This window comes from Drosophila serrata, unplaced genomic scaffold (assembly GCF_035046125.1).
Source record: "Drosophila serrata isolate PLE 108 unplaced genomic scaffold, ASM3504612v1 contig_229, whole genome shotgun sequence".
In the NCBI taxonomy this organism is placed as follows: Eukaryota; Metazoa; Arthropoda; class Insecta; order Diptera; family Drosophilidae; genus Drosophila; species Drosophila serrata.
The window spans coordinates 701-577416 of record NW_028257127.1 but is presented as its reverse complement, the minus strand read 5'-3'; the positions used below and the strand labels follow the sequence as shown (position 1 = coordinate 577416).

General features: G+C 39.4%; 18 protein-coding genes, 4 long non-coding RNA genes and 8 pseudogenes across 73 annotated transcripts; 18 read left to right on the top strand and 12 right to left on the bottom strand.

Annotated features, from left to right (window-relative positions):
• Window positions 1-51849: 51849 nt before the first annotated feature.
• On the bottom strand, window positions 51850-54825 carry LOC147644115 (uncharacterized; annotated as a pseudogene). Its single transcript, XR_015271050.1, has 4 exons — window positions 54304-54825; window positions 53577-54198; window positions 52207-53349; window positions 51850-52142 (listed from the first exon to the last, which is right to left on the bottom strand). The product of XR_015271050.1 is annotated as an uncharacterized LOC147644115 (transcript).
• Window positions 54826-59502: 4677 nt separating this feature from the next.
• On the bottom strand, window positions 59503-60911 carry LOC147644114 (uncharacterized). The gene is made up of 2 exons (XM_086830177.1): window positions 59788-60911; window positions 59503-59723 (listed from the first exon to the last, which is right to left on the bottom strand). Exon 1 carries the CDS (start codon window positions 60909-60911, stop codon window positions 59943-59945), a length of 969 nt encoding a protein of 322 aa, XP_086686303.1. The 3' UTR covers window positions 59503-59723; window positions 59788-59942.
• Window positions 60912-63908: 2997 nt separating this feature from the next.
• LOC147644113 (uncharacterized) lies at window positions 63909-71184 on the top strand. The gene is made up of 2 exons (XM_086830212.1): window positions 63909-68616; window positions 68719-71184. The coding sequence occupies exon 1, from the start codon at window positions 64850-64852 to the stop codon at window positions 65897-65899; it is 1050 nt and encodes a 349-aa protein (XP_086686338.1). The 5' UTR covers window positions 63909-64849; the 3' UTR covers window positions 65900-68616; window positions 68719-71184.
• Window positions 67235-70686, bottom strand: LOC110188913 (uncharacterized; annotated as a pseudogene). The gene is made up of 3 exons (XR_015271070.1): window positions 68991-70686; window positions 68212-68729; window positions 67235-68058 (listed from the first exon to the last, which is right to left on the bottom strand). The product of XR_015271070.1 is annotated as an uncharacterized LOC110188913 (transcript).
• conu (Rho GTPase-activating protein conundrum) lies at window positions 70831-138149 on the bottom strand. 17 transcript variants are annotated; one of them, XR_015271060.1, is made up of 10 exons: window positions 137979-138119; window positions 128443-128662; window positions 128326-128393; window positions 100473-100643; window positions 85556-85644; window positions 85218-85490; window positions 84601-85162; window positions 71857-72138; window positions 71248-71766; window positions 70831-71194 (listed from the first exon to the last, which is right to left on the bottom strand). XR_015271060.1 is itself a non-coding variant. In XM_086830190.1 (9 exons), the coding sequence occupies exons 2-9, from the start codon at window positions 128555-128557 to the stop codon at window positions 71060-71062; spliced, it is 1932 nt and encodes a 643-aa protein (XP_086686316.1). In that variant the 5' UTR covers window positions 128558-128662; window positions 138077-138149; the 3' UTR covers window positions 70831-71059. The 17 variants fall into 17 exon arrangements, 12 of the variants coding, with proteins under 12 accessions (XP_086686316.1, XP_086686310.1, XP_086686313.1 ...); XR_015271058.1 differs by having other exon boundaries at window positions 137764-138077; XR_015271059.1 differs by having other exon boundaries at window positions 137672-138061.
• On the top strand, window positions 106675-119979 carry LOC147644112 (uncharacterized). Its single transcript, XM_086830214.1, has 2 exons — window positions 106675-106746; window positions 111862-119979. Exon 2 carries the CDS (start codon window positions 112043-112045, stop codon window positions 112745-112747), a length of 705 nt encoding a protein of 234 aa, XP_086686340.1. The 5' UTR covers window positions 106675-106746; window positions 111862-112042; the 3' UTR covers window positions 112748-119979.
• Window positions 138150-141443: 3294 nt separating the features above from the next.
• LOC147644111 (uncharacterized) lies at window positions 141444-142962 on the top strand. The gene is made up of 2 exons (XR_015271052.1): window positions 141444-142357; window positions 142415-142962. It is a non-coding gene; the product is annotated as an uncharacterized LOC147644111 (long non-coding RNA).
• LOC147644110 (uncharacterized) lies at window positions 142639-145219 on the top strand. Its single transcript, XM_086830166.1, has 3 exons — window positions 142639-142707; window positions 142837-143129; window positions 143196-145219. Exons 1-3 carry the CDS (start codon window positions 142639-142641, stop codon window positions 143374-143376), a joined length of 543 nt encoding a protein of 180 aa, XP_086686292.1. The 3' UTR covers window positions 143377-145219.
• A 3562-nt stretch (window positions 145220-148781) lies between these two features.
• LOC147644109 (uncharacterized) lies at window positions 148782-152456 on the top strand. Its single transcript, XM_086830165.1, has 2 exons — window positions 148782-148829; window positions 150119-152456. The coding sequence occupies exons 1-2, from the start codon at window positions 148782-148784 to the stop codon at window positions 150803-150805; spliced, it is 735 nt and encodes a 244-aa protein (XP_086686291.1). The 3' UTR covers window positions 150806-152456.
• Window positions 152457-171767: 19311 nt separating this feature from the next.
• On the top strand, window positions 171768-176710 carry LOC147644108 (uncharacterized; annotated as a pseudogene).
• Window positions 176711-204775: 28065 nt separating this feature from the next.
• Window positions 204776-251881, top strand: LOC147644103 (uncharacterized). Its single transcript, XM_086830215.1, has 2 exons — window positions 204776-204896; window positions 250883-251881. The coding sequence occupies exon 2, from the start codon at window positions 251023-251025 to the stop codon at window positions 251578-251580; it is 558 nt and encodes a 185-aa protein (XP_086686341.1). The 5' UTR covers window positions 204776-204896; window positions 250883-251022; the 3' UTR covers window positions 251581-251881.
• LOC147644107 (uncharacterized) lies at window positions 213539-215824 on the top strand. The gene is made up of 2 exons (XM_086830213.1): window positions 213539-214905; window positions 215225-215824. Exon 1 carries the CDS (start codon window positions 213539-213541, stop codon window positions 214403-214405), a length of 867 nt encoding a protein of 288 aa, XP_086686339.1. The 3' UTR covers window positions 214406-214905; window positions 215225-215824.
• On the bottom strand, window positions 221650-229173 carry LOC147644106 (uncharacterized). 2 transcript variants are annotated; one of them, XR_015271057.1, is made up of 2 exons: window positions 223135-229173; window positions 221650-223079 (listed from the first exon to the last, which is right to left on the bottom strand). XR_015271057.1 is itself a non-coding variant. In XM_086830182.1 (1 exon), exon 1 carries the CDS (start codon window positions 229078-229080, stop codon window positions 223501-223503), a length of 5580 nt encoding a protein of 1859 aa, XP_086686308.1. In that variant the 5' UTR covers window positions 229081-229173; the 3' UTR covers window positions 221650-223500. The 2 variants fall into 2 exon arrangements, 1 of the variants encoding a protein (XP_086686308.1); XM_086830182.1 differs by having other exon boundaries at window positions 221650-229173.
• LOC147644105 (uncharacterized) lies at window positions 230946-236033 on the bottom strand (annotated as a pseudogene). Its single transcript, XR_015271049.1, has 2 exons — window positions 236023-236033; window positions 230946-234272 (listed from the first exon to the last, which is right to left on the bottom strand). The product of XR_015271049.1 is annotated as an uncharacterized LOC147644105 (transcript).
• Window positions 237014-237880, top strand: LOC147644104 (uncharacterized; annotated as a pseudogene).
• Window positions 251882-266924: 15043 nt separating the features above from the next.
• On the top strand, window positions 266925-269228 carry LOC147644102 (uncharacterized). The gene is made up of 4 exons (XM_086830174.1): window positions 266925-267294; window positions 267366-268111; window positions 268173-268553; window positions 268837-269228. Exons 1-2 carry the CDS (start codon window positions 266970-266972, stop codon window positions 267710-267712), a joined length of 672 nt encoding a protein of 223 aa, XP_086686300.1. The 5' UTR covers window positions 266925-266969; the 3' UTR covers window positions 267713-268111; window positions 268173-268553; window positions 268837-269228.
• A 250-nt stretch (window positions 269229-269478) lies between these two features.
• On the top strand, window positions 269479-274003 carry LOC110182852 (ran-binding proteins 9/10 homolog; annotated as a pseudogene). Its single transcript, XR_015271051.1, has one exon. The product of XR_015271051.1 is annotated as a ran-binding proteins 9/10 homolog (transcript).
• A 1232-nt stretch (window positions 274004-275235) lies between these two features.
• On the top strand, window positions 275236-473978 carry rl (Mitogen-activated protein kinase rl). 26 transcript variants are annotated; one of them, XR_015271064.1, is made up of 9 exons: window positions 275523-275649; window positions 275916-276111; window positions 309177-309303; window positions 309364-309474; window positions 322971-323105; window positions 329346-329630; window positions 329686-329874; window positions 425862-426124; window positions 472259-473978. XR_015271064.1 is itself a non-coding variant. In XM_086830204.1 (8 exons), exons 2-8 carry the CDS (start codon window positions 275954-275956, stop codon window positions 352586-352588), a joined length of 1131 nt encoding a protein of 376 aa, XP_086686330.1. In that variant the 5' UTR covers window positions 275236-275368; window positions 275916-275953; the 3' UTR covers window positions 352589-353221. The 26 variants fall into 26 exon arrangements, 21 of the variants coding, with proteins under 21 accessions (XP_086686330.1, XP_086686326.1, XP_020806647.1 ...); XR_015271065.1 differs by having other exon boundaries at window positions 275524-275644; XR_015271066.1 differs by having other exon boundaries at window positions 275611-275794.
• LOC147644101 (uncharacterized) lies at window positions 329907-343256 on the top strand. Its single transcript, XR_015271071.1, has 2 exons — window positions 329907-341187; window positions 341242-343256. It is a non-coding gene; the product is annotated as an uncharacterized LOC147644101 (long non-coding RNA).
• LOC147644100 (uncharacterized) lies at window positions 424481-424865 on the bottom strand. Its single transcript, XM_086830163.1, has one exon. It carries the CDS (start codon window positions 424863-424865, stop codon window positions 424518-424520), a length of 348 nt encoding a protein of 115 aa, XP_086686289.1. The 3' UTR covers window positions 424481-424517.
• On the bottom strand, window positions 428239-432231 carry LOC147644099 (uncharacterized). Its single transcript, XM_086830216.1, has one exon. The coding sequence runs from the start codon at window positions 431227-431229 to the stop codon at window positions 430882-430884; it is 348 nt and encodes a 115-aa protein (XP_086686342.1). The 5' UTR covers window positions 431230-432231; the 3' UTR covers window positions 428239-430881.
• On the bottom strand, window positions 434603-438638 carry LOC147644098 (uncharacterized). Its single transcript, XM_086830217.1, has one exon. It carries the CDS (start codon window positions 437591-437593, stop codon window positions 437246-437248), a length of 348 nt encoding a protein of 115 aa, XP_086686343.1. The 5' UTR covers window positions 437594-438638; the 3' UTR covers window positions 434603-437245.
• On the top strand, window positions 442320-449620 carry LOC110182855 (uncharacterized; annotated as a pseudogene). The gene has a single exon (XR_015271068.1). The product of XR_015271068.1 is annotated as an uncharacterized LOC110182855 (transcript).
• On the bottom strand, window positions 457676-459495 carry LOC147644097 (uncharacterized). Its single transcript, XM_086830176.1, has one exon. It carries the CDS (start codon window positions 459493-459495, stop codon window positions 458674-458676), a length of 822 nt encoding a protein of 273 aa, XP_086686302.1. The 3' UTR covers window positions 457676-458673.
• A 4547-nt stretch (window positions 473979-478525) lies between the features above and the next one.
• On the top strand, window positions 478526-479097 carry LOC147644096 (uncharacterized). The gene has a single exon (XM_086830175.1). It carries the CDS (start codon window positions 478526-478528, stop codon window positions 478871-478873), a length of 348 nt encoding a protein of 115 aa, XP_086686301.1. The 3' UTR covers window positions 478874-479097.
• A 19706-nt stretch (window positions 479098-498803) lies between these two features.
• Window positions 498804-547371, top strand: LOC110182854 (protein gustavus). Of its 3 annotated transcripts, XM_086830181.1 has the most exons (4): window positions 498928-499041; window positions 500274-500788; window positions 539891-540777; window positions 546457-547371. In XM_086830181.1, the coding sequence occupies exons 3-4, from the start codon at window positions 540072-540074 to the stop codon at window positions 546594-546596; spliced, it is 846 nt and encodes a 281-aa protein (XP_086686307.1). In that variant the 5' UTR covers window positions 498928-499041; window positions 500274-500788; window positions 539891-540071; the 3' UTR covers window positions 546597-547371. The 3 variants fall into 3 exon arrangements, with proteins under 3 accessions (XP_086686306.1, XP_086686307.1, XP_020806650.2); XM_086830180.1 differs by lacking the exon at window positions 500274-500788 and having other exon boundaries at window positions 498804-499041; XM_020950991.2 differs by lacking the exons at window positions 498928-499041; window positions 500274-500788 and adding an exon at window positions 536427-538581.
• LOC147644095 (uncharacterized) lies at window positions 500796-508419 on the top strand. 2 transcript variants are annotated; one of them, XR_015271055.1, is made up of 3 exons: window positions 500818-502319; window positions 502396-502477; window positions 502539-508419. It is a non-coding gene; the product is annotated as an uncharacterized LOC147644095 (long non-coding RNA). The 2 variants fall into 2 exon arrangements; XR_015271056.1 differs by lacking the exon at window positions 502539-508419 and having other exon boundaries at window positions 500796-502319; window positions 502396-502522.
• Window positions 502511-509542, bottom strand: LOC147644094 (uncharacterized). The gene is made up of 2 exons (XM_086830179.1): window positions 509108-509542; window positions 502511-509029 (listed from the first exon to the last, which is right to left on the bottom strand). Exons 1-2 carry the CDS (start codon window positions 509540-509542, stop codon window positions 508265-508267), a joined length of 1200 nt encoding a protein of 399 aa, XP_086686305.1. The 3' UTR covers window positions 502511-508264.
• Window positions 547372-549515: 2144 nt separating the features above from the next.
• On the bottom strand, window positions 549516-550503 carry LOC147644093 (uncharacterized). Its single transcript, XR_015271054.1, has 2 exons — window positions 549897-550503; window positions 549516-549821 (listed from the first exon to the last, which is right to left on the bottom strand). It is a non-coding gene; the product is annotated as an uncharacterized LOC147644093 (long non-coding RNA).
• Window positions 549827-567782, top strand: LOC110182856 (protein gustavus-like; annotated as a pseudogene). The gene is made up of 2 exons (XR_015271053.1): window positions 549827-550541; window positions 567690-567782. The product of XR_015271053.1 is annotated as a protein gustavus-like (transcript).
• The last annotated feature ends 8934 nt before the right edge of the window (window positions 567783-576716 follow it).

The window sequence follows — 576716 nt, the reverse complement described above, 5'->3', positions numbered from 1 at the left end:
TGAATTAGCCATTTCCGACCCTATAAATTATATATATTCTTGATCAGCATTAACAGGCGAATCTTTCTGGCCATCTGAGGTTGCAAAACAGACTCTTCCAATTTTTTCAAAAAATTTTAAGGTGTTACATTGTTAAGATTGTGAAAAAAAAATTGGATTTCTTAAAATGTTTAATTTAGTATGCAGATTTGTTAAGTTAAAAATTAATGCATTTTTGACAAAGTTATGCGATTTTTAAACTTTGACGGTCCCAAAAAATATGATGTAAAAAAATCGTAAAAAAAAAATTATCAAATAAAAAGTATTTACCTTCAAAAAACTAACAAAGGAACAAATTAAACGTAGTATGCAGATTTGCTTAGCGTCAAACAACTAACACAATAGAGGTTTCCGAATTGAAATTAATGCATTTTTGACAAAGTTATGAAATTTTTAAAAAATATAATTTGTATCAGTGAATTAGCCATTTCCGACCCTATAAATTATATATATTCTTGATCAGCATTAACAGGCGAATCTTTCTGGCCATCTCAGGTTGCAAAACAACTTATCCAATTTTTTCAAAAAATTTTAAGGTGTTACATTGTTAAGATTGTGAAAAAAAAAAATTGGATTTCTTAAAAAGTTTAATTTAGTATGCAGATTTGTTAACTTAAAAATTAATGCATTTTTGACAAAGTTATGCGATTTTTAAACTTTGACGGTCCCAAAAAATATGATGTAAAAAAATTATCAAATAAAAAGTATTTACCTTCAAAAAACTAACAAAGGAACAAATTAAACGTAGTATGCAGATTTGCTTAGCGTCAAACAACTAACACAGTAGAGGTTTCCGAATTGAAATTAATGCATTTTTGATAAAGTTATGAAATTTTTATAAAATATAATTTTTATCAGTGAATTAGCCATTTCCGACCCTATAAATTATATATATTCTTGATCAGCATTAACAGGCGAATCTTTCTGGCCATCTGAGGTTGCAAAACAGACTCTTCCAATTTTTTCAAAAAATTTTAAGGTGTTACATTGTTAAGATTGTGAAAAAAAAATTGGATTTCTTAAAATGTTTAATTTAGTATGCAGATTTGTTAAGTTAAAAATTAATGTATTTTTGACAAAGTTATGCGATTTTTAAACTTTGACGGTCCCAAAAAATATGATGTAAAAAAATCGTAAAAAAAAAAATTATCAAATAAAAAGTATTTACCTTCAAAAAACTAACAAAGGAACAAATTAAACGTAGTATGCAGATTTGCTTAGCGTCAAACAACTAACACAGTAGAGGTTTCCGAATTGAAATTAATGCATTTTTGATAAAGTTATGAAATTTTTATAAAATATAATTTTTATCAGTGAATTAGCCATTTCCGACCCTATAAATTATATATATTCTTGATCAGCATTAACAGGCGAATCTTTCTGGCCATCTGAGGTTGCAAAACAGACTCTTCCAATTTTTTCAAAAAATTTTAAGGTGTTACATTGTTAAGATTGTGAAAAAAAAATTGGATTTCTTAAAATGTTTAATTTAGTATGCAGATTTGTTAAGTTAAAAATTAATGCATTTTTGACAAAGTTATGCGATTTTTAAACTTTGACGGTCCCAAAAAATATGATGTAAAAAAATCGTAAAAAAAAAATTATCAAATAAAAAGTATTTACCTTCAAGAAACTAACAAAGGAACAAATTAAACGTAGTATGCAGATTTGCTTAGCGTCAAACAACTAACACAGTAGAGGTTTCCGAATTGAAATTAATGCATTTTTGATAAAGTTATGAAATTTTTATAAAATATAATTTTTATCAGTGAATTAGCCATTTCCGACCCTATAAATTATATATATTCTTGATCAGCATTAACAGGCGAATCTTTCTGGCCATCTCAGGTTTCAAAACACTTATCCAATTTTTTCAACAAATTTTAAGGTGTTACATTGTTAAGATTGTGAAAAAAAATTGGATATATTAAAAAGTTTAATTTAGTATGCAGATTTGTTAAGTTAAAAATTAATGCATTTATGACAAAGTTATGCGATTTTTAAACTTTGACGGTCCCAAAAAATATGATGTAAAAAAATTATCAAATAAAAAGTATTTACCTTCAAAAAACTAACAAAGGAACAAATTAAACGTAGTATGCAGATTTGCTTAGCGTCAAACAACTAACACAATAGAGGTTTCCGAATTGAAATTAATGCATTTTTGATAAAGTTATGAAATTTTTAAAAAATATAATTTCTATCAGTGAATTAGCCATTTCCGACCCTATAAATTATATATATTCTTGATCAGCATTAACAGGCGAATCTTTCTGGCCATCTCAGGTTGCAAAACAGACTCTTCCAATTTTTTCAAAAAAATTTAAGGTGTTACATTGTTAAGATTGTGAAAAAATAATTGGATTTCTTAAAAAGTTTAATTTAGTATGCAGATTTGTTAAGTTAAAAATTAATGCATTTATGACAAAGTTATGCGATTTTTAAACTTTGACGGTCCCAAAAAATATGATGTAAAAAAATCGTTTAAAAATAGATTATCAAATAAAAAGTATTTACCTTCAAAAAACTAACAATGGAACAAATTAAACGTAGTATGCAGATTTGCTTAGCGTCAAACAACTAACACAGTAGAGGTTTCCGAATTGAAATTAATGCATTTTTGACAAAGTTATGAAATTTTTAAAAAATATAATTTTTATCAGTGAATTAGCCATTTCCGACCCTATAAATTATATATATTCTTGATCAGCATTAACAGGCGAATCTTTCTGGCCATCTCAGGTTGCAAAACAACTTATCCAATTTTTTCAAAAAATTTTAAGGTGTTACATTGTTAAGATTGTGAAAAAAAAATTGGATTTCTTAAAAAGTTTAATTTAGTATGCAGATTTGTCAAGTTAAAAATTAATGCATTTATGACAACGTTATGCGATTTTTAAACTTTGACGGTCCCAAAAAATATGATGTAAAAAAATTATCAAATAAAAAGTATTTACCTTCAAAAAACTAACAAAGGAACAAATTAAACGTAGTATGCAGATTTGCTTAGCGTCAAACAACTAACACAGTAGAGGTTTCCGAATTGAAATTAATGCATTTTTGATAAAGTTATGAAATTTTTATAAAATATAATTTTTATCAGTGAATTAGCCATTTCCGACCCTATAAATTATATATATTCTTGATCAGCATTAACAGGCGAATCTTTCTGGCCATCTGAGGTTGCAAAACAGACTCTTCCAATTTTTTCAAAAAATTTTAAGGTGTTACATTGTTAAGATTGTGAAAAAAAAATTGGATTTCTTAAAATGTTTAATTTAGTATGCAGATTTGTTAAGTTAAAAATTAATGCATTTTTGACAAAGTTATGCGATTTTTAAACTTTGACGGTCCCAAAAAATATGATGTAAAAAAATCGTAAAAAAAAAATTATCAAATAAAAAGTATTTACCTTCAAAAAACTAACAAAGGAACAAATTAAACGTAGTATGCAGATTTGCTTAGCGTCAAACAACTAACACAGTAGAGGTTTCCGAATTGAAATTAATGCATTTTTGATAAAGTTATGAAATTTTTATAAATTATAATTTTTATCAGTGAATTAGCCATTTCCGACCCTATAAATTATATATATTCTTGATCAGCATTAACAGGCGAATCTTTCTGGCCATCTGAGGTTGCAAAACAGACTCTTCCAATTTTTTCAAAAAATTTTAAGGTGTTACATTGTTAAGATTGTGAAAAAAAATTGGATTTCTTAAAATGTTTAATTTAGTATGCAGATTTGTTAAGTTAAAAATTAATGCATTTTTGACAAAGTTATGCGATTTTTAAACTTTGACGGTCCCAAAAAATATGATGTAAAAAAATCGTAAAAAAAAAATTATCAAATAAAAAGTATTTACCTTCAAAAAACTAACAAAGGAACAAATTAAACGTAGTATGCAGATTTGCTTAGCGTCAAACAACTAACACAGTAGAGGTTTCCGAATTGAAATTAATGCATTTTTGATAAAGTTATGAAATTTTTATAAAATATAATTTTTATCAGTGAATTAGCCATTTCCGACCCTATAAATTATATATATTCTTGATCAGCATTAACAGGCGAATCTTTCTGGCCATCTGAGGTTGCAAAACAGACTCTTCCAATTTTTTCAAAAAATTTTAAGGTGTTACATTGTTAAGATTGTGAAAAAAAATTGGATATATTAAAAAGTTCAATTTAGTATGCAGATTTGTTAAGTTAAAAATTAATGCATTTATGACAAAGTTATGCGATTTTTAAACTTTGACGGTCCCAAAAAATATGATGTAAAAAAATTATCAAATAAAAAGTATTTACCTTCAAAAAACTAACAAAGGAACAAATTAAACGTAGTATGCAGATTTGCTTAGCGTCAAACAACTAACACAGTAGAGGTTTCCGAATTGAAATTAATGCATTTTTGATAAAGTTATGAAATTTTTATAAAATATAATTTTTATCAGTGAATTAGCCATTTCCGACCCTATAAATTATATATATTCTTGATCAGCATTAACAGGCGAATCTTTCTGGCCATCTGAGGTTGCAAAACAGACTCTTCCAATTTTTTCAAAAAATTTTAAGGTGTTACATTGTTAAGATTGTGAAAAAAAAATTGGATTTCTTAAAATGTTTAATTTAGTATGCAGATTTGTTAAGTTAAAAATTAATGCATTTTTGACAAAGTTATGCGATTTTTGAACTTTGACGGTCCCAAAAAATATGATGTAAAAAAATCGTAAAAAAAAAATTATCAAATAAAAAGTATTTACCTTCAAGAAACTAACAAAGGAACAAATTAAACGTAGTATGCAGATTTGCTTAGCGTCAAACAACTAACACAGTAGAGGTTTCCGAATTGAAATTAATGCATTTTTGATAAAGTTATGAAATTTTTATAAAATATAATTTTTATCAGTGAATTAGCCATTTCCGACCCTATAAATTATATATATTCTTGATCAGCATTAACAGGCGAATCTTTCTGGCCATCTCAGGTTTCAAAAACTTATCCAATTTTTTCAACAAATTTTAAGGTGTTACATTGTTAAGATTGTGAAAAAAAATTGGATTTATTAAAAAGTTCAATTTAGTATGCAGATTTGTTAAGTTAAAAATTAATGCATTTATGACAAAGTTATGCGATTTTTAAACTTTGACGGTCCCAAAAAATATGATGTAAAAAAATTATCAAATAAAAAGTATTTACCTTCAAAAAACTAACAAAGGAACAAATTAAACGTAGTATGCAGATTTGCTTAGCGTCAAACAACTAACACAATAGAGGTTTCCGAATTGAAATTAATGCATTTTTGATAAAGTTATGAAATTTTTAAAAAATATAATTTCTATCAGTGAATTAGCCATTTCCGACCCTATAAATTATATATATTCTTGATCAGCATTAACAGGCGAATCTTTCTGGCCATCTCAGGTTGCAAAACAGACTCTTCCAATTTTTTCAAAAAAATTTAAGGTGTTACATTGTTAAGATTGTGAAAAAATAATTGGATTTCTTAAAAAGTTTAATTTAGTATGCAGATTTGTTAAGTTAAAAATTAATGCATTTATGACAAAGTTATGCGATTTTTAAACTTTGACGGTCCCAAAAAATATGATGTAAAAAAATCGTTTAAAAATAGATTATCAAATAAAAAGTATTTACCTTCAAAAAACTAACAATGGAACAAATTAAACGTAGTATGCAGATTTGCTTAGCGTCAAACAACTAACACAGTAGAGGTTTCCGAATTGAAATTAATGCATTTTTGACAAAGTTATGAAATTTTTAAAAAATATAATTTTTATCAGTGAATTAGCCATTTCCGACCCTATAAATTATATATATTCTTGATCAGCAGTAACAGGCGAATCTTTCTGGCCATCTCAGGTTTCAAAAACTTATCCAATTTTTTCAACAAATTTTAAGGTGTTACATTGTTAAGATTGTGAAAAAAAATTGGATTTATTAAAAAGTTTAATTTAGTATGCAGATTTGTTAAGTTAAAAATTAATGCATTTATGACAAAGTTATGCGATTTTTAAACTTTGACGGTCCCAAAAAATATGATGTAAAAAAATTATCAAATAAAAAGTATTTACCTTCAAAAAACTAACAAAGGAACAAATTAAACGTAGTATGCAGATTTGCTTAGCGTCAAACAACTAACACAGTAGAGGTTTCCGAATTGAAATTAATGCAATTTTGACAAAGTTATGAAATTTTTAAAAAATATAATTTTTATCAGTGAATTAGCCATTTCCGACCCTATAAATTATATATATTCTTGATCAGCATTAACAGGCGAATCTTTCTGACCATCTCAGGTTGCAAAACAGACTCTTCCAATTTTTTCAAAAAATTTTAAGGTGTTACATTGTTAAGATTGTGAAAAAAAAATTGGATTTCTTAAAATGTTTAATTTAGTATGCAGATTTGTTAAGTTAAAAATTAATGCATTTTTGACAAAGTTATGCGATTTTTAAACTTTGACGGTCCCAAAAAATATGATGTAAAAAAATCGTAAAAAAAAAATTATCAAATAAAAAGTATTTACCTTCAAAAAACTAACAAAGAAACAAATTAAACGTAGTATGCAGATTTGCTTAGCGTCAAACAACTAACACAGTAGAGGTTTCCGAATTGAAATTAATGCATTTTTGATAAAGTTATGAAATTTTTATAAAATATAATTTTTATCAGTGAATTAGCCATTTCCGACCCTATAAATTATATATATTCTTGATCAGCATTAACAGGCGAATCTTTCTGGCCATCTCAGGTTTCAAAAACTTATCCAATTTTTTCAACAAATTTTAAGGTGTTACATTGTTAAGATTGTGAAAAAAAATTGGATATATTAAAAAGTTTAATTTAGTATGCAGATTTGTTAAGTTAAAAATTAATGCATTTATGACAAAGTTATGCGATTTTTAAACTTTGACGGTCCCAAAAAATATGATGTAAAAAAATTATCAAATAAAAAGTATTTACCTTCAAAAAACTAACAAAGGAACAAATTAAACGTAGTATGCAGATTTGCTTAGCGTCAAACAACTAACACAGTAGAGGTTTCCGAATTGAAATTAATGCATTTTTGATAAAGTTATGAAATTTTTAAAAAATATAATTTCTATCAGTGAATTAGCCATTTCCGACCCTATAAATTATATATATTCTTGATCAGCATTAACAGGCGAATCTTTCTGGCCATCTCAGGTTGCAAAACAGACTCTTCCAATTTTTTCAAAAAAATTTAAGGTGTTACATTGTTAAGATTGTGAAAAAAATAATTGGATTTCTTAAAATGTTTAATTTAGTATGCAGATTTGTTAGGTTAAAAATTAATGCATTTATGACAAAGTTATGCGATTTTTAAACTTTGACGGTCCCAAAAAATATGATGTAAAAAATCGTTTAAAAATAGATTATCAAATAAAAAGTATTTACCTTCAAAAAACTAACAAAGGAACAAATTAAACGTAGTATGCAGATTTGCTTAGCGTCAAACAACTAACACAGTAGAGGTTTCCGAATTGAAATTAATGCATTTTTGACAAAGTTATGAAATTTTTAAAAAATATAATTTTTATCAGTGAATTAGCCATTTCCGACCCTATAAATTATATATATTCTTGATCAGCATTAACAGGCGAATCTTTCTGGCCATCTCAGGTTGCAAAACAACTTATCCAATTTTTTCAAAAAATTTTAAGGTGTTACATTGTTAAGATTGTGAAAAAAAATTGGATTTCTTAAAAAGTTTAATTTAGTATGCAGATTTGTCAAGTTAAAAATTAATGCATTTATGACAAAGTTATGCGATTTTTAAACTTTGAGGGTCCCAAAAAATATGATGTAAAAAAATTATCAAATAAAAAGTATTTACCTTCAAAAAACTAACAAAGGAACAAATTAAACGTAGTATGCAGATTTGCTTAGCGTCAAACAACTAACACAGTAGAGGTTTCCGAATTGAAATTAATGCATTTTTGATAAAGTTATGAAATTTTTATAAAATATAATTTTTATCAGTGAATTAGCCATTTCCGACCCTATAAATTATATATATTCTTGATCAGCATTAACAGGCGAATCTTTCTGGCCATCTGAGGTTGCAAAACAGACTCTTCCAATTTTTTCAAAAAATTTTAAGGTGTTACATTGTTAAGATTGTGAAAAAAAAATTGGATTTCTTAAAAAGTTTAATTTAGTATGCAGATTTGTCAAGTTAAAAATTAATGCATTTTTGACAAAGTTATGCGATTTTTAAACTTTGACGGTCCCAAAAAATATGATGTAAAAAAATCGTAAAAAAAAAATTATCAAATAAAAAGTATTTACCTTCAAAAAACTAACAAAGGAACAAATTAAACGTAGTATGCAGATTTGCTTAGCGTCAAACAACTAACACAGTAGAGGTTTCCGAATTGAAATTAATGCATTTTTGATAAAGTTATGAAATTTTTATAAAATATAATTTTTATCAGTGAATTAGCCATTTCCGACCCTATAAATTATATATATTCTTGATCAGCATTAACAGGCGAATCTTTCTGACCATCTGAGGTTGCAAAACAGACTCTTCCAATTTTTTCAAAAAATTTTAAGGTGTTACATTGTTAAGATTGTGAAAAAAAATTGGATATATTAAAAAGTTTAATTTAGTATGCAGATTTGTTAAGTTAAAAATTAATGCATTTATGACAAAGTTATGCGATTTTTAAACTTTGACGGTCCCAAAAAATATGATGTAAAAAAATTATCAAATAAAAAGTATTTACCTTCAAAAAACTAACAAAGGAACAAATTAAACGTAGTATGCAGATTTGCTTAGCGTCAAACAACTAACACAGTAGAGGTTTCCGAATTGAAATTAATGCATTTTTGATAAAGTTATGAAATTTTTAAAAAATATAATTTCTATCAGTGAATTAGCCATTTCCGACCCTATAAATTATATATATTCTTGATCAGCATTAACAGGCGAATCTTTCTGGCCATCTCAGGTTGCAAAACAGACTCTTCCAATTTTTTCAAAAAAATTTAAGGTGTTACATTGTTAAGATTGTGAAAAAAATAATTGGATTTCTTAAAAAGTTTAATTTAGTATGCAGATTTGTTAGGTTAAAAATTAATGCATTTATGACAAAGCTATGCGATTTTTAAACTTTGACGGTCCCAAAAAATATGATGTAAAAAATCGTTTAAAAATAGATTATCAAATAAAAAGTATTTACCTTCAAAAAACTAACAAAGGAACAAATTAAACGTAGTATGCAGATTTGCTTAGCGTCAAACAACTAACACAGTAGAGGTTTCCGAATTGAAATTAATGCATTTTTGACAAAGTTATGAAATTTTTAAAAAATATAATTTTTATCAGTGAATTAGCCATTTCCGACCCTATAAATTATATATATTCTTGATCAGCATTAACAGGCGAATCTTTCTGGCCATCTCAGGTTGCAAAACAACTTATCCAATTTTTTCAAAAAATTTTAAGGTGTTACATTGTTAAGATTGTGAAAAAAAATTGGATTTCTTAAAAAGTTTAATTTAGTATGCAGATTTGTCAAGTTAAAAATTAATGCATTTATGACAAAGTTATGCGATTTTTAAACTTTGAGGGTCCCAAAAAATATGATGTAAAAAAATTATCAAATAAAAAGTATTTACCTTCAAAAAACTAACAAAGGAACAAATTAAACGTAGTATGCAGATTTGCTTAGCGTCAAACAACTAACACAGTAGAGGTTTCCGAATTGAAATTAATGCATTTTTGATAAAGTTATGAAATTTTTATAAAATATAATTTTTATCAGTGAATTAGCCATTTCCGACCCTATAAATTATATATATTCTTGATCAGCATTAACAGGCGAATCTTTCTGGCCATCTGAGGTTGCAAAACAGACTCTTCCAATTTTTTCAAAAAATTTTAAGGTGTTACATTGTTAAGATTGTGAAAAAAAAAATGGATTTCTTAAAAAGTTTAATTTAGTATGCAGATTTGTCAAGTTAAAAATTAATGCATTTATGACAAAGTTATGCGATTTTTAAACTTTGACGGTCCCAAAAAATATGATGTAAAAAAATCGTAAAAAAAAAATTATCAAATAAAAAGTATTTACCTTCAAAAAACTAACAAAGGAACAAATTAAACGTAGTATGCAGATTTGCTTAGCGTCAAACAACTAACACAGTAGAGGTTTCCGAATTGAAATTAATGCATTTTTGATAAAGTTATGAAATTTTTATAAAATATAATTTTTATCAGTGAATTAGCCATTTCCGACCCTATAAATTATATATATTCTTGATCAGCATTAACAGGCGAATCTTTCTGACCATCTGAGGTTGCAAAACAGACTCTTCCAATTTTTTCAAAAAATTTTAAGGTGTTACATTGTTAAGATTGTGAAAAAAAAAATTGGATTTCTTAAAATGTTTAATTTAGTATGCAGATTTGTTAAGTTAAAAATTAATGCATTTTTGACAAAGTTATGCGATTTTTAACTTTGACGGTCCCAGAAAATATGATGTAAAAAAATCGTAAAAAAAAATTATCAAATAAAAAGTATTTACCTTCAAAAAACTAACAAAGGAACAAATTAAACGTAGTATGCAGATTTGCTTAGCGTCAAACAACTAACACAGTAGAGGTTTCCGAATTGAAATTAATGCATTTTTGATAAAGTTATGAAATTTTTAAAAAATATAATTTCTATCAGTGAATTAGCCATTTCCGACCCTATAAATTATATATATTCTTGATCAGCATTAACAGGCGAATCTTTCTGGCCATCTGTGGTTGCAAAACAGACTCTTTCAATTTTTTCAAAAAATTTTAAGGTGTTACATTGTTAAGATTGTGAAAAAAAAATTGGATTTCTTAAAAAGTTTAATTTAGTATGCAGATTTGTTAAGTTAAAAATTAATGCATTTATGACAAAGTTATGCGATTTTTAAACTTTGACGGTCCCAAAAAATATGATGTAAAAAAATTATCAAATAAAAAGTATTTACCTTCAAAAAACTAACAAAGGAACAAATTAAACGTAGTATGCAGATTTGCTTAGCGTCAAACAACTAACACAGTAGAGGTTTCCGAATTGAAATTAATGCATTTTTGATAAAGTTATGAAATTTTTATAAAATATAATTTTTATCAGTGAATTAGCCATTTCCGACCCTATAAATTATATATATTCTTGATCAGCATTAACAGGCGAATCTTTCTGACCATCTGAGGTTGCAAAACAGACTCTTCCAATTTTTTCAAAAAATTTTAAGGTGTTACATTGTTAAGATTGTGAAAAAAAAAATTGGATTTCTTAAAATGTTTAATTTAGTATGCAGATTTGTTAAGTTAAAAATTAATGCATTTTTGACAAAGTTATGCGATTTTTAAACTTTGACGGTCCCAAAAAATATGATGTAAAAAAATCGTAAAAAAAAATTATCAAATAAAAAGTATTTACCTTCAAAAAACTAACAAAGGAACAAATTAAACGTAGTATGCAGATTTGCTTAGCGTCAAACAACTAACACAGTAGAGGTTTCCGAATTGAAATTAATGCATTTTTGATAAAGTTATGAAATTTTTATAAAATATAATTTTTATCAGTGAATTAGCCATTTCCGACCCTATAAATTATATATATTCTTGATCAGCATTAACAGGCGAATCTTTCTGGCCATCTGAGGTTGCAAAACAGACTCTTCCAATTTTTTCAAAAAATTTTAAGGTGTTACATTGTTAAGATTGTGAAAAAAAATTGGATTTCTTAAAAAGTTTAATTTAGTATGCAGATTTGTTAAGTTAAAAATTAATGCATTTATGACAAAGTTATGCGATTTTTAAACTTTGACGGTCCCAAAAAATATGATGTAAAAAAATTATCAAATAAAAAGTATTTACCTTCAAAAAACTAACAAAGGAACAAATTAAACGTAGTATGCAGATTTGCTTAGCGTCAAACAACTAACACAGTAGAGGTTTCCGAATTGAAATTAATGCATTTTTGATAAAGTTATGAAATTTTTATAAAATATAATTTTTATCAGTGAATTAGCCATTTCCGACCCTATAAATTATATATATTCTTGATCAGCAGTAACAGGCGAATCTTTCTGGCCATCTCAGGTTTCAAAAACTTATCCAATTTTTTCAACAAATTTTAAGGTGTTACATTGTTAAGATTGTGAAAAAAAATTGGATATATTAAAAAGTTTAATTTAGTATGCAGATTTGTTAAGTTAAAAATTAATGCATTTATGACAAAGTTATGCGATTTTTAAACTTTGACGGTCCCAAAAAATATGATGTAAAAAAATTATCAAATAAAAAGTATTTACCTTCAAAAAACTAACAAAGGAACAAATTAAACGTAGTATGCAGATTTGCTTAGCGTCAAACAACTAACACAGTAGAGGTTTCCGAATTGAAATTAATGCATTTTTGATAAAGTTATGAAATTTTTATAAAATATAATTTTTATCAGTGAATTAGCCATTTCCGACCCTATAAATTATATATATTCTTGATCAGCATTAACAGGCGAATCTTTCTGGCCATCTCAGGTTTCAAAAACTTATCCAATTTTTTCAACAAATTTTAAGGTGTTACATTGTTAAGATTGTGAAAAAAAATTGGATATATTAAAAAGTTTAATTTAGTATGCAGATTTGTTAAGTTAAAAATTAATGCATTTATGACAAAGTTATGCGATTTTTAAACTTTGACGGTCCCAAAAAATATGATGTAAAAAAATTATCAAATAAAAAGTATTTACCTTCAAAAAACTAACAAAGGAACAAATTAAACGTAGTATGCAGATTTGCTTAGCGTCAAACAACTAACACAATAGAGGTTTCCGAATTGAAATTAATGCATTTTTGATAAAGTTATGAAATTTTTAAAAAATATAATTTCTATCAGTGAATTAGCCATTTCCGACCCTATAAATTATATATATTCTTGATCAGCATTAACAGGCGAATCTTTCTGGCCATCTCAGGTTGCAAAACAGACTCTTCCAATTTTTTCAAAAAAATTTAAGGTGTTACATTGTTAAGATTGTGAAAAAAATAATTGGATTTCTTAAAAAGTTTAATTTAGTATGCAGATTTGTTAAGTTAAAAATTAATGCATTTATGACAAAGCTATGCGATTTTTAAACTTTGACGGTCCCAAAAAATATGATGTAAAAAATCGTTTAAAAATAGATTATCAAATAAAAAGTATTTACCTTCAAAAAACTAACAAAGGAACAAATTAAACGTAGTATGCAGATTTGCTTAGCGTCAAACAACTAACACAGTAGAGGTTTCCGAATTGAAATTAATGCATTTTTGACAAAGTTATGAAATTTTTAAAAAATATAATTTTTATCAGTGAATTAGCCATTTCCGACCCTATAAATTATATATATTCTTGATCAGCATTAACAGGCGAATCTTTCTGGCCATCTCAGGTTGCAAAACAACTTATCCAATTTTTTCAAAAAATTTTAAGGTGTTACATTGTTAAGATTGTGAAAAAAAAATTGGATTTCTTAAAAAGTTTAATTTAGTATGCAGATTTGTCAAGTTAAAAATTAATGCATTTATGACAAAGTTATGCGATTTTTAAACTTTGACGGTCCCAAAAAATATGATGTAAAAAAATTATCAAATAAAAAGTATTTACCTTCAAAAAACTAACAAAGGAACAAATTAAACGTAGTATGCAGATTTGCTTAGCGTCAAACAACTAACACAGTAGAGGTTTCCGAATTGAAATTAATGCATTTTTGATAAAGTTATGAAATTTTTATAAAATATAATTTTTATCAGTGAATTAGCCATTTCCGACCCTATAAATTATATATATTCTTGATCAGCATTAACAGGCGAATCTTTCTGGCCATCTGAGGTTGCAAAACAGACTCTTCCAATTTTTTCAAAAAATTTTAAGGTGTTACATTGTTAAGATTGTGAAAAAAAAATTGGATTTCTTAAAAAGTTTAATTTAGTATGCAGATTTGTTAAGTTAAAAATTAATGCATTTTTGACAAAGTTATGCGGTTTTTAAACTTTGACGGTCCCAAAAAATATGATGTAAAAAAATCGTAAAAAAAAAAATATCAAATAAAAAGTATTTACCTTCCAAAAACTAACAAAGGAACAAATTAAACGTAGTATGCAGATTTGCTTAGCGTCAAACAACTAACACAGTAGAGGTTTCCGAATTGAAATTAATGCATTTTTGATAAAGTTATGAAATTTTTATAAAATATAATTTTTATCAGTGAATTAGCCATTTCCGACCCTATAAATTATATATATTCTTGATCAGCATTAACAGGCGAATCTTTCTGACCATCTGAGGTTGCAAAACAACTCTATCCAATTTTTTCAAAAAATTTTAAGGTGTTACATTGTTAAGATTGTGAAAAAAAATTGGATTTCTTAAAATGTTTAATTTAGTATGCAGATTTGTTAAGTTAAAAATTAATGCATTTTTGACAAAGTTATGCGATTTTTAAACTTTGACGGTCCCAAAAAATATGATGTAAAAAAATCGTAAAAAAAAATTATCAAATAAAAAGTATTTACCTTCAAAAAACTAACAAAGGAACAAATTAAACGTAGTATGCAGATTTGCTTAGCGTCAAACAACTAACACAGTAGAGGTTTCCGAATTGAAATTAATGCATTTTTGATAAAGTTATGAAATTTTTAAAAAATATAATTTCTATCAGTGAATTAGCCATTTCCGACCCTATAAATTATATATATTCTTGATCAGCATTAACAGGCGAATCTTTCTGGCCATCTCAGGTTGCAAAACAGACTCTTCCAATTTTTTCAAAAAAATTTAAGGTGTTACATTGTTAAGATTGTGAAAAAATAATTGGATTTCTTAAAAAGTTTAATTTAGTATGCAGATTTGTTAAGTTAAAAATTAATGCATTTATGACAAAGTTATGCGATTTTTAAACTTTGACGGTCCCAAAAAATATGATGTAAAAAAATTTAAAATAGATATCAAATAAAAAGTATTTACCTTCAAAAAACTAACAAAGGAACAAATTAAACGTAGTATGCAGATTTGCTTAGCGTCAAACAACTAACACAGTAGAGGTTTCCGAATTGAAATTAATGCATTTTTGATAAAGTTATGAAATTTTTATAAAATATAATTTTTATCAGTGAATTAGCCATTTCCGACCCTATAAATTATATATATTCTTGATCAGCATTAACAGGCGAATCTTTCTGGCCATCTGAGGTTGCAAAACAGACTCTTCCAATTTTTTCAAAAAATATTAAGGTGTTACATTGTTAAGATTGTGAAAAAAAAATTGGATTTCTTAAAATGTTTAATTTAGTATGCAGATTTGTTAAGTTAAAAATTAATGCATTTCTGACAAAGTTATGCGATTTTTAAACTTTGACGGTCCCAAAAAATATGATGTAAAAAAATCGTTTAAAAATAGATTATCAAATAAAAAGTATTTACCTTCAAAAAACTAACAAAGGAACAAATTAAACGTAGTATGCAGATTTGCTTAGCGTCAAACAACTAACACAGTAGAGGTTTCCGAATTGAAATTAATGCATTTTTGACAAAGTTATGAAATTTTAAAAAAATATAATTTATATCAGTGAATTAGCCATTTCCGACCCTATAAATTATATATATTCTTGATCAGCATTAACAGGCGAATCTTTCTGGCCATCTCAGGTTGCAAAACAACTTATCCAATTTTTTCAAAAAATTTTAAGGGGTTACATCGTTAAGATTGTGAAAAAAAATTGGATTTCTTAAAAAGTTTAATTTAGTATGCAGATTTGTTAAGTTAAAAATTAATGCATTTTTGACAAAGTTATGCGGTTTTTAAACTTTGACGGTCCCAAAAAATATGATGTAAAAAAATCGTTAAAAAAAAATTATCAAATAAAAAGTACTTACCTTCAAAAAACTAACAAAGGAACAAATTAAACGTAGTATGCAGATTTGCTTAGCGTCAAACAACTAACACAGTAGAGGTTTCCGAATTAAAATTAATGCATTTTTGACAAAGTTATGAAATTTTTAAAAAATATAATTTTTATCAGTGAATTAGCCATTTCCGACCCTATAAATTATATATATTCTTGATCAGCATTAACAGGCGAATCTTTCTGGCCATCTCAGGTTGCAAAACAACTTATCCAATTTTTTCAAAAAATTTTAAGGGGTTACATCGTTAAGATTGTGAAAAAAAATTGGATTTCTTAAAAAGTTTAATTTAGTATGCAGATTTGTTAAGTTAAAAATTAATGAATTTTTGGCAAAGTTATGCGGTTTTTCAACTTTGACGGTCCCAAAAAATATGATGTAAAAAAATCGTAAAAACAAATATCAAATAAAAAGTACTTACCTTCAAAAATCTAACAAAGGAACAAATTAAACGTAGTATGCAGATTTGCTTAGCGTCGAACAACTAATACAGTAGAGGTTTCCGAATTGAAATTAATGCATTTTTGACAAAGTTATAAAATTTTTAAAAAATATAATTTGTATCAGTGAATTAGCCATTTCCGACCCTATAAATTATATATATTCTTGATCAGCATTAACAGGCGAATCTTTCTGGCCATCTCAGGTTGCAAAACAACTTATCCAATTTTTTCAAAAAATTTTAAGGGGTTACATCGTTAAGATTGTGAAAAAAAATTGGATTTCTTAAAAAGTTTAATTTAATATGCAGATTTGTTAAGTTAAAAATTAATGAATTTTTGGCAAAGTTATGCGGTTTTTCAACTTTGACGGTCCCAAAAAATATGATGTAAAAAAATCGTAAAAAAAAATATCAAATAAAAAGTATTTACCTTCAAAAATCTAACAAAGGAACAAATTAAACGTAGTATGCAGATTTGCTTAGCGTCGAACAACTAACACAGTAGAGGTTTCCGAATTGAAATTAATGCATTTTTGACAAAGTTATAAAATTTTTAAAAAATATAATTTGTATCAGTGAATTAGCCATTTCCGACCCTATAAATTATATATATTCTTGATCAGCATTAACAGGCGAATCTTTCTGGCCATCTCAGGTTGCAAAACAACTTATCCAATTTTTTCAAAAAATTTTAAGGGGTTACATCGTTAAGATTGTGAAAAAAAATTGGATTTCTTAAAAAGTTTAATTTAGTATGCAGATTTGTTAAGTTAAAAATTAATTAATTTTTGGCAAAGTTATGCGGTTTTTTAACTTTGACGGTCCCAAAAAATATGATGTAAAAAAATCGGAAAAAAAAAAATATCAAATAAAAAGTATTTACCTTCAAAAATCTAACAAAGGAACAAATTAAACGTAGTATGCAGATTTGCTTAGCGTCAAACAACTAACACAGTAGAGGTTTCCGAATTAAAATTAATGCATTTTTGACAAAGTTATGAAATTTTTCAAAAATATAATTTTTATCAGTGAATTAGCCATTTCCGACCCTATAAATTATATATATTCTTGATCAGCATTAACAGGCGAATCTTTCTGGCCATCTCAGGTTGCAAAACAACTTATCCAATTTTTTCAAAAAATTTTAAGGGGTTACATCGTTAAGATTGTGAAAAAAAATTGGATTTCTTAAAAAGTTTAATTTAGTATGCAGATTTGTTAAGTTAAAAATTAATGAATTTTTGGCAAAGTTATGCGGTTTTTCAACTTTGACGGTCCCAAAAAATATGATTTAAAAAAATCGTAAAAAAAAATATCAAATAAAAAGTACTTACCTTCAAAAATCTAACAAAGGAACAAATTAAACGTAGTATGCAGATTTGCTTAGCGTCGAACAACTAATACAGTAGAGGTTTCCGAATTGAAATTAATGCATTTTTGACAAAGTTATAAAATTTTTAAAAAATATAATTTGTATCAGTGAATTAGCCATTTCCGACCCTATAAATTATATATATTCTTGATCAGCATTAACAGGCGAATCTTTCTGGCCATCTCAGGTTGCAAAACAACTTATCCAATTTTTTCAAAAAATTTTAAGGGGTTACATCGTTAAGATTGTGAAAAAAAATTGGATTTCTTAAAAAGTTTAATTTAATATGCAGATTTGTTAAGTTAAAAATTAATGAATTTTTGGCAAAGTTATGCGGTTTTTCAACTTTGACGGTCCCAAAAAATATGATGTAAAAAAATCGTAAAAAAAAATATCAAATAAAAAGTATTTACCTTCAAAAATCTAACAAAGGAACAAATTAAACGTAGTATGCAGATTTGCTTAGCGTCGAACAACTAACACAGTAGAGGTTTCCGAATTGAAATTAATGCATTTTTGACAAAGTTATAAAATTTTTAAAAAATATAATTTGTATCAGTGAATTAGCCATTTCCGACCCTATAAATTATATATATTCTTGATCAGCATTAACAGGCGAATCTTTCTGGCCATCTCAGGTTGCAAAACAACTTATCCAATTTTTTCAAAAAATTTTAAGGGGTTACATCGTTAAGATTGTGAAAAAAAATTGGATTTCTTAAAAAGTTTAATTTAGTATGCAGATTTGTTAAGTTAAAAATTAATTAATTTTTGGCAAAGTTATGCGGTTTTTTAACTTTGACGGTCCCAAAAAATATGATGTAAAAAAATCGGAAAAAAAAAATATCAAATAAAAAGTATTTACCTTCAAAAATCTAACAAAGGAACAAATTAAACGTAGTATGCAGATTTGCTTAGCGTCAAACAACTAACACAGTAGAGGTTTCCGAATTAAAATTAATGCATTTTTGACAAAGTTATGAAATTTTTCAAAAATATAATTTTTATCAGTGAATTAGCCATTTCCAACCCTATAAATTATATATATTCTTGATCAGCATTAACAGGCGAATCTTTCTGGCCATCTCAGGTTGCAAAACAACTTATCCAATTTTTTCAAAAAATTTTAAGGGGTTACATCGTTAAGATTGTGAAAAAAAATTGGATTTCTTAAAAAGTTTAATTTAGTATGCAGATTTGTTAAGTTAAAAATTAATGAATTTTTGGCAAAGTTATGCGGTTTTTCAACTTTGACGGTCCCAAAAAATATGATTTAAAAAAATCGTAAAAAAAAATATCAAATAAAAAGTACTTACCTTCAAAAATCTAACAAAGGAACAAATTAAACGTAGTATGCAGATTTGCTTAGCGTCGAACAACTAATACAGTAGAGGTTTCCGAATTGAAATTAATGCATTTTTGACAAAGTTATAAAATTTTAAAAAAATATAATTTGTATCAGTGAATTAGCCATTTCCGACCCTATAAATTATATATATTCTTGATCAGCATTAACAGGCGAATCTTTCTGGCCATCTCAGGTTGCAAAACAACTTATCCAATTTTTTCAAAAAATTTTAAGGGGTTACATCGTTAAGATTGTGAAAAAATAATTGGATTTCTTAAAAAGTTTAATTTAGTATGCAGATTTGTTAAGTTAAAAATTAATGAATTTTTGGCAAAGTTATGCGGTTTTTCAACTTTGACGGTCCCAAAAAATATGATGTAAAAAAATCGGAAAAAAAAAATATCAAATAAAAAGTATTTACCTTCAAAAATCTAACAAAGGAACAAATTAAACGTAGTATGCAGATTTGCTTAGCGTCGAACAACTAACACAGTAGAGGTTTCCGAATTGAAATTAATGCATTTTTGACAAAGTTATAAAATTTTTAAAAAATATAATTTGTATCAGTGAATTAGCCATTTCCGACCCTATAAATTATATATATTCTTGATCAGCATTAACAGGCGAATCTTTCTGGCCATCTCAGGTTGCAAAACAACTTATCCAATTTTTTCAAAAAATTTTAAGGGGTTACATCGTTAAGATTGTGAAAAAAAATTGGATTTCTTAAAAAGTTTAATTTAGTATGCAGATTTGTTAAGTTAAAAATTAATTAATTTTTGGCAAAGTTATGCGGTTTTTTAACTTTGACGGTCCCAAAAAATATGATGTAAAAAAATCGGAAAAAAAAAAATATCAAATAAAAAGTATTTACCTTCAAAAATCTAACAAAGGAACAAATTAAACGTAGTATGCAGATTTGCTTAGCGTCAAACAACTAACACAGTAGAGGTTTCCGAATTAAAATTAATGCATTTTTGACAAAGTTATGAAATTTTTCAAAAATATAATTTTTATCAGTGAATTAGCCATTTCCAACCCTATAAATTATATATATTCTTGATCAGCATTAACAGGCGAATCTTTCTGGCCATCTCAGGTTGCAAAACAACTTATCCAATTTTTTCAAAAAATTTTAAGGGGTTACATCGTTAAGATTGTGAAAAAAAATTGGATTTCTTAAAAAGTTTAATTTAGTATGCAGATTTGTTAAGTTAAAAATTAATGAATTTTTGGCAAAGTTATGCGGTTTTTCAACTTTGACGGTCCCAAAAAATATGATTTAAAAAAATCGTAAAAAAAAATATCAAATAAAAAGTACTTACCTTCAAAAATCTAACAAAGGAACAAATTAAACGTAGTATGCAGATTTGCTTAGCGTCGAACAACTAATACAGTAGAGGTTTCCGAATTGAAATTAATGCATTTTTGACAAAGTTATAAAATTTTTAAAAAATATAATTTGTATCAGTGAATTAGCCATTTCCGACCCTATAAATTATATATATTCTTGATCAGCATTAACAGGCGAATCTTTCTGGCCATCTCAGGTTGCAAAACAACTTATCCAATTTTTTCAAAAAATTTTAAGGGGTTACATCGTTAAGATTGTGAAAAAATAATTGGATTTCTTAAAAAGTTTAATTTAGTATGCAGATTTGTTAAGTTAAAAATTAATGAATTTTTGGCAAAGTTATGCGGTTTTTCAACTTTGACGGTCCCAAAAAATATGATGTAAAAAAATCGTAAAAAAAAAATATCAAATAAAAAGTATTTACCTTCAAAAATCTAACAAAGGAACAAATTAAACGTAGTATGCAGATTTGCTTAGCGTCGAACAACTAACACAGTAGAGGTTTCCGAATTGAAATTAATGCATTTTTGACAAAGTTATAAAATTTTTAAAAAATATAATTTGTATCAGTGAATTAGCCATTTCCGACCCTATAAATTATATATATTCTTGATCAGCATTAACAGGCGAATCTTTCTGGCCATCTCAGGTTGCAAAACAACTTATCCAATTTTTTCAAAAAATTTTAAGGGGTTACATCGTTAAGATTGTGAAAAAAAAATTGGATTTCTTAAAAAGTTTAATTTAGTATGCAGATTTGTTAAGTTAAAAATTAATTAATTTTTGGCAAAGTTATGCGGTTTTTTAACTTTGACGGTCCCAAAAAATATGATGTAAAAAAATCGGAAAAAAAAAATCAAATAAAAAGTATTTACCTTCAAAAATCTAACAAAGGAACAAATTAAACGTAGTATGCAGATTTGCTTAGCGTCGAACAACTAATACAGTAGAGGTTTCCGAATTGAAATTAATGCATTTTTGACAAAGTTATAAAATTTTAAAAAAATATAATTTGTATCAGTGAATTAGCCATTTCCGACCCTTTAAATTATATATATTCTTGATCAGCATTAACAGGCGAATCTTTCTGGCCATCTCAGGTTGCAAAACAACTTATCCAATTTTTTCAAAAAATTTTAAGGGGTTACATCGTTAAGACTGTGAAAAAAAATTGGATTTCTTAAAAAGTTTAATTTAGTATGCAGATTTGTTAAGTTAAAAATTAATGCATTTTTGACAAAGTTATGCGGTTTTTCAACTTTGACGGTCCCAAAAAATATGATGTAAAAAAATCGTAAAAAAAAATATCAAATAAAAAGTACTTACCTTCAAAAATCTAACAAAGGAACAAATTAAACGTAGTATGCAGATTTGCTTAGCGTCGAACAACTAATACAGTAGAGGTTTCCGAATTGAAATTAATGCATTTTTGACAAAGTTATAAAATTTTTAAAAAATATAATTTGTATCAGTGAATTAGCCATTTCCGACCCTATAAATTATATATATTCTTGATCAGCATTAACAGGCGAATCTTTCTGGCCATCTGAGGTTGCAAAACAGACTCTTCCAATTTTTTCAAAAAATTTTAAGGGGTTACATCGTTAAGATTGTGAAAAAAAATTGGATTTCTTAAAAAGTTTAATTTAGTATGCAGATTTGTTAAGTTAAAAATTAATGAATTTTTGGCAAAGTTATGCGGTTTTTCAACTTTGACGGTCCCAAAAAATATGATGTAAAAAAATTATCAAATAAAAAGTATTTACCTTCAAAAAACTAACAAAGGAACAAATTAAACGTAGTATGCAGATTTGCTTAGCGTCAAACAACTAACAAAGTAGAGGTTTCCGAATTGAAATTAATGCATTTTTGATAAAGTTATGAAATTTTTATAAAATATAATTTTTATCAGTGAATTAGCCATTTCCGACCCTATAAATTATATATATTCTTGATCAGCATTAACAGGCGAATCTTTCTGGCCATCTCAGGTTTCAAAAACTTATCCAATTTTTTCAAAAAAATTTAAGGTGTTACATTGTTAAGATTGTGAAAAAAAATTGGATATATTAAAAAGTTTAATTTAGTATGCAGATTTGTTAAGTTAAAAATTAATGCATTTATGACAAAGTTATGCGATTTTTAAACTTTGACGGTCCCAAAAAATATGATGTAAAAAAATTATCAAATAAAAAGTATTTACCTTCAAAAAACTAACAAAGGAACAAATTAAACGTAGTATGCAGATTTGCTTAGCGTCAAACAACTAACACAATAGAGGTTTCCGAATTGAAATTAATGCATTTTTGATAAAGTTATGAAATTTTTAAAAAATATAATTTGTATCAGTGAATTAGCCATTTCCGATCCTATAAATTATATATATTCTTGATCAGCATTAACAGGCGAATCTTTCTGGCCATCTCAGGTTGCAAAACAGACTCTTCCAATTTTTTCAAAAAAATTTAAGGTGTTACATTGTTAAGATTGTGAAAAAAAATTGGATTTCTTAAAAAGTTTAATTTAGTATGCAGATTTGTTAAGTTAAAAATTAATGAATTTTTGGCAAAGTTATGCGGTTTTTCAACTTTGACGGTCCCAAAAAATATGATGTAAAAAAATCGTAAAAAAAAATATCAAATAAAAAGTACTTTACCTTCAAAAATCTAACAAAGGAACAAATTAAACGTAGTATGCAGATTTGCTTAGCGTCGAACAACTAACACAGTAGAGGTTTCCGAATTGAAATTAATGCATTTTTGACAAAGTTATAAAATTTTTAAAAAATATAATTTGTATCAGTGAATTAGCCATTTCCGACCCTATAAATTATATATATTCTTGATCAGCATTAACAGGCGAATCTTTCTGGCCATCTCAGGTTGCAAAACAACTTATCCAATTTTTTCAAAAAATTTTAAGGGGTTACATCGTTAAGATTGTGAAAAAAAATTGGATTTCTTAAAAAGTTTAATTTAGTATGCAGATTTGTTAAGTTAAAAATTAATTAATTTTTGGCAAAGTTATGCGGTTTTTCAACTTTGACGGTCCCAAAAAATATGATGTAAAAAAATCGGAAAAAAAAATATCAAATAAAAAGTATTTACCTTCAAAAATCTAACAAAGGAACAAATTAAACGTAGTATGCAGATTTGCTTAGCGTCGAACAACTAATACAGTAGAGGTTTCCGAATTGAAATTAATGCATTTTTGACAAAGTTATAAAATTTTAAAAAAATATAATTTGTATCAGTGAATTAGCCATTTCCGACCCTATAAATTATATATATTCTTGATCAGCATTAACAGGCGAATCTTTCTGGCCATCTCAGGTTGCAAAACAACTTATCCAATTTTTTCAAAAAATTTTAAGGGGTTACATCGTTAAGATTGTGAAAAAAAATTGGATTTCTTAAAAAGTTTAATTTAGTATGCAGATTTGTTAAGTTAAAAATTAATGCATTTTTGGCAAAGTTATGCGGTTTTTCAACTTTGACGGTCCCAAAAAATATGATGTAAAAAAATCGTAAAAAAAAATATCAAATAAAAAGTATTTACCTTCCAAAATCTAACAAGGGAACAAATTTAACGTAGTATGCAGATTTGCTTAGCGTCGAACAACTAATACAGTAGAGGTTTCCGAATTGAAATTAATGCATTTTTGATAAAGTTATAAAATTTTTAAAAAATATAATTTGTATCAGTGAATTAGCCATTTCCGACCCTATAAATTATATATATTCTTGATCAGCATTAACAGGCGAATCTTTCTGGCCATCTCAGGTTGCAAAACAACTTATCCAATTTTTTCAAAAAATTTTAAGGGGTTACATCGTTAAGATTGTGAAAAAAATTGGATTTCTTAAAAAGTTTAATTTAGTATGCAGATTTGTTAAGTTAAAAATTAATGCATTTTTGACAAAGTTATGCGGTTTTTAAACTTTGACGGTCCCAAAAAATATGATGTAAAAAAATCGTTAAAACAAATTATCAAATAAAAAGTACTTACCTTCAAAAAACTAACAAAGGAACAAATTAAACGTAGTATGCAGATTTGCTTAGCGTCGAACAACTAATACAGTAGAGGTTTCCGAATTGAAATTAATGCATTTTTGACAAAGTTATGAAATTTTTAAAAAATATAATTTTTATCAGTGAATTAGCCATTTCCGACCCTATAAATTATATATATTCTTGATCAGCATTAACAGGCGAATCTTTCTGGCCATCTCAGGTTGCAAAACAACTTATCCAATTTTTTCAAAAAATTTTAAGGGGTTACATCGTTAAGATTGTGAAAAAAAAATTGGATTTCTTAAAAAGTTTAATTTAGTATGCAGATTTGTTAAGTTAAAAATTAATGAATTTTTGGCAAAGTTATGCGGTTTTTCAACTTTGACGGTCCCAAAAAATATGATGTAAAAAAATCGTAAAAAAAATATCAAATAAAAAGTATTTACCTTCAAAAATCTAACAAAGGAACAAATTAAACGTAGTATGCAGATTTGCTTAGCGTCAAACAACTAACACAATAGAGGTTTCCGAATTGAAATTAATGCATTTTTGATAAAGTTATGAAATTTTTAAAAAATATAATTTTTATCAGTGAATTAGCCATTTCCGACCCTATAAATTATATATATTCTTGATCAGCATTAACAGGCGAATCTTTCTGGCCATCTCAGGTTGCAAAACAACTTATCCAATTTTTTCAAACAATTTTAAGGGGTTACATTGTTAAGATTGTGAAAAAATAATTGGATTTCTTAAAAAGTTTAATTTAGTATGCAGATTTGTTAAGTTAAAAATTAATGCATTTTTGACAAAGTTATGCGATTTTTAAACTTTGACGGTCCCAAAAAATATGATGTAAAAAAATCGTTTAAAAATAGATTATCAAATAAAAAGTATTTACCTTCAAAAAACTAACAAAGGAACAAATTAAACGTAGTATGCAGATTTGCTTAGCGTCAAACAACTAACACAGTAGAGGTTTCCGAATTGAAATTAATGCATTTTTGACAAAGTTATGAAATTAAAAAAAAATATAATTTTTATCAGTGAATTAGCCATTTCCGACCCTATAAATTATATATATTCTTGATCAGCATTAACAGGCGAATCTTTCTGGCCATCTCAGGTTGCAAAACAACTTATCCAATTTTTTCAAAAAATTTTAAGGGGTTACATCGTTAAGATTGTGAAAAAAATTGGATTTCTTAAAAAGTTTAATTTAGTATGCAGATTTGTTAAGTTAAAAATTAATGCATTTTTGGCAAAGTTATGCGGTTTTTCAACTTTGACGGTCCCAAAAAATATGATGTAAAAAAATCGTTAAAAAAAATTATCAAATAAAAAGTACTTACCTTCAAAAAACTAACAAAGGAACAAATTAAACGTAGTATGCAGATTTGCTTAGCGTCAAACAACTAACACAGTAGAGGTTTCCGAATTGAAATTAATGCATTTTTGACAAAGTTATAAAATTTTAAAAAAATATAATTTGTATCAGTGAATTAGCCATTTCCGACCCTATAAATTATATATATTCTTGATCAGCATTAACAGGCGAATCTTTCTGGCCATCTCAGGTTGCAAAACAACTTATCCAATTTTTTTAAAAAATTTTAAGGGGTTACATCGTTAAGATTGTGAAAACAAATTGGATTTCTTAAAAAGTTTAATTTAGTATGCAGATTTGTTAAGTTAAAAATTAATGCATTTTTGACAAAGTTATGCGGTTTTTAAACTTTGACGGTCCCAAAAAATATGATGTAAAAAAATCGTTAAAAAAAATTATCAAATAAAAAGTACTTACCTTCAAAAAACTAACAAAGGAACAAATTAAACGTAGTATGCAGATTTGCTTAGCGTCAAACAACTAACACAGTAGAGGTTTCCGAATTGAAATTAATGCATTTTTGACAAAGTTATGAAATTTTTAAAAAATATAATTTTTATCAGTGAATTAGCCATTTCCGACCCTATAAATTATATATATTCTTGATCAGCATTAACAGGCGAATCTTTCTGGCCATCTCAGGTTGCAAAACAACTTATCCAATTTTTTCAAAAAATTTTAAGGGGTTACATCGTTAAGATTGTGAAAAAATAATTGGATTTCTTAAAAAGTTTAATTTAGTATGCAGATTTGTTAAGTTAAAAATTAATGAATTTTTGGCAAAGTTATGCGGTTTTTCAACTTTGACGGTCCCAAAAAATATGATGTAAAAAAATCGTAAAAAAAAAAATATCAAATAAAAAGTATTTACCTTCAAAAATCTAACAAAGGAACAAATTAAACGTAGTATGCAGATTTGCTTAGCGTCGAACAACTAACACAGTAGAGGTTTCCGAATTGAAATTAATGCATTTTTGACAAAGTTATGAAATTTTTAAAAAATATAATTTTTCTCAGTGAATTAGCTATTTCCGACCCTATAAATTATATATATTCTTGATCAGCATTAACAGGCGAATCTTTCTGGCCATCTCAGGTTGCAAAACAACTTATCCAATTTTTTCAAACAATTTTAAGGGGTTACATCGTTAAGATTGTGAAAAAAAAATTGTATATCTTAAAAAGTTTAAATTAGTATGCAGATTTGTTAAGTTAAAAATAAATGCATTTTTGACAAAGTTATGCGATTTTTAAACTTTGACGGTCCCAAAAAATATGATGTAAAGAAATCGTTTAAAAATAGATTATCAAATAAAAAGTATTTACCTTCAAAAAACTAACAAAGGAACAAATTAAACGTAGTATGCAGATTTGCTTAGCGTCAAACAACTAACACAATAGAGGTTTCCGAATTGAAATTAATGCATTTTTGATAAAGTTTTGAAATTTTTAAAAAATATAATTTTTATCAGTGAATTAGCCATTTCCGACCCTATAAATTATATATATTCTTGATCAGCATTAACAGGCGAATCTTTCTGGCCATCTCAGGTTGCAAAACAACTTATCCAATTTTTTCAAACAATTTTAAGGGGTTACATTGTTAAGATTGTGAAAAAATAATTGGATTTCTTAAAAAGTTTAATTTAGTATGCAGATTTGTTAAGTTACAAATTAATGCATTTATGACAAAGTTATGCGATTTTTAAACTTTGACGGTCCCAAAAAATATGATGTAAAAAAATCGTTTAAAAATAGATTATCAAATAAAAAGTATTTACCTTCAAAAAACTAACAAAGGAACAAATTAAACGTAGTATGCAGATTTGCTTAGCGTCGAACAACTAATACAGTAGAGGTTTCCGAATTGAAATTAATGCATTTTTGATAAAGTTATAAAATTTAAAAAAAATATAATTTGTATCAGTGAATTAGCCATTTCCGACCCTATAAATTATATATATTCTTGATCAGCATTAACAGGCGAATCTTTCTGGCCATCTCAGGTTGCAAAACAACTTATCCAATTTTTTCAAAAAATTTTAAGGGGTTACATCGTTAAGATTGTGAAAAAAAATTGGATTTCTTAAAAAGTTTAATTTAGTATGCAGATTTGTTAAGTTAAAAATTAATGCATTTTTGACAAAGTTATGCGGTTTTTAAACTTTGACGGTCCCAAAAAATATGATGTAAAAAAATCGTTAAAAAAAATTATCAAATAAAAAGTACTTACCTTCAAAAAACTAACAAAGGAACAAATTAAACGTAGTATGCAGATTTGCTTAGCGTCAAACAACTAACACAGTAGAGGTTTCCGAATTGAAATTAATGCATTTTTGACAAAGTTATGAAATTTTTAAAAAATATAATTTTTATCAGTGAATTAGCCATTTCCGACCCTATAAATTATATATATTCTTGATCAGCATTAACAGGCGAATCTTTCTGGCCATCTCAGGTTGCAAAACAACTTATCCAATTTTTTCAAAAAATTTTAAGGGGTTACATCGTTAAGATTGTGAAAAAATAATTGGATTTCTTAAAAAGTTTAATTTAGTATGCAGATTTGTTAAGTTAAAAATTAATGAATTTTTGGCAAAGTTATGCGGTTTTTCAACTTTGACGGTCCCAAAAAATATGATGTAAAAAAATCGTAAAAAAAAAAATATCAAATAAAAAGTATTTACCTTCAAAAATCTAACAAAGGAACAAATTAAACGTAGTATGCAGATTTGCTTAGCGTCGAACAACTAATACAGTAGAGGTTTCCGAATTGAAATTAATGCATTTTTGACAAAGTTATAAAATTTTAAAAAAATATAATTTTTCTCAGTGAATTAGCTATTTCCGACCCTATAAATTATATATATTCTTGATCAGCATTAACAGGCGAATCTTTCTGGCCATCTCAGGTTGCAAAACAACTTATCCAATTTTTTCAAACAATTTTAAGGGGTTACATCGTTAAGATTGTGAAAAAAAATTGTATATCTTAAAAAGTTTAATTTAGTATGCAGATTTGTTAAGTTAAAAATTAATGCATTTTTGACAAAGTTATGCGATTTTTAAACTTTGACGGTCCCAAAAAATATGATGTAAAGAAATCGTTTAAAAATAGATTATCAAATAAAAAGTATTTACCTTCAAAAAACTAACAAAGGAACAAATTAAACGTAGTATGCAGATTTGCTTAGCGTCAAACAACTAACACAATAGAGGTTTCCGAATTGAAATTAATGCATTTTTGATAAAGTTATGAAATTTTTAAAAAATATAATTTTTATCAGTGAATTAGCCATTTCCGACCCTATAAATTATATATATTCTTGATCAGCATTAACAGGCGAATCTTTCTGGCCATCTCAGGTTGCAAAACAACTTATCCAATTTTTTCAAACAATTTTAAGGGGTTACATTGTTAAGATTGTGAAAAAATAATTGGATTTCTTAAAAAGTTTAATTTAGTATGCAGATTTGTTAAGTTAAAAATTAATGCATTTATGACAAAGTTATGCGATTTTTAAACTTTGACGGTCCCAAAAAATATGATGTAAAAAAATCGTTTAAAAATAGATTATCAAATAAAAAGTATTTACCTTCAAAAAACTAACAAAGGAACAAATTAAACGTAGTATGCAGATTTGCTTAGCGTCGAACAACTAATACAGTAGAGGTTTCCGAATTGAAATTAATGCATTTTTGATAAAGTTATAAAATTTTTAAAAAATATAATTTGTATCAGTGAATTAGCCATTTCCGACCCTATAAATTATATATATTCTTGATCAGCATTAACAGGCGAATCTTTCTGGCCATCTCAGGTTGCAAAACAACTTATCCAATTTTTTCAAAAAATTTTAAGGGGTTACATCGTTAAGATTGTGAAAAAAAATTGGATTTCTTAAAAAGTTTAATTTAGTATGCAGATTTGTTAAGTTAAAAATTAATGCATTTTTGACAAAGTTATGCGGTTTTTAAACTTTGACGGTCCCAAAAAATATGATGTAAAAAAATCGTTAAAAAAAATTATCAAATAAAAAGTACTTACCTTCAAAAAACTAACAAAGGAACAAATTAAACGTAGTATGCAGATTTGCTTAGCGTCAAACAACTAACACAGTAGAGGTTTCCGAATTGAAATTAATGCATTTTTGACAAAGTTATGAAATTTTTAAAAAATATAATTTTTATCAGTGAATTAGCCATTTCCGACCCTATAAATTATATATATTCTTGATCAGCATTAACAGGCGAATCTTTCTGGATATCTCAGGTTGCAAAACAACTTATCCAATTTTTTCAAAAAATTTTAAGGGGTTACATCGTTAAGATTGTGAAAAAAAATTGGATTTCTTAAAAAGTTTAATTTAGTATGCAGATTTGTTAAGTTAAAAATTAATGAATTTTTGGCAAAGTTATGCGGTTTTTCAACTTTGACGGTCCCAAAAAATATGATGTAAAAAAATCGTAAAAAAAATATCAAATAAAAAGTATTTACCTTCAAAAATCTAACAAAGGAACAAATTAAACGTAGTATGCAGATTTGCTTAGCGTCGAACAACTAATACAGTAGAGGTTTCCGAATTGAAATTAATGCATTTTTGACAAAGTTATAAAATTTTAAAAAAATATAATTTGTATCAGTGAATTAGCCATTTCCGACTCTATAAATTATATATATTCTTGATCAGCATTAACAGGCGAATCTTTCTGGCCATCTCAGGTTGCAAAACAACTTATCCAATTTTTTCAAAAAATTTTAAGGGGTTACATCGTTAAGATTGTGAAAAAATAATTGGATTTCTTAAAAAGTTTAATTTAGTATGCAGATTTGTTAAGTTAAAAATTAATGCATTTTTGACAAAGTTATGCGATTTTTAAACTTTGACGGTCCCAAAAAATATGATGTAAAAAAATTATCAAATAAAAAGTATTTACCTTCAAAAAACTAACAAAGGAACAAATTAAACGTAGTATGCAGATTTGCTTAGCGTCAAACAACTAACACAGTAGAGGTTTCCGAATTGAAATTGATGCATTTTTGATAAAGTTATTAAATTTTTAAAAAATATAATTTCTATCAGTGAATTAGCCATTTCCGACCCTATAAATTATATATATTCTTGATCAGCATTAACAGGCGAATCTTTCTGGCCATCTCAGGTTGCAAAACAACTTATCCAATTTTTTCAAACAATTTTAAGGGGTTACATTGTTAAGATTGTGAAAAAATAATTGGATTTCTTAAAAAGTTTAATTTAGTATGCAGATTTGTTAAGTTAAAAATTAATGCATTTATGACAAAGTTATGCGATTTTTAAACTTTGACGGTCCCAAAAAATATGATGTAAAAAAATCGTTTAAAAATAGATTATCAAATAAAAAGTATTTACCTTCAAAAAACTAACAAAGGAACAAATTAAACGTAGTATGCAGATTTGCTTAGCGTCAAACAACTAACACAGTAGAGGTTTCCGAATTGAAATTAATGCATTTTTGACAAAGTTATGAAATTTTTAAAAAATATAATTTTTATCAGTGAATTAGCCATTTCCGACCCTATAAATTATATATATTCTTGATCAGCATTAACAGGCGAATCTTTCTGGCCATCTCAGGTTGCAAAACAACTTATCCAATTTTTTCAAAAAATTTTAAGGGGTTACATCGTTAAGATTGTGAAAAAAAATTGGATTTCTTAAAAAGTTTAATTTAGTATGCAGATTTGTTAAGTTAAAAATTAATGCATTTTTGGCAAAGTTATGCGGTTTTTCAACTTTGACGGTCCCAAAAAATATGATGTAAAAAAATCGTAAAAAAAATATCAAATAAAAAGTATTTACCTTCAAAAATCTAACAAAGGAACAAATTTAACGTAGTATGCAGATTTGCTTAGCGTCAAACAACTAACACAGTAGAGGTTTCCGAATTGAAATTAATGCATTTTTGACAAAGTTATGAAATTTTAAAAAAATATAATTTTTATCAGTGAATTAGCCATTTCCGACCCTATAAATTATATATATTCTTGATCAGCATTAACAGGCGAATCTTTCTGGCCATCTCAGGTTGCAAAACAACTTATCCAATTTTTTCAAAAAATTTTAAGGGGTTACATCGTTAAGATTGTGAAAAAAAATTGGATTTCTTAAAAAGTTTAATTTAGTATGCAGATTTGTTAAGTTAAAAATTAATGCATTTTTGACAAAGTTATGCGGTTTTTAAACTTTGACGGTCCCAAAAAATATGATGTAAAAAAATCGTTAAAAAAAATTATCAAATAAAAAGTACTTACCTTCAAAAAACTAACAAAGGAACAAATTAAACGTAGTATGCAGATTTGCTTAGCGTCAAACAACTAACACAGTAGAGGTTTCCGAATTGAAATTAATGCATTTTTGACAAAGTTATGAAATTTTTAAAAAATATAATTTTTATCAGTGAATTAGCCATTTCCGACCCTATAAATTATATATATTCTTGATCAGCATTAACAGGCGAATCTTTCTGGATATCTCAGGTTGCAAAACAACTTATCCAATTTTTTCAAAAAATTTTAAGGGGTTACATCGTTAAGATTGTGAAAAAAAATTGGATTTCTTAAAAAGTTTAATTTAGTATGCAGATTTGTTAAGTTAAAAATTAATGAATTTTTGGCAAAGTTATGCGGTTTTTCAACTTTGACGGTCCCAAAAAATATGATGTAAAAAAATCGTAAAAAAAATATCAAATAAAAAGTATTTACCTTCAAAAATCTAACAAAGGAACAAATTAAACGTAGTATGCAGATTTGCTTAGCGTCGAACAACTAATACAGTAGAGGTTTCCGAATTGAAATTAATGCATTTTTGACAAAGTTATAAAATTTTTAAAAAATATAATTTGTATCAGTGAATTAGCCATTTCCGACCCTATAAATTATATATATTCTTGATCAGCATTAACAGGCGAATCTTTCTGGCCATCTCAGGTTGCAAAACAACTTATCCAATTTTTTCAAACAATTTTAAGGGGTTACATCGTTAAGATTGTGAAAAAATAATTGGATTTCTTAAAAAGTTTAATTTAGTATGCAGATTTGTTAAGTTAAAAATTAATGCATTTTTGACAAAGTTATGCGATTTTTAAACTTTGACGGTCCCAAAAAATATGATGTAAAAAAATTATCAAATAAAAAGTATTTACCTTCAAAAAACTAACAAAGGAACAAATTAAACGTAGTATGCAGATTTGCTTAGCGTCAAACAACTAACACAATAGAGGTTTCCGAATTGAAATTAATGCATTTTTGATAAAGTTATGAAATTTTTAAAAAATATAATTTTTATCAGTGAATTAGCCATTTCCGACCCTATAAATTATATATATTCTTGATCAGCATTAACAGGCGAATCTTTCTGGCCATCTCAGGTTGCAAAACAACTTATCCAATTTTTTCAAACAATTTTAAGGGGTTACATTGTTAAGATTGTGAAAAAATAATTGGATTTCTTAAAAAGTTTAATTTAGTATGCAGATTTGTTAAGTTAAAAATTAATGCATTTATGACAAAGTTATGCGATTTTTAAACTTTGACGGTCCCAAAAAATATGATGTAAAAAAATCGTTTAAAAATAGATTATCAAATAAAAAGTATTTACCTTCAAAAAACTAACAAAGGAACAAATTAAACGTAGTATGCAGATTTGCTTAGCGTCAAACAACTAACACAGTAGAGGTTTCCGAATTGAAATTAATGCATTTTTGACAAAGTTATGAAATTTTTAAAAAATATAATTTTTATCAGTGAATTAGCCATTTCCGACCCTATAAATTATATATATTCTTGATCAGCATTAACAGGCGAATCTTTCTGGCCATCTCAGGTTGCAAAACAACTTATCCAATTTTTTCAAAAAATTTTAAGGGGTTACATCGTTAAGATTGTGAAAAAAATTGGATTTCTTAAAAAGTTTAATTTAGTATGCAGATTTGTTAAGTTAAAAATTAATGCATTTTTGACAAAGTTATGCGATTTTTAAACTTTGACGGTCCCAAAAAATATGATGTAAAAAAATTATCAAATAAAAAGTATTTACCTTCAAAAAACTAACAAAGGAACAAATTAAACGTAGTATGCAGATTTGCTTAGCGTCAAACAACTAACACAATAGAGGTTTCCGAATTGAAATTAATGCATTTTTGATAAAGTTATGAAATTTTTAAAAAATATAATTTTTATCAGTGAATTAGCCATTTCCGACCCTATAAATTATATATATTCTTGATCAGCATTAACAGGCGAATCTTTCTGGCCATCTCAGGTTGCAAAACAACTTATCCAATTTTTTCAAACAATTTTAAGGGGTTACATTGTTAAGATTGTGAAAAAATAATTGGATTTCTTAAAAAGTTTAATTTAGTATGCAGATTTGTTAAGTTAAAAATTAATGCATTTATGACAAAGTTATGCGATTTTTAAACTTTGACGGTCCCAAAAAATATGATGTAAAAAAATCGTTAAAAAAAATTATCAAATAAAAAGTACTTACCTTCAAAAAACTAACAAAGGAACAAATTAAACGTAGTATGCAGATTTGCTTAGCGTCAAACAACTAACACAGTAGAGGTTTCCGAATTGAAATTAATGCATTTTTGACAAAGTTATGAAATTTTTAAAAAATATAATTTTTATCAGTGAATTAGCCATTTCCGACCCTATAAATTATATATATTCTTGATCAGCATTAACAGGCGAATCTTTCTGGCCATCTCAGGTTGCAAAACAACTTATCCAATTTTTTCAAAAAATTTTAAGGGGTTACATCGTTAAGATTGTGAAAAAAATTGGATTTCTTAAAAAGTTTAATTTAGTATGCAGATTTGTTAAGTTAAAAATTAATGCATTTTTGACAAAGTTATGCGGTTTTTAAACTTTGACGGTCCCAAAAAATATGATGTAAAAAAATCGTTAAAAAAAATTATCAAATAAAAAGTACTTACCTTCAAAAAACTAACAAAGGAACAAATTAAACGTAGTATGCAGATTTGCTTAGCGTCAAACAACTAACACAGTAGAGGTTTCCGAATTGAAATTAATGCATTTTTGACAAAGTTATGAAATTTTTAAAAAATATAATTTTTATCAGTGAATTAGCCATTTCCGACCCTATAAATTATATATATTCTTGATCAGCATTAACAGGCGAATCTTTCTGGCCATCTCAGGTTGCAAAACAACTTATCCAATTTTTTAAAAAAATTTTAAGGGGTTACATCGTTAAAATTGTGAAAACAAATTGGATTTCTTAAAAAGTTTAATTTAGTATGCAGATTTGTTAAGTTAAAAATTAATGAATTTTTGGCAAAGTTATGCGGTTTTTCAACTTTGACGGTCCCAAAAAATATGATGTAAAAAAATCGTAAAAAAAAAATATCAAATAAAAAGTATTTACCTTCAAAAATCTAACAAAGGAACAAATTAAACGTAGTATGCAGATTTGCTTAGCGTCGAACAACTAATACAGTAGAGGTTTCCGAATTGAAATTAATGCATTTTTGACAAAGTTATAAAATTTTTAAAAAAATATAATTTGTATCAGTGAATTAGCCATTTCCGACCCTATAAATTATATATATTCTTGATCAGCATTAACAGGCGAATCTTTCTGGCCATCTCAGGTTGCAAAACAACTTATCCAATTTTTTCAAACAATTTTAAGGGGTTACATCGTTAAGATTGTGAAAAAAAATTGGATTTCTTAAAAAGTTTAATTTAGTATGCAGATTTGTTAAGTTAAAAATTAATGCATTTTTGACAAAGTTATGCGGTTTTTAAACTTTGACGGTCCCAAAAAATATGATGTAAAAAAATCGTTAAAAAAAATTATCAAATAAAAAGTACTTACCTTCAAAAAACTAACAAAGGAACAAATTAAACGTAGTATGCAGATTTGCTTAGCGTCAAACAACTAACACAGTAGAGGTTTCCGAATTGAAATTAATGCATTTTTGACAAAGTTATGAAATTTTAAAAAAATATAATTTTTATCAGTGAATTAGCCATTTCCGACCCTATAAATTATATATATTCTTGATCAGCATTAACAGGCGAATCTTTCTGGCCATCTCAGGTTGCAAAACAACTTATCCAATTTTTTAAAAAAATTTTAAGGGGTTACATCGTTAAGATTGTGAAAAAAAAATTGGATTTCTTAAAAAGTTTAATTTAGTATGCAGATTTGTTAAGTTAAAAATTAATGCATTTTTGACAAAGTTATGCGGTTTTTAAACTTTGACGGTCCCAAAAAATATGATGTAAAAAAATCGTTAAAAAAAATTATCAAATAAAAAGTACTTACCTTCAAAAAACTAACAAAGGAACAAATTAAACGTAGTATGCAGATTTGCTTAGCGTCAAACAACTAACACAGTAGAGGTTTCCGAATTGAAATTAATGCATTTTTGACAAAGTTATGAAATTTTTAAAAAATATAATTTTTATCAGTGAATTAGCCATTTCCGACCCTATAAATTATATATATTCTTGATCAGCATTAACAGGCGAATCTTTCTGGCCATCTCAGGTTGCAAAACAACTTATCCAATTTTTTCAAAAAATTTTAAGGGGTTACATCGTTAAGATTGTGAAAACAAATTGGATTTCTTAAAAAGTTTAATTTAGTATGCAGATTTGTTAAGTTAAAAATTAATGAATTTTTGGCAAAGTTATGCGGTTTTTAAACTTTGACGGTCCCAAAAAATATGATGTAAAAAAATCGTTAAAAAAAATTATCAAATAAAAAGTACTTACCTTCAAAAAACTAACAAAGGAACAAATTAAACGTAGTATGCAGATTTGCTTAGCGTCAAACAACTAACACAGTAGAGGTTTCCGAATTGAAATTAATGCATTTTTGACAAAGTTATGAAATTTTTAAAAAATATAATTTTTATCAGTGAATTAGCCATTTCCGACCCTATAAATTATATATATTCTTGATCAGCATTAACAGGCGAATCTTTCTGGCCATCTCAGGTTGCAAAACAACTTATCCAATTTTTTCAAAAAATTTTAAGGGGTTACATCGTTAAGATTGTGAAAAAAATTGGATTTCTTAAAAAGTTTAATTTAGTATGCAGATTTGTTAAGTTAAAAATTAATGCATTTTTGACAAAGTTATGCGGTTTTTAAACTTTGACGGTCCCAAAAAATATGATGTAAAAAAATCGTTAAAAAAAATTATCAAATAAAAAGTACTTACCTTCAAAAAACTAACAAAGGAACAAATTAAACGTAGTATGCAGATTTGCTTAGCGTCAAACAACTAACACAGTAGAGGTTTCCGAATTGAAATTAATGCATTTTTGACAAAGTTATGAAATTTTAAAAAAATATAATTTTTATCAGTGAATTAGCCATTTCCGACCCTATAAATTATATATATTCTTGATCAGCATTAACAGGCGAATCTTTCTGGCCATCTCAGGTTGCAAAACAACTTATCCAATTTTTTCAAAAAATTTTAAGGGGTTACATCGTTAAGATTGTGAAAAAAAAATTGTATATCTTAAAAAGTTTAAATTAGTATGCAGATTTGTTAAGTTAAAAATAAATGCATTTTTGACAAAGTTATGCGATTTTTAAACTTTGACGGTCCCAAAAAATATGATGTAAAAAAATCGTTTAAAAATAGATTATCAAATAAAAAGTATTTACCTTCAAAAAACTAACAAAGGAACAAATTAAACGTAGTATGCAGATTTGCTTAGCGTCAAACAACTAACACAATAGAGGTTTCCGAATTGAAATTAATGCATTTTTGACAAAGTTATGAAATTTTTAAAAAATATAATTTTTATCAGTGAATTAGCCATTTCCGACCCTATAAATTATATATATTCTTGATCAGCATTAACAGGCGAATCTTTCTGGCCATCTCAGGTTGCAAAACAACTTATCCAATTTTTTAAAAAAATTTTAAGGGGTTACATCGTTAAGATTGTGAAAACAAATTGGATTTCTTAAAAAGTTTAATTTAGTATGCAGATTTGTTAAGTTAAAAATTAATGAATTTTTGGCAAAGTTATGCGGTTTTTCAACTTTGACGGTCCCAAAAAATATGATGTAAAAAAATCGTAAAAAAAAAAATATCAAATAAAAAGTATTTACCTTCAAAAATCTAACAAAGGAACAAATTAAACGTAGTATGCAGATTTGCTTAGCGTCGAACAACTAACACAGTAGAGGTTTCCGAATTGAAATTAATGCATTTTTGACAAAGTTATAAAATTTTTAAAAAATATAATTTGTATCAGTGAATTAGCCATTTCCGACCCTATAAATTATATATATTCTTGATCAGCATTAACAGGCGAATCTTTCTGGCCATCTCAGGTTGCAAAACAACTTATCCAATTTTTTCAAACAATTTTAAGGGGTTACATTGTTAAGATTGTGAAAAAAAAATTGGATTTCTTAAAAAGTTTAATTTAGTATGCAGATTTGTTAAGTTAAAAATTAATGCATTTTTGACAAAGTTATTCGATTTTTAAACTTTGACGGTCCCAAAAAATATGATGTAAAAAAATCGTTTAAAAATAGATTATCAAATAAAAAGTATTTACCTTCAAAAAACTAACAAAGGAACAAATTAAACGTAGTATGCAGATTTGCTTAGCGTCAAACAACTAACACAGTAGAGGTTTCCGAATTGAAATTAATGCATTTTTGACAAAGTTATGAAATTTTTAAAAAATATAATTTTTATCAGTGAATTAGCCATTTCCGACCCTATAAATTATATATATTCTTGATCAGCATTAACAGGCGAATCTTTCTGGCCATCTCAGGTTGCAAAACAACTTATCCAATTTTTTCAAAAAATTTTAAGGGGTTACATCGTTAAGATTGTGAAAAAAAATTGGATTTCTTAAAAAGTTTAATTTAGTATGCAGATTTGTTAAGTTAAAAATTAATGAATTTTTGACAAAGTTATGCGGTTTTTAAACTTTGACGGTCCCAAAAAATATGATGTAAAAAAATCGTTAAAAAAAATTATCAAATAAAAAGTACTTACCTTCAAAAAACTAACAAAGGAACAAATTAAACGTAGTATGCAGATTTGCTTAGCGTCAAACAACTAACACAGTAGAGGTTTCCGAATTGAAATTAATGCATTTTTGACAAAGTTATGAAATTTTTAAAAAATATAATTTTTATCAGTGAATTAGCCATTTCCGACCCTATAAATTATATATATTCTTGATCAGCATTAACAGGCGAATCTTTCTGGCCATCTCAGGTTGCAAAACAACTTATCCAATTTTTTCAAAAAATTTTAAGGGGTTACATCGTTAAGATTGTGAAAACAAATTGGATTTCTTAAAAAGTTTAATTTAGTATGCAGATTTGTTAAGTTAAAAATTAATGAATTTTTGGCAAAGTTATGCGGTTTTTAAACTTTGACGGTCCCAAAAAATATGATGTAAAAAAATCGTTAAAAAAAATTATCAAATAAAAAGTACTTACCTTCAAAAAACTAACAAAGGAACAAATTAAACGTAGTATGCAGATTTGCTTAGCGTCAAACAACTAACACAGTAGAGGTTTCCGAATTGAAATTAATGCATTTTTGACAAAGTTATGAAATTTTTAAAAAATATAATTTTTATCAGTGAATTAGCCATTTCCGACCCTATAAATTATATATATTCTTGATCAGCATTAACAGGCGAATCTTTCTGGCCATCTCAGGTTGCAAAACAACTTATCCAATTTTTTCAAAAAATTTTAAGGGGTTACATCGTTAAGATTGTGAAAAAAATTGGATTTCTTAAAAAGTTTAATTTAGTATGCAGATTTGTTAAGTTAAAAATTAATGCATTTTTGACAAAGTTATGCGGTTTTTAAACTTTGACGGTCCCAAAAAATATGATGTAAAAAAATCGTTAAAAAAAATTATCAAATAAAAAGTACTTACCTTCAAAAAACTAACAAAGGAACAAATTAAACGTAGTATGCAGATTTGCTTAGCGTCAAACAACTAACACAGTAGAGGTTTCCGAATTGAAATTAATGCATTTTTGACAAAGTTATGAAATTTTAAAAAAATATAATTTTTATCAGTGAATTAGCCATTTCCGACCCTATAAATTATATATATTCTTGATCAGCATTAACAGGCGAATCTTTCTGGCCATCTCAGGTTGCAAAACAACTTATCCAATTTTTTCAAAAAATTTTAAGGGGTTACATCGTTAAGATTGTGAAAAAAAAATTGGATATCTTAAAAAGTTTAAATTAGTATGCAGATTTGTTAAGTTAAAAATAAATGCATTTTTGACAAAGTTATGCGATTTTTAAACTTTGACGGTCCCAAAAAATATGATGTAAAAAAATCGTTTAAAAATAGATTATCAAATAAAAAGTATTTACCTTCAAAAAACTAACAAAGGAACAAATTAAACGTAGTATGCAGATTTGCTTAGCGTCAAACAACTAACACAGTAGAGGTTTCCGAATTGAAATTAATGCATTTTTGACAAAGTTATGAAATTTTTAAAAAATATAATTTTTATCAGTGAATTAGCCATTTCCGACCCTATAAATTATATATATTCTTGATCAGCATTAACAGGCGAATCTTTCTGGCCATCTCAGGTTGCAAAACAACTTATCCAATTTTTTAAAAAAATTTTAAGGGGTTACATCGTTAAGATTGTGAAAACAAATTGGATTTCTTAAAAAGTTTAATTTAGTATGCAGATTTGTTAAGTTAAAAATTAATGAATTTTTGGCAAAGTTATGCGGTTTTTCAACTTTGACGGTCCCAAAAAATATGATGTAAAAAAATCGTAAAAAAAAAAATATCAAATAAAAAGTATTTACCTTCAAAAATCTAACAAAGGAACAAATTAAACGTAGTATGCAGATTTGCTTAGCGTCGAACAACTAACACAGTAGAGGTTTCCGAATTGAAATTAATGCATTTTTGACAAAGTTATGAAATTTTTAAAAAATATAATTTTTCTCAGTGAATTAGCTATTTCCGACCCTATAAATTATATATATTCTTGATCAGCATTAACAGGCGAATCTTTCTGGCCATCTCAGGTTGCAAAACAACTTATCCAATTTTTTCAAACAATTTTAAGGGGTTACATCGTTAAGATTGTGAAAAAAAAATTGTATATCTTAAAAAGTTTAATTTAGTATGCAGATTTGTTAAGTTAAAAATTAATGCATTTTTGACAAAGTTATGCGATTTTTAAACTTTGACGGTCCCAAAAAATATGATGTAAAAAAATCGTTTAAAAATAGATTATCAAATAAAAAGTATTTACCTTCAAAAAACTAACAAAGGAACAAATTAAACGTAGTATGCAGATTTGCTTAGCGTCAAACAACTAACACAGTAGAGGTTTCCGAATTGAAATTAATGCATTTTTGATAAAGTTATGAAATTTTAAAAAAATATAATTTTTATCAGTGAATTAGCCATTTCCGACCCTATAAATTATATATATTCTTGATCAGCATTAACAGGCGAATCTTTCTGGCCATCTCAGGTTGCAAAACAACTTATCCAATTTTTTCAAACAATTTTAAGGGGTTACATTGTTAAGATTGTGAAAAAATAATTGGATTTCTTAAAAAGTTTAATTTAGTATGCAGATTTGTTAAGTTACAAATTAATGCATTTATGACAAAGTTATGCGATTTTTAAACTTTGACGGTCCCAAAAAATATGATGTAAAAAAATCGTTTAAAAATAGATTATCAAATAAAAAGTATTTACCTTTAAAAAACTAACAAAGGAACAAATTAAACGTAGTATGCAGATTTGCTTAGCGTCAAACAACTAACACAGTAGAGGTTTCCGAATTGAAATTAATGCATTTTTGACAAAGTTATGAAATTTTTAAAAAATATAATTTTTATCAGTGAATTAGCCATTTCCGACCCTATAAATTATATATATTCTTGATCAGCATTAACAGGCGAATCTTTCTGGCCATCTCAGGTTGCAAAACAACTTATCCAATTTTTTAAAAAAATTTTAAGGGGTTACATCGTTAAGATTGTGAAAACAAATTGGATTTCTTAAAAAGTTTAATTTAGTATGCAGATTTGTTAAGTTAAAAATTAATGAATTTTTGGCAAAGTTATGCGGTTTTTCAACTTTGACGGTCCCAAAAAATATGATGTAAAAAAATCGTAAAAAAAAAATATCAAATAAAAAGTATTTACCTTCAAAAAACTAACAAAGGAACAAATTAAACGTAGTATGCAGATTTGCTTAGCGTCGAACAACTAACACAGTAGAGGTTTCCGAATTGAAATTAATGCATTTTTGACAAAGTTATGAAATTTTTAAAAAATATAATTTTTCTCAGTGAATTAGCTATTTCCGACCCTATAAATTATATATATTCTTGATCAGCATTAACAGGCGAATCTTTCTGGCCATCTCAGGTTGCAAAACAACTTATCCAATTTTTTCAAACAATTTTAAGGGGTTACATCGTTAAGATTGTGAAAAAAAATTGTATATCTTAAAAAGTTTAAATTAGTATGCAGATTTGTTAAGTTAAAAATTAATGCATTTTTGACAAAGTTATGCGATTTTTAAACTTTGACGGTCCCAAAAAATATGATGTAAAAAAATCGTTTAAAAATAGATTATCAAATAAAAAGTATTTACCTTTAAAAAACTAACAAAGGAACAAATTAAACGTAGTATGCAGATTTGCTTAGCGTCAAACAACTAACACAGTAGAGGTTTCCGAATTGAAATTAATGCATTTTTGACAAAGTTATGAAATTTTTAAAAAATATAATTTTTCTCAGTGAATTAGCCATTTCCGACCCTATAAATTATATATATTCTTGATCAGCATTAACAGGCGAATCTTTCTGGCCATCTCAGGTTGCAAAACAACTTATCCAATTTTTTCAAAAAATTTTAAGGGGTTACATCGTTAAGATTGTGAAAAAAAAATTGTATATCTTAAAAAGTTTAATTTAGTATGCAGATTTGTTAAGTTAAAAATTAATGCATTTTTGACAAAGTTATGCGATTTTTAAACTTTGACGGTCCCAAAAAATATGATGTAAAAAAATCGTTTAAAAATAGATTATCAAATAAAAAGTATTTACCTTCAAAAAACTAACAAAGGAACAAATTAAACGTAGTATGCAGATTTGCTTAGCGTCAAACAACTAACACAATAGAGGTTTCCGAATTGAAATTAATGCATTTTTGACAAAGTTATGAAATTTTTAAAAAATATAATTTTTATCAGTGAATTAGCCATTTCCGACCCTATAAATTATATATATTCTTGATCAGCATTAACAGGCGAATCTTTCTGGCCATCTCAGGTTGCAAAACAACTTATCCAATTTTTTCAAACAATTTTAAGGGGTTACATCGTTAAGATTGTGAAAACAAATTGGATTTCTTAAAAAGTTTAATTTAGTATGCAGATTTGTTAAGTTAAAAATTAATGCATTTTTGACAAAGTTATGCGATTTTTAAACTTTGACGGTCCCAAAAAATATGATGTAAAAAAATCGTTAAAAAAAAAAAATCAAAAAAAAGTATTTACCTTCAAAAAACTAACAAAGGAACAAATTAAACGTAGTATGCAGATTTGCTTAGCGTCAAACAACTAACACAATAGAGGTTTCCGAATTGAAATTAATGCATTTTTGATAAAGTTATGAAATTTTTAAAAAATATAATTTTTATCAGTGAATTAGCCATTTCCGACCCTATAAATTATATATATTCTTGATCAGCATTAACAGGCGAATCTTTCTGGCCATCTCAGGTTGCAAAACAACTTATCCAATTTTTTCAAACAATTTTAAGGGGTTACATTGTTAAGATTGTGAAAAAATAATTGGATTTCTTAAAAAGTTTAATTTAGTATGCAGATTTGTTAAGTTAAAAATTAATGCATTTATGACAAAGTTATGCGATTTTTAAACTTTGACGGTCCCAAAAAATATGATGTAAAAAAATCGTTTAAAAATAGATTATCAAATAAAAAGTATTTACCTTCAAAAAACTAACAAAGGAACAAATTAAACGTAGTATGCAGATTTGCTTAGCGTCAAACAACTAACACAGTAGAGGTTTCCGAATTGAAATTAATGCATTTTTGACAAAGTTATAAAATTAAAAAAAAATATAATTTTTATCAGTGAATTAGCCATTTCCGACCCTATAAATTATATATATTCTTGATCAGCATTAACAGGCGAATCTTTCTGGCCATCTCAGGTTGCAAAACAACTTATCCAATTTTTTCAAAAAATTTTAAGGGGTTACATCGTTAAGATTGTGAAAACAAATTGGATTTCTTAAAAAGTTTAATTTAGTATGCAGATTTGTTAAGTTAAAAATTAATGCATTTTTGACAAAGTTATGCGGTTTTTAAACTTTGACGGTCCCAAAAAATATGATGTAAAAAAATCGTTAAAAAAAATTATCAAATAAAAAGTACTTACCTTCAAAAAACTAACAAAGGAACAAATTAAACGTAGTATGCAGATTTGCTTAGCGTCAAACAACTAACACAGTAGAGGTTTCCGAATTGAAATTAATGCATTTTTGACAAAGTTATGAAATTTTAAAAAAATATAATTTTTATCAGTGAATTAGCCATTTCCGACCCTATAAATTATATATATTCTTGATCAGCATTAACAGGCGAATCTTTCTGGCCATCTCAGGTTGCAAAACAACTTATCCAATTTTTTAAAAAAATTTTAAGGGGTTACATCGTTAAGATTGTGAAAACAAATTGGATTTCTTAAAAAGTTTAATTTAGTATGCAGATTTGTTAAGTTAAAAATTAATGAATTTTTGGCAAAGTTATGCGGTTTTTCAACTTTGACGGTCCCAAAAAATATGATGTAAAAAAATCGTAAAAAAAAAAATATCAAATAAAAAGTATTTACCTTCAAAAATCTAACAAAGGAACAAATTAAACGTAGTATGCAGATTTGCTTAGCGTCGAACAACTAATACAGTAGAGGTTTCCGAATTGAAATTAATGCATTTTTGACAAAGTTATAAAATTTTAAAAAAATATAATTTGTATCAGTGAATTAGCCATTTCCGACCCTATAAATTATTTATATATTCTTGATCAGCATTAACAGGCGAATCTTTCTGGCCATCTCAGGTTGCAAAACAACTTATCCAATTTTTTAAAAAAATTTTAAGGGGTTACATCGTTAAGATTGTGAAAACAAATTGGATTTCTTAAAAAGTTTAATTTAGTATGCAGATTTGTTAAGTTAAAAATTAATGAATTTTTGGCAAAGTTATGCGGTTTTTAAACTTTGACGGTCCCAAAAAAATATGATGTAAAAAAATCGTTAAAAAAAATTATCAAATAAAAAGTACTTACCTTCAAAAAACTAACAAAGGAACAAATTAAACGTAGTATGCAGATTTGCTTAGCGTCAAACAACTAACACAGTAGAGGTTTCCGAATTGAAATTAATGCATTTTTGACAAAGTTATGAAATTTTTAAAAAATATAATTTTTATCAGTGAATTAGCCATTTCCGACCCTATAAATTATATATATTCTTGATCAGCATTAACAGGCGAATCTTTCTGGCCATCTCAGGTTGCAAAACAACTTATCCAATTTTTTTAAAAAATTTTAAGGGGTTACATCGTTAAGATTGTGAAAACAAATTGGATTTCTTAAAAAGTTTAAATTAGTATGCAGATTTGTTAAGTTAAAAATAAATGCATTTTTGACAAAGTTATGCGATTTTTAAACTTTGACGGTCCCAAAAAATATGATGTAAAAAAATCGTTTAAAAATAGATTATCAAATAAAAAGTATTTACCTTCAAAAAACTAACAAAGGAACAAATTAAACGTAGTATGCAGATTTGCTTAGCGTTAAACAACTAACACAATAGAGGTTTCCGAATTGAAATTAATGCATTTTTGATAAAGTTATGAAATTTTTAAAAAATATAATTTTTATCAGTGAATTAGCCATTTCCGACCCTATAAATTATATATATTCTTGATCAGCATTAACAGGCGAATCTTTCTGGCCATCTCAGGTTGCAAAACAACTTATCCAATTTTTTCAAACAATTTTAAGGGGTTACATTGTTAAGATTGTGAAAAAATAATTGGATTTCTTAAAAAGTTTAATTTAGTATGCAGATTTGTTAAGTTACAAATTAATGCATTTATGACAAAGTTATGCGATTTTTAAACTTTGACGGTCCCAAAAAATATGATGTAAAAAAATCGTTTAAAAATAGATTATCAAATAAAAAGTATTTACCTTCAAAAAACTAACAAAGGAACAAATTAAACGTAGTATGCAGATTTGCTTAGCGTCAAACAACTAACACAGTAGAGGTTTCCGAATTGAAATTAATGCATTTTTGACAAAGTTATGAAATTTTTAAAAAATATAATTTTTCTCAGTGAATTAGCTATTTCCGACCCTATAAATTATATATATTCTTGATCAGCATTAACAGGCGAATCTTTCTGGCCATCTCAGGTTGCAAAACAACTTATCCAATTTTTTCAAACAATTTTAAGGGGTTACATTGTTAAGATTGTGAAAAAAAAATTGTATATCTTAAAAAGTTTAATTTAGTATGCAGATTTGTTAAGTTAAAAATTAATGCATTTTTGACAAAGTTATGCGATTTTTAAACTTTGACGGTCCCAAAAAATATGATGTAAAAAAATCGTTAAAAAAAAAAATCAAATAAAAAGTATTTACCTTCAAAAAACTAACAAAGGAACAAATTAAACGTAGTATGCAGATTTGCTTAGCGTCAAACAACTAACACAATAGAGGTTTCCGAATTGAAATTAATGCATTTTTGATAAAGTTATGAAATTTTTAAAAAATATAATTTTTATCAGTGAATTAGCCATTTCCGACCCTATAAATTATATATATTCTTGATCAGCATTAACAGGCGAATCTTTCTGGCCATCTCAGGTTGCAAAACAACTTATCCAATTTTTTCAAAAAATTTTATGGGGTTACATTGTTAAGATTGTGAAAAAAAATTGTATTTCTTAAAAAGTTTAATTTAGTATGCAGATTTGTTAAGTTAAAAATTAATGCATTTTTGACAAAGTTATGCGATTTTTAAACTTTGACGGTCCCAAAACATATGATGTAAAAAAATCGTTAAAAAAAAAAATCAAATAAAAAGTATTTACCTTCAAAAAACTAACAAAGGAACAAATTAAACGTAGTATGCAGATTTGCTTAGCGTCAAACAACTAACACAGTAGAGGTTTCCGAATTGAAATTAATGCATTTTTGACAAAGTTATGAAATTTTTAAAAAATATAATTTGTATCAGTGAATTAGCCATTTCCGACCCTATAAATTATATATATTCTTGATCAGCATTAACAGGCGAATCTTTCTGGCCATCTCAGGTTGCAAAACAACTTATCCAATTTTTTCAAACAATTTTAAGGGGTTACATTGTTAAGATTGTGAAAAAATAATTGGATTTCTTAAAAAGTTTAATTTAGTATGCAGATTTGTTAAGTTAAAAATTAATGCATTTATGACAAAGTTATGCGATTTTTAAACTTTGACGGTCCCAAAAAATATGATGTAAAAAAATCGTTTAAAAATAGATTATCAAATAAAAAGTATTTACCTTCAAAAAACTAACAAAGGAACAAATTAAACGTAGTATGCAGATTTGCTTAGCGTCAAACAACTAACACAGTAGAGGTTTCCGAATTGAAATTAATGCATTTTTGACAAAGTTATGAAATTAAAAAAAAATATAATTTTTATCAGTGAATTAGCCATTTCCGACCCTATAAATTATATATATTCTTGATCAGCATTAACAGGCGAATCTTTCTGGCCATCTCAGGTTGCAAAACAACTTATCCAATTTTTTCAAAAAATTTTAAGGGGTTACATCGTTAAGATTGTGAAAAAAATTGGATTTCTTAAAAAGTTTAATTTAGTATGCAGATTTGTTAAGTTAAAAATTAATGCATTTTTGACAAAGTTATGCGGTTTTTAAACTTTGACGGTCCCAAAAAATATGATGTAAAAAAATCGTTAAAAAAAATTATCAAATAAAAAGTACTTACCTTCAAAAAACTAACAAAGGAACAAATTAAACGTAGTATGCAGATTTGCTTAGCGTCAAACAACTAACACAGTAGAGGTTTCCGAATTGAAATTAATGCATTTTTGACAAAGTTATGAAATTAAAAAAAAATATAATTTTTATCAGTGAATTAGCCATTTCCGACCCTATAAATTATATATATTCTTGATCAGCATTAACAGGCGAATCTTTCTGGCCATCTCAGGTTGCAAAACAACTTATCCAATTTTTTAAAAAAATTTTAAGGGGTTACATCGTTAAGATTGTGAAAACAAATTGGATTTCTTAAAAAGTTTAATTTAGTATGCAGATTTGTTAAGTTAAAAATTAATGAATTTTTGGCAAAGTTATGCGGTTTTTCAACTTTGACGGTCCCAAAAAATATGATGTAAAAAAATCGTAAAAAAAAAAATATCAAATAAAAAGTATTTACCTTCAAAAATCTAACAAAGGAACAAATTAAACGTAGTATGCAGATTTGCTTAGCGTCGAACAACTAATACAGTAGAGGTTTCCGAATTGAAATTAATGCATTTTTGACAAAGTTATAAAATTTTAAAAAAATATAATTTGTATCAGTGAATTAGCCATTTCCGACCCTATAAATTATTTATATATTCTTGATCAGCATTAACAGGCGAATCTTTCTGGCCATCTCAGGTTGCAAAACAACTTATCCAATTTTTTCAAACAATTTTAAGGGGTTACATCGTTAAGATTGTGAAAAAAAAATTGGATATATTAAAAAGTTTAATTTAGTATGCAGATTTGTTAAGTTAAAAATTAATGCATTTTTGACAAAGTTATTCGATTTTTAAACTTTGACGGTCCCAAAAAATATGATGTAAAAAAATCGTTTAAAAATAGATTATCAAATAAAAAGTATTTACCTTCAAAAAACTAACAAAGGAACAAATTAAACGTAGTATGCAGATTTGCTTAGCGTCAAACAACTAACACAGTAGAGGTTTCCGAATTGAAATTAATGCATTTTTGACAAAGTTATGAAATTTTAAAAAAATATAATTTTTATCAGTGAATTAGCCATTTCCGACCCTATAAATTATATATATTCTTGATCAGCATTAACAGGCGAATCTTTCTGGCCATCTCAGGTTGCAAAACAACTTATCCAATTTTTTCAAAAAATTTTAAGGGGTTACATTGTTAAGATTGTGAAAAAAATTGGATTTCTTAAAAAGTTTAATTTAGTATGCAGATTTGTTAAGTTAAAAATTAATGCATTTTTGACAAAGTTATGCGATTTTTAAACTTTGACGGTCCCAAAAAATATGATGTAAAAAAATCGTTAAAAAAAAAAAAATCAAATAAAAAGTATTTACCTTCAAAAATCTAACAAAGGAACAAATTAAACGTAGTATGCAGATTTGCTTAGCGTCAAACAACTAACACAGTAGAGGTTTCCGAATTGAAATTAATGCATTTTTGACAAAGTTATGAAATTTTTAAAAAATATAATTTTTATCAGTGAATTAGCCATTTCCGACCCTATAAATTATATATATTCTTGATCAGCATTAACAGGCGAATCTTTCTGGCCATCTCAGGTTGCAAAACAACTTATCCAATTTTTTCAAACAATTTTAAGGGGTTACATTGTTAAGATTGTGAAAAAATAATTGGATTTCTTAAAAAGTTTAATTTAGTATGCAGATTTGTTAAGTTAAAAATTAATGCATTTTTGGCAAAGTTATGCGATTTTTAAACTTTGACGGTCCCAAAAAATATGATGTAAAAAAATCGTTTAAAAAAGATTATCAAATAAAAAGTATTTACCTTCAAAAAACTAACAAAGGAACAAATTAAACGTAGTATGCAGATTTGCTTAGCGTCAAACAACTAACACAGTAGAGGTTTCCGAATTGAAATTAATGCATTTTTGACAAAGTTATGAAATTATTAAAAAATATAATTTTTATCAGTGAATTAGCCATTTCCGACCCTATAAATTATATATATTCTTGATCAGCATTAACAGGCGAATCTTTCTGGCCATCTCAGGTTGCAAAACAACTTATCCAATTTTTTAAAAAAATTTTAAGGGGTTACATCGTTAAGATTGTGAAAACAAATTGGATTTCTTAAAAAGTTTAATTTAGTATGCAGATTTGTTAAGTTAAAAATTAATGCATTTTTGGCAAAGTTATGCGGTTTTTCAACTTTGACGGTCCCAAAAAATATGATGTAAAAAAATCGTAAAAAAAAAAATATCAAATAAAAAGTATTTACCTTCAAAAATCTAACAAAGGAACAAATTAAACGTAGTATGCAGATTTGCTTAGCGTCGAACAACTAATACAGTAGAGGTTTCCGAATTGAAATTAATGCATTTTTGACAAAGTTATAAAATTTTTAAAAAATATAATTTGTATCAGTGAATTAGCCATTTCCGACCCTATAAATTATATATATTCTTGATCAGCATTAACAGGCGAATCTTTCTGGCCATCTCAGGTTGCAAAACAACTTATCCAATTTTTTCAAACAATTTTAAGGGGTTACATCGTTAAGATTGTGAAAAAAAAATTGGATATATTAAAAAGTTTAATTTAGTATGCAGATTTGTTAAGTTAAAAATTAATGCATTTTTGACAAAGTTATTCGATTTTTAAACTTTGACGGTCCCAAAAAATATGATGTAAAAAAATCGTTTAAAAATAGATTATCAAATAAAAAGTATTTACCTTCAAAAAACTAACAAAGGAACAAATTAAACGTAGTATGCAGATTTGCTTAGCGTCAAACAACTAACACAGTAGAGGTTTCCGAATTGAAATTAATGCATTTTTGACAAAGTTATGAAATTTTAAAAAAATATAATTTTTATCAGTGAATTAGCCATTTCCGACCCTATAAATTATATATATTCTTGATCAGCATTAACAGGCGAATCTTTCTGGCCATCTCAGGTTGCAAAACAACTTATCCAATTTTTTCAAACAATTTTAAGGGGTTACATTGTTAAGATTGTGAAAAAATAATTGGATTTCTTAAAAAGTTTAATTTAGTATGCAGATTTGTTAAGTTAAAAATTAATGCATTTATGACAAAGTTATGCGATTTTTAAACTTTGACGGTCCCAAAAAATATGATGTAAAAAAAATCGTTAAAAAAAAAAATATTAAATAAAAAGTATTTACCTTCAAAAAACTAACAAAGGAACAAATTAAACGTAGTATGCAGATTTGCTTAGCGTCAAACAACTAACACAGTAGAGGTTTCCGAATTGAAATTAATGCATTTTTGACAAAGTTATGAAATTTTTAAAAAATATAATTTTTATCAGTGAATTAGCTATTTCCGACCCTATAAATTATATATATTCTTGATCAGCATTAACAGGCAAATCTTTCTGGCCATCTCAGGTTGCAAAACAAATTATTACTTGAGGTCCCAAAAAATTTGATGTAAAAAAATCGTTTACAAGTCTCCTTGAAGGCGTTTTTCAGAATATTTGTTAGGTCCTCAACCTCCTTGTCGAGTGCCTTTGCAGTGGATATTGTCTTGATCCTCCTGCCGTTTACTTTAGATCGAAAAATTTTGCTGAAATTGTTCCAATCCGTCTTACGGGGGTTTCTTCTTGCACCTGTTTTTTAACTGGTGTCGTTATTTCAAAGAAAATGTATCTATGGTCTGAGAAGGAGTGTTCTGTTGATACCCTCCAGTTATCGACCCTGTAATTATTTTGTTCTATATGTAATGTGAGGTCTAACACCTCTTCCCAACCTTGAAAATTTTCCGTGCTCGGAAAGATAAAGGTCGGGGTGTTACCCTTATTGCATATCGTTACGTTCCTACATATAATATTGCCAAAGAGTGACTCACCTCCTTCGTTAGTCTCCGAACTACCCCAGAGCGTGTGCCTCGCGTTCGCATCACACCCGAGCACCAAGGTCGTCTTCGTCGCTTCCGCCCATTGCAGCAGCTTGACTACCGGCTCAGGCGGGGCCGGCTCGTCATGGGCCATGTACGCAGATGATATGGTGACTCCGCTCCCATCCGCCGCCACGAATTTGGCCACTGCTAGGTCAGGTGTGCTGAGATTGGGACAGAGAAAAGCGTTAAAATGATTCTTGATTACAAAGCAAGCTCTCGACCTACCATTCGAGTTTGTGCACAGTAGTGTGTATCCTTGTATTCTCAGTCCAGCGACTTGCCCGTCCCTGGTCCAAGGCTCCTGTATCAAACCGATGTCGATATCCCTCTCCCTTAGAAGGATCGTGAGATTAGCTGAAGCTTGCGAGCTGCGCTTCAGATTAATCTGCACGATTCTCGACATCGATGTTGGTGGGGGTGGCGTCAGGAGATTTGTCGTCGATGACCATGTCGTCCAACAATTTGTTGGTGTCATCGACCTCCTCCAGAATCTCGTCCGGCTCGGCCAAGAAGACCTTGATCTTGGCCTTCCTGATGCCGTACCGGACCTTGTGGTCGTTTGCCTCCAGCTGGGGCAGACATTGCTGGTTAATCAGCAGGAGGAAAGGCTGGCTCGCCTTCATTACCTGCTCTGCCCTGAGGATGGTCCAGTCCTCTGTATGTATATCTGGGTTCTGGGCCTTCAGACAGGCAATCACCCTTGCATGGTCAGTTTGGCCCTTAGGTAACCAGATGCGAGCTCAGGGTCTCCTTGGGATCTCCCTGGCGTGGACTAGCCTAATCTTAAGGCCAGCCCATGTGTCGCTAATCTTAGCCACACACTCCGCCAGGAAGCTTCGGGAGAACCCGTCGTCGCACCTGATGACCCGGTGCCCTCTGACCACGTCTGAGGAGTCGAAGGAGGGGATGGGGCCGGTCGGCATGCTGACCAACCTGTCGGTCACCATGTCGGCCAACTTGGCTTCGATCTCCTCCCACTTCACCGACAATAGGCGACCGTCGTCATGTAGCTCGTCCACCAGTGCTATAGCCAGACTGTCTCTGGCCACCTCGCTAAATTTCTTTGCCTTGCTGACAAAGTTAGTCGCTCGCGGCTTACCCAGTGGGTCCTTCGCTCTCTTAGGTGCGCTTTCGCTCACTTCCTGTGAGCGAATTCGCTTTGCATTCGAGGGCTGGAACGCCGCCGGGTTTGCCGCTTTGTACTGCTCATATTCCGCGATCTCCGCAAGGAATTTGGCCTTGTCCTCGGCATCCCGATGGTCAGTTTTGCCCTCAGCCTCATTCTTGGCTATCTTGCCGAGAACGAAGCGGGCTCTGTTGACCCTCGCTCGTCTCTGGTCGCAGTATGGGTCGACCTCGTGCTTGAACCTATACAGGTATGCCTTTAAGCATCCATGTCCTGTGATGATCTGAGTGGTGTGTTAATAGCTGTCCGTGTCCTCTCCATGTCGGGAATGAGCTTGTAGGTCCATCGCCCTGTGCTCGTGTTGTCCCATCCGCCTTGCCACAGACCAATAGAACTGCTTTGCTGGATCCTGCTGCCCGAGTTTCCTGATCTGCACTCGTCTGCAAGCAGGGCTATTGGAATTGCTAACGATACCACCAGTGGAGCCTCATCCGACACAGTGCAGAAACAGCTGGAGATGAGCAACGCGCAGCGTCTGTACACCGATTTGCACTGCCGGCTGTAGCTAGCAGTTTTCATGGCATCGGCCCATATCGGCGCAGTATACAGGATGGTCGAGGTCCCCACTGATGCTATCAGTTGCCTGCTATGCTGCTTGGGGACGCGCGTGTTGGCCATCATCCTCGAGATGGCAGCGGTGGCCTTGGATGCCTTGGCCGTCGCATACTCCAAGTGTATCTTGAAGTTGAGCCTATGGTCAATCATGTCTAGGTACTTTATGGCCGGACTGGACTCGATGGTTATCGAGCCGACCCTAAAGTTCACCTTTTCGACCGCCTTTCTGCTACTTATCAGTATTGCTTCCGTTTTGTTTTCGGCAAGCGAGAGTGCGCCAGGACATTATCATGTCAATTGCAAGACTGCATATTGACGAGACGTCGGCCACGTCTTCTCCACAGTGACCAGCGCTATGCCGATCGCGAATCCCACAACGGCGCAGTCATCAGGCAGCGGAAGCCGCAAAATCCCGTTGTACATTAAGTCCAAGTCAGGATTGGCTTGAGAACAGAGCCCTGGGGTACACCTCCTGCACGTGGTGCACCTGATTGCCGGCGTCGGATGTGTACGTCAGGACTCGGTCCTTGAATTATTATTAGGCTATTAGGTGGGTGAGGTTACCAGATATGCCGCGATGCTGGAGTGCCTGTAGGATTAGGCTCCACTTCGCCGAATTGAAGGCGTTTTTGACATCTAGGGTGCAGACCAGGCAATATTGCTTGATGCCTCCCTGCCATCTTTCGCCTTCGATCGCGTTTGCCGCCAACTGCGTTACCTCTCGAATAGCGTCAATCGTAATCCGATTCTTCCTGAAGCCATGCTGCCGGTTAGATAGGGCTCCTCGCTCTTCGATCTCCCTCTCTAGTTTGGTGCAGATGATGCGCTCGAATATCTTTCCCGTTGTGTAGAGCATATAAAGGGGCGATATGAGGAAGTGTCGTCATTCAACTTGCCTGGTTTCGTTATGAGGACTAGCCTTTGTTCCTTTCAGGCTTTCGTGAAGGTATGCTCCAAAATGCACCGGTTGTATATCCGTGAAAACAAACTCGGATAGGCCTTCATTATGGCATGCAGTGCAGCTTTCGGAATGCTATCTGGTCCCGGGGCCTTCGCTGCTTTAACAGTGCCAAGCGCATACAGTCTTTCCTTTTCAGTGACGAGTGTCCCTTCGCCCGGATGTATGCTAAGAGGCATTATGGGCAGCAGCGCAGGGAACAGTGTGGAGACAATTGCTCTAAGTTGTTCCTGGGATGTTGGGGTCGGTGGCCTGCCCATGACCAACTTGTAGGCCGAGCCGAATGGTTCCCGGTCTGCTGCATCACACAGCTCCTGGAAACATTAGTTCACCATGGCGGCATCGCAAGCCTTCTTTACCGCTATAGTTAGTCTTTCTGCAGCGGTGTTTGCGTCGGCATTGATAGCATTGCCGTCCATGCTGGCTATGAGCACGTACATATTTAGGGTGTTTACCTTGTAAACAGGATGTCTGGTGGGTGGGCCCTGCTGCCTTTGCATCGTCTGCGTTATTATAGCTTATATTGGTTAGGTCGATGACGGACTCTCCGCCTGGCTTGCTGTAGGTGCATCTTCCTCCAACATTGAACAGGTAGACGTCCAACGTGGTCAGGGCATCCAGGAGGACGGCTCCCTGCTGGGTCGTCCTTAAGCTCCCCAGGTGGTGGGCCATGCGTTGAAGTCCCCAGCAATTAATACCGAGGATCCCGGGTGATGTTCTGCACTACTATATGCAAGTTCAAGGTAGCAGCTGTATGTTGTGGTTGCCAGGACCTTGGCCCAGGCGTAGCTAGTTCTCGACATTCTCTGGGATAGGTGTCCGGGGGGCTGCCCGCAGCTCTAGTTGGCTACACCACCGTCCTCGCTCTGTTGGCAGACTCCCTCTGCCTTCGCATTATATGGTTCGCTCAGTACAGCCCTGACTTGTTGCCAAGTCGCACCCAAGTCAGCGACACCAGCCGCGTCGGAAGACTTTCCTGCCAGCATGGGGGTGGACTTTCCTGCCGGCATTGGGGTTGTCAGCTGGCTTACGATCGCAGTAGAGCTCTTGGTATGGCCCTCGGCCAGCGCGGCGCTAATGTCGACCGGTAGCTTCTTTAGAGCCAGCATAGTGTCAATCGGCCCCTGCTTGAGTCGACCCTTAGCTTATTGTGGGCTCCTGGCTGGTCCCTGTCAGAGCAAACCATGTCCCAACTTCATTTCGGGGTGGCAGTACCATAATCGGAGTCTCCGAAGACGAAGATAGGGCCGATCACTTTCGGGGATGCTGACACTGGTTGCGTCTCGGTCATGGTCGTCGGAGGCGAGCGTTGCACCCCCTGCTTAATGCTCTGGAAGTTTGCGCAACAACTCCTCCTCTGCTCTGGCTACGGCCAGTGCCTGAGTCTCGTCGATCCGGTCTGCAGGTACTTTCTACCGGCTTATTGCACCTGTTCCTTTATGGGGTCCCTCGGTGCACGGGATTTCCCCCAGTGGATGCCTGATGGGAGTTATACCGCTCCTACTCAGTCCCCAGAGCCACTTGAAATGGCGCCGCCTCAGCGGAGGGGTTGGAAGATGCCCAGGTCCTCGGCCTTTTGCTCTTGGCCCCAAAAAGGCGAATCTAGTTTTCCTTTCATTTCCAATAATCGAGCTAGGAGTTGGCCTTGGCCTTGAGAACCTGGCTAGCAGTGTTGCCCAACACTTAACGGCTTCAGAAGCCCCCTGCTCGTGCGTTGCACCACACTGCAATCAGCTGATTTAAGTGTGTTGCTGCCCGGAGGAGAAAACGCGCGAAAAATAGTCGCTTTTGGATGCTAAGATTGTGGGAAGTGTTTTAGAGAGACGGGGGCTCTCACAGGGAGCGAGAGAGGATCCCCTCTTACCATCAACTTACACTACCGATATTCTGAGCGTCCAGATTGCCTGCAGGAGCCGACCCTGGTATCTATCCCAAAGGGTCTTGAACTACAGATGTTTGCACTTTTAGGGTATTTTCCACCCACTTGCACTGTCTCGCGGAGCGCGGAAAAACGCGTCTTGCCACAGTGAGTTTCAAGTGTGCCGTGTGTGTGGCCCTGCGGTGTTTTTGGCTCCGCCGTGGTTTTGGCCCTGCCGTGCGTTTGGCTCCGTAGTGTGTGTTGCCCTGCCGAGTGTGTGGCTCCGCCGTGTGTGTGACCCTGCCGTTCGGTGGGGTGTTGCTCCTACTCTTGTCCCTATTGCTCTTCTTACTACCATTCCTAACGCTATTCCTACTGCTAATCTTACTAATATTTTTTTTACTATTTCTAACGCTATCCCTACTGCTATAGGTGTGTTCAAAAAGTAAGGTGAGTTTTCAAATTTTGCGGGCAACATATTTTCGATTATCGATTTTTTGTTTTGTTATGTTAGTACATTCTTCCCTAACATATGTACCAAGTTTCAAGTGAATCGCCTTTTTTGTTTGGATGTGAGAGGAGTAAAGGTTACTAGTTGTTTTTCGTGCTCGGCGATTTTTTGCTATCGAAAAATATAAAACAAAGGATTTGCATAAAATTTTGTGAAAAAAAATATAATTAAGTTTTCCGAAACACTCGAAATGTTGACAGTGGCATACGGTGAAACTGTTCTAAGTAAAAAAATTTTTAGAAGTGGTACAAACTCTTCCAAGTTGGCCGGGAAGATGCCAATGCCGAGCCTCGCTCTGGACGCCCAAGAACGTAACAAAAACTGATGAAAACGTTTAAGCAGTGAAGAAAATTGTTTTGGAAAATCGTCGAATCACTATCAGAGGAGTTGAAGATGTCGGTGCCATGAAATTTTTCTTAAACGTTTTGGGCATGAGACGGGTCTCGGCGAAGTTTTCTCCGAAATTGCTGAATTTGTTCATCATCGCTCAAGAGCTGTTGAAAGACGTCAACGACGACCCAGATTTACTCAAAAGGGTCATAACTGGTGACGAATCAAGGGTATATGGTTATGATATCGAAACCAAAGCCCAATCGTCCCAATGGATCCATATTTTTCGATAGAAAAAAATCGCCGAACACGCAAAATAATTTTTTATAGATAAAATAGTTATAAAATCTATTTTATTTAATCTACATTATTGATTTTTATACTGCCTAGACTATTATATTATTAGCATTAAGTAAACAAAAGTTATGGTTGTTGGCTGAGATGATAATTTGAAGTCTAGTGTAGTTAGTTTAGGGCGAAGGCGAGAGCGCAATAAAGCTCTCTCACGCTCTTCGCGAATTCGCCTCGCCTTCGCCAACCTTAGCATAAGCTAGGCTAAGCTAAGAAGTATAGATTACTCGCATTTTTTGAATTCAAAGCATCGCATTATTTTTCGTCCGTGCCAAATTCTTGCCACCACATATCGGTCTAGTTAATTTAATTTTTAATAAACTAATTAAAAAATTCATGGCGCCCCCGGGTGGACAAGAATAAAATTGGCAACATATTAAAAAACAAAATAATAGTGACAGTGACACAGATATATATATATATATATATATATATATATATATATATAAAGTTATACATAAGTGCAGTACAACAAGCAAGTGTTATTATTGCTTGTAAAAATTGTTGCCCGCGACGCGCTGTATATAATAAATTAAATTTAAATATTTTAAATAAATTAACCGTGTCGGTCGCGAAAAAACTCTGCTGCGCCAACTACTGCCATCAACGAGGGATCATCAAGTACAGGAAAGTGGCAGCTGGAATACATTTATATATGTATATATATCACCAATCAGAGGTATTTGTGCAAAAAATTGAAAGCTGGAGTAAAATAAATTAATTGTTTATTGTCTTGTGCTGAAATATTGCACCTCGCTTTCAATTCTTGGCACATACGTATTTATAGTAGAGCAACATTGCATGTTTTATTTATTCAATTATATATTGTCTAAAATTAACATATATACATACATAATATTGAATCGCACTTGGACTCAACATTTATTTATGTTATTTATTGTATAATATTGCAATCACTGTCGCAACCTTCCCCTCCTCTCTCGTTAAAAATCGCTTTAATAGTTGGGAAGTTAATCCAAGCTTGCGCACCAATACATAAAGCCTTATATACTAGCAGCTGCAGCGGTGAACTTTTTCGTTTCCGCTTTCGCTTGTGTGCCGGTGCAGTCGTTGTTGTTGTTGGGCTCTCTTAGTTTGGCGCGCTTAGATTAGCGGACCGCCAAGTGACGCGCTACCCTGTTTTTGTCGGGTATACTCTTTTTCGGTCATTTGATTGGCGGACCGCCAAGTGACGCGCTACCCTGTATTTGTCGGGTATACATTTTTCGGCGTCACTTGCACCCACTATTAATATTGATACTGCGTGACTCGTTACAATTAAATACATTATTTGTCATCAGAAAAAATATTTAATAGACTTTTCGAATATAATAAAAATATTAATTTGTAATATTAATTAATTTATTATTAATATTAAATAATTATTAGGTAGGTAGGTTACAGTGGTGAGGCCCTTTGCTGGGGCCTCCAATTAGAGCTAAGCTCCTTTTTGTTCCACTCCCTCTGTTTTTTGTTGTTATTCACTATCAGTACCATCCAGAGTCAGCAAGGAAACCTAGGATTGCTGAAACTTTTAGCTTTCCTATGTTTCTCAGTGACTCCATCTGGTAGGCACCGAAGTGGCGAAATCTGATGTGGTTTAGCGCTGGGCAGAAGCAGAGCAGATGTTCCGGTGTATGTAATATACATATGTAATGTGAGGTCTAACACCTCTTCCCAACCTTGAAAATTTTCCGTGCTCGGAAAGATAAAGGTCGGGGTGTTACCCTTATTGCATATCGTTACGTTCCTACATATAATATTGCCAAAGAGTGACTCACCTCCTTCGTTAGTCTCCGAACTACCCCAGAGCGTGTGCCTCGCGTTCGCATCACACCCGAGCACCAAGGTCGTCTTCGTCGCTTCCGCCCATTGCAGCAGCTTGACTACCGGCTCAGGCGGGGCCGGCTCGTCATGGGCCATGTACGCAGATGATATGGTGACTCCGCTCCCATCCGCCGCCACGAATTTGGCCACTGCTAGGTCAGGTGTGCTGAGATTGGGACAGAGAAAAGCGTTAAAATGATTCTTGATTACAAAGCAAGCTCTCGACCTACCATTCGAGTTTGTGCACAGTAGTGTGTATCCTTGTATTCTCAGTCCAGCGACTTGCCCGTCCCTGGTCCAAGGCTCCTGTATCAAACCGATGTCGATATCCCTCTCCCTTAGAAGGATCGTGAGATTAGCTGAAGCTTGCGAGCTGCGCTTCAGATTAATCTGCACGATTCTCGACATCGATGTTGGTGGGGGTGGCGTCAGGAGATTTGTCGTCGATGACCATGTCGTCCAACAATTTGTTGGTGTCATCGACCTCCTCCAGAATCTCGTCCGGCTCGGCCAAGAAGACCTTGATCTTGGCCTTCCTGATGCCGTACCGGACCTTGTGGTCGTTTGCCTCCAGCTGGGGCAGACATTGCTGGTTAATCAGCAGGAGGAAAGGCTGGCTCGCCTTCATTACCTGCTCTGCCCTGAGGATGGTCCAGTCCTCTGTATGTATATCTGGGTTCTGGGCCTTCAGACAGGCAATCACCCTTGCATGGTCAGTTTGGCCCTTAGGTAACCAGATGCGAGCTCTGGGTCTCCTTGGGATCTCCCTGGCGTGGACTAGCCTAATCTTAAGGCCAGCCCATGTGTCGCTAATCTTAGCCACACACTCCGCCAGGAAGCTTCGGGAGAACCCGTCGTCGCACCTGATGACCCGGTGCCCTCTGACCACGTCTGAGGAGTCGAAGGAGGGGATGGGGCCGGTCGGCATGCTGACCAACCTGTCGGTCACCATGTCGGCCAACTTGGCTTCGATCTCCTCCCACTTCACCGACAATAGGCGACCGTCGTCATGTAGCTCGTCCACCAGTGCTATAGCCAGACTGTCTCTGGCCACCTCGCTAAATTTCTTTGCCTTGCTGACAAAGTTAGTCGCTCGCGGCTTACCCAGTGGGTCCTTCGCTCTCTTAGGTGCGCTTTCGCTCACTTCCTGTGAGCGAATTCGCTTTGCATTCGAGGGCTGGAACGCCGCCGGGTTTGCCGCTTTGTACTGCTCATATTCCGCGATCTCCGCAAGGAATTTGGCCTTGTCCTCGGCATCCCGATGGTCAGTTTTGCCCTCAGCCTCATTCTTGGCTATCTTGCCGAGAACGAAGCGGGCTCTGTTGACCCTCGCTCGTCTCTGATGGTGAGACATTTTCGCTATCTCTGAGGTGGTGCTCAGCTGAGCCCTACCTGTATGTTTTGATTGGGGAGTGCTACTCGCCCTCCCCTCGGATTGCGACTCTTCTCCGTCGGTCTCCGATACAATGTGAGATGCAGCGACCAGTCTCGGCCTCTGCATCTCCTTCTCGTCCTTCGTTGACATTGTTTGGGGTTTATCCTCTTCCGGGAGTTCCGAAGCTCGGTTTTTAGAATTCATTTTAATACATAAACGCACGCTTTGCTCAACCTGGCAAGCGCAGCGGGCCAGAGGGGGTTTGGGGCTTTGAAGAAGGTCGACCGCAGCTTCGCCCCAAAACTGCGGCAAGGCCACTTACGACCCAGGGTTGCCTGGCCCTGGGAAGGCTCCGTGTAGACACAGCTGTCTTTACCCCTCAGCTGCGAACCTGGAAGTCAGTGTGCACGGTTTGCATCACACACCTGACTTGAGGAAAGGCTGATTAAAGACTGCCTAAGTCCGCCCGACTACAATTGGTCAGCATTCCCGGTCGAGCCTCGACTGGGGACCTGCTTTCAGTCGCCCTCGCTTGGAGAGTATAGTCGCACTACCGATGGTTTACACAGCTACGGCAGATGAAGCAGTCATCCGTTTATCCCCCTGTGCACCCTATCGGCTGAAGGCCAAAAAAAAATAAATAAATAATTATTTTATTATAAAAAATATATGTATATATATATATTTTTTTTTATTCTTTTAATTGAGTGTTTATTTGATATTATTTATATTTAATTCGAAAGCTATAATTAATACTTTCGTCGTCTTTCTGATTTAAACAATAATTTTAGGCCATTATTATCATTCTTGGGAAAATTATTTAATTAATTCGTAAAAATGAGCCAGGATACAAAAAATAAATCTCTTCTGGAGGAGTTAAAAAGCAAGCTCCAAAGTAGGGTCAGAACTATTCGCCGATTAAACGAGCGGCTGGAACACGGTTCGATTCCGATTTTAAAAGAAGAAGAATTGAAATGTCGACTCGAAAACTTAAATGCTTCAATTAACAGGCAAATCAAATACAAGAACAGATAGAAGAAATAGATAGTGGCGATGAATATGGCGACGAGTTGGAAGAACTTAGCATCGTGACCAAGGCAAAATTGATGTCATTATTATCTGCCATTAAGACAGCAGCCAGCAGCGAAACTCCGGGATCAGCTGCGGCAGCACCAACTCGTACGCGACTTCCGAATTTGGCATTGCCAAAATTTAGTGGAAAATTTTCGGAATTTAAAAATTTTATTAGCCTCTTCGAAACTTTGGTCCATAAAGATGCCAGCATTCCAGTTATCGAAAAATTTAACCATTTAATTTCATGTCTTTCTGGTGAAGCTTTAGGAACAATTAAAGCTTACCAAGTCACCGAAAGTAATTACGAAAAGGCGATGGCCAGTTTGAAAAAGGTTTACGATAACGAATGCCTCATCTTTATGAATAATATTTCAACATTGTTGAGTCTTCTAAAAATATCGCATCAATCCGCATCCTCCTTGAGAAATCTTATCGACACTGTTTCGTCGATTTACGGTTCTCTGCTATCGATAGGAGATGATACAAAAATTTCGAACGCAATGTTGATATATTTGGTATTAAATAGAGTCGACCCAGTGACCAAACAAAAATGGGAGGAACAGCTCGATTATGAGACATTGCCACTTTGGTCCGATTGTGAAAAAATGTTAAATCGCCGATACCAGCATTTATCGGCTGAAGAATCAACAAAACCAAAGCTGGAAAAATTACCGTCAAGCAAACCACATAATCGAAGCTCATTTTCGTGTTCCTCCTCCAACAGCAAGCCTCAGCAAACTTGTAGCTATTGCAATGCAGAAGATCATTCACTACAGAATTGCAGCCCGTTTGGGCGTCTCTCTGTAATGCAAAGGTTCGAGTTTGTTAAGTCAGCCTCCTTATGCATCAATTGTCTGCGAAAAGGGCATACTGTGTCAAAATGCAAAGGAAAAAAGTGTAGAGCTTGTGACCGCTCACATCACTTTCTGCTCCACAGATACACAGTGCCTGATAAAAGTTTAGCGTTGCCACCCCTTTAAGAGAATATTTCTCATACCTTTAACCAAGAGCAGCCTTCCACGTCACATGTTATGCATGCTACGTCATTGGACAGGGTAATCTTGGCTACGTCAATCGTAAGCGTGCACACGAAAAGCGGTGAATACGTTTTAGCCCGAGCACTTCTGGACTCTGGGTCTCAAACGAATTTTAAAACAGAAAAATTAGTGAAGCGTTTACAGATTCGTAGAGAGGAGTCGTGTATCAACTTACTTGGTATTGGTGAGTCCAATTCTCTAGTCAAGAAAAAGATACACACCGTGGTGAACTCACGAATCAATGGGAGTGAGTTCTCGTTCGATTTCTGGATCTTAAAATCGATCACCGGTTATCATCCCGATCAATCGGTGAACGTCAACGATTGGAAGATCCCAAAGAACCTCCCATTAGCAGACCCCTACTTTTACAAGTCCCAAAAAATTTATATGCTAATCGGAGCCGAATCATTTTTCAAATTGCTAGCTGTTGGTCAAATTAAACAAGGTCCTGACTATCCAACTCTTCAAAAGACCCTTCTTGGTTGGGTTGTCTCGGGGAGATATAAATCTGCAGCCCCGAAGCAAGTTGTGAATAGTTTCAGTTGTAGTGAAGAATCGTTGGTGTCGATTGGCACCACGCTACAGAAATTTTGGTCACTGGAGGAAATGCCAAATCCAAAGAAAATTCTGTCGCCTGAGCACAAATTATGTGAAGAGTACTACAGGAAGACTACTCAGGTATTGCCATCAGGTCGGTTTGAAGTAAGGCTGCCGTTTAAATCTGACCCTAAGGGGTTAGGCAATTCTTTTGATGTGAAAAACGGCGGTTTTTGTCGCTTGAGAGAAGGTTGTCTCGAGATCCTGACTTAAAGACCATGTATTTGGAATTTATGGAATAATATCTCGCATTAGGTCATATGTCGCCTACAGACAACAAAATTCCTTCCACTCCACATTATGTCATTCCCCATCAATGTGTGTTGAGGCCCCAGAGTAAGTCAACAAAGTTGCGCGTTGTTTTCGATGCATCGTGCAAAACATCGACTCAGGGGGCCTTAAATGACATCTTGATGGTGGGACCGACAATCCAAGAAGAGTTGTACTCCACTCTACTCCGCTTCCGGCTGCACAGGTATGCCCTGACTGCCGATGTAAAAAAGATGTATCGCCAAGTGATGGTTAACGAAGCGGATAGGCAGTTTCAACTCATAGTGTGGAGAAGAGACCCCTCTGAATCCTTGAGATTATACAAGCTCAACACCGTTACATATGGTACTGGACCAGCCCCTTTTCTTGCTATTCGGTGTTTAAAAAGGTTGAGTGAATCTGCGAAACTTTCATTCCCTAGAGCTGCCGACGTAATTGGATCCGATTTTTACGTCGATGACATGCTAACTGGTGCTGCATGCGTAGAGGAGCTACGGACAATCAAGTCTGAAGTGTCTCAGGTTCTTCAAACAGCAGGTTTTGAATTGACAAAGTGGTTTTCAAACTCACCTGAGGTCACTGCATCTGAGAGCACAGTTAAGTCGATACCTATCTCGGACTCAGAGTCAACTAAGGCGTTAGGAATATCTAGGTTGCCTAGCGAAGATGCCTTCAAATTTAAAATTGACGATTCTGTCATGGGTCTCCGAGCGACAAAACGGAACATTTTATCGGTGACATCCAAGCTGTTTGACCCCCTCGGCTTATTAAGTCCCATTGTATTAAAGGGAAAGATCCTATTGCAGGAACTGTGGCTTAAGAAGTTAGACTGGAATGAGTCAATTCCGCTGAATTTAGAAACTGCATGGAATATGCTAAAAAAACACCTTGTCGCAATTGGATAAGATAGCTATTCCTCGGTTTGTGCATACTGATCCGATGTCACCGGTGCAATTACATGCCTTTGCCGACGCATCCATGAGAGCCTATGGAGCTTGCGTCTACGTTCGTAGCAAATCTGCTGAAGGTTACAAAATATCGTTGTTGACTTCAAAGTCGAAAGTAGCGCCGCTCAAGACAAAAACGCTCCCAAGGCTTGAGTTATGTGCCGCTCACCTTCTCGCAGATCTCTGCCAGAGAATCAAACCGCTAATAAATGTCCCTATCGAGCGAATCGTTTACTGGTCGGATTCGGAAGTCACTCTCCATTGGATCCGATCTCATCCATCGTCGTTGTCGACATTCGTTTCGAACAGGGTTGCGGAGATTCAAGAATGGTCAGGACAGGCTACATGGCGGCATGTTCCAACGAAGCAGAACCCAGCAGATATTGTGTCTAGAGGTTGTGACGTCGACGAAATTGGACAGTCCATCTGGTTCACGGGGCCTCAATTTCTGAAGGACGAGAAGGAGAACTGGCCCAAAAATGTTCATTTCGAACCGGATGAGGAATTCTTGCGGCAGGAATCAAGAAAGACTGTGGTCGGACTGACCGCTGCGGTGCAAACTTCCGATTTGCTGGACGTCATCGAGGGATTCTCGTCACACCTGAAACTGCTGAGAGTGTTCGCTTATATGTTCCGCTTTATAAGAAAATGTAAAGACAAGAGTATAGTTTTCGAAAAAACTCTGTCACCGACTGAATATACTGAAGCATTTAATAAGATCGTCGAAATAATTCAGAATCACGAGTATCAAGTAGAAATAGTAAAAATTCGTAAAGGTTCCAAGGTCGGCCCAAGTCTTCAGCGATTGAACCCATTCATCCATGAAGACACCGGCACTTGGTGCAATTTTTCGTTGTTGCGAGTTGGGGGGCGACTAGCAAACGCTCCTATATCCTACGATGCCAAGTTTCCCTTGCTGTTGACGAAACGCTCCCAATTTGTGCAGAGCTACGTCCAGCATCTGCACCACAGAAATTTTCATGTCGGTCCTCGAGCACTTGTGAGCATCCTACGACAGCGTATTTGGACCATAAACGCTTAGGAACTCTGCAGTCAGACAGTTCGATCGTGTGTGTGCTGTTTTAAATACAAGCCCCGACTGATGACTCAAATTATGGGAAATCTTCCCGCAGAAAGACTCCGTGCTCTCCGCCCATTTGCAATATGTGGCGTTGATTTTTGTGGCCCTGTTTATACGACATTGAAAATACGAGGAAAGCCCCCATATAAGTCCTACGTTGCCTTATTTGTTTGTTTTGCGTCCAAGGCGGTTCATTTAGAAATTGTTTCAGACCTAAGTACTGACTCTTTTTTATTGGCTTTTCAAAGGTTTATTGGTCGCCGAGGATGTCCCCAGACCGTGCATTGCGACAACGCGACGAACTTCGTCGGAGCGAGTCGCCACTTCCAGGCTCTTCGCGAGAGGCTCGAGGAGCAGGCGGACGCGATTCGCGAATTTGCATCAAAAAGCGGATGCGAATTTGCGTTCACACCCCCTCGGGCTCCGCACATGGGCGGACTATGGGAGGCAGGTGTGAAAACTGCCAAGCACCTACTCCTACGAGCGGTGGGCAGCGCACTCCTCAACGCAGAAGAGCTGGAGACAGTCCTCGTCGGAATCGAGGCCATAATGAACTCGCGGCCCCTCGGAGCTCTCAGCCAGGACCCAAGCGAGGGAGAGGCACTCACTCCAGGACACCTGCTGACAGGCGGGCCCCTCGTCGCAGCACCAGCACTGCGGACCCCGGACCAGGCGGGTCTCAGCTGTTTGCGGCGATGGCGGCGATGGTCCCGGGAGTATGTGCTGGGCCTCCAAATCTGAGGAAAGTGGCACCACGAGCAGGAAAACATCAAGGAGGGACAGCTCGTTATCGTGGCAGAGGACAACCTGCCGCCTCAACAGTGGCTACTAGGACGGATCGTCGCGACGCACGCAGGAGAGGACGGCATGGTCAGGGTCGTCGATCTTAGACGGAGCGATGGAGCCATCTTCCGAAGTGCGATCCACAAGCTGGCGCCGCTTCCAGGATGTTGAAGCCGTGGAGGCGTTCAACGGGGCCGGTGTTGGCTGAGATGATAATTTGAAGTCTAGTGTAGTTAGTTTAGGGCGAAGGCGAGAGCGCAATAAAGCTCTCTCACGCTCTTCGCGAATTCGCCTCGCCTTCGCCAACCTTAGCATAAGCAAGGCTAAGCTAAGAAATATAGATTACTCGCATTTTTTGAATTCGAAGCATCGCATCATTTTTCGTCCGTGCCAAATTCTTGTTACCACATCTCGGTCTAGTTAATTTAATTTTTAGTAAACTAATTAAAAAATTCAATGGTAATTATACAATGTTATAGTTACTACTTAACAGTAAGACAAAACTGCTGGGAGTAACAATTTAACAGCGGTCAATACGTTTGTTTGTTTTATAGTTCTGGCCGGTAAACGCATTTACAAGTATGTATTTTCATCACTGTTTGTACGCCATTTAAAGCCTAATAAATAATTGTAGCTGTACGTTTTTTTATACGGTCAGTGTTTTCTGCCTGATCTTTGTTTAGTAGCTATCGACAGCCTCTTCATCGGTTTGCGGCGTATCGAGTTTTCTTTCTTTTTTAGCCTTTCGTCGATTTATCCATGGCATAAAGCTCCAAAGGCTGGCCCCAGCCAGCAGTGTCAGTCCAAATGCATGGAACAGCGGATTATAATCATTGACCGCCTCAAACCAGAAGTTCCAAAGCGGCGGCCCAACTGAAACAAGGCGTTAACAAAAAGGCTGATGCCATATGATGTCGTTAACCGTTCGGTACCTAACATATCTGCTAGATTCCAGAAGCTAGACCGAAGAGGGCTCACCAGAAACAAACTGAGCTGTATGACTATGCAAATGGCAGCAATGCAAGAGAAAGACCTGATATAGACAAGCCTCCAACAAAGTACCACGTCTTAGGTATGTACCCCATGTCAGAAAGTGCTGAGCCTCTAATACGACCGATAAGATCCGTGGCAGAAACAACGGATAGTAGGTACACTGATAAAGATTTGTTAAAGCCTCTGGTTTCTCCAAAACTTGGAAGCAAAATTATAAAATTCGTATACCTGATGGCATTTGTCGAACTAGAAATTAGTATGACTAAGTACATCGGGCAAGCTAAGATCGAAAAACTTTGACCGTTGCGGTACTTGTGCCTTACCCCGAGCTACATCGGTTGTGGGGAACAGTAAGTAAGTAAATAATAGTAAGCTTTATTGAAAGCTTTCTATTCCTGTCAATGTGATTGTTAAAAAAATTGCTTATTGTCTTTAATATAGACAGATTGTAAATAAAATCGTTTCAAAAAAAAAAAAAAAAGCTACATCGGTAGTCCCAGACATTTCTGGACACGATGAGTCACTTACCACGTCCGCTCCGTTGTTACTGCCATTGAACGAATGGCTGGAATGACAAAGTACTACCTTGATATGGTGTGCTAACATATAGAAAGCTACTAGTTGACGGCGAACGCTTAGAGAGTCCCGACTTTGAGGAATTTCTAAGAGAGAGTTTGTTTGAATTAAAGCGAGTCTCCGGTACAGCATACAAGAAGATTGTGAGTTCAGTTGGCCGGGCGTAAACGTTTGATTCCTTTGCGGCAACCTCACTGGAGTACTTATCTTTCGAGTTCGAGATTGGAATTCATCACCAGGCTTGGATTAACTTTGAACAACAGCTGCGGAAGCACTACGAAAGAACAGCTGTTTCTCATCCTCTGGTAAAAATTGGGGGGTTGGTGGTGAGTTATGGGGTAGTAGGTACTTATCAGCTTGCTCCTGGCCTACTACGTTATCGTTAACGTTCTCGAATTTCATCTCTATTCCAATGTCCTCTTCTTCAGGTATGTCTCAGCTCAGCGGCCTGCTTATGTAAACTTTATGTATGCTCAGCGTAACAGTGTGAGCGCGAGGAAGAGTGTTTACGTTAGCTGTCGGCTGTATGAAATATACCGACGCTGCACTTCTCTTATACTCAAGCATATTGGTGCGGTCATATTACTCCGCACTTGACAATATGCTTGGTTGTCATACTTACTTAAACTTTGCAACAAAGTGCTACAATGTGTTTCTACTTATGTTAGTACCGTATGTACTCTATATGTGTGCACGCTACACCAAAGTCTGGCGGGCACGTAGAACACGTACCATGTGTTGCTTCACAGGCTCATAAAAAAGAGCAGCTACAAAATCATTGAGGGTAATGCCCCCCATTATGATGCACGATGCTGCCGAGTGCACTGCCTGACATGCACAGACCGTTCGCCAATCCCCGTAATTTCGCAAAGTATGAAGTCACAATATACACTGTGGAAGACCGGCAACAATGCCTACAAGCACGCCATAACTGATATACAGGTACCCAATCGATGATGCCTAGAATAAAGGCTCCGCTCAGGAGAATTACGGTTCGATATGAATATTTGACGGAAAGGATACTTGAAACAGGACCCAATGAACTATAGTGAAAGTAGCACAACGCTGGTATCCAGGAAGCCTTTGTAGGCGAGAAGTTGAAGGCTTCAGCGAACACCGAAACTTTTTATCGTGCCAGGAATGAGGATATTAGTCAAACACGAGCCCAAATGCACTAGTCGTATTCACTGTCATCATTTTTTTTGTTGAATAAGTTAACTGATTTATTGATAGTTTCATTTGCAGTTTCATTCGATTTATGGTCTTTGTGATATCTTTTTTTTTTATTTTTGTGTACATACATTTTCTTCATGCATGGTCTCTTAGGTTCTACTATTTAGGCAATCTAAATTCGTCCTGAAGCAAAATCGTATGTCCAGGCATTCAACAGTAAAGTAATTGGTGCACTTGTAACCTTTACGCCTCTCACAACCAAACAAAAAAGGGGATTCACTTGAAACTTGGTACAGATGTTAGGGAAGAGTGTACCAACATAACAAAAGAAAAAATCGACACAAAACACTCCTCGTATATATATATTACGAAAGATCAAATCGCGAGAATGTCAAGGTCATTAATCCTGTTTCCGATAAATCCATCATTATATCTAGAGGCTCCCGAATATTGTTTTTTTTAGTGTTTAGTGAGATTCAGGAGAAAAGCACTACTGATCACTTCGACCGCCAAATGTAAACTGTTTCATTAAAATAAGAAATGGCTCAAAATGTATTTTAGAAGACGTATGAAACTTTTGAACTTTTTCAATATGAGGGAGCAGCGCTAGGAATGAAGGCTTTATTTAATAATTCGTCAGTGTTCAAGTTAGGACGCCCTTCCCGGCGGCCGCTGCCCCGCCTTTGTCCACCGAACTTCATATGTATGCTGCGAAATAAAGCTAAACCACAGAAGCGAAACCCACGAAGCCCCCACCTTTACTTTTTTCGCCATATACTGTCGTGTGCAACGTGGGATTTTCATCGGACTATTCACCCCCAGGACCTTTAACGGCAGGATCGCCCCTCTACGAACAGTCAGGAATCCTAAGAGCCTCATTTGTGAACAAATACTGGAGAATGCATTTTTTCTAACGGCCAATAGGTCGGAACGAAAAAAAAGTGTTCGGTACGACCGTGGTGACATTAGACATTAATGGGAAGGTACTGTCGGCAGGAGACGAAAAAAAGATAGCTTTGTAGTTGATGTTGCTCTTGCTGGCTTTCGTTTTTGTGGTGATATTGTTGAAGGTGATTTTTTTTTATAATGCCTAATCCTGATTAATTGTCGGTCGGTTTATTCAGTGTTTTCTTGGTAATTCGCACTTCATAGTCTACAATAAATGAATAATATATTTATACTTTATGTGGTTGGAGATGCCTTATTTTGCCGTTTACATATTTTCTTGGTTGGCATGGGAGCTATAATATCTTCCGCTTGCAATTATAAACTGGAAAAACGACTTTACAAACCTTAATGATGTTTTATAATGCCTTATGCTACTTACGGTTGGATACTTATACAATAAATTTGCAAAATCAATAATATATATTTAATTGTTTTTTTACTTGTTCCGTAAAAATATTAACAATACTGCATGAAAATTATTGACTTTAGATTTAACTTTTTTTTTAAAAACTTCTTTTTATGAATATACAACGATGAAATGAAGTTAATCTTGCAATCAAAATTATTAAAAAGTATTAAAATAAATTAAAATTCAATCAAAACTAGGCACCAAATGCAACCGTATTAATATCAGGTATTTTATGTATCTTAAATAACTAAGCGATGTACATGATTCGGCTCAGTTGAGTATGCATTAATATCGGCTGTGGATGGACCAATTACTGCCGAATTTTGTTCCTGTGATGAAACCAATGTTAAACCCCGAGTTGGTCCTTTTTTAGCCTGTAAATGAAAAATATTTTGATTTTAATTTTTACACGATACAAAAAACTTACCGTCTTTGTAGTCTTACACCTTGATTCCATAATTAAATTCTTCGGTACTTGGAAAAGCCGCTCGCCAAGTAAAATTATTACGTTAGTTAAACGACAACAGTCTGCGGCCACCTTAACTTGCTCTTCTATACTTTTTTTGTCAATTGGGTGTATAAACCGTGGTGGAAAAAATGATGGCGCAATTATAGTAGAAACGTTATGTATATTCATTTTGTTAATATCCTTTAAATCAATTATGAAGTTTAAAAATTTGAGTAGCGAACGTAATGTGTTGCGATTTTCGTGTGGTAGCAGTTGGCATAGGATAGATAACGCACATCTTTGATCCATTGTAGGAAGTTTGTTACATTGATAAAAAAGTTTTATAAGTTCGTTGGTAAGCAATGGTTGGGGAAGTTCACGCAACCAACGTTTAAGCAATGCGCTCAGCTCATGGATTGTAGCGGTTCTAAATAGATTAGATATCTTTTCAGGCTTTTGATAAAATATTGATTCGAATTCGTTGTACAGCATTTCAGTCTGGAAATAAAATAAAGATGTAGTACATGAAACAAAAAACAAAAAAAGAAATTAACTTTAATTACAGTTACTTAAAAATATTATATTTACCATTTTTCAGTTACAGTTTTACATTCACAGTTTTGCGAGTTTTTCTATATCTAACGAACGTTTGTATGACAGCAATATCCCTTCAGCATAAAAATTCCATCCCTGTCCGATTCCTGATGTTATGTTCGAAAATCAAAACCAAATCTCATGGGTTTCGGTAAGAGAACTCCGAAACAAAGTATGCAATGAAAATTCTACCTATGTTCGGCAACTTCCGATGTACTGACTTAATTTTCGTTGTTATTTTCGAAAAGATTCGGAGATTCGAAGAGCATTCGGTTCCTAAATTAAAGTGAGACAAAGAAAAATATTTCTTACCGAAAAACAAAAGAATCGATAGTCTCGTTGTTGAAATCGATTTTTTACCAGCTCTACTGACTACTGAATGCTAAGGCATTCACAAGTGTTTTGCATTGAAATTTATTAAATATTGATAAATGGTAAGTTACTTATTTGTATTCAGTTAAGGGGGGTTAGGTATTTTATGTTTTTTATACCCTTGTAGGGTATTATAATTTCAATCAGAAGTTTGCAACGCAGTGAAGGAGGCACCTCCGACCATATAAAGTATATATATTCTTGATCAGGATCAACAGCCGAGTCGATCTAGTAATGTCCGTCTGTCCGTTTCTACGCAAACTAGTCTCTCAGCTTTGAAGCTATCTGAATGAAACTTTGTAGTTAGTCTTCTATATACTCTCACTCGTATATATGTCGGAACGGGCAGGATCGGACGACTATATCATATACATATATAGCTACCATAGGACTGATTGGAAAATTTTTACAAAAAAAATTAGAACATTTTCAGTTTTCAACAGAATTTAATCAAATTTGAGATATAGCCATTTCATATTATTCTACAATTTTGTGTAAAATTTTATGAAAATCGGACGACTATATCATATAGCTCCCATAGGAACGATCGAGAAATTAATTCAATTAATAAGTATAACATTTTCAGTTTTCAACAGATTTTCATCAAATTTGAGGTATAGCCATTTTAAATTACTTAACAATTTTGAGTAAAATTTCATGAAAATCGGACGACTATATCATATAGGTGCCATACAAACGATCGTTAGATGTGGTGCAAAAATGCAAATCTGTGAATGTAAAACTAAAAATAGGTGAATGAAATGAAAGCAGGTATTACTTCATTGTTTTTTAACACAAATATATATAATTTAAATTATAGTAGAAGTTCTATCTGCAAGGGTATATAAACTTCGGCGTGCCGAAGTTAGCTTCCTTTCTTGTTTTATATATTTTTTTATATCGAATGCATTATATCTGAAGAATATTGTATCAAAATTTCAAGTCAATTAAAACAAAATTGACGAAGGTATGAATATTTTTACATTTGCCGGATTTTTGTTTTACACTGTTTTTTTTGTGTGCTTAAAACTTTAAAGATCTTTTCCCACAACTCACGTTTTCAAAGTCGGTGCCAATCAGAACTTCTAAACAACTGCACCGATGCTTTTGAAATTTTAAACACTATTTCTGTATATATTTTGCGAGGTAACGCTGTTTTTTCATAATTTTGATTTTACAATGACAAATAAGACGATCTTTTCTCAAAAAAATCGGGGTTTCACTTCAAAGTCTTCGAAAAAATTCAAAAATTGGAATTAAAAAAAAGACAGCGGTACCTGGGGTATTCTATAATCTAACGAATGAATTCGGATTTCCAATGATCTGGAATCGAGTACCATCCGTTATAGAAATATATTTTAACTGTGTCGTCGGGAAAAAAATCACAAAAATTTTTCGAATTCCTGATTTTGTTCAAAATCCGGTTCGAAGTCCCCTTCTGATTCAGGAGGAATTCGTGTCGAAGTTTTATAAATAAGTTAATAAATAAAAAATAATTTATAAATTGCGCCAGATATTTACTAGTGGGCGGGGGTTCCAGGGATCTTCCACACGTTTTCTACTCTACTCTAAATTCCCCTACGATTACTGCCTGATTCCGAATCGAATTCCTGGCTGATTCCGTTCAGAATCCGGTTCTAAATTCCCTTTTTATTCTGGGGGAATACGAGTTGAAATTCACGAAAAATTCCTAGCGGGATTTCTTACTGATTACCGGATAATTCTTCGGGTAATCCGAATTCAGGTTTTCTTACGTCTACTGTATGAAAATTCCTGGATGACTTGTATGAAAATTCCTTTATGATTCAGGATGGAGGCCTCTCCAATCCAACCTGATTCAGACCTAATTCCAAAAGGAATGGTACTGACGGGATGATATAGACGTTCGATTTTCGTGAAATAAAAACCGAAATTCTAGAATTATACAAAATGGCTAAATCTTAAATTAAATGCAAATCGGTTGCAAATTTAAAAAGTCAAAATTTTCCGATCGTTCCTATGATAACTATATTATGTGATCGTCCGGTACGGCCCGTTCCAACATATGTAAGACTGAGAGGATATAAAAGACTAACTACGAAGATTCATTCAGTTAGCTTCAAAACTGAGAGTTTTAGTTTAGTAAGAATAAGTAAAGTTTACACTTTTGACCAAAAATTGAAGTATTGTTTATGATGTAATTTTTTTGTACTCCATGTCTTCGCCATGTTAGACGTATATCTAGGTGGACGCCGAGAAACGTTAATTCGTTGTCTTGGGAGATCTGCGCACGGTTCAAAGCGCGGAATCCATGTTTGTCTGTTTAGAGTAAACGTGCTTTTTTTTTTTTTTATTTTAATACTCCAGCCAGATAGGCACTTCTTGTTGCACGGACTGGGCATCTGGATCCGCTGAGGATCGTCGCCAAAAGAGGATATTAAACAGAGTTGTTGGGCTTCCTTGTAAAATTAAGCATACACTTAATCTAGATTAACGATCCATACCGGTCTGTATGGCTGGAACCGCTTCTTGCTTATCGAAGACTATGGTTCTTGTTGTCATTGTAGTTGCGCTACAGCCGTTGGAACCGAAATCACAATAGTGTCAAGTGGTATTAGGTGTTTGCTGTAACTTTGCTGCGATTGCAGATTGCAAATGATTGTTGTTGGTGCATCTTCCATCGAAGCTAGTGGTTGTGGGGTTTAGCATTGAAAACTCCATGATGTAGGAGTTGGAATGGGTATACCGGTTAAACAAGAGCGCGCTCTGTTGCTATCAACGGTCAGTAGAGTCGGGTTGCTCTCTGCAAACGTTTTTTCTACATCGCCAGAGCATCTTAAGAAATACGAGCAACTACAATTACGTCCTTTTTTGGATGCCGTTCACTTATTAATTTAAAATAATTTATTGCTGATATTATTCATATCACTTGTTATGAGTTTAATATTTTACTGTTTAGTCTTTTCACACTTATTAAACTACTCCCATATTACTTTAGTATTGTCTCTAATTCATCCCCTTTCTTTAACTTTTCCAGAGCTCGCGCCAATCTTGTCCGCTCTGTCCGGAGTCACAAAGTCAGTCATTTGCAGAAATGATGACTGGGTTCTGGGTGCTCTGGGTTCACTAGAAATGTATTTAGAACCCGCCTAAGAGTGCGGCATAACAGCAGTTTGATAAAAAAAGAGAGGAGGCTTATAGGCCTTTAACCTATCAGGTCCTACCGGAGCTTGCCCGGCGTGAGAACATGGTATCTTAACAATACGAGCACTTTGGCAGGCTTCCCAAAGTAGCCCAGTCTCAAAGGAGCATTAAATATAAGGATTATCAAAAAAAAACTGGCTTAACACGATGAAGCCTTAAAAAAAGATTAGTTTCGTTTAAGCTAAAACTGAATATTATATACGTTTTGGGCATAACAAAAGAATAAGTCTGATTAGAATCCGTAGAGATTGCATAAGTTCTTTGAAGAAAATGAGCAAATAGATCGGTAATTGCCTGATCAATATTTACGATAGTATTTCAAATGAAAGCGAGGAAGGGTTTTGTTTTAGGCTTAAGTTCAGTGCTAATAAAATTATAAAGCTTTTTTGGGTCCTGTGAAAGCTGGACCCTGCAACGGCTTAAATATATATACTGCGCGTTCAGGACGGCAATATTTGACCGAGTTGATATATGAATAGGGCAGTTTGAGAACCCGTGAGATTAAATGAAGCATAAAACCTGAATTTTTTACTTTTAAAGTCGTTTCCTTTACTTCCTGGGCTGGGTCACAGGTGGACCTTTCTAGATATTTGACAGCTCGCACAAAATTTTTAGCCCACAATTGTGAATGCTACAGAAACCACCTAAATCGGTGTAGAAAGGAGTTCCAGGCTAATCCTAAACAATTTTTCTCGTTTGTTAATTCAAAACGAAGATCCCAACTTTTTCCTTCTTGTTTTCATCTCAAAACTGAGTCCGCGTCTAACAAGCCTGATATAGCGAGCAAACCTATTCGCAATATTTTCCAGTCTAGGTACTCATCCTTTGGCTACAATACATCCTTATTCTCTTCCACATTCTAATTCCATTTTCATGCCTGCTATATGCGAAGACGATGTTTTTCAGAATCTCAAGACACTAAAACCTTCCCTTTCTTCTGGTCCTGATCTCGTTCCTAGCTGTGTTTTTAGACATTGTGCTGGTGCTTTATGCCGACCTCTGTCAATTCTTTTTTAGATGTCTCTTCGGCTTTCCTTTTTTTCAGAAAGTTGGAAGTAATCTTTCATCATTCCTCTCCATAAAAAGGTAAGCAAATCTGATATCAAGAAATTACAGAGGAATTGCAAAGCTTAGTGCTATTTTCAAGTTATTCGAACTTCTGATTACTGCGCAGCTGCAGCACCAATACCGGTCAATTATGTCCCCCTCTCAGCACGGCTTTATAAAAAACAGATCAATGTCTACAAACCTTGAATTTTGTGCTGTCATTAGAACCGTTCTTAAATTGAATTCCTAAACGGACCGTTGTATTATAGTTGGATTGCAACATATATATCCAACCGTACTCAACGTGTTGCCTTTAAGCGTTCTCTCTCAAACCGGAATTTTGTTACTTTTGGCGTTCCTCAAGGGAGCCACCTTGGGCCATTTCTGTCCGGCCTCTTTATCAACGACTTGCCTGAAGTAGTTCTACACTCAAATGTGATGATGAACGCAGACGCACACAAAAAGATTTAATATAGGAACAATATGAATAACTTTCGAGTCCAACAATAGCTTCTCTCTGAAACGAATTCAGAGTCCAACAACAACAAATTCTCTCGTGGATGACATCCGAGTCCGATTATAACTGCTCGTGACAATAAAGCACGGCTCTTTCCACCCACTTTTTGTAACGAATAATATAATATAATATCAATAAAACTAATTAAGATACTCTTTCATTGGCTTTGCCTCTACTGTCAAGAGCAGACGTCTACTTCTCCAAACTCTAAACAGAATAAAATAAAAATAATAAATACAAGTAAAAACCTACAAAAACTACCAACAACCGCAAGTGCAAGTACAAGTACAAGTACAAGAGAACTAAAAAAAAACTACCAACGGTACAAGTCAGAGTCGTAGGGATGGGGGACCCCCCCGACCCCGACCCAGCAAATGCTGTACCAACTGGACAGCTCCTGAAATCCCCAGGACCTAAATATCTAATTGTCTCCAGATCTGACCCCGGCCTTGACCTCAACAACGTCAACCCTTTCCTCATTAAAAAACAAATTGATTTCGCCTGTGGTGGAGAAATTGAAGAATGCAAGAAACTCCGCAACGGATCACTGCTCATTAAAACAAAAACATGTACAAGCGTTGAAACTCATGCAGGTCAAAACTTTCGCTCCTACCATAAACGTCACAGTTACACAACACAGCTCTCTTAACTGCACCAAAGGTGTAATATACTCCAACGACTTAAGAGGAATTGAAGAGAACATCATAATACAAGAACTAGCGGCACAACAAGTAACTGACGTACGGAAGATATTAAAACGAGACAACGGCTCTCTTAAAGAGACTGGACTCATTACTATCACCTTTAACACACACAACCTTCCCGACTACAGCATGATTGGCTACCAGAGAACAGCGGTCAGGACCTATATCCCTCTGCCGCTAAGATGTAACAATTGCTATAAATTCGGCCACCTTAACAAATTCTGCAATAACAACAAAATTTGTTACAACTGCGGATCACTGCAACACCTAGACCCATCTACAAACGAAAAATGCACAAGACCCCAGAAATGCACCAATTGTAACAAAGAGCAACAACAAACAAGCCCACACAACTCCTCTAGCAGAAAATGCCCAGTATTCCTCACGCAACAAGAGCTTCAAGCCATAAAAACGACACACAAATGCGACAACAAAACAGCCCACGCAATCCTTAAGGCCCGCACCTCAGATAACACACCGCACTCCTACTCATCTATCATCAAGAACCAAAATTCCCAGCAAAGCGGAACGCAGATGGACCTCAACAACTCAAAGGACCCGGACCCAACAACTACGAAATAACCAGATCACCACCTATATCATACGCCGACATCTACCCCAGCTCCAGTAACAACTTAACCAATAAGATTACACCCTCCACAATCACTAAATCCCCAAACAAATCCATAAAAATCCTACCCCTAAACACACCTAAAAGATTACTTTCTTCCATGAAAAAAGATGCTTAAAAACCTAAGCCATACACCAAAAATAACTCTGACGCATCTAGCGACTCAGGGGAAATGGACACAAATCAAACAACTAACCAAAACATGTTAAATATTATACAATGGAATATCAAAGGCTACAGAAAATACTACCCAGAATTACAAATCCTCATTAAGCATCACCACCCCCAAATCATAGCACTCCAAGAAACCCACCTCACCAATACATCTTCCCTACCAATCCCCATAAACTTCTCTCTATACTGCAGTGACAGCACCAACGCTTTCGGAGGAGCAGCACTATTGGTGCATAAATCCATCTCGCACTCCAATAAAACCCTCAGCCCAGACTTTGAAGCCACTTGCGTCACAATTAATTCAAAAAGAAAAATATATCTCATATGCACATACATTTCCCCCACCAAACAATTCAACATTAAAAACTTAGAAAATGTACTAACCCCTACATCCCCCTCTATCTATCGTACTAGGGGATTTTAACAGCTGGCATCCTTATTGGGGCTCCCCTAGATCCAACTCCAGAGGCAACACAATAGCTAAATTCCTTGACAGATCCGACTACACATTACTAAATGACAAATCTCCAACCCACTATTAGACACACAACACATTTACGCACATCGACCTTTCTCTCGCCACAGCCAATATCGCCCCAGAGATCTATTGGAAGGTCCTCAATGATCTACACGGAAGTGACCACTTCCTTATTCTAATCTCAATGTTCCCTACACATTCATCCCCGAACCTCACATCCAAACCCTCCTTCAATCTTAAAAATGCCAATTGGGACCTCTTTAGAACTCATATTTCCAATCAGTCCACTCATAATCAACCCAGTAGTAACACAAACAAGGAAGCAGCTACTCTTAAAAAAATCCTAATCCAATCTGCCCACCTATCCATACCCCAGAACACCACCTACTCCCTCCCCCACACTGTTCCCTGGTGGAACAAAACTCTAGCTCTACAGAAAAAAAATATAAACCTCAAATGGCGAACTTTAAAAAACAACATCAGCACTGAAAACATAATCGAATACAAAAAAGCTAATGCCATCTTCAGAAAATCCATTAGGGAAGCCAAAAAATCCTCCATCTTAAAATTCACATCTGCAATCCACTCAAACTCCGACCCAACAAAAATGTGGGCGAACATTAAACGGCTCTGTGGAATGTACCCTTCCAAACACATACATAGCATTCACAACCCCTCCACTCAAACAACTTCTGTAGATCCAACCGAAATAGGCAACACACTAGAAGACCTATGGTCAGAAGAGGCAAAGGACTCCAACTTCCCTCCCGAATTCCGCACTAACAAAACTCTCCTTACACCACCCTGTCCCTACCCCTTATCCCCAACAGCCCTTGAAATTGAAAAAAACATTACACTTATTGAACTTAACACAGGCATAAACTCTCTAAAAGGACACACACCTGGCCTAGACCGCATCTCTTATCCTATGATTAAAAATGCACCCATCTCCTATAAGCTTCGAATCCTCCACCACTTCAACAACATCCTAGACTCCCACATCCCCCAATCCTATAAAGCCCAATAAACCCCAAACCAAGCCCAACTCTTATGTTCAACCGGAAAATAATAATAAAAAACGGCACATCCCTCTCCCATAGCTTCCCCCTCGATAATGGTATCCCACAAGGTTCCCCTATCTCAGTCATCCTCTTCCTAATAGCCTACAACTCCCTAACCGACATTATCTCCCTTTCAAAACAAGTCAAGTTCACTGCCTGCGCCGACGACTTCCATCTTATTATCCAACACAGCCGGAACAAATCCGAGAATGGTGCTCATCCTCTGGATCCTCCCTCTCTCTAGAGAAATGTCAAGTCCTACATATATGCCGAAAAAGAAACTGCACAGCAAAAATAGTCACTGGCTCAATTAACATCCCTACCACCGACTCCATAAAAATCCTTGGCCTGACAATCAACAACCGGTACAACTGGCATTCTCACATAAACAACCTTAAAACATCCCTCTCCCGTCCCCTTAACATCATTAAACACCTCTCCTCAAAAAAATACAATTGCAACACCGCCACCCTCATCCAAATCACAAACCCCCTCCTCATCTCCAAAATAGACTACTGCCTACCCATCTACGGGAAAGCTCCAACCTCCATCCTTAACCGACTCAAATCCTCACAAAACTCAGCTATAAGAGCAGCCCTTGGTGCCTTCAGAACAACACCAACAAATAATCTGCTGACTGAATCAAAAATAAGCCCTATTCTAATCAGACAAAAATACCACACTAGCAAACTAGCAACTAAACTGATCCACTCGCATGACTCCCCAATTGGTAAATTCCTCAAACAAATAAAAAAAAAATACAGGTACCCCAGCACAATTGATACAATAATTGACTCCTGCAAATTCCTATCCCTCCATCTCTCCCCTGCTAAAAACTACCCATCCAAAAAATACAACCCAGAAATAATCATAAAAGCCACAAAAATAGGGATGTCTATACCACTACAACAAAAACACAACACCCCCTATAACCATCCACCAACTTTTCCACTCTATAAAAAACTCCCTCCCCAACCATCAATTCCTCTACATCGATGGCTCAAAGACTAACGACATTGTTAGCTGTCCCTTTCTTCCTTAAGAGCCATAACCAACTCCAAAAACCACTCCTACTACCCCAGCGCAATCAGAAACATAATAATCAAACTCTTCCCCAAAATTATACTTATCTGGATCCCAAGCCACATAGGCATAAAAGGGAATGATAGAGCGGACAGAACAGCCAAGGAAGCTTAAAAGTATCCACTCATTCTTACCAAAAACTTCAACTCCAAAGATATCACACAACACCTCAAAAATTACTACAGCCAGATAGAAAAAGATCTGCAAAACCAATGCAACCATTGGTACAAACATATTGCACTCAACACCCCTTCAAACTACTCCCTCAAAACTACAAACCTTAGCAGACAACAACAAATAATAATCAATAGACTACGTCTAGGCCACACACAAATCACAAACACCCACTATATTAATAGAACAATACAAAACACTTGCCCTTTATGCAATAATGCCACAATAGCTATAAAACACATATTAATCGACTGCACTGCACTTTCCCAACACAGAACCTCATCCTTCTCCCACGAAAACCCAACCCAACTCCTCGCAAACCCAAAAACAGAAAACTCTCCACAAAGCCAACCTCACCCACAAAGTCCTTTGTATAATATTAAAATCTGTATATATTTAATCAAGCGGTAGGCCACAGCAGCCAATGCTCAATATCCTATGTTAGCCTTTAGTTTACAACTAACCGCTAGCTTTATATAAATAAATAAATAAATACTCTTTACGGCATAAATCCAAGGTGTTCTCCCTGGGAAATCGGTTTGGGGACTCTTACAGCTATCACGCCTGAACCAAATAAATTTCTGAGATGGATCATGGCCATCCCTGAGCTATCATGGCATTGTAAAAAATTTCCACGGCAACTGTTTTGTTAGCACACATGTATAAATCGGACCAATTATATTCAGATTAAAAATTATTATTATTCCGTCTTGCGAAAACAAAGGACTTTTAGGCTGGACGGTCAGATATATTAGATATTAGATATCAGATATAATAGAGATCTTTGTGTTGCGTCAGCGGCACCACCCTAGGTAAACTGACTAACGTCGAATCCAAAACAAAACAAAGATCAAGCAAGCGCGCTAAGATTTTCGGACTTGGTTGACTTCAGACATCGAAATGTCGAAAAAGCTAGCAATAAAATCATGTTGTGTAGAAGTTGGGAGAGTATTAGTGAAAATATTTGAGGGTCAAATCACAAAACTAGTTCTTATTCTGAACAAGTCCTGCATAGTTCTAGTAAGAGTAAGCCCGATAAATGTTGTTTGTAGTTCTTGTATGCCACTTTAGTCCGTACGGGAGCCAGTTAAAAGACTAGGAAACTCCGCGTTGTAACAGGCTGGGGAAGTGAAAATGTTAAGGTAACCTTCCAGATGCCCAGACTTCCAAAGAAGATAATCAATATCGGACAGCCATAGTCGGATAAATTCAGATCGAGTAATTTTGTGGCCAGGAACAGCCAGGTACACCTAACCGCCAGCTATTTATTTTACGCACGTTTACCGGACGGAAGCGATCATATGCTGCTTGGTTTCCAGAGCAATTCGCACAACCGACCGTCTACGCCAAGCACTGAAGCCAATAAAATGGCATATAGAGCAAAGACCAGACCGCTGTAGATAATAATTCTTTGTATTTCAAAAGTATAAGTATCTTTAGTATCAATTCGCACAACTGACCGTCTACGCCAAGTACTGAAGACAATAAAATGGTTTACAGAGCAAAGACCAGACCGCTGTAGATAATAATTCTTTGTATTTCAAAAGTATAAGTATCTCTAGTAATGTCTTATGATACTGTATTTTTGTAGAAATACCATAGTGAGCCTCTGGCGTCATACTTTGGCTAACATGAATACTTTTTTTTGTCAAGTTGAGAATCTACTGGTTTACTGAATTTCCCTTAGTGTTTTCCCTGGGTAGTAGTCGTGCATGCAAAAACAGCTAAATTTACCAAAAAAAAACATATTTTTTTCCTGCAAGAAAGAGGATTTTCAAAGGACCAGGGTATGGAGAAGGCTGCGCCTTAGCATTCCTTTTTAAAATCGAAGCCAATTTGGGTCGCCAATTCTTGGTTCTCAGGGTCGAAAAACTAGATCTATTATGGGCAAGCTCGCGTACAACAAGAGGCATTCCGTGTAACTGCATGAGTAGGGGTCGAGAAGTGCTAAGTTAAAGAAAATTTTATATTTTGTGGAGCACACTAAACCAACATGTCTTTATTAAAGTAAAGTTTAGTATCAACTATTGTTCTTTTTTATTTAACAGTTAATACACAGTCAAAGGCATTCGGATGAAGCTATCATATTCTTTTGTATGTTCATTTTTATATGAATAAAAATAACAGGAAAGGAAGCTAACTTCGGCCCGTCGAAGTTTATATACCCTTGCAGATTGAAATTCGATCACTAGGAATTAATACAACATAATTTCTATTTTTTTTTTTTTTTTTAGACGTCTGATTTTTATAAAATTAAAAAGAAAAATTCTTAAATAAAGCAATCGATCGTTTATATGGGAGCTATATGATATAGTAGTCCGATTTTCATAAAATGTTACACAAAATTGTAGAATAATATGAAATGGCAATATCTCAAATTCTGTTGAAAACTGAAAAAGTTATAATATTTAATGGTATTCATTTCTCGATCTTTTCTATTGCTGCTATATGATATAGTAGTTCGATTTTCATATAACTTTACACTAAATTGTAGAATAATTTAAAATGGCTGTATCTTAAATTTGTTGAAAACTGAAAAAGTTCTAATTCTTTTTTTTAATAATCCCATTTTTTCCATGCAGCTATATGGCATAGTCGTCCGATCCGTCCCGTTCCGAGTGTGAGTATATAGAAGAATAACTACAAAGCTTCATTCAGATAGCTTCAAAACTGAGACTAGTTTGCGTAGAAACGGGCAGACGGACATGGCTAGATCGACAAGAATATATATGTATACTTTATATGGTCGGAGGTGCCTCCTTCACTGCGTTGAAAACTTCTGACTGAAATTACAATACCCTGCCAGGGTATAAATATATTCATTGCAACTGCAATGTCAGTGCACATGTATAGATCAAACCAATTGAATCCAAGTCAAGTCGGAGATGACTACTTAACTGCGTTGCGAACTTCTGACTGAAATTATAAAGGTATAACAACGAAAATCTGTGTTACAACTAAATTTTAACTTAAAAACATTCCGTCAGTCTTTCCGTGCATATGAAATAACAGGTCTCAGAGACCATAAGGATAGTAGTAGGTGGCATTAATATTTGTTACACCAAAATCGAGATTACTTTTAAATGTAGATTTTTGAACCACAAACTGAAGTAATCAATATAAATAAAATATAAATTCCCTTTTAATTATAATAGAAAACATGGCATAAGTGGCAGACAAGTTGTCTAAAAACTCCTATTAAAAATAACATAATTACTGGGTTAATAGGTAGCATATACCGAAAACAAGTATACTTTATTGAGTAAAAGCTTAATAATATGGCATATATTGTAAGAATGAAGTTAAATAATTACCTTTTGCTTATGCCCAGCAATTCGGAGAATTCCTTCCTCTCGAGTACCACGTCTCATAAGTTCAGTAAGCAAGTTTTCCAAAAAAAGGGGAACTAGGGTAGAATCAGTACCAGTAACTTGCTGATCACGGCGTATGAGGGCGTTTAGAGATATCCCAAAAAGGTTACCCTCCTCTTTTCTACGTCGTCTAAACGGTTTTCGTTTGTCTAATGACACTTGGTTACGATCAAATATGGTAGCAAGTTCCAACCAAAGGGTTTTTTGTAAACGTTTAAGATCGAGTTCGCTTAATAAAACTATGTCTGAGACTAAATTCAAAGAGTTTTCAAATTTGTCAATTTTTTCGACGCCATCTGGACTTAAGGTATCACGGCAATAACTTTCAAAGCTGGGGCCATCCCGCTGTTGCGTAAAATGGCGTTTACTGCACAGATTTTCTGACTGGGCCAGTCCTTTATTCAGATCAATTGTTTTAGATTTAGTCATATACTCGTCGCTAGAATCACCCCAAGATGTATTGTGTTCACTATGAGATTCCCGTAGAAGTGTACCACGTTCACGTCTAAATAAAATTACGATTAGGTTATGGATTTTTAAATATATTTCTTAATATTTACCCGACAGAGCAAGATGGGTCCGAACCAGAACGGTTTCGCTGTAAGTGTATAGTCCCGATTCGTGAATATCCCAGCAACTCAACACCATGCGCAGAATATAATGGAATATCACATCGCACATGGGATCCACGAAATATATCCGCAGAGGTAGAACTTTTAAGCGGCGCACTGGGCGATCGCCTCAACTTCTGTTTTAAATGAGTTCCTTTCAATTGCTCAGTTGTTTTAATAGCGGAATTGCTATTGTTCTCAAAAACTCCAGTAAAATTTGACCTAGTGAAATTTCATACTAGATTAAGTACAGATATAACTTACATGATATACTTAGATATACTTACATGACAGCATTTTGCCACACTTCGACGACTTGTATGGAATCTAGAGAATCTGGAGTTGCACTGCGTGATCGTGTTCCTGTACTCGATTCCTAAATACATAGAGTAATATGAGTAACTTGGTTGACATTAATTTCCTTGTAAGTTTAAGAGCCTAAAAATCTTAAAATAGAAAGCGAGGAAAACGTATGCAATTTTTCAGAGTAAATGTGCACGCTGGCATTCGGCTTATGCATACAACTTAAGAGTGTTGTGTCGAAGTCTTAAATAGATTATAGCCTAATTAAGGAAGATATACATATGTATATTCTTGGACGTTGATGCACTAAGGTCAGTACATTCAAATGGCCCGTATGACACCAGGCACGTGCCTGTTTGGGTTAGGTGTTAGTAGGCGCGATGGAAAATATAGGACAGAATACGAGGAAATTGACTACCGGCGTCCTGCCAGATTGTTAGCTTGCATGCTTACTAAGTGTGTTAGTATTAAAGATTTTAATTTGGGAAGGGTATCTACGTTAGAGATTAGTGTGTACAAACCATTATAATTTGCACATAGCACTCTAAAAGGTTCATGCAGTTCAAAGGAGGTTCTACAGTGGCGCAACACTAGGATCTAGTAGTTCTACATGGTACATGGAAATTAAGCTGACTCAACAAGTCAGCACTTTCCACATCACCATGTATAAGGTTAAAAATAAAGTTTATCCCTAGCATCGTTCTACGATTGGCTAAGGACGGCAAGTTTATTAATAGGAGTCTACTAGAGTAGGAAGGTAATCTTTGGTTTGCATCCCAATTTAAACCGCGTAGAGCGAAAAGTAAAAAGTTCTTTTGAACCGACTCGATGCGTTTACTATGGACGCCGTACTGAGGGCTTCAAACGCAGCATCCATATTCTAGGATAGGACGAACTAAGGAAATATATAAGGATTTAGTAACATAGAGGTCATTGAATTCCTTCGACCACCGTTTAATAAATCCAAGCACACCCCTGGCTCTATTCACCATAGACGAAATATGATCAATAAAGTCAAGTTTTGGGTCCAAACGGACGCCCAAATCGTCAACAGAATTAATTCTTTCCAAAGAGCAGCAGTTCAGCGTGTAAGTAGCAAGCTCAGGAACGACACGAGAGAATGTCATTAGCTCGTCATTTCGAGCCATTTAAGTTTAATAAGTTTACACGGCACCAAGTTAAAATATGTTTGTGAATCCGACAGGCAGGCAACGTCATTGTATTGCACGCAAAGCCGCGTACATAAGCACTCTGGAGTTAGTCAAGACTTTGGGCAGGTCATTTATAAACAATGTAAACAATAAGGGCCCCAAATTGCTTCCTTGCGGGACGCAAGATGTAACCCTTAGAACATTGGATAAATTGTTCTTAAAGAGGACCTTTTGCGTCCTGCCATTCAAATAACTTGAGATCCAATTAAAAATCACTTGGAAAACTCATTGAATCGAGTTTTCTAACGAGGAGAGAATGGTTAACAGAGTCAAATGCTTTACTGAAATCAGTATAGATTACATCTGTCTGACAATTATTATGGAAGCCCCTTATAATATCGGAAGAGAGCTCCAAAAGATTTGTTGTTGTTGATCTTCGCTTAATAAAACCATGTTGACATGGAGAAATAACCGATCTACAAAGGTGCTGTAAGTAAGAGGGGTGATAATGTTTTTGAATAGTTTAGGGATGGCCGACAACTTCGAGGTTCCTCTATAATTGCTGGCATCCAGTTTGCTACCGTTTTTGTGGAGAGGACTAATAAACGATTCCTTCCAAATAATGGGAAAGTGGGAGGTTTCTAAGGATAATGTAAACAATTTCAGAAGGGGATAGCACAGGGCGTCGGCACAATACTTGAGCACACAACCAGGAATTCCGTCGGGACCTGGCGAATAAACTGGCTTGACACGATGAAGATCTAAAAGGAGAGATCTTTCGTTTAGGCTAGGACAGAAAATTAAGTTTAAGTTTGTTAGTTTTTATAATACTGCGCGTTCAGCACGGTAAAGTTTGACCGAACTGATAAATAAGATGAAAGGGCAGATTGAGAACCGGTGAATTTAAATTTAGCATACAGCCTAGATTTTTTATTTTCAAGTCGGCTTAAATCTTTAGTAAACCACGGATGTTTATTCGAGATTGGCAGATATTATAACGGAACACATTCAGTAAAAAATGAATTCATGGCACTGTAAAAAATATCCACGGCAACTGCCATCTCAGTGCACATGTATACATCGGACCAATTGAACTCGTGTATAAAACTATTCAGCCGTTCAAAGTCCGTCTTGCGAAAAGATATTCTATACACCCAATATCAAGAGTCACATCAAAGGTTGGATAATACGGATCTTCGGGCTACGTCAGAGGCACCATCCTTGCTAAACTGACTCTCGCATGATCAGAGACGAAACAAAGATCGAGCAAGCGCTGTAAGGAACTTCGCACATGGTTAACTTTAGACAGCGAAATGTCAAACAAGCCAGCGATAAAGTCATGTTGTGTAGGTGTATGGAGAGTATTGGTGGAATTATTTGAGCACCAAATAGCACCAGGGATATTAAAATCTCCTAGAACTACCAACTGGTCTCTATCCAAAAGTCTACTGGAAACCATCTGAATAGCGGAAAGGTGATTCCAATAAATAGTAAGTTCCGACAGTGGAGGCATGTAGGAACAGGTAATAAAAATGGAGCTACCTTTGATAGATAGCTTCACACAGAGGAATTCAACATCGTTGCATTCCTCGAAGATTAATAATTCTGACGTGAGTGAGGAGTCCACCGCTATAAGAACTCCAATCCCGCGTCTGATAGGGCGATCTAGCCGATATACTGTGAACACAGCTGGAAAAACTTCGGAGCTCAGAATCTCCGGCTTTAACCAGGTTTCTGTGAGCACAATAACCTGAGATGCAAACGAAAGGCTATCAGAATACAATTTAGAAAGCTTACTACGTAAGCCTCTTGCATTCTGATAGGAAATACCTAGGGAGTAGGTTAGTTTTTTGGATCGGGATTGGAAGACGTAGAAGGCGCAGTGGTATCATCAGGCCTGGGAAGAGTTATTCCTACAGGCCGCGTTTTCTTTTTCTTCGCCCCGAACTCCTTAACAACGATGTACTCTGGCCAGAAGTTGGGAGAGCAAATAGTTTTAAAGAGCTCGTTCCGGACATTTATTTTGAATGATGAAATGTCCCTTGCGTAAGAAAATTTGAACTTTTCCACCTTTATCTTAATTTTTTCGGCTCTGGTTTTGCCTTGTATAAAGGCGAGAACATCTTCCGATGTTTGGTCCGGGGAGAGCCGCGAGACAAAAATATGTCTCGTCGATGGAACCGCTATAAGGGCTTTGGGCAAGGCAGATTGGTTATCTGCCGTGCCATTGTCGGCCGGTATTCCGAGCCTAACACCCTGGGCAGATATATCGTTAAACACGGGACTTTGAGGGGTCAATATTTGCGACCCCCCAGGGGACAAAACAGAAACAGGCGGTACGGCCACTCCCGCTGCACATTCGGGTACCGAATCTTTTCTAGCGCTCGATCTTAGCACTCTTGGAATTAATGCTGAAGTCGATGGCTGTGCCGAGGGAGGCTGCTGCTGAAAGCCTGTTGCAGGCAGTTGGGGTCCGTCTACATGCTGCCCACCAATAGCATTTTTTTTGCGCCTAGGAGACTCATTTAATAGCGTAAGGCTATTAAATTGGGTGTCCAGCGCCAAGAACATATCAAGAGTTTTAGGAAAACTCGTTAAAATGCCCTTAAAACCGCGTTTGGTTTGCCGCATGAAAGACATCATCTCCCTTTCTACATCGCGACAGGCCTCACAACAGAAACGCAGGCCGATGTTTTTTTTTTACATCGGCCACCGTCCGAGCTGCAACTCCAATACACTTGGCGTGCATGACGTTGTCGCACAGCCAGCAGCCGATTGTAAGGTCACCTGCAGCAATTGCCTTTTTGCAGGTTTTGACGAAACAGACAATATTTCCGGACATTATAAGGACTTACCACTGTACTTGTATTTGAAAAAAATAACAACAGAGCTATGAAGAAAGAAGTGGGCGCGAGAGCGAATGAGATCAAATAAGATAAGAAGTGCAGCGGCACAGCTAAAGTGAGAGAGTGGGAGATACGTAGATAAAACGTTTAGCTGTTGCGACGGCGCAAGCAAAAGCTAGACGAAGAAGGCACAAAAAGGAATGCAAAATATGCAAAAGCTAGCACTAGCAGCACAACTAAATTGGAAAATAAAACCAATTATATACACAAATTAGAATAGCTGCATGCACACGCGAAGTGAACGGGAAGTTATAAACACAAATTAGAAAATTTAAGTTAACCCCGGTGGTTAGATTCAAACTTTAATACAAAACGAGAGCGCAAAGAAAAAAACACGTCCGTTCACTTGGAAAGATGAAAGATCAGTTGATGATACCTCGTCATAGAGAGTGTTGGATAGGCGTGGCTACCGGCCTTGGAGTCATACACAGCGTCGGCAATTCCGCATGAGGGAATGCTTTTAGTTGCATCGGGTTCCGGATCCTGGTCGTGGTCGTGATGTGGTCACTCTGCAGTTGCGCTCGTGGAGCGGGCCTCCGGCTGTGGCTTGGTTGCCAAGTTGTGGTCCTGTGGTGACTGAACCAGGATGGCTGCTGTTGAGTGCGCCAGGGCGTCGGCTTGTGGATGCAACAGGGTGGTGCCTTATGGGTGCGCCTGTGAGGCGGCTTGTTCATGCGCCTGGGTGGCGGCTTGTGAATTCGCCAGCGTGGCGGCTGTTGAGTGCGTAGGCGTGACAGTTTTTTTTTTTATATTCAACTTTATGTTAGTTAGATTGAAAAAAAACCTAAATTTACATAAATGCTTATAATTGCAAACGGGGCAAGGACCCATATTGTGCGGTACGGCCGTATCCACCCTGATCTCTGCTCCTGCTACCTCCTCCAAGGCGGCCGTCTTCTCGTCGTATCGTGGTGCACATCCTCATCAACTCCAGATCCGCACTCCGGGCAACCATCCTCATCGTCATGGCCGAACCTCTTGAGGTAGCTACGGAAGCAGCCATGTCCGCTCAATACTTGGGTCAGGTAGAAATCCACCTGCCCATGCTTCCGCTCCATCCATGCCTTTATGTTGGGGATCAGCCTGTGCGTCCATCGCCCTTTGGACGAGGCGTCCCATTTCGCCTGCCAGCTCTCATAGCTCCTTCTTCTGTCCGCGCTTTTCGCCTCGGCCTTAGCTCCGCCTCCTGGTCCTTCGTGTCCTTGCAGCGCACACCGGATCTCTACCTTCTCGCGGACCAGCTCCCTCAGGGGGACCATGCCGGCTATCACCAGAACGGCGTCGTCCGAGACCGTCCTGAATGCGCTTGCCACCCTAACAGCGCACAGTCTGTAAGTAGCCTCTACGCATCTCATGTAGGACTTCGTCTCGGCTGCTTCTGCCCACACCAGCGCCACATACAGGATCTGGGAAATTACGACACTCTTCAGCAGCTTCCTGGTGATCTGCTTGGGCCCTCTTGTGTTGAACAGTATGCGGGTGAGACTTCCTGCCGTCCCACTGGCCTTCTTCTGGGCATACTCCAGGTGCTCCCTGAATGACAGACGTGTGTCGATTAGGACGCCGAGGTATTTAATCGCCCTCTGCGATCTAATCACGGCTCCACCGACCCGGATCTCGGCCGTTTCCACCGCTTTCCTGCTCGAGATCAGGACTGCTTCAGTCTTGTGCGCCGCTACCTCCAGGCCAGCGCTCGTAAGCCATGCCTCGATCGATCCGATCACTTTGTTCGCCAAGTCCTCCGCTGCGGTGCGCTCCTTAGCGGTTACGGCCACTGCCACGTCGTCGGCGAACCCGACCACAGTAGTGCCACTGGGCATTGGGATTCGCAGAACCCGTCGTACATGATGTTTCTACAGCAGGGGCCCCAAAACTGAGCACTGGAGGACTCCGGCTGAGACTTCGTATGCTCTGGAACCCATAGCTGACGCCACTGAGAGTACTCTCTTACTAAAGTAGCTCCTTACTACTTTTAGTAAGTACCCAGGGATATTCAGGGCGACGAGGCACTCCAATGTTCGGTTCCAGTCCGCGGTGTTGAAGGCCTTCCTTATGTCCAGCGCTACCACAAGACAGTAACTTTTGGAGCCGCCTTTCCACCTCTTGACCGCGATGGCCGAACGGGCTATGTCCTTGACCATCTCAATGGCATCGAGCGTGGACCTCCCTCTCCGGAAACCGAACTGGCTCGGGGAAAGACCTCCGGACTTCCCGATGACAGCAGCCAGTCTGTCTGCCACGATCTTCTCGTACACCTTGCCAATGGTGTCGGTCAGGCAGATCTGCCTATAGGAGGAGGCTTGCCCGGCTTGGAGAGCAGCAGTAGCTTCTGCCTTTTCCACCTCTCCGGAAAGATTCCCTCCTCCAGGCACTTGGAGTCCATGGTGCCGAACTTTGCTTGGGGAGCTCGTTGGACATTCCGAATACCCCTCGCCGATGCTGCAGGGGCTTTAGCCTGAGTTTGTGGGGCTCGCGTCCGCCCGGGGACTTTGCTACTCGCACCCGGGACTGTCGGCTGGCTGACCCTTCGCCACGGCTCCGTCTGGACTGCCTGGTCCTTCCTCCCTGCGGCAGCCGTTTGTTGGGCCTTGCTTACGCCAGGCTTGCCACCAGGCGCAGTCTGAGCGCACTTAGCGCAGACTCTATTCCGAGCGTACGGCTCCCTGGGCTCCTCGCGCCCTTCGGCCGCCAGCTCAATACAGGATTTCAGCGTCCGCATCTCGTCAATCATCGACTTTATGGCGATATTGTGGCGCACTTGCTTCTCATGAAAAAGGCTGTGGAGCTCGTCCAGCAGCTTTCCGAGCCTGCAGACGCTCTCTGTACGCGTAAGAGCCCGTTCCTTGTCCTCCTCAGTGTCGGATGAAGGCTCATCAAGGGCAACCTTGCTCCTTTTAGGAAGCGTGCCCCTGGGACCACACACCGGGCTGGCCGGGTACCTGCCCCTCTTGGCCAAGTCCGCGGGATCGCCGGTTTTACTCCTCTGCGACGCCGCGAAGGGTAGGGATCGGGCCATCAAGCTGCTCTTCCAGAATGCAGCAGGATCTTCCTTGCCCATTATCATCTCCTGGCTTGGTGCAGTACCTACCGAGGCGGCCAAATCATCCACCGCCACGACGGGGTGTGTTGCAGTGTTGTGTAGGGCCTCCAGAATCCTTGCCCTGACCGTGGGTTTCCCCACAGGTGGATTTCCACTTTTGTGGCTGCCACCTTGAGTAGTTGTGTTATTTTCCGATATTCTAGTTAAAGAGTGCATTGTCGCCCAAACCAAGCCATCCATTTTATACCTTCTGCCAGGTTCTTTGACTGCCGGCCACTATGGCACAGGCGCAGACCAGGTAGCCGCCCTTTGTGGGTCAGACGCTTAAGAAAATAAAAATGTCTAACACGGAAAACTCGATTCAGCATCAAAATGAACCGCCAAGTGAAGTAGACTTCTACCGAACCAAAGCCCAATCCCTTTTGCTGTAATTGAGCTCGATGAATTCTTATATAAGCCCGGAGACTGTAGATCAGTTTGATGAAGCTGATTTACTGGCGCGGCTGGAGTGGATTAATTCCTTAAACCTGGCCTTTGATTCCGCACAGACTTCGCTGGAAAAATTGGACTTTTCGGAGATAGCAAGCGACGATCGGATTGAATTCTCCACGGCGTTCATGGATGTGAAGGCGAAGATAAATCGAGGTTTAGCGGCGCTTCACAAATCTAAATTGCCGGCTGCAACCCCTGCAAATTTAACATCCATAGACATTATTAATCATCCGGATCTTTCTTTCCGATCTAGGAAGCCTCGGTTGCCAATTTTGGAGATATCTCGGTTCCATGGATCCTTTTCTGATTGGCCGGATTTTATTGCGACGTTCACCGCGGTCATCGGAAATGATGAAGAGCTTAGTGATATTGAAAAATTACAATATCTAAAGTCAAGTTTAGGCGGCGTGGCTCTAGAGAACATACGTTCGCTTGAGCCCTCGAATGCCAATTATAGAAAGGCTTTGGATTTACTTACAAATCGATTCGATAATAAAGTTCTGCAAGTCAACGCACTGCAGATACTGTCATATGAAGCACCACTCATTATTGCATTTTAATCAGGACCCATCTGTACCATCCACCGCTTCATTTCTATCATCCGATCCATTTCCCAACTCTCAGCCATCAACATCATTTTCATCAGCATTAGCATCATCACATTCATTATCGCATTCATCATCCCAACCTAATCACCGTTCATCAAACCCTCCACCAAAACCCAAAAATATTCTGCCCATTGATTACGTGTTGCTTCCAACCGCTACTATATATGTGAGAAATAAGGCTGGAGAATTTGTGCCTTGCCGAGCAATTTTAGACTCGGCGTCTCAGCTAAACTTCATTACTTCTCGCCTAGCGAATCAACTCAATTCAAATCATTGAAAGTCCCATACACTAGTCTCTGGGATTGGTAAATCTTCTCTGAATTGTGATAGGACAGTCGACATTCAAGCGCAATCCCGGTATGCAAGCTATCGTGCCTCATTCTCCGCGGTTGTGACTGATAGAATCACTGAGTATCAGCCCCATTTCAACATAAATGCCACATCATGGAAAATTCCGCAAAATATATCGCTCGCTGATCCTCACTTCAATCGATCAGATCGAATAGATCTTATAATTGGTGCTGGCCTCTTTTTCCAAATAATGGCTACGGGACAAATTCATTTGGTTAGCGCGTTGCCAACTCTTCAGAACACCAAACTTGGTTGGATCGTCTCTGAAGGGCTGCCGAGTGCGTCAACTCCTCAGTCTGTCTTAGCTGCCGTCGTCAAGGATCCTACCAATCATTCTGATGATGACACACTTGCTGCCATAGTAAAGCCAGCTGCCTTTTTGGCTACAAGAGCAATGCAACAGCTCTCTTACGATAAGAGAAAATATTCACATGCAGGATCACAAGCGTTGCTGACCACAGTGCGGAAAGGTTATTGGCCAATTGGAGGCCTTAAATCCGTACCAAGCCGTTATGCCCTACGATGCCGACGAAGTTGGAACAGTACCTCTTCCAACGGGGGGAATATGTTCGAAGCAGACCGCTAGCGCCTAATCATGCGCGCATGGGTGTATGGCTGCACCTGCTGCGCTCTTAGCTTTTCTCTTTCAACATAAAATTTCTAAGCTAACTTCGTCACGCCGAAGCAGATAGAACTTCTATGACTAGGAATCCATACAATATAAATTATATATATTTGTGTTAAAGAACAATGAAGTAATACCTGCTTTCATTTCATTCACCTTTACTTATTATATTTGCAGTTTTACATTCACAGATTTGCATTTTTGCTCCACATCTAACGATCGTTTGTATGGCACCTATATGATATAGTCGACCGATTTTCATAAAATTTGACACAAAATTAAAGACTAATATAAAATGGCTATATCTCAAATTTGATGAAAATCAGCTGAAAACTGAAAACGTTATAATTTTTAATTGTATTAATTTCTCGATCGTTCCTATGGGAGCTATATGATATCTTCAAAACTGAGAAACTAGTTTGCGTAGAAACGGACAGACGGACATGGCTTGATCGACTCGGCTGTTAATCCTGATGAAGAATATATATACTTTATATAGTCGGAGGTGCCTCCTTCACTGCGTTGCAAACTTCTGACTGAAATTATAATACCCTGCAAGGGTATAATAACAGGTACTTGGCGCGAGATACTACCGTGTCTCTGGATGCACCGCACGCTTTTAACTCTGAATTTAGTGATCTTGTATTTAATTATATACTATTGCTCTGAATCTAATAATTTTGTTTGTAATTATAAATTATTTTCTTCTTTTTAGTTCGGTTTTTTATAAGAGTTTTTTTTTTGTAGTTTTTTTTAAACTATTATTTATTTTATTTGTGTTTTTACAAACTTATATAGACTTTTTAGCACTGTAACAGATTCTAAACTTCACAACGAATCTTTGGTGCCGTCAGGCACTTCTAAACCAATCATTTTTAGTAGCTTTTATAAACCACTATTGCGACGCTTCGTGGTATATGTTGCTAATTGGGTTCACAAATTATGTTCTATATTGTCCGATTTTATATCCAATTCTTTTTCATCCTTATTTTTTCTACAGTTTTCGAGTTGTGTATATATTCTGTTGAACTCTTTTATTTTTTTTGTTTTCACTGCTTTACTCGTCATCTATTGGCTTTCACGAACGTTTCTTGAAGGAGTCATCTCCGACCATATAAGGTATATACACTGGTTGGCAAATATATTTTGTCATTGTATTTGACCATTAGACTATCTAACTAAGTACCGGTGAGTTGTTAGAACCGACAACGAAGATAAAGCAAAAGTTCAAATTGACAACTGGTTAATATGCAAAACATTTCGACAATTGTCCTTTGTTTTTTCGTCCTGCTGATAAGAATGCCAGCAAGCAACGATTTTTGAAATGGAAAATATATTTTGTCCTTGCGTGATTTTGTTGTTTCTGGGCAAGCTGAAACTGTGGTTCAAAAATATTATTACAAGTTTTCATTAATATTGGATAAATTCGATTTTTTAATAATTAAAATGGTTAAAAAATCTGAGTTTAGCACAAAAATAAGATCAGAAATAGTGATCAAATATAACTTGGGTTTTTCCATAATAAACATAGCTAAGGAAAATAATTTGTCTCGCCAGACAATTTATTATCAAATTAGTAAATATAAAAAATTGAATGATGTGATCAATGTTCGCCGTAAGGGCAGAAATCGAAAGACAGGACCTAGTGCAGACCGTCAAATCGTCCGTGCTTTTAAAAAGGACCCTCTAAAAACACCAAAGGCCGTGTCCTTGGATTGGAATGAGACTGCATTAACTTCTATAAGTGAGAGGACAATATGCAGGCGTTTGATAGAAGCAGATATAAAAACGTATATTGCAAAGCCAATACCTTTTATAACCCCTAAAAATAAACTAAAGCAGTTGGAGTTCGCGTAAAGGTACATCACCAAGCCCGCTTCATTTTGGCGTAATGCGCTGTGGACGGATGAGAGAAGTTTTAAATTCTACGCATCTTAAAGGAAAATTTTTGTACGAATTTACAAGAATTATCGTAAAAAAATTTCTCCTGTGTGTCAAAGAGTAAGATATGGGGGTGGAAGCGTAATGTTCTGGGGTTCTGTTTTATATAGTGGTGTGGGAGACTTGGTTCCCATAAGAGGATTCATGAACCAAAACAGATTTTTATAAACCTTAAACGAATGTGTTTCCCTCCCACAAAAAATTAATAGGAAATGAATTTATTTGTCAACAGGACAACATTCCAGCTAGAATGATTACTAGGTTTTTAAGAGATGTTCAGGTTGAAACCCTCGAATGGTCACCACAAAGTCCTGATTTAAACATTATTGAAAATATGTGGTCGCTTATAAAAAGAAATAGAAGCACTTATTTCACCAGGACAAAAGCAGAAACCATCACTGAGGTCACAATGAATTGGAAAGAGATTTCTTTAAAATACCTTCAAACCTTGGTCGATTCCGTTACTAATCGCCTTCAAAAGGTCATAGACACCAAAGGAGAATATATTTTTTTATTAATTTCCAGTTTAAAATAAATGTATAAAAAATATTACTTATGTAAAATTTAAACAAGTTTGTCAAAATACTTAAGCCACTGTAAAATTAATTGGTTTTAAGTTTTTATTTAATAAGAAATCAAAATCATTGTTAAGAAGAACAATTTGTTATATTTATAATATATTATAACTAAAGGAGTTATATACAATCCATAAATATTTTTCTCTTTAAAATAAAAAGAAATGAAAAAGAAACTGAGGCATCGCTATGAAAAAATACATTTGCCGACTAGTGTTCTTGATCAGCATCAACAGTCGAGTCGATCTAGCCATGTCCGTCCGTCTGTCCGTTTCTACGCAAACTAGTCTCTCAGTTTTGAAGCTGAATGAAACTTTGCAGTTAGTCTTCTATATACGAGCCGGATCCGATGATTATATCGAAAAGCTGAATAAGAAAGGTCGGAAAACTTTTAGAAAAAATGTCGGCTGTCGATGCTGATCAAGAATATATACACTTTATATGGTCGGAGATGAATCCATTACTGCGTTGCAAACTTTTAACTAAAATTATAATATTGTAACGAATTTTTACCGCGATCGGGCCACGGGCAGAGTTCACTCGTCCAGATCTTTAACTGGCCCCATGTGTCAAGGTGGTTATTTCTTAGCTTTTCTCTATTAGTGATCAGAGACGATTGCTTTTCTGGACACGTTCGTAAGAGAAGGAAACGAGAGCGCTTAGAGAGACCAGGCATCCTGGCTGTCAAAAGCCCTCATAATTGCCTATAAGTAAATTCGCCGATTTATGCGTTGCCAACGGCCACATATATCGCGGACTCTTCGAATCTGGCGGTTTTCGTTACATTACCCCCCCCTCTCAGACTCGAGCCTCCTGGCCGAGTAATTACTCGGAATTCGGGTCCCGATATGGTGACAGGCGGTTGACATGAACGGTACTAATTGTACGTTTCCTTGGTAGCCGGATATTGTACACAAGGTCAGAGTGACGTCGGATGACGGTGGCGGGTCCAATCCAAACCGACTGCAACTTAGGGTATCGTCTAACCCTTCTAGTAGTAGCATATAGCCATACTTCGTCTCCAACGACGAACTCCACTGGGTGCGACCGAAGGTCAACTTAAATGTTGTCGTCCTACCTGCTGCGTTTGTCGGAGGCAGTTCTGCATTTGGTCCACGAATGCTGGGTAACTTTCCGGATTCGGGGACGGTCGCCCATACAAAAATTCGCTTGGTAGCCGGAGCTCGCCTCCCAGGCAACGAATTTAGCAGATAGTCCAGGAGAGTTCGGTTAAACCTCTCAACCATTCCGTCCGATTAAGGGTGCAACGGCGTAGTACGAGTCTTTGACATGCCGTTTATGACATGCCGGGTTAAATCAGTATGCCCCGAGTCATCGTCGTTTCGGGCAAACACCCGTCCATTTTGGGTGAAGGTGGGCCGGCAAGTCCTCCTTTGAGGGGGGCCTGTTGTGACAGCGGTTATTTTGGGGGTGTTCGACGACTCTCTTGGTCGGCGTAGCGTGGCGGTATTCTGGATTGCGGCAGACTATACACCCCGAGATTGAGCGACACTCTTTTTGGGCGGCGGCGGCGAGAGTAAAAGGGCCAGGCCGGCTTCTACTCCCTTACGAACAAGACTATGGCGGGCGCCAGGTTGTTCATTGGGGGGCGGCGGCGCGATGAGGTGCTCCAAAAAGGTCGCGGAGGTAAGAATCCGGGCCAGTATTCTGTGAATGAAGAGGGGCAGGAGACGTGGGGAGCGGATACTCGCTGGGGCTTTCGGGATTGTCCGTCAACCTCCGCCCCGAAATGTTGACGGCAGTTAGTTTCTCGAGGACGACACGGGGTTATACGTCGCGGGCGTGAACTCGCCCAGGACGCATCTGCCCAAGCGTTACAGCTCCATTGAGAAGTCCTTGAAGGACTCTCGGGGTCCTTGCATCCGATTATGAAATGCATGATAGCCGGCATGCTTGCCGATCGTGAAATATTCGCGCCTACTATACATGTGTACAGTATAATGTATACAGCTTCCTGCACCTCTTCCTCTCTGACCAGTGGTATTCCTCGGTCATGTCGTCTTAAAGGCGCTGAAATTCCGACCAGGGACGGGTGCTGTCGAAAGTGGGTGGAAGCTCTGCGCCAGACACCTCCAAAATTCCCCAATGTGAGGTTAGGTCGCACGCTGTAGGCGGCACAAAAATTGGTACTGCACCTGGCCCGGAATCTATCCCTCTGTTAAACAGCTGCCGCGCCTGTCCGGAGTCCACGTTTAATGCCTCACCTACGCGCGGGTTGCTTGTGGAATGGCGATCGCTATCACGGCATGGCATGCTATCACGACGACGTGCCGGCCGGCCGCCGTTGCTTCCAGAACGGTCGTCAAGCATAGTCCTCTCGAAAGTCGCTTACATTTGCTTGAACTTCTGATCCAGCTTAAGGTGGAGCGACTGACCCAAAGCGTCCACTTTTTGCTCCATTCGCCAGAACGAGTGGTCGAAAGCTCGGTCCACGGCGTCCAACGATGCGACTCCATCTCGCAGCTTTTCCTGGCAACGACCTTCGGACGAGGACTGACATTTTCATAGGTCAGGGTTTTCGAAAACACTAGTGACCCCACACCTGGCACTAATGTATCGAATTTCTGCCTACGGAAAGTCGAGTGGAATTTTTTAATAGGTGTGGTTGCCCAGAACCCGGTCGGACCCACTTATTCGTCTAGATCTCTAAGTGGCCCCATGTGTCAAGGTAGTTATTTCTTTTTCCTTATTATTGATCAGAGACGAGTGCTTTTCTGGACACGTTCGTAAGAAGAAGAGAAGGAAACGAGAGCGCTTAGAGAGACCATGCATCCTAGCTGTCAATAGCCCTTATAATTGCGCCGAAAAGGGAATTCGCGGCTTCTCGCGTTGCCAACGGCCATAAATATCGCGGACTCCTCGAATATGGCGGTTCTCGTTACAATATTTTGCAAGGGTATAATAAGGCAAGCAACTAAATGAGACAGTACAGAAAGATACGAAAGGTTTTGTTTCTTAACTTGTATTTTTTAAGTCTATCAAAACGATAGTTCGTGTAATATCTGGGAAACTGAAAGGCCTTTTAACTTAATGCTTACAAAGGTATGCTCCAGGAACTCTAGAATCAATATATTCTGACTTAAGTTTTCTAAGTTGTTTTTAAATAAAATCGAAGTACATGCAATCAACACTTTTGTAACTACAAACAAGACATTGAGCTAAATTTTGTTTTGAGTTTCATATATACTTACATCAAAGTCCCGAAATACGTCTCGGATATCAGGCTTTCGTTTTGATCGGCACTTTGTGCGTCCTCGAACTGTTTTATTCAAAGCTTTAACACGTTGCTTGATAGCTGCCGCATAAGGTTGGGGCAATGTAGAAAGTACAGGTTCCAATTCAGTTGCACTTAACTCGAAGCCCTAAAAAATTAATAAATGCAAATAATTTAAAACCTATAATCGGCAAGAAGAATAATAAATTAATATATGGGTAATTCTCTATGCGACATTCGTACGCATTCAATCTAAAAAAAATATGTGCCATAACTTTATTTAAATTTGACTACATTTGAAACTTATGGCTCTTGGTTAGCACTATAATTGGTGCTAAGATCGACTTTGGGCCCTTGCTCGTTTTTAAGATTTTCACTGAATGTACTGCATTCGCACGCGACAAAAAAAGAAGTTACATTTGCAAGAAACCACTTTAAGCTCTGATTTCAGCAAAGCATGATACAAAATTGTAATGCAATAAATTTTAATTAATCATGCAATCAATTATATAAATAATATATTTTTTTTGATTTTAAAATATTAAGTAGTTTTTTTTTAGTTTTGAGAAAAACGCAAAAGAAGATAAAGAAAGTACTCTAAGGAATACCAGCAGCGCTCACTTCTAATGGCTGTATTCACAAGTAATGAGATATTTTTGCGCCCAATGTTTGAAGCCTCTAATGACAAATGAGGAGAGTTTCAAAAGATTGGTTGATCTTCGCCTCATAAAACCATGCTAACATGGAGAAATAACGGATCTATATAAGTGTTGCAAGCGGGGAGTGTTTACATTCTCGAAATTTTAGGATTGCCGAGAGGGAGAATATGTTGTTTTAAAAAACTCCGCAAAAATATCGGCAATGGCTAGGTTAGAGTTTTCGGTACTATTATTAAATGTAAGCGAGGAAGGGTATAAATAGGGTTTACGCTTGGTGTTACCAAAGGTTTATAACTGTTTTGAGTTCTGCACAAACTGTACCCTACAACGAGTCAACAGTAAAGAAGTAAAGTTAGACCGAGCGCTTAGAAACCTACAGAGAATAGTGTGGAACCGGTGAGTTTATATATTTATTATAAAGTTTTGACTGCATTTTTTAGGCGTGTTAGCTCTTTGATGAACCAGGGCGGTTTAAAAGAGACCAACGGATAGGTTAGCGGAACACTTAAAGAGAAATGTACGGTTGCCATGTCATAGCATATGTAAAGATCGGATCAATTATATTCGTATATTAAAGTACTTAGCTTTAAGATTCTAAGCCTTATGGGCTATTTTGTACTCTTTTTATACCGTGTACCAAATTAAATACGACAGTGGTACCCAAATTCCCAGTGATTCTGGTGCACTCTTTCTCTTGGCGCGAAATTATCTTTTGCGGTGTGGTGGGTTTCGTAATTGACACAGTACTTCTTATTAATGAATGTCTTGAGCCGTGTCTCGTGCGCCAAGCCGTAGAAAACTAATTCGTCATGTTCACAATAAAGAACCTCGGAAAGTCTGGTTTTGATGTCGTCATACGGGACCCAGTAATAAGGGTAATCGAGAGAAGTGGTAAGTCCATCTTTGGAAATGCTCAAATGGAACCTACATTTCAGCCCTAGTTTAAACGAAAGTCATCATCTCTTAGGTAATCATTTTGATCCAACGACCAATATCTGTGAGTGTGCATAGGTATTGCTAGAACATTCAGTTAGCATTTGAAACACTGATGTGCGCTGACAACCCACAGAAGCGTCACTAAAACAAACACCGTTGCAAAAATAAAAAAGCCATTATCGCAAAGCAGTATTAAACCAAACCTATTCTAAATAAAATCTCGATATAATTCCAAATCTGTAAGTTTCTGTACTCGTGCAAATTTCAGTTGGATCATTAATCATTCATTCTTTCATTCCGTGCATATAAAAGTTCGCCGTGAACAGAGAAAGTGTGTTGTGGGGAAAGGGGGCATAATTAATATTGGCCAGCCAGTTTGCACTTGTTTCGGGAGTTTACCCTGTTCGCCCAACAGTTCGACGCTGTCGCGATATTATTTTGTATTTATTGTGTCGTATCCATACACAATTTATTCTGTTTACGCCACTTAAATGCAGTCCACTCTTCCACGCTCCACTCAAATATGCACCGTCAGTATAACCCAGCGAGCTTTTTCTCCGCGAACAAAAATTTTTTAATTTCTCCTTACGTTTTCAAATAATTAAACATATATACCCATACAAACAAATTAAAATAAATAAATACCTAAATATATAAAAATAAATTTGGATTAAAATATTTGGATCTTGCGGCAACTTGTGTATTTTTTGGATTGGTTTATCGTCGGCTGGCAGCCGCACGAATAGTGCTGTTTTCAAAAGCGCCGCCACCCAACTTGGACAATTGTTCCAGCGGGCCGGTGCCGCAGCACTCTGGCAAATGTTGTTTTTTTTTTGCCACTCGTGCCGCAATTGATCTGGGCCGGACGGGCGAAACAGAGTTCCGCTGTGGCACTCGCCTAGTGCGACCGACATCCGACATAGTTTTTTTTTCTTAGTTTTTTTATACCCATGCAGGGTATTATAATTTGAATCAGAAATTTGAAACGCAGTGAAGGAGTCATCTCCGACTATATAAAGTTTATATATTCTTGATCAGTATCCATAGCCGAGTCTATTTAGCCATGTACGTTTGTCCGTTTCTACGCAAACTAGTCTCTCAGATTTGAAACTATAAGAACGAAACTTTGCATATATGTAGGAACGAGCCGGATAAGACTCCTATATCATATATAGCTTCCTTATCAACGATAGAAAAATTAATACAAATAAACACTATAACTACTTCAGTTTTCAACAGATTTTCATTAAGTTTGAGGTACAGCTTTTTTATTATATTCCAGAATTTTGGTTTTAATGGTATGAAAATCAGACCACTAATCACATAGCTCCAATAGGAACGATCGAGAAATTAATACTTATATACTAAATACTTTATTAAAACTTTTTCAGTTTTCAACAGATTCAAATTTGAGACATAGCCATTTTGGAATAGACCACCCTGAACGCATGAAAATTGGAGGGTTTTTAAAAAATGCCTTTTGACAATATTGTTAAGAATACAACTTTTTATTTATTAGTATATCAAAGTACATATGTTAAACTAAAAAATACTTATTAAAAGAAAAAAATATATTTACGAACGGCGGAGATATAGCCAGTCAAAAAATGATTTTTTTTTTAGGGAATGGTCGGATGGTGTGCATGCTGCACACCACATTTGTTATTCGAAATTCAAAAACAATAATGTTTTATAAACTATATAAGTATGGCTATAGCATGACGTAGCCGTTTTTGGAAACAATTTTTTTTTAGCAAATGGGGGCACTTTTAGACGAAATTATTGATTTAAAAATTTATAACTTTAAAACAAAAAATCATATAAAAAAAAACCCTACGTCTTTATAGAGGACTTTATAGAGAAGCTGTGTAAAAAATTTGAAGAGAATCGGTCCAGCAGTTTTTGAGAAATCATGTACACCGTTTTAAAAAACGTAGTTTTGAGAAAAACGCAAAAGAAGATAAAGAAAGTACTATAATTTATACCGGCAGCGCTCACTTCTAATGGCTGTAGAATCCACATGTAATGAGATATTTTTAAGCCCTATGTCTTAAAATGGCCGTAAGAATATCGGCATCAAGATTAAGTAAAAAAGAAATCAGATTTTTAAAAAATGTCAGGGTGGTCTACCTCCTTAATACACAAGTTTCTGTTAAATTACAAGGCACCCTTTGCTCAGGTCAGTCGAAAAGCGCTGAACAGCAGAATTAGATTCCGGGAATTTTAAGTAAATATCCACATTCCAGGCACCCCGAAAACTGAAAATTGTGCCCATCAGGACCATATCCGGGCCCTGTGGAAAAAGATGGAGAAAAGATATAAGAGTACGGTCAACTGCGCATAAATCCGAGTACAGATTTTGCTACTCCGTAAATTTAAGATGTGTTGCCCAGCTCCAAGAAATAAATAAAAGGACGCTTCCCAGCCAAACACCCCTTTCTACGGGCTGACTCGCCCCTTTCATTGTCCGTGCGAAGATAAGTATACAGGACATTTAACTCCAGGATCTAGGGTAGGATGACGCCCTTGCTTAAGATTTCTTTGGAGAATTCATCCGCGCTCAATCGGGTCCCCATTCCAACCACATTTGAAAATCGAGTACCAGGGATTCTGCCACCATTTAAGTTCTCGTGAAGGTTGGGTACACGGTAGGGGTGAACTTGCTAACTGCAAACACCCAAGTGACCCCAGTCAAAGAGGTGTCGCTTCCTCGGTTGGAGTTGTGCGAAGCCTTATTATTGTTCGAAACGGCCAGCGCCGTTCTTTCTAACATGCCAGGTCTACGGACGCCCTAAACTGTTGGACTGGCTCAACGATTGTGCTCGCCTGGTTGCACACAGCGGTATGTCACTGGACAAATTTCGTGACCTAATAGGTGAACACTCAGCTCACCGAGATGGATAAATGTACACATGTCGGCTCCGGTAAGACCTTTGTGGGGGCGGCAGCCCTACTCTCCAGTGATTTTCTCAAAAGCCAAAAAGGGGCTGTGACGGATGGCTATAGCCATTAATAGCTGCTCTGGCATTTCGGTCCTCAACAATCGGTAGGGCAAGAGCTGTCTGACTCACTAACATTCTGAAGGAGCGTGTCAGCGAGGGGACTTTTGCAAAACGTGCAGCCAGGATTATCACAGGAACTTACGAATATCCTAAACAACGCCTTCCAAGAGACAAGTAACGTATCGTTTTCGAAAAAGCAGTACTCAACGTGGTGGACAAAAAAACAAAGCGATCTCAAAAAGAGAGCGCAAAAGTCCTTCACCACAAGCTATGTAACCCGGGAATGGGAATAATACAAAGCGCAAAAAGCATACGAAAAAGCAGTATATAACGCTAAGAAGGACTCCTGGCAAAGCTACTGCGAATCAATGTAAGACATAAAGGACACAGCGAGGTTATCATCATCGTTGTCACGGAGCGAATCCAGTGGGCAATAGATTCTTTTGAAAAGTACAGAAGCCCGGGCACAGACGGCGTAATACCGTCAATGCTACAATCAGACAAAAAAAAGCAAAAAAAAGTCATTTTCGTACCGAAACCAGGCACATCCTAGCAAAGGATTATTAACCGATAAGTCTCACCTCCTTTGCCCTGAAGACACTAGAGAGACACCTGGACGTCCACATCCGGGAGTCGCTAGAGGAACATCGACTTTCGAATTCGCAGCACGCGTACCGAAAAGGCAAGTCAACGGAACAGCACTACAAAAAGTTGCACATCATATCGAGAAGACATTGCAACACAAGCAATACACGATGGCCGCCTTCCTAGACATCGAAGGCGCGTTCAATAACGTGAACCCTGACTCCAAACTGTGCTCCCTAAAGTTGCTAGGTATTGAGAGAGGCATCAGAGAGTGGATCAGGGTTATGCTAAAGAGCAGGACAATCACAGCCGAAGTGAGTGGCACTCACCTTATGCTGACTGTGAGGAGAGGCACACCTTAGGGCGGGGCTCTATCGCCCCTACTCTGTCTTATAAACGCCATATTGGCACACAAAAAGCTGTTATGGAAGAAAAACATTGCGGAAAAAGTAAGTGTTGGCTGAATTCACAATTTTTGAAGTCTAGTGTAGTTAGTTTAGGGCGAAGGCGAGAGCGCAATAAAGCTCTCTCGCGCTCTTCGCGAATTCGCCTCGCCTTCGCCAACCTTAGATAAGCTAGGCTAAGCATATGAAATAGATGATTCGCATTTTGAACTCGAAGCGACGCACCACTTTTTTTCGTTCGCCAAAAGTCTGCCACCACAACTCGGTTTTTCGTAATTTAATTTTTTAATTTTTCTAATAAACTAATTAGAAAATTCATGGCGCCCCCGGGTGGACAAGACAAAAAAAAGGCAACATAATTAAATAATTAATAATAGTGACAGTGACACAGTATATATATATATACATATAAATACATACATATATATAAAAAATATAAAAATACATAAGTGCAGTTGAACAAGCCAGTGATTAGTGCTTGTAGAAATTGTTGCCCGCGACGCGCTGTGTGAAATAAATTTAATTTAAATAATTTAAATAAATTAACCGTGTCGGTCGGAAAAGAAAAAACTCTGCTGCGCCAACTACTGCCATCAACGAGGGAGCAAGAAGCACAGGAAAGTGGCAGCTGGAATATATTTATATATATATATCACCAAGCAGAGGTATTTGTGCAAGAAATTGAAAGCTGGAGTAAAATAAATTTATTGTTTATTGTCTTGTGCTGAAATATTGCACCTCGCTTTCAATTCTTGGCACATACGTATTTATAGAAGAGCAACATTGCATGTATTTATTCAATTATATATATTGTCTAAAATTAACATATACATACATACATAAAATTGAACCGCACTTGGACGCAACATTTATTTATGTTATTTATTGTATTATATTGCAATCACTGTCGCCCCCTTCCCATCCTCTCTCGTTAGAACTCGCTTTAATAGTTGGGAAGTTAATCCAAGCTTGCGCACCAATACATAAAGCCTTATATACTAGCAGCTGCAGCGGTGAACTTTTTCGTTTTCGCTTTCGCTTGTGTGCCGGTGTAGTCGTTGTTGTTGTTGGGCTCTCTTAGTTTGGCGCGCTTAGATTAGACTTTTCGAATATAATAAAAATATTAATTTGTAATATTAATTAATTAATTATTAATATTAAATATTTATTAAATTAAAAAGAATATTTATATATATATATATTTTTATTATTTTTAATTGAGTGTTTATTTGATATTATTTTGATATTATTTATATTAGATTCGAAAGCGATAATTAATACTTTCGTCGTCTTTCTGCTTTAAACAATAATTTTCGGCCATTATTATCATTCTTGGGAAAATTAATTTAATTAATTCGTAAAAATGAGCCAGGACACAAAGAATAAATCTCTTCTGGAGGAGTTAAAAAGCAAGCTCCAAAATAGGGTCAGAACCATTCGCCGATTAAACGAGCGGCTGGAACAGGGTTCGATTCCGATTTTAGAAGAAGAATTGAAATGTCGACTCGAAAACTTAAATGCTTCAATTAGCAAGGCAAATCAAATCCAAGAACAGATAGAGGAAATAGATAGTGGCGATGAATATGGCGACGAGTTGGAAGAACTTAGCATCGTGACCAAGGCAAAATTGATGTCATTATTATCTGCCATTAAGACAGCAGCCAGCAGCGAAACTCCGGGATCAGCTGCGGCAGCACCAACTCGTGCGCGACTTCCGAATTTGGCATTGCCAAAATTTAGTGGAAATTATTCGGAATTTAAAAATTTTATTAGCCTCTTCGAAACTTTGGTTCATAAAGATGCCAGCATTCCAGTTATCGAAAAATTTAACCACTTAATTTCATGTCTCTCTGGTGAAGCTTTAGGAACAATTAAAGCTTACCAAGTCACCGAGAGTAATTACGAAAAGGCGATGGCCAGTTTGAAAAAGGTTTACGATAACGAATGCCTCATCTTTATGAATAATATTTCAACATTGTTTAGTCTGCCAAAAATATCGCATCAATCCGCATCCTCCTTGAGAAATCTTATCGACACTGTTTCGTCGATTTACGGTTCTCTGCTATCGATAGGAGATGATACAAAAATTTCGAACGCAATGTTGATATATTTGGTATTAAATAGAGTCGACCCAGTGACCAAACAAAAATGGGAGGAACAGCTCGATTATGAGACATTGCCACTTTGGTCCGATTGTGAAAAAATGTTAAATCGCCGATACCAGCATTTATCGGCTGAAGAATCAACAAAACCAAAGCTGGAAAAATTACCGTCAAGCAAACCACATAATCGAAGCTCATTTTCGTGTTCCTCCTCCAACAGCAAGCCTCAGCAAACTTGTAGCTATTGCAATGCAGAAGATCATTCACTACAGAATTGCAGCCCGTTTGGGCGTCTCTCTGTAATGCAAAGGTTCGAGTTTGTTAAGTCAGCCTCCTTATGCATCAATTGTCTGCGAAAAGGCCATACTGTGTCAAAATGCAAGGGAAAAAAGTGTAGAGCTTGTGACCGCTCACATCACATTCTGCTCCACAGATACACAGTGCCTGATAAAAGTTTAGCGTTGCCACCCCTTCAAGAAAATATTTCTCCTCCTTTTAACCAAGAGCAGCCTTCCACGTCACATGTTATGCATGCTACGTCATTGGACAGGGTAATCTTGGCTACGTCAATCGTAAGCGTGCGCACCAAAAGCGGCGAATACGTTTTAGCCCGAGCACTTCTGGACTCTGGGTCTCAAACGAATTTCATAACAGAAAAATTAGCGAACCGCTTACAGATTCGTAGAGAGGAGTCGTGTATCAACTTACTTGGTATTGGCGAATCCAATTCTCAAGTCAAGAAAAAGATACACACCGTGGTGAAGTCACGAATCAATGGGAGTGAGTTCTCGTTCGATTTCTGGATTTTAAAATCGATCACCGGTTATCATCCCGATCAATCGGTGAACGTCGGCGATTGGAAGATCCCAAAGAACCTTCCATTAGCAGACCCCTACTTTTACAAGTCTCAAAAAATTGATATGCTAATCGGAGCCGAATCATTTTTCGAGTTGCTGGCTGTTGGTCAAATTAAACAAGGTCCTGACTATCCAACTCTTCAAAAGACCCTTCTTGGTTGGGTTGTCTCGGGGAGATATAAATCTGCAGCCCCGAAGCAAGTTGTGAATAGTTTCAGTTGTAGTGAAGAATCGTTGGTGTCGATTGGCACCACGCTACAGAAATTTTGGTCACTGGAGGAAATGCCAAATCCAAAGAAAATTCTGTCGCCTGAGCACAAATTATGTGAAGAGTACTACAGGAAGACTACTCAGGTATTGCCATCAGGTCGGTTTGAAGTAAGGCTGCCGTTTAAATCTGACCCTAAGGGGTTAGGCAATTCTTTTGATGTTGCAAAACGGCGGTTTTTGTCGCTTGAGAGAAGGTTGTCTCGAGATCCTGACTTAAAGACCATGTATTTGGAATTTATGGAAGAATATCTCGCATTAGGTCATATGTCGCCTACAGACAACAAAATTCCTTCCACTCCACATTATGTCATTCCCCATCAATGTGTGTTGAGACCCCAGAGTAAGTCAACAAAGTTGCGCGTTGTTTTCGATGCATCGTGCAAAACATCGACTCAGGTGGCCTTAAATGACATCTTGATGGTGGGACCGACAATCCAAGAAGAGTTGTACTCCACTCTACTCCGCTTCCGGCTGCACAGGTATGCCCTGACTGCCGATGTAAAAAAGATGTATCGCCAAGTGATGGTTAACGAAGCGGATAGGCAGTTTCAACTCATAGTGTGGAGAAGAGACCCCTCTGAATCCTTGAGATTATACAAGCTCAACACCGTTACATATGGTACTGGACCAGCCCCTTTTCTTGCTATTCGGTGTTTAAAAAGGTTGAGTGAATCTGCGAATCTTTCATTCCCTAGAGCTGCCGACGTAATTGGATCCGATTTTTACGTCGATGACATGCTAACTGGTGCTGCATGCGTAGAGGAGCTACGGACAATCAAGTCTGAAGTGTCTCAGGTTCTTCAAACAGCAGGTTTTGAATTGACAAAGTGGTTTTCAAACTCACCTGAGGTCACTGCATCTGAGAGCACAGTTAAGTCGATACCTATCTCGGACTCAGAGTCAACTAAGGCGTTAGGAATATCTTGGCTGCCTAGCGAAGATGCCTTCAAATTTAAAATTGACGATTCTGTCATGGGTCTCCGAGCGACAAAACGGAACATTTTATCGGTGACATCCAAGCTGTTTGACCCCCTCGGCTTATTAAGTCCCATTGTATTAAAGGGAAAGATCCTATTGCAGGAACTGTGGCTTAAGAAGTTAGACTGGAATGAGTCAATTCCGCTGAATTTAGAAACTGCATGGAATATGCTAAAAAAAACACCTTGTCGCAATTGGATAAGATAGCTATTCATCGGTTTGTGCATACTGATCCGATGTCACCGGTGCAATTACATGCCTTTGCCGACGCATCCATGAGAGCCTATGGAGCTTGCGTCTACGTTCGTAGCAAATCTGCTGAAGGTTACAAAATATCGTTGTTGACTTCAAAGTCGAAAGTAGCGCCGCTCAAGACAAAAACGCTCCCAAGGCTTGAGTTATGTGCCGCTCACCTTCTCGCAGATCTCTGCCAGAGAATCAAACCGCTAATAAATGTCCCTATCGAGCGAATCGTTTACTGGTCGGATTCGGAAGTCACTCTCCATTGGATCCGATCTCATCCATCGTCGTTGTCGACATTCGTTTCGAACAGGGTTGCGGAGATTCAAGAATGGTCAGGACAGGCTACATGGCGGCATGTTCCAACGAAGCAGAACCCAGCAGATATAGTGTCTAGAGGTTGTGACGTCGACGAAATTGGACAGTCCATCTGGTTCACGGGGCCTCAATTTCTGAAGGACGAGAAGGAGAACTGGCCCAAAAATGTTCATTTCGAACCGGATGAGGAATTCTTGCGGCAGGAATCAAGAAAGACTGTGGTCGGACTGACCGCTGCGGTGCAAACTTCCGATTTGCTGGACGTCATCGAGGGATTCTCGTCACACCTGAAACTGCTGAGAGTGTTCACTTATATGTTCCGCTTTATAAGAAAATGTAAAGACAAGAGTATAGTTTTCGAAAAAACTCTGTCACCGACTGAATATACTGAAGCATTTAATAAGATCGTCGAAATAATTCAGAATCACGAGTATCAAGTAGAAATAGTAAAAATTCGTAAAGGTTCCAAGGTCGGCCCAAGTCTTCAGCGATTGAACCCATTCATCCATGAAGACACCGGCACTTGGTGCAATTTTTCGTTGTTGCGAGTTGGGGGGCGACTAGCAAACGCTCCTATATCCTACGATGCCAAGTTTCCCTTGCTGTTGACGAAACGCTCCCAATTTGTGCAGAGCTACGTCCGGCATCTGCACCACACAAATTTTCATGTCGGTCCTCGAGCACTTGTGAGCATCCTACGACAGCGTATTTGGACCATAAACGCTCAGGAACTCTGCAGTCAGACAGTTCGATCATGTGTGCGCTGTTTTAAATACAAGCCCCGACTGATGACTCAAATTATGGGAAATCTTCCCGCAGAAAGACTCCGTGCTCTCCGCCCATTTGCAATATGTGGCGTTGATTTTTGTGGCCCTGTTTATACGACATTGAAAATACGAGGAAGGCCCCCATATAAGTCCTACATTGCCTTATTTGTTTGTTTTGCGTCCAAGGCGGTTCATTTAGAAATTGTTTCAGACCTAAGTACTGACTCTTTTTTATTGGCTTTTCAAAGGTTTATTGGTCGCCGAGGATGTCCCCAGACCGTGCATTGCGACAACGCGACGAACTTCGTCGGAGCGAGTCGCCACTTCCAGGCTCTTCGCGAGAGGCTCGAGGAGCAGGCGGACGCGATTCGCGAATTCGCATCAAAAAGCGGATGCGAATTTGCGTTCACACCCCCTCGGGCTCCGCACATGGGCGGACTATGGGAGGCAGGTGTGAAAACTGCCAAGCACCTACTCCTACGAGCGGTGGGCGGCGCACCTCTCAACGCAGAAGAGCTGGGGACAGTCCTCGTCGGAATCGAGGCCATAATGAACTCGCGGCCCCTCGGAGCTCTCAGCCAGGACCCAAGCGACGGAGAGGCACTCACTCCAGGACACCTGCTGACAGGCGGGCCCCTCGTCGCAGCACCAGCACTGCGGACCCCGGACCAGGCGGGTCTCAGCTGCTTGCGGCGATGGCGGCTTGTCTCGTCAGCCAAGCAAATGTTTTGGCGGCGATGGTCCCGGGAGTATGTGCTGGGCCTTCAAATACGAGGCAAGTGGCACCACGACCAGGAGAACGTCAAGGAGGGACAGCTCGTCATAGTGGCAGAGGACAACCTGCCGCCTCAACAGTGGCTCCTCGGACGGATCGTCGCGACGCACGCAGGGGAGGACGGCATGGTCAGGGTCGTCGACCTTAGACGGAGCGATGGAGCCATCTTCCGAAGGGCGATCCACAAGCTGGCGCCGCTTCCAGGAGGTGGAAGCCGTGGAGGCGTTCAACGGGGCCGGTGTTGGCTGAATTCACAATTTTTGAAGTCTAGTGTAGTTAGTTTAGGGCGAAGGCGAGAGCGCAATAAGGCTCTCTCGCGCTCTTCGCGAATTCGCCTCGCCTTCGCCAACCTTAGATAAGCTAGGCTAAGCATATGAAATAGATGATTCGCATTTTGAACTCGAAGCGACGCACCACTTTTTTTCGTTCGCCAAAAGTCTGCCACCACAACTCGGTTTTTCGTAATTTAATTTTTTAATTTTTCTAATAAACTAATTAGAAAATTCAGTAAGAAAGGCAAGCATTGCTTTGTAATCCTGCAGGAAATAGTTACTAATACTAATACGACAAATACTTACGGGTCCCTAGTATCGTGGCCAGCACTAACTAGGGCATAAGAGATCGAAGCTGACTCGGATACAACAAGAAGAGAGTGGGGGGGCGTGGGTGCAATGCGCTCATGCCCCGCGGCTGCCCTCAATGCTATTCTGAACACAATACCGATAGAAATGTTCGTAAAGGATATTACAGCACAGAGCGCAGTAACGCTAAAAGGCAACCAATTGCTGGAAGGAATACGGCGCCGGGCACGGCAAGATACATGAAAGCATCAGAATAAAGGCAAACGAACAAACGGACTACATGACCGGGGATTTGAACTTTGGGAACGCTTTCTTGATCTCATACCCAACAAGGGAAGCCTGGAGCAGAGACAAAGTGCCAGTAGAGAACGAGGTTCCCTCTACACCGAAGGCTCCAAGATGAGCTGTGGCGTACGGGCTGGAATTTACACTGAGAATTGGGGGATTGAATTCAATCTCTCGGCTGAGTTGCTAGCAATAAGGGAAGCAGCCGAACTCTCCTTACGGCGGGAGCTCAAAGACACCAAAGTACGGATCTACTCAGATAGCCCGGCGGCTATCAAATCCCTTGCTGCCTTTGTGAAAACAAAAAATGGCAGAATGCAACATTTCCAGAGCATCTGGCATGGGAAAAGTATTGCAAAGATGTAAACTCATTGTTTGGGATGAATGCACGATGGCACACTAAAAATCGCTGAAGGCTCTCGATCGATCATTGCGGGATTTGCGTGGAGCTGTCCAACCATTTGGGAATGCGTTAATATTGCTCGCAGGGGATTTCAGGAAAAGGTTGCCTGTGATTTCCCGATCGACACCAGCTGACGAGATAAATGCTTGCTTGAAATATTCTATATTGTGGCCAAATGTACGTATATTACAGTTGAAGACGAATATGCGTGTCCAGTTACAGAACGATGACTCAGCCGACGTATTCTCACGACAGCTACTAGACATAGGGAACGGAAAGCTGCCAGTCAATGAGACGTCGAGAAAAATAGTATTGCCCGAGAATTTCTGTAATTTAGTTACATCGAAGGAAGGACTTATCCAAAAAGTGTTCCCCGACATCCGAATAAATTATAGGAATCACGATTGGCTCAGTGGACGTGCGATTCTCGCTGCCAAGAACAAAGATGTTTACCAGCTCAATCATGTAATCCAATCCAGCATAGAAACTGACGAAATTACATATAAGTCGATAGACCCCGTTATGAAGGCAGAGAAAGCAGTTAATTACCCTACGGAATTTCTAAACTCACTTGATCTGCCTGGAATGCCACCACACATATTGAAATTTAAAATAGGTGTGCCGATTATCATGCTCCGGAATATGAATCAGCCGAAACCCTGCAACGGTACGCGACTCGCAGTCAAGAATTTGATGAACAACGTAGTAGAAGCAACGAACATAACTGGTCCTTTCAAAGGTGAAGATGTCCTCATTCCTAGGATTCCTCTGATCCCGACTGATACACCGTTCCTGTTCAAGAGATTGCAGTTTCCCATTCGTTTGGCGTTCGCAATGACCATTAATAAAGCTCAAGGTCAATCTCTGGAGTTGTGTGTTCTAGATTTGGATACAGATTGTTTTTCACACGGACAATTATATGTTGCGTGATCCCGTGTCGGAAAACCAGATAGTCTTTATAGAAACGAAGAAGATAAGAAATAAGTCAAACAAATAAGAATAATTTTCAAATTCATTTAAAATCCCCGAGCGAAGGGAGCAGAATTCTACATTGAACGGAGTACCGTTTGATTCAAGTACCTGATTCTCGCACTTGCCACCTTGCTTAACTGGGGACCATGCAAAAGGCATTTCCTGCTCGATATAGTTTTCTATCCTGAATCGCTCACCGCTAAAGCAAAGTCCGACTGAGAAGAAATTCCCCCGGATTTGCTCCCCATGGCCATACCGCAAACCTATACGATGCTTTATTTTAAATGTAATTTCCATTCGGAATAGGCTCACGTTTTTATAGCTTTCCAGGGTATTATAATTTCAGTCAGAAGTTTGCAATGCATTGAAGGAGGCACCTCCGACCAGATAAAATATATATATTCTTGATCAGAATCAACAGCCGAGTCGATCAAGCCATGTCCGTCTGTCCGTTTCTACGCAAACTAGTCTCTCAGTTTTTAAGCTATCTGCTATCAGCAGCCAGCTGAATCGAAGCATTTCCTGTCAAACATCCCAAAAATATTGAAAGAAGAAATAGATTAGAGATTACAATTTTATGATTTTGTTCAGTTTCAGTAAGAAACGAAGTCTTGCCACCCAAGAAGTCGAGTTTGGGTCGTCGTACTCGCAATACAGAAGCAAAAAGACGTAAGATTACGATTATGACTGACGAAGGAAAACATTCCTCATTACATTGATTCTGGCTACGGTTCGAGCTAACAAGGACATAGCTTTAGCTCTTGCTTCATCTGGAATCGCTGCGACATTGTTACCTGGTGGGAGGACTGCTCATTCAGCGCTGAAGTTGCCGTTGAACATGCAAATCATCGAGACTCCTACGTGCAACATTTCCAGAGCATCTGGCATGGGAAAAGTATTGCAAAGATGTAAACTCATTGTTTGGGATGAATGCACGATGGCACACTAAAAATCGCTGAAGGCTCTCAATCGATCATTGCGGGATTTGCGTGGAGCTGTCCAACCATTTGGGAATGCGTTAATATTGCTCGCAGGGGATTTCAGGAAAAGGTTGCCCGTGATTTCCCGATCGACACCAGCTGACGAGATAAATGCTTGCTTGAAATATTCTATATTGTGGCCAAATGTACGTATATTACAGTTGAAGACGAATATGCGTGTCCAGTTACAGAACGATGACTCAGCCGACGTATTCTCACGACAGCTACTAGACATAGGGAACGGAAAGCTGCCAGTCAATGAGACGTCGAGAAAAATAGTATTGCCCGAGAATTTCTGTAATTTAGTTACATCGAAGGAAGGACTTATCCAAAAAGTGTTCCCCGACATCCGAATAAATTATAGGAATCACGATTGGCTCAGTGGACGTGCGATTCTCGCTGCCAAGAACAAAGATGTTTACCAGCTCAATCATGTAATCCAATCCAGCATAGAAACTGACGAAATTACATATAAGTCGATAGACCCCGTTGTGGAGGCAGAGGAAGCAGTTAATTACCCTACGGAATTTCTAAACTCACTTGATCTGCCTGGAATGCCACCACACATATTGAAATTTAAAATAGGTGTGCCGATTATCATGCTCCGGAATATGAATCAGCCGAAACCCTGCAACGGTACGCGACTCGCAGTCAAGAATTTGATGAACAACGTAGTAGAAGCAACGAACATAACTGGTCCTTTCAAAGGTGAAGATGTCCTCATTCCTAGGATTCCTCTGATCCCGACTGATACACCGTTCCTGTTCAAGAGATTGCAGTTTCCCATTCGTTTGGCGTTCGCAATGACCATTAATAAAGTTCAAGGCCAATCTCTGGAGTTGTGTGGTCTAGATTTGGATGCAGATTGTTTTTCACACGGACAATTATATGTTGCGTGTTCCCGTGTCGGAAAACCAGTCTTTATATTTACGCGGAGAATGGAGAAACGAAGAATATTGTATACCCACAAGTATTACAGAATTAAATGAATTTGAAAATTATTCTTTTTTGTTTGACTTATTTCTTATGCGTGCAACCACAATATGCCACAGAGAAACGTGGCAGGGTACAGCTAATACAAATATAAAAGAAAGTCGTATCTGTTACACCACTTATAAGTCAAGAACGGCAGAAGAAATTTGGGTGAAAATTGGTAGGGAGGTGGCTTAGAGCAAGAAGACGGAGATAGGATACTTTTTATCCCGTTCGACAGAAAAGCGGGATATCCATCTCTGATATATAGCATTTACTACAACCAATATATCAAGAGTTCGTATCCTAACATTTCAATTGGAAACAAAATAAATAAAGTGTAGGTATTTGTCTTCAAGGTGGTAAGTTGAGGTAAGGTCATCATCAAAGTGTATTCACAGAACTTAAGCGAAGAAAGACAAAACATAATAAGAGAAAATTCCTTATCGAGACAACGGGTGAGGACACGAATTGGCATTCCAATATGATCCCACTGAGGAATACAGTGATGATGAAAATTTAGATATTGGGCCAATGACGACTATATGCCGATATTGCAATGCGTTAAAGGTTAAAAGTGAACCATGAAAAAATTACTTCATCCTCAGAGCCAATAACTTTTTAATTTATATTCCGATAGAATTCAGTTCCCGGTAATAATACAATATTACCAGCCAGGTCCGCAGTTGTCAAAAAATTAAAAACACTCGACAGAAAAAAAATCCCAACCAAGAAATACATCTGGAATATATTTTGCTAACACAGTTGCAAGATCCAACGATACATTTTTCCGTTTACTGAATAAGACCAGTACAGATCAAATAGTTACCATAAAAAATTTTAAAATATGAACCACTTTTGAATTACGAAGTAATTCAAACAAACCTAAATTCACAAACAAATGAAGTGTTAGCTAAATTATAGGAAAACTTTCCAGTACAATTAAACTATTAAATTATGTTTTCGGGCTTGAAACGAAACCCCTAACTGAAAGCAATTTTTACAAGCAAAATTAGTGACTTAAAGACAGAAGAGTAATAAAAATTATAGATGCCTACAGAGACATCTTGAGGAAATCAGTAATCTAGTCAATAATATAATACATACATATACAATAGCCTACTGTTGTTGGTGCCCAAAAAATCACTTCCCTCGAATTGACATTTTAGGTCAAGTAGGCGAGCAAAATACTTCTCATGTCTTGACTAAATGTCAGGTTTCCATAAAATGGAACTTGAAAAAATTTCTGGAAATGTAACATCATTTTAAACGGGCAATGGCTCATACCGCTTCACGCGATTACCATTCGGTTTAAGGACAGCGCCTTATTCGTTTCTGAGGATGATAACTATATCATTCTCCGGATTAGAAGCTTCGCAAGCATTCCTTTGTATGGACGATTTAATAGTCATATGTCCCAAAAATATATGCTTAAGAAATTGAAAAAATTTTGCATAATAACCGATGCTAGTAAGCAAGCGTGTGGAGCTGTATTTACTCAAAACAGAGAGGACTCCAATTGCCTATGCATCAACAGTATTTACTAAGGGTAAATGTAACAAAAGTACAACAACAACAACAACAAGAATTAGCAGCAATTCAATGGGCAATAACTCACTTCAGACTATATGTTAAAGGTAGACATTCCACAGTCAGAACCGACCAAAGACCACTGACTTACTTGATTTTGATGGTAAACCCCAGTTCTAAGCTAAAAAGAATGAGACGACCTAGAAGAATATAATTTTACAGTTTAGTATAAAAAGGGTAAAGACAATTTCGTGTGCAGACGCACTGTCCAGAATCACAATAAGTGAAGTAAAAGATTTACAAGCAAAAGTCTTGAAAGTCAACCAGACAACAAAGTAAACAGAAAAAGTCCTGTGCAGGAGAAGAAAATTATTTTCCTATGCATTCTATTGTCGACGCTTCGACGAAATGTTATAGCAAGAATTAATGTTGACGACCTTTACTCCAGTGGAACCCTTGACTTAGATCAGCACTTCCAGATTTGCTCCGCCCCCACGAAGCTCGGGGTTCTACAGCCGACCGTCTGCTATGTCCCGCTCTCGCTTTAGCGAAGTTAAGCGGGCGGGAGCTCGGTTTTGTGTTTAAGTATAGTTATATAAAGCTGATAGGTATTGAAGCAACTCCAGGACGCCCCTGCCTTTAATTTTTTTACCAACGACTTTTGTTTGCGACGTGGGATTTCCTTCTAATTTTCTATGCATTTTTAGCGGCAGGATCGCCCCCCTACACAGTCATAAAAGGGCTGAAAGTGGACAGAACAGCCCCTTCGGACCCTGTAGTCCTGGACACCATAGTGGGGGCGATGTTTCCGAGAGGAACACCACGTACCTTAGCGTAGAGCGCCATCCCCTGTGCGTTCTCGGAAGACGGGGTGATACTTTCGGAAATGAGCAGGAAAGGCAATCACGGAAAAAAGGTGGAAAGCCGGTTCTAAAAACAACTGTTTAGTGGTAACGCAAGACACGCCTTCAACACTGCAGATTGAATCCGAAAGTTCCTGGAGATTTTAAATTTATACTTCTGTGAGAGGGTGCTCATCGGGGACACGGACATGGGTTCCAGAGCATACGAAGTCCGTGTTGGTTGCGCCGACGACATAGCTGTGGTCATAGTGGCGAAGAACGCACGGCTTCAAAGGAAAAAGCAAGGTTTAGAGCCGGAGGCCGTGATTAAGTCACGGAAAGCTATAAGTGCTTTGGTGTTTTCCTCGATCGTTAAAAGAGTACCTCCAGTACAGTAAAAAAGGCCAGTGGGACTTCAGGAGCACTCTCCCGTTTGTTGCCTAACACCAGAGGGCCCAAGAAGATCACCAGGAGGCTGCTTATGAGCTTGTCAACTCCCAACTGTTGTATGTGGCGCCGCCTTGGGCTGAAGCGGCTGTAACAAAGTCATACATGCGGGGAGTCGAGTTCACGTATAGACTGTATGTCAGCCGAGTAAAGAGCGCTTTCCAATCGATCTCGGACGAGGCAGTGCTGGTGTTAGTGTCACTGCGGGAGCACCCGGTGGTATCAAGGCTGAGGTGAAAAGCGCGAGAAGAGGAAGGAGCTACAGGAGCTTGCAGTCCAGATGGGTTTCGACAGAGTAGATTTACCAAACGCGCTTTCTACCATTCGTAACGATTCCGCACACAAAATTTGGTTAATAATCACACATTTTCCCATTGTTATTAGCTTAAACAAATTTCAAGCAAAAACAAAGTGGCTGGTCCATGGCAGATTTTTACTTGTGCACTGACAGCTGATGCCGTGGATATTGTTTAAAAACGCTATAAATTCATTTTTACTGAATTTGTTCCTTTATATGGTCACCGGTTCTCTAACTGCCCTTTCCACTGATTTAATATTTAATTTGACTTTTGCTTTGTTTTGGAGAAGTTTATTTATAATATACACTCCTGTTCATAATTATACGACACCTATGAAATTTTTGTTTCAGCAGTCGTAGGAGAATGGAAACACACAGTAGATCAAAATAAAGTATGCCGAATAATAGCCCAAGGAGTTGTGCACAAAATGCGCTATTCATATCCTTGCTTGCATCACTCGTTTTCAAGTAACGGTAAAAAAAGCACACACGCCCTGATTTAGGCTACCCAGAAATTGTTTCAAAATGATACGACACATTTCAATTATTGCGGCTAAAGAAGAAGGTTTAGTGTTTATTGGTTTTTTTATAATTTTGTTAAATATTTTATTCATTTTTTAATAAAATGCCGCATGGTAGCTTTTTAAGCGAAGGAGAGAAGGGAAAAATTAAGGCGTATAACGAGTCTGACTTTAATGTTAGCCAAATATCCCGACTGATGGGTCGAACACGCTGTGTTATTACCAACTTTTTGAAAAATATGGATGGGTACGGTGTCAGGCGTAGCTCTGGAAGAAAGCCGGAGCTATCTGATCGCGACAAACGTCGAGAACTTAACAATGCAAGCAATTCTTTTTCATCGTGTGCCTCACTTGCTGCGTGTTGCAGTCGTCCTGTGTCCTGTAGGACTATCTGACGAACATTACTAAGCTCCGAAAATATTGTAAGAGTAGTTTTTAAAAAAATTCCGATATTAAAACCGCAGCTCAAAAGAGCACGACTTCAGTTTGGCGAAAACAATTCTGGACCTCGATATGGAATTTTAACTCAATTTTGGTTATAAAGGTTTTTGTCAATATTTCACATTTCAGATCATTTTTTCTGATGAGAAAAAATGTAATCTTGATGGCCCAGATGGGTTTCGTCCTAATTGGCTTGATTTGTGTAAGGATCCCCTTATGTTCCTAACATGCAATTTTGGAGGCGGATCAGGTATGGCTTGGGGAACCTTTCATGCGGTTGGTACGCTTGAACTGTGCTTTATAAGCTCAGAAATTAAAAGTGCAGACTACAAAAATGTGTTACAAGATCGTCCTCTGTCATTTTCGGATCAAAATAAGGACCAAAATTATGTTTTTATGCAGGATAATGCAAATGCAAAGAGACGCAACGGTTCCTTAATGACAATAAAATAAATGTTTTGGATTGGCCGACTTGCTCTCCTAACCTTAAACCGATTGAAAACATCTGGGGTATCTTAGCCAGGCGAGTTTACGCCAACAACAACAAATTTCAGACTGTTAAAAGTCTCAAAAATGAAATTTTAAGACAATGGTCTCTCTTGGACCAAAATATCTTAAAAAACCTTAAAAATTCAATGCCTAAAAGAATTTTTGAAGTAGGAAAAGCACAAGGCGCCGTTATAAACTATTAATATTTAGTTATAAACAATTAAACCAATAAAATATTGGCTGTAAACAAAAATAAAGAAATGTGTCGTATCATTTTGAAACAATTTCTGGGTAGCCTAAATCAGGGCGTGTGTGCTTTTTTTACCGTTACTTGAAAACGAGTGATGCAAGCAAGGATATGAATAGCGCATTTTGTGCACAACTCCTTGGGCTATTATTCGGCATACTTTATTTTGATCTACTGTGTGTTTCCATTCTCCTACGACTGCTGAAACAAAAATTTCATAGGTGTCGTATAATTATGAACAGGAGTGTATATTTTGATCCACTACTGTCAGTACACTTGTTCTAGTGAAACCAAGCACGTTCTTGTTTGGGTTAGGTCACCTAACCTAACTTAGGTGTTAGTAGGGACGAGAAGAAAGGAGAGAATAAGACGGAATTAACTACCGGCGTGCTGCCATATTGTTTGCTTGCATGTGTACTAAGGAGTTGGAAATTGAGCTGACTCAACAATTCAGACTTGTTCACGTCACCACCGAAAAGTTTATAAATAAAGAAGGAAAGGCTAAGAAAGGTAAGTTAATAAGGAGGAGTCTATTAAATTTGGACGGTAATCTTAAGTTTGCATCCCAATTTAAACCCATAAAGCGAAAAGTAAAATGTTCTTTTAAACCGATTTGATGCGTTTACTATGGACGCCGTACTGAGGGCTGTAAACGCACGAATATTAAACTCTCCAAATGGTCCCTATCTAAAAGTCTGTTGGAAACCATCTAAATAGAGGAAGAGAAGATTAGACAATGGAGTATGTAGAAACAGTTAATTAAAATTGAACTACCATTAATAGATAGCTATCAGAAGATAGATAGATAGATAGGAATCAGTTAAGAAGCTTACTACGTAAGCCTCTTACATTCTGATACCTATCGGAGATTGGGAGACGTAGAAGGGACAGTGGTCTGATCAGGCTTAGGACGAGTTATTCATACAGCCTTTTTTCTAGCTTTGAACTCCTTACCAAAAACATACTCTGGTCAGAAAATGTGTCCAAGTTCTCGTTGGGACATTTATTTTGAAAGATAAAATATCCCTAGTATAAGAAAATTTTAATTTTCCATCATTATTTTTATTTTATCGCCTCTGGTTTTGATAAAGGCGATTACAACTTCGAATGTTTGAGCAAGGGAGAGCTTGCTGTTGACAAGGAAGACTGATTATCTGCAGAGCCGATGTTGGCCGGTAGTCCGGGGCTGACGCCCTGGCCTGGAGGATTAACGGGGGGACAACACGAATATCACCGGAATTCCGGGCACTCCCGCGGCGCATTCGGGCACCGAATCTTTCTTAGCGCTCGATCTCAGCATTCTCCGAATTAAATCTGAGGGTAAGGACTGTGTCGAAATAGGCTGCTGCTGAGTGCTCGTTGCGGGTTGTTGGGATCCTCCTGAATGCTGCTCACAAAAGGTGAGTTTTTTCCGCCTTGGAGCCTCATTTAATAGAAAAAGGCTATTAAATTGATTATTACGAGCCAAAAACATGTAAGTTTTACAACAACTAGATTATATTTCCCTAAAACCACCCTTGATTTGCGCATAAAATACATCATTTCCTTTTCTACCTCACGGCACGCCTCGCAGCAGTAGCGCAAGCTTATGGTTTTACTTAGCGTGCAAAATGTTTTCGCAAGGCCAGCAGCCAGTTGTAAGTTCCCCTGCAGAACTAACCTTTTTGCGTATTTTGGCGAAACAGATGATATAAGAGGCACAGTAATAGCGAAAAAGCATTGGAGTAAGAAAGCCTTTTGGAACGTTTAGCGCGACGGCACAAACAACGGCTAAACGGGGAAGGCACAAAGTGGAATGCAAAATATGATAAAGCAATTAAAAGCAAATTTATACCAAGGTGGCTTATTCAAAATTTAAACACAAAAGGAGCGCAGGAAAAAACACACGTCCGTTCACTGGGAAAGGCACAAAGAGGAATGCAAAAGCAATTAAAAGCAAATTTAAACTATGGTGGTTTATTAAAAATGTAAACACAAAAGGAGAGCGCAAGAAAAAACACACGTCCGTTCACTGGGAAAGGTGAAAGGAGGATAATAAAAGTAACTGAAAAAGAAAAAATATGGCTTATTTACAATAATCTATAAAGTGCATGGAGATGCATTACGGAGCAGATGTTTTACCTGGAAATAAACGAATTTCGGCCGAAAAAAAATCAAGACCAAGACAATCCACAGATTACTGAATTCCCTGCAGAATGATTATATGCAGGATATAAGAAATCACATGACTCAACATTTATTGAAGAAAATTTGTGTTCGACAATTTAACAGAGAAAATGGAATTGGTCAGTAAATGGTGGTGCGATTAATCATCTGGACAGAGTACAGAATATTAAATATCATATGACAATTTTTTCTTAGCATCTATTGTGCTTTGCGGCTAAATACAATACAATTTTGGTATGCTTCAATTCGTAAGAAAATCACCGGTACTCATTAAGACAACTCAAAATGGCCCGAAACCCGGATATGGAAACTCAAACGATGGAAATGCTTCTCGCAAAAGCTTATTGAAACATTCAGGAAATCATTCAAAAATTAGTTACGATCTTCAATGTACTCAATTCCCAAGAGAACATTGATTCTGTAAAATTGGAAGATGTGCTTCTATCACATTGACTCCAACAGTCCACAAAATTTTTGAAAATTTTCGGTGCAGGAACAAGCAAGGGCACGACTCTTTTCTGAGGGAATATCGGTTATTTTATTTCGTTCTTCGTCTTTCATTTCATATAGAACGGCCGTGTTTTTGTTTTCCGCTCCGAATTTTTGTGTTTTAATTGTGTCAAACCAACGGGATTTCTTCTAATTCATCATTAAATATTATTCATTTCATACACCGTTTTGTTACCGCGCGTGCACGTAGTTTTCTGTGTAGTTTATATGTATTTCTTAATACTTTTAGTTTTGTGCAGAGACGGTTTTCTTACTATTCTTTTGTTCTCATGTGAGAATGTCTTCAGGTATTGTCTGTGCAATTAAAAGTTGCCGTAAAGGTGTTTGGCTGATCAGTCAAGCCGCCATTGCTGGCTTTGTGACGCTGTAATGCATGCAAAATGCATTGAGGTTACAGGCCGCATAGCAGATGAAATTTCCACCAAATTGATTGCAATATTGCTGTAAGGCCTGTCGATCAGTTGAGAGGGAAATAATGTCCTTCATGCGCCAGACCAGGAGCGGAGCACTCAGTTTAACAGTATTAAGCTGTTAAACGAGTCGCAAAAACGCAAAAAATCCGTTACTGGTCGGCAGCAACTGTGTGAGTCACAGCAACCAATTACCTGCCACACCCCCGCGCCACATCTCCTGAATCCAGTACCAAGTCTTATGGTTCTGATATCTGGAGCGAAAAAGGGTTCGGAAACCGAATCGAGCGTGGGGATAACGGTGATAGCTTCGCCAGTAATTTTCTTTTTATCTGCGGTGTCAGAATCTTTGACTCCGCGTAATTCCATCGAAATAATAACCCAGGGTCCAATAACGCCCGGAATACCCGTCGATGTTAGTAACAATACGTTACGTAAGACCCCAACAGCAGTTCCACCATCGAAAACTATATTTGTTTCGAGGCTTGCCCCCGACCTCGCATTGAAAGATGCCTATATACAAGGCAAAACCCCAACTTTAAACTTTTTGACACTATTTTCTCGGGTGATTTCTTGTCCGAGCACGTAGTAGTTAAGGAGTACGTGGCTAAAAAAAACACGGCCTGTGGGAGTACAACTACTTAAGCCGGGACAAGCTAATGAATCCACCGTTGTTCCGTCAGTCTCAAAAAAACTTACCTCTTCCCTCCATCTTTCCTATCGGTACACTAGGGGCTACGCAGCAAGCTCTCGAAGCCGTATTCTGATAGCTTCACTTTTGCATCCTAGGTAATTTGTATACCCTTGCAGGGTATTATAATTTCAATCAGAAGTTTGCAACGCAGTGAAGGAGGCACCTCCGACCATATAAAGTATATATATTCTTGATCAGGATCAATAGCCGAGTCGATCTAGCCATATCCGTATGTCCGTCTGTCCGTTTCTACGCAAACTAGTCTCTCAGTTTTGAAGCTATCTGAATGAAACTTTGTAGTTAGCCTTCTATATACTCTCACTCGTATATATGTCGGAACGGGCCGGATCGGACGACTATATCATATAGCTGCCATAGAAATGATCGGAAAATTTTTACAAAAAAAATTATAACATTTTCAGTTTTTAAAAGAATTTAATGAAATTTGAGATCATTTCATATTATTCTACAATTTTGTGTAAAATTTTATGAAAATCGGACTACTATACCATATAGCTCCCATAGGAACGATCGAGAAATTAATACAATTAAAAATTATAACATTATCAGTTTTGAACAGATTTTCATCAAATTTGAGGTATAGCCATTTTATATCAGTCTTAAATTTTTTGTCAAATTTTATGAAAATCGGTCGGCTATATCATATAGATGCCATACAATCGATCGTTAGATGTGGAGCAAAAATGAAAATCTGTGACTATAAAACTGCAAATATAATATGTCAAGGTGAATAAAATGAAAGCAGGTATTACTTCATTGTTTTTTTTAACAAAAATATATATAATTTATATTGTATGGATTCCTAGTCATAGAAGTTCTATCTGCAGGGTATTTAAACTTCGGCGAGGCGAAGTTAGCTTCCTTTCTTGTTTTTTTAACTGAAACTTGGTTGAAGCCGGAGATATTCTGCTCTGAAATTTTTCCGGGTAAGTACAAAATTTAAAGATTAGATCGGCTTTTCCAGCGATGAGGTAGAGTTTTAATTGCCGTTGACTTCTGCCTTATCTCGGAACTGGTATTGCATTTTTTTGTGTGAAACTATCATTTCCAAGTAGTTGTATTTATATCTCTTTTTCGTTTATCCCTCTATCGTCTGAAAAGCCAACTTATTGGAAACACCTTTCGGCAATTTGGGCCGTTTCCAATAAGATTTCAGATTGCGACCAACTACTGTCTCTGGGTGACTTTAATATACCTGGAGCTCGTTGGTCTTCTGATGGTGTGTCAAATGCCCTTCATACTGTGATACAGCATGACCTCATAGATGGCTTGCTTGATTTGTCTTTATCGCAAGTTAATCTGATCTGTGCTTTGTCTCTGATCGTGTAGGCGTAAACCTAAGTAGATTTCCTCCAATGATGCAACCTGTAGATCCTTACCATCCAGCATTCGAAGTGACGGGTAATATCATGGTAACCTAACCGAAAAGCTGACCAAGTCCGATATTTTCGAAAAGCTGACTACCAAAAGCTAAGTACTTTAATATCCGAATTTAATTGGCCCGATCTGTACATGTGCACTAACATGGCAACCGCCGTGGACATTTTTTACAATGCCATGAACTCGTACATTTCTCTTTAAGTGTTCCGCTCACCTATCCGTTGGTCTCTTTTAAACCGCCTTGGTTCATCAAAGAGCTAACGCGCCTAAAAAATGCAGTCTAAACTTTATAATAAATATATGAACTCACCGGTTCCACACTGTTCTCTGTAGGTTTCTAAGCGCTCGGTCTAACTTTACTTCTTTACTTTTGACTCGTTGTAATGAACAGTTTGTGCAGAACTCAAAACAGTTATAAACCTTTGTTAACACTAAGCGTAAACCCAATTTATACTCTTCCTCACTTACATTTAGTAATACTACCGAAAACTCTGACCAAGCCATCGCCGATCTTTTTTCCGGAGTTTTTTAAAACGACATATTCTCCCTCTATCAGTCAGATATATTCTTTTGCTACGCCCAGTTCGAACTTAATCTTCAGTCCCATCTTGAACGAAAGCCCTTTAATTTTAGATTATTTAGATTAATCGGTTAATCTCTCTCTTCTTTTAAGAAAACTCGATTCTATAGGGTTTCCTGGTGATTTTCTTAAGTGGATTTCGAGTTATCTTAGTTACAGGACTCAAAAGGTTATGTTCAAAAATGCTCTATCCGTTAGCCATTGTTATTCACACTGTTTATCAATGACCTGCCGCAGGTTCTAACAAAATCTTGAGTACTTATGTATGCTGATGGCGTTGTATAGGGATAGTTCAAGACAGTCAGAGTTACAATTGGATCTTAACAACTTTCACTCTAACTCTTTACATCTAAACAGCTCTAAATTAACACTGATGACATTTTAACGAGTCACTCCCCTGTTTGCAACTTATATGATTAACGACTTCGCTTTGGAAATAATCTCTCTTGTTGACGATCTACGTGTCCGAGTAGATCCTAAACTTTCGTTCTTAACGTGGCGTAACGTGGAATGCTGACCTTTAATCTTACACAAGTACACTTCTCTTAATAAATTTGCCCTCCCTACCTAACCGTAGAACGATGCTTGGCGTGGACGCGGAGAGCCCTTATCTGCTTGGTCAGCTCAATTTCCATGTTCCCCGACTAACATCTATAACGTATATTCCCTTAGTAGTACATCACTGCAAGGGAGAGTTCGAAGGGTTTTGCGTACTAATTACAATCGCCTCTTTAAATATATTGATGGCATTTAAAGCCTCTCTAAATTTAAAACCTTATTACTTGTAGAATTAGCTCGTAATGTATCCTAATTTTCCTCCATCTATTATCTACTTTCCTTCTCAGGCGTATATCTAGTAAGTACGTCACACGACAGAGCACCTCGGTCGGTTAGGCGGGAGGTGGGCGTGTGGAAAAAAAAAACGATTTTAGCATCGTAAAATGACAAAATGGTGTAGTGAGCGTCCGCAGAAAAATGTCATTCCGCAAAAAAAATTTGATTGCTTTTTTGCTAAATTAAATCAGACATTGTAATGACAATGCATTGTAAAAACTAAAAATGCACCCGTGGGCGTTTGGTAAATATATAAAAGATAATGGTATTGACATTAAATTTCGCCGAGATGTCAATAACAGTCGGTTTAAATGTAAAAAAATTCAATATTTACTTGTTCAAAAGGCTTGGTCAGCTCAGGATAACCGGCAGATATCAACCATTCGGCTTCCATTTCCCCATCTGTAAATGTCATATTTGAATATAACTTATTATGGTATCGTATTCATACCTTCGTAATTAGCATCAGGCTCATTGCAATGTGAACTTGTTTGCAAAAAATATTCGCTAAGAAAATCAGAGTATTCCTGCTCATCTAAATTATCCATCGCTGTAGTGGTATTCATTATGGTTTCTGAATAACGTTTTAGAAAACATATGGCACTTCAAAATGGCAGATTACCAAATAGAAATTGTATTGTTGGTTTTGGAATTCCGACACGATCAAATCACTGCAAATAAAAAAATTTATAAACAATCGTATGTTATTATCACGATATCTCGCATACAAGAATATATAAAAGTTAAAAGTTTGGATACGAATTTAACTCATCTACTCTACCTCTTCTTCTTATTTAGAATAAAACTGATTTACTTATGTTAAAAAAATAGTCATTATATCTATGCTATTATTGGTCGCTGTCGCTCGCTTCGAACTTTACACTTTAATTAAAAATATAGTAATATGGATTTTATATTCTCTTACACACAAACAAGAACGGCTTAATTGCTATTCCAAAGTATTTGATGAATGGAGTATAAGCTTTCTCATTGAATTGACAGGCAAGTTTGAACAATCCAACATATAATCTATACAGGGGTGGTCAAAAGTATTTACACAAATTCAAACTACTACCAAACTACTTTTAGTTATTTTTATTGTGGTTGTTGACCGATATTCTTTTTTTATCGCATAGATTGATCTATTCAAAAACAAGCAGAAAACGAAAACAAAAGATAACGGTTCATAAGACAATGCTTAAAGAAGGAGAAAATATGTCTTTATTTTGGATATAGTTTAATAAACTCAATTCCAGCCAATTGAAAAGCCTTCATTGATACCAAAGTCAATTTTTTTAACTAATAATAAAGTAACTTATGAGATAGTCGCTAAAAAATTTTATGTTTTAATAGCATTCAACTTAAGACGAAAACAAATTACTGTATATGCACCTATTCTTTTACTTATAGCATTTTTCTATGAACCGTTAACTTTTGAATTCCTTTTTGGCTCGCTTTTGCATACATAGATCAATTTACGCGATAAGGATTTCAGGAAAATCGGTTACCAACAACAAGAATAACAACTAAGAGAAATTTGGCTGTGAAAATGGTTGTCGTGTAAATACTTTTGACTATCTTTGTATATGGACATTGATGCACTACGGTCAGTACACTCAAGTGGCCCGTATGACACCAAGCACGTGCCTGTTGGGTTAGATATTGGTAAGCGCGATAGAAAATATTGAAAAGAATGCAAAGCAATTAACAACTGGCGTGCTGCCAGATTGTTTGCTTGCATTTGTACTAAGTGTGTTATTAATAAAATTTTTAATTTAGGAAGACCCTCTAAGTTAGAGATTAGTGTGTACAAATCATTTTAATTTGCACATAATACTTTAAAAGCTTCATTCAGTTCAAAGGAGGTTCTACAGTGGTGTAAAACTAGTGGTACATAAGATCTAGTACTTCTACATCATACGTGGAAATTGAGCTGACTCAGCACTTTCCGCATCACCATGGATAAGGTTATAAGGTTATAAACAAGAAAGGAAGATAACTTCGGTCCGCCGAATTTATTCACCTATATATGTTTACAGTTTTATATTCACAGATTTGCATTTTCCCTCTGTATTTAACGATCGTTTGCATGGCACCTATATGATTTTCCGATTTTCATGAAATGTGGCTTTATCTCAAATTTGATTAAAATCTGTTGAAAACTAAAAGAGTTATAAAATTTAATAATATTAATTTCTCGATCGTTTCTATAGGAGTTATATGATAAAGTAGTCCGATTTTTATAAATATTATTATTATTATTATATTATTATTATTATTATTATTATTATATCTCAAATCCAATTCTGTTAAAAACTGATAATGTTATAATTTTTTTTGTAAAGATTTTCTTTTCTATGGCTGCTATATGATATAGTCGTCTGATCCGGACCGTTCCATGGCTAGATCGACTCGGATGTTGATGCTGATCAAGAATATAAATACTTTATATGGTCGGAGGTGTCTCCTTCACAGCGTTGCAAACTTCTGACTGAAATTATAATATCCTGCAAGGGTATAATAAAAGTTATTCCTGCATCGTTCTACGATTGGCTAAGGACGGTAAGTTTATTAAGAGGAGTCTACTAGAATAGGAAGGTAAATTAAGCCGCTAGAGCGAAAAGTAAAAAGATCTTTTGAAACGATTCAATGTGTTTACTATGGACGCCGAACTGAGCGCTCCTTATAAAATATATAAGCATTTAGTAACATAGGGGTCATTGAATTCCTTCGACCACCGTTTAATAAATCCAAAGAGCCGCAGATAAGCGTGTAAGTAGCAAGCTTAGGAACGACACGAGAGAATGTCATTAGCTTGCATTTCGAGCCGTTTAAGTTTGAAAATGATTGAGATCTTTATGTATATCCGACTGGCAGGCGACTCATTGTATTGCACGCAAAGCGTACATAAGCACTCTGGAGTTAGTCAAGACTTTGGGCAGGTCGTTAATAAATAATAGGGAGCCCAAATGACTAGCTTCGGGGACGCCAGAAGTAACCCTGAGAACATTGAATAAGTTATTCTTAAAGAGAACCTATTGTGTCCTGCCATTCAGATTACTTGAGATTCAACTAAGAAGATCATCTGGGAATCCCAGGTTAATTGTTGTTGATCTTCGCTTAATAAATCCATGTTGACATGGAGAAATAAATTATCTGCAAAGGTGGTGTAAATGAGGAGATATTATATTTTCGAAAAGTTTTGAGATGGCCGACAACTTAAAGATTCCTCTATAATTGTTGGCATCCGATTTCCTACCTTTTTTTTGTGGAGAGGAATAATAAATGAATCTTTCCAAATAAGGGGAAAGTGGGAGGTTTCTAAAGATAAGGTGAACAATTTTAGAAGGGGATTGCACGGGGCGTCAGCACAATACGTAAGCACACAGCCAGGAATTCCGTCGGGACCAGGCGAAAAAACTGGCTGAGCACGATGTAGATCTACAAGAGGAGAGCGCTTTGGTTCAAACTAGGACTGAAAATTAGGTCCGATTTGGGCATGCTGTAGGAGTAAGACTGATTTGAGCCCAGAGAGTTTAAATTAGTGGTTTATAAAAAAATGAGAAAATAGATCGGCTATTGCCTGATCATTATTACGGTAGTGTTTTCAAATGAAAGCGCGGAAGGATTTGTTAGGCTTACGTTTAGTGTTAACAAAATTATAAAACCGTTTTGGGTTCTATCTGAATGAAACTTTGTAGTTATTCTTATATACACTTATATACACTCGTATAAATATCGTAACGGGCCGGATCAAACGACTATATTATATAGCTGCCATAGGAATGATCGGAAAATGTTTACAAAAAAAATTAGAATTATATGTAAGCCACCCCCAATATCGAGAGTCACATCGAAAGTAGGATGAAAGGGATCTTCGGGTTGCGTTAGAGGTGCCACCCTGGCTAAACTTACTCTCGCCGGATATGAGACAAAGCAAAGATCAAGCAAGCGCTATAAAAAAATTTTATACATGGTTGAGTTGAGACTCCGAAATGTCGAAGAAGCCACAACTAAAATCATGTTGGGTAGAGGTTAGTTGGGTATTTGTGGAATTATTTATGTACCAAAAAGCCCCAGGGATATTAAAAGCACGTAGGACTACCAAATGGTATCTATCCAAAAGTCTGTTGGAAACCATCTGAATAGCGGTTAGGTTGTTCCAATAAATAGGAAGTTCCGACAATGGAGGTATGTAGAAACAGGTAATTGACAAAAAGAAGTTGGCAGAGCAAATTGTGTCAAAGAGCTCGTCAGGGATATTTATTTCGAAAGATGAAATATCCCTAGCGTAAGAAAATATGAATTTTTCCACCTTAATCTTTATTTTATCGGCTGTGGTTTTGCCTTGGATAAATATAAATATATAATACAAAAATATGTCTCGAAGAAATTTTACTAGAAGATAACCTGTAAATTTAGACTAGAATCGCGCTGATTCTGGCAACTATTCAGTCAACACCACAAATAGCGTTGGCTGTTGCATCATTTGACACTGCTGCCACATTGTTGGAAGGCGCTCGAACTGTACATTCCGCATTGCATCTGACGAAACAGCAAAATTGATGCAAAAATATAAAATTTGTATTTTGTATTTGTACTGCTTTGGAAGCAGTAGAACGACCGATAAACGATTTAAAGGGAAATCAAGATTATTGGGTGGGGCTTTGATATTGCTATTTTCGTAATGCTTGTTTGAAATAGTCCTTTTTGTGGTGTCAAGTCAAGGAATTGAATTTCTCCAATTGAACTCGCTCGATGTGCCAGGGTCTCCGCCGCATAATTTACAACTTAAGGTTGGCTGGGAATCTGAATCATCTGAAATTGTGCAATGGTACGCGGTTGTCCGTCAAAAAACGAACAAAAAAACAATGTAATTTAAGCAACGATCATCAAAGGCCAATTCAAAGGAAGTATGTCACAGGAAATCAAATAATTTCAAATGGTCTTCCATTTCACTTTAAGCGGATATAGTTCCCAGTTCGGCTAGATTTTGCAATGAAAGACCAATCGCATGAAGTAGCATGCCCACGTGTTCCTTGGTTATTTTTGAGTCGGAAAATAAACAAAAACAAGAAAGGAAGCTAAGTTCGGCACGCTAAAGTTCATATACCCTTGCAGATAGAACTTTAATAACAAAAAATATAAATAATACTGAAACACTTATAATTTTTGTTGTAAAGATTTTCTGATCGTTCCTATCGGAGCTATATGATATAAGCATCCAATCCGACCCATTCCGACATATATACGAGTGAGAGTATATAGAAGGCTAACTACAAAGATTCATTCAGATAGCTTCAAAACTGAGAGACTAGTTTGCGTAGAAACGGACAGACGGACATACGGATATGGCTAGATCGACTCGGCTATTGATCCTGATCAAGAATATATATACTTTATATGGTCGGAGGTGCCTCCTTCACTGCGTTGCAAACTTCTGATTGAAATTATAATACCCTGCAAGGGTATACAAATTACCTAGGATGCAAAAGTGAAGCTATCAGAATACGGCTTCGAGAGCTTGCTGCGTAGCCCCTAGTGTACCGATAGGAAAGATGGAGGGAAGAGGTAAGTTTTTTTGAGACTGACGGAACAACGGTGGATTCATTAGCTTGTCCCGGCTTAAGTAGTTGTACTCCCACAGGCCGTGTTTTTTTTAGCCACGTACTCCTTAACTACTACGTGCTCGGACAAGAAATCACCCGAGAAAATAGTGTCAAAAAGTTTAAAGTTGGGGTTTTGCCTTGTATATAGGCATCTTTCAATGCGAGGTCGGGGGCAAGCCTCGAAACAAATATAGTTTTCGATGGTGGAACTGCTGTTGGGGTCTTACGTAACGTATTGTTACTAACATCGACGGGTATTCCGGGCGTTATTATTTCGATGGAATTACGCGGAGTCAAAGATTCTGACACCGCAGATAAAAAGAAAATTACTGGCGAAGCTATCACCGTTATCCCCACGCTCGATTCGGTTTCCGAACCCTTTTTCGCTCCAGATATCAGAACCATAAGACTTGGTACTGGATTCAGGAGATGTGGCGCGGGGGTGTGGCAGGTAATTGGTTGCTGTGACTCACACAGTTGCTGCCGACCAGTAACGGATTTTTTGCGTTTTTGCGACTCGTTTAACAGCTTAATACTGTTAAACTGAGTGCTCCGCTCCTGGTCTGGCGCATGAAGGACATTATTTCCCTCTCAACTGATCTACAGGCCTTACAGCAATAATGCAATCAATTTGGTGCGCATGAAGGACATTATTTCCCTCTCAACTGATCTACAGGCCTTACAGCAATAATGCAATCAATTTGGTGGAAATTGCATCTGCTATGCGGCCTGTAACCTCAATGCATTTTGCATGCATTACCGCGTCACAAAGCCAGCAATGGCGTCTTGACTGATCAGCCAAAACACCTTTACGGCAACTTTTAATTGCACAGACAATACCTGAAGACATTCTCACATGAGAACAAAAGAAAAATAAGAAAACCGTCTCTGCACAAAACTAAAAGTATTAAGAAATACATATAAACTACACAGAAAACTACGTGCACGCGCGGTAACAAAACGGTGTATGAAATGAATAATATTTAATATAGAATAGAAGAAATCCCGGTGGTTTGACACAATTAAAACACAAAAATTCGGAGCGGAAAACAAAAACACGGCCGTTCTATATGAAATGAAAGACGAAGAACGAAATAAAATAACCGATATTCCCTCAGAAAAAGAGAAATGGACAAACAGAACGATATGGATAGAACGACTTGACTGTAGATGCTGAGCAAGAATATTTATCGGAGATGACTCCTTCACTACTTTGCCAACTTCTCACTGACATCATAATAACCTGCAATGGTTTAAATATATGACTGAAAAACCTTTACAAAAAATTGAGATAATGTGTGCACACAATCAATAGGCGGCTGTCGCTACATGCGTAAACAAGAGCGGCTGGCTTTAGAGCGCTCTATCACTGGCTTTTTATGAAAATGTAAGAGAGCCTGAAGCCAGTTCAAAAGTCAGCACGAAAAAAGTGTGAAAAAAAAGTATGGCGCTACTCATCTTAATGATTCTATTGTCTTCGGTAGAGATGAGATGTCGCAAGCAGAGATCTGCTAAGGTGTCATTTTTTGCCACCTTTTTTGTGACTTCCTTCTTCTTTCTAGGCCACAGGATCGCTTGAAATTGGCTGATATTACAACAATAAACTTTTGGAGAAAAATCCAATTTTTTTAAATTAAAAATGTGTTTCATTAATTGTGCGTCTTTGACGGAGACAAAAAAAATTAAGTTTTCACATTCAATATATCAGTTTCTTACAAAAACTTAGAGAATGAGGGGTTTTTTTTTTAAATCGTGCTAGCAATTTTGCTTAGAAGACCACAAATATATACATATGTACATAGGTACATATGTACCTACAAACATACATGTAAAAATATACGCACATTTAATGTTTATGCCTAAATAAAGTGAAATCTTAAACAATAAATAAATAACGTACATATGCACATATTTAAGGCTGGTAATTTTAAATAGACAACCGATATACAGTCAGCACACAATTTATTCGGACACCCGATACATTCAAGTTTGTTCATTAATAAATCAACAACTACGTAACGGAATTCAATATTTTATATTTCATATGAAAGATTAACATTCTAAGAATATGTTTTAACAAAAAAAGTAGGGAATTATTAACTAAACATAAGATAAATTCTCAAACTAAACAAAAAAGTCGTTTTTTCTCGCACAAAAATTATTCGGACACTTAAGTTTGACGTTTAAAAATAGGACATTTTTATGTTTTTAAGTGATTTTATATTTAGTGGGTCCTTCCTTAGCATCAATGACATCTTGTAAACGTCGACCCATGATTTTAATTAAGTTGCTCGTCTCAGTACTTGTAATATTTTCCCAATTATTCTGCAACGCCGTTTTCAAGGATTCCTGGGAAGAAATGGTATCCTTTCCGTATCCTTTTTTCTAAAACATCCCATACATGCTCTATACGATTGAGATCTGGTGATTGTGGAGGTGTTTTGAGCTGCTGGCATTTCCATATTAGCCACTCTTGAACCAAATACGAGGAGTTTTTCGGATTATTATCTTGTTGAAACAAGAAAGTCTCCGGATTTAGCCCTAGGTTTTCAAAACTAGGAAGCAAATTTTCCTCTAAAATATTCTTATATGTGGTCTTATTCATATTCTTGTTAATTAAGACCATTTTGCCACCTCCACTCGCAGATACACACCCCCAAACCATAACATTTCCGCCACCTTGCTTAACAGTTGGGATCAAATTCTTCTCCTTCATGGCTTCATTGGGTTTTTTCATACTTTTGGAGGGCCCCCATGCCCAAATATGTTTAATTTAGATTCGTCATTGAAAACCACGGTCTCCCAAAACGAATCCGGCTTATTTACGTGCAGTTTGGCGAACTCCAAACGTTTTTTTTGTTGATGGCAGAAATATATGGCTTTCGGCGAGCCACTCTGCCATGTAAATGTTATGGTTTGGGGGTGTGTATCTGCGAGTGGAGGTGGCAAAATGGTCTTAATTAACAAGAATATGAATAAGACCACATATAAGAATATTTTAGAGGAAAATTTGCTTCCTAGTTTTGAAAACCTAGGGCTAAATCCGGAGACTTTCTTGTTTCAACAAGATAATAATCCGAAAAACTCCTCGTATTTGGTTCAAGAGTGGCTAATATGGAAATGCCAGCAGCTCAAAACACCTCCACAATCACCAGATCTCAATCGTATAGAGCATGTATGGGATGTTTTAGAAAAAAGGATACGGAAAGGATACCATTTCTTCCCAGGAATCCTTGAAAACGGCGTTGCAGAATAATTGGGAAAATATTACAAGTACTGAGACGAGCAACTTAATTAAAATCATGGGTCGACGTTTACAAGATGTCATTGATGCTAAGGAAGGACCCACTAAATATAAAATCACTTAAAAACATAAAAATGTCCTATTTTTAAACGTCAAACTTAAGTGTCCGAATAATTTTTGTGCGAGAAAAAACGACTTTTTTGTTTAGTTTGAGAATTTATCTTATGTTTAGTTAATAATTCCCTACTTTTTTTGTTAAAACATATTCTTAGAATGTTAATCTTTCATATGAAATATAAAATATTGAATTCCGTTACGTAGTTGTTGATTTATTAATGAACAAACTGGAATGTATCGGGTGTCCGAATAAATTGTGTGCTGACTGTATGTACATATGAACCTATGTATGTATATACATATGTACATACATTTGTATGCATATCGTTTCGGAAGAACAATTTCAAACAATTAATAAATTGTTTAGATAACTAACGATTAAGTACGTTAGAATACTATGTATCTATAGAAAAACAAGTACATTTTATATATGTATGTAAATATAATAAAGTTATCTACATATATTTATGTATATATGTACATGTATTTGGAAGTATGTACTATGTACATACACACATATGTATATGGAAAAAAATCAAATTTATTATATTTACATATGTATATAAAATTAATATGTAAAATATACATATATTTACACAATTACAAATGTATCTTTTCAATTAAAGACCAACTAAACAAATCACTTTTATATGCATGTACTTCAGAACTCAATAAAAATTTAAAGTCAACTGAGCAATGTTAACTCTTACTTCTCTGTCGTTGGCTATGCGTAAGCGAATTTACGCACCGTATATGTATATGTATTAGTAAATATATGGATGTCATTCAAATACATACGTACAAATATTTCAGCAAATAAACATAAAATTAAAATGTTTATATTTTTAATCTGAATACTTAAATTTATATTAATAGTTTATTTGTTCGGGAACTTTATTTTATTTTATGGAAACTGCATCACTTTTAATTACTAATTCACAAAATATAAATTTTTATTTTTGCAAAAATACGAAAAGCCTGATATTTAAAACAATAACTTATTTTTCCTTGAATTACATATGTTTAGTATTCCGATGAACCTTATTTTGTTTTTTTTAAACAGCCCATTCTTTTGAAACAGTTGGGATTTTACGCAGATGTGAAACTCCGATTACCAAATAGTTAAGTCCATCTTCCACCATCCGATGCTAGATAATCGTACCGAAAATAAGACTATCAAAGATCGATGAATTGGCTTAGTAGGAACTAATATGAGTATTGTACAAACTTTTTTTGCTGTTTAAACACGGAAAAGAGCAGATTCAGCAGGTATTGTCGCCACTAATCTGCGGAGTTTTCGTAGAAACTTATTTTAGCTGCTAACTTATTCATGTAGTTTATGTTTTGGATGAAGCACAAGTGCTATCGGATGGTGGGAGTTGATGTTCACATTAGCGAAAAATATCAAACGTTTCATATGGATGGATTATGTTGAAAGGCGGGGCATTGGAGAATCCTGAATGAATTTTCCTTATCAAGTAATAACTGTCTAAAAGGGTGTTAGTATAGTGATGCGAGCTTAAAGGCAAAAATGGATATCAATATCCTTCGATGTTTGAATCTGCTTAACTCTGCACCTAAATGAAGCCAACAACACTTGAAATTTGGCAAACATGAAAATTAAGAAATTTATGCGAGTGAACATGCAAACTTTCCAATTAATTTTCGACCTTATAAAAATGATGCTAAAATCTTTTTAGTTGAAATCGCTCTGCCCAACAATTGTCTTTTAAATATTTAATTTATATGTTAATTTAAAAAAAAAGAAAATCGTCGGGGAAAAATTTGATGTACCAAACTTCGTAAAAAAAAGTAATCAGTTATAAGTTCAACTGAATCGGAGTTGCCAAACGGCGATTTTTTTCATTTATCTCTAATCCCTTATTATCAACTTAGCAGTTCATAAAAAACAAAAAAAAAAAAAAAACAAAAAATAGAAAGGAAGCTAACTTCGCCACGCCAAAATTTGTATACCCTTGCAGATTGCAATATAAATTATATATATTTGCGTTAAAAAACAACGAAGCAATTCCCTTTTTCATTTCAGTCACCTCTAATTATTACATTTACAGTTTTACAGTTACAGTTCCTTTTTTATTGTCATTCTTTGGCATTTTCCTCTACATATTTTATATAATTCTAGAATTATATTAAACGACTATTTAAAAGTTTGATGAAAATATGGATAATACTGAAGAAGTAAAATTTTTAATTGTATTCATTTCTCGATCGTTCCGATATGATCCCTACAGTACCAAATTTACCTGCCTGTACGATTCCTGGTGTGGTGTTCGAAAACAAAAACAAATTTCATGGGTTTTGGTAAGAGAACTACGAAACAAAGTATGTAATGAAAATTCTATCTGTGTCCGACTACTACCGATGTTCTGACTTCATATTCGTTGTTGTTTTCAAAGGGATTCGGAGCAGCGGTTCCGAAATCGAAGTGAGATGATGAAAAATATTTTTTACCGAAAAAAAAGATTCGATAGACTCGTTGTTGAAATCGTATATATATATGTATATACATACATATGTATTTTAATTATAGATTGACGAGGCAACAGCCGGAAGGAGGCAAATGCAAGAAGTTATGCTATGAAAAATTGTGGTAATCATTGAACAAACTATAAAGTTTGTTCCATTTCGGGTGGGAACGGGCTGAAGGACTATCGATGTATCGATAGGGAAAGGTAGAATTGGTTGGTCCACGAGGGGGCGAGGAAAATGAGCTAACCGGAAAGTTCGAGTGCGGCTCAAAAGAAAGGGTTCTGGCTCTTTCTCTCGGCAAAGGCAATGAGGGAATAGGAAAAGTAACGACTGGACCTCTGGAACAGAGGGAAGGAACCGGGGCTATACATGGAGGTGCTAATGTGTAACGGATCTGCCTTTCCTTGGGCAACGCCGGGCTAGCTCAGGGTGCCCAGGGCTGGGTTCGATCCAATGCCGCAGTCCGCACAATCAAAAATACCGAATTAGTCGGACGTCTCGGACTTAAATACAAGTGTCATCACTAAACATTACAAAAGGTAAACAAACAACCAAAAATACACTGCTGGCTCGGATTTGTGGCTTGGTTGGTTCCGCCACGACGCGCCCACCCATCCAGTGATGCCTCCTCCACATTTCGGGGCATCACCCATCTCCGGCGGGCCGGAGTTTACTCCAGGCGGTCTGACGACCGGTCCATCTCTCCCTGCTGGAGCTCCAAGAGAAATAGACTAGGGTCGGGGTTAAAAAACGAGAGCTTACTAATGGGCTTCTTCCCCGTTCCCCTATTGGTCGCAGCGCATGGGTTGCACCAATCCCGGACCCAGGATACGATCAAACGGAGGGCGAGACAAACACACTAATATTTTACACTTAACAATAACAAACTAATTTTTCTCTATTCCAGCTCGCTCTGGTTTGGCGCCGGTTAGTAAGGGCTGCCAGCAGGTCGGCGGCAGCTGCCTGGCAGGAACTAATATGCAATCCGCCCTTTAAATCGTCCCATCCGGAACGGACTCACCGGATGGTAGCAGCTGACGGAAATCTCCTGCCGGTGGTCGTTCTGGCCGCGGCAGATTCAGCGACGCGATGGACAGCAGCTTTGGCGGATTCGGCGACGCGGTGGCCAGCAGTTTTGGCGACGGCTCCAGGCAACGGCACTGGGTGGCTCTGAGGTGACGGCTCAGGCAACGGCACTGGGTGGCTCTGAGGCGACGGCTCCGGCAAGGGCACTGGGCGGCGATCGGTCACGTCTTCCACCCCGATTCCGTGATCACGTTTTTCTCTTTCCGATTTTAACCGCACAGAAATCCCTCGCACACGTTATGCATCCAGATTTTTCTCCTTGTTTTTTTCCACTCCCACATCCCTTTATAGCCCGGTTCCTTTCGTACGTTCCAGGCTCCATTTACATTGCCCTTGCCGAGAGAAAGGGAAACCCTATCTCTTAGGCCGCATTCGAACTTCCCGGTTCGCTCATTTTCCTCACCCCCTCCTGGTCCTACCAATTCTACCTGTCCTCATCGTTATATCGATAGTCCTTCAGCCCGTTCCCACCAGAAATGCAACACCACCCAAGGATATGACGAGCTGCTCCCGGCTTCCAGCGGCTCGACGATCATTGGGAGCATTTAGATCGGTATCTCCAGCGCAGTTTCGTACGGTGCCCAACGCGGGGCCCACGTCTTACGGGAAGTACCCTTTCTCCAGTGTCTGGTCTATGTGTACTTTATGATCCCTCTTCCAGGTCACATGCGGATATCTTTAGCGTGGTATACACCCAAACTCCGGCCCTGCATGTCCTCGAGCTCGTACGCGTTGCTGCCTATTGTCGTCACCACCCTGGCCTTGAGGAAACTTGGCAAACTTGGCGTTAATTTGCCTTCCGGAGTTGCTGAGAACGAAATTCCGGCGATACACCTCCTGGCCTGGCTTTGCAGCGAACTCTCTGGCCCTCTGGTTATAGCGTGGGCGACAGCGATCGTACGAGGCCTCCAGACACTTGCGCACTTTCTCCTGCACGACTCGAAGCTTGTCAGCCGTTGGCATACCGACCATCTCGTGGTTGCACAGAGACTGCAGCTTCCTGGCCAATCGGTAGCTGGAACCATGCAGGAAAATGTGATGTCCGAACAGCGTGAAAAACGGTGCTTCGCCCGTAGCCGAGTGCACTGCGTTCCGGAGGGCCACTTCGATCTCGGGAAGGTAGGCATCTCATTCCCTGTGATCGTTCTCCAGGAACCCTCGGATTACCGCCAGAACGCTCCGATTCACTCGTTTCGTTGCGTTGCTCTGTGGAGAGTATATCGGAGTTTTTAAGTGCCGAATCCCAAAGCTCTCCATGGCCTCCTCGAAGATCTTCGACACAAACTGTCGTCTATTTTCCGAATGCACGATCTCTGGGACCCCGAACTTGTAGAAGACCTCGTTTATGAGGAAATCCACTACATTTGAGGCTGTCGCTTCCTTCATGGCCTTCAGGAACGTATATTTGGAAAAGTGGTCCACCACAATGAAGATCCAGGCATGCCCTTTCTTCGACCTCGGGTACTTGCCAAGGAAGTCGATGAACAGCTTCTGGAATGGCCGCTCACTCTATACTCGCTCACCGATTCCGACCATCATACGGTGATTCGGCGCCTTCGACTCCTTGCAGACCTGGCATCTTTGAACAAATTCGCGAACCTGCAGCACCATCCCGAGCCAGTAGAACTGCCGCCGAAGGATCTCCAGCGTCTTCCCCATTCCGCCGTGAGCTGCCTTTGGGTTCGTATGGGCTCGCTCTACCAGGCTGTGGGTAAGACTCGGCGGTATCCAGAGCTTCCACGCTGATCCGTACACCTCGTCGTCCAAAGTTGCCGGGGAGGTTCGCTTGAAGATGAGCCCGTCCTCAATCCTAAGATCCGGTAAGTTATCCTCGTTGCCCAGGATCTCTTGGACTAACTCCTAGTACTCATTTCCAGCAAATTCGGTGGTCTCAAAACCCAGCAACTCTGTCAGGTCCACCGAGATCTTCTCCACGCATCGCGAAAGCGTGTCTGCCACCACGTTCTCGCTGCCTTTCCGGTGTTCTATGGTAAAGTTGAACCCCTGGAGCTGCAGAGACCACCTGGCCAGGCGTCCCGACAGATCTTTCATGGACATCAACCACTTCAAGCTGGCGTGATCCGTGATGCACGTAAACGCCATGCCTTCTACGTATGGTCGGAACTTCCGGATCGCCAGGAGGGCTGCCAGGCACTCTTTCTCGGTGACGGTGTAATTCACCTGGTGCTTGTTCATCTTCGCCGAGAAGAATGCTATCGGCTGCTCCTGGTTGTCCTCGTTCTTTTCGGAAAAGAACGGCTCCAACCCTGACGTGTGATGCGTCACACTGAATATAAAGTGCCGTTTGAAATCGGCGTGCACCAGGACTGGTGCCGTGGTTAACGCCATCTTCAAGGCTTCAACTGCCAGCTGCGCTTCCGGACTCAATGAAAACTTGTTCTCAGTTTTCTTGAGGGAATCAGTCAGCGGCGCTGCTAGCGTTGCGAAGTTTCGAACGAATCTCCGATACCAGCCTGCTGTTCCCAGAAACGCGCGCACCTCCTTCATCGACCTCGGCTCCGGCATCCTCCTGATTGTTGCCACTCTACCGGGATCCATGCTCAGACGACCTCCACCCACGACGAAACCCAAGTAAGTCAAAGACTTAAAGCAGAATTTACATTTATTCATGCCGATGGTTAATCCTGCTTCTCTTAGGCTTTCGGCGACTCGTCGTAGGTATCCGAAGTGCGTCTCGATGTCCGGGGCCAGAATGAGCAGATCGTCCAAGTATACAAATACGTTGGATCGGATCTCGGCTGGGATTACTCGATCCATGAGTCTCACCAGCCTCTGTGCCGCATTGCAGAGCCCGAAAGGCATCACCCTGAATTGGTAGAGAGGCCGACCAGGAACGCCGTCAACTCCTTGATCTTCTGGTCCAGTTCTATCTGCCAGAACGCAAATTTCAAATCTACGCTGGAGATGAAATGCGTTTGATCGATTCTGGACAGGATACCATCGATACTAGGCGAGGGGTAAGCGTCCTTGACGGTCACGTCATTTAGTTTCCTGGCTACTAAACAGAATCCGCTTTGCTTGCTAGGACGAGTAAAGCGGGTGTTTATGTAGGAAAATTGAACATAAAAGCTGAGCTTCGGAACTCCCGGGAGAGGATAAACCCCAAAAACAGTCAACGATGGACGAGAAGGAGATGCCGAGGCCGAGATTGGTCGCGGCATCTCATATAGTATCGGAGACCGATCACCAGAGGAGTGCGAGAGTCAACAGAGCTCGCTTTCTTCTCGGCAAGATAGCCATGAACGAGGCTGAGGGCAAGACCGACCCTCTGGACGCCTAGGGCAAGGCCCAATTCCTTGGAGATCCCGGAAAACGAGGCTTAGAAAACAGCAAACCTATCGGCGTTCCAGCCCTCAAAGCCGAATCGCATTAGTTCACAGGAAGTGAGCGAGAGCACACCTAAGAGGGCGAAGGACCCACAGGGCAAGCCGAGAGTTACCATCTATGTCAGCAAGGCAAGGAAATTTACCGAGGTGGCCAGAGACAATCTGCCAATGGCTCTGGTGGATGAGCACCAAGACGACGGTCGCCTGCTGTCAGAAAATTGGGAGAAGATTGAGGCCAAGTTGGCCGATATGGTAACCGACAGGTTACCATACAGTCCTGGCGGAATGTGTGGCTAAGTGTAGCGATCCCAAAAAGACCAAGCGCTCGCATCTGGTTACCGAAGGGGAAAACCGACCACGCCACGGTGATTCCCTGTCTGAAGGCCCACAACCCGGACGTCCATACAGAGGACTGGACCATCCTTAGAGCAGAACAGGATTCTCAAGGATGGAAAAAGATGTTAGATATCACCTTGCAAATAGAACACTGTAGAGTTGAGAATTGGAGGGTATAGACACAATACTTCTCAGACCGTAAATACATTTTCATTAATCTAACGGCACCATTAAGTAAACACATACGAGGAAGAAATCCCCGCAAAACAGATTTGAAAAAATTCAGCAAAATTGTTCAATGTAAAGTAAGCGGCATGATGATTGAGACACAATCTTTACCAAAGGACAAGGAGGTGGCGGTTATCGCCACAACACCTTCCAAGAGACATGTAAGATATCATTCTCGACAATGCAGTATCCATCGTGCTGGACAAAAGAACTGAGCGATCTCAGAAAGAAAGCGCGATAGTTCTTCACCACAAGCTATGTAACCCGGGAATGGTAACCATACAAAGAAGCGCCAAAAGCATAAAAAAGCAATATATAAGGCCAAGAAAGACAACGAGTCACTGGAAGACATAAAGGACACAGCGAGATTAAACAAGGTTCTGGGCAAAGGGCACACAAGCCCTACCCACGATACAATTACGAAGGTATTCCCTTCGGCGGTCAAAGCGGTCGGGATTTGCTTCAGTGCGTCTTCGTTTTTCGTAGCGAAAGGTTGTGAGCAGTTTTTTTTCTAACATTAGAAGAACAAAAACAAAAACAACGACTCATTTAAAACACGAAATTGTTTTTCCGTTTTTTTTGAGCTGAATTTATTATTGTACGTTACTGTAGTGTAGCAACTTATACAATAGTGAGCGGAGGAGTTCAATGGAAAATTACAAAAGTGTAAGAATTAGTGAAGATGAAGATGGGTGTAACAAGTGGCAGGGAGTTTAGTTAATGTTTAATAAATTTTCCTTCTTGGAAGGTCCGAGGGATGAATCCTTTTAAGTCTGCGCCTTGCCCGCCGAGACGCAAGTCTCCTGGCTAGAATGTTTGGGTGAGACATGAGCTTATTTGTGTAATTTTCGGCTTGTTCATTGATAATATCCTCTAACAAGGGAACTTTAAGGTCCCTCGCTAAGTCAATGTTACGAATAAACCACTCAGTACCAGTAATTCTCCGCAGGAACTTGCTTTGGAAGACCCGGATGCAACTCAGATTAGTTTTGGCCGCTATGCCATAAACTTGAATCCCATATCTCCAAGTGGGGACAAGTATGGACTTGTATATCTGGACCTTATTCGCCAGACTCAGGTGATTATTTGCCTTTAGGAGCCAGTACAGCCTTCTGGCCTTATCCTCCAATGAACGCCTAACTAGCCTTGTATGCTTGGCGAAGGTTAATCTAGTGTCCAGGGTGACCCCCAGGTATTTATAATCTCTGACCTGCACAAGAAGCTCTCCATGCAGGAACAGTCCAGGGCACGACTCCTTTCTGAGGGAGTGCGTCACAACAGCACACTTTGCCGGATTAATTGATATATTCCAGCGACAGGCCCAATTCTCAAATCTTTTGAGGTACAACTGAAGCATATCAGTGGCGTCATAGATACAGTTGGATCTGGAGAGGACAGCAGAACCGTCAGCAAATGTGGCCAGCATAGAATTTTGATCATGTCCCGTGGACTTCGGCATGTCATGAGTGAATAAGCTGTACTGCGTCGGTCCCAGCACGCTTCCTTGGGGAACTCCAGCCTTTATCGGCCTTTGAGAGGATCCTGGACCACTTTGAATGTCCTTTCAGAGAGGAAGCTCCTAACCATTTCGAACAGTTGTGGGTTTAGTAATGGCTTGAGTTTATATAGTAGCCCTGGATGCCACACCCTATCAAAAGCCTGCTGTATGTCCAGGTAGGCAGCCACCACGTATTGTTTAGAGTGAAACCCCTCCAGTATATACTCAACAACACGGTGCAGCTGTTCAGGGGTGCCATGCCTAAGTCTGAACCCAAACTGAAATTTGGGAAGAGCGTTCATTGCCAACTGAGACTGACGTAATCTTCTAAGGATGCATCTTTCCAGCAGCTTACCAAATGTGGAAAGGAGGCTAATAGGCCGATAACTGTTTAGGTCCTCGGGTGGTTTCCCAGATTTAAGGATCATTACAATCCGAGCACTCTTCCAAGCCTTTGGGAAGTAGCTCAACCTCAGGGAAGCATTGAAGATGAGTATAAGGTATAGCAGTGCTCTAAGAGGTAGCGTTCGTGCAATACGATTATCAATTTGGTCATCTCCAGGGACTTTCTTGACATTTAACTTTTTTATGTCCTCCTTAACCTGCTGCACAGTTATAGGTGGCACCGGAAGCTCCATTTGGTGTGTAATCGCAAGCTTATCAGCCACAATCTGTTGTCTCCGGACAGAGGCTGTTCCGAAGGGAGTAAATCTATCTTCTAGACTTTGAGCAAAAGCTTCAACTCTGTCTTGTGTTGATCTTGCCCATGTACCATCCTCTGTTTTGATTGGAAACTTGGGAATAGCTTGCCTTTTATAGGATCCAGTCAGCTTCCAAAGGGCATAGTTGGAGCTCGCATCAGCTGTCACGTTATCCAGCATGCGATCCGTAGCTTCAGCCTTGAGTAACGACAGTTTTTTACGTACTCTGTTGGAAATCCTCCTGAACAACCTGTTGATTCTCATGTCAGATGTGCGGATGTACTCTCGCCTAAGCCTCTTCTTCAGCAACAGCAATCCCTCAACTTCAGAAGAGAGCACACAATGACGCCTTGCCGTAAGAGAGCCTGGAGACACCAGAGGGGCCGCAACTGCAGCAGCCTCCCCAATCCTTGTAAGAAGGATGTTAATGGCTGAATCCACGTTCTCCTTCGTGTTTAGGGAGGTGGAAAGCTCAAGGGAGTTATCCAGTGAATCTTGGAAGGCGGAGAGACAAAATCCAGGTTTCAGCAGGCTGGATCTAGAGACAATAGTTGTAGGAGCAAACGCAAATGTTGCTACCAGCGGCAAGTGATCAGAGCTAAGATCACGCTCGTTCCTGATGGAAAGTAGGTTACTTGCAATCGATTTGAAGATAAAAAAGTCAATGAAGGACGGGGTGGCCCTAGAATTGGATGGAAAGCACTTAGGGCTTCCAGTTGCTAGAATTTGTGCTGAAGAATTCGTTATAGCATCATGTAGAGCGCTCCCTCTACCGTCGGCTCTGTAGCTACCCCAAAGTCGATGTTTTGCGTTGAAGTCCCCGCCTAGGATGAACTTATGACCCAGTTCTGAAAGGAGGTGATCAAACTCAGCACTAGTCCAACCTAATGAAGGAGGAAGATACGCTGCACCAATCAATAGCTCTCCACTGCTAGATGAGATCATGGCGGTAGTTAGTTGAACTTTCCAATCCCTGACAACATGAAGTTGGTAATAGGAAATTCCTTCCTTGATCAGAATGGCTGAGCCATCTCGGCGAGTATTGCCGGGGTGGTCAGCTCTCAGGCATTCGAATCCTGCAAGAGTAAAGTTAATTCCAGGGTGTAAATAAGTCTCCGCAATTAACATGATGTCAATTTTATGCTTTAGAGTAAATATAAGCAGCTCATTCGCATTTGATGCCAGGCTGCGGGCGTTCCAGAATCCAATGCGGAGGTCATTAGTCATAATGGGCACTATATATGGGAATTGTCAGAGAGGATCTTCCCTGAATCTGGTTCACATTCTGGGCTATTGCTGCCACTGAGAGGGATAGCTGAGCGACCACCCTTTGGAGCTCTTGCATCATTTGGAACAAACTCAACAAGTCAGGAGTAGAGGCAGAAGGAGCAACAGGCGCAGAGGAAGGAGCACGGACTCTAGATCTGGATCTCGCTCTCTTGCCATTACGAGGAAGGTTAGGAAACTCCGTATTATAGTTGTTTTTATTCCGGTTAAGAGGAGACGAGTCCATTTGAGGAATAGGCTTACTACGTTGCTTGATAACATCCGCAAAGGACAGTTCATTGCGGACAGCCAAGGACGGGATAGATTGGTTTTGACATCTAGAACTTGGTTGTCGTGGAGCGGCAAGGTTAATCCCAGATCGATAATTGTTCAGTTTGAGGGAATATACAGGACAAGCTCGATCATAGGCCGCGTGATAACCCAGGCAGTTTACACAAATGAGGTCGTTGGTAGTCTTCGCCAAGCACAGAATAGAGCCAGTAGGGTGTTCAAGTGAACATCGTCCACACACAGGCCTCTTTAGACAGTAATTTTTAGTGTGGTCGAAGTCGAAACACCTGAAGCATTGCCTCAGAGTATTATTCTTTCTGGGTACTTCAATTGTTACTCGCATTCGGCCAACTCTAGAAATCTTGAAAACGTCTCTGTTGTTGGGAGCTGGGGACAGGTTTAGGAACCATATACTTCCATCAGAGTTGACTCGATGAGGAAGCCTCGACTTCGGATTGTACGCATTGACAACCGAGTGGCCTTGCTTTTTATACTCTTGGACAATCGTGTCTACAGGAGTTGAGGCAGGTAGATTACGTACCACTATACGGAACGTTTTATTCTCGTCTAGGCAGAAATGGGTATACTCAACATTATGAGCATTAAGCAACTTGAGTATGTGGCGGTGGGTGTTAGAATCCTTTGCGTAAATTCGGACATCCCCAGCAGGAGACAATCGAAATTTAAAATCATCAGATGGTATAATGGGGGATAGGAAGGCCTCCAAGGCATTAATATCAACGCCATCTGGAATTCTAATGGGCCTTGGTTTCTTGGTTTTTAATGGGGAATCTGGTTTAGTACTGACCGCATCCTTCACTTCATTAACTTCCACGATGTCATCATCATCAACGCTCATCAGCGAGGCAAACTGAGTGGAGTATTTTGCTGCTGAGAACGTGATACAGTGGGCCGTTGCGAAGCTATAACATTTTTGAACTGCGGTGCCTGATTTTGCAATCGTCGCCTCTTGGGATGCGTCCGGCCTTCAGCCGATAGGGTGCACAGGGGGATAAACGGATGACTGCGTCATCTGCCGTAACTGTGTACACCATCGGTAGTGCGACTATACTCTCCAAGCGAGGGCGGCTGGAAGCAGGTCCCCAGTCGATGGTCGACCGGGGATGCTGACCAATTGTAGTCGGGCGGACCTAGGCAGTCTTTAATCAGCCTCCCCTCAAGTCAGGTGTGTGATGCGACCCGTGCACACTGACTTTCAGGTTCGCAGCTGAGGGGTAAAGCAAGCTGTGTCTACACGGAGCCTTCCCAGGGCCAGGCAACCCTGGGTCGTAAGTGGCCTTGCCGCAGTTTTGGGGCGAAGCTGCGGTCGACCTTCTTCAAAGCCCCAAACCCCCTCTGGCCCGCTGCGCTTGTCAGGTTGAGCAAAGCGTGCGTTTATGTATTAAAATGAATTCTAAAAACCGAGCTTCGGAACTCCCGGGAGAGGATAAACCCCAAACAATGTCAACGAAGGACGAGAAGGAGATGCAGAGGCCAAGACTGGTCGCTGCATCTCACATTGTATCGGAGACCGACGGAGAAGAGTCGCAATCCGAGGGGAGGGCGAGTAGCACTCCCCAATCAAAACATACAGGTAGGGCTCAGCTGAGCACCACCTCAGAGATAGCGAAAATGTCTCACCATCAGAGACGAGCGAGGGTCAACAGAGCCCGCTTCGTTCTCGGCAAGATAGCCAAGAATGAGGCTGAGGGCAAAACTGACCATCGGGATGCCGAGGACAAGGCCAAATTCCTTGCGGAGATCGCGGAATATGAGCAGTACAAAGCGGCAAACCCGGCGGCGTTCCAGCTCTCGAATGCAAAGCGAATTCGCTCACAGGAAGTGAGCGAAAGCGCACCTAAGAGAGCGAAGGATCCACTGGGTAAGCCGCGTGCGACAAACTTTGTCAGCCAGGCAAAGAAGTTTAGCGAGGTGGTCAGAGATAGTCTGGCTATGGCACTGGTGGACGAGCTCCATGACGACGGTCGCCTGCTGTCGGAGAAGTGGGAGGAGATCGAGGCCAAGTTGGCCGACATGGTGACCGACAGGTTGGTCAGCATGCCGACCGGCCTCATCCCCTCCTTCGACTCCTCAGACGTGGTCAGAGGGCACCGGGTCATCAGGTGCGACGACGGGTTCTCCCGAAGCTTCCTGGCGGAGTGTGTGGCTAAGATTAGCGACACATGGGCTGGCCTTAAGATTAGGCTAGTCCACGCCAGGGAGATCCCAAGGAGACCCAGAGCTCGCATCTGGTTACCTAAGGGCCAAACTGACCATGCAAGGGTGATTGCCTGTCTGAAGGCCCAGAACCCAGATATACATACAGAGGACTGGACCATCCTCAGGGCAGAGCAGGTAATGAAGGCGAGCCAGCCTTTCCTCCTGCTGATTAACCAGCAATGTCTGCCCCAGCTGGAGGCAAACGACCACAAGGTCCGGTACGGCATCAGGAAGGCCAAGATCAAGGTCTTCTTGGCCGAGCCGGACGAGATTCTGGAGGAGGTCGATGACACCAACAAATTGTTGGACGACATAGTCATCGACGACAAATCTCCTGACGCCACCCCCACCAACATCGATGTCGAAAATCGTGCAGATTAACCTGAAGCGCAGCTCGCACGCTTCAGCTAATCTCACGATCCTTCTAAGGGAGAGGGATATCGACATCGGTCTGATACAGGAGCCTTGGACCAGGGACGGGCAAGTCGCTGGACTGAGAATCCAAGGATACACACTACTGTGCACAAACTCGAATGGTAGGTCGAGAGCTTGCATTGTAATCTAGAATCATTTTAACGCTTTTCTCTGTCCCAATCTCAGCACACCTGACCTAGCAGTGGCCAGATTCGTGGCGGCGGATGGGAGCGGAGTCACCCTATCATCTGCGTACATGGCCCATGACGAGCCGGCCCCGCCTGAGCCGGTAGTCAAGCTGCTGCAATGAGCGGAAGCAACGAAGACGACCCTGGTGCTCGGGTGTGATGCGAACGCGAGGCACACGCTCTGGGGTAGTTCGGAGACTAATGAAAGAGGTGAGTCACTCTTTGACAATATTATATGTAGAAATGTAACGATATGCAATAAGGGGAATACCCCGACCTTTATCTTTCCGAGCACGGAAAATTTTCAAGGTTGGGAAGAGGTGTTAGACCTCACATTACTTATAGAACAAAATAATTACAGGGTCGAGAACTGGAGGGTATCAACAGAACACTCCTTCTCAGACCATAGATACATTTTCTTTGTTATAACGACACCAGTTAAGAAACAGGTGCTAAGGAGAAACTCCCGTAAGTCGGATTGGAACAATTTCAGCAAAATTTTTCGATCTAAAGTAAACGGCAGGAGGATCAAGACAATATCCACTGCAAAGGCACTCGACAAGGAGGTTGAGGACCTAACGAATATTCTGAACAACGCCTTCAAAGAGACTTGTAAGCTAACATTCTCGAAGAAGCAATACCCACCGTGGTGGACAAAGGAATTAAGCGAGCTCAGGAAGAGCGCGAGAAAGTCCTTTAACCACAGCTATGCAACCCGGGATACAAAGAGGCACAAACAATTTACAAGAAGGCAGTATACAAGGCCAAGAAAGAGTCGTGGCAAAACTACTGCGAGTCACTGGAAAGCATAAAGGACACGGCGAGAGTAAGCAAAATCCTCGACAAAGGTCACATAAGCCCTACCCTGATCAACAGGACCGACGGCTCTGCTACAACAACAATTGAGGAGTCACTAGAGCTACTAGTTGACACCCACTTCCCAGGAAGCCTAAGAGTGAGCTCGGAACCCGAGGAGGGAACGAGCTCTCAAATGGATACACCTACGAAAGACATCATTACCACTGAGCGAATCCAGTGGGCAATAGATTCTTTCGATAAGTATAAAAGCCCGGGCCCAGACGGCTTAATACCGGCAATGCTACAATCAGCTAAGGACAGTGTTTGCAAATGGCTAAAAGCCATTTACGAAGCTTGTTTAAGACTGACGCACGTCCCACTGCTGTGGAGAGAGGCTAAAGTCATTTTTATACCGAAACCGGGCAGAAGGGGGCACATCCTAGCAAAGGATTATAGACCGATAAGTCTCACCTCCTTCACCCTGAAGACACTAGAGAGACTCCTGGACGTCCACATCCGAGAGTCTCTAGAAGGGCATCAACTCTCGGATGCGCAGAATGCGTATCGCAGAGGAAAATCTACGGAAACAGCGCTACACGTAGTTGTACATCATGTCGAGAAGACATTACAACACAAACAATACACGATGGCAGCCTTCCTAGACATCGAAGGCGCGTTCAATAACGTGAACCCCGACCCTATCCTGGGCTCCCTCAACTTGTTAGGTATTGAGAGAGGCATCAGAGAGTGGATCGGAGTCATGCTAAAGAGCAGGACGATCACAGCCGAACTGAGTGACAGATCTCAATACGGGTGGAGTCAACGCAGTTGCATACGCGGACGACGTAGTACTGCTAGTATCAGGACCATACCCTGAGGTTTAAACAAATGGGCAGAAACCTGCGGACTAGGTATCAACCCCACAAAAACGGAACTTATGCTCTTCACACGAAGAACTAAGATACCTCCCTTCAACATGCCCAGTATTAGCGGCATGGAGCTAAAACTATCGGAGCGAGCGAAGTATCTAGGAGTTATTCTGGATAAAAAGCTCTCATGGAAAGATAACATTGCAGAAAGAGTAAGGAAAGCAAGCATTGCATTCTATTGGGAACAAATGGGGACTGCACCCAAAGATAATTCTATGGCTCTACACTGCAGTGGTACGGCCAATTCTAACATACGGAGCCCTAGTATGGTGGCCGGCACTAACTAGGGCTTACAACAGAACGAAGCTGACACGGATGCAACGGGCAGCGAGTGCGGGGGCAGTGGGTGCAATGCGCTCATGCCCCGCGGCTGCTCTCAACGCTATCCTAGATATCATGCCGATAGAGCTGTTCGTGAAGGACACTGCGGCACAGAGCGCAGTAAGACTGAAGGCGAGCAATTGCTGGAGGGACTACGGCGCCGGGCACGGCAAGATCCTTGCAAACAGCGGCATTAACACAGACGTTAAGACCGACTACATGATCGCGGAAATGAAATTCGGGAACGCATTCTCGACATCATACCCATCAAGGGATGACTGGAGTAGGGGCAGAGTAGTAGTGGAGAACGAGGTGTCCTTCTACACCGATGGCTCAAAAATGAGTTGCGGCGTAGGGGCTGGGATCTTCGCTGAAAATTGGGGAATTGAAAAGGCTTTCAATCTCTCCAACTCAGCGACGGTCTTACAGGCTGAGTTACTAGCCATAAGGGAAGCAGTCGAACTTTCCTTAAGGCAGGACCTCAGGGGCAAAAGAGTTCGAATCTACTCGGATAGCCAAGCGGCTATAAAATCCCTATCTGCCGTTAAAACAAACTCACAACTAGTGGCAGAATTCAAGAAGGCCCTTAATAGACTTGCCGACAAAAATAAGGTACAAGTAACATGGGTACCGGGACACAACGAGATCCCAGGTAATTAGAAGGCAGACGAACTAGCCCGTGCAGGCTCGGCAGGGCTAAGTTCTGACTTCGAATTACCAATCTCCCTAAACGCGATCCAGACAAGGATCCATGACCACTTTAGACAGATAGCTAGTAAAGAATGGCAAAGGAAGAGCGATCACAGAAGGTCAAGGGAATGTTGGCCGAGGTACGACAAGAAACGAACCAGGGAACTGCTATCCAACAGCAAGCGGGATATCAGCAGGTTCACGGCACTCACCACGGGACATTGGGCGATGGGTTCGCACGCAATGAAGTTGGGACTGCCATACAACGCAATCTGTAGAAGCTGTAAGCAACCTACAGAGCAAGAGACACCGGAACATCTGCTCTGCTTCTGCCCAGCGCTAAACCACATCAGATTTCGCCACTTAGGTGCCTACCAGATGGAGTCACTGAGAAGCATAGGAAAACTGAAAGTTTCAGCAATCCTAGGTTTCCTGGCTGACTCTGGATGGTACTGATAGTGTATAACAACAAAAAAACAGAGGGAGTGGAACAAAAAGGAGCTTAGCTCTAATTGGAGGCCCCAGCAATGGGCCTCACCACTGTAACCTACCTACCTGGGCTGCGTCCGCTGCCAATCAATAGTGCTCGACTTAAAAACATGGTTGATTCCTTTGGTTTTCCATTCGGGAAGGTCAGAGGCAGTATTCTGGGAGGAGCCAAGGGATTTCTTTGGCTGGGCACGTTTGGGAGCAGCGCTGCGGAGCTCAGCCGCAACGTCAATTGAGCGAGTAGGGGTAGCCGATCGAGAGTTGGAGGAAGAGTCCCCAATATTTCCTGGATGTGCCTGACTGTGTCTTCGTGGGTTAACCGTCGAGATAAAGTAGCCTCCTCTTTATTCGAGGGGCCAGCTGTGGGTGGCTTCTGCATAGCAGATAGAAAAAATTAGTTGTAGATTCCTTATTTCCGTTTTTTTTTTTTTCTCGAGCTTAATAAAAACGAGACGTCCCAAGTGGTTGACAGTAAAGTCGAGATGTGAACACGAAATTGTTAAAAATTAAATTATATAAAAAAAATGTTTTATTCGTTTTATTACAAAAGGAAACTTTAAGCTCCATATCTCATCTAATGGTTATTCAACACATTCTATTGTTGTCCCGCTCGTACTTACTAAGTTGAGCCCCTCTCACTCGCACTTATTGCTATGATTGAAGAAGTACCAGATTTTTCCGACGGAACTACCTTTTATAATTGTATCATGGACCTACCCTTATAAACATAGCAGACGGTACTACAACAACGACAGTGGAGGAGTCCCTAGAGCTACTAGAGCTCGGCAGGGCTAAGATGCAATGAAGATGGGTCTGCCATATAATACAATCTGTAGAAACTGGAAGGAAACTACAGAGCAAGAGACACCGGAACATCTGTTCTGCTTCTGGCCAACGCTAAATCACATCAGACTTCGCCACTTTGCTGCCTACCAGATGGAGTCACTGGAAAGCATAGGAAAACTGAAGGTAATCCTAGGTTTCCTTACTGACTCTGTTTGGTACTGATAGTGATCAGGACCACCAATAACAAACAGAGGAAGTGGAGCAAAAAGGAGCTTAGCTCTAATTGGAGGCTCTAGAATTGGGCCTCACCACAAAAAGCTATCGACCTAATTGAATTTTGGATGTAAAAACATTGAACATCTTAAGATTTAAAATTTCTAAAATTTCTTATAAGCCTGTGGACAACAAATGAAAATTTTTGCCGTACTTGCAGTTCATATATATGGATTGCTATGGTCACACGCTAAAGTCGAGAGTTATTTTTCCAGATAAATATTATAATATAATTTTTTAAGCCATTAATGTATGAGGATAAAGAAAAGATGAACATTATTTATGTTTGTATTAGCATTTTATATCTATTTCCATTAATATATGCAAAACTTAAAAAAAGTAAATGTTAATGGTAAATGTAACGTAAATGTAAATGTAAATGTTAATGGACCCCTCAGAGTCCCGTCAATCCTTCAGACCAGGGCGCCAGGCACGGACTATCGGCCACAAACGGCTTGGCAGATAATCTGTTTGTCATGCCAAAAGCCCTTTTAGCAGTTCCACCCACGAGACATATATTTGTTTCGCGGATCTTCCCTGCTTAAGCATCGGAAGATGCATCGGAAGATGCGGAAGATATCACCTTTATCTAACGCCAACCAAAGCCAACAAATTAAAATTAAAGGTGGAAAAATTGAAATTCATATGCTAGGAATATTTTATCATTCAAGATAAAAGTCCCCTAAGAACTCTTTGAAACAATTTGCTTCACTAAATTCTGGTCACAGCATATTGTTGTCTTGAAGTTTGAAGCTAAGAAGAAGTAAAATCGGGCTGTAGGAATAACTCTTCATAGGCCCGATTAGATCAACCAATCCGGATGCCAATAACTAACCCACTCCATATGTATTTTCTAATTATTTGTAATAGTCTTTCTATTCGGTTTGTTCGGCCTATCAGGCGTGGGGATGGAATTCTAACTTTTGAGGAATGCAATGATGTGTTATTCCTTTGTGTAAAGCTATCTATTAATGATGGCTCCAATTTTATTACCTGTTGCTACATACCTCCATTGTCGGAACTTCCTATTTATTGGAACCACCTTTCGTTATTCAGATGTTTCATTTCTTACTACTAGGAGATTTTAACATCCCTGAAGCTATCTGGTCCTCTAATGGTTCTCTAATTCCACAAATACACAAATCCTAATCTCCAAACAACATGATTTTATTGCTGGCTTATTTGACATATCGTCTCAAGTCAACCATGTACGAAATTCCTTACAGCGCTTGCTTGTTCGTTGTTTTGTCTCTAGCTAGGCGCAACCCGAAGATCCTTATCATCCTACTTTCGATGTGACTCTTGATATTGTGTCTGGCTTACAGAATATATATCTCCAGCCTCTGCCGCAGCCCGAAGATCCGTATCATCAAACCTGTGATGTGACTCTTGATATTGGGTGTGACGTACAGAATATCTTTTTGCAAGACGGACTTTGCACGGTTGAATAATTTTATTTCAGAATTTAATTGGTCCGATCTATACATGTGTACTGACATGCCTTATGCCGTAGATATTTTTTATAATGCATTGAATTAATTTTTGTTTGAATGCGTTCCGTTAAACTATCTACCAATCTCGAATAAGCCTCCGTGGTTTTCTAAAAAGTTGTGCCGACCTAAAAATAAAATAAAGGCTGTATGCAAAATTTTAAATCTATCTGCTCGGTCAAGCTTTAACGTGCTGAACAAGCAGTGTTATTAAAACTATTTGAATCGTTGCAGGGTCCAGTTCTCTCAGGACCCAAAACAATTTTATAATTTAGTTACCACTATACGTAAAACTAAAGCAAATCCTTCCTCGATTTAATTTGAAAAAACTACCGTAAATAATGATCAGGCAATAGACGAATCAGACTCAGCAATCAGACTTACTCTTACAGCATGCCCAAATCGAACCTAGTCATGATTTAAACGAAAGCTCTCTTCTTTTAGATCTTCATTGTGTTAAGCGAGTTAAAAGATTACCTTCCTATTCTAATAGATTCCTCTTAATAAACTTACCGTCCTTAGCCAATCGTAGAACGATGCTAGGAATAACCTTTATTATACCCCTGCAGGGTATTATAATTTCAGTTAGAAGTTTGCAACGCAGTGAAGGAGACACCTCCGACCATATAAAGTATATATATATATTCTTGATCAGCATCAACATCCGAGTCGATCTAGCCATGGAACGGTCCACATTACACAATACATTTATTTTGTTAGAGCTTCTCTGTAAACAATATTTGATGTTTTATTTTGTGGCAGCAAAATAAATAAATAAATTTTCATTGGCTCCGACTCGCGATAGACCAACATACAGTTGACCATGAGTAAAACATTTCTTTCGCAGATCGATCCATACTAATTCGAAGGTTTTGCCTTGTGACTTGTTAATTGTTAATGCGAAAGATGTTTTTACCGGAAATTGAAGCCGTTTAAATTTCATATCGTTCATATTGTCATATCATTTTGGATCATCGGTATCCTCGGTATATGAGCTAGTTGACCACCTGCTGGGTATATTATGGTTAAGAGGGCACTTCTGAATACATCAAGGTTCTGGCAAAATCATCTTCCTGGCATAAGGTGAAGAAGGCAGTCAGAGTTGTCGCTGGCGGATTCAGGACTCTTTCTTGCACATTTCTTTCTGTGAAATAGACACGTTGACCATTCTCCAAATGGACTGCCAAGTGAACTAAAGCTGGATAGCGTTCATGAAGGGGGAACGAACAAATTCGCCATGCAGCCTCGTTGCTGCTTATGTATCTTCCAGCCTGGTATTGAGATATTTCATCGACAACTCGTACTGCATTGTTGTCACCATTTTCTGCCTGAACACCAAAAACTGCCATATCGCTGCCTTTATTCACGTACTTGCAGATATATTTAATCGATTTCACGGAATTGCAATATTCTACGTTGATGTGCGCTTTGTATGATTTTGACAATAGTGTTGAGTATGGAACCACCCAACGATTGTCTACCTCAATATCACCAATTCTAAATTTTAAATTTGCCGAAGTCCCTCCATCTTCAGTTGACCGTCTCCTATACAGAGGATATCCATCGTCCCCTGTTACGGTGTTGGCTGTAAATGCTCGAGGATATCGCTTGAAACACTTCCCGTCTACCATGCATGGTGAACATGGGTTGAGGGTACCACATGGGCCATGGATCATGTTCTTGATGACAACTTCATGCAAATCCGTATCAACCTCTGCCCATGGAATCTCAGCGCATATAACATCGTCGATTTCATCTGGAGTAATTTTATCATACAGCCAAATCAGTATGTGCGCATGCGGCAATCCTCTCTTCTGCCATTCTACTGAATACATCCAGCACCGCACAGATCCAAAAACTCCATGTTTCACAATAAAATCCATCAGTGACTTGAGCTTTTGTCTGAAAACACGGGCTGTGATGTCATGCCTATCCCTATACGATTGTCCAGGAAATAACAGCTGTACCATCTCGTCCCAAGCTTGATTGCATTTGAAGGTGATAAATAAGTCTGGACGGCCGTAGCAACGAACATATGCCATGGCATTTTGACCATATTCATGCATGTGGCGTGGACTACCTATGTATGAGGATGGCAAAATCGTGAGCTTTCCAACGTTGGTTGTATTACGGTCATTTATCACAGCATCCCGCAATGGATATATTCCTCGGACCGAAGTTTCGTCTGATTCAATCGAAGAGGCCTGACAGTATATGCAGACCGGATGCATCCGGCCAATAACGACATTCGATTCGAGCTGTAATCAATAGTTGGATTATATCTGAATGCAAGACGATTGTATTGCAGGTTTTGATCTTCTGCAAGCTGTAAACGCGCTTCAGCTACCCTTGCCCTGTCGCGTTCATTATTTTGAGAGTGACCCTAACCCAAACAGGCACTGACCGTCGTGCTTCAAAGTCCTTACATATTAACCCTCTTTGCCATTTTTACAATATTTGATTCTTTTTTTAAATTATGAAATTATGTACTAGTGCCCGGATGGGATTCCGATTCATCTCCACCCAAACCTCCGAGAGTCAAACAGATATGGGCATCGGCGACAACCCATATCCAAGAGGGCGGCAGCAAACAAGCGGCGGATAAATTCCTGGTAGCATACGAAGCTCAAAAAGTTCCCGGGTTTCCGAGATCTTGAAAGGAGAAAGAAAACGGAGAGAGAAATGTGAGAAATCTCTGATTTTGATATTGACGTGGGGTACCCGTTAATTAAATGCGTTGGGAGTAGTAACGCGTGGAGAACGTGGATCAAAGAGTCAATGGCCTTTTGAAAATCAACTTTCAGATTTTTAGGGATGTAAGACGAGCGATCGTCAATCATCATCTGAAGGAAGCGTGGCCATTTACGCACTGGATGGTTCTCTTTTGCTCACAAATCTCGTGTTTTGGATATATAACGATCTTCGTACTAAAGGATTTTAGTACTCGCGGTGGCACGTCGGAGGCTATCAGCTTGAATGTCCGATGGCTGAACGTAGCTGGTTGAATATAATCTGCTCCAGACTTTAGAGTTTAATGGCGCTCCGTTAGGAAAGAACTGAGTTGTAGCCACATAGGAATTTCGACTACGTTTCAAGTTCACCTGGTGTCCTATTGCTGGACAATTCTAGTGATGCCAGTCTAGGGGCACCTAGGTACCTTCTTTTTGCTTGCATTAGTGCCGGACACCAGCAGATGAGATGTTTCAAGGTTCAGTTGCCTCGGATTCATTGAACTGCCTACCGTTGCCATTGTCGGTTATACCTAGCTTGACTGCATGTGCCGCAGCTAGGCAGTCTCCCGTGAGAATTTCAACTAGCGTTCTGCAGTCACTCCGTGGTAGACGCATAACGTAGGGGCGCACTTTTTGAACATGTTTTTAGATATTTTGCAGGTTGTTGAGTTTCTTCTCCATCTGCTTCTTGCTCGTATATCAGCCCGTCTTTCCAGCTCACTTTTGAGCGTTCTTAGGGAAACGGGACATTTTTCGTTCTGTCGCTCCTCAATCCGTCGCCTTCCTTTGCAAGTACCTGTGGTCTCGTTGCCATCGATGCCCTGGTGGCTGCAATAGATCCGCACTGACGTTTGCGCCTGGAATATCCTGCTTTGGCTTGGTAGCAGTAATAATAATCTAATAATAATAAAATAATAATCTAATAATTATTTGACAAAGTTCGGCTAATTAATAATTTGTTTTTTTTTTTTTTTGTTATTTGCCAAGTTTGCTGAGTGTATGTATGTTAAGCTGTGAAGTTTGCCACTTGGCGCAGAATAGCGCAAAGTTTGCAAAATGTATGTTTGTGGGGATGGGAATATGTGGAAAGCGTCGAATTGTTTATATGCGTATGCTTGGATTTGAGCAATGGCGAGTCAGTAGTATAGAGTAGAGTAGAGTAGAGTATATGAGTAAGTATAAGTTGAGTCGGCTGTTATGTGTCGGATTTTTTTTTGTTTAGTTATTAAGAAGGATATCTATTTGGAGAGGGTGCAGATGTACCTGGAGGTACGAAACAGGTCTTCGCGAAGTTCCAAATTCAAGGCCAGCGATTTCCCGGCTTGTTTGCCAACGTCATCGGAAAAGAAAGCTAAGGGTCTCTCTGAAGGAGCTCGGCGTTAAAATGGACAAGTATGTGTTTATTTATTTATTTATAAAAAAAATATCAATATGTCTGCATTCTTAAATTATACCCTTACCTCTTCACAACAAATGGCAGTGATTTTTAACGATGGGCTCCGAATCACATTAGGTGTTGAGAGGCAAGGATAGGTGTTTTAATAAATTTTGTACGTTAATCTCGATCGACAATTTAACATGTAACAGAAAATAATAATTATTATATGTACATGGTTCGTCTAACACACGATAAGGGCTATTGGACGAAAATGACGAGAAGGCCTTACAGGGACAGCGAGTCGTAATTTGTTTATTTGGTATGTGGAGCAAATTTGACCGTTGATAAGTTTAAAAATAAATATATATAAATACGCCGTGGCATGTTCGACGATCCTTTAGGGTGGGGAGGCTTAAAAGTCATAGCCTGTGGGCATACGAAGGAAGACGACGATGTGGGTCCCAGTTTAATCCTCATAGAGCAAAACAATTATTTCTAAACAGATTCAATAAGGTCTTGATACTTCGCATATTGAGGTGACCATACATGAACAATATTCTAGAATAGGACGAACGAGTGAGATATAAAGAAGTTTTAATGTATAAGGATCATCAAACTCCTTTGACCATCGCTTAGCAAAGGCAAAAAACTCTCGAGCCTTACTAATTATTAAACCAATGTGGTCATTAAAATTAAGAGTATGGTTAAACAGGACTCCGAGATCTGTTACCGTATAGATGCGTTCAAGATCGCTCGCACCTACAGAGTAATTGGTGAGGAGGCAATTCTTCTGGTAAAATGATATAAATTTGCATTTGGAGTTGTTGAGAAAAAGGAGATTATTAGTGCACCAGGATTGTATGTTATGGAGGTCCGTTTGCAAAAGGTTGTGTGAATGAGAGTTCGTCAATGGCAAACATCAACACATTTGAGTGTAGAACCACTTCAGGCAAGTCGTTGATAAAGAGGATGAATAGAAATAGCCCAAGGTGGCACCCTTGAGGAACGCCAAAAGTAACAAAAACCCGGTTTGAGAGAAAACGCTTAAGGGAAACACTTTGAGTACGGTTGGATAAATATGTTGCAATCCAGTTAGGCACTAAAGCAGGGAAACCCAAAAGCGTATGTTTTTTAAGTAATAGTAGGTGATTTACCGGGTAAAAAGTTTTGCTGAAATCGGTGAAGATAACGTCCGTTTGGAAATTCAATTTGAAAGAGTTTCTAATGACAGCACAAAATTCAAGAAGGGTTGTAGACGTTGATCTGTTTTTCATAAAGCCGTGATGAGAGGGGGACATAATTGACCGACATTGGTGCTGCAGCTGCACAGTAATCAGAAGTTCGAATAACTTGGGAACAGCACTAAGCTTTGAAATTCCTCTGTAGTTTTCGATATCAGATTTACTGCCCTTTTTATGGAGAGGAATGATGAAAGATTCCTTCCAACTCCTGGAAAAAATAAAAGCCGAAGAGACATCTGAAAAAGAATTGACAGAGGTGGACATAAATCACCACCACAGTGCCTCGAAACACAGCTAGGAACGAGATCAGAACCAGAAGAAAAGGAAGGCTTTAGTGTCTTAAGATTCAGAAAAAAAATGTCTTCGCACATAGCAGGCATGAAAATGGAAATAGAATGTGGAAGAGAATAAGGATGTATTGTAGCCAATGTATGAGTACCTAGACTGGAAAAATATTGCAAATTGGTTTGCTAGCTATATCAGGCTCGTTAGACGCGGACTCAGTTTTAAGATGAAAACAAGAAGGAAAAAGTTGGGATCTTCGTTTTGAATTAACAAACGAAAAAAATTGTTTAGGATTAGCCTGGAACTCATTTCTACACCGATTTAGGTGGTTTCTGTAGCATTCAGAATTGTGGGCTAAGAATTTTGTGCGAGCTGTCAAATATCTAGAAAGGTCCACCTGTGACCCAGTCCTGGTGAATCTTTTGTAGAGTCTAGACTTCAAGTTTTTAAGGTAAGAAAGTCGACGAGACAACCATTAGAGCTTGTGAAAGGAAAGGATGGGACATAAATGTCAAAGGCAGACTATAAAATATCATAAAAGCGCATAACCATGTTATTGGGGTCGTCTAGAGAATCCTAAGAAGTCCTATCAGCTAGGGATAAATAGGAGTTAATGCCATTGAAATTAGCTTTGCGGAAGCAGCGAAAAGTAGTCGGTTCCACTTCTGGACTAGGAAGTAAAGGAAACGACGCTTCAAGAATTATCTCCAGTGTGGGATGATAAGCATCTTCAGGACAGGAGATAGGGTCAATTCTTGAGACAAGGGCGTTGGCGAAATCAGATGCAAAGATAAGGTCCAAGATTTTATCAACACAGTTCTTGACGTAGCCCAATCAATCAATCAATTGGCTCAAAGAAAGGTCAATAAGACCTTGGACTAAGTCATGAGTTGCAGTGGGAACCAGAAAATTGGTGTCAGGTGATATCAAATGGTCATTAACACCCAGAATTGAGTGAATTACCTGGATTGAGGACAGGTGCTGAAGATAAACAGTAGCGTCAAACCAGGGTGGGATCTAAGAGCATGATCCATAGAGAGAATAGTCGTGAACTTAAACACGAACCGCAACAAACTCCAAAGTATTATCTGAGTAGGTTATGGGAACCAATTCAGAAATAAGGTCAGATTTCACACCAATAAAAACTTCGGCGCAATTGACGGACACGCCTGTAGACAATATAGTTGCCAGCGAATAATTCGCAATCAGAAAGGACTTAAGCCACGTTTCAGTGAAAGAAATAACGTTGGCATCGAAGGACGCATTATTAGAGTGCAGTTTGCTAAGTTTCCCAAACAAACTACGAGCGTTCTGATAGTGCAAAGAAAACGAGTTGATCAGTTTTTTGGAGGCCTGGTTTAGGGAGTCAGAGGTAATCCAGCCCGAGGGTTGCTCTTGTAAAGAAATTCATGAACAATATCATGTTCGGGCCATAGGGAAGCATCAAGAACCTAAGTATATAACGCGTCTGATAATGTTGAAGACTTTTAGGGGAAACACGTCCGACTCGTAGGCAAAGCTTAAGTAACGTGAAAACCGCACCGTGAGAAGATAGATCGATTATAGGGCTAGTGCATGTTTCAGTGGATTATAAGGCAGTGAAAGACCTTATACGTATGCCCGTATTTGGAGCAAATGCGGCCGAAAATGTGGGACCCCTAAAACTCAATGAATGGGAAATCCGCACAGGAATCCGTCGTCGAGCCGTGCAACCTATCAGAAAATGAGAAGAAACGATTAGAGGAAGTAAAAGGGGTTCTTAGCGTTTGAGGAGGTTGGACTTGGAAAGACATCGGTAGAAACCCACTGGAACCGGCTCGTGGCCGGCGTGGAACCCTTCAAGGACCCGGATTACCCTCATTCACCAGCAATGCCTAAGATCTCGTGAACCGAAGCTTGACATAATTTGTTGTTCGAAGCGCGGAAGTTCAACTATTTTACCATTAAGGACGCGTACCCTGTACCATGCATCGATGGAATCCTATCGAGGATCGAGCCAAGCTTGCATTCTGGCAGGTTGAACTGGATAGCTGAGGTTTATTAACGGTGTCTTGGTCCATGCAAAATTTTAAGTGTCGGTTTTGAATCCAGTGCGACGCAACCAATCATGGGGTCCAGCAGTCCATTTTTCAATATGACGCGGAGAGAAAGAGCGAAACATAACCCCTTCTCAGCAAAATTGGACTGACAAAAAAATTCTGTTACAAAAAGGAATGCTTAGATAGTGCTGAATGTAGGGGTAAAGAAGACATTGCAAAAATTTCATCGGCAGCCGGGGATGGCCAGGGGTGACGACGCAAGACCGAAACTTCGTGAAACGATGCGTACAATGTAAGGAGTCAAAGGTCGCAAATTACCGCACACCATTCGGAACAGAGCATGAAGTGATAACCACAGTGACTTTTTAGACAAGAATCCACAATCTAAGGGCCAAAACTCCTGGATATTTGTGGTCGCGGATTACTTCTCTAAATTCACATTTTTAAAGTCAATGAGGGAAAGGGCATCCACCCCGACATATGATATAGTCGTCCGATTTTCATAAAATTTGACACAAAATTTAAGACTAATATATAAAATGGCTATATCTCAAATTTGATGAAAATCTGTTGAAAGCTGAAAAAGTTATATTTAATATATCCATATATATAAAAATGCTCTGTTCGTGTCTACTTCTTTTACAGACTTGAAAAGATCTGAATCGTTTAAGCCCAAATTTGGATGTTGATAGCTTATCTGCGTTTGCGAATATATCAGTTTTTTTTCGCGTTTCCCCGTGCTCCTACTGCTGTGCCCTCTACAGGCAGCCAGCTGAATCGAAGCATTTCCTGTCAAACATCCCAAAAATATTGAAAGAAGAAATAGATTAGAGATTACAATTTTATTATTTTGTTCAGTTTCAGTAAGAAACGAAGAAGTCGAGTTTGGGTCGTCGTACTCGCAATACAGAAGCAAAAAGACGTAAGATTACGAATATGACTGACGAAGGAAAACATCCCTCATTACATTGATTCTGGCTACGGTTCGAGCTAACAAGGACATAGCTTTAGCTCTTGCTTCATCTGGAATCGCTGCGACATTGTTACCTGGTGGGAGGACTGCTCATTCAGCGCTGAAGTTGCCGTTGAACATGCAAATCATCGAGACTCCTACGTGCAACATTTCCAGAGCATCTGGCATGGGAAAAGTATTGCAAAGATGTAAACTTATTGTTTGGGATGAATGCACTATGGCACACAAAAAATCGCTGAAGGCTCTCAATCGATCATTGCGGGATTTGCGTGGAGCTGTCCAACCATTTGGGAATGCGTTAATATTGCGCGCAGGGGATTTCAGGAAAAGGTTGCCTGTGATTTCCCGATCGACACCAGCTGACGAGATAAATGCTTGCTTGAAATATTCTATATTGTGGCCAAATGTACGTATATTACAGTTGAAGACGAATATGCGTGTCCAGTTACAGAACGATGACTCAGCCGACGTATTCTCACGACAGCTACTAGACATAGGGAACGGAAAGCTGCCAGTCAATGAGACGTCGAGAAAAATAGTATTGCCCGAGAATTTCTGTAATTTAGTTACATCGAAGGAAGGACTTATCCAAAATGTTCCCCGACATCCGAATAAATTATAGGAATCACGATTGGCTCAGTGGACGTGCGATTCTCGCTGCCAAGAACAAAGATGTTTACCAGCTCAATCATGTAATCCAATCCAGCATAGAAACTGACGAAATTACATAGCTGTACCCTACCACGTTTTTTTTTTTATTCTTGGACGTTGATGCACTAAGGTCAGTACATTCAAGTGGCCCGTATGACACCAGGCACGTGCCTGTTAGGGTTAGGTGTTAGTAGGCGCGATGGAAAATATAGGACAGAATACGAGGAAAATTGACTACCGGCGTGCTGCCAGATTGTTAGCTTGCATGCTTACTAAGTGTGTTAGTATTAAAGATTTTAATTTGGGAAGGGAATCTACGTTAGAGATTAGTGTGTACAAATCACTATAATTTGCACATAACACTCTAAAAGGATCATGCAGTTCAAAGGAGGTCCTACAGTGGCGCAACACTAATGGGATATAGGATCTAGTGGTTATACATGGTACATGGAAATTAAGCTGACTCAACAAGTCAGCACTTTCCACATCACCATGGATAAGGTTAAAAATAAAGGTTATCCCTAGCATCGTTCTACGATTGGCTAAGGACGGCAAGTTTATTAATAGGAGTCTACTAGAGTAGGAAGGTAATCTTTGGTTTGCATCCCAATTTAAACCGCGTAGAGCGAAAAGTAAAAAGTTCTTTTGAACCGACTCAATGCGTTTACTATGGACGCCGTACTGAGGGCTCCAAACGCAGCATCCATATTCTAGGATAGGACGAACTAAGGAAGTATATAAGGATTTAGTAACATAGGGGTCATTGAATTCTTTCGACCACCGTTTAATAAATCCAAGCACACCCCTGGCTCTATTCACCATAGACGAAATATGATCAATAAAGTCAAGTTTTGGGTCCAAGCGAACGCCCAAATCGTCAACAGAATTAATTCTTTCCAAAGAGCAGCAGTTCAGCGTGTAAGTAGCAAGCTTAGGAACGACACGTGAGAATGTCATTAGCTTGCATTTCGAGTCATTTAAGTTTAATAAGTTTACACGGCACCAAGTTTGAAAATTATTAAGATCTGTTTGTAAATCCGACTGGCAGGCAACGTCATTGTATTGCACGCAAAGCTTGACGTCATCCGCGTACATAAGTACTCTGGAGTTAGTCAAGACTTTGGGCAGGTCATTTATAAATAATGTAAACAATAAGGGTCCCAAATGGCTTCCTTGCGGGACGCCAGATGTAACCCTTAGAACATTGGATAAATTATTCTTAAAGAGGACCTTTTGCGTCCTGCCATTCAAATAACTTGAGATCCAATTAAGAAGATCACTTGGAAAACCCATTGAATCGAGTTTTCTAACGAGGACAGAATGGTTAACAGAGTCAAAAGCTTTACTGAAATCAGATTACATCTGTCTGACAATTATTATGGAAGCCCTTTATAATATAGGAAGAGAGCTCCAAAAGATTTGTTGTTGTTGATCTTCGCTTCATAAAACCATGTTGACATGGAGAAATAACCGATCTACAAAGGTGCTGTAAGTGAGGGGTGATAATGTTTTCTAATAATTTAGGGATGGCCGACAACTTAGAGATTCCTCTATAATTGCTGGCATCCAATTTGCTACCTTTTTTGTGGAGAGGAATAATAAACGATTCCTTCCAAATAATGGGAAAGTGGGAGTTTTCCAAGGACAAGGTAAACAATTTCAGAAGGGGATAGCACAGGGCGTCGGCACAATACCTGAGCACACAGCCAGGAATTCCGTCGGGGCCTGGCGAAAAAACTGTCTTGACACGATGAAGATCTAAAAGGAGAGAGCTTTCGTTTAGGCTGGGACAGAAAATTAAGTTTGATTTGGGTATGTCGTAGGAATAGGTCTGGTGTAGATACGAAGAGCTAGAATAGGTTGTTTGAAAAAACTGCGAAAATAGATCGGCTATTGCCTGATCATTATTTGCATTAGAATTTTCAAATGAAAGCGAGGAAGGATTTGTTTTAGGCTTACGTTTAGTGTTAACGAAATTATAAAACTGTTTTGGGTCCTGTGAGAACTGGGCCCTGCAACGAGTTAAATAGTTTTTATAACACTGCGCGTTCAGCACGGTAAAATTTGACCGAGCTGATATGTGGTTGCACACATATAAAATAAGTCAAAAAAAAATAGAATAATTTTCAAATTCATTTAATTCTGTAATACTTATTGGTATACAATATTCTTCGTTTCTCTATTCTCCTCGTAAATATAAAACTATCTGGTTTTCCGACACGGGAACACGCAACATATAATTGTCCGTGTGAAAAACAATCTGCATCCAAATCTGCTGTTCATCAATTTCTTGACTGCGAGTCGCGTACCGTTGCAGAGTTTCGACTGATTTATATTCCGGAGTCTAATTAAATAATGATGTAATCTTATTTGGACACAGCTAAATATAAGTTATTGATTGGATAGAAGGAAATTCAGTTAACTAAAAAATGAAAGAATAAAGTAAGAAGAAGTTTGCTTTCAGCGTTTTGTTTGTAAAGCTGGTGCCTTAACCTTGGAGCCACGCGTCACGTTCGCCTCGCGATGGCAAAGTCAAATATCTATCGAGCAAAAAAAGGTCATAAAAGGGTTGCATGTTTTTTCCGACGCAATGTGTAAGCGGCCGGAGTGTTTAACACCAGTACGCTGGTTCAATCCCCGGTTATTCGTATAATTTTCTAAGAGAGTTTGTAAATTACTTCGCCCACGCATGAATAGAAGCGAATAAGAACTTTACATAAACGGTTAGTCCTACGGAGTCCGCATGAAAATCATGCGGAATCTGGCTAAAAAGTAAGATTGGGTTTTCCAACCCGGGAAAATTCTTTTTCCGTCATGTGATAGCTCTGTCCAACATGGACACCCAACTCCGTAAACTGCCAGAGATCAAGCGAAAGAAACCACAGCCTTGACCTAGATTTTTCTTCCCTATTTATTTAATACTTATACATATTCATTTAAGCGATCTAATTTATTCATTTTTATTTAATTTTTATTATTCTTTTTATATTTATTTAATTGTCTAAGTGTTATCTCTATATTTTAAAAATGGTCTAAGTTTTCGAAATTCTCACACCTGTTGAAACCGGCTGAATTGATTTGGCTAACCTTTTTTTTTAATTTTTTTAATTTTCCAGGCAAATATTTTGGTTGTAATAAATATTGAAAAATTGTTAGGGCCTCAATAGATGTTGTAGAGAACAAAATTACCGAAGTAAACTTTCTGAGAGTTGTTTTTTTGAATATTAGGCGATCGAATATTGAATGGCGTAGACAAACGTTATTAAACACAAGATGATCATGCCAAACAAAATGCATTAAGACTGACAACCTGTAATTTTAGACTTGATTCGCGTACATTCAATTACGATCGCCTGTAAAGATCTTAGCTGCGTTGTTATTGGTTCATTATCTGTCGTAGGTCCGCTTTGCAATGCGGATTTTGTAGCGAATCTGGCAAAGTAAAACTGGACAATTATATGCATCCTCTAAAGCCATTGTATTCGATTCCCTATGGAAATATTATATAACCCAATTAAACCATTTTCTTAAGTATGCACAAAGATCATAAATTCCTGCAGATATATTTCTAATCACATCAAATACTTGAATCTTAGTGGTGGTAAATTGAAACTGGCTACGAATATGAGAGTCTTTACAGAATGTCGCTCGGATTATTGAATTCTCATAACAAGTGTTTACGCTTGGACATGGCAAATATTCGACTATATTGATATCGTTTCGAATTCACGTCATCAAAGGAGGAACTCATTAAAAAAGTTTTCCCGGCATTGCCCAAAATTATAAAATTTTACATTAGATTAGTGAACGAGCAATACTAGCACCGAAAAATAAGGACGCCGATGAACAGTGGTTGCCCATAGGCCATAAATCGAAAAATCGACTTAAAAATAATTAGTCAAAATGTAAAGAATTTGTCTCAAAAATGTCCACATTTTGTCATTGCAAATTAGTTTTTCCGGAAATCTAACGGGTCATTCTAAAAATAGAATGCAAAGTGTGAACACGTCTTCAATTTTTCTGCTGCAGCTGCGTTTAGTGAGCTTTCGTCAAAACAAAAATGAAGTTCAAAGAGCTCGGACGTCCGCAAAACATAACCAAATTTAATTATTTAAAATGGATATTAAAGTTGAAGGTATTTACTTTAATAAGTTTTTTTATTGAAATTAATTTGAATTATTAATTATTTGTTATTGTTTAATTTTAATGAATACTAATTTTCAGTGAATTGTGATCGTCATTTTCTCTGTTTAAGTAGATTTTTAGATATGTTGCTCCCGATCCCCCCTTTATAAGTGTTATCAGTGTATTTATCAATGTTTTAAGGTAATAAAAATATTAAGTGTAGCTGCTGATATTTGCTGATTTGTATACAATGATTAATAATCTCAAGCTCTCTTACTGTTTTCAAGGTCAAATTTTCGACGCAGTCTGCTGTTCTTCGTTTGTTTTTATGATGTTTCTTAAGCCCCACGTCGTCCATGAAATGTTTTATATGCGGTGCAAAACCCACCGAAATGAATGATTCAGAAATATGTCTTACAAAAAAATTGAGAAAAAGTTATTCGAATTCGGTCTATCTCCACTTCATTCCTTCATACGTTTTATCTATTATTTTTAGCACATTTCATACAAGTTGGAAACAAAAATGTGGCAAGCAAGATCCGCTGAACAAAAGTTTAACGTACTACAAAGAAAACAACGAATCCAAGCGGAATTTCGCGAAGAAATGGGAATAATTGTTGATAAGCCAAGAGACGGAGGAAAAGGAACTTCCAACGATGGAAATACTGCCAAAAAATTTCGAAAGCTATGCCTTGGATACTGCTAGGCAGTTAATAAAAAAATATCCATGGTACTATCTTCCAGCGACTGTCCGCAAAATTTTAATTCACGGTGCGTAGGTAATAGAAAATGCGTTGCTGTCAATTGGAGAACTCTCAGAGGAAGCTGCGGAGTCCAACAATAAAGAAAATAAGAAATGCCGGTGTCGGGAGCAGAAGCAGCAGATTTAATATCAACATGTTTAAAATCATTATATGTAAACAAGCGATCAGCTGCGGCAGAAGCTTTCCAACTCATAAGCCGGCTTGAAAGCTCCTCCGCCGCAGCTCTTCTGTTTTGCTTATCTATTCTCTCGCTTACATTCGCTACACTTACTTTGTAACCAAAACCACACACAAGCACGCACAAATTAAAACATAATTAATTTTACGCCAACACAAAACAAACCCCTCGATAAATCAACTCGCTTAATAGGTGGCATAAATTAATGCCCTCCTCAAAACATTGGTGACCCCGACGTGATCGCGTAAAAAATCTTTTTCGTTAAAATAAAAGGTGAAAAGTGCTTATATATAGTTCGTATGCTCACACAATACAATTGCATATCGTTGCATCGCTATTGAACTCTATCGGTACATTCGAGTACATAGCATATCTTTATATATTTGTGCACTAGCATATAGTTGCAGCCCTTTTATATACTTTTCGTGCAAATTGTGTTTGTGCTGTTGGTTTAGGTGGACCGATAGAACCGTTAGCTCGCGGTCAGTGAACGCCAAGCTTGGCTCCGCTATTCTTTCGTTCTCTATTCTCTGCGTTTGGTACAGCTGCATCGGCCGCAAACCCAAAGTGGCATTTGAATACTCTTTTTTAAAAATAAAATGGCAGAGAATGATTCGGTTACTGCGTGCCCATCCGGGGCCAATAGTGACTTGGACTTTAATAAAGCCAAAGCGGACTCGGTTTTTCGACAGCTAGTGGCTTTAAATGACTTTTTCGGTTCAGAAGAGGTGGCTCATTTTGATGAGGCCGACCTTCAAGTCAGGCTTGAGCTTATTGAACAAATGCAAGATAATTTTGATAAATCTCAAACAGCTGTCAAAAGGCTCAATCTACTAGAGCTGGCTAGTGATGTGCGTGCAAATTTTCTAAACATTTATTGTGCGGGGAAATCCAAAATATCTCGCGAACTAGCAAAACTCCGCCGAGTGTCAGTGATAAATTCGACTGCACTCGCAAATTTCAACATCGAGCAGGCTTCAACCTCCAGGGCTGGTGTCCGGGCCACTAGGCTGCCCGAGTTTAAGCTGCCACGGTTTGGAGGCGCTTATATGGACTGGCCCGATTTCTATGCTATGTACAGTACAGTCATCGGCAACAACGAGGACCTGACCAATTTGGAAAAATTCCAGCATCTACGTTCCTGTTTGGATGGCCCCGCGCTAGACACAATTCGCTCGCTGGAGCCAACAGAGGCCAATTATGAGAAGGCAGTCGACCTATTGACTGCTAGGTTTGATAACAAACTTTTGCATTTTCAGGGGCACATACGATCTATTTTCAGGCTTTCTAGTGTGGTGAAAGGGTCGGCAAGGAGTTTGCGGCAATTGAGCGACGGCATCAACTCTCATCTGCGAGCCCTTAACACAATGGCAACCACCCAGGAGATTGCGGATGGAATGCTCATATCCCTGGTGTCCTCCAAACTGGATCAGCATACCCAGGAGAAGTGGGCTGCTGCTGCTAAAATGGACGGATATGGCTGCTTTTTTGGAGAAGAGATGTCGGATGATGGAAAACATTGAAAATGCTATGGTAACCCACACACCTAGCAACCAGGTGGGAAAAACTATCAATAAAAATGTCCAATGTCCACGCTTGCACCGCATCCTCCTACACCTCATTATGAATTTTGTGTTATTCTAAGGATCACTTTATTTTGAAATGTCCACAATTTATTGCCTTGAGTCCCACATTACGCTACAAAGAAGCAAAAAGGCTACATCTTTGCCTAAATTGCCTGCGTAAAGGCCACAGCCTGCAGCAGTGCAAAGCTGGGAACTGCAGGCATTGTCGCTCTAAGCATTATACAATGCTACATTTGGAGTCAAATCCTGCTTCATCACCCTCGCAGCCTACATCCACTTCTGCTCCTCAAAATAGTGCCTCGCTCATTTCTGCTTCGCCAAATTCACCCCCACCTAAAGCCTCGGTAGATCATCAATCTGATTATGTGCTTCTTGCCACTGCCATCATATATGTCCGAAATCGTTCCGGCATAATGGTACCCTGCAGAGCCTTGCTTTCATTACTTCTCGACTCGCTCATCAATTGCAACTGTCAACTCGTCGCTCAAATACATGCATCTCAGGTATAGGAGAGTCTTCACTCATGGCTGATAAGACGGTAGATATTATTGTACAATCTCGCAACAAAGGTTACCGAACATCATTCGCTGCAATAATGACTAGCACCATCACAAATTATCAGCCGCATTTCGACCTAAACTCTTCAGAATGGAACATCCCCAGCAATTTATTCCTCGTCGATCCGCTCTTTCATAAAAGTCAAAGGATTGACATTTTTATAGGAGCTGGAATCTTCTTTGACCTGCTTTGCGTTGGGCAGATACGGCTGGCCGACCACCTTCCCTCTTTGCAAAAAACTAGATTGGGTTGGGTAGTATCTGGTGGCATATCTTCGCCGGCCAGTTGTCAGTTGAGCACGATGTACAATTGGAACCTGAATCGTTGCCGGACCTTGTCAAACGGTTTTGGGAAATTGACAGCTATTGTGGATCGTCATCTGCTCCAACTGATGAGGATGCCTTGTGCGAGAATTTATTTGCTCAATCTTATTCTCGGCTTGAGTCAGGCCAATATTCAGTTCGATTGCCCGCAAAGACTAGTCTCGATATGCTAGGAGATTCATACCATCGTGCTTCGCAGCAATTCAAATCATTGGAATCCAAATTGGCTAGAAATCCTAATCTCAAGGCTCAATATATTGCCTTTATAAAGGAGTATATCGATTTAGGCCATATGTCGCTCTCTTGCAAGCAGTCAGCTTTGCCGCAATATTATTTGCCCCACCACTGCGTTCACAAATTGGACAGCTCGACTACCAAACTCAGGGTAGTCTTCGATGGTTCTGCCAAGTCTTCGTCTGGATACTCTTTAAACGAGTTGCTCTTTGCTGGTCCCCCCATTTAGCCTAAAATCTTCAACACTTTGGTTCGGTTCAGATCCTTTAAAGTGGCACTATGCGGCGACATCTGCAAAATGTATCGCTGTGTGCGTGTCACCGAACCTGATAATCTGCTCCAATGTATCCTCTGGCGTGATAGTCTAAGCGAAGAAATTAAAATATACACCCTAGACACCGTCACTTATGGTACTAAGCCTGCTGCATTCCTAGCAATTCGTGCCATGCAGCAGCTCTCCTATGATGAGGAGAAGGATTTTCCTGTGGCAGCCAAGATCGTGCGTAGGGACTTTTATGTTGACGACCTTATTTCTGGAGGCGACTCGATCGAAGAGGTCGCTTATATCCGGCAGCAGGTTAAATCGTTACTTGCAAAACGCCTATTTCAAATTCGTAAATGGTGCTCCAATGAGCCGGCAGCGCTTGAAGGAGAACTTGAGGCTGATCGCGAGAAAATGCTCAAATTCGATAATGGGACTGACGTCGCCAAAACACTTGGGCTATACTGTGATACAAGTTCCGATAATTTGCTTTTTGGATTCTCTGGAAATGTAGCAGACAAGCCAGCTACCAAGCGCTCTATTTTATCAGCCGTAGCCAAATTCTACGATCCGCTAGGTATTATAGCGCCCATTATAACCAGGTTCAAAATATTCTTGCAAATCCTGTGGAAAGATAAGCTCGACTGGGATGAGACTTTGCCACAATCTTTGCATTCCTTATGGTTGGAACACTCCGCGCAAATCTCGGTAGTCAGCCATTTAAAACAGGGGGCACCTACTCATCACATTTGCTTTGCTCCAAGTCTAGAGTCTCGCCGCTTAAAACACTAATCATACCCAAGCTTGAATTATGCGCAGCTCTATTGCTATCCGAACTCATCAACAACATCGCTAATGCCATTTCTCAGCCTTGCACATATCATTGTTGGTCTGACTCAACAATTGTGCTCTCTTGGATTCGCCAGGCCCCATCAGACTTTAACATTTTCGTTTCCAACAGAATCGCGCAGATTCAAGAAAGGACGGAGGATAAGGCTTGGCATCATATATCGACCCACTACAACCCGGCTGACATATTATCCAGAGGATGTACTCCGCTCGAACTTTTGGATTCGACGCTGTGGCGTGAGGGCCCACCATTCCTGCGGACAGACGAAGCTTGCTGGCCGCCTCATACGCCTACTCTAGTAGATGTGCCTGAACGCCGCCGCCTCGCGCTGGTGCTGACGCAAAGCCAGGATATTTCGTATGGCTGCAAGTTTCAAAATTGTTTTGGAAAGCTGCAGCGAGTCTTTGGCTACATACATCGGTTCCTAATGCTAAAAGCCAAGGATGAGCCACGACGGCGAGGACCTCTTACAGTAGACGACATCAAGGGAGGCACGCATCTGCTCATCAAGGGAATCCAGCTCATCAACTTTGCTGAGGAGTATAAGGCCCTGCAATCCGAAAGGCAGATTTCCTCAAAAAGCAAGCTGAGTTGGCGGTCGGCTGCAGAATTCATTATTGGATTATGATGCAAAACACCCAATTTTGCTTCCCAAGGATCAGTCACGTCAGCAATCATAGCTCACTTTCATTTGAAATTTCTTCACTCAGGCCCGCAGAGCTTATTGGCGGCTTTACGGCAAAGGTTTTGGCCAATTGGTGGTCGAAAAATAGTCGCCGCCACTATCAAAAAATGCATTCGCTGTTTTCGATTAAAGCCCAAATTAGCTGAGCACATCATGGCGCCGTTGGCATCCAACCGCGTGCAGCCAAGTCGACCATTTGTCACAGTGGGAATCGATTTCTGTGGTCCTTTCTACTCCAAGTCTGAAGTCAGAAACCGGCCACCCGTCAAATGCTATATCGCAATATTTGTTTGCTTCGAAACTAAAGCCTGCCATTTGGAGCTGGTGGAGGATTTGTCTGCGGCTTCACTTATCGCTGCCCTCAAGCGCTTCATAAGCCTAAGGGGCAAGCCTGGCACAATATGGTCCGATAACGCTACAAACTTCGTTGGAGCCAAAAACGAGCTGCTGGAACTGAGGCAACTTTTTCTCGCCGACCCTCAAAACAGCGATCTTCAGCAGGCCTTCGTTTCAATCGGGATCAAATGGCAATTTATTCCCCCTCGTTCGCCTCATTTCGGCAGCCTATGGGAGGTTGCCGTCAAATCTGCAAAATATCACTTTCATCGGGTCGTTGGCAACACTATTCTCGCATTCAATGAGCTTCGCACTTTAGTCTATGAAATTTCAGCGATGCTTAACTCTCGACCGCTCTGTCCAATTTCAGAAAACCCTAACGATTTGGATGTCCTTACACCTGGTAATTTTTTGATTGGGACCTCTTTCGCCACAATCGAGGAGCCCGACATCACGCACCTCAGCATCGATCGGCTGAGCCGCTGGCAATGCCAAATTCAGCAAATCATCTGGCGGAAGTGGAGTACCAGCTACCTCTCGCTTTTACAAGAGCGTGGGAAATGGCGTGCATCAACGCCCAACATCCTACCGAATAGCGGTAGGACAACATCCCTCCGCTTCAATGGCGCCTTGGCAGAGTGGAGAGCATCATCCATGGAGCTGACGGTGTGGCCCGTGTCGCTGTCATTCGGACAGCCACCGGCCTAATAAAAAGGGTTGTTGGCAAAATAGCTGTTCTACCCCTGGAAACCACCTCATCTGGCTGCATGCCCCATCCAGCGGGGGAAGCATGTCGGGAGCAGAAGCAGCAGATTTAATATCAACATGTTTAAAATCATTATATGTAAACAAGCGATCAGCTGCGGCAGAAGCTTTCCAACTCATAAGCCGGCTTGAAGGATATGGCTTGGGTATAAGGGAGGAGTTAACCTTTCACACACATCTAATATGCCAAAAATGAAATATAAGCAATTCAACTCTACTGAAAGTATTTTTGCGCACAATCGCCAACGGTGCTATGTGAGCTATAGAAAATAATCGTCCGATGTAGCCAATTTTTTTTACCATATGTTTCAAATATTTTCTTAGATTTTTGGGAAAAATTTCAAAACGATATCTCAACGGGAAATATTTATGGCCGCGGCTCCATACAAGCCCAACCACAGTGCGATGGTTTGAATTCCATTATTTAAAGTCAAATCGCTGGAGAACTGCATTCATTCAGGATGAAGCTGCGAAATCTAAATCATTCAAAAGTGTGCAATGGTACGCGGTGTCCGTCAAGAAATTAATGAACAATGTAATTCAAGCAACGATTATCAAACGCAAATTCAAAGGAAATGAAGTTGTAATCCCACGAATTCCAATAATTCCTAATGGCCTTCGATTTCAATTTAAGCGGATTTAGTTCCCAGTTCGGTTGGCTTTTGCGAGGTTAATCAATAAATTGCAAGGCCAATTGTTGAGAGTTTTTTGATTAACCTTGAATATTTCTGTTTTTTTGCATGGTCAATCTTCGTTGTATATACATATTTGCATCGAAAATTAATCAAGAAATATAGTTTAACTTATCGCTCTGAACTGATGATATTCAAAAAATGACATAGAAAGTTTATTTGTCTGCGATTATATTATCTGGGGTTAGATAAAACATCAATTAGGTTCTCCGGGCCAGCTTGTTTACTATATACATATCATATGTGTGGCAGTGTTTATTTATTTAAAACAGAGGTCGGTGTAAGTTTTTTTATTGTAGTTTGATTTTTTTTATTTTTATTTATTTATTTCGTGTTTTCTTTGATTATTGACATCAGCTGGAATTTCCGGCACGGCCCGTGGGCCTTTTGGGAAAATTCCCGCGCGAGAAGACTGCTTAGCCGGAGTTGTCGTATGCTCAGAAGCAGGCTCAAAAACAGTTTTTCAGTCTGCTGTACTTGTTGAGGCACTGATGGTCGGCGTAGGCTAAAAAATAGTTCGACGAATTTGTGTATTCACTTTAGTTTAAGCGCAAGTATTTAACTACAATGTGCAGCTTTGAAAAACTTCGTCTTGTTTCCAGCCCAGTGCTGCCAGGCCAATGTTTCCTCAAGTCCAAATTAGTGTTACACTAAGTGCAATATCATTTTTGGGGCGCCTTGTATTGCGGCCGTTTGATGTACTTCGGGTCTGGAAGTGGCAATTTTATACCGTTGGTAATCCTTTCAAACTGTTTTATACAGCATTCATAGACGAGGTAGATGTCGCTTTGAATAAGATTTGTCGTTGACTTGTGCATCATATCAGGTGCTATCGGGTTTAAGACTCTAAAGGGTTCATGTATTCAAAGTATCTCCTACAGTGAAGTACCACTAAGGGAATATACGTTCTAGATGTTAGTCGGGAAATTAAGCTGACGAAGCAGATAGGGGCTCTCCACGACCCCGTGAATAAGCTTGAGTAAAAAGACGACGCCGAGCATCGTTCTACGGTTAGCTAGGGCTGCAAATTAATTAGAGGAAGTCTACTAGAGTAAGGGCAAAGAGCAAGAAGTTCTCTTAGACAGATTCAATGCGATTACTATGGACTCCCAAATGAGGCCTAATGAAGTGAAAAGCGATTTATTTACATAGGGAGAATCGAATTTCTTCGGCCACCTTTTAATAAATCCCAGCACGCCTATTGCTTTGTTAACCATTCAAGAAATAGGCTCGAAAAACGAAAGCTTAGGATCTACTTGGACCTAGATCCTGAACAAGAGGGATTTTTTCCAAAGTGCAGTCGTTAAGCATATAAGTAGCAAACTGGGGAGTGACTCGTAAAAATGGTCATCAGTTTGCATTTAGAGCTGTTGAGATGTAAAAAGTTAACATGACACCATGCATGAAAATTGTTAAGATCAGATTGTAAGTTTGACTGGCACCAACTATCCCTATACTGCAAGCAACGTTTAACGTCATCAGCTTACATAAGTACTCTGGATTTCGTTAGAACCTGCGGCAGGTCATTGATAAACAATATGAATAACAATGGACCAAGGTGGCTACCTTGTGAGACGCCAGATGTGACAGTGAGGCTATTGGATATAGCATTTTTGAACAGAACCTGTTGAGTTCCTTTTTGTTGAGAGAAATAACAAAAAAAATCCTTCCAAATAAGGGGAAATTCTGAGGATTCTATAGATAAGGTATATATATATACTAGCGGCCCGTCCCGGCTTCGCACGGGCATTAAACATTACATTTAGATTTGTCAATTTTAACACATTCATAATAATAATGATAATATGACACATATTCATCCATTACATATTTATTTTTTTTTTTTCAATTATTGAGGTCATAACCATAAAAGAAAATACATTTATTTTGTTAGAGCTTCTCTGTAAAAAATATTTGATGTTTTATTTTGTGGCAGCAAAATAAATTGATTTTCATTGGCTCCGACTCGCGATAGACCAACATACAGTTGACCATGAGTAAAACATTTCTTTCGCAGATCGATCCATACTAATTCGAAGGTTTTGCCTTGTGACTTGTTAATTGTTAATGCGAAAGATGTTTTTACCGGAAATTGAAGCCGTTTAAATTTCATATCGTTCATATTGTCATATCATTTTGGATCATCGGTATCCTCGGTATATGAGCTAGTTGACCACCTGCTGGGCATATTAGGGTTAAAAGGGCACTTCTGAATACATCAAGGTTCTGGCAAAATCATCTTCCTGGCATAAGGTGAAGAAGGCAGTCAGAGTTGTCGCTGGCGGATTCAGGACTCTTTCTTGCACATTTCTTTCTGTGAAATAGACACGTTGACCATTCTCCAAATGGACTGCCAAGTGAACTAAAGCTGGATAGCGTTCATGAAGGGGGAACGAACAAATTCGCCATGCAGCCTCGTTGCTGCTTATGTATCTTCCAGCCTGGTATTGAGATATTTCATCGACAACTCGTACTGCATTGTTGTCACCATTTTCTGCCTGAACACCAAAAACTGCCATATCGCTGCCTTTATTCACGTACTTGCAGATATATTTAATCGATTTCACGGAATTGCAATATTCTACGTTGATGTGCGCTTTGTATGATTTTGACAATAGTGTTGAGTATGGAACCACCCAACGATTGTCTACCTCAATATCACCAATTCTAAATTTTAAATTTGCCGAAGTCCCTCCATCTTCAGTTGACCGTCTCCTATACAGAGGATATCCATCGTCCCCTGTTACGGTGTTGGCTGTAAATGCTCGAGGATATCGCTTGAAACACTTCCCGTCTACCATGCATGGTGAACATGGGTTGAGGGTACCACATGGGCCATGGATCATGTTCTTGATGACAACTTCATGCAAATCCGTATCAACCTCTGCCCATGGAATCTCAGCGCATATAACATCGTCGATTTCATCTGGAGTAATTTTATCATACAGCCAAATCAGTATGTGCGCATGCGGCAATCCTCTCTTCTGCCATTCTACTGAATACATCCAGCACCGCACAGATCCAAAAACTCCATGTTTCACAATAAAATCCATCAGTGACTTGAGCTTTTGTCTGAAAACACGGGCTGTGATGTCATGCCTATCCCTATACGATTGTCCAGGAAATAACAGCTGTACCATCTCGTCCCAAGCTTGATTGCATTTGAAGGTGATAAATAAGTCTGGACGGCCGTAGCAACGAACATATGCCATGGCATCTTGAGCATATTCATTCATGTGGCGTGGACTACCTATGTATGAGGATGGCAAAATCGTGAGCTTTCCAACGTTGGTTGTATTACGGTCATTTATCACAGCATCCCGCAATGGATATATTCCTCGGACCGAAGTTTCGTCTGATTCAATCGAAGAGGCCTGACAGTATATGCAGACCGGATGCATCCGGCCAATAACGACATTCGATTCGAGCTGTAATCAATAGTTGGATTATATCTGAATGCAAGACGATTGTATTGCAGGTTTTGATCTTCTACAAGCTGTAAACGCGCTTCAGCTACCCTTGCCCTGTCGCGTTCATTATTTTGAGAGTGAATCAAATCGATTGCTGCAGAACGCGACTGCCTAACTCTCAATCGTTTTCTCTCAAGCCTATCTGCTCGTCTTTCTGCTGATTCTTCGTTGTGCATCTGCATTGCTCTCAGCCGCTCAGTCTCTCGGATGGAGGCCCGTTCTTCGTCAGTCATATTCGTAATCTTACGTCTTTTTGCTTCTGTATTGCGATTACGACGACCCAAACTCGACTTCTTGGGTGGCATGACTTCGTTTCTTACTGAACCTGAACAAAAAGCTGGCTGCCTGTAGAGGGCGGTAGATGTAAGGTAGTTTTTTGATATTTTTTTAACACCTTGGATTACGTTATCGAAATTTTAGTAAGGATGCATATTTTTTTTTTTTAATGAAATATAGCCTATGTTACTCAGGAATGATGTAGCTTTCCAACAGTGAAAGAATTTTTCAAATCTGCCAAGTACTTTCGGAGCCTATTCAATTCATACAAACAAACAAACAAAAAATCAAACCTTTCCTCTTTATATAATAGTATAGATATATATATATATATATATTTTTTTTTTTTTGAGCTGAATTTATTATTGTACGTTACTGTAGTGTAGCAACTTATACAATAGTGAGCGAGATAAGGTATACAACTTAAGGAGGGGGAGCCTCAGCACAATACCTGGTATTTTGGTATTCCATCGGCACCTGGTGAATATATTGGCTTAACACGTTGAAGATCTAAAATAAAAAAGCTTTCGTTTAAGATGAGACTGAAGATTAAGTTCGAACTGGGCGTAGCCAAAGAATATATTTGACTTGAAGTTGTAGAGGGAGAATATGTTGTTTTAATGTTGTATATTAAATGTTAGCGAGGAAGGGTATAAATTGTATTTACGCTTAGTGACCATTCGTTCTTTGGCTTAACTAGAAGTTGAGGGCCTTTTAACTAGCTAGCTTGATAAATTTAGTGGCTAAGTCCGAAGGATAAGCATGGGTCCATATCCAGATACTGTAGAACGTTTTTAAAGTCTGTCCAGTATGTTCTTCTGTTTCCTCCTTAATAGGAGTATATGTATTATCTGAGTAGGCGTACTTGCTCGCGTTTACAAATCTGTGTACATCAATCTGATAAACATTTGGTAGCAGGCTGGAGTAGAAGAGATGAAATTCCAATTTGAAATTTCATTGCCGCCATGACGTAAGTAGGGCGTCGGGTAATTTATCGTGCTATTTTTGCCAATCTGCAGTAACAATTTAAGATCGATGGTGTAGCGTGAAACAAGTACAAGGGATCGAAAATGGAGATCAATATAATGCAATTTCTTCTTTTAGGACGTCACTTTTAAGTTCCGCAAATTTGAAAGTATAATCCTTAATTCTTTCATCTTTCCAAATATACGGACGTGTTTTTTCTTGCGATCTAGTTTTGTGTTTAAACTTTGAATAAACCATCGGGATTTCACTTTAATCTTATTTTTTGTGTTCAATAACTTCTCGTTCACTTCGCATGTGCATACTTCATTCTTATCTGTGTATTTGAATAAAGTTTATCTTTTAATTATAATTGTGCTGCCAGTGCTTGCTTTTGCAAGTTTTTGCATTCCTCTTTGTGGCTTTCCCGATTAGCTGTTGTTTCGCCGTCGCGACAGCTAAACGTTCCAAAAAGCTTTCTTGCTCACTCTCTCTCGTTCTTACTGTTCTTATCTTTTTATCGCACTCTCTCTTTATATAAACACAACAATAATTGCGTTGCAGCTAGGGCAGTGGACGATGTAAGTAAAACCACCGACTTGAGATACTGGTGTGAGGCTGTCGCAAGGTAGAAAAGGAAATCATCAAAATTATCTTTTTAAGTGAGCGGACGTGTTTTTTCTTGCGCTCTCGATTTGTGTTTAAATTTTGCATAACCCACCGGCGTTTTAATTTAAATGTTTGTAATCTTCCTGTTCACTTCGCGTGTGCATGTAGCTTTTCTTACTTGTGTTAATTGTGTTTATTTCTTAATGTTTATTGGCTTTCCTTCATGCGACAAACCAAGGGCGGTTTTAAGGACATATTCTCGACTTTTCGCAGAACTCATGATAAGTTCTTGGCGCTGGATAATCAAATTAATAGCCTTACGCTTTTAAATGAGTCTCTCAGGCGCGAAAACAACGCAATTGGAGGGCAGCATGTAGGCGGATCCGTACAATCCGCGACGGGCACTCAGCAGCACCCTCCTTCGGCACAGCCTTCAACCTAAGCATTAGTTCCAAGAGTGCTTAGATCGAACGCTTGAAAAGATTCGGTGCCAGAATGTGCCGTGGGAGTGCCCGTATATCCCAAATATTGACCCCTCAAAACGCCGAAAATACAAATGTATCTCCTCAGGACCGGAATACCGGCCAACAATGGCACGGCAGATAGCCAATTTGCCTTGCCAAAAGCCGTTCCACCTACGAGACCTATATTTGTCTCGAGGCTATCCCCTGATCAAACATCGGAAGATGTTCTCGCCTTTATACAAGGCATCACCAGAAACGATAAAATTAAGATAAATGTGGAAAAGTTTACATTTTCTTACGCTAGGGATATTTCATTTTTTTAAATAAATGTCGCTAACGAACTCTTTGAAACAATTTGCTCTACCAAATTCTGGCCAGAGTACGTCGTTGTTAAGGAGTTCGAAGCGAAGAGGAAGAAAAATCGGCCTGTAGGAAAAACTCTTCCCAGGCCTGATCATACCACTGCGCCTTCTACGACTTCCAATCCCGACCCAAAAAACTAACCTACTCCCTAGTTATTTCCTATCAGAATGCAAGAGACCTTCGTAGTAAGCTTCCTAACTTGTACTATGATAGCTTTTCGTTTGCATCTCAGGTTATTGTGCTTGCAGAAACCTGGTTAAAGCCGGATATTCTGAGCTCCGAAGTTTTTCCAGCTGTATTCACTGTATATCGGCTAGATAGAGTATGAATTTTTTAATTAGTTTATTATAAATAAATTATTAACTAGACCGACTTAGTGGCAAGAATTTGGCACGGACGAAAATGATGCGATGCTTCGAATTCAAATTATGCGAGTAATCTATATTTCTTAGCCTAGCCTAGCATATACGAAGGTTGGCGAAGGCGAGGCGAATTCGCGAAGAGCGCGAGAGAGCTTTATTGCGCTCTCGCCTTCGCCCTAAACTAACTACACTAGACTTCAAAATAATTATCATATCAGCCAACACCGGCCCCGTTGAACGCCTCCACGGCTTCAACATCCTAGAAGCGGCGCCAGCTTGTGAATCGCCCTCCGGAAGATGGCTCCATCGCTCCGTCTAAGATCGACGACCCTGACCATGCCGTCCTCCCCTGCGTGCGTCGCGACGATCCGCCCCAGTAGCCACTGTTGAGGCGGCAGATTGTCCTCTGCCACGATGACGAGCTGTCCCTCTTTTACATTGTCCTGCTCGTGGTGCCACTTGCCTCGGAATTGGAGGCCCAGCACATACTCCCGGGACCATCGCCGCCAAAACGTTTGCTTGGCTGACGAGACAAGCCGCCATCGCCGCAAGCAGCTGAGACTCGCCTGGTCCGGGGTCCGCAGTGTTGGTGCTGCGACGAGGGGCCCGCCTGTCAACAGGTGTCCGGGAGTGAGTGCCTCTCCGTCGCTTGGGTCCTGGCTGAGAGCTCCGAGGGGCCGCGAGTTCATTATGGCCTCGATTCCGACGAGGACTGTCCCCAGCTCTTCTGCGTTGAGGAGTGCGCCGCCCACCGCTCGTAGGAGTAGGTGCTTGGCAGTTTTCACACCTGCCTCCCATAGTCCGCCCATGTGCGGAGCCCGAGGGGGTGTGAACGCAAATTCGCATCCGCTTTTTGATGCGAATTCGCGAATCGCGTCCGCCTGCTCCTCGAGCCTCTCGCGAAGAGCCTGGAAGTGGCGATTCGCTCCGACGAAGTTCGTCGCGTTGTCGCAATGCACGGTCTGGGGACATCCTCGGCGACCAATAAACCTTTGAAAAGCCAATAAAAAAGAGTCAGTACTTAGGTCTGAAACAATTTCTAAATGAACCGCCTTGGACGCAAAACAAACAAATAAGGCAATGTAGGACTTATATGGGGGCCTTCCTCGTATTTTCAATGTCGTATAAACAGGGCCACAAAAATCAACGCCACATATTGCAAATGGGCGGAGAGCACGGAGTCTTTCTGCGGGAAGATTTCCCATAATTTGAGTCATCAGTCGGGGCTTGTATTTAAAACAGCGCACACATGATCGAACTGTCTGACTGCAGAGTTCCTGAGCGTTTATGGTCCAAATACGCTGTCGTAGGATGCTCACAAGTGCTCGAGGACCGACATGAAAATTTGTGTGGTACAGATGCCGGACGTAGCTCTGCACAAATTGGGAGCGTTTCGTCAACAGCAAGGGAAACTTGGCATCGTAGGATATAGGAGCGTTTGCTAGTCGCCCCCCAACTCGCAACAACGAAAAATTGCACCAAGTGCCGGTGTCTTCATGGATGAATGGGTTCAATCGCTGAAGACTTGGGCCGACCTTGGAACCTTTACGAATTTTTACTATTTCTACTTGATACTCGTGATTCTGAATTATTTCGACGATCTTATTAAATGCTTCAGTATATTCAGTCGGTGACAGAGTTCTTTCGAAAACTATACTCTTGTCTTTACATTTTCTTATAAAGCGGAACATATAAGCGAACACTCTCAGCAGTTTCAGGTGTGACGAGAATCCCTCGATGACGTCTAGCAAATCGGGTGTTTGCACCGCAGCGGTCAGTCCGACCACAGTCTTTTTTGATTCCTGACGCAAGACTTCCTCATCCGGTTCGAAATGAACATTTTTGGGCCAGTTCTCCTCCTCGTCCTTCAGAAATTGAGGTCCCGTGAGCCAGATCGACTGTCCAATTTCGTCGACGTCACAACCTCTAGACTATATCTGCTGGGTTCTGCTTTGTTGGAACATGCCGCCATGTAGCCTGTCCTAACCATTCCGCAACTCTGTTCGAAACGAATGTCGACAACGACGATGGATGAGATCGGATCCAATGGAAAGTGACTTCCGAATCCGACCAGTAAATGATTCGTTCGGTAGGGACATTTATTAGCGGTTTGATTCTCTGGCAGAGATCTGCGAGAAGGTGAGCGGCACATAACTCAAGCCTTGGGAGCGTTTTTGTCTTGAACTTTCGACTTTGAAGTCAACAACGATAATTTGTAACCTTCAGCAAGTTTGCTACGAATGTAGACGCAAGCTCCATAGGCTCTCATGGATGCGTCGGCAAAGGCATGTAATTGCACCGGTGACATCGGATCAGTATGCACAAACCGAGGAATAGCTATCTTATCCAATTGAGACAAGGTGTTTTTTAGCATATTCCATGCAGTTTCTAAATTCAGCGGAATTGACTCATCCCAGTCTAACTTCTTAAGCCACAGTTCCTGCAAAAGGGTCTTTCCTTTTATTACAATGGGACTTAATAAGCCGAGGGGGTCAAACAGCTTGGATGTCACCGATAAAATGTTCCGTTTTGTCGCTCGGAGACCCATGACAGAATCGTCAATTTTAAATTTGAAGGCATCTTCGCTAGGCAACCAAGATATTCCTAACGCCTTAGTTGACTCTGAGTCCGAGATAGGTATCGACTTAACTGTGCTCTCAGATGCAGTGACCTCAGGTGAGTTTGAAAACCACTTTGTCAATTCAAAACCTGCTGTTTGAAGAACCTGAGACACTTCAGACTTGATTGTCCGTAGCTCCTCTACGCATGCAACACCAGTTAGCATGTCATCGACGTAAAAATCGGATCCAATTACGTCGGCAGCTCTAGGGAATGAAAGTTTCGCAGATTCACTCAACCTTTTTAAACACCGAATAGCAAGAAAAGGGGCTGGTCCAGTAACATATGTAACGGTGTTGAGCTTGAATAATCTAAAGGATTCAGAGCGGTCTCTTCTCCACACTATGAGTTGAAACTGCCTATCCGCTTCGTTAACCATCACTTGGCGATACATCTTTTTTACATCGGCAGTCACGGCATACCTGTGCAGCCGGAAGCGGAGTAGAGTGGAGTACAACTCTTCTTGGATTGTCGGTCCCACCATCAAGATGTCATTTAAGGCCACCTGAGTCGATGTTTTGCACGATGCATCGAAAACAACGCGCAACTTTTTTGACGTACTCTGGGGCCTCAACACACATTGATGGGGAATGGCATAATGTGGAGTGGAAGGAATTTTGTTGTCTATAGGCGACATATGACCTAAGGCGAGATATTCTTCCATAAATTCCAAATACATGGTTTTTAAGTCAGGATCTCGAGACAACCTTCTCTCAAGCGACAAAAACCGCCGTTTTGCAACATCAAAAGAATTGCCTAACCCCTCAGGGTCAGATTTAAACGGCAGCCTTACTTCAAACCGACCTGATGGCAATACCTGAGTAGTCTTCCTGTAGTACTCTTCACATAATTTGTGCTCAGGCGACAGAATTTTCTTTGGATTTGGCATTTCCTCCAGTGACCAAAATTTCTGTAGCGTGGTGTCAATCGACACCAACGATTCTTCACTACAACTGAAACTATTCACAACTTGATTCGGGGCTGCAGATTTATATCTCCCCGAGACAACACAACCAAGAAGGGTCTTTTGAAGAGTTGGATAGTCAGGACCTTGTTTAATTTGACCAACAGCTAGCAATTCGAAAAATGATTCGGCTCCGATTAGCATATAAATTTTTTGAGACTTGTAAAAGTAGGGGTCTGCTAATGGGAGGTTCTTTGGGATCTTCCAATCGCTGACGTTCACCGATTGATCGGGATGATAACCGGTGATCGATTTTAAGATCCAGAAATCGAACGAGAACTCATTCCCATTGATTCGTGACTTCACCACTGTGTGTATCTTTTTCTTGACTTGAGAATTGGATTCGCCAATACCAAGTAAGTTGATACACGACTCCTCTCTACGAATCTGTAAGCGGTTCGCTAATTTTTCTGTTATGAAATTCGTTTGAGACCCAGAGTCCAGAAGTGCTCGGGCTAAAACGTATTCGCCGCTTTTGGTGCGCACGCTTACGATTGACGTAGCCAAGATCACCCTGTCCAATGACGTAGCATGCATAACATGTGACGTGGAAGGCTGCTCTTGGTTAAAGGGATGAGAAATATTCTCTTGAAGGGGTGGCAACGCTAAACTTTTATCAGGCACTGTGTATCTGTGGAGCAGAATGTGATGTGAGCGGTCACAAGCTCCACACTTTTTTCCTTTGCATTTTGACACAGTATGGCCTTTTCGCAGACAATTGATGCATAAGGAGGCTGACTTAACAAACTCGAACCTTTGCATTACAGAGAGACGCCCAAACGGGCTGCAATTCTGTAGTGAATGATCTTCTGCATTGCAATAGCTACAAGTTTGCTGAGGCTTGCTGTTTGAGGAGGAACACGAAAATGAGCTTCGATTATGTGATTTGCTTGACGGTAATTTTTCCAGCTTTGGTTTTGTCGATTCTTCAGCCGATAAATGCTGGTATCAGGGATTTAACATCTTCTCACAATCGGACCAAAGTGGCAATGTCTCATAATCGAGCTGTTCCTCCCATTTTTGTTTGGTCACTGGGTCGACTCTATTTAATACCAAATATATCAACATTGCGTTCGAAATTTTTGTATCATCTCCTATCGATAGCAGAGAACCGTAAATCGACGAAACAGTGTCGATAAGATTTCTCAAGGAGGATGCGGATTGATGCGATATTTTTGGCAGACTAAACAATGTTGAAATATTATTCATAAAGATGAGGCATTCGTTATCGTAAACCTTTTTCAAACTGGCCATCGCCTTTTCGTAATTACTCTCGGTGACTTGGTAAGCTTTAATTGTTCCTAAAGCTTCACCAGAGAGACATGAAATTAAATGGTTAAATTTTTCGATAACTGGAATGCTGGCATCTTTATGAACCAAAGTTTCGAAGAGGCCAATAAAATTTTTAAATTCCGAATAATTTCCACTAAATTTTGGCAATGCCAAATTCGGAAGTCGCGTACGAGTTGGTGCTGCCGCAGCTGATCCCGGAGTTTCGCTGCTGGCTGCTGTCTTAATGGCAGATAATAATGACATCAATTTTGCCTTGGTCACGATGCTAAGTTCTTCCAACTCGTCGCCATATTCATCGCCACTATCTATTTCCTCTATCTGTTCTTGGATTTGATTTGCCTTGCTAATTGAAGCATTTAAGTTTTCGAGTCGACATTTCAATTCTTCTTCTAAAATCGGAATCGAACCCTGTTCCAGCCGCTCGTTTAATCGGCGAATGGTTCTGACCCTATTTTGGAGCTTGCTTTTTAACTCCTCCAGAAGAGATTTATTCTTTGTGTCCTGGCTCATTTTTACGAATTAATTAAATTAATTTTCCCAAGAATGATAATAATGGCCGAAAATTATTGTTTAAAGCAGAAAGACGACGAAAGTATTAATTATCGCTTTCGAATCTAATATAAATAATATCAAAATAATATCAAATAAACACTCAATTAAAAATAATAAAAATATATATATATATAAATATTCTTTTTAATTTAATAAATATTTAATATTAATAATTAATTAATTAATATTACAAATTAATATTTTTATTATATTCGAAAAACTATTAAATATTTTTTTCTGATGACAAATAATGTATTTAATTGTAACGAGTCACGCAGTATCAATATTAATAGTGGGTGCAAGTGACGTCGAAAAGTGTATACCCGACAAATACAGGGTAGCGCGTCACTTGGCGGTCCGCCAATCAAATGACCGAAAAAGAGTATACCCGACAAAAACAGGGTAGCGCGTCACTTGGCGGTCCGCTAATCTAAGCGCGCCAAACTAAGAGAGCCCAACAACAACAACGACTGCACCGGCACACAAGCGAAAGCGGAAACGAAAAAGTTAACCGCTGCAGCTGCTAGTATATAAGGCTTTATGTATTGGTGCGTAAGCTTGGATTAACTTCCCAACTATTAAAGCGATTTTTAACGAGAGAGGAGGGGAAGGGGGCGACAGTGATTGCAATATTATACAAGAGATAACATAAATAAATGTTGTGTCCAAGTGCGATTCAATTTTATGTACATATGTATATATGTTAATTTTAGACAATATAATTGAATAAATAAAACATGCAATGTTGCTCTACTATAAAGAATTGAAAGCGAGGTGCAATATTTCAGCACAAGACAATTAACAATTCATTTATTTCACTCCAGCTTTCAATTTTTTGCACAAATACCTCTGACTGGCGATATATATGTAAATATTCCAGCTGCCACTTTCCTTTAAGTTGTTGATCCCTCGTTGATGGCAGTAGTTGGCGCAGGTCAGAGTATTTTTCGCGACCGACACGGATAATTTATTTATTATTTACACAGCGCGTCGCGGGCAACAATTTTTTACAAGCAATAATCACTTGCTTGTTGAACTGCACTTATGTATATATTTTTTATATAACACATCGGCTGAAAAGTACCGGGCCTAACATATAAATCGCGATTTTTTTATTGCAGTTAATTTTTTTTTTAGTTAATACAATCTTTCATAGGACAGCAGTTAAAAATTCAAGATATTCTATTCATTAGTTTGTGAGTTATTGAGTTTTGAGTTATACTCAATACTATTGTATTTTCAAAAAAATGGATCAAAAACAATTTTGTGTTTTGATTTAACACTGATTCTTGATGGGAAAACATACCGGTCAAGGAAAGCCTTGGCTTGAAAAGTGGGACTCCGCTCTATCAGAAAAAACAATAAAACGTTGGTTAGCTGACTTTAAACATGGTCTTAGAGACACTGAAGATGCAGAACCCAGTGGACGTCCAAATAAGGAGGTAACACCGAAAAACATCAAAAAAATCAACAAAATCGTTTTGATTGATCAAAAAGTGATGTTGCGTCAGTTAGCTGACATTGTAAAGATATCAAAAGAATTTTGTAGATTTATATTTTTTGATAATTTGACTATGATAAAGCTCTTCTCAAAATGGGTGCCGCGTTTGCTCAAATCAAGACAACGCACCGTGTCACAAGTCAATCAAAAGAATGGCAAAGACTACATGAATACAACTTCGAATTGCTCCCAAATCCACTATTTTCTCAAGATTTGGATCCCAGGGACTACTGGCTGTTCGCAGACCTGAAAAAAATGCTCGCCGGTATGAAATTTTCCACCAATGAAGAGGTTATCACGAAAATGGAGGCCTATTTTGAGGCAAAAGATAAATCGTTCTACAAAAGTGGTTGAAATGTTAGAGCGGCACTGGAATGATTGCTTTGCTCTAGATAAAGATTAATTTAATAAATAAAGCAAATTTTAAACCAAAAACACCGCGTTTTCTATGTAAGGCCCGGGACTTTTCAGCCCATGTGTTATGTGTCACTGTCACTATTATTTTGTTTTTGTTTTTTATATGTTACCAATTTTATTTTTGTCCACCCGGGGGCGCCATGAATTTTTTAATTAGTTTATTAAAAATAAATTATTAACTAGACCGACTTGGTGGCAAGAATTTGGCACGGACGAAAATGATGCGATGCTTCGAATTCAAATTATGCGAGTAATCTATATTTCTTAGCCTAGCCTAGCATATACGAAGGTTGGCGAAGGCGAGCCGAATTCGCGAAGAGCGCGAGAGAGCTTTATTCCGCTCTCGCCTTCGCCCTAAACTAACTACTACTAAATTATCATATCAGCTTACAGAGTATATCGGGAGAGAAGTTCTTATAGCGGTGGACTCCTCACTAATGTCAGAATTATTAACCTTCAAGGAATGCAACGATGTTGAATTCCTTTGTGTGAAGCTATCTATCAATAGTACCTCCATTTATATTACCTGTTCCTATATACCATCATTGTCGGAACCTCCTATTTATTGAAATCACCTTTCCGCTATTCAGATGGCTTCCAGTAGACTTTTAGATAGAGACCAGTTGGTAGTCCTAGGTGATTTTAATATCCCTGGTGCTATTATGTGCTCAAATAATTTCACCAATACTCTCCTAACTTCTTTCTACACAACATGACTTTATCGCTGGCTTGTTCGACATTTTGCTGTCTAAAGTTAACCATGTGCGAAGTTCCTTACTGCGCTTACTCGATCTTTGCTTCGTCTCTGATCATGCGAGAGTCAGTTTAGCAAGGATGGCACCTCTGACGCAGCCCGAAGATCCGTATCATCAAACCTGTGATGTGACTCTTGATATTGGGTGTGACGTACAGAATATCTTTTTGCAAGACGGACTTTGAACGGCTGAATAGTTTTATACACGAATTCAATTGGTCCGATGTATACATGTGCACTGAGATGGCAGTTGCCGTGGATATTTTTTACAGTGCCATGAATTCATTTTTTACTGAATGTGTTCCGTTATACTATCTGCCAATCTCGAATAAACATCCGTGGTTTACTAAAGATTTGAGCCGACTTGAAAATAAAAAATCTAGGCTGTATGCTAAATTTAAATTCACCGGTTCTCAATCTGCCCTTTCATCTTATTTATCAGTTCGGTCAAACTTTACCGTGCTGAACGCGCAGTATTATAAAAACTAACAAACTTAAACTTAATTTTCTGTCCTAGCCTAAACGAACAATCTCTCCTTTTAGATCTTCATCGTGTCAAGCTAGTTTATTCGCCAGGTCCCGACGGAATTCCTGGTTGTGTGCTCAGGTATTGTGCCGCCCCCTGTGCTATCCCCTTCTGAAATTGTTTACCTTGTCCTTGGAAACCTCCCACTTTCCCATTATTTGGAAGGAATCGTTTATTAGTCCTCTCCACAAAAACGGTAGCAAACTGGATGCCAGCAATTATAGAGGAACCTCGAAGTTGTCGGCCATCCCTAAACTATTCAAAAACATTATTACTATTATTATTTGTCAATGTCAACATGGTTTTATTAGGCAAAGACCAACAACAACAAATTTTTTGGAGCCATCTTCCTATATTACAAAGGGCTTCCCTAAAAATTTTCACACAGATGTAATCGATACTGATTTCAGTAAAGCATTTGACACTGTTAATCATTCTCTTCTCGTTAGAAAACTCGATTCAATGGGTTTTCCAAGTGATTTTAATAATAACTCAAGTTATCTAAATGTCAGGACACTAAAGGTCCTCTTTAAGAATAATTTATCTAAAGTTCTACGGGCTACACCTGGCGTCTCGCAAAGAAGCCATTTGGGACCCTTATTGTTTACATTTTTTATATATGACCTACCCAAAGTCTTAACTAACTCCAGAGTGCTTATGTACGCGGAAGACATCAAGCTCTGCGTGCAATACAAAGACGTCGTTTGCCAGTCGGATTTTTCAAACTTGGTGCCGTATAAACTTATTAAACCTAAATGGCTCGAAATGCAAGCTAATGACATTCTCTCGTGTCGTTACTAAGCTTGCTACTTACACGCTGAACTGCTGCTCTTTGGAAAGAATTAATTCTGTTGACGATTTGGGCGTCCGCTTGGACCCAAAACTTGACTTTATTGATCATATTTCGTCTATGGTAATAGAGCCAGGGGTGTGCTTGGATTTATTAAACGGTGGTCGAAGAAATTCAATGACCCCTATGTCACTTAATCCGTATATATTTACATCTTTAGTTCGTCCTATCTTAGAATATGGATTCTGCGTTTGGTGTCCTCAGTACGGCGTCCATAGTAAACGCATCGAGTCGGTTCAAAAGAACTTTTTACCTTTCGCTCTACGCGGTTTAAATTGGGATGCAAGCCAAAGATTACCTTCCTATTCAAATAGACTCCTCTTAGAAACTTACCGTTACCGCTAGGAATAACCTTTAGTTATAACCTTATCCATGGTGATGTGGAAAGTGCTGACTTGTTGAGTCAGCTCAATTTCCACGTACCATGTAGGAATAATAGATCCTATATACCATTAGTGTTTCGCCTCTGTAAAACCTCCTTCGAACTGTATGAACCTTTTAGAATCTTATGTGCAAATTATAATGATTTGTACACACTAATCTCTAACGTAGAAAGTCTTCCCAAATTAAAATCTTAAATACTAACACACTTAGTAAACATGCAATCAAACAACCTGCCACTCCTTTGCTTGATGATCACTGCTAAAGAAGTTCAAACACAACTAGTCTGTACACAATTAAGTCGTTCGGAAATTGTTCACTTTTGTTCACGTTTGTTAAATGGAAAATTGTTTTTCGCTCTGGCAGAAGTACATGCTTTCCTGTTTTCCATGTTTTCTTTTTCCGGTTCCCAATACCCGAAACCATTGGGCCAGAAAGTTGAGAAATGTGTCGAGACTTTATTGCTGTCTAGAAAAATCTTATTACTGTTCGCATAAGGCTTTGTTGAAAAAATCTAATCCCAGCTAAATAAATGGATGCATAATACAAAACTTCTATGATTTCGGATCATCGTTCTTTGTATGTTGTTGCAGAAGACTATTGAGAATAATGTCTGCTACAAGTCGCGACTGTAGTAAGCGTCAACCAATGCGCTCAACCATGCGCTCATGTATTAGGGTTATTTTGGTTTAAATCTATAAATCTTATTAGTCTCCTTCCTATCCAGTCATGGATCATTTGGATAAATTCCCATCGAATTTTGGGATGCTTGCTATGGTTTACATCTTCGGTGCTTAAAGTATTTTATTTTGCCCCTTAAAAATGTTCGAATTTTCCTCTTTCTTCTTTTGACTGGTTCTTTATATTCTTCATGAATCCAAAACTGAATTTCTTGTGATTGGATTAAACTTGGCGTATTCAGAGGATCCTGGTGTTAGTTTTTGTTTGGTTTAAGTAGCTGATTGCAGTTGTTGGTCGAAGAAGTTAAAACACAGATTTTACTTGACTGGGAAGAAATTGTGTGCAAAGAGTAATAATTCCACTTCATCATGTCAGCAGAACATGCATATGCGCGTGCCCTGGTAATTGATACTTTTTTGTTACGCCAAATAATAATTTAGTAACTACTTTACTAACTACGAATAACGAGTTATTATATAAAATATTTCCCCGACTATGCACATGGCATTGTAAAAAATATCATCATCAGCCATTTCAGTGCACATGTATAGATCGGACCAATTAAATTAATATATCGATCAGATATATTCTGTAAGTCAGTTCCAATATCGAAAGTCACATCGAAAGAATAGGGTTATCCAGGTTTGGCCACCCTAGCTAAAGTAACTCTCGCCGGCTCAGAGACAAAAAAAAAAAGATCAAGCAAGGAATCAAGGAATTTCGTATATGGATTCATTGAAATAACGAAATGTCGAACAAGCCAATAATAAAATCATAATGTCTTGACGTTAGAATTCCATTTGTGGAATTACGTAAGGACCAAATAGCCTCTGGGATGGTAAAGTCACATAAAACTACTAATTGGTCATTTGTCCGAAATTCTATTGAAAACCAACTTAAATGGCGTAAAGGTGGTTCCAACATATAAGAAGTTTCGACAATGGAAAAATTTGGGAATATGCACTTAACGGGGTAGACCACCCTGAATGCCCGAAAATTTTAGGATTTTTCAAAAATTAATTTTGACAAAGGTTTTAAGAATACACCTTTTTATTTATTAGTACATCAAAGTACATATGTTTAACTAAAAAATACTTATTGAAAAAAAAAATCATATTTTTTTTTTTTAAGGCATGGTCGGATGGTGTACATGCTGCACACCATATTTGTTATCTGAAATTTAAAAACAACATTTATTTTATAAATTATATAAATATGGCTATAGCATTTTTCTTTTTCGACGAAATTTTTGATTTAAAAATTTATAACTTTAAAACGAAAAATCTCATATAGAGAAGCTGTGTAAAAAGACAATCAGTGCAGAAGTTTTTGAGAAATCATATACACAGTTTTAAAAAACGTAGTTTTGAGAAAAGCGCAAAAAAAGATAAGGAAAGTATTCTAAGGTATACCGGCATCGCTTCTAATGGCTGTAGAATCCAAAAGTAATGAGATATTTTTAAGCCCGATGTCTTAAAATGACCGTAAGAATATCAAAATTAAGTAAAAAAAAATCAGATTTAACATTGATTTTATAAATCATATAAATATGGCTATAGCATGACGAAGCCGTTAATGGAAAATTTTTTTTTTGAGCAAATGGAAGCACTTAGAAAAAAAAATTTCTTTTTCGACGAAATTTTTGATTTAAAAATTTATAACTTTAAAACGAAAAATCTCATATAGAGAAGCTGTGTAAAAAGACAATCGGTGCAGAAGTTTTTGAGAAATCATATACACAGTTTTAAAAAACGTAGTTTTGAGAAAAGCGCAAAAAAAGATAAGGAAAGTATTCTAAGGTATACCGGCATCGCTTCTAATGGCTGTAGAATCCAAAAGTAATGAGATATTTTTAAGCCCGATGTCTTAAAATGACCGTAAGAATATCAAAATTAAGTAAAAAAAAATCAGATTTAACATTGATTTTATAAATCATATAAATATGGCTATAGCATGACGAAGCCGTTAATGGAAAATTTTTTTTTGAGCAAATGGAAGCACTTAGAAAAAAAAATTTCTTTTTCGACGAAATTTTTGATTTAAAAATTTATAACTTTAAAACGAAAAATCTCATATAGAGAAGCTGTGTAAAAAGACAATCGGTGCAGAAGTTTTTGAGAAATCATATACACAGTTTTAAAAAACGTAGTTTTGAGAAAAGCGCAAAAAAAGATAAGGAAAGTATTCTAAGGTATACCGGCATCGCTTCTAATGGCTGTAGAATCCACAAGTAATGAGATATTTTTAAGCCCGATGTCTTAAAATGACCGTAAGAATATCAAAATTAAGTAAAAAAAATCAGATTTAAAAAAAATGTCAGTATGGTCTACCCCCTTAAGGTGGAGCTACCATTGACTGATAGCTTCACACAAAGGAAATCAACATCGTTGCTTGTAAAGTAATCAAAAGACTATCAGAATTCTGACTAATCGGCATTTCCTACAGTAGTCCGGGCCTGATACCCTGAGCAAATAAACCAATTTTATTTGTCCCGCAGACGAAGAAACTAATAACACCGGGCAAAGGCATTACCTCAGCAAATTCGTATAACAAATCTTTTCTACCGCTCAACCTCAGGAATCTTGGATTCTATTCCGAGTTCGAGGGCTGCGATTTATTATTTTACACCCTTCCAGAAGTATAACATTAGGCAGGAGTTTGCAAACAAGTATAAGAGGCATTTCTGACCATATAAATATATAAATAAAAATTGTGTAAAATTTTGGTATTTTTACATCAGTTGAGAACGGATGAACCAATTTAGATGACATTTTTTTTCAATTGTTTAAAATTACCAGGCGACATCAACAGATGTTGAGAACTTATGGTTAACATATGCAGAAGAATTAGAAAATAAAATTATCAAAGTAAGCTTTGTGACAGTTGTTTTTTAAATAATGCCTTCTATTAGACCACCTAATATTGCGCGTTTATAGGTACCCACACTAAAAAATAGAAAATAAATAAATAAAAAAACTAAAAAAAAACACGCTTTTATAAATAACTGAACTAAAAAGAAGAAAATAATTTATAATTACAACCAAAATTATTAAATTCAGAGCAATAGTATTATAAACAAGATCACTTAATTCAGAGTTAAAAGCGTGGGGTGCATCTATAATCACTGTTACAATTATTCTAGGGGCAACTATAGGCAACTGTAGGGGGAGAATTATGAAAATATAGAAAAATCCTACAATTAACAGTTTCACTGTATAATGCCTCCCCAAGTACATGTTTAACTATTGCTACAAACAATGATAAATGTATTTCTGTGAACATAAAATATAAAAGAAAATCTCTTATATTTACAAAAAATTATTAGATTAGCAAAAACAGTGCAGCTGTAGAATATCTCGTCACGTATGTATTTAAAAGTTGAGCTTAGTGACAGCATTATGTATATCAGTCAAATGACTAATTCACAGCAATAGTCGAACTGAATACATGTTAAAACAATGATTGATATTGTTCGGAGCAGACCGCTAGCTCGTAATCATGCGCGCATGGGTGTATGGCTGCACCTGCTGCGCTCTTAGCTTTTCTATTTTCTTATCTATTTCTCGCTCTCTTCTTCTGTCGCCTAATCTATGCTAAGCTACATTTTAAGATTATATATGTTGAAGACAAGATTCGATCGGTAGTTGCAGCTCCGACCAGAGAAGTGCAAACGAAAATATACACAGCATATAATAACCTATTCGTGCGTTATAATTATTGCTTAAGGGTGGCAAATTCGTTGGCTTCCCCATAAACATTTTGGTTACCCCGACGTGATCTTTTGGTTCGGAGCCTGCAAGCCGGTGTTCGTTGTTTAATATCGCTTCGCTGTCGCTTACTGGCATTCAGTCATAAGCACACAAGCAAACTGACACACATACCTTGTACATAACAAGCTGAGTGCATATAGCCGGCCGCTGATTTTCGGTTACATCGCACTGTTAAACAAAAGCTGTGTTGTGCCAAACATTGTATACAAAGGTGGTTCGCGCTTAAGCGTAAGAAACGGAACAAAGCTATCATTGGCTAGATTCCTAACAGCCTTAAGATTAGTCGACCGTACCAACAAGACTTGGCTGTAGAGGTCATAAAGTCAAAAATAGTTGTCCCAATTTTGTACAAAGTACAAAATTAAACCTCTATTATTGGTATAATTAATAAATTAAATACCAAACTTAAAAAGCCGAGTCAGCTGATGTCATAAAAGCCAAATTACTAAACGTAAAACAACAAGGCAAGTCAGCCTCACAATATACGACTGAAATTGACAGTCTGCGCAAGCAACTGGAAGCAGCCTATATTGATGATGGACTAGACAATGACAATGCAGAGAACTTCTTCACCAAAGAGACAATATCTGCTATGACAAGGAACTGCGAATATGAAGAACTTCGCATTATATTGGATCCTGGGAATTTTTGATGATGCAGTGGGTAAATATAGCCACTGCAGCACTAAAATGACTGGAAGCCGTAGTAAAATATTGCACTATAGAGGCAGAAATGAACGTGTAAATGGCAATCGTGGTAATGGTAATTTCCATGGCTATCAGGGAAATAATAACAATAGGGGTAATTTCAGAGAAAATTACCGAGGTGGATAAAAAACAAAGCCGAGGTTGCTACCAAAACAAAAACAATAATAATAGAGGTAATGTCCGAGTTACTCAGAATAACTCGGAAAACCACCAAAACCCTTCATATGTTCAGAGCCAATAAACGGCTCAATCAAAACCATCAAGTTAAAATTGAAAGAACAGGTAAATCATTCACGCTGTTAGTAGACACTGGTGTAGATATATCTATACTAAAAGGAAATATAGATATATTTGACAATATAAATGAATCAATTACTACCCAGATTTCGGGTATAGGCGAAAGCACAATTTCTTCAAAAGGCCTAGCCTCAATGGAACTCACTTCAGGCAAATATATTATTCCACACGACTTCTATTTAGTTGAACAAATACTTAGTGATGGCATACTAGGAATAGATTTTATAAAAGAATATAATTGCCAATTATATTTCATTCAAGGTGGCAACTCACTAATTTTTCGCCCAAACAACTTAAAGTATCCGATCAAGTTAGAAATACTTCATTCTTGTGACAATAATGCCACAGTACTCTCAGCTCGTTCCGAAGTTGTCCGTGAAATATAAATTCAAATAGTAAAAATCAAATTCTGATATTAAATCAATAAATTGATATCAAGACATAAAAATACTTATGGCCGTATAATAAATATAACAAATGCCAATAAAGTTATTAATTTAAATAAAATTAAATATGAAGCCTTAAATAATTATGATATAATAAAGAACAAAAGAAAAAAGTAGTAATTCCATTATGAAAAATTAAGCAAAAACTTCCCGTATTTGTTTAAAAGGGAGTTAAAAGAAGTATGCACCAGGTAAACAGACATAATCGGACTAGAAACCGAATCAATAACTACAAATATCTTTTACAAACATAAGCTTATATTAAAGGATGATGAACCCGTTTACATTACAAATTATAAAACTCCTCACAGCAAAACACAAGAACAAAAACAAAAACAAAAAATATCCAGCCCCAGAAGAAGCGGACAGCGCCAGACGATTCGTTGCATTTTACAATTACTATAGGCCCTTTATTAAAATGTTTGCTGATTATGCGGGTCACATAACAAGATTATGCAAAAAAGATGTAAAGTTCGAATGGACTACTGAATGCCAAAATGCCTTCGATCATCTTAGAACAGTACTTATAGATCCAGTCTTGTTTCAATATCCAGGCTTCTCTAAAGAGTTCTGCATAATAACTGATGCAAATAAGCATGTGTGCGGAGCGGTTTTAACTCAAAACCATAATAGACTGCAACTTCCAATTGCATACGCATCAAAAGTCTTTATTAAAAGAGAAAGTAACAAGAGTACTACTGAGCAAGAGTTAGCTGCTATTTATTGGGCAATAACACATTTTCGACCATATATTTATGGTAACCGTTTCACGGTTAAAACAGACCAAAGGCTGCTAAATTATCTATTTTCAATGATAAATCCAAGTTCAAAATTAATACATATGAGGCTTGAATTAGAGGAATACAGTTTTACGGTAGAATATTTGAAGGGAAAAAACAACAATAATCATCAAACAACTACAAGGGACAGTCAATAAAGTCACTACAAGATTTCAAAGTAGACAAAATTCCTGCGCAGGAAAAGGTCAATAATAGATCAGATAGAATTGCCAAAGCAATCTATAGAAAAACGCTTCTCAGCCCAACGTATACGAAGTCATAAACAATGACGTGATATGTAAAGTAGTGACCTTGCTTATAAAATATATGCTTTGTTTCTTTAAACATGGCAAGAAAATAATAGCAAGAATTGATATTGGTGATTTGTATACAAATGGAAATATTGATTTGGGTCTTTGAAAATGATTATTTTTTTTTTGACTTATTTCTTATGCGTTCAACCACAATATGCCACAGAGAAACGTGGCAGTCCAACGGTCAACGTGTCTATTTCACAGAAAAAAATGTGCAAGAAAGAGTCCTGAATCGGCCAGCGACAACTCTGACTGCCTTCTTCACCTTATGCCAGGAAGATGATTTTGCCAGAACCTTGATGTATTCAGAAGTGCCCTCTTAACCATAATATGCCACAGAGAAACGTGGCAGGGTACAGCTAGTTACACATAAGTATAAATGTATATGTTTAGTCTAAGCACTTATGTACATAGGCTAAGTTAAAAAAAATTAAACTAAATAAATTTATTCTGAAAACTCCACTCCTACGGCACAGACGTGCTCGACTTATGATTTGAGAATAAATACAAAACTTCATACTCCCGACATTACAAGAGATCTTAAAGTTCCTTTGGTTTGAAGCATAACTAATGAGCAAGCTAAACACTATAGGAACAAGCTTATGTCACACCCAAATACCCTTGCCAGGAGACTTGCATCTCGGCGGACATCGCGAAGACTTAAAAGAATTTGTCCCTATGATCTTCCAAGAAGATTTTTTTAAACACTTTAAGCTCCCTGTCACTTCCTACACCCAATTACTCCACTTTAACCCTTACACCTTTGTAAATTTTCATTGAACTTCTCCCCACACTATTGTTTAAGTTGCTACACTATAGTAACAAATTACCACTATTACCACTATAGTAACGAAAAATTACCAAAGTATGTGAATAGAAGGGGGGCGATCCTGCCGCTAAAGATCCTGTACTGGAAAATAGCTCCCGCGACGCAGTCAGAAAATATATAATCCCTAGTGGTTAAATCATAAGTCGGGGGCGTCGTGGAGCTCGAATAATTGCTTGCGCTTTATTACGCATCATACATAGAATAAATTAGCTTAAACGTAAGGGCTGCGCTCCCGACCGATAAGCTAAGCTTTACAGTGCGAGAGCGGGCCCGAGAAGTGAAGCGCGAACTAGCCGTCCCTCAGCTCGCCTAGCAGCGAGCGAAGCTCGGGAACTCGGGAGCGGGCGTTCGCGAGCATCGAAGAGTGGGCGCAGGAGCGCTTAGACTAGCCCGATGAGCCGTGCGCGAAGAGCCGACTTGCGGGAGTGCAAGAGCGGCCAAGCTTTGGAAACAACAAACAAACAGTATGTTTTGTGAGAGTTATTGTTAATTATTTATTAGAAGGAGGGGAAGTCCAAATTCCACAAAAATTTTAATAATTTCAAATTATCTTTCATTTAAATTTAAGTCGGTTCAATTCACAGTTCGGTTGGATTTCGCGACAATCAATAAATCGCAAGACCAATCGTTGGAAGTAACATGTTCCCGTATTGGAAAGCCGTCTTCATTGTTTATTTTTGCCCTGGGAAATACTTATAGTTTACAATATTGATTAGATTTAAATAAATTACATAGAAATTTTAGTTATCTGCGTTTTATTATCACTCTGGGGTTATGTAAAACATCAACTAGGGGCGAGACAAAGTTCGTCGGGCCAGCTTGTGTTAAATGTAATTAAAAAGATTCTCTAATATTCGACATTGTTACAAAGTGACAGCACTGACCACTTGACGAGTTTTACGATTTTTACGATAGTTTTTCTGAACGCTTTTGATCATTGATCATGGTGCAATGTTTTCCCGATATGATTTACATTTAAAGAGGAGTCAACAACTATTGATTGTATAATTTAAAGAATATTTTAGATTGTCCCGAGCTGTTTTCAGACTTACGTACTATTGTCCATTTCACTTATCTTATAAACAACAAGAAAGGAAGCTAACTTCAACACGCCGAAGTTTATATACCCTTGCAGATAGAACTTCTATCACTAGGAATCCACACAATATAAATTATATATATTTGTGTTAAAAAACAATGAAGTAATACCTGCTTTCATTGTATTCACCTATACATATTATATTTTCAGTTTTACATTCAAAGATATGCATTTTTTCTCTACATCAAACGATCGTTTGTATGGCACCTATATGATATAATAGTCCGATTTTCATGAAATTTGACACAAAATTTAAGACTAATATAAAATGCCTATACCTAAAATTTGATGAAAATCAGTTGAAAACTGAAAAGGTTATAAATTTAATTGTATTAATTTCTCGATCGTTCCTATGGGAGCTATATGATATAGTAGTCCGATTTTCATAAAATTGTATGCAAAATTGTAGAGTATAGTAAAATGGCTATATCTCAAATTTGTTCCAATTCTATTGAAAACTAAAAAAGTTAAAAATTTTTTTGTAAAAATTGTCCGATCATTCCTATGGCAGCTATATGATATAGTCGTCCGATCCGGCCCGTTCCGACCTATATACGAGTGAGAGTATATAGAAGACTAACTGCAAAGTTTCATTCAGATAGCATCAAAACTGAGAGACTAGTTTGCGTAGAAACGGACAGACGGACAGACGCACAGACGGACAGACGGACATGGCTAGATCGACTCGGCTGTTGATCCTGATCAAGAATATATATACTTTATATAGTCGGAGGTGCCTCCTTCACTGCGTTGCAAACTTCTGACTGAAATTATAATACCCTGCAAGGGTATAAAAAAAAAGCTGGACGATGAAAATAGGTTCCAGTCGATTGTTTTTACAGCGGCGAAATATAACGGATTACTGATATAACACAAATCGCTAATCATTGCTAAACACAACCAATAAAACAAAAGTAACTTTGAGCCGCTAAAGATATGTAGCCATAGAGTTTAAATCGCTAAAAATCTATCCATTTCATCAGTAAAATTGAAAAACTATAAAAAATATATCAAACAATTGTATCTAAATTTAAGGGCTTTTTTGCTGACTTTTCTGGCGTCTGAATAAATTCGATTTTAATTTAACATTATTTATAAACCGTAATAAGATATTACTACTAAAAAAAAACTATATCTAAGGTCAAATAAATAAATAAAAAAGTTTTTATACTATTTCCCAATATTTTTTAATTGTTAAAATGGTAGCCATATGATAGTGTCCAATTTTCACAAAATAAATTCCAAATATAAGAATGATATAACCGGACGGGGGCTTACGCCTAAGCGTAGTTCCAAATAGGTATATACAGTCGAATCCCGATAATTCGTACCCCGCTAAATCGAAAATCGCGATAATTCGTAAAAAATTCTGTCCCCTTGAAAAAAACTCGTTAATTCGTAAAAATTCCATACATTTTGGTCCCCTCGTTAATTCGTAGTATTTGGCGCAACGCAAAGAATATTGAACCTCTTATAAATCGTAATTTTGTTTCGAAACGTCTTATAAATCGTAATGCGATGCGAAATATTTTGTAGTTAAAGCGACGTTAGATTTTGCAGACATCAGAAAGGAGAAGAAATTTTATAGAATTTACAAACCAGAGCATTAATTCCTCAACTTAAACATTATTTTTCGACTCATGATGTGCCAAATAGTGTGTTTGACAACCTAAACGCAATGGAAAAAATAAAAGAAAAAAACACGAAGCAATCAAAAATTACCAATTATTTTAAAGCTTGAATTTTCGTTTTTAATAATTTAATGTTTCTGCTTGATTTTGTTTATTAATTTTTTGTTTAATTTTCCTTTAATTTGAAAAATGTACAAATGAATGTACATATTTATTATGTTTGTTTAATTTTAATAAAGCTAAATACATATGTAAACATGATGTGAAATGTAAAAACCCCGTTTATTCGACTCTTTCATTTTCGAGCCCCTTTAAATAGAAATCTCGATAAATCGAAATCCCGTCTAATTCGAAAAAAAGGTGATCCCCTTGCCATTTCGAATTATCGGGACTCGACTGTATATATCTTACTTCCTTCTCTCAACAAAATATGTTAGGCTGGGTCAACGATTAGCAGCCATACATTTTTTTCTATTAAGTGCGAACTTAAGTTAAAATTTTCAACAAATTCAATTACCAGGTGTGTTTGTGTTTTATTTTTTATATTATGAAAAATTATCTTTTACGTTATACAAAATAAAATTAACGTACAAACAAAAAATTAAAGATAAAAATTGGTTGTTCAGTATAAAAAACGGAAACGGAACGGACATTTTTTTTTCTTGCGGTCTCGATTTTTGTTAAAGTTTGCTAATAATCACCGGGGTAAAATTAAATCTTCTATTTTTTGTACAACATCTCCCCGTTCACTTCGCGTGTGCATGCAACTATTCTGATTTGTGTATATAATTGGTTTAATTTCCCAATCTAGTCTTAGCTTTTGCATTCCTTTTTGTGCCTTCTTCGTTTTTTTGCTTTTTTTTTTTTTGCTTTCGTTTGCGCCGTCGCGACAACTAAAGGTTTCAGTTTCCTATCTCCTAAGCTCTCATGCTCTCTCGCTGAGCCGCTGCACTTCTTATCTCCCACGCTCTCTCGCCCTCGCTGTGCCTAAAAAGCTCAAATTTTTGGCAAGTGATCAGTGTTTCGGCGATCTTTATTTACCCAAAAACATCTGGATCATCTCATATAAAGACAGTGACTTTAATTTCTATAAACAAAGTCGGCGAAAAATAGTCTTTCGCTCTTGTTTTTTGTGCAGTGCGTTTACCGCTTACTGCTGCATTGGTTTCAGTGTATTTCATATTTTCTTGATCTGAGATAAAAGCTTGTATTTTCTCTCTCCCTCTGTTTCTGTTGTGATTGGTTCCTTTGCCACACAATTTACCTGCACTTTCTTTTACTTGCGAGCAGTGTTGCCAGTTTAGCCTATTTCAGGCTAGATCTAGCCTATTTTTAAATGATCTAGCCTAAAAATTTGTAAATAGTCTATAGCCATAAATCTAGCCTATTTTTAAAAATAATTTAGCATATTTTTTTAATGTATTTGTCACCAACGAAAAATATAAAAATATTTTAAAGAAGGTCAATATATTTGCAGTGGATAATTACTGACCCCACCAAAATATATTTGATTTCATAAATATTTTTGAATATTTTAAAATAACTGATATCGATGATAGAGTAGACCGAGTGTTCAGCCAAATGAACATAGTGAGGTCAAAATTGCGCAATAAAATGGCATTAAAAAGCTTGAATGCAATATTAAGCATAAGGTTTATTTTTAAATTGTGTCAAACTTATTTATATTTTAATAATAATATATTTCAATGTTATAGATATGGGTTACGAAGACACAATGAATGCTGTCATACCTATTCGTTGCCACAAAAGTATCTTGCCCAAATTAAAAAAAAAGACAAATATTTGAATGACGGGGAGAACGACGATATTGAAAGTTTTTTAACGTGTTTAATATAATAAAAACATGAAAATTACTTTAGTTTGGTAGATATTATTGGATTTTAATATATAGCTTATTTTTCAGCATATTTTTCTGAATTTTAGCCTATTCTAGCATATTTTTACCCAAAATCTAGCCTATTTGCGAGCTCAATACCTGGTAACACTGCTTGCGAGTGCTTACTGCGATTTATCAATAATTCAACATAATGTCAACTTGTTGTGTCACGGATTGTCCACATGGCATCAAAATTACTTCAAGGAAAGACACTGTTTATTGTTGGCTGTGCACTAACGCCGCACACCCTGGTTGTTGGCCCGCGCATCGCTGCCCGCATGCGGGATCACCCTGGCTTGGACACGTGCCCGAGCTGCCTACATATTAAATCTGAAATGCGTATTTTTATGAGACAAACCCATTTGGAGTTTCAATCTTTGGCGGCTAGGTTCTAGGACTTAGTAAGCCGTTTAAGGAAAACGGAACCATAAAACTGATAAGCGTCACTCCAAATAGCAATACGGGATTTCTAATAATCTCTTGCAAGTTGCCCCCTTTTGCTGTTCAGCCCACGCAACCCACCCAATGGTCATACCACGGGTGTTGCAGATGACTCATCTGCCGATGTCGCTGCGTCTGCTCAAGTATTGAATGCTGCCCTTTTCCTTGGACTAGCCGATATCGTCGCATCTTCGACCTTGCAGCCAGTCAACGTGGATCAAGCATCTACGTCGCATGATGCCGCAGCAAGCAAAGCCCTGCTGGCCTCAAACCAACTGAAGGATGCTCACTCTGCGATCGGCCGGCCGGTCACCATTGCATCTCCTCCGATTTCTAGCCCGAGACCACACCATTCAACTATCTATGGAGGAGATATGAGTCCGGCGCCCTAAGGAGTCCAGCGCCTCTTGATGGCGTTGCTCCGAAAAGCCTAGTTCTTGTCTCTCGCCTTAACTCTGATGCATCCGAAAAAGACGTCGCTATTCAGTTGATCAACAAATTGAATGTTTCTTTGTTGAATTCTCCGTCTCAAAATTCAATTTTAAGCAGAAACGAGATATTTCTTCATTTAAAATAGCACGTTATATACTAAGGTTCGTGATTCTTTACTAATCAATTCGTTTTCTCTGCACTATCAGAATGCTCGTAGTCTGTTGGGGAAACTTAGCAAGTTGAACATTTTATACTCTGCCTTTGACATTTATGTCTCATCCTTTCCTTCACCTGATGCGTCTCCCAAGCCCCCAAGGGTTTCTCGTCCACTTTCTTAACTTAAAAACAGGTCACAGGAGGACCTTTCTAGATATTTGACAGCTCGCACAAAATTCTTAGCCCACAATTCTGAATGCTACAGAAACCACGAAATCGGTGTAGAAATGAGTTCCAGGCTAATCCAAAGCAATTTTTCGCGTTTGTTAATTCAAAACGAAGATCCCAACTTTTTCCTTCTTGTCTTCATTTCAATACTGAGTCCGCGTCTAACGAGCCTGATATAGCGAACCTATTCGCAAAATTTGTGCAGTCTTCCACATTCTAATTCCATTTTCATTCTCGCTATATGCGAAGAAAAGGTTTTTTAGACTCTAAAAGACACTAAAGCCTCCCTTTTCTTCTGGTCCTGATCTCGTTCCTAGCTGCGTTTTGAGACAATGTTCTGTTACTTTATGCCGACCTCTGTCAATTCTTTTTCAGATGTCTCTTCGGCTTTCATTTTTTCCAAAAAGTTGGAAGGAATCTTTCATCATTCCTCTTCATAAAAAGGGCAGTAAATCTGATATCGAAAACTACAGAGGAATTGTAAAGCTTAGTGCTTTTCCCAAATTATTTGAACTTCTGATTATTGCGCAGCTGCAGCACCAACGCCGATCAATTATGTCCTCCTCTCAACACGGCTTTATGAAAAACAGATCAACATCTACAAACCTTCTTGAATTTTGTGCTCTGTTTCCCTGTTTTATTGACTAACTGGATTGCAACATATTTATCCAACCGTATTCAATCGCCTTTAAGCGCTCTCTCTCTCAAAACTCTCTCTCTCTTTTGTTACTTCTTGCGTTCCTCACGGGGGGTCCTCCCTTCTTCTGTTCGGGCTCTTTATCAACGACTTGCCTTAAGTGGATCTACACTCAAATGTGATGATGTTAGCAGATGACGTCAAACTATGTTTGCCATTGTTGTTAGCCCTTAATGTGTGTAAGACGAACCTTTCCGTGTTCTATTACATGTTACATGTTGAACTGTCCATCGAGATTAACGTACAAAATTTGTTAAAACACCTATCCTTGCCTCTCCCCATTTGATGTGAGTCGGAGCACATCGTTAAAAAACACACCCTTTTGTTGTGAAGAGGTAGGAGTATAATTTAATAATGGCAAACATATTACTATTATATTTTATAAATAAATAAAAAAGCATCATGCACGCCAAGTGTATTGGTGTTGTAGCTCGGACGGTGGACGATGTGAACAAAAACATCTGCGTTATTCCTGCGAGGCCAGTCGCAATGTGAAAAGGGAGATTATGTCTTTCTTGCGGCAAACCAAGGACGGTTTCAAGGACAATTTTATCGAGTTTTCGTAAAACTCATGAAATGGTCTTGGGGCTGGACACCCAATTTATTAGCCTTACGCTATTAAATGAGTCTCCGAGCGCAAAAAAACCGCTACTGGTGGGCAGTATGTAAGGGGATTCCAAATACCCGCAAGATGCTCTCAGCTTTCCTTGGCACGGCTCTCAACCTCAGCATTAAATCAAAGGATGCTGAGATCGAGCGTTAAAAAAGATACGGTGCCCGAATGTGCCGCGTGAGTGCCCGTGCTCCCTGTGATTTCCGTTTTGTCCCCCGTTTTCTCAGAGTCCTGCCAATCCCCCAGACCAGGGCGCCAGGCCCGGATACATATATTTGTTTCGCGGCTCTCCCCTGCTCAAACATCGGAAAATGTTATCGCATTTATCCAAAGCAAACCCCGAGCCGACAAATTAAAATAAAGATGGAAAAATTCAAATTTTCTTATGCTAGGGACATTTCGTCTTTCAAAATAAATGTCCCATACGAACTCTTTGAAACAATTTGGTCTACCTAATTTTGGCCAGAGTATATTGTTGTCAAGAACTTCGAAGCTAAGAAGAAGAAAAATCGGACTGTAGGAATAACTCTTCCTAGGCCCGTTCAGACCACTGCGCCTTCTACGTCTACCTATCCGGACGCAAAAAACTTACCCACTTTTCTATCAAAATACAAAAGGCTTACGTAGTAAGTTTCCTTACTTGTATTCTGATAGTCTTTCGTTTGCTTCTCAGGTTATTGTGTTTACAGAAACCTGGTTAAAACCGGAGATTTTGGGCTCCAAAGTTTTTCCATCTGTGGGGGGTGGTGTCCTCATAGCGGTTGACTCCTCACTCACGTCAGAATTATTAACTTTCGAAGTATGCATTGATGTTGAATTTGTCTGTGTGAAGCTATCTGCCAATGGTAGCTCCATTTTTATTACCTGTTCCTACATAGCACCTTTGTCGGAACTCCCTAATTATTGGAACCACCTTTACGCTATTCAGATGGTTTCCAATAGACTTTTGGATGGGGACCATTTGGTAGTCCTAGGATTCTTTAACATCCCTAAGGCTATTTGGTCCTCAAATAATTTTACTGTTACCCACTTAATTTCTACACAACATGATTTTATTGCTGGCTTTTTCAACATTCCGCTGTCTCAAATCAACCATGTACGAAATTCCTTCGAGCGCTGGCTTGATATTTGCTTTGTCTAAGATGCGGCGAGAGTTAGTTTAGCCAGAGTGGCACCTCTAACGCAACCCAATCCAATCCAATCATCTTCTTTCGATGTGACTCTCGACATTGAGTCTGGCTTACAGAATATGTCTGACCGTACAGTCAAAAAAGTCCGTTGTATCCGAAAATAATTTTATTTTAGAATTTAATTGGTCCGACCTTTACATGTGTACTGACATGGATGATGGCGTGGATATTTTTTATAATGCAATGAATTCATTTTTCATTGGATGTGTTTTGTTAATCTATCCGCCAATCTCGAATAAGCCTCCGTGGTTACTAAAGAGTTGAGCCGTTGAATTTAATATCACCGGTTCTCAATCTGCCCTTTTATCTTATTTATCAGCTTGGTCAAACTTTACCGTGCTGAACGCGCAGTGTTTGACTCATCGCAGGGTCCAGTTCTCTCAAGACCCAAACTAGTTTTATAATTTTGTTAATACTAAACGTAAGTATAACACAAATCCTTTTTCGCTTTCATTTGAAAATACTACCGTAAATAATCACCAGGAAATAGCTAATCTATTTTCGCAGTTTTTTTCAAACAACTTCAAACTCTTCGAATTTACATCAGACTCATTCCTACGACTTACCCAAATCAAACTTAATTTTCTGTCCTAGCTCAAACGAAAGCTATCTTATTTTAGATCTTCATCGTGTCAAGCCAGTTTATTCGCCAGGTCCCGACGAAATTCCTGGCTGTGTACTCAGCTATTGTGCCGACGCCCTGCGCTATCCCCTTCTGAAATTGTTTACCTTAACATCCCACTTTCCCCTTATTTCGAAAGAATCGTTTATAGTTCCTCTGCACAAAAAAGGTAGCAATTGGATGCCAGCAATAATAGGAATCTCTAAGGTGTCGGCTAACCCAAAACTTTTCGGAAACATAATTACTCCTCACTTGCAGCTCCTTTGACGATCCGTTATTTCTTCATGTCAACATGGTTTTAGCCTTACGCTATTTGTTCACGTCAGAAGGCCCTTCGCGGCGGCCGCGGCGACGCCTCTGTCCACCGAGCCTCCAAAGCTTTGGCCGCTCTTGCACTCCCGCAAGTCGGCTCTTCGCGCACTGCTCATCGGGCTAGTCTAAGCGCTCCCGCGCCCACTCTTCGATGTTCGCGAACGCCCGCTCCCGAGTTCCCGAGCTTCGCTCGCTGCTAAGCGAGCTGAGGGACGGCTAGTTCGCGCTCCACTTCTCGGGCCCGCTCTCGCACTGTTAAGCGTAGCTTATCGGTCGGGAGCGCAGTCCTTACATTTAAGCTATTTAGTACCATGTATGCAGCGCAATAAAGCTGACCAGTTGAATTGCCCACGACGCCCCCGCCTTTACTTTTCAACTTCGCTTCGACGTGGGAATTTTCACTGGGCTACATTTTCCAATACAGGATCTTCAGCGGCAGGATCGCCCCCCTACAAACATTGGTCCTTCGAGCCGGATACGGATATCCTTCCGTTCTTTCACCAGCAGTTCCCGGTGATTTTTCCGCTGAGATAAGTATATGCTTAATTCCGTCTTGTTCTCGCTGCCGGTCTTAGACAGTGGGCCGAACATTTAATTTCGGTCGCACCGCTGCAAAATTTATTGTTTTGTTCGTGTCAACCCCCGTCCGAGTTTTCCTGACACCACGGCAGTGAGAAATTCCACTTTCTATTCGCCTCCGAACTTCGAAATTTTCCATCCGTGTCCGTTTTGTGTGCGCCGCCATCCTCCTCGCCGTCTCTTCGATTCCCCGTTGTTCATCCACTTGCCAACGGTCGACGCCTATGTGCAGCCACATACACACACACGAATTCTAAACTTTTGCTAATATTTCCGTACAAAAAAAGTTCTCCGTGAACAGTGAAATTGTGTTACAAAAAGAAAGGCATAATTAATATTGGCCAGCCGGTGTGTGCTTGTTGCGGGAATTCCCCCTGCTCGCCGAACAGTCCGCCGCTTCCACGATTTTTCGCTAATTTTTGTGCTGTATCCATACACAATTTTTCTGTTCGCACAATTCAATACAGTCCACTTCTCGACGCTCCACTGTGCCAATACAAAACCTAAAGTTTTTCAAGAAACAAATTTCGTCAGCCAAGGATTTAAAATAATCCGAATTTTATAAATCCTATTTTTTATTTATATCAATTTACGATACATATATTGGGCAAGCTTCGCGCTATTCTGCGCTGAGCATCGATCTCCACAATTATCTACATACATATATATTGGGCAAGATTCGCGCTATTCTGCGCTGAGCATCCAAGTTATTACATACATATATACATACGCCAGCATAAAGGCATACCAAGTAATTATTTGTCATTTTTTTTGTCTCCTCTTTGTGCCTAGAGCGTGTACAAGCACCTGCACTCATACATTCCACAGCCGCACACTGCCTACGAGACAAAATCCGCCATCTACAACTTTCGTGATCCAAGGATTTAACATTATCCGAAGTTTATAAATCCTATTTTTATTTATATACATTTTTACATACATGCATGTATATTGGGCAACCGTCGCGCTATTCTGCGCTGAGCGATCCAAGCTATTACATACATATATAAACACGCCCGCATAAGGGCAAGTAATTATTTGTAATTTTTTTTTGTCTCCTCTTTGTGCCTAGAGCGTGTACAAGCACCTGCACTTATACATTCCAAAGCCGAACAGTGCCGACGAGACAAAATCCGCCACCCTCAATTTTAAGGAAATTTCGTGAACCAAGAATTTAAAATTATCCTAATTTTATTTATCCTATTTTCATTTAGATGAAAGAAATACAAATTTACACACATACCTCCATACAGGCAAGCTTCGCGCTATTCTGCGCTGAGCATCGATTTCCACAATCTACATACATACATATATTGGGCAAGCTTCGCACTATTCTGAGCTGAGCAGCAAAACCCAAACACAAACTAGTGTTTTTGATTGTCTTCCATTTAGCCGCCGACACGACCGTGTTGTTGTTGCCCTGTAGTTCTTTGGGTCCCTCACTCATCACTGCTTTGCCGACGGCTTATCCCAGTGAGCTCTTCTCCGCGACCAAAAACAGATGTTTGTTTTTTAAATTCTGCCTTTCCAGCGTTTAAATAATTAAACATCTGCGGCTCATAGTTAAACATTCATTTATAGACCCAGAATTTGAATTTAATTAATTAATTTAAGTTAATTAATTTTTAATTTAATCTTGTCAACTGAGCCTGGTTCTTTTGAGTTCCGCACTGCTTTGCCGACGGCATGACCCATTGAGTTTTCTCCCAACAAAAGCCATGGGTTTATTTCGACCATTTCGGATCCGTGATAAATAAATTTGGCAACAATTACTTCCGACCAATACGTTCCTAAATCCGTATTTAATTTATTACGGGATCCATCCACATTTCGTGACCAATTCCAAAATACAAAATAATTGTAATTTCAAATTAAAATAAAAATTTTTCCTGTATTTTAATTACGGCCGATTCCGTCAATCCGTTTGGGAATATCCCAGTCCGCATCTCCGCGACCCTCCCCGATTAACTTAAAATCCACTGCTCGACCACAAAAATGGCTCAAATCGCCATCGACATTGCGTTGAGGAAGTTTATTGCCACGACAGACCGTGTGAGTCAATTCGAGGCAAAGATCCAACCTCTAGACGCCCCAGAAACCACCCAGCCCTCTCCTTCCACGTGTAAAGTGCGTCGCGATCAGATTCGAGCATTGTGGGAAAAAGTCGAAAGGGATTACGATATTTGTTCTGAACTTATATCGGCATCCGGTGAGAGTAACACCATCGGGCTAACGCTCCAGTCCAGATATGAGCATTGTTTCTCGGTCTACGAAAGATGTAGTGCCGACCTCCAAGAGCTGATGGAAAAGGGCGCTTCTCAGTCCGTGCCGATTTCCCCAAACTCGTCCGTCCCGGAGTCCGCTGGTTGTCGCCTGCCACCGGTGGACACCGAAACTTTCGCTGGTGACTGTCTTCGGTGGCCCACATTCAGAGACCTTTTTACGGCGGTTTATATTCACAACTCGCGTCTCACCCCGGTGGAGAAATTGTTCCACCTACTATCCAAGACAACTGGCGAAGCTCACGCCATTGTTTCCAAAGCCCCGCTCACCAATGAGGGGTTCGTCGCAGCTTGGCAAAGCCTCACCGACCGCTTCGAGAACCGGCGGTTGTTGGTCAATAGCCAGTTGAAAATCCTTTTCAACATCCAGGCTATCCCCCAAGAGTCCGGCAGCGCGCTAAGGGAGCTGCAAGGCACTATCCAGAGTTGTCTAGCGGCATTAGAGATGACCGCCATTCAAGTCGAAGCCTGGGACTGCCTCCTGGTGTACATGGTTTCCTCGAAGCTCCCCAAGCTCATGCCCTCCAAGTGGGAGCAATCTATCCACATAAGGACAAAATTCCAACTTGGAACGAGCTAGCCGCGTTTCTGACCGAACGCCATCGTACGCTGGAGGCCATCGACGATGTTACGCCTACCAGCTCACGGCATTTTCCGCCAAAGTTGGCGACTCCGAGGGCCCCAGCGCCCCGGCTACATTCTTCCGACTGCAGGGTGACTCCGATACCCAGAAGGTGTGACCTGTGTTCCACCCCCTGCGAAGATGTCCCCGATTCCTCAAAATGACCGTAGTCGAGCGATCAAATGTCGTCCGAAGAAAGCAACTCTGCTTGAATTGTTTGGCACGAGGCCATCAGCAGCGGGATTGCCCCAGTGTCAACTCCTGCCTTACATGCCGCAAACGGCATCACACCCTGCTGCATCCCAGAAACTGTTCCTCCAGTGTTCAGATTGCTCCTGAACCTTCCAGCCCAGTAACCGCACCGATCCAAAGGATATCCGCGTTCTCCACACGAATCACTTCTCCCAACGCCTTAAATTACTGGGTACCCTACGACATCAAGAGCAGACGTTCCCGAGGTAATTTATCCTACCCATGCCGAGTCTGCAGCGGAGTCCATCCCCTTCGAAAATGCCACAAGTTCCTCAGGCTTAGTGCTGAGAAGAGGCTCAGCGCGGTGTCCACCAACCGCTACTGTTCGAACTGTTTGGCCCACGAACATTCCCAAGGCAAGTGCCGCAGTGGTGACCGATGCAAGACGTGCAATCAACATCACCACACGCTCCTGCATATGCCTGGAAGTCCAGTTCCCGCACCCCGATCGCAGCATCGGATGACTCCGTGCTCCCAATTCGCGTTATATACTGACCAATCTTCTAAATGATATATTTTTTCCAGTCCGCTTCGAGAAGATGCCACCGCTTTGCACCACGCGAACGCTCTGATCAGAGGTCCAATCCAACCGATTCCGAGGTTGCCACCGAACTTCATCCGCTACCGACGTCGACGTCTCCTCTAGGATCCTGCGCCTCTCCCCGCCCTCCTCAGCCACTCCACGGCCTCCGTCCACCGCTCCACTCCGGTGCGCATAGGCAATTTCCGCCGCTAGCCAGGACACCCTGCAGAATGCGGCAGTGGGGGGAGAATGTTCACGTCAGAAGGCCCTTCGCGGCGGCCGCGGCACCGCCTCTGTCCACCGAGCCTCCAAAGCTTTGTCCGCTCTTGCACTCCCGCAAGTCGGCTCTTCGCGCACTGCTTATCGGGCTAGTCTAAGCGCTCCCGCGCCCACTCTTCGATGTTCGCGAACGTCCGCTCCCGAGTTCCCGAGCTTCGCTCGCTGCTAAGCGAGCTGAGGGACGGCTAGTTCGCGCTCCACTTCTCGGGCCCGCCCTCGCACTGTTAAGTGTAGCTTATCGGTCGGGAGCGCAGCCTTTACATTTAAGCTATTTAGTACCATGTATGCAGCGCAATAAAGCTGACCAGTTGAATTGCCCACGACGCCCCCGCCTTTACTTTTCAACTTCGCTTCGACGTGGGAATTTTCACTGGGCTACATTTTCAAATACAGGATCTTTAGCGGCAGGATCGCCCCCCTACAAACACTATTAAATGAAGTTCCAAGGTGAAAAAACCGTCATTTAAGAGCAGCATTTAGGCGGATCCCAAAAACCCGCAACGGATACTTAGGAACAGCCTCCCTCGGCACATCCCTCGACGTCAGCATTAATTCCAAGAATGCTTAGATCGAGTGCTAAGAAAGATTCTGTGCCCGAATGTGCCGTGGGAGTGCCCGAAACGCCGGTTATTTCCCTTGGAGATCTCCAATTTTTACCCATCAGAGTTGCGTTAATACTCCATCCCAGAGCATCAGACCCGGACTACCGGCCGATAACGGCATGGCAGATAATCAGTCTTCCTTGCCAAAAACGAGCTCACCCTTGCCTTTATCCAATGCAAAACAAGAGCCCACAAAATTAAAATAAAGGTGGAAAAATTCAAATCAAATTTATATCTTTGAAAATAAATTTCCATAACTAACTCTTTGAAACAATTTTCTATACCAAATTCTGGCCACATTACGTTGTTGTCAATAAGTTCGAAACTAAGAAAAAATTTCCCAGGCCCGTTCAAATCTGCGCTGTACGTCTTTAAAAAACTAACTAACGTCTTTAAATAACTAACTACAAAATTCATAAGAGCGCTTGCTTGATCTTTTTATACCCTTACAGGGGTATTTCAGTCAGAAGTTTGCAACGCAGTGAAGGAGGCACCTCCGACTATATAAAGTATATATATCCTTGATCGAGATCAACATCCGAGTCGATCTAGCCATATCCGTCTGTCTGTTTCTAAGCAAACTAGTCTCTCAGTTTTGAAGATATCCGAATGAATTTTTGTATTGTATTGTATGTCGGAACGGGCCGGATCGGACAACTATATCATATAGCTGCCATAGCAAAGATCGGAAAATTTTTATAAAAAAAATTATAACATTTTCAGTTTTCAACAGAATGTGATCAAATTTGAGATATAGACATTTTATATTACTTTAAATTTTTGTGTAAAATTTTATGTATGTATTTTATATGCCATATAGCTCCTATAGGAACGATCGAGAAATTAATAAAATTAAAAATTATAACTTTTTCAGTTTTCAATTAAATTAATACCATTAAAAATTATAAAAACTTAAGATGTTGCCCTTTTATAATATTTGAGTTTTGTGTAAAACGATCGAGAAATGAATACAATTAAAATTAAAACTTATCTATACATATATATAAAGAGGAAAGGTTTGATTTTTTGTTTGTTTGTATGAATTGAATAGGCTCCGAAAGTTGGCAGCTTGGCAGATTTGAAAATTTCTTTCACTGTTGGAAAGCTACATCATTCCTGAGTGACATAGGCTATATTTCATTTAAAAAAAAATAGGCATCCTTACTATAATTACGATAACGTAATCCAAGGTGTTAAAAAAAAAAAATAAAAAAACTACCTTACATCTACCGCCCTCTACAGGCAGCCAGCTGAATCAAAGCATTTCCTGTCAAACATTCAAAACATATTGAAATAAGGAATTGGAGATAAAAATTTTATTTTTTTGTTCAGGTTCAGTAAGAAACGAAGTCATGCCACCCAAGAAGTCGAGTTTGGGTCGTCGTACTTACAATACGGAAGCAAAAAGACGTAAGATTACGAATATGACTGACGAAGAACGGGCCTCCATCCGAGAGACTGAGCGGCTGAGAGTAATGCAGATGCACACCGAAGAATCAGCAGAAAGACGAGCAGATAGGCTTGAGAGAAAACGATTGAGAGTTAGGCAGTCGCGTTCTGCAGCAATCGATTTGATTCACTCTCAAAATAATGAACGCGACAGGGCAAGGGTAGCTGAAGCGCGTTTACAGCTTGCAGAAGATCAAAACCTGCAATACAATCGTCTTGCATTCAGATATAATCCAACTATTGATTACAGCTCGAATCGAATGTCGTTATTGGCCGGATACATCAGGTCTGCATATACTGTCAGGCCTCTTCGATTGAATCAGACGAAACTTCGGTCCGAGGAATATATCCATTTGCGGGATGCTGTGATGAATGACCGTAATACAACCAACGTTGGAAAGCTCACGATTTTGCCATACTCATACATAGGTAGTCCACGCCACATGCATGAATATGCTCAAAATGCCATGGCATATGTTCGTTGATACGGCCGTCCAGACTTATTTATCACCTTCACATGCAACCCAGCTTGGAACGAGATAGTGCAGCTGTTATTTCCTGGACAATCGTCTAGGATAGGCATGATATCACAGCCCGTGTTTTCAGACAACAGCTCAAGTCACTGATGGATTTCATTGTGAAACATGGAGTTTTTGCATCTGTGCGGTGCTGGATGTATTCAGTAGAATGGCACAAGAGAGGATTGCCGCATGCGCACATACTGATTTGGCTGTATGATAAAATTACTCCAGACGAAATTGACATTGTGATATGCGCTGAGATTCCACGGGCAGAGGTTGATACAGATTTGCATGCAGTTGTCATCAAGAACATGATCCATGGTCCATGAGGTACCCTCAACCCAAGTTCATCATGCATGGTAGACGGAACGTGATCCAAGCGATATCCTCGAGCCACTGTCAACTGAAGATGGCGGGACTTCGGCAACTTTAAAAATGAGAATTGGTGATATTGAGGTAGACAATCGTTTGGTGGTTCCATACTCACCCCTATTGTCAAAATCATACAAAGCGCACATCAACGTAGAATATTGCGATTCCGTGAAATCGATTAAATATAACCGCAAGTACGTGAATAAAGGCAGCGATATGGCAGTTTTTGGTGTTCAGGCAGAAAATGGTGACAGCAATGCAGTACGAGTTGTCGATGAAATCTCTCAATACCAGGCTGGAAGATACATAAGCAGCAACGAGGCTGCATGGAGAATTTTTTTGTTCCCAATTCATGAACGCTATCCAGCTGTAGTTCACTTGGCAGTCAATTTGGAGAATGGTCAACGTGTCTATTTCACAGAACTAAATGTGCAAGAAAGAGTCCTGAATCCGCCTACGACAACTCTGACTGCCTTCTTCACCTTATGCCAGGAAGATGCTTTTGCCAGAACCTTGATGTATTCAGAAGAGCCCTTTTAACCACAATATGCCACAGAGAAACGTGGCAGGGTACAGCTAGTAATAATTATAAATGTATAGGTGAATGAAATGAAAGCAGCAACATATATGTATATAATTTATATTGTATTGATTCCGAAGTTCTTTCTGCAAGGGTATATAAGTTAGAAGTTAGCTTCTTTTTTTGTTTTTATTTATTTTTATAAGTAATACAAAAAATATATATACTAACTGCTTTATTCCAATATTTTTTTTTTAAACTTTACGAATTTATGACACAATAATGATATTAAAAAAAAATACCAAAATATAGAGTTCATAATAAATATTGGTTTAAATCGTTTCCACACCACCATAGAAGAGACTTTCTTGCGCGTCTTATTTATTGTGGCATCCCCAATAGGCCTAGTCCACATTCATTATATAATCATTATCAAAATCGTTGCTGATTATTACTTATGACATACAATTCTGAGCTTTGCTTATTCCTTCTTCCTATCAGCTATCACAGTCCATTTGCAATGCTTAAAAAGTAAAACTTTTACAAGTTTATTTAAAAGATCTGTCTTATGCACATAACATTCATTATTTTTATCAACCCTTAATGAGTAATCAATACTTTCATTTGTGCACTTATTGTATTTTTATATTTAGTTGTTTGTTAATTTTAAAAATATTTTCAAAAACCTTGATGTGGATTTTACAGAAATTAAAAAATATATCAGATGATGCTTTTAATTTTTCAAAGTCCCAGTCGCTCGAGTAGTCTTTTCATGTATAAAAAGCTCAGATGGTGCTCTTTTGTTGCTCTTTTTCTTTTTCTTTAATAAATAACGATCTGCAAATATTACAACTAGAAGCCTTTGCAATATATCCACAAAAATATCTACTCAAGGTTAATTCAATGCGTACATTATTACTCAAAAAATTATCCATATTTTTGTCAAATTACCTCTCATTGTCTTGGACAATTTGAATATGATACATAGTTTTTAATTGTATTCATGTCATGTCTTGTTTCCTATGACAGCTATATGATATAGTTGACCGATATTCATAAAATTTTACACAAAATTAGAGATTACTTTAGGACGGCTATATCTCAAAATTTAAGGGGGTAGACCACCCTGACATTTTTTAAAAATCGTTATCGACATCGGTCATAAATATATCTCATTATTTGTGGATTCTACAGCCATTAGAAGTGAGCGCTGCCGGTAAACTTTATAGTACTTTCTTTATCTTCTCAAAACTACATTTTTGGAAACTGCTGGACCGATTCTCTCCAAATTTTTTACACAGCTTCTCTATAACCTTCTCTGTGGCATGAAGTAGGGTTTTTCGATATTTTTTTACAGAAGTTATAATTTTTTAAAAAAAATTTTAAAAGTGCTCCCATTTGCCCAAAAAACTTTTTTTCCAATAACGGCTACGTCATGCTATAGCCATACTTATATAGTTTATAAAAAAATTTTCTTTTTGAAAATCAGATGACAAATGTGGTGTGCAGCATGTACACCATACGACCATTTCCTAAAAAAAATCCTTTTTAACTGGCTATATCTCCGCCATTCGTAAATATTTTTTTTTCTTTCAATAAGTATTTTTTAGTTTAACATATGTACTTTGATGTACTAATAAATAAAAAGGTGTATTCTTAACAACTTTGTAAAAATGAATTTTTTTTAAAACCCTCCAATTTTCATGCGCTCAGGGTGGTATACTCCCTTATTTTGTTCTAAAAATTTTTCGATCGTTCCTATTACAGATATATGATAAAGTTCTGTGTTCTCTCAACACGGTGCTCATTCTGTTTGACTTTTAAACATATTGTCGACAAAGCCTGAAACAACCCAAAAAAATTAGGTTCTTTATATTTTGGTCTTTATTATAAAAATATTGTAGCTTTTTGTTTAGCACCATCACCAAATGTCTTAACCCGTAATTTTAGAACTCTTAAGTAGTTCGAAAAAATAGCAAAGAGATTGACAATTGCCGGATAATTATTTATAGTCTTATTTCAACAAAAACCTGAATGTAAAATAGGTTTACGCTTAGCGTTGACAGAATTATAAAACTCTTTCGGGTTCTGCGAAATATGTAACCTGCAGGTCATCAAATAGTTTCTGTAGGTGATGTTTGACCTAGCCATTCAATAGCTAGATGAGACAGATTGAAAATTATGCGTTTAAATTTAGTAAATATATAGTCTATTCTATAATTTAAGGTAAGCAAATTCTTTATTAAACCAGGAAGACTTATTCGAAATACAGGGGTGGTCAGATAATCCGATAATCGATATTTATTTATTTATTTACATGCGATGCTTTGCGGATTTATCTACAACATATTTCAATTGGTTTAATCTAAGCGACGCGATAATTTTTATCTTTAGTATAGCAAGTCTAAAATTAACTTAAACAAGAAAGGAAGCTAACTTCAGCACGCCGAAGTTTATATACCCTTGCAGATAGAACTTCTATCACTAGGAATCCACACAATATAAATTATATATATTTGTGTTAAAAAACAATGAAGTAATACCTGCTTTCATTTCATTTACCTATACATATTATATTTGCAGTTTTACATTCACAGATTTGCATTTTTCCTCTACATCAAACTATCGTTTGTATGGCACCCAAATGATATAGTCGTCCGATTTTCAAGAAATTTGACACAAAATTTAAGACTGATATATCTCAAATTTAATGATAATCTGGTAAAAACTGAAGAAGTTATAATCTTTAATTTTATTAATTTCTTTTATTTCTTATAAAATGGCTATGTATAAAATTTGATGAAAATCTGCTGAAAATTGATAATGTTATACTTTTTAGTTGAATTAATTTCTCGATCGTTCCTATGGGAGCTATATGATATAGTCGTCCGATCCGGCCCGTTCCGACATATATACGAGTGAGAGTATATAGAAAACTAACTGCAAAGTTTAATTCAGAAAGCTTTAAAACTGAGAGACTAGTTTGCGTAGAAACGGACAGACGGACATAGCCATTTTATATTAGTCTCAAATTTTGTGTCAAATTTCATGGAAATCGGACGACTATATCACATAGGTGCCATACAAACGATCGTTTGATGTAGAGGAAAAATGCAAATCTATGAATGTAAACCTGCAAATATAATATATATAGTAGAATGAAATGAAACCAGGTATTACTTCATTGTTTTTAACACAAATACATATAATTTATATTGTCTGGATTCCTAGTCATCGAAGTTCTATCTGCAAGGGTTTATAAACTTCGGCGTACCGAAGTTAGCTTCCTTTCTTGTTAATAGTGATTTCAGGTTAAAATTGCTAAATTGAATATCTAGTGTCTAAATAATTTAACAAAAGAGATGGAAAAACTGCGCGAATGCAATGCCTAGTAACTTGTCAACAAGCCGATCCAGCTGTTTTCGTACATGCTTATAAAGATAGGCCACTCTTCTGTGTTACATTTGAATGTCGCGAGATCCGCAGGTAATATATTGTATGTATGACTTTCTGTTAATTGAGATGCAGTTGGTTCAAATAGAAGTTTGGCTTCTCCTGTATCCCCTGCTGCTAGGCAATTATTGCGTATTTCTGCTCGATGTATTTCTTTTCAGCCACTCAGCGAGTGGCTCTTCTACATAGCACCGTTAAGTTTTTTGATTTTGAAGTGAAATTGAATTCGATTTTCAATATGGCATCATCATCATCATTTTCCAATTCGTTGGGGTGTGCTACAGATCGCTTCAAAGTTGAACGATTCAGATAGAGATATTTGCACAAGTCGCATGTCCATTGTAACTGGGCAATAGAGTTATCGACTCCAGGGCAGGCAAAGTTTTGAACGCTGTTTGATAGGCGGCTCTTATTGCATGACTTTTTTAATATTAAGTCTTTCTTCGTCGTCATATACAAATTTATTCGTTTTTGAGTTGTCTGCTTACTAAAAGCGTCCTCGGCATAATTTATTTCAAACATTTTTAAAGAAATGTTGAGGCTCGAACGATAGTTTAAAAAAAATTTGTATCAGTCACTGACGCCGATCCAAATCCCGGGAGTTGCGTATCCAACACTCCGACTTGAAGTGTGGTAGTGAGCTTATGAGTCGTGTTTTATTCTGTTGAGGAAGTACAAGCTTAGAATTTAACCTCAACCTATTCCCCTTTACATACCGCAGTATCTCCTCCCTTCTCTGCTGGGATCGCCGATCGGAATAACCGTGGCGCCGAACTTAACATAGCTTTTCGGCCATTAACAGTGTGGCCAATTACAAACATAGTTCAAATACCGAGTACATACTTAACGAAGGTTCGCCTTAGTGGCGCGTAATTCAAACTTGACTGATTATCGATATTCTAGCGGGTTAGCTTATCCGTTCCGCGACATCCCCGCCCCCGTGAAGCAGCCGCATTCACCACATCCAGAACAGCTAGCTTCGAAGCGGGACGAATCATCCTGGCTCGATCGTCAGTCCGTACCGCCGCTCGCCTGGGCACTCCATCTACTCCAGTGAACACCTCCTCCACGATTCCTCGTTTTCACTCTCGACGTGGTATGGCCGGATCGCAGATAAACACTAAGTCTCCTCGGCGCAGGGACTCGACATGTGAGCACCATTTCTCCCTGCGCACAAGAGTAGGCAGGTACTCGTGCACCCATCGCTTCCAGAAGCGGTCTCTCATCATCCTGGCCAGTCGCCACTGCTTCTTCGTGGCGCACCTCTCTAACGGCTGTCCATTGTCTCCGGGTAGATCCGGCAGATTGGGTACTCCTCTCAGCAAGTTGTTGGGAGTCAGTGGAGCCTCTTGGTCCACAGTAACTGGCAGATGCGTTAGTGGGCGGGAATTTACTATGTTCTCCGCCTCGATCAACAAGTTCTCCAGAACATGTTCCATGGGAGCTAGCTCCCTCATCGTATGCGCCAGCACCTTCTTGACGCACTGGACCATCCTTTCCCAGGCGCCACCCTCAGCTGGGTTCGCTGGGCAGTTGAATATCCACTCAATTCCTTTGGACGACAGCTCGCCCTGGATCTTCTCTGGCTCGAAAACCTCGTTGAATCTCCTGGCCTCTCGATTGGCTCCAACGAAGTTTTTCCCATTATCGCTCCTCATCTTGACCACCGGTCCTCGCCGGCTCATGAAGTTCCTCATAGCGATGATACAGGAATCCGTAGATAAATCATGGGCCATCTCCAAATGGATGGCTCTCGTGGTTAGGCAGGTGAATAGTGCCACCCACCTCTTCTCGATGCGACGTCCAATCGTCACATGCAACGGTCCAAAATAATCCAAGCCCGTGTGCTTGAATGGCCATCCGTTGGCTTCCAGTCGGTCCTCAGGCAAAGGACCCATTATTGGCTGCATCGGCTGTGCCCTCCGCAGCTTGCAGATCTGGCAGTCAGCCACCACCTTCCGTAGCAGCCTCCGTAAGTTCGTTATCCAGAACTTCTTCCGTATCTCGCCTATGGTCGCATCGTGGTTCTGATGGCCCATCTTCTGGTGGTAGTGGTGTACTACCATCACCGTCAGCGTGTGTCTGTGGGACAGTATAATGGGGCGCCGGGCGCTGTATGGTACACAAGCGGCGGCGTCGATCCTTCCCCTTACACGCATGACTCCATCGTCGTCGAAATACGGGGACAGCCCTCGCAATTGGCTGCCTTCTTTCGAGATCCTTCCAGCTTTGTCCCTCTCTTCTCCGGAGAACGCTTCACTTTGCGTCTGCCGGATCAATATGCGCTCCGCGTTGGCGCATTCGTTTGCCGTGAGTCCATACTTCTCACGGTCGCTATACTGGCCGCGACATCGTCGGACAAATCTAAGGACCCAAGCCGTGGTCCTTACCAGCCGGTTGTAGTTTGAGAACCTCTGGAAAGATATAAAAAATCCGTTTGCAGTCACTAGCGCAAACTCACATGGCATCTCTTCCTCGTCGGTGGCTCTCGTGCAGCCACTACCATTAGAGGAGCTCTCTGGCCAATTCTCTTCTGGTTCCCGCAGGAACGTCGGCCCGCGTAGCCATCGTGACCCTTGACTGAGGTCCACTTGGCATCGCGGCCTGGTTGCGTCATCTGCCACGTTCTCGGCAGTTGGTACCCATCTCCATTGGGATACTTCCGTCGTCTCCAGGATTTCTGCCACCCGGTTTCCAACAAACTGCTTATACCGCCGGTGGGTGCTGCTTATCCAGTGCAGCACTGTCTTAGATTCCGTCCAGAGTACGTATCTGCTTATCTCTACACTGTGTTCCAGTTTCACAGTGTTCATCAGCCGTGTTCCCAACACGGCTGCCTGTAGTTCCAATCTCGGGACTGACATTGTCCTCATCGGAGCACATTTCGTTTTGGCACATACGAAATGCACCCGCACGTCGTCGTTTGCGTAGGTGGCCCGCCAATACGCCGTCGCAGCAAACGCCGACTGGCTGGAGTCCACGAAGACGTGTAGCTGGAGTGCTCGTACTCGTCCAGTACCAAAATAGTAGCGTGGACATCGGAACTCCTTCACATAGCTCATCTCTTGCCGCCAGCTCTCAAATGCCGTGGCTAGCTCGTCTGGCAATGGCTCATCCCATGTGACTCCTTTCCGCCAAATCTCTCGCATAAGTAGCTTGGCGGTTACCATGTAGCAGCTCAAGAACCCAATCGGATCAAACGTGGACATCACCAAGCTGAGGAACTCCCTCTTGGTAGGGACACGTTCCCCCGTCATCACGCTGCTGGGAACCCGATGGTACTTGACGCTGAATCTGAAGTCATCTGTAGCCGGGTGCCAATACATGCCCAATACCTTCTGCTCGGATTCGGTCCACTCGACGTTCTCGTTGGTGCCTAACGGATTTAAGGCTCTGACCAATCTTGCCGAGCTGGAAGAAAACCGACACAAATCAAAACCGGCACTTGCTATAGCTTCATCCTCGTCTGCGAAGCTATCTACGTAATCGTCCACGTAGTGGTACTCATTAATAGCCAGGACCGCCCGGGGATCAGTGTGCACGTGCCTTAAAGCATTTGCAGTCTTCACGTGCTGCGCTGAGCATGGCGAACAAGCTGCTCCAAACGTCATCACTGTCATCTCGTAGATCTCCGGGTCTTTGCGGTCATCTCCGTGCCTCCACAAGAATCTCTGGGCGCATCTATCTTGTGGCTGCATCAATACCTGGTGGAACATCTCCTTGATGTCCGCACAGACTCCCACGGCTCCTTCCCTAAAGTGGAAGAGGACAGCCGGGAGTGACTTGTAGTTCTGGGGGCCTTTCAGTAGTGCTGAATTCAGGGATACGCCGTTCATTTTGGCTGCTGCATCGAAAACTAGACGGATCTTCCCAGGCTTGTTTGGGTTTTCGACCCCGAAGTGCGGCAGGTACCACAACTTGTCACGGTTACCATAAGTGACCTCCTGCTGCTCTAGTCGTCGTGCGTATCCCTTCTTGACGTAGTCGTCCATGATCGCATTGTAGGCCTGCGCGAAGTTCGCATCGCGCTTCATTTTCCGTTCGATGTTGACGAGTCGCCGTAGTGCCATGTTGTAACTGTCTGGCAGTCTCGTCTCGTCATCCTTCCATAGCAGCCCAGTCTGGTATCGTTGACCTATCCGTTTAGTCGTCCTCTCCAAGATGCCCAGAGCCCGTTCATCGTCGCTGGCTGCGACCGGTGGCGCTGGCTTCACTCCGAAGTTCTCTATTTCGAAATAATCGCTGACCATCTTCTCCAGAGCGTCATCCTGGGTAACGGCTAGTAGGCACGATCCCTCCGTCAGTGGACTCGCTTGGCGTCTCACTGGTCCATATACTACCCATCCTAATTTGGTAGCTGCTGCGTATGGTCCTCCTGCGCCGAAGCTTCTGGTCTGCAGGGGAATTCCTAAGTGCGCGTGATCCAGTCCAATAAGGATCCTTGGCGCTGCATTGTTGTACGGCTTCACTGGTAGGCGTGCGCTCGTCCTTGCCGTCTTGACATCTTCCCGACGTAAACTCTGCATCGGAAGACTCAGGTTGCTTACTGCGTACACGTTCCTTAAACCGTGCCGCTTCGGTTTGCCCGCTCCACTGATCTGCAGGCTAACCCTTTTCGTAGGCTCTCTGGCGGACTTACCGCCAAACCACTGCACGTTTAGTTGTCGACTCTCACCCTTTAGGTGTAGGCTTCGGACGAGCTCGTCGTCTATGAGTGTCACAGACGATCCCTCGTCGAGCAGTGCGTACGTGTCCACCTGTTGCTTCTCCCCGTACAGCGTCACGGGCAGAACTCGGAATAGCAGGTGGCCTCCATCCGAATCGACACAACTAAGGTTTCGATGCGGCGTCTCCTGGCCGCTTTGATTCTCATTTTCCATGCGCCCAGCGCTTCTCAGGCTTGTTGCTTGGACCATGGAAATGTTACTCACTGTTGGATCCGCTGACTGCGGCATCCGCTTGCGTTGGCTGATGACCTCGTGTGGCTCCCGTCTGTGGGTGCTCCGTAGCTCCCTCCTGTGGCCACAGTCTGACTGCTGTGACCGTCTGGGGCTATCGGCTTCGTCATGCAGCAAGTAGTGATGCTTCCTCTGGCATCCGTAGACGTTGCACTTACGGCTCCTCTTGCAGAACCGTACCATGTGCCCGGTTTCAAGGCACGCGAAACAGATCCGCCGCTTCTTGGCGAACTCCAATCGCGTCCTGACAGGGGCGTTGTTGAATTCCTTGCAATCCTTGATTGCGTGTTGCCCTCCACACATGAGGCAACCTCTGGGGTGGTCATTATACCCCTTCTGTTCCATGTCTTCCTGATGCTCATCATGCATCGGAAGCTCCAGATTCGTGTTTGCATGTAACACCCTTCGCTTTGGGGTTTTACTGCTCACGTCCGTAATGGTGCATACCAGCTTAGCGAGCTCGTTTAGCCATTCACTTAGGTGCACTATCGTCGGGTATCGTTCCATAGCGACCGCGTATCTAGCCCAGTCCAACCTCTTACTTAGGGGCAACTTGGCGATCAGCTCCTCCATCAAGGTGGGATTTCCTATATGCTGGTCGCCGCTGTCGGTTGACTGCAGAAACGCTGCAAGATTGCTCGCCCTTGTGGCGAACGATACAATCCTGCCTATGTTGTGCTCCTGAATTGGCTGTAGCTCCCGCACGCTCTCCAGTTGGCTCCGGATCAATTGCTCCGGACGCCCATAGCGAAAGCGAAGCTGTTCCATTACGGCCTGTACGTTGTTAGGATGAATAAGCAGTGACTTGACTGCCGTCCTCGCTTCACCCTTCAATGCCTTCACTAGCCTTTGGTTATTTTCCAATGCTGTACACTGATACGCCGCCGTCGTCTCCAAGAACGCGCACTGGAATATTGGCCATTCCTCTGGCTGACCTTCGAACTCTGGAAGATCAGGCAATCTGCGTGGCGTCCATTCATTGGCCACACCCGCTGTTCCATAGGATCCGGGTGATGGCGTGGGTACAGTGAATCTGCGTTGTGGCTCCCGTGGTGCGTGAACATAACCTCGTTCTGGCTGCACCGTGGCTGTCACGCAACATGGCGGTGAGTAGCTTACAGTTGTACAGTCTGTCCGTGTGACTCGTTGCCCTATTGCCGCATTACCACTCAAATATGGCGGCAAACTTACACTCAATTGTGGCGGCAGATTTGCACTCAATTGTGCCGGCAACTGTTCATCATAAGATGGCGTCACTGACGCTAGTGGTCCCGTTGGCAGATTTTCACTCAATTGCTGCCTTACCATTGCGCTCAAACATGGCGCCTCTCCTAGCGGTGTATTCGCCGCACCGCTCACTCCGATTCCACTCGACCCGTTCCTAACGGGATTCCTGGCGGGCGCCGCAAGTCCTTCATTTGCCCTTGCCTGTTGGAGCTCCTTCTCTAGATTTGCGACCCTTTCCATATGTTTCGCAATCTGTGAAGTCGTGGGGTCCACATCCTGCTCCAGCGCTTCCGTCTGGGCAGGTCCAGTGGTGCGTTTTACCCCGATTCCTTCCTCTGGAGTCCGTGGCCGCTGTGGGCCACCGTCTGCATACGCCAAGCCGGCCGGTGTGCCGGATGCTGCAGATGTGGTCGTAGCTGCGGTAGCCTCAGGTTGATTAAGTCTGGGGCTCCGTCTGGGCGAATGTGTCGTCGGCATATCACGCGTTTAGCTCCGTACGTGTTTTCCAAATGCCGTTAGAGTTCCGACTCTAATGCGAATTGAGATGCGACTCAAAGAATGCGAATAAAAGAATGCGAATAAAAGAAATGACGCCGATCCAAATCCCGGGAGTTGCCATCTAACACCTTTGCTCCACCGAAACAAGAAATACCAGATCCTGTAGCGTATCCAACACTCCGACTTGAAGTGTGGTAGTGAGCTTATGAGTCGTGTTTTATTCTGTTGAGGAAGTACAAGCTTAGAATTTAACCTCAACCTATTCCCCTTTACATACCGCAGTATCTCCTCCCTTCTCTGCTGGGATCGCCGATCGGAATAACCGTGGCGCCGAACTTAACATAGCTTTTCGGCCATTAACAGTGTGGCCAATTATAAACATAGTTCAAATACCGAGTACATACTTAACGAAGGTTCGCCTTAGTGGCGCGTAATTCAAACTTGACTGATTATCGATATTCTAGCGGGTTAGCTTATCCGTTCCGCGACAGTCACTTTATTTTAAACGTGTAAACTCTACTGACTTTTATTTAATTGAAACTGCGCGTGATGGTTTAAAATTAATCAAATTTAATATTTGCACTTATTGTCCGTGGCGTCTCCTTTTCTAAAGTGACCGTCCATTGGCGTCTCTTAAAATCTAGCTTTCTTACATCGAGGACTTATCTATATACTTAACGATATCTCACTAAGGCGCGTAAATACGATGTTTACATTCGGGAAACCTGACATTTGATCGACCTCGATCATAAGCACAATCCTTTAGTCTTATTACACACTTGCAACCACGGTTTCAGCCTAAAAGCTTCAAGGATTCCTTTGTATGGGAGTTGCGTCAGCTGACAATTATCTATATTTGCTATTTCATAACGGTCGTTGGGAAATACCCGATTTATCTTATATGGGCCGCGATACTTAGGTGCAAACTTTTTACAATGCCCTGAAGTCACATCGACATTACGGATATCAACAAAATCGCCTACATCATGCAACGAAGGTGCCTTATGCCTTAATCTGTGTGCAGATCATTTCGAATTTGTGACTGACGTATTCTATTATTTGCCTCGTCCCTTACAGTATTCAAACATCGCGGTTTTGTCAAACTAAACTTATCTTCCAAATACTCCGTTAATTCATCCACTATTGGGCCACGCTGCTCGCATCCGAATAGTAGCACACTAGGGGTCTATCCGGTACTACACTGAACCGAGTTGTTTATAGCAAGTTCAACACGGTTAAGTAACTTATAGTTTTTCCAGCATCGGGGTTAGAAGACGGTTCACCCGTTCAACTTGCCCATTTGCCTGCGGGGCCGCCGTAGCCACTTTAATATGCTCGATATTCCTAGACTCAAGGAATGCTTTAAACTCAAAGGAGGTAAAACAGAAATCAGAAATAATTCTGCGGGGTCGACTATAGTATTCGAAATATTTCCCTAAGGAACAGTTCACTTCTCTAGTACTAGTAGAGTTGACAGGATATATTTTCACAAACTTCGTTAAAGCATCGATGATAACTAACAAATGTTTCCTCTTCGAATAAATGGACGGAAGGGGACCTAGGTGATCAATATGAATTGTATCGAATGGGATTAGAGCTTTAGGTATACTATGAAGCGTTTTGTTATGAATACCTTTTGGAACTGAATGTAGAATACATTGTAAACAATTCTTGATAAACTGGTCAACCTTTCTCCTCATACCGGGAAACCAATAGCTTTCCTTCAGTTTTTCAACACATTTGTCTGTCGCAAACTGACCTAATTTTTCATGGAAATTCCTAATTATTTCTTCCTGCATTCGGCTTGGAACACACATGCATAGTGTGGCAGGTATAACCGAGCGTTTTAATTCATACTTCTTTATTTCACTCCACGCAACCGAATGTTCTACTTCTCCTGTTTCACATGATCTTAACATCTCTTAACATAGGCTTAACATAGATTGGCTTAATATACATTGGCTTAACATACATTGGCTTAACATAGATGGGCTTAACATACATTGGCTTAATATAGATGGGCTTAACATAGATGGGCTCTCTGCTAGCCAACTACAATAGTTCCTCATTATCTTTTGATCTATATACTATTCCATCTAACAACACGAAATCTTCAATTTCATCATTCTCTAGCTTCTCTCTCAATTAACGAATTTCAGGATCTCTAATCTGCTCGGTTTGATATATGGGGAGGCACCTACGATTCCAACAATCTCTTCAACATATGGAGCGAATCTAGCTGATTTTCGACGTTTAGAACTACAAGCAACAACAGGTCTTCTAGGTTCACAAGGATCCGTAGTTGCACAAGGTTCAGTAATTTCACAAGGCTCACAGGGTTTTTCAGATTCACAAGGTTCACAAGGTGCAGATTTTCTGCAAGTTCCAGAAAGATCGCAAGGCTCAACAGAACCACAAGGTTCAGAAGGCACAACAGGCCTGGACAAAATAGGGCAAGGATCAGAAATTCCTTTAACCACCTCGCTTAGTAACTCTGTTTGTCTACTCAACGCATCTACATGGGCCATGTTCAAGCCCGGCCTATGGACTATTGAATAATTAAAGCTTTCCAATTCAAGGGACCAACGGGAAATACGAGGATTTATAGATTTCTTACTCAAGGTTTCAACCAAGGAACTACAATCGTTTACTATTAGAAAAGGCTTATGCTCTAGGTATATTCTGAACCGGCGCAAGGCATATATAATTGCTAGGGTTTCAAGTTCAAAACTATGGTAATGATTCTCGGCTGCAGTGGCCTTTCTTGAGTAAAAGAAGACAGGATGTAGTTTCGTGTCTGGTTGTCGCTGCATTAAAACAGCCCCAAATCCGTGGGAACTCGCATCGGTATGTAACTCAGTTTCATATTGGGGATTAAAAATTGACAGAACCGGAGGACTCGACAGCGCCGTTCTTAACTCCAAGAATGCACTCCTTTCGGGACCCGACATTGGAAATGGCCCACCTTTTCTCAGAAGGTCAGTTAAGGGCTTTGCTACACGCGAAAAATTTCGAACGAATTTCCTAAAGTATGAGAATAAACCGAGACAGGAATGTAGCGTCTTGCTATCAACTGGTTCCGGAAAGTTCTTTATAGCCGTTAAATGTGTATCATTAGGCAAAATTCCTTGAACGCTGACATTGTAACCTAGGTTATCTATCCTCTCCTGCAGAAAACTACTTTTTTTGAAATTTATCTCAAGGTTAAACTCAACTAGTCGGCCTAGCAATCTTGCTAATATCGCTTTATGTTCCTCCACAGAGTATGATGCTAAGATAATATCGTCCATATAAACGACTATCTGCCGATTCTTGACTAAGTCTCTCAAAGCATCAGAAATAAATCTCTGAAAAACAGCTGGACCATTCTTAAGGCCAAAAGGCATTCTCAAGTATTCGAACTGACCATCTGGAGTTACAAAGGCAGTATACTTCACAGATTCTTCTTCAACACAAATATGGTGAAATCCACTCTTGAGATCTATAACTGAGAACACGGATTTACCCTCAAGGTATTCTAAACACTCTTCGATAAGGGGTAACGGGAAATTATCTCTAGCTGTTTTCTTATTCAGTCCACGGTAATCAACGCACATTCTTACATTTCCATCTTTTTTTTAAACTAAAACCACAGCTGAGGCATAAGGCGAATTACTCGGTCGGATGATACTATTGGCCAAAAGTTGATTAACTGTATCAGAAACTATTTCTCTCTCTCGATATGACAACCTTCTAGGGGCACAGTAAAATGGTGTAGAGTCTGTAAGGCGGATGTACATCTTGCATTTTTGGCGCACCATAACTTTTAGAAAACCTATTAATATATTGGCTCTGTATTATTTTACTACAGTCTCGCATCAAAGCACTACCAAATTCCCCTCCTACGTTAACCAAGTCATTTTCAATTGAGGATGTTCTACAATTCGCAAACTCGTGCATCCTTTCCTGAAACACCTGAGGCTTCACCGGGGTTGCAATTGCGTTTACAGATAATTGCCTATCCTTGTTTTTAACTATGTTCTTGTTTAAATTCAGCTTATTAGTAAATAGGGATGCACAGATTGGATCTGATGATGACGTAGTATCACTTTTTACTGGTAATTCATGAGATAATTTTTTCTTAACAGTTTTTCTTACAAGTAATTTAAGTGACAAAAGTTTGAGTACGTCTCTGCCTAGTAATATAGGTGTTGGTAATATGAAATCAGGAATGACAAAAACTTCAATGCTATAATACTTATTCTTAAACAAAAGTAAGATCTCTATTTTTCCAAATGTCAAAATTCTTTGGCCGCTAAGGCCGCGAAAACTGCTATTCACTAAGCGCTCATCCTTCACTACTTGCGGAATAACGCCCCTGCTTACGAAACTCATTGGGCTTCCGGTATCTAGTAACGCAAAAATGTTATCAATATCAGTGCATCCCTCTTTACTAGGTAATCGTATGCTTACTAATTGAATAAAGGAATTTCCTCCAATGGAATCGTCGTCGCCTTCCTTCTCGTCCTTCCCGTCACTAGTTGAGAGGGCAGCTGTTCTCCTACGGTTTGGGCACTGCCGATATTGGTGCCCAGTCTCGAAACAATGGAAACAAGCTCCATCCGGGCGCTTCGACTACTGACACTGACTGCTGAAGTGTCCCATTAATCAACAATTGAAGCATTTTATGTTTGCGGTTTCTCCTCCAGAGCTCATGGGTCTAGTTACAGGTGACTGTCGCAAAGGTATAACCGGACACAAAGGTGCTACCGGTGTCTTTCGCCTGTTTTCCACGTGCACGAGTTGGTATCGCATCATCTTCTCGCGTAATTTATCAAGGGAAGTGCACTAATAGAGTGGAGCGGCACATCCGGTATGATCCTGTAGCCCATCAACAATGTACTTTATGATGTCTGTGTCCTCAAATGCCCCTTGCTCAGCAATACTACTCATCACAATGAAATATTGTAGAAGTGAAGGTTTTCTTCAGATGCTCACTAAGTTCCTTCATAGTACCGGGTTTCTCCAGCATAATGTACGAGCGAGCCGTGCCCTCCAGTACACGATTACTCAACAACCAACGCTGCAAGTCGTTTAATCCGTGCATAGCTGCCACCAGTTCAAACTCACGTATTCATGCATGAACAGACAGGTTATCTCCAGAAAATCTTCGCAAATTAGCCTCAAGGTCTCTGATATATCGATATACTTAACGATATCTTATAATAATGTGGTTACACTAAGGCGCATAAATACGATGTTTACAAACGTAAAATTATATTTCCAACACTTAAGTAAATATATACACCCATGCATACACTCAAATGTAATATAAATTACCTAAATTTATACAAACACAAATATACCGACACAACAGTTTTCCGTCCAAGTAATTTACATCAAATTTATAAATTGTCGCTATTCTGAGCGACAATTTCCACATATATATATTCCCACAAACATACAGTTGGCAAGCTATTCTGCGCCAAGCGGCAAACACCACAGCATCACATACATGCATACATACACTGGGAAAGCTTCTGCGGTGATCTGCAGTTGCCAGACCTTTACATATGTACACTTAGCAGAAAAAGTGTGCGTACAAACTTAAAGCCCAACTTTGATATTAAATAAAAATAGTTGAAGATATTGACTTCATTTTTTTTTAATTAACGTTGTGTTCCTTAAACAAAATCAAAGGTTTCTAAATAATTGTAAAATTTTTGTCAAATATTTATTAGCTATTTTATAGCTATACTACGATTCCAATTGGTTCCTAAATTCTAAATTTAAATAAATAAATGTCGAACTTATAAACCATTTCGAAACTACCAAAACATATAAAAATCATTATTACATTTATTTTGACCTTTGACTGTCGTCGACTCAAAATTCTGCAATCCAGCAGCGCCCATTCCATCTCAGCATAAGTGGAAAAATCATCTTGACCAAATCTGAGCGCTATAGGATAAGGTCGAGAAAGACTACGAAGCTTGTTATACCTTTGCAAGATAATCTAATTTCAGTCAGAAGTTTGCAACGCAGTGAAGGAGTTACCTCCGACAATATAAAGTATATATATTCTTGATCAGCATCAGCAGCCGAGTCGATCCAGCCATGTCCGTCTGTCCGCCTGTCAGTCTGTCCGTCTGTCTGTCCGTTTCTTCGCAAACTTATCTCTCAGTTTTGAAACTATATAAATCAAACTTTGCAGTTAGTCTCCTATACACTCTCACGTGTATATTGTCAGAAGGGGCCGTATCGGACAACTATATCATATAGCAGCCATATGAACAATTTAAACATTTTTCCAAAAAAAATTTTTTAGATTTCAACAGATTTTCATCAAATTTATATAAATAAAGCCATTTTATATAAATAAATTTGATGAAAATCTGGCGACCACATCATGTAGTTGTAATTGTTTGCAAAACGGAAATGCCAAACTATGAATCTAAAACTGTAAATAGAATATGTAAAGGTAAATGAAATAAAAGCAGGCAATTATTCATGGTTTTTTAACATAAATATATATAATTTAAATTGTATTAATTCCTACTGATCGAAGTTAAATCTGCAAGGGCATATAAACTTCGCCTTGCCATTCTAGCTTTTTCTTCAATTTGAAGTAGATTCTCACGGAAATCGCGCTCGGGATATTTTAGAAAGCGCTAATTCAAATCTGAATAGTAACTTAATTGGAAATCGTATATTTCCATTTGCATTATATTTCTTATTTTTGCATTATTTGTGGTATTTTATTAAGCTTTTGCTTCTGTCTAAGCAATCTGCTACCGCTTAAGAGACTGGTATCAAAACAAAACATGTATTTTTCATAATAGTTACAAATATTGCGTTTACTCCAGTTTGCAGTCGAATATGCTTAATTCGTTCAATTTTGATCAATCTTACAAGTTTTTTATGTTTCCATGTTAAAAATACTCCCGCGGCATAGTAGCGCTTTTTCTAATTTAACGTTGCGAAAAATCATAACTTTTGAACCTAATATAATAATCAAATAATTTGAAAACTATCAAAACTAATTGTTCGGAACAGACCGCTAGCGCCTAATCATGCGCGCATCGGTGTATGGCTGCACCTGCTGCGCTCTTAGCTTTTCTCTCTCGTTATCTATTTCTCTATCTCTTCTTCTTCTGTCGCCTTATCTTTATGCTAAGCTACATTGTAATCATTTTTATATATGTTAAAGTCAAGCATTCGATCGGTAGTTGCAGCTCCGACCAGAGAACAGAAAACGAAATACACAGCATTTAATTAACCTAATTCGAGCGTTAGTTATTATTGCTTAAGGGTGGCAAATTCGTTGTCTTCCCCATAAACATTTTGGTGACCCCGACGTGATTCTTTGGCTCGGAGCCTGCAACCCGGTGTTCGCTGTTTAATATTATTTAAACAAATCGCTTTGCTTCGCTGTCGCTTACTGGCATTCGGTCATAAGCACACAAGCAAACTCACACACATACCTTGTACATAACAAGCTGAGAGCATATAGCCGACCGCTGATTTTCGGTTACATCGCGCTGTAACACAAAAGCTGTGTTGTGCCAAACATTGTATACAAAGGTGGCTCGCGCTTAAGCGTTGTAAATAGCGCCTATTAAACATATATATACATATGCATATATAGCATAGAGGCGCGTGTGCCAAAACTCCGCTGTTGCGAGGCAGACAATTACAACAACAACATTGTCGAGGTTCCGTTGCATCTCGGTGACGCTGATTAACCTCTAACTTTGCGCGGTGAAAACTAAACGGGTTCATACATACCGAAGCGGTCAGACATTTTTCTTTTATTAATTCTTTTCGCTTGAGAAAATAAAAATGTCCAATACGGAAAACTCGGTTCAGAATCAAAATGAACCGCCAAGTGAAGTGGACTTCTACCGAGCCAAAGCCCAATCCGCAATTGAGCTCGATGAATTATTATATAAATCCAGAGACTGTAGATCAGTTTGATGAAGCTGATGTACTGGCGCGGCTGGAGTGGATTAATTCTTTAAACCTGGCCTTTGATTCCGCACAGACTTCGCTGGAAAAATTTGACTTTTCGAAGATAGCAAGCGACCATCGGATCGAATTCTCCACGGCGTTCATGGATGTGAAAGCGAAGATAAACCGAAGCGGCGCTTCGCAATTCGCAATTGCCGGCTGCAACAGCTGCAAATTCAACTTCCATAGACATTGTTAACCATCCAGATCTTTCTTTCCGATCTAGGAAGCCTCGATTGCCAATTTTGAAGATAGCTCGGTTCCATGGATCCTATTCTGATTGGCCGGATTTTATTGCGACGTTCACCACGGTCATCGGAAATGATGAAGAGCTAAGTGATATTGAAAAATTACAATATCTAAGGTCAAGTTTAAGCGGCGTGCCTCTAGAGACCATACGTTCGCTTGAGCCCTCGAATGCCAATTATAGAAAGGCATTGGACTTACTCAAAAATCGATTCGATAATAAAATTCTACATTTTCAGGCACACGTACAAGCAATATTTGGGTTAAAGGGTGTCGAGAAGGGATCAGCCAAGGGTCTTCGGGAGTTAAGCGATTGCATGAATTTGCATCTGCGAGCATTCCGTACCCTTGCCAATACGAAACAAATCTTGGACGGGTTGCTGATTCACATCGTCGCACGAAAGCTCGATCAGAGGATTGGTCCATCAACGATCTATCTACGTGGGATTCTATGGAGGCGTTCTTGCAGAGAAGGTGTAGGATGATGGAAAATTTGGATCAAGCCTTGATAACGCAAACACCAAGCCAGCAGGTGGCTGCATAGGTATAGCTTCATTGCTTCAGCTGCTAGCTCAAATCTTCCGCTATGTACGTTTTGTGATGCGAGGGATCATTATTTGCCGAAATGCTCTCGATTTGTAAATTTGAGTCCGCATCTTCGATTTAGACAAGCAAAGAAGTTGCACTTGTGCCCCAATTGTTTGCGCAAGGGGCACAGTTTGCAGCAATGCAAGTCAACGCACTGCAAATGTTGTCAATTCATCATCTGTCCCATCCACCGTCTCATCTCTATCATCCGATCCACTTCTGAACTCTCAGCCATCAACATTGTCTTCATCAGCAATAGCATCATGTTCGCATTCATCATCCCAACCTGATCACCGTTCATCAAACCCTCCACCAAAACCCACAAATATTCTGCCCATTGATTACGTGTTGCTTCCAACCGCTACTATATATGTGAGAAATAAGGCTGGAGAATTTGTGCCTTGCCGAGCAATTTTAGACTCGGCGTCTCAGCTAAACTTCATTACTTCTCGCCTAGCGAATCAACTCAATTCAAATCATTGAAAGTCCCATACACTAGTCTCTGGGATTGGTAAATCTTCTCTGAATTGTGATAGGACAGTCGACATTCAAGCGCAATCCCGGTATGCAAGCTATCGTGCCTCATTCTCCGCGGTTGTGACTGATAGAATCACTGAGTATCAGCCCCATTTCAACATAAATGCCACATCATGGAAAATTCCGGAAAATATATCGCTCGCTGATCTTCACTTCAATCGAGCAGATCGAATAGATCTCATAATTGGTGCTGCCCTCTGTTTTGAAATAATGGCTACGGGAAAAATTCATTTGGATAGCGCGTTGCCAACTCTTCAGAACACCAAACTTGGTTGGATCGTGTCTGGAGGGCTGCCGAGTGCGTCTACTCCTCAGTCTGTCTCAGCTGCCGTCGTCAAGGATCCTACCAATAATTCTAATGATGGGACACTTGCTGCCGTAGGAAAGCCAGCTGCCTTCTTGGCTACAAGAGCAATGCAACAGCTCTCTAACGACAAGAGATTTTCGCATGCAGGATCACAAGCGTTGCTGACCACATTGCGGAAGAGTTATTGGCCAATTGGAGGCCGCAAATGCGTATCAAGCCGTTCTGCCCCACGATGCCGATATAGTTAGAACAGTACCTCTTCCAACGGGGGGAGTATGTTCGGAGCAGACCGCTAGCGCCTAATCATGCGCGCATGGGTGTATGGCTGCACCTGTTGCGCTCTTAGCGTTTCTCTTTCGTTATCTATTTCTCTATCTCTTCTTCTTCTGTTGCTTTATCCTTATGCCAAGCTACATTGTAAGCGTTTTTATATATGTTGAAGTCAAGCATTCGATCGGTAGTTGCAGCTCCGACCAGAGAAGTGAAAACGAAATACACAGCATTTAATCAACCTAATTCGAGCGTTAGTTATTATTGCTTAAGCTAGACAAATTCGTTATCTTCCCCACAAACACTAATTCTGATTAAGAATAGATAGACGCAGAGTATAAGCATAGTGTAGATGGCGGTTTTGGCAGCTTCAGAAGTTATAGACTTTAGACTTTAGTCAGAAAAATGTGAAAATAATTGCAATTAGTTTAAGGTGAGTTTTACTTACAGTTTATTAATGTATCCACAATTTAAAGTAAAATCTATTACGATAAATAGTTAATTTTTTTGTAATATCACCTGAAAATTAACAAATTTATAATTTTTTCTTGAATGTTGCAAAGAACGAAACCAATTTCAGCGTAATATGCTTATATCTCCTACAATTATTTTGGTTGCAGATTCGGAATTGCTTCAGATTGCTCGGTTTTTTGTGTAGTGAGCAAAGAAAAACAATAACAACGTTTACAATTCAGTAAATATAAATATGACGAAGATCCATTATCCGTTTTCTGGCGCGTGGCATGATCACGAAATTTTACAACCAGACTGACTCCACAACTCATGGCGTCCCCTTTCAATTTCTCTTTGTCTTCCAATACACACGCACAGTATGGTGAGTTATGATGAACACACTATCTGTCTCACTCATGACCACGCCCAGACAACGTTGACAGAATTATGTCTCTGCCAATATGAAGCAATAAGAAATAAAACAAATAACCGTTATAATTTGACTTCCTGACCAAACTCACGCCCTTATATTTATCAGACAACGACTGATAAATATCAGACGACTGTCTGATAGGACGACCACTGTAGGAGTAATTTAACCTATAGAGGAGAATAACAAAATAGAAAATTTCGACAGGAGGTAGTTAGTGAAGATTTTAGGTAAATGAATAAGCGGATTGAAAATATGACGGTTGCACTTCAAGAAAGTTATTATGTATTTCAGGAGTCTACAAACTTTTTTATGTTGGCAAAGCAGTTGTCGAACTTGACTGAGGATTGTAAAAAAACACAAGCGGGTATCATAAGTTTGTTGATTAAGCAAAGTCAGTTAAAAGATGAAATATCAAAGATGAGGGAAAGGCTGTGTGAGGCTTTAATGTAACCAGGAAAAATAACCGATCTTGACTGCTAAAGATCTTTTTATCGACAAAAAAAAATGATAATAAAAGTTAATATCCCTATATTTAGCAGGTATCCATCAAAACTGTACAATGTTACTCCAGTACCAGTGTGGTTTGCTTATGGTGAATTTAAAATTAGAATGCTTAGTTTATAACTTTTAGATAGATTCATACTATTTGATGACATCAAGGACCTTGAACAACTGTCAAAAGTTGCAGGCTCAGAATAGAGTTTGCGAAAGGAATTGGCCATGGAGTAACGCTAATGTCATGGCATGTGAGCTAAAGTCACTCTAACCAGGTAGAACAGCTAACTGCATATACAAGCAAATATTAGATACCAATTCGTATTTGGTTAAAATCGAGCCTAAAATCGCTTGGGTCTTTAGTAAGCCTTAAATGCTAATGCTAAAGCAAGAATTCAATGTGGAAATTGAAATATGGATTCAATTGATTTGCCAGAGGACGGAATTTTAACGCTAAGTTCTTATTGCACTCGTAAGGATGATAAAATTTTAATGGCACAATATAATTTAATGTCAGAAAGACTGTATCATCAGCTTATGTAAGGGACATCACAGATATACCGAAAATTGTTTGGAGCCCATTCAAGGCCAAGTACATAATCCATACAGTAGATTTTGATAGACTTACCAAGAATTTAAAAGGCTTAAATTAAAGTCACTTTAAGCTAAAAGTGTTAAATGTGCATCACATATCGGGCAATACCTGATTAATTATGTTATATGTATAATAATTGTAATAATTCTGATACTATACTCGTTACCTGAATGTAATATAAGCAGGCAATTACAAGCCGTAATTTTTACATCCGTACACCAAATCTTTAAAATTAAAATTTATAATACTAAAAACAAAGTTATAAGTATGTTTTGTTATTCTATTTGTTTAAATTTGATAAAAACTGTACTTCTTAGCTTTGCTGGCCCTTGGCAGAATGTTAACACATGAACACCTATACAGGGGTGGTCAAAAGTATTTATATTCACAATTATTTTCTTCGCCAATCTTCTTTTAGTTATTATTGTTGTTGTTGACCGTTTTTCCTAAATTTTTTTTTATCGCATAGATTGATCTATTAGGAAACAAACAGAAACTTAAACAAAAGATAACGGTTCGTGGGACAATGCTAAAAGCAACAGAAAATATGTTTTTATTTTGGATATAGATTAATAAACTTAATTCCAGACAGTTGAAAACCTTCATCGATACCAACAAAATGTTTAAACTTATATAAAGTAACTTATGAGATTTTCGCTTAAAACAATATTAAATATTTTACCATTAAAATTAAGGGGGTTGACCATCCTGAAGGCCCGAAAATTTGAGGGTTTTTCAAAAATTCATTTTGACAAAGTTATTAAGAATACAACTTTTTATTTATTAGTACATATGTTAAACTAAAAAATACTTATTGAAAGAAAAAAAAATATTTACGAATGGCGGAGATATAGCCAGTCAAAAAATGAATTTTCTTTAGGGAATGGTCGGATGGTGTACAGGCTGCACACCCAAATTAATATCTGAAATTCGAAAACAATAAACTATTTAAGTATGGATATAGCATGACGAAGCCGTTTTTGGGAATTATTTTTTTTTGAGGAAGTGGGAGCACTTTGAAATATTTTTTTTTTTTTTTTCGAAATTTTTGATTTATAACTATAAAACCAAAAATAATCCCAAAAAAGCCTACGTCATGCCATAGTGGACGTTATAGAGAAGCTGTGTAAAAAATCGGTCCTGCAGTTTTTGAGAAATCATGTACATCGTTTTAAAAAACGTAGTTTTGAGAAAAACGCAAAAGAAGATAAAGAAAGTACTCTAAGGTTTACCGGGAGCGCTCACTTCTAATGGCTGTAGAATCCACAAGTAATGAGATATTTTTAAGACCGATGTCTTTAAGTGACCTAAGAATATCGGCATCAAGATTAAGTAAAAAAAAATCAGATTTTTAAAAAATATCAGGGGTGTTTACTCCCTTAAGGCAAAAACAAATTATGCTTCACTTGCTTCTGCATAGATCAATCTACGCGATAAAGAAAATTCAGGGAAATCGGTCAACAACCGGCCACGAATAGAGCCTCCAATTAGTGCTAAGCTGCTTTTGGCTCCACACCCTCAGTTGACTATTTGTAGTCCCGATCACTCTCAGTACCCTCCTGAGTCAGTAAGGAAGTCTAGGATTGCCGATACCTTCAGCTTTTCATCCATCTGGTAGGTACCAAAGTGGGAAGTCAAAGCAGATATTCCGGTGTTTCTTGCTTTTTAGTTTGGTTGCAGCATCTACAGATTGTATTTTGCGGCAGTCCCATCTTCATTGCATGCGATAAAATTACCCAATGTCCTGTGGTGACTGCCGTGATTCTGCTTATATCCCGATTGCTGTTGGATAGCAGTTCACTGGTTCTTTTTTTGTCGGATCTCGGCCAACATTTCTTTGACCTCCTGTGCTCGCTCTTTCTTAGCCATTCCTTGTTTGAAGTTGTCATGGATCCTTGTCTGGATCGCGTTTAGGGAAATCGGTAATTCGATGTCCGTACTTAGCCCTGCCTGGCCTGCACGGGCTAGTTCGTCTGCCTTTTTGTTCCCTGGGATCTTGTTGTGTCTCGGTACCCAGGCTACGTGTACCTCATTTTTCTCAGCAAGTCTATTAAGGGCCTTCTTGCATTCTGTTTGTTTTCACGGCAGCTAGGTATTTAAAAGCCGCTCGGCTATCCGAGTAGATCCGTACTTTGGTGTCTTTGAACCGAGCCGTAAGGAGAGTTCGGCTGATTCCCTTATGGCTAGCAACTCAGCCTGAAAGACCGTCGCTAAGTCCGAGAGATTGAATACCTTTTCAATCTCCCAATTCTCGGCGTAGATCCCAGCCCCTATCCCACAGCTGATCTTGGTGCCATAGGTGTAGAGGGACACCTCGTTCTTTACTGCCACCTTGTCCCTGCTCCAGTCTTCCCTTGTTGGGTATGAAATCGAGAAAGCGTGCCCGAAGTTCAAGTCCCCGATCATGTAGTCCATTTGATCGTTTGCTTTTATTCTGATACATTCAAGTATCTTGCAGTGCCCGGCGCCGTATTCCTTTCAGTCTTACCGCGCACTGTTCTGCAGTGTCCTTTACAAACAGTTCTATCTGCATTGTGGTCAGAATAGCATTGAGAGCAGTCGCAGGGCATGAGCGCATTGCTCGCACGGCCCCCGCACTCTCTGTATGCCCTAGTTACTGTCGGTCACCATACTAGGGCAAGGTATGTTAGTTTTGGCCGTACTACTGCTGTGTAGAGCCATATAATAATCTTTGGGTGTAGTCCCCGTTTGACTCCAAACATTTACCCATATGTTTAAGTGACCCAGCGCATCTGCTTTTATTTCGGTAATAACGTCAGGATAGGGTCCTGATACTAGCAGCACTTCATCGTCTGCATATGCAACTGCTTTGACTCTACCCATATTGAGATCTACTAATATCGCGTTCATGTTTATAAGCCAGAGAAGGGGCGATAGAACCCCGCCCTGAGGTGTACCTCTCTTCACAGTCCGCATGAGTTGAGTGCCTCTCAGTTCAGCTGTGATCGTCCTACTCTTTAGCATAACCCCGATCCACTCTCCTATGCCTTTCTCAATACCTAACAAGTTGAGGAAGCTCTGGATGGAGATGGGGTTCAAGTTATTGAACGCGCCTTCGATGTCTAGGAAGGCTGCCATCGTGTATTGCTTGTGTTGTAATGTCTTCTTGACATTATGTACAACTTCGTTTAGTGCTGATTTATATTGATTTCAATTTACGGTACGCGTGCTGCGCATCCGATAGTCGATGTCCCTCTTGTCTCTCCCGGATGTGGACGTCCAGGAGTCTCTCGAGCGTCTTCAGGGCGAAGGACGTGAGACTAATCGGTCTGTAATCCTTTGCTAGAATGTGCCCCCTTCTGCCTGGTTTCGGTATGAAGATGACTTTCGCTTCCATCCACAGGAGCGGGATGTGCGTCAGTCTTATACAAGCTTCGTAAATGGCTTTTAGCCATCTACAGATGCTTTTCTTGGCTGATTGTAGCATTGCCGGGCTTTTGTACTTATCAAAAGAACCTATTGTCCACTGGATTCAATCCGTGGTAACGATGACTTTCGTTGGCGTGTCTGTTTGAGTGTTCATTTCCTCCTCGGGTTCCGAGGGAAGTGAGTATCAACTAGAAGCTCTAGGGACCCCTCCACTGTCGTTGTTGTGGTACCGTCTGCTCTGTTGATGAGGGTAGGGCCATGATACAATTATAAAAGGTAGTTCCGTCGGGAAAATCTGGTACTTCTTCAATCATAGCAATGAGTGCGATTGAGAGGGACTAAACTTAGTAAGTACGAGCGGGACAACAATAGAATGTGTTGATTAACCATTAGATGATGTATGGACCTTAAAGTTTCCTTTTGTAATAAGACGAATAGAACATTTTTATTTTATGATTTAATTTTTAACAATTTCGAGTTGGAAATGAGCCGTTGTTTTTGTTTTTGCGTGGCAAGTCTTTTGCATAAATGCTTAATCCTAAAGTATATTCTTGTCTTAAAATAGAATTATTAAATAGTTTAGAAAAATGTCATCTTGCATAAGGGTTTAATGTTAGAGAAAAATTTGTCCGCTCACAACCTTTCGCTACGAAAAACGAAGACGTACTGAAGCAAATCCCGACCGCTTTGACTGCCGAAGGAACTACCTTCGTAATTATATCGTGGGTAGAGTTTGTGTGCCCTTTGGCGAGAATCTTGTTTAATCTCCTTTATGTCTTCCAGTGACTCGCAGTCTTTCTTGGCCTTATATATTGTTTTTTTATGCTTTTGGCGCTTCTTTGTATGGTTCCCATTCCCGGGTTACATAGCTTGTGTTGGAGAACTTTCTCGGTTTCTTTCTGAGATCGCTCAGTTCTTTTGTCCAGCACGGTGGATACTGCTTTTTCGAGAATGATATATTACATGTCTCTTGGAAGGAGTTGTTCAGGATACTCGTGAGGGCCTCCACCTCCTTGTCCTTTGGTAAAGATTGTGTCTCAATCATCCTGCCGCTTACTTTAGATTGAACAATATTGCTGAATTTTTTCTAATCTGTTTTACGGGGGTTTCTTCCTCGTATGTGTTTACTTACTAGTGCCGTTAGATTAATGAAAATGTATTTACGGTCTGAGAAGAAGTATTGTGTCGATACCCTACAATTCTCATCTTTGTATCTACCGTGTTCTATTTGCAAGGTGATATCTAACACCTCTTCCCGTCTGTTGGCTGAATTCATAATTTTGAAGTTTAGTGTAGTTAGTTTAGGGCGAAGGCGAGAGCGCAATAAAGCTCTCTCGCGCTCTTCGCGAATTCGCCTCGCCTTCGCCAACCATAGCATAAGCTAGGCTAAGCTAGAAAATATAGTTATTCGCATTTTTTGAACTCGAAGCGACGCACCAATTTTTTCGTTCGTGCCAAGTCTGCCACCACATCGCGGTTTTCGTTAATTTTAATTTTTTAATAAACTAATTAAAAAATTCATGGCGCCCCCGGGTGGATAGTGGGTGCAAGTGACGCGCTACCCTGTTTTTGTCGGGTATACTCATTTTCGGTCATTTGATTGGCGGACCGCCAAGTGACGCGCTACCCTGTTTTTGTCGGGTATACTCTTTTTCGGTCATTTGATTGGCAGACCGCCAAGTGACGCGCTACCCTGTTTTTGTCGGGTATACACTTTTCGGCGTCACTTGCACCCACTATTATTATTGATACTTCGTGACTCGTTTCAATTAAATAAATTATTGTCATCAGAAAAAATATTTAATAGACTTTTCGAATATAATAAAAATATTAATTTGTAATATTAATTAATTAATTATTAATATTAAATATTTATTAAATTAAAAAGAATATTTATATATATATATATATTTTTATTATTTTTAATTGAGTGTTTATTTGATATTATTTTGATATTATTTATATTAGATTCGAAAGCTATAATTAACACTTTCGTCGTCTTTCTGATTTAAACAATAATTTTTGGCCATTATTATCATTCTTGGGAAAATTAATTTAATTAATTCGTAAAAATGAGCCAGGATACAAAGAATAAATCTCTTCTGGAGGAGTTAAAAAGCAAGCTCCAAAATAGGGTCAGAACCATTCGCCGATTAAACGAGCGGCTGGAACAGGGTTCGATTCCGATTTTAGAAGAAGAATTGAAATGTCGACTCGAAAAATTAAATGCTTCAATTAACAAGGCAAATCAAATCCAAGAACAGATAGAAGAAATAGATAGTGGCGATGAATATGGCGACGAGTTGGAAGAACTTAGCATCGTGACCAAGGCAAAATTGATGTCATTATTATCTGCCATTAAGACAGCAGCCAGCAGCAAAACTCCGGGATCAGCTGCGGCAGCACCAACTCGTACGCGACTTCCGAATTTGGCATTGCCAAAATTTAGTGGAAATTATTCGGAATTTAAAAATTTTATTGGCCTCTTCGAAACTTTGGTTCATAAAGATGCCAGCATTCCAGTTATCGAAAAATTTAACCATTTAATTTCATGTCTCTCTGGTGAAGCTTTAGGAACAATTAAAGCTTACCAAGTCACCGAGAGTAATTACGAAAAGGCGATGGCCAGTTTGAAAAAGGTTTACGATAACGAATGCCTCATCTTTATGAATAATATTTCAACATTGTTTAGTCTGCCAAAAATATCGCATCAATCCGCATCCTCCTTGAGAAATCTTATCGACACTGTTTCGTCGATTTACGGTTCTCTGCTATCGATAGGAGATGATACAAAAATTTCGAACGCAATGTTGATTTATTTGGTATTAAATAGAGTCGACCCAGTGACCAAACAAAAATGGGAGGAACAGCTCTATTATGAGACATTGCCACTTTGGTCCGATTGTGAGAAGATGTTAAATCCCTGATACCAGCATTTATCGGCTGAAGAATCGACAAAACCAAAGCTGGAAAAATTACCGTCAAGCAAATCACATAATCGAAGCTCATTTTCGTGTTCCTCCTCAAACAGCAAGCCTCAGCAAACTTGTAGCTATTGCAATGCAGAAGATCATTCACTACAGAATTGCAGCCCGTTTGGGCGTCTCTCTGTAATGCAAAGGTTCGAGTTTGTTAAGTCAGCCTCCTTATGCATCAATTGTCTGCGAAAAGGGCATACTGTGTCAAAATGCAAAGGAAAAAAGTGTAGAGCTTGTGACCGCTCACATCACATTCTGCTCCACAGATACACAGTGCCTGATAAAAGTTTAGCGTTGCCACCCCTTCAAGAGAATATTTCTCATCCCTTTAACCAAGAGCAGCCTTCCACGTCACATGTTATGCATGCTACGTCATTGGACAGGGTGATCTTGGCTACGTCAATCGTAAGCGTGCGCACCAAAAGCGGCGAATACGTTTTAGCCCGAGCACTTCTGGACTCTGGGTCTCAAACGAATTTCATAACAGAAAAATTAGCGAACCGCTTACAGATTCGTAGAGAGGAGTCGTGTATCAACTTACTTGGTATTGGCGAATCCAATTCTCAAGTCAAGAAAAAGATACACACAGTGGTGAAGTCACGAATCAATGGGAGTGAGTTCTCGTTCGATTTCTGGATCTTAAAATCGATCACCGGTTATCATCCCGATCAATCGGTGAACGTCAGCGATTGGAAGATCCCAAAGAACCTCCCATTAGCAGACCCCTACTTTTACAAGTCTCAAAAAATTGATATGCTAATCGGAGCCGAATCATTTTTCGAATTGCTAGCTGTTGGTCAAATTAAACAAGGTCCTGACTATCCAACTCTTCAAAAGACCCTTCTTGGTTGGGTTGTCTCGGGGAGATATAAATCTGCAGCCCCGAATCAAGTTGTGAATAGTTTCAGTTGTAGTGAAGAATCGTTGGTGTCGATTGACACCACGCTACAGAAATTTTGGTCACTGGAGGAAATGCCAAATCCAAAGAAAATTCTGTCGCCTGAGCACAAATTATGTGAAGAGTACTACAGGAAGACTACTCAGGTATTGCCATCAGGTCGGTTTGAAGTAAGGCTGCCGTTTAAATCTGACCCTGAGGGGTTAGGCAATTCTTTTGATGTTGCAAAACGGCGGTTTTTGTCGCTTGAGAGAAGGTTGTCTCGAGATCCTGACTTAAAAACCATGTATTTGGAATTTATGGAAGAATATCTCGCCTTAGGTCATATGTCGCCTATAGACAACAAAATTCCTTCCACTCCACATTATGCCATTCCCCATCAATGTGTGTTGAGGCCCCAGAGTACGTCAACAAAGTAGCGCGTTGTTTTCGATGCATCGTGCAAAACATCGACTCAGGTGGCCTTAAATGACATCTTGATGGTGGGACCGACAATCCAAGAAGAGTTGTACTCCACTCTACTCCGCTTCCGGCTGCACAGGTATGCCGTGACTGCCGATGTAAAAAAGATGTATCGCCAAGTGATGGTTAACGAAGCGGATAGGCAGTTTCAACTCATAGTGTGGAGAAGAGACCGCTCTGAATCCTTTAGATTATTCAAGCTCAACACCGTTACATATGTTACTGGACCAGCCCCTTTTCTTGCTATTCGGTGTTTAAAAAGGTTGAGTGAATCTGCGAAACTTTCATTCCCTAGAGCTGCCGACGTAATTGGATCCGATTTTTACGTCGATGACATGCTAACTGGTGCTGCATGCGTAGAGGAGCTAAGGACAATCAAGTCTGAAGTGTCTCAGGTTCTTCAAACAGCAGGTTTTGAATTGACAAAGTGGTTTTCAAACTCACCTGAGGTCACTGCATCTGAGAGCACAGTTAAGTCGATACCTATCTCGGACTCAGAGTCAACTAAGGCGTTAGGAATATCTTGGTTGCCTAGCGAAGATGCCTTCAAATTTAAAATTGACGATTCTGTCATGGGTCTCCGAGCGACAAAACGGAACATTTTATCGGTGACATCCAAGCTGTTTGACCCCCTCGGCTTATTAAGTCCCATTGTAATAAAAGGAAAGATCCTATTGCAGGAACTGTGGCTTAAGAAGTTAGACTGGGATGAGTCAATTCCGCTGAATTTAGAAACTGCATGGAATATGCTAAAAAACACCTTGTCTCAATTGGATAAGATAGCTATTCCTCGGTTTGTGCATACTGATCCGATGTCACCGGTGCAATTACATGCCTTTGCCGACGCATCCATGAGAGCCTATGGAGCTTGCGTCTACGTTCGTAGCAAATCTGCTGAAGGTTACAAAATATCGTTGTTGACTTCAAAGTCGAAAGTAGCGCCGCTCAAGACAAAAACGCTCCCAAGGCTTGAGTTATGTGCCGCTCACCTTCTCGCAGATCTCTGCCAGAGAATCAAACCGCTAATAAATGTCCCTACCGAACGAATCATTTACTGGTCGGATTCGGAAGTCACTCTCCATTGGATCCGATCTCATCCATCGTCGTTGTCGACATTCGTTTCGAACAAAGTTGCGGAATGGTTAGGACAGGCTACATGGCGGCATGTTCCAACAAAGCAGAACCCAGCAGATATAGTGTCTAGAGGTTGTGACGTCGACGAAATTGGACAGTCGATCTGGCTCACGGGACCTCAATTTCTGAAGGACGAGGAGGAGAACTGGCCCAAAAATGTTCATTTCGAACCGGATGAGGAAGTCTTGCGTCAGGAATCAAAAAAGACTGTGGTCGGACTGACCGCTGCGGTGCAAACTCCCGATTTGCTAGACGTCATCGAGGGATTCTCGTCACACCTGAAACTGCTGAGAGTGTTCGCTTATATGTTCCGCTTTATAAGAAAATGTAAAGACAAGAGTATAGTTTTCGAAAAAACTCTGTCACCGACTGAATATACTGAAGCATTTAATAAGATCGTCGAAATAATTCAGAATCACGAGTATCAAGTAGAAATAGTAAAAATTCGTAAAGGTTCCAAGGTCGGCCCAAGTCTTCAGCGATTGAACCCATTCATCCATGAAGACACCGGCACTTGGTGCAATTTTTCGTTGTTGCGAGTTGGGGGGCGACTAGCAAACGCTCCTATATCCTACGATGCCAAATTTCCCTTGCTGTTGACGAAACGCTCCCAATTTGTGCAGAGCTACGTCCGGCATCTGCACTACACAAATTTTCATGTCGGTCCTCGAGTACTTGTGAGCATCCTACGACAGCGTATTTGGACCATAAACGCTCAGGAACTCTGCAGTCAGACAGTTCGATCGTGTGTGCGCTGTTTTAAATACAAGCCCCGACTGATGACTCAAATTATGGGAAATCTTCCCGCAGAAAGACTCCGTGCTCTCCGCCCATTTGCAATATGTGGCGTTGATTTTTGTGGCCCTGTTTATACGACATTGAAAATCCTAGGAAGGCCCCCATATAAGTCCTACATTGCCTTATTTGTTTGTTTTGCGTCCAAGGCGGTTCATTTAGAAATTGTTTCAGACCTAAGTACTGACTCTTTTTTATTGGCTTTTCAAAGGTTTATTGGTCGCCGAGGCTGTCCCCAGTCGCCACTTCCAGGCTCTTCGCAAGAGGCTCGAGGAGCAGGCGGACGCGATTCGCGAATTCGCATCAAAAAGCTGATGCGAATTTGCGTTCACACCCCCTCGGGCTCCGCACATGGGCGGACTATGGGAGGCAGGTGTGAAAACTGCCAAGCACCTACTCCTACGAGCGGTGGGCAGCGCACTCCTCAACGCAGAAGAGCTGGGGACAGTCCTCGTCGGAATCGAGGCCATGATGAACTCGCGCCTCCTCGGAGCTCTCAGCCAGGACCCAAGCGACGGAGAGGCACTCACTCCAAGACACCTGCTGACAGGCGGGCCCCTCGTCGCAGCACCAGCACTGCGGACCCCGGACCAGGCGGGTCTCAGCTGCTTGCGGCGATGGCGGCTTGTCTCGTCAGCCAAGCAAATGTTTTGGCGGCGATGGTCCCGGGAGTATGTGCTGGGCCTTCAAATCCGAGGCAAGTGGCACAACGATCAGGAAAACATCAAGGAAGGACAGCTCGTCATCGTGGCAGAGGACAACCTGCCGCCTCAACAGTGGCTACTAGGACGGATCGTCGCGACGCACGCAGGGGAGGACGGCATGGTCAGGGTCGTCGATCTTAGACGGAGCGATGGAGCCATCTTCCGAAGTGCGATCCACAAGCTGGCGCCGCTTCCAGGATGTTGAAGCCGTGGAGGCGTTCAACGGGGCCGGTGTTGGCTGAATTCATAATTTTGAAGTTTAGTGTAGTTAGTTTAGGGCGAAGGCGAGAGCGCAATAAAGCTCTCTCGCGCTCTTCGCGAATTCGCCTCGCCTTCGCCAACCATAGCATAAGCTAGGCTAAGCTAGAAAATATAGTTATTCGCATTTTTTGAACTCGAAGCGACGCACCAATTTTTTCGTTCGTGGCAAGTCTGCCACCACATCTCGGTTTTCGTTAATTTTAATTTTTTAATAAACTAATTAAAAAATTCACCGTCCTTGAAAATTCTCCGTGCTTGGAAAACTGAAGGTTCGCGTGTTACCTTTTTTACATATCGTAACGTTGCAACATTTAATATTTTCGAAAAGTGACTCACCTCTTTCGTTGGTTTCCGAGCTCCCCCAGAGCATGTGCCTCGCATTTGCATCGCCCCCGAGTACCTGGGTCATCTTCATTATCTTGGTTTTCCTAATGCCTTACCGGACCTTATGGTCGTTGGCTTCCAGCTGCGGAAGACAACGATGGTTTATCAGCAGGAGGAAAGGTTAGCTCACCTGCATCTCCTGTTCCACTCTGAGGATAGTCCAGTCCTCTATATGGACGTCCGGGATTTGGGCCTTTAGACAGGCGATCACCATGGCTTGGTCGGTTGCCCCTTCGGTAACCAGATGCGAAGTATGGGTCTTCTTGGGATCTCCGGGGCGTGGACTAGCCTAATGTTAATGCCAGCCCAAGTATCGCTAATCTCAGCCACACATTCCACCAGGAAGCTCCTAGAGATCCCGTCTGAGGAATCGAAGTAGGGCATGGGACCTGTCGGCATGCTAACCAACCTGTCGGTTACCATAACGCCCAACATGGCTTCAATCTCCTCCCACTTTTCCGACAGCAGGCGACCATTGTCATGGTGCTCATCCACCAGAGCCATAACCAGACACTCTCTGGCCACCTCGCTAAACTTCTTTGCCTTGCTAACAAAGTTGGTCGCTCTCGGCTTGCCATGTCCTTCGCCCTCTTAGGTGCGCTCTCGCTCACTTCCTGTGCCTTTGGGGGAGCCAACGCCAATGGGTTCGCCGTTTTGTAAGCCTCTTACTTCGCGATCTCCTCAAGGACATTGGCTTTATTTTCGGCGCCTGTGTGTTTTGATTGGGGAGTGCTACTTGCTCCCCCCTCGGATTGCGACTCTTCTTCGTCGGTATCCGATGACAAACGACTGTTTGTCAGAGCCGTTTTAAAAATCTGTACGAAGAAGCAAAATCAAAATACTGGAAATTTCCGCGACGCAAAGTACGTAATGGGGGAGTGAGACTGATTGTTGATTGTTACCGCTCTTTTCATCTTTTTGTTTTTAATTTGACTCAGACTTTTTTGACATGCAGTCTAGCAAGGTCGTATCGTGGACCCTGTTGGATGCCATTGGATTTCGGTTGCCAGCATACGCATATATGTATGTTTATATACTCCTTGCTGCTGATAGTGGGTAGCTCAAGAGAGTTGGATGTACATGCTAGTATATGCAAAAGTCGAATCGTGGGAATGCCGACTTCTGCATTTATTGTCGTCAAGGCAGGGCTCGGGTTATCGTGCTACGTTCAGCTCGAACCATGCCTTGTGTTTATGTAAACATTGCAACAAAGTGTTAAAGTGTGTGCTCTTGGTATTATTTATACATGTACATACTACAGTGCAGCGGAACAGCAAAAGCGAGAGAGCGGGAGAGCATGGGAGATAAATAGCAAAAACGTTTAGCTTTTGCGACGGCGCAAACAAAACCAAAACGAAGAAGGCACAAAAAGGACTGCAAAATATGCAAAAGCTAGCACCAGCAGCGCAACTAAATAGGGAAATAAAACAAATTATATACACAAATCAGAATAGCTTAAGTTAACCCCGGTGGTTATTTGAAAACTTTAACACAAAACGAGCGCAAGAAAAAAAACACGTTCATTTGGAAAGATGAAAGATAGAAGAAAGATAAAAGATGAAAGCTATCTGAATGAAACTGCAGTTAGTTTTCTAACATATATACTTCGTATATGGGCAATTTCGTGGTGTCGAATGCAACATTCGTACGTATTCAAACTAAAAAAAAACATGTGCCAAGACTTTATTTTAATTTTACAAAATTTGAAACGTATTGATCTTAGTTAGCACTGTAATTGGTGCTAAGACCGATTTTGGGCTCTTGCTCATTTTCAAGATATTCACAAAAATGTTCTGCATTCGCACGCGATAAAAAAAGATGTTACATTTGCAAAAAACCAGTTTTACCTCTGATTTCAGCGATGCATTATGGAAAATTGTAATGCAATAAATTTTAATTAATTATGCAATCAATTATCTTAATACTGTATTAGGTTTGATTTTAAAATATTAAGTATATATATATATATATATATATAATATATATATAATATATATATATATATATATAATATATATATATATATATATATATATATATAACGTTAAGACAGAAAAAAAGATGATCGCCTGGTGTTTTTATACACATGCAAACAAGCTGCATTTTCAGCTAAGTGTGAGCTTAAAGTTTTTATGTTGCAAACAAGACACCTGTGATCATTAAACTTGGTACAATTATCTGCAAATAATAAAAAGTGACAAAGCTTCACAATTAAAATAATAATATTGATTTTCAATTAAACGACCGATCTATTTCTTAGCATACTTCGCCACTTATAATATGTTGCTACCAGCTAAGTGAACAAGCCTCTAAAATCTCAAAAGAGCAATTGCTAACATATTTGTTTCAAGTCCGTGAAGATGATAAGAGCCAATACAGGACTTTTTTAGAGCCTGACCAACAATTAATTATGGAAAAAGGAATATAACAAAGTAAATTTCGAGAGTAAATGGGCGGCGTTTAACTCAAGTCGCGGAATGGAGATAGACTTAATACAGTCATCACAACATATATTCGGATACCCGTGACAATCAAATTGATTCGTTAATCAATCAAAATCTGAGTAACGGAAACAAAATTCTATATTTAATTTTAACAAAAAATTAAGAAATTATTACATTAACATAAGACAAGTTCTCAAATTAAACAAAAAAGTCTTTTTTTTCTTCTCACAATATCTATTCGGACACTTTATGCTTTATATAAGGTAGCTCGTCTCAGTACTAGTACTTTTTTCCCCATTGGACTTGCAACGCCGTTTTCAAGTATTCCCGGGAAGAAATGGTATGTTTCCGTATCCATTTTTCTTAAATATCCCATACTTGGTCTATAGGATTGAGATCTAGTGATTGTGGAGCTGTTTTAAGGTGCTGGCATTTCAATATCAGCCACTTATACACCAAATATGAGGAGTGTTGAAACAAGACAATCAGTGAATTTATTTTTATATGTGGTCTTATTTAGTTTATCGCGAATGAAGATCGTTTTGCTAACTCCACTCGCAGCTACACTCCCCCAATCCATAACAATTCCGCCACCATCCTTTACAGTTGGGATCAAGTTCTTCTCTTCATGACTTTATTGGGCTTGTACCATACTTTAGGCGGGTCATCTTATCCAAATAATATATTAAATTTAGATTCGTCACTAAAAACAACGGTCTCCCAAAACGATTCCGGCTTCTTCATATGCAGTTCGGCGAACTTCAAATCCTTTTTTTTATGATGGCAGAAGTTAATGGCTTTCGGCCAGCCACTCTCCACGTAAATCAGCTGTATGTAGGTAGTTTCGGAAAATTGGGCACAATTTTGTTGGTGTCGCTTGTTCTTTGATTTTGGAGGACTGTTGACACCACTTTCCCTTCCCCACGTGGTGGTAGAATTTTAGGCCTACAGCTTACCCATAATTTGCGGTGATTTTCCAATTATACTATCGATTTCACGATAGCAACGATTTTTTAAATATAATTTAAGAATAGATTTTCGCAAATCTAGTGACAAATCTTGACCACGTCACATTTCGTCCAATCTTGTCGCACAAAGATAAAATCCAGAAATAAAAAGAACACAGAAGCCAACTCCGAACTAACTCCAAGTAAAATTCAAAAAAGAATTCCCGATTAATTCGCTTTAATATTTTAAAGACTAATAGAAAAAAGTAATATATATTTTGGCAAAATGACTTAAGAAAACACCTGTTTCCTTGAAACGTACAAAAAATGTTAAAATTATGAAAGTTTTGACAAAAAGTCTGCTAAACTGACTAAATGTCAGTTTAGTTTTTGCTATTATCAGTCTGACCGCATATCCATTGTTGGCTTCGACGCGACTATAGATGACAGCTGCATATAACAATTAATTGAAATATAAACGTACAAATCTTAATTAAGTGTTAAAAAAAAAAAACATTTATTTGCCTTCCATAGCTCAAACATAATCATTTAGTTTCTAGACTAGTGTTCGACAAGAGACAGAAACAAAAAAAAATTTGAAATTTCGGCACCCTTTCTGATTGCAATTCTACCACTAGGAATTAATGGAGTATAAATTATATTTATTTATAATAAAACAAAACTTAGTAATGCCCATTTTCATTATATTCATTTGCATATACAGTGACGCACAAAACTTTTGGCATAGTTGCAAATTTGAACTTTAAGTGCCATTTCCAGGCTTTTAAGAAATTTGAAAAGGTATATTTTTTTAACATAGTTAAATTAAACATTTCTTTATTTAAAGGCATCATTTGTTTTGTTTTTCATTAACGTACTAAAAACTATTTAAATTTAAACAAAACAGAACAAATTTCGTGAAACAAAAGTCTTGGCACACCTAATATAATTTTTTTTATTTTTTTAAATTTAAATTAACAAATAATATTTCGTCGGTAGTCCCTTTCTGTTTAATCACGTCCGCAAAACGTCTGGGCATAGAATGCACAAATTTTTTAGTAACTTCTGCTAAAATATTCAGCCATTTCTCCAATAAATCCTTTTTAAGGTAATTTTTTGATGAAATTTTGTGTTTTTTCATTCATCTATCGAGTTCCTCCCACGAATGCTCGATCGGATTTAGGTCTGGTGACTGTGATGGATGTGGCAGTACATGTGCTCTATAGTGAGTGAGCAACATACGCACGTCGTGAGCAGAATGCTTCAGATCATTGTCCTGCATAAATGTGACGAACTTTTGCATTTCGAACTTTGGGGTTTTTTTTTTAAGTTTTCTTTCAAAATATTGAGGTAATATGCTTTATCCATGATACCCTCGATGATCACCAGGTTACCGACACCAGCGGATGACATAGATCCTCATACCATCACGCCTCAGCCATCGTGTTTGACTTTTGCGCCAAGTCACTTTTATCCAGCTCAGTGTTCGGTTTTCTCTATACGTTCTGGCGGCCATCAGAGCGATAAATATTAAATTTGGTTTCTTCCGAGAAGAGTACGTGATCCCAAAATTCAATTGGCTTTCTCAGATATCCATTAGCATAGGCCAAACGTTTTGTTTTATTGATATCAGATATGAACGGCTTTCGCCTAGCAGCACGGTAATGTAAGTTGGTTTTGTGTAGGGCACTATTTACGGTCATCGGATGAATAGCATGGGAGATAAATAGCAAAAACGTTTAGCTTTTGCGACGGCGCAAACAAAACCAAAACGAAGAAGGCACAAAAAGGACTGCAAAATATGCAAAAGCTAGCACCAGCAGCGCAACTAAATAGGGAAATAAAACAAATTATATACACAAATCAGAATAGCTTAAGTTAACCCCGGTGGTTATTTGAAAACTTTAACACAAAACGAGCGCAAGAAAAAAAAACACGTTCATTTGGAAAGATGAAAGATAGAAGAAAGATAAAAGATGAAAGCTATCTGAATGAAACTGCAGTTAGTTTTCTAACATATATGTAACTTCGTATATGGGCAATTTCGTGGTGTCGAATGCAACATTCGTACGCATTCAAGCTAAAAAAAAAACATGTGCCAAGACTTTATTTTAATTTTACAAAATTTGAAACGTATTGATCTTAGTTAGCACTGTAATTGGTGCTAAGACCGATTTTGGGCTCTTGCTCATTTTCAAGATATTCACAAAAATGTTCTGCATTCGCACGCGATAAAAAAAGATGTTACATTTGCAAAAAACCAGTTTTACCTCTGATTTCAGTGAAGCATTATGGAAAATTGTAATGCAATAAATTTTAATTAATTATGCAATCAATTATCTTAATACTGTATTAGGTTTGATTTTAAAATATTAAGTATATATATATATATATATATATATATATATATATATATATATATATATATATATATATATATATATATAAAAAATATATATATATAACGTTAAGACAGAAAAAAAGATGATCGCCTGGTGTTTTTATACACATGCAAACAAGCTGCATTTTCAGCTAAGTGTGAGCTTAAAGTTTTTATGTTGCAAACAAGACACCTGTGATCATTAAACTTGGTACAATTATCTGCAAATAATAAAAAGTGACAAAGCTTCACAATTAAAATAATAATATTGATTTTCAATTAAACGACCGATCTATTTCTTAGCATACTTCGCCACTTATAATATGTTGCTACCAGCTAAGTGAACAAGCCTCTAAAATCTCAAAAGAGCAATTGCTAACATATTTGTTTCAAGTCCGTGAAGATGATAAGAGCCAATACAGGACTTTTTTAGAGCCTGACCAACAATTAATTAAGGGAAAAGGAATATAACAAAGTAAATTTCGAGAGTAAATGGGCGGCGTTTAACTCAAGTCGCGGAATGGAGATAGGCTTAATACAGTCATCACAACATTTATTCGGATACCCGTGACAATCAAATTGATTCGTTAATCAATCAAAATCTGAGTAACGGAAACAAAATTCTATATTTAATTTTAACAAAAAATTAAGAAATTATTACATTAACATAAGACAAGTTCTCAAATTAAACAAAAAAGTCTTTTTTTTTCTTCTCACAATATCTATTCGGACACTTTATGCTTTATATAAGGTAGCTCGTCTCAGTACTAGTACTTTTTTCCCCATTGGACTTGCAACGCCGTTTTCAAGTATTCCCGGGAAGAAATGGTATGTTTCCGTATCCATTTTTCTTAAATATCACATACATGGTCTATAGGATTGAGATCTAGTGATTGTGGAGCTGTTTTAAGGTGCTGGCATTTCAATATCAGCCACTTATACACCAAATATGAGGAGTGTTGAAACAAGACAATCAGTGAATTTATTTTTATATGTGGTCTTATTTAGTTTATCGCGAATGAAGATCGTTTTGCTAACTCCACTCGCAGCTACACTCCCCCAATCCATAACAATTCCGCCACCATCCTTTACAGTTGGGATCAAGTTCTTCTCTTCATGACTTTATTGGGCTTGTACCATACTTTAGGCGGGTCATCTTATCCAAATAATATATTAAATTTAGATTCGTCACTACAAACAACGGTCTCCCAAAACGATTCCGGCTTCTTCATATGCAGTTCGGCGAACTTCAAATCCTTTTTTTTATGATGGCAGAAGTTAATGGCTTTCGGCCAGCCACTCTCCACGTAAATCAGCTGTATGTAGGTAGTTTCGGAAAATTGGGCACAATTTTGTTGGTGTCGCTTGTTCTTTGATTTTGGAGGACTGTTGACACCACTTTCCCTTCCCCACGTGGTGGTAGAATTTTAGGCCTACAGCTTACCCATAATTTGCGGTGATTTTCCAATTATACTATCGATTTCACGATAGCAACGATTTTTTAAATATAATTTAAGAATAGATTTTCGCAAATCTAGTGACAAATCTTGACCACGTCACATTACGCCCAATCTTGTCGCACAAAGATAAAATCCAGAAATAAAAAGAACACAGAAGCCAACTCCGAACTAACTCCAAGTAAAATTCAAAAAAGAATTCCCGATTAATTCGCTTTAATATTTTAAAGACTAATAGAAAAAAGTAATATATATTTTGGCAAAATGACTTAAGAAAACACCTGTTTCCTTGAAACGTACAAAAAAAGTTGTTAAAATTATGAAAGTTTTGACAAAAAGTCTGCTAAACTGACTAAATGTCAGTTAAGTTTTTGCTATTATCAGTCTGACCGCATATCCATTGTTGGCTTCGACGCGACTATAGATGACAGCTGCATATAACAATTAATTGAAATATAAACGTACAAATCTTAATTAAGTGTTAAAAAAAAAACCTTTATTTGCCTTCCATAGCTCAAACATAATCATTTAGTTTCTAGACTAGTGTTCGACAAGAGACAGAAACAAAAAAAAATTTGAAATTTCGGCACCCTTTCTGATTGCAATTCTACCACTAGGAATTAATGGAGTATAAATTATATTTATTTATAATAAAACAAAACTTAGTAATGCCCATTTTCATTATATTCATTTGCATATACAGTGACGCACAAAACTTTTGGCATAGTTGCAAATTTGAACTTTAAGTGCCATTTCCAGGCTTTTAAGAAATTTGAAAAGGTATATTTTTTTAACATAGTTAAATTAAACATTTCTTTATTTAAAGGCATCATTTGTTTTGTTTTTCATTAACGTACTAAAAACTATTTAAATTTAAACAAAACAGAACAAATTTAGTGAAACAAAAGTCTTGGCACACCTAATATAATTTTTTTTATTTTTTTAAATTTAAATTAACAAATAATATTTCGTCGGTAGTCCCTTTCTGTTTAATCACGTCCGCAAAACGTCTGGGCATAGAATGCACAAATTTTTTAGTAACTTCTGCTAAAATATTCAGCCATTTCTCCAATAAATCCTTTTTAAGGTCATTTTTTGATGAAATGTTGTGTTTTTTCATTCATCTATCGAGTTCCTCCCACGAATGCTCGATCGGATTTAGGTCTGGTGACTGTGATGGATGTGGCAGTACATGTGCTCTATAGTGAGTGAGCAACATACGCACGTCGTGAGCAGAATGCTTCAGATCATTGATGTGATCATAAATGTGACGAACTTTTGCATTTTGAACTTTGGGGTTTTTTTTTTAAGTTTTCTTTCAAAATATTGAGGTAATATGCTTTATCCATGATACCCTCGATGATCACCAGGTTACCGACACCAGCGGATGACATAGATCCTCATACCATCACGCCTCAGCCATCGTGTTTGACTTTTGCGCCAAGTCACTTTTATCCAGCTCAGTGTTCGGTTTTCTCTATACGTTCTGGCGGCCATCAGAGCGATAAATATTAAATTTGGTTTCTTCCGAGAAGAGTACGTGATCCCAAAATTTAATTGGCTTTCTCAGATATCCATTAGCATAGGCCAAACGTTTTGTTTTATTGATATCAGATATGAACGGCTTTCGCCTAGCAGCACGGTAATGTAAGTTGGTTTTGTGTAGGGCACTTTTTACGGTCATCGGATGAATATCCTTTCCAAAATTTGGTTTTAACTATAGCGGTGATCTAGGAGGATGATGTTTTGGAGTCCACTTTGACCTTTTGGATCACCGCGTTGCGTTCCCGGTGACTTAAAGTCTTGGGACGCCCAGATTTAGGTGCGCTCTCCAAGCTTCAAAGTTAAAATTTGCAACTATGCCAACAGTTTAGTGCGTCACTGTACATATTATATTTACAGTTCTACAGTTATAGTTTTATATTTACAGGAAATCTAACTATCATTTGGATGGCAGGTATTTGATAAAGTCGTCCGATTTTCAAAAATTTAAAACTGAAATTCTGAAAATATAAAAAATTGCTATATCTCAGCAAAGATCAAATTATGGTGAGAAACAGCGAAGTTATATGTTTTTATGTATTAATATTCCGAATGTTATAGATATGATACATTCATCCGTTTTTTATACAATTAAAACCGGAATTATAGAATTATAAAAAATACCTATATCTTAAATTTAATAAAACTAAGTTGAAAACTGAAAACGTTTTAATTTTTATTTTATTATATTTTATTTATAGTTTTCTAGACTATTAATTTAGTACATAATATGACATAGTCATCTGACCTAGCCCGTTCCGTATTATGATGGTCAAGAATAAACTTTATATGGTCGGACATTTCTCATTCAATGCGTTACAAACGTCTGACCAAAATTAGAATACCCTGCAAGTGTATTAAAATAATGTATACCACGGAAATACATATTACTAAGCACTCATACAAGCAATTAATAAATTTTTAGTTGTTCAAAAATTATTCTATGTACATTGAGCAATGAATGCAATTTGCAAAGGACTTAATGAATATTAAAACTGCATTAAAAGAAGTCGTCACATTAAATTAATGTTTAATGCAGTTAGTCCGTTAACAATGGCTTCTACCATTTATGGAATATTTTTTAATGTCCAGAAATTATTAAGTATTCGTACAGTTGTCCATTTTAGTGTTCTTTTTAGTAAAATAAATAATAATTGTAACGGAACTGCATCCTTTCTCGGGCAACGCCAGGCTAGCTCAGTAGGCCCAGGGCTGGGTCCGACCCAATGCCCGCAGTCCGCACAATTAAATATCGGAATAAATCGGACGTCTCTGACAACACTCCTCACGAACCACAACTCTCATCACTAATTACAACAACGACAGAAAAAAAGGTAAATAAACAATTAAATCAAGAAGGACAGACACGGCTGAGACAAATTGGTGGCATTGGTGTTTCTGCCCGACGCCCCACCCATCCTGTGATGCCTCCTGGTTATCTAGGGGCATCACCCATCTCCGGCGGACCGGAGCCTATTCCAGGCGGTCTGGCGACCGGCTCACCTCCCCCTGGCCTTAGCCAGGGATGCGCTTGCGCCAAGGCTGTCTGTTTTGGGGACTCAAAACTCCCGGAGAAGAAGCCTTCTATGATTCGGCCTCAATCGGCCACAAAATTATATTTCCCTCTTTGTTCCCTAATCCCTGCTGGAGCTCCAAGAGAAATATAGGGGTATGGGTGCTCGCAACAAAAAAAACAAGAAAGAGAAAACGACCGGCTTCTACTCCGTTCCCCTTGGATCACAGCGCTCGTGTTGCACCAACCCCGGACCCAGGATACGGTCGAGCGGAGGATACGGGTAAGGAACGAGTGTAACACACAACACTTAATATTATCATAAATTAAACAGCAAACTAAACTAACTAACTAAACTATATGGCCAACCCCCTTGTAATGGCCCTTTCCGGAACGGACTCACCGGATTAGCCGGCAGCGCTCTGGGCTTCTGCGGCGGCTCTGGTCACGTTCTCGTCGAATAGTAGGTGGCTTCGGTTACTGCGCTACGGCTTAGGCGGTGTTGAGGCGGTTCTAGCGGCGCTTCGGCGACTAGGCTACGGCTCCGGCTACTGCAGTGATGGCTCCGGCCACGTGAGACGGCGGCAAGCGCGGCTCCGGCTACTGCGGTGATGGCTCCGGCCACGTTTCGGCGGCTAGGGGCACTACGGCGGCTTCGGCTACGGCTCCGGCTACTGCGGTGATGGCTCCGGCCACGTGAGGTGGCGGCAAGCGCGGCTCCGGCTACTGCGGTGATGGCCCCGGCCACGCTTCGGCGGCTAGGGGCACTACGGCGGCTTCGGCTCCGGCTACTGCGGTGATGCGGCTCTGATGCGGCGGAACTGGACGGCTCTGTGCTACGGAATGGAGACGGGGGCACTGAGGCGACGGAACTCAGGCGGCTCTGGGCTACGGAATGGAGGCGGCGGCACTGAGGCGACGGAACTGGGCGGCTCTGTGCTACGGAATGGAGGCGGCGGCACTGAGGCGACGGAACTCAGGCGGCTCTGGGCTACGGAATGGAGGCGGCGATCGGTCACGTCGTCCATCGATACATCGATAGTCCTTCAGTCCGTTCCCACCCGAAATGCAACACCACCCAAGGATATGGAGAGCTGCTCCTGGCTTTCAGCGGCTCAACAGGATCATTGGGAGCATTTAGATCGGTATCTCCAGTGCAGTTCCGTACGGTGCCCAACGCGGGGCCCACGTCTTACGGGAAGTACCCTTTCTCCAGTGTTTGGTCCATGTGTACTTTATGATCCCTCTTCCAGGTCACACGCGGAAATCTTTGGCGTGGTATACACCCAAACTCCGGCCCTGCATGTCCTTGAGCTCGTACGCGTTGCTGCCTATCGTCCTCACCACCCTGGCCTTGAGGAACTTCTTGGCAAACTTGGCGTTAAATTGCCTTCCGAAGTCACTGAGAACGAAATTCCGGCGATACACCTCCTGGCCTGGCTTTGCAGAGAACTCTCTGGCCCTCTGGTTATAGCGTTGGCGACAACGATCGTACGAGGCCTCCAGACACTTGCGCACCTTCTCCTGCACGACTCGGAGCTTGTCAGCCGTTGGCATACCGGCCAGCTCATGGTTGCACAGAGACTGCAGCTTCCTGGCCAATCGGTAGCTGGAACCATGCAGGGAAATGTGATGTCCGAACAGCGTGAAAAACGGTGCTTCGCCCGTAGCCGAGTGCACTGCGTTCCGGAGGGCCACTTCGATCTCGGGAAGGTAGGCATCTCATTCCCTGTGATCGTTCTCCAGGAACCCTCGGATTACCGCCAGAACGCTCCGATTCACTCGTTTCGTTGCGTTGCTCTGTGGAGAGTATATCGGAGTTTTTAAGTGCCGAATCCCAAAGCTCTTCATGGCCTCCTCGAAGATCTTCGACACAATCTGTCGTCTATTTTCCGAATGCACGATCTCTGGGACCCCGAACTTGTAGAAGACCTCGTTTATGAGGAAATCCACTACATTTGAGGCCGTCGCTTCCTTCATGGTTTTCAGGAACGTATATTTGGAAAGGTGGTCCACCACAATGAAGATCCAGGCATGCCCTTTCTTCGACCTCGGGTACTTGCCAAGGAAGTCGATGAACAGCTTCTGGAATGGCCGCTCAGTCTATACTCGCTCACCGATTCCGACCATCACACGGTGATTCGGCGCTTTCGACTCCTTGCAGACCTGGCATCTTCGAACAAGTTCACGAACCTGCAGCACCATCCCGGGCCAGTAGAACTGCAGCCGAAGGATCTCCAGTGTCTTCCCCATTCCGCCGTGAGCTGCCTTTGGGTCCGTATGGGCCCGCTCTACCAGGCTGTGGGTCAGACTCGGCGGTATCCAGATCTTCCACGCTGCTGCGTCCATCTCGTCGTCCAAAGTTGCCGGGGAGGTTCGCTTGAAGATGAGCCCGTCCTCAATCCTAAGATCCTAAGCTTTCCTTGTTTCCCAGGATCTCTTGGACTAACTCCTGGTACTCCTTTCCAGCAAACTCGGTGGTCTCAAAACGCAGCAACTCTGTCAGGTCCACCGAGATCTCCTCCACGCATCGCGAAAGCGTGTCTGCCACCACGTTCTCGCTGCCTTTCCGGTGTTCTATGGTAAAGTTCAACCCCTGGAGCTGCAGAGACCACCTGGCCAGGCGTCCCGACAGATCTTTCATGGACATCAACCACTTCAAGCTGGCGTGATCCGTGATGCACGTAAACGGCATGCCTTCCACATATGGTCGGAACTTCCGGATCGCCAGGAGGGCTGCCAGGCACTCTTTCTCGGTGACGGTGTAATTCACCTGGTGCTTATTCATCTTCGCCGAGAACAATGGTATCGGCTGCCCTTGTTTGCCCTCGTTCTTTTTGGAAAAGAACGGCTCCAACCCCAATGTGTGATACGTCACACTGAATATAAAAGTGCCGCTTGAAATCGGCGTGCACCAGGACTGGTGCCGTGGTTAGCGCCATCTTCAAGGCTTCCACTGCCAGCTGCGCTTCCGGACTCAATGAAAACTTGTTCCCAGTTTTCTTGAGGGATTCAGTCAACGGCGCTGCTAGTGTTGCGAAGTTTCGAACGAATCTCCGATAAAAGCCTGCTGTTCCCAGAAACGCGCGCACCTCCTTCATCGACCTCGGCTCCGGCATCCTCCTGATTGCCGCCACTCTACCGGGATCCATGCTCAGACGACCTCCACCCACGACGAAACCCAAGTAAGTCAAAGACTTGAAGCAGAATTTAGATTTATTCATGCCGATAGTTAATCCTGCTTCTCTTAGCCATTCGGCGACTCGTCGTAGGTATCGGAAGTGCGTCTCGATGTCCGGGGCCAGAATGAGCAAATCGTCCAAGTACACAAATACGTTGGATCGGGTCTCGGGTGGGAATACTCGATCCATGAGTCTCACCAGCCTCTGTGCCGCATTACAGAGCCCGAAAGGCATCACCCTGAATTGGTAGAGGTAACGACCAGGAACTGTGAACGCCGTCAACTCCTTGATCTTCTCGTCCAGTTTGATCTGCCAGAACGCAAATTTCAAATCCACGCTGGAGATGAAATGCGTTTGATCGATTCTGGACAGGATTCCGTCGATACTAGGCAAGGGGTAAGCGTCCTTGACGGTCACGTCATTTAGTTTCCTGGTAGACGCCACAGAACAGAACACAACAGAATCTATTCTTTCCAGGCTTCGACTCCACTGTCGTCCGGTTGCTCCAAGGGCTCTTGCTCTCCTCGATGACTCCCAGGGCTAGCATCTTGTCGACTTCGTCCTCGACCCCCTTTTGCTTCGCTGGAGACATCGGGTAGGGTCGGACTTTGAAAATTTTGGCGCCTTCCACCAGCTCTATGGAATGTTTCTCCAGGCTAGTCGTTCCCAAACCATCCTTCTCGAAGGTGAGGAACCTCTGCTTGATTTCCTCTAACTCTCGGTTCTCGGCATCAGATAATGTCCAGGATTCGGGATCCGTCTTTTCCTCGTCGTCATCTTCCTGGTCGGCGTAGTGCTCCATCTCCCTGGCGTGAACTTCTTCGGCTTTCTTCACCCCTTGAACCGGGATATCTCCAACTTCGGTGAAGCCAGGTCAAACGCCCGTCAAAAGTCGACGCCGAGGTATGCCGCCTGTCCCAGATAAGGGCACAGATAGAAATGAATGTTTTCTACCCTTCCCTCATACTCCACAGGTACCTCTATCCGTCCGATGATTGACCGATCCTCTCCAGCGGCAGTTCGCACCACCGAGAAGTACCTCTGCACCGGCACACCCATCGCGTCCACCAGTTCCCTGCAGCCTTTTCCGAGCAGACTGACGCTCGCCCCGGTGTCCAACAACCCAGTCAGCTGCTGGCCTGAAATCGTTACCCGGGCGAACGGTCTGGGATCCTGGGTGCCGCCCCGCTTGACGGCCGCGACGACTTCTCGGCGCTTCCGCTGGCGTTTCCGAAACCGATCTCGTGCCTTTCGAACCGTCCGGGAGACCTCACGCATGCCGCTCAGCTGATGCTCCTCGAATATACGGTTCCTGACCTCTAAATACCGTCGCATGCGCTCTTCATAGGGTAAGTACCTTAAATTATTTGTAGAATTATCCTTAACGTCTATCTTGTTATTTTTTGGGTCTCCTACTGCGCGGAATTCCGCGTTGGGCGAGCCCCTTCCGCTCTGGGATCGCCCCGCCGTCCGTTTCCCATAAAATGCGGGCACTTCGGAGCGACGGTGTCGACCTTTCCGGAACGGAAACAAAAAACTTTGTTCAGCTCCTGCCCGCAATCCCGAAAGCCGTGGTCCATGGCTCCACAATTCCAGCAGCCAGCCCGGAAAGGATTTCGAGGCCGCTCCCGAACTTCCTGCACTTGCAGTGGTTGCTCGTCTTCATCCTCCTCTGGCTCTGGAGCGAACGCCTCGCTGACTCGGTTCCGTTCCGATCCTTGGTAGCGCGTTGGTGGTGGGAATTGGGCCCGAGCTCTGCGTCCGAAGGTACGCTCCACCTTGAGGCTCTCCTGCTGCAGCTCATCCACAGTGAGTAGCTCCATCGCATACATGAAGCGAGCGATCCCTTCTCTTAACCCTTTTTTCATCACCTTAACCAGGTGACGCTCCGGCATCGGCTTCCTCAGGCGAGAAGCAAGGGTTTGCATCGCGTGCAGATAATCATCTACGCTCTCCCCTGGTTGCTGCTCCCGCTGCAGTAGCTGATGCATCCGCTGATGCTCCGTCTCGTGGCTCTGGAACCGATCTAGCAGCGCTCGGCGTAGCTGATGCCAGCTGTCCAGTCGGTGCTGCAGCACGTGGATCCAAAACCACTCCAGGGCCCTACCTGTTAGCAGCGTGTGGAAATTTCTCATCACCTCGGCCCATGAGCAACGCGATTGCCACTGGAGGTACTCCAAGCGAAACAGGAAGCCTTCGATGTGGTTCCGCTCGTCCTCACCGCTGAACGAGACGTTCCACCTATCCACCCTTGTGACCTGGGGACTGACTCCTGCATCCCAGTTGACGTACGTCCGTTCGTCACGGAATCCGCCGGCGCGGCGGTCCTCGACACGCCAGTTCCGACCAACGCTGTCATCCCGACGCGTCTCCTCAACCTCGGTGGAACCGTCGGGGCTGAATGAGTAGATCTCGGCTGGATCTGGCGCCCTCTTGGGCGGCTTCGGCGGAACTCGTGGCGTAGGCCTCGTTGCATGACCGACGGACGTCTGTCCATGCCTGGGTACCGCTCCGCGGGCGTCGTGCACGGGCTCCCTCGCTCGTCCAAACGGAGGTGGTGGCTGCTGTGGGCGCTGTTGTTGTCCTGTTGCTGTCGACTGCTGCTGCTGACTCTCGATCCCTCCAGGTAAGTGCTGCTGCTTTGTGGCGGGTCTCAAAACTTCATTAATCAGCTTCATCATTTCCAGAAACCCGGCCCGCATCTCGTCCCGCAAGCTCTGGCTGATCCCATCTTCTTGGGTCTTGCGGTATGTTTCCGCCGCCTGAGCCAGGGCGAGGTTCACCGCCGACTTGGCTGTGGAATCTACGGGCGGATCTTGAAAATGTACTGCCCGCTGAGCGGGATCCATTCCCATCAGATGGTCAGCTGTGGCCCCGATCGCCTCGAAGTCCAGCAATTTAGTCTTTGCTTGCTCTCCCGGCTCCTCCAGCTGTTGGTCTTGCCGCCTAGAAGGGGGTGTCCTCGGCAACCCCATGGAGTCCCGCGGCGGCGCGTGCCCGACAGCACCCTCCCCATCTGTGGACCACAACTCCTCTTCCTGGGCTGAAGGACCCTTCGACCTGAGCTGGTAATTATTTCCCCTGTCCCTGTCCATAATCCAATTCTTTAATTCCTAACCGCTACCGACTTTATTCACAAAATAAATAAATATGTAAACATAAATAACCTAACATAAATAAATTCACATGCAACAAACATGTAATTAAATAACTCAATACATAAGTAGATCAATAAATAAATAATTAAATGGAGAAATAAATATACGAATAAATAGATAAATAAATCTTCTTCTACCTGCATACGCTACCAAAAAAAATTCACTAACTTTTCTTTTCCCTTCTAAATTTCAGGGGAGATGGAGCCGATTAACCGCCGGTGGACTCCGCGTCAGAAGCTTGCGTCTTCAATTGTCCCGTGTCGTCCCTAATCCGGCCATTCGTCAACTGGACTAACTTTCAGCTGGGCTGAAAGTCGCCAGTTAAGGACATGGGCCGTCAGCAGTATTCCGTAGGATTTTCCTCGATGGCTGGAACTCCGAGGCTCTGATCGTGGTGGTCGTGCAGCGCGCAGTGGGACCTGCGGGTCACGACTTCACCAACAGGATGATACCAGGAAACCCCTTCCGCCAGGAAACCCCAAGGATCTGCCCAACATTTACATTAACATCAACATTAACATTAACATCGAAAACAACCAAACTTTACGCTAATATAAATAAACACTTATATCCGTATCTACAATATATCACAGTTTATATCACAATGGTTCTGGACTCGTGCTTTATGCACGGTCTGTGGTTAAGGGGTGCGAATCCGCAAGCCACCGAATGCGAGGGCTGGATGACCTAGGACGTAGCCTTTCGAGACGTCGTCATCCCGCTATTCTTTTATTTGTTTTTTTTAAGTTTGGGCGCCATATTGTAACGGAACTGCATCCTTTCTCGGGCAACGCCAGGCTAGCTCAGTAGGCCCAGGGCTGGGTCCGACCCAATGCCCGCAGTCCGCACAATTAAATATCGGAATAAATCGGACGTCTCTGACAACACTCCTCACGAACCACAACTCTCATCACTAATTACAACAACGACAGAAAAAAATTTAAATAAACAATTAAATCAAGACGGACGGACACGGCTGAGAAAAATTGGTGGCATTGGTGTTTCTGCCACGACGCCCCACCCATCCTGTGATGCCTCCTGGTTATCTAGGGGCATCACCCATCTCCGGCGGACCGGAGCCTATTCCAGGCGGTCTGGCGACCGGCTCTCCTCCCCCAGGTAAACTGGTCTACTCCGCTTTCATAATAATATTTGATTTTAATTTATATTCACAAACGTATACTCCTTTTTGCTATTGGTCCTCACCCCACTTCCGGCAAGAGCGTGGCCTTAGCCAGGGATGCGCTTGCGCCAAGGCTGTCTGTTTTGGGGACTCAAAACTCCCGGAGAAGAAGCCTTCTATGATTCGGCCTCAATCGGCCACAAAATTATGTTTCCCTCTTTGTTCCCTAATCCCTGCTGGAGCTCCAAGAGAAATATAGGGGTATGGGTGCTCGCAACAAAAAAAACAAGAAAGAGAAAACGACCGGCTTCTACTCCGTTCCCCTTGGATCACAGCGCTCGTGTTGCACCAACCCCGGACCCAGGATACGGTCGAGCGGAGGATACGGGTAAGGAACGAGTGAAACACAAAACACTTAATATTATCATAAATTAAACAGCAAACTAAACTAACTAACTAAACTACAGTACAGATTTAGTACATAAAATCAAAATTCGTAGTTTTTAACCAGAAGCAATTGCTCGAAGACCGCACCGGCACCACCACAGCCACAGCCATCCACGACTCCTCCATCGACGGCACCACAGCGGGAGCGAGAGCAGCATTTGGAGGAGGAGCAGCCACCGCCTGTGTTGGAGGATCAGCAGCAGCATCCGGCCCTACAGTTGCAGGATCAACAGGTGCAGCAGGAGTTGCCGGTTCAACCCTTCCAGGATCACGAACAGCAACAACAACAGCACCTGCACCAGCAGCAGTTATCGGCAGAGGAGCAGGATCGTCAAGGGCAGGAGCCGTACCCAGATCAGCCGCAGCCGGCTCAAGACGCTTCTCTGAATGAGGATCAATCGGCGAGGGAAGCTCAACTACTTCAGGTCCAACCGGATCCCATAGCCGAAGCAGAAGTCGAACATCTCCTCCTCGAAGACGTGGACGAGCAGGAGGACTCAGAGTCTCAGGAGCTGCCAGGACCGCCGCCGCCACCTGTCATGATCATTGACGAGAACTTAGAGGTCAACGCCGAGGTCGTGGAGGACGAAGACGACGCTGAGGTTGTAATCGAAAGCGTCCAGATAGTGGGCAGGTAGTTTGCCTCCCCCTCCGCCTATATTCGGGCCCTGCGCCTGCACTCACGTCACTCGTCGAGAGTTGCACCACTGCCCCAGCTGGTCCGGGCGCCACGAACCGCCAGCAACGATACCAGCAACAACACCAACAACAACAATAACAGTAATAACAACAGCACTGGCAATTCGCGACGCACTCGCCACTTTTACAGCAACAACGGCCGTCACTTCAGCAACGACATGTTTCCCAGCCACGCCCCCCGGACCAGTGCCCAGGGCTCGCCCCGGGTGGGCAGCGGAGGACGTCGCAACCAGCACTCGGCCCGCACTTCCGCCTCCAATTCGCCGCAACACAAGGGCGTTGATCCCTAGAGACTGCTGTATCCCAATGTCAACGAGAGCGAGACTCCGCTGCCGCGGTGCTGGAGTCCGCACGACAAGTGCTTGTCCATCGGACTGTCGCAGAATAACCTGAGGGTTACATACAAGGGGGTAGGGAAGCAGCACAGCGATGCTGCCTCCGTGCGCACCGCCTACCCGATCCCGTCCTCCTGCGGACTGTACTACTTCGAGGTGCGGATTATCTCCAAGGGACGCAACGGGCATCGGCCTGACCGCCTAGCAGTTCCGAATGAACCGCCTGCCAGGTTGGGACAAGCAATCAATCACGGCGACGACGGCAACTCGTTCAGCTCCTCCGGGAATGGACAGACATACGGGCCCACCTTCACTACCGGCGACGTTATCGGCTGCTGCGTCAATTTTGTGAACAACTCATGCTTCTACACGAAGAACGGCGTGGATCTGGGCATCGCATTTAGGAACTTGCCGACCAAGCTTTATCCAACTGTGGGCCTGCAGACGCCCGGCGAGGAGGTGGACGCCAATTTTGGCCAGGAGCCCTTCAAGTTCGACAATATTGTAAAAATGATGAAGGAGATGCGCTCGAGTGTACTGCGCAAGATTGACAGGTACCCGCACCTGCTGGAAACCCCGGAGAACCTAATGAATCGATTGGTCTCCACCTATCTGGTGCACAATGGCTACAGCAAGACCGCAGAGGCCTTTAATGGCTACACAAACCAGCCCTTCGACGAGGATCTCTCTTCCATTAAGACGCGTCAAAACATCATCAAGCTAATACTAACTGGGAAAATGAGCCAGGCCATTGGGCACACCCTGCGGTCCTATCCCGGGCTTTTGGAGAACAATAAGAACCTCTGGTTCGCCTTGAAGTGCCGCCAATTCATCGAGATGATCAACGGAGCCGACGTTGAGAATGCCAATAACAATAACATGCCAACGAATCAGACGTCTGTGATACAGTCCATCAAGGCGTTCAAGCACAGCAAGAGCGGAAATGGCAATGGTAACGGAAACATTAATCAGTCATCACAACAGCAACCGAACAACACTGCGACTCCAGCTGTGATAAAGCCACAAGTGGGCGACAAGGCAGATACGAAAAGCATGCTGGTTGACGACAACTCCAACAAGTGCTTGGAGCATGACAGCAACAGCATGGACGTCGAAATGGAACCCTGCCAGAGTCATTCGAACGGTGGCGGCGGCGGCGACTCCAACTCCTGCTCCAATGGCAATGCCAGCGCCGTTCGCAACTCTCTAGATGCCATCGACGAGGAAATGGACGTAGACGTTTCACCCTCGTCGCGCAGCGGTGGCCGTGTGATCGAGAAGATTCTGGAATTTGGAAAGGAACTGTCCAGCATGGGCCAGCAGCTTGAGAAGGAGAACCTCATGACGGAGGAAGAGCGTCAAATGTTGGAGGATGCATTTAGCTTGATTGCCTACTCAAATCCGTAGTCCAGTCCCTTGGGCTGGCTGCTGTGTCCCTCGCGTCGGTGGAACATCTCCACCACTCTCAACTCGGCCATATTGGAGTCACTTAACTTCGGCCGTCCACCGCTGGAGTATCTGGTGGCTCACGCCTCTGAGCTAATCAAGATCATCGGACAGCACTCGCTGGGCGAGGATGCTTTCATTACCATCGACGACGTGTTCCCGCAAAATTGACCCAGTTCGCCGACGCTGCTGAAGATGTTCGAGACCACGCTGACCCTGCCGCGCACCAGTGTGCTCACAGAACCACCCCTGGGCAGCGCCGGCGTTGGCGGAGCCGGGCCCTCTACATCAACGGCAGCAGTCGCCGTTCAGACGACCAAGCGCCGACGACGACGCCGTAATAAACGGCGCCGCAAGTCCTCACTGTCCAGCAGCACTGATGCACCCACCTCCCGCACCTATGATCCCGTGATGACGGGCAGCAGTCTCCGTTCAGCGGCAGCTGCGGTGGCTGCTTCGGTCAACGTGGGCACAGGGCCAGTGCGTCGGGGTCGGCATCGTAGCAGCGGCAGCGGAGTCAGCTCATCTTCGCGGTCGGCACAGGGAACAGCAGCAGCAGCGTCGTCGGCGGCAGCAGCAGCAGCTGCAAGGGCGGCTGAGGAAGAGGACGCGACAGGGCAAGAAGAAGCGGAGGGGACAGAGAAAGAAGAACCAGTGCGTCCATGTTCGGGGATCCGCAGGATTTCTTCGAGACGCTCGACTAAATTTAGATTATTTACAATTCGTAGTAGGTTAAATTTTGTTGTTACTTTTCCCGCGTTCTCATTTATTTCAAACATAATGCCCTTCTTTTAATTGTTCGAGCGAGTAATATGCTAAAGATGATGATTTCGGAGTGATTTTTAATATTTTAACATTTATGCAACACATATTTTATATAGTCTCTTTCTAAGCGTAAAGTGTGTAATAGTATGATGTATCCTTAAATTTCCCAACTGTGCTGCGACACGACACCTTCCAGAACTTACTTCTCCACGCCCAAAATATAATCTAGAAAGTGAACTAGTTAAGTGTTCATCCATCTAATTAGCATGTTGGAATAGGAAACCCATAGTTAACTGGTATAAACGTAAACGTAGTAGACTCTCCTCCCCCTCGTTCAAATATTTCCCAATTTCCAGTGTTTTCTCTTCGATTATCTCATCATCTTTGTGGCAAGACTAAGCGCGAGCAAATTAAACATTTCAAGTGTAATATTTTCTCTATAGAGTTTAAGCATATTAAATTTACTCTATATATATATAATGTATACACAGATCAGGCAAAGCAAGCGCAGATATACCATTAAACTGGATAATCGTTTAAAAATATATTGTATGGATGTGTATTTCATGAAAAAAAAAAAAAAAATGGCCAACCCCCTTGTAATGGCCCTTTCCGGAACGGACTCACCGGATTAGCTGGCAGCGCTCTGGGCTTCTGCGGCGGCTCTGGTCACGTTCTCGTCGAATAGTAGGTGGCTTCGGCTACTGCGCTACGGCTTAGGCGGTGTTGAGGCGGTTCTCGCGGCTCCGTCGGCTAGGCTACGGCTCCGGCTACTGCGGTGATGGCTCCGGCCACGTGAGGCGGCGGCAAGCGCGGCTCCGGCTACTGCGGTGATGGCTCCGGCCACGCTTCGGCGGCTAGGGGCACTACGGCCGCTTCGGATACGGCTCCGGCTACTGCGGTGATGGCTCCGGCCACGTGAGGTGGCGGCAAGCGCGGCTCCGGCTACTGCGGTATGGCTCCGGCCACGTGAGGAGGCAGCAAGCGCGGCTCCGGCTACTGCGGTGATGGCTCCGGCCAAGCTTCGGCGGCTAGGGGCACTACGGCGGCTTCGGCTACGGCTCCGGCTACTGCGGTGATGGCTCCGGCCACGTGAGGCGGCGGCAAGCACGGCTCCGGCTACTGCGGTGATGGCTCCGGCCACGTGAGAAGGCAGCAAGCGCGGCTCCGGCTACTGCGGAGATGGCCCCGGCCAAGCTTCGGCGGCTAGGGGCACTACGGCGGCTTCGGATACGGCTCCGGCTACTGCGGTGATGCGGCTCTGAGCTACGGAATGGAGGCGGCGGCACTGAGGCGACGGGACTGAGGCAGCTCTGGGCTACGGAATGGAGGTGGCGGCACTGAGGCGGCGGCACTGAGGCGACGGAACTGAGGCGACGGAACTGGGCGGCTCTGGGCTACGGAATGGAGGCGGCGGCACTGAGGCGACGGAACTCAGGCGGCTCTGGGCTACGGAATGGAGGCGGCGATCGGTCACCTCGTCCACCTTTTCCTCGTGGACACGTTCCTTCTTCTCGACTTTTTAGCGAAATCCGTCGCACACGTTTTCATCCACAATTTTTCTGCCGGGTTTTTTCCATTACCATCTCCATTTATAGCCCCGGTTCCTTCCCTCTGTTCCAGAGGTCCAGCCGTTACTTTTCCTATTCCTTCATTTCCTTTGCCGAGAGAAAGGGCAAGAACCCTTTCTCTTAGGCCGCATTTGAACTTCCCGGTTCGCTCATTTTCCTCACCCCCTCCTGGACCAACCAATTCCACCTGTCCCCATCGCTATATCGATAGTCCTTCAGTCCGTTCCCACCCGAAATGCAACATAATTTCTTATTCGTTTTTTCGGTCATTTTCCCACCACAAGGTTGTTAAAAATATCAGCAAAATGAGATGTACAGCTGTTTAAAAAAAAAATTAAGGTTTTGTAGAAAAATACAAATGGAATATTCATGTTTTATTGATGGTTTTTTTACATAAACATTATTTTGATGATTCACTTTTCTGGCAAATATGTTTATAATATTACCGATACATTGGCCATATTTTCGGTATTCCGTTTTTAGCAGCAAAGGAATTTCCCTTATTGTTTTATAGTATAATTTTAGTATATATGAAAATCCAAAGTAAAACAAAAATATTATTTTCTGTCTGACGGTATTATTTAACAGTAATTCCGCGGTCACACTAAATTAGATGTAAAGTAAATAAAGATTTAATTCAAATATTCTCATTTCCAATTTTTCCTTGGATAGGTTTTATTGTATATTAGATGCAAAATTTCGTATTTAAGTATTCTTTTAAGAATTATTACATGCTGCAAAAAAGGAACTCAATTCATACAAAGGGTGTTGTCCCATAAATTATGTACATATATACATATGTATATATACACATTAAACTGAATTTTATTCCAAACAGTTCTCTAACGCTTTACCAACCGTTTGTTATTATTATTATTTCGTGAAGATTCCTAGTTTGACATCTATCACAAAATTCAAACCGAAATGGCGACATCAAATGCAATTGGATCAGGAGTTGATAGTGCAGTTTCTATTGAAGTCCATCAGCCTAACGCTGAAGTAATCAGAGGACAAATTTTTGAGGTGGGCCCTAGATATACGAAACTTACGTACATAGGAGAAGGAGCTTATGGCATGGTCGTGTAAGTACGCTTTAACTATGTGGTTTTTTTTTCAGTAAATACCAACAAATTAATAATAATAGTACATAAATATGCAAACGTACCTACATACTATGTATATAACTGTGTACATGGATAAGAAATTTATAAGAAATAACACTTGCAAAAAAACAAAAACAGTAATACATATGTATGTTCGTTGAATGCAAATTTAATGCTTATGTTATATTATGTTATGTTATCAATAAGGATTTAAATATTTGCATGTATGTATATGTACATACACATATGTATGTAGCAGAACTCTGGACATTTAAAAAATAAAAGCTGTATGTATGTACAAATTTCATATACATATGTATATGTACATACATATACCCATTGTCCCTACTGGCAGAAATAAATTACAAACATACAGTGTGCTCATACCCTGCAGTACCACATGTCATTGAAAGGGTACTGTCATCAACAATTCATCAATGTGCCTGCTGCGACTTCTACCGAGCCGATTCTCTGCCGCAGCTTTCAGTCGGCAAAAGTGCCAAAACCGACTCTTTCGCGTTCCTTTTTGCTCTCAGTTGATGAATGACATCAGTAAAAATCAGCATTTATAAATGAAGATTCTCTTACACTCTCCCTTTCTTAATAATATAAGCGGAGTGGGTGATTTTTTATTTGCGATTCAACTTATGACGAAGTTAGGAGTAAAAAACATACATACATACATACATATGTATGTATACAACGTTAAAGAAAGGTTAAATCTTGTAAAATTCCAAATATAGTTTTTGATAAAGCAGTAAATGCATAAGTTAAATAGTTGAATTATATGGAAACCAATTGAAATTATGTACATACATATGTATGTATGTATGTATGTACATATATTAAAAACAGTGGAAATATGTGTGGAAAAACTAAAGGTTAAAATTTAAAATTACGAACTAACTTATACAATTAACAGAAAATTATATTTTTCAAATGCGTTGATGAAACATTAATGAATTGTTATTGAATCATTGATTTTTTTTATAAAGTGTTATTAATAACAGTATAGGACATCTTTATGTTAAATTCATCAGAAATTTGTAAAGATATTCACTGATAATTCATCAACAACAAACTCCTTTCTGTTGATGAATCGTTAAGGAATTACCAATTAATATTACTGCCACAGGACCACATGTCATCAATAGGCCATTGGCATCAACGTGCCGACTGCGACTTCTACTGAGTCGACGCTCTGCCGACTGCGACTTCTAATACACACAACAAGAATTCAGTTGCAGATCGACCGTGGAACGATGAGCAACGATATGTTTACAAGCGCTCGCACGTTTGAATGCGTGTACAAATTTCTGCATGCAGGGTCTTTTTCATACCCTGCAGTACCTTTCATCAGTAATTCATCAACGTTTCATCAACAGTCAAGGGGTGCTGTTGATTTTTCATCGATGACAGGCCATACAAACTGTTGATTTATTTAACATGGGCATGTCCTAGGCTGTCATCAATAAAAATTCATCAACAATTCATCGAGGTTTCATCAACAATTCATCGATGTTTCATCAACAAATTTCTCAACGGCCGGGCCATGGACTGCCGTCTAGACTACCGCCGTAACAGTTCGTGGGCAGAGCGTCGTAGTAGAAGTCGCAGTTGGCAGAGGGTCGACTCGGTATAAGTCGCAGTCGGCAGAGCGTCGCCTCGGTAGAAGTCGCAGTCGGCGCGTTGATGACATGTTGATGAAAGTGGCCTATTGATGACACGCGGTACTGCAGGGTAGATTTATGACTGCCACAGCCAGTGCGCCGCGGCGGCGGCTCACTAGCTTATGACGTCACAGCAATACTTAGCGGCTAGCGCTTGCATTGGGAGACAAATTATTTAAGTTATCTAACTATAATTACTACTTATTTTAATTTCAGTTTTTTTTTCTGACAATATATTTCCCAAAAGGCATTTTTGACCGACCAGAAATTATTCTTGCATTCCATATTGTAAGAAAACATTTTTATTTGTTTCAGTACATATGCATATTTACATATAAAATTATAATAATTAGGTATTATATACCCTGCAGTACCATTCATTAGTAATTACTCAACGATTCATCAACTATGTCGACGAGACTACCTTCTTAACTGTATCGTGGGCAGAGCCTCGACTCGGTGGAAGTCGCAGTCGGCACGTGGATGACTGAATTACTGATGAATGGTACTGCAGGGTTGTGGTAAGGGCTGTTTCAATTTAAAAGGTCATTTGATAATGTTCCACTGCTTAGCATGGGAACTTTGGAAAAATAAAAATTATGATTACACCATAATTTGCCGTTAATTATATGTGGGAGAAAACAAATTTATTATTTTTCATTATACAGGGTGCGGCACGAAAACTTGCTGATTTGTTTTTGGTGCCAATCGGCGGGGAGTGGTCGGGTAAGGGTGGGGAGTGTCTCATGTTTTAGGGGACTTCCTGAAGTTTCGTCTACACCGCAGTCAGTGGACATCATGCATTGGACGAAAGAGCAGCGCGCATTTGCCTGCGAGGCTTACTTTTTCAACGGTCGTTCCGTAATTGCCACTCAACTCAACATTCATCCTGCAGGTCGCGTTCCTGGCAGGCAGTCGATTGTTTTGTGGGTGAAAACATTCAGGAAGAGCGGGAATGTGACAAAATCCCATCCAGCTCATCGGAGAATAACATTCGGTAAGCAATCGCAAAGATACCCGTCGATATGCTTGAGAGAGTTCAGCTGAGCTTCGAAAATCGGGTATCTCAGTGCATTGAAAACGACGGCCATCACTTGTCCGATGTAATCTTCAAAACTGTGTAATAAAAACTTCAGAAGGTGTGTTACAAGAATAAAAAAAATTTGGAATGGTATATCAACTACTATTTTTTTTATAACCTTCTAAAATCAGCAAGTTTTCGTGCCGCACCCTGTATATTCGCTGTATGGTTGAAAACTGAAAAAGTTATAAATTGTAATTGTATTAATTTATCGTTCATTCCTATGGTAGATATATTATGATTCCGATTTTCGATTTAAAACTAATTTATAGAGTTCCTATGGCATGTATATGATATATTCCTCCGATCTGTATTATGACAATCAGAAGTGTTGCCAATTGCCGGCCTGTAAAAAATGACGTAATGGATGACGCAATGGCATCTCTGCACAGATAGTGATACGCTCGGGTCGCCGATCAATGGGAACCAAGCAAGTCACTATATGTCGCAATCAGTTATTTACACATCGAGTGAACAATGAATTCGGAAATACCAAATGCGTAGCTTAAGTCAAAACAAATAAATTAGCTGAAGCTACTGGACTTCTGCAGAGTGGTACAAAGTGGCCGGTTCAACAATGGAATAAATAGAGCGTACCTCGAAGGGGCTCGGCAGGATTTATGCCAAGTGGTGCAGAGCAACCGGGACCGCCACGGGACGCTGCTGGATTTATGGAAACAACTCAGCCATGTTTGGCGGTCAAGGCGGTTCAACGGTATTTGCGTAGCCAATAGGTAGGTTGGGTTTCAGGCCATATTTCAACCAAAATAATGCGGGCTTTTCTCAACCTCACAGCGCTAGAAGAAGAAGAAAGTAACGCAGTCTTTTTGACGCTGACTCAAATAGCATGACGTCAGGTCATATTTCGAGACTTACCTGAATTCTCCGTTTAACCCAAAAAGTGGCCGTTATGTATTGGCACTTGCGGTGTATTATTGTGCAGCTATGTCATTGGGGATTCTGAAATATCTGAATGATTCCGATTTGTTGAGTGAGCTGGTAGCTAAGCTGTCGAGCGATCTGAAGTTAGACTTGGGCAGGTGGCGGAAATTTGTCCAACTTTGATATTTGGCTAATCAGCGTTCTCGACGCTCTGAGATTAGCAAAAAATATACGTAAAGGATTCTTGAGCATGTCAATTTAGTCTAGACTCGTACTAATAATGGGAAAACGACTATGCTTCTATTGCTGTGCAAAGCATTTTGGCTGGAACTGCAGGATGAAGAAGACTTGCAATTTCGATGGATGGATTTTTAGAAAATATTATAACTTCTCCAATTTTGAAATATAGCCATAATATATTAAATTAGAATTTCTGTAAAATTTTACAAAAATCTGGCTACTATATCATATAGCTGCAATAAAAACAATCGTTAGATATAAATCTATATATATATAAATGCTATGTTCGTGTCTACTCCCTTTATAGACTTGAAAAGTTCTGAACCGTTTAAGCCCAAATTTTTACACAACATGCGTTGAGGTTCCAGCTCGGTTATTGTCTACTTTTGATGTTGATAGCTTATCTGCATTTGCGAATATATCAATTTTTCGCGTTTCCCCGTGCCCCTACTGCTGCGCCCTCTACAGGCAGCCAGCTGAATCAAAGCATTTCCTGTCAAACATTCAAAACATATTGAAAGAATAAATTGGAGATAAAAATTTTATTTTTTTGTTCAGGTTCAGTAAGAAACGAAGTCATGCCACCCAAGAAGTGGAGTTTGGGTCGTCGTACTCCCAATACAGAAGCAAACAGACGTAAGATTACGAATATGACTGACGAAGAACGGGCCTCCATCCGAGAGACTGAGCGGCTGAAAGCAATGCAGATGCACAACGAGGAATCAGCAGAAAGACGAGCAGATAGGCTTGAGAGAAAACGATTGAGAGTAAGGCAGTCGCGTTCTGCAGCAATCGATTTGATTCACTCTCAAAATAATGAACGGGACAGGGCAAGGGTAGCTGAAGCGCGTTTACAGCTTGCAGCAGTTCAAAACCTGCAATACAATCGTCTTGCATTCAGATATAATCCAACTGTTGATTACAGCTCGAATCGCAATGTCGTTGGCCGGATGCATCAGGTCTGCATATACTGTCAGGCTCCTTCGATTGAATCAGACGAAACTTCGGTCCGAGGAATATATCCATTTGCGGGATGCTGTGATGAATGACCGTAATACAACCAACGTTGGAAAGCTCACGATTTTGCCATACTCATACATAGGTAGTCCACGCCACATGCATGAATATGCTCAAGATGTCATGGCATATGTTCGTTGCTACGGCCGTCCAGACTTATTTATCACCTTCACATGCAATCCAGTTTGGTACGAGATAGTGCAGTTGTTATTTCCTGGACAATCGTCTAGGATAGGCATGACATCACAGCCCGTGTTTTCAGACAAAAGCTCAAGTCACTGATGGATTTCATTGTGAAACATGGAGTTTTTGGATCTGTGCGGTGCTGGATGTATTCAGTAGAATGGCAGAAGAGAGGATTGCCGCATGCGCACATACTGATTTGGCTGTATGATAAAATTACTCCAGACGAAATTGACATTGTGATATGCGCTGAGATTCCACGGGCAGAGGTTGATACAGATTTGCATGCAGTTGTCATCAAGAACATGATCCATGGTCCATGAGGTACCCTCTACCCAAGTTCACCATTTATGGTAGACGGGAAGTGTTCCAAGCGATATCCTCGAGCCAACTGTCAACTGAAGATGGCGGGACTTCGGCAACTTTAAAAATGAGAATTGGTGATATTGAGGTAGACAATCCTTGGGTGGTTCCATACTCACCCCTATTGTCAAAATCATACAAAGCGCACATCAACGTAGAATATTGCGATTCCGTGAAATCGATTAAATATAACCGCAAGTACGTGAATAAAGGCAGCGATATGGCAGTTTTTGGTGTTCAGGCAGAAAATGGTGACAGCAATGCAGTACGAGTTGTCGATGAAATCTGTCAATACCAGGCTGGAAGATACATAAGCAGCAACGAGGCTGCATGGCGAATTTTTTCGTTCCCAATTCATGAACGCTATCCAGCTGTAGTTCACTTGGCAGTCAATTTGGAGAATGGTCAACGTGTCTATTTCACAGAACTAAATGTGCCTTCTTCACCTTATGCCAGGAAGATGCTTTTGCCAGAACCTTGATGTATTCAGAAGAGCCCTCTTAACCACAATATGCCACAGAGAAACGTGGCAGGGTACAGCTAGTAATAAATATAAATGTATAGGTGAATGAAATGAAAGCAGCAACATATATGTATATAATTTATATTGTATTGATTCCGAAGTTCTTTCTGCAAGGGTATATAAGTTAGAAGTTAGCTTCTTTTTTTGTTTTTATTTATTTTTATAAGTAATACAAAAAATATATATACTAACTGCTTTATTCCAATATTTTTTTTTTAAACTACGAATTTATGACACAATAATGATATTAAAAAAAAAATACCAAAATATAGAGTTCATAATAAATATTGGTTTAAATCGTTTCCACACCACCATAGAAGAGACTTTCTTGCGCGTCTTATTTATTGTGGCATCCCCAATAGGCCTAGTCCACATTCATTATATAATCATTATCAAAATCGTTGCTGATTATTACTTATGACATACAATTCTGAGCTTTGCTTATTCCTTCTGCCTATCAGCTATCACAGTCCATTTGCAATGCTTAAAAAGTAAAACTTTTACAAGTTTATTTAAAAGATCTGTCTTATGCACATAACATTCATTATTTATATCAACCCTTAATGAGTAATCAATACTTTCATTTGTGCACTTATTGTATTTTTATATTTAGTTGTTTGTTAATTTTAAAAATATTTTCAAAAACCTTGATGTGGATTTTACAGAAATTAAAAAATATATCAGATGATGCTTTTAATTTTTCAAAGTCCCAGTCGCTCGAGTAGTCTTTTCATGTATAAAAAGCTCAGATGGTGCTCTTTTGTTGCTCTTTTTCTTTTTCTTTAATGAATAACGATCTGCAAATATTACAACTAGAAGCCTTTGCAATATATCCACAAAAATATCTACTCAAGGTTAATTCAATGCGTACATTATTACTCAAAAAATTATCCATATTTTTGTAAAATTACCTCTCATTGTCTTAGACAATTTGAATATGATACATAGTTTTTAATTGTATTCATGTCATGTCTTGTTTCCTATGACAGCTATATGATATAGTTGACCGATATTCATAAAATTTTACACAAAATTAGAGATTACTTTAGGACGGCTATATCTCAAAATTTAAGGGGGTAGACCACCCTGACATTTTTTAAAAATCGTTATCGACATCGGTCATAAATATATCTCATTATTTGTGGATTCTACAGCCATTAGAAGTGAGCGCTGCCGGTAAACTTTATAGTACTTTCTTTATCTTCTCAAAACTACATTTTTGGAAACTGCTGGACCGATTCTCTCCAAATTTTTTACACAGCTTCTCTATAACCTTCTCTGTGGCATGAAGTAGGGTTTTTCGATATTTTTTTACAGAAGTTATAATTTTTAAAAAAAAATTTTAAAAGTGCTCCCATTTGCTCAAAAAACTTTTTTTCCAATAACGGCTACGTCATGCTATAGCCATACTTATATAGTTTATAAAAAAATTTTCTTTTTGAAAATCAGATGACAAATGTGGTGTGCAGCATGTACACCATACGACCATTTCCTAAAAAAAATCCTTTTTAACTGGCTATATCTCCGCCATTCGTTAATATTTTTTTTTTCTTTCAATAAGTATTTTTTAGTTTAACATATGTACTTTAATGTACTAATAAATAAAAAGGTGTATTCTTAACAACTTTGTAAAAATGAATTTTTTTTAAAACCCTCCAATTTTCATGCGCTCAGGGTGGTATACTCCCTTATTTTGTTCTAAAAATTTTTCGATCGTTCCTATTACAGATATATGATAAAGTTCTGTGTTCTCTCAACACGGTGCTCATTCTGTTTGACTTTTAAACATATTGTCGACAAAGCCTGAAACAACCCAAAAAATTAGGTTCTTTATATTTTGGTCTTTATTATAAAAATATTGTAGCTTTTTGTTTAGCACCATCACCAAATGTCTTAACCCGTAATTTTAGAACTCTTAAGTAGTTCGAAAAAATAGCAAAGAGATTGACAATTGCCGGATAATTATTTATAGTCTTATTTCAACAAAAACCTGAATGTAAAATAGGTTTACGCTTAGCGTTGACAGAATTATAAAACTCTTTCGGGTTTTGCGAAATATGTAACCTGCAGGTCATCAAATAGTTTCTGTAGGTGATGTTTGACCTAGCCATTCAATAGCTAGATGAGACAGATTGAAAATTATGCGTTTAAATTTAGTAAATATATAGTCTATTCTATAATTTATGGTAAGCAAATTCTTTATTAAACCAGGAAGACTTATTCGAAATACAGGGGTGGTCAGATAATCAGATAATCGATAGTAGAATATGAATTCATGATTTAATTTATTTTTTATTTACATGCGATGCTTTGCGGATTTATCTACAACATATTTCAATTGGTTTAATCTAAGCGACGCGATAATTTTTATCTTTAGTATAGCAAGTCTAAAATTAACTTAAACAAGAAAGGAAGCTAACTTCAGCACGCCGAAGTTTATATACCCTTGCAGATAGAACTTCTATCACTAGGAATCCACACAATATAAATTATATATATTTGTGTTAAAAAACAATGAAGTAATACCTGCTTTCATTTCATTTACCTATACATATTATATTTGCAGTTTTACATTCACAGATTTGCATTTTTCCTCTACATCAAACTATCGTTTGTATGGCACCCAAATGATATAGTCGTCCGATTTTCAAGAAATTTGACACAAAATACTGATATATCTCAAATTTAATGAAAATCTTGTGAAAACTGAAGAAGTTATAATCTTTAATTTTATTAATTTCTTTTATTTCTTATAAAATGGCTATGTATAAAATTTGATGAAAATCTGCTGAAAATTGATAATGTTATACTTTTTAGTTGAATTAATTTCTCGATCGTTCCTATGGGAGCTATATGATATAGTCGTCCGATCCGTCCCGTTCCGACATAAATACGAGTGAGAGTATATAGAAAACTAACTGCAAAGTTTCATTCAGAAAGCTTCAAAACTGAGAGACTAGTTTGCGTAGAAACGGACAGACGGACAGACGGACATGGCTAGATCGACTCGGCTGTTGGTCTTGATCAAGAATATATATACTTTATATAGTCGGAGGTGCCTCCTTCACTGCGTTGCAAACTTCTGACTGAAATTATAATACCCTGCAAGGGTATAAAAATGTAGAAATTTTTTTTGTATCAAATTTTGGAATGCTAATAAATTTTCAAAAATCACTGCTTAAAATCGCGTTATTTCTTTTATTCATTTTTTCTTTATACCCTTGCAGGGTATTAAAATTTCAGTCAGAAGTTTGCAACGCAGTGAAGGAGGCATCTCCGACCATATAAAGTATATATATTCTTGATCAGGGTCAACAGCCGAGTCGATCTAGCCATGTCCGTCTGTCCGTCTGTCCTTCTGTCCGTCTGTCCGTTTGTCCGTTTCTACGCAAACTAGTCTCTCAGTTTTGAAGCTATCTTAATGAAACTTTGTAGTTAGTCTTTTATATACTCTCACTCGTATATATGTCGGAACAGGCCGGATCGGACGACTATATCATATAGCTGCCATAGGAATGATCGGAAAATGTAAAAAAAAAAATTATAACATTTTCAGTTTTCAACAGAATTTGATCAAATTTGATATATAGCCATTTTATTATACTGTACAATTTTGTGTAAAATTTTATGAAAATCGGACTACTATATCATATAGCTCCTATAGGAACGATCGGCAAATTAATACAATTAAAATTTATAACTTTTTGAGTTTTCAACAGATTTTCATCAAATTTGAGTATAGCCATTTTATATTAGTCTCAAATTTTGTGTCAAATTTCATGGAAATCGGACGACTATATCATATAGGTGCCATACAAACGATCGTTTGATGTAGAGGAAAAATGCAAATCTATGAATGTAAACCTGCAAATATAATATATATAGTAGAATGAAATGAAACCAGGTATTACTTCATTGTTTTTTACACAAATACATATAATTTATATTGTCTGGATTCCTAGTCATCGAAGTTCTATCTGCAAGGGTTTATAAACTTCGGCGTACCGAAGTTAGCTTCCTTTCTTGTTAATAGTGATTTCAGGTTAAAATTGCTAAATTGAATATCTAGTGTCTAAATAATTTAACAAAAGAGATGGAAAAACTGCGCGAATGCAATGCCTAGTAACTTGTCAACAAGCCGATCCAGCTGTTTTCGTACATGCTTATAAAGATAGGCCACTCTTCTGTGTTACATTTGAATGTCGCGAGATCCGCAGGTAATATATTGTATGTATGACTTTCTGTTAATTGAGATGCAGTTGGTTCAAATAGAAGTTTGGCTTCTCCTGTATCCCCTGCTGCTAGGCAATTATTGCGTATTTCTGCTCGATGTATTTCTTTTCAGCTTCGAGTGGCTCTTCTACATAGCACCGTTAAGTTTTTTGATTTTGAAGTGAAATTGAATTCGATTTTCAATATGGCATCATCATCATCATTTTCCAATTCGTTGGGGTGTGCTACAAATCGCTTCAAAGTTGAACGATTCAGATAGAGATATTTGCACAAGTCGCATGTCCATTGTAACTGGGCAATAGAGTTATCGACTCCAGGGCAGGCAAAGTTTTGGACGCTGTTTGATAGGCGGCTCTTATTGCATGACTTTCTTAATATTAAGTCTTTCTTCGTCGTCATATACGAATTTATTCCTTTCTTGTTTCAATGATAATTTATGTCATTAACATTTCACTGTACTAAAAATATAAAATTTCGTCTGCACCGCTTAAATTTCTTAAATTACAATTTATATGTATTATATTTACACTCGTTGGCGTTATTCGCAATGAGAAGTATTTTAAAGGTCGGCTCGTTTCGTTATTTACTGATAGTGACAGTTTTAAGACACATAACAAAATAAAGTCCAAGAATGAAAAAAACAAAAAGATTAAAGGAGGCAATATTCCAAATAATTCAGGCAACGTTAATAGCAGCTTCCTTCAACAACATTTTCACAAACCTGTTGCCAAAATAAAACATTTCTGATAAAGAAAATGACAATAGCTCTAATGAAAACTAAGATGACGAAGAGACTGTCCAAAATTCAATTCCAAATACTGACGAACGTAAATGTATTATTCTTTGAACTTATTTCAATATTTAATTACATCCGTGCAAATTTTAAAAATCTTGTGCAGAATATAATTTAAAACAAGAAAGAATGCTGAACTTGGCACGCTTAAGTTTGGATACCCTTCCAGTACCCTTCTGATTTAAAAAATTAAATGAAATGAATAGAAAAACTGACATGAATTCTACAAAACATGTAATGTGTTATTTAAAACTACAAGCAGTTTTGACTGCAAATAATTAAGATTATTACCAATGTCGTTTTGGAACAAAACTTGTTGAAAGTTCAATGCAAGTATTTACATTATTTTAAAATAAAAAAAGTCTAAAAAACATATTTAATAATACCTCATATATATTTCTTTTTTAAAATTGGGGTGTTATTTCCTTACGGAACTCCCATATTTGGGGACTTATTTCGTTTGTCTGAGATTAGATCATAGAAATGCGTTAAAATGATTCTTGGGCTAACTAAATTGCCAGCGATGTTAACGTTCAGAAGCTTTTGTATGAATACATGTTGATCATGCTGTGAGCCTCTTCCACTTCTCCCCCATATTTTCTCACAGTCTTTTATGAATGCGAAATCTTCCTGCAAAACATTTTACCAAATGATAGACCTATGGAGTCTATGCCGCAGCGCCTCGATCTTTGAGTTTCCCAGTTTTGGACATAAAACAGGTACCGAAATAATGATTATCGGCCTAATTTTCAAATGAAAAAATCAACCACTTGGAATAATAATAATAATAATAATAATAATAATTTTTTTTTTTTTTTATTGCCGTCGCAAAAAAAGGTATGTGGGGCTCGCACCCACTTAACCCACCCCCCCCCCCCCTCGCATTTGGCCGTGTTCCCACCTCGGAACAGCTTTCGCATTACTTCAAGGTGACGCCAATTCAGCGCAATGCGCTCTCATCTTCTTTTTGCGTCCAGATTACCCAGTTAATTCGTCCAGATCTTGCTTCTTAGATCTGAGAATGTTCTGCACGAATCCTGCGATGTGTTTCCACGTGTCTTCGCTGCCTATCATCTTCGTGACAATATTTTCTGGGTTTATTGCCCCAACAGCTTGTTCCAGGCAGTTCCGCGCAGGTCCGAATTTCTTACAGTGGAAAATGGTGTGTTCAGCACTGTCCATCTCCGCATCTCCATATACGCATCTGGCGTTGGTTCTTTTCCCTATAGAGTGCAGAAAGGCGGCAAAGTAGCCATGGCCTGTCAGCATCTGCGTGACGTAGTAATCCACATCTCCGTGTTTCCTTCCGTACCAAGCTACCAGGTTTGGTAACAGTCTAGCTGTCCATCTTCCCCTTGCTTCGGCTGCCCATCTTTCCTGCCATTGTTGGAGAATTACTTCTCTGGTCCGCTCAATAAAGCCTCTTGTCGTCTCTCCTTCCTGTCTCCTCATATATATTTGTTTTCGCGCTTTGGCCAATAGGTCGATTGGTCGGATACCGTTCGATATGCACTCGCGATTCGTAGAGCCATGGTTCTTTGTACCTCAAGTAGAGGTTTTGACCTGCAGGTTGTCTCAAGGGTGCCTGCCCAGACCTCACACCCGTACAGCATGATTGCGTGATTTATCTCCATTAAGAGTTTCCGCCTTGATTGCCATGAGTCTGCTAAGCGCCTTTGTAGTCTCGGTCGCCCGCTTCTTCGTCTCTTGTATGTGTGCATTGAATGTCAATTTTGAGTCCAGTCTAACTCCTAGGTACTTTATAACCTTCTGCGTCCTTATTAAAGTCTCTCCAACTCTCATGTCTATTTCTAGAGGGATCCTTTTTCTGCTGACTAAAAGTAGCTCTGTTTTTTCGTCCGCCAGTTTCAGGTCGTGTGAGTTCAGCCAGCTTTTTACGCGTGTCATTACTTGCGTCAACATACGTTCTGCGTACTCGGTATTTCGAGCTGTAATGACTGCGACTATGTCGTCCGCGTACCCCACAATAGTCGTGCCCTCAGGGATGTCTAGGTGAAAAATTTCATCGTAGCTGATGTTCCAAAGCTCCGGTCCAAGTATTGATCCTTGTGCCGCTCCTGAAGTTATCTCTATACATTTCTCTCCTGCTTTTGTTTGGTACAGTAGTCGTCGGTTCTCAAGATAGCTCTGTATTATCCGCATCAGGTATCCTGAGATTTGGAATCGTCTTTTCAAGACATCAATTATGTTGTTCCATTTAACGCTGTTGAATGCGTTTTTAACATCCAGTGTTGCTAGGAGAACTACCGGCCTCGAGAAAAGGTTGCCTTGTTGGCTGCTGAGCGCTTGGTTGACGACTTCTTGGATTGCTCCAATGGTCGACCTGCCTGGCCTAAAGCCATACTGCATCGGTGAAAGACCCCCACCTCTTTCGATCGCTGCTGATAGGCGTGGCTTAATCATTTTCTCTAGTAGCTTCCCGGTAGTGTCAAGCATACATAGTGGTCGATAAGCTGATGGGGTTAGGGGATCTCCTTTGCCCTTACTTATGAGAACTAATCGTTGCCTCTTCCAAATGTCGGGGAATTTACCGCTGGTAATGCAATCGTTATACATATCCAGCAGGATTTGGGGTCTGCTCTCCGCGATCACTTTGAGGACCTCTGCTGGGATGTTGTCGGGCCCTGGAGCCTTCTTCCCTTTTAAGGTTTTTGCCGCTTTCAGTAGCTCGTCCACTGTGAAGAGTTCGATCTGTTCTGCTATTGGTGGAGAAGTTCTCGCTTTACTGTTTGTATGAGTGGGGAATAACGTTTTGACTATATGGTCCATTTGTTCTTCCTCCAGTTCTGGTGTTGTGCTTCTTGTTCTCAGCTTCTTCATCACGATTTTATACCCTAGCCCCCATGGGTCAGAGTTGACGTCGTTGCAAAGGCGTTGCCATTTTTCCGTTTTGCTCTTCCGGATGGCAGCATTTAAGTCCTTCTTGGATTTCTTAAAATTGTCATTAAGTTCTGTGAGAATCCCCCTTCCTCTAGCCCTCGTGAGGCGGCGTCTGTTTTTAATACACGCTTCTCTAAGAGCTTTTATCTCTTCTGTCCACCAATACGCTTCTTGTCCTTGTCTTCGAGGATTGCCCTTTTTTGGCATTGCAGCGTTGCAGGCCTGTTTTATGATTGCCAGGTTGTTGCTAACTGCGTTACCACCGCTCTGTCGGTTCTGCCTTGCGTCAATTTCTTGTATCAGCCTTGCCTTGTCTAGTTGGTTAACGTTCCATCCTTTTCTCGTTGGTCTCAGTCACTTCGTTTTCTGCTATGTTAAACGTTATATAGTTATGGTCGCTTCTGTTGTAGGTGTCGAGGATTTTCCAATCGGAGATCTTGTGCGCACAGTTTTCTGTCACTAGGGTTATGTCGGGGATTGTGCCCTCGTTCTTGCTAACTGCGTTACCACCGCTCTGTCGGTTCTGCCTTGCGTCAATTTCTTGTATCAGCCTTGCCTTGTCTAGTTGGTTAACGTTCCATCCTTTTCTCGTTGGTCTCAGTCACTTCGTTTTCTGCTATGTTAAACGTTATATAGTTATGGTCGCTTCTGTTGTAGGTGTCGAGGATTTTCCAATCGGAGATCTTGTGCGCACAGTTTTCTGTCACTAGGGTTATGTCGGGGATTGTGCCCTCGTTCCCCACTCGATGGAATGTCGGTATTGCTCCTACATTTGCTGATAGCATTCCGATACTTGCTGCCATATTTAGGACTCTACGGCCTCGAGAGTCAGTTGATGCCATGCCCCATTCTTGAGCCCTTGAGATAAAGTCTCCTGCTATTATAAGGTTTCCTCCTATTCGCCTGGCGTTGTCTTCAATACATTCAAGTTTCGTCTGGAAAGTCTGAATGTCGTCACTTGGGGTCAAATAGCAGCTGAATATTGTCCAGTTTCTTATTTGTGTTAGGACATGGCATCTTCCTTTTTTGTCGCCCCTGTGTGAAAGATTGGTAAGGTCGGGGATCCAGATCGCCGCCGTCTTTGTGTCGTCTTCTAGCCAGACGCCTTCGTCCCGTTTCTTATATTGTTCGCTTATGATAACAACGTCAATTTTGTTTTCCAGCACAATTTGGTGCAGCAGGTCATTTGCCGTTCTGCTTCTATGCATATTTGCTTGCAGAACCTTCATGGCTTTCCTTTCCTGGCCACACTGGGGCAATGCGCCGTCCCAGGGAGGTGTCCGACGTCGCTCCTGTTCTCTGATGTACAGATACAGCATCTCGGAGCTTTAGTGCAGGTCTTCATTTTATGACCACTTTCACCACATCTAATGCAGAGGTCTCTCCTATCCGGTCCTTTGCAATCCTTTTGCAAATGTCCCACCCCGAAACATTTGAAGCATCTCTTTATATCGAGACAACGCTTAACGCGGCATCGGGTCCATCCTATAACGTAACAAACGCTCTCCTTTGTTCTGAGCTGTTTACTCCTGTCAAGTGGATTATGATTTCCTGGTGCGTGTCGCCTATACCTTCTCTGATTGCTGAAATTATTTCGTCTTCTTGTGTGATGCTGTCGATGTCTCTGATTTCCAGTTTGGAATTCCAGGCGGAATCAGCTTTGAATCTTAAGGGAACTCAGAGCAGGATCAAATAATTTATTTCTTCTTCATTTATTTATAAAACTGTATAATTTGTTAAATTATTAGCACAATTTTTATTAGCATTTTATTTTAAACGTGTGTTACGGGTCTTCCGTCCGCGCGTCCGTCCTCACTCCTTAAGGATTAAAAAAAACCGACTCCCTGATAGGCGAGCAGAGAAGATTTCGGCCACTCTCGTTTCCTCTCTTCGCTGGCACGAAGCACGGCGTGCCAGCGAGGTCGGAGGTGCCTCCTTCACTGCGTTGCAAACTTCTGACTGAAATTATAATACCCTGCAAGGGTATAATGATATTTGATGAAAATCTGGTGAAAACTGAAGAAGTTATAATCTTTAATTTTATTAACTTCTTTTATTTCTTATAAAATGGCTATGTATCAAATTTGATGAAAATCTGTTGAAAACTGAAAATGTTATACTTTTTAATTGAATTAATTTCTCGATCGTTCCTATAGGAGCTATATGATATATTCGTCAAATTTTCATAAAATTATACAAAAAATTGTAGAATAATATGAAATGGCTATATCTCAAATTTGATTAAATTCTATTGAAAACTAAAAATGTTGTCGCCACCGCGATTGTCAGTCTTCCGACAACAGCCACCGCCATTCTCATTCCTCTCAAATTTCTCGATTGTTCCTTTGGAAGCTATATGATATATTAGTCCGATTTTCATAAAATTTTACACAAAATTGTAGAATAATATGAAACGGCTATATCTCAAATTTGATGAAAATCTGTTGAAAACTGAAAATGTTATACTTTTTAATTGAATTAATTTCTCGATCGTTCCTATGGGAGCTATATGATATAGTCGTCCGATTTTCATAAAATTTAACACAAAATTGTAGAATAATATGAAATGGCTATATCTCAAATTTGAACAAATGATGTTGAAAACTAAAAATTTTATAATTATTTTTGTAAAACTTTTCCGATCATTCCTATGACAGCTATATGATATAGTCGTCCGATCCGGCCCGTTCCGACATATATACGAGTGAGAGTATATAGAAGACTAACTGCAAAGTTTCATTCAGATAGCTTCAAAACTGAGAGACTAGTTTGCGTAGAAACGGACAGACGGACAGAAGGACAGACGGACAGACGGACCTGGCTAGATCGACTCGGCTGTTGATCCTGATCAAGAATATATATACTTTATATAGTCGTAGGTGCCTCCTTCACAGCGTTGCAAACATCTGACTGAAATTATAATACCCTGCAAGGGTATAAAAAACAATGAAGTAATACCTGCTTTCATTTCATTCACCTATACATATTATATTTTCAGTTTTACATTCACAGATTTGCATTTTTGCTCCACATCTAACGATCGTTTGCATGGCACCTATGTGATATAGTCGTCCGATTTTCATAAAATTTGACACAAAATTTAAGACTGATATATCTCAAATTTAATGAAAATCTGGTGAAAACTGAAGAAGTTATAAGCTTTAATTTTATTACTTTCTTTTATTTCTTATAAAATGGCTATGTATAAAATTTGATGAAAATCTGATAATGTTATACTTTTTAGTTGAATTAATTTCTCTATCGTTCCTATGGGAGCTATATGATATAGTCGTCCGATCCGGCTCGTTCCGACATATATACGAGTGAGAGTATATAGAAGACTAGCCGGCCCATCCCGGCTTCGCACGGCATTAAACATTACATTTAGATTTGTCAATTTTAACACATTCATAATAATAATAATAATATGACACATATTCATCCTTTATTTATTTTTTTTTTTCAATTATTGAGGTCATAACCCTAAAAGAAAATACATTTATTTTGTTAGAGCTTTTCTGTAAACAATATTTGATGTTTTATTTTGTGGCAGCAAAATAAATTGATTTTCATTGGCTCCGACTCGCGATAGACCAACATACAGTTGACCATGAGTAAAACATTTCTTTCGCAGATCGATACATACTAATTCGAAGGTTTTGCCTTGTCACTTGTTAATTGTTAATGCGAAAGATGTTTTTACCGGAAATTGAAGCCGTTTAAATGGGATTGGCAGATCAGTTGGGATCATCGGTATCCTCGGTATATGAGCTAGTTGACCACTTGCTGGGCCAGTGATAATATTTGCTACTATTAAATTGTCCTTTAACTCCTTAATAAGCAGTCTTCGTCCCATTACACATGCTCGGAGGCAGTTTAAATTTCTTGAAAGCATGATTGGGATTCCGATTTTTAACGTCATTTCATGGGGTGGAAGTCCAGAAGGTTCAACGAATTTAAAAATTCCATGTGGATAATGGACTGGATGCTTCAATATTGTTACAGTGTCGATCGATTTGTATGTTTTTGTTTGGCCAGGGACTTTTTGAACAATCAGATTATTTATTTCATTGACATGTATCATTCTTAGGTGACTACTATAGCCCGAAAACACAGCCAATGGAAGTCTCTTTCACGTGCAATATTTCTCGATTTCAGGGTATACAGAATCTATTAAATTTTCCAAATTATCGAGTAGTTTGGTCTAGAACTCATCCAGAAGAATGTCACCTATTGACCGCTTAAATTTGGAGTTGGAAAAATTCCTTCCCCAGTTTTAGCAGTTGACTGTCGGAAATCGCTATCAGTGATTCCATCGAAGATGAGCTCCCATATTTGTCCTTAATTTTAATGTTTCGATCGTAGTCCTTATGGGAGACGATTTCAAGCATGCCTTGATGATTTCTGCTCGCGTGCCTCTGTTAATAATGGGTAGAGTCTGTCGAAAATCTTCATGCAAATATGAAAGTAATCCCGCCCATGATCTGCAGCGGAGTTCCATCAGATTCTGTAAGGTTCTGTTCATCGGCCTCATATGTGCTCTATGGCTCATCGTGCATTCGTCCCATCTAATCAATGAGGCATCTTGTAGTAATTTACCAATTGGTCCATTTTCGCGGATTGAACATGTAGATTGTTGTTCAAGATTGACGGATAGTGGAAGTTTAAAAGTAGAATGAGCTGTCTTGCCATCCTTCAAGTTGGTTGCATTAGTCATTCATCACAGCATCCCGCAAATGGATATATTCCTCGGACCGAAGTTTCGTCTGATTCAATCGAAGAGGCCTGACAGTCGACCTGATTCATCCGGCCAATAACGACATTCGATTCGAGCTGTAATCAATAGTTGGATTATATCTGATCTTCTGCAAGCTGTAAACGCGCTTCAGCTACCCTTGCCCTGTCGCGTTAATTATTTTGAGAGTGAATCAAATCGATTGCTGCAGAACGCGACTGTCTAACTCTAATCGTTTTCTCTCAAGCCTATCTGCTCGTCTTTCTGCTGATTCTTCCTTGTGCATCTGCATTGCTCTCAGCCGCTCAGTCTCTCGGATGGAGGCCCGTTCTTCGTCAGTTATATTCGTAATCTTACGTCTTTTTGCTTCTGTATTACGATTACGACGACCCAAACTCTACTTCTTGGGTGGCAGGACTTCGTTTCTTACTGAACCTGAACAAAAAAATAAAATTTGTATCTCCAATTCCTTATTTCAATATGTTTTAAATGTTTGACAGGAAATGCTTTGTCTGCCTGTAGAGGGCGGTAGATGTAAGGTAGTTTTTTGTTTTTTTTTTTAACACCTTGGATTACGTTATCTTAATTTTAGTAAGGATGCCTATTTTTTTTTTAAATGAAATATAGCCTATGACACTCAGGAATGATGTAGCTTTCCAACAGTGAAAGAATTTTTCAAATCTGCCAAGTACTTTCGGAGCCTATTCAATTCATACAAACAAACTTACATTACCTCTTTATATAATAGTATAGACTAACTGCAAAGTTTCATTCAGATAGCTTCAAAACTGAGAGACTAGTTTGCGTAGAAACGGACAGGCGGACAGACGGACATGGCTAGATCGACTCGGCTGTTGGTCTTGATCAAGAATATATATACTTTATATAGTCGGAGGTGCCTCCTTCACTGCGTTGCAAACTTTTGACTGAAATTATAATACCCTGCAAGGGTATAAAAATAACAAAAACATTGCAATTCGTATGCTGTCAATTAATTCTTTGCAAAATGCAAACAGGAGCAACGCAAAGCTAATTCTGAGGAAAATTAACGCTTGCCACTTCTTAGTGGTCTTTACTTTTATATTCTTGAAAAATTTCGTTGGAAGAAGTTCGTGTTTGATCGAGTCCGAACTTTAACCATGCCCGGCAAACGAATTGACGATAATAACATACAATTGGTTTACTTTAACCATTATAAAGGGTAATCGGCGTCGGAACATTCAGAAATTTTTGATATTAAGTTAAGAACAATGTATAAAATAATTAAACGATCTGAAAAGAAAAATAGACTTCACCTGTACAATTCTACAGGCAGATTACCAAAGCTCTCCAGACGCGACTATTATTTCGATACAAATTGCTGTTGGCTTTGGACTTAAAAAATTATTGCAGAACAACAGGTTGTCATGAGACTGTGAGGAAAGTCCTGAATCTCTACAAATACTCCTCACACATAGCCAGGAAGAAACCAATGCTTTCAGCTATAAATATTGAAAGGCGGTTTAATTTCTCTATCGGCCACGTTAACCAGCCTTCTGAGTATGGGGATGAAGTTTCTTTTTGTGAAGAGACTAAAATAATGCTATACACTCATGGCTGACCCAATAAAATTTGGAGGAAACCAAACACAGGTGTCCAGCCGAAAAATATCATACCAACATTCAAATTGGCAAGTTTTCTGTGATGAAAAGGGAGTGCATATCATCCAATGGCGTTGGTGAGCTGCGGATTTTTAATGATATAATGATGGAGTTTTATTTGGACATCCTTAAAAAGGAATTGACCAGAAGCGCGGAGAAATTTGGTCTGCATGACGTAACTTGTCCAAAAAGAAATAAATATTAACTGCACCAGGAGAACGAACTCCAGCTCAAATCGCAGATGTGCAGGACCTGACTCCTGTTAATTGCAAAAAAGTCACTGACACTTCTGCGGAAAGCCCAGATATAAATATAAATAGAAAATTTTTGAGTTTTTTTGGAAAAGAAAGTGACTAAACGGACTCCAACAAATAAAAAGGGTTTAATTAAAGTAATACAGGAGAAATGGGAGAAAATTCCAGAATATTACGACTTGAAGGGGCTAATAATGCCAATGTCGCGACGTCTCCATGATTTAATAGATGCAAATGGAGTCCACATAAAATATTAATGCTATAACGCCTTTGCATTTTGCAAAGAATTAATTGACAGCATACGAATTGCAATTTTTTTTTTATTTTTTGTTTTAAGTTAAAATATTTTAGTTTTGTTTTTTATATTTATAGATTAAAGTAATCCTAATAATATTATAAAAGAAAATTTTTAAAAATTCTTGTATTTGTTAATAAATTTTCAGTTTAAACCCAAAATTGTGAGGGATTTCTCGTTTTGCAAAGAATTACTTGACAAACTGTACATTTGCCCTCCTTGGATCTTTCGTTGCGTCCGAGTTATGTCTATTATTTACAAAGATCTCCTGCTCCTATGCTACTCTTATTCCTACTTTATATATGTACATTATTTACATGGTATGTGAATGGGGAACATAATTTACATGGTATGTGAATGGGGATCCGTCGGTTCTGTAATGTTTTATATTTCTGATGAGCAATTATCACTCTCTTTTATTAATTTCTTTTAACCGAAACAAAACAAGGGCACGTCTACAGTTCTTAGCCTGTGTATTTTAGTGCTAAGTCCGCCGTTAAGCCGACAGCGGAGTGGTGTACTTTATATGTTTAAATGCAGAGAGAGAACCGCATGCATGCACATGTGTACAAGCGACAAGCGGTCAGCGTGGAAACAATAACAGCATTGTTTTTTTTTTTTTTTATTTGGTAAAATAACTACGTTATCATTATCTTCTATGATTTATACTTTATAGGGCCCTGTGTATTTATAATCTAATTTATGTCCTGTTTCATTTTTTAATAAAACCTGATCTCATATTTTTAACTCAAGGTTTAAAGTTTTTTTTTTGTCGTAATTAACTTTTTGTTTCTGCTTATGAGATTCCAACATTAATCTGGCTCTCTTAAAATCTTGTTCTATATTATATAATGGGTTAATTTTATCTACGCTATTGAAATGTTTAGGTAAATTTGAGTTTTTACCGAAAACTAACTCATATGGACAATAGTTGTGTGCCATTGAGGGTGTTGTTTTAAAGCAATATACGAAGTATTTGAGCCACACATCCCAATCTGTTTTATCACATGAGATGTATGATCGGATGAACTCATTAAGTGCTTTGTGGCTTCGCTCCACGGTACCTACAGTCTGGTGATGATGTCCGTAATGAACGTCTTCATTGGGCTGTATTTCAGAATAAAATCTTCAAATATAGCTTTTTCTACAATGTTTGCACTTTTGCTTTTGATTGGTATTGTTACAAGGTATTTTGTTAAATCGCAGATTCATATTACTGCGTATTCATTTCCTTGTTCTGATTTTGGTAGTGGACCGATCATATCCACTATTACCCTGTCGAAAGCCATGTGTGGCGTTTCTGTTATAGCACTAAGCAAGAAATACATAGAGAAACCAAACACAAATCACAAAAACGGCTGAGCCTGGAACCCCAGAGCACCCGAACGAAATGTCTGGAGAACCCCAGGGTGCGTTCGGCTTTTTCGAGTTCGAAGCATTCGTTCGAAACCGAGCACAACAAGAATTTACTTTTCAGTGGCAGATCGACCGTGGAACGATGAGCAGGGGTGCGTTTCTTTGCTCTGTGCTCTCGTTTCTGTGTGTGTGTGTGTGTATATGTGTACAAGCGCTCGCACTTTTGCATGCGTGTCATCAACAAAAAATCAACGTTTCATCAACAGTCAAGGGGGTGCTGTTGATTTTTCATCGATGACAGGCCATACAAACTGTTGATTTATTTAACATGGGCATGTCCTAGGCTGTCATCAGTAAAAATTCATTAACAATAAATCGATGATTCATCAACAATTCATCAAAAAATTCATAAACAATTCATCAATTTTTCATCAACAAATTTCTCAACGGCCGGGCCATGGTACTGTCGACGACTGCCGTCTAGACTACCGCAGTAACTGTATCGTAGGCAGAGCATCGTAGTAGAAGTCGCAGTCGGCAGAGGGTCGATTCGGTAGAAGTCGCAGTCGGCAGAGTGTCGCCTCGGTAGAAGTCACAGTCGGCGCGTCGATGACAGTGGCCTATTAATGACACGCGGTACTGCAGGGTGGTTATAGTTAATGGTGTCTTGGTGTTTTTGGTTCTCTCTGGTCATCTCTGGTCATATTTTTCCAATAATAATGCCTTTTTATTTTAGATAGTGTTCTAGCTATACCTGCATGACTTCTTTGTCATGAAGAGTAAAGAGTTCTTTACTTCTTTTTCTTTATATTTATTTTATAATAGGCTTGAGTAGCGCTACTCTGAGATTTTTAATATATTATTGCCTATATTTTTAAAAGATTCTATTGAAATAGTATTAAAGATCTTTTCGCTAGGTGCCACTTTGAGGTGCCTACTTTTCGTACCTCGTCATTTACAATGACTTCGTATATGTTGGGTTTAGAAGCTTTATTTAGATTTTGCTTTGATTTCTGGTAGTGACTTTCAGAATATTATTGCTGTTTTGTTGATTTTTCAAGTCTTTTATAGTTATTCTAGATATCGCATCGGCTACAAAGATACCGTTACCTTTTAGATATTCTACTGTAAAATCAGCTTCCTCGAATTCACGTGTCAATTAGGAACTAGGGTTTGTCATCGAAAACAAATATGTAAGTGCTCTGTGATTTAACAATGAAGTGTTTGCCATAAATGTAAGGTCTGAAATGTGTAATTTCCCAATGAATAGCTGCTTGTTCTTGCTCTGTAGTGCTTTTGTTGCTTTAGCCTTTTGTAAAAGATGCAACAGGAAGCTGAAGTCCATTTTTATTTTGGGGATTGTTGGGACTGCTCAGGCTTGTTTACTAGCGTCTGTAATGATGCAAAATTCTTTGCTGAAATACGGATACTGTAAGAGGATTGGTTTTATTAATGTCGATTTCAGATGTTCAAAGGCCTTCTGGCAATCATCTGTCCATTAAAATTTTAATTTTTTCCTACATAATCTTGTTATGTAACGCGAATAGTCGGCAAAATTTTTTATAAACCTATAATAATTACAAAATGCGACAAATCTTCTTGCGCTGTCCGCATTATGTGGGACTGGGTAATTCAAAATGACGTCGTACTTTTTGTCGTCGGGCAAGATTGCTTTGTCTGTGAATTTATGTCCCAGAAAGGTGACTTTATGCTTAAAAAATGAACATTTTTTCAGGATGTAACTTAAGGTGGTGTTGCCTACATTTTTCGAAAACGTCAGTTAAGTAGGAGTGGGCTGTTATATGGAAATACAGATGGTTCAACTATTTTATCACATTTCAATTTTTAGTCTTGCCTTTCGATCTCGTCTTTTTGACTATGAGGATTTATACAATTTTTTATGTATATAGTCTCATTACCCCCCGCTCTCAGCTTTTATTTATAAAATTATTTGTGGTTATCGATTCGGGTTCTAATCCGATTACAACACTATACTGGGTGCATAAGGTTTTTAATTGATTATGGAATTGTGGTGGGATATTTTTAGATAGTTGTGTTAAAACTGATTTTTCTCTATTTTCTGGGTCTGATTTAACTATATCGTAGTTTGAAAGGGGTTCGTATTTTAAATTATTTATGATTACTATTTTATTTGTATTAGTTGCATTTAATAGTCTTATAAAAGTATTTGTAACTGTAGCAATGATATTTGCTATATAAATCAACTTAGCTGAACTTTTGGGAGGACTTCGGATCTTGCTGGCAAAACAATAAAACTGTACTGTTATCGGAACATTAATTGGGTATTTTAAATTATTCGGTCTAATTATAAACCAATCTTCGGATGGCTTGAAATCTAATTAACAGTTGTATTTTAGTATTCCATTACAAGGGATAGCGAATTTTGAGTTAACAATATGAAAGTCGTGGGGAATTAAATATATTGAGGTTTGTATTTCTATAGAAGCCAGTCCTTGCGTCTTAGTGACTTCTTGACTTGTTCCCTGTATATTAATTATTTTATCTGTTTGGATGTATTTGAAAATATCGGAACTTTTTTTTGCTATGATATTTCTGCACCAGTGTCTATTAATAATATTAATACTTCCCTGTTTCTGCGTTTATAAATGCTACGAATGTAGCATTAGATTGATGGCGTGAGTCATAAAGTTCCCTACTGCTGAACAACCAAGGGTTGTTGGGAGTTTCCCTGGGTGTTATGAGACATTCTAACATTATTATTGTTGTTACTGTTATTGCCCCCATTTTGGTGGTTATTCCCTCTGTAACCTCCTCTATTGTTTCCTCTGTTGTTATTATTGTTGTCGTTATAGTTGTTATTACCATTATAATAACCACGGCCATTGCCTCTTCCGCGATAGCTACCTCTATTGTTGTAACTGCCACGATGGCTTCGGCCTCTTTGGGTATATAGCACTGCGTTTGCAATGCCTGTCATTTCTGTACTATATTCGAAGTACTTTGTTACGCCCTCATTCATGGATTTAAAGTTTCCTGCTTCAAGGATTGTTTTTAATTTGTCATGTTCACAGTTTTTATTCATCGAATTTATAGCTTCTTAAGTGCTAAATTCGTCAGCATGTTCGGCCGTAAGGCCTTCATAAATGTATGTAGCTTCCATAAGCTTTTGCAAATTGTCGATTTAACTGGAAAACTTTTAATCAGTTTTAGCTGTTTATTTAGTGTTTCGTTCTGAATATTTCTGTTTTGACTTACACCCTTGTAAAACTTATCAAAAATGTTCTTAATCTCTCTTATCTGGAGACTGAGTTGCTCCCATTCCATAATAGAGTAGATCAAAAAAAATATACATTTTGTCGAGGTCGTTAGCTTGGCTTATGTATCTCTTTTTTAGTGAGTTTTATGAAGCAAATACAATTTTAGTACAAAATCTGCCACCAAAATATACTGTCCATTTTGACTATCAGCATTGCAGTAACCGTTTCAAAATTAGGCGACACATCTACCACTTCTACTTTATTTACCATATTAGCGGTATTACCTTCACTTTTTGACGGTTTACCACACATTTTTGAATTATCTTTTAAAACTTTAAATAAAGAAATTTAATGTTCTGGATTTTTTTTTTTTTTTTTTTTTTTTTTAGCGATGAATACGCTCTTAATATACCTTTGCAGTCCCTAATATGGGATGCTACTCTTCAACTAATTTTACTTTTACGTAAGGAAGTGTTGCCAAAATTATAGCTTTTTCTAGGTTACTGTAGTGTATTAGTGGGCTAATTGACAGCTTAAATGTTTCCATATAACTCTGTTAAAACGTGTATACCGATACGAAATGTATCCGTTTAGGACTTGTAGCTTGTATACGGAAATTCTGGTTTGAGGTATAAAATCTATCCACTTTAGCATCTAACATATTTTATTTTAAAAATTTATAACTGAGTAACGCAAGAATACACATATGTGTGTAATATTATAAATTCTTTTTTTATTAAAAAATGTTTTTTTGTAATCTCATTTGGTCGTTATAGGCAGTTCCAGAGACGTGGAAAATTGTTAGTGTGCTTACAATTTGTATTTATACAATTAATAATCCAGTCATATGTGTGAGCCTATCGGTTTTTTTAGTTTATTTTTTTCACCGCTTTCGCGCAACCGAATTAAAAAAAATTTTTTTTTAAGTTTTTTTTTTTTTTAATTTAGTTTGAAGCAAGTGCTTTTACTCATATTCTTGTTTATACTAAAGGCAGGTCAGGCCTTGCTTCAAACTAAAGGCAGGTCAGGCCTTGCCTTCCTGCTTTATTTTCGCACCATTGCGAAGTTTTTTGCTGAGGTCTTGGAGCTTCTCTCGGTATTGCTCATCAATTTTCATCCAAAGATGGCGCAAAAGACGGGTGTCTTTCGCACCTTTTTTATTTGTTGTCCGGGGCTCAGGCGGTGCCGGTGCTATTAATCGCACAGGCTTTATGTTTTCCAAATTGTTTTTTTTTATATTCCGGGGCCTTTTGGTTTTAGTTTTCGTTACAGTTCTTAGCCTGTCTCTTTTTAAACATCTGTACAGCTTGTTGGTTGACTGTGTACAACTGTGCAGATGAGTGCAATATTTTTTAATAAGTGCATAAACATGGATTGCAAAGAAAACGACACTCGACGCACCTGCACAAGACATAGATAATATATTTGCAGATTATTCGGAAACTGTTCAGAGCACAAATATTTTGCAATATATTCAGGATGAACTTCAAACAAAACTTCAATCAAAAATATAAATGAAGCGTACAGTGAAGATTTGATGACGGTGGCCTATTGATGACACGCGGTACTGCAGGGTACTGTACAGTGTTTTGGTGTGCAGTTAACTTACGTAAGTCAACTGCAGTACCTGCAGTACCGCGTGTCATCAATAGGCCACTGTCATCAACATATCATCAACGCGTCGACTGCGACTTCTACCGAGGCGACGCTCTGCCGACTGCGACTTCTACGGAGTCGACCCTCTGCCGACTGCGACTTCTACGGAGTCGACCCTCTGCCGACTACTTCTTCTACTACGACGCTCTGCCCACGATACAGTTACGGCGGTAGTCTAGACGGCAGTCGTTGGCATTATTGATGACAGGTACTGCAGGGTGCCTTGACTATTGTACACCAATTTCGCTGCACTCATCAACAGCTGTACAACTATGAAATGAAATGAGAACACTGTCAATCGAAACCGACAATACTACCCTACTCATTCACACACAAATATACTGTGCAGAACAAAAAGTGTGCCCACATTTAGACTGTGATTCATTTGCCGTTTTGGATGCATTCATGCAGAAGTGTGCTATGTATCTGCCGGTTATGCCGACAGCGGAGCGGCTGTACTTTTTATATTTACATGAAGAGAAAGAACCGCATGCATGCACATGTGTACGAGCGATGAGCGGTCAGCGTGGGAACGCTGACATAGCTCGCTTGACATGGGTTTGTTTAAGTTCAGCGCTGGTATGTCGCTGCTATGTTTATACCAAGTTCTTGGTACAGTAACAATAATATTTTATTTATTTGAAAAGAAAATGTATACGAAAAATATGAATTTAATTTTGCGTCATCAGATTAACGCCTGTAAATTCAAATTTAGTTATCTCGCGTAGTTATCTCGCGTACTTTTTTGTGCTGATTAATTGAATAATTGTTTATAAACTGAGAATCAAAATGGGTAAAGGAACTGTCCTATCTTTAGAAGAAAAAGCTAAGATCGAAGCCTTTAGTGAAAGTGGCTTATCTTTACATAAAATTGCTGAAAAAATGGGAAGGCATCGAAAAACTATAGCCAGTTTTCTTAAAAATAAACAAGGCTTTGGTAAAAATATGAAAGGCGATAACAACAGAGTTCTTTCCGAAGCAGACATTCGGTCTATAGTTAGACATGCGTCTAATTCACACGACTCTTCTACCAAAATTAAAGAAAAAAGCGGTGTGGAAGTTAGCAAGTCCACGGTATTACGAGTCATAAAAAAACAGAACACTTGAAAAGACTAAAACTAAAAAAAAAAACACAACTAAATAAGTTACGAAAGGAAATGCGCCTAAATTTTGCTCGCTCGCATATGACATGATCGAAGGAGTGGCGCTTTGTAGTCTTTTCCGATGAAAACATATTTAATTTAGAAGGCCCTGACGGCTATAATTATTATTTCCATGACATGCGTAAAGAAGAGCATATTTTAGATCGTTTACATAGCCGGGTAGGTGTTGTAATGGTATGGGGAGCCATATCCCATTATGGCACCTATGAGTTACAATTTCTCACCCCAATGAACGCCGTGGCGTATAATAATCTTTTAAAAACGGTTTTCCCACATTTCCAAAATTGTTTTGGAAATCTGAAATGGCGTTTTCAACACGACAACGCTCCAATCCACACTGCCCGATCTGTAAAATTGTGGATACAGGGCCAAAACGTTGATGTCCTGGAGTGGCCGCCGTACTCTGCGGACTTAAATATAATAGAGAACGTGTGGGGATGGCTCTCGAGAAAAGTATACGAGTCTGGAAAGCAGTATAGTACAAAATTGGAGCTCATCTACGGGATTAAAGAAGCTTGGTCTTCCTTATCATTACAATACATTGAGAAATTGTACGAGTCACTTCCCAGCAGGATCTGTGAGGTCCTGGAAAATGGGGGCGGGACCACCTACTATTAATTTGATTAGAAAATAAGTAAATAATAAGATAAAACATAAAACACTACTAGTTGTTAAGCATTAAATGAAAATTCATTAAATTTAAGCAGGGGGCGCTAATCTGATGACGCAAAATTAAATTCATATTTTTGGTATACATTTTCTTCTCAAATAAATAAAATATTGTTATACTTATAATTATGTACCTTATCTTATTTTGGATAATATTGGACATTACCCATTGTAAATACTACAGCTGTAATTAGAGCTGCAAAAAAATTAATTTCAGTTTCGCTCATCCTGGTCGAGATCACACTTTCGAAGACTCTGCCGATTATGTCCGAAAAACGGATTGGTCTGTAAGAGGATGCATCCTCCTGTGGTTCGTCAGGCTTGAGCAGCAATAACAGCCGTTGCCGTTTCCACCTGTCGGGAACGTTCCTTCCTGGAGGCATTTGTTGAAAAGCCCAGCAACTTTTTCCGGCAGCAACGATATAGCCAGCTTCGTCGCTCTGCTCGGAATGGAGCTCTTTTGGATTTCAGGTTCCTGCCGGGATGCAGTACCTCTGCTTCACTTGGTAATAGGGCTCTAACAATCCCCTCTAGTGCATCCGGGTCTGATGGGACATTGCCGCTCGCGTTGATTCTTTTTACGACCAATTTATAGGCACCTCAGAATTGTCCTCGGCGGCGTCATACAGCTTGAAGAAGCATTCCCGCTTGCTGACCAGAATAGTGTTTTTCAGTACCTTCCTCACTGCTTTATAGTGCTCGCTACATGCAACCAGGTGCCGGGCTCGCTGTAGCAACATTTTGGAAAGTAAGCAGGTGCAACATATCTCTACGATCTCCTCGCTCCACTAGAACATCCTCTGCTGGAGCATGCTTCGCTCGCTCGCCCAATCCAGGCCTGCCGTCAGCATGTTTGTTATCCCGTTAGCTCCGTCGGTCTCGTCCATCGCACTCAAGTATTCTATGGCCTCGTGGTCACTGGTGGTGTAGGCCTCAATAATCCTGCAACAGGCATGGCAGGCCAGCAGACTACTAGCGAATGTTAGGTAGATGACAGGACTCCTTTCTTTCAGGAGGACGATGCCCCTGGCATAAGTCCGGGAAGAACCCCATTCCATGGCCCAGGCGCTGAAATCACCGCCGTCTACCGCATTCCTACGTCCCCGCAGGTCGCAGCTAAGTTCGTCCAATGTGTGGTCGAAAGACTTCAGCGAAAGACTAGGCGCGAGGTAGCAGCGGTACACATCCCAGCTGTACCACATCCCAGTCGGACTTTGCTTCATGCGGTGTGCGATTCTGGATAGAAAACTATGTCGGGCAGGGATAGCCTTATGCATGGTCCCCAGTTCAGCAAAGCGACATTCATGTACACCGAATCCTCCGTTCAACGTAGAATTCGGTGCTGAGGTATATTCCTTTCGGGGTATTTCCCTTTAACAAGAAGTGTGACGATTAAAAAAACGAAAAACTCAGCAATTATATTACGTTTTGCTTTTCAAACTACGTAGAATTCCTTTAAATGAAAATAGGAAAATATCTAGGGAATAGAATCCTATTAATATGAACTTAGTATTATAATTCAAGAGTTTGTGTACTTTTTATGTAGTATAATTTTGGATTTTTATTTAACCACAGTTATTGATTTATTTTAATTTTGTAAAAGAAAATTCATTGAATTAACAAATTAAAAAATAAATTAAGAAAAAGTTTCCCTCGCACGGGATTTGAACTCGCGCTAGCCTGCTTGGAAGGCGGATGTTTTAACCCCTAAGCCACGCGTCACGATCGCCTCGTGACGACAAAGACAAGCAAAAACATAAATGTACTAAAGGGGTTGCAAGTTTTTGTCCCTCTCACGCGCGATATGCACATGTGTAAGCGGCCGGACTGTTAAACATTAAGACGTTGGTCGTATAATATTCCAAAAAAAGTTTGTGAGTATGCTAAAAGATTTACTACAATTTAAATGTAACAAATGTAAAAAGTCAGCATGTAAAAAATGCGAAGCTTCATAAATTTTTTTTAAGTCACATTTTTTCCTGATTTTTTTCCATACCGCTCATGATGAATTTGATCATGAGCCGAGCAGCGACGGCGGCACCATGAATTACCCCACTGAAAGGTAAGGGTGAATTTGATCATGAGTCAAGCAGCGACGTCGGCATCATGAATTACCCCGCTCACGAATGAATAAAAGCGAATGAGAACTTTAATAAACGATGTGTCCTTCCTACCGAACGGGTAAGCATGAAAGTTAGCATAATTTGGCTAAAAGGTCCGACTGAGATACCACCAACGTTTGCCCTGACGAAGCCATCCACCCCGCAGGCCCTCTTTGCCTGAACGGTCTGTGGCCCAGCATTGGCTGCTTCCAAACCTATAGGGTTCGTTGAGTATGGGATCTTCCGGTTGCGTCAGAGGCGCCACCTTGGCTAAACTGACTCTTGCCGGATCAGAGACAAAACAAAGATCGAGCAAGCGCTATAAGGAATTCCGTACAGCGAAATGTCGAACAAGCCAGAGATAGGTCCATGTTGTGTTTGAGGACCAAATAGCCCCAGGGATATTAACATATCCTAGAACTTCCTAATGGTCCCTATCCGAAAGTTTATTGGAAATTTTCTGAATAGCGAAAAGGTGGCTTCAATAAATAGGAAGTACCGACAATGGAGGTATGTGGGAACAGGTAATAAAAATTGAGCTACCATTGATAGATCGCTTCACACAGGGGAATTCAACATTGTTGCATTCCTCGAATGACATAGACAGTTACCATTTTCCCAGTTAGCGTTTTCCTCTAAATTTAACGATTTTTTCTATGACTGCTATATGATGAAGACGTCAGGTTTTCACATATTTAAAATTAATTAAATTAAAATTTGATCAATATAAAATCAAAGACACGACTTAAGCCAAATACAACAAAAAGAACTTGTCAAAAGACAAGTAGCAGCAGTGGTTACGATCGTTTCCTTGGCGCTACCCAAATCATCAGACCACTTGCCAGCTATCACTAATTCCTTTGGTGCCTTACTCATAATCTCGACTATATCCCAGTGGGAATTATTATTGGATTTGTTTATCCTTTTGGTAAAAACAAAAAAGAAATGCTCTTATGAAGTTGGAAGAAATCTGTGCCATATATCAGATAATTTAGTTTGTTTGTGTACAAAAATAAATGTATAGCAAATAAATTTTAAAATATTTACTTATTTTGGTTTTGAGCACTCGGATACCACCGACGTTTGCCCTGACGAAGCCATCCACCCCGCAGGCCCTTTTTTGCCTGAACGGTCTGTGGCCCAGTATCGGCTGCTCCAATCCTGTAGGGTTCGTTGAGTATGTGATCTTCGGGTTGCGTCAGAGGCGCCACCTTGGCTAAACTGACTCTTGCCGGATCAGAGACAAAACAAAGATCGAGCAAGCGCTATAAGGAATTCCGTACAGCGAAATGTCGAACAAGCCAGAGATAGGTCCATGTTGTGTTTGAGGACCAAATATCCCCAGGGATATTAAAATCTCCTAGGACTTCCGAATGGTCCCTATCCGAAAGTTTATTGGAATAGCGAAAAGGTGGCTTCAATAAATAGGAAGTACCGACAATGGAGGTATGTAGGAACAGGTAATAAAAATGGAGCTACCATTGATAGATCGCTTCAAACAGGAGAATTCAACATTGTTGCATTCCTCGAAAGACATAGACAGTTACCATTTTCCTCTAAATTTAACGATTTTTTCTATGACTTCTATATAATAAAGACGTCATATTTTAACATATTTAAAATTGATTAAATTAAAATTTGATCAATATAAAATCAAAGACACGACTTTAGCCAAAAACAACAAAAAGAACTTGTCAAAAGACAAGTAGCAGCAGTGGTTACGATCGTTTCAATGGCGCTACCCAAATCATCAGGCCACTTGCCAGATATCAATAATTCCTTTGGTGCCTTGCTCATAATCTCGACTATATCCCAGTGGGAATTATTATTGGATTTGTTTATCCTTTTGGTAAAAACAAAAAAGAAATGCTCTTATGAAGTTGGAAGAAATCTGTGCCATATATCAGATAATTTAGTTTGTTTGTGTACAAAAATAAATGTATAGCAAATAAATTTTAAAATATTTAGTTATTTTGGTTTTGACCACCACCGAATATTCAAAACATTCAATTAAAACCATAATTTCGTATTTTATTTTTTTTATTTAAGGTCGGCCGATGACACAATAACCAACCAAAGGGTAGCAATAAAGAAAATTTCGCCGTTTGAACATCAGACATATTGCCAAAGAACTTTGAGAGAGATAACTATTTTGACAAGATTTAAGCATGAAAATGTAATGTTATTATAACTGTCTAATTAATTATTGAAAATATTTAAGTTCCTAAATTTATAGATTATCGATATTCGTGACATCTTACGAGTAGATAGCATAGAACAGATGAGAGATGTTTATATAGTACAGTGCTTGATGGAGACTGATTTGTATAAACTACTCAAAACACAGGTAAGTTTCCACATTATGAAAATAAATAATGCCGGTTATTGTAGGATTAAAACAAGAAAGAAAGCTAACTTCGGCACGCACGAGTTTGTATACCCTTAATAATTAATACCATATAAGTTATATATATTTATGTTAAAAAACATCGAAGTAATGCCGACTCTTGTTACTTTCACATGTGTATACTATATTAACATTGCATTTTCCGTTCAATTTAACATTTGTTTCTTCTTTCTTCTTAAATTATGCTTATTATAATTAATATATACTTATTATAATTAATATATTTATGTTAAAAACATCGACTCTTGTACATTCACCAATACTTACTATACTAACAGTTTTACATATACAGTTTTAAATTCACAGCATTGTATTTTCCAGTACATTTAACAGTTGTTTCTACGTCAAATATATAACATTTTCGATTTTCATATGATTAAAACCGGAATAGTAGAATATTACAAAATTAAAGTAAAAATGCATATAATTTTCTTATAAAAATGTTACGATCGTTATTTATATATGATTTAGTTGTTATATGATATAGTCGTACGATCCGGCCTGTTCCGACTTACATATATACGAATAAGAGTTTCATTCAGATAGCTTTTAAACTGACGGACTCATTTGCTTTGAAACGAACGGACAGGCGGACATGACTAGATCGACTCGGGTGTTCTGATCAAGAAAATATATACTTCATATGGTTGAAAATGATTCCAGCAAGGCGTTGCAAACATATGGCTAATATTAGAATTCACTGCAAGGGCACGAAAGGACATATTATTTTGGAACGCCCCGTAAGATCAAATTAGAACCATACCATTAATTAGAATTACATATAAACAATTTATATTAATTATATAAATATATGTACACATAGTTAAATATATAGTTATAAGTTTAGAAGTTATAGGGAATCAGGAACCTTCCACAAACTTGCTTGCGGTTTACATTCCATTATATTACGGTTTACGGTTAGGTGTCCGAAGTATTCACTTTACGTTTTTAAATGTGTTTTTTTTTTTCTGATATTTGATACAAATTTTATGTCAAAATTTGATTTTTCGAATATACATATAAGTTACTTATTTATAATGAAATAAAAATGTAATGAAACCCGACATGAGTACCTGTGGAATTACTTGAATAAGCAATGACCATTTGACATTGAACAACAAACGACCTCTGTTCAACTATGCATAACTTTGTCAATTTGATAATCGATATATAACTTTGACAAAATGTTCTGGAAATTTGTTTTTATTTAAATCAAAGCCGACTTAACCTCGAATCTGGAGAGTTCTCCACTAGTCATCTACTTGGATATAGGTCGCTGTTAAAAACAGTTGTCTCATATTTATTTATTAATGCGTTCAATTTTTCTTTGTGCACAAAGACCTTTTTGTTTTTGTGAATTTTTGTGTTGTTGACATTTGTGTACCGATATATATTGCCTCTGCCGAGTGCCGTGTGTTTTCAGGGTAAACCTTGCTTTTTCGATTTTTGGTGGGATCTTCTTTTTCTTGGCGAAGAGAATGAGGTTCGTCTTGTCCGCGTTTATAGTGAGTCCTACCCTATACGTGGTAAAGTGAGTTTTAGAAGCATGCGAAATAAAAGTCCTGTAAGAACCGAAGAAGTAATAGAGCTTTAAAATGGTCTTAAAAAAGCTCTTTTGAACGAATTTAAACCGGAGGTGGATAGCAAACAAATTCATGGGCAGCTGAGTGAGTAAACGTTTAAAAGAAAGGTGGCAACAAATGAGTAGGAGAAAGTATTTTAAAAAGAGAGGCCGAAGCTCATTGATGACATGTTCAACAGCAAACCATTTTCTAGAACCATAAACATGAAGAACGATATAAAATATTTTAATTGTAACAAGAAAGGAAGCTAATTTCGTCACGACGAAATTTATATATCATTGCAGATAGAACTTCTGTTCGGAGCAGACAGCTAGCGCCTAATTATGCGCGCATGGGTGTATGGCTGCACCTGCTTCGCTCTTAGCTCTTGTCTTTTGTTATCTATTTCTCTCTCTCTTCTGTCGCCCTATCTTTTTAGCTAAGCTACATTGTAAGTGTTTATATACATTGAAGCTAAGCGAACAGTCGTTAGTTGCAGCTCTCGACTTGAGAACAGAAAAAAACGAAAATATACACAGCATTTAATCAACCTAATTCGAGCGTTAGTTATTATTGCTTAAGGGTGGCAAATTCGTTGTCTTCCCAATATTTCATCTTTTCAAGTGAACGGACGTGTTTTTTTCTTGCGCTCTCGTTTTGTATTAAAGTTTGAATCTAACCACCGGAGTTAACTTAAATTTTCTAATTTGTGTTTATAACTTCCCGTTCACTTTGCGTGTGCATGCAGCTATTCTAATTTGTGTATATAATTGGTTTTATTTTCCAATTTAGTTGTGCTGCTAGTGCTAGCTTTTGCACATTTTGCATTCCTTTTGTGCCTTCTTCGTCTAGCTTTTGTTTGCGCCGTCGCAACAGCTAAACGTTTTATCTACTTATCTCCCACGCTCTCCCACTCTCTCGCTTTAGCTGTGCCGCTGCATTTCTTATCTTATCTGATATCATTCGCTCGCCCGCTCTCTCGCTCTCGCTGTGACTCTTCACTTCTTTCTTCATAGCTCTGTTGTTATTTTTTCCAAGTACAAGTACAGTGGTAAGTCCTTATAATGTCCGGAAATATTGTCTGTTTCGTCAAAACCTGCAAAAAGGCAATTGCTGCAGGTGACCTTACAATCGACTGCTGGCTGTGCGACAACGTCATGCACGCCAAGTGTATTGGAGTTGTAGCTCGGACGGTGGACGATGTAAAAAAAAAACATCGGCCTGCGTTACTGTTGTGAGGCCTGTCGCGATGTAGAAAGGGAGATGATGTCTTTCATGCGGCAAACCAAAAGCGGTTTTAATGGCATTTTAACGAGTTTTCGTAAAACTACTATTGGTGGGCAGCATGTAGACAGACCCCAACTATCTGCAACGGGCTCTCAGCAGCAGCCTCCCTCGGCTTAGCCCTCGACCTCAGCATTATTGACCCCTCAAAGTCCAGTGTTTAACGATATATCTGCCCAGGGTGTTAGGCCCGGAATACCGGCCGACAATGGCACGGCAGATAACCACTCTGCCATGCCAAAAGCCTTTATAGCGGTTCCACCGACGGGACATATTTTTGTCTCGCGGCTCTCCCCTGATCAAAGATCGGAAGATGTTCCCGCCTTTATACAAGGCAAAACCAGAGCCGAAAAAATTAAGATAAAGGTGGAAAAGTTCAAATTTTCTTACGCAAGGGACATTTCATCTTTCAAAATAAATGTCCCTAACGAGCTCTTTAACACTATTTGCTCTCCCACCTTCTGGCCAGAGTACATCGTTGTTAAGGAGTTCGGGGCGAAGAAAAAGAAAACGCGGCCTGTAGGAATAACTCTTCCCAGGCCTGATGTTACCACTGCGCCTTCTACGTCTTCCAATCCCGACCCAAAAAACTAACCCACTCCCTAGGTATTTCCTATCAGAATACAAGAGGCCTACGTAGTAAGATTCCTAAATTGTATTCTGATAGCCTTTCGTTTGTATCTCAGGTTATTGTGCTCACAGAAACCTGGTTAAAGCCGGAGATTCTGAGCTCCGAAGTTTTTCCAGCTGTGTTCACGGTATATCGGCTAGATCGCCCTATTAGACGCGGGGGTGGAGTTCTTATAGCGGTGGACTCCTCACTCATGTCAGAATTATTAACCTTAGAGGAATGCAATGATGTTGAATTCCTCTGTGTGAAGCTATCTATCAAAGGTAGCTCCATTTGTATTACCTGGTCCTACATACCTCCACTTGCGGAACTTCCTATTTATTGGAATCACCTTTCCGCTATTCAGATGGTTTCCAGTAGACTTTGGATAGAGACCAGTTGGTAGTTCTAGGAGCTTTTAATATCCCTGGTGCTATTTGGATCTCAAATAATTCCACCAATACTCTCCATACACCTACACAACATGACTTTATCGCTGGCTTGTTTGACATTCCGCTGTCTCAAATCAACCATGTTCGAAATTCCTTACAGCGCTTGCTCGATCTTTGCTTCGTCTCTGATCCTGCGAGAGTCAGTTTAGCAAGGGTGGCGCCTCTGACGCAGCCCGAAGATCCTTATCATCCAACTTGACACTTGATATTGGGTGTTACGTACAGAATATTTCTGACCGTCCAGCCAATAAAGTCCTATGTTTTCGCAAAACGGACTCTGAACGGCTGAATAATTTTATAAACGAGTTCAATTGGTCCGATCTATACATGTGCACTGACATGGCAGTTGCCGTGGATATTTTTTACAGTGCCATGAATTCATTTTTTATTGAATGTGTTCCGTTATATTATCCGTCAAGCTCGAATAAACCGCCGTGGTTTACTATAGAGTTGAGCCGACTTAAAAATAAAAAATCTAGACTGTATGCTAAATTTAAAATCACCGGTTCTCAACCTGCCCTTTCATCTTATTTTTCTTCGTTAAATTTACCGTGCTGAACGCGCAGTGTTATAAAAATTATTTAACTCGTTGTAGGGCCCAGTTCTCACAGGACCCAAAACAGTTTTATAATTTCGTTAACACTAAACGTAAGCCTAAAACAAATCCTTCCTCGCTTTCATTTGAAAATACTAATGCAAATAATGATCAGGAAATAGCCGATCTATTTTCGCAGTATTTTCAAACAACCTATTCTAGCTCTTCGTATCTACACCAGACCTATTCCTACGACATACGCAAATCAAACTTAATTTTCTGTCCTAGCCTAAACGAAAGCTCTCTCCTTTAGATCTTCATCGTGTCAAGCCAGTTTATTCGCCAGGTCCCGACGGAATTCCTGGCTGTGTGCTCAGGTATTGTGCCGACGCCCTGTGCTATCCCCTTCTGAAGTTGTTTACCTTGTCCTTGGAAACCTCCCACTTTTCCATTATTTGAAAGGAATCGTTTGTTATTCCTCTCCACAAAAAAGGTAGCAAATTGGATGCCAGCAATTATAGAGGAATCTCTAAGTTTTCGGCCATCCCTAAATTATTTGAAAACATCACCCCTCACTTACAGCACCTTTGTAGATCGGTTATTTCTCCATGTCAACATGGTTTATTAAGCGAAGATCAACAACAACAAATCTTTTGGAGCTCTCTTCCTATATTATAAAGGGCTTCCATAATAATTGTCAGACAGATGTAATCTATACTGATTTCAGTAAAGCATTTGACTCTGTTAACCATTCTCTCCTCGTTAGAAAACTCGATTCAATGGGTTTTCCAAGTGATCTTCTTAATTGGATCTCAAGTTATTTGAATGGCAGGACGCAAAAGGTCCTCTTTAAGAATAATTTATCCAATGTTCTAAGGGTTACATCTGGCGTCCCGCAAGGAAGCCATTTGGGACCCTTATTGTTTACATTATTTATAAATGACCTGCCCAAAGTCTTGACTAACTCCAGAGTACTTATGTACGCGGATGACGTCAAGCTTTGCGTGCAATACAATGACGTTGCCTGCCAGTCGGATTTACAAACAGATCTTAATAATTTTCAAACTTGGTGCCGTGTAAACTTATTAAACTTAAATGACTCGAAATGCAAGCTAATGACATTCTCACGTGTCGTTCCTAAGCTTGCTACTTACACGCTGAACTGCTGCTATTTGGAAAGAATTAATTCTGTTGACGATTTGGGCGTCCGCTTGGACCCAAAACTTGACTTTATTGATCATATTTCGTCTATGGTGAATAGAGCCAGGGGTGTGCTTGGATTTATTAAACGGTGGTCGAAGGAATTCAATGACCCCTATGTTACTAAATCCTTATATACTTCCTTAGTTCGTCCTATCCTAGAATATGGATGCTGCGTTTGGAGCCCTCAGTACGGCGTCCATAGTAAACGCATTGAGTCGGTTCAAAAGAACTTTTTACTTTTCGCTCTACGCGGTTTAAATTGGGATGAAAACCAAAGATTACCTTCCTACTCTAGTAGACTCCTATTAATAAACTTGCCGTCCTTAGCCAATCGTAGAACGATGCTAGGGATAACCTTTATTTTTAACCTTATACATGGTGATGTGGAAAGTGCTGACTTGTTGAGTCAGCTTAATTTCCATGTACCATGTAGAACTACTAGATCCTATATCCCATTAGTGTTGCGCCACTGTAGAACCTCCTTTGAACTGCATGAACCTTTTAGAGTGCTATGTGCAAATTATAATGATTTGTACACAGTAATCTCTAACGTAGATACCCTTCCCAAATTAAAATCTTTAATACTAACACACTTAGTAAGCATGCAAGCTAACAATCTAACAGCACGCCGGTAGTCAATTTTCCTCGTATTCTATCCTATATTTTTCATCGCGCCTACTAACACCTAACCCAAACAGGCACGTGCCTGGTGTCATACGGGCCACTTGAATGTACTGACCTTAGTGCATCAACGTCAAAGAAGAAGTAAACAACTTCGATCACTAAGAATTAATACAATATAAGATATAGATATTTATTATATATATTTATTATATATATTTATTATATATATTTATTAAATATATTTATTATATATATTTATTATATATATTTAAAACAATGAAGTAATGGTGTTTTCCATTTCGATTCGTTCATCTTTAGATAATAAATTTACAGTCTTACATTCAAAGTTTTGAATTTTCCTCTATATTTAACGAACGATATAGTCGTCCGATTTTCATAAAATAAAAATCAAAATTCAAGACTTATATTAAAGGGCTGTATCTCAAATTTGATGAAAATCTGTTAAAATCTGAGAAAGTTATAATGTTTTTAAGGTATTAATTTCTCTATTGCTCCTATGGCAGCTATATGATATAGTAGTCCGACTTTCATAAATTTTTACACAAAGTAATAAAATAATATTAGATGGCTATATCTTAAATTTTATGAAATTCTGTTGAAAACTGAAAAAGTTAAATTTTTAATTGTATTAATTTCGCTATCGTTCCTATGGCAGCTTTAAGATATAGTAAACTGATTTTCATAAATTTGTGCGCATAATTGTAGAATAAAATATCTTATCTATCTATATCTTAAATTTGATAAAAAACTGTAGAAAACTATGACAGCTATACGATCCGGCCCGTTCAGAAATATATACGAGTGATAGTATATAGAAGACTAACTGCAAAGTTTTGTTCAGATAGATACAAAACTGAGAGCCTAGTTTGCATAGAAACGGACAGATGGACAGACCGACAGACTGACATGGCTATATCGATTGGGCTGTTGATGTTGATCAAGAATATACACTGCGTTTCACTTGAATAGCACACTTTACATACTGAATTTCAAATCTCGAAATCTTTTAAACAAAAAGAAAACTCGTTGATGTTTTTGTTTCTATTTATAGAGTAATCAATTTTAATTATAAGAAAAGTAACAAAACTTAAATTAAATTAACAATTAATAAAGGATAACAAAAAAGACTGAAAAACTTAAAAAATACCACAAAAATTTTGTTTCACATGAATAGCACATTTTTTTTTTTAAGTATATTTAATGAACTTAAGTATTAGGAAATGTGTTTTTATTCAATAGTAAGTATTAATGTAAATATATATGTTAATTTAATAATGGGTCGAGCCCCCCTTATTCAATATAACCTCGTAGATCCTGTTGGGCAGCGAATCATATAGACTTTTAATGTAGTCTAGGGATATTGTAGCCCAGGCCCTCCGAATGGCGTCAATTAGTTCGTCTTTTGTTGAAAATTGTTTACCAGACTCATAAACCTTTCTGACCAGCCATCCCCAAACATTTTCAATTATATTCAGATCCTGCGAGTATGGTGGCCAGTTCAGAGTTTCAACATTTTTATCTTTTAAAAAAGATTTTACAACACGTGCAGTATGTATTGGGGCATTGTCGTGCTGGAATGTCCACGGCATATGATTGAAAAAATTTTCCAATGGTGGAAAACCTTTTTCGAGGACGTTTAGATACGCTTTTGCGTTCATGTTTGAGGATAAGAATTGGAGTTCACATGTCCCATAGCAAGATATGGCTCCCCAAACCATAACTCCGCCTAATCGACTGTGTAAACGCTCCAATTGATGCGTCTCTTTCCTCAGATCATGAAAATAATAATTATAGCCATCTGGCCCCTCCAAATTGAACTTTTTTTCATCAGAAAAAACTACGCGCCTCCACTCGTTACACCATGACATATTGACGCGGCAAAAGGTCAACTGTGCTTCCTTTCGTTTGGGGTTAATCGGTGGTTTTTTTTTTTAGTTTCAAGCATTTAAGATGTTTAGCTTTGGAAATAACTCGCCAAACAGTAGTTTTTCTCGCGTCAACACCTGTTTTTTCCCTTATCTTGCTCACAGAGTCATGAAAATTTGAGGCTTCCCGCAGGATTGAACGCTTATCTGTGTCGCTAAGGAGACTACTTTGGCGACCTTTCATATTTTTTCCATAGTTTTGCTTGTTATTTATAAAATTGTGTACGACTTTTCTGCTTCTTCCAATTTTTTTCGCTATATTAGCCACAGAAAGGTCACAATCAATATAGCTTTGTATTTGGATCTGTTCCTTGTGACTTAGTGACGTTCCACGACCCATAATTGCACAAAATGATTAAACTTTGTTTGAAATTCACAAATTAATCAAAAAACTTTTATGAATCAATCTTCTTGGCTGCTGAAATGACACTAAATCTAAAATGTGCTATTCATGTGAAACAAAATTTTTGTGGTATTTTTTAAGTTTTTCAGTCTTTTTTGTTATCCTTTATTAATTGTTAATTTAATTTAAGTTTTGTTACTTTTCTTATAATTAAAATTGATTACTCTATAAATAGAAACAAAAACATCAACGAGTTTTCTTTTTGTTTAAAAGATTTCGAGATTTGAAATTCAGTATGTAAAGTGTGCTATTCAAGTGAAACGCAGTGTATATACTTCATATGTTCGAAGATGACTCTTTCACTGCGTTGCAAACTTTTGACTAAAATGTCAAAAATTGACCACAAAGAGGCACAATTGGGCACATTTCTGTGAGCTGACCATGTCTAAGAATGTCTAAAGCTAGAAACACACGATGCAAACAATTTGCAGCAAGTTGAAAATAATTTGCAGCAAAAGTTTGCACAAATGTTTACACCTATGCAAATATTGCAAGAAAATTTCTTGCTCCAATAAATTTTTGTTTTGCACGCAAACTTTTGCATGGCTATTTCGTGCAATATATTGCGTTACTGTCTACACGTGTTTTTATTTTTTATTGACACTGCTTGCAAGCAGATCAAATAACTGTCGAACTATTTTTTTCTTGCGCTCTCGTTGCGAGCACAACCGAAACAGTTCATACTCTCTCGCTCTCGCTCTGAGCAAGAGACTCTTGCTGTATTCTTTTATGTTTTCTGTTGAAAATTTACCGTATTTGGGTATCGCATCGTTTCTTTTACCTTTCCTTTATATTCTTTGAATGTAAACAAAGATTTAAAAGTGGGAATATCAATACATAGTGACTCTCCATTAAAAGACATAATCAAAACAAAACGTGCGGTAGAAATGTTCGAAACAGAAATTTCCCCGCCTTCGACTTTGCATTGAAATATTTCGAAATGTTTTATGAATAAATGTAAAATAAGCATATTTTCGTTAAATTCAATATATTCGCTATAAACATATGTAAGAAAAACAGACATTTACTGACTTTTAATTTTAAGGCCACGGTTGCGTTCTCCAGAGAATTGCACATATACATATATATATATATATATATATATATATATATATATATATATATATATATATATATTTTAATTTTTTTTTTATATATATATATGTATATTTCGTCTGCAATACAGACGCTTGCCTATGCGTGTGAGTGTATACCAATACATATGCAAAAGACTTTTTGCTTCACTGAACACGTACAATTCGATTAATTTCATTATGTTGTCGCGATCCCACATTGTGCTTTGTTTGCTGCAATACTACGACTGAAAGCAAACAGCACATGCAAACAAGCAAGCAGTTGACGCAACCAAGATAGCTGTCAAAAAATGTATACAGACGACAAGCAACAAATATTGCTGCAAAACAACTTTGCAAGTTTTTTGTTTGCAGCAAAATGTTTTCACTCGTGTTTAAACGTGCAAATTTGTTTGCAGCAATCAACTTGCTGCAAATTGTTTGCATCGTGTGTTTCTAGCTTAAGAAAATCAATAAAAAAATCGAGTTTGAAAAGAAACAACTTATTTGACAAGTAAAGTAGTTTTCTTTCAAAACATTCAAAAATAAAATGAGTCCCCAGTTTTTTCGCGTCCGCGCATATTGACGTTTTCTAAAACGCCTGTAATTAAAGAACAAATCGCTGAATATCAAATGGCAAAATTGAAGAGTTTGACTCAGAATTTACAAGCTCTGTTGTGCTCGTAAAGATAAATGAACCTTCACCACGACTCTGCGTACATTTCAGTTTATAAACAGGTAATTATTATTAGTAATTTTTCACTGCGGATTATTGATAATCAGTTTGATCGCTTTTAAGAAGCAATTGTTTAGCATGATTGACCTGAAGATTGGTTTTTTCCATGTGCCTGTATCCGAAGTCAAAAAAGAAATACAAATTTCGTAAAGCCCCTTTTGGTCTGTCCAACTCACCTGGAGTGTTTCAGAGACACATAAATATAATTTTCCGAGCTCTGACTCCAAGAAATATCGCCTTCCGTAGAGAGACGATGTTATTATACCAGCAAAGGATGAACGGGAGGCTGTGTTAAATCCCAAACAAGTTATACAAACCTACTTCGATAATAGACTTGAAGTTAACATGAAAAAAACGCCTTTTTTACAACCGGGTTTCCAGTTTTAGCAAACAAAATAGGGAAAGAACTATTTCGCCGACGCCTTAGAAGATCGAGCCGGTACTCAAGTTTAAGATCCCAAATAAGTTAAAGCAGCTTATTATTTCAGAGAGTTTATTTTCAGTTACGCACTAATTTCAAAGTCCTTAACTGATCTTGCAAAAACGACACTAAATTCATAAATTCAAAATTGTATGAAACTAAGATACTACCACCCCACGTTTTTAACTCTGAATTTAGTGATCTTGCTTATAATTACATATATACTATTGCTCTGCATTTAATAATTTTGTTTGTATTTATAAATTATTTTCTTCTTTTTAGTTCGGTTATTTATAAAAGCGTGTTTCTTTTAGTTTTTATTAACTATTATTTATTTGATATTTTTTAGTGTGTGTGCCTATAAACGCATGTTTTTGTAATTTTCTAAGCTATCAGTTATTTTTCGTATTTTAATTATAAAAACTTTTACGAACTATTTAAAAATCTCATTATTTCATTTAAGGCCTCTTTGTTGCATGGGGTTTTTCCTGTTAACTTTGAGCAATCAAGTTCCTTAATGCGAATACCGTCTAAGGTTCTTACTCGACTAAGTGCTACATAAGCTTGTCCAGCAGGCACGCGCAGATCGCGCGCTAGCTCTGTCTCTCTTACTCCTTTACGGACGATCTATAAAAAAAGAATTTATCAATCCTGACGATCCAAATAAGGATAATGAAAATTTTTTGTCAAATTATTTCATTGTCATCGGTCCTTGAGAAGTATGCAAAGTTTCAAGTTTATCACATATTTTCCGTTAAATACATACATACATCCCGAACTAATAAAAGCGTATTAAAAAGTTTATATATTCATGATCAGCATCAACAGCCGTGCGTTTGACCGTTTCTACTCACTTCAAAGCTATCTGAATGTAACTTTGCAGTTAGACTTCTATATAATCTCTATCGTATATAAATCGGTACGTGCCGGATCAGACGACTATATCGAAACGTGACCGAATTGCAATCTGCAAGGGCATTAAAACTTCGCTGTGACAAAGTAAGTTTACTTTGTTGTTCTGGAAGTACGCACCGAAATTTTATTTTAAAAATTAATTTAAAGAAGATCGGCGCAATAAAGTGCCAAGAACAATTGCAACTACTGACCAAATTTAACTAAATGATGCAGTACGAGCCGATTTTCAAAACTATCAGAACACCTTAAGAGTTTGGCCGAATTTGACTTTCTTTTCTTTTCCTTATGAGGGTACATGATAAATAAAGTTAATAAACTTCAGGACATAAGCAACGAAATCTCTGATATTGACCCGAAAAAAACGATGAAAAATGCTGAAAAATGGGAGGACTTGTGCATACCTGCCGCGATAGCCACTCATCAGATATTGCTTTCAAAAAGCGACCAAACAAATTGTGCTGAACGAAATTTAATAAAATAAATGATAGTAAACAAAAAAAATTGTTTCTTCTTGCTAAAAAAAAAAAAAAAACTGCACTGAATTAAATATAGTTGACAATAATTGACGTAGGAAATATTTTTTTTTTTTTTTTTTTAACAGAAATATAGATAATTTATATTGTATTAATTTTTAATGATCGAATTCAATCTGAAAGGGTATACAAAATTCGGTATGCCAAAGTTAACTTCCCTTCTTGTTTTTAAATATTTTGATACCGACATTCTCATGGTCATTTTAAGACTTAAAAATAACTCATTATTTTTGGATATTACACTCATAAGAAGTGAGCGCTGCAGGTATACTTTAGAGTACTTTTTTATCTTTAGAGTTTTTCTCAAAACTACGTTTTTTGGAACGGTCTACATGATTTCTAAAAAACTACGCTACCGATTCTCTATAGCATTCTCTATGGCATGACGTAGCATTTGTTCGATAAGATGTATTTTTTTAAGTTATAAACTTTAAATTAATTAATTAATAAAATTTCGTATAAAAAATGTATTTTCAAAGCGCCCCCATTTAAAATTATTATATTTTGTAAATAAATAATTTACATTGCTTGTAAACAAATAATTAAATAACTGTTTTGGGGAGGTTAAGATCATATATATATATATTATATATATATATATTTATATATATATTTATATAGTTAAAAAAAATGGATTATTTAATATTCCAATCAATAAAACGTTGTGTTTTTAACAGCTTTGGCAATTTAAATTTTGGAAATACCCTTCAATTTTCCGGCATTCAAGGTGGTCTAACCCCTTAATATAAGCTTTATTAGGTCGGATATGCTTCTTTTGTTGAGTTTCAAAGTTCTGGTCAAAACGAGCCCTGCAAGGGTATAAACTCAAAATCAAGGGTATGTGTCCCTAGCTTGACAGACAACTAGAGTGGGCACATCCTAACTTTAAATAATTTTTTGTTATATTTAATTATAAAATTTATTTGTTTGTTGAAATAACACATTGTCACGATTGCAGTGAGACCAAGGAGAGTAAAAACGACTGATTTTAAATGATCTTGGTCTGTACGTTGCTAATTATTATTATTATTATTATTATTATTATTATTATTATTATTATTATTATTATTATTATTATTATTAATATTATTATTATTATTATTATTATTATGTATTTAACTTTTTTTTTATAATTCCAGAGGCTGAGTAACGATCACATATGTTACTTTTTGTACCAAATATTGCGGGGACTGAAGTACATACACTCAGCAAACGTTTTACACCGGGATTTAAAACCAAGCAATCTACTGTTAAATAAAACGTGCGACTTAAAGGTATGTAAAAGTTTTATTTTAATAAGTTAAAGATAGCTAATTGGCCAATGTAATCTGTTACTTAGAATATCCAGTTTAATGTAATTCGTAGCTTGAGGGTCTGTTGATGAGTGTGGTCTGTTCATCTGCAACAACCAAAAGAGGGAGAGAGAGTGAGATCATTACAACAATTTTAATTGAAAAGAAAAAAAAGGAACAGGAAAGCTGAAGGTGCTATGTGGGAGTGTTGAATAAGTTAACTTGAAATGTTCTTACAGAAACAAGATAAAGTCGGCTTTGATTTGCAGAGTCATCCAATATCAAAAACAGTAAGAATCACTTGTTTGCCGAAAGCAGCTGGGGTTACCATCGTTTCATTGTTCAAAGTTTCAATGACATAAATATATTGAATAACATTTTTAATTTCAGTCAGAAGTTTGCAATGCAGTGAAGAAGGCACCTCCGACCATAAAAGTATATATATTCTTGATCAGGATCAACAGCCGATCCGGTCTAGCCATGTCCGCCTCTACGTCTGTCCGTTTCTACGCAAACTAGTTTCTCAGTTTTAAAGCTATATGAATGAAACTTTGTAGTTAGCCTTCTATAAACTCTCACGGATCAGACAAATATATCATATAGCTGCCATAGGAATGGTTGGAAAATTTTTACAAAAAAAAATTATAACATTTTCAGTTTTCAACAGAATGTTATCAAATTCGAGATATAACCAATTTATTATACTTTACAATTTTGTGTAAAATTTTATGAAAATCGGACTTATATATCATATAGTTCCCAAAGGAACAATCGTTAGATATTGATGAATAATGCAAATCTGTGAATGTAAAACTGTAAAAATAATATGTATATGTGAATAAAATTAAAGCTTCTATTACTTCATTGTTTTTTAACATAAATATATATAATTTTTATTGTATTGATTCTTAGTCATTGAAGTTCTATCTGCAAGGGGATAAAAACTTCGGCGTGCCGAAGTTATTAATACATTTTTTTTTAAAGTAAATAGCAATTACTGTCATTCTTAAATTATATTGTACCCTTACCTCTGCACAACAAAAGGGAGTGTTTTTTACCGATGTGCTCCGACTCACATCAGGTTGGCAGAGGTAAGGATAGGTAACTCAACAGATTTTGAACATTGAACTCGTAGGAAAATTCAACATGTAACAGAAAATAATATCTATTGTACATGGAACATAGAAGATTGAAAGGATCATGCTCGTCAATGTTCGTCTTACAGACGTTAAGGGCTATTGGACGAAAATGATAATTTGCTTAATAAATACGTGGAGCAAATTTGACCATTAATTAGCTTAAGAATAAAAAAAACGGCGTGGCAGGTTCGACGATCCTTTAGGGTGGGGAGGCTTTAAAGTCTTAGCCTGTCGGCATACGATGGAAGACGATGATGTGGGTCCCAGTTTAATCCTCGTAGAGCAAACAAAAGGAATTGTTTCTGAACAGATTCAATAAGGTCTTGATACTTCGCATATTGAGGTGACCACACAAACGAACAATATTCTAGAATAAGGCGAACGAGTGAGATATAAAGAAGTTTTGATGTATAATGATCATCAAATTCCTTTGACCATCGCTTAACAAAGGCGAAAACCCCTCGAGCTATACTAATAATGAGACCAATGTAATTAGAAAGTGGAAGAGAATACGGATACGAAGAGGTTGTGTTGTAGCCAATGGATGAGTACGTAGACTGGAATAATTTTGCGGACTCAGTATTGGGATGAAGACAAGAAAGAAAAAGTTGGGATCTTCGTTTTAAATTAACAAACGCGTAAAATTGCGTAGTATTAGCCTGGAACTCATTTCTACACCGATTTAGGTGGTTTCTGTACCATTTAGAATTGTGGGCTAAGAATTTTGTGCGAGCTGTCAAATATCTAGAAAGGTCCACCTGTGACCCAGTACTAGTGAATTTCTTGTAAAGCCTAGACTTAAAGTTTTTAAGGTAAGAAAGTCGACGAGAAAACCATGGGGGCTTGTAAGACGCATCAGGTGATGTCAAGTAAATGTCAAAGGCAGAGTATAATATATCATAAAAGCGCATAACCATGTTATTGGGGTCGTCTAGAGAATCCAAAAAAGTCCAATCAGTTAATGCCATTGAAACTAGCTTTGCGGAAGCAGCGAAAAGTTGTCGGTTCCACTTCTGGACTAGGAAGTAAAGGAAACGACGCTTCAAGAATTATCTCCAGTGTGGGATGATAAGCATCTTCAGGACAGGAGATAGGGTCAATTCTTGAGACAAGGGCGTTGGCGAGCTCGGACGCAAAGATAAGGTCCAAGATTTTATCACGACAGTTCTTGACGTAGTTCAATTGGCCCAAAGAAAAGTAAATAAGACCTTGGACTAAGTCATGAGTTGCAGTGGGAACCAGAAAATTGGTGTCAGGTGATGGCATCCAAGATATGAAAGGAAGGTTATAATAGAAATAACGTTGGCATCGAAGGAGGCACTATTAGCGTGCAGCTTGCTAAGTTTCCCCAACAAACTACGAGCATTCTGATAGTGCAAAGAAAACAAGTTAATTAGTTCTTGTAGGCCTGGTTGAGGGAGTCAGAGGCACTCCAGCCCGAGGGTTGCTCTAGTAAAGAAATTCATGAACAATTGCATGTACGGGTCGTGCGGAAGCATCAAGAACCTTACTATATAACGCGTCAGAAAGTGGAATTTTAAATGATGAAATATCTCGTTTCTGCTTAAAATTGAATTTTGAGATGGAGAATTCAGTTAAAGAAACATTTAATTTGTTGCTCAAGTGAATAGCGACGTCTTTCACGGATGCATCATAATTAAGGCGAGAGACAAGAACTACCCTTTTGGGGCAACGCCAGCAAGAGTCGAAGGATTCCTAGGGGCAACACCAGAGATAGTTGAAAGGTGTGGTCTGGGACTAGAAGTCGGAGGAGATGCGATGGTGACCGCCGGGCCGATAGCAGAGTGAGCATCCTTCAGTTGGTTTGAGGCCAGCAGGACGTCGCTTGCTGCGGGTCGAAGATGTGACGATATCAGCTAGTCCAGGGCAAGGGAAAGCATGTACTACTTGACCCGACGAAGCGACATCGGCAGCTGAGTCATCGGCAACACCCGTGGTATGACCATTGGGTGGGTTGCGTGTCCTAAACAGCAAAAGGGGGCTCGCAGGGTCTGCAACAGGCAAAAAAGGCAGCTCGGGCATACACACCAATTAAGAAGAAAACAAATACTGGATATATAACGGCCTTCCGTTCACACCGTTTAGGTTAAAAAAGAGTCTAGGTTCAAAAGCAATTCTGGAAATGAATTTATTAACTGAATACAAATAAGTCACTTACTCTTAGACGTTAATGCACTATGGTCAGTACATTCAAGTGGCCCGTATGACACAAGGCACGTGCCTGTTTGGGTTAGGTGTTAGTAGTTAGTTAGTTAGTAGGCGCGATGGAAAATATAGGACAGAATACGAGGAAATTGACTACCACCGTAGAGATCGCGAAAATGTCGCATCACCAGAGGCGAACGAGGGTCAACAGAGCCCACATTGTTCTCGGCAAATTAGCCAAGAACGAGGCTGAGGGCAAGACCGACCCTCGGGACGCCGAGGACAAAGCCAATTTCCTTCCGGAGATCGCGGAATATAAGGCCACCAAACGGCAAACTCATCAGCGTTCCAGCCCTCAAAGGCGAAGCGCATTCGGTCACAGCAAGTGAGCGACAGCGCACCTAAAAGGGCGAAGGACCCACTGGGCAAGCCGAGAGCTACCAACTTTGTCAGCAAGGCAAAGAAGTTTAGCGAGGTGTCCAGAGACAGTCTGGCTATGGCTCTGGTGGATGAGCACCACGACGACGATCGCCTGTTGTCGGAGAAGTGGGACACAGTTAACCTATGTTGCAAGACATTTTCCATCTATGATGGTCAAATGAGGTTGATATTTTTGGGTTAGGTGTTAGTAAGCCCGATAGGACAGAATACGAGGAAATTGACTACCGGCGTGCTGCCAGGTTGTTTGCTTGCATGTTTACTAAATGTGTTAGTATTAAAGATTTTAATTTGGGAAGGGGGGTATCTACATCGGAGATTAGTGTGTACAAATTATTATAATTTGCACATAAGACTCTAAAGGGTTTATGCAGTTCGAAGGAGGTTCGACAGTGTCGCAACACTAATGGGATATAGGATCTAGTAGTTCTACATGGTACGTGGAAATTAAGCTGACTCAACAAGTCAGCACTTTCCACATCACCATGGATAAGGTTATAAATAAAGCTTACTCCTAGCATCAATCTACGATTGGCTAAGGATGGTAAGTTTATTAAGAGAAGTCTATTTGAATAGGAAGGTAATCTTTGGTTTACATCCCAATTTAAACCGCGTTGAGCGAAAAGTAAAAAGTTCTTTTGAACCGACTCAATGCGTTTACTATGGGCGCCGTACTGAGGGCCCCAAACGCAGCATTCATATTCTTAGATAGGACGAACTAAATAGGTATATAATGATTTAGTGACAGAGAGGTTATTGAATTCTTTCGACCACCGTTTAATAAATCCAAGCAAATCCCTGGCTCTTCACCATAGACGATATATGATTAAAAAAGTCAAGCTTTGGGTCCAAGCGGGCGCCCAAATCATCAACTGAATTAATTCTTTCCAAAGAGCAGCAGTTCAGCGTGTAATTGGCAAGCTTAGGAACGACACGAGAGAATGTAATTAGCTTGCATTTCGAGTCATTTAAGTTTACACGGCACAAAGTTTGAAAATTATCTTTATTTGTTTGTAAATCCGACTAGCAGGCGAAGTTATTGTATTGCACGCAAAGCTTGCCGTCATCCGCGAACATAAGCACTATGGAGTTAGTCAAGACTTTGGGCAGGTCATTTATAAATAATGTAAACAATTAGGGTCCCAAATGGCTTCCTTGTGGGACGCCTTAGAACATTAGATAAACTTTTCTTAAAGATAACCTTTTGCGTCCTGCCATACAGATAACTTGAGATCCAATTAAGAAGATGACTTGGAAAACCCATTAAATCGAGTTTTGTTAACAGTCAAATGCTTTACTGAAATCAATATACAGGGTGTGGCACGAAAACTTGCTGATTTTAGAAGGTTATAAAAAAAAAGTAGTTGATATACCATTCCAAATTTTTTTTATTCTTGTAACACACCTTCTGAAGTTTTTATTACACAGTTTTGAAGATTACATCGGACAAGTGATGGCCGTCGTTTTCAATACACTGAGATACCCGATTTTCGAAGCTCAGCTGAACTCTCTCAAGCATATCGACGGGTATCTTTGCGATTGCTTACCGAATGTTATTCTCCGATGAGCTGGATGGGATTTTGTCACATTCCCGCTCTTCCTGAATGTTTTCACCCACGAAACAATCGACTGCCTGTCAGGAACGCGATCTGCAGGATGAATGTTGAGTTGAGTGGCAATTACGGAACGACCGTTGGAAAAGTAAGCCTCGCAGGCAAATGCGTGCTGCTCTTTCGTCCAATGTATGATGTCCACTGACTGCGGTGTAGACGAAACTTCAGGAAGTCCCCTAAAACATGAGACACTCCCCACCCTTACCCGACCACTCCCCGCCGATTGGCACCAAAAACAAATCAGCAAGTTTTCGTGCCGCACCCTGTACATAGATTATATCTGTCCGAAAATTAATTTAAAATATAGGAAGAGAGCTCCATTGCAAAACACTTGTGAATACTTCAGCTGGCATTAGAGTTGTGAAAAATCGATTTTAACGACGAGACTATCTTTTTTTTTTGTTTTCGTTTAATAATATTTTTCATCATCTCAATCTAATTTCGGAACCGCTGCTCCGAATGCCTCCGAAAACAACAATTAATTGTTTGGCAGTATCCGAACACAGGTAGGATTTTTATTGCCTACTTTGTTTCTGATTTCTCCTACTGAAACCAACGAGATTTGTATTTGTTTTTAAAACATGACACCAGGAATCGGACAGGAAAGGAATTTTGGTACTGAAGGGTAGTGTTTGTTCTTGAGTTAAACTTTAATTCTAACCCACTATGTACTCATGCAGGCAAGCAATCTGGCAGCACGCCAGATCCTGGTCCTCGTTCTTGTCCTTTTTTCTATATTTCCTATTGCGCCTGGTTTCATACGGCCCACTTGCATGTACTGACCACAGTGCATCAACGTTCATATACAAAAAAAAAAATAAATAAATGTGATATCACTTAATATAATGTGTTTACTTTTTTTATAGATTTGTGACTTTGGTTTAGCTCGAATCGCAGATCCTGAGCACGATCATACAGGCTTTTTAACGGAATACGTTGCTACTCGGTGGTATCGGGCACCTGAAATAATGCTTAATTCTAAGGGATACACAAAATCAATTGATATTTGGTCTGTCGGTTGTATTTTGGCGGAAATGTTAAGTAATCGGCCAATATTTCCTGGAAAACATTATTTGGATCAACTTAATCATATTCTTGGCGTATTGGGGTCACCGACTCGTGAAGATTTGGAGTGCATTATAAACGAAAAGGCAAGTATATGTACTTAATTATTGAACCTGATTTTAATATTCCTTTGGACAACAGGCTCGAAACTATTTGGAGTCTTTGCCCTTTAAGCCAAATGTACCATGGTCTAGATTATTTCCAAATGCTGATGCGTTAGCATTAGATCTTCTTGGAAAGATGTTAACTTTTAATCCTCATAAACGGATTCCTGTGGAAGAAGCTCTTGCACACCCCTATTTGGAGCAGTATTACGATCCTGGAGACGAGGTACTTACTTAGTTACTTGTAATGAAGTACGTCTTAAAAGCTATTATACCATGCAACATTTTTTAAAGAAATTGGAAGTTTCACTTACACCGTCTTGGCATATACACACACTAATCATATGGTAAACAAATAAGAAACCTTCTTCTTCCGTTTTTGGTTACATGCTCACTTTGGTAACTTTGTGGCCTCGGAATTTTGAGATTATTGCTGCAAATATCTATCTGAACCTATCTTCTTGTTTCGTAACCTAGAAAACTGTCGATAAGTTTAGGAAACTGAAAGTGAAAAAAGCCTCGTTATTATCGTTATTTAAGATATGTGACTTCTAGCCCGAGCACGTAGTAGCTAAGGAGTACGTGGCTAAAAAAACAGAAAACACGGCATGTGGGAGTACAACATCCTAGTCCGTAATGTATATCCCTCCATCGGCTGAAGAGCCAACTTATTGGAAATACCTATCGGCAATTCGGGACGTTTCCAAAAGGCTTTCAAATAGGGTCCAATTATTGGCTCTGGTGTTCTTTTGTCTTCAGATGGTGTGTCAAATGTCCTTCAGACTGCTGCATAGCATGACCTCATAGATGGCTTGCTCGATTTTTCCTTATCTCAAGTTAACCATGTGCATAATACATTGAACCGCTTTCTTGATCTGTGCTTACAATGCCATGAACTCGTTCTTTTCGTTAAGTGTTTCGGTAACCTATCCGTTGGAGTCTAATAAACCGCCTTGGTTCAACAAAAAGCTAACACGCCGTAAAAATTTAAAGTCTAGACTTTATAATAAATATAAACTCACCGGTTCCCACAATGTTCCCTCTGGTTATCTAAAGGTTCGGTCGAACGCTTAACGCTTAGTGTTATACAAATTTTTTCGATTTGACCCAAAAGAGTTATAATTTTTTTTAACACTCCTCGCTTTCATCTCTGATCAGGCCAGTCGATTCTCCTTATGTAGCTTTAATTTTTTTTACTTCATTAGTTCACCCTTTATTTGTAAGCTTTATTATAAATATAAGCTCACCGGTTCCAACATTATTCTCTCTATTTATCTAAGGCCTCGGTCGAACGCTTAACGCTCAGTGTTCTTACAATTTTTTGATTCGTTGTAGGGTACAGATTGCGCAGGACCCAAATCAGTTTTATATATTTATTAACACTACGGGTAAACTCAATTTATATCCTACCACGCTTTTATTTGTTAATACTACTGTAAAATCTGGTCCGACAAATTGATTCTCCCTATGTAACTAATATTCTTTTTATTTTATGGTCGCTTCCGAGGCCTACTAAATAGTTAAGCCAATGCAAAATTTTAAAATCACCGGTTCTTTATCTATTCTTTTCTCTTATTTATCAGCGCAGTTATAAAATAAGTATTTAACGTGTCCAGTTCTCACAGGACCCACAGCAGTATTATAATTTTGTTAGCACTAAACGTAAGCCTAAAACAAATCCTTCCTCACTTTCATTTGTAAATATTACCGCAAGTAATAATCGAACTTAATTTTTAGTCCTAGCTTAAAAAAAAGCGCTGACTTCCTGTCCTATCCCCTTCTAAAACCTCCCACTTTCCCATTATTTGGAAGGAATCGTTTATTATTCGTCTCCACAAAAAAGGTAGCAAATCGGATGCCAACAGTTATAGAGTAATCTCTAAATTGTCGGCTGTCCCAAAAGTTTTCGAAAACGTAAAAACTCCCCATTTACTGCTGCTTTGTAGTTCAGTTTTATTTAGAGAAGATCAACAATAAATCTTTTAAAGCTCTCTCCTAAATTTAGTTCTTTCTTGACCATTCCTTATTAGGTGTGCGTTAAAAATAGTCGTGGATCCTTTTCGGGAACGAGTTCAGGGAGATCGGTTTTAATCCATCAGTGTTGCCTTCTGCCGATGGGATGTCATTATGTCCGGGCACCTAGGTTTTTTGAATGTCGTTCCTTTCGACCTATTTTTAAATGGTCACCTTGGTTCCAGCGACTGCCGCTGCTCTATGTATCCTTGTTATGTTTGTAACTTTGTATTCTCTCGGGAGTACTGGCCACAATACTAGGGCCTCGTAAGCTGAAATTGCTCAAACCCCTGATGTTTTGAGCAATATAATGGTCTTCGGGTGTAGTCCCCAGTAGTTTTGAACATTTCCCTACGTTCATCCTTTCTCTCTAATTTTTTGGGTCGTTCCTTTTCCATGACAACTTGGACTCCAGAAGGAAGGCTATATTCAGAATGATTGTAAGTCCTTGACTTTCTTGTCGAGTGCCTTACAGAAGGATTGAACCTTTATCCTCCTCTTGCTGACCTTTGTGTGGACAATTTACCAATTGTCCCAGTTTATTCTGCAAGACTGTCTTCTCGGTACCGTTTTGCTAATCGGTAATGCTAGGTTTTGAAAGATGAACCTGTCCTCTCAGACCACACGACTTTCTTGTCGAGTGCCTTACAGAAGGATTGAACCTTTATCCTCCTCTTGCTGACCTTTGTGTGGACAATTTACCAATTGTCCCAGTTTATTCTGCAAGACTGTCTTCTCGGTACCGTTTTGCTAATCGGTAATGCTAGGTTTTGGAAGATGAACCTGTCCTCTCAGACCACACGTGCTGCAGCAGCACTATTCTTGATCCTACAATGTGAGTTCCAAAGTAAACAGGACTTTAAAAAAAAAGACAGAACAAATAGTTTTTTCGGCAAAATCATTTTATTTTATTCAAAATGGTCTCCTTCTGCTTTAATACAGCGTTTTGCACGGTCCAAAAGCATGTCGAACGAGTGTTTTAGCTCGTTACCCGATATGGCCGCCAGTACGCCGGTGCAAGCCTTTTGAATTTCCTCTACGTCTGCATAATGCTTTCCTTTCATCGGCAAATTTTTTTTCCGAAAAGGTAGAAGTCACACGGTGCCATATCAGGTGAATACGGGGAGTTGTTGATGGTTAAAATGTGCTTTTGGTCAAATAGTCGGACACAAGCGTCGATCGATGAAAAGAAAGCGTTATGCACTAAAACATTCGTTCGACATGCTTTTTGACCGTGCAAAACGCTGTATTAAAGCAGAAGGAGACTATTTTGAATAAAATAAATTGATTTTGCCAAAAAAACTATTCGTTCTTTTTTTTTTTTTTTGTAAAGTCCTGTTTACTTCGGAACTCAACTTGTATATTTGCTGTTTTATTTGTAAGGTAAGATCTCCTTATCCCTGAAAATCCCACATGCTGGGAAATATAGGGTTTGGTGTGTTAACTTTTATTGTTACAACAAATAATATCACTAAAAAGAGACACACCTTTATCATTGGTTTTGAGCTTATCCAGCTACCCTTCAGATTAATCTGCACGACTTTCGCCATCTATATTGGTGGGAGTTAAGTCGGGCATTTGTCGTCGATGTTCATGTCTTCCAACAACTTTTTGGTATCATCAGAATGGCCTTGATCTTGACCTTCCTTATGCCGTATCGAATTTTATGGTCCTAAGCTTCTTGAGTGTGGCCCAGTCCTATAGGATCATCCGGGCTCTGAGTTCGGATGCCCTTTGGCAACCAGATACGGGTTCTCGGTCTCGGTGGAATTGATGGCTAGCCCATGTGTCGCTAATCTTAGCCACTTAGTCGTGGAGTTTATACACTGTCTCTGGCCATCTCTCTAAACTTATTCGCCCAATTGACGAAGGCTGTAGCTTTCGGCTTACCATGGGAGTCCGTCGCCCTCTTAGCTGCACTTCGCTCAATTTTGAGACTGACTTCGCTTTGCTTATGAAGGCTCAAACGCTTCCGGGTTCGCCTTCCTACACGTCTTATATTCCGTGATCTCCGCAAGGAATAAGGCTTTATCTTCTGCGTCAAGAGGTTTAGCCTTGACTTTAGCCTTATTCTTTTCTATTTTGCTTAGGATGGAGCGGACTCTATTGACCATGTTCGCTTCTTCTAATGTTTATTACGTAAGTTTTATTGACTTTGGTGGTGCACAACCAAACCTGGGATTGGCTTGGCAGTAGAGTGCTACTAGCGCTGCTCTCTGATATCGAGCCCCATATGTCAAGATTAGTCGAACCACAGCTTTATAAAGCTACATAATGTTATGGTCTTTGGGTGGAGTCCCAAGTTATTGCCAAATATATTCCTGAAACACAATGTCTGCTTTTCTGATGTTACGCTTTCTTGAGAGCTTTCGGTCCAGTAACACCCTAGATACATCGCCTGCTGTGATAGTTTTAGTTCTTGGCCCTGTTGCTTGTCGGGATTTTGGATCTTCTTTAGAAAAGCATTACTTCCGTCTTCCTTGTGTCGCTCAACTGCCTAATTATTTAATCATTCCAATGCTCCTGACATTATATTACTTATTACTCCTGTTATTAGTAGCACTACTTTTATTCCTCCACATTTAAGTTCCTTCAATATGTGCTTAAAGTTAATTAGCCAGAGCGATAGAGCCCTGTCCTAAGCTGTGCCTTTCTTTAGTACTCCCGATTTTGGGTTCATTGCAGTCAATCTTAAGGTCGAAAGCTCTGTTGCTGAGAAAACGCAACGTGTTTTTGGGTTTTGCCGAAATACTCTGTAACGTCCGATTTTCTAATTAAGGGGGTAGACCACCCTGACATTTTTGAAAAATAGTTTTTTTTATTTGTTTTTACATAAGTTTTATGCCGATATCCTTACGGTCATTTTAAGACATTGGGCTTTTAGATAAAAAATGACTGTGCAGCATGTACACCATACGACCATTTCCTAAAAAAGTGCCTTTTTTGATTGGCTATATCTCCGCCATTTGGAATTTTTTTTGTATTCTTAATAACTTTGTCAAAAATTTTTTTTTTTAAATTCTCAAATTTTCAAGCGTTGAGGGTGGCCTAACCCCTTTATAAAATTAGCGTCAAGAAGTGGAGCATGTTATAATTTTTTTGTAAAATAATTATTTAATTTTTAGAGCTACCAACTTTGTCAGCAAGGCAAAGAAGTTTAGCGAGGTGTCCAGAGACAGTCTGGCTATGGCTCTGGTGGATGAGCACCACGATGACGATCGCCTGTTGTCGGAGAAGTGGGACACAGTTAACATATGTTGCAAGACATTTTCCATCTATGATGGTAAAATGAGGTTGATATTTTTGGGTTAGGTGTTAGTAAGCCCGATAGGACAGAATACGAGGAAATTGACTACCGGCGTGCTGCCAGGTTGTTTGCTTGCATGTTTACTAAGTGTGTTAGTATTAAAGATTTTAATTTGGGAAGGGGGGTATCTACATCGGAGATTAGTGTGTACAAATTATTATAATTTGCACATAAGACTTTAAAGGGTTTATGCAGTTCGAAGGAGGTTCGACAGTGTCGCAACACTAATGGGATATAGGATCTAGTAGTTCTACATGGTACGTGGAAATTAAGCTGACTCAACAAGTCAGCACTTTCCACATCACCATGGATAAGGTTATAAATAAAGCTTATTCCTAGCATCAATCTACGATTGGCTAAGGATGGTAAGTTTATTAAGAGAAGTCTATTTGAATAGGAAGGTAATCTTTGGTTTACATCCCAATTTAAACCGCGTTGAGCGAAAAGTAAAAAGTTCTTTTGAACCGACTCAATGCGTTTACTATGGGCGCCGTACTGAGGGCTCCAAACGCAGCATTCATATTCTTAGATAGGACGAACTAAATAGGTATATAATGATTTAGTGACAGAGAGGCTATTGAATTCTTTCGACCACCGTTTAATAAATCCAAGCACACCCCTGGCTCTATTCACCATAGACGAAATATGATCAATAAAGTCAAGTTTTGGGTCCAACCGGACGCCCAAATCGTCAACAGAATTAATTCTTTCCAAAGAGCAGCAGTTCAGCGTGTAATTGGCAAGCTTAGGAACGACACGAGAGAATGTCTTTAGCTTGCATTTCGAGCCATTTAAGTTTAATAAGTTTACACGGCACCAAGTTTTAAAATTATTAAGATCTGTTTGTATTGCACGCAAAGCTTGACGTCATCCGCGTACATCAGTATAGATTATGACAATTATTATGGAAGCCCTTTATAATATAGGATGAGAGCTCCAAAAGATTTGTTGTTGTTGATCTTCGCTTAATAAAACCATGTTGACATCGAGAAATAACCGATCTACAAAGGTGCTGCAAGTGAGGAGTAATAATGTTTTCGAATAGTTTAGGGATGGCCGACAACTTAGAGATTCCTCTATAATTGCTGGCATCCAATTTGCTACCTTATTTGTGGTGCGAAATAATAAACGATTCCTTCCAAATAATGGGAAAGTGGGAGGTTTCTAAGGATAAGGTAAACAACTTCAGATAGGGATAGCACAGGGCGTCGGCACAATACCTGAGCACACAGCTAGGAATTCCGTCGGGACCTGGCGAATGAACTGGCTTGACACGATGAAGATCTAAAATAAGATAGCTTTCGTTTAGGCTAGGACAGAAAATTAAGTTTGATTTGGGTAAGTCGTAGGAATGAGTCTGATGTAAATTCGAAGAGTTTGAATAAGTTGTTTGAAAAAAACTGCGAAAATAGATTGGCTATTTCCTGGTGATTATTTACGGTAGTATTTTCAAATTAAAGCGAAAAGGTTTTGTGTTATACTTACGTTTAGTATTAACAAAATTATAAAACTAGATTGGGTCTTGAGAGAACTGGACCCTCCGATGAGTCAAACAGTTCTTATAACACTGCGCGTTCAGCACGGTAAAGTTTGACCAAGCTGATAAATAAGATAAGATTGAGAACCGGTGATATTAAATTCAACGGCTCAACTCTTTAGTAAACCACGGAGGCTTATTCGAGATTGGCGGATAGATTAACAAAACACATCCAATGAAAAATGAATTCATTGCATTATAAAAAATATCCACGCCATCATCCATGTCAGTACACATGTAAAGGTCGGACCAATTAAATTCTAAAATAAAATTATTTTCGGATACAACGGACTTTTTTGACTGTACGGTCAGACATATTCTGTAAGTCAGACTCAATGTCGAGAGTCACATCGAAAGAAGATGATTGGATTGGATTGGGTTGCGTTAGAGGTGCCACTCTGGCTAAACTAACTCTCGCCGCATCTTAGACAAAGCAAATATCAAGCCAGCGCTCGAAGGAATTTCGTACATGGTTGATTTGAGACAGCGGAATGTTGAAAAAGCCAGCAATAAAATCATGTTGTGTAGAAATTAAGTGGGTAACAGTAAAATTATTTGAGGACCAAATAGCCTTAGGGATGTTAAAGAATCCTAGGACTACCAAATGGTCCCCATCCAAAAGTCTATTGGAAACCATCTGAATAGCGTAAAGGTGGTTCCAATAATTAGGGAGTTCCGACAAAGGTGCTATGTAGGAACAGGTAATAAAAATGGAGCTACCATTGGCAGATAGCTTCACACAGACAAATTCAACATTAATGCATACTTCGAAAGTTAATAATTCTGACGTGAGTGAGGAGTCAACCGTTATGAGGACACCACCCCCCACAGATGGAAAAACTTTGGAGCCCAAAATCTCCGGTTTTAACCAGGTTTCTGTAAACACAATAACCTGAGAAGCAAACGAAAGACTATCAGAATACAAGTAAGGAAACTTACTATGTAAGCCTTTTGTATTTTGATAGAAAAGTGGGTAAGTTTTTTGCGTCCGGATAGGTAGACGTAGAAGGCGCAGTGGTCTGAACGGGCCTAGGAAGAGTTATTCCTACAGTCCGATTTTTCTTCTTCTTAGCTTTAAAGTTCTTGACAACAATATACTCTGGCCAAAATTAGGTTTCCATCTTTATTTTAATTTGCCGGCTCGGGGTTTGCTTAGGATAAATGCGATAACATTTTCCGATGTTTGAGCAGGGGAGAGCCGCGAAACAAATATATGTATCCGGGCCTGGCGCCCTGGTCTGGGGGATTGGCAAGACTCTGAGAAAACGAGGGACAAAACGGAAATCACAGGGAGCACGGGCACTCACGCGGCACATTCGGGCACCGTATATTTTTTAACGCTCGATCTCAGCATCCTTTGATTTAATGCTGAGGTTGAGAGCCGTGCTAAGGAAAGCTGAGAGCATCTTGCGGGTATTTGGAATCCCCTTACATAATCTCCCTTTTCACATTGCGACTGGCCTCGCAGGAATAACGCAGATGTTTTTGTTCACATCGTCCACCGTCCGAGCTACAACACCAATACACTTGCCGTGCATGTTTGCCATTATTAAATTATACTCCTACCTCTTCACAACAAAAGGGGGTGTTTTTTAACGATGTGCTCCGACTCACATCAAATGGGGAGTGGCAAGGATAGGTGTTTTAACAAATTATATACGTTAATCTCGATGGACAGTTCAACATGTAACATGTAATAGAACACGGAAAGGTTCGTCTTACACACATTAAGGGCTAACAACAATGGCAAACATAGTTTGACGTCATCTGCTTACATCATCACATTTGAGTGTAGATCCACTTAAGGCAAGTCATTGATAAAGAGCCCGAACAGAAGAAGGGAGCCACCCCGTGAGGAACGCAAGAAGTAACAAAAGAGAGAGAGAGTTTTGAGAGAGAGCGCTTAAAGGCGATTGAATACGGTTGGATAAATATGTTGCAATCCAGTTAGTCAATAAAACAGGGAAACAGAGCACAAAATTCAAGAAGGTTTGTAGATGTTGATCTGTTTTTCATAAAGCCGTGTTGAGAGGAGGACATAATTGATCGGCGTTGGTGCTGCAGCTGCGCAATAATCAGAAGTTCAAATAATTTGGGAAAAGCACTAAGCTTTACAATTCCTCTGTAGTTTTCGATATCAGATTTACTGCCCTTTTTATGATGAAAGATTCCTTCCAACTTTTTGGAAAAAATGAAAGCCGAAGAGACATCTGAAAAAGAATTGACAGAGGTCGGCATAAAGTAACAGAACATTGTCTCAAAACGCAGCTAGGAACGAGATCAGGACCAGAAGAAAAGGAAGGCTTTAGTGTCTTTTAGAGTCTAAAAAACCTTTTCTTCGCATATAGCGAGAATGAAAATGAAATTAGAATGTGGAAGACTGCACAAATTTTGCGAATAGGTTCGCTATATCAGGCTCGTTAGACGCGGACTCAGTATTGAAATGAAGACAAGAAGGAAAAAGTTGGGATCTTCGTTTTGAATTAACAAACGCGAAAAATTGCTTTGGATTAGCCTGGAACTCATTTCTACACCGATTTCGTGGTTTCTGTAGCATTCAGAATTGTGGGCTAAGAATTTTGTGCGAGCTGTCAAATATCTAGAAAGGTCCTCCTGTGACCCGTTTTTAAGTTAAGAAAGTGGACGAGAAACCCTTGGGGGCTTGGGAGACGCATCAGGTGAAGGAAAGGATGGGACATAAATGTCAAAGGCAGAGTATAAAATGTTCAACTTGCTAAGTTTCCCCAACAGACTACGAGCATTCTGATAGTGCAGAGAAAACGAATTGATTAGTAAAGAATCACGAACCTTAGTATATAACGTGCAATTTTAAATGAAGAAATATCTCGTTTCTGCTTAAAATTGAATTTTGAGACGGAGAATTCAACAAAGAAACATTCAATTTGTTGCTCAACTGAATAGCGACGTCTTTTTCGGATGCATCAGAGTTAAGGCGAGAGACAGGAACTAGGCTTTTCGGAGCAACGCCATCAAGAGGCGCTGGACTCCTTAGGGCGCCGGACTCATATCTCCTCCATAGATAGTTGAATGGTGTGGTCTCGGGCTAGAAATCGGAGGAGATGCAATGGTGACCGGCCGGCCGATCGCAGAGTGAGCATCCTTCAGTTGGTTTGAGGCCAGCAGGGCTTTGCTTGCTGCGGCATCATGCGACGTAGATGCTTGATCCACGTTGACTGGCTGCAAGGTCGAAGATGCGACGATATCGGCTAGTCCAAGGAAAGGGGCAGCATTCAATACTTGAGCAGACGCAGCGACATCGGCAGATGAGTCATCTGCAACACCCGTGGTATGACCATTGGGTGGGTTGCGTGGGCTGAACAGCAAAAGGGGGCAACTTGCAAGAGATTATTAGAAATCCCGTATTGCTATTTGGAGTGACGCTTATCAGTTTTATGGTTCCGTTTTCCTTAAACGGCTTACTAAGTCCTAGAACCTAGCCGCCAAAGATTGAAACTCCAAATGGGTTTGTCTCATAAAAATACGCATTTCAGATTTAATATGTAGGCAGCTCGGGCACGTGTCCAAGCCAGGGTGATCCCGCATGCGGTCAGCGATGCGCGGGCCAACAACCAGGGTGTGCGGCGTTAGTGCACAGCCAACAATAAACAGTGTCTTTCCTTGAAGTAATTTTGATGCCATGTGGACAATCCGTGACACAACAAGTTGACATTATGTTGAATTATTGATAAATCGCAGTAAGCACTCGCAAGCAGTGTTACCAGGTATTGAGCTCGCAAATAGGCTAGATTTTGGGTAAAAATATGCTAGAATAGGCTAAAATTCAGAAAAATATGCTGAAAAATAAGCTATATATTAAAATCCAATAATATCTACCAAACTAAAGTAATTTTCATGTTTTTATTATATTAAACACGTTAAAAAACTTCCAATATCGTCGTTCTCCCCGTCATTTTATTTGTCTTTTTTTTTTAATTTGGGCAAGATACTTTTGTAGCAACGAATAGGTATGACAGCATTCATTGTGTCTTCGTAACCCATATCTATAACATTGAAATATATTATTAATAAAATATAAATATGTTTGACACAATTTAAAAATAAACCTTATGCTTAATATTGCATTCAAGCTTTTTAATGCCATTTTATTGCGCAATTTTGACCTCACTATGTTCATTTGGCTGAACACTCGGTCATCGATATCAGTTATTTTAAAATATTCAAAAATATTTATGAAATCAAATATATTTTTGTGGGGTCGTTATCCACTGCAAATATATTGACCTTCTTTAAAATATTTTTATATTTTTCGTTGGTGACAAATACATTAAAAAAATATGCTAAATTATTTTTAAAAATAGGCTAGATTTATGGCTATAGACTATTTACAAATTTTTAGGCTAGATCATTTAAAAATAGGCTAGATCTAGCCTGAAATAGGCTAAACTGGCAACACTGCTCGCAAGTAAAAGAAAGGCAATTAAATTGTGTGGCGAAGGAACCAATCACAACAGAAACAGAGGGAGAGAGAAAATACAAGCTTTTATCTCAGATCAAGAAAATATGAAATACACTGAAACCAATGCAGCAGTAAGCGGTAAACGCACTGCACAAAAAACAAGAGCGAAAGACTATTTTTCGCCGACTTTGTTTATAGAAATTAAAGTCACTGTCTTTATATGAGATGATCCAGATGTTTTTGGGTAAATAAAGATCGCCGAAACACTGATCACTTGCCAAAAATTTGAGCTTTTTAGGCACAGCGAGGGCGAGAGAGCGTGGGAGATAAGAAGTGCAGCGGCTCAGCGAGAGAGCATGAGAGCTTAGGAGATAGAAAACTGAAACCTTTAATTGTCGCGACGGCGTAATCGACAGCAAAACGAAGAAGGCACAAAAAGGAATGCAAAAGCTAAGACTAGATTGGGAAATTAAACCAATTATATACACAAATCAGAATAGTTGCATGCACACGCGAAGTGAACGGGGAGATGTTGTACAAAAAATAGAAGATTTAATTTTACCCCGGTGTATATTAGCAAACTTTAACAAAAATCGAGACCGCAAGAAAAAAAAATGTCCGTTCCGTTTCCGTTTTTTATACTGAACAACCAATTTTTATCTTTAATTTTTTGTTTGTACGTTAATTTTATTTTGTATAACGTAAAAGATAATTTTTCATAATATAAAAAATAAAACACAAACACACCTGGTAATTGAATTTGTTGAAAATTTTAACTTAAGTTCGCACTTAATAGAAAAAAATGTATGGCTGCTAATCGTTGACCCAGCCTAACATATTTTGTTGAGAGAAGGAAGTAAGATATATATACCTATTTGGAACTACGCTTAGGCGTAAGCCCCCGTTCGGTTATATCATTCTTATATTTGGAATTTATTTTGTGAAAATCGGACACTATCATATGGCTACCATTTTAACAATTAAAAAATATTGGGAAATAGTATAAAAACTTTTTTATTTATTTATTTGACCTTAGATATAGTTTTTTTTTAGTAGTAATATCTTATTACGGTTTATAAATAATGTTAAATCAAAATCGAATTTATTCAGACGCCAGAAAAGTCAGCAAAAAAGCCCGTAAATTTAGATACAATTGTTTGATATATTTTTTATAGTTTTTCAATTTTACTGATGAAATGGATAGATTTTTAGCGATTTAAACTCTATGGCTACAAATCTTTAGCGGCCCAAAGTTACTTTTGTTTTATTGGTTGTTTTTAGCAATGATTAGCGATTTGTGTTATATCAGTAATCCGTTATATTTCGCCGCTGTAAAAATAATCGACTGGAACCTATTGTCATCGTCCAGCTTTTTTTTTTTGTTTATAAGATAAGTGAAATGGACAACAGTACGTAAGTCTGAAAACAGCTTGGGACAATCTAAAATATTCCTTAAATTATACAATCAATAGTTGTTGACTCCTCTTTAAATGTAAATCATATCGGGAAAACATTGCACCATGATCAATGATCATAAGCGTTCAGAAAAAGTATCGTAAAAATCGTAAAACTCGTCAAGTGGTCAGTGCTGTCACTTTGTAACAATGTCGAATATTAGAGAATCTTTTTAATTACATTTAACACAAGCTGGCCCGACGAACTTTGTCTCGCCCCTAGTTGATGTTTTACATAACCCCAGAGTGATAATAAAACGCAGATAACTAAAATTTGTATGTAATTTATTTGAATCTAATCAATATTGTAAGCTATAAGTATTTCCCAGGGCAAAAATAAACAATGAAGACGGCTTTCCAATACGGGAACATGTTACTTCCAACGATTGGTCTTGCGATTTATTGATTGTCGCGAAATCCAACCGAACTGTGAATTGAACCGACTTAAATTTAAATGAAAGATAATTTGAAATTATTAAAATTTTTGTGGAATTTGGACTTCCCCTCCTTCTAATAAATAATTAACAATAACTCTCACAAAACATACTGTTTGTTTGTTGTTTCCAAAGCTTGGCCGCTCTTGCACTCCCGCAAGTCGGCTCTTCGCGCACGCCTCATCGGGCTAGTCTAAGCGCTCCCGCGCCCACTCTTCGATGTTCGCGAACGCCCGCTCCCGAGTTCCCGAGCTTAGCTTGCTGCTAGACGAGCTGAGGGACGGCTAGTTCGCGCTCCACTTCTCGGGCCCGCTCTCGCACTGTTAAGCTTAGCTTATCGGTCGGGAGCGCAGCCCTTACGTTTAAGCTAATTTATTCTATATATGATGCGTAATAAAGCGGAAGCAATTATTCGAGCTCCACGACGCCCCCGACTTATGATTTAACCACTAGGGATTATATATTTTCTGACTGCGTCGCGGGAGCTATTTTCCAGTACAGGATCTTTAGCGGCAGGATCGCCCCCCTTCTATTCACATACTTTGGTAATTTTTCGTTACTATAGTGGTAATAGTGGCAATTTGTTACTATAGTGTAGCAACTTAAACAATAGTGTGGGGAGAAGTTCAATGAAAATTTACAAAGGTGTAAGGGTTAAAGTGGAGTAATTGGGTGTAGGAAGTGACAGGGAGCTTAAAGTGTTTAAAAAAATCTTCTTGGAAGATCATAGGGACAAATTCTTTTAAGTCTTCGCGATGTCCGCCGAGATGCAAGTCTCCTGGCAAGGGTATTTGGGTGTGACATAAGCTTGTTCCTATAGTGTTTAGCTTGCTCATTAATTATGCTTCAAACCAAAGGAACTTTAAGATCTCTTGTAATGTCGGGAGTATGAAGTTTTGTATTTATTCTCAAATCATAAGTCGAGCACGTCTGTGCCGTAGGAGTGGAGTTTTCAGAATAAATTTATTTAGTTTAATTTTTTTTAACTTAGCCTATGTACATAAGTGCTTAGACTAAACATATACATTTATACTTATGTGTAATTGGAGAGAGTATGTGCATACGATTGTTTAAGTGGTCTGCGTGGAAATGCTGACTTGACGTAATGTGCATATGGTGTATAAGTGGTCAGCGTGTAAATGCTGACCCAGCGTTTGTTTAAACAGACATGTGCTGTTGATAGATTTTGGTTTAAATTTATTGGTACAGTGTACCTTCAAGTGCATGCTACATCTCCCTTCTTTTAAAAAATGACGTAATACAATGGAGTCATTTTACTTAATTAACTATTTTATTAGTTATTATTTTTATTTGTATATTAAATATATTTATTTTTTTTCATATTGTATTGTATTTTTTCATGTTTGATTATGATTTGAAAATTTTTAGTCTGTCCTTGTTGACTGTTTGTATTTTATTCTTATTTCCCGAAATAATATCTTTTCTACTTTATAGTGCCCTGTGTATTTAAAGTCTAGTTTATGTCCTACTTCGTTTTTTAATAAAACATTATCTCCTACAGATAAATTTAATTCTTTACTATTTAGGTCATATAATTCTTTATTTTTTAATTTATTTGATTCGAGCATATTTCTTGCTCTTTTGTATGCTACTTCTTACCTATATTTGCTTTCTTTAGCATAATCATCTATGTTAAATATAGGTTCTATACTACCTAACATATGCTATTAAAGTAATTTGGTAATAGTTGACCCAAATCAATATTTCCATTTGTATACAAATCACCAATATCAATTCTTGCTATTATTTTCTTGCCATGTTTAAAGAAACAAAGCATATATTTTATAAGCAAGGTCACTACTTTACATATCACGTCATTGTTTATGACTTCGTATACGTTGGGCTGAGAAGCGTTTTTCTATAGATTGCTTTGGCAATTCTATCTGATCTATTATTGACCTTTTCCTGCGCAGGAATTTTGTCTACTTTGAAATCTTGTAGTGACTTTATTGACTGTCCCTTGTAGTTGTTTGATGATTATTGTTGTTTTTTCCCTTCAAATATTCTACCGTAAAACTGTATTCCTCTAATTCAAACCTCATATGTATTAATTTTGAACTTAGATTTATCATTGAAAATAGATAATTTAGCAGCCTTTGGTCTGTTTTAACCGTGAAACGGTTACCATAAATATATGGTCGAAAATGTGTTATTGCCCAATAAATAGCAGCTAACTCTTGCTCAGTAGTACTCTTGTTACTTTCTCTTTTAATAAAGACTTTTGATGCGTATGCAATTGGAAGTTGCAGTCTATTATGGTTTTGAGTTAAAACCGCTCCGCACACATGCTTATTTGCATCAGTTATTATGCAGAACTCTTTAGAGAAGCCTGGATATTGAAACAAGACTGGATCTATAAGTACTGTTCTAAGATGATCGAAGGCATTTTGGCATTCAGTAGTCCATTCGAACTTTACATCTTTTTTGCATAATCTTGTTATGTGACCCGCATAATCAGCAAACATTTTAATAAAGGGCCTATAGTAATTGCAAAATGCAACGAATCGTCTGGCGCTGTCCGCTTCTTCTGGGGCTGGATATTTTTTGTTTTTGTTTTTGTTCTTGTGTTTTGCTGTGAGGAGTTTTATAATTTTTAATGTAAACGGGATCATCATCCTTTAATATAAGCTTATGTTTGTAAAAGATATTTGTAGTTATTGATTCGGTTTCTAGTCCGATTATGTCTGTTTACCTGGTGCATACTTCTTTTAACTCCCTTTTAAACAAATACGGGAAGTTTTTGCTTAATTTTTCATAATGGAATTACTACTTTTTTCTTTTGTTTTTTTATTATATCATAATTATTTAAGGCTTCATATTTAATTTTATTTAAATTAATAACTTTATTGGCATTTGTTATATTTATTATACGGCCATAAGTATTTTTATGTCTTGATATCAATTTATTGATTTAATATCAGAATTTGATTTTTACTGTTTGAATTTATATTTCACGGACAACTTCGGAACGAGCTGAGAGTACTGTGGCATTATTGTCACAAGAATGAAGTATTTCTAACTTGATCGGATACTTTAAGTTGTTTGGGCGAAAAATTAGTGAGTTGCCACCTTGAATGAAATATAATTGGCAATTATATTCTTTTATAAAATCTATTCCTAGTATGCCATCCTAAGTATTTGTTCAACTAAATAGAAGTCGTGTGGAATAATATATTTGCCTGAAGTGAGTTCCATTGAGGCTAGGCCTTTTGAAGAAATTGTGCTTTCGCCTATACCCGAAATCTGGGTAGTAATTGATTCATTTATATTGTCAAATATATCTATATTTCCTTTTAGTATAGATATATCTACACCAGTGTCTACTAACAGCGTGAATGATTTACCTGTTCTTTCAATTTTAACTTGATGGTTTTGATTGAGCCGTTTATTGGCTCTGAACATATGAAGGGTTTTGGTGGTTTTCCGAGTTATTCTGAGTAACTCGGACATTACCTCTATTATTATTGTTTTTGTTTTGGTAGCAACCTCGGCTTTGTTTATATCCACCTCGGTAATTTTCTCTGAAATTACCCCTATTGTTATTATTTCCCTGATAGCCATGGAAATTACCATTACCACGATTGCCATTTACACGTTCATTTCTGCCTCTATAGTGCAATATTTTACTACGGCTTCCAGTCATTTTAGTGCTGCAGTGGATATATTTACCCACTGCATCATCAAAAATTCCCAGGATCCAATATAATGCGAAGTTCTTCATATTCGCAGTTCCTTGTCATAGCAGATATTGTCTCTTTGGTGAAGAAGTTCTCTGCATTGTCATTGTCTAGTCCATCATCAATATAGGCTGCTTCCAGTTGCTTGCGCAGACTGTCAATTTCAGTCGTATATTGTGAGGCGGACTTGCCTTTTTGTTTTACGTTTAGTAATTTGACTTTTATGACATCAGCTGACTCGGCTTTTTAAGTTTGGTATTTAATTTATTAATTATACCAATAATAGAGGTTTAATTTTGTACTTTGTACAAAATTGGGACAACTATTTTTGACTTTATGACCTCTACAGCCAAGTCTTGTTAGTACGGTCGACTAATCTTAAGGCTGTTAGGAATATAGCCAATGATAGCTTTTTTCCGTTTCTTCAAGTGGCTCAATGTCGCTATCATAACCAATATTTATCGCTGGCTTGGACTCGTTTAGATCTTGGAGTTGATCTGGATCGAAAGTTGCCAGTAACTCCAAGTCTCTTGGAATATCGATGCTTATATTATGCCTTGCGCCAAGTGCCGATTGATTTAATTACTTTTTGGCATTGATTTGAATGGCTCTTTCTAAGTCTACTTTCTTTACTTAGATATAGCTGAACTTTGTTTTCTATAGTTGAAAATATCCATATTTATATGGTGGATTCGCGTATATGTAGGTGTGTTTTTATTAACACACTTATAGGATTTATCGAATTTATCTTTGTAATTATTTATTTTCTTCGATAATTCAATCCATTCCATAGTTCTCTATCTAAGTAACTGTAACTTTTTACTTTATAGATACTCAACTTGTTTCTAACTATACTCCTACTTAACATGTATATTCTCAATACGTTTGTTTATTTGATTTTTTTTTTTTCATTATTCCATCAAACGTGTAAACATACTTTGGATTTTTCTTCTGTGTTCTTTTATTTCTTAATTTTTCTATATATATATATTTTTTTAATCTTGTCCAGGTCATTAGCCTGGCTCTGGTATCTCTTTCTTATACATTTATTGTGCAACTTATATAATTTAAACAAAAAATTACCTACTATTATGACAATTATTATAACAATTAGAATTGTTATAATTTCTAAATTTACGTTGCTGACTTCGATTTTATTTATTACATTAGCAGTCGAGTCAACAGGCTTCATTTAATATAATATTTGTATTTTTTTAGCTAATTTATTGATGTAAAATTATTATTACTCGTTTCATTTAGTTATTTAAAATTTATATCTGCTTATTTTATTTGTCTCTATGGTCATCTATATTTGAAAAGAAGACTACAAATGTTGTTTTTTTTTTGTACACAAAACTCTACCTAATGTTTGAATCTTTGCAGGCCATTCTCTATCGGGCAGGGTATACCTGCTCGATTTAGCAATGTTCTTTAGTTACTAATTTAATTTGGTATTTGAAACATCTGCTGCCGTTCTTCCTTTTGACTTCTGAATTTCTGTCAGAAAATCAAATTCAGCTTGTAATTTCACAGCAATATCCCACTTTATGGCGTTGTCAGTTTTGTACCAGTTCGATTTTCCTTTTCCTTGTCCGCTCGATCACACCACTGCGTTTTGTAGGCTTTTTAACCTCTATGGCGCTTATTATTTTTGAGTTTCACTAGGGGCGCCATTGGCTGATCAAGTAGTGGTGGACGGCAAACGTAGCGGTGTCGATGCCAGTCCTGGATTTGACAGCTTCTCGAACAATTACAACTCCAGCAACGGGTGCAAACGACACAGACGAGAGTGGCTGGACCTCCGCACTTTATGGGAGGTTCTTCCAATGCTGGTCCATCGATGTCCCATATGTCACGGTCGCCATGTAATGTCGTTTAATTCTTTTCAACTTAGCCTATGTGCTTAGGCTAAATATATAAATACTTATGTGGAGACCTATGGAGAGAGTATGTGCATATGATCTTTTAAGTGGTCTGCGTGGAAACGATGACCTGAAGTAATTTGCGTGTAAATGATGACCCAGCGTACCCACTTGAGTTTGTTTAAACAGACATGTGCTGTTGATAGATTTTGGTTTAAATTTATTGGTACAGTGCACCCTCAATATATGTGCTTCCTACACTCTCGATATGTCTACGTTACGGATAAACTACTCAGCACCAGTAATTCTCCGCAGGAACTTGTTTTAGAATGCCTGGATGTGACTCAGATTTGTTTTGGCCGCAATACCATAAACCTAAATCCCGCACCTCCAAGTGGGTGCAAGGATGAACTTGTATATCCAGACCTTATTTGCCAGGCTCAGGTGATTATTTGCCTTCACTAACAAATAAGCGGCTTACTGTACTCGTATGCTTGGCGAAGGTTAATCGGGTGTCTAAAGTGACCCCCAGGTACAAGCCAGGGCACGCCTCCTTCCTGAGGAAGTGCGTCACTACCGCACTTTTGCTGGGTTAATGGATATGTTACAGCTGAAGCTTATCCATGGCGTCATAAATACAGTTTGATCTGGAGAGAATCGCAGTATCGTCTGCAAATGTGGCCAGCATTGAATACTGCTCATGACGCATGGACTTCAGCATTTCGTGGTTAAACAAGCTGTACAACGTCGGTCCCATCACGCTTCCTTGGGGAACTCCATCTACAATCGACCTTTGAGAGGAAAGGGTTTCATGGACCACCCTGAATATCCTTTCAGAGAAAAAGCTCCTAATCGTTTCGAATAGTTTCGGGTTAATTAATGGCTTACTCTTGTAAAGTAGCCCTCCATGCCACACCCTATCAAACGCCTGCTGTATGTCTACAGCACCCCTTAGGGGTGCCGTGGCTGAGTCTGAACCCAAATTGAAATTTGGGAAGAGCGTTCATTGCCTTCGGAGACTGACGCAATCTCCTAGGGATGCATCTTTCCAGAAGCTTACCAAATGTGGAAAGGAGGCTAATAGGCCGATAACTGTTGAGGTCCTCGGGTGGTTTGCCAGGTTTAAGGATCATTACAATGCAAGCACTCTTCCAAACCTTCGGAAAATAGCTCAACCTCAGGAAAGCATTGAAGATGAGTAAAAGGCACAGCAGTGCTCTAAGAGGTAGAGTTCTTGCGACACGATTGTCAATTTTATCGTCTCCAGGGGCTTTCTGGGTATTTAGCTTTTTATTGTCCTCTTTAATCTCCTGCAGGGTTACAAGTTGCACAGGGAGTTCTCTCTGGGTAGAGACTGCTGAAATAGGGAGTAAATTTACCTTCCAGATTTTGAGCAAAAGCTTCAACTCTGTCTTTTGTAGATCTTGCCCATGTGCCATCCTACTTTTCGCCAGGAAACTTGGGAGTAGCTTGCCTCTTATAGGATCTTGTCAGCTTCCATACGATCCATAGCTCCAGCCTTGAGTAATAAATTTTTTTCCTTACTCTTTTTGAGATCCTTCTAAACAAACTGTTGATCCTTATGTCGGATGTGCCGATATACTCACGCCTTAGCCTTCAGCAGCACCAATCCTTCTACTTCAGAAAAGAGCACACAATGACTCCGTAAGAGAGCTTGGAGACATTGGTGGGCCACAACAGCAGCAGCCTCCCTAAGCCTTGGCTGAACCCACATCCTCCATCGTGTTTAGAGAGGTGGTGAGCTCAAGGCGTTATCCAGCGAATCTTGGAAGGCAGAGAGACAAAATCCTGGTTTCAGCAGACTGGATCTAGAGACAATACAAGTAGGAGCAGAGTTTGCTACAAGCGCCTAAGCAGAAATCGGTATATTTTCTTTTCTACCATGTCATCATCATCAACGCTCATCAGTGAAGCAAACTGATTATTGGCAAGTGGAGTATTGGTCTGCTGGGAACGTGACTCAGCGAAGCTGTTTCTTTTTTGGTATACGGTGCCAAGTTATGCAGTTGTCTCCCCTTAGGCTGCACCCCCTGCCAACCAATACAGCTTAACAAAAACGCATGATCCATTCCGTTCGATTTCCATTCAGGCAGAATGTCAGAGTCAGCATTCGGGGAGGAGCCAGTAGAATCGAAGGCTCTGAAATAATCTTAGGGATAGCGGACTTCCCACAGGGCTTCGGGATCACAGAGCTCATACGCTGAGCACGCTTGGAAGCTACTCTGCGGATCTCAGACGCAACGTCGATAGAGCGAGTAGGAAAGGACGGTCTGGAACTATCATCAGAGAGAGAAACGAAGATTTCCTTGATGTCCTTCTTGTCCTTCACAGAGTCCTCTTACGTTAAGAGTCGAGGCTTCCCCTTTGATAGAGGGGCCAGCTGTGGGTGGCGTCTGCATGGCCGAAACCACGAATCCACAGCCGGGCAGGTTATCAGGTTAAATTGTTAAAGATTTTCCAAAAGATATTAAGGATTTGATTCACGAATTTGCCTAGAAAAAATTTTAAGTTTCGGTTATCAGTGAGTTGCCAACATCTGTTGAGATCCTAAAGATTTTTCTGGTTGCTGCCATTTGAACTAGTCTCAGTTTTTCAGCTATGTATATGCAACAAAACGAGGCTATATTTAAATATTCATATCTTGAATGAATAAATCAATCTTTAAATATATCGTCTTTTTGTTGCAAATCGGAAATATAGACATCTATATTATATAGTGAAGTGTTTCTGTTTTGTGAGTCGAACTAATGTCCCGTCAGTTGACTAAGGACAACGCTAAGTTGAATTAATAAAACGAATATTCCGCTTCACGTCTTTATTCAAATGATCTGAGCTTAAGACTAAATTATTGTGACAAAAATCTTACTTCTACTGCCCTTTGTTTACAAGAGTTGGGGAGCGAGATCGCCCGCTTGGGATATTGATTGAAGAATTATTTATGTTATTGAGAAGGAGCATTGCTTGCTCCGGATGTGGATTGTTTACATTGGTTCAGCGTGGGATCGCCTACGCTGCAGATTCATATTTCTTGGAACTTAACAGAATTTGTGAATATGTCACTATATAGCTAATATAGGGGGAATTGGGAAATTATTTGAACAAAAATTAAAAATTTATTATTTATACCCTTGCAGAGTATTATAATTTCAGTCAGAAGTTTGCAACGCAGTGATGGAGACATTTCGACCATATAAAGTTCATTTCCATTTTTCCATTCCGTTTTCCATTTCTGAAGAGCCCAGTCGATCTAGCCATGTCCGTCTGTTCGTCCGTCTGTTCGTCCGTCTGTTCGTCCGTCTGTCCGTCCGTATGTCCGTCCGTATGTCCGTTTCTACGCAAACTAATCCCTCAGTTTTGAAGCTATCTCAATGAAAGTTAGTCTTCTTTATACTCTCACTCGTATATATTTCGGAACGGGTGACTGGACGACTATATCATATTGCTGCCGTAGGAATCATTGGAAAATTTAAAAAAAATGATATCTTTTCCAGTTTTTAACAGATTTTCATAAAATTTTAGATAAAAATTTAAATTTAATGTAAAATTATATGAAAATCTGACTAATACAATTAAAAGTTATAATTGTTTTAGTTTTCAACAGATTTTGATCAAATACGAGATATAGTAAAATGGCTATATCTCGTATTTGATTAAAATCTGTTGATTTGTTGTAAAATTTTATGAAAATCTGACGACTAAATCATATAGCTTCCATACAAACGATCGTTAAAAATATACGAAAATGGAAAACTCTACATGTCAAACTGTAAATATAATATGTATAGGTGATTGAACGAAAGCAGGCACTACTTTATTGTTTTTTAACATATATATATTATTTATATGCCATTAATGCCAAGTTATTGATTTTCAATCTGCAAGGGTATATACACTTTGGCGTACGGAAGTTAGCTTCCTTTATTGTTTAAATTTACTCTGATATAATTTAATTTGCAATATAAACTTCGGCGTTCCGAAGTTAGCTTCCGTTCTGGTTAAAAATAAAAAATAGTTATTATATTATTATATTTAACTTTTATTTGTATTTAGCCTATCGCTGAAGTACCCTTTCGCATAAATATGGAAAATGATGATATATCTCGTGATGCCTTGAAGTCATTAATTTTTGAGGAAACTTTAAAATTTAAAGAACGACAACCGGAACAAGCTCTTTAAAAATAGATGAATTTGATAAACACCTTCTTTGCTCCGTTCAATATATTTTATATTACAACCAATTTTGTGATTTACCTATTACTTATTCACATTTCGTATTATTTTATAAAAATATAGTGTTTTAGGCTACTAAAGGTTAAAAAAGTTATAAATTATCATAAAAACGTGTGTTTCAAAAATATCTTTTTCAATGCAACTGTACATTTCTGAGTCTAAATATATAAATTATTTTTATTTTATTTTAACATTGTAAAAATCTAAATGTTGACCAGCAAGTTGTAGTTAAAAAAATATGTACTATATATGATAAAATGAATGTGAGAAGAATAATGATACTTATTCCTCAACGAATTAAAATGTATAACTCACAATTCGAGATAATCGCGGTTTTCCTTGTAGTTTGTCTATTACAGATGTAGGTGCGAAGTACAGAAAGGCAAATTAAATTAATGTTTATTTTTAAATTTGGATACACTTTCTTTATGTGGTTGGCATTTGCGTTACTAATGTAAACTCCCTTTATTCTTATTCTAATTATATGTGTACGGTATTGAAAATTTTTCGATTATAGAATATATATATTATAACATTTATTATGGTACATTAATTTTTTTGAAATAAAAATTAAACCAATTTTCGTTTTAAAATTTGTTAAAATATGTTACAGGTAGGTAGGTTGGGACGAGGCTTGTACCTATGTATACTATGTGAACACTAGGTATTTCCCAAGCCAGTTTAACATTTGTATTAAAAAATTGTATCTATATATATATAACAGTAATTATATCATGCTGACCCACTGAAATTTGTATCACCATAACTTTATTTAGAATTTACATTTATGCATACATTATTTCCTGAAACTATGTTTATCGTTTAGTTAACTATTTTAAACAGCTTATCTTATAATGGAATGCACGAACTATGATCGATAAACCTAAGTTAAGGATGCAGACGTCCATTAATCTTACCGGCCTTTTATGTATAATGGAGCTTATGCTGATCGGTCCTTTAGTTTACTTATTATATTTAATTTGTTTTAAAACTATCCTACATAAAGAACCAAGCTTTATTTGAAGGACAAATTTAAGTCTAGGCTTCAGAAAAAAATTAGGGGTAAAAACATTCAAAAACATTTTTTCTTGTGTCTTTAGCATACTATTCTCAAAATCATGACGTGATAGGCATTTTTCGATTTCAGATTTGTGTTCAGCACTAAACTTCGGCGGAAATCACTTTGATATAAAATAAATAATAGTAATTACAAACAAAATTATTAAGTTCAGAGCAATAGTAAATAATTATAAACAAGATCACTAAGTTCAGAGTTAGAAGCGTGATTATCGCAAGGCACTACTGTATTTTGAAAATTCATTGACCGTTGATTGTTTCCAGTTTGACCAATAAAATTAAAGAACACACAGACAGCTGAAGGAAGCGGTTTTTTGTAAACAAACTTTATAAAGTTATATTTAAATGAATTCAAACGGATTACATCTATATATGTAAAAATGCTCTGTTTGTGTCTACTTCCTTCATAGACTTGAAAAGTTCTGAACCGTTTAAGCCCAAATTTTTACACAACATGCGTTGAGGTTCCAGCTCGGTTATTGTCTACTTTTGATGTTGATAGCTTATCTGCATTTGCGAATATATCACTTTTTTTAGCGTTTCCCCGTGCCCCTACTGCTGCGCCCTCTACAGGCAGCCAGCTGAATCAAAGCATTTCCTGTCAAACACTCAAAACATATTGAAAGAAGAAACTTGAAAAGTTCTGAACCGTTTAAGCCCAAATTTTTAGAGAACATGCGTTGAGGTTCCAGTTCGGTTATTGTCTACTTTTGATGTTGATAGCTTATCTGCATTTGCGAATATATCACTTTTTTTAGCGTTTCCCCGTGCCCCTACTGCTGCGCCCTCTACAGGCAGCCAGCTGAATCAAAGCATTTCCTGTCAAACATTCAAAACATATTGAAAGAAGAAATTGGAGATTAAAATTTTATTTTTTTGTTCAGGTTCAGTAAGAAACGAAGTCATGCCACCCAAAAAGTCGAGTTTGGGTCGTCGTACTCGCAATACAGAAGCAAAAAGACGAAAGATTACGAATATGACTGACGAAGAGCGGGCCTCCATCCGAGAGACTGAGCGGCTAAGAGCAATGAAGATGCACAACGCGGAATCAGCAGAAAGATGAGCAGATAGGCTTGAGAAAAAACGATTGAGAGTTAGGCAGTCGCGTTCTGCAGCAATCGATTTGATTCACTCTCAAAATAATGAACGTGACAGGGCAAGGGTAGCTGAAGCGCGTTTACAGCTTGCAGCAGATTAAAACCTGCAATACAATCGTCTTGCATTCAGATATAATCCAACTGTTGATTACAGCTCGAATCGCAATGTCGTTATTGGCCGGATGCATCAGGTCTGCATATACTGCCAGGCTCCTTCGATTGAATCAGACGAAGCTTCGGTCCGAGGAATGTATCCATTTGCGGGATGCTGTGATGAATGACCGTAATACAACCAACGTTGGAAAGCTCACGATTTTGCCATCCTCATACATAGGTAGTCCACGCCACATGAATGAATATGCTCAAGATGCCATGGCATATGTTCGTTGCTACGGCCGTCCAGACTTATTTATCACCTTCACATGCAATCCAGCTTGGAACGAGATAGTACAGCTGTTATTTCCTGGACAATCACATAGGGATAGGCATGACATCACAACCCGTGTTTTCAGACAAAAGCTCAAGTCACTGATGGATTTCATTGTGAAACATGAAGTTTTTGGATCTGTGCGGTGCTGGATGTATTCAGTAGAATGGCAGAAGAGAGGATTGCCGCATGCGCACATACTGATTTGAATGTATGATAAAATTACTCAAGACGAAATCGACGATGTTATATGCGCTGAGATTCCACGGGCCGAGGTTGATACATATTTGCATGAAGTTGTCATCAAGAACATGATCCATGGCCCTTGTGGTACCCTCAACCCATGTTCACCATGAATGGTAGACGAGAAGTGTTCCAAGCGATATCCTCGAGCATTTACAGCCAACACCGTAACAGGGGACGATGGATATCCTCTGTATAGGAGACGGTCAACTGAAGATGGAGGGACTTCGGCAACTTTAAACATGAGAATTGGTGATATTGAGGTAGACAATCGTTGGGTGGTTCCATACTCATCACTATTGTCAAAATCATACAAAGCGCACATCAACGTAGAATATTGCAATTCCGTGAAATCGATTAAATATAACTGCAAGTACGTGAATAAAGGCAGCGATATGGCAGTTTTTGGTGTTCAGGCAAAAAATGGTGACAGCAATGCAGTACGAGTTGTCGATGAAATCTCTCAATACCAGGCTGGGAGATACATAAGCAGCAACGAGGCTGCATGGCGAATTTTTTCGTTCCCAATTCATGAACGCTATCCAGCTGTAGTTCACTTGGCAGTCAATTTGGAGAATGGTCAACGTGTCTATTTCATAGAACTAAATGTGCAAGAAAGAGTCCTGAATCCGCCTACGACAACTCTGACTGCCTTCTTCACCTTATGCCAGGAAGAACCTTTTGCCATAACCTTGATGTATTCAGAAGTGCCCTCTTAACCACAATATGCCACAGAGAAACGTGGCAGGGTACAGCTAGTTTTTATATATATAGATAATTATTTATTCAGAATCTAGAAAAATATTTTCCATTGGTTTATATATCTTCTGTTACTTTTTTTTTTTATTTTACTGAAGTGGGTAGGTTTTTAGTGGTCCAAGCTGTAAGACTATAAATCTATAGAATAGCGGCTTGAAGTGACTTTTCGTTTTATTTGATGCGTTTAGAAGAACAAAATTATCACCGTATCATCAACAATTCATCGATTATTCATCAACAATTCATCGATGATTCATCAACAATTCATCGATGATTCATCAACAATTCATCAACAAATTCATGAACAATTCATCGATGATTCATCAACAAAATTACTTTTGGGAAATATATTGTCAGGAAAAACAAAATTTAAATTAAAATAAATGGTAATTATAGTTAGATAACTTAAATAATTTGTCCCCAAATGCAAGCGCTGGCTAAGTATTGCTGTGACGTCATAAGCAAGTGAGCCGCCGCTTCGGCCCACTGGCTGTTGTCGTCCGAAACCTATGAAAAAGACTCTGCGAACAGAAATTAGCACACGCATACAAACGTGTGAGCGCTTGTACACATATACACATATACAAAGAAACGAGAGCACAGCGCAAAGAAACGCACCCCTGCTCATCCTTCCACGGTCGATCTGCCACTGAAAAGTGAATTCTTGTTGTGCTCGGTTTCGAACGACTGCTTCGAACTCGAAAAAGCCGAAGGCACTCTGGGGTTCTAGACATATCGTTCGGGTGCTCTGGGGTTCCAGGCTCAGCCGTTTTTGTGATAGTACTTTTTGGTACTGTTTGACACCTCTATGTGTTTCTTGCTTAGTGGTTGAACCGGACGGCCCTCCTGAGGGGACCAATCATAGGCCAGTGTGGCCCTTATTTATCCGGCCTGCGTTAGGGCTAGGCACTTACAGATGAAATGGTCCAAGGTTTCGGTTGCCTCAGATTTATCGCATTTCCTGCAGTTGCCATTGTTTGCGACGCCCAGCCTAATTGCATGCGCTTCAGTCAGGCAGTGACCCGTAAGAATTCCCACTAATAGTTGCAGTATTTTCGGGATAGATGCAGTACGTAGTGACTGAGTTTGTCATTGCACTCTTTGCACATGATTTAGGATGTTTTGCAGGTTGCGGAGTTTCCTCTCCACCTGCTTTTTGCTAGTAGGTCCGCCCGCCTCTCCAACTCGATTTGGAGCATTCTTGGAGAGACTGGGACGTTTTCTTTTGATGGCGAAGACTTCCACCTGGAATATGCTGTATTGGCTTGGTAGCTTATACGACAGCCTCGTCTCGGGGTCGGTAAAGTATATGCCTGCTCCAACTCTTCCTTCCATCTTGGAGCCGTCAGTGTATATGTTGAGGTATGGTCCTGAACCGTTTTCCAGTCTTCAGGTCCCATGAATGTTGATGTTTTTACATCACGGCAAGGTGTCTGTTCGACCAATTGAGCTGTGCCCATATCCTTGTGTCGACATGTTTCCTAGCTCTACTAGACGTTGTGCAGTCTTTCCCGCAGTCAGTTGCGCCTGGATGTCCAGGGGATCAATTCCAATTATGGTCTCTAGAGCTTTTTTGGGGGTTGACCTCAGCGCCCCAGATATGCAGCAGAGAATAGACTTACCACGATGCCACGTTGCACGTACCCTTCAGGGGTACTTCAATTGTCACCCTCACCCGTCCAACTCCACAAATCTTCAAGACGTCCCTGTTTTAGGGAGCAGGGGACAGGTTTAGAAACTACACATTCTGGTTGGGCTGGGCAATAATTCTTCGCTCATCAGTGAAGCAAACTGATTATTGGCAAGTGGAGTATTGGTCTGCTGGGAACGTGACTCAGCGAAGCTGTTTCTTTTTTGGTATACGGTGCCAAGTTATGCAGTTGTCTCCCCTTAGGCTGCACCCCCTGCCAACCAATACAGCTTAACAAAAACGCATGATCCATTCCGTTCGATTTCCATTCAGGCAGAATGTCAGAGTCAGTATTCGGGGAGGAGCCAGTAGAATCGAAGGCTCTGAAATAATCTTAGGGATAGCGGACTTCCCACAGGGCTTCGGGATCACAGAGCTCATACGCTGAGCACGCTTGGAAGCTACTCTGCGGATCTCAGACGCAACGTCGATAGAGCGAGTAGGAAAGGACGGTCTGGAACTATCATCAGAGAGAGAATCGAAGATTTCCTTGATGTCCTTCTTGTCCTTCATAGAGTCCTCTTACCTTAAGAGACGAGGCTTCCCCTTTGATAGAGGGGCCAGCTGTGGGTGGCGTCTGCATGGCCGAAACCACGAATCCACAACCGAATTGTAAACTGTAGCCTTTTGAAGGGTATGGTAGAATCTGATGGTCTTATCGGAATACGTTGTAGCAGGACCACTTTTCCTTTAAGCTTCCCAGCCAAAATGGTTGCTTCAAGAATGTTTTCGTTGATCTTTTTGATGACCAAACACGTTCCGTTACATAATTGAGGTGGATTCAAATTACGGAGGAGAATAATAGGGGAACCAATTTTTAATCGAAGATTATGTGGTGGCATTCCAGGGATTTAAAAATTCAATCGGAAAATTTACTTTTTCATTTTCATCAACAACAGTATCGACAAGTGTTGTATCTGGAAGTTAATTTCGTCAACATCAACGGCAGCCGAAATCGCCCGTTGACTAAGCCATTCATGATTCAAATACTCTGAATCAATTTATTTTTATCCTGAACAACAGTGCAAAAATTGTCTGGTAGTTTAATGCATTGCGAATTTGGTTGCAGTTCTATTTTACCGTTCCCAATATCTAGTTTTTCGGAAAATATTTGTGCTGATGGATCATTTTGCAATTGTACTCGCATATTTATGGTTAATCAAAGTGTTTCAACACTTTCCCAATTCATGAACGCTATCCAGCTGTAGTTCACTTGGCAGTCAATTTGGAGAATGGTCAACGTGTCTATTTCATAGAACTAAATGTGCAAGAAAGAGTCCTGAATCCGCCTACGACAACTCTGACTGCCTTCTTCACCTTATGCCAGGAAGATGCTTTTGCCATAACCTTGATGTATTCAGAAGTGCCCTCTTAACCACAATATGCCACAGAGAAACGTGGCAGGGTACAGCTAGTTTTTATATATATAGATAATTATTTATTCAGAATCTAGAAAAATATTTTCCATTGGTTTATATATCTTCTGTTACTTTTTTTTTTATTTTACTGAAGTGGGTAGGTTTTTAGTGGTCCAAGCTGTAAGACTATAAATCTATAGAATAGCGGCTTGAAGTGACTTTTCGTTTTATTTGATGCGTTTAGAAGAACAAAATTATCACCGTATCATCAACAATTCATCGATGATTCATCAACAATTCATCAACAATTCATCAACAAATTCATGAACAATTCATCGATGATTCATCAACAAAATGACTTTTGGGAAATATATTGTCAGGAAAAACAAAAATTAAATTAAAATAAATGGTAATTATAGTTAGATAACTTAAATAATTTGTCCCCCAATGCAAGCGCTGGCTAAGTATTGCTGTGACGTCATAAGCAAGTGAGCCGCCGCTTCGGCCCACTGGCTGTTGTCGTCCGAAACCTATGAAAAAGACTCTGCGAACAGAAATTAGCACACGCATACAAACGTGTGAGCGCTTGTACACATATACACATATACAAAGAAACGAGAGCACAGCGCAAAGAAACGCACCCCTGCTCATCCTTCCACGGTCGATCTGCCACTGAAAAGTGAATTCTTGTTGTGCTCGGTTTCGAACGACTGCTTCGAACTCGAAAAAGCCGAAGGCACTCTGGGGTTCTAGACATATCGTTCGGGTGCTCTGGGGTTCCAGGCTCAGCCGTTTTTGTGATAGTACTTTTTGGTACTGTTTGACACCTCTATGTGTTTCTTGCTTAGTGGTTGAACCGGACGGCCCTCCTGAGGGGACCAATCATAGGCCAGTGTGGCCCTTATTTATCCGGCCTGCGTTAGGGCTAGGCACTTACAGGTGAAATGGTCCAAGGTTTCGGTTGCCTCAGATTTATCGCATTTCCTGCAGTTGCCATTGTTTGCGATGCCCAGCCTAATTGCATGCGCTTCAGTCAGGCAGTGACCCGTAAGAATTCCCCCTAATAGTTGCAGTATTTTCGGGATAGATGCAGTACGTAGTGACTGAGTTTGTCATTGCACTCTTTGCACATGATTTAGGATGTTTTGCAGGTTGCGGAGTTTCCTCTCCACCTGCTTTTTGCTAGTAGGTCCGCCCGCCTCTCCAACTCGATTTGGAGCATTCTTGGAGAGACTGGGACGTTTTCTGTTGATGGCGAAGACTTCCACCTGGAATATGCTGTATTGGCTTGGTAACTTATACGACAGCCTCGTCTCGGGGTCGGTAAAGTATATGCCTGCTCCAACTCTTCCTTCCATCTTGGAGCCGTCAGTGTATATGTTGAGGTATGGTCCTGAACCGTTTTCCAGTCTTCAGGTCCCATGAATGTTGATGTTTTTACATCACGGCAAGGTGTCTGTTCGACCAATTGAGCTGTGCCCATATCCTTGTGTCGACATGTTTCCTAGCTCTACTAGGCGTTGTGCAGCCTTTCCCGCAGACAGTTGCGCCTGGATGTCCAGGGGATCAATTCCAATTATGGTCTCTAGAGCTTTTTTGGGGGTTGACCTCAGCGCCCCAGATATGCAGCAGAGAATAGACTTACCACGATGCCACGTTGCACGTACCCTTCAGGGGTACTTCAATTGTCACCCTCATCCGTCCAACTCCACAAATCTTCAAGACGTCCCTGTTTTAGGGAGCAGGGGACAGGTTTAGAAACTACACATTCTGGTTGGGCTGGGCAATAATTCTTCGCTCATCAGTGAAGCAAACTGATTATTGGCAAGTGGAGTATTGGTTCGCTGGGAACGTGACTCAGCGAAGCTGTTTCTTTTTTGGTATACGGTGCCAAGTTATGCAGTTGTCTCCCCTTAGGCTGCACCCCCTGCCAACCAATACAGCTTAACAAAAACGCATGATCCATTCCGTTCGATTTCCATTCAGGCAGAATGTCAGAGTCAGTATTCGGGGAGGAGCCAGTAGAATCGAAGGCTCTGAAATAATCTTAGGGATAGCGGACTTCCCACAGGGCTTCGGGATCACAGAGCTCATACGCTGAGCACGCTTGGAAGCTACTCTGCGGATCTCAGACGCAACGTCGATAGAGCGAGTAGGAAAGGACGGTCTGGAACTATCATCAGAGAGAGAAACGAAGATTTCCTTGATGTCCTTCTTGTCCTTCACAGAGTCCTCTTACCTTAAGAGACGAGGCTTCCCCTTTGATAGAGGGGCCAGCTGTGGGTGGCGTCTGCATGGCCGAAACCACGAATCCACAACCGAATTGTAAACTGTAGCCTTTTGAAGGGTATGGTAGAATCTGATGGTCTTATCGGAATACGTTGCAGCAGGACCACTTTTCCTTTAAGCTTCCCAGCCAAAATGGTTGCTTCAAGAATGTTTTCGTTGATCTTTTTGATGACCAAACACGTACCGTTACATAATTGAGGTGGATTCAAATTACGGAGTAGAATAATAGGGGAACCAATTTTTAATCGAAGATTAAGTGGTGGCATTCCAGGGATATCTAATGAATTTAAAAATTCAATCGGAAAATTTACTTTTTCATTTTCATCAACAACAGTATCGACAAGTGTTGTATCTGGAAGTTAATTTCGTCAACATCAACGGCAGCCGAAATCGCCCGTTGACTAAGCCATTCATGATTCAAATACTCTGAATCAATTTATTTTTATCCTGAACAACAGTGCAAAAATTGTCTGGTAGTTTAATGCATTGCGAATTTGGTTGCAGTTCTATTTTACCGTTCCCAATATCTAGTTTTTCGGAAAATATTTGTGCTGATGGATCATTTTGCAATTGTACTCGCATATTTATGGTTAATCAAAGTGTTTCAACACTTTCCCAATTCATGAACGCTATCCAGCTGTAGTTCACTTGGCAGTCAATTTGGAGAATGGTCAACGTGTCTATTTCATAGAACTAAATGTGCAAGAAAGAGTCCTGAATCCGCCTACGACAACTCTGACTGCCTTCTTCACCTTATGCCAGGAAGATGCTTTTGCCATAAACTTGATGTATTCAGAAGTGCCCTCTTAACGACAATATGCCACAGAGAAACGTCGCAGGGTACAGCTAGTTTGTATATATATAGATAATTATTTATTCAGAATCTAGAAAAATATTTTCCATTGGTTTATATATCTTCTGTTACTTTTTTTTTTTATTTTACAGAAGTGGGTAGTTTTTTAGTGGTCCAAGCTGTAAGACTATAAATCTATAGAATAGCGGCTTGAAGTGACTTTTCGTTTTATTTGATGCGTTTAGAAGAACAAAATTATCACCGTATCATCAACAATTCATCGATGATTCATCAACAATTCATCTATGATTCATCAACAATTCATCAACAAATTCATGAACAATTCATCGATGATTCATCAACAATTCATCAACAAATTCATGAACAATTCATCGATGATTCATCAACAATATGACTTTTGGGAAATATATTGTCAGGAAAAACAAAATTTAAATTAAAATAAATGGTAATTATAGTTAGATAACTTAAATAATTTGTCCCCCAATGCAAGCGCTGGCTAAGTATTGCTGTGACGTCATAAGCAAGTGAGCCGCCGCTTCGGCCCACTGGCTGTTGTCGTCCGAAACCTATGAAAAAGACTCTGCGAACAGAAATTAGCACACGCATACAAACGTGTGAGCGCAAAATGTTTATGGGGAAGACAACAAATTTGCCACCCTTGAGCAATAACTACGAACGCACGAATAGGTCGATTATATGCTGTATTTTATTTTCGTTTTCTCTCTGGTCGGAGCTGCAACTACCGATCGAATGCTTGACTTCAACATATATATCAAAACGCTTACAATGTAGCTTAGCATAAAGATAAGGCGACAGAAGAAGAAGAGATAGATAAATAGATAACGAAAGAGAAAAGCTAAGAGCGCAGCAGGTGCAGCCATACACTCATGCGCGCACAATTAGGCGCTAGCGGTCTGCTCCGAACATACTCCCCCCGTTGGAAGAGGTACTGTTTCAACTATATCGGCATCGTGGGGCAGAACGGCTTGATACGCATTTGCGATTTTGTGGCCTCCAATTGGCCAACAACTTTTCCGAAATGGGGTCAAGAAGGCAGCTGGCCTTCCTACGGCAGCAAGTGTGCCACCATCAAAATGATTCCTAGGATCCTTGACGACGGCAGCTGAGACAGACTGAGGAGTTGACGCACTCGGCAGCCCTCCAGACACGATCCAACCAAGTTTGGTGTTCTGAAGGGTTGGCAACGCGCTACCCAAATAAATTTGTCCCGTAGCCATTATTTTGAAGAAGAGTCCAGCACCAATTATAAGATCAATCCGCTCTGACCGCTTCGGTATATAGCAACCCGTTTAGTTTTCACCGCGCAAATTTAGGTTAATCAGCGTCACCGAGATGCAACGGAAACTCGACAATGTTGTTGTTGCAATTGCCTGCCTCGAAACAGCGGAGTTTTGGCACACGCACGTCTATGCTATATATGCATAAGAATATATATATTCAATAGGCGCTATTAACGACGATTAAGCGCGAGCCACCTTTCTATACAATATTTGGCACAACACAGCTTTTGTTTATCAGCGCGATTTTAACGAAAATCAGCGGCCGGCTATATGCACTCAGCTTGTTATGTACAAGGTATGTGTGTATGTGAGTTTGCTTGTGTGCTTATGACCGAATGCCAGTAAGCGACAGCGAAGCAAAGCGATTTGTTTAACCGATATTAAACAACGAACACCGGGTTGCAGGCTCCGAACCAAAAGATCACGTCGGGGTCACCAAAATGTTTATGGGGAAGACAACAAATTTGCCACCCTTGAGCAATAACTACGAACGCACGAATAGGTCGATTATATGCTGTATTTTATTTTCGTTTTCTCTCTGGTCGGAGCTGCAACTACCGATCGAATGCTTGACTTCAACATATATATCAAAACGCTTACAATGTAGCTTAGCATAAAGATAAGGCGACAGAAGAAGAAGAGATAGATAAATAGATAACGAAAGAGAAAAGCTAAGAGCGCAGCAGGTGCAGCCATACACCCATGCGCGCACAATTAGGCGCTAGCGGTCTGCTCCGAACATACACATATACAAAGAAACGAGAGCACAGCGCAAAGAAACGCACCCCTGCTCATCCTTCCACGGTCGATCTGCCACTGAAAAGTGAATTCTTGTTGTGCTCGGTTTCGAACGACTGCTTCGAACTCGAAAAAGCCAAAGGCACTCTGGGGTTCTAGACATATCGTTTGGGTGCTCTGGGGTTCCAGGCTCAGCCGTTTTTGTGATAGTACTTTTTGGTACTGTTTGACACCTCTATGTGTTTCTTGCTTAGTGGTTGAACCGGACGGCCCTCCTGAGGGGACCAATCATAGGCCAGTGTGGCCCTTATTTATCCGGCCTGCGTTAGGGCTAGGCACTTACAGATGAAATGGTCCAAGGTTTCGGTTGCCTCAGATTTATCGCATTTCCTGCAGTTGCCATTGTTTGCGACGCCCAGCTTAATTGCATGCGCTTCAGTCAGGCAGTGACCCGTAAGAATTCCCACTAATAGTTGCAGTATTTTCGGGATAGATGCAGTACGTAGTGACTGAGTTTGTCATTGCACTCTTTGCACATGATTTAGGATGTTTTGCAGGTTGCGGAGTTTCCTCTCCACCTGATTTTTGCTAGTAGGTCCGCCGGCCTCTCCAACTCGATTTGGAGCATTCTTGGAGAGACTGGGACGTTTTCTGTTGATGGCGAAGACTTCCACCTGGAATATGCTGTATTGGCTTGGTAACTTATACGACAGCCTCGTCTCGGGGTCGGTAAAGTATATGCCTGCTCCAACTCTTCCTTCCATCTTGGAGCCGTCAGTGTATATGTTGAGGTATGGTCCTGAACCGTTTTCCAGTCTTCAGGTCCCATGAATGTTGATGTTTTTACATCACGGCAAGGTGTCTGTTCGACCAATTGAGCTGTGCCCATATCCTTGTGTCGACATGTTTCCTAGCTCTACTAGGCGTTGTGCAGCCTTTCCCGCAGTCAGTTGCGCCTGGATGTCCAGGGGATCAATTCCAATTATGGTCTCTAGAGCTTTTTTGGGGGTTGACCTCAGCGCCCCAGATATGCAGCAGAGAATAGACTTACCACGATGCCACGTTGCACGTACCCTTCAGGGGTACTTCAATTGTCACCCTCATCCGTCCAACTCCACAAATCTTCAAGACGTCCCTGTTTTATGGAGCAGGGGACAGGTTTAGAAACTACACATTCTGGTTGGGCTGGGCAATAATTCTTCGCTCATCAGTGAAGCAAACTGATTATTGGCAAGTGGAGTATTGGTCTGCTGGGAACGTGACTCAGCGAAGCTGTTTCTTTTTTGGTATACGGTGCCAAGTTATGCAGTTGTCTCCCCTTAGGCTGCACCCCCTGCCAACCAATACAGCTTAACAAAAACGCATGATCCATTCCGTTCGATTTCCATTCAAGCAGAATGTCAGAGTCAGTATTCGGGGAGGAGCCAGTAGAATCGAAGGCTCTGAAATAATCTTAGGGATAGCGGACTTCCCACAGGGCTTCGGGATCACAGAGCTCATACGCTGAGCACGCTTGGAAGCTACTCTGCGAATCTCAGACGCAACGTCGATAGAGCGAGTAGGAAAGGACGGTCTGGAACTATCATCAGAGAGAGAATCGAAGATTTCCTTGATGTCCTTCTTGTCCTTCACAGAGTCCTCTTACCTTAAGAGACGAGGCTTCCCCTTTGATAGAGGGGCCAGCTGTGGGTGGCGTCTGCATGGCCGAAACCAGGAATCCACAACCGAATTGTAAACTGTAGCCTTTTGAAGGGTATGGTAGAATCTGATGGTCTTATCGGAATACGTTGCAGCAGGACCACTTTTCCTTTAAGCTTTCCAGCCAAAATGGTTGCTTCAAGAATGTTTTCGTTGATCTTTTTGATGACCAAACACGTACTGTTACATAATTGAGGTGGATTCAAATTACGGAGGAGAATAATAGGGGAACCAATTTTTAATCGAAGATTATGTGATGGCATTCCAGGGATTTAAAAATTCAATCGGAAAATTTACTATTTCTTTTTAATCAACAACAGTATCGACAAGTGTTGTATCTGGAAGTTAATTTCGTCAACATCAACGGCAGCCGAAATCGCCCGTTGACTAAGCCATTCATGATTCAAATACTCTGAATCAATTTATTTTTATCCTGAACAACAGTGCAAAAATTGTCTGGTAGTTTAATGCATTGCGAATTTGGTTGCAGTTCTATTTTACCGTTCCCAATATCTAGTAGTTTTTCGGAAAATATTTGTGCTGATGGATCATTTTGCAATTGTACTCGCATATTTATGGTTAATCAAAGTGTTTCAACACTTTCCCAATTCATGAACGCTATCCAGCTGTAGTTCACTTGGCAGTCAATTTGGAGAATGGTCAACGTGTCTATTTCATAGAACTAAATGTGCAAGAAAGAGTCCTGAATCCGCCTACGACAACTCTGACTGCCTTCTTCACCTTATGCCAGGAAGATGCTTTTGCCATAAACTTGATGTATTCAGAAGTGCCCTCTTAACGACAATATGCCACAGAGAAACGTGGCAGGGTACAGCTAGTTTTTATATATATAGATAATTATTTATTCAGAATCTAGAAAAATATTTTCCATTGGTTTATATATCTTCTGTTACTTTTTTTTTTATTTTACAGAAGTGGGTAGGTTTTTAGTGGTCCAAGCTGTAAGACTATAAATCTATAGAATAGCGGCTTGAAGTGACTTTTCGTTTTATTTGATGCGTTTAGAAGAACAAAATTATCACCGTATCATCAACAATTCATCGATGATTCATCAACAATTCATCGATGATTCATCAACAATTCATCAACAAATTCATGAACAATTCATCGATGATTCATCAACAATATGACTTTTGTTAAATATATTGTCAGGAAAAACAAAATTTAAATTAAAATAAATGGTAATTATAGTTAGATAACTTAAATAATTTGTCCCCCAATGCAAGCGCTGGCTAAGTATTGCTGTGACGTCATAAGCAAGTGAGCCGCCGCTTCGGCCCACTGGCTGTTGTCGTCCGAAACCTATGAAAAAGACTCTGCGAACAGAAATTAGCACACGCATACAAACGTGTGAGCGCTTGTACACATATACACATATACAAAGAAACGAGAGCACAGCGCAAAGAAACGCACCCCTGCTCATCCTTCCACGGTCGATCTGCCACTGAAAAGTGAATTCTTGTTGTGCTCGGTTTCGAACGACTGCTTCGAACTCGAAAAAGCCAAAGGCACTCTGGGGTTCTAGACATATCGTTTGGGTGCTCTGGGGTTCCAGGCTCAGCCGTTTTTGTGATAGTACTTTTTGGTACTGTTTGACACCTCTATGTGTTTCTTGCTTAGTGGTTGAACCGGACGGCCCTCCTGAGGGGACCAATCATAGGCCAGTGTGGCCCTTATTTATCCGGCCTGCGTTAGGGCTAGGCACTTACAGATGAAATGGTCCAAGGTTTCGGTTGCCTCAGATTTATCGCATTTCCTGCAGTTGCCATTGTTTGCGACGCCCAGCTTAATTGCATGCGCTTCAGTCAGGCAGTGACCCGTAAGAATTCCCACTAATAGTTGCAGTATTTTCGGGATAGATGCAGTACGTAGTGACTGAGTTTGTCATTGCACTCTTTGCACATGATTTAGGATGTTTTGCAGGTTGCAGAGTTTCCTCTCCACCTGCTTTTTGCTAGTAGGTCCGCCCGCCTCTCCAACTCGATTTGGAGCATTCTTGGAGAGACTGGGACCTTTTTCTGTTGATGGCGAAGACTTCCACCTGGAATATGCTGTATTGGCTTGGTAACTTATACGACAGCCTCGTCTCGGGGTCGGTAAAGTATATGCCTGCTCCAACTCTTCCTTCCATCTTGGAGCCGTCAGTGTATATGTTGAGGTATGGTCCTGAACCGTTTTCCAGTCTTCAGGTCCCATGAATGTTGATGTTTTTACATCACGGCAAGGTGTCTGTTCGACCAATTGAGCTGTGCCCATATCCTTGTGTCGACATGTTTCCTAGCTCTACTAGGCGTTGTGCAGCCTTTCCCGCAGTCAGTTGCGCCTGGATGTCCAGGGGATCAATTCCAATTATGGTCTCTAGAGCTTTTTTGGGGGTTGACCTCAGCGCCCCAGATATGCAGCAGAGAATAGACTTACCACGATGCCACGTTGCACGTACCCTTCAGGGGTACTTCAATTGTCACCCTCATCCGTCCAACTCCACAAATCTTCAAGACGTCCCTGTTTTATGGAGCAGGGGACAGGTTTAGAAACTACACATTCTGGTTGGGCTGGGCAATAATTCTTCGCTCATCAGTGAAGCAAACTGATTATTGGCAAGTGGAGTATTGGTCTGCTGGGAACGTGACTCAGCGAAGCTGTTTCTTTTTTGGTATACGGTGCCAAGTTATGCAGTTGTCTCCCCTTAGGCTGCACCCCCTGCCAACCAATACAGCTTAACAAAAACGCATGATCCATTCCGTTCGATTTCCATTCAGGCAGAATGTCAGAGTCAGTATTCGGGGAGGAGCCAGTAGAATCGAAGGCTCTGAAATAATCTTAGGGATAGCGGACTTCCCACAGGGCTTCGGGATCACAGAGCTCATACGCTGAGCACGCTTGGAAGCTACTCTGCGGATCTCAGACGCAACGTCGATAGAGCGAGTAGGAAAGGACGGTCTGGAACTATCATCAGAGAGAGAATCGAAGATTTCCTTGATGTCCTTCTTGTCCTTCATAGAGTCCTCTTACCTTAAGAGACGAGGCTTCCCCTTTGATAGAGGGGCCAGCTGTGGGTGGCGTCTGCATGGCCGAAACCACGAATCCACAACCGAATTGTAAACTGTAGCCTTTTGAAGGGTATGGTAGAATCTGATGGTCTTATCGGAATACGTTGTAGCAGGACCACTTTTCCTTTAAGCTTCCCAGCCAAAATGGTTGCTTCAAGAATGTTTTCGTTGATCTTTTTGATGACCAAACACGTACCGTTACATAATTAAGGTGGATTCAAATTACGGAGGAGAATAATAGGGGAACCAATTTTTAATCGAAGATTATGTGGTGGCATTCCAGGGATTTAAAAATTCAATCGGAAAATTTACTATTTCTTTTTAATCAACAACAGTATCGACAAGTGTTGTATCTGGAAGTTAATTTCGTCAACATCAACGGCAGCCGAAATCGCCCGTTGACTAAGCCATTCATGATTCAAATACTCTGAATCAATTTATTTTTATCCTGAACAACAGTGCAAAAATTGTCTGGTAGTTTAATGCATTGCGAATTTGGTTGCAGTTCTATTTTACCGTTCCCAATATCTAGTAGTTTTTCGGAAAATATTTGTGCTGATGGATCATTTTGCAATTGTACTCGCATATTTATGGTTAATCAAAGTGTTTCAACACTTTCCCAATTCATGAACGCTATCCAGCTGTAGTTCACTTGGCAGTCAATTTGGAGAATGGTCAACGTGTCTATTTCATAGAACTAAATGTGCAAGAAAGAGTCCTGAATCCGCCTACGACAACTCTGACTGCCTTCTTCACCTTATGCCAGGAAGATGCTTTTGCCATAAACTTGATGTATTCAGAAGTGCCCTCTTAACGACAATATGCCACAGAGAAACGTGGCAGGGTACAGCTAGTTTTTATATATATAGATAATTATTTATTCAGAATCTAGAAAAATATTTTCCATTGGTTTATATATCTTCTGTTACTTTTTTTTTTTATTTTACAGAAGTGGGTAGGTTTTTAGTGGTCCAAGCTGTAAGACTATAAATCTATAGAATAGCGGCTTGAAGTGACTTTTCGTTTTATTTGATGCGTTTAGAAGAACAAAATTATCACCGTATCATCAACAATTCATCGATGATTCATCAACAATTCATCGATGATTCATCAACAATTCATCAACAAATTCATGAACAATTCATCGATGATTCATCAACAATATGACTTTTGGGAAATATATTGTCAGGAAAAACAAAATTTAAATTAAAATAAATGGTAATTATAGTTAGATAACTTAAATAATTTGTCCCCCAATGCAAGCGCTGGCTAAGTATTGCTGTGACGTCATAAGCAAGTGAGCCGCCGCTTCGGCCCACTGGCTGTTGTCGTCCGAAACCTATGAAAAAGACTCTGCGAACAGAAATTAGCACACGCATACAAACGTGTGAGCGCTTGTACACATATACACATATACAAAGAAACGAGAGCACAGCGCAAAGAAACGCACCCCTGCTCATCCTTCCACGGTCGATCTGCCACTGAAAAGTGAATTCTTGTTGTGCTCGGTTTCGAACGACTGCTTCGAACTCGAAAAAGCCAAAGGCACTCTGGGGTTCTAGACATATCGTTTGGGTGCTCTGGGGTTCCAGGCTCAGCCGTTTTTGTGATAGTACTTTTTGGTACTGTTTGACACCTCTATGTGTTTCTTGCTTAGTGGTTGAACCGGACGGCCCTCCTGAGGGGACCAATCATAGGCCAGTGTGGCCCTTATTTATCCGGCCTGCGTTAGGGCTAGGCACTTACAGATGAAATGGTCCAAGGTTTCGGTTGCCTCAGATTTATCGCATTTCCTGCAGTTGCCATTGTTTGCGACGCCCAGCTTAATTGCATGCGCTTCAGTCAGGCAGTGACCCGTAAGAATTCCCACTAATAGTTGCAGTATTTTCGGGATAGATGCAGTACGTAGTGACTGAGTTTGTCATTGCACTCTTTGCACATGATTTAGGATGTTTTGCAGGTTGCAGAGTTTCCTCTCCACCTGCTTTTTGCTAGTAGGTCCGCCCGCCTCTCCAACTCGATTTGGAGCATTCTTGGAGAGACTGGGACCTTTTTCTGTTGATGGCGAAGACTTCCACCTGGAATATGCTGTATTGGCTTGGTAACTTATACGACAGCCTCGTCTCGGGGTCGGTAAAGTATATGCCTGCTCCAACTCTTCCTTCCATCTTGGAGCCGTCAGTGTATATGTTGAGGTATGGTCCTGAACCGTTTTCCAGTCTTCAGGTCCCATGAATGTTGATGTTTTTACATCACGGCAAGGTGTCTGTTCGACCAATTGAGCTGTGCCCATATCCTTGTGTCGACATGTTTCCTAGCTCTACTAGGCGTTGTGCAGCCTTTCCCGCAGTCAGTTGCGCCTGGATGTCCAGGGGATCAATTCCAATTATGGTCTCTAGAGCTTTTTTGGGGGTTGACCTCAGCGCCCCAGATATGCAGCAGAGAATAGACTTACCACGATGCCACGTTGCACGTACCCTTCAGGGGTACTTCAATTGTCACCCTCATCCGTCCAACTCCACAAATCTTCAAGACGTCCCTGTTTTATGGAGCAGGGGACAGGTTTAGAAACTACACATTCTGGTTGGGCTGGGCAATAATTCTTCGCTCATCAGTGAAGCAAACTGATTATTGGCAAGTGGAGTATTGGTCTGCTGGGAACGTGACTCAGCGAAGCTGTTTCTTTTTTGGTATACGGTGCCAAGTTATGCAGTTGTCTCCCCTTAGGCTGCACCCCCTGCCAACCAATACAGCTTAACAAAAACGCATGATCCATTCCGTTCGATTTCCATTCAGGCAGAATGTCAGAGTCAGTATTCGGGGAGGAGCCAGTAGAATCGAAGGCTCTGAAATAATCTTAGGGATAGCGGACTTCCCACAGGGCTTCGGGATCACAGAGCTCATACGCTGAGCACGCTTGGAAGCTACTCTGCGGATCTCAGACGCAACGTCGATAGAGCGAGTAGGAAAGGACGGTCTGGAACTATCATCAGAGAGAGAATCGAAGATTTCCTTGATGTCCTTCATGTCCTTCATAGAGTCCTCTTACCTTAAGAGACGAGGCTTCCCCTTTGATAGAGGGGCCAGCTGTGGGTGGCGTCTGCATGGCCGAAACCACGAATCCACAACCGAATTGTAAACTGTAGCCTTTTGAAGGGTATGGTAGAATCTGATGGTCTTATCGGAATACGTTGTAGCAGGACCACTTTTCCTTTAAGCTTCCCAGCCAAAATGGTTGCTTCAAGAATGTTTTCGTTGATCTTTTTGATGACCAAACACGTACCGTTACATAATTAAGGTGGATTCAAATTACGGAGGAGAATAATAGGGGAACCAATTTTTAATCGAAGATTATGTGGTGGCATTCCAGGGATTTAAAAATTCAATCGGAAAATTTACTTTTTCATTTTCATCAACAACAGTATCGACAAGTGTTGTATCTGGAAGTTAATTTCGTCAACATCAACGGCAGCCGAAATCGCCCGCTGACTAAGCAATTCATGATTCAAATACTCTGAATCAATTTATTTTTATCCTGAACAACAGTGCAAAAATTGTCTGGTAGTTTAATGCATTGCGAATTTGGTTGCAGTTCTATTTTACCGTTCCCAATATCTAGTAGTTTTTCGGAAAATATTTGTGCTGATGGATCATTTTGCAATTGTACTCGCATATTTATGGTTAATCAAAGTGTTTCAACACTTTCCCAATTCATGAACGCTATCCAGCTGTAGTTCACTTGGCAGTCAATTTGGAGAACGGTCAACGTGTCTATTTCATAGAACTAAATGTGCAAGAAAGAGTCCTGAATCCGCCTACGACAACTCTGACTGCCTTCTTCACCTTATGCCAGGAAGATGCTTTTGCCATAAACTTGATGTATTCAGAAGTGCCCTCTTAACGGCAATATGCCACAGAGAAACGTGGCAGGGTACAGCTAGTTTGTATATATATAGATAATTATTTATTCAGAATCTAGAAAAATATTTTCCATTGGTTTATATATCTTCTGTTACTTTTTTTTTTATTTTACAGAAGTGGGTAGGTTTTTAGTGGTCCAAGCTGTAAGACTATAAATCTATAGAATAGCGGCTTGAAGTGACTTTTCGTTTTATTTGATGCGTTTAGAAGAACAAAATTATCACCGTATCATCAACAATTCATCGATGATTCATCAACAATTCATCGATGATTCATCAACAATTCATCAACAAATTCATGAACAATTCATCGATGATTCATCAACAATATGACTTTTGGGAAATATATTGTCAGGAAAAACAAAATTTAAATTAAAATAAATGGTAATTATAGTTAGATAACTTAAATAATTTGTCCCCCAATGCAAGCGCTGGCTAAGTATTGCTGTGACGTCATAAGCAAGTGAGCCGCCGCTTCGGCCCACTGGCTGTTGTCGTCCGAAACCTATGAAAAAGACTCTGCGAACAGAAATTAGCACACGCATACAAACGTGTGAGCGCTTGTACACATATACACATATACAAAGAAACGAGAGCACAGCGCAAAGAAACGCACCCCTGCTCATCCTTCCACGGTCGATCTGCCACTGAAAAGTGAATTCTTGTTGTGCTCGGTTTCGAACGACTGCTTCGAACTCGAAAAAGCCAAAGGCACTCTGGGGTTCTAGACATATCGTTTGGGTGCTCTGGGGTTCCAGGCTCAGCCGTTTTTGTGATAGTACTTTTTGGTACTGTTTGACACCTCTATGTGTTTCTTGCTTAGTGGTTGAACCGGACGGCCCTCCTGAGGGGACCAATCATAGGCCAGTGTGGCCCTTATTTATCCGGCCTGCGTTAGGGCTAGGCACTTACAGATGAAATGGTCCAAGGTTTCGGTTGCCTCAGATTTATCCCATTTCCTGCAGTTGCCATTGTTTGCGACGCCCAGCTTAATTGCATGCGCTTCAGTCAGGCAGTGACCCGTAAGAATTCCCACTAATAGTTGCAGTATTTTCGGGATAGATGCAGTACGTAGTGACTGAGTTTGTCATTGCACTCTTTGCACATGATTTAGGATGTTTTGCAGGTTGCGGAGTTTCCTCTCCACCTGCTTTTTGCTAGTAGGTCCGCCCGCCTCTCCAACTCGATTTGGAGCATTCTTGGAGAGACTGGGACGTTTTCTGTTGATGGCGAAGACTTCCACCTGGAATATGCTGTATTGGCTAGGTAACTTATAAGACAGCCTCGTCTCGGGGTCGGTAAAGTATATGCCTGCTCCAACTCTTCCTTCCATCTTGGAGCCGTCAGTGTATATGTTGAGGTATGGTCCTGAACCGTTTTCCAGTCTTCAGGTCCCATGAATGTTGATGTTTTTACATCACGGCAAGGTGTCTGTTCGACCAATTGAGCTGTGCCCATATCCTTGTGTCGACATGTTTCCTAGCTCTACTAGGCGTTGTGCAGCCTTTCCCGCAGTCAGTTGCGCCTGGATGTCCAGGGGATCAATTCCAATTATGGTCTCTAGAGCTTTTTTGGGGGTTGACCTCAGCGCCCCAGATATGCAGCAGAGAATAGACTTACCACGATGCCACGTTGCACGTACCCTTCAGGGGTACTTCAATTGTCACCCTCATCCGTCCAACTCCACAAATCTTCAAGACGTCCCTGTTTTATGGAGCAGGGGACAGGTTTAGAAACTACACATTCTGGTTGGGCTGGGCAATAATTCTTCGCTCATCAGTGAAGCAAACTGATTATTGGCAAGTCGAGTATTGGTCTGCTGGGAACGTGACTCAGCGAAGCTGTTTCTTTTTTGGTATACGGTGCCAAGTTATGCAGTTGTCTCCCCTTAGGCTGCACCCCCTGCCAACCAATACAGCTTAACAAAAACGCATGATCCATTCCGTTCGATTTCCATTCAGGCAGAATGTCAGAGTCAGTATTCGGGGAGGAGCCAGTAGAATCGAAGGCTCTGAAATAATCTTAGGGATAGCGGACTTCCCACAGGGCTTCGGGATCACAGAGCTCATACGCTGAGCACGCTTGGAAGCTACTCTGCGGATCTCAGACGCAACGTCGATAGAGCGAGTAGGAAAGGACGGTCTGGAACTATCATCAGAGAGAGAATCGAAGATTTCCTTGATGTCCTTCTTGTCCTTCATAGAGTCCTCTTACCTTAAGAGACGAGGCTTCCCCTTTGATAGAGGGGCCAGCTGTGGGTGGCGTCTGCATGGCCGAAACCACGAATCCACAACCGAATTGTAAACTGTAGCCTTTTGAAGGGTATGGTAGAATCTGATGGTCTTATCGGAATACGTTGTAGCAGGACCACTTTTCCTTTAAGCTTCCCAGCCAAAATGGTTGCTTCAAGAATGTTTTCGTTGATCTTTTTGATGACCAAACACGTACCGTTACATAATTAAGGTGGATTCAAATTACGGAGGAGAATAATAGGGGAACCAATTTTTAATCGAAGATTATGTGGTGGCATTCCAGGGATTTAAAAATTCAATCGGAAAATTTACTTTTTCATTTTCATCAACAACAGTATCGACAAGTGTTGTATCTGGAAGTTAATTTCGTCAACATCAACGGCAGCCGAAATCGCCCGCTGACTAAGCAATTCATGATTCAAATACTCTGAATCAATTTATTTTTATCCTGAACAACAGTGCAAAAATTGTCTGGTAGTTTAATGCATTGCGAATTTGGTTGCAGTTTTATTTTACCGTTCCCAATATCTAGTAGTTTTTCGGAAAATATTTGTGCTGATGGATCATTTTGCAATTGTACTCGCATATTTATGGTTAATCAAAGTGTTTCAACACTTTCCCAATTCATGAACGCTATCCAGCTGTAGTTCACTTGGCAGTCAATTTGGAGAATGGTCAACGTGTCTATTTCATAGAACTAAATGTGCAAGAAAGAGTCCTGAATCCGCCTACGACAACTCTGACTGCCTTCTTCACCTTATGCCAGGAAGATGCTTTTGCCATAAACTTGATGTATTCAGAAGTGCCCTCTTAACGGCAATATGCCACAGAGAAACGTGGCAGGGTACAGCTAGTTTTTATATATATAGATAATTATTTATTCAGAATCTAGAAAAATATTTCCCATTGGTTTATATATCTTCTGTTACTTTTTTTTTTATTTTACAGAAGTGGGTAGGTTTTTAGTGGTCCAAGCTGTAAGACTATAAATCTATAGAATAGCGGCTTGAAGTGACTTTTCGTTTTATTTGATGCGTTTAGAAGAACAAAATTATCACCGTATCATCAACAATTCATCGATGATTCATCAACAATTCATCGATGATTCATCAACAATTCATCAACAAATTCATGAACAATTCATCGATGATTCATCAACAATATGACTTTTGGGAAATATATTGTCAGGAAAAACAAAATTTAAATTAAAATAAATGGTAATTATAGTTAGATAACTTAAATAATTTGTCCCCCAATGCAAGCGCTGGCTAAGTATTGCTGTGACGTCATAAGCAAGTGAGCCGCCGCTTCGGCCCACTGGCTGTTGTCGTCCGAAACCTATGAAAAAGACTCTGCGAACAGAAATTAGCACACGCATACAAACGTGTGAGCGCTTGTACACATATACACATATACAAAGAAACGAGAGCACAGCGCAAAGAAACGCACCCCTGCTCATCCTTCCACGGTCGATCTGCCACTGAAAAGTGAATTCTTGTTGTGCTCGGTTTCGAACGACTGCTTCGAACTCGAAAAAGCCAAAGGCACTCTGGGGTTCTAGACATATCGTTTGGGTGCTCTGGGGTTCCAGGCTCAGCCGTTTTTGTGATAGTACTTTTTGGTACTGTTTGACACCTCTATGTGTTTCTTGCTTAGTGGTTGAACCGGACGGCCCTCCTGAGGGGACCAATCATAGGCCAGTGTGGCCCTTATTTATCCGGCCTGCGTTAGGGCTAGGCACTTACAGATGAAATGGTCCAAGGTTTCGGTTGCCTCAGATTTATCCCATTTCCTGCAGTTGCCATTGTTTGCGACGCCCAGCTTAATTGCATGCGCTTCAGTCAGGCAGTGACCCGTAAGAATTCCCACTAATAGTTGCAGTATTTTCGGGATAGATGCAGTACGTAGTGACTGAGTTTGTCATTGCACTCTTTGCACATGATTTAGGATGTTTTGCAGGTTGCGGAGTTTCCTCTCCACCTGCTTTTTGCTAGTAGGTCCGCCCGCCTCTCCAACTCGATTTGGAGCATTCTTGGAGAGACTGGGACGTTTTCTGTTGATGGCGAAGACTTCCACCTGGAATATGCTGTATTGGCTTGGTAACTTATACGACAGCCTCGTCTCGGGGTCGGTAAAGTATATGCCTGCTCCAACTCTTCCTTCCATCTTGGAGCCGTCAGTGTATATGTTGAGGTATGGTCCTGAACCGTTTTCCAGTCTTCAGGTCCCATGAATGTTGATGTTTTTACATCACGGCAAGGTGTCTGTTCGACCAATTGAGCTGTGCCCATATCCTTGTGTCGACATGTTTCCTAGCTCTACTAGGCGTTGTGCAGCCTTTCCCGCAGTCAGTTGCGCCTGGATGTCCAGGGGATCAATTCCAATTATGGTCTCTAGAGCTTTTTTGGGGGTTGACCTCAGCGCCCCAGATATGCAGCAGAGAATAGACTTACCACGATGCCACGTTGCACGTACCCTTCAGGGGTACTTCAATTGTCACCCTCATCCGTCCAACTCCACAAATCTTCAAGACGTCCCTGTTTTATGGAGCAGGGGACAGGTTTAGAAACTACACATTCTGGTTGGGCTGGGCAATAATTCTTCGCTCATCAGTGAAGCAAACTGATTATTGGCAAGTCGAGTATTGGTCTGCTGGGAACGTGACTCAGCGAAGCTGTTTCTTTTTTGGTATACGGTGCCAAGTTATGCAGTTGTCTCCCCTTAGGCTGCACCCCCTGCCAACCAATACAGCTTAACAAAAACGCATGATCCATTCCGTTCGATTTCCATTCAGGCAGAATGTCAGAGTCAGTATTCGGGGAGGAGCCAGTAGAATCGAAGGCTCTGAAATAATCTTAGGGATAGCGGACTTCCCACAGGGCTTCGGGATCACAGAGCTCATACGCTGAGCACGCTTGGAAGCTACTCTGCGGATCTCAGACGCAACGTCGATAGAGCGAGTAGGAAAGGACGGTCTGGAACTATCATCAGAGAGAGAATCGAAGATTTCCTTGATGTCCTTCTTGTCCTTCATAGAGTCCTCTTACCTTAAGAGACGAGGCTTCCCCTTTGATAGAGGGGCCAGCTGTGGGTGGCGTCTGCATGGCCGAAACCACGAATCCACAACCGAATTGTAAACTGTAGCCTTTTGAAGGGTATGGTAGAATCTGATGGTCTTATCGGAATACGTTGTAGCAGGACCACTTTTCCTTTAAGCTTCCCAGCCAAAATGGTTGCTTCAAGAATGTTTTCGTTGATCTTTTTGATGACCAAACACGTACCGTTACATAATTAAGGTGGATTCAAATTACGGAGGAGAATAATAGGGGAACCAATTTTTAATCGAAGATTATGTGGTGGCATTCCAGGGATTTAAAAATTCAATCGGAAAATTTACTTTTTCATTTTCATCAACAACAGTATCGACAAGTGTTGTATCTGGAAGTTAATTTCGTCAACATCAACGGCAGCCGAAATCGCCCGCTGACTAAGCAATTCATGATTCAAATACTCTGAATCAATTTATTTTTATCCTGAACAACAGTGCAAAAATTGTCTGGTAGTTTAATGCATTGCGAATTTGGTTGCAGTTCTATTTTACCGTTCCCAATATCTAGTAGTTTTTCGGAAAATATTTGTGCTGATGGATCATTTTGCAATTGTACTCGCATATTTATGGTTAATCAAAGTGTTTCAACACTTTCCCAATTCATGAACGCTATCCAGCTGTAGTTCACTTGGCAGTCAATTTGGAGAATGGTCAACGTGTCTATTTCATAGAACTAAATGTGCAAGAAAGAGTCCTGAATCCGCCTACGACAACTCTGACTGCCTTCTTCACCTTATGCCAGGAAGATGCTTTTGCCATAAACTTGATGTATTCAGAAGTGCCCTCTTAACGACAATATGCCACAGAGAAACGTGGCAGGGTACAGCTAGTTTGTATATATATAGATAATTATTTATTCAGAATCTAGAAAAATATTTCCCATTGGTTTATATATCTTCTGTTACTTTTTTTTTTATTTTACAGAAGTGGGTAGGTTTTTAGTGGTCCAAGCTGTAAGACTATAAATCTATAGAATAGCGGCTTGAAGTGACTTTTCGTTTTATTTGATGCGTTTAGAAGAACAAAATTATCACCGTATCATCAACAATTCATCGATGATTCATCAACAATTCATCGATGATTCATCAACAATTCATCAACAAATTCATGAACAATTCATCGATGATTCATCAACAATATGACTTTTGGGAAATATATTGTCAGGAAAAACAAAATTTAAATTAAAATAAATGGTAATTATAGTTAGATAACTTAAATAATTTGTCCCCCAATGCAAGCGCTGGCTAAGTATTGCTGTGACGTCATAAGCAAGTGAGCCGCCGCTTCGGCCCACTGGCTGTTGTCGTCCGAAACCTATGAAAAAGACTCTGCGAACAGAAATTAGCACACGCATACAAACGTGTGAGCGCTTGTACACATATACACATATACAAAGAAACGAGAGCACAGCGCAAAGAAACGCACCCCTGCTCATCCTTCCACGGTCGATCTGCCACTGAAAAGTGAATTCTTGTTGTGCTCGGTTTCGAACGACTGCTTCGAACTCGAAAAAGCCAAAGGCACTCTGGGGTTCTAGACATATCGTTTGGGTGCTCTGGGGTTCCAGGCTCAGCCGTTTTTGTGATAGTACTTTTTGGTACTGTTTGACACCTCTATGTGTTTCTTGCTTAGTGGTTGAACCGGACGGCCCTCCTGAGGGGACCAATCATAGGCCAGTGTGGCCCTTATTTATCCGGCCTGCGTTAGGGCTAGGCACTTACAGATGAAATGGTCCAAGGTTTCGGTTGCCTCAGATTTATCACATTTCCTGCAGTTGCCATTGTTTGCGACGCCCAGCTAAATTGCATGCGCTTCAGTCAGGCAGTGACCCGTAAGAATTCCCACTAATAGTTGCAGTATTTTCGGGATAGATGCAGTACGTAGTGACTGAGTTTGTCATTGCACTCTTTGCACATGATTTAGGATGTTTTGCAGGTTGCGGAGTTTCCTCTCCACCTGCTTTTTGCTAGTAGGTCCGCCCGCCTCTCCAACTCGATTTGGAGCATTCTTGGAGAGACTGGGACGTTTTCTGTTGATGGCGAAGACTTTCACCTGGAATATGCTGTATTGGCTTGGTAACTTATACGACAGCCTCGTCTCGGGGTCGGTAAAGTATATGCCTGCTCCAACTCTTCCTTCCATCTTGGAGCCGTCAGTGTATATGTTGAGGTATGGTCCTGAACCGTTTTCCAGTCTTCAGGTCCCATGAATGTTGATGTTTTTACATCACGGCAAGGTGTCTGTTCGACCAATTGAGCTGTGCCCATATCCTTGTGTCGACATGTTTCCTAGCTCTACTAGGCGTTGTGCAGCCTTTCCCGCAGTCAGTTGCGCCTGGATGTCCAGGGGATCAATTCCAATTATGGTCTCTAGAGCTTTTTTGGGGGTTGACCTCAGCGCCCCAGATATGCAGCAGAGAATAGACTTACCACGATGCCACGTTGCACGTACCCTTCAGGGGTACTTCAATTGTCACCCTCATCCGTCCAACTCCACAAATCTTCAAGACGTCCCTGTTTTATGGAGCAGGGGACAGGTTTAGAAACTACACATTCTGGTTGGGCTGGGCAATAATTCTTCGCTCATCAGTGAAGCAAACTGATTATTGGCAAGTGGAGTATTGGTCTGCTGGGAACGTGACTCAGCGAAGCTGTTTCTTTTTTGGTATACGGTGCCAAGTTATGCAGTTGTCTCCCCTTAGGCTGCACCCCCTGCCAACCAATACAGCTTAACAAAAACGCATGATCCATTCCGTTCGATTTCCATTCAGGCAGAATGTCAGAGTCAGTATTCGGGGAGGAGCCAGTAGAATCGAAGGCTCTGAAATAATCTTAGGGATAGCGGACTTCCCACAGGGCTTCGGGATCACAGAGCTCATACGCTGAGCACGCTTGGAAGCTACTCTGCGGATCTCAGACGCAACGTCGATAGAGCGAGTAGGAAAGGACGGTCTGGAACTATCATCAGAGAGAGAATCGAAGATTTCCTTGATGTCCTTCTTGTCCTTCATAGAGTCCTCTTACCTTAAGAGACGAGGCTTCCCCTTTGATAGAGGGGCCAGCTGTGGGTGGCGTCTGCATGGCCGAAACCACGAATCCACAACCGAATTGTAAACTGTAGCCTTTTGAAGGGTATGGTAGAATCTGATGGTCTTATCGGAATACGTTGTAGCAGGACCACTTTTCCTTTAAGCTTCCCAGCCAAAATGGTTGCTTCAAGAATGTTTTCGTTGATCTTTTTGATGACCAAACACGTACCGTTACATAATTAAGGTGGATTCAAATTACGGAGGAGAATAATAGGGGAACCAATTTTTAATCGAAGATTATGTGGTGGCATTCCAGGGATTTAAAAATTCAATCGGAAAATTTACTTTTTCATTTTCATCAACAACAGTATCGACAAGTGTTGTATCTGGAAGTTAATTTCGTCAACATCAACGGCAGCCGAAATCGCCCGCTGACTAAGCAATTCATGATTCAAATACTCTGAATCAATTTATTTTTATCCTGAACAACAGTGCAAAAATTGTCTGGTAGTTTAATGCATTGCGAATTTGGTTGCAGTTCTATTTTACCGTTCCCAATATCTAGTAGTTTTTCGGAAAATATTTGTGCTGATGGATCATTTTGCAATTGTACTCGCATATTTATGGTTAATCAAAGTGTTTCAACACTTTCCCAATTCATGAACGCTATCCAGCTGTAGTTCACTTGGCAGTCAATTTGGAGAATGGTCAACGTGTCTATTTCATAGAACTAAATGTGCAAGAAAGAGTCCTGAATCCGCCTACGACAACTCTGACTGCCTTCTTCACCTTATGCCAGGAAGATGCTTTTGCCATAACCTTGATGTATTCAGAAGTGCCCTCTTAACCACAATATGCCACAGAGAAACGTGGCAGGGTACAGCTAGTTTTTATATATATAGATAATTATTTATTCAGAATCTAGAAAAATATTTTCCATTGGTTTATATATCTTCTGTTACTTTTTTTTTTTATTTTACTGAAGTGGGTAGGTTTTTAGTGGTCCAAGCTGTAAGACTATAAATCTATAGAATAGCGGCTTGAAGTGACTTTTCGTTTTATTTGATGCGTTTAGAAGAACAAAATTATCACCGTATCATCAACAATTCATCGATGATTCATCAACAATTCATCAACAAATTCATGAACAATTCATCGATGATTCATCAACAAAATGACTTTTGGGAAATATATTGTCAGGAAAAACAAAAATTAAATTAAAATAAATGGTAATTATAGTTAGATAACTTAAATAATTTGTCCCCCAATGCAAGCGCTGGCTAAGTATTGCTGTGACGTCATAAGCAAGTGAGCTGTCGCTTCGGCCCACTGGCTGTTGTCGTCCGAAACCTATAAAAAAGACTCTGCGAACAGAAATTAGCACACGCATACAAACGTGTGAGCGCTTGTACACATATACACATATACAAAGAAACGAGAGCACAGCGCAAAGAAACGCACCCCTGCTCATCCTTCCACGGTCGATCTGCCACTGAAAAGTGAATTCTTGTTGTGCTCGGTTTCGAACGACTGCTTCGAACTCGAAAAAGCCAAAGGCACTCTGGGGTTCTAGACATATCGTTTGGGTGCTCTGGGGTTCCAGGCTCAGCCGTTTTTGTGATAGTACTTTTTGGTACTGTTTGACACCTCTATGTGTTTCTTGCTTAGTGGTTGAACCGGACGGCCCTCCTGAGGGGACCAATCATAGGCCAGTGTGGCCCTTATTTATCCGGCCTGTGTTAGGGCTAGGCACTTACAGATGAAATGGTCCAAGGCTTCGGTTGCCTCAGATTTATCACATTTCCTGCAGTTGCCATTGTTTGCGACGCCCAGCTAAATTGCATGCGCTTCAGTCAGGCAGTGACCCGTAAGAATTCCCACTAATAGTTGCAGTATTTTCGGGATAGATGCAGTACGTAGTGACTGAGTTTGTCATTGCACTCTTTGCACATGATTTAGGATGTTTTGCAGGTTGCGGAGTTTCCTCTCCACCTGCTTTTTGCTAGTAGGTCCGCCCGCCTCTCCAACTCGATTTGGAGCATTCTTGGAGAGACTGGGACGTTTTCTGTTGATGGCGAAGACTTCCACCTGGAATATGCTGTATTGGCTTGGTAACTTATACGACAGCCTCGTCTCGGGGTCGGTAAAGTATATGCCTGCTCCAACTCTTCCTTCCATCTTGGAGCCGTCAGTGTATATGTTGAGGTATGGTCCTGAACCGTTTTCCAGTCTTCAGGTCCCATGAATGTTGATGTTTTTACATCACGGCAAGGTGTCTGTTCGACCAATTGAGCTGTGCCCATATCCTTGTGTCGACATGTTTCCTAGCTCTACTAGGCGTTGTGCAGCCTTTCCCGCAGTCAGTTGCGCCTGGATGTCCAGGGGATCAATTCCAATTATGGTCTCTAGAGCTTTTTTGGGGGTTGACCTCAGCGCCCCAGATATGCAGCAGAGAATAGACTTACCACGATGCCACGTTGCACGTACCCTTCAGGGGTACTTCAATTGTCACCCTCATCCGTCCAACTCCACAAATCTTCAAGACGTCCGTGTTTTATGGAGCAGGGGACAGGTTTAGAAACTACACATTCTGGTTGGGCTGGGCAATAATTCTTCGCTCATCAGTGAAGCAAACTGATTATTGGCAAGTGGAGTATTGGTCTGCTGGGAACGTGACTCAGCGAAGCTGTTTCTTTTTTGGTATACGGTGCCAAGTTATGCAGTTGTCTCCCCTTAGGCTGCACCCCCTGCCAACCAATACAGCTTAACAAAAACGCATGATCCATTCCGTTCGATTTCCATTCAGGCAGAATGTCAGAGTCAGTATTCGGGGAGGAGCCAGTAGAATCGAAGGCTCTGAAATAATCTTAGGGATAGCGGACTTCCCACAGGGCTTCGGGATCACAGAGCTCATACGCTGAGCACGCTTGGAAGCTACTCTGCGGATCTCAGACGCAACGTCGATAGAGCGAGTAGGAAAGGACGGTCTGGAACTATCATCAGAGAGAGAATCGAAGATTTCCTTGATGTCCTTCTTGTCCTTCATAGAGTCCTCTTACCTTAAGAGACGAGGCTTCCCCTTTGATAGAGGGGCCAGCTGTGGGTGGCGTCTGCATGGCCGAAACCACGAATCCACAACCGAATTGTAAACTGTAGCCTTTTGAAGGGTATGGTAGAATCTGATGGTCTTATCGGAATACGTTGTAGCAGGACCACTTTTCCTTTAAGCTTCCCAGCCAAAATGGTTGCTTCAAGAATGTTTTCGTTGATCTTTTTGATGACCAAACACGTACCGTTACATAATTAAGGTGGATTCAAATTTCGGAGGAGAATAATAGGGGAACCAATTTTTAATCGAAGATTATGTGGTGGCATTCCAGGGATTTAAAAATTCAATCGGAAAATTTACTTTTTCATTTTCATCAACAACAGTATCGACAAGTGTTGTATCTGGAAGTTAATTTCGTCAACATCAACGGCAGCCGAAATCGCCCGTTGACTAAGCAATTCATGATTCAAATACTCTGAATCAATTTATTTTTATCCTGAACAACAGTGCAAAAATTGTCTGGTAGTTTAATGCATTGCGAATTTGGTTGCAGTTCTATTTTACCGTTCCCAATATCTAGTAGTTTTTCGGAAAATATTTGTGCTGATGGATCATTTTGCAATTGTACTCGCATATTTATGGTTAATCAAAGTGTTTCAACACTTTCCCAATTCATGAACGCTATCCAGCTGTAGTTCACTTGGCAGTCAATTTGGAGAATGGTCAACGTGTCTATTTCATAGAACTAAATGTGCAATAAAGAGTCCTGAATCCGCCTACGACAACTCTGACTGCCTTCTTCACCTTATGCCAGGAAGATGCTTTTGCCATAACCTTGATGTATTCAGAAGTGCCCTCTTAACCACAATATGCCACAGAGAAACGTGGCAGGGTACAGCTAGTTTTTATATATATAGATAATTATTTATTCAGAACCTAGAAAAATATTTTCCATTGGTTTATATATCTTCTGTTACTTTTTTTTTTTATTTTACTGAAGTGGGTAGGTTTTTAGTGGTCCAAGCTGTAAGACTATAAATCTATAGAATAGCGGCTTGAAGTGACTTTTCGTTTTATTTGATGCGTTTAGAAGAACAAAATTATCACCGTATCATCAACAATTCATCTATGATTCATCAACAATTCATCGATGATTCATCAACAATTCATCAACAAATTCATGAACAATTCATCGATGATTCATCAACAAAATGACTTTTGGGAAATATATTGTCAGGAAAAACAAAAATTAAATTAAAATAAATGGTAATTATAGTTAGATAACTTAAATAATTTGTCCCCCAATGCAAGCGCTGGCTAAGTATTGCTGTGACGTCATAAGCAAGTGAGCCGCCGCTTCGGCCCACTGGCTGTTGTCGTCCGAAACCTATGAAAAAGACTCTGCGAACAGAAATTAGCACACGCATACAAACGTGTGAGCGCTTGTACACATATACACATATACAAAGAAACGAGAGCACAGCGCAAAGAAACGCACCCCTGCTCATCCTTCCACGGTCGATCTGCCACTGAAAAGTGAATTCTTGTTGTGCTCGGTTTCGAACGACTGCTTCGAACTCGAAAAAGCCAAAGGCACTCTGGGGTTCTAGACATATCGTTTGGGTGCTCTGGGGTTCCAGGCTCAGCCGTTTTTGTGATAGTACTTTTTGGTACTGTTTGACACCTCTATGTGTTTCTTGCTTAGTGGTTGAACCGGACGGCCCTCCTGAGGGGACCAATCATAGGCCAGTGTGGCCCTTATTTATCCGGCCTGCGTTAGGGCTAGGCACTTACAGATGAAATGGTCCAAGGTTTCGGTTGCCTCAGCTTTATCGCATTTCCTGCAGTTGCCATTGTTTGCGACGCCCAGCTTAATTGCATGCGCTTCAGTCAGGCAGTGACCCGTAAGAATTCCCACTAATAGTTGCAGTATTTTCGGGATAGATGCAGTACGTAGTGACTGAGTTTGTCATTGCACTCTTTGCACATGATTTAGGATGTTTTGCAGGTTGCGGAGTTTCCTCTCCACCTGCTTTTTGCTAGTAGGTCCGCCCGCCTCTCCAACTCGATTTGGAGCATTCTTGGAGAGACTGGGACGTTTTCTGTTGATGGCGAAGACTTCCACCTGGAATATGCTGTATTGGCTTGGTAACTTATACGACAGCCTCGTCTCGGGGTCGGTAAAGTATATGCCTGCTCCAACTCTTCCTTCCATCTTGGAGCCGTCAGTGTATATGTTGAGGTATGGTCCTGAACCGTTTTCCAGTCTTCAGGTCCCATGAATGTTGATGTTTTTACATCACGGCAAGGTGTCTGTTCGACCAATTGAGCTGTGCCCATATCCTTGTGTCGACATGTTTCCTAGCTCTACTAGGCGTTGTGCAGCCTTTCCCGCAGTCAGTTGCGCCTGGATGTCCAGGGGATCAATTCCAATTATGGTCTCTAGAGCTTTTTTGGGGGTTGACCTCAGCGCCCCAGATATGCAGCAGAGAATAGACTTACCACGATGCCACGTTGCACGTACCCTTCAGGGGTACTTCAATTGTCACCCTCATCCGTCCAACTCCACAAATCTTCAAGACGTCCCTGTTTTATGGAGCAGGGGACAGGTTTAGAAACTACACATTCTGGTTGGGCTGGGCAATAATTCTTCGCTCATCAGTGAAGCAAACTGATTATTGGCAAGTGGGGTATTGGTCTGCTGGGAACGTGACTCAGCGAAGCTGTTTCTTTTTTGGTATACGGTGCCAAGTTATGCAGTTGTCTCCCCTTAGGCTGCACCCCCTGCCAACCAATACAGCTTAACAAAAACGCATGATCCATTCCGTTCGATTTCCATTCAGGCAGAATGTCAGAGTCAGTATTCGGGGAGGAGCCAGTAGAATCGAAGGCTCTGAAATAATCTTAGGGATAGCGGACTTCCCACAGGGCTTCGGGATCACAGAGCTCATACGCTGAGCACGCTTGGAAGCTACTCTGCGGATCTCAGACGCAACGTCGATAGAGCGAGTAGGAAAGGACGGTCTGGAACTATCATCAGAGAGAGAATCGAAGATTTCCTTGATGTCCTTCTTGTCCTTCATAGAGTCCTCTTACCTTAAGAGACGAGGCTTCCCCTTTGATAGAGGGGCCAGCTGTGGGTGGCGTCTGCATGGCCGAAACCACGAATCCACAACCGAATTGTAAACTGTAGCCTTTTGAAGGGTATGGTAGAATCTGATGGTCTTATCGGAATACGTTGTAGCAGGACCACTTTTCCTTTAAGCTTCCCAGCCAAAATGGCTGCTTCAAGAATGTTTTCGTTGATCTTTTTGATGACCAAACACGTACCGTTACATAATTAAGGTGGATTCAAATTACGGAGGAGAATAATAGGGAAACCAATTTTTAATCGAAGATTAAGTGGTGGCATTCCAGGGATATCTAATGAATTTAAAAATTCAATCGGAAAATTTACTTTTTCATTTTCATCAACAACAGGATCGACAAGTGTTGTATCTGGAAGTTAATTTCGTCAACATCAACGGCAGCCGAAATCGCCCGTTGACTAAGCCATTCATGATTCAAATACTCTGAATCAATTTATTTTTATCCTGAACAACAGTGCAAAAATTGTCTGGTAGTTTAATGCATTGCGAATTTGGTTGCAGTTCTATTTTACCGTTCCCAATATCTAGTAGTTTTTCGGAAAATATTTGTGCTGATGGATCATTTTGCAATTGTACTCGCATATTTATGGTTAATCAAAGTGTTTCAACACTTTCCCAATTCATGAACGCTATCCAGCTGTAGTTCACTTGGCAGTCAATTTGGAGAATGGTCAACGTGTCTATTTCATAGAACTAAATGTGCAATAAAGAGTCCTGAATCCGCCTACGACAACTCTGACTGCCTTCTTCACCTTATGCCAGGAAGATGCTTTTGCCATAACCTTGATGTATTCAGAAGTGCCCTCTTAACCACAATATGCCACAGAGAAACGTGGCAGGGTACAGCTAGTTTTTATATATATAGATAATTATTTATTCAGAATCTAGAAAAATATTTTCCATTGTTTTATATATCTTCTGTTACTTTTTTTTTTATTTTACTGAAGTGGGTAGGTTTTTAGTGGTCCAAGCTGTAAGACTATAAATCTATAGAATAGCGGCTTGAAGTGACTTTTCGTTTTATTTGATGCGTTTAGAAGAACAAAATTATCACCGTATCATCAACAATTCATCGATGATTCATCAACAATTCATCGATGATTCATCAACAATTCATCAACAAATTCATGAACAATTCATCGATGATTCATCAACAAAATGACTTTTGGGAAATATATTGTCAGGAAAAACAAAAATTAAATTAAAATAAATGGTAATTATAGTTAGATAACTTAAATAATTTGTCCCCCAATGCAAGCGCTGGCTAAGTATTGCTGTGACGTCATAAGCAAGTGAGCCGCCGCTTCGGCCCACTGGCTGTTGTCGTCCGAAACCTATGAAAAAGACTCTGCGAACAGAAATTAGCACACGCATACAAACGTGTGAGCGCTTGTACACATATACACATATACAAAGAAACGAGAGCACAGCGCAAAGAAACGCACCCCTGCTCATCCTTCCACGGTCGATCTGCCACTGAAAAGTGAATTCTTGTTGTGCTCGGTTTCGAACGACTGCTTCGAACTCGAAAAAGCCAAAGGCACTCTGGGGTTCTAGACATATCGTTTGGGTGCTCTGGGGTTCCAGGCTCAGCCGTTTTTGTGATAGTACTTTTTGGTACTGTTTGACACCTCTATGTGTTTCTTGCTTAGTGGTTGAACCGGACGGCCCTCCTGAGGGGACCAATCATAGGCCAGTGTGGCCCTTATTTATCCGGCCTGCGTTAGGGCTAGGCACTTACAGATGAAATGGTCCAAGGTTTCGGTTGCCTCAGATTTATCGCATTTCCTGCAGTTGCCATTGTTTGCGACGCCCAGCTTAATTGCATGCGCTTCAGTCAGGCAGTGACCCGTAAGAATTCCCACTAATAGTTGCAGTATTTTCGGGATAGATGCAGTACGTAGTGACTGAGTTTGTCATTGCACTCTTTGCACATGATTTAGGATGTTTTGCAGGTTGCGGAGTTTCCTCTCCACCTGCTTTTTGCTAGTAGGTCCGCCCGCCTCTCCAACTCGATTTGGAGCATTCTTGGAGAGACTGGGACGTTTTCTGTTGATGGCGAAGACTTTCACCTGGAATATGCTGTATTGGCTTGGTTACTTATACGACAGCCTCGTCTCGGGGTCGGTAAAGTATATGCCTGCTCCAACTCTTCCTTCCATCTTGGAGCCGTCAGTGTATATGTTGAGGTATGGTCCTGAACCGTTTTCCAGTCTTCAGATCCCATGAATGTTGATGTTTTTACATCACGGCAAGGTGTCTGTTCGACCAATTGAGCTGTGCCCATATCCTTGTGTCGACATGTTTCCTAGCTCTACTAGGCGTTGTGCAGCCTTTCCCGCATACAGTTGCGCCTGGATGTCCAACCATTTGGGAATGCGTTAATATTGCTTGCAGGGGATTTCAGGCAAACGTTGCCTGTGATTTCCCGATCGACACCAGCTGACGAGATAAATGCTTGCCTGAAATATTCTATATTGTGGCAAAATGTACGTATTTTACAGTTGAAGACGAACATGCGTGTCCAGTTACAGAACGATGATTCAGCCGACGTATTCTCACGACAGCTACTAGACATAGGGAACGGAAAGCTGCCAGTCAATGAGACGTCGAGAAAAATAGTATTGCATGAGAATTTCTGTAATTTAGTTACATCGAAGGAAGGACTTATCCAAAAAGTGTTCCCCGATATCCGAATTATTGGAAATACAATTGGCAGCGCACTGATCGACATCCGTGGTATATCATTACCACAGCGATCGTATAATTTACGAATGAATATATATATTGTTATCGAATAAGTACCATCCCTAAGTCTTTGTATGTACCATCACCTCTCCATCGCTTAGAACTCAAATAAACAACAGAAAGCTTAATCTCTCATTAAAACTACTCCTAAATAAAACTATTTGTGTTACTCAACCTAAAATTACAACAGGTTATGGGCCCAGCACGCTTCCACTGCGCAGGAAAATAGTTTGAACAAGGATAGTGCAAAACTAATGAAATTAAATGGCAAATTTCAATTTGTGATGAAATTGCCGACATGCGAGAGTTAAGACTTCTGAGGACGCTATGAAAGGCGCCTGATTGGCGACACAAAAACAAACAAAAATATGGAGGTGTGTTCGTTGCTTGTGTAGCTTCGTAAAAATCGTTGCTTGTGTAGCTTCGTAAATGGTTGCTTGTGAAGCATAACTAAACGCAAAGTAAAACAAAAATGAGTGTTGCTAGTATACGCATAGAGCCTTTGGGCAAAGACAATTTCGACACCTGGAAAATACCAATCCAGGCCTTATTAATAAAAAACGACTCGTGGAAGTATGTAAACGGTACTCATTTAAAAACCGAAGATAACTTCGGGCTGTGGATAATCGAAGATGCAAAGGCCAAGTCCGATCTCATTTTGGCGATGTCAACGTCGGAGCTAAGGAACACCAAAAACTGCGAAACTTCAAACGACGTATGGAGGAAGCTGCATAGCACTTACCAGTCCACGGGGCCAGCCCGTAAAGCAGCACTGTTGAAATCCTTGATTTTACTAAAAATGAATGCAGGCGGAGACATGAGAAGCCATATAGATAAGTTTTCTGATTTGGTAGACAAAATAAACGAAGTAAATCTTATGAATATCGACGATTTGTTAACTATTTTGCGAATCGCGATCGAAACTCAGGAAAACCTAATCTCAACGGAGGCCCTAAAAATGAAGTTATTAGACGAATACGAAGTAAGAAACAGAAATCCAAACGAGTCGACGCCTGGAGCATTATTAGTGCACAAGAAGTATAATCCCAGCAAACCGAAACAATTAAATACTAATCAAAAGTTCAAGTTTAAATGTTACAGCTGCGGAAAAGTCGGTCACCGTGCGGCTGAGTGCAGGTCAAAGCCAATAAAGAACCAGAATGATAGCATGTATATAAACATAGCTAATCATACAATCATTGATTGCAGTAACTGGTGTCTAGATTCTGGAGCAACATCCCACATGTGCTCACAGACAAGTATGTTTGAGAATCTGGAGCCCGCAGAAGGCCCAATGCTCAAACTGGCAAATGACGAGGCCACAGAAATAAAAGGATATGGATCCGTCCAGTTCTCTCCAAACAAGAAGTTCAGCGCCAGCCTGAAAAACACGCTCTACGTACCGGATTTAAGAACCAATCTATTATCGTTCTGAAAAATATGCGATCACGGTTTCAACGTCATTTTCAAGAAGGAGAAAGCTGAGATAGTTAGGGCTAGAGGAGGAGAAATAGTTTTCACCGCTCCCAGAAATTTGGATTTGTACCAGATCAAAGCAGCACATGAAAGCAACCAGATCGCCTTAATGAAGAAAAACAGCATACAAGATTGGCATGAGCGTTTCGGCCACCTAAATGAATCCGATCTAAAAGAACTGATTGGAAAAGGCAAAGTACAAGGAGCCAGGATAAACCTAAAGGAGAGTCTCCCCATCTGTGAAATATGCATCAAGGGGAAGCAGTCTACGAAGCCATTTCCGGTATCAAATTCAAGGGCAAGAGATGTGCTAGATCGAATCCATAGCGGCGTATGCAGGCCTATGCGTGTAAGCAGTCACGGAGGCAGCCGTTACTTTGTGACATTCATAGACGACTCATCAAAATGGTGCGAGCTTTACACTATCAAAAGCAAATCTGAAGTGTTCCAGAAACTTAAGGAATTTAAAAATTTCGTTAAACGGCGAACTGGAAAGAAACTAAAAACAATAAGATCAGATAACGGCACTGAGTACACTAATAATGAGTTCAAAAATTATCTCACAGCCCAAGGAATAAAGCACGAGTATTCTGTAGAATATACTCCTCAGCAAAACGGTACAGCCGAACGTAAGAACCGTACCCTTGTCGAAATGGCTCGCTGCCTGATGTTACAGGCCAGACTGCCTGCGAGTTACTGAGCCGAGGTTGTAAACACCGCAAATTACATAAGAAATAGATGTCCTTCAAGAAGTCTGCTTGGATAAACACCATTCAAACTATGAAATAATCGCATCCCAACGATCAAGCATATGCAGAAGTTTGGTCAAATTGCGTACTCGCTGGACGAACGGTCGAAGAGTAAATTTAGCTCAAGATCCAAGAAATGTGTATTCGTCGGATACTGCAGCGACGCCAAAGCTTACAGATTGTATGATGTCGAGATGTCGTTTTCACAAACCTATTTGGGAACGATCATCAGTACGGAGTTATGGAACTCCCATTTAATATCAACATACCATCGGCAGCAGTCGACAAACCAGAATATGACTACCCAGAGGACAATGAAAGCAGTCAACCAGATGATCCCAAGCCAGAGGACTCCGAGACAGATGATATGCAGCCAGTACCAGAAGTACTGATGAAGCGCGGTCGCGGAAGGTCAAAGAAGCTATTAACAGGTAAACCAGGAAGGCCAAAATTAATTTACAATCAAATATTTGCAGACAGAACCGAAACGCCCAACGAGCAACCCGATTCCGACCAAGATGTTTTTTATGAAGCTACATCACTCGCAACAAACCCAAATGAACCAACTGCAAGCGCAGCCCTTAAAGGTCCGAATAATATCGAATGGAAGGAGGCAATGATAAACGAGTTTAGGTCATTGAAAAAGAACAATACTTGGGAAGTAGTTGATCGTCAAAAAAAATCACAGAGTAATCGAAACAAAATGGTTACTTCGAACCAAATATTTGCCCGACAGAAAGATAAGTTGCCGAAAAGCTCGGCTGGTTGCAAAAGGATTTACCCAACGCGAAGGCATTGATTACGACGAGATCTTCTCTCCAGTGTCCCGAATGAGCTCAATAAGAATTTAAATAGCTTTAGCTACGGAACTCGGATTAGATATTCATCAATTCGATTTTAACAGCGCTTATTTAAATGGAGACATTGAGGAAGAGGTTTACATTAGCATACCACCTGAGTTTCAAGAAATCTTGACAGAAGAAGAGAAGAAAAGCTAAAGCAAAGTGGACGCCAATGGTACAAAAAGCTGGATAATCAACTCAAAGAACTGAACCTTAGGCCACTTGCCGCCGACAAATGCGTGTACATGAAACGTGACGAAAACGGAATCTTGATCGTATAGCTTTATGTAGATGACCTCATAATAGCGACCAACAGCACCCGAATGCTTTCCCAGTTGAAACACCAATTGTCCAACAAGTTCCAGATGAAGGATTTGGGTAAACTATTGTATTGTTAGGGCATCGAATTTAAACAAAGCCAGGACAAGACAGAGTGCACTATGGCTCAAACGAAGTACATAGCAGACATCTTGAAACGTTTCAACATGGAGAACTGCAAGCCTGTAAATACTCCAATTAACACAAGTGAAAAATTGTCGACAAAAATGTGCCCAACCACCGAAAGCGAAAAGGAAGAAATCTCCAGTTTGCCATATCAGAGTCTGATAGGTGCCTTGATGTGGTTGGCAGTATCAACGCGCCCTGATATAGCATTTGCAGTAAGTGCACTGAGCCAATATAATACCAATTTTGGGAAACAACACTGGATTGCAGCAAAAAAGTTATTACGTTATTTAAAAGGCACCCAAAACCATTGCTTATTGTACAAACGAAGTGGACGAGACCTAGATACGCAGATGCTGACTGGGCCGCCAACATTGACGATCGCAGATACTTCACAGGTTTTGCTTTTATGTTTGCAAATGCAGCAATATCCTGGGAAAGTAGAAAGCAACGGACTGTTGCATTATCAAGCACAGAGGCAGAGTACATGGCCGTATCTGATTTCTTGAAAGAAGCAGTTCATCTAAGAAGCTTTCTAGAAGAGGTTTTGGGCCAACTGAGTACAACTTTCATTCACAACGACAATCAAGGAGCAGGTCAACTTACACGGAACCCGGTATTTCACAAACGTACCAAGCATGTTGACATCCGCCACCATTTCATCCGTGAGCTTGTTGAAGAAGGAACTATATCTGTAAACTACATTCCAACGACCGAAATGCCAGCGGACATATTGACAAAAGGACTTGGGGCTTCAAAGCAAAACACCTGCAAGACATCGTTGGGTATACATTGCGTCGATCAACACCAATGCAATTGAGGGGAAGTATTGGAAATACAATTGGCAGCGCACTGATCGACATCCCTGGTATATCATTACCACAGCGATCGTATAATTTACGAATGAATATATATATTGTTATCGAATAAGTACCATCCCTAAGTCTTTGTATGTACCATCACCTCTCCATCGCTTAGAACTTAAATAAACAACAGAAAGCTTAATCTCTCATTAAAACTACTCCTAAATAAAACTATTTGTGTTACTCAACCTAAAATTACAACACGAATAAATTATAGGAATCACGATTGGCTCAGTGGACGTGCGATTCTCGCTGCCAAGAACAAAGATGTCTACCAGCTCAATCATGTAATCCAATCCAGCATAGAATTGTTTGATGTTTGACAGGAAATGCTTCGATTCAGCTGGCTGCCTGTAGAGGGCGCAGCAGTAGGGGCACGGGGAAACGCGAAAAAAACTGATATATTCGTAAACGCAGATAAGCTATCAACATCAAAAGTAGACAATAACCGATCTGGAACCTCAACGCATGTTGTGTCAAAATTTGGGCTTAAACGGTTCAGAACTTTTCAAGTCTATAATGGAAGTAGACACGAACAGAACATTTATATATATATAGATAGATTGCTCAAAATTCAATAATTTTGTTTGTAATTATAAATTATTTTCTTCTTTTTAGTTCGGCTATTTATAAAAGCGTGTTTTTTTTAGTTTTTTTAAACTATTATTTATTTTATATTTTTTTAGTGTGGATACCTGTAAACGCGTGTTTTTTTTAATTTTCTAAGCTATCAGTTATTTTTCGAATTTTAGTTCGATTTATCAATAATCAATTTTTGCGGACATGTAATTATGAAATATGTTACGAACTATTTCGTAATCTCATTATTTCATTTAAGGCCTCTTTGTTGCATGGGGTTATTCCTGTTAACTTTGAGCAATCATGTTCTTCAGTGCGAATACCGTCTAAGGTTCTTACACGACTACATAAGCACCTACATAAGCTTGTCCTGCAGGCATGCGCAGATCGCGCGCTAGCACTGTCTCTCTTACTCCTTTACGGACGGATAATGAAAAGTTTTAATCAAATTATTGCGTTGTCATCGGTCCTTGAGAAGTATGCAAAATTTCAAGCTTATCAGATATTTGGAAAACCTTGAAAATAGTGTTCAAAGATTCCGTTACATACTTACATCATCATTTCATTTCATCTTTCCAAGTGAACGGACGTGTTTTTTTCTTGCGCTCTCGTTTTGTATTAAAGATTGATTCTAACCACCGGGGTTAACTTAAATTTTCTAATTTGTGTTTATAACTTCCCGTTCACTTCGCGTGTGCATGAAGCTATTCTAATTTGTGTACATAATTGACTTTATTTTCCAATTTAGTTGTGCTGCTAGTGTTAGCTTTTGCATATTTTGCATTCCTTTTTGTGCCTTCTTCGCCTAGCTTTTGTTTGCGCCGTCGCAACAGCTAAACGTTTTATCTATCTATCTCCCACGCTCTATCACTCTCTCGCTTTAGCTGTGCCGCTGCACTTCGTCAAAACCTGCAAAAAGGCAATTGCTGCAGGTGACCTTACAATCGGCTGCTGGCTGTGCGACAACGTCATGCACGCCAAGTGTATTGGAGTTGCAGCTCGGACGGTGGACGATGTAAAAAAAACATCGGCCTGCGTTTCTGTTGTGAGGCCTGTCGCGATGTAGAAAGGGAGATGATGACCCAATTTAAAAGCATTACGCTATTAAATGAGTCTCCTAGGCGCAAAAAAACTGCTACTGGTGGGCAGCATGTAGACGGACCCCAACTACCTGCAACGGGCTCTCAGCAGCAGCCTCCCTCGGCACAGCCCTCGACCTCAGCATTAATTCCAAGAGTGCTGAGATCGAGCGCTAGAAAAGATTCGGTATCCGAATGTGCAGCGGGAGTGGCCGTAACGCCGGTGATTTCCGTTTCGTCCCCTGGGGGGTCGCTAATATTGACCCCTCAAAGTCCCGTGCACACAAATATATCTGCCCAGGGTGTAAGGCCCGGAATACCGGCCGACAATGGCACGGCAGATAACCAATCTGCCTTGCCAAAAGCCCTTATAGCTGTTCCACCAACGAGATATATTTTTGTCTCGCGGCTCTCCCCTGACCAAACATTGGAAGATGTTCTCGCCTTTATACAAGGCAAAACCAGAGCCGAAAAAATTAAGATAAAGGTGGAAAAGTTCAAATTTTCTTACGCAAGGGACATTTTATCTTTCAAAATAAATGTCCCTAACGAGCTCTTTAACGCTATTTGCTCTCCCAACTTCTGGCCGGAGTACATCGTTGTTAAGGAGTTCGAGGCGAAGAAAAAGAAAAAGCGGCCTGTAGGAATAACTCTTTCCAGGCCTGATCATACCACTGCGCCTTCTACGTCTTCCAATCCCGACCCAAAAAACTAACCCACTCCCAAGGTATTTCCTATCAGAATGCAAGAGGCTTACGTAGTAAGCTTCCTAAATTGTATTCTGATAGCCTTTCGTTTGTATCTCAGGTTATTGTGCTCACAGAAACCTGGTTAAAGCCGGAGATTCTGAGCTCCGAAGTTTTTCCAGCTGTGTTCACGGTATATCGGCTAGATCGCCCTATCAGACGCGGGGGTGGACTCCTCACTCATGTCAGAATTATTAACCTTAGAGGAATGCAATGATGTTGAATTCCTCTGTGTGAAGCTATCTATCAAAGGTAGCTCCATTTGTATTACCTGGTCCTACATACCTCCACTGTCGGAACTTCCTATTTATTGGAATCACCTTTCCGCTATTCAGATGGTTTCCAGTAGACTTTGGATAGAGACCAGTTGGTAGTTCTAGGAGCTTTTAATATCCCTGGTGCTATTTGGAGCTCAAATAATTCCACCAATACTCTCCATACACCTACACAACATGACTTTATCGCTGGCTTGTTTGACATTTCGCTGTCTCAAATCAACCATGTTCGAAATTCTTTACAGCGCTTGCTCGATCTTTGCTTCGTCTCTGATCCTGCGAGAGTCAGTTTAGCAAGGGTGGCGCCTCTGACGCAGCCCGAAGATCCTTATCATCCAACTTGACACTCGATATTGGGTGTGACGTACAGAATATTTCTGACCGTCCAGCCAATAAAGTCCTATGTTTTCGCAAAACGGACTCTGAACGGCTGAATAATTTTATAAACGAGTTCAATTGGTCTGATCTATACATGTGCACTGACATGGCTGTTGCCGTGGGTATTTTTTACAGTGCCATGAATTCATTTTTTATTGAATGTGTTCCGTTATATTATCCGCCAAGCTCGAATAAACCGCCGTTTAAGAGTTGAGCCGACTTAAAAATAAAAAAATCTAGACTGTATGCTAAATTTAAAATCACCGGTTCTCAATCTGCCCTTTCATCTTATTTATCAGCTCGGTCAAACTTTACCGTGCTGAACGCGCAGTGTTATAAAAACTATTTAACTCGTTGTAGGGCCCAGTTCTCACAGGACCCAAAACAGTTTTATAATTTCGTTAACACTAAACGTAAGCCTAAAACAAATCCTTCCGCGCTTTCATTTGTAAATACTAATGCAAATAATGATCAGGCAATAGCCGATCTATTTTCGCAGTTTTTTCAAACAACCTATTCTAGCTCTTCTACACCAGACCTATTCCTACGACATACCCAAATCAAACTTAATTTTCTGTCCTAGCCTAAACGAAAGCTCTCTCCTTTTAGATCTTCATCGTGTCAAGCCAGTTTATTCGCCAGGTCCCGACGGAATTCCTGGCTGTGTGCTCAGGTATTGTGCCGACGCCCTGTGCTATCCCCTTCTGAAATTGTTTACCTTGTCCTTGGAAACCTCCCACTTTCCCATTATTTGGAAGGAATCGTTTATTATTCCTCTCCACAAAAAAGGTAGCAAATTGGATGCCAGCAATTATAGAGGAATCTCTAAGTTTTCGGCCATCCCTAAATTATTTGAAAACATCACCCCTCACTTACAGCACCTTTGTAGATCGGTTATTTCTCCATGTCAACATGGTTTATTAAGCGAAGATCAACAACAACAAATCTTTTGGAGCTCTCTTCCTATATTATAAAGGGCTTCCATAATAATTGTCAGACAGATGTAATCTATACTGATTTCAGTAAAGCATTTGACTCTGTTAACCATTCTCTCCTCGTTAGAAAACTCGATTCAATGGGTTTTCCAAGTGATCTTCTTAATTGGATCTCAAGTTATTTGAATGGCAGGACGCAAAATGTCCTCTTTAAGAATAATTGATCCAATGTTTTAAGGGTTACATCTGGCGTCCCGCAAGGAAGCCATTTGGGACCCTTATTGCTTACATTATTTATAAATGACCTGCCCAAAGTCTTGACTAACTTTAGACTTGACTAACTTTATGTACGCGGATGACGTCAAGCCTTGCGTGCAATACAATGACGTTGCCTGCCAGTCGGATGTACAAACAGATCTTAATAATTTTCAAACTTGGTGCCGTGTAAACTTATTAAACTTAAATGACTCGAAATGCAAGCTAATGACATTCTCACGTGTCGTTCCTAAGCTTGCTACTTACACGCTGAACTGCTGCTCTTTGGAAAGAATTAATTCTGTTGACGATTTGGGCGTCCGCTTGGACCCAAAACTTGACTTTATTGATCATATTTCGTCTATGGTGAATAGAGCCAGGGGTGTGCTTGGATTTATTAAACGGTGGTCGAAGGAATTCAATGACCCCTATGTTACTAAATCCTTATACACCTCTTTAGTTCGTCCTATCCTAGAATATGGATGCTATGTTTGGAGCCCTCAGTACGGCGTCCATAGTAAACGCATTGAGTTGGTTCAAAAGAACTTTTTACTTTTCGCTCTACGCGGTTTAAATTGGGATGCAAACTAAAGATTACCTTCCTACTCTAGTAGACTCCTATTAATAAACTTGCCGTCCTTAGCCAATCGTAGAACGATGCTAGGGATAAACTTTATTTTTAACCTTATACATGGTGATGTGGAAAGTGCTGACTTGTTGAGTCAGCTTAATTTCCATGTACCATGTAGAACTACTAGATCCTATATTCCATTAGTGTTGCGCCACTGTAGAGCCTCCTTTGAACTGCATAAACCTTTTAGAGTGCTATGTGCAAATTATAATGATTTGTACACACTAATCTCTAACGTAGATACCCTTCCCAAATTAAAATCTTTAATACTAACACACTTAGTAAGCATGCAAGCTAACAATCTGGCAGCACGCCGGTAGTCAATTTTCCTCGTATTCTGTCCTATATTTTCCATCGCGCCTACTAACACCTAACCCAAACAGGCACGTGCCTGGTGTCATACGGGCCACTTGAATGAACTGACCTTAGTGCATCAACGTCCAAGAATACCGAACTAATAAAAGCGTATTAATATAGTGTTTTAGGATACTAAAGTTAAAAAAAAAGTATACATTATTATAAAAACGTGTGTGATATTTTTCAATGCAACTGTACATTTCTGAATCTAAATATATAAATTATTTTTATTTTATTTTAACATTGTAAAAATCTAAATGTTGACCAGCAAGATGTAGTTAAAAAAAATATGTACTCTATATAATAAAATGAATGTGAGAAGAATAATGATACTTATTCCTCAACGAATTAAAATGTATAACTTATAATTTGCGATAATCGCGGTTTTCTTTGTAGTTTGTCTATTACAGATGTAGGTACAGAAAGCCAAATTAAATTAATGTTAATTTTTAAATTTGGATACACTTTCTTAATGTGGTTGGCATTTGCGTTACTAATGTAAACTCCCTTTATTCTTATTCTAATTATATGTGTACGGTATTGAACATTTTTCGATTATAGAATATATATATATTATAACATTTATTATGGTACATTAATTTTTTTGAAATTAAAATGAAATTAATTTACGTATTAAAATTTGTTAAAATATGTTACAGGTAGGTAGGTTGGTACGAGGCTTGTACCTATGTATACTATGTGAACACAAAGTATTTCCCAAGCCAGTTTAACATTTGTATTAAAAAATTTTATATATATAGTGACATATCCACAGTCCTACGGACTTTAGCACATGCCTACTTTTTCCACTTATGTAAAACCATGAATCATAATCGAATAATAACTATACAGTCATCGGACACCACAACTCCACACGAGTCCGACAGTAGAATAAACACAAGTCTCCAGTAGAAGACTAAACCATTTTATTGTCTAAACATCCTTCCCTATTTGTCACGTTCACACGTTCAAAGTTCGGAGTCGCTAGCTCGAAAACAAAATTATCAAATTTCAAAAGAGCACTTGTATCCAAGAGCGAATGCACTTGAATCCAAGAGAAATTAAAGAATCAACTAAGCTCTCTCTTAGGATCTTTTGAAATCCATCTAGATTCACAAAAGCTCGAAACCAGGGTTGAACGTCAGCCATCCTAGTTTAATAAGTTGAGTTCAGTTTGAGACACGAAATTATTCGGTCGGTGTTCTTCATTAAAAATATCTTGTAATAATTCGGTTTAAATAAAATAAAATTTAGTTTTTTAAACTTACGAATAACCAATTATTTAATTGGCACAGCTGGTAGGATCAAAAGAATCCTTTTAGTACAGTACTGGTCAAATTTAAGGTTACGCTGCTATACAACTAGCTATCTAGACCAGCGAATTAAAACAGTGATTCAAAAAGTTTGATCCGCTAAAGAACCTACGTGCAAGTAGTATTTTAAACGAAAATCCCATGCGGTCGGAAACAAAATTCAATTTCGAATTTTTAAGTCTGTGACTTTTTTAATACAACTAAAATTTACAAAGAGTAAAAATGGCAACAGTGGCACAACTCTCCGAGCTTTATTTGAATCAGCTGTTAAGCCAAATCAAAAAGCTACATTACTACGATGGCACACCAGGGAAGCTATCAGTGTTCATCAACCAAGTCGATCAATTATTGACCATTTACCCGACACAAGATGATCGTCAAGCTCACATCATTTACGGCGCTATCAAGCAAGTGATAGTAAATACTGAATTGGAAGCTGTGAATCAGGCATGAGCAACCTCATGGATGGAGATCCGAGAAGCATTATCCACTCAATTTAAGGACCATAGACCATACGTGATGCTGGTAAAATAACTAGAAGAGACGCCATACACCGGAAGCATCAGTAAGTTCATCCAGATTCTGGAAGTAATATCTTTGATAAGTTAGAATTAGAATTAGAAAGTAACCCTGTAATTAAGAGAAACTATTCTGAAATGTTAAACTGGACTATCAAGTCCACAATTAATAAGAAAATACCAGATATAATGTACATGTCGTTGGCTCACAAGGATATTGACACTATCCCAAAATTAAAACAAGCCACCATGGAACTCGGTCTTTATGATGCAAATCCTGAAGACATTTATTTTTGAAAATCTCACGATCATAATCGCAGGAACAAGGGCGACAAAAATCTAAGTAATAATCAAAGATATTACAACAACAAACATAATACAAATTCTTACTATTCGTCTACGTATCAAAATAATAATTAAGCCAGTAATTCTAATCGAAATACCAAGAATCGTAAGCCAAGTAACCCTCCTATTGTTGACCCGCAAGTATACCAATACCCGCAGAGCGTTGATCAGGAGGTAAACAAACAAATTAAGGAAAATATAAAGCAGGGCATTATCCGAAAATCAAAGTCCCAAAGAAAGCAGACGCCTCAGGTAAACCAAGATTCAGACTAGTAGTTGACTATAGGAATCTCAATGAAATAACAATAAACGATAAGTTTTCGATTCCTAGAATGGATGAAATACTTGACAAATTGCGAAGATGTCAGTATTTCACCACTATTGATCTAGCTAAAGGTTTCCATCAAATTCAGATGGAGGAAAAATCTATTGCAAAGACAGCGATTTCAACTGGGAAATACGAATACACCCGCATGCCCTTTGGCCTTAAAAATGGACCGGTAACTTTTCAGAGATGCATGAACAATTTGTTGGAAGATTTAATCTACAAGGATTGCTTAGTATATGTGGATTATTATATAATTTACTCCACTTCATTGGAGGAACACATTTTATCATTGAAGAAAGTCTTTGAAAAATTAAGAGACGCTAATTTGAAATTGCAATTAGATAAATGTGAGTTCATGAGGAAACAGAATTCCTAGGACACATTGTCACTACTAATGGAATTCGACCTAACCCAAACAAAACGAACGCAATTACAAATTTCCCATTACCAAAAACTCCTAAACAAATAAAATCATTTTTAGGGTTATGTGGGTTCTATCACAAATTTATTCCTAACTTTGCTAAGGTAGTTAAACCTATGACTCTAAAGTTGAAAAAAGGAGCGGTAATCGATACCAAATGCAGAGATTACATAGAGTCATTTGAAAAATTAAAGGTAATTGTTCGGAGCAGACCGCTAGCGCCTAATTATGCGCGCATGGGTGTATGGCTGCACCTGCTGCGCTCTTAGCTCTTCTCTTTTCTTATCTATTTCTCTCTCTCTTCTTCTTCTGTCGCCTTATCTTTTAAGCTAAGCTACATGGTCGTTAGTTGCAGCTCCGACCAGAGAACAGAAAACGAAAATATATACAGCATTTAATAAACCTAATTCGTGCGTTAGTTATTATTGCTTAAGGGTGGCAAATTCGTTGTCTTCCCCATAAACATTTTGGAAACCCCGACGTGATTCTTTGGCTCGGAGCCTGCAACCCGGTGTTCGCTGTTTAATATTATTCAAACAAATCGCTTTGCTTCGCTGTCGCTTAAGCACACAAGCAAACTAACACACATACCTTGTATATAACTAGCTGAGTGCATATTTTCGGTTACATCGCGCTGTTAAAACAAAGCTGAACAAAGCTGTTAAAACAAAGCTAAACATTATATACAATGGTGGTTCGCTTTTAAGCGTCGTAAATAGCGCCTATTGAACATATATATATAAAATATATATGAACATATATGCATATATAGCATAGACGCGCGTGTGCCAAAACTCCGCTGTTGCGAGTTAGACAATTTACAACAACAACATTGTCGAGGTTCCGTTGCATCTCGGTGACGCTGATTAACCTCTAACTAAACGGGTTCATACATACTGAAGCGGTCATTTTTCTTTTATTAATTATTTTCGCTTGAGAAAATAAAAAATGTCTAATACGGAAAACTCAGTTCAGCGTCAAAATGAACCGCCAAGTGTCGTGGACTTCTACCGAGCCAAGGCCCAATCCCTATCACGGCAATTGAGCTCGATGAATTATTATATAAACCCAGAGACTACAGATCTGTTTGATGAAGCGGATTTACTGGCGCGGCTGGAGTGGATTAATTCCTTAAACCTGAACTTTGATTCCGCACAGACCTCGCTGGAAAAATTGGACTTTTCGGAGATAGCAAGCGACCATCGGATCGAATTCTCCACGGCGTTCATGGATGTGAAGGCGAAGATAAATCGAGGTTTAGCGGCGCTTCGCAAATCGCAATTGCCGGCTGCAACCGCTGCAAATTCAACATCCATAGACATTATTAACCATCCAGATCTTACTTTCCGATCTAGGAAGCCTCGGTTGCCAATTTTGGAGATAGCTCGGTTCCATGGATCCTATTCTGATTGCAGATTTTATTGCGACGTTCACCACGGTCATCGGAAATGATGAAAAACTAGGTGATACCAAATGTATAAAGGAGGCTAGGTTTAAGGATCATTACAATGCAAGCACTCTTCCAAACCTTCGGAAAATAGCTCAACCTCAGGAAAGCATTGAAGATGAGTAAAAGGCACAGCAGTGCTCTAAGAGGTAGAGTTCTTGCGACACGATTGTCAATTTTATCGTCTCCAGGGGCTTTCTGGGTATTTAGCTTTTTATTGTCCTCTTTAATCTCCTGCAGGGTTACAAGTTGCACAGGGAGTTCTCTCTGGGTAGAGACTGCTGAAATAGGGAGTAAATTTACCTTCCAGATTTTGAGCAAAAGCTTCAACTCTGTCTTTTGTAGATCTTGCCCATGTGCCATCCTACTTTTCGCCAGGAAACTTGGGAGTAGCTTGCCTCTTATAGGATCTTGTCAGCTTCCATACGATCCATAGCTCCAGCCTTGAGTAATAAATTTTTTTCCTTACTCTTTTTGAGATCCTTCTAAACAAACTGTTGATCCTTATGTCGGATGTGCCGATATACTCACGCCTTAGCCTTCAGCAGCACCAATCCTTCTACTTCAGAAAAGAGCACACAATGACTCCGTAAGAGAGCTTGGAGACATTGGTGGGCCACAACAGCAGCAGCCTCCCTAAGCCTTGGCTGAACCCACATCCTCCATCGTGTTTAGAGAGGTGGTGAGCTCAAGGCGTTATCCAGCGAATCTTGGAAGGCAGAGAGACAAAATCCTGGTTTCAGCAGACTGGATCTAGAGACAATACAAGTAGGAGCAGAGTTTGCTACAAGCGCCTAAGCAGAAATCGGTATATTTTCTTTTCTACCATGTCATCATCATCAACGCTCATCAGTGAAGCAAACTGATTATTGGCAAGTGGAGTATTGGTCTGCTGGGAACGTGACTCAGCGAAGCTGTTTCTTTTTTGGTATACGGTGCCAAGTTATGCAGTTGTCTCCCCTTAGGCTGCACCCCCTGCCAACCAATACAGCTTAACAAAAACGCATGATCCATTCCGTTCGATTTCCATTCAGGCAGAATGTCAGAGTCAGCATTCGGGGAGGAGCCAGTAGAATCGAAGGCTCTGAAATAATCTTAGGGATAGCGGACTTCCCACAGGGCTTCGGGATCACAGAGCTCATACGCTGAGCACGCTTGGAAGCTACTCTGCGGATCTCAGACGCAACGTCGATAGAGCGAGTAGGAAAGGACGGTCTGGAACTATCATCAGAGAGAGAAACGAAGATTTCCTTGATGTCCTTCTTGTCCTTCACAGAGTCCTCTTACGTTAAGAGTCGAGGCTTCCCCTTTGATAGAGGGGCCAGCTGTGGGTGGCGTCTGCATGGCCGAAACCACGAATCCACAGCCGGGCAGGTTATCAGGTTAAATTGTTAAAGATTTTCCAAAAGATATTAAGGATTTGATTCACGAATTTGCCTAGAAAAAATTTTAAGTTTCGGTTATCAGTGAGTTGCCAACATCTGTTGAGATCCTAAAGATTTTTCTGGTTGCTGCCATTTGAACTAGTCTCAGTTTTTCAGCTATGTATATGCAACAAAACGAGGCTATATTTAAATATTCATATCTTGAATGAATAAATCAATCTTTAAATATATCGTCTTTTTGTTGCAAATCGGAAATATAGACATCTATATTATATAGCTAATATAGGGGGAACAAAAATTAAAAATTTATTATTTATACCCTTGCAGAGTATTATAATTTCAGTCAGAAGTTTGCAACGCAGTGATGGAGACATTTCGACCATATAAAGTTCAAATATTTTTGAAGAGCCCAGTCGATCTAGCCATGTCCGTCTGTTCGTCCGTCTGTCCGTCCGTATGTCCGTTTCTACGCAAACTAATCCCTCAGTTTTGAAGCTATCTCAATGAAAGTTTGTCTTCTTTATACTCTCACTCGTATATATTTCGGAACGGGTGACTGGACGACTATATCATACTGCTACCATAGGAATGATCGGAAAATTAAAAAAAAAAGATATCTTTTCCATTAAAAGTCATAACTGTTTTAGTTTTCAACAGATTTTGATCAAATATGAGATATAGCCATTTTATATTCTACAATTTTGTGCGAAAATGGAAAACTACATGTCAAACTGTAAATATAATATGTTTAGGTGAATGAAACGAAAGCAGGCATTACTTTATTGTTTTTTTAACATATATATATTATTTATATGCCATTAATGCCAAGTTATTGATCTGCAAGGGTATATACACTTTGGCGTACGGAAGTTAGCTTCCTTTATTGTTTAAATTTACTCTGATATAATTTAATTTGCAATATAAACTTCGGCGTTCCGAAGTTAGCTTCCGTTCTGGTTAAAAATAAAAAATAGTTATTATATTATTATATTTAACTTTTATTTGTATTTAGCCTATCGCTGAAGTACCCTTTCGCATAAATATGGAAAATGATGATATATCTCGTGATGCCTTGAAGTCATTAATTTTTGAGGAAACTTTAAAATTTAAAGAACGACAACCGGAACAAGCTCTTTAAAAATAGATGAATTTGATAAACACCTTCTTTGCTCCGTTCAATATATTTTATATTACAACCAATTTTGTGATTTACCTATTACTTATTCACATTTCGTATTATTTTATAAAAATATAGTGTTTTAGGCTACTAAAGGTTAAAAATGTTATAAATTATCATAAAAACGTAAGTTTCAAAAAGATCTTTTTCAATGCAACTGTACATTTCTGAATCTAAATATAAAAATTATTTTTTATTTTATTTTAACATTTTAAAAATCCAAATGTTGACCAGCAAGTTGTAATTAAAAAAATATGTACTATATATGATAAAATGAATGTGAGAAGAATAATGATACTTATTCTTCAACGAATTAAAATGTATACCTCATAATTCCCGATAATCGCGGGTTTCCTTGTAGTTTGTCTATTACAGATGTAGGTGCGAAGTACAGAAAGGCAAATTAAATTAATGTTTATTTTTAAATTTGGATACACTTTCTTTATGTGGTTGGCATTTGCGTTACTAATGTAAACTCCCTTTATTCTTATTCTAATTATATGTGTACGGTATTGAAAATTTTTCGATTATAGAATATATATATTATAACATTTATTATGGTACATTAATTTTTTTGAAATAAAAATTAAACCAATTTACGTTTTAAAATTTGTTAAAATATGTTACAGGTAGGTAGGTTGGGACGAGGCTTGTACCTATGTATACTATGTGAACACTAGGTATTTCCCAAGCCAGTTTAACATTTGTATTAAAAAATTGTATATATATATATATAACAGTAACTAGCTGTACCCTACCACGTTTTTCTGTGGCATATTGTGGCAACTCGTACTGCATTGCTGTCACCATTTTCTGCCTGAACACCAAAAACTGCCATATCGCTGCCTTTATTCACGTACTTCTGATATATTTAATAGATTTCACGGAATTGCAATATTCTACGTTGATGTGCGCTTTGTATGATTTTGACAATAGTGGTGAGTATGGAACCACCTAACGATTGTCTACCTCAATATCACCAATTCTCATGTTTAAAGTTGCCGAAGTCCCGCCATCTTCAGTTGACCGTCTCCTATACAGAGGATATCCATCGTCCCCTGTTACGGTGTTGGCTGTAAATGCTCGAGGATATCGCTTGGAACACTTCCCGTCTACCATGCATGGTGAACTTGGGTTGAGGGTACGACAAGGGCCATTGATCATGTTCTTGATGACAACTTCATGCAAATCCGTATCAACCCGGCCCGTGGAATCTCAGCGCATATAACATCGTCGATTTCGTCTGGAGTAATTTTATCATACAGCCAAATCAGTATGTGCGCATGCGGCAATCCTCTCTTCTGCCATTCTACTGAATATATCCAGCACCGCACAGATCCAAAAACTCCATGTTTCACAATGAAATCCATCAGTGACTTAAGCTTTTGTCTGATAACACGGGCCGTGATGTCATACCTATCCCTAGACGATTGTCCAGGAAATAAAAACTGCACTATCTCGTCCCAAGCTGGATTGCATGTGAAGGTGATAAATAAGTCTGGACGGCCGTAGCAACGAACATATGCCATGGCATCTTGAGCATATTCCTGCATGTGGCGTGGACTACCTATGTATGAGGATGGCAAAATCGTGAGCTTTCCAACGTTGGTTGTATTACGGTCATTCATCACAGCATCCCGCAAATGGATATATTCCTCGGACCGAAGTTTCGTCAGCATGAATGACAATTTTATTGGTATCCGAAGGCATCATATCGATGGCTGTTTTGAACAAACGCACCAAATTGTTCCTTTCATGAAAAGGTTTCTGTAGCTGCGAAATAATGTGCCTCTTCAGCGAGGTATTAATTCCGTAACGTGCATCTACTTCATCTCCATAATCACCAATTAAGTACATTTGAAGAAATTTGTGTTCGCTGTCAGGGAACGGAAGCAGGGAACCTGCTTTGTGATAGATTTGTCCTTTGATTTTAAAAGTTGGCATGAATTGCGCATTTATAATTTCCGCACCAAATGACGTCATTTGGAAGCACGAGTTGTAACATATTTCCTAATGTTCGTTAGGAAATGCTTCAATTCAGCAGTAGATCCAGCAAATAGAGAGTGCAGAGGCTCTGGTGGTGCTTCAAGTTGAGGCAATTTCACTTTCCCGAAAGCGCAACACAATCCTTTTTGGTTCGTTTTTGAATTTGAGAGCCTGACAGTATGTGAACACCTGATGCATCCGGCCAATAACGACATTGCGATTCGAGCTATAATCAACAGTTGTATTATATCGGAATGCAAGACGATTGTATTGCAGGTTTTGATCTTCTGCAAGCTTTAAACGCGCTTCAGTTACCCTTGCCCTGTCGCGTTCATTATTTTAAGACTGAATCAAATCGATTGCTGCAGAACGCGACTGCCTAACTCTCAATCGTTTTTTCTTAAGCCTATCTGCTCGTCTTTCTGCTGATTCCGCGTTGTGCATCTGCATTGCTATCAGTCGCAGTCATATTCGTAATCTTACGTCTTTTTGCTTCTGTATTGCGAGTACGACGACCCAAACTCGACTTCTTGGGTGGCATGACTTCGTTTCTTACTGAAACTGAACAAAAAAATAAAATTTTAACCTCCTATTTCTTTTTTCAATATTTTTGGGATGTTTGACAGGAAATGCTTCGATTCAGCTGGCTGCCTGTAGAGGGCGCAGCAGTAGGGGCACGGGGAAACGCGAAAAAAAAACTGATATATTCGCAAACGCAGATAAGCTATCAACATCAAAAGTAGACAATAACCGATCTGGAACCTCAACGCATGTTGTGTCAAAATTTGTGCTTAAACGGTTCAGAAATTTTCAAGTCTATAAAGGAAGTAGATACGAACAGAGCATGTTTATATATATAGATTATATCATGCTGACCCACTTAAATTTGTATCACCATAACTTTATTTAGAATTTACATTTATGCATACATTATTTCCTGAAAATATGTTTATTGTTCAGTTAACTGTTTCAAACAGCTTATCTTATAATGGAATGCACGAAATATGATCGATAAACCTAAGTTAAGGATGCAGACGTCCATTAATCTTACCGGCCTTTTATGTATAATAGAGCTTATGCTGATCGGTCTTCAGTCCTTTACTTTACTTATTATATTAAATTTGTTTTAAAACTATCCTACATGAAGAACCAAGCTTTATTTGAAGGAAAAATTTAAGTCTGGGCTTAAAAAAAATTAGGGGTAAAAACATTCAAAAACATTTTTTCTTGTGTCTTTAGCATACTATTCTCAAAATCATGAAGTGATAGGCATTTTTCGATTTCAGATTTGTGTTCAGCGCACAAAAATTCGTCGGAAATCACTTTGATATAAAATAAATAATAGTTTAAAAAAATTAAAAAACAAAAAAAAGATCACTAAGTTCAGAGTTAGAAGCGTGATTATCGCAAGGCTCTACTGTATTTTGAAAATTCATTGACCGTTGATCGTTTCCAGTTTGACCAATAAAATTAAAGAACTCACTGACAGCTGAAGGAAGCTGTTTTTTGTAAACAAACTTTATAAAGTAATATTTAAATTAATTCAAACGGATTACATATTGGAATAAAATGTATTAATGTATTCTATATTCTTTTCTATTCTATTGTGTCGCTATATAGCTGAAGGCAAATATTCATAGCAACCAACCCCGTTGACTGGATAGAATTATTTTCGTATTTTACACGTCTTTTATGAATTAAATCCCATATAATGAAGCTTGTCATTACGGTATTAATTATTTTCAATCTTTTCTTGCCGTCTATTTAATTTAATTTATTTAATATTTATACCCGAGGGTATTATAATTTTAGTTAGAAGTTTGCAACGCAGTGAAGGAGTCATCTCGGACTACAAAAAATATATATATTCTTGTTCAGCATACAGCCGAGTCGTTCTATCCATGTCCGTCTGTCCGTTTTACACAATCTAATCTCTCAGTTTTGAAGCTATCTGATGAGAAATTTGCTTTTTACCCTCAATCGTATATAAGTCGGACGACTATATAGATGCTATAGGAACAATCGAAAAAAAAATATAATTCTTATAATATATAATTATTTATACAGAATCTAGAAAACTATTGTCCATTGGTTTATATATCTTCTGTTAGTTTTTTTTTTATTTTACTGAAGTGGGTAGGTTTTTAGTGATCCAAACTGTAAGAATAAAATAGCGGCTCGAAGTGACTTTTATTTTTATTGGATGCGTTAAGAAGAACAAAATGATCACCGATTTGTAATAGATCAGTAATCCGTGATACAGAGTGTTCTGCTAAACGTTCAAGATATATTGCGTTGAACCGGACGGTCCTCCTGAGGGGACCAATCATAGGCCAGTATGGGCCTTATTTATCCGGATGTTGTTTTACACATGAATGTTGAAGTCCCTTAGGATCACGATAGTTTTTGCGAAGACAAGTAGTTCACCTGTCGACTTCTTCGAGGCATCTGCTAGTGATGCCTCTCCAACTCGCTTTGGAGCGTTCTTAGAGAGACTGGGACGATTTCTGTTGATGGCGAAGACTTCCACCTGGAATATGGTGTATTGGCTTGGTAGCTTTTACGACAGCCTCGTCTCGGGGTCTGTAAAGTATATGCCCGCTCTAACTCTTCCTTTCATCTTGGAGCCGTCAGTGTATATGTTGAGGTATCGAGCATGGTCCTGAACCGTTTTCCAGTCTTCAGGTCACATGAATGTAGATGTTTTCACATCAGGGCAAGTTCTAGGTGTCATGTAGTCAGATATACTGCTCACTTTCGACCAATTAAGCTGTGCCCGTATCCTTGAGTCGACATGTTTCCTAGCTCTACTAGGTGTTGTGCAGCCTTTCCCGCAGTCAGTTACGCCTGGATGTCAGGGTATCAATTCCAATTATAGTCTCTAGAGCTTTTTTGGGGGTTGACCTCAGCACCCCAGATATGCAGAGCAGTGCCTGCCGCTGGGTTCTCTTCATATTCTTTTTGTAGGTCCTCTTTTCCTTGGCTTGCCACCACACTAAGATTCCATATAACAAAGTCGGACGCACCACCGATTTGTAGACCCATTGCATCAGAGCGGGTGAGAGGCCCCTTGTGCTGCTGAGCATCTTTTTAGATGTATATAGCGCAAAGTTAGCCTTTTACGTAATGTACTAGAGAGGGTAATAGTACATTAGGTTTCCATGCATGTAGTCAGCATAGGCTGTTGTCTTCGGAGCCTTTCTCTCGAAGCTTTTGATTAGGTCATCGACCACTAGATTCCAGAGGAGGGGCGATAGGACCGCCTGGCGGCGTGCCTCTGTGTGCTTCTTTCACCACGGAGGCGGTGCACCAATCTGATTATACCCGTCTGCAACTTAGTAGATTTCCTATCCAAAAGTTGATTGTGGGGTGCGTGTTGGTCGCTCCTAGGCGCTCCATTATTGCGTCTGTGCTTACTTTATTGAATGCCACGGATATGTCTACAAAGGCTCCAAGCGCATATTCCTTATTGTGCAATAGTGGCTACTAACGAATGCAGCGCCGTCTCCACTGATTTCCCTTTTGTGTATACGTGCTGGTTGGTTGACAGTAATCTGCACACATCGTTTCTGATGTATAGTAGGAAGGAGGTAAGGCTTATCGGTCTGTAGTCCTTGGGACTGATGTTGCTGCTCTGCCTGTACTAAGACAAGCTGTGTATATTGCGTATAGCCATGGAGTGATGACTTCTTTGGTCGATTGCAGCATGGCTGAAAATATTCCATCTAGTCCTGGCGCTTTTATCCCCGCGAAGGAATCTATAGCCCAGTGAATATGAGTTCATTTGGGAGATGCTCTTCCCTGGTTGCTAGTACCAGGTGCTTGTTAGCATCGGTGATTTCTGTGCAACCTGGGAAGTGCGCGTGCATTAGTGCTGTTAGGGCCCCTTTGCTGCCCTTATTAGACTGCCTGTCGTCGCATTTGAGCTTACTCTGTATGGTGGGTTGCTTTGAAAGCAACTTCCGTAGCCTAGCCGTTTCTGGGGCCGTCCCTATGTTGGAGCAGAAGTTTCTACAAGATCTTATTTTGCGCCCTGTGTATTTCCTTCTTGTAGTTCCTTAGCAGGATTTTGTATTCATCGTTGATTATATCATCCTTCGCCTGCTTGGCGAGTTTGAAGAAATCTCTGAGGTTATTGCGTTAGAGCGAGAGGTCCTTGTCCACCAGGGTGGTCTGGTCCTTTTCTTGGTTCTTGAAATCGGGCATGATGCGTGATATGCACCTAGTAATTTCTTTGAGACGTTCTTTAAGGACTTTTTATATCTTCATTGGATTTTACTGGGCCCGGACAAGTCACAAGTTTACGAGAGATTAGTTCTTTGAACTTTCCTCAGTTGGTGTTCCGGGGGTTTCTAAAGACTGTTGGTTTTGGAGAGTGATCGAATTCGCATTGGAACTGTATGTACCTGTGGTCTCAAAAGGATGGTCTCTCCAGGAACTTTCAGTCTGATACCATTGTACTTGGTCCCGCTACGAGTTTTATATCAAAGGTTGTATAAGTGGAAGGTTCGTAACGCCTTACGATTTTTTTGCACACGTTTTTTTCGTGCTGGCATATATCTATATATACAAAAATGCTCTGTTCGTGTCTACTTCCTTTATAGACTTGAAAGGTTCTGAACCGTTTAAGCACAAATTTTGACACAACATGCGTTGAGGTTCCAGATCGGTTATTGTCTACTTTTGATGTTGATAGCTTATCTGCGTTTGCGAATATATCAGTTTTTTTTTCGCGTTTCCCCGTGCCCCTACTGCTGCGCCCTCTACAGGCAGCCAGCTGAATCGAAGCATTTTTTTTTTTTTTTTTTTTTTCCTGTCTAACATCCCAAAAATATTGAAAAAGAAATAGGAGATTAAAATTTTATTTTTTTGTTCAGTTTCAGTAAGAAACGAAGTCATGCCACCCAAGAAGTCGAGTTTGGGTCGTCGTACTCGCAATACAGAAGCAAAAAGACGTAAGATTACAAATATGACTGCGGCTAAGAGCAATGCAGATGCACAACGCGGAATCAGCAGAAAGACGAGCAGATAGGCTTAAGAAAAAACGATTGAGAGTTAGGCAGTCGCGTTCTGCAGCAATCGATTTGATTCACTCTTAAAATAATGAACGCGACAGGGCAAGGGTAACTGAAGCGCGTTTAAAGCTTGCAGAAGATCAAAACCTGCAATACAATCGTCTTGCATTCCGATATAATACAACTGATGATTATAGCTCGAATCGCAATGTCGTTATTGGCCGGATGCATCAGGTGTGCACATACTGTCAGGCTCTCAAATTCAAAAACGAACCAAAAGGATTGCGTTGCGCTTTCGGGAAAGTGAAATTGCCTCAACTTGAAGCACCACCAGAGCCTCTGCACTCTCTATATGCTGGATCTACTGCTGAATCGAAGCATTTCCTGCCGAACATTAGGAAATACAACTCTTGCTTCCAAATGACGTCATTTGGTGCGGAAATTATAAATGCGCAATTCATGCCAACTTTTAAAATCATAGGACAAATCTATCACAAAGCAGGTTCCCTGCTTCCGTTCCCAGACAGCGATGCACGTTATGGAATCAATACCTCGCTGAAGAGGCACATTATTTCGCAGCTACACAAGCTTTTTCACGAAAGGAACAATTTGGTGCGTTTGTTCAAAACAGCCATCGATATGATGCCTTCGGATACCAATAAAATTGTCATTCATGCAGACGAAACTTCGGTCCGAGGAATATATCCATTTGCGGGATGCTGTGATGAATGACCGTAATACAACCAACGTTGGAAAGCTCACGATTTTGCTATCCTCATACATAGGTAGTCCACGCGACATGCAGGAATATGCTCAAGATGCCATGGCATATGTTCGTTGCTACGGCCGTCCAGACTTATTTATCACCTTCACATGCAATCCAGCTTGGGACGAGATAGTGCAGTTGTTATTTCCTGGACAATCGTCTAGGAAGAGGTATGACATCACGGCCCGTGTTATCAGACAAAAGCTTAAGTCACTGATGGATTTCATTGTGAAACATGGAGTTTTTGGATCTGTGCGGTGCTGGATGTATTCAGTAGAATTGCAGAAGAGAGGATTGCCGCATGCGCACATACTGATTTGGCTGTATGATAAAATTACTCCAGACGAAATTGACGATGTGATATGCGATATCCTCGAGCATGTACAGCCAACACCGTAACAGGGGACGATGGACATCCTCTGTATAGGAGACGGTCAACTGAAGATGGAGGGACTTCGCAACTTTAAACATGAGAATTGGTGATATTGAGGTAGACAATCGTTGGGTTGTTCCATACTCACCACTATTGTCAATATCATACAAAGCGCACATCAATGTAGAATATTGCAATTCCGTGAAATCGATTAAATATAACTGCAAGTACGTGAATAAAAGCAGCGATATGGCAGTTTTTGGTGTTCAGGCAGAAAATGGTGACAGCAATGCAGTACGAGTTGTCGATGATTTCTCTCAAGACCAGGCTGGAAGATACATAAACAGCAACGAGGCTGCATGGCGAATTTTTTCGTTCCCAATTCATGAACGCTATCCAGCTGTAGTTCACTTGGCAGTCAATTTGGAGAATGGTCAACGTGTCTATTTCATAGAACTAAATGTGCAAGAAAGAGTCCTGAATCCGCCTACGACAACTCTGACTGCCTTCTTCACCTTATGCCAGAAGATGCTGTTGCCATAACCTTGATGTATTCACACTATATGCCACAGAGAAACGTGGCAGGGTACAGCTAGTATATATATATATATATATATATATATTATTTCTAAGTCAATTAAATTAAATAATTATAAATAAATTAATTAGTAATAAATATGAATTTAAATGGTATTTTTTTGTTATACAGTCGAGTCCCGATAATTCGAAATGGCAAGGGGATCACTTTTTTTTACGAACTAGACGGGAATGCCGGAGATTCTGAGCTCCGAAGTTTTTCCAGCTGTGTTCACGGTATATCGGCTAGATCGCCCTATCAGACGCGGGGGTGGAGTTCTTATAGCGATGGACTCCTCACTCACGTCAGAATTATTAACCTTCGAGGAATGCAACGATGTTGAATTCCTCTGTGTGAAGCTATCTATCAAAGGTAGCTCCATTTTTATTACCTGTTCCTACATACCTCCACTGTCGGAACTTCCTATTTATTGGAATCACCTTTCCGCTATTCAGATGGTTTCCAGTAGACTTTTGGATAGAGACCAGTTGGTAGTTCTAGGAGATTTTAATATCCCTGGTGCTATTTGGTGCTCAAATAATTCCACCAATACTCTCCATACACCTACACAACATGACTTTATCGCTGGCTTGTTCGAAATTCCTTACAGCGCTTGCTCGATCTTTGCTTCGTCTCTGATCCTGCGAGAGTCAGTTTAGCAAGGGTGGCGCCTCTGACGCAGCCCGAAGATCCTTATCATCCAACTTTCGATGTGACTCTTGATATTGGGTGTGACGTACAGAGTATTTCAGACCGTCCAGCCAATAAAGTCCTATGTTTTCGCAAAACGGACTTTGAACGGCTGAATAATTTTATAAACGAGTTTAATTGGTCTGATCTATACATGTGCACTGACATGGCTGTTGCCGTGGATATTTTTTACAGTGCCATGAACTCATTTTTTACTGAATGTGTTGCCTGACATGGCTGTTGCCGTGGATATTTTTTACAGTGCCATGAACTCATTTTTTACTGAATGTGTTCTAGATTATCCTCCAAGCTCGAATAAACCGCCGTGGTTTACTAAAGAGTTGAGTCGACTTAAAAATAAAAAATCTAGACTGTATGCTAAATTTAAAATCTCCGGTTCTCAATCTGCCCTTTCATCTTATTTATCAGCTCGGTCAAACTTTACCGTGCTGAACGCGCAGTGTTATAAAAACTATTTAACTCGTTGTAGGGCCCTGTTCTCACAGGACCCAAAACAGTTTTATAATTTCGTTAACACTAAACGTAAGCCTAAAACAAATCCTTCCTCGCTTTCATTTGTAAATACTAATGCAAATAATGATCAGGCAATAGCCGATCTATTTTCGCAGATTTTTCAAACAACCTATTCTAGCTCTTCGTATCTACACCAGACCTATTCCTACGACAAACCCAAATCAAACTTAATTTTCTGTCCTAGCCTAAACGAAAGCTCTCTCCTTTTAGATCTTCATAGTGTCAAGCCAGTTTATTCGCCAGGCCCCGACGGAATTCCTGGCTGTGTGCTCAGGTATTGTGCCGACGCCCTGTGCTATCCCCTTCTGAAATTGTTTACCTTGTCCTTGGAAACCTCCCACTTTCCCATTATTTGGAAGGAATCGTTTATTATTCCTCTCCACAAAAAAGGTAGCAAATTGGATGCCAGCAATTATATAGGAATCTCTAAGTTGTCGGCCATCCCTAAATTATTTGAAAACATCACCCCTCACTTACAGCACCTTTGTAGATCGGTTATTTCTCCATGTCAACATGGTTTATTAAGCGAAGATCAACAACAACAAATCTTTTGGAGCTCTCTTCCTATATTATAAAGGGTTCCATAATAATTGTCAGACAGATGTAATCTATACTGATTTCAGTAAAGCATTTGCCGTGTAAACTTATTAAACTTAAATGACTCGAAATGCAAGCTAATGACATTCTCACGTGTCGTTCCTAAGCTTGCTACTTACACGCTGAACTGCTGCTCTTTGGAAAGAATTAATTCTGTTGACGATTTGGGCGTCCGCTTGGACCCAAAACTTGACTTTATTGATCATATTTCGTCTATGGTGAATAGAGCCAGGGGTGTGCTTGGATTTATTAAACGGTGGTCGAAGGAATTCAATGACCCCTATGTTACTAAATCCTTATATACTTCCTTAGTTCGTCCTATCCTAGAATATGGATGCTGCGTTTGGAGCCCTCAGTACGGCGTCCATAGTAAACGCATTGAGTCGGTTCAAAAGAACTTTTTACTTTTCGCTCTACGCGGTTTAAATTGGGACGCAAACCAAAGATTACCTTCCTACTCTAGTAGACTCCTATTAATAAACTTGCCGTCCTTAGCCAATCTTAGAACGATGCTAGGGATAACCTTTATTTTTAACCTTATACATGGTGATGTGGAAAGTGCTGACTTGTTGAGTCAGCTTAATTTCCATGTACCATGTAGAACTACTAGATCCTATATCCCATTAGTGTTGCGCCACTGTAGAACCTCCTTTAAGCTGCATGAACCTTTTAGAGTGTTATGTGCAAATTATAATGATTTGTACACACTAATCTCTAACGTAGATAGCCTTCCCAAATTAAAATCTTTAATACTAACACACTTAGTAAGCATGCAAGCTAACAATCTGGCAGCACGCCGGTTGTCAATTTTCCTCGTATTCTGTCCTATATTTTTCATCGCGCCTACTAACACCTAACCCAAACAGGCATGTGCCTGGTGTCATACGGGCCACTTGAATGTACTGACCTTAGTGCATCAACGTCCAACAAGAATTCGATATATCGAGATTTCTATATAACGGGGCTCAAAAATGAAAGAGTCGAATAAACGGGGTTTTTAATTAAAATTAAATTAAATTAAAATTAAACAAACATTATAAGTATGTACATTCATTGGTACGTTTTTCAAATTAAAGGAAAATAAAACAATAACATAAAATTATAGTAACAAAAAATTAGACAATTAAGCAGAAACATTAAATTATAAAAAACAAAAATTCAAGCTTTAAAATAATTGGTCATTTTTGATTGCTTGGTCACTTTCAGAATTGTTGGGCAAAACTTCTTCCAAAATTGGCTTGCATTATAAACTCCTTTTTTCTGTAGAATTGATGTTATTGTTGATAGAGCGACATCGAATTGTTTTGCCACCTCAATTTTCTTTGTTCCATTATCAATCGCCGAAATAATGCTTTGTTTTTGCGCGATTGATAACGTCTTTTGCGTACGTTTTTTTGACATTTTCACAGAACGATGTTACTCTCCGAAAAAAATCAGCAAACTAAAAGAAAACAGCGAGAGAAACACAAAATTCATAATGCATAGCAACATAAAGGCGGCATAGCTGTCTGCAAAATCTAACGGTACTTTATCTACAAAAAATTTCGCATCGCATTACGATTTATAAGAGGTTACGAAACAAAATTACGATTTATAAGAGGTTCAATATTCATTGCGTTGCGCCAAATAATACGAATTAACGAGGGGACCAAAATGTATGGAATTTTTACGAATTAACGAGTTTTTTTTTCAAGGGGACAGAATTTTTTACGAATTATCGCGATTTTCGATTTAGCGGGTACGAATTATCGGGATTCGACTGTAATAATAATAATATTTAATATATATATTTAATAACTCAAATATAAAATATACATGCATATTTATATATTCTGTATGTACACATTATGTAAATAACCCATTTTTAGTTGTTTATGGGGAAGACAACCAATTTGCCACCCTTGAGCAATAATTATAACGCACTAATAGGTTATTATATGCTGTGTATTTCGTTTTCGTTTGTTCTCTGGTCGGAGCTGCAACTACCGATCGAATGCTTGACTTCAACATGTATAAAAACGCTTACAATGTAGCTTAGCATAAAGATAAGGCGACAGAAGAAGAAGAGATAGAGAAATAGATAACGAAAGGGAAAAGCTAAGAGCGCAGCAGGTGCAGCCATACACCCATGCGGGCATGATTATGCGCTAGCGGTCTGCTCCGAACATTAGTATTTGATATGAAAAAAAAATTTTCGTTTCATAATTTTGTGTACTTCAAATTTGTTTTAATTTGCGCGCCCGAGCAAGAAAAGCGAGCCAATTCTTTGTTTTCCCCCTTTTGTTTCTCTTCTGCGTTCGCTAAAGGCCTACAATAGCATAGAGTGCCGATTAATAAGATTATTAATTATTCAAAAGCTTTGTTATCAAATAAAATCTAACCTGTTGCATTTGTGACATAAACTATAATAAATGAGTGTAAAAATTGTGCATAATATGTAGAAAATTACAACTTTTTTTGTTGTTTCGGAACTTTGCACGCCAATTTTACGTGCTGCCGCTGCTACTGCTATTGACACAGGTTTGAGTTTTAGCATTATTTGTTGTTTAGTTGTTAATAATAAGGTCATTTGAAAGCCCTTATGACAATGGCAGAGGAAAAGAGAGCACAAATCAGTGGAAACAAGTACAGCCTGCCCCACTGCCAAAGATCTAAGCGCGATTTCCCCGCCCTTAAATTGTTCAGATTTCCAAAGAAAGACCCAGAAATTCTAATGAAATGGGCAGAAAAATGCAATTTTAGTGAGGATTTTGTGGCGAACACTTCATCACTGTTTTATGCCAAGATCATTTCTGCCCAGAAGATATTGGGATAAAATATTGGAGGCGAGGAACAATCCCAGATCGCAATCTAGTAAAAGATTACAGTTGTGATAATGCTGAAACAGATTTTAATGCTGTAAGCTTCCCTCCACTAAAAAGACACCGCTCACAATCACCTGCTGAAATTTGTCGGCAGTGCCATAAAAGCACAAAAACTTTAAATTGTTAAAAAAAAAAAATATTTTGCCTTCAGGAAATTATCTGATGATAGACAAATAAGAATAAAGAAGTTGCAAAAAGGAAATTCGAATTTAAAACGTAAGGTGATTAGGTTAGAAGCAAAGACGCAAAAAAACCTACTTTCTGAAATTGAGAAAATGAATTTAACTGGAAACGAAAAGATATTGGCGAAAATGCTTCTAAAAGAAAAAAAGGGAACAAATATGAGAAGGAATGATTCCGAAAAGTTGTATTACAGGTCGACGTCAACATATATGTTTTTAAGGGACTCTTTGCAATTAAATCTTCCCAGTCCATCGTCTCTACAAAAGTGGAACAGCATAAAAAATTACAGCCGGGAGACAACGAATGTTTGTACTCAGCCCTTAAAGACACTATTAAGGAAATGATAGAATCTGAAAAAGAATGCATAATAACTTGTGATAAAGTTGCAATAAAAAAAATTTAACATACAATTCCTCAGTTGACGTAATTGATGGCTTAGAACATTTACTTGAACGCTCAGATAAAATGGGAAGCCACATTTGCGTATTTGTTATAAGGGGTATTTTAAAAAAATTGAAATTTATATTGAACTATTTTGTGCCAGAAACAAACATTAAAGGAGAATGCCGTAAAAGCCTTATTTATAAGAACATTAATATTGATTAACATTAAAATATTGGGTTCAAAGTAAGAGGTGTTGTGTATGATCAAGAAGGTAACAATAGAAAATGTACCTCGGTTACTTGAAGTCACGAATGAGAAACCTTACTTTAGCTTCAGTAATCAGAAATATTATATGTTTTATGACATTCCGCATCTTTTCAAATCAATAAGAAATAACTTACTAAAAGCTAAGTTTGAAAACCCTGACGGAATAGTTGATTTCGATGTTATACGAGAGGTATACAAATCAGAGCAGGGATCAGTAACGAGAATGACTAAATTAAAAAAAAGTCACGTTAATCCAAAAAGATTTGAGCTTATGCGGGTATGTTTGGCAACACAGACATTTAGTCACACTGTTTCTGCGGCAATTAAAGCTTGCTATAAAAAAGCTGCTTCAACGAAATAGTTCAGAAGTGGCAGCCTCTACTCCTGCATTTGTACAAAGAGTTAATGATTACTTTGATTGCCTGAATAGCAGAGTATTAACTGACAAAAACCTCATGAAATGTGCACTTCAAATTGATAATATGGTTTGGAACAAACGTAAGGAAACTGCAGGAAATGCAGGAATAACAAAGAACGTTAAATACCAAGGAAATAATATATATTGTCTTGATGGCTTGCTCCAAACTACTGAGGTTATGTTTGGACTCGTTAAAGATCTTTTTAAAGACCACACGGATCACTTTTTCTTCTTAACTAGTCAAGTTAACCAGGATCCGCTTGAAAATATATTTGCGTGCGTTCATGCAAAAGGTGGTAACTGCAGAAACCCCTCAGTTAATGAATTTAATATAATAATTGACAAACTAATATCTTTGCATATTTTTAAATTTTCCCAAAAGACAAATTGCAAATCAGATGATGATGTTATGTTGCCTGTAGAGTTTGATTCAATTATATATCAACCTGGCATTGAAAAGAAAGAAATTCAGAAATTGTCCAAGACAATAAGAGGTACTTTGACAAAAATATGGATAATTTTTTGAGGAATAATATACCCATTGAATTAACCTCGAGTAGATAATTTTGTGGATATATTGCAAAGGCATCTAGTTGTGATAATTGCAGATCGTTACTGATTAAAGAAGACGAGCAATAAACAGCTCCGTCCGAGCTTTTTATACATGAAAAAACTTCTCGAGCGACTCGGACTTTGGAAAATTAAAAGCACCATCTGATATATTTTTTTATGACTGCAAAATCCATATAAAGGTTTTTGAGAATATTTTCAAAAATAATAAACAACAAATTAATATTACAAAAATTATTGTGGATAATCTTGTAAAAGTTTTACTTTTTAAGCATTGTAAATGGACTGTGTGCAGATAGGCAGAAGAAGCAAGCTGAGCTTAGTATTTTATGTCATAAGTAATAAACGGCAACGATTTTGATGATGATTTGATAATGAATGTGTACTAAACCTATTGGGGATACCACAATAAATAAAACGCACCAGAAAATCTACCTCTATGGTGGTGTGGAAACGATTATATTTATTATGCACTTAATATTTTCTTATTATTTTTAATATTATAATTGTGACATAAAAACGTATAGATTTTAAATTAAATATTGGAATTAAACAAAGTATTTATATTTTTTGCATTACTTATAAAAATAAAATAAATAAAAATAAAAAAAAAAACAAGAAAGGAATCTAACTTCGGCACGCCGAAGTTTATATACCCTTGCAGATAGAACTTCTATGACTAGGAATCCATACAATATAAAATATATACATTTGTGTTAAAAACAATGAAGTAATACCTGGTTTCATTTCATTCACCTATACATATTATATTTGCAACTTTACATTCACAGATTTGCATTTTTCTTCTACATCAAACGATCGTTTGTATGGCACCAAATTTAAGACTAATATAAAATGGCTATACCTCAAATTTGATGAAAATCTGTTGAAAACCGAAAAAGTTATAATTTTTAATTGTATTTATTTCTCGATCATTCCTATGGGAGCTATATGATATAGTAGTCCGATTTTCATAAAATTTTACACAAAATTGAAGAGTATAATAAAATGGCTGTATTTTAAATTTGATCCAATTCTATTGAAAACTGAAAATGTTAAAATTTTTTTTGTAAAAATTTTCCGATCCTATGGCAGCTATATAATATAGTCGTCCGATCCGGCTCGTTCCGACATATATACGAGTGAGAGTATATAGAAGGCTAACTACAAAGTTTCATTTAGATAGCTTCAAAACTGAGAGAGTAGAAACGGACAGACGGACAGAAGGACAGATGGACTTAGCTAGATCGACTCGGCTGTTGATCCTGATCAAGAATATATATACTTTATATGGTCGGAGGTGCCTCCTTCACTGCGTTGCAAACTTCTGACTGAAATTATAATACCCTGCAATGGTATAAAAAAGAATAATATAAACTAAATTCAAAACAAACAAAAACATGAATATGCACATGTATACATCAGCTGTTTTTGCTGCCGTTCTCGTCCTCCTCTCTACCCAACAAGCGGTCAGCAGCCCAAAATATAAAATTAAAATTAAAATGCGAACAGAAGCACACACATATTCACGCAGACATGCGCACTTTTTTGTTAAGTGTTTACTCATACATGCAAACGGATTCTATTTTTAGATCTTTACGCTCTCAACTTTGTGAAAGCAGGAAGAGCGCCATTGTCGTTTGAATCAAAACATTAGCCTCATATTGCAAAATGAATGTATGGTCGTGAGGCATCTTATAAATTGTATAGTCTTTGGTTATATCTAGCACGTTGGACGAGGTGGGGCCTACAAAGGTGTGTTCCTCCCCCACGTTTGCTATATATAAATTGGTAGAAAGAATAAAGTCTAAAAGTGACTCACCTCTGTTTTTTATGTCGGGGCTTCCCTGGGGTGCACATTGGCGTCTGCACCCACGATAAGTTGCTGGTCCTTTGGGCCAGGTTCTACCAGACTCCTGAGTTCTTCCGGTAGAGCTGTCCTATCGTGTGCCATATAGCAGGAAGCTACACCACAGTCAGGTCGTCCGAGCCGTAATGAGACATAAGGTTAGCTTGAAGACCCTTCCGTACGAGTACGGCGGTTCTGTTCCTGGTAACCGATGGTGTGTAGAACGCGTTAAAGTTTGAGGATTTTAGTCCGGCGACGGCATTGCCCGATCCATGGCTCTTGGGCTAGATCTACATCGGCGGACCCTTGCTCCATGGCAATGAGGAGTTCCGGCGACGCGACCTTGCCCTTATGGGGTCTGAGCTGAAGCACCCTTAGGGACATGGGTACCGGGCGCAACTTCACGCAACGGGGTAACTATTATCGTCAGGTCACCCTCTTCCTACTCTTCGGAATCATCCGGCGTCAGTTCCTGGGCGGCGTCAACAATGGTTTCCAGACCTAGGTCATTGTCCACCTCGCCTGCCTTCAGGGTGTGGTCATCCTTATCCCCGGAATGGCGCTTTTTGAGTCGCAGGTAAACGCTACCCATGCCCCATTCCATCTTCTCGTATCTGGGATACAGGATGTCATCTGCCTCCTTGTTAATCTGGGTGACTGCGCATTGGCCCATTTGGCGCTTTTTGAGTCGCAGGTAAACGCTACCCATGCCCCACTCTATCTTCTCGTATCTGGGATACAGGATGTCATCTGCCTCCTTGTTAATCTGGGTGACTGCGCATTGGCCCATTTGGGTAACAGGCTCATGATGTGCGGTACCTTCCCGTTTGCGGTTGGAATTTCGGCATTATGACACTGCAGCAGCTTCAGCGCTTGGTCCCCTTGGATAGCAATGGGGAAGAGTACCTTCGCTTTTGGGATGGATGGGACTAGTTCCCTGTTCAACACCTTCAGCTTGGCCCCGTACCACAACGCTTCCACCGACCGTTCACGTCAGCCACTTTCTCGTCGGGTCATCCATACTCCTCAACTTTGTTGGCGAAACCGGCCGTTGATGCCATGTTAGGAAGCTTAGCGAAGTGCAGCCTGCTCTCTTCGATCCTTTGCTCGGCCCAGTTGAGCTTTACCTTCTTCTCTTCGGAGCCGGCTCTGGATTCGAAGGGCAGCTTTATACTGCGCCTTAGCCTTCTTTCCCTCGTTTAAACGCTTCGGCCCGTCCCTGCGCGGGGAGCTGGTGCCCGGTTCTGGCAAGCAAAGAAGGCTCTCTTCCTCCTCTTTCGAAAGCTGCACGCTCTCCAGTTCCAAGTCTGTAAAGACTACGGCACCCGTGCGGCTTAGCCTTCTCTGTGTCGTTATTCTGGCAGTAGCGTTAAAACTGACTTGACCTGCTCCCGTCAAATCAAAGGTGTGACCGCTGGCGACACGCTACATATTCATATTATATTTACAGTTTTACATTCACAGATTTGCATTATTCCTCTATATCTAACGATCGTTTGTATGGCACCTATACGATATAGTCGTCCAATTTTCATAAGATTTAAAACAAAATTGTAGAATAATATAATATGGCTATAACTTAAATGTGATGAAAATCTGTTGAAAACTGAAAAAGGTTTAATTTTTAATTGTATTCTCGATCGTTCCTTTGGGAGCTATATGATATAGTAGTTCGATTTTCATAGAATTTTACAAAAAATTGTATAATAATATAAGATGCGTATACCTTAAATCAAATTGTGTTGAAAACTGAAAATGTTCTAATTTTTTTTTTTTTAATTTTCAGATCCTATGGAAGCTATATGATATAGTTGTCCAAACCGGAATATTTACGAGTGAGAGTATAGAGAAGACTAACTATAAAGTTTCATTCCGATAGCTTTGAAACTGAGAGACTAGTTTGTGTAGGAACGGCTAGACAGACAGAAGGACATGGCTAGATCGGATCGTCTGTTGATACTAATCAAGAATATATATACTTTATATGGTCGGAGGTGCCTCCTTCACTGCGTCGCAAACTTCTGACTGAAATTATAATACCCTGCAAAGGTATAAATGCAGTGTCCTCTTTTAGGAAGTTGTAACACCGGATTTGATTTAGTGATATTGTTTAATGCATTCAACTTGTAACTTAATTTAATCTTAATTTAACAAAACGTGGTTATCTTAATTTAGAACGTCCGAGTATATTCTATCGAAGGGAATCAGAGACTTAGTATGTGAGTCCGCTTCTGGTAACTTTGGCCACCCTACCAACACTATCGGATCCCACATTCGGCCTTCCTGATTCTTGATTCGACCCGAATGGTTTCATATACTCTGCAACCGTCTTAGTCCTATATGGCCCTTCTCCTTGCCCTATTCTTTCCACGTCGTAACGTGCATGATTATTGACTTTGACTACTTTATATGGTTCTAAATACTTTCCTTTCAACTTCAAGCCTGTCCCGTATTGGGTGCGTTTAATACTAAATCATTCAACTCAAACTTACGTTCTACCTTTCTTTTAGAATCGAATGCCATTTTATTTTTTGTTTGAATATCCTGAATATTCTGCCTTGCTATCTCTCGTAACCTTTCCCTTTCATCCTGTAGCTCAGAAATCAGACAATCTTCGATAAGTTCTTTCAATTCCTGATTACTTGAAACACGCATATCCAATCCAGTTAGCAACTTGAACGGGGAAACTTTCGTGCTCCTCGGCTCAGTGTTGTTAATCGCCTGTTGCACTCTGCCTACCTGCTTATACGAGCACCCTGGATTTTCCTGGCTCAGTTTCGATAGCAGCGGGACCACTATCTGATGCATACGCTCTACCTGTCCGTTACCCCTGGGAATTCCTGTCGCGATTAGCAAGTGTTGTATTCTCTCCTTTTCGCAATACTCTTTAAACAGGTGTGAAGTGAATGCAGCACCTCGATCTGACACGATTCTGTATGGATTACGGAAAAGAACTGATTGGCGCTCCAAACAACTCAAAACTTCTTCAACCCCAGTGCTCCGTGTAGGGTATAACCATACATACTTTGAGAAAGCATCGACTATGACGAGAATGTGGTTATAGCGCTTCTTGGTTATCTCCATTGGGCCAACATGGTCAATATGGTATGTAACCAACGGTTTGTCCACTTTCCAGCTTTTGTATTCACTAAACTGCACTCTACACAGCTCTCAACAATCTTCGCTATCTTCTCTTTCACCTTGGGAATGAAATAAGACTTCTCGACCAATTCTTGAGTCTTTTTTGATGAAAAGTGTCCTTGCTTGTGGGCGTTTCGTATGATTTCGTCTTCCATAAGCGATGAAACTACAAGCAGCTCCCTATTCGGATCTTTGAATAAGATTCCATTCGATGTATAGAAGTCTTCATACTCTTTTATATCAACAACACTCTTCACGGCCTTGGTCCAATCATCTCATAGCTGAGCTTCTCGCAAACGGTGTATTAAGCTATCTGTCACAACAAAACAAAACACCCTGCTCAACGCATCTACATGTCTCATCTTGTTACCTGACCTACGTTCAATTTCATAGTCGAAGTCTTGAAGGTACATTGCCCAACGCGAAACCCTGAGCGGAATCTCTTTATTTCTCATAGTCATGGCAAACGCATTGCAGTCTGTGACTATTTTAAATCTTCTTCCAAGAACGTAGACTCGCCACTTTACCAAAGCTCCAATAACTGCAAGGACTCCGAGTTCATACGAATGGTACTTCTCTTCGCACGGCTTGGTCTTCCGACTCATATAGAAAATTGGGTGCCACAAGCTATCTTCCTTGTCACGCTGAAGTAACACAGCTCCGAATCCAAATTTTGAAACGTCAGTATGCATTTCCGTTTCGAGTGCAAGGTCATACAACTTAAGAACGGGCCCATTGATTAGCGCTGTTTTCAATTTATCAAACGCTTCTACTTGCTTTTCTTTGAACTCAAACTTAGCTTCTTTACGTAATAGATCGGACAATGGCTTAGCAATCACAGCATAATTTTCTACGAACCTTCTAAAATACGAAGTCAAACCTAAGAACCTTTGGATTCCATTTTTATCTCGAGGGATCGGAAAATTTGCAACCGCTTGTGTTTTCTCCTCACCAGGTTTGATTGTGCCCATCTCCACGATATATCCTAGAAAATTTACTCTGCTCTTCAATATCTGACACTTGCTCCAATTTATACGCAAACCACTTTCTTCTGCCACTTTCAATACTCGCTTTAATTTCTCCAAGCCCTGTTCTACACTTTTGCTGGCAATGATCACATCGTCCATGTACACTACTGCATCATCGTTTCTTATCGCCTCTCGAAGGACAGTCATTATAAACCTGGTAAACACTGCTGGAGAATTTGTGATACCGAAAGGTACAAACATGAACTCATACTGCCCATTCATAGTTACAAATGATGTGTACTTTTGAGATTCTGGAGACACAGGAACATGAAGGAATCCATTTGTCAAATCCAAAGTTGTGAAAACCTCTCCACCTTGAAGTTTCTCTAAAACGCAATCCATGTGTGCTGTTGGGAAATTATCTCTGACTATCTTTTCGTTCAGTTTCCGGTAATCGCAGCATAAACGCTTCTTCCCATTCTTCTTGTCTACCAAAACAATTGGCGAAGCAAACTCTGAAGTACTTGGTTTGATTATTTTTTCCCTAAGCCATTCCTGCACTTAATCATCCACTATCTTTTGATCACAATAGGCCAAACGCCTTGGTACTTCATTTCTAGTCTTCTATGTAATCAATAAATAGCAAGAGTTCATAAACAAGTGTGTTCATTCACGCAGTTAATGACACCATTACATTTCCTGTTATTAGATATATTTTTTTTGTTTTCTTTTTCCCCTATCATTTTTATAAAGTGTACCAAAAATAAATTTAAAAGATGGACCTATTGTACTAAACCTATTGGGGATACCACAATAAATAAAACGCACCAGAAAATCTACCTCTATGGTGGTGTGGAAACGATTATATTTATTATGCACTTAATATTTTCTTATTATTTTTAATATTATAATTGTGACATAAAAACGTATAGTTTTTAAATTAAATATTGGAATTAAACAAAGTATTTATATTTTTTGCATTACTTATAAAAATAAAATAAATAAAAATAAAAAAAAAAAACAAGAAAGGAATCTAACTTCGGCACGCCGAAGTTTATATACCCTTGCAGATAGAACTTCTATGACTAGGAATCCATACAATATAAAATATATACATTTGTGTTAAAAACAATGAAGTAATACCTGGTTTCATTTCATTCACCTATACATATTATATTTGCAACTTTACATTCACAGATTTGCATTTTTCTTCTACATCAAACGATCGTTTGTATGGCACCAAATTTAAGACTAATATAAAATGGCTATACCTCAAATTTGATGAAAATCTGTTGAAAACCGAAAAAGTTATAATTTTTAATTGTATTTATTTCTCGATCATTCCTATGGGAGCTATATGATATAGTAGTCCGATTTTCATAAAATTTTACACAAAATTGAAGAGTATAATAAAATGGCTGTATTTTAAATTTGATCCAATTCTATTGAAAACTGAAAATGTTAAAATTTTTTTTGTAAAAATTTTCCGATCCTATGGCAGCTATATAATATAGTCGTCCGATCCGGCTCGTTCCGACATATATACGAGTGAGAGTATATAGAAGGCTAACTACAAAGTTTCATTTAGATAGCTTCAAAACTGAGAGAGTAGAAACGGACAGACGGACAGAAGGACAGATGGACTTAGCTAGATCGACTCGGCTGTTGATCCTGATCAAGAATATATATACTTTATATGGTCGGAGGTGCCTCCTTCACTGCGTTGCAAACTTCTGACTGAAATTATAATACCCTGCAATGGTATAAAAAAGAATAATATAAACTAAATTCAAAACAAACAAAAACATGAATATGCACATGTATACATCAGCTGTTTTTGCTGCCGTTCTCGTCCTCCTCTCTACCCAACAAGCGGTCAGCAGCCCAAAATATAAAATTAAAATTAAAATGCGAACAGAAGCACACACATATTCACGCAGACATGCGCACTTTTTTGTTAAGTGTTTACTCATACATGCAAACGGATTCTATTTTTAGATCTTTACGCTCTCAACTTTGTGAAAGCAGGAAGAGCGCCATTGTCGTTTGAATCAAAACATTAGCCTCATATTGCAAAATGAATGTATGGTCGTGAGGCATCTTATAAATTGTATAGTCTTTGGTTATATCTAGCACGTTGGACGAGGTGGGGCCTACAAAGGTGTGTTCCTCCCCCACGTTTGCTATATATAAATTGGTAGAAAGAATAAAGTCTAAAAGTGACTCACCTCTGTTTTTTATGTCGGGGCTTCCCTGGGGTGCACATTGGCGTCTGCACCCACGATAAGTTGCTGGTCCTTTGGGCCAGGTTCTACCAGACTCCTGAGTTCTTCCGGTAGAGCTGTCCTATCGTGTGCCATATAGCAGGAAGCTACACCACAGTCAGGTCGTCCGAGCCGTAATGAGACATAAGGTTAGCTTGAAGACCCTTCCGTACGAGTACGGCGGTTCTGTTCCTGGTAACCGATGGTGTGTAGAACGCGTTATAGTTTGAGGATTTTAGTCCGGCGACGGCATTGCCCGATCCATGGCTCTTGGGCTAGATCTACATGGGCGGACCCTTGCTCCATGGCAATGAGGAGTTCCGGCGACGCGACCTTGCCCTTATGGGGTCTGAGCTGAAGCACCCTTAGGGACATGGGTACCGGGCGCAACTTCACGCAACGGGGTAACTATTATCGTCAGGTCACCCTCTTCCTACTCTTCGGAATCATCCGGCGTCAGTTCCTGGGCGGCGTCAACAATGGTTTCCAGACCTAGGTCATTGTCCACCTCGCCTGCCTTCAGGGTGTGGTCATCCTTATCCCCGGAATGGCGCTTTTTGAGTCGCAGGTAAACGCTACCCATGCCCCATTCCATCTTCTCGTATCTGGGATACAGGATGTCATCTGCCTCCTTGTTAATCTGGGTGACTGCGCATTGGCCCATTTGGCGCTTTTTGAGTCGCAGGTAAACGCTACCCATGCCCCACTCTATCTTCTCGTATCTGGGATACAGGATGTCATCTGCCTCCTTGTTAATCTGGGTGACTGCGCATTGGCCCATTTGGGTAACAGGCTCGTGATGTGCGGTACCTTCCCGTTTGCGGTTGGAATTTCGGCATTCTGACACTGCAGCAGCTTCAGCGCTTGGTCCCCTTGGATAGCAATGGGGAAGAGTACCTTCGCTTTTGGGATGGATGGGACTAGTTCCCTGTTCAACACCTTCAGCTTGGCCCCGTACCACAACGCTTCCACCGACCGTTCACGTCAGCCACTTTCTCGTCGGGTCATCCATACTCCTCAACTTTGTTGGCGAAACCGGCCGTTGATGCCATGTTAGGAAGCTTAGCGAAGTGCAGCCTGCTCTCTTCGATCCTTTGCTCGGCCCAGTTGAGCTTTACCTTCTTCTCTTCGGAGCCGGCTCTGGATTCGAAGGGCAGCTTTATACTGCGCCTTAGCCTTCTTTCCCTCGTTTAAACGCTTCGGCCCGTCCCTGCGCGGGGAGCTGGTGCCCGGTTCTGGCAAGCAAAGAAGGCTCTCTTCCTCCTCTTTCGAAAGCTGCACGCTCTCCAGTTCCAAGTCTGTAAAGACTACGGCACCCGTGCGGCTTAGCCTTCTCTGTGTCGTTATTCTGGCAGTAGCGTTAAAACTGACTTGACCTGCTCCCGTCAAATCAAAGGTGTGACCGCTGGCGACACGCTACATATTCATATTATATTTACAGTTTTACATTCACAGATTTGCATTATTCCTCTATATCTAACGATCGTTTGTATGGCACCTATACGATATAGTCGTCCAATTTTAATAAGATTTAAAACAAAATTGTAGAATAATATAATATGGCTATAACTTAAATGTGATGAAATTCTGTTGAAAACTGAAAAAGGTTTAATTTTTAATTGTATTCTCGATCGTTCCTTTGGGAGCTATATGATATAGTAGTTCGATTTTCATAGAATTTTACAAAAAATTGTATAATAATATAAGATGCGTATACCTTAAATCAAATTGTGTTGAAAACTGAAAATGTTCTAATTTTTTTTTTTTTAATTTTCCGATCCTATGGAAGCTATATGATATAGTTGTCCAAACCGGAATATTTACGAGTGAGAGTATAGAGAAGACTAACTATAAAGTTTCATTCCGATAGCTTTGAAACTGAGAGACTAGTTTGTGTAGGAACGGCTAGACAGACAGAAGGACATGGCTAGATCGGATCGTCTGTTGATACTAATCAAGAATATATATACTTTATATGGTCGGAGGTGCCTCCTTCACTGCGTTGTAAACTTCTGACTGAAATTATAATACCCTGCAAAGGTATAAATGCAGTGTCCTCTTTTAGGAAGTTGTAACACCGGATTTGATTTAGTGATATTGTTTAATGCATTCAACTTGTAACTTAATTTAATCTTAATTTAACAAAACGTGGTTATCTTAATTTAGAACGTCCGAGTATATTCTATCGAAGGGAATCAGAGACTTAGTATGTGAGTCCGCTTCTGGTAACTTTGGCCACCTTACCAACACTATCGGATCCCACATTCGGCCTTCCTGATTCTTGATTCGACCCGAATGGTTTCATATACTCTGCAACCGTCTTAGTCCTATATGGCCCTTCTCCTTGCCCTATTCTTTCCACGTCGTAACGTGCATGATTATTGACTTTGACTACTTTATATGGTTCTAAATACTTTCCTTTCAACTTCAAGCCTGTCCCGTATTGGGTGCGTTTAATACTAAATCATTCAACTCAAACTTACGTTCTACCTTTCTTTTAGAATCGAATGCCATTTTATTTTTTGTTTGAATATCCTGAATATTCTACCTTGCTATCTCTCGTAACCTTTCCCTTTCATCCTGTAGCTCAGAAATCAGACAATCTTCGATAAGTTCTTTCAATTCCTGATTACTTGAAACACGCATATCCAATCCAGTTAGCAACTTGAACGGGGAAACTTTCGTGCTCCTCGGCTCAGTGTTGTTAATCGCCTGTTGCACTCTGCCTACCTGCTTATACGAGCACCCTGGATTTTCCTGGCTCAGTTTCGATAGCAGCGGGACCACTATCTGATGCATACGCTCTACCTGTCCGTTACCCCTGGGAATTCCTGTCGCGATTAGCAAGTGTTGTATTCTCTCCTTTTCGCAATACTCTTTAAACAGGTGTGAAGTGAATGCAGCACCTCGATCTGACACGATTCTGTATGGATTACGGAAAAGAACTGATTGGCGCTCCAAACAACTCAAAACTTCTTCAACCCCAGTGCTCCGTGTAGGGTATAACCATACATACTTTGAGAAAGCATCGACTATGACGAGAATGTGGTTATAGCGCTTCTTGGTTATCTCCATTGGGCCAACATGGTCAATATGGTATGTAACCAACGGTTTGTCCACTTTCCAGCTTTTGTATTCACTAAACTGCACTCTACACAGCTCTCAACAATCTTCGATATCTTCTCTTTCACCTTGGGAATGAAATAAGACTTCTCGACCAATTCTTGAGTCTTTTTTGATGAAAAGTGTCCTTGCTTGTGGGCGTTTCGTATGATTTCGTCTTCCATAAGCGATGAAACTACAAGCAGCTCCCTATTCGGATCTTTGAATAAGATTCCATTCGATGTATAGAAGTCTTCATACTCTTTTATATCAACAACACTCTTCACGGCCTTGGTCCAATCATCTCATAGCTGAGCTTCTCGCAAACGGTGTATTAAGCTATCTGTCACAACAAAACAAAACACCCTGCTCAACGCATCTACATGTCTCATCTTGTTACCTGACCTACGTTCAATTTCATAGTCGAAGTCTTGAAGGTACATTGCCCAACGCGAAACCCTGAGCGGAATCTCTTTATTTCTCATAGTCATGGCAAACGCATTGCAGTCTGTGACTATTTTAAATCTTCTTCCAAGAACGTAGACTCGCCACTTTACCAAAGCTCCAATAACTGCAAGGACTCCGAGTTCATACGAATGGTACTTCTCTTCGCACGGCTTGGTCTTCCGACTCATATAGAAAATTGGGTGCCACAAGCTATCTTCCTTGTCACGCTGAAGTAACACAGCTCCGAATCCAAATTTTGAAACGTCAGTATGCATTTCCGTTTCGAGTGCAAGGTCATACAACTTAAGAACGGGCCCATTGATTAGCGCTGTTTTCAATTTATCAAACGCTTCTACTTGCTTTTCTTTGAACTCAAACTTAGCTTCTTTACGTAATAGATCGGACAATGGCTTAGCAATCACAGCATAATTTTCTACGAACCTTCTAAAATACGAAGTCAAACCTAAGAACCTTTGGATTCCATTTTTATCTCGAGGGATCGGAAAATTTGCAACCGCTTGTGTTTTCTCCTCACCAGGTTTGATTGTGCCCATCTCCACGATATATCCTAGAAAATTTACTCTGCTCTTCAATATCTGACACTTGCTCCAATTTATACGCAAACCACTTTCTTCTGCCACTTTCAATACTCGCTTTAATTTCTCCAAGCCCTGTTCTACACTTTTGCTGGCAATGATCACATCGTCCATGTACACTACTGCATCATCGTTTCTTATCGCCTCTCGAAGGACAGTCATTATAAACCTGGTAAACACTGCTGGAGAATTTGTGATACCGAAAGGTACAAACATGAACTCATACTGCCCATTCATAGTTACAAATGATGTGTACTTTTGAGATTCTGGAGACACAGGAACATGAAGGAATCCATTTGTCAAATCCAAAGTTGTGAAAACCTCTCCACCTTGAAGTTTCTCTAAAACGCAATCCATGTGTGCTGTTGGGAAATTATCTCTGACTATCTTTTCGTTCAGTTTCCGGTAATCGCAGCATAAACGCTTCTTCCCATTCTTCTTGTCTACCAAAACAATTGGCGAAGCAAACTCTGAAGTACTTGGTTTGATTATTTTTTCCCTAAGCCATTCCTGCACTTAATCATCCACTATCTTTTGATCACAATAGGCCAAACGCCTTGGTACTTCATTTCTAGTCTTCTATGTAATCAATAAATAGCAAGAGTTCATAAACAAGTGTGTTCATTCACGCAGTTAATGACACCATTACATTTCCTGTTATTAGATATATTTTTTTTGTTTTCTTTTTCCCCTATCATTTTTATAAAGTGTACCAAAAATAAATTTAAAAGATGGACCTATTGTACTAAACCTATTGGGGATACCACAATAAATAAAACGCACCAGAAAATCTACCTCTATGGTGGTGTGGAAACGATTATATTTATTATGCACTTAATATTTTCTTATTATTTTTAATATTATAATTGTGACATAAAAACGTATAGTTTTTAAATTAAATATTGGAATTAAACAAAGTATTTATATTTTTTGCATTACTTATAAAAATAAAATAAATAAAAATAAAAAAAAAAAACAAGAAAGGAATCTAACTTCGGCACGCCGAAGTTTATATACCCTTGCAGATAGAACTTCTATGACTAGGAATCCATACAATATAAAATATATACATTTGTGTTAAAAACAATGAAGTAATACCTGGTTTCATTTCATTCACCTATACATATTATATTTGCAACTTTACATTCACAGATTTGCATTTTTCTTCTACATCAAACGATCGTTTGTATGGCACCAAATTTAAGACTAATATAAAATGGCTATACCTCAAATTTGATGAAAATCTGTTGAAAACCGAAAAAGTTATAATTTTTAATTGTATTTATTTCTCGATCATTCCTATGGGAGCTATATGATATAGTAGTCCGATTTTCATAAAATTGTACACAAAATTGAAGAGTATAATAAAATGGCTGTATTTTAAATTTGATCCAATTCTATTGAAAACTGAAAATGTTAAAATTTTTTTTGTAAAAATTTTCCGATCCTATGGCAGCTATATAATATAGTCGTCCGATCCGGCTCGTTCCGACATATATACGAGTGAGAGTATATAGAAGGCTAACTACAAAGTTTCATTTAGATAGCTTCAAAACTGAGAGAGTAGAAACGGACAGACGGACAGAAGGACAGATGGACTTAGCTAGATCGACTCGGCTGTTGATCCTGATCAAGAATATATATACTTTATATGGTCGGAGGTGCCTCCTTCACTGCGTTGCAAACTTCTGACTGAAATTATAATACCCTGCAATGGTATAAAAAAGAATAATATAAACTAAATTCAAAACAAACAAAAACATGAATATGCACATGTATACATCAGCTGTTTTTGCTGCCGTTCTCGTCCTCCTCTCTACCCAACAAGCGGTCAGCAGCCCAAAATATAAAATTAAAATTAAAATGCGAACAGAAGCACACACATATTCACGCAGACATGCGCACTTTTTTGTTAAGTGTTTACTCATACATGCAAACGGATTCTATTTTTAGATCTTTACGCTCTCAACTTTGTGAAAGCAGGAAGAGCGCCATTGTCGTTTGAATCAAAACATTAGCCTCATATTGCAAAATGAATGTATGGTCGTGAGGCATCTTATAAATTGTATAGTCTTTGGTTATATCTAGCACGTTGGACGAGGTGGGGCCTACAAAGGTGTGTTCCTCCCCCACGTTTGCTATATATAAATTGGTAGAAAGAATAAAGTCTAAAAGTGACTCACCTCTGTTTTTTATGTCGGGGCTTCCCTGGGGTGCACATTGGCGTCTGCACCCACGATAAGTTGCTGGTCCTTTGGGCCAGGTTCTACCAGACTCCTGAGTTCTTCCGGTAGAGCTGTCCTATCGTGTGCCATATAGCAGGAAGCTACACCACAGTCAGGTCGTCCGAGCCGTAATGAGACATAAGGTTAGCTTGAAGACCCTTCCGTACGAGTACGGCGGTTCTGTTCCTGGTAACCGATGGTGTGTAGAACGCGTTATAGTTTGAGGATTTTAGTCCGGCGACGGCATTGCCCGATCCATGGCTCTTGGGCTAGATCTACATCGGCGGACCCTTGCTCCATGGCAATGAGGAGTTCCGGCGACGCGACCTTGCCCTTATGGGGTCTGAGCTGAAGCACCCTTAGGGACATGGGTACCGGGCGCAACTTCACGCAACGGGGTAACTATTATCGTCAGGTCACCCTCTTCCTACTCTTCGGAATCATTCGGCGTCAGTTCCTGGGCGGCGTCAACAATGGTTTCCAGACCTAGGTCATTGTCCACCTCGCCTGCCTTCAGGGTGTGGTCATCCTTATCCCCGGAATGGCGCTTTTTGAGTCGCAGGTAAACGCTACCCATGCCCCATTCCATCTTCTCGTATCTGGGATACAGGATGTCATCTGCCTCCTTGTTAATCTGGGTGACTGCGCATTGGCCCATTTGGCGCTTTTTGAGTCGCAGGTAAACGCTACCCATGCCCCACTCTATCTTCTCGTATCTGGGATACAGGATGTCATCTGCCTCCTTGTTAATCTGGGTGACTGCGCATTGGCCCATTTGGGTAACAGGCTCGTGATGTGCGGTACCTTCCCGTTTGCGGTTGGAATTTCGGCATTCTGACACTGCAGCAGCTTCAGCGCTTGGTCCCCTTGGATAGCAATGGGGAAGAGTACCTTCGCTTTTGGGATGGATGGGACTAGTTCCCTGTTCAACACCTTCAGCTTGGCCCCGTACCACAACGCTTCCACCGACCGTTCACGTCAGCCACTTTCTCGTCGGGTCATCCATACTCCTCAACTTTGTTGGCGAAACCGGCCGTTGATGCCATGTTAGGAAGCTTAGCGAAGTGCAGCCTGCTCTCTTCGATCCTTTGCTCGGCCCAGTTGAGCTTTACCTTCTTCTCTTCGGAGCCGGCTCTGGATTCGAAGGGCAGCTTTATACTGCGCCTTAGCCTTCTTTCCCTCGTTTAAACGCTTCGGCCCGTCCCTGCGCGGGGAGCTGGTGCCCGGTTCTGGCAAGCAAAGAAGGCTCTCTTCCTCCTCTTTCGAAAGCTGCACGCTCTCCAGTTCCAAGTCTGTAAAGACTACGGCACCCGTGCGGCTTAGCCTTCTCTGTGTCGTTATTCTGGCAGTAGCGTTAAAACTGACTTGACCTGCTCCCGTCAAATCAAAGGTGTGACCGCTGGCGACACGCTACATATTCATATTATATTTACAGTTTTACATTCACAGATTTGCATTATTCCTCTATATCTAACGATCGTTTGTATGGCACCTATACGATATAGTCGTCCAATTTTCATAAGATTTAAAACAAAATTGTAGAATAATATAATATGGCTATAACTTAAATGTGATGAAAATCTGTTGAAAACTGAAAAAGGTTTAATTTTTAATTGTATTCTCGATCGTTCCTTTGGGAGCTATATGATATAGTAGTTCGATTTTCATAGAATTTTACAAAAAATTGTATAATAATATAAGATGCGTATACCTTAAATCAAATTGTGTTAAAAACTGAAAATGTTCTAATTTTTTTTTTTTTTAATTTTCCGATCCTATGGAAGCTATATGATATAGTTGTCCAAACCGGAATATTTACGAGTGAGAGTATAGAGAAGACTAACTATAAAGTTTCATTCCGATAGCTTTGAAACTGAGAGACTAGTTTGTGTAGGAACGGCTAGACAGACAGAAGGACATGGCTAGATCGGATCGTCTGTTGATACTAATCAAGAATATATATACTTTATATGGTCGGAGGTGCCTCCTTCACTGCGTTGCAAACTTCTGACTGAAATTATAATACCCTGCAAAGGTATAAATGCAGTGTCCTCTTTTAGGAAGTTGTAACACCGGATTTGATTTAGTGATATTGTTTAATGCATTCAACTTGTAACTTAATTTAATCTTAATTTAACAAAACGTGGTTATCTTAATTTAGAACGTCCGAGTATATTCTATCGAAGGGAATCAGAGACTTAGTATGTGAGTCCGCTTCTGGTAACTTTGGCCACCCTACCAACACTATCGGATCCCACATTCGGCCTTCCTGATTCTTGATTCGACCCGAATGGTTTCATATACTCTGCAACCGTCTTAGTCCTATATGGCCCTTCTCCTTGCCCTATTCTTTCCACGTCGTAACGTGCATGATTATTGACTTTGACTACTTTATATGGTTCTAAATACTTTCCTTTCAACTTCAAGCCTGTCCCGTATTGGGTGCGTTTAATACTAAATCATTCAACTCAAACTTACGTTCTACCTTTCTTTTAGAATCGAATGCCATTTTATTTTTTGTTTGAATATCCTGAATATTCTACCTTGCTATCTCTCGTAACCTTTCCCTTTCATCCTGTAGCTCAGAAATCAGACAATCTTCGATAAGTTCTTTCAATTCCTGATTACTTGAAACACGCATATCCAATCCAGTTAGCAACTTGAACGGGGAAACTTTCGTGCTCCTCGGCTCAGTGTTGTTAATCGCCTGTTGCACTCTGCCTACCTGCTTATACGAGCACCCTGGATTTTCCTGGCTCAGTTTCGATAGCAGCGGGACCACTATCTGATGCATACGCTCTACCTGTCCGTTACCCCTGGGAATTCCTGTCGCGATTAGCAAGTGTTGTATTCTCTCCTTTTCGCAATACTCTTTAAACAGGTGTGAAGTGAATGCAGCACCTCGATCTGACACGATTCTGTATGGATTACGGAAAAGAACTGATTGGCGCTCCAAACAACTCAAAACTTCTTCAACCCCAGTGCTCCGTGTAGGGTATAACCATACATACTTTGAGAAAGCATCGACTATGACGAGAATGTGGTTATAGCGCTTCTTGGTTATCTCCATTGGGCCAACATGGTCAATATGGTATGTAACCAACGGTTTGTCCACTTTCCAGCTTTTGTATTCACTAAACTGCACTCTACACAGCTCTCAACAATCTTCGCTATCTTCTCTTTCACCTTGGGAATGAAATAAGACTTCTCGACCAATTCTTGAGTCTTTTTTGATGAAAAGTGTCCTTGCTTGTGGGCGTTTCGTATGATTTCGTCTTCCATAAGCGATGAAACTACAAGCAGCTCCCTATTCGGATCTTTGAATAAGATTCCATTCGATGTATAGAAGTCTTCATACTCTTTTATATCAACAACACTCTTCACGGCCTTGGTCCAATCATCTCATAGCTGAGCTTCTCGCAAACGGTGTATTAAGCTATCTGTCACAACAAAACAAAACACCCTGCTCAACGCATCTACATGTCTCATCTTGTTACCTGACCTACGTTCAATTTCATAGTCGAAGTCTTGAAGGTACATTGCCCAACGCGAAACCCTGAGCGGAATCTCTTTATTTCTCATAGTCATGGCAAACGCATTGCAGTCTGTGACTATTTTAAATCTTCTTCCAAGAACGTAGACTCGCCACTTTACCAAAGCTCCAATAACTGCAAGGACTCCGAGTTCATACGAATGGTACTTCTCTTCGCACGGCTTGGTCTTCCGACTCATATAGAAAATTGGGTGCCACAAGCTATCTTCCTTGTCACGCTGAAGTAACACAGCTCCGAATCCAAATTTTGAAACGTCAGTATGCATTTCCGTTTCGAGTGCAAGGTCATACAACTTAAGAACGGGCCCATTGATTAGCGCTGTTTTCAATTTATCAAACGCTTCTACTTGCTTTTCTTTGAACTCAAACTTAGCTTCTTTACGTAATAGATCGGACAATGGCTTAGCAATCACAGCATAATTTTCTACGAACCTTCTAAAATACGAAGTCAAACCTAAGAACCTTTGGATTCCATTTTTATCTCGAGGGATCGGAAAATTTGCAACCGCTTGTGTTTTCTCCTCACCAGGTTTGATTGTGCCCATCTCCACGATATATCCTAGAAAATTTACTCTGCTCTTCAATATCTGACACTTGCTCCAATTTATACGCAAACCACTTTCTTCTGCCACTTTCAATACTCGCTTTAATTTCTCCAAGCCCTGTTCTACACTTTTGCTGGCAATGATCACATCGTCCATGTACACTACTGCATCATCGTTTCTTATCGCCTCTCGAAGGACAGTCATTATAAACCTGGTAAACACTGCTGGAGAATTTGTGATACCGAAAGGTACAAACATGAACTCATACTGCCCATTCATAGTTACAAATGATGTGTACTTTTGAGATTCTGGAGACACAGGAACATGAAGGAATCCATTTGTCAAATCCAAAGTTGTGAAAACCTCTCCACCTTGAAGTTTCTCTAAAACGCAATCCATGTGTGCTGTTGGGAAATTATCTCTGACTATCTTTTCGTTCAGTTTCCGGTAATCGCAGCATAATCGCTTCTTCCCATTCTTCTTGTCTACCAAAACAATTGGCGAAGCAAACTCTGAAGTACTTGGTTTGATTATTTTTTCCCTAAGCCATTCCTGCACTTAATCATCCACTATCTTTTGATCACAATAGGCCAAACGCCTTGGTACTTCATTTCTAGTCTTCTATGTAATCAATAAATAGCAAGAGTTCATAAACAAGTGTGTTCATTCACGCAGTTAATGACACCATTTAATTTATGAAATGCATTACATTTCCTGTTATTAGATATATTTTTTTTGTTTCCTTTTTCCCCTATCATTTTTATAAAGTGTACCAAAAATAAATTTAAAAGATGGACCTATTGTACAAATATTTCATTCTGCGCGAGTCTGCGATTTCGTTTCCAAAAGATTTTGTAATAACATTGATTTCCGTTAAATTAATTCTTATACAGTGATGTTCATACACTACCAGTATTTGAATTGGATTGCTTGAGAAAAGTAAATAGACAAAGTCGGAATCTGTGTATGTTATTTGAATTTGATAAGTGTAGCCCGTGGTGAATAAAAGAAACATCATTGTACAAGAGGTTCCTGCGGAAGTTTAACGGTATTAGTTATCTTTTTATACCCTTGCAGGGAATTATAATTTTAGTCAGAAGTTTGCAACGCAGTGAAGGAGACACCTCCGACCATATAAATAATATATATTCTTGATCAGAACCAACAGCCGAGTTGATCTAGCCATGTTCGTCTGTTCGTTTCAACGCAAGCTAGTCTCTCACTTTTGAAGCTAGCTGAACGTAACTTTTTAGTTTATCTTCTATATACTCTCACTCGTATATATGTCGGATCGGCCGGTTCGGACGACTATATCACATAGCTTCCATAGGAACAATCGGATTATTTTTACAAAAAAATTATAACATTTTCAGATTCCAACAGAATTTGATAAAATGTGAGATATAGCCATTTTATTAATCTATGTATCTATCTATGTAACGCAATCTTTGAACACTATTTGCAAGAGTTTCCAAATATCTGATAAACTTGAAAAATTGCATATTTCTCAAGGACCGATGACAATGCAATAATTTGATACAAATTTTTCAGTATCCTGATTAGGATCGTCAGGATTGATAAATTCTTTTATAGATCTTCCGTAAAGGTGTAAGAGTGACAAAGCTAGCGCGCGATCTGCGCATGCCTGGAGTTTCGGATTTACTCTTTCGCTCGGGCAGTTTACGGATACTCTATTTCGTGAGATACTTTTTCACGGTGGTTGCATTTTCAGCCTATTAGTTCAAACAGCATTACTTCCCATCACTCGTGTGAAATAATGTTTAGATAATTAAGCTGTCTTAAAATAATATCATTGTGTGAATTTTGTACGATTGCAATCGATTGCTGTAAAGTGATATTGCATATTCAACTTTTATTCTTAATGTAATATTTAATCGCACCAGAAATTAATTGAGACTAATTGTTTTGAGAATTATAGCTTGACGGAGTACCGTTTAGCTGTAAATGAATTTTTAAGCTGACAGTAAAATTTTTAAAAAAATTTAAAAAAATTTAAAAAACAAGCGTTTATAGGTACCCACACTACAAAATAGAAAATAAATAATAGTATAAAAAACTAAAAAAACACGCTTTTATAAATAACCGATCTAAAAAGAAGAAACTAATTTATAACTACAAACAAAATTATTAAATTTAGAACAATAATAAATAATTACAAACAATATCACTAAATTCAGAGTTAAAAGCGTATGACTAGTTCTCCAGGTGGGCAAGCCTTGACTCCAGGGTTAACCATTCAAAAGTTTCTCATTGGTGAGCCATGGATAGGTGTCTTCTAGTAAAAGACTTCTCTTCGTAAAAACTTTTCAATTAAAGTCGCAGCTAGCATTTACAGCCAATACCATTACCAGTATCAACTTCAGAATGGTGGGATTATACTTTGCCATGGATAGTGGGAACTAAATTTTTTTAAGGTAACCAACTGTAAATGAGCCAATGGCCATCAGAAGCTTTAGTTATACCTTGCAATCAATCTCACAGCCAATAATGGGTCACATAGGAGCTGTTGAAAGCATTACTGAAAAATAGTCGCTGATGAACATTGCTCTACAATCAATTGCAAATCCTTTCCTCTTGTTGCATAATAAAATCTCTGCTTTTGATTGTGAAGAATGATTGTGCATTTTTAAACAATTTTCTGACCATTTGTATATCGAAACTATTGGAAAAACAAGAACTGATACCTGCTTTCATTTCATTCACATATACATATTATATTTACAGTTTTACATTCACATATTTGCATTTTTCCTCTATTTCTAACGATCTTTCCTATGGGAGCTATGTATATGATATAGTAGTCCGATTTTCATTTAATTTTACACAAAATTGAAGAATAATATGAAATGGCTATAACTTAAATTAAATAGAAATCTGTTCAAAACTTAGAAAGGTCTAATTTTTAATTATATTAATTTATCGATCGTTCCAATGGGAGCTATATGATATAGTAATCCGATTTTCTTGAAACTACACAAAATTGTAGAGTAATATAAAAAGGCTATATCTTAAATTTGATCAAATTCTGTTGAAAACTGAAATTGTTATAATTTTTTTGTGAAAATTATCCGATTATTCCTATGGCAGCTATATGATATAGTCATATATGATATATATGATATGATATAGTCCGATCCGGCCCGTTCCGACATATATACGAGTGAGAGTATATAGAAGACTAACTGCAAAGTTTCATTCAGATAGCTTCAAAACTGAGAGACTAGTTTGCGTAGAAACGGACAGACGGACAGAAGGACAGACGGACAGACGGACTGACGGACAGACGGACAGACGGACATGGCTAGATCGACTCGGCTGTTGATCCTGATCAAGAATATATATACTTTATATAGTCGGAGGTGCCTCCTTCACTGCGTTGCAAACTACTGACTGAAATTATAATACCCTCCAAAAATAAGAAATAATTAAAAATCATTAAATTTTCATATGCCAAAAACATTTTATTATTCAAAATAAGTTTCTCCTTTAAGCTTTTAGACACTATTTTCTCGGGTGACTTCTGGCCCAAGCACATAGTAGTTAAGGAGTACGTGGGTAAAAAAAAAGAAAAGATGGATGGGAGTGCAACTATCCATTCCGGCACAAGCTACAGTATCCACTGTTGTGTTGTGCCTATCAGAATACTAGGGGCTTACGCAGCAAGCTCTCGAAGCTGTATTCTGATAGCTTTACTTCTTGGTAAATGCCGGAGATACTCTGCTCCAAAATTCTTTTAGCTCACTACACAATTTATATATATATATATTAGGTCGGCTTTTCAAGCGAGGAGGTGGAGTTTTAATTTTCGTTGACTCCTGCCTTATCTCGGAACAGGAAAGGTCTGAAGATTTCACGGATATAAAATTTATCTGTGTGAAACTATCATTTGCAGGTAGTTTTATTTATATCTCTTATTCGTATATCCCTCCATCGCCTGAAGAGCCAACTTATTGGAAACACCTTTCGGCAATTCGGGCCGTTTCCAAAAGGCTTTCAGATAGTGACCAACTACTGGCTCTGGGGGACTTCAATATACCTGGAGCTCGGTCTAACTTTACTTCTTTACTTTTGACTCATTGTAGGGTACAGTTTGTGCAGAACCCAAAACGATTTTATAACTTTGTGAACACTAAGCGTTAACCCAATTTATACCCTTCTTCGCTTAAATTCCATAATACCACCGCAAACTCTGACCTGGCCATAGCCGATCTTTTTGCGGAATTTTTTTAAAACAACTTATTCTCCCTCTACCACTTCAAGTCAGAGATAATAATTTTGCTACGCCCAGTTCAAACTTAATCTTCAGTCCCATCTTGAACAAAAGCTCTGTTATTTTAGATCTTCAACGTGTTAAGCCAATTTACTCACCAGGTCCCGATGGAGTACCAGGCTGCGTGCAGGTATTGTGCTGAGTCTCTGTATCACCCCCTTCTTAAGTTGTTTATCTGATCTTTAGAATCCTCAGATTTTCCCCTTATTTGGAAGGAATTTTTTGTTATTTCTCTCCACAAAAAGGTAGCAAATCGGATGCCAGTAAATATTGGGGTATCCCTAAGTTATCGGCAACCCCTAAACATTTTGAGAATGTAATCACTTCCCACTTGCAACACTTATGCGAATCCGTTATTTCTCCATGTCAAAATGGTTTTATGAGGCGAAAATCGACCACAACTGATGACTTATATGCTTAACGACTGCGCTTTGGAAAGAATCTCTCTTGTTGATGATCAAGGTGTCCGACTAGATTCTAAACTTTCGTTCTCCGAGCATATTTCTCGCATGGATTGCTAGGATTACAAAGACGCTTTTCACTTCATTAGTTCGCCCTTTACTAGAGTATGGTTCTTATGTGTGGAGTCCTCAATTCAGAGTCCATATTAATCGCATTGAATCTGTTCAAAAGAACTTTTTGCTGTTTGCCCTCCGAGGCTTAACCTGGGATGCTGACTTAAGATTGCCATCTTAATTAATTAGCCCTCCCTAGCTAACTGTAGAAAGATTCTTGGCGGCGTATATTTACACAAACTCATTCACGGGGACGTGTCTGCCTGCTTGCACAGCTCAATTTCCATGTTCCTCGACTAACGACTAGATCTTATTTTCCCTTTGTAGTACATCATAAGAGTTCGAAGTACATGAACCCTTCAGGGTTTTATGTACCGATTACACTCGCCTTTTTGATTATGTTGATGGCATTGAAAGGCTCTCTAAATTAAAAACCTTATTACTTGTAGTATTAGTTCGTAATGTATCCTAATTTTCCTCGTTCTATTGTCCATCTCTCGCATCTATCTAGTACGTAAAAGTGCCGTACGTCACACGGCTGCGCCCCTCGGTCGGTTGGGCGGGAGGTGGGCGTGGGATTCGTTCGCGAAAATAACTAATTAATAATAACTCATTGATAAAGACAAACTTGGATGCCACTGATTTAACTAATAATTAATATATCCATTTGTTTACATTCCTTTTTTTATTATTCTTATTTATATATCGGCGAAAACCCTCCACGAGGGCACCGGCTGGGCAATGGGCACTGTGTTATCCCATTCAACGGAAACGCTTGCTCTGTCCGGGGTTTTGCGGAGTCAAACTAATTCGATTTAATTCCTCCCGCCTAAACGTTGAAATAACTCATTCACCATGGCTGTAGTGGTTGGTTCCCCGTAAAACCAACCAGTTTATGGATACCTTAAAAATGGAGGAAATAATAAAATCAACCGGAGCTGGGATGTCAAAATGCGGTGGAAGGCGTGTGTAGTATGTGCATATATTGGCAACATTAAGTTGCATTAAATAAATAAACAAACTCCAGTGGACGTGAAATAAGATCACCCACTTATGCCAGACGCTAACTCAGCATTCCCACGCTGACCGCTATCAGCCAATTATGCTGCACTCTAAGCCAGCATTCACACGTTGACCGTGTGCAATATATATATATACCCATAAGACTTTCTCTCCCTTTAACATAATATATAATATATATATTCGCCTGCGCTTCTGTCGCTGCCAACGGCAGCGCAGTGGCATGCCATTATTATGTACTTAGCCTAAGTTCACTAAATTTTGTTGAATAAAATACATTCTGAAAATGACTACTTATGAGCACAGACGTACTAACCAAATTTAACAATATATAAAATTATACATGGCGACCGTGACAAAGAGCAAAAGTTCTTCGGATCAAATATAATCGGTCAAAAACAAGAAAAAAAAATTTATATATATATATATATATATATAAATATTTAATATATATAATATTTAAAATGAAACAATTTAAGAAAACTGCCAAGTGATCTTGTGATCAAGCACCAAGTGAAGTTTGTGAAAGTTTATAAAATTATCCACAACAATATCAAATATTTAAATAATATATTTATTTAAATATAAATCGAAAAAAAAACAAAAGAAAATGAACTGATCGAAGACGTTTATCTGAGACAGACGTCAAATGTTTGGAGCAATGTATGTTGATATAAAAAAAAAGACGAGCTACAGAAGAACTAATAAATATTAAATACAACCACTGTGGTGCGCAGAGCCGCACACTACAGCGACGCTAGAACAGCGGATGAGCTGGTACAAAATATAAACGGGTGGTGAGCATAGAGCCGCTCACTGGTACGTCGAGGGAATATTGAATGACCACCGAGCCGACTTTTGAACACCCTGCTCCTGTCGAGCAAAGGGACCTGCCAAGCCTTGAGAGGCAATAGAGGCAGATCCAACCGCGGGACCAAAGCCCTTGACCATAGAGGAATACAAGGCACGAACAGCAGAAGAAGCAAGGTGGCTGCCGGATTAAATTGCTCAGCGCAAGGAAATTAAACATCGAGTTGCTGAAGACGGCAACCAACGAGGAAGACCGACAGCGATACAAAGAGCGCCTTGCAGCTCTTAACAATCAATTTCGTACTGCGAAGTAAAGCGGTGAGCTGCGTTAAACGCCATAGCTCCAACCGCCCCAATATTAATAACGTTGCCAATGCGGTTTCCGCTGCAACAAAAATTACTAACTTAATAGGGCCTCATTATCACCACTAACACATTATTCTCAGTCCTAAACTTAATATAAGTAAAATGTTGTAAGCTTGCTAATTTGCTATTGTAAACTGAGGATAATGAATTCATTCATTAATTAGGGAAATTATATAGGGTTTCAATATAAAAAAAAGAGAAAAAAAACAATTATTCAAGATATATCTATGTCTTTATCGAAAATTGCTTGCCAATCATAACACTATGGGCGGCAAACAAGCCAAAGCGGACGACAACACCGCAGATGTTGTAAATACGATCGAAGTCGTGGATACAACCCCACATTTAAACTCACTCTATATGATACTTTTGATTTTAGTCATAATATCAGCTATTAACCTAGCACTAAAAATATATATTCTTCAGAAGAGATCGTTGAGAAAGACCTACATGAGTCGAGCCAATGATTTAGAAAGAATATAAAAATAAATAAAATTATACATGGGTATGGTCTGCACCTGTGTCTATTAATAATGTAATAGTTGTGTTTGTTTTGTGGTTTTTAGCTTTAATAAAGATACTCAGATTTAGGTTCAAGTTAATCACCTTTACTGCTGATTGCTTAAGGGGGTCTGGCTGTTTTCCGATTGCACGTTGCGCACATTTTGGTTGCAGTTCAACATTTTGGTTTAAATTTAATTAAGAAAACCGTTGTTTTCGTTTGATATATTCTGCAAAGAGTCTTTTGAAATGGCTCGAACCGAGTTGGAGAAAAAAGCTAAGCACCAAGGAAAGAAACGCAAGCACGAGGCGACTGGAGATGCTGAACATGCGGCTAGAGACGACGAAGTGGCGACCAAATCTTTGATCCTGGAGCCACAGGGAGAGCCATCGGCAACTGTCAATGATAAAGCAACCAAACGGCAACAGCAGGAGGACGACATCCAGACAAACAAGAAACACAGCAAAAAATCTGCTTCAGAGAAGCACATTGCTACAAATGGTGGCGAGAAATCTCCCAAACAAAAGTCCCATAAGAGAAAACAAGCCCAGGCCGAGACCACAACTGTCCTGGAAAAACGCAGCAAGCAGGATACCAACTCTGACGATGACGTCAACGAGGAGGAAACGCAACCGACTGAAGCCCAACTCCGTGAAGCTACACGTCCGGAGAATGCCAATGAGTGGTCACAGTGCACAAAAAAAAAAGCAAAAGCACCAGCACCTCGAAGCCCAACGTAGCCAAAACTCTAACAAGGAGGCCAAAATCACCAAGGAATACCTTGTGAAATTCATCAAGCTCCGCCAGATCTCCATCCAGCAGACGGCCTTCGATGAGGACAAACTAGAATCAGAGTTGTGGCCGTTAGCTCTCGAGTATTTGGCCAGCTCCCAGGGAGCAGCGCGGGCCAAGATAAGCAAATTAGCCGAGGAGGTGATTCAGGAACTTGACAAAAAGGGTGAGAAGCTGGAGGATGAAAAAGAGCGCCAGAAGCTAATCGAATCCACGCGGTACCAGCGGGCGCGTGATATGCTCCAAAGCTTCGACTAGAGTTATCTGTTATTGTTAAGGTATTTCCTAGAATTTAAATGAAAACCGTAGTTTTTTTTACATTAACATACAAACAACAAAAAGTTTTTGTATATTAAGAGCAAAGTTCAATAGTTCAATTTAATTTTGACCATGTTTCACAGACTTATTATCCTTAACGGCTTTTACAAAAGAATTATGTATAATTGTTTTAATTTTTATAATCCTTTTGATCTGTAAAAAATATATACTTATGTAATATAAAGTTTGCAGTTATAGATATTCACAAACAAAAATAAACAAAAAAAAAAATCGTAACATACGTGATGGTCATAATACAGACCATCTCGAAAGAATGTTAAGGTAACACCACAGAAGTACAGGTGCGATTACATCGCTAAAATGAAAATATGTACATGGAATGGAAAAATCTTGTAATAACTATAAACAACATTAGGGATGCTTTTGATAAATCATATAAATGCATCATCAGACGCTTATTTTTCATATAAAAGTATTGATAACGCAATACAACGCGTTACAAAAACTAATATTAGAACACAAAGGCAAACTCACTGAAGAACATAAAGCTCAATGCTTAAAAGTTCTCAGTTCATTCGGCAGAAGACTACATAATACTGGTGTTAGACACAGTATCATAATAGAAGTCCCAACCGACATAACCAATATAGCGGAATTCGACGAAAACCAGCTAAAAGACCTGGACGAGTCAAAACCGCAAGAGGATTTTGATATCGAAAGCGATATCGAATCCATAGAAGAGGTAAAGCCAAACCCATTACAACAAGTTACAACAAACATGGCCAATACAATGGAAGCTCAGAGGGCATACCTTAAACAGGTATCCTCCACAATACCTGAATTTGATGGTAAGAAACTCCATCTAAACAGGTTTGTGACAGCACTAAAATTGACAGATCTAACCAAGGGAGACCAGGAAAAGTTAGCTGTAGAGGTCATCAAGACCAAAATGATTGGACCATTGACGTATAAAGTCAAACAAGCAACATCTATACAAGCAATAATTGGATTATTTCAGGCAAACATAAAAGGCTAATCACCTGACGTTATAATAGCCAAATTATTAAATGCCCAACAAAAAGGCAAGACCGCGTCCCAGTACGCTACCGAAATAGACAACATGCGTAAGCAGCTTACATGTAGAAGCAGCTTACATAGACAGCGGATTAGACGCTGATAATGACGACGAATTCGCGACAAAAGAGTCGATATCGGCAATGATAAAAAACAGTGCCAATGACTCACTTAAAATGATTTTGACAGTGTAACGAATTGCTACACTCAAAATGAATGTTACAGGCAAGTTGTTAGCTCGAAATCGGAGCGCACGCAAAATATTTTTCCGGCTTCGGCTCGTCGGCTACGGGAGTGATGGTCTTGCTCGGATCTCGGGTTGCCTTTGCATAATTTTAAACAGAAATAAATGCGTACAACAACAAGCTTATACCGGGACAGAGAAGCAGACAACACATAAATAAAAGTTGAGGAAAAGTTGAACTCTTTTCGGCTTACTTGCCCCTCTTCAGCACTCCTGGTGTCCTGGAGGCTCTAGTTTGCCCACCCTTCCTATGGTCGCTCCCATCCTCAGCGCTATATAGCTTAAGCGACCCCTTTCACAAGTGCTGCCCTACATCACAACGCATGCCAGCTGCGGCCAATTCTCGACATTTTAAAACATTATAATAATTTTATTTAAAACTAGAAAAATGTAAATTCGTTACTTAAAATAGAAAACGTAGATAGACAATTAAACATTAAAATTTAGAATAAAAATCTATATATATATAAATGCTCTGTTCGTATCTACTTTTTTTGTGGACTTGAAAAGTTCTGAACCGTTTAAGCCCAAATTTTTACACAACATGCGTTGAGGTTCCAGCTCGGTTATTGTCTGCTTTTGACGTTGATAGCTTATCTGCGGTTGCGAATATATCAATTTTTTTAGCGTTTCCCCGTGCCCCTACTGCTGCGCCCTCCACAGGCAGCCAGCTGAATCAAAGCATTTCCTGTCAAACATTCAAAACATATTGAAAGAAGAAAGTTGAAAAGTTCTGAACCGTTTAAGCCCAAATTTTTAGAGAACATGCGTTGAGGTTCCAGCTCTGTTATTGTCTATTTTTGATGTTGATAGCTTATCTGCATTTGCGAATATATCAATTTTTCGCGTTTCCCCGTGCCCCTACTGCTGCGCCCTCTACAGGCAGCCAGCTGAATCAAAGCATTTCCTGTCAAACATTAAAAACATATTGAAGGAAGAAATTGGAGATACAAATTTTATTTTTTTGATTAGGTTCAGTAAGAAACGAAGTCATGCCACCCAAGAAGTCGAGTTTGGGTCGTCGTACTCCCAATACAAAAGCAAACAGACGTAAGATTACGAATATAACTGACAAAGAACGGGCCTCCATCCGAGAGACTGAGCGGCTGAAAGCAATGCAGATGCACAACGAGGAATCAGCAGAAAGACGAGCAGATAGGCATGAGAGAAAACGATTGAGAGTTAGGCAGTCGCGTTCTGCAGCAATCTATTTGATTCACTCTCAAAATAATGAACGCGACAGGGCAAGGGTAGCTGAAGCGCGTTTACAGCTTGCAGCAGATCAAAACCTGCAATACAATCGTCTTGCATTCAGATATAATCCAACTGTTGATTATTGCTCGAATCGCAATGTCGTTATTGGCCGGATGCATCAGGTGTTCACATACTGTCAGGCTCTCAAATTCAAAAACGAACCAAAAAGGATTGTGTTGCGCTTTCGGGAAAGTGAAATTGCCTCAACTTGAAGCACCACCAGAGCCTCTGCACTCTCTATTTATTAAATTATAAATGCGCAATTCATGCCAACTTTTAAAATCAAAGGACAAATCTATCACAAAGCAGGTTCCCTGCTTCCGTTCCCTGACAGCGAACACAAATTTCTTCAAATGTACTTAATTGGTGATTATGGAGATGAAGTAGATGCACGTTACGGAATTAATACCTCGCTGAAGAGGCACATTATTTCGCAGCTACAGAAACCTTTTTATGAAAGGAACAATTTGGTGCGTTTGTTCAAAACAGCCATCGATATGATGCCTTCGGATACCAATAAAATTGTCATTCATGCTGACGAAACTTCGGTCCGAGGAATATATCCATTTCGGTCAATACAACCAACGTTGGAAAGCTCACGATTTTGCCATCCTCATACATAGGTAGTCCACGCCACATGCAGGAATATGCTCAAGATGCCATGGCATATGTTCGTTGCTACGGCCGTCCAGATTTATTACCTTCACATGCAATCCAGCTTGGGACGAGATAGTACAGCTGTTATTTCCAGTCCGTGTTTTTAGACAAAAGCTCAAGTCACTGATGGATTTCATTGTGAAACATGGAGTTTTTGGATCTGTGCGGTGCTGGATGTATTCAGTAGAATGGCAGAAGAGAGGATTGCCGCATGCGCACATACTGATTTGGCTGTATGATAAAATTACTCCAGACGAAATTGACAATGTGATATGCGCTGAGATTCCACGGGCAGAGGTTGATACAGATTTGCATGCAGTTGTCATCAAGAACATGATCCATGGTCCATGAGGTACCCTCAACCCAAGTTCACCATGCATGGTAGACGGGAAGTGTTCCAAGCGATATCCTTGAGCATTTACAGCCAACACCGTAACAGGGACGATGGATATCCTCTGTATAGGAGACGGTCAACTGAAGATGGAGGGACTTCGGCAACTTTAAACATGAGAATTGGTGATATTGAGGTAGACAATCGTTGGGTGGTTCCATACTCACCACTATTGTCAAAATCATACAAAGCGCACATCAACGTAGAATATTGCAATTTTGTGAAATCGATTAAATATAACTGCAATTACGTGAATAAAGGCAGCGATATGGCAGTTTTTGGTGTTCAGGCAGAAAATTGTGACAGCAATGCAGTACGAGTTGTCGATGAAATCTCTCAATACCAGGCTGGAAGATACATAAGCAGCAACGAGGCTGCATGGCGAATTTTTTTGTTCCCAATTCATGAACGCTATCCAGCTGTAGTTCACTTGGCAGTCAATTTGGAGAATGGTCAACGTGTCTATTTCACAGAACTAAATGTGCAAGAAAGAGTCCTGAATCCGCCTACGACAACTCTGACTGCCTTCTTCACCTTATGCCAGGAAGATGCTTTTGCCATAACCTTGATGTATTCAGAAGAGCCCTCTTAACCACAATATGCCACAGAGAAACGCGGCAGGGTACAGCTAGTAATAAATAAAAGATTAAAAATACTAAAAAAAACATGCTTTTATAAATAACCGAACAAAAAAGAAGAAAATAATTTATAATTACAATCAAAATTATTAAATTCCGAGCAATAATATATAATTATAAACAGGATCACTAAATTTTGAGTTAAAAGCGTGGAGTGCATCCGGAGACACGGTAGTATCTCGCGCCAAGTACCTTATTATTATTTAATTTTTATTTATTTTTTTTATGTAATTAATTATATCAATCATTGTTTTAACATGTATTTAGTTCTACTATTGCTGTGAATTTGTCATTTGACTAATATACATAATGCTGTCACTAAGCACAACGTTTAAATACATACGTGACGAGATATTCTACAGCTGCACCGTTTTTGTTAATCTAATAAATTTTTGTAAATATCAGACATTTTCTTTTATATTTTATGTTCACAGATATGTATTCATCATTGTTTGTAACAATAGTTAAACATGTACTTGGCAAAGCATTAAACAATGAAACTGTTCTTTGTAGGATTTTTCTATAATTTTATTATTCTCCCCTTACAGATAGTTGCCCTTAGAATATTTGTAACATTGATAATAGATACTCCCCACGCTCTTAACTCTGAATTTAGTGATCTTGTTTATAATTATATACTAATGCTCTGAATTTAATAATTTTGTTTGTAATTCTAAATTATTTTCTTCTTTTAAGTTTGGTTATTTATAAAAGCGTCTTTTTTTATTTTATATTTTGAATGGTGGGTACCTATAAACGCGTGTTTTTTTAAATTTTGTAAGCTATCACTTATTTTCGTATTTTATTTTATTTACCGCAGATCGCGCGCTCCACTACGGAGGATCTATAAAAGAATTTATCAATCCTGACGATCCTAATCAGGATAATGAAAATTTTGTATCAAATTATTGCATTATCATCGGTCCTTGAGAAGTAAGCAAAGCATACATACAACCCAAACTAATAAAAGCGTATTAAAAACGGCTGAGCCTGGAACCCCAGAGCACCCGAACGAAATGTCTGGAACCCCAGAGTGCGTTCGGCTGTTTCGAGTTCGAAGCATTCGTCCGAAACCAAGCACAACAAGAATTCACTTTTCAGTCGCAGATCGACCGCGGAACGATGAGCAGGTGTGCGGTTCTTCGTGCTGTGCTCTCGATTCTGTTTTTTTTTTATATTCGACTTTATTCATGTTATTTTAGATTGGAAAAAACACCTAAATTAAGATAAATAACTAGGAACGGGGCATGGACCCATATTGTGCGCTATGGTCACAAAGCAATGCTTCGCACAATTGAAGGCCTCTTAGCCCGTCCGCTCCCTTTTACCCCTCTCCAGCCTTTAGCCTTCGCTTCCCACATCCTGGGAGTCTCCATCATCAGCGGCACCAGCGTGTCCACCCTGATCGTTGCTCCCTTCTCCAGGGTGGCCCTCTCATCGTCGAATCGGCGGCACTCGAACACTACGTGGTGCACATCCTCAGCAACTCCAGATCCACACTCCGGGCAACCATCCTCATCGTCATGGCCGAACCTCTTGAGGTAGCTACGGAAGCAACCCTGCCCACTCGAAACCTGGATCAGGTAGAAATCCACCTGCCCATGCTTCCGCTCCATCCATGACTCTAAGTTGGGGATCAGCCTGTGAGTCCAGCGGCCTTTGGACGAGGCGTCCCACTTCGCCTGCCAGCTCTCATAGCTCCTTCTTCTGGCCGCGCTTTTCGCCTCGACCTTAGCTCCGCCTCCTGGGCCTTCGAAACTTCCTGCCGTCCCACTGGCAATCTTCTGGGCATACTCCAGGTGCTTCCTGAAAGACAGCCGTGTGTCGATTAGGACGCCGAGGTATTTAATCGCCCTCTGCGATCTGATCACGGCTCCACCGACCCGGATCTCGGCCGTTTCCACCGCTTTTCTGGTCGATATCAAGACTGCCTCTGTCTTGTGCGCCGCTAGTTCCAGGCCAGCGCTCGTCAGCCATCCCTCGATCGGTCCGATCGCTTCGTTCGCCAAGTCCTCCGCAGCGGTGCGCTCCTTGGCGGTTACGACCACTGCCACATCGTCGGCGAACCCGACAACAGTAGTGCCACTGGGCATAGGGAGTCGCTCTCAGGCTCTCAAATTCAAAAACGAACCAAAAAGGATTGTGTTGCGCTTTCGGGAAAGTGAAATTGCCTCAACTTGAAGCACCACCAGAGCCTCTGCACTCTCTATTTATTAAATTATAAATGCGCAATTCATGCCAACTTTTAAAATCAAAGGACAAATCTATCACAAAGCAGGTTCCCTGCTTCCGTTCCCTGACAGCGAACACAAATTTCTTCAAATGTACTTAATTGGTGATTATGGAGATGAAGTAGATGCACGTTACGGAATTAATACCTCGCTGAAGAGGCACATTATTTCGCAGCTACAGAAACCTTTTTATGAAAGGAACAATTTGGTGCGTTTGTTCAAAACAGCCATCGATATGATGCCTTCGGATACCAATAAAATTGTCATTCATGCTGACGAAACTTCGGTCCGAGGAATATATCCATTTCGTAATACAACCAACGTTGGAAAGCTCACGATTTTGCCATCCTCATACATAGGTAGTCCACGCCACATGCAGGAATATGCTCAAGATGCCATGGCATATGTTCGTTGCTACGGCCGTCCAGATTTATTACCTTCACATGCAATCCAGCTTGGGACGAGATAGTACAGCTGTTATTTCCAGTCCGTGTTTTTAGACAAAAGCTCAAGTCACTGATGGATTTCATTGTGAAACATGGAGTTTTTGGATCTGTGCGGTGCTGGATGTATTCAGTAGAATGGCAGAAGAGAGGATTGCCGCATGCGCACATACTGATTTGGCTGTATGATAAAATTACTCCAGACGAAATTGACAATGTGATATGCGCTGAGATTCCACGGGCAGAGGTTGATACAGATTTGCATGCAGTTGTCATCAAGAACATGATCCATGGTCCATGAGGTACCCTCAACCCAAGTTCACCATGCATGGTAGACGGGAAGTGTTCCAAGCGATATCCTTGAGCATTTACAGCCAACACCGTAACAGGGACGATGGATATCCTCTGTATAGGAGACGGTCAACTGAAGATGGAGGGACTTCGGCAACTTTAAACATGAGAATTGGTGATATTGAGGTAGACAATCGTTGGGTGGTTCCATACTCACCACTATTGTCAAAATCATACAAAGCGCACATCAACGTAGAATATTGCAATTTTGTGAAATCGATTAAATATAACTGCAATTACGTGAATAAAGGCAGCGATATGGCAGTTTTTGGTGTTCAGGCAGAAAATTGTGACAGCAATGCAGTACGAGTTGTCGATGAAATCTCTCAATACCAGGCTGGAAGATACATAAGCAGCAACGAGGCTGCATGGCGAATTTTTTTGTTCCCAATTCATGAACGCTATCCAGCTGTAGTTCACTTGGCAGTCAATTTGGAGAATGGTCAACGTGTCTATTTCACAGAACTAAATGTGCAAGAAAGAGTCCTGAATCCGCCTACGACAACTCTGACTGCCTTCTTCACCTTATGCCAGGAAGATGCTTTTGCCATAACCTTGATGTATTCAGAAGAGCCCTCTTAACCACAATATGCCACAGAGAAACGCGGCAGGGTACAGCTAGTAATAAATAAAAGATTAAAAATACTAAAAAAAACATGCTTTTATAAATAACCGAACAAAAAAGAAGAAAATAATTTATAATTACAATCAAAATTATTAAATTCCGAGCAATAATATATAATTATAAACAGGATCACTAAATTTTGAGTTAAAAGCGTGGAGTGCATCCGGAGACACGGTAGTATCTCGCGCCAAGTACCTTATTATTATTTAATTTTTATTTATTTTTTTTATGTAATTAATTATATCAATCATTGTTTTAACATGTATTTAGTTCTACTATTGCTGTGAATTTGTCATTTGACTAATATACATAATGCTGTCACTAAGCACAACGTTTAAATACATACGTGACGAGATATTCTACAGCTGCACCGTTTTTGTTAATCTAATAAATTTTTGTAAATATCAGACATTTTCTTTTATATTTTATGTTCACAGATATGTATTCATCATTGTTTGTAACAATAGTTAAACATGTACTTGGCAAAGCATTAAACAATGAAACTGTTCTTTGTAGGATTTTTCTATAATTTTATTATTCTCCCCTTACAGATAGTTGCCCTTAGAATATTTGTAACATTGATAATAGATACTCCCCACGCTCTTAACTCTGAATTTAGTGATCTTGTTTATAATTATATACTAATGCTCTGAATTTAATAATTTTGTTTGTAATTCTAAATTATTTTCTTCTTTTAAGTTTGGTTATTTATAAAAGCGTCTTTTTTTATTTTATATTTTGAATGGTGGGTACCTATAAACGCGTGTTTTTTTAAATTTTGTAAGCTATCACTTATTTTCGTATTTTATTTTATTTACCGCAGATCGCGCGCTCCACTACGGAGGATCTATAAAAGAATTTATCAATCCTGACGATCCTAATCAGGATAATGAAAATTTTGTATCAAATTATTGCATTATCATCGGTCCTTGAGAAGTAAGCAAAGCATACATACAACCCAAACTAATAAAAGCGTATTAAAAACGGCTGAGCCTGGAACCCCAGAGCACCCGAACGAAATGTCTGGAACCCCAGAGTGCGTTCGGCTGTTTCGAGTTCGAAGCATTCGTCCGAAACCAAGCACAACAAGAATTCACTTTTCAGTCGCAGATCGACCGCGGAACGATGAGCAGGTGTGCGGTTCTTCGTGCTGTGCTCTCGATTCTGTTTTTTTTTTATATTCGACTTTATTCATGTTATTTTAGATTGGAAAAAACACCTAAATTAAGATAAATAACTAGGAACGGGGCATGGACCCATATTGTGCGCTATGGTCACAAAGCAATGCTTCGCACAATTGAAGGCCTCTTAGCCCGTCCGCTCCCTTTTACCCCTCTCCAGCCTTTAGCCTTCGCTTCCCACATCCTGGGAGTCTCCATCATCAGCGGCACCAGCGTGTCCACCCTGATCGTTGCTCCCTTCTCCAGGGTGGCCCTCTCATCGTCGAATCGGCGGCACTCGAACACTACGTGGTGCACATCCTCAGCAACTCCAGATCCACACTCCGGGCAACCATCCTCATCGTCATGGCCGAACCTCTTGAGGTAGCTACGGAAGCAACCCTGCCCACTCGAAACCTGGATCAGGTAGAAATCCACCTGCCCATGCTTCCGCTCCATCCATGACTCTAAGTTGGGGATCAGCCTGTGAGTCCAGCGGCCTTTGGACGAGGCGTCCCACTTCGCCTGCCAGCTCTCATAGCTCCTTCTTCTGGCCGCGCTTTTCGCCTCGACCTTAGCTCCGCCTCCTGGGCCTTCGAAACTTCCTGCCGTCCCACTGGCAATCTTCTGGGCATACTCCAGGTGCTTCCTGAAAGACAGCCGTGTGTCGATTAGGACGCCGAGGTATTTAATCGCCCTCTGCGATCTGATCACGGCTCCACCGACCCGGATCTCGGCCGTTTCCACCGCTTTTCTGGTCGATATCAAGACTGCCTCTGTCTTGTGCGCCGCTAGTTCCAGGCCAGCGCTCGTCAGCCATCCCTCGATCGGTCCGATCGCTTCGTTCGCCAAGTCCTCCGCAGCGGTGCGCTCCTTGGCGGTTACGACCACTGCCACATCGTCGGCGAACCCGACAACAGTAGTGCCACTGGGCATAGGGAGTCGCAGAACTCAGTCATACATGGTGTTCCAGAGCAGGGGTCCCAAAACGGAGCCCTGGGGGACTCCGGCTGAGACTTCATATGCTCTGGAACCCATAGCCTTTCCACCTCTTGTCCGCTATGGCCGAACGTGCTATGTCCTTGACCATCTCAATGGCATCGAGCTTGGACCTCCCTCTACGAAAACCGAACTGGCTCGGGGGAAGACCTCCGGACTCCTCGATGGCAGCAGCCAGTCTGGCTGCCACGATCTTCTCGTACACCTTGCCAGTGGTGTCGGTCAGGCAGATCGGCCTATAGGAGGATGGCTCCCCCGGCGGCTTGCCCGGCTTGGAGAGAGGCAGTAGCTTCTGCCTTCCACCTCTCCGGAAAGATTCCCTCCTCCAGGCCCTTGGAGTACATTGTGGCGAACTCCCTCGAGTGAAGCGCGATAGATATTTTTAGAGCCCTGTTGGGTATGGCGTCCGGTCCCGGCGCCTTCTTGTAGCGCTCGCTCCTTCCCAACCGGATCACCTCCTCTTCCGAGACTTCGCAGGTGACATTAGGGTGGCGTTACGCGCTCGGCTCCACGGCCACCGGAGCTCCACGCGGTGACAGTGTTCGCGCGATGCCATCCAGGTCCTCGGGGTCCGATGGAGCTGTGCTGCCAGCTCTCAGGCCCTTGACCACCATCCGGTACGCTCCGCCCCAAGGGTCGTCCTCCGTCTCGTCGCAGAGCTGCAGGAAGCGGTCCCTCTTTGAGCCTCTTATGGCCAACTTGAGGGCCTTCCTTGCAATTTTGAAGGCCTCGCTACAGTCCAGAGCTCGCGGGGAGCCGCGCGCACGAGTCAGCTGCCTGCGGGCTCGATGGCAGGTGGATCTCAGATCGGCGATCCCGTCGCTCCACCAGAGTGCTGCGACTTCCCCGAAAGGACCCCCTCAGCCGCATGTTCTGGTCGCAGGCATGCTTCAGCGCTGCTGCCACATGATTTGCTGTCTCTTCGGCTCCACCCGGCTCACCTGTTACCATGCCTTCCAACGCATTTGTGAAAGTTCGGATGCTCCCGATGTAGACGTCGTGATTTAGGTTGAGCTGGATCAGCTGCATTCAGGTCTTGAACGGACGAGCCCGCCATTTGTGCCCGGAGTCCTTTTTCTGCCCGGCTGGTGGTTCGCCTCTCCAGGGCCGACTGCTCTGCCGGAACTGCAGGCAGCAGCCTTGTGGCCTGCTTCGCCACACTTGATGCAGCAACCGCTTTTGTCCACCAGGCTCTTACACCTGATGGCGATGTGCCCAAGTTCCAGGCATCTAAAGCAGCGAGGGGGGCCCTCGCGTTCTCGGACTCTACACCGGGTCCATCCTATGCGGACCTCGCATCGCCGCCTAACCTCCGACGCCATAGAGCTAGGCAGGCTGAGGACCGCCGTTTTAGTTTCCCCATATCCGGGGCGGAGGCTTCGGATTCTCACTGCACCTTTACTCAGCTGGTATTGGTCTGAGAAGGCTGTACGGATCTCGCTCTCTGTAGTGATCGCGTCGAGGTTACGAATCTCGAAGACGCAGACCTTCGACTCCTCCGTCAGCTCTCGCACTTCGACCGCGTCGCCAAGGACCTGAGAGATGCTGACCCTCATGGACTCGGCACTCTCGTTGCTCCCTCTGGCTACCTCCAGGAGCAAGTTGCCCCTGGCCGTCCTACGCACCTTGCTGACTGCCCCTCTAAGGTCGGTCAGCTTGCTGTCCTCCCTTCTAGTAACCAGAGCCAGGATCTCGCTGTAGCTTTTCCCCGGTGCCTCTACGATCACCGCGTCGGGGCGAGCTTTGCGGGTCTGCTTCTTCCTCCTGACCACGGTGCTGCACGAGTCCCAGGCATTCACTGGCACGGGATCAGGTGGTCTTATTGGTCCTGCCGAGTTCCCTTTCCCGTGCTCTGGTGCCCGATGGTTTGCTTGGGGAGCTCGTTTGACCTTTCGGATACCCCTCGCCGACGCTGCAGGGGCTGTAGCCTGGGTTTGCGGGGCTCGCGTCGTCCCGGGGACTTCGCTACTCGCACCCGGGACTGTCGGCTGGCTGACCCTTCGCCACGGCTCCGTCAGGACTGACCGGTCCTTCCTCCCTGCGGCAGCCGTTTGTTGGGCCTTGCTTATGCCAGGCTTGCCACCAGGCGCAGTCTGAGAGCACTTAGCGCAGACTCCATCCCGAGCGTACGGCTCCCTGGGCTCCTCGGGCATTTCGGCCGCCAGCTCAATACAGGATTTCAGCTTCCGCATCTCGTCAATCATCGACTTCATGGCGATATTGATGTGGCGCACCTGCTTCTCATGAACAAGGCTGTGGAGCTCGCCCAGCAGCTTTCCGAGCCTGCAGACGCTCTCTATACGCGTAAGAGCCCGTTCCTTGTCCTCCTCAGTGTCGGATGAAGGCTCATCAAGGGCAGCTTTGCTCCTTTTAGGAAGCGTGCCCCTGGGACCGCTCACCGGGCTGGCCGGGTACCTGCCCCTCTTGGCCAAGTCCGCGGGATCGCCGGTTTTACTCCTCTCCGACGCCGGGGACGCCGCGAAGGGTGGGGATCGGGCCATCAAGCTCCTCTTCCAGAATGCAGCAGGATCTCCCTTTCCCATTACCATCTCCTGGCTTGGTGCAGTACCTACGGAGGCGACCAAGTCAGCCACCTCCACGACGGGGTGTGTTGGAGAGTTAGGTAGGGCCTCCAGAATCCTTGCCCTGACCGTGGGTTTCCCCACGGATGGATTTGTGTTATTTTCCGATATTCTAGTTAAAGAGTGCATTGTCGCCCAAACCAAGCCATCCATTTTATACCTTCTGCCAGGTTCTTTGACTGCCGGCCACTATGGCAGAGGCGCAGACCAGGTAGCCGCCCTTTGTGGGTCAGACGCTGCCTGGGTTTGGAATTATATGCAGCTTAAGCCTTCTGCCAGGCTTGTTCCACCGCCGGCCACTACGGCACCGGGTCTCGCAGCCGTCCATTTGGGACCGACGCTGCGAGGGTGTTGGGTAGGAAAACGGCCAGTGCATTTTCGGGGTCCCTCGTTGGCCAGGAGTTTCCCCGCCGACTGCGACTACTACTACGACGCTCTGTCCACGATACAGTTACGGCGATAGTCAAGACGGCAGTCGTCGGCAGAACCATGGCCCGGCCGTTGAAAAATTTAGTTGATGAAACATCGATGAATTGTTGATGAATCATCGATGAATTGTTGATGAATTTGTTGATAATGGTTGATGAATCATCGATTAATTATTGATGAATTTTTATTGATGACAGCCTAGGACATGCCCATGTTAAATAAATCAACAGTTTGTATGGCCTGTCATCGATGAATCATCAACAACCCCCCCTTGACTATTGATGAAACGTTGATGAATTATTGATGACAGGTACTGCAGGGCAGAGTCTTTTTCATAGATTTCGGACGGCCACAGCCAGTGCGCCGCGGCTGCGGCTCACTTGCTTATGACGTCACAGCAATACTTAGCGGCTAACGCTTGCATTGGGAGACAAATTATTTAAGTTATCTAACTTTAATTACTACTTATTTAAATCGCTTCGCAATATTTTGATGAAAAATGGTATTATGACTCCAGATGGCGAAGTCTCATGGAAAATTATTGTTAAATTGTTTGAAATTGACACAAACAACTGGTCAACTCGGTTATGCCCAAAGCTATCTCAGAAACATATAGACCCAAACTCCTTCGAAAAAAATGAAGGGTTAAATATGCTACGCAGGTATTTATCCAAACAGTCGCTTCTGTCTTAAAGACACTTATTAAAAATGGCACATTTAATGACTGCGAAGAACAAGCACTTACAACAGTAAAATTTATTGACAAAAATTAATAGGCTCTTCGATTGCTTGAACAGCAATAATATATATAGTAAAAATCCTTTCAAAGCCTCCATGCAGAATAATAGTGACACAGAAAAATACATTATTTAAATGAAACACAATTTAAAAAATGTAAATACCCCAACAAAGTTTATTGTATAGACGGATTTATTCTTTCCATAAATTCAGTTTTTAAGCTTGCGCAAGATGTCTGGAGTGAAGGCAATGTATATTTTCTGATATTATCCCGTCTTATTCAGGATGCAATGGAGCACTTATTTTATTTAATAAGAAGTAGAGGCGGTACAAACAACAATCCAACGCTATTTGAGTTCAATGCCATAATTTCAAAGATGTTGTCAATGAAGGTTATTTCTTCTAAACCACTGAAAACTGCAAGCTAGAAGATGCTGAAATAATTATTAATGCAGTTAAAAACGTAAATGAGGAACAGGCCTCCGATCCAAAAGACCAAGAACAGGTGTATTATAAAGATATAGATATTTGTTTTGAAGCACAATCGGACGAAATGGAAATTTTGGACGATAACGAAACCGCCACCCTTGTCATGAGCGTAGCAAGTGAAAATGCATTAAGATATTTTACAGGCTTTGTGCTATTTAAATCACAACAGAAATTTAATTGTGATACCTGCAAGATGCTCACAAAAGATGAATTAGTAAATTTTGAGCAATCCGAACTATTTTTATTCAACAAAAAGTACAGAAATACAAACAATAATTTGAAAGTAAAAGCCCCACATGACGATTTTTCTGAACTTATTAAGTGGCATTAAAATATATTTCACACATTTTTTAAAGAATTTCCTCATGCTAGAAATATTAAAGAAACCTTAGTAATTAAATGTATTGCACAGGCGGAAACCGAAGATAAATACTCAAAATGGTATTCGGAAGATAATAATTTTAATGAACACAGAAATCACATTTTAAATTATTTTCTGCTCATCCTGCTTAGGAAAAATAGTGTATGGCTTTCAGAAAAATTATGTGGGAGATCTGAGAGGCTAAAAAGCATAAGAAAAATAGACATATTAAAGTCCTAAAAACTAATCTAACTTACCATCAACTTCAAAATCAGGGTCGGTATATCTATGATGTCATTTTTAGTTATTTTGAATTATTTTTATGCATGTTATTTTAGAACATTTTAATTATTTTTATGCACGTCTTTTAAGATAATTTTTGTTATTTTTATTTATTTATTTATTTTTTTGAACAAGGAAATTTTGAAACTACGTTTAATTATCTCAAGTCGACTTGGAAGTCGTCTTTTGATGGCCTCATTGTTTTTACAATGGCCTCCTCGTGGTGTTCCCTGGGTACCGATTATACATATGTATATACGCAATGTATTTTATAATCGGCAGCAAATTCAAGCGGCGAAATAATTTAAATAATATATGTATGTAAATTATCATTACAAAATCAAATCAATTCAATATATTGGAAATTAACAACAACACACATATGTATATATGTACTCACTTACTTGCAGGCACCTAAAACGCTTTTGGTCAACTTTGAGAGCTTACTTCAACAGAAGACGATTTCGCGTGTATTGTTGCATACATACATAAGTATGTATGTGAGTACATTCTGTTCATAGTTGAAAAATAATGTTATAAATTTACCATAAATCTATTATTTTCTAGTTTACAATTAATTAATTAATTATACAATTAGTTTTTAATTATTATAATTTTATAAATTTGCAAATGTACTGAAACAAATAAAAATGTTTGTTATGTCCCTACTAATGGACCTACGTGGCATTTGGGCTGGCACCGGCTAGCTCTCTCTTCGGGCCATTCCCTAACCCTGCCCGCCACACACAACAATAAATTTCGTCGATACTCGACGTTAACACAACACTATACTCCGCGCGGTTTATTTTAAACACGCGGAAAAAAGACAACTTTATCTATGGTTCCTCACACACACACAACGGACCTGGCTTCTCCTGATGAACTGGAGGCCACATGCTCATCCCTTCCCTACCATGCAGCTGCTCGCATGAGTCCAACCTTTTTGGTTACAACTGCCCGTGAACTGTTTCACTCACTCATTATCCCGGTTCACTCCCCTTTCCCCCACATTAAAGTCGCTACTCCATATTCATACTTTGACTCTTCATCTTATATTTATTTTTACAAGCATTATCCTATAATTAAGTGATGTGCAGGTTAATTCACCTGTTAAATTGCTTCTCTCTTTTTGCAGATTTTTGGTCTCGATTTTTTTTTTTTTTTACAAATTTTCTTCAATTTACTTAATTCCCTTTAAAACATTCGGATCCTTCCTACCCGTAAGAGCTCTCAAGGGGGGGGGGGGGTTCGCAGGGGAAATATAAATGAAAAAGCCAAATCCTATAGACAACCAAAAATTGTGCAAAAACAGAACAGAAACAGAACAGAACACCTGACTGAAGTATTTTGAATATATATGTATATAGATGTAGAATAAATAAATAAATAATTATAAGAAATATTAATGGATAATAAATATGTGATAAATAAGAAATTGTATAGAAATAATAATAATAATTTAAAAATACTAAAATCGTTTAAAAACGTAACGAATATATATATAAATAAATAGTTAAAATTAAACGAAAATATTCCGCAAACAAACATGAAAGAACACATTTAAATTTAACCTAAGGCAAAAAAAAGATTTGGCTGAAGCTGCAAAGCTCCCGGTGTCGCCACTCTGAAGGCGTGTCGGCCGTCCTCGACGATTCTCCCTCCTTAAATTTTTTTATATTTATAATGTCGGTGTTGGCGCACATATGCCTGCCGATTCTTTACCGCGATTCGGGGTTATGTTTAATGTCCCAAGGCACAGCCAGAATTTTGTGACGGCCAGAATTTTGTGACAAGCCGGAATTATGTGACGGCCAGAATTTTGTGACAGGCCGGAATTTTTCTGCGAGGACTGGGTCTGGTCGAGCCTGGAAATAAGAGCCATAATAATAGGGCTTCACTCCGGACCAAGACCACTCACCTTTTGAGTTTTCTCGAACCAGCTTCCCGTCCTCGGTGATCCTCCGCTCACGTCCAAGCGATTTCGTGGTCTTTTCACAATCTCAAATTTACCACTCAACGTTTTTGTGGGAGCGCACGCGCACAGAGTTTTTTTTACTTTTCTTTTCAAAAGTCACTTTTAATTTCAAATTTCGTGACCCGCCCTCTCGCGTAGCTTGGAACAAATTAACCGCTCTATCCCCTTGTGGTTTCTTTTCACCTTCTCTTTTCTTTTCTGGTTGGAACCGTTGTTTCCAGTTCGAACCATTCCAGGTCAAGAACCTTTTTCCTCATAAGGTGGTGCATGCTACCGATCTGCTATTGGGGCAGGGTGGCATCCCTGAGCTAATCGTATAACACTCCTTATGTTGGTCTATCAATGCTATCGATATTTAAGTGGCCATAACACCACACTGACAAGCAAAATTGCCCAAAACTGAATTGGCAGTGAAAAACTGGCCTTAATCATGAAGGGCCAAATCTGATGCCCAAACAGCGCCCAACGAGGGAGACCACCCACTGATGCCTGGACTTGATCCCTTCCTCCGCCCGTTAATTAGACGGAAGATGATACTGGTGTCCCTTACTCTGCGTGAGCTGGCGAGCTTTGTGTCCTAATCCGATCCCCGATGTATACCTTCTTCTTTCTTGCAGGTCCTCTTCGATGGTTGTCCTTTCCTCCAGGTTCTAGGGTGCTGCCCACTTCCGCGGTCGTTCCTCTATTGCTTCAGGTCTCTGACATGAAACACTCCGGCCAACTTCCCGTTCAAATCATCCACCTCGTACATATGATTCCCTACCGGTCTCCGAATCCGACATTTAACAAATTTTCTTGCAAATTTGGCGTTGAAACTCCTACCAAAGTCGCTTGGCACGCGACTCCTGCGAAACGCCTCTTGTCCGGGCTGGAAGGTTACTTCTCGCGTCTGCCGATCAAAATTCCTTGCGCTGGTTTCATGTGCCTCATGCAGGTTCCGTCTTATGGTGTCCCTCAGCAATGCGAAAATATCTCCTGGCTCCAAGCCCTCGAGCTCGTTGTCCTCCAATGCTCGAAGCTTCCGTGCTAACTGGTAATCTGCCCCATTGGTATACATGTTCTGCCTAAACAAGGCAAAATACGGTGTTACCCCTGTAGCTTGATGAACCGAGCTTCTTAATGCTGCCTCTATTTCTGGAAGATACAAATCCCACTCTCGGTGGTCACCCTCAAGGTATGCTCGTATTGCGTTAAGCACCGACTGGTTGACCCTCTCCGCCGCATTTGATTGTGGGGAGTAGACTGCCGTCCTTACGTGCCTGATCCGGTACTGCTCGATCATGCTTTGAAATCGCTTCGCCACGAACTGTTTCCCATTGTCCGAATGTATGGTTTCTGGAACTCCAAACGTATGAAAAATCTCCTTCGTCAAGAACTTGATGACTTCCGCTATTGTTACCTCCTTCATTGCCTTTAAGAACACAAATTTTGAGAAATGACCACGATAAAAATGTATGCGTGGCCTTTTCTTGAGCGGGGATACTTTCCCAAAAAGTCAATGTGGATCTTCTGGACTATACGTGATGGTTTCCCCTCCCAGTCCTGGCCTCGGACCTCCATACGATGGCTTAGTCTCCTTGCACACCTTGCAGTCCCTGATGAAGTTTCGCACCTGGGCTACCATGCCCGGCCAATGGAACCTTTGCCTTAAACGATGCAGGGTTTTTGCCATTCCTCCATGGGCCTTCGATGGTGGTGTGTGCGCTTGTTCAATCAAAGTCTGGCCCAACGACGTTGGAACCCACAACTTCCAGCAACTTTCTTCGAGTTCTGGTTTACTGCTCGTCCTGACCCGTTTGAATACAAAGCCATCCACTGCCTTTATATCTGGCCGCTTTTCCTTTTCTGCTTCAACCACGTTTAGCAGTTCGCGATACTCCTCCGGTTCAAACTCTACGGTCTGGAATCCCAGCATCCAGTCGTCTTCTTCTTCCTGAACCTCTTCCACCATTCTCGATTTGGTATCAGCCACTACATTTTCCGATCCTTTCCGGTGTTGGATGTCAAAGTCGTACGCTTGCAGTTTTAGGGACCATCTTGCCAGCCTTCCACTCAAATCTTTCAAGGACATTAACCACTTCAGACTGGCATGATCCGTAATCACGGTGAATGGCATCAGCTCTATGTATGGCCGGAAACGCTTGATTGCCACTACGGCTGCAAAGCATTCCTTCTCCGTAACACTGTAGTTCCGTTGGCACTGGTTGAGCTTCTGCGACATAAATGCTATCGGTCGTTCGCCGCCGTCTGCTTCCTCCTGGAACAATACCGCTCCCACTCCGGAATCTGACGCATCGCACTGGTCAAAGAATCTTCGTGAAAAATCCGGGTGTGTCAGTACTGGTGCCGTCATGAGCGCCTTTTTCAGGGATTCAATCGCTTGCTTAGCCTCCGCCGTCATGTTGAATTTCTTCCCTTTTTTAAGCGAATCCGTCAGCGGCGCCGCGAGGTCAGCGAAACCCTTTATGAATCTCCTGTACCATCCCGCTGTTCCTAGAAAGCTTCTCACCTCCCGCATACTCTTTGGAATGCCCAGATTCTGAATTGCCCCCACCTTCTTTGGGTCTGTCTTCAAGACGCCACCTCCTATGATGAAGCCCAAATATCTGAGTTCCTTGAAGCAGAAATGCGACTTCTTCAACCCTATGGTCAAGCCAGCTTCCCTCAAGAGTTCTGCCACTTCTCGGAGGAAGAACACCTAGATTCTTTGAATGTCGGAGACACAACCAACAGGTCATCTAAATACATAAAATCGTTCTCCCTCAACCTCTGTGGAATCACTTTATCTATGAGTCGACAAAGGCGTTGCGCTGCATTTGTTAGGCCGAAGGGCATCGTCACAAAATGGTACAAGGGACGTCCCGGCACCATAAACGCCGTATACCTTCGGCTTTTCTCTTCCAGTTCAATCTGCCAAAAACCATGATTCAGATCCACGCTCGATATGTACTTGGTCGTATTAATACGGCTTAGTATCCCTTCGATGCTTTGTTGTGGATAGGCATCCTTTATTGTAACCTTGTTAAGCTTTCTGGCATCTAAACATAGGCGATTTTTCCCGGGCTTCCTTACGAGTGTTGTTCGTATTACTCCAGGCGCTGTCACTTTCCTCTATCACGCCTAATCGGAGCATCTCGTCGACTTCCTCGTAGATCAGGGACTGTACTGCTGGTGATACGGGATAATGCCGATCCTTTACTGGGACTGCTCCTTCTACCAGCTCGATAGCGTGCTTCATCTTGTCCGTCCTTCCAAGACCATTCGCTTCAAACGTCAAGAAGAACTCGCGGATTTGTAACTTTTCTTTCTGCTCCTTGGTCAGATCATGTGGCTCAGGTTCCTCTTTCTTCGCTCCTTCTTGGATTATCTCCTCCTGAATTGACTCTAGATTGAAGATCTCCGGCGCTATCTTGAAACTCTTCCAAAAATCCACTCCCAGGTACAACTCTTGTTCCAGCGATGGACATAAAAACAAATTCATCAAATTCATGTCTTTCTTATATGTCATCGGTATCGTGACTTTTCCTAGGATCAGTTGAGTTGCCCCATTCGTTTTAATTTCCGTTTTAACTTTGGCATAATATGGTTTCAAGATGATATCCAGAGTTTCTAACAGCTCTCTGCAACCTTTTCCCAGCAAGATTACGGATGTTCCTGAGTCCAACAGACCCCTTATGGTCCTTCCGGAAATCTCGATCGCTACATATGGCCTTGGGTCCGTCTCCCTATCCTGTCTTCCTGTCCTTCCCATTGCAATAATTGTTTGCTGCACTTGGAATCGCTCTTGCTTCCTTCTTCGGAACCGGTCTCTCGCTTTCTTCACCCTTTTCGAGACAAGCGTCATCCCTGCCAGCTGATTCTCCCCGAATATCCGTTGGCGTGCTTCCTTGTATCGGCACACCCTCTCGCTTAGGGTCAGATGTAGTCGGCGTGGTCCCTGCACGCTCGGTTGAGTGCCCTCACGGTATTCTCCTCCTAACTGGCTCGGGGCCTCCTCTCAGGCTCCTTCGTGGAACGCGGTTCGCCCGTCGCAGCTGCGTTCCTCTGGGCGTTTCCCGTCCTGCAATTTGGACATTTGGGTGTCCCCGTGTTCGGCAACCCGCATCTGTAGCAAAACACTTTTCGCTGCGCTGCTTCGCAATCCTGGTAAACATGACCACTCTGCTGGCAGTTCCAGAAAATTAGAAGCTTTCTCGGCGCTGCTCCTGCTATTGCATCCACCACCTCTTCGGAGTCCGACAGGGATTCTTGGCCTACCGTCTCTTTTATTCCTGTCTGGGCCTGTAGGTCGTGGGCAATCGCATGCGCTGTCTCCCGTGCTCCGGATCCAGAGTCCTCTCCGCTTCCTTACACTCATCGTGTAGATGCTCTAAAGTATAGACGCGGATTGGATACACCCGTTGCCTGACTGGCACAGCCAAGTTTCTTTTCGCCGTTTTGATGATCCAATCCGGGTCCACTCCACCCACAAGGGAGGCAACTAGCTTCCTGAGCGCCGTGAAGTACTCCTCCAACGTCTCTCCGGGTCTCTGCTTCCTCTCGGCTATGTCCTGGATTCTGTCGTAGTCGCTCCTTTTGTCGCAGAATCGCTCGAGTGCCTGCTTGAGCTCTTCCCAGGATCGAGGCTGCTTGGTGCGGATTAGGATCCAATACCACTCTGATGCCTCTTCTACGAGCAAGTGATGAAAATCCCTCAATAGCTCCGGCCACGGCATTCCATAATGGTGCTGGAGGTGCTCCACTCTAAATAGGAAATCTTCCGCATTTATTCCCCTTGCGTTTCCCGTAAATTGGAACCCCCATTTATCCAACGGCACATCATGACGATTGCGGGTTGTGATTCGTCCGTCTGGAATGCTTTGAGCGTTGTTCCGGCCCTGGACATATGCTCCAACTTGGTCAACACTACGGGATCTTGCTCGGTTTCCTGGTCCTGCAAGGTTAAATCCACCCTGGGTATTCCCTACTCCTTGGGTCCTTCCATCGCCGGGTCTTCCCTGAAGCCGTTGGCTCGACTGGAATGTAGAATTCTGGCCAACATTTTGGCCAAAAGCTTGCCAGGAGTTCCTCTGCTGCTCGCCCTGTCCTAGGACTGGTTCGCGCTCTTTTTCCGGTTGCTGGCCTTCCTTCAGATCCCTCTCGGTGTTCGCAGACCTGTTCGATGATGATGAAGAAGCTGCGTCTCGTTGATCCATCCTCTTCATCATTTCGGCAAAACCTGCTCGCATGCACTGGTCGATGCGAATGTCCATCAGGTGCGTCATGTCGACTCGGATCTGTTCTTGTGAAACCTGAATCAGTTCCTGCATTTCCCGCTTTTGCATCGACCTGTATGCTTCAGTTGGATATTCGAGTACCCGTGTGGAGTGCCTTCTGGGTCTAGGTTCAGGATCCGTGGAACTCTCCTCCCATGTTGTTCGCTTATTCGGTCACCGACCGACCCTGATATCAACCCTTCAGCACCCTTTTCTCCATTCCCTGCCTCAGCATTACCTTTGTCAGCCATTCTACGGGAATATGCCGATCCCAATCAACAATAAGTAAACAAAAATAAATGCGGCCTCAACTAATAAACACAACTAATAAAAAAAAAATCGACGGATTTCCAATCGAATTTCAACGAAATTACACGAATTGGGGGAAAGAAGTTCCCCGGATCGTGAGTGGTGTGTGTGCTCTTATTGATCCTTATGCCATCTATTTGTGTGTGAATGAACAATTATTATCAAAACTAAACAAACCTGTCGGCTCGTCACCTAGCGTAAATCATCAATTGGATTGATGGCTTGTATTTAAGGACGCCAGAAAGCATATAACTAATTAATTAATTTCTTTTGCTTTCAGACGGACTCATCCTGCTTCTTAAATGATGCTACTTCCTGCTCTACGCTTCGCAGCCGGGGTCATCTTCTTGATCTGGTCGCTTCCAAAGACTCACGAACCGTCACCTTGGGTCCGCAGATGTCGCAGGACTTTCCGATCCTCGCAAAAAAAAAACAATTAGCAACTTTAATTGAATTTAATCTGCTTTTTTTTATTTTTTTATTTTTATTTATTTATTTATTTTTTTTATTAATTTAAAATATTTTATGCCCTATCTACCATATTTTATTTAACAAGCTGCAATGTTTCGCTACTAACTACCTTTACCTAATTTCTTTCTGCGCTTAAATCCCTTTAATGTCGCAATTAGTTTTCCCTCTTCCCGCTGTACGCAATATGCCAAGGCTAGAATACCTGGCACAGTCGTCAGTTTTTTCTTGTTTCTTTCTTTTTATTTCCAACTTATGGTCCTATTCCCTATTCCTACTTTTACCTATGGCTATATCACAGATTTATATCACATATGGTAAAATTGTTCCCTTTATCACAGTTCGCAAATCAGCTTCTTATCATCCGCTGATGTGATGTGTGAAGTGATACCTCTCTGTGGCCACTTGTATATTTGTAATTAGTGGGTCCTTCCCTTTATCACAGTTCGCAAGTCAGCTTCTTATCATCCGCTGATGTGATGTGTGAAGTGATACCTCTCAGTGGCCACTTGTATATTTGTAATTAGTGGGTCCTTCTTTCTGGCGAGAGACCTCTCGAGCGATCGCCCGCTCTTATCCAGACCCATTAACTAGAAATACCCTTCTTTATATCCTCAGCAGGATATAGTGTTGCCATTCAAATTGGGCGCCATATTGTTATTTCCCTACTAATGGACCTGCGTGGCATTTGGGCTGGCACCGGCTAGCTCTCTCTTCGGGCCATTCCCTAACCCTGCCCGCCACACACAACAATAAATTTCGTCGATACTCGACGTTCACACAACACTATACTCCGCGCGGTTTATTTTAAACACGCGGAAAAAAGACAACTTTATCTATGGTTCCTCACACACACACAACGGACCTGGCTTCTCCTGATGAACTGGAGGCCACATGCTCATCCCTTCCCTACCATGCAGCTGCTCGCATGAGTCCAACCTTTTTGGTTGCAACTGCCCGTGAACTGTTTCACTCACTCATTATCCCGGTTCACTCCCCTTTCCCCCACATTAAAGTCGCTACTCCATATTCATACTTTGACTCTTCATCTTATATTTATTTTTACAAGCATTATCCTATAATTAAGTGATGTGCAGGTTAATTCACCTGTTAAATTGCTTCTCTCTTTTTGCAGATTTTTGGTCTCGATTTTTTTTTTTTTTTTACAAATTTTCTTCAATTTACTTAATTCCCTTTAAAACATTCGGATCCTTCCTACCCGTAAGAGCTCTCAAGGGGGGGGTTCGCAGGGGAAATATAAATGAAAAAGCCAAATCCTATAGACAACCAAAAATTGTGCAAAAACAGAACAGAAACAGAACAGAACACCTGACTGAAGTATTTTGAATATATATGTATATAGATGTAGAATAAATAAATAAATAATTATAAGAAATATTAATGGATAATAAATATGTGATAAATAAGAAATTGTATAGAAATAATTTAAAAATACTAAAATCGTTTAAAAACGTAACGAATATATATATAAATAAATAGTTAAAATTAAACGAAAATATTCCGCAAACAAACATGAAAGAACACATTTAAATTTAACCTAAGACAAAAAAAAGATTTGGCTGAAGCTGCAAAGCTCCCGGTGTCGCCACTCTGAAGGCGTGTCGGCCGTCCTCGACGATTCTCCCTCCTTAAATTTTTTTATATTTATAATGTCGGTGTTGGCGCACATATGCCTGCCGACTCTTTACCGCGATTTGGGGTTATGTTTAATGTCCCAGGGCACAGCCAGAATTTTGTGACGGCCAGAATTTTGTGACAAGCCGGAATTATGTGACGGCCAGAATTTTGTGACAGGCCGGAATTTTTCTGCGAGGACTGGGTCTGGTCGAGCCTGGAAATAAGAGCCATGATAATAGGGCTTCACTCCGGACCAAGACCACTCACCTTTTGAGTTTTCTCCTCCGCTCACGTCCAAGCGATTTCGTGGTCTTTTCACAATCTCAAATTTACCACTCAACGTTTTTGTGGGAGCGCACGCGCACAGAGTTTTTTTACTTTTCTTTTCAAAAGTCACTTTTAATTTCAAATTTCGTGACCCGCCCTCTCGCGTAGCTTGGAACAAATTAACCGCTCTATCCCCTTGTGGTTTCTTTTCACCTTCTCTTTTCTTTTCTGGTTGGAACCGTTGTTTCAGGTTCGAACCATTCCAGGTCAAGAACCTTTTTCCTCATAAGGTGGTGCATGCTACCGATCTGCTATTGGGGCAGGGTGGCATCCCTGAGCTAATCGTATAACACTCCTTATGTGGGTCTATCAATGCTATCGATATTTAAGTGGCCATAACATGTTTTAATACAATATAGAATGCAATAATAATTTCTGTCGGTCAAAAATGCCTTTTGGAAAATATATTGTCAGAAAAAAACTTAAATTAAAATAAGTAGTAATTATGGTTAGATAGCTTCAATAATTTGTCTCCCAATGCAAGCGCTAGCCGCTAAGTATTGCTGTGACGTCATAAGCAAGTGAGCAGCCACCGCGACGCACTGGCTGTGGCCGTCCGAAATCTATGAAAAAGACTGCATCAACGGGCGTGCCATGGTACTGCCGTCTAGACTACCGCCGTAACTGTATCGTGAGCAGAGCGTCGTAGTAGAAGTCGCAGTCGGCAGAGGGTCGACTCGGTAGAAGTCGCAGTCGGCAGACATGTTGGTGACAGTGGCATATTGATGACACGCGGTACTGCAGGATGCATACAGAAATTTGCACACGCATACAAACGTGCGAGCGCTTGTACACATATACACACATACACAGACCGCGCCTGGCGGCAAGCCTGGCGTAAGCAAGGCCCAACAAACGGCTGCCGCAGGGAGGAAGGACCGGGCAATCCAAACGGAGCCGTGGCGAAGGTTCAGCCAGCCAACAGACGCGGGGTCGAGTAGCGAAGTCCCAGGGCGGACGCGAGCCCCACAAGTTCAGGCTACAGCCCCTGCAGCTACGGCGAGGGGTATCCGGAATGCCCAACGAGCTCCCCAAGCAAAGTCTCGGGCAACAGAGTACGGGACAGGGAACGATGCAGGACCAACAAGATCACCAGATCCCGTGCCAGCGAACGGCGGGGACTCGTGGAGCACCGTGGTCAGGAGGAAGAAGCAAACCCGCAAAGCTCGCCCCGACGCGGTGATAGTAGAGGCACCGGGAAAAAGCTACAGCGAGATCCTGGCGCTGGTCACCAGAAGGGAGGACAGCAAGCTGACCAACTTCGGAGGGTCAGTCAGCAAGGTGCGTAGGACGGCCAGGGGCAACTTGCTCCTGGAGGTAGCCAGAGGGAGCAACGAGAGTGCCGAGTCCATGAGGGTCAGCATCTCTCAGGTCCTCGGCGACGCGGTCGAAGTGCGAGCGCTGACGGAGGAGTCGAAGGTCTGCGTCTTCGAGATTCGTAACCTTCCGTAACCGAGATCCGTACAGCCTTCTCAGACCAATACCAGCTGAGTGAAGGTGCAGTGAGGATCCGAAGCCTCCGCCCCGGGTATGGGGAAACCAAAACGGCGGTCCTCAGCCTGCCTAGCTCTATGGCGTCGGAGGTTAGGCGGCGAGGCGAGGTCCGCATGAATGGACCCGGTGTAGACTCCGAGAGCGCGAGGGCCCCCCTCGCTGCTTTAGATGCCTGGAACTTGGGCACATCGCCATCAGGTGTAAGAGCCTGGTGGACAAAAGCGGTTGCTGCATCAAGTGTGGCGAAGCAGGCCACAAGGCTGCTGCCTGCAGTTCCGGCAGAGGAGTCGGCCCTGGAGAGGCGAACCACCAGCCGGGCAGAAAAAGGACTCCGGGCACAAATGGCGGGCTCGTCCGTTCAAGACCCGAATGCAGCTGATCCAGCTCAACCTGAACCACTGCAGAGCTGCGCAGGACCTGCTGACGCAGACGGTGCGCGAGGTAGGGGCGGATGTGGCCATAATCAGCGAGCCCTATAGGGTTAGAGAGGGAGGAGAGTGGGCCAAGGACCGCTCTGGCAAGGCGGCCTGCGGCAAATGTCCAACATCCTGGCAGCAGAGGGATTCGTGAGGGCGGAAGTCGGCGGCTTCCATATCTATAGCTGCTATCTGGCGCCTAGCCTCCCGCTGGAGACGTTCAGCAGGATCCTTGAGGACCTCAGCAGCGACCTACGTGGAAGGGCCAACGTCATAGTCGGAGGCGAGTTCAACGCTTGGGCCCAGCAGCGCTGGAGCATGCATGCGACCAGAGCATGCGGCTGAGAGGGTCGTTTCGAGGAAGTCGCAGGCCAGTTTTCTGGTGGAGCGACTAGATCGCCGATCTGCGATCCACCTGCCACCGTGCCCGCAGGCAGCTGAGTCGTGTGCGCGGCTCCGCGCGATCCTTGGAGTGCAGCGAAGCCTTCAAAATTGCGAGGAAGGCCCTCAAGGTGGCCATAAGAGGCGCAAAGAGGGACCGTTTCCTGCAGCTCTGCGACGAGGAGGAGGACGACCCTTGGGGCGGAGCGTACCGGATGGTGGTCAAGAGCCTGAGAGCTGGCAGCACAGCCCCATCGGACCCCGAGGAGCTGGATGTCATCGTGCGAGCGCTGTTCCCGAGTGGAGCTCCGGTGACCGTGGAGCCGAGCGCGGGCCTCCACCCCGCCTGCGCAGTCTCGGAAGAGGAGGTGATTCGGTTGGGAAGGAGCGTGCACCACAAGAAGGCGCCGGGGCCGGATGCCATACCCAACAGGGCCCTGAAAATAGCTATAGCACTCCACCCGAAGGAGTTCGCCTCATTGTACTCCAAGTGCTTGGAGGAGGGAATCATTCCGGAGAGGTGGAAAAGGCAGAAGCTGCTGCTGCTCTCCAAGCCGGGCAAGCCACCGGGTGAGCCATCCTCCTACAGGCCAATCTGCCTGACCGACACCGCTGGCAAGGTGTTCGAGAAGATCGTGGCAGCCAGACTAACTGCGGCCATCGAGGAGTCCGGAGGTCTCTCCCCGAGCCAGTTCGGTTTCCGGAAAGGGAGGTCCACGCTCGATGCCATTGAGTTGGTCAAGGACATAGCTGGCTCGGCCATCGCGGGTACGAGGTAGAAAGGCGGCTCCAAGAGCTACTGTCTCGTGGTTACGCTGGACATAAGAAACGCCTTCAACACCGCGTACTGGAACCAAACCTTGGAGTCCCTCGTCGCCCTGAATATCCCAGGGTACTTGCTAAAAATAGTAAGGAGCTACTTTAGTGAGAGAGTGCTCGTAGTGGCGTCAGCTATGGGTTCCAGAGCGTACGAAGTCTCTGCCGGAGTCCCCCAGGGCTCCGTGTTGGGACCCCTGCTCTGGAACACCATGTACGACGGGGTTCTGCGACTACCTATGCCCAGTGGCACTACTGTTGTCGGGTTCGCCGACGACGTGGCAGTGGTCGTAACCGCCAAGGAGCGTACCGCTGCGGAAGACTTGGCGAACGAAGCGATCGGAACGATCGAGGCATGGCTTACGAGCGCTGGCCTGGAACTAGCGGCGCACAAAACGGAGGCAGTCCTGATGTCGAGCTGGAAAGCGGTGGAAACGGCCGAGATCCGGGTCGGTGGAGCCGTGATCAGATCGCAGAGGGCGATCAAATACCTCGGCTTCCTAATCGACACACGGCTGTCATTCAGGGAGCACCTGGAGTATGCCCAGAAGAAGGCCAGCGGGACGGCAGGAAGTCTCGCCCGCATACTGCTCAACACCAACCAACATCTGCCCAAGCAGATCACCAGGAAGCTGCTGACGAGCGTCGTAACATCCCAAATCTTGTATGCGGCGCCGGTGTGGGCAAAAGCAGCCGCGACGAAATCGTACATGCGGGGCGTAGAGGCCACCTACAGACTGTGCGCTGTTAGGGTGGCGAGCGCGTTCAGGACGGTTTCGGACGACGCCGTTTTGGTGATAGCCGGCATGGTCCCCCTGAGGGAGCTGGACCGTGAAAAGGCAGAGGTTCGGTGTGCGCTGCGAAGTCACGAAGGACCAGGAGGCTGAGCTAAGGCCGAGGCGAAGAGCGCGGCTAGAGGAAGGAGCTACGAGAGCTGGCAGGCAAAGTGGGACGCCTCGTCGAAAGAGCGTTGGACGGACAGGCTGATCCCCAACCTAGTGGCATGGATGGAGCGGAAGCATGGTCAGGTGGATTTCTACCTCACCCAGGTTTTGAGCGGGCATGGTTGCTTCCGTAGCTACCTCAAGAGGTTCGGCCATGACGACGAGGATGGGTGCCCGGAGTGCGGTTCTGGAGTTGCGGAGGATGTGTACCACATAGTTTTCGAATGCCGCCGATTCGACGAGGAGAGGGCCGCCCTGGAGGAGGTAGCAGGAGCGGAGATCAGGGTGGACACGCTGGTGCCGCTGATGATGGAGACCCCCAGGATGTGGGAAGCGACAGCAGCATTCTCTGCCAAGGTGCTGAAGGCTCTCAGAGTGTTGGAGAGGGGTAGAAGGGAGCGAACGGGCTAAGAGGCCTACTATTGTGCGAAGCATTGCTATGCGGCCCTACCGCACAATATGGGTCCTTGCCTCGTTCCTAGTCTTTAAGTATTTATGTTACGTTAGGTGTTGTCCTATGATTAAAGTCGAATATAAAAACACACATACACAGAATAAAGATCTGCGACTGAAAAGTGAATTCTTATTGTGGTTGGTTTCGAACGAATGCTTCGAAATCGAAACAGCCGAACGCACTCTGGGGTTCTAGACAGTTCGTTCGGGTGATTGTACTTTTTTGTTCTGTTTGACTTCTCTATGTATTTCTTGCTTAGTGGTACAGGCTGTTCGCGACCATTTGACTCTCGCTCTCACTTACAGCTCCTTTACATATTTTAAATTGTAGATTCCGCCATCAACAAAAATGTGAGGAAGAGATGAATTCAGAAGTTCAGAAGAGCTGATACAGTTAATATTATTAAATTAGTAATGGAATACATAATATTTTGGGTTTTTGGCAATTAATTTGTAAGAAAGAGTTGAACCTTGAAGAGAAATATAAATTAGAAAGATGTAGGCCAGCAAGGAGGAAATGGGACAGCTCCACAGCTCTTGCCTATCTGAGAGATATCGATAATCTCTGACACAGATTATTAACTTACAGATATTTGTGGCATGTTGGATGCCATTGGATTTCGTTTACCAGTCTTATCCGAACTGACACGATGGGTTCGCCGAAAGAGTACATAGCTTTGGCCACTGGTGCCACCATGTTCTTCATGAACCGGACACCAATCCAACCGTATCGAATCATCCGACTTTCTTGCACAAGTATTCCAGATTGCTGTCTTATTAAGACAAGATGTCAAAAGAAGGCACCATCGTCGGAATACATGTAAATAGAATATATACAAATAGAATTTAAAAAAAAAGGAAGGATCGCGGAATTTTGAAAAACACGTATACTATCATAGATACTTATATTTCTATCAAACTAATGTTTATAGGCCGTTTGTACTTAAATTCGCCAATGTCAGAGCCGGGCTTACAATATTTAATTTTGCTAGAAATAATCCCATTAGAAAATTTTTGAAATCCGTGAGGACGATTCTATTTTTAGCCAAAATGATTTCCAAAAGGTGTGTTTATTTGTTTTTTATTTTTGAATATAATTCATCGCATCCGCAAATTCGTTCAAACCATCTTTAAATTAAATATTTAATTCCGTTTGTCCCTCATCTGCTCCCATTAATTGCTCTTGATCGATTCTTACTTATTCCCAGTCACTTAAGGCAGGTATGCCTTCAATAACCTTCAAATCTGTTTCAATTAAGTTAATACTGCTAACGGCCCTATTTGGATTTTTTGATTATACGGAAGAGAAGGCGTCAACGCAGCTTAAATTCCTCTACACGGGCGTATCCGCAGCCTGCGGAGTCCCCTTTCTCCAGGCTGTATATGGGGACTGTGGGCTGCTGGTTCCCCTCGTGGACCCTGTAACCATCTCGTGTCGAAGACCTCCTGTCCGGGCTGCATCTGGAATCCGCTAACTGCTGGTTCCCTCCTTTGTGACGACTGAAGCTACCTCGCTGCTGCGGTCTTTTCTCCTCGTCCATGCAGCAGATTCCAGATCCATTTGTCTGGTACTTACTATGCTCATTGCAAGATCTAGCCATGTGTCCACTTCGTAAGCATGTGAAACAGAGCCGATGCCTCCTTACAATGTTCTTTCTGATCGGTGACGAAGCTCCAATAAATTCTCTGCAGTTCGGAACTGCAACCTCCGTGCCGATCATCCCGTTGATCACATTTGTATTGGGCGATGTTCGCATGTAGAATTCGACGCCTCGGCTCCTTTCCCTCTACGTCCAAAACAGGACAAACAACGTATGCTTACTCTTGCAGCCACGCGCTGAAGTGCACTACAGTGGGAAAGGGCTGAATCGTCGCAGCATACCTGGGCCAGTCCAGAAGCTTGCTTGTACGAAGCTTGGCCACACGCTTCTCCATGAGTGCTGGGTTCCCCATATGCTGCCCTGCCTTTGCTGACTGCAAGAAGGCCATGTAGTTACTCACTCGGGTTGCCAAGGGAACGATCTTCGACAGATTATGCTCCGAAATGCAACCATCTCGCAGCTGATCCATCACGGCACTGACGTTCTCTGGATGATCCCCTCTAAATTAGGCAGATTCGGAAGTTTTCGTGGCCCATATGGTCCTTGGATTCCATTCGGCGTCATCGGGGTGTGGGATCTGACAAGTGGCGATGCTGGTGCCACATTGTAGGTTCTTAGCGTTATAGAGCACCGACCCGACCATTACATGCGGCCTCTCCGTTAGTGGACGTTGATGCACTAAGGTCAGTACATTCAAGTGGCCCGTATGACACCAGGCACGTGCCGGTTTGGGTTAGGTGTTAGTAGGCGCGATGAAGAATATAGGACAGAATACGAGGAAAATTGACTACCGGCGTGCTGCCAGATTGTTAGCTTGCATGCTTACTAAGTGTGTTAGTATTAAAGATTTTAATTTGGGAAGGGTATCTACGTTAGAGATTAGTGTGTACAAATCATTATAATTTGCACATAGCACTCTAAAAGGTTCATGCAGTTCAAAGGAGGTTCTACAGTGGCGCAACACTAATGGGATATAGAATCTAGTAGTTCTACATGGTACATGGAAATTAAGCAGACTCAACAAGTCAGCACTTTCCACATCACCATGTATAAGGTTAAAAATAAAGGTTATCCCTAGCATCGTTCTACGATTGGCTAAGGACGGCAAGTTTATTAATAGGAGTCTACTAGAGTAGGAAGGTAATCTTTGGTTTGCATCCCAATTTAAACCGCGTAGAGCGAAAAGTAAAAAGTTCTTTTGAACCGACTCAATGCGTTTACTATGGACGCCGTACTGAGGGCTCCAAACGCAGCATCCATATTCTAGGATAGGACGAACTAAGGAAGTATATAAGGATTTAGTAACATAGGGGTCATTGAATTCCTTCGACCACCGTTTAATAAATCCAAGCACACCCCTGGCTCTATTCACCATAGACGAAATATGATCAATAAAGTCAAGTTTTGGGTCCAAGCGGACGCCCAAATCGTCAACAGAATTAATTCTTTCCAAATAGCAGCAGTTCAGCGTGTAAGTAGCAAGCTTAGGAACGACACGTGAGAATGTCATTAGCTTGCATTTCGAGTCATTTAAGTTTAATAAGTTTACACGGCACCAAGTTTGAAAATTATTAAGATCTGTTTGTAAATCCGACTGGCAGGCAACGTCATTGTATTGCACGCAAAGCTTGACGTCATTCGCGTACATAAGTACTCTGGAGTTAGTCAAGACGTTGGGCAGGTCATTTATAAATAATGTAAACAATAAGGGTCCCAAATGGCTTCCTTGCGGGACGCCAGATGTAACCCTTAGAACATTGGATAAATTATTCTTAAAGAGGACATTTTGCGTCCTGCCATTCAAATTTCAATTTCAGAAGGGGATAGCACAGGGCGTCGGCACCTAAGCACACAGCCAGGAATTCCGTCGGGACCTGGCGAATAAACTGGCTTGACACGATGAAGATCTAAAAGGAGAGAGCTTTCGTTTAGGCTAGGACAGAAAATTAAGTTTGATTTGAGTATGTCGTAGGAATAGGTCTGGTGTAGATACGAAGAGCTAGAATAGGTTGTTTGAAAAAACTGCGAAAATAGATCGGCTATTGCCTGATCATTATTTGCATTAGTATTTTCAAATGAAAGCGAGGAAGGATTTGTTTTAGGCTTACGTTTAGTGTTAACGAAATTATAAAACTGTTTTGGGTCCTGTGAGAACTGGGCCCTACAACGAGTTAAATAATTTTTATAACACTGCGCGTTCAGCACGGTAAAGTTTGACCGAGCTGATAAATAAGATGAAAGGGCAGATTGAGAACCGGTGATTTTAAATTTAGCATACAGTCTAGATTTTTTATTTTTAAGTCGGCTCAACTCTTTAGTAAACCACGGCGGTTTATTCGAGCTTGGCGGATAATATAACGGATCACATTCAGTAAAAAATGAATTCATGGCACTTTAAAAAATATCCACGGCAACAGCTATGTCAGTGCACATGTATAGATCAGACCAATTGAACTCGTTTATAAAATTATTCAGCCGTTCAAAGTCCGTTTTGCGAAAACATAGGACTTTATTGGCTGGACGGTCAGAAATATTCTGTACGTCACGCCCAATATCAAGAGTCACTTCGAAAGTTGGATGATAAGGATATTCGGGATGCGTCAGAGGCGCCACCCTTGCTAAACTGACTCTCGCAGGATCAGAGACGAAGCAAAGATCGAGCAAGCGCTGTAAGGAATTTCGAACATGGTTGACTTGAGACAGCGAAATGTAGGTGTATGGAGAGTATTGGTGGAATTATTTGAACACCAAATAGCACCAGGGATATTGAAATCTCCTAGAACTACCAACTGGTCTCTATCCAAAAGTCTACTGGAAACCATCTGAATAGCGGAAAGGTGATTCCAATAAATAGGAAGTTCCGACAGTGGAGGTATGTAGGAACAGGTAATAAAAATGGAGCTACCTTTGATAGATAGCTTCACACAGAGGAATTCAACATCGTTGCATTCCTCGAAGGTTAATAATTCTGACGTGAGTGAGGAGTCCACCGCTATAAGAACTCCACCCCCGCGTCTGATAGGGCGATCTAGCCGATATACCGTGAACACAGCTGATGTGTTAGTTAGATGTGGCTAATGGCGGACCGCTCCAAAATGCCGGCCGCCCTGCCGCTACGCATGGCGCGATAACTGCGATTAGCTACGATTCAACGCTGCGATCCTTTGCTAGGAGATACAAAGTGAGATCCTCTCCGGTACTGAGGTTCATTTCCGGCATTAGACTCAGGGCTGTGACCGCAGTATTCTTATGTTGAGAATCTGCCTAGCTGCTGCTGGTGTCACCTCCACCTCCTGGCCGCTTACTGTGGTCTATTCAACTGACACTGCCTGCGCTCCCGGCAGCTCTAACTGGTAGTGAAACCATCACTCCAGCGCAAGTTGCTCTACAGTCTCCCTAGGACTGAGAATAAAGGATTTCTCGCGCGTCCCATGAAGTTGCTATCAACGGCTTTCACATCACTTGTTCCCGCTAGAAAGGGAAGACTTCTGGCCTGGGTTCGATTATGGTGATATAGAAGATCAGTACGCGCGTGGGAGTGTGCTGTGCGGGTGCATTGTGTCCTCCTAATTTCGCACGACAATAAAAAGCCCATTTTTGGCAGTTAATTCTAATAGCAATGAAAGTATGCCCGTACGCACTCGGACTCAAAATCCATTATAATTTTGGTCACTTTAAATGTGCTGACGAAAATCGATTACAACATTCCATCGTGGACATTAACAAATAAAATAATAAAAGTTTGCCTCGAGAGGGATTTGAACTTGCGCTTGCCTGTTTGTAAGGCACGTCACGATCGCTTCGCGACGACAAAATCAATCGTATAATATTCTATAAAAAACTTTGTGAGTATGATTGAAAATGATTTTCTACAATTAACAACTTAAAATTTAACAAATGTAAACAATTGAAAAAAAAACAGCTTGTAGAAAGGTCAAAGCTTCACACCAAACGATTCCCCATGGAAATCAGGCTAAAGAGTCAAACTGGGACCCCTTATTGTGATTCATATTTGAAGGGCGAGAGGAGTCCCTTCGGTTGTTAATCTTTTATTAAAAATTATAATCTCTTATTTTAAGAATTATTTATTTAAGTTTGTCAACTTTTATCGTCGTTTTACTTCTTGAGTTATGTTTCTATTTATTTTGCAATTATACTTTGCAATTGAATTACAACGGCTGAGGTTCTAGGTAGATTTTTTATGGACATTTTTTATATTTTTTTGTTATTTCCCATTAGCCTGTTAAGGCAAAATATATATAAAGAGGATATTTAATAGTTTATCAAAACACAGGTAAGGCTAGGAAGTACATTTTTAAGACAAGCTTAAGGGAACCGACCGCTTTCAAAGTTCAGGTTCTTTTTGTGGATAGACCGTTACCTTCTTAAGCACGATATGGAGAGAGTAAAATCACTTTTAAAGGATTAAGAGATAGCGAGAGGCAAATAGTTTAAAACGGCTGTTTGTCAGCACCGTTTTAAATGCCTATCCGGAGACACGTAATTAAATTACTAGAGCGTTTGATGACGTTAGGAGATTCCTGACGTTACACGTTTAAGTACGGTGTGGTGAGGTTAAAACTGTTTCCGAGCGCGAAAAAAATGATTCTTTGAGGTGTGCACGCTTCACTACTTCTTCGTCATTTTTGAAGGGCAAGTGTTGTGGTCATACTTTATTGACCCGCCTCTTTTGAAATTTAAAAACATTTCAATATTTATTACTTGGTTTGTTAATAATAAGTGTCCATAAGCGATTGCCGTGCATTCTAACAGTAGAACCTCCCTTGGACACCTTCCACACGCTTTAAAATTATAGCCATCTGGAGTACCTGTACAAGGAACTTAATTGATTCGATACGGGTTGATCCGTGTTCACAATAGAACATGGAGGCATCAGTCGCTATATCTATATTTAAAATATACCTATAATTTAAAATAAATAAAGGAGTTGCAAGTAAGATCGAGAGGCAAAGGATCGCGTACAGCCAGTTTTATTAACATTTGTATTATTTTTCCAAGCTGCTCTCAATATACCAAAAGTGGTCCGTCGGGAATCTCCTAACGCCATCAATCTTTCTAGTATTTAAAATTTTATGTATCCGTACAGGCCTCACTCACTCGATCTCACTCACAGTTTGAAAACGGTGTTTTACCCTTTCCATACCGTATTATAGTATTGGTCGTATAATATACTATAAAAAACTTTAAGAGTATGGTTGCAATTTATTTACTACAATGAGCAACTTAAAATTGCCTAACAGTGAAGTCACTTTAACCGTCATTTAGGGAACGTGAGCGCCGTGATGGAGTAACTACGAGATGGTTACATTTCGGAGCACAATCTGTCGAAGATCGTTCCCCTCGCAACCCGAGTGAGTAACTACATGGCCTTCTTGCAGTCAGTAAAGGCAGGGCAGCATCTGGGGAACCCAGCACTCATGGCGAAACATGTGGCCAAGCTTCGTACGAGCAAGCTAGTGGACTGGCCCAGGTATGCTGCGACGATTCAGCCCTTTCCCACTGTAGTGCACGTCAGCGCGTGGCTGCAGGAGTAAGCATACGTTGTGTGTACGGTTTCGGATGAAGAGGGAAATTCGGTATTCCGTATACTGACTGACGCTACAGTCAATGAACATGACGACCTACGAAGACTATCCTGACCAGACGGAAACAGTGACAAGGACATTTACTGGCGACCACAGAATACCAACTATAGCAACGGATCTCAAACACGTTCCAAGTTGGTAGCTACCCTAAAAATTCATCATAGGGCCGCTAGGAATATTAACTTAATTTAAACAGATTTAAAGGTTATTGAAGGCATACCCGCCTTAAGTGACTGGGAGCAAGTAAGAATCAATCAAAAGCAATGAATGGGAGCAGATGAGGATAAAAGGAATTAGATATTTAATTTAAAGATGGTTTGAACGAATTCGAGAGTGCGATAAATTAAATATAAAAATAAGAAACAAATGAACACACCTTTTGGAAATCATTTTGGCATAAACCAGAATCGTCATCATGGATTTCGTAAATTTTCTAATGGGCTTATTCCTAACAAAATTAAATATTGTAAGCCCGCCCGTTGATTCAGTCTTATTCATAGATTTCGGACGGCCACAGCCAGTGCGTCGCGGTGGCTGCTCACTTGCTTATGACGTCATAGCAATACTTAGCGGCTAGCGCTTGCATTGGGAGACAAATTATTGAAGTTATCTCACTATAATTACTACTTATTTTAATTTAAGTTTTTTTTTGACAACATATATTCCAAAAGGCATTTTTGACCGACAGAAATTATTATTGCATTCTATATTGTATTAAAATTTTTTTTTTTTGTTTCAGTACACTTGCAAATTTATAAAATTATAATAATGAAAAACTAATTGTATAATTAATTAATTAATTGTAAACTAGAAAATAATGGATTTATGGTAAATTTATGACATTATTTTTCAACTATGAACAGAATGTACTCACATACATACTTATGTATGTATGCAACAATACACGCGAAATCGTCTTCTGTTGAGTTAAGCTCTCAAAGTTGACCAAAAGCGTTTTAGGTGCCTGCAAGTAAGTGAGTACATATATACATATGTGTGTTGTTGTTAATTTCCAATATATTGAATTGTTTTGATTTTGTAATGATAATTTACATACATATATTATTTAAATTATTTCGCCGCTTGAATTTGCTGCCGATTATAAAATACATTGCGTATATACATATGTATAATCGGTACCCAGGGAACACCACGAGGAGGCCATTGTAAAAACAATGAGGCCATCAAAAGACGACCTCCGAGTCGACTTGAGATAATTTAACGTCGTTTAAAAATCTCCTTGTTCCCAAAAAAAAAAAATAAAAATAACAAAAATTATATTAACAGACATGCATAAAAATAATTAAAATGATCTAAAATAATATGCATAAAAATAATTCAAAATAACTAAAAATGACATCATAGATATACTGACCCTGATTTTGAAGTTGATGGTAAGTTAGATTAGTTCTTAGGACTTTAATATGTCTATTTTTCTTATGCTTTTTAGCCTCTCAGATCTCCCACATAATTTTTCTGAGAGCCATACACTATTTTTCCTAAGCAGGATGAGCAGAAAATAATTTAAAATGTGATTTCTGTGTTCATTAAAATTATTACCTTCCGAATACCATTTTGAGTATTTATCTTCGGTTTCCGCCTGTGCAATACATTTAATTACTAAGGTTTCTTTAATATTTCAAGCATGAGGAATTTCTTTAAAAAATGTGTGAAATATATTATAATGCCACTTAATAAGTTCAAAAAAATCGTCATGTGGGGCTTTTACTTTCAAATTATTGTTTGTATTTCTGTACTTTTTGTTGAATAAAAATAGTTCGGATTGCTCAAAATTTACTAATTCATCTTTTGTGAGCATCTTGCAGGTATCACAATTAAATTTCTGTTGTGATTTAAATAGCACAAAGCCTGTAAAATATCTTAATGCATTTTCACTTGCTACGCTCATGACAAGGGTGGCGGTTTCGTTATCGTCCAAAATTTCCATTTCGTCCGATTGTGCTTCAAAACAAATATCTATATCTTTATAATACATCTGTTCTTGGTCTTTTGGATCGGCGGCCTGTTCCTCATTTACGTTTTTAACTGCATTAATAATTATTTCAGCATCTTCCAGCTTGCAGTTTCCAGTGGTTTAGAAGAAATAACCTTCATTGACAACATCTTTGAAATTATGGCATTGAACTCAAATAGCATCGGATTGTTGTTTGTACCGCCTCTACTTCTTATTAAATAAAATAAGTGCTCCATTGCATCCTGATTAAGACGGGACAATTTCAGAAAATATACATTGCCTTCACTCCAGACATCTTGCGCAAGCTTAAAAACTGAATTTATGGAAATAATAAATCCGTCTATACAATAAACTTTGTTGCGGTATTTACATTTCTTTAAATTGTGTTTCATTTAAATAATGTATTTTTCTGTGTCACTATTATTCTGCATGGAGGCTTTGAAAGGATTTTTACTATATATATTATTGCTGTTCAAGCAATCGAGCCTATTAATTTTTGTCAATAAATTTTACTGTTGTAAGTGCTTGTTCTTCGCAGTCATTAAATGCGCTATTTTCAATAAGTGTCTTTAAGAAAGAAGCGACTGTTTGGCTAAATACCTGCGTAGCATATATAACACTTCATTTTTTTCGAAGGAGTTTGGGTCTATATGTTTCCGAGATAGCTTTGGGCATAACCGAGTTGACCAGTTGTTTGTGTCAATTTCAAACAATTTAACAATAATTTTCCATGAGACTTCGCCATCTGGAGTCATAATACCATTTTTCATCAAAATATTGCGAAGCGATTTAAATAAGTAGTAATTAAAGTTAGATAACTTAAATAATTTGTCTCCCAATGCAAGCGTTAGCCGCTAAGTATTGCTGTGACGTCATAAGCAAGTGAGCCGCAGCCGCGGCGCACTGGCTGTGGCCGTCCGAAATCTATGAAAAAGACTCTTCCCTGCAGTACCTGTCATCAATAATTCATCAACGTTTCATCAATAGTCAAGGGGGGGTTGTTGATGATTCATCGACGACAGGCCATACAAACTGTTGATTTATTTAACATGGGCATGTCCTAGGCTGTCATCAATAAAAATTCAACAATAATTAATCGATGATTCATCAACAATTCTTCAACAAATTCATCAAGAATTCATAATAAATTCATCGATGATTCATCAACAATTCATCGATGTTTCATAAACTAAATTTTTCAACGGCCGGGCCATGGTACTGCCGACGACTGCCGTCTTGACTACCGCCGTAACTGTATCGTGGACAAAGCGTCGTAGTAGAAGTCGCGGTCGGCAAAGCGTCGACTCGGTAGAAGTCGCAGTCGGCAGAGCGTCGGCTCGGTAGAAGTCGCAGTCGGCGCGTTAATGACAGTCGATGACAGTGGCTTATTAATGACATGCGGTACTGCAGGGTGCATACAGAAATTTGCACGCATACAAACGTGCGAGTGCTTGTACACATATACACACATACACAGGTGGCGTCGGGCAACTCGACCGGCAGGTGGCGCTGTCACGCCCTTGCTCACGCCATAGAAAGCTTCATGCTGCGACACCCACGTCTAATCTGCATAAGCTGGATGTAGCATACATTTTTGGGCTGCTGCCCTTGATCCTTGACAGGAGGTGGTGGGAAGTGGGTGAAACCCGAGCCACAGGCTGCACTGGCCAGGGCAAGGATTCTGGAGGCCCTACCCAACTCTCCAACACACCCCGTCGTGGAGGTGGCTGACTTGGTCGCCTCCGTAGGTACTGCACCAAGCCAGGAGATGGTAATGGGAAAGGGAGATCCTGCTGCATTCTGGAAGAGGAGCTTGATGGCCCGATCCCCACCCTTCGCGGCGTCCCCGGCGTCGGAGAGGAGTAAAACCGGCGATCCCGCGGACTTGGCCAAGAGGGGCAGGTACCCGGCCAGCCCGGTGAGCGGTCCCAGGGGCACGCTTCCTAAAAGGAGCAAAGCTGCCCTTGATGAGCCTTCATCCGACACTGAGGAGGACAAGGAACGGGCTCTTACGCGTATAGAGAGCGTCTGCAGGCTCGGAAAGCTGCTGGGCGAGCTCCACAGCCTTGTTCATGAGAAGCAGGTGCGCCACATCAATATCGCCATGAAGTCGATGATTGACGAGATGCGGAAGCTGAAATCCTGTATTGAGCTGGCGGCCGAAATGCCCGAGGAGCCCAGGGAGCCGTACGCTCGGGATGGAGTCTGCGCTAAGTGCTCTCAGACTGCGCCTGGTGGCAAGCCTGGCATAAGCAAGGCCCAACAAACGGCTGCCGCAGGGAGGAAGGACCGGTCAGTCCTGACGGAGCCGTGGCGAAGGGTCAGCCAGCCGACAGTCCCGGGTGCGAGTAGCGAAGTCCCCGGGACGACGCGAGCCCCGCAAACCCAGGCTACAGCCCCTGCAGCGTCGGCGAGGGGTATCCGAAAGGTCAAACGAGCTCCCCAAGCAAACCATCGGGCACCAGAGCACGGGAAAGGGAACTCGGCAGGACCAATAAGACCACCTGATCCCGTGCCAGTGAATGCCTGGGACTCGTGCAGCACCGTGGTCAGGAGGAAGAAGCAGACCCGCAAAGCTCGCCCCGACGCGGTGATCGTAGAGGCACCGGGGAAAAGCTACAGCGAGATCCTGGCTCTGGTTACTAGAAGGGAGGACAGCAAGCTGACCGACCTTAGAGGTGCAGTCAGCAAGGTGCGTAGGACGGCCAGGGGCAACTTGCTCCTGGAGGTAGCCAGAGGGAGCAACGAGAGTGCCGAGTCCATGAGGGTCAGCATCTCTCAGGTCCTTGGCGACGCGGTCGAAGTGCGAGAGCTGACGGAGGAGTCGAAGGTCTGCGTCTTCGAGATTCGTAACCTCGACGCGATCACTACAGAGAGCGAGATCCGTACAGCCTTCTCAGACCAATACCAGCTGAGTAAAGGTGCAGTGAGAATCCGAAGCCTCCGCCCCGGATATGGGGAAACTAAAACGGCGGTCCTCAGCCTGCCTAGCTCTATGGCGTCGGAGGTTAGGCGGCGAGGCGAGGTCCGCATAGGATGGACCCGGTGTAGAGTCCGAGAACGCGAGGGCCCCCCTCGCTGCTTTAGATGCCTGGAACTTGGGCACATCGCCATCAGGTGTAAGAGCCTGGTGGACAAAAGCGGTTGCTGCATTAAGTGTGGCGAAGCAGGCCACAAGGCAGCTGTCTGCACTTCTGGCAGAGGAGTCGGAACTGGAGAGGCTAACCACCAAGGTTAGGTGTACGAGAAGATCGTGGCAGCCAGACTGGCTGCTGCCATCGAGGAGTCCGGAGGTCTTTCCCCGAGCCAGTTCGGTTTTCGTAGAGGGAGGTCCAAGCTCGATGCCATTGAGATGGTCAAAGACATAGCACGTTCGGCCATAGCGGACAAGAGGTGGAAAGGCTATGGGTTCCAGAGCATATGAAGGCTCAGCCGGAGTCCCCCAGGGCTCCGTTTTGGGACCCCTGCTCTGGAACACCATGTACGACTGAGTTCTACGACTCCCTATGCCCAGTGGCACTACTACCACACCGTACTTAACGTGTAACGTCAGGAATCTCCTAACGTTATCAAATGTTCTAGTAATTTAATTACGTGTCTCCGGATATGCCTTTAAAACGGTGCTGACAAACAGCCGTTTTAAACTATTTGCCTCTCGCTATCTCTTAATCCTTTAAAAGTGATTTTACTCTCTCCATATCGTGCTTAAGAAGGTAACGATCTATCCACAAACTTTGAAAGCGGTCGGTTCCCTTAAGCTTGTCTTAAAAATGTACTTCTTAGCCTTATCTGTGTTTTGATAAACTATTATTATCCTCTTTATATATATTTTGCCTTAACAGGCTAATGGGAAATAACAAAAAAATATAAAAAATTTCCATAAAAAAATCTACCTAGAACCTCAGCCGTTGTAATTCAATTGCAAAGTATAATTGCAAAATAAATAGAAACATAGCTCAAGAAGTAAAAGGACAAAATAAAAGTTGACAAACTTAAATAAATAATTCTTAAAATAAGAGATTAAAATTTTTAATAAGAGATTAACAACCGAAGGGACCCCTCTCGCCATTCAAATATGAATATAAATTTTGACTCTTTAGCCTGATTTCCATGGGGAATCGTTTGGTGTGAAGCTTTGACCTTTCTACAAGCTGTTTTTTTCAATTGTTTACATTTGTTAAATTTTAAGTTGTTAATTGTAATCATTTTCAATCATACTCACAAAGTTTTTTATAGAATATTATACGATCAACTGGGGATTGAACCTACGTCTTAATGTTGAACAGTCCGGCCGCTTACACATCGCGTCACATAGAAAACCTAAACTGCGTTTGCGATATACACATATGTGTATATTGTCTAAGAGAGACAAAAACTTCCAACCCTTTTAGGACCTTAATTTTTTTGCTCGGTTATTATTTGATTTTGTCGTTGCGAGGCGATCGTGACGCGCCTTACAAACAGGCAAGCGCAAGTTCAAATCCCTCTCGAGGCAAACTTTTATTATTTTATTTGTTAATGTCCACGATGGAATGTTGTAATCGATTTTCGTCAGCACATTTAAAGTGACCAAAATTATAATGGATTTTGAGTCCTAGTGCGTACGGGCATACTTTCATTGCTATTAGAATTAACTGCCAAAAATGGGCTTTTTATTGTCGTGCGAAATTAGGAGGACACAATGCACCCGCACAGCACACTCCCACGCGCGTACTGATCTTCTATATCACCATAATCGAACCCAGGCCAGAAGTCTTCCCTTTCTAGCGGGAACAAGTGATGTGGAAGCCGTTGATAGCAACTTCATGGGACGCGCGAGAAATCCTTTATTCTCAGTCCTAGGGAGACTGTAGGGCAACTTGCGCTGGAGTGATGGTTTCACTACCAGTTAGAGCTGCCGGGAGCGCAGGCATTGTCAGTTGAATAGACCACAGTAAGCGGCCAGGAGGTGGAGGTGACACCAGCAGCAGCTAGGCAGATTCTCAACATAAGAATACTGCGGTCACAACCCTTAGTTTATTCCGGAAATGAACCTCAGTACCGGAGAGGACCTGCCCCATCCCCTCCTTCGACTCCTCAGACGTGGTCAGAGGGCACCGGGTCATCAGGTGCGACGACGGGTTCTCCCGAAGCTTCCTGGAGGAGTGTGTGGCTAAGATTAGCGACACATGGGCTGGCCTTAAGCTCGCATCTGGTTACCTAAGGGCCAAACTGACCATGCAAGGGTGATCGCCTGTCTGAAGGCCCAGAACCCAGATATACATACAGAGGACTGGACCATCCTCAGGGCAGAGCAGATGATGAAGGCGAGCCAGCCTTTTCTCCTGCTGATTAACCAGCAATGTCTGCCCCAGCTGGAGGCGAACGACCACAAGGTCCGGTACGGCATCAGGAAGGCCAAGATTAGGGTCTTCTTGGCCGAGCCGGACGAGATTCTGGAGGAGTTCGATGACACCAAAAAAATTGTTGCACAACATGGTCATCGACGACAAATCTCCGGACGCCACCCCCACCAACATCGATGTCGAGAATCGTGCAGATTAATCTGAAGCGCAGCTCGCACGCTTCAGCTAATCTCACGATCCTTCTAAGGGAGAGGGATATCGACATCGGTCTGATACAGGAGCCTTGGACCAGGGACGGGCAAGTCGCTGGACTGAGAATCCAAGGATACACACTACTGTGCACAAACTCGAATGGTAGGTCGAGGGCTTGCATTGTAATCAAGAATCATTTTAACGCTTTTCTCTGTCCCAATCTCAGCACACCTGACCTAGCAGTGGCCAGATTCGTGGCAGCGGATGGGAGCGGAGTCACCCTATCATCAGCGTACATGGCCCATGACGAGCCGGCCCCGCCTGAGCCGGTAGTCAAGCTGCTGCATTGGGCGGAAGCGACGAAGACGACCCTGGTGCTCGGGTGTGGTGAACGAAAGAGGTGAGTCACTCTTTGACAATATTATATGTAGAAATGTAACGATATGCAATAAGGGTAATACCCCGACCTTTATCTTTCCGAGCACTGAAAATTTTTAAGGTTGGGAAGACGATCTCACCTTACAAATAGAACAGAATAATTACAGAGTCGAGAAAGGGTATCGACAGAACATTCTTTCTCAGACTATAGGTACATTTTCTTTGAATAACGACACCAGTTAAGAAACAGGTGCCAAGAAGGAACCCGTAAGACGGATTGGAACAATTTCAGCGAAATTGTCCGATCTAAAGTAAACGGCAGGAGGATCAAGACAATTGCCACTACAAAGGCACTCGACAAGGAGGTTGAGGACCTAACGAATATTCTGAACAACGCCTTCAAAGAGACTTGTAAGCTAACATTCTCGAAGAAGCAATACCCACCGTGGTGGACAAAGGAATTAAGCGAGCTCAAGAAGAGCGCGAGAAAATCCTTTAACCACAGCTATGCAACCCGGGATTGGGGAACATACAAAGAGGCACAAAAAATTTACAAGAAGGCAGTATACAAAGCCAAGAAAGAGTCGTGGCAAAACTACTGCGAGTCAATGGAAGGCATAAAGGACACGGCGAGAGTAAGCAAAATCCTCGCCAAAGGGCACATAAGCCCTACCCTGATCAACAGGGCAGACGGCTCTGCTACGACGACAATTGAGGGGTCACTAGAGCTACTAGTTGACACCCACTTCCCAGGAAGCCTAAGAGTGAGCTCGGAACCCGAGGAGGGAACGAGCTTTCAAATGGATACACCTACGAAAGACATCATTACCACTGAGCGAATTCAGTGGGCAATAGATTCTTTCGATAAGCATAAAAGCCCGGGCCCAGACGGCTTAATACCGGCAATGCTACAATCAGCTAAGAAGAGTATTTGCAAATGGCTATAAGCCATTTACGAAGCTTGTTTAAGACTAACGCACGTCCCACTGCTGTGGAGAGAGGCTAAAGTCATTTTTATACCGAAACCGGGCAAAATGGGGGCATATCCTAGCAAAGGATTATAGACCGATAAGTCTTACCTCTTTCACCCTGAAGACACTAGAGAGACTCCTGGACGCCCACATCCGAGAGTCTCTAGAAGGGCAGCAACTCTCGGATGCGCAGCATGCGTACCGCAGAGGAAAATCTACGGAAACAGCGCTACACGTAGTTGTACATCATGTCGAGAAGACATTACAACACAAACAATACACGATGGCAGCCTTCCTAGACATCGAAGGCGCGTTCAATAACACACAGCCGAACTGAGTGGCACTCACCTCACGCGGACTGTGAAGAGAGGCACACCTCAGGGCGGGGTACTATCGCCCCTACTCTGGCTCACAAATATGAACGCCATATTGACAGATCTCAATACGGGTGGAGTCAAAGCAGTTGCATACGCGGACGACGTAGTACTGCTAGTATCAGGACCATACCCTGACGTTATAAGCAAAATAATGACGGGTGCGCTAGGTCGTTTAAACAAATGGGCAGAAACCTGCGGACTAGGTATCAACCCCACTAAAACGGAACTTATGCTCTTCACACGAAGAACTAAATACCTCCCTTCAACATGCCCAGTATTATAGGAATGGAGCTAAAACTATCGAAGCGAGCGAAGTATCTAGGAGTTATTCTGGATAAAAAGCTCTCATGGAAAGATAACATTGCAGAAAGAGTAAGGAAAGCAAGCATTGCATTCTACTCCTGCAGGAAAATGTTCGGGAACAAATGGAGTTTTATTAAAATTGGAAGCCTCTCAAAAAATATTTAAGGTGTAACGTCAGGAATCTCCTAACGCCATCAAACTTTCTAGTATTTTTCATTTCCAAGTACAGGCCTTTAAAACGGCGCTGACATACAGCTGTTTTAAACTATTTGCCTCTCTTTCGCTAGTACTCTAAAACGTTCTTTTACAGCCACAGTCTTAGCTGTTTTTTTTTTATAAATTACTAAATATCCTCTTTATATTAAGCTTTGCCTAAACAGGCTTAGAGAAAACGAATGATAATTCTACAAATAAATAATTACTTATTGTCTAACCCAAGCCAAAATAATGTGCACAATGACCAAAAATTCAGAGACAGCAAAATTTATCCGAGAATGAAAATTCTTATTTGGGGTGAATGGACGATGGCTCAAAAACGACTTTTAGAAGCAGGATGAAAAGTTTAAGAGGCAATTCAAGATTATTTGATTATCATTTAAGGGCGAGCCAAAGTTGCCGGGCCAGCTTGAATAAAATATATAGTATTAAATTGTTCAGATTTCCAACGATTGGCCTTGGGATTTATTGAATCCACTTAACTTGAAATGGAAGACCAATTGGAATTATTGGAATTCAAGTGATTCCTCTTCATTGAATTTGTCCTTGATGATCGTTGCTTGAGTTACATTGTTCAATAGTTTCTTGAAGTACAACATTTTACAATTTCGTTTGATTTAGATTCCGCAGCGAAACTCCTGGCGAACTCAAGAATTCCGCCTTATAGTTATTTGCTTTATCGTCGTTGGTCACGTTGGTTAACAGACAACGCTATTATTGACCTTGACCGAATAATTGCCAGAAACAATGAAAGTATTCCTAGTCCTACCGGGTGCATCGAGAATGTAAATTCCATCGTCAACTACATTCATTATCGAATCGCACACTTCTTTTGCTATTCACTTAAAAGCCGTGGTAAAAGTGGTTTGAACTTTTTCGGCCAGTTCATCTTGATCATGGTATCGCTCCCGTTGAAACTCGCGATTGAATGCTTCGTAGATTGAGCGATTTTCTGCTGGTATTCTCAATGTCGAAACAGACTGCCAATGCCGAAAACAGACATGAGCAGGCACATTAAAGCTTCGTTGCTCACTTCGTCGCGTAATTTCAAGATCGATATCAACTGGGTTCAACCAAAGACTATAAAATTTACAAGATGCCTCACGACCATACATTCGTTTTGCAATATGAGGCTAAGTTTTTGATTCAAACGACAATGGCGCTCTCCCTGCTCTCACAAAGTTTATTTATTTATTTATTTATAAAAGAAAATAGCAATGAACTTGAGAACGTAAAGATCTAAATATAGAATGCATTTGCACCCTGCAGTACCGCATGTCATCAATAGGCCACTGTCATCAACAAGTCATCAACGCGCCGACTGCGACTTCTACCTAGGCGACGCTCTGCCGACTGCGACACGCTTTTTTCGTGCTGACTTTTGAACTGGCTTAAGGCTCTCTCGCATTTCGTTCAAAAACCAGTGAGAGAGCGCTCTAAAACGCCCGGGCCATAGTATTGCCGACGACTGCCTTCTAGACAATTGTCGAAACTGTATCGTGGGCAGAGAGTCCTAGTAGAAGTCGCAGTTGGCGCGTTGATGACAGCCGATGACAGTGGCCTATTGATGACATGCGGTACTGCAGGGCATCGTTTGCATTCGGATCTTTAATGCCAAACATCGCCATGTCGCTGCCTTTTTTCACACCTGTGCATTTGTGTCCGTCTAAATGCATTTTATTCGGCACGTTTATTTTGTGTATGACGATTCATTTGCCGATGTGCAGCACGGGTTCACAGTCCAATGATTGATAGCCTATGACAGAAATTATAAAAAAAAAAAAAAAAAAAAAACTCTTATAAAGCTCTTTTTGATAATTTAAGTGTGTTTTTAGCATTTATTGAGGTCCTTAAAAATTTTCAGAGATATTTCCATTTTTTAAGCAACAAAATCATTCGCTAGCAATTTCACAACTGATGCGAGAATACCAAAAATTTTCACCATTTATATATGTATATATAAATTCGTACTCTCTACAGATTCTTTCATTGCATATGGGAATTCTCTGACATGTGCCAAGACTTTATTCTAATTTTACAAAATTTGAAACTTATAGCTCTTCGTAAGCACTATATTGGTGCCAAGATAGATTTTGGGCCCTTGTTCGTTATAAAGATATTCACTAAAGTGTACTACATTCGTATGCGATAGAAACAGAAGTGACATTTGCAAGAAAAATTTGTAATAAAATAAATATTAATGGATTATGTAATGAATTATCTTAAATATATATTTTGTTTGACTTTAAAATATTAAGCTATTGTTTTTAATTCATTTTAATAATTTAAATTTAAATTAATTTAATTTAAATTAAAATTGAACGAAGTTCGTAATATCATTTTGTATTGACTCTTTGCATTCTCTGTGTGAAAGCAAAAGTCAAAGTAAAATACTTTATAAAAATAACGAAAATTGCGTTTACGCGCGTTTGACATCGATTATAGCGAAATTTATTTTAGAAAATGAAAAATTTTTTTTTATCTTGACCAATTTTTTATAAAATTAATTAACCAACTTGAACGGCTGAAAATATTGATATTTTTTTAGCGAAGGATCTGCACAGCAAATTTTTCATCAGAAACGCAAAAAAAAGTTTTTTTTAACTATATAAATATAGCTTTAGCATGACGTTCCCGTTTTTTGGAAAAAAATTTTTTTGAGCAAATCGGAGTACTTAAGAGAACTATTTTTTTGTATACGAAATTTGTGTTTTAAAAATTTATAAAATAAATTATATCCAAAAGTCCTAAGTCATGCCATAGGGAATGTTAAACAGATGCTGTGTAATAAGAAGAGAGAGTTTTCCAGCAGTTTTTGATAAGATATATTTAGATATTTTTAAACCCCGATGTCTTAAAATGACCGTATGATATCGGGATCAAAATTATGTAAAAATAAAATATTTTTCAAAAATGTTTCTTCGTTTACAGCCTCAAAAATAGACGGTGGACGGTGTACTTTACTGAGTGAAAATAAGACATTTGTGTGTAAGACCTTCTAGTACAAAATTACTTAAATTAACGAAATCTATTATGTATAAAGATTTAACATACATATTTACATATGTTCCATGTTTCCAACGTATCTTGGTGATATTTTGTTTTACCATTTTATGTGTTGTTTTGTTTTTATTCGGAAAAAATCCAGAAGAAGGAAGTAATGTAAGTTATTAAATTGGTTTCAATTGTTATATTTATCTATGCAAAATTACTTGTGGCGGATCCCAAGAAAGCACTTGTGGATACCTTGTTTTAATATATACATTAATATATACACATTTGGATAAAAAAATTATTAAGTTAACCTTTTAAATAATGTGTGGCAAGTTACCGAAGATTGACATATTATTTGAATGTAGTCTTCCAAAATAGAATTTTTAATTTTACCTATTGCTGCATACATATGTACGTTCTTTTATATTCATATAGAAAGTATTGCATACATATGGATATACATACATATGTACTTACATACATACATATGTACATATGTATATAATAATAAACTTATAAACATACATACATATGTAGGTACATACAAATAAAATGTAAATACTTCCATTTGTAGACAAAAATGGTCAAAGCTTTTTGAAATATGTATGTATGTATACTATGATTATAATTAATAATAGTTAATAGATACCAACTTTCATATGTATGTACATACATACATATGTACAATGGCACAAAGCTTTTTTGATGCAGATGTAATTATAAAATGTAAAACCTTTTTAAACATGTATGTATACATATATATATATATTTATCTATGTACATATGTACATAAATATATGTATATAATATATACATTAAAATAGTTCTAAAACTGTTTTGAATACCTACCATACATATGTACATAAATATATGTATGTATATATTATATATTCAAAACAGTTTTAGAACTATTTTAAAGCGAGGCAAAGCAATATTTCTTTATTTTTAATCAGTAGTATTAAATTTTAATATAAAAAAAATTTAAAATATATAAACAGTTCGTTATTTTATTTTCTAAATTATTAAAAATTACAAACTATTCTCCAGTGTTATTTTAAAAAGAATACATTTTTACAAATTAAAAAACAATATAATTTAATATCTTTGAGCGGTATATGTATGTATGTATGTATGTACATATGTATATTAAATATTAAAAATTCACTCCTAAAATTAATCTACGTTTCAATGCCTATGAAACATATGTATGTATGTATGTATAGGTTATGCATAAATATGTGCATATCACAATTCATTCTCTGTTCTCCAAAACACAAGAATGCTGAAATATGTATGTAACTTGGTCAATAGCTAAAAATGGTACATGTAAACCGTTGAATTCGTATTGTTATTCAGAGAATTAATAAGTTAAATTAATTTTTAATTTACTCTGATTAAAGTTTGCTCCTTAAGTTTTACACCGCAAGCTGTAGTGCCAAAAATGCTCTTCCTACGGATACCTACGAGATGGTCATCCTGCTAAGGGCAATTGTGCTGGCCATGCTGGACTCGTCCGACAGACTTGGTCTCTTCTATGTCAACAAGGTGTGCATTGTTCTACTCAACATATGGAACGGCATGTACCAGAACACCATCTATGACATTGTGGCAAGTGCTCGAAGATCTGCGGCTGTGTACGATGCTGGGTAGCCTAACCACTTCCTGGGTAAAGTGGCCTGGTCCATTATTCTATTTGTGTTTTGAAACTACACTCCAGCGGAACTACTAGCTTCATAACGGTGCACACCGACAATGATTACTGTGGTATCGGCATTCCGGTGACTTACAGTTTCGAATATATCGGCGCCCCGCATACCCTGCATACCAAGACCAGACAACGGCTGGTATGTACGATACTTCCATGCTGATTTCGTGCATCTTTTCTGGAGTGATGATCTCGTATCTGGAGAGACTGGTTCGTAGCAGTTCTCTTGCTTGACTAACCCTTTTTCTCATATGACTTCGTATAGTAAAGTATTTACTGTGCTACCCAAATGATAGAGTTCCAAAAAAGGGAACAGTTCAATTTGTCTTTTTTTCATTTTTCGACATTATACTAATACTTTATTATTTATATTGGTTTCGTTTTGAGAAGTAGTTCAAGGGCTGGGGTGAAGCTCAATTACGCCAGGAACTCTTTACCTCTCTTTAGGATGAAAATAGTGAACTGGAGTAAGATGAAGGGTGGCAGTCACCAGTTTAACTAAATAGCAAGAATTCTGATTTTGAGGAAACAAAACGGACCAAAGACAACGCGTATTGCCTGTCTTACGGCTCTCGCCGTGATGGGCCAAGGGTGCAAAACTCGCTACTCGCTAAAGCGTGGACCCCCCTGGGGTGTGACCGTTACGCCTCCGCTAGAAGGGATCACTTTCGGCACTCGCCGAAAGAACCGCTGCTACGGGTCGACTATTCCGCCGCCAGTACTCGGTGTCGGTCAAAGTTGATACAGCCGTCTTCTGACGGCACTCGTTGCGATCTACCGTCTGGCTAGGTTCATCATATTTTTTTTCCGAGATATATTTACTTATATTTCATACATTTTTTTCAAAGTAGACTTAAATTTTAACCAACAACATCTAGCCTACCCTAGTGGTGACACCGCATCCAGGTTCGCAAAGATTTTAAATGCACGTGGCCCCTCCGTTGACCGGCTTTATCTCGCTTGCCACTTGTTGTGGTTCCTCGTCTCACTCCCACCCGTCTCGCGATTGTACACATACCACTCCACCGCTGGTTCTGCGCCAGCCACACCCTCTCCCTCTTTTGCTCCGTCTACTCCTTTCCTTCGTGTTTCGCTGCCGCTAAATCTTCTTCGGACTGCGCTAACTATGTCACACGACCGCTGTACAGGGCTTTGGGCGTGTCGATTTGGTTCTTTGGGTTTCCTTAGGCCCGATTTTGGCGCAGGTGTTACACGACCTCCTTCGTCTTCTTCCACCTGCGATCCTCGCTGCAATAGCTGCGGAAGCAGTCGTGGCCACTAATCGCCTTGGTGAGGTAAAAATTAATCTGGCCGTACGACCTCTCCACCCACCGCGAAATGTGTGGTATGAGCGTGTACGTCCAGCGGCCCTTTGATTAGTTCCATCTAGCCTGCCAGCTCTCCATGCCACCTCGGCCTGCGCGGCTGAAAATACATTCTTCCTTTCCCATAGCAGATCGGTGAGTGAAACATGATCGCCCGGTGCTACCGTATCGTGGTTTCTCAGCGGCCTGGATGGCTCATTGTTGAAATCGATTATTTCACAGCTCTTATGACAGCTCAAGTATTCACGAGTGTTTTCCAATGTAATTCATTAAATATTGTTAAAGGGTAAGTGACTTATTTGTATTCAGTTAATAAATTCATTTCCAGAATTGCTTTTGAACCTGGACACTTTTTTAACATAGACGGTGTGAACGGAAGGAGATTGTATATCCAGTATTTGTTTTCTTCTTAATTGGTGTGTATATTTGTGAAAAATATCGTCAATTTGATTCTAATATCCATATGTATATACATATGTATTTTAATAATAGATTGCCGAGGCAACAGCCGGAAGGAAAGACCTGTAACATACGTTTAGGGGAAATGCAAGAAGTTATGCTAAGAAAAATTGTGGTAATCATTGAACAAATTATAAAGTTTTTTAAATCCCTTCCAAAATTCCCTTCTGATTCAGGGGGGAATTCGTGCCGAAATTCACGACAAATTCCTAGCAGGATTCCTTTATGATTCCCTGAAAATTCCTCGGGTAGTCTGAATTCAGGTTTGCTAACGCCTACTGTATGGAAATTCCTGGATGGCTTGTATGAAAGCTCCTTAATGATTCAGGATGGAGTCCGGTCCATTCCAACCTCATTCGGACCTGAATCCTAAAGGAATGGTACAAAAGGTAAAGTAGGTGCCCTATTTTTAGCAGGTATTTCCAGCGTTCTTCCCCAGGCTGCCGAGATAAACGCGTTTATAATATGTAGGATGACCACCAGACAGTAGGACTTAGATCCTCCTTTCCACCGGGATCCTGTGGTAGCCTCCTCTGCGATCTTAACGATCCTTGTGATAGCGTCCAGCGTCGACTTCCCCTTGTCTCTGTATGTGCGCGTTGGTGTGTGGCGACCCTTCAGTACCAATCCTTTACGATTCAGATTTATAATTAAAATACATATGTATGCTAGAATCAAATGGACAATATTTTCCATAAATATACACACCAATTAAGGAGAAAACAAATACTGGATATATAATGGCCTTCCGTTCACACCGTCTAGGTTAAAAAAGAGTACAGGTTCAAAAGCAATTCTGGAAATGATTTTATTAACTGAATACAAATAAGTCACTTACCCTTTAACAATACTTCAGCTGACATTAGAGCTACGAAAAAATTGATGTTTCTTTTTTTTCGTTAAATAATATTTTTCATCATCTAAATCTAATTTCGGAACCGCTGCTCCGAATCCCTCCGAAAACAACAATTAATTGTTTGGCAGTATTCGAACACAGGTAGAATTATTATTGCTTACTTTGTTTCTCTTACCGAAACCCATGAGATTTGTTTTTGTTTTTAGAACATGACACCAGAAATCGGACAGGAAGGGAATTTTGGTATTGACGGGTAGTTAGCGATGGGTATTTCGTATATTAATATACTAATTTAATTTCTAATACTTACACTTATATTTTATCATTTTTTTACTCCTATTAATTATTATTTACATTGTTTACATTTCTTTTTATGAAATCTTTAACGCATGTTTCTGTTTGAGCTTCGGGTTCCTTACAGTTTTAACCAATAATTTCTGACAAACGTTTCATTTATTAAAGTTTCCAATTCTTAGTTTAATATCATGCACTGAATTTAAACTAATACAATAAGGTTACATATTAAATCAATTGATATCTTTAAATTTATATTTCTTTGATGAACATTTTCTTACCTTTTTATTTATAAAAAGGTTTTCTCTCATTAATGATACGCTTGTTGGTTTCAAAATTCAAAATTGATCCGAGTAAATGGCTGAAACCATACGTAATTAATGCTTTCTCGCAACCTTCTATGCACTTAAGCGCGTTTGTACTGTGAATATTATCTGACATAGCTCGAATTGTTAATTTTGTTTCCAGCCGAAGCTTGTAAGTCATAAAAAAGGGTTGGCTTTGTTGGTTACTTAAATATGGTCCAGAACTGACAGTAGTACCTCTTTATCTTGCCCGTTTCGATTCAGACAGCCTAGAAACTGAGATTAAGGGGGTAGACCATCCTGACATTTTTTAAAAATCTAATTTTTTTTTTACCTAATCTTGATGCCGATATTCTTACGGTCATTTTAAGGCATCGGGCTTAAAAATATCTCATTACTTCTGGATTCTACAGCCATTAGAAGTGAGCGTTGCTGGTATACCTTAGAGTACTTTCTTTATCTTCTTTTGTGTTTTTCTCAAAACTACGTTTTTTAAAACGGTGTACATGATTTCTCAAAAACCGCTATACCGATTCTCTTATAATTTTTTACACATTTTCTCTATAACGCCCTTTATGGCATGACTTAGGATTTTTTCGATATCATTTTTTGTTTTAAAGTTATAAATTTTTAAAACAAAAATTTAAATAAAAAATTCCGTCAAAAAATGTTTTTTTTTTCAAAGTGCTCCCATTTGCTCAAAAAATTATTTTGCCAAAAACGGCTACGTCATGCTATAGCCATTTCCCTATAGTTTATAAAAAAAATTTTGTTTTTGAATTTCGGATAACAAATGTGGTGTGCATCATGTACACCATCCGACCACTCCCTAAAAAAAATTCCTTTTTTGACTGGCTATATCTCCGCCGTTCGTAAATATTTTTTTTCTTTCAATAAGTATTTTTTAGTTTAGCATATGTACTTTGATATACTAATAAATAAAAAGTTGTATTCTTAACAACTTCGTCAAAATTAATTTTTGAAAAACCCTCAAATTTTCTTGCGTTTAGGGTGATCTACCCCCTTAAGTGTTCTTTCATAAATGATTTAAAACTGCCAATTCTTTTTACCATTGTGTAAGCGGAGTTCCATTATGTTTTAACATCGACTATCGGCTAGGGAAGGTCGGTTGTACGAATTGCAAGCGTAAAATACAGATCTAAAGAAGTTATGATACAAATTGTTTAAATACTACCTGTACCTCGCAACATTTTTATAACACACAGTTCCTGTGCCTCTTTGTTACAAATTTTTCACTGCCAACTGCATAGAGTGAACGGCAAATCTGATTGACGATATTGAGAAGATTTTTAGGACTTTTAAGAACTCGTAGTTTTTCTTTATTTAGGTATTTAATTTCTGCGTTTGAAACGTTCCTTCCATTTTCAGAGGAAATCAATCTAAAATGCGTTAAATTTCCATGCTTAAATTAAGACTAGTTTTTGGTGTATCTTAATTACTTTGAAAGTGCTTAACTACAATGCACTTTGGGTACTTTGCCCATTTCAAAATGACCCGACGAAAGCTTGTTTTTTCAAAACGATACTTGCCAGCACGCTGTTCAGCTGTATAAAGAACCTTCGATCTCTCTGCGCGTATTCCAATTTCCAAAAACCAGAGGGTCGAGAAAACTTATATCTTCATTTCCAGTGATGCTGCATACCATTTTTGCGTGCTTGTGAAAAAGAGGATCTGTCACCTCAATGTTTGCAGGAATCTTCCATTGGTCATAATTGACTTCATATCGAGTTGAAACGTTGAAATGGAAACGTTATGAGACTTAGAGCAAATGCGACACATTGTCGGCTTGCTTTTCTTAACTGTATGACATGGATTTTAGACAATGCACAACCGATTATGTTTGGTTAAATTAAAACTTTGAATAACAGACAGAGCCATGAAAGCTTTACAACTGCCTGAACTTTGATTCGCCGCTGAGCAATATTGATATCGATTTTAACTCAGTTCTGCGATTTGTTTGGGCATGTGAAGGACGATTTTAAATATCCCTTATTGGAAACTTGGTCATGCTTTCCTTTACTTTTTGTTGACTCCTCAGCAGAAAATGTTGGTATCGCCAATTCGACTGAATAGCTTAATCGGACCTTATCGGTAACTTGTCATAATCTACCTGTTCCTCGAAGCGGGACTTTGTAGTGTGATCTGCATAGGACATTACTATGTAAATAAAAATTGAATTATTTATTTCCTCATTTACTCATTGGGTGGAGTATAACGATACGTAAGGAGTCGATATTTCATCAATAAGAGACCTCTAGTCTGATGCAGAAGGTTTTGATACGTGAGGAAAATTTAACCGCTCAAGATCGTCTCGAAAAAGATCTAAAACTGTCGTACACATTTTTTTAACTATTTGATGCTTTTGCATAATTTAAGTCTGCTTGCTCAAGAACACAAACACCAAAAAAAATTTTTTTTTGGGAAGACAAAAAAGGAAAACTTGGAAGTCATTTGTGCTGCTGCAACGACGGTTTTTGTTGTTAAAATTTGTTGTCTGGGCCAGTCAGTTAGTTTTCGTGTTCATGTTTTTGTGTTCTCAAGCTTGCAAAAAGCTGTTTGAATGACTTGCAGGTTTTAAAAACAAAATATTTGTATTTTTTTTTATAAATGTGAGCTGAGGCCTCCGCCGGCTGGCTGTGTAATATTGCAAATCATAACGAAGTGAGTCGGCCGGGCTCTGGGAGCCAAGGCGTGCCCATGTATGGTCTACAGAATGCACACATAAAGATTTAATTTTTTGCACTGAAAAAGTGATGTATTAGGCTTAACTTTTCAAAAACTTTCCTTTTTTATCCAATTGCCCAATCCAACCGTTTTGTCGGATTTCACCAACTAAGCTTTTTCGCCAACGATAAAAAAATGCACAAGTGCCGAGACGACGAAAACTGCACTATAATTTGTTTTCTTTTTCGGACGTGAACATTGGGAAATTTATAGACTTCCTTATTTGGGGACCAATAAAAATCTGCGAGAGTTTTGTTTGAAAAAATTATATCAACAAGAAAGTTAGTGTACCCCTTCAGATTGCAATTCAATCATAAATAATTGATGCAATATAAGTTTATTGCATTTGTGTTAAAAAAATCAAAGTAATGCCTACTTTCATCTTAAATAAATGTATTACAATTTACAGTTTACAGTGTTACATTTACAGTTTTTCATTTTCCTCTGCATATAACGATGACCCGTTCCGACTTATATACTATTGATCAAGAATATATATACTGTTTTGGGTCGGAAATGTGTCCTTCACTGTGTTGGAATCTTTTGACCAAAATTATATTACCCTGCAAGGGCATAAAATAGTGACAAATCGAAAATTGAGTTCTTTCACCAAGTTTTTTTATTCAAATCTACACTTGCAGTTGAACTAAAAACAACAGGAAAAGTAAATTTCTTATTCACTCAGGTTTAATAAAATAACTTTGAAAACTAAAGATATTTTTATGTGTAACTGTAACATAAGAGTGTATATATTCCACTTATATATAAGTCGGAACGGGCCGATTCGGACGACTATATCATATAACTGCATAGGAAATATCATTAAATGTTAAGCAAAATGCCAAACTGTAAATGGTAAGTGTAACTGTACATTAAAGAAGTATAAAGTTTTTAGCAAAGTAGTACCTTTATTTGTATTAAAATCAAAGCTGACTTGACCGCGAGTCTGGAGAGTTCTCAATTCATTTACTTGGATATAGGTCGCTGCTAAACACTTTGAACCAATGGGACTGACGCACCCCTAAATAGTATACGCCACCATACGTATTTAACTTTACCTTTGGCCTCTAGCATTCTTAAAGAATGTAAGCCAAAAATCAAGTGGTTCAAAAACAACAAAAATAACTGTGCCCGATTCTCTGGGTTTGCTTTTGCCTCGCATCCACGATAATTCCCAACGGGTTATTGTTAAAATGGGTTAGGCATCAAGAGAATTAGTGAAAGTTAGCAAGTGGTCTGATTAGTTGAGTAGCGCCAACGAAACGATCGTAACTAAAGCTGCTACTTGTCTTTTGACAATTTGTTTTTGTTGATTTTAGCAAAAACGTACCTTTGTTTTTATTTAAATCAAAACCGACTTGAACTCGATTCTAGAGAGCTCTCAAATATTCATTTATATAAAAAAAAAAACAAATATATATAATATACTAGCTGTACCCTGCCACTTTTCTCTGTGGCATATTATGGTTAAGAGGGTACTTCTGAATACATCAAGGTTCTGGCAAAATCATCTTCCTGGCATAAGGTGAAGAAGGCAGTCAGAGTTGTCGCTGGCCAATTCAGGACTCTTTCTAGCACATTTTTTTCTGTGAAATAGACACGTTGACCATTCTCCAAATGGACTGCCACGTTTCTCTGTGGCATATTGTGGTTGAACGCATAAGAAATAAGTCAAACAAAAAATAATCATTTTCAAATTAATTTAATTCTGTAATACTTGTTGGTATGCAATATTCTTTGTTTCTCCATTCTCCGCGTAAATATAAAGACTTTTTGGTTTTCCGACTCGTGAACACGCAACATATAATTGTCCGTGTGAAAAACAATCTTCATCCAAATCCAGACCACACAACTCCAGAGATTGACCTTGAGCTTTATTTATGGTCATTGCAAACGCCAAACGAATGGGAAACTGCAATCTCTTGAACTGGAACGGTGTATCTGTCGGGATCATAGGAATCCTAGGAATGAGGACATCTTCACCTTTGAAAGGACCAGTTATGATCGTTGCTTCTACTATGTTATTCATCAATTTCTTGACTGCGAGTCGCGTACCGTTGCAGAGTTTCAGCTGTTTTATATTCCGGAGCATGATAATCGGCACACCTATTTTTAATTTCAATATGTGTGGTGGCATTCCAGGCAGATCAAGTGAGTTTAGAAATTCGGTAGGGTAATTAACTGCTTCATCTGCCTCCACAACGGTATCTATCGACTTATATGTAATTTCGTCAGTTTCTATGCTTTTTTGGATTACATGATTGAGCTGGTAGACATCTTTGTTCTTGGCAGCGAGAATCGCTCGTCCACTGAGCCAATCGTGATTCCTATAATTTATTCGGATATTGGGGAACACTTTTTGGATAAGTTCTTCCTTCGATGTAACTAAATTACAGAAATTCCCGGGCAATACTATTTTTCTCGACGTCTCATTGACTGGCAGCTTTCCGTTCCCAATGTCCAGTAGCTGTCGTGAGAATACGTCGGCTGAGTCATCGTTCTGTAACTGGACACGCATATTCGTCTTCAACTGTAATGTACGTACATGTTTCCACAATATAGAATATTTCAGGCAAGCATTTATCTCGTCAGCTGGTGTCGATCGGGAAATCACAGGCAACGTTTGTCTGAAATCCCCTCCGAGCAATATTAACGCGTTCCCATGCATTGCTCTCAGCCGCTCAGTCTCTCGGAAGGAGGCCCGTTCTTCGTCAGTCATATTCGTAATCTTACGTCTTTTTGCTTCTGTATTGCGAATACAACGACCCAATCTCGACTTTTTTGGTGGCATGACTTCGTTTCTTACTGAACCTGAACAAAAAATAAAATTTGTATCTCCAATTTCTTCTTTCAATATGTTTTTAATGTTTGACAGGAAATGCTTTGATTCAGCTGGCTGCCTGTAGATGGCGCAGCAGTAGGGGCACTTGGAAACGCTAAAAAATAGATATATTCGCAACCGCAGATAAGCTATCAACATCAAAAGTAGTCAATAACCGAGCTGGGACCTCAACGCATGTTGTGTAAAAATTTGGGCTTAAACAGTTCAGAACTTTTGGAGTCTATGAAGGATGTAGACACGAACAGAGCATTTTTATATATATAGATAATTTATTAAGTAAAACATATAAAAAGTCGTTTATGTCTGTGGCCATAGTCACAGACAAACTGATTAAAATTTTTTTTTGATTTTAAATATTCTGAATCGTCACCACGTTTAAACATTCAACTTTTGTTGACTTAAAAAAAATTATAAATGAATAAGCAATAAATATAAAAAAATAATATTTTGTAATTGCCGGGAGAAACCAAAAATCAAGGAAAATAATCAAACATGACCGTTCGATCAAACAGAGTGGAGCAGAGCGTAAAGCTGATAAACAGAGCGGAGCAGAGCGTAAATCTCATAAGCAGAACTTTCAACGTGTGCGCTTTCAAACAATAGATACTTTTTTTCTGCAAGTGGATAGACGTGCTTATCAGCTCAGCCCTCATCTCGACTTTCAGCTGCTGGTGTGAGGCTGGCTAGCACGGAAGGTATATAATGGGTGAAAGCAATACGAATATATGGAAACATTAACTGGAGCTATTATACGTGGTTTGAGCGAGATCAACATAATTATTCATCTTTTTACGAATGACCATATATTAGAAATTACTGGAATTTTTTAAATGCTTTTGCAAATCAACCTCTTTTTAATCATCATTTAAAAAATAAATTTTAATGTAATGAAAGAAACACGTTTTAAAAATAATGTACTGTATTGTATTTGTCAATTCAATTAATTTTCTTTTAAATATTTTTGTTTCAGTTAAAGATCGACCAACAAAATTAAAATGAATGAATTGAAATGAATGAAACTATAGTTATTAAAAAGTATACAAACTTTCGAAAAGATAATATTATGTTCATATTAATAGGTTTCTACTCTCTAGATATTTTCCGATTTTTTCTTAGAGGAATTCTACGTCGTTTGAAAAGCAAAACGTAAAATAATTGCGGGGATATTTTTTTTGTCGTTGGACTTTGTGTTAAGAAAATATCCCGAAAGGGAAATACCTCAGCACCGAATCCTACGTTTAACGGAGCAGCGTTCGATTCAGGTACCTGAATGCCGCGTTTCCCACTTTGCTGAACTGGGGACCATTTGTTTCCATGACAGCTTCGCATATATGTAGAATTACTCCCACATACTGTGCTTGTAGCGATAGTCCTAGTTCTATACCTTCTATCTGAGGTTTATTGAAATTGGCGATCTTTGTTGTCATCAGTCCGCTGATGACGTCGGAGAAAGGTCCTGAAGTCAGTAAGACTACGTCGTCTGCATATGCTACCCCTTTTACACCTTACACCTTCACTGTTAAACGCTTTTAATATGTCATCCATGTTTATCAGCCAAAGCAGCGAAGACAGAACTCCCCCTGGGGTGTGCCTCTCTTCACAAATCTTGTGTGATGAGCGCCACTCCATCTGCTCGTAACCATTACGCCGATCCAGGTTCTGGTGCCTTCTTCAACTCCTACCTTGTTGAGGGAGCTCAGCTCAGTCTGCGTTTACGTTATTGAGAGCCCCCTCTATGCCTAAGAAGGTGGCCAGAGTGTAATTCTTGAAGAGCAATGCCTTTTCTATGTATCGTACCACTTCATGAAGTGCTGTCTCTGTGGATCTGCCTTTCCTGGAGGCATGCTGTGCGTCGGAAAGGATTTTCTCAGTTTTACTTCTGATGGGAATATCCAGTATCCGTTCCAATGTTTTCATGAGGAATGTGGTCAGGCTAATCGGCTTGGCGTGGAAATGTCCTCTTTTTCCTGGTTTAGGCATGAAAACTACTCTTCTTCCACGGAAGTGGTATGTGTGCTATTTTTACACATGCTTGGAAGATGCCTCGTAGCCACCTACCCATGCATGTTTATGTGTTTTGTAGCGTTGTTGGTATAATTCCGTCCGGACCCGGACTTTTGTACTTGTAATTCATTCTAGCGATTCGCAGTAGCTGCTCAAAGATTGTTTTTGGCTGCGTAAATCGCTCTTTGTATTCTTCAGGTATCTCCTTGTACGGTCGCCAATCCTTGCCTTCGTAGCTTGTATTGAAGGCCATCCTAACCTCTTTCCTGAGTACCCTTTATTCTTTGTTCCACCACTATGGGTATGTCTTCTTTGATTACATGAGTCTGCATGACTCCTTGTACGCGTTGTTGAGAATATCACTGAAGTCCTCGACATCCTTGTCGATTCCTTCTGGGGTAGACCGAACCTTGGTCCTTCTGTTTCTCACCTTAGATTGAACATTTTTCCCGCATTTGTCCCAGTCAGTGCTGCGGGAATTGCGCTTTGGCGCTGTCCCATGTGTCGGCATCGAGATTTCGAAGAATATGTACCTACGTTCTGAAAATGAGTGCTACGTCGAGACCCTCCATTTTCCTACCTTGTAATTGCTATACTCTATTTGGAGAGTTATATCTAGGACCTCTTCCCAGCTTTGATATTCTTCTGTACTTGGAAAAATGAAGGTGGCCATGTCGCCTTTGTTACAAAAAGTGACGTCACGATACATTCTATAGAAAAGTTTGGTTTGTTTCCTTACTTCCCCATAGCGTGTGCCTAGCGTTGTCGTCACACTAGAGGATAAGCGGTGTCTTGGTGTCTTCAGCCCACTGCATCACCCTAATGAAAGCTTCAGAGGGTGCCGGTTCGTCGTGGGCCATGCAGCCGGAGGCTATAAGTATGGCTGTCCCATCAGCTGCTTCAAACCTGACCACTGCTAGATCTAAGTTGCTATGGTTGGAATATAGAAGTGCGTTAAGATTGTTTTTGATAATTATACCAGCCCTCGGCCTCCCTATCGAACTTGTGTATATAGTTGTATATCCTTTTAAGGTCATTCCAGACCATGGCCTTGGATTAGGCCAATATCAATGTTCTTCTCTCAGAGGAGGACTGCAAGATTTCCCGAAGCGTGCAAGCTACGCTTCAGGTTTATCTGCACGACAGTCAGCATTATTGCGGGGTGGTGTTTGGAATGTCGTCATCGAGGCTAAGTCGTCCAACAGCTTGTTGGTGTCGTCGACTTCGTCACTCGAAGACGGCCGGCTCGGCTAGGAAAACCTTAGTCTTGGCCTTGAATGCCATACCGAACCTTGTGTCTAATGCTTCCAGTTTATCTAGCCATCGCTGGTTGAACAAGAACGGCTGGCTTGTCTTCATCTCCCGCTCCCAGTCCTGGATTCTGTATCCGCAGAGTCTTGAGCACCCCTTCATGGCTGGATTGCTCCCTTGGCAACCAGATGCGAGGATGTTTGGTTGTTGTCCATGTTCATATACGTCCGCGTTGCTCGGCAAGGCGAGCGCGGCGGGCCCGAGGGGTTTGGAGCTTTGAAGAAGGTCGTGGCTCCGCCCCAGGGCCACGGCAAGGCCACTTCCGAACCAGGGTTGCCTTAGTCGAACACAGCTGGATTAACCCCTCAGCTGCGAACCTTATAGTCAAAGGTCACGGGTCGCGTTACACGCCTGATTCGAGGGAAGGCATTTTCAAGAATCGCGCGGATAACGGAAGTGGATGGGAGTCAGAGGATGTAGGAGTCATGGGATTCTGCCGATCGCATTAGCCGTAGCGTAGTACATTCCCAGGGAGTACCACGCGGAGGACCTTCTCTAAAGGAAAGGTGGTGTTCATCAAATTGATTTTCACCTGCGAGTCGACTTGATGCATCAAGTGCCCAAGGAATATACAATAGCAAAGACTATGCTGTTCTTGCCTTGGTCTGATACACCCTTACCCACCCATATATTTTATAGTATATTATTTTATATTGTATTATATTATATAGTATTATATTATATAGTATTATATTATATTATATTATATTATATTATATTATATTATATTATATTATATTATATTATATTATATTATATTATATTATATTATATTACTAGCTGATGAGGCAGTACGAAGTCTGCCGGGATCCTGAAATACTGGCTATTTATAAGGTTTAAATTTGATATTCACAGACACACACTGTTAAAATACAGTCTGTTAATTAATTTAAAGCTTTCTCATAAACTATATTTTTTGTTTTGTTTTGTGGTGCGTAAATAAACAAAGAAGACGGTTTTCCGACGCGCGAACACGCGACGTATAATTGTCCATGCGCGAAACAGGGAAACTCCAAGTTGATTCCACAAACTTCTAACGACTGTCCTTGCGATTTATTTATGGTCATCGCAAAGGCCAGACGCACTGGAAATTGTAACCGTTTAAAATCGAATGGTAAGTCCGTTGGAATCATCGGTATCCGCGGGATCAAGACATCCTCTCCTTTGTATTTTCCTTTTATGATTGTCGCCTCAATGACGTTATTCATCAGTCTTTTCACAGCCAGTCTTGTTCCATTGCATAGTCGAGGTTGATTAATGTTACGCAGCATGATGACAACTGATCCCACTTTTAACTGCAAATTGTGAGGTGGTAATCCAGGCAATTCCAGTGAATTTAAAAACTCAGTGGGATAGTTGACTACGTCATCCTGGTTCATTACGGTGTCGACTGATTTGAAGGAAACCAACTGTCCTGGAAGAAAATTCTGAATGGTCGCATTAAGATCCTCGACATCTTTATTTTTCGCTGCTAATATTGCTCGTTCACCCAGCCAATTATGGTTATTGAACTTTTGCGCTATATCTGGGAAAACTCGCTGAATAAGTTCCACTTTTGAGTCTGTGATGTGACAGAAATCTGTAGGTAATGTGATGAATCCGGTCGAGGTGTCCACTGCAACTTTATTATTTCCAATGTCTAACAACTGCTTCGCAAACACATATGCAGTTTCATCTTGTTGCAAAAATACTCGCATGTTAGTTGTTAAGTGGAGTGTCTTTACGTACTGCCACAAATTTGATGATTTTAGGCATGCATTTAGTTCAACAGCAACAGTTGATCGGGGAATAACTGGAAGAGTCTGACGAAAATCACCTGACAACAGAATCATGGCCCCACCAAAAATATTTTGGTTGTCACGAAGATCTTTCAACGTTCGGTCCAGTGCCTCCAGTGACCTCTTATGGGCCATTGTGCATTCATCCCAAACAATCAATTTGCATACCTGTAGGATCTTGGCCATTGCGCTATTTTTGGCGATGTTGCAAATTGGTGTTTCTGTGATTTGCATGTTTAGTGGTAATTTCAAGGCAGAATGTGCAGTCCGCCCGCCTTCTAGCAGAGTTGCAGCTATTCCAGATGAAGCCAACGCTAGAGCAACATCATTTCGCGATCTGATCCTCGCCAAAAGCAATGAAATTAAAAACGTTTTTCCGGTTCCTCCGGGAGCATCAAGGAAATAAATTCCACCAGATCCACTGTTCACAGCTTCTATCAAAGTGTCGTACGCAAATACAAAAGTAATCCCGCCCATGACTGCAGAGGAGTTCCTTAGATCCTGTAAGGTTCTGTTCACGGCTCGTCCCGGCTTCGCACGGGCATTAAACATTACATTTAGATTTGTCAATTTTAACACATTCATAATAATAATAATAATATGACACAAATTCATCCTTTATTATTATTTTATTTTTTCAATTATTGAGGTCATAACCCTAAAAGAAAATACATTTATTTTGTTAGAGCTTCTCTGTAAACAATATTTGATGTTGTTTTATTTTGTGGCAGCAAAATAAATTGATTTTCAGGGGCTCCGACTCGCGATAGACCAACATACAGTTGACCATGAGTAAAACATTTATTTCGCAGATCGATCCCTACTAATTCGAAGGTTTGGCCTTGGGACTTGTTAATTATTAATGCGAAAGATGTTTTTACCGGAAATTGAAGCCGTTTAAATGGGATTGACAGATGAGTTGGGATCATCGGTATCCTCGGTATATGAGCTAGTTGACCACTTGCTGGGCCAGTGATAATAGTTGCTACAATTAAATTGTCCTTTAACTCCTTAATAAGCAGCCTCCTCCCATTACACATGCTTGGAGGGTTTAAATTTCTTAAAAGCATGATTGGGATTCCGATTTTTAACGTCAATTCATGGGGTGGCAGTCCAGAAGGGTTCAACGAATTTAAAAATTCCTGTGGATAATGGACTGCATCTTCAATATTCGTTACAGTGTCGATCGATTTGTATGTTTTTGTTTGGCCGGGGACTTTTTGAACAATCAGATTATTTATTTCATTGACAGTATCATTCTTAGGTGATACTATAGCCCGAGAACACAGCCAATGGACGTCTCTTTCGTGCAAATTCTCGATATCAGGGTATACAGAATCTATTAAATTTCTTCTTTCAATATGTTTTGAATGTTTGACAGGAAATGCTTTGATTCAGCTGTCTGCCTGTACATTTTATTTAGAAAACGTTTGTATGGGAAATAGAAAAATACTGTTTTGAGGATTTTCCCGGCAATTAATCGAATTTTTCTCACCTTTTAAACCTTCCCTAGACCTCCACGAATAATTCAAGACCAAGATAAGATAAATCCGTTCAGCCATTCTCGAGTTTTAGCGAGACTAACGAACAGCTGTATATTTTTATATATATAGAAGATATTATATTATATTATATTATATTATATTATATTATATTATATTATATTATATTATATTATATTATATTATATTATATTATATTATATTATATTATATTATATTATATTATATTATATTATATTATATTATATTATATTATATTATATTATATTATATTATATTATATTATATTATATTATATTATATTTTTGTATTGTGTGGAGATTGGTCACTGTCGCCATGGGTAGATATATTTATTAGTAAAATCGATAAGCAGTTCTATGCTCATAAGTAGTCAGTTGCAGAATATTCTTTATTCGAAATAATTTGGTGGACTTAGCCTAAGTACATAATAATGGCATGCGACTGCGATGCCGTTGGCAGCGGCAGAAGCGCAGCCGAATATATATATATTTTATACTATGGTAAAGGGAGAGAGAGTCTTATGGGCATATATATATATATATATATATATATATATATATATATATATATATATATAGAGTGCAGCATAACTGGGTGATCGCGGTCAGCGTGGGAATGCTGACTTAGCGTCTGGCATAAGTAGGTGTTCTTATTTCACGTCCACTGGAGTTCGTTTATTTATTTAGTGCAACTTAATGTTGCCGATATATGCGCATACTACACCTCCCTCCTCTAGAAAAATAACATAATGAAATGAAGTTATTTTCGATCAATTATATCATAATTGTATCATTTTGCATGTTTTTTTTTTGTTAATTTGGAATACATGTAGAGTTTGTCTATACTATCTATACTATTATATAAAGAGGTAATGTAAGTTTGTTTGTATGATTTGAATAGGCTCCGAAAGTACTTGGCAGATTTGAAAAATTCTTTCACTGTTGGAAAGCTACTTCATTCCTGAGTGTCATAGGCTATATCTATACTATTATATAAAGAGGTAATGTAAGTTTGTTTGTATGATTTGAATAGGCTCCGAAAGTACTTGGCAGATTTGAAAAATTCTTTCACTGTTGGAAAGCTACATCATTCCTGAGTGTCATAGGCTATATTTCATTTAAAAAAAAAATAGGCATCCTTACTAAAATTAAGATAACGTAATCCAAGGTGTTAAAAAAAAAAAAAACAAAAAACTACCTTACATCTACCGCCCTCTACAGGCAGCCAAAGCATTTCCTGTCAAACATTCAAAACATATTGAAATAAGGAATTGGAGATAAAAATTTTATTTTTTTGTTCAGGTTCAGTAAGAAACGAAGTCCTGCCACCCAAGAAGTAGAGTTTGGGTCGTCGTAATCGTAATACAGAAGCAAAAAGACGTAAGATTACGAATATAACTGACGAAGAACGGGCCTCCATCCGAGAGACTGAGCGGCTGAGAGCAATGCAGATGCACAAGGAAGAATCAGCAGAAAGACGAGCAGATAGGCTTGAGAGAAAACGATTAAGAGTTAGACAGTCGCGTTCTGCAGCAATCGATTTGATTCACTCTCAAAATAATTAACGCGACAGGGCAAGGGTAGCTGAAGCGCGTTTACAGCTTGCAGAAGATCAGATATAATCCAACTATTGATTACAGCTCGAATCGAATGTCGTTATTGGCCGGATGAATCAGGTCTGTCAGGCCTCTTAGATTGAATCAGACGAAACTTCGGTCCGAGGAATATATCCATTTGCGGGATGCTGTGATGAATGCTGCAACTCTCTTGAAGGATGGCAAAACTGCTCATTCTACTTTTAAACTTCCACTATCCGTCAATCTTGAACAACAATCTACATGTTCAATCCGCAAAAATGGACCAATTGGTAAATTACTACAAGACGCCTCATTGATTATGTGGGACGAATGCACGATGAGCCATAGAGCACATATAGAGGCCGTGAACAGAACCTTACAGGATCTAAGGAACTCCTCTGCAGTCATGGGCGGGATTACTTTTATATTTGCTGAAGATTTTCGACAGACTCTACCCGTTATTAACAGAGGCACGCGAGCAGAAATCATCAAGGCATGCTTGAAATCGTCTCCCATATGGACTACGATTGAAACGTTAAAAGTAAGGACAAATATGAGAGCTCATCTTCATGGAATCACTGATAGCGATTTCCCACAGCAACTGCTAAAACTTGGGGAAGGAATTTTTCCAACTCCAAATTTAAGCGGTCAATGTGACATTCTTCTGGATGAGTCTCTAGGCCAAATACTCGATAATTTGGAAAATTTAATAGATTCTGTATACCCTGATATCGAGAATTTGCACGAAAGAGACTTCCATTGGCTGTGTTCTCGGGCTATAGTATCACCTAAGAATGATACTGTCAATGAAATAAATAATCTGATTGTTCAAAAAGTCCCCGGCCAAACAAAAACATACAAATCGATCGACACTGTAACGAATATTGAAGATGCAGTCCATTATCCACAGGAATTTTTAAATTCGTTGAACCCTTCTGGACTGCCACCCCATGAATTGACGTTAAAAATCGGAATCCCAATCATGCTTTTAAGAAATTTAAACCCTCCGAGCATGTGTAATGGGACGAGACTGCTTATTAAGGAGTTAAAGGACAATTTAATAGTAGCAAATATTATCACTGGCCCAGCAAGTGGTCAACTAGCTCATATACCGAGGATACCGATGATCCCAACTGATCTGCCAATCCCATTTAAACGGCTTCAATTTCCGGTAAAAACATCTTTCGCATTAACAATTAACAAGTCCCAAGGCCAAACCTTCGAATTAGTAGGGATCGATCTGCGAAATAAATGTTTTACTCATGGTCAACTGTATGTTGGTCTATCGCGAGTCGGAGCCCCTGAAAATCAATTTATTTTGCTGCCACAAAATAAAACAACATCAAATATTGTTTACAGAGAAGCACTAACTAAATAAATGTAATGAACTCAATAATTGAAAAAAAAGGATGAATATGTGTCATATTATTATTATTATTATGAATGTGTTAAAATTGACTAATCTAAATGTAATGTTTAATTCCCGTGCGAAGCAGGGACGGGCCGGCTAGTATTATAATATTTATTTATATGTATATGTATGCTGAGATTAATATATGTAAGAACTTAAACAACTTAAACAACAACGACTTTAACAACTTTTAAACGACTTCCGAAAAATGCGACTGCTTCTGTTTAATACTTTTCGCAACTGATCCACGCTCCCTTTGCTCTCTCGATCGCTCAAACGCCATTCACAACGAAACCCCTAGGTATTCGTTGTCCGCCAGTTCCTCACTACTTTACACTCGGCCCTCCTGCTCATCTTCATCTGACCCAGATGAAACTAACTCGTCGTCGTTGTCGGCTACGAACCTCCACAGCTTCATGTTATCGCAGCTAGTACTGGTTAAGTTTGGTCCTTCCACTTGGGCTGCTTTGCGCACGTCGTACCGCCCATTTCGCTTAATTTGGACGACCTCATATGGTCCTAAATACGGGCTAGCCAGCTTCCTTTCTGCGACGAACTGAGTCCTCTTGATTGCGACGAGATCACCCAATCTGTAGTCGTGAGCACGCTTGCGTTTTTTGTCGTAGTTTTGCTTATATATTTGCTGCGCCTCTTCAATGTTCTTTTTAGCTGTCTCGCATTTCTTGTCGCTCAAGGTTAAACTGGGAGACAAACTCTTCATTTAGGATTTCTTGCAAACGTTCTTCTGCATGGCTGTACATTCGTGTCCCAAACAACAGCTCAAATGGCGACATTTTTGTTGAGGAATTTACTTGTGAGTTTATAGCTTTTTGCACCTGAGGCACATATTTAAACCACTTGCTAGGCTCTTCTGCCGATACCTTGGCGATGACAGCAATGATTGATCGATTAATACGCTCAACTTGGCCATTTCCACGAGCTACTCCAGTAGTTGAGCAAATATGTTCCACTTTGTTGATGTTCAGCCACTCTTCAAACGCTCCAGATGTAAATGCGGAACCACGATCACTGACAACACGTTTAGGAAATCCAAACACATTGGACCACTCAGTGAATCTCCTGATAACCTCTTCCTGCCCTGTAGTTTTGGTGGGATAGAGCCAAACAAACTTGGCGAATCCATCGACAATTGCCAGTATATATTTGTAATGCTTTGATGTGGCGTCCATTGGCCCCAGATGGTCGATATGTAGTGTATGCAACGGGGTATCTCCTTTGGCGATGCAGTGCAATAGCCCTTCTTGCTTTCCCATCTTCTTACTGTAAATAATGCATTTAATACAGTTGGCTATAAAATTCGTTACCTTCCGCTCTAGGTGAGGGATCCAAAACTGCTGCTTTACGGAATGAATTGTTTTTTGAACTGCAAAGTGGCCGACTTCATGAGACTCTCGAATGACATCTTTTTCCATCGATTTAGACACAACAATAAGATCGTTGCCTTCGACTGTTTGGTAAAGAATATCGCCTTTCATCCTAAAATTTTGATATGGACGATCCTGGAGAATGACCAGAATTGCTTTACTGTATTCGTCATTCTGTTGTGCGTTCCTGATGCGTGCTGCTACTTCTGCTGTTACGATCCAAACTGACTCTGGATGGCGACTCAGGTGATCCACGTGTTTCATCTTGTTCCCTGGCTTGTGAACAACATTGCAGCTAAAGTCCTGTAGATACATTACGTACGCTGCAACTTCTCTCGGAATATCGTCTTTTCTGGTGGTGTCTTTGAACGCGGAGCAATCTGTGACAAGCTTGAAGTGAATGCCCATGAGGTAATGACGAAACTTTCTGAGCGCTAAATAGATAGCCTTCGCCTCTAAGATGTAGCTATGTCTTTCGGCCTCTGAAGCTGACGTCTTCTTACTCCAGAAATACACCGGGTGCAGTTGGCCATCAAATACCTGCAGTAAAACTGCCCCAAATCCGTCCTTACATGCATCGGTGTGCAGCTCAGTTTGTGCTGTTCGCGAGTATATGTGTAGCACCGGTTCGCAGGAGAGAATTCGCTTAAGCTCTTGAAGGGACTGCAGTTCTGCGCTTCCTATTTGGAATTCGACGTCCTTTCTGAGGAGATTGGTCAACGGTCGGGCAATATGAGCATAACCTGGAATGAACTTTCTGAAAAAACCTGTTAAACCAAGAAATGACTGCACCGCTCGTATATTTTTGGGTGTTTTAAATTTATTTACTGCCGATGTTTTTTCTTCGCCTGGCCATATCTTTCCATTTTCCACAGTATGTCCTAAAAAGTGTATACGGGACTGCATGAATTTTTAAATCCGAACGGAGCTTTGTTAAATTCATAGAGTCCTTCTTTTGTTACAAATGCCGTAAGCGGCTTGCTAGCCTCCGCCACAGCTACGTGAAAAAACCCATTTTCCAGATCCAGAGTTGAGAAAAATGCGGCCTCTTGAAGTTTTTCCAATACTTCTTCCATCAACGGTACTGGGAAACAATCCGCCAACACCATGCTGTTCAGTTTTCTGTAGTCAATACAGACTCGAAGGGAACCGTCTTTCTTCTTGACCACTACAACTCTGCTGGCCACGTTCGATGATGACTTACGTATTATTCCCTGGGTCAACCATTCTGTTATTTGGTTTTTAACAGCCTCGGCTTCGTTTGCAGACAGACGAGATGGTGACTGATGAAATGGTTTTATTACGCCATCTGGAGTGATCTTCAGCTCGACTGGACACTGGTTAGAAGGGTTTGATGGCTTTCTCTGGACTTCTTCGACGAGTTTTGACACTGCTTCTTTATACCTGGGTGAAACAGTAACCAAATTAGATGCTTCTATAATATTATAAACATCGGAGCCAAATCCATCTGCTTCTTTATCTTCAGTTCTCAAACCCGTCAATTTGAAGCCATTTTCGTCGCAGTAAAAGTTGAACTTTCTGGTAAAATCATGACCTAGCAACGCTCCACAATCTAGACTAGAAACTTTTGCTGCGTGAATAACTGATCGGCAACAACTTCAGCGGTGAAAAATGCAATAGGCTTTGTTTTTTTCTGGCCCAGACCACTCAACAACGATGCACTTTTATAAATATCAATGTTTCCAATTTTTTCAGCAACCTTCTTCGTGACAAGTGAAACATCCGATCCTGTATCGATCAAACAATTTATTTCATCACCATTTACGGAGATTAGTTTGAAACGGCTTTGGTCAACCACCTTGCGAACATTTGCTTCTACAAACGGGCAATTTTTAGCAATATGACCGTTCTCATTGCATTTGAAGCACTTCGTTGGAGACTGACAATCTTTGATTTTATGCTCTGCTGAACCACACTTGAAACAGAATTCCTTTCGTTTCTGTTGGTTATTTGGTGATGCACTCCGCTTGTTCCACGAATTACGAGGCTTATCGTCCAGTTGCATTATAATTTCATATTGTTCTCTGAGGGATTTGAAGGTCTTGCACGAATAAAGTATTGCTTTGTACTCATTTTTTACATCAACTAGTCCGTTTACGATGTACTGCAGCACCGCTGATTCCTCAACCTTTCCTGCCATGGCAATCTGACGTAAATGTAAAATATATTCGTGAAATGTCTCGCTCTTCTTTTTCTTCCTGCTTTGCAACTGTCGATGCACGTCGGCGCTGGTGGTACTGCTTGAAAACTCTTCTATCAGTGCTCTCTTTAGCTCATTATATTCGCTCACACACACTGACTGTAAAAACAATTTGGCTGCACCTATCATCTTGCCTCTGGCTTGTACATACATCTGTTTAAGTGTGAGATCGTATGCATCTGCATTTTTTTCGAACATTTCAAACCATTGTTGCACCAATTGACCATCAAAATCGTTTACCACTTTCTCAAAATTATCAATTTGTTGGCTTGGCGCGGCCATTTGTGCTCTCATCAATTTGAATTTTTAATGACAACAACTGCAATATATTGTCGATTTTATTCTTCATATCCGAAACTTCCAATACATTCTCATTTTCTTTCAGTTCCACTGCTTCTTTCTGCTCCTCCTCGACTTCTTCCATATCTTGTACTTCTCTTCTATTTTTTGCCGGCGTTCTACGCGTCATTTTTTATTTTTTCCCCGTATCCAAGTCACAGCGAAAGGAATATAAGAGTACAGAATTAAACTGCGCAGCTGTCTTCTTTGATATTTTCTACCTGAATCGCTTTACTACGCAGTTCCTTTTTTCAACCGAATTTCACAACTTCTGTTCACAGCTTCTAGTCACGCACTAGTTAATTTAACTCTTTTCTTAATTGTTTATCTCAGACCCGGTACGAGCCCCCAAATGTAGAGTTTGTATTATAATATTTATTTATATGTATATGTATGCTGAGATTAATATATGTAAGAACTTAAACAACTTAAACAACAACGACTTTAACAACTTTTAAACGACTTCCGAAAAATGCGACTGCTTCTGTTTAATACTTTTCGCAACTGATCCACGCTCCCTTTGCTCTCTCGATCGCTCAAACGCCATTCACAACGAAACCCCTAGGTATTCGTTGTCCGCCAGTTCCTCACTACTTTACATACATGTTTTCTTAATTAATATATTAATTATATCTGTATTAAATATTAATGAGTAAAAATGTTTGATGATATTGAGTTTCAAATGAATAAAGGGGATAACAATTTTTTTTTTTTTTTGTAATTATTAAAATTCAAATATATTTACATATGTCTCTATTATTATTATTATTATTTTTTAATGGCTGATCAGACCGGTTTTTTTTTAATATTAGATGTTTGGCAATGACTGCCTTGTTTTTAATTCTATTTTTGCGTTTTGAGCTTATCTTTATGTACTAACTGTTGTTTCTTATTTCGTATTTTAATAGTTATGTTTTCATTTAATCCTATATCTAATATGTCGTAAGGACCTTCGTATCTATTATCTAGCTTATGACCTGTTTCGTTTTTAAGCAATACTTTATCTCCTATTTTTAATTCGAAATTATTTGTATTCATATCGTATCTTAATTTTCTACCTGCTTTTGCTTGTTCTAACATTCTTCTAGCTCTATTGTATGACATTTCTAGTCTGTATTTAAGTTCTTTGGAATAGTTTTCTACGTTGTATATATATATATTTTTTTTTTCTTGGACGTTGATGCACTAAGGTCAGTACATACAAGTGGCCCGTATGACACCAGGCACGTGCCTGTTTGGGTTAGGTGTTAGTAGGCGCGATGGAAAATATAGGACAGAATACGAGGAAAATTGACTACCGGCGTGCTGCCAGATTGTTGTTGCTTACTAAGTATGTTAATATCAAAGATTTTAATTTAGGAAGGGAATCTACGTTAGAGATTAGTGTGTACAAATCATTATAATTTGCACATAACACTCTAAAAGGTTCATGCAGTTCAAAGGAGGTCCTACAGTGGCGCAACACTAATGGGATATAGGATCTAGTGGTTCTACATGGTACATGGAAATTAAGCTGACCCAACAAGTCAGCACTTTCCACATCACCATGGATAAGGTTAAAAATAAAGGTTATCCCTAGCATCGTTCTACGATTGGCTAAGGACGGCAAGTTTATTAATAGGAGTCTACTAGAGTAGGAAGGTAATCTTTGGTTTGCATCCCAATTTAAACCGCGTAGAGCGAAAAGTAAAAAGTTCTTTTGAACTGACTCAATGCGTTTACTATGGACGCCGTACTGAGGGCTCCAAACGCAGCATCCATATTCTAGGATAGGACGAACTAAGGAAGTATATAAGGATTTAGTAACATAGGGGTCATTGAATTCCTTCGACCACCGTTTAATAAATCCAAGCACACCCCTGGCCCTATTCACCATAGACGAAATATGATCAATAAAGTCAAGTTTTGGGTCCAAGCGGACGCCCAAATCGTCAAACTGTATTAATTCTTTCCAAAGAGCAGCCGTTCAGAGTGTAAGTAGCAAGCTTAGGAGCGACACGAGAGAATGTCATTTGCTTGCATTTCGAGCCATTTAAGTTTAATAAGTTTACACGGCACCAAGTTTGAAAATTATTAAGATCTGTTTGTAAATCCGACTGGCAGGCAACGTCATTGTATTGCACGCAAAGCTTGACGTCATCCGCGTACATAAGTACTCTGGAGTTAGTCAAGACTTTGGGCAGGTCATTTATGAACAATGTAAACAATAAGGGTCCCAAATGGCTTCCTTGCGGGACACCAGATGTAACCCTTAGAATATGGGATAAATTATTCTTAAAGAGGACCTTTTGCGTCCTGCCATTCAAATAACTAGAGATCCAATTAAGAAGATCACTTGGAAAACCCATTGAATCGAGTTTTCTAACGAGGAGAGAATGATTAACAGAGTCAAATGCTTTACTGAAATCAGTATAGATTACATCTGTCTGACAATTATTATGGAAGCCCTTTATAATATAGGAAGAGAGCTCCAAAAGATTTGTTGTTGTTGATCTTCGCTTAATAAAACCATGTTCACATGGAGAAATAACCGATCTACAAAGGTGCTGTAAATGAGGGGTGATAATATTTTCAAATAATTTTGGGATGGCCGACAACTTAGAGATTCCTCTATAATTGCTGGCATCCAATTTGCTACCTTTTTTGTGGAGAGGAATAATAAACGATTCCTTTCAAATAATGGGAAAGTGGGAGGTTGCTAAGGACAAGGTAAACAATTTCAGAAGGGGATAGCACAGGGCGTCGGCACAATACCTGAGCACACAGCCAGGAATTCCGTCGGGACCTGGCGAATAAACTGGCTTGACACGATGAAGATCTAAAAGGAGAGAGCTTTCGTTTAGGCTAGGACAGAAAATTAAGTTCGATTTGGGTATGTCGTAGGAATAAGTCTGGTATATATACGAAGAGCTAGAATAGGTTGTTTGAAAAAGCTGCGAAAATAGATCGGCTATTGCCTGATCATTATTTGCGGTAGTATTTTCAAATGAAAGCGAGGAAGGATTTGTTTTAGGTTTACGTTTAGTGTTAACGAAATTATAAAACTGTTTTGGGTCCTGTGAGAACTGGGCCCTACAACGAGTTAAATAGTTTTTGTAACACTGCGCGTTCAGCACGGAAAAGTTTGACCGAGCTGATAAATAAAATGAAAGGGCAGATTGAGAACCGGTGATTTTAAATTTAGCATACAGTCTAGATTTTTTATTTTTAAGTCGGCTCAACTCTTTAGTAAACCACGGCGGTTTATTCGAGCTTGGCGGATAATATAACGGAACACATTCAGTAAAAAATGAATTCATGGCACTGTAAAAAATATCAACGGCAACTGCCATGTCAGTGCACATGTATAGATCGGACCAATTGAACTCGTTTATAAAATTATTCAGCCGTTCAAAGTCCGTTTTGCGAAAACATAGGACTTTATTGGCTGGACGGTCAGATATATGCTGTACGTCACACCCAATATCAAGAGTCACATCGAAAGTTGGATGATAAGGATCTTCGGGTTGCGTCAGAGGCGCCACCCTTGCTAAACTGACTCTCGCAGGATCAGAGACGAAGCAAAGATCGAGCAAGCGCTGTAAGGAATTTCGAACATGGTTGACTTGAGACAGCGAAATGTCAAACAAGCCAGCGATAAAGTCATGTTGTGTAGGTGTATTGAGAGTATTGGTGGAATTATTCGAGCACCAAACAGCACCAGGGATATTAAAATCTCCAAGAACTACCAACTGGTCTCTATCCAAAAGTCTACTGGAAACCATCTGAATAGCGGAAAGGTGATTCCAATAAATAGGAAGTTCCGACAGTGGAGGTATGTAGGAACAGGTAATAAAAATTGAGCTACCTTTGATAGATAGCTTCACACAGAGGAATTCAACATCGTTGCATTCCTCGAAGGTTAATAATTCTGACGTGAGTGAGGAGTCCACCGCTATAAGAACTCCACCCCCGCGTCTGATAGGGCGATCTAGCCGATATACCGTGAACACAGCTGGAAAAACTTCGGAGCTCAGAATCTCCGGCTTTAACCAGGTTTCTGTGAGCACAATAACCTGAGATGCAAACGAAAGGCTATCAGAATACAAGTTAGGAAGCTTACTACGTAAGCCTCTTGCATTCTGATAGGAAATACCTAAGGAGTGGGTTAGTTTTTTGGGTCGGGATTGGAAGACGTAGAAGGCGCAGTGGTAACATCAGGCCTGGGAAGAGTTATTCCTACAGGCCGCTTTTTCTTTTTCTTCGCCTCGAACTCCTTAACAACTATGTACTCTGGCCAGAAGTTGGGAGAGCAAATAGTGTTAAAGAGCTCGTTAGGGACATTTATCTTGAAAGATGAAATGTCCCTTGCGTAAGAAAATTTTAACTTTTCCACCTTTATCTTAATTTTTTCGGCTCTGGTTTTGCCTTGTATAAAGGCGAGAACATCTTCCGATGTTTGATCAGGGGAGAGCCGCGAGACAAAAATATGTCTCGTTGGTGGAACAGCTATAAGGGCTTTTGGCAAGGCAGATTGGTTATCTGCCGTGCCATTGTCGGCCCGTATTCCGGGCCTAGCACCCTGGGTAGATAATGGTGTGTGCACGGGACTTTGAGGGGTCAATATTTGCGACCCCCCAGGGGATACAACAGAAATCACCGGCGGTACGGACACTCCCGCTGCACATTCGGATACCGAATCTTTCCTAGCGCTCGATCTCAGCACTCTTGGAATTAATGCTGAGGTCGAGGGCTGTGCCGTGGGAGGCTGCTGCTGAGAGCCTGTTGCGGGTAGTTGGGGTCCGTCTACATGCTGCCCACCAATAGCAGTTTTTTTGCGCCTAGGAGACTCATTTAATAGCGTAAGGCCATTAAATTGGGTGTCCAGCGCCAAGAACATATCAAGAGTTTTACGAAAACTCGTTAAAATGCCCTTAAAACCGCTTTTGGTTTGCCGCATGAAAGACGTCATTTCCCTTTCTACATCGCGACAGGCCTCACAGCAGTAACGCAGGCCGATGTTTTTCCTTACATCGTCCACCGTCCGAGCTGCAACTCCAATACACTTGGCGTGCATGACGTTGTCGCACAGCCAGCAGCCGATTGTAAGGTCACCTGCAGCAATTGCCTTTTTGCAGGTTTTAACAGAACAGACAATGTTTGAGGACATTATAGCGACTTACCACTGTACTTTCAATTGAAAAAAAAAGAACAACAGAGTTATGAAGAAAGAAGCGAGAGCGAGAGAGCAGGAGAGCGTAATAGATTAGATAAGATAAGAAGTGCAGCGGCACAACTTAAGCGAGAGAGTTGGAGAGCGTGGGAGATAAATAGATGAAACGTTTAGCTGTTGCGACGGCGCAAACAAAAGCTAAACGAAGAAGGCACAAAAAGGAATTCAAAAAATGCAAAAGCTAGCACTAGCAGCACAACTAAATTGGAGAATAAAACCAATTATATACACAAAATTAGGATAGCTGCATGCACACGCGAAGTGAACGGGAAGTTATAAACACAAATTAGAAAATTTAAGTTAACCCCGGTGGTTAGATTGAAACTTTAACACAAAACGAGAGCGCAAGAAAAAAACACGTCCGTTCACTTGGAAAGATGTTGCTTGGGTCTATCTTGTTTATTTTACTGAAATCTTTAAATTGTCTGGGTAATCTACCAAATACTAGTTCATATGGACAATAGTCATAAACTGCTAAGAGTGTTGTATTGAAGCAATAAGTGAAATATGGTAACCAAATGTCCCAATCACTTTTGTCAACTGATATGTATGAACGTATATATATATATAGTTCGGTGGCTTCTTTCTATTGTTCCTAGAGTTTGATGATGATGAGCGCTAGATGTTAGATTTTCTATATGCATATATTTGCATAATTCATTTATAAGCGAATTTTTTTATTCTGTGCCTTGATCCGTAATGAACGTCTTCATTGGACCGTACTTCAATACAAATGATTCAAATATAGCCTTTGCAACTGTTTTAGCACTTTTAATCGGTGTTGGAATAGTGACTAAAAACTTAGTTAGATCGCATATGATTGTATCTGCATACTCATTTCCGTCTTCCGATTTCGGTAATGGACCGGTGGTATCAATTAAAGCGGTATCAAAAGCTGTTGCTGGCGTTGGTGTCAATGTTAATGGTGTATTGGTATGTGTTGTTGGTTTGGCTTGTTGGCATTTCAAACAAGTCTTTACATACTTTGATATTGTCTTGGTCGTTTGGGGCCAATAATAAAATCTTTTGATTTTTAACTGGGTTCGCGCAATACTAGTGTGACCTCCTTCTATAGGATCATCATGGAATTTTGTAAAAATTTCTTTAATTTGAGCTTCGTCGTTTTTTTCTATGATTATCACCTTTTGTAGAATAGCTAGTTCTACTTTTTCGAGTACTCGATTGCATCAAAGCGTGAAACAATTGTTTTTCCTCGTTTTAATAAGCACTTGTGTTTATCTATTTTGATTAAAACATCTTTCTTTGTGTCATTATTGTTGATAACTTCATAAACTTTGGTCTTTTCTATAATTTGCTCATTTTTATTTGTGTTTTGACTTTTGTTTCTTCTTTGCAGGGATTTTCCTGTTTAGCTTTTGACCTAGTAGTTACTCTTAGTATTTCTCTATTAATTGTTTTTAGAAAATAGATATGACAATGGTCTATGATCGCTTTTTACCATGAAATGCTTGCCTCTTGTTCTGTAGTAGACTTATTACTTTCACTTTGAGTGAACATTCTTAAAGCGTATGCTACTGGACGTTGTTGGCCATTGTGGGCTTGTGTAAGTATCGCTCCGCATGCCTGTTTACTAGCATCGGTTGTTATGCAAAATTCTTTGCTGAAATCTGGGTACTGCAATATTGTTGGTTTCATTAATTCATTTTTTAAATATTCAAATGCATTATTGCATTCTGGTGTCCATTCGAATTGGACATTCTTTTTACAAAGCCTCGTTAAGTGGCGTGAGTAATCAGAAAATTTTTTAATGAAACGTCTGTAATAATTACAGAAGGCTACGAAACGTCTAGCACTGTCTGCATCTGTTGGTATAGGATATTTTTCTATAACTTCATATTTGGTGTCATCTGGGAGTATACCTTTATCGGTACATTTGTGACCCAAATATGTGACTTCTTTCACAAAGAAGAACATTTCCCAGGATGTACTTAGCTCGAATACCTTTGTTAAATTTTTGAGCATATGTTTTTCTGAACAACCTATTACTACTAAATCATCCATATATAGAAATGCTTGCGATGGTTCAAGACCAGAGAATGCAAGTGTCATCATACGCTGGAAAGAGTTTGGTGCCACTTTCAGTCCGTATGGTAGTCGCGTGAAGCAATATGAGCCGTTGAAAATGATGTTATATCTCTATACTTTTTTTCTAGTTCTATCTGGTGGAATCCAGATATTAGGTCGAGGCATGAAAAATATTTTGCTCTTCCTAATTGATCAAGAATATCTTCTATTCTTAGAAGTAGAATTTTGTCTGATAATAGTTTCTTATTTATTTGACGATAATCTACTGCTAATCGCCATCTTTTTCTGTTGAATTCGGAAGTGGTTTCTTTGGAACCACAAGTAATGGACTATTATATTCGGACATTGATGGTTGGACAATTCCATCATCTATTAATTTTTTAACCTGTCTCGCGATATTTGTATATGTATATATATGCATATGTATATGTATTTTTTAATAAAATCTAAACCGATTATGCCATCGCAGGGTATCGGAAAATTCTCAGGTACTACATGAAATTCGTGTGGCACTAGAACGTCCTGAATGCGTAGGTCAAGATCGATTGCTCCTAAAGACTGTATGGTTCCTTGCCCAATTCCTGTAATATTTGATTTATTACTGAAATTTAAGTTGTTATATTCATTTGCTTTGTCTTTTAGCAATGAAATGTCTGCACCTGTGTCTATTAATAATGTAAGAATTGTGTTTGTTTTGTAATTTTTTGATTTAATGAAGATACTCAGATTTAGGTTCAAATTAAACACCTTTACTGCTGATTACTTAAGGGGGTCTGGCTGTTTTCCGATTGTACGTTACGCACATTTCGGTTGTTATTTCCGTTTTGGTTTTGATTGTAATTTTGGCTTTGGTTACTCCCTCGGTTACCTCCGCCTCTGTTATTACCACGGCTGCGATAACTTCCGTGACCTCTGTTACTATTGTTATAATTTTGGTGATAATTCTGGTTTTATTCTCTTCCTATATTATAAAGGGCTTCCATAATAATTGTCAGACAGATGTAATCTATACTGATTTCAGTAAAGCATTTGACTCTGTTAACCATTCTCTCCTCGTTAGAAAACTCGATTCAATGGGTTTTCCAAGTGATCTTCTTAATTGGATCTCTAGTTATTTGAATGGCAGGACGCAAAAGGTCCTCTTTAAGAATAATTTATCCCATATTCTAAGGGTTACATCTGGCGTCCCGCAAGGAAGCCATTTGGGACACTTATTGTTTACATTATTTATAAATGACCTGCCCAAAGTCCTGACTAACTCCAGAGTACTTATGTACGCGGATGACGTCAAGCTTTGCGTGCAATACAATGACGTTGCCTGCCAGTCGGATTTACAAACAGATCTTAATAATTTTCAAACTTGGTGCCGTGTAAACTTATTAAACTTAAATGGCTCGAAATGCAAGCTAATGACATTCTCTCGTGTCGCTCCTAAGCTTGCTACTTACACGCTGAACGGCTGCTCTTTGGAAAGAATTAATACAGTTGACGATTTGGGCGTCCGCTTGGACCCAAAACTTGACTTTATTGATCATATTTCGTCTATGGTGAATAGAGCCAGGGGTGTGCTTGGATTTATTAAACGGTGGTCGAAGGAATTCAATGACCCCTATGTTACTAAATCCTTATATACTTCCTTAGTTCGTCCTATCCTAGAATATGGATGCTGCGTTTGGAGCCCTCAGTACGGCGTCCATAGTAAACGCATTGAGTCGGTTCAAAAGAACTTTTTACTTTTCGCTCTACGCGGTTTAAATTGGGATGCAAACCAAAGATTACCTTCCTACTCTAGTAGACTCCTATTAAAAAACTTGCCGTCCTTAGCCAATCGTAGAACGATGCTAGGGATAACCTTTATTTTTAACCTTATCCATGGTGATGTGGAAAGTGTAGACTTGTTGAGTCAGCTTAATTTCCATGTACCATGTAGAACCACTAGATCCTATATCCCATTAGTGTTGCGCCACTGTAGGACCTCCTTTGAACTGCATGAACCTTTTAGAGTGTTATGTGCAAATTACAATGATTTGTACACACTAATCTCTAATGTAGATTCCCTTCCCAAATTAAAATCTTTAATACTAACACACTTAGTAAGCATGCAAGCTAACAATCTGGCAGAACGCCGGTAGTCAATTTTCCTCGTATTCTGTCCTATATTTTCCATCGCGCCTACTAACACCTAACCCAAACAGGCACGTGCCTGGTGTCATACGGGCCACTTGTATGTACTGACCTTAGTGCATCAACGTCCAAATGTTATAAATGTTATTTATTTTTGCCTCTACCTCGATAGTTGGCATTATAATTACCTCGTCTATTATTCCCATTATAGAATAAGACTGTGTTAGAATTGCCGGTCTTTTCTGTACTGCAATGTATATATTTTTCCATTGCATCATTGAATGTACTAAGTGTACCCGTAGTCATTGGCACAGTTTTTGTTCATTGCCGATATCGACTCTTTTATCGCGAATTTGTCGGCATTATCGACGTCTAATCCGCTGTCTATGTAAGCTGCTTACGCGGGACGCGGTCTTGCCTTTTTGTTGGGCATTTAAAAATTTGGCTATAATAACGTCAGGTGATTAGCCTTTTATGTTTGCCTGAAATAATCCAATTATTGCTTGTATAGATGTTGCTTGTTTGACTTTATACGTCAATGGTCCAATAATTTTGGTCTTGATGACCTCTACAGCTAACTTTTCCTGGTCTCCCTTGGTTAGATCTGTCAATTTTAGTGCTGTCACAAACCTGTTTAGATGGAGTTTCTTACCATCAAATTCAGGTATTGTGGAGGATATATATATATATATATATATATATATATATATTGCACGCGGTCAGCGTGGGAATGCTGACATAGCGTCTAGCATAAGTAGATGATCTTATTTCACGTCCACTAGAGTTTGTTTATTTATTTAGTGCAACTTAATGTTGCCGATATATGCACATAGTAGGTTACAGTGGTGAGGCCCATTGCTGGGGCCTCCAATTAAAGCTAAGCTCCTTTTTGATCCACTCCCTCTGTTTGTTGTTGTTGTTCACTATCAGTACCACCCAGAGACAGTAAAGAAACCTAGGACTGCTGAAACTTTCAGCTTTCGTATACTTCCCAGTGACTCCATGTGGTAGGCACCAAAGTGGCGAAGTCTGATGTGGTGTTAGCGCTGGGCAGAAGCAGTGCAGATGTTCCGATGTCTCTTGCTCTGTAGGTTGCTTACAGCTTCTACAGATTGCATTGTATGGCATTCATTGCGTGCGAACCGATCGCCCAATGTCCCGTGGTGACTGCCGTGAACCTGCTAATATCCCGCATTCTGTTGGATAGCAGTTCACTGGTTCGTTTTTTGTCGTACCTCGGCCATCATTCCCTCGACCTTCTGTGATCGCTCTTACCTAGCCATTCTTTATTAGCTATCTGCTTAAAGTGATCCTTGTCTGGATCGCTTTTAGGGAGATCGGTAATTCGAAATCTGAACTTAGCCCTGCCGAGCCTGCACTGGCGTGTTCGTCTGCTTTCTCATTTCCTGGGATCTCGTTGTTTTCCGGTACCCATGTTACTTGTACCTTATTTATGTCAGCAAGTCTATTAAGGGCCTTCTTGCATTCTGCCACTAGTCGTGAGTTCGTTTTCACGGCAGCTAGAAATTTTATAGCCGCTTGGCTATCCGAGTAGATTCGAAATCTGTTGCCCCTGAGGTTCTGCCTTAAGGAAAGTTCGACTGCTTCTCTTATGGCTAGTAACTCAGCCTGAAAGACCGTCGCTGAGTTAGAGAGATTGAAAGCCTTTCAAATTCCCCAATTTTCAGCGTAGATCCCAGCCCCTACGCCGCATCTCATTTTTGAGCCATCGGTGTAATGGGACACCTCATTCTCCACCAGTACTTTGCTCCTACTCCAGTCTTCCCTTGATGGGTATGAGGTCGAGAATGCGTTCCCGTATTTCATCTCCGCGATCATGTAGTCGGTTTTAACGTCTGTGTTAATGCCGCTGCTCCCAAGAATCTTGCCGTGCTCGGCGCCGTATTCCCTCCAGCAATTGCTTGCCTTCAGTCTCACTGCGCTCTGTGCAATGTCCTTCACGAACACTTCTATCGGCATTATATTCAGGATAGTGTTGAGAGCAGTCGCGGGGCATGAGCGCATTTCACCCACGGCCCCGCACTCGCTGCCCGTTGTAACCGTGTCATCTTCGTTCTGTTGTAAGCCCTTGTTAGTGCCGGCCACCATACTAGGGGCGATAATACCCCGCCCTGAGGTGTGCCTCTCTTCACAGTCCGCGTGAGGTGAGTGCCACTCAGTTCGGCTGTGATCGTCCTGCTCTTTAGCATGAACCCAATCCACTCTCTGATGTCTCTCTCAATACCTAACAAGTTGAGTTGAAGATATTTGTTAGGTCCTCCACCTCCTTGTCGAGTGCCTTTGCAGTGGATATAGTCTTGATCCTCCTGCCGCTTACGGGGGTTCCTTCTTGGCACCTGTTTCTTAACTGGTGTCGTTATTCAAAGAAAATGTACCTATGGTCTGAGAAGGAGTGTTCTGTCGATACCCTTTCTCGACTCTGTAATTATTCTGTTCTATTTGTAAGGTGAGATCAAACACCTCTTCCCAACCTTGAAAATTTTCAGTGCTCGGAAAGATGAAGGTCGGCGTATTACCCTTATTACATACCGTAACGTTTCCACAGATAATATTGTCAAAGAGTGACTCACCTCTATCGTTTGTCTCTGTACTCCCCCAGAGCGTGTGCCTTGCATTCACATCACACCCGAGCATCATGAGATTCCGCCCATTGACTACCCTCCGTGACTCCGCTCCCATCCGCCGCCACGAATCTGGCCACTGCTATGTCAGGTGTGCTGAGATTGGGACAGAGGAAAGCATTAAAATGATTCTTAATTACAATGCAAGCTCTCGACCTACCATTCGAGTTTGTGCACAGTAGTGTGTATCCTTGGATTCTCAGTCCAGCGACTTGCCCGTCCCTGGTCCAAGGCTCCTGTATCAAACCGATGCCGATATCCCTCTCCCTTAGAAGGATCGTGAGATTAGCTGACGCTTGCGAGCTGCGCTTCAGATTAATCTGCACGATTCTCGACATCGATGTTGGTGGGGGTGGCGTCAGGAGATTTGTCGTCGATGACCATGTCGTCCAACAATTTGTTGGTGTCATCGACCTCCTCCAGAATCTCGTCCGCCTCGGCCAAGAAGACCTTAATCTTGGCCTTCCTGATGCCGTACCGGACCTTGTGGTCATTTGCCTCCAGCTGGGGCAGACAGCGCTGGTTAATCAGCAGGAGGAAAGACTGGCTCGCCTTCATTTCCTGCTTTGCTCTGAGGATGGTCCAGTCCTCTGTATGGATGTCTGGGTTCTGGGCCCTCAGACAGGCAATCACCCTTGCATGGTCAGTTTGCCCCCTCCAGATGCGAGCTCTGGGTCTCCTTGGGATCTCCCTGGCGTGGACTAGCCTAATCTTAAGGCCAGCCCATGTGTCGCTGATCTTAGCCACACACTCCGCCAGGGAGCTTCGGGAGAACCCGTCGTCACCTGATGACCCGGTGCCCTCTGACCACGTCTGAGGAGTCGAAGGAGGGGATGGGGCCGGTCGGCATGCTGACCAACATGTCGGTTACCATGTCGGTCAACTTGGCCTCGATCTCCTCCCACTTCTCCGACAGCAGGCGACCGTCGTCATGGAGCTCGTCCACCAGGGCCATAGCCAGACTGTGTCTGGCCACCAAAGTTAGACGCACGCGGCTTACCCTGTGGGTCCTTCGCTCTCTTAATAGAATCATCCAGGAATTTGAGACGGAATCAGGCAGTAATCGTAGGGGAATTCAGAGTACAATCAGGTAGGACTCTCAAAGGAGTACCAGGCGAAATCATCAAGGAATCATAGGGGAATTTAGAGTAGAATCAGATAGAAATCCCAGAGGAAAACGTGTAGAAGATCCCCGGAACCCACCGCCCCATAGTAAATATCTGACTCAATTTATAATACATTTTTTATTTATTTATTCATTTAAAAAACTTTAAAATTTGTTCAATTATTACCATAATTTTTCTTAGCATAACTTCTTGCATTTCCCCTAAACGTATGTTACCGGTCTTTCCTTCCGGCTGTTGCCTCGTCAATTTATAATTAAAATACATATGTATGCTAGAATCAAATGGACAATATTTTCCATAAATATACACACCAATTAAGGAGAAAACAAATACTGGATATATAATGGCCTTCCGTTCACACCGTCTAGGTTAAAAAAGAGTACAGGTTCAAAACCAATTCTGGAAATAAATTTATTAACTGAATACATATAAGTCACTTACCCTTTAACAATATTTAATAAATTACATTGGAAAACACTTGTGAATACTTTAGCTCTCATTAGAGATGCGAAAAAATCGATTTCGTTAAATAATATTTTTCATCATCTCAATCTAATTTCGGAACCGCTGCTCCGAATCCCTTCAAAAAAAAACATTTAATTGTTTGGCAGTATCCGAACACGGGTAGAATTTTTATTGCCTACTTTGTTTCGGAGTTCTCTTACCGAAACCCATGAGATTTGTTTTTGTTTTTAGAACATGACACCAGGAATCGGACAGGAAAGGAATTTTGGTACTGAGGGGTTCATTCACCAATACATATTATATTTACTGTTTTAAACTCACAGTTTTGCATTCTTTTCTCTATTTTTAACGGTCGTTTGTATTGCAGCTATATGATAAAATCGTCCAATTTTAATTAAAATTTAAAAAATTTAAATTTTACACAAAATTGTTGATGATAATCTGTTGAATTCTGAAAAAATTGTAATTTTGAATTGAGTTTCTCTGTCTGTCCTATGGTAGCTATATGGCAGATATGTATGTATATGTTATTAGTCCGATTTTCATTAAATTTTACAAAAACATATAATCTATAGTTTGATGAAAATCTGTTGAAAACTGAAAAAATTATAATTATTAATTTTATTAATTTCTCGATCGTTCTTATGGCAGTTATATGTTACAAAGAGGTAGTCAAAAGTTTTTACACAACCAAATTCACAGCCAAATTTTTTCAGTTGTTTTTCTTGTTGTTGTTGACCGATCTCTTTATTGCGTAGACTGATCTATGCCGCAGCAAGCCGAAAGGGAATTCGAAAGTTAACGGTTCATAGAAAAAGGCTATAAGTAAAAGAATAGATGCACCTACAGTGTAATATTTACACATAATTTGTTTTCGTCTTGAGTTTAATGCTATTAAAATGTAATCTTTTTTTTAGCGATAGTCTCATAAGTTACTTTATTAATAGTTAAAAAAATTTGTTTTGGTATCGATGAAGTCTTTCAATTGGTTGGAATTGAGTTTATTAAGCTTTATCCAAAATAAACAGACATATTTTCTTTTGCTTGTAATATTGTCCTTTAAACCGTTATATTTTGTTTTCGTTTTCTGCTTGTTTCTGAATAGATAAATTTATGCGATAAAAAATAGGAATCGGTCAACAATAAGATAGCTTCAAAACGGAGAGACTAGTTGATGCTGATCAAGATTACCTTATATATACCTTATATGGTCGGAGGTGCCTCCTTCATTGCGTTGCAAACTTCTGACTAAAATTATAATACCCTGCAAGGGTATAAAAAGAGGACCACTAGTGCAGCGTATCTAATTTATCTTATTTTATTTTAAGCTAGATTTTACATATTTTAAAATCGAATAGCATATGGAAGTTGTTAACTATGCTTATGCCTTAAGTATACTTAGTTTATTTTATTGTTCATTTAGCAATATATTATTAATATTATTTTTACTTAAGCGTATTACCGACATAAGATACTTTCGCTTAAAGAATGTTGGCAGCGAAATATCCTGCTCGGTATCCAGTGTGACCAGATAACTTATATAAAAGGCGCGAAAAGGATTATACTGACAGCTAAAGCCAGCTACGTTTTTAATTCAACTTTTTAAAGTTAAAATAAAATGAAAAATGTTCCATATAGTGTGAACGTTGCATTAATCCTCAACAAGAATTCATCTGTTGATAAATAAATGGTATCAAACTTCAATTGGCACGTGTATTGGCCTTGAATATTTACTTTTTTACAATAAGCACCCTGTTTTTTTATAACGACGACTCTTAGGTACTTCCAATGCAGATATTTACTCAGTCAATGTTTGCTAATATATACCTCCAAAGCTTTTTAACATTTATTCGATACAAATATAAGATTCGATATGTTCATTAAATTCGTTTTGAATTTAGACAATGAACTGCATAAATTTGCCACTGTATAAGATAAACAATTATTCGTTGCCGACGCCATTTTGTGCACTCATTAATTGAATATTTTATAGATGGAACTTGGAAAAAAAAGGTAATTTGTATGACTATTTTTTTGAATTTTTACCATATACATGTATGAAAAATTTGCTTAGGGAATAGGCATATTTTCCTATAAACAGTTTCTGAATTTCTTTAAAAACAAATGGAAAACATCAAAATGACTTCTTTTATACCTATGTACATTTGGAAAATATCTTAGTTTTTGTTATACCATAAACACTTTTTTAATTTTTTCATGTGAACATAGTATGTATGTACTTATATTTACTTTACTTATATACATATATGTATGTATATTGTATTATATTATGAATATTGTTGCGTGAAGTATAAGTACATATACTCAACTGCATATCTCTGCGTAGACCCCAAAAAAATTTCAAATTCAAACTTTAAACACAAACTGTTCAGTTAATCATTAACATTTTAGACAATTTTTTTCTAGCATACTCTTTATTAAATTGTCTTCAATGACGTTTTTTTTCTTTTTAGAATTATGAAACAATGCTTTATATTTTATTTTTAATTTTAAACTTAATACTGTAAAAAAATGACCCCGCAAAAGTCTGCGTGCAGCTGACGAAAAACTATTTTAACTTAATAATATACTTATTTTAATATCTGGTACGGTATCCATTCCTGTGTACAACCTCCGTAAGGCGTCTCGGCATGGAATCCACCAGATTTTTTGGCTCCTCGCCTGTTATTTTGATCCTTTCCTCCACAATGGCATCCTTAAGCATTTTTTTCGACTTCATTGTGTTTCCGGATATTCCGATCCTTGAGATGCCACAAATGCTCAATTGGGCTAAAGTAAAGCTTTGTATTGTGTGCCGTGTGCTTCGGATCATTGTCCTTTTGCAACCAATATTCATGTTCCAACCCTAATTTTACAGGACTTTTTGGGAAATTGTCTACCAAAATTGGTATATAGATACCTTGGTCCATATACATAATGATACAGTATTAAGTTTAAAATTAAAAATAAAATATAAAGCATTGTTTCATAATTCTAAAAAAAAAAATACGTCATTGAAGACAATTTAATAAAGAGTATGCTAGAAAAAAAATTGTCTAAAATGTTAATGATTAACTAAACTGTTTGTGTTTAAAGTTTGAATTTGAAATTTTTTTGGGGTGTACGCAGAGGTATGCGGTTAAGTGTATATACATATATATATGTATATATATATATATATAATATATATATATATATATATATATATATATATATATTATATATATATAAGTAGGTAGATGTATGTATGTGTATGTGCATTTATACAACGAATATTGCAATATAAGAAAAAATACAATTTATAATAAACTTTCTTTTTTAGGTATAAGGGTGGTCGGACACCTATTAGGTCCAGTGATCGGCGACGTCCTCAAAGTGTTTCATCTTTATCTGCATTATCGCCAAGAGTTGTTTTATCTAGATTGGAACCCAGGGATTTTGAACGTCTTCGACTATCTTACAAAGTTGCAATTGACCAAAGAAGATCTAGAAGCTGCCGTGGCATGAACATGGGTCAAAAAATTAGTGGTGGAGTCAAAACAGTTAGTCGTAATGATTCACAATCTACCTTCAAACCAATAATACCAAGAGAGTTACAAGCTGATTTTGTCAAACCAGCTCGCATAGATATTTTGCTTGATATGCCGCCAGTTTCTAGAGAACTACAACTAAAACATTCATGGAATTCTGAAGATAGGTCATTGAACATTTTTGTAAAAGATGACGACAAATTAACGTTTCACAGACACCCAGTCGCGCAAAGTACAGATTGTATCCGCGGCAAAGTCGGTCTCACAAAGGGATTGCATATTTGGGAAATTTATTGGCCAACAAGACAGAGAGGAACCCATGCTGTTGTTGGTGTATCTACAGCTGACGCGCCTTTACATTCAGTCGGATATCAAAGCTTGGTGGGGTCGACTGAACATAGTTGGGGATGGGACCTTGGCAGAAATAAGTTGTACCATGACTCCAAAAGCTGTGCGGGTGTCACATATCCAGCTATTTTAAAAAACGACGAAGCTTTTTTAGTTCCAGATAAGTTCTTAGTAGCTTTAGATATGGACGAAGGAACACTCAGCTTCATCGTTGACCAGCAATATCTAGGTATTGCATTTAGGGGACTCAGAGGAAAAAAATTATATCCAGTTGTATCAGCTGTCTGGGGTCACTGTGAAATAACAATGCGTTACATCGGTGGATTAGATCGTGAGTATTAATTAATTTATTATTATATAAAAAAAAAAGGAAGCTATCTTCGGCACGTCGAAGTTATACCCTTGCAGTTTAATACTGCGATCATTAAGGGTTTATAAAATTTTGTCAAATGAAAAGTAAAACGGGAATTTGATAAAACACTTTTACATATCATGACTTTAATATTAAGATTTATAAATGAACAGTATGGATCCATATTCTTTTGATAGTATCCCTGTGAAGTGTATTCTTATGAGGGATAACAATCCAAATCGTTCTTCAATCCAAATCATCACAAGGTTCAGACCCGAACCCTATCAAGAAGTATGATTTGTGGGCTGGGGCTCAAGAAGTGTAGTACTCCATTTTAAAGGAACGTAAAAATCTGGTGGAGTTTTTAAGCCATAGATGGTCAAAAGTTATTCAACTTAGTGATTACCATACTTCATAGTAATCCAGTGTAACATTTTTTCATTGAAAATTCTATTAGTTTATCTATAATAAGCGCTTAAATGAACTTGTGCCAATTATGTGAAATTTTTTGTATATTTTTAAAAATAGCTCAAAAAATTCGATTGTTCTTTGACATTTTATTTTACTAAATAGGCTACAAAGTGTCATATTAGCTTTCCCCTTTTTATTAAGATTTAATTAGAACAGAAACGGAAGCTAACTTTGAAAAGTTCTGATTTTTAATTGTATTAATTTCTCGTTCGTTCCTATGGGAGCTATATGATAAAGTAGTCAGATTTTCATAAAAATTTTACATAAAATTTTTGAATAATATGAAATGGCTATATCTCAAATTTGATCAAACTCTGTTGAAATTAAAAATGTTATAATTTTTTTTTTTTTTTAATTTTCCGATCATTCCTATGGCAGCTATATGATGTAGTTGTCCGATCCGGCTCATTCCGATATATATACGAGTGAGAGAATATAGAAGACTAACTACAAAGTTTCATTCAGATATCTTCAAAACTGAGAGACTAGTTTGCCTAGAAACGGACAGACGGACATGGCTAGATCGACTCGGCTGTTGATCTTGATCAAGAATATATATATTTTATGTGGTCGGTGGTGCCTCCTTCACTGCGTTGCACACTTTTGACTGAAATTATAATACCCTGCAAGGGTATAAAAAGGACATTGTTGTCGGAAAATCGCTGAAATGGGTAATTTACCGGATGGGACAGTCAAAGGCATAATACATCATTTTGTTTTCGAAAATCGTGTCGAAAGTAAAGGGAGAACTAATGAACGATTTATTGTTAAAAAGTCACAAAAAATTAAAAAAGAACGGCACCATAAATAGCCACTGAGATGCAGGAAATGACAGGAAAGTCGTGCTGCCCAGAAACCATCCGTCGTATTCTCCGAAATAATGATTTACACGGTTGAGTTGCATGCAAGAAGCCGTTTATAAACAAAAGAAATCGAAAGTGTCCTTTGAAATTTGCAAAGGAGCTCATCAGCAAGTATTCTGGGTTCTGGAATAAAATCTTTTTCGCTAATGAGTCAAAATTTTATATTTTTCGGTCTGATAGAAGTTCCTATGTATGGCAAAAAGCGAATACAGAATACAGCTGCAGGAAAAACATCTAAAATCAACTGTGAAGCATGGCGGTGGCCATGTTATGGTATGGACCTGTATGTCGGCAGCAGGGATTGGAAGCCTTCAATTCTTGAAAACACAATGGATAAACATGTTTATCTTAATATCCTGAAGAATAATTTCGTCCAAAGTGCCGAGAAATTCGGTATTAAAGAAAATTTTTTACCAGGACAATGACCCAAAGCATAAGGCGGGAATCGTTTAGTATTGGCAGTGTTGGCTATTTAGTCCCCACGTTATGAAACCGCCTGCTCAGGTATCAGATCTCAATGTGATTGAGAATTTGTGGTCCAAAATTTGAGAACGCGACATTTCCAACAAAAACGATTTAAAAACGGCGTTGAGTGGAATCAACTCGGATTTATTATTAGTAAATTATATTTGGTCAGTTTTTGGAAACAATATCTGATGAATGCCCATCGCACTCAGCTATGCACAAATCCGCCCGTTTTTTGGCATTTTTTATCATTTTTTTGAGTGTTTCCGTATGACACCAAGCACGTGTCAAATATTAGTAAGCGCGTAAAGCGAAAAATTCCAAAATTCTTTTGAACCGATTCGATGCGTTTACTATGGACGCCATACTGAGGGCTTCTAAAATAGGACGAACTAAAGAGGTATATAAGTATTTAGTAACATAGGGGTCGTTGAATTCTCTCGACCACCGTTTAATAAATCCAAGCACACCCCTGGCTCTGTTCAACATAGACGACATATGATCAATAAAGTCAACTTTTGGGTCCAAGCGGACGCCTAAATCATCAACTGAAGTAATAGTTTCCAAAGAACATAATTTCAGTGTGTAAGTACGTCATTAGCTTGCATTTGGAGCCATTTAAGTTTAATAAGATTAGGCATTACCATATTTAAAAAATTATTAAGATCTGTTTGTAAATCCGACTGGCAGGCGATGTCCTTGTATTGCACGCAAAGATTGACGTCATCAGCGTATATAAGCACTCTGAAGTTAGTCAAAACTTTGGGCAGGTCATTTATAAACAAAGTTAACAATAAGGAACCGAAATGGCTCGCTTGCGGAACGCCAGACGCAACCCTTAGAACATTAGATAGACTATTTTTAATGAGTACCTTTTACGTCCTGCCATTCAGATAACTTGAGATCCAATTAAGATCAACTGAAAATCCCATTAAACATTAACAGAGTCAAATGCTTTACTGAAATCATTATACATTACGTCTGTCTAAAAGTTAGTCTAAGTTTTGCGACTGATTAAGGTTAGTTGGTTAGGTTGTCAAGTACCCCCATAATGGTAATGGTAATGGTGTAATGGTAAAATTATGCTGCTTTGTACTTTCTTAACATGTCAACCGCACATTGGGCAAAGAAGTTATTCAAGAAAAACACCAGTTACCGCAAGATGGCACACCCTGTAATAAAAAGAATTCCTTCTTTGAAGAAATAATTATTAAGTCATATTATTTTCGTATATCAGTGTATTTCTCTAAATTGTAAATTGGTCATAAATTTAACTTTACCATTGTTACATACAGTTCAACTTTTGAATTAATTATTTTAAAACCTGCAACTATTTTATAATTAAAAAATGTGTCAAAAGAACACTAAAATTTTTTCATATATCTTATTAATCTGAATTTTTTTTGTTATAATTGTTCTACATCATCTGGCAGTCCCGCTTAGGTAACTAAGGCTTTATTAAGCGACTCTTGGAAGATTTTGGCGCCAGTGTCTCCGTCAAGGCATAAATATCACTTTAAAAAGCTGCGTTTGAATTAATTTTCCATATTTTGTCCAAATTCGAATGGTAAATATCTGCGTCATATTTTTCGTATGATCTTATTTTGTTTATATGACATTTTCTTCCAGTGGGAAAAAAAACATTTCTTTAAAAAAAAATTAGGACGCTTAACGCTTTAACCAATCTATACGTTTATTTTTTCAAAATGTAGTCCTCACCATAATAAAGATTTTATTTAAATAATAGGATTCTATTGTACTGAATGTGCCAATAGGAGTGAAATGTACGCACATATCTTGTTATTAATCTCAATTTTTAGCTTAAACTATCCTATATCACCTGGCAGCCCCGCTTAGGTAACTAAGGTGACTAAGGCTTTCATTCATTTTCCATATTTTGTTCAAATTCGAATTGTAAATACGTCTTAGTTGGGTCATATTTTTCGTTTGATCTGATTTTGTTTATATGACTAAATATTGAACCGAAAATTTTTTTGGAATACCCAATTTCTCGGCACTTTGGATCAAATTATCCTTCAGGATATTAAGATAAACATGTTTATCCATTGTGTTTTCAAGAAATGTAAGGCTTCAGATCCCTGCTGCCGACATACAGGCCCATACCATAACATGGCCTCCGCCATACTTAACGGTTGGTTTTAGATGTTTGTCCTGCAGCTCTGTATTCGCTTTTCGCCATACATAGGAACGTTCATCGGAGCCAAAAAAATAAAATTTAAACTCATCAACGAAATGACTTCATTCCAGAATCCAGAATCCTTGCTGATGTGCTCCTTTGCAAATTTCAATCGACACTCTATTTCTTTTGTTAATAAACGGCTTCTTTCGTGCAACTCAACCGTGTAAGTCATCATTTCGGAGAATACGACGGATGGTTTCTGGGCAGCAAGACTTCCCTGTCCTGCATCTCAGTGGCTATTTATGGTGCCGTTAGTTTTGGATTTTTGTGACTTTTTTTTAACAATAAATCGTTCATCGATTCTCCCTTTACTTTCGACACGATTTTCGAACACAAAACGACGAGAATGTCCTTTTTATACCCTTGCAGGGTATTATAATTTCAGTCAGAAGTTTGCAACGCAGTGAAGGAGGCACCTCCGACTATATAAAGTATACATATTCTTGATTAGGATCAACATCCGAGTTGATTTAGCCATGTCTGTATGTCCGTTTCTACGCAAACTAGTCTCTGTTTTAAAGATATCTGAATGAAACTTTGTAGTTAGTCTTCTATATAATCTCACTCGTATATATGTCGGAACAGGCCGGATCGGACGCATATATAGGAATGCCATAGGAATGATCGGAAAATTTTTACAAAAAAAATTATAACAATTTCAGTTCTCAACATAATTTAATCAAATTTGAGATATAGCCATTTCATATTATTCTACAATTTTGTGTAAAATTTTATGAAAATCGGACTACTTTATCATATAGCTCCCATAGGAACGATCGAGAAATTAATACAATTAAAATTTATAACTTTTTCAGTTTTCAACAGATTTTAATCTGCACTAATCGAACTTCTTCGTTCACTTAATATAAAGTGTAGGGCTGAGAATGCCCATTCGACGGAAACTTGCGTTGCAGGTGTAGCCAGCACAACCTGCGCCAATAATAATAATAATATTTCTCAACTTGACACACTCAATTCAAGATCGCAATTAATATATTTCGTCTGCAATACAGACGCTTAACGACTTGCTTGCCTATGCGTGTGAGTGTATACCAATACATATGCAAAAGACTTTTTGCTTCACTGAACACGACAAAACGGTCTTGGAACAACCAGAACAAAACATAATTAAAAAAAACGGTTTCGCTCTGAGCGCAAGCGAGCTCATTTAAGCACTCTTATTTCGGTTGAGTTTCTGAGTTTTTTCGTAAAGTGTCAGGAAAAGACACTTATTTGCAGACAACGAGAAACGGTCGACAGTTATTTGCGAGCTCTGGTTTTCAACCGATTTTTATTAAATTTGAGATAAACCTATTTTAAAATTTTATGAAAATCGGACGATTATATCATATGGGTGCCATACAAACGCTCGTTATATATAGAGGGAAAATGCAAAACTGTGAATGTAAAACTGCAATTATAATATGTATATGTGAACGATATGAAAGCAGGCATTGCTTAATTGTTTTTTAACATAAATATATATAATTTATATTGTATTGATTCCTACTGATCGAAATTCTATCTGCAAGGGTATATAAACTTCGGCGTGCCGAAGTTATCTCGCTTCCTTTTTTTTTTTTTTTTTTTTTTTTTCACGATTGTATTGAAATGATAAGATATTGTAATAATAAGATTTATTTGTTTATATCATTTAAGCCGAACCTTTGCCACTAATGGATCTGTGCCGAAGAACAATACGACAAAAAATTGGTCGTGCGAACTTGGAGGAACGTATACAACAACTTCAGCTTCCACAATCGATGAAAACCTATTTGTTGTATAAAAATCGAAGATAATACTTTTATTAGGAAGAATATACCATTTTTATTTTTACTGTATGTGATGAAAGCAGTAAAAACTAAATGTGTTAGCATATAATAGTCTTAGATCAATGTTAGTTCGATATCCCTCACTAACGTAAAAATCATAAAATTAGTTACAAATGGAATATTGTGTATTAAGATGCAAGAAAAAACAAAAAAAAAAACAGTATATATTATATGGCATCTCATTTTGCATTAAATTAATTCGAGAATTGTTTTTCCTCAAACAATACGATACGAAAAAACACTCACCTCGTGGTTTATATAATAAAACCACATTTGTAAAATAAATTGTGAACTTACTGCTAAAACGACAGTTGTTTTAGTTAACATACACGTATATTTGGTATTGATAAGCTTTATCATTAAAATGCTCGAAAATATGTGATTGGATTACATCAGGATTTTTTTGCGTAACTTGAGAAAATTTTGTTAGTTAATTTATCACACCTACTTTTTTCGTATTTCTCCGTACTGTTTTGCGTAGAAAACCTATAAATCTGAATAAGTTTGGTAACATGTTTAACACAATTTTCTAGCTCACTCGTGCTAAAAATCTTAATCGGATTTTCTGAAATAAGAACTGCCGGTTCTATGAAGCCCTGATTCTATCGCATGCTGAACTTTAAAACACTGTATAAGTAGGCGAGTTAATTTTTAACATATGTACTTATGAAGCATTTAAGATTGTCATCTAAGTTAATTATAATACTTTACGACATTTAATAAAAAGACTTCATGTAACATACACATTTAGGATTATTATTGTTGCGGAGGTAACAAAATAAAAACACTAAATTTTTTCGTGGCGAATGGTTCATAGGGCATTATGGGTAAGGAACCAAAGAATAGTATAGTGCGGGAGTTGATGGGAAATTTTGAAGCACAACTCATTTCTTTAGGGACGAGCAACAGTCTACCGTCATCAATCTTTATTCTTTATTCTTTATTCTTTATTCTTTATTCTTTATTCTTTATTCTTTATTCTTTATTCTTTATTCTTTATTCTTTATTCTTTATTCTTTATTCTTTATTCTTTATTCTTTATTCTTTATTCTTTATTCTTTCTTCTTTATTCTTTATTCTTTATTCTTTATTCTTTATTCTTTATTCTTTATTCTTTATTCTTTATTCTTTATTCTTTATTCTTTATTCTTTATTCTTTATTCTTTATTCTTTATTCTTTATTCTTTATTCTTTATTCTTTATTCTTTATTCTTTATTCTTTATTCTTTATTCTTTATTCTTTATTCTTTATTCTTTATTCTTTATTCTTTATTCTTTATTCTTTATTCTTTATTCTTTATTCTTTATTCTTTATTCTTTATTCTTTATTCTTTATTCTTTATTCTTTATTCTTTATTCTTTATTCTTTATTCTTTATTCTTTATTCTTTATTCTTTATTCTGGAACTAGACATCTGCATGACTGCACTCTCAATGTACTTTGAAATAATTGACATTGAATTGAGTTGAGTGAGGCTATGGGCACAATGAAACGAATTTGTTTGAAATAGAAAGAAAAAATTTGCCAAAGACAAAAAACTTCGAAGCATTCTACGCATTTAGGTGCGGGTGTTAAGTGAGAGCTTTGCTATGGACGAATTACGCTTCAAAGAAGCTGGCGATTCAGTATGTATTTTTAGTGTGTGTTTAGTTGATTTTGTTTTGTTTATATTGTTGTTTTAATGTATATAATTTATGTATTGTGGTTGATGATTTATTTGTATATTTTTTTTCGTGCTTAGATTAATAAGTTTATTTGTGACTTATCCATAAGTGTTTTTTTGTGTGTTTTGAATACCCTTTCAGGGTATTATAATTTCAGTCAGAAGTTTGCAACGCAGTGAAGGAGGCACCTCCGACCATATAAAGTATATATATAGTCGATCTTGACATGTCCGTTTGTAAGTCTGTCCTTCAGTCCGTTTCTACGCAAACTAGTCTCTCAGTTTTGAAGTCTCCCATAGGAACGATCGAAAAAATAATAATTATACACTTAATTATAACTTTTTCAGTTTTCAACAGATTGTCATCAAATTTGAGATATAGCCATTTTATATTAATCCACAAGTTTCTGTTAAATTTTATGAAAATCGAACGAATTTATCATATAGCTGTCATTCAAACGATCGAACGAAACGAAAGGAAAATGAAAAAATGTGAATGTAAAACTGTAACTATAATATGTATAGGTTAAAGAAATGAAAGCAGGCATTCATTGTTTTTTAACAAAAGTATATATAATTTATATTGTATTAATTCCTATTCATCGAAGTTCTATCTGCAACGGTATATATGTAAACTTTGGCGCTCCGAAGTTAGCTTCCTCTCTTCCTTCGGATTTAATTATAAGTCTTTCAATTTAATTGTATAGGTTGCAAAAGGTGCATTGGATGCAAAAGAGAAGCTGTCCAGTGGAATGTATAGCTTAGTTTTTGCCCTCGAACATTATTTTATGTATAATATTGTAACGAAAACCGCTAGATTAGAATAATCCACGATATTTGTAACCGTTGGCAACGCGAGAAACCGCGAAATCCCTTATAGGCGCAATTATGAGAGCTTTTTGACAGCCAGAATGCCTGGCCTCTAAGCGCTCTCGATTTTCTTCTCTTCTTCTTACGGACGTGTCCGGAAAAGCACGCGTCTGATCACCAATAAAGAAAAGCTAAGTAATAACCACCTTTCCACATGGGGCCAAGTGTAGATTTGGACGAGTGAGTGGGTCAGACCGGGTTCTAGGCAGCCACACCTAATAAAAAGTTCCGCTCGGCTTTCCGTAATGAACTCTGCCTGTGGCCCAACAACAACCACGACAGAAAAATTCGTTACAATATCTTGTACTACCAATAAGAAAAATAAATTAATTAACAAGAAACAACATAAAAAATTTGATTTCGCTATGTTTATTCTTTATTCTTATTTCATACATATGACAAGCATTCGGCTGCAGTCAAAAATATACGACTCATTGATTCGCATTTTCATTCTCTCAATTAGTTTTCTTCCTTTCTCTCTTGCGCCATTGAGTTTAACGTAAGCGCATTTTGTCACTCAAACCGGCTTCACACTCGACTTCACTCAATTCAGTTTTCGTATTGTGCAGCTATTGCTATTTTTCAGCAGTCCAATTTGGAACCCAGGAATTTTGAACGTCTACGATTATCTTACAAAGTTGCAATCAACCAAAGGATATCTAGAAGCCGTGGCATGAACATGGGTCAAAAAATGAGTGATGTAGTCAAAAAAGTTGTAATGATTCACAGTTTACCTTCAAACCAATAATACCAAGAGAGTTACATGATGATTTTTTCAAACCAGCACGCATAGATATTTTGCTTAATATGCCGCCAGTTTCTAGAGAACTACAACTAAAACATTCATGGAATTCTGAAGATAGGTCATTGAACATTTTTGTAAAAGATGACGACAAATTAACGTTTCACAGACACCCAGTCGCGCAAAGTACAGATTGTATCCGCGGCAAAGTCGGTCTCACAAAGGGATTGCATATTTGGGAAATTTATTGGCCAACAAGACAGAGAGGAACCCATGCTGTCGTTGGCGTATCTACAGCTGACGCGCCTTTAAATTCAGTCGGATATCAAAGCTTGGTGGGGTCGACTGAACAAAGTTGGGGATGGGACCTTGGCAGAAATAAGTTGTACCATGACTCCAAAAGCTGTGCAGGTGTCACATATCCAGCTATTTTAAAAAACGACGAAGCTTTTTTAGTTCCAGATAAGTTCTTAGTAGCTTTAGATATGGACGAAGGAACACTCAGCTTCATCGTTGACCAGCAATATCTACATAGGTATTGCATTTAGGGGACTCAGAGGAAAAAAATTATATCCAGTTGTATCAGCTGTCTGGGGTCACTGTGAAATAACAATGCGTTACATCGGTGGATTAGATCGTGAGTATCAATTAATTTATTATTATATATATAAAAAAAGGAAGCTTAAGTAGTTTTTTTAATTTATTTAATTTTCCATTATTTAATGAGAAGACAGTGGGTGTGTGTTATAGTTGTATTTAATTTTGTTGGCAGCAGTGGTGCCGCATTCATGGTTAATTCATTTCTGAATTTTAACGAAGATGTTTTATATCTAGAACCGCGCAACTGCGCTGCCAAAATGTACATGCTTGTGTATGCATAAGTCGAATTGTGGGAATGCTGACTTCTGCATTTATTGTCGTCGAAGCTTCCTCTCGGGATCGTATTACGTATTACATTTCAACAAAGTGTTACAGTGTGTGTCCCTTAAGTACTCTTGGTACAGTGGGCATTAGTTATTCATGTACATACTACATCTCCCAGCTTTTATAAAATAAGTTATTATTTATTTATTCATTTAATTACTTTATTTTTTAAATATTCTTATCGATGTCAAACACGAGCAAACGCAAATAATGTTGTTTTTATCAAAAAAAAGTCATAAAAAATGGCATGTTTTGTTTTAATGTCGATCTCTTAAACAAAAGCATTTTGCTTTGACTTTTGTTTTCTAATATCACATAGAAAACGCAAGGAGTCAATATAAAGTGGAGAAGGACATATGCGATCATCAATATTCGTACAGTTTTAGTTTGAATTATCGCTTTCCAAACTGTCGCGTTCGACCGGGACTAAAATTGAATTTAAAAAATAACTACTTAATATTTTAAAATCAAACAAAATACATTATTAAGAGAATTCATTGCGTAATTAATAAAAATGTATTTTACTACAATTTTTCATCACGTTTCGCTGAAATCAGAGCTTAAACTGGTTTTTGCAAATGTAACTTAACGACAAAAAGCGTGCGAACGCAGTACATTTTAGTGAATATCTTGAAAACAAACAAGGGTTCAAAATCGACCTTAGCACCAAATATAGTGCTAACCAAGAGCTATACGTTTCAATTTTTATAAAATTAAAATAAAGTCTTGGCACAAGTGTTTTTTTAGTTTGAATGCGTACGAATGTCACATTCGACACCAGAGAATTGCCCATATATAGACAAATTTTAGAATTGTAAAAAGTTTAAAAATGTTTTATTTATTTATTTATTTTTTTTTTAATCGGACCATTACTATTTATTTAGTTGAAAATGATGAATGAAAATTCTTTAACCTATTCTTATGAATTTTTTGTTTCTTATTCCTATCGTCAGAGATTATAATGTTTTCTCTTTCTCCGATGTGTTCTACAGTGTAGGGCCTTTTATATTTGAAATCTAACTTATGTGCAGTTTCGTTTTAAAGCAAAACAAGAAAGGAAGCTAACTTCGGTACGCCGAAGTTTATATACTCTTGCAGATAGAACTTCGATGACTTGGAATCCAGACAATATAAATTATATATGTATATTGAGGTTAAAAAACAAGAAAGGAAGCTATCTTCGGCACGCCGAAGTTTATATACCGTTGCAGATAGAGCTTCAATGACTAGGAATCCATACAATATAAATTATATCTATGTATATATATAAAAATGCTCTGTTCGTGTCTACTTCCTTTATAGACTTGAAAAGTTTTGAACCGTTTAAGCCCAAATTTTGACACAACATGCGTTGAGGTTCCAGCTCGGTTATTGTCTACTTTTGATGTTGATAGCTTATCTGCGTTTGCGAATATATCAGTTTTTTTTTTCGCGTTTCCCCGTGCCCTTACTGCTGCGTCCTCTACAGGCAGCCAGCTGAACTTTCAATACGTCTAGAAAATTCTGACATGACAATGGAATTGACAAAAGGAATTTACAATGAAACTTTGATAAGGATTGAAGAAAAGAAAAAAATATTTTAAAAATTTTGAAAATTATTCTTTTTTGTTTGACTTATTTCTTATGCGTGCAACCACAATATGCCACAGAGAAACGTGGCAGGGTACTGTCAGGCTTTCGAATTCAAAAAAGAAACAAAAGGATTGTGTTCCGCTTCCAACAAGTATTACAGAATTAAATGAATTTGAAAATTATTCGTTTTTGTTTGACTTATTTCTTATGCGTGCGACCACAATATGCCACAGAGAAACGTAGCAGGGTACTGTCAGGCTCTCAAATTCAAAAAAGAAACAAAAGGATTGTGTTGCGCTTCCGGGAAAGTGAAATTGTCTCAACTTGAAGCACAAGCCTCTGCACACTCTATTCGCTGGATCTACTGCTGAATCGTAGCATTTCCTGTCAAACATCCCCAACATATTGAAAGAAGAAAATGGAAATTCAAATTTTATTTTTTTGTTCAGTTTCAGTAAGAAACGAAGTCATGCCACCCAAGAAGTCGAGTTTGGGTCGTCGTACTCGCAATACAGAAGCAAAAAGACGTTATATTACGAATATGACTGACGAAGAGCGGGCCTCCATCCGAGAGACTGAGCGGCTGAGAGCAATGAAGATTCACAACGCGGAATCAGCAGAAAGACGGGCAGATAGGCTTGAGAGAAAACGATTGAGAGTTAGGCAGTTGCGTCGATTTGATTCACTCTCAAAATAATGAACGGGACAGGGCAAGGGTAGCTGAAGCGCGTTTACAGCTTGCAGCAGATCAAAACCTGCAATACAATCGACTTGCATTCCGATATAATCCAACTGTTGATTATAGCTCGAATCGCAATGTCGTTATTGGCCGGATGCATCAGGTCTGCACATACTGTCAGGCTCTCAAATTCAAAAACGAACCAAAAGAATTGTGTTGCGCTTCCGGGAAAGTGAAATCGCGGAGAATGGAGAAACGAAGAATATTGTATACCAACATAATACAGAATTAAATGAATTTAAAAATTATTCTTTTTTGTTTGACTTATTTCTTATGCGTGCAACCACAATATGCCACAGAGAAACGTGGCAGGGTACAGCTAGTATTATATATTTATGTTTAAAAACAATGAAGTAATACCTGCTTTCATTTCATTCACCTATACATAATATATTAACAGTTTTACATTCACAGATTTGCTTTTTTTTCCTCTACATCTAACGATCGTTTGTATGGCACCTATATTATATAATCGTCAGATTTTCATTAAAGTTGACACAAAATGTAAGACTAATATAAAATGGGTAAAGGTAGGTAGGTTACAGTAGTGAGGTCCGATACTAGGGCCTCCAATTAGAGCTAAGCTCGTTTTTGATCCACTCCCTCTGTTTGTTGTTGGTCAACACTATCAGTACCATCCAGAGTCAGTAAGAAAGCCTAGGATTGCCGAAACTTTCAGATTTCCCCTATATTTCCCAGTGACTCCATCTGCTAGGCACCAAAGTGGCGAAGTCTGATGTGGTTTAGCGCTGGGCAGAAGCAGAGCAGATGTTCCGGTGTCTCTTGCTCTGTAGGTTGCTTACAGCTTCTACAGATTGCCTTGTATGGCAGTCCCAACTTCATTGCGTGTGAACCAATCGCCCAATGTCCTGTGGTGACTGCCGCGATCCTGCTTATATCCCGCTTGCTGTTGGATAGCAGTTTATTGGTTCGTTTTTTTGTCGTACCTCGGCCAACATTCCCTTGACCTTCTGTGATCGCTTTTACTTAGCCATTTTTTTTTAGCTATCTGCTTAAAGTGGTCATGGATCTTTGTCTGGATCGCGCTTAGGGAGATCGGTAATTTGAAGTCTGTACTTAGCCCTGCCGAGCCTGCACGTGCTAGTTCGCCTGCCTTCTCATTTCCTGGGATCTCGTTGTGTCCCGGTACCCATGTTACTTGTACCTTATTTTTGTCGGCAAGTCTATTAAGGGCCTTTTTGCATTCTGCCACTAGTCGTGAGTTCGTTTTCACGGCAGCTAGGGATTTTATAGCCGCTTGGCTATCCGAGTAGATTCGCACTCTGCTGCCCCTGAGGTCCTGCCTTAAGGAAAGTTCGACTGCTTCCCTTATGGCTAGTAACTCAGCCTAGATTAAAAGTCTTTTCAATTCCCCAATTTTCAGCGTAGATCCCAGCCCCTACGCCGCAGCTCATTTTTGAGCCATTGGTGTAGAGGGACAGCTCGTTCTCCTCTACTACTTTGCCCCTACTGCAGTCTTCCCTTGATGGGTATGAGGTCGAGAATACGTTCCCGAATTCCGATCTCCGCAATCATGTAGTCGGTCTTGACGTTTGTATTTATGGCGCTGCTCTCAAGAATCTTGTCGTGCCCGGCGCCGTATTCCCTCCAGCAATTGCTCGCCTTCAGTCTCACTTCGCTCTGTGCTGCAATGTCCTTCACGAACAGTTCTATTGGCATGCTGCGGGGAGTGAGGGCATTGCACCCACGGTCCCCACACTCGCTGCCCGTTGTATCCGTGTCAGCTTCGTTCTGTTGTATATCCTAGTTAGTGCCAGCCACCATACTAGGTCCCCGTATGTTAGTATTGGCCGTACGACTGCTGTGTAGAGCAATATAATTATCTTTGTGTGCAGTCTCCATTTGTTCCCACACATTTTCCTGCAGATGTAGAATGCAATGCTTGCTTTCCTTACTCTTTCTGCAATGTTTCCTTGCCATGAGAGCTTTTTATCCAGAATTATTCCTTCATGCCGTTAATACTGGGCATGATGAAGGGTGGTATCTTAGTTCTACGTGTGAAGAGCATAAGCTCTGTCTTGGTGGGGTTGATACCTAGTCCGCACGTTTTTGCGCATCTATTTAAGCGACCTAGCGCACCCGTCATTATTTCGCTAATAACGTCAGGGTATGGTCCTAATACTAGCAGTACTACGTCGTCTGCGTATGCAACTGCTTTAACTCCACCCGTATTGAGATCTGTTAATATGGCGTTCATATTTGTGAGCCAGAATAGGGGCGATAATACCCAGCCCTGTGGTGTGCCTCTCTTCACAGTCCGCGTGAGGTGAGTGCCACTCAGTTCGGCTGTGATCGTCCTGCTCCTTAGCATGACCCCGATCCACTCTCTGATGCCTCTCTCAATACCTTGAAAGTTGAGGGAGCCCAGGATAGAGTCGGAGTTCACTTTATTGAAGGAATAGGAAGGAAGAATCGTGTATTGCTTGTGTTGTAAAGTCTTCTCGACATGATGTACAACTAAGTGTAGCGCTGTTTCCGTTGACTTTCCTTTGCGGTACGCATGCTGCGTATCCGAGAGTTGATGTCCCTTTAGAGAGTACCGGATGTGGACGTCCAGGAGTCTCTCTAGTGTCTTCAGGGCGAGGGAGGTGAGACTTATCGGTCTATAATCCTTTGCTAGGATATGCCCCCTTCTGCCCGATTTCGGTATAAATATGACTTTTGCCTCCCTCCATAGAAGTGGGACGTGCGTCAGTCGTAAACAAGCTTCGTAAATGGCTTTAAGCCATTTGCAACTGCTATCCTTGGCTGATTGTAGCATTGCCGGTATTAAGCCGTCTGGGCCCGAGCTTTTGTACTTATCAAAAGAATCCATTGTCCACTGAATTCGCTCAGTGCTAATGATGTCTTTCGTTGGCGTATCCATTTGAGCCTTCGTTCCCTCCTCGGGTTCCGAGCTCACTCTTAGGTTTTCTGGGAAGTGGGTGTCAACTAGTAGCTCTAGTGACTCCTCAATTGTCGTCTTCTACTACTTCTACTCTTCATCGTCGGTCTCCGATGCAGTGTGAGATGCCACGACCATAAATCGATATCATTACATGAACGCCCGCTTTGCTCGTCCTGGCAATCGCAGCGGGCCAAAAGGGGTTTGGGGCTTTGAAGACAGGTCGACCGCAGCTTCGCCCTAAAGCTGCGGCAAGGCCACTTACGACCCAGGGTTGCCTGGCCCTGGGAAGGCTCCGTGCAGACACAGCTGGATTAACCCCTTAGCTGCGAACCAGGAAGTCAGTGTGCACGGGTCGCGTCACACACTTGACTTAAGGGGAGGCAGATTAAAGACTTGCCTAAGTCCGCCCGACTACGATTGGTCAGCATCCCCGATCGAACCTCGACTGGGGACCTGCTTCCAGGCGCCATTGCTTGGAGAGTATAGTCGCACTACCGATGGTGTACACACTTACGGCAGATGACACGATCATCCGTTGATACCCCTGTGCACCCTATCGGCTGACGGCCAATATCGGCTATATCTCAAATTTGATGAAAACCTGTTGAAAACTGAAAATGTTATAATTTTTAATTGTATTAATTTCTCGATCGTTTCTATGGGAGCTATATCCGATTTTCATACAATTGTACACAAAATTTTAGTGTAATATAAAATGGCTATATCTCAAATTTGATTACATTCTATTGAAAACTGAAAATGTTATAATGTTTTTTGTAAAAATTTTCCGATCATTCCTATGGCAGTTATATGATATAGTCGTCCGATCCGGCCGGTTCCGACATATATACGAGTGAGAGTATATAGAAGGCTAACTACAAAGTTTCATTCAAATGGCTTCAAAACTGAGAGACTAGCTTGCGTAGAAACGGAAAGAAGGACAGACGAACATGGCTAGATCAACTCGGCTGTTGATCCTGATCACGAATATATATACTTTATATGGTCGGAGGTGCCTCCTTCACTGCGTTGCAAACTTCTGACTGAAATTATAATACCCTGCAAGGGTATAATTATAAAATTTCCAGTTTTCATCAGATTTTCATCAAATTTTCGTCTTTCCTCTACATCTAACGATTGTTTGTATGGCACCTATTTGATATAATAGTCTGATTTTCATTAAAGTTGACACAAAATTTAAAACTAATATAAAATGGCGATATCTCAAATTTGATCAAAATCTGTTGAAAACTAAAAAAGTTATAATTTTTAAATGTATTAATTTCTTGATCTTTCCTATGGGAGCTATATCCGATTTTCATACAATTTTACACAAAATTGTAGAATAATATAAAATGGCTATAACTCAAATTTTATTACATTCTATTGAAAACTGAAAATATTATAATGTTTTTTGTAAAAATTTTCCTATCATTCCTATACGAGGTCTGTCAATTAAGTTCCCGGAATTTGGCTCAGACTGTCCGGGAAGTGAAGAAATCTTTCAAAATTGGTTACACTCCTTCACAGTAGTCTCCCTTGAGTTCGATGCACCGCCGCCAGCGATGAATCCATGATTGGAAGCACCCCGCAAACCCCCCTGAAGGAAGGTCCCTTAGGACGCTCGTCGTGACGGTTTGGACTCCATTTACTCTATCATATCGGTTTCCCTTGAGGTGGGTTTTCAATTGTGGGAAGAGGTGGAAGTCACAGGGTGCTAGGTCCGGGCTGTAGGGGGGTGCGGGAGCGTTGGAATGCCATTGCGAGTCAAAAATTCCCGAACAGCGAAGGACGAATGTGCAGGTGCATTATCGTGATGTAGCACCCAACCTTGTTTGGCCAATTCAGGTCGTGCCGGATCTGCCGGATTGTCTCTTTATTGATGCCCAACTCTTCCTCTAACATTCTAAGGGATACCCGTCGATCTTCGAGTACGCGTTTGCGCAGACGTTCCAGATTAGCGGCGGTCCGCGCGTTGCAAGGAGCGCCTTCGCGAGGATCATCCTCTACCGACTCTCGGCCGCATTTGAACCGCTTAGCCCATTCGTAAACTGCTGTTTTTTTCAGGCAATCATCCTTATACACGTCGGTTAACCGTCTCAAAATTTCGGACGCGTGTTCACCGCGCTTCACCAAAAATTTGATGACTACTCTTTGTTCAATAATTTTATCACACATTTTCACGACGTCGTGTCTTAAGTAGTTATATTCAAATCACTTTAAAAAATAAACCAAACAACCGATTCACATGAAACTTGCGCAGACTGATGCTGAAATAATTCTTCTTACGAATTACGGTGGAGTGAGCGCTCTACTGTTGCCAACCGCAGCGCTATTACCAAATTCCGGGAACTTAATTGACAGACCTCGTATATATGTAGTAACACCGGCTTTGATTTAATGATATTGTTTAATACATTTAACTGGTAACTTGTAACTTAATTCAATCTTAGTTTAACAAAACGTGGTTATCTTAATTTAGAACGTCCAAGCAAAACGAGATTCTGGCGGCGAATGCCTTTGCGAGGAGATTCCAGACTTTTCTGCAATCGATTACTCCCTTTCAGTATATTCAATCGAAGGGAATCAGAGACTTAGTATGTGAGTCCGCTTCTGGTAACTCTAGCCACCCTACCAACACTACCGGATCCCACATTCGGCCTTCCTGATGCTTGATTCGACCCGAATGGTTTCATATACTCTGCAACCGTCTTAGTCCTATATGGCTCTTCTCCTTGCCCTATTCTTTCCACGTCGTAACGTCCATGATTGTTGACCTTGACTACTTTATATGGTCCTAAATATTTTCCTTTCAACTTCAAGCCTGTCCCGTATTGGGTGCGTTTAATAGCAACCAAATCATTCAACTCAAACTTACGTTCTACCTTTCTTTTAGAGTCGAATGCCATTTTATTTTTTGTTCGAATATCCTGAATATTCTGCCTTGCTATCTCTCGTAGCTTTTCCCTTTAATCCTGTAGCTCAGAAATCAGACAATCTTCGATAAGTTCTTTCAATTCCTGATTACTTGAAACACGCATATCCAATCCAGTTAGCAATTTGAACGGGGCGACTTTCGTGCTCCTCGGCTCAGTGTTGTTAATCGCATGTTGCACTCTGCCTACCTGCTTATACGAGCACCCTAGATTTTCCTGGCTCAGTTTCGATAGCAGCGGTACCACTATCTGATGCATACGCTCTACCTGTCCGTTACCCCTGGGAACTCCTGTCGCGATTAGCAAGTGCTGTATTTTCTCCCTTTCGCAATACTCCTTAAAAAGGTGTGAAGTGAATGCAGCCCCTCTATCTGACACGATTCTGTATGGGTTACCAAAAAGAACAGATTGGCGCTCCAAACAACTCAAAACTTCTTCAATCCCAGTGCTCCGTGTAGGGTATAACCGTACATACTTTGAGAAAGCATCGACTATGACGAGAATGTGGTTATAGCGCTTCTTAGTTACTTCCATCGGGCCAACATGGTCAATATGGTATGTAACCAACGGTTTGTCCCCTTTGTCTATCGGCGTCAAAAACCCTTTCTGCTTTCCAGCTTTTGTATTCACTAAAATGCACTCTACACAGCTCTCAACAATCTTCGCTATTTTCTCTCTCACCTTGGGAATGAAATAAGACTTCTCGACCAATTCTTGCGTCTCTTTTGATGAAAAGTGTCCTTGCTTGTGGGCGTTTCGTATGATTTGCGATGGAACTACAAGCAGCTCCCTATTCGGATCTTTGAATAAGATTCCATTCGATATATAGAAGCCTTCATACTCTTTCATTTCAACAACACTCTTTACGGCCTTGGTCCAATCATTGGATAGCTGAGCTTCTCGCAAACGGTGTATTAAGCTATCTGTCACAACAAAACAAAACACCCTGCTCAACGCATCTACATGTCTCATCTTGTTACCTGACCTACGTTCAATTTGATAGTCGAAGTCTTGAAGGTACACTGCCCAACGCGATACCCTGAGCGGAATTTCTTTCTTTCTCATGGCAAACGCATTACAGTCTGTGACTATTTTAAATCTTTTCCCAAGAACGTAGACTCGCCACTTAACCAAAGCTCCAATAACTGCAAGCACTTCCAGTTCATAAGAATGGTACTTCTCTTCGCACGGCTTGGTCTTCCAACTCATATAGAAAATTGGGTGCCACAAGCTATCTTCCTTGTCACGCTGAAGCAACACAGCTCCGAATCCAAATTTTGAAGTGTCAGTATGAATTTCCGTTTCGAGTGAAGGGTCATACAACTTAAGAACAGGCCCATTGATTAGCGCTGTCTTTAATTTATCGAACGCTTCTACTTGCTTTTCTTTGAACTCAAACTTAGCTTCTTTACGTAACAGATCGGACAATGGCTTAGCAATCACGGCATAATTTTCTACGAACCTTCTAAAATACGAAGTCAAACCTAAGAACCTTTGAATTCCCCTTTTATCTCGTGGGATCGGAAAATTTGCAACCGCTTTTGTTTTCTCCTCACCTGGTTTTATTGTACCCAACTCCACGATATATCCTAGGAAATTTACTCTGTTCTTCAATATCTGACACTTGCTCCAATTTATACGCAAGCCACTTTCTTCTGCCACTTTCAATACTCGCTTTAATTTCTCCAAGCCCTGTTATACACTTTTGCTGGCAATGATCACAATTTGTGATACCAAAAGGTACAAACATGAACTCATACTGCCCATTCATGGTTACAAATGATGTGTACTTTTGAGATTCTGGAGACACAGGAACATGAAAGAATCCATTTGTCAAATCCAAAGTTGTGAAAACATCTTCACCTTGAAGTTTTTCTAAAACGCAATCCATGTGTGCTGTTGGGAAATTATCTCTGACTATATTTTCGTTCAGTTTCCGGTAATCGCAGCATAAACGCTTCTTCCCATTCTTCTTGTCTACCAAAACAATTGGTGAAGCAAACTCTGAAGTACTTGGTTTGATTATTTTTTCCCTAAGCCATTCCTCCACTTGATCATCTACAATCTTTTGATCACAATAGGCCAAACGCCTTGGATGTTGGAAAAACTGGCAAATCATCTGTCAGCAATATTTTCATTTCTACAGGTGAACGTTGGTTTTTCTTTGGTTTGTAATTTTCCACCAACAACTGTACTTCAACAGCGACATTTTCCTTTGAATGATCCAATTTCAAGCTTGACTTATGATCTTCGGTACTTAACATACAAAGGCTGCCAAATTCGTTCATAAGCTGCATACAGGAACTTTCCCTTCCCTGAACCTCTGCTGGCTGCACACTTTGAACTCTCTTTGAAAACACGGTTCCTTTCTTTGTGTCCATCATGTCTACATTTTCTAAAATTGTAGTGCCTAAAATTGCATCAAATTTCATGTCTTCATCTGGAATCACGTGGAACTCGATCCACATTTCTATGCCATCGATACTAACTGGTGCTTTGAAACTGCCAAAAGTCAGCACCTGACTTTCTCCAATTCCAGTCAAAACTCTTTGCCTGCCAATGAAACTACCAACGCCTATATCAAGTTTTAAAAATACACACCTACGCATTAAACACAACTCTGCTCCGGTATCTACAAGTCCTTTGAACTCAACATTCGAACCAAATACGGACTTTACTTCTAAACCACAAGATGCACGAGAATGATTCGGAATTATTTTTTCCGCCTGATCCACATTAGTACCTACTTTACACTGCGCTGCTCGATGCCCTGGCTGATTACACTTGAAACATTTCGATTGTACTGGACAGTCTCTCATCATATGAGACGGATCTCCGCACCTAAAACATTTCCTAACCGAATCTGTTGTCTTTTCGTTGACCGACTCTTTAAATACCTTACTGCTTTGGAGAGTGTACTTGTTGTCTGGCTTATACGAGCTTCTTGCCTTCTGTTATGCTTCAATCTGCCACTTCAACTCTTTCAGATTTCTAGCCTGATATAACATCGATTTATTCAATCTAGCATCTGGTATACCTTCTACGAAGTACTCGATTAGACTTTCGTCTTCCAACCGTATAGGCTTAGCTATCTCCATTAGGGCATATAAATACTCCTGTAAAGATTCACTTTTTTGCTGACGACGCTTTCCTAGCCTGCGATGAATCTCGGCTGTAGAAACCTGTACTCCGAACTCTTGTAGGAGAGCTAACTTCAAACTTTCCCAGTCCTTAATGTTTCTCTGGCTACATACAAACATTTTGGCTGCTCCACATAGTAGCTGTTTTGCATAAACACACTGCTGCAAAGGGCTCCACTCTACGGTAGCTGAACAATCTTCCATCTTCTCAATCCACAAATCTATATTTGGGACACCTGAGCCAGAAAACTGAGAAACACTTCCTTCTACATCTTTCAAAGTAAACCACGATCTATGTTGGGAAACTTGGCCATGTTGGTTGTCTACTCTGTTGTGGTGGCTGGTTGGTGTGGCAACTGTTGACCTAAACTCTACGGGCTCACCCTCCGTCTCTGACTCACCCTCATCCATCAACCCAAAATGAGTTAGCAATCGTTGTTGTAATTCAGCTTTCAATCCGGTTGTATTCAACTGCAGCTCTGACAGCATCCGTCGCAATTCTTCCACTCGCAATGCCAAGATCTCGCTTCTCTCCATTTTACAAAAATATCCTGTTGAAAATTACAGTTAATATGCTGACAAAATTGTGTTTTAACTCTAATCTTTCTCGATACAATTGTAAACAAACTAACAGTCCTGCTTTTGCTTTTTCTTCGCACATACATACAATCAGACTGTTACATAGCCTGCGCCGACCCTGTTTCGCCTCGTGCTGTCTCGCTTCTTTTCACGTCCACCGCCTTCTGTAGCGTTCGCCTTCTTCTTCTTCACACATACGATCAGACTGCTACTTAGCCTGCGACGACCCTGTTTCGCCTCGTGCTGTCTCGCTTCTTTTCACGTCCACCGCCTTCTTCTTCTTCACACAGCTACCTACTACTTCGCAATGCCTCCAATTGGAATCCAATTTCTGAAGACATGAAAAACCATGTGCCTTTGCTATGGCCAATAAGGTTCTGCTGATGTTCTACTGCTCCTGCTCCGCACCTTATTCCGATTCGCCTCTGCTTGTCCAACTCCTGATCTTCTCTAGCTTGATCTGCTGCTGATCCTCGTGTTCCAGCTCTCTTCCTCCAACTCCGTGTTCCAATCTTGACCTGCACGTTCTTGTCTGCGTGTTCCTCGAACGCCACCAAGTGTCTTGCCTTTCCTCGTCTTGCTTCTGTTTTCTCCAGCCAATCCGCTGCTTCTTGAATCTTTGCTCTTTACCAGCCTGATTCAATTCAATCTACATTTGGACGCTGCCACTCTTTTTCGTCGTCGTCACTCGCTGCTTCCGTCTCACTCGCCCATGTGTGTGTCTGCTTTCCGCCTTCCGAAGAATTTCCTTACGCTTTGTGATGAAATTCTTTGCGCGTCTCTTGCTGTCTCTGTCACTCGTTGACCAATTTGCGTGGCTTTTCCGAACTCTTAACCAGTTCCAAAATGTTCTAAATTTGTCATCCACCTCACTGCACAATGTTTTTCGTTGACCAAATTGCGTGTCTTTCCCGAACTCTTAACCAGTTCCAAATTTTCAATTTGTCATCCACCTCACTGCACAGTGTTTTGTTAATTATATTTTATTAAGGTTCAAGTTGTCAAATGCTGGGCAATATTCTCGGTGGAGCCCCCAAAATTGCAGTGTCCTCTTTAGTAAAAGTTGTAACACCGGCTTTGATTTAATGATATTGTTTAATACATTTAACTGGTTACTTGTAACTTAATTCAATCTTAATTTAACAAAACGTGGTTATCTTAATTTAGAACGTCCAAGCAAAACGAGATTCTGGCGGCGAATGCCTTTGCGAGGAGATGCCAGACATTTCTGCAATCGATTACTCCCTTTCAGTATATTTTATCGAAGGGAATCAGAGACTTAGTATGTGAGTCCGCTTCTGGTAACTCTAGCCACCCTACCAACACTACCGGATCCCACATATATAGACTAACTACAAAGTTTCATTCAGATAGCTTCAAAACAGAGACTAGTTTGCGTAGAAACGGACTGAAGGACAGACGGACATGGTTAGATCGACTCGGCTGTTGATCCTGATCAAGAATATTTATACTTTATGTGGTCGGAGGTGACTCCTTCACTGCGTTGCAAACTTCTGACTGAAATTATAATACCCTGCAAAGGTATAACTAGGTCTCCTATGTTGGGATGAATATCTCTAGATTTCCTATTATATAATTCCTTATGTTTGGTCATTTACTTCTATCATTATTTTAGCTCTACTTCTAATCTAAATTTAGATTCCTTATCATAATCATCTAAATTATATAGTGGCTCTATTCTATCTGCCATATTAAATTGACTTGGTAAGTTTGATGTCTTACCGAAAACTAGCTCATATGGACAATAATCATGTGCCATAGCGGGTATTGAAACATTATACGAAATATTAGAGCCATACGTACCAATCAGTTTTATCTACTGAAATATAGGATCGAATGAATTCATTGAAAGTTCTATGGCTTCTTTCGACTGTTCCAACGGTGGAATTGTGGTGTGCAATAGATGTGATTATTTTCAATTTGTAAATACTTGCACAAGTCTGTAATAATTGAGTTTTTATATTCTGTTCTCATGTCCGTAATGAACGTCTTCATTGGACTATACTTCAGTATAAATTCTTTAAAAATAGCTTTAGCTACTATTTTGACATTTTTATTTGGTATAGTTATGGCTACTAAATATTTAATCAAATCGTATATGAGTGTTACTGCGTAGTCCTTGCCATTGTTTGATTTTGGAAGTGGTCCAATTGTTTCCACAATTACCCTATCGAAAGCTCTTTGTGGAGTTTCGGTTATGGTTAATGGAGTCTTAGTATGTATAGTAGTTTTAGACTTTTGGTATTTAGGACATTTTTATTTGTACTCTTTTATGTCTTTAGGCATTTTTTTCCAGTAATAGTATCTCTGGACCTTGGCCAAGGTTTTTGTAATGCCTGTATGACCTCCTTGTGTTGGATCATCATGGAATGTAGACAATAAGTATAGCTTCTTTTTATTTGGTATTCTTTATTAGGGTCACTACTCAATGATTTCAATATTCTATTGCCAATTTTTTTAAAATTATCAATTGAAATGAAACATGTTCAAAGATATTTTCCCACGGTGTCACTTTGAGCTGGCTGACTTTGTTAGTACCGGCCTGCTTTTCAAGCCTTTGAAAGAATTGACCTAAATCAATGCTAACATCATATATGCTTGTTATTTTCTTTGCGAGTTTAAATAAAAACAAATTATTATTTACATGCAAGGGGTCTACTTTACGTACTTCATCATTTTTAATGACTTTATATACGTTGGGCTTTTTGAAGCTTTCTCCATAGATTGCTTAGGCAATTCTATTTGTTCTTTTCCTGCGCAGAATTTTTGTCTACTTTGATTTCTGGTAGTGACTTTCAGAATCCTATTATCCTTATGGATTTTTTGTAAGTCTTGTATTGTTATTCGCGATAATGCATCACCTATATGGTTGTCCTCTTCCTTAAGATATTCCACCGTAAAATCATATTCCTCTAAGTCAAGTCTCAATCTGGTTAATTTTGAACTTGGCTTAGTCATTGAAAATATATATGTTAGGGGTCTGTGGTCTGTTTTTACTGCGAAGTGTTTTGCGTATATATATGGTCTAAAGTGTTTATTTGCTCAATGTATAGCTGCTTGTTCCTGTTCCGCCGTGTTTTTATTACTTTTTCCCTTTGTGAATTAACGTGATGCGTATGCTACTGGTAGATGCGTTCCATTATGTTCCTGCGTTAGGACGGCTCCGCATGCTTGTTTACTTGCATCCGTTGCTATGCAAAATTCTTTATTAAAATCAGGCTACAGTAGTGATATTGGTTTCATCAGTTGTGTTTTTAAGTACTCGAAGTTTTTTTGACATTGATCTGTCCATTCGAATTTCACGAGTTTTTTTTTTGCATAATCGCGGTATGTGTCGTGAAAAATCGGATAATTTTTTTATAAATCTCCTATAATAATTGCGAAACGCAACGAATCTTCTAGCGCTGTCTGCGTCCGCTGGGACTGGGTTTTTTTCTATGACACTTGTGTCCAAGGAAGGTTACTTCGTGTATGAAAAAATAGAATTTTTCGGGGTGCAATTCAAGGTTGTGTTTTCGGCATTAATGAAAAACGTTTGTAAGGTTTTTAATCATATGCTTTTCTGAACAACCGATGACAATTGGGTCATCCATATATAGGAAGGCCTGTGAAGGTTCGATACCTGAAAATGAAATTGTCATCATTCTTTGGGAGGAATAAACGATAAGAGCTATTGCTCGTTGAAAATGACGTTGTATTCCGAGAGTTTTCTTTGAGTTCAATTTGATGAAATCCTGACATTAGATCTAAGCATGAAAAGTATTTTGCTCTGCCTAGTTGATCTAGAATAAGGTTTATTCTTGGTAATGGGAATTTATCGGATAAGATTACTAAAACTATTACGGTAATCAATTAGTAAACGACATCTTTTATCGGATGAATTGGATAGTAATTCTTTGGGCTGTTATATCTGGAGACTGAAGGTTCTATTATTTTATCTTTAATTATTTTTTCGACTTGTTTATCTACTTCTTCTTTTTGACTGTGAGGAATTATATAATTTTTAATATAAACTGGTTCATCATCTTTCATCCTTATTTTTTTGTTTTTTAAAATTATTTGTTATATGAATACGGTTTCTATTCCGAACATATCCATATACAGTCGAATCCCGATAATTCGTACCCCGCTAAATCGAAAATCGCGATAATTCGTAAAAAATTCTGTCCCCTTGAAAAAAAACTCTTTAATTCGTAAATATTCCATACATTTTGGTCCCCTCGTTAATTCGTAGTATTTGGCGCAACGCAAAGAATATTGAACCTCGTATAAATCGTAATTTTGTTTCGAAACCTCTTATAAATCGTAATGCGATGCGAAATATTTTGTAGTTAAAGCGACGTTAGATTTTGCAGACATCAGAAAGGAGAAGAAATTTTATAGAATTTACAAACCAGAGCATTAATTCCTCAACTTAAACATTATTTTTCGACTCATGATGTGCCAAATAGTGTGTTTGACAACCTAATAGGTTTAGAAAACGAAATGGAAAAAATAAAAGAAAAAAACACGAAGCAATCAAAAATTACCAATTATTTTAAAGCTTGAATTTTCGTTTTTAATAATTTAATGTTTCTGCTTAATTTTGTTTGTTAATTTTTTGTTTAATTTTCCTTTAATTTGAAAAACGTACAAATGAATGTACATATTTATTATGTTTGTTTAATTTTAATAAAGCTAAATACATATGTAAACATGATGTGAAATGTAAGTACCCCGTTTATTCGACTCTTTCATTTTTGAGCCCCTTTAAATAGAAATCTCGATAAATCGAATTCCCGTCTAATTCGTAAAAAAAGTGATCCCCTTGCCATTTCGAATTATCGGGACTCGACTGTATTTTGTACATACAAATTGGGAAGAAAAATTGTTATTCAATTTATTTAAAATATTTGTATCGTTTTCATCTTTATTTATTTTTACTATTTCGTAATCATCTAATGGTTCATTTTTTTATTCGTTTTAGGGCGTAGACCAGCCTGAGGGCCCGAAAATTGGAGGGTTTTTCAAAAATTCATTTTGAAAAAGTTAAAAATACTCTTTTTTATTTATTATTAAATCTAAGAACATATGTTAAACTAAAAAATACTTGTTAAAAGAAAAAAATATATATTTGAATAGCGGAGATATAGCCTTTCAAAAAAGGCATTTTTTTTTAGGGAATGTTCGGATGGTGTACATGCTGCACATCACATTTGTTATCTGAAATTCAAAAACAACAATTTTTTATAAACCATATATGTAAGTATGGCTATAGCATGACGCAGCCGTTTTTTGGAACAATTTTTTTTAGAGATAATTTTTGATTTAAAAATTTATAACTTTAAAACGAAAAATCATATCGAAAAAATCCTACGTCATGCCATAGAGGTCGTTATACAAAAACTGTGTAAAAAAGTTGAAGAGAATCGGTCCTGCAGTTTTTGATAAATCATCTACACCTTTTTAAAAAACGTAGTTTTGAGCTTTTTTAGTTCCAGATAAGTTCTTAGTAGCTTTAGGCATGGACGAAGGAACACTCAGCTTCATCGTTGACCAGCTATATCTAGGTATTGCATTTAGGACTCAGAGGAAAAAAACTATGTATATTCAGTTGTATCAGCTGTCTGGGGTCAGGTTAATTTATTTAATTTTCCATTATTTAATGAGAAGACAGTGGGTGTGTGTTATAAGTTGTATTTAATTTTGTTGGCAGCAGTGGTGCATTCATGGTTAATTCATTCCTGAATTTTAACAAAGATGTTTTATATTGTATCGTTTAATGTTAGATCCCGAATTTGTTTCCACCATTTAGAAGAATTAATTTGATTTTTGTTTAGTTTTCTTTATTTTAATTCTTGGTTTTCATTTCGGAGCAGCCGTTGTTGCCGCTCCGAGCTTGATCCTATATCTGTACTTATCAGTATGTTTTAACAGCTAAAGAAATCTAAGTCTCGTAGCTGCGCTGCCAACAGCGGCAGCGGAGAGACGGTTGTATATTCTTAAATACATAAATACATAGCTATGCTCGCTAAGGCTGAACGCGGAGGTATATGCACATATGTACATACTTGAGGTCCGCTCGTGTTGCATTTTTGCTGACACTAGCACAGCCTGTGTGCGGGCCAATGTTCGAAGATCGTTTCATATTTCGGCCACTTAGGTTTATGACCGGGACTTTAAATTATGTAAACTGCAACAAAGTGTGTACAGTGTGTACCCGTAAAGTACTCGTGGTACAGTGGGTATTCAATATGTGCATACTACATCTCCTTCCTTTAGAAAAATAACGTAATGTAATGGAGTTATTTTATAATTAGGTATATTTATACATATATACTTATATATATATATATATATACTAGCGGCCCGTCCCGGCTTCGCACGGGCATTAAACATTACATTTAGATTTGTCAATTTTAAGTTAAAATTTTTAACACATTCATAATAATATCAATAATATGACATATATTCATTCATCCTTTATTTATTTATTTTTTTTTTTCAATTATTAAGGTCATAACCCTAAAAGAAAATACATTTATTTTGTTAGTGCTTCTCTGTAAACAATATTTGATGTTGTTTTATTTTGTGGCAGCAAAATAAATTGATTTTCAGGGTCTCCGACTCGCGATAGACCAACATACAGTTGACCATGAGTTAAACATTTATTTCGCAGATAGATCCCTACTAATTCGAAGGTTTGGCCTTGGGACTTGTTAATTGTTAATGCGAAAGATGTTTTTACCGGAAATTGAAGCCGTTTAAATGGGATTGGCAGATCAGTTTGGATCATCGGTATCCTCGGTATATGAGCTAGTTGACCACTTGCTGGGCCAGTGATAATATTTGCTACTATTAAATTGTCCTTTAACTCCTTAATAAGCAGCCTCGTCCCATTACACATGCTCGGAGGGTTTAAATTTCTTAAAAGCATGATTGGGATTCCGATTTTTAACGTCAATTCATGGGGTGGCAGTCCAGAAGGGTTCAACAAATTTAAAAATTCCTGTGGATAATGGACTGCATCTTCAATATTCGTTACAGTGTCGATCGATTTGTATGTTTTTGTTTGGGTGGGGACTTTTTGAACAATCAGATTATTTATTTCATTGACAGTATCATTCTTAGGTGATACTATAGCCCGAGAACACAGCCAATGGAAGTCTCTTTCGTGCAAATTCTCGATATCAGGGTATACAGAATCTATTAAATTTTCCAAATTATGGAGTATTTGGCCTAGAGACTCATACAGAAGAATGTCACAATGACCGCTTAAATTTGGAGTTGGAAAAATTCCTTCCCCAAGTTTTAGCAGTTGCTGTGGGAAATCGCTATCAGTGATTCCATGAAGATGAGCTCTCATATTTGTCCTTAATTTTAATGTTTCAATCGTAGTCCATATGGGAGACGATTTCAAGCATGCCTTGATGATATCTGCTCGCGTGCCTCTGTTAATAACGGGGAGAGTCTATCAAAAATCTCCAGCAAATACAAAAGTAATTCCGCCCATGACTGCAGAGGAGTTCCTTAGATCCTGTAAGGTTCTGTGGCTCTATGGCTCATCGTGCATTCGTCCCACATAATCAATGAGGCGTCTTGCAGTAATTTACCAATAGGTCCATTTTTGCGTATTGAACATGTAGATTGTTGTTCAAGATTGACGGATAGTGGAAGTTTAAAAGTAGAATGAGCAGTTTTCTTAATCGTTTTCTCTCAAGCCTATCTGCTTGTCTTTCTGCTGATTCTTCCTTGTGCATCTGCATTGCTCTCAGCCGCTCAGTCTCTCGTCAGTTATATTCGTAATCTTACGTCTTTTTGCTTCTGTATTACGATTACGACGACCCAAACTCGACTTCTTGGGTGGTATGACTTCGTTTCTTACTGAACCTGAAAAAAAAAATAAAATTTTTATCTCCAATTCCTTATTTCAATATGTTTTGAATGTTTGACAGGAAATGCTTTGGCTGCCTGTAGAGGGCGGTAGATGCTAGGTAGTTTTTTGATATTTTTCTTAACACCTTGGATTACGTTATCGTAATTTTAGTAAGGATGCCTATTTTTTTTTTTTTTAAATGAAATATAGCCTATGTCACTCAGGAATGATGTAGTTTTCCAACAGTGAAAGAATTTTTCAAATCTGCCAAGTACTTTCGGAGCCTATTCAATTCATACAAACAAACAAACAAACTCACCTTTCCTCTTTATATAATAGTATAGATATATATATATATATTTTTTTTTATTAGTATACATATATGGTACTTATGCTATGTATGTTATTTATGATTGTAGTATTAATTGCTACCCTGCAGTACCGCGTGTCATCAATAGCCACTGTCATCAACGCGCCGACTGCGACTTCTATAGAGTAGACGTTCTGCCGACTGCGACTTGTACGGAGCCTACGCTCTAATGTTGCCATGGTGATTGTCTCTCTCACTGTCTCACTCACTCTTCAAACGAGCGAGATGAGCCAAAAGCAAATAAGTTAACAATTAAAATCGAACCAACTGTTTCGCACCCTAGAAATTTAGCATTTCTATGTGTATAATATATTATCATGAACAATTATAATGATAGTATTAGAAATAAATATTCTTTAAATATAAAACGAGAATGAAATAATAATTGCATATCGAATAAATAGTTTGAGTTGCAATAACATTTTAAGTAACTTTTTGCCTAGTCGGATATATCCTTTATACCTTGTTTCCAATGGAAGCAGAACACTCGGACACAAGTTTGCCGAACGGGACTTTGTGAAACGAAACGAACAATAAGAGAAAAAAACGGACTTGAGGATCTGTTATCCGGATCGTTGTTCGTTTTGTTGTTGGAGGCACGGTCCTTTTTTTTCCTCTCCGTTTTTCGTGTTTTCACTTGCAGTTAAACAGTGAGCTAAGTAAGAAGTGTGCGCAGGCCAAATTTGAAAAAAAAAATTATACATATACATATAAATATTCTCTTCAGTTTTCAATAATTGAAATTATATATCAGGTGAGTTTTTATTTAAAGATTTAAAAAAGTTTTCTTTTGTATCAATTCTGTCTTCTATTTTGTGAACATCTTCCCCTTCTCTCACTTCGTGTCTGCATGAAGCTATTGTACTTAGAGTACAACATCGATGGTGCGAAGTGTAAGAAAAGGCTTCGAGACCATAAGAAGTTCTCAGCACTCCTAGGTAATTATGTATTTGTTTTTAGATTTTGATTTCGATTTATTTTCCATATTTTCCTTTTTCAGATGCAATAAGTCAAGTTGATGCAACGGAGCCAGCTGCCAAACTGTTGACTAAAAGCCTTCGTTGCGCAAAAAATTTGGAGGCACAACACAAAAAAAGGAAAAGGGATGATGGCGTTTTAGAATGCGGTCCGAGCGTTTTCCAGTACCTCAATACTTAATTTTTCATGTTTATTATTATTATTTTTAATTTATTTTGTATGATTATTATAAGAACTATTTTTAATTTAATTATTTTAATTATTTAAAGTATAATTTTAAATTTATTATTATTATATTTTTAATAGAATATGAGAAAAGTGAATAAATTGAAATATGAAATCCCTTAATTATGTTTTGTAATTGATTTATTGTTGATGATTCATTGATGAATTGTTGATGAATTGATGATGAAACATCGATGTTTCATCGATGTGTTACCAACAAAACATCGATGAATTGATGATGAAACATCGATGTTTCATCGCATATTATAGAAGTCGCAGCCGGCAGAGCGTCGACTCGGTAGAAGTCGCAGTCGGCAGAGCGTCTACTCTATAGAAGTCGCAGTCGGCGCGTTGATGACGGGTTGATGACAGTGGCTATTGATGACACGCGGTACTGCAGGGTATGTTTTTAATATGTAAGTATTTACATAGATCTTCAATAATTGAATTTTTATATTCCGTTCCCATGTCCGTAATGAACGTCTTCATTGGACCGTACTTTAGAATAAAATCTTCAAATATAGCTTTTGCTACTGTATTTGCACTTTTGTTTGGTATGGGTATGGCTACTAAGTATTTCGTTAAATCGCAGATGAGTGTTACTGCGTATTCGTTTCCATTATTTGATTTTGGTAGTGAACCAATTGTATCCACAATTACTCTGTCGAAAGCTCGTTGTGGAGTTTCGGTTATAGTTAATGGGGTCTTTGTATGTTTAGTCGTTTTAGACTTTTGGCATTTTGGACATTTTCTTATGTACTCTTTTATGTCTAGACATATTTTTCCAGTAATAGTGTCTCTGGACCTTGGCCAAGGTTTTTGTAATGCCTGTATGATCACCTTGTATTGCATCATCATGGAATGTAGACAATATAGCTTCTTTTTCTTTATTATTTTTTATTACGGTCACCGGGTTGAGTAGCGCTACTCTTAATAATTTCAATATTTTTATACCCTTGCAGGGTATTATAATTTCAGTCAGAAGTTTGCAACGCAGTGAAGGAGGCACCTTCGACCATATAAAGTATATATATTCTTGATCAGGATCAACAGCCGAGTCGATCTAGCAATGTCCGTCTGTCCGTCTGTCCTTCTGTCCGTCTGTCCGTCTGTCCGTTTCTACGCAAACTAGTCTCTCAGTTTTGAAGCTATCTGAATGAAACTTTGTAGTTAGCCTTCTATATACTCTAACTCGTATATATGTCGGAACCGGCCGGATCGGACGACTATATCATATAGCTGCCATAGGAATGATCGGAAAATTTTTACAAAAAAAATTTTAACATTTTCAGTTTTCAATAGAATTGGATCAAATTTGAGATATAGCCATTTTACTATACTTTACAATTTTGTATAAAATTTTATGAAAATCGGACTACTATATCATATAGCTCCCATAGGAACGATCGAGAAATTAATACAATTAAAAATTATAACTTTTTCAGTTTTCAACAGATTTTCAACAGATTGAGGTGTAGCCATTTTATATTAGTCTTAAATTTTGTGTCAAATTTCATGAAAATCGGACGACTATATCATATAGGTGCCATACAAACGATCGTTTGATGTAGAAGAAAAATGGAAATCTGTGAATGAAAAGCTGCAAATATAATATGTATAGGTGAATGAAATGAAAGCAGGTATTACTTCATTGTTTTTTAACACAAATAAATATAATTTATATTGTTGGGATTCCAAGTCATAGAATTTCTATCTGCAAGGGTATATAAACTTCGGCGTGCCGAAGTTAGCTTCCTTTCTTGTTTTGTATATTTTTATTTTATTTTAAAATTATCAATTGAAACGAGTTCAAAGATATTTTCCCACGGTGCCACTTTGAGTTGGCTAATGTTGTTAATACCGGCTTGCTTTTCAAGCCTTTGAAAAAATTAACCTAAGTCAATGGTTCCATTAGTATACAAATTGCTAACATCATAATTTGGTGTAATTTTCTTGTTGTGCTTAAATAAACACATCTTATTCTTTACATGCAAGGGGACTACTTTGCGTACTTCATCATTATTAATGACTTCATATACGTTGGGCTTTGAAGCTTTTTCTATAGATTGCTGTGGCAATTCTATTTGTTCTTTTCCTGCACATGATTTTTGTCTACTTTGATTTCTGGTAGTGACTTTCAGAATCGTATTGTTTGTTTGGATATTTTTTAAATCCGTTATGGTTATTCTGGATAGTGCATCGGCTACATAGTTGTCTTTACCCTTTAGATATTCTACTGTAAAATAATATTCCTCCAATTCAAGTCTCATTCTTGTTAGTTTGGAACTTGGATTTACCATTGAAAATAGGTAGGTAAGTGCTCTGTGATCTGTTTTGACAGTGAAGTGTCTACCATAAATGTATGGTCTGAAGTGTGTTATTGCCCAATGAATAGCTGCTAATTCTTGTTCTGTAGTGCTCTTATTGCTTTCACCTTTCGTAAAGGATCTTGATGCGTATGCAATTGGAAGCTGTAGTCCATTTTTGTTTTAAGTTAGGACTGCTCCACCATCTGTGATTATGCAAAATTCTTTGCTAAAATCTGGGTATTGCAACAGAGTAGGGTTTATTAATGCTGATTTAAGATGTTCGAAAGCGTTTTGACATTCCGTTGTCCATTCGAATTTTACACCTTTCTTTCATAATCTTGTTATGTGACGGGAGTATTCAGCGAAGTTTTTTATAAAGCTTCTGTAATAATTGCAGAATGCAATGAATCTTCTAGCGCTGTCCGCATCATGTGGGAATGGATATTTTGGATGACGTCGTATTTTTTGTCGTCTGGCAAGATTCCTTTATCTGTGCATTTGTGTCCTAAGAAAGTGACTTCATGCATGAAACATGAACATTTTTCAGGATGTAACTTTAGGTTGTGTTGCCTACATTTCTCGAAAACATCAGTTAGGTTCTTGAGCATATGTTTTTCGGAACAACCTATGACTATTAAGTCATCCATATAAAGAAATGCTTGAAAGAGCTTGGCGCTATTTTTAAACCGAATGCTAATCGCGTAAAGCGATATGAACCATTGTTTGTTGAAAAGGATGTGATATCCCGTTAACTTTTTTCCAGTTCAATTTGATGAAAACCTGACATTAAGTCAAGGCATGAAAAATATTTGGCTCTACCTAGTTGATCTAAAATTTCATCAATTCGAGGGAGTGGAAATTTATCAGACAAGAGTTTTTTATTGATTTGACGATAGTCAATTAATAGTCTCCATTTTTTCTTTTCCGAATTTGGAAGTGACTTTTTTGGTACTAGTAGAAGTGGGCTATTATAAGGTGATACAGAGGGTTCCACTATTTTATCATTAATGAGTTTTTGTACTTGTTTTTGTATTTCGTCTTGTTGACTATGAGGATTTCTATAATTTTTAATTTTTCATCATCAGTTAATCTCAGTTTTTGTTTGTAAAAATTATTCGTTGTGATTGATTCGGTTTCTAGTCCGAATACGCCACTATACTGTGTACATAATGCTGTAAGCTTTTCATTGAATTGAGGAGGGGAATTTTTCGAAAGTTGGGATAATACAGTTTTTTGCCTGGTTTCTAAGTCTGTCTTTACTACTTTGTAGTTTGAAAGTGGTTCATAATTAATGTTATTGATGTAAACTACTTGATCTGTATTTGTTGTATTTAATAGTCTTATATATGCATTTTGGACTGTCGCTATGGTATTTGCAATATAAATACCATGCTGGATTTCCTGATTCGGATTTAATACTTGGGATCTTGCTGGCAGAATAAGGGAGTTGTTGCCAGAACTGTATGCTATTGGAACATAAGTCGGATATTTGAGGTTATTCTTCTTATTATAAGCCAGTCTTCAGACGGCTTGAAATCTTATTGACAGTTGTATCTCTTGATAAAATCGATTCCTAATATTCCGTCACATGGAATAGCGAATTGCATATTTACGATATGGAAATCATGTGGAATTATGTACTTAGAGGTTTGAATTTCCATAGAAGTTAAACCTTTTGATTTGGTTACTTCCTGACTTATACCCTGTATGTTTATAATATCTTGAATACTTTGAAAATTATCGGAATTTTCCTTAATTATGGATATTTCCGCGCCTGTATCCAGTAGAAAAACTAATTCTTTTCCTGTAGCTACGTTCATGAATGTGACAAATGTATTCTGGACCGAGATTTAAAGTGTGAACTTTAATGTTACTAATGTTATTTACTGTCGAGTATCTAAAGGTGTTTGCGAGTTTCCCGAATTTGTTTGGATTACTCTAACATTATTGTTGTTGTTGTTGTTATTACCACCATTGCTGTTGTTTCCGCCGTGGTTGTTTCCACCGCCACGGTCGTTTCTATAATAATTATTATTTTGGTTATTATTATTTCTATTATAACAATTTTGATTATGTCCGTTATTTTTTTGTAATATCCGGTATTGTTATAATTACCACGATTTGTTGTTATAATTTTTACCGCGATAGTTATTTTCTCGTTGTGTATACAATATGGAATTGGCGCTGCCTGTCATTTCAGTACTACATTGTATGTACTTAGTGACGGCTTCATTCATATATTGCCTGCTTCCAATA

What these genes read in the sequence shown, in the direction of transcription:
- LOC147644113 (XM_086830212.1), top strand. Translation starts at nt 64,850, where the DNA reads ATGTCACCGGTGCAATTACATGCCTTTGCCGACGCATCCATGAGAGCC.
- LOC147644100 (XM_086830163.1), bottom strand. Translation starts at nt 424,865, where the DNA reads ATGGGCCAATGCGCAGTCACCCAGATTAACAAGGAGGCAGATGACATC.
- LOC147644096 (XM_086830175.1), top strand. Translation starts at nt 478,526, where the DNA reads ATGGAGCGGAAGCATGGTCAGGTGGATTTCTACCTCACCCAGGTTTTG.
- LOC147644097 (XM_086830176.1), bottom strand. Translation starts at nt 459,495, where the DNA reads ATGCCCAGTGGCACTACTGTTGTCGGGTTCGCCGACGATGTGGCAGTG.
- LOC147644099 (XM_086830216.1), bottom strand. Translation starts at nt 431,229, where the DNA reads ATGGGCCAATGCGCAGTCACCCAGATTAACAAGGAGGCAGATGACATC.
- LOC147644107 (XM_086830213.1), top strand. Translation starts at nt 213,539, where the DNA reads ATGGCTCAAATCGCCATCGACATTGCGTTGAGGAAGTTTATTGCCACG.
- LOC147644102 (XM_086830174.1), top strand. Translation starts at nt 266,970, where the DNA reads ATGCGGGCACTTCGGAGCGACGGTGTCGACCTTTCCGGAACGGAAACA. An exon ending in CCTGCTGCAGCTCATCCACA is followed by an intron (nt 267,295 to 267,365) that starts GTGAGTAGCTCC and finishes CACCTTAACCAG; the next exon opens with GTGACGCTCCGGCATCGGCT.
- LOC147644094 (XM_086830179.1), bottom strand. Translation starts at nt 509,542, where the DNA reads ATGTTGATAGCTTATCTGCGGTTGCGAATATATCTATTTTTTAGCGTT. An exon ending in ATTCTATATTGTGGAAACAT is followed by an intron (nt 509,030 to 509,107) that starts GTACGTACATTA and finishes TTCTCACGACAG; the next exon opens with CTACTGGACATTGGGAACGG.
- LOC147644114 (XM_086830177.1), bottom strand. Translation starts at nt 60,911, where the DNA reads ATGTCTCACCATCAGAGACGAGCGAGGGTCAACAGAGCCCGCTTCGTT.
- LOC147644110 (XM_086830166.1), top strand. Translation starts at nt 142,639, where the DNA reads ATGCCTTCTACGTATGGTCGGAACTTCCGGATCGCCAGGAGGGCTGCC. An exon ending in GGCACTCTTTCTCGGTGACG is followed by an intron (nt 142,708 to 142,836) that starts GTGTAATTCACC and finishes CTGAATATAAAG; the next exon opens with TGCCGTTTGAAATCGGCGTG. An exon ending in CCACCCACGACGAAACCCAA is followed by an intron (nt 143,130 to 143,195) that starts GTAAGTCAAAGA and finishes TGCTTCTCTTAG; the next exon opens with GCTTTCGGCGACTCGTCGTA.
- LOC110182854 (XM_020950991.2), top strand. Translation starts at nt 538,562, where the DNA reads ATGGAACTTGGAAAAAAAAG. An exon ending in ATGGAACTTGGAAAAAAAAG is followed by an intron (nt 538,582 to 539,890) that starts GTAATTTGTATG and finishes TTTCTTTTTTAG; the next exon opens with GTATAAGGGTGGTCGGACAC. An exon ending in TTACATCGGTGGATTAGATC is followed by an intron (nt 540,778 to 546,456) that starts GTGAGTATTAAT and finishes ATATCATTTAAG; the next exon opens with CCGAACCTTTGCCACTAATG.
- LOC147644106 (XM_086830182.1), bottom strand. Translation starts at nt 229,080, where the DNA reads ATGCCGACGACACATTCGCCCAGACGGAGCCCCAGACTTAATCAACCT.
- rl (XM_086830200.1), top strand. Translation starts at nt 275,954, where the DNA reads ATGGCGACATCAAATGCAATTGGATCAGGAGTTGATAGTGCAGTTTCT. An exon ending in CAAGATTTAAGCATGAAAAT is followed by an intron (nt 309,304 to 309,363) that starts GTAATGTTATTA and finishes CTAAATTTATAG; the next exon opens with ATTATCGATATTCGTGACAT. An exon ending in ATAAAACGTGCGACTTAAAG is followed by an intron (nt 323,106 to 329,345) that starts GTATGTAAAAGT and finishes CTTTTTTTATAG; the next exon opens with ATTTGTGACTTTGGTTTAGC.
- conu (XM_086830190.1), bottom strand. Translation starts at nt 128,557, where the DNA reads ATGAATACCACTACAGCGATGGATAATTTAGATGAGCAGGAATACTCT. An exon ending in GTGTGGCAAAATGCTGTCAT is followed by an intron (nt 85,491 to 85,555) that starts GTAAGTATATCT and finishes AAATTTCACTAG; the next exon opens with GTCAAATTTTACTGGAGTTT. An exon ending in GACCCATCTTGCTCTGTCGG is followed by an intron (nt 85,163 to 85,217) that starts GTAAATATTAAG and finishes AATTTTATTTAG; the next exon opens with ACGTGAACGTGGTACACTTC.
- LOC147644103 (XM_086830215.1), top strand. Translation starts at nt 251,023, where the DNA reads ATGGGCGGACTATGGGAGGCAGGTGTGAAAACTGCCAAGCACCTACTC.
- LOC147644112 (XM_086830214.1), top strand. Translation starts at nt 112,043, where the DNA reads ATGGGCGGACTATGGGAGGCAGGTGTGAAAACTGCCAAGCACCTACTC.
- LOC147644098 (XM_086830217.1), bottom strand. Translation starts at nt 437,593, where the DNA reads ATGGGCCAATGCGCAGTCACCCAGATTAACAAGGAGGCAGATGACATC.
- LOC147644109 (XM_086830165.1), top strand. Translation starts at nt 148,782, where the DNA reads ATGGGTATACTCAACATTATGAGCATTAAGCAACTTGAGTATGTGGCG. An exon ending in AGCAACTTGAGTATGTGGCG is followed by an intron (nt 148,830 to 150,118) that starts GTGGGTGTTAGA and finishes TTTGTCAGCCAG; the next exon opens with GCAAAGAAGTTTAGCGAGGT.